The sequence below is a fragment of the Zootoca vivipara genome, chromosome 10, assembly GCF_965207765.1.
Source record: "Zootoca vivipara chromosome 10, rZooViv2.hap1.1, whole genome shotgun sequence".
In the NCBI taxonomy this organism is placed as follows: Eukaryota; Metazoa; Chordata; class Lepidosauria; order Squamata; family Lacertidae; genus Zootoca; species Zootoca vivipara.
In genome coordinates this window covers 19884323-20461038 of record NC_142593.1, presented here as the reverse complement: position 1 = coordinate 20461038, position 576716 = coordinate 19884323, and the positions used below count along the sequence as shown (strand labels likewise).

The 576716-nt window shown below is 42.2% G+C and overlaps 7 protein-coding genes, 1 long non-coding RNA gene and 1 pseudogene across 19 annotated transcripts in view; 4 read left to right on the top strand and 5 right to left on the bottom strand.

The window, feature by feature from the left end:
* The window catches only part of EPB41L4A (erythrocyte membrane protein band 4.1 like 4A), a 103691-nt gene extending 24708 nt beyond the window's left edge, over window positions 1-78983 (bottom strand). Inside the window, exons 1-13 of one of the 4 annotated variants that reach the window (XM_035100315.3) lie at window positions 78164-78983; window positions 77289-77573; window positions 40260-40364; window positions 35560-35611; window positions 32847-32925; window positions 30692-30789; window positions 29184-29304; window positions 25944-26031; window positions 23374-23462; window positions 22488-22551; window positions 11686-11777; window positions 8108-8185; window positions 2862-2983 (exon numbers count right to left, since the gene is read on the bottom strand). In XM_035100315.3, the coding sequence (XP_034956206.1) occupies window positions 2862-2983; window positions 8108-8185; window positions 11686-11777; window positions 22488-22551; window positions 23374-23462; window positions 25944-26031; window positions 29184-29304; window positions 30692-30789; window positions 32847-32925; window positions 35560-35611; window positions 40260-40364; window positions 77289-77387 (1087 nt within the window). In that variant the 5' untranslated portion in view covers window positions 77388-77573; window positions 78164-78983. Of the gene's footprint in view, window positions 1-2861; window positions 2984-8107; window positions 8186-11685; window positions 11778-22487; window positions 22552-23373; window positions 23463-25943; window positions 26032-29183; window positions 29305-30691; window positions 30790-32846; window positions 32926-35559; window positions 35612-40259; window positions 40365-77288; window positions 77930-78003; window positions 78077-78163 lie in introns of those variants that run through there. The other 3 variants (XM_088653113.1, XM_088653115.1, XM_088653112.1) reach the window with 3 other exon arrangements.
* LOC148684389 (uncharacterized) lies at window positions 71662-74282 on the bottom strand (annotated as a pseudogene). The gene is made up of 2 exons (XR_015946209.1): window positions 72315-74282; window positions 71662-72002 (listed from the first exon to the last, which is right to left on the bottom strand). The product of XR_015946209.1 is annotated as an uncharacterized LOC148684389 (transcript).
* A 16647-nt stretch (window positions 78984-95630) lies between the features above and the next one.
* Window positions 95631-102304, bottom strand: LOC148684388 (uncharacterized). Its single transcript, XR_015946195.1, has 2 exons — window positions 102155-102304; window positions 95631-96069 (listed from the first exon to the last, which is right to left on the bottom strand). It is a non-coding gene; the product is annotated as an uncharacterized LOC148684388 (long non-coding RNA).
* A 33213-nt stretch (window positions 102305-135517) lies between these two features.
* APC (APC regulator of Wnt signaling pathway) lies at window positions 135518-197618 on the top strand. 2 transcript variants are annotated; one of them, XM_035099971.3, is made up of 17 exons: window positions 135518-135948; window positions 137995-138039; window positions 158260-158412; window positions 161520-161604; window positions 162565-162766; window positions 165203-165311; window positions 167434-167547; window positions 168111-168194; window positions 173443-173547; window positions 178211-178309; window positions 179269-179647; window positions 180825-180920; window positions 182884-183023; window positions 184130-184207; window positions 184962-185078; window positions 185604-185818; window positions 187044-197618. In XM_035099971.3, exons 3-17 carry the CDS (start codon window positions 158278-158280, stop codon window positions 193612-193614), a joined length of 8529 nt encoding a protein of 2842 aa, XP_034955862.3. In that variant the 5' UTR covers window positions 135518-135948; window positions 137995-138039; window positions 158260-158277; the 3' UTR covers window positions 193615-197618. The 2 variants fall into 2 exon arrangements, with proteins under 2 accessions (XP_034955862.3, XP_060136137.2); XM_060280154.2 differs by lacking the exon at window positions 137995-138039 and having other exon boundaries at window positions 135545-135948.
* A 9909-nt stretch (window positions 197619-207527) lies between these two features.
* Window positions 207528-212617, top strand: SRP19 (signal recognition particle 19). The gene is made up of 5 exons (XM_035099970.3): window positions 207528-207638; window positions 209012-209087; window positions 210097-210168; window positions 210606-210717; window positions 211715-212617. Exons 1-5 carry the CDS (start codon window positions 207598-207600, stop codon window positions 211846-211848), a joined length of 435 nt encoding a protein of 144 aa, XP_034955861.1. The 5' UTR covers window positions 207528-207597; the 3' UTR covers window positions 211849-212617.
* Window positions 212618-218080: 5463 nt separating this feature from the next.
* REEP5 (receptor accessory protein 5) lies at window positions 218081-234668 on the bottom strand. 2 transcript variants are annotated; one of them, XM_035099969.3, is made up of 5 exons: window positions 234428-234668; window positions 233048-233141; window positions 221134-221272; window positions 219715-219883; window positions 218081-218454 (listed from the first exon to the last, which is right to left on the bottom strand). In XM_035099969.3, exons 1-5 carry the CDS (start codon window positions 234543-234545, stop codon window positions 218405-218407), a joined length of 570 nt encoding a protein of 189 aa, XP_034955860.1. In that variant the 5' UTR covers window positions 234546-234668; the 3' UTR covers window positions 218081-218404. The 2 variants fall into 2 exon arrangements, with proteins under 2 accessions (XP_034955860.1, XP_088508822.1); XM_088652696.1 differs by lacking the exon at window positions 234428-234668 and adding an exon at window positions 233397-233671.
* An 8899-nt stretch (window positions 234669-243567) lies between these two features.
* Window positions 243568-261351, top strand: DCP2 (decapping mRNA 2). The gene is made up of 11 exons (XM_035099858.3): window positions 243568-243813; window positions 247033-247184; window positions 249122-249249; window positions 249616-249714; window positions 250615-250767; window positions 251821-251933; window positions 252068-252178; window positions 256502-256634; window positions 256917-257018; window positions 257703-257754; window positions 259937-261351. The coding sequence occupies exons 1-11, from the start codon at window positions 243761-243763 to the stop codon at window positions 260092-260094; spliced, it is 1254 nt and encodes a 417-aa protein (XP_034955749.2). The 5' UTR covers window positions 243568-243760; the 3' UTR covers window positions 260095-261351.
* A 4239-nt stretch (window positions 261352-265590) lies between these two features.
* MCC (MCC regulator of Wnt signaling pathway) lies at window positions 265591-469437 on the bottom strand. Of its 3 annotated transcripts, XM_035099855.3 has the most exons (19): window positions 469080-469437; window positions 448048-448295; window positions 435980-436191; window positions 338185-338298; window positions 330065-330207; window positions 325837-325979; window positions 319364-319527; window positions 313806-314012; window positions 297812-297958; window positions 297380-297469; window positions 293804-293952; window positions 290668-290808; window positions 289168-289268; window positions 285682-285865; window positions 279462-279696; window positions 278943-279149; window positions 278174-278271; window positions 270276-270398; window positions 265591-269836 (listed from the first exon to the last, which is right to left on the bottom strand). In XM_035099855.3, the coding sequence occupies exons 1-19, from the start codon at window positions 469226-469228 to the stop codon at window positions 269656-269658; spliced, it is 3036 nt and encodes a 1011-aa protein (XP_034955746.2). In that variant the 5' UTR covers window positions 469229-469437; the 3' UTR covers window positions 265591-269655. The 3 variants fall into 3 exon arrangements, with proteins under 3 accessions (XP_034955746.2, XP_034955747.2, XP_034955748.2); XM_035099856.3 differs by lacking the exons at window positions 435980-436191; window positions 448048-448295; window positions 469080-469437 and adding an exon at window positions 413988-414653; XM_035099857.3 differs by lacking the exons at window positions 435980-436191; window positions 448048-448295; window positions 469080-469437 and adding an exon at window positions 384349-384380.
* Window positions 469438-478946: 9509 nt separating this feature from the next.
* YTHDC2 (YTH N6-methyladenosine RNA binding protein C2) lies at window positions 478947-513201 on the top strand. Of its 4 annotated transcripts, XM_088652610.1 has the most exons (32): window positions 478947-479337; window positions 481804-481894; window positions 483311-483507; window positions 484823-485022; window positions 485670-485836; window positions 486936-487038; window positions 488099-488255; window positions 488938-489045; window positions 489207-489352; window positions 490085-490220; window positions 490994-491120; window positions 492762-492827; window positions 493247-493425; window positions 494032-494128; window positions 494220-494307; window positions 494395-494475; window positions 495516-495598; window positions 496076-496181; window positions 497513-497632; window positions 498016-498288; window positions 499705-499831; window positions 501317-501522; window positions 502095-502290; window positions 503215-503324; window positions 504595-504887; window positions 505961-506023; window positions 506700-506877; window positions 508092-508298; window positions 509750-509953; window positions 510930-511112; window positions 511416-511519; window positions 511926-513201. In XM_088652610.1, exons 1-31 carry the CDS (start codon window positions 479130-479132, stop codon window positions 511494-511496), a joined length of 4581 nt encoding a protein of 1526 aa, XP_088508736.1. In that variant the 5' UTR covers window positions 478947-479129; the 3' UTR covers window positions 511497-511519; window positions 511926-513201. The 4 variants fall into 4 exon arrangements, with proteins under 4 accessions (XP_088508736.1, XP_088508737.1, XP_034955851.1 ...); XM_088652611.1 differs by lacking the exon at window positions 505961-506023; XM_035099960.3 differs by lacking the exon at window positions 508092-508298.
* The last annotated feature ends 63515 nt before the right edge of the window (window positions 513202-576716 follow it).

Genomic DNA, 576716 nt, shown 5'->3' with positions numbered 1-576716 from the left:
ATGTTCTCTAAATCTAATGTAACAGGTTAGTTTAGCCATTATTATATAATCCCATGTACATTCTTTAATTGTTGGACTTTAATAATTTGTATATTGCCAGTAATAAGCAGCAGGAAAAGATTTAAGAGGCCCAATTTATTTTCAACAACTAAAAAATAAGGAATCCCTTAGAGGACAAACTACACGTTTTGAAAAGGTCTCATTCATACAGGTATTAAAGGTGCAGAAGCCTTGACTTCTTTTATACCTGGTCATAAAAGAAGTCTACCACCACTAGTCATAAAGGAAAACATTACAAATGTGTGTATAGTCCATTAGAAAGCATTTGTATTGTTTCTTTAATAATATGACTTGTAGTCTTTCTCATTGAATATATTGAAACTTTACCTTGTCCTTGACACACATGATCTGCAGAGTGGATCAAAAGCTTTTTTTAATAATTCAAAGTATCAGTGAAATATTATATTTATTCTATTCATTATTCACTTAGTTAAAGCTGTGCTTGCGAAAATACCCACAGAAAAAGACAGGAAGTGTAATGCTGCTTGAACTGTAAGCGGAAGCGAAGCAAGAAACAGCATAGCTGATAACTCAATAATGTCAATGTTACGCTGCCCTATATTATCCCAAAATAACAAGCTGTTTCCAGAGGAAGCTGATCTCTTGTTTAAACCAGAAAATGTGTAATAATCTGTAAGGAAAGGAGTGTCTTCCTGATACAAATATACACCGCAAATCGCTTCTAATTTCAGAGAAGCAGAACTACAGTCTCTCCCTAGGTTCCATCCAAACCTGGAGGGTGGAATAATGTTACTGCTGGAAGCACTAACTTCTGCTAGACATCAAAGAGACCATAAATAATGTGGAATATTCCTGGACCATGCAGCTGCCCAGCTCTTCTGAACTCCTTGCTTTAATAAGGTGTTTTTTTGAGAAATCCCATGAGAAGAACTTGTCGAGATTTCATATCCAGGTTTCCCCGCCCATTATTTTTAAAATTCACTGTGGTATTTCTCTACTCTTTATATAACTATTTAAATAAACATGTGTGGAAGTTAGATGCTTTATTTTCAATGGGGTTTTCAAAAGCACTCGGTACCAGCTGATTTCTCCTCCCATCAACTGCGAAGCTGGAATCTCTTGCTTCAGTTAACTTAAGAGCCAAACTCCATATAAATGTTGGTCACATGTTTAAAGAATGTGCTTAACCTAGCTGCTTCTGATTTAGAGAAAAAGCAGCTGCAGGGGCCAGATTCAGACCAGGGACCTATCTGAGGAGGTCAAGGGACACATGCAGCAGGAATCAGAAGGCGAAGCCTCAGCCTTGGATTCAAGCATGGCTCTCTCCCCGACACAGCCCAACATGAACCACCAGCAAAAACAGCAGCAGAAGCCCAGGAAGCAGCAGCTGAGTGACCCCAATGACACAGAGATGGAAGCTTCCCCATTTCCACACTTTCTAGCTCCTTGGCCCACCCCCACATCTCATCCACCCCACCGGCTGATACCCTCCATTCCTTCCTTCCATGGTCAGCAGCCTGGACACAAAGACCAAGATGCAGCTCTGAGTAACCATCTGTGAACTCATCCAGGCTGCCGAGATCCTGCTGAGGATCTCCCTCAGGATCTTCATTACGGCCTCTCCTTCCTGCCTGGTAGACTCAACTAGCCACCCTACTCGCTCCCCTCAGCAGCCAACTTTTCCTCCACCACCATGTTGACCAAGGTGTGGCTGAAGAAGCTGGAACAGCAGCTGGTGGACGGGACGCCGTGTGGGTCCTGAGTGTGGTGGATGTGCTGTTGGACCTCGTGGTTGGCCTCTTTAGATAGTGCAAACGTGTCATGCTGCTCTGGAGGAACAGGCTCATCTTGGACTGCCTTGAGTGGGAATAAAGCTTGATTGATTGATGCTAATATTTAATGCTATTTTGTTAATGTCTTTAATTTTGTTTTTTCCTTAAAAAAAAACAAAACCTTTTTGCTTCAAATAATGGGGACCAAAGTCCCGAAAAAGCTAACTAATTTATTTAGGTACGTGACAACAGCATCTAGAACTTTATATGCACAGAAATGGAAAGAAGAAGGATTAGCAAAAAAGGAAGAATGGCTTATGAAACTGCTGGGACTATACTGAAATGGCGAAATTAACTGCCAAACTATGAGGACATAAAGATGAAATGTTTAAGGAGATATGGAGACCATCTATCAAAGTATCAGCCAATTAATGATAGTGAAGTTTAGATAATGAAAACATGCATTGTAAAACAGCTAATAAAAAAGTAAAATAATAAAAAAAATCAGGAAAGGAGGGGTGGGAAGTCAAGAAGAAATTTTTATGGGGGGATTTTGTATAAGGCAATAATTTTTTTTGGAATATTTTTGGAGATTTAATAAAAATGGTGTGAAAAAATATTGTTTTGTTAATCATATAAAATATAATCATATATAATATGATTGTTGCTGTAATTCTTACCTTAAACTTATTTTGGGTGGCTGTTTCATTAATAGTGCTTTATAGATTGCAATTGTTCTACTGATGATTTGTTAATTATTTTAACACATTATTTTATATGATTTGTTCTATTATGTTGTTTTTTTGTCCGTAAGCTGCTGTGAGAGTGAACTGAATAAAAAGCGGCATAGAAATACAGCAAATCTAATCAAAAGCTTTCTGCTGAAAATTGCCCCCAGTCTGTTATTTGCCCCTTAAGGTGCTGTTTACTGCAAACAGCACCTAAAAAAGAGGGAAAATTGGAAGGAGTCTGAAACTAGTCAATCAATTGTAGTTTTGTAACTGACTCTAAAGTATTCCCTTCTGTTTAAGTCCCAATGTAACAGGAACTGTGTTCAGCAAAGCTTACCAATCTGTTGTGGTTTTGATGCTCTTTTTGGATAAGTCTTACTACGACTTCTTTCAACTGTTTGGTCAGGTCGAGGAAGCTGGATAGAGATGTCTTTGTTCATTTGCAAAGCTGTTCTCCCACTAGAAAATGAAACAAAATGTACTTCATGCATAAATGAAAAGCTGCAACATTAAAAAAAAAACTTGTTCATATTTTAGGAATAGAAATTCATCTATTTTAGTTCCCTCCAAAGCTCACACTATTTACCAAGTTTAATCATGAGTCAAGTAGGTTTTCTGTACTTCAAACAATTAAAAGGAAAAATGTGGCCCATTGTCTTCACAATATAACAACTTCCTTCACCCCCCCTCCCTTCCGCTGCCCTGCAAGTTTACCAGGTTAATCTTAAGGTATAACTGAATTCCCTTCCATTTTCCAGTATGTGTGTGTTGAAGTGACACAGAAAATCTGTATTTTGTACTTCCTTAACTTCTATCTTGGTTTGGGCCAGCTAAGCACTAAGTGAATCTCTATCAAACACTCTTGATTCCCTCAACAAGATAAGTAGCCAAACATCTCCCAGCAATAAGTCTTGAAAGTGCATAAAACAGATGCTTAAGGGAGGTAGTTTTCACTACTCCTTTGGAAATGCCAAAGGTTGCAAGGCATGTGCTCTGCTATTGAGCCTTGCTCACCTGTAAGGTGCTGGGGTGTGCCACTCAAACCAGGGCCTGGCACAGGCAGCCTCCAGTGTGCCTTCACCCCTGCACCAACAGCATTCTAGTCCTTAGAGGAAAACCAGGCAGATTAGGCTTCATGGACCAAGAGCAGCTTCTAGAATGTAGTTATTTTCATTAGTGGTAGTAGTCATATTTAGATTTCTTATTTACACTTCATTATGAGGTCCCAGTGGGAGTTAAAACAATTTTAAAATACACTGAAGTCAGTAAAAGTGAATTACGGTCAATATAATAGTGGGTACTGAAATATTTTATGTATTATGTTTGGTCTATTCTTTTTGAGTGCTGGAGGAGACTCTTGAGAGTCCCATGGACTGCAAGAAGATCAAACCTATCCATTCTGGAGGAAATCAGCCCTCAGTGCTCACTGGAAGGACAGATCGTGAAGCTGAGGCTCCAATACTTTGGCCACCTCATGAGAAGAGAAGACTCCCTGGAAAAGACCCTGATGTTGGGAAAGATTGAGGGCACTAGGAGAAGGGGACGACAGAGGACGAGATGGTTGGACAGTGTTCTCGAAGCTACGAACATGAGTTTGACCAAACTGCAGGAGGCAGTGGAAGACAGGAGTGCCTGGCGTGCTATGGTCCATGGGGTCACGAAGAGTTGGACACGACTAAACGACTAAACAACAACAATTCTTTTTGAGTCTCATCCCTCCAGGTTTCAGTAATACCTATGAATGAAAACACTCTTGATGCTCTATTGTGCGTTTATTGGACTCATAAGTCCTGTCTCACTTGCTCACTGCACAACTTGATTACGAACCTTGGCAATCCTGAAGCCCCAGCTGTGCCTGGTACTGGAGCTTGGCCAAAGCTTGACAAAACACTGACACCCTCCCAAGAACAAAAGCTGCTGTTGAAATCTGCTCATTGGAAGTGAACAAGGGTGGAATCATACATCCTCTAAAACCATGGCTGCTACCAAAATCAAAGATCACATGGGTGAACCTCTACTTAATCTGGTGCATTTGTGTGAACCAGCTTCCTGTGAACTGGCAGAGATTCTCACCACACCAGTGCAACCACTCTTGCTCAGCTCTAAATCACCATTACATCTTTCTTGTGAAACCATGCCTCCAGAATACTATGTTCTTAACTTGACCGGAAGCAAAATAGGTTGAAGCAGTTATTCTTGTAAATAGATGTGCAGAAGTGATTAAGCTTCCCCCCTCAGAAATGACAAATTGCAGAGACCAAAAGTCCCAGTTCTAAATTAGCTGTATAATTAACTATTACCTTAAATATATACCGAAGTTAAAAAGTGTTCCTTCCTTTCCCTCAGAAATGACAAGTTGCAGAGACCAAAAGTGCCACTTCTAAATTAGCTGTATAATTAACTATTACCTTAAATATATACCGAAGTTAAAAAGTGCTCCTTCCTTCTTTGTAAGCTCATCACCCTATATGAATCTGTTACAGTGGCAGCTGGCCCAAGAAAACCAATGGATGGCTTTTAAGAAACCTCAGGGATCTTAATTCAAGTCTCATGTTTACAGGACTAGCAGCACAGTGCTACTGAGTATTGTTTTGTTTTGAAGCAAAGCTAGTTGGTATTTTCCCAAAGGAAATTATATTAGAACCCCCACAAAATGCTTCATCTGCTGAGAAGAAAAGAATATAGCAAAGGAAGGTGCTATTTAGTGTGGTCCTATAGATGTTCCCAATCTGTTGCCCTTCTTATGTTTTGGACTACAATTTCCATCAGCCCCAGTTGTCATCTTCTAAAGTATCAGAGGGTATCAGGTAAGGGAAGGCTGCCTTATAACACAGCCTACATCTTTTAAAATATATTTAGGATGTTGCTATTGGATCCTTAAAACTAATTTAATAGAATATTTATCTGTACCAAAATGTGCATTCAACATTTGCCCAAACTGATCAGATAAGTGGCTGCTTCAGCAAGAGAAAGAACATGAGAGAATAGAGTAAGTATCAAATGTAACAAGAATTCCAGTAAATAGGAAAACACACTATCTTTCATTTGCTACCAGTACTGCTTATTCACCATATAGACCAGAGATGGCTAACCATTTTGGCCTTGAGTACTGTAGACATTCACATACAAACAAAGTGTCAGGGACTTTGAGGAGGAATGGTGGAGACCACCCCCCCCCCAACCTTCCAGAGAAGAGGAAGACAGTATAGATTAACAATAGTGGTTTGCAGAAGGTGAAGGCTCTGAGACAGAAGAGCGGCAAAGCTGGGAGATAATCCGAGAAGGGGGGGGGGGAGAAGCAGAGCCGGAGCAGCTGGCTGACATGTTATCACTAGAAAGCATTCCTGACCCCTCTTCTCCCAGAACCCGGTGAGCAGTGAAAGTAGGAGAGCAGAGAGCTAAGAGGCAAATGACCTGGTGCTGTTGACAACTGAGAAGAAAAATGGGTGGTGCTTACTCGGAGCAGCATCATTACTCCTAGAACAGCCATCCCCAAACTGCGGCCCTCAAGATGGGAATTGTAGTCCAAAACATCTGGAGGGCCAAAGTTTGGGGATGCCTGTCCTAGAGGCAGCATTTCTAAGCCTCTCTAGAAATGCTCCTAGAGCTAGCATTTCTAAGCCTCTCTCTGTGAATACTGAATAAAAGACTTGGTAAGAGTTTATTGTCTATCTGTTACTGGCAGCCTACTGTGGGGGAGGGGGGAAGGATTGGATTCCATGAAGCCTGACACAAAGAGGCACAGACCATTTTCTCAAGCAATATTCGGAGCTGATTCAAACAATTAAGCGATACCAAACGTCTCCTTCATTGCTATACACAAGCTAGGCCAAATCCAGCAGCAGCATGGTATCTTATCCAGTGCTCTTTTTTAAAAAAAGAAAAAATGGTGCTGGTACTCACCATGAAGTTGGTACAGCAAACGCCACATTTAACTGTGGGGATGGGGGGGTATGTGCTGGTACTACTTGTTTTTTTAAAAAAATAAAAACAACAACAACAATCCCAACATGATAAAAATGTATAATAGAGCACTGGAGTGGGGAAAATTCCCAACTGCTTCCTCAATTGAAATATAATTATAATATTAAAACAGAAAATACTACTGCAATGGCAGCACAATGTTGCAAGGCACAAAACAGGCCCAAGATCCACCAAATCCAAACTCTTTCATGCCGGAGAATTCCACAGTTAGTATATAAAAAAAATTGGGAACAGGTTAGTCTAAAACAGGCATCCCCAAACTGCGGCCCTCCAGATGTTTTGGCCTACAACTCCCATGATCCCTCGCTAACAGGACCAGTGGTCAGGGATGATAGGAATTGTAGTCCAAATCATCTGGAGGGCCGAAGTTTGGGGATGCCTGGTCTAAAATGACAAGATTTAAATATCAAGCAAAAAGTTCTGCAAATGGCCTTAAGAAAACATTATAAAACAAGGAGCCATTTCGCAGCTAGTGTGCTCTTGTTTTTCCTGTCGCACAATAAGATCTGATAACATTATTTCAGCTTCAACAAAAGCAAAATTCATGGACTTGCCAAGCTTTGTTCTTGAACAACCATTAATGGTGCAAAATACAGCACTTTCCCAGCAATAATTCCCAGTTGCCAAAACATCTGCAGTTGAATGATTGAAAAACATCCAGGTGGATTTGTCTAATGAGTGAAGAGCAATTATACTGTATGTAAAGAAACAGTAATTACTGACGGACTCGTATGAATAGGCTCTGCAGGGACAGGTTCTGTTTTACCGACAAAATGCCAGAAGGCAGCCAAAGAAGGAAACTTAAAAAAATTCTCCCTAAGCATCCCAACATTTGCTAAGACACATGTGCATTTAGTGGGTTTACAATGTGTACATTCAGTTGTGTAAGCAAGGAGCTTATCAGAAACTTAGCTTTATATACCTTTTATTTTTAATGCCAATTTGCTTGTTAGCCAGAAAATATGAACTGCCAATCCCCAGGTCATTTAAAGCCTTGGTTACAAGTGGTGGACTTCATTATTTATGAAGGCTTACTTTACATGCCAGCTGCTAGGCAGTTTCAGTTTGACCCATTTACTTATGCAGAGCCAATGCTTTGGAGGGGAAACCCACAGATTTCGATTGGCCATAGACAAGTTATGCGGGGGACTTGGGAAGACAAAACGTATGCAAATGATAAACCAGATAATCATGAAACAATCTACATTTTAAAAATTGCAGCCTTGCAAGACAAATATTAGCCCTATGCCAAACAGGGCATACCACCCCAGACCATGGTCAGTGATTATGAGAGCTGTAGTCAAGGAACATCTGCAGGGACACAGATTCCCCAACAGATTCTGTACAACTGATCAAAGCATATTCTATTTTTCATGGAACCACACACTGCATCTATTATAATAAGAGGTGGAGGTAGATGAGCTCAGGGAGCCCATTTTTAAGCTGTGCCTATAATATAATAGCTACTCCAGAAAGAATTAAGGAACAGAAATACACAGTGAAGGACACCTAAAATAAAAATAAGATTATAAACATGAACATGTAAAAATAGAGAGCTTAGTACGAAGGTTTGGCATCATACTAACAAAGTTGCCTTACCTAAACCGGTGTTTATAGCCAAGAGGCCCAAGTTTGCCAAGTTTTCTTGATAGAGAATTGGATTCATTTTCTGGCATTCTGTATCAGTTTCAGAAATAAGTTAATTAAATATGGTACGAAGCTATGCAAAAGAACATAGATTGTCTGCAGGCTTCTCTAAGTGACAAGTAACTTTCTAAGATGCACATTACTTCAAAGTGTATCCTCTGGAATTTTAAGCTTTTTGCTCCGTTGGACAGTAAGCTGTATCTCAACAGAACATAAATACAAAAAGAGTGCATTGAGAGCCCACAGCTGAAAAGTTGTATATTAAGGCTTCTATAAATATGGGACACAATTCAGTCGAAGTTAAAAACGTCAGTGTTAATAACTTTAAAATACTGCAGTCCTGCACACAGTTACCCCTAGGTAAGTCCTATCGATATCAACAAGACTCAAGTACAGGTAATTTATGTGCCGGATTGCTTCAGATTCTGCCTACCACACTCATCTCATCTCAAGACCATTTGCATGAAGACTGAAGACTTCACCGATTCTTTGAAACTAAGAAAAATCCTTCCTATATCTGTCTCATGAAAGTTCTGATAAGAAGTTTCACAAATTCTATCTCTTGGAATTATGTGATATGCATAATAGAATATTTTACCCACTAGGTGGGGCCACACCATTTTTCAATACTATATATACTATTTGCTTTTAGGGCTTTATAACAGAGATTAAAAACTAGCTGTTCAGAGGAGCAAGCTGGGAACTGTTCTCTCTAGTTTTAGTGAAACAAGTAAGATCTTCACAGTAACAACATGTATAGGTGCACAATGGAGCTTCTTTTGTATCAGATGGCACTTAATGAGCGTGAACGAGGGTGGGAAACCTTTTTCAGCCTGAAGGTCCTAGCGGTATTCCCTTGCCCCTAGGGGCTGCATGCCACTGGTGAGAGGAGTTGGAGGCAAATCACAGAATTGGAGAGTTGGAAGTGACCCCAAGGTTCACTAGTCCAACCTCCTGCAATGGAGGAATTGCAACTAAAGCATCCATGACAGATGGCCATCCAATCTCTGCTTAAAAACTCTGAGTGAAGGAGAGTCCACAACATAGGTGCCAAGTTCCGGAGTGAAAAATCTGGGGTCAGCAGCGCTGAAGCACTGGAGGTCGCTTCTAGGCACTTCCGGACAAGCGTAGAAGCGACTTCCGATGCCGCTGTGCCCACTTCCAAAATGTCTGCAGTGCCAGAAGTCACTTCTACACATGTCCGGAAGTGCGTAGAAGCAACTTCCGGTGCCGGCACGGCACCAGAAGAACATGGCCGCTGGCAGGAGCTCCGTAATCCGGGGGAATACGGGGTATTTTGCCATTCGGGACATCTGCAGGAAACGGTAAGAAAATACAGGGGTTTCCTGGGGGAAACGGGGTACATGGCAGCTATGGTCCACAACCTTCCAAGGGAGACCGTTCCACTGTTGAACGTTGTGGGCAGAGCAATGGATGTGTTTCTTACTTCTGTACAGTAGACCACACTGCAGCTATGCAAAAGCCAGTAGTATACACAGACACCTTTCTCCATCCAGACAAGAGGCATCATCACAGTTCAAGGAGATATTCCAACTACGTGGAATCACTCAAGGAGGGACATGAAACAGGACTATTGAGGGTGGCAGCTTGGTGAGGGGGCATTGTCTAGGGAGAGGGCTGGTCGCTGGATAGAGAGGTCAGGGGGGCTGCATTTAGTATTATTTCTTATTATTTCAATTTATATACTGCCCTTTATCCAAAGATCCCAGGGTGGTGTGCAACAATAAAAACACATTACAGAACTTCAATGATAAAAAACATAATAAAAATCAGGGCTGTTTAAAAAATGAAAGGAAAGAAAATTAATATTTTAAGGAAGACTACTTCTCTTTTTTGCGTTAAAAGTTCTTGCAAACTTCAGTCAAAGCAGACAAACCTGCTAAGTGAAATTTGGGGTCAACTTTGTATGCTATGAGCAATACTAAAAGAGGTTAGCAGGACACAGCAATCTAATAGCCACTGTCAACTTAAGACCAGGAAATGAGCCAGAATGGCAGAATGGCAGTTAGTGATACAATTTTTAAAAAAAATTATCACTCATCCTGTGAGCACACCAAGTCCACAAAATAAATTGCACTGTAATTCTCTTCCAGGAGGTACTGAAGATGCATAGTTTAGTCATCCTGGATAAGGGAGCTTGTTATACACACACACACACACACACACACACACACACACACACACTGTGTGTGTGTGTGTGTGTTAAGTTAGAAAGAAATGAGAGAAAAATTAAAAGGCCCAAACTAGTTTGAGACAATTGTATTTTAATTGCTTTTAAGTGTTTTTCCCCCAGTATAAGTATGCTGGTTCAACTTCACTGAGCCTTTTCCATTTGGTTGTTTAGAGAGACAGGTTTTCTTCCATGAATGGAACCCTACATCCTTTACCTCTGCAGCCCCCCCCCCCCCCAAGCACACCCTGTCAATCTGTTCCTGGGGGTTGATGAACTCCTGGGAATGGTGTAGGCTGCAGATGAAAGGAGAGTTGGTGGAAACTGCTCCCTTTCTTGCACAAATTGGATCCAAGCCAAAGACATTTAAGAAGATACTTTTTTTTGTAAAATAGATCAACCTATGTCAAGTTTTGGCAATTCTAGGATTCAGAAGAATTTTGCCCTAAAATTCTGCTAACAAATGATCAGATAACAAAACTGTCAAAACACTATGTAATCTCTGTGAAAGCCTATAGATTGGGACAGCCAGCATTGTGCCATCCATGTGTTGTTGGACTATAATTTATATCATCCCAGATCATCAATCATGCAGCCTGGGGCTTGTGGTCCAACCTCTGGAAGGCACCACACTGATCTTGCTATAGATCAGGGTTTACCAAACTTGGGTCTCCAGCTGTTTTTAGGACTACAATTCCCATCACCCCATACCACTGGTCCTGCTAGCTAGGGATGATGGGATTTGGAGTCCAACAGCAGCTAGAGACCCAAGTTTGGGAAACACTGCTGTAGATGGAAGAGGATGACTTATTTAGACAGGATAAATGACAGGAAATTAGTAAAAAACATAGCTCAAACTGATTTACTGTTCTCCTTTCATTATTTTCATATAAAACATTGATGTTCCTTCAGGGGGAAAAAGATTTGCATCCAAAATGTGCTCTCTTTTTTTGTATGCAGAAGGTATATTATGCTCATTCAAAGGCTGTTTAAGTGAAACTGAATGCAGATCTATTCTTCCACTTCTTGTAAGAACTGTGCAAGAACTGCTATAGCATTGTGTGAACTCTTACAAATGCATTTATGGAACAGAGGCTATTTATCTCCCATTCACTGGGTTTTTTTTGGATCAAATCCAGTTTGAGGAAACCAGCTAGGGCCTCTTATCTTTTATAATACAACCAGGTCAGTTAAAGAGATCTGAATATACTTGCCTTTTAACTGCAGATAAGCGCTAGCCGGAAGCTCTAAAGTGCACCGCCTGCACCACCCCTGCCAAGATGTGTCTGTCTTCTGTCATCATTTAATAATAGATTCTTTACAGCTGTAGCTTACCTACCTGAAGAATGTGTGCTGCTCTACGCAGCATTTCCATAAATGCTTGCATGCAGTTTTGCTCTGTGCCTCGAAGAAGAAGGAAGTTTCATTACACTGAAATAACAAAAAGGAAGCGCTGTGAAGGATTCTTCTGATATAATGGAATTATATTTGATAATCTAGGCACATGAACACAGACTCTTCTTTCATTTTTAACCATGTGGAATCAGGAGAATCACACTGATGTAATTCTACCGGCTTGATGTGAAAAATGTTATCTAAGTCACATTCTTTAAAAATGTGAATAATTTTAACCATCTTAACAAATCAACACAAACTTCAAGGGTCACTTCATGTTTTATATTTCCCAACACTAAGGTCACACCCACACAACACATTTTAAGCATTCGCGCCAACTTAATGGCTTACCTCAAAGAATTCTGGGCACTGTGGTTTGTAAAGGGTACTGAGTGTTAAAAGACTCTATTCTCCTCACAGTGCTGTAATTCCAAAGGTCCCCTGGGAAGATGGATTGACTGCTAAGCCATTTTGGGAACTGCAGCTCTTTAGGGAAAGGATCTCCTAACAACTTCCACCACCAATAATAATAATAATAATAATAATAATAATAATAATAATAAATTTATTATTTATACCCTGCCCATCTGGCTGGGTTTCCACAGCCACTCTGGGCGGCTTACAACAGAAAAATGAAATAAAATAATTAAACATTAAAAGCCTCCCTAAACAGGGCTGCCTTCAGATGTCTTCTAAAAATCTGGTAGCTGTTTTTCTCTTTGACATCTGATGGGAGGGCGTTCCACAGGGCAGGCGCCACCACCGAGAAGGCCCTCTGCCTGGTTCCCTGCAACTTGGCTTCTCGCAACGAGGGAACCGTCAGAAGGCCCTCGGTACTGGACCTCAGCTTCCCAGCATTCTTTACAGGGAGCCTAAAGTGGTATAATAGTGCTTTAAATGTATGGCACAGATATGATCAAAGATTAAAGGTAAAGGTGATGGTAGATGGTAGAGGACCCCTGGACAGTTAAGTCCAGTTGAATTTGACTATGGGGTGCAGGGCTCATCTCCACTTTCAGGCCAAGGGCGTTTGTTCCCAGACAGCTTTTCTGTGTCATGTGACCAGCAACGGGACACGAGTGCCAGAGCACGTGGAAACGGCGTTTACCTTCCCGCCACAGCAGTACCTATTTATCTACTGGCGGTGGTATGCTTTCGAACTGCTAGGTTAGCAGAAGCTGGGACAAAGCAACAGCAGCTCATCCCATTCCAGGGATTCGAACAGCTGACCTTACAATCAGCAAGCCCAAGGGGCTCAGTGGTTGTGTGGCAATAGCCCTCCTTCCCATGTAATAAAGACTCATGACACAGTGATTAAGATTTAATTGGGTGGTTAAGGCCACAACTTTATTAATTATGCATGTTGAGCGGAATTGGCTTAGGCGTTGGAACCTAACAGACTATATCTGACTCCAACCTGTGTGTTGAAGTCTGTGAGAAGTTAACCACCAGAAAGAAGCCCCGCGACGTAGATCTACTAGAGCTCCTCCTGTGGCCACCGAAGGGGCGTGCCTTACGGCCCAGGCAACTCCAGGCTCAGGACCAAGCTTCGCCCCCGGAATCCTTTAACGGAATTACTTCTCCAAATTTGGGCAGCTGATGACGTAACCTGCCCCTCCTCCATCTCATTGTTATGCAAATTTCCAACGCCTAACCGCCTAACCTAAGTTGTGACGACATGCTACGAGGTAGGCGAAAAACCCATAATGGCTAGCCCAGTATGGGAAAAATCCTACCCAGCCCCCTGGCCAACCAGGGCGACCAACTGACGTCCACAGCAGCGTCCCCTTATCTCTTTTTAAGGGGTGGGCGGGCGGGTGAATTGTTCGCTCTGGCGAAGAGGGACAAAAGAGGGGGCTTTTCCCGCCTGCAGAGCACTTTAAAGTTGGTGGCCCCGCCCCGGCCGACCTCATTGGCTGGTCGGGGGGTGACACAGGCGGGAACCTACCATTGCGTAGGGGCTGAGCTTGCAGCCCCTATGCGATGGTACAGTCGGGCAGCCCACAACCCCACCTCCGTCGCAGGCGCGGAAGTGGCTTTTTAGACCACAGTGCCACCCATGTCCGTGATCTAAGATTAATCATGTTGAGGAGAGACACCATTGTGAATTAGTAGTGCAAGTAGGTTTGGAGGTCATCCTATGAGTGTATACACACCAATGATTCTTCAACATCAACTCCGTTGGACTGGTCATGTTGTTCGGATGCCTGATTATCGTCTTCCATAGCAACTACTCTATTCCGAACTTAAAAATGGAAAGTGTAATGCTGGTTTAAAGAGGTTTAAAGACTCTCAAGGCAAATCTAAAAAAAATGTGGCATAAACACAAACTGGGAAACACTGGACTGCGAGCGTCATGGACTTGAAGATGCTCAAACTCAGGATGAAAGGGAGAAATGTGCTAAGAGGAAGGCATGTTTGGCAAACCCTCACCGTGATCAACTCCCGCCCGGAAACATATGTCCATGCTGTAGTGTAGAAGGACATGTGGATCCAGAATTGGCCTCCACAGTCACTTACAGACTCCCTGTTAAGACCGTGTTCATGGAAGACAATCTTACTTGGCCACAAGTGATTGCCAAAGAAGAAGAAAGAAGACAAGTGGGTTGTCTTTGGTCCATGCAGTGGACGGCATCAAACATACATCATAGTTTCATGGCAAACAGATACTTATTTCTAACACAGATATTGACCTCCATGATACAAAAAGTAAATGTGAAGTATATTCTGTAAGAAAAACACTTGGGCCTCATTTGAATAGCAGAGTGCCTGGTATCTGGTGGGCGGGGCTTATGTGTTTTGCTCCAGAATCAGCCCCTCCCTCAGTGCATGTGTTCCATTATGTTCAGTTAAGAATATCAGTTAAGAGCGACCAACTGCCCCTTGTTGTTTTCTTGCCTCAGACTTGCCTCATGTTGTTGTTTTAGTTTCTCTCAGACATTATGTTATTTTGTTACAGTTTTCTCTCAGTTTATTATTAAAGCTTGTTTACATTTACGTGAGCCACTTATTTTTCTCAAAGAAAAAGAAACTCTGCTGAAGAATGGTGGAACGTTCTAAACTTGGGTGAGTGAGGGGATATTCCCAGTAGGATTGATTTTGTTAATCACCACCCCCACCTCCACAACATATTCACCAAATTACAGGACTGAACCTGTTAACTCACTAAAGAACCGAAAATGTTTACATAATCAGAAACCCTCCAAAGTGGACATTTTTACAAAGAGTACTGGTGATTAACAGTAAGGTGTGGTATGTACGCAGCAAACAACGTTGACATTGAAGAATTATATAGTTTCTTCAAGAAATAGCACCCATCAACTGGGTGAGTGATAGCTTTGGTCTGAAAAAAAGGGAGGGGGAATGCAATGCATAAGAAACATTGTACGGCGTGCCATAGTCAATTGAATTCTCTGAAAGCCTTCAAAGAATGCCCCTGAATCTAAGGTAAGTTACTCATTAGACAGAACACAGTTAACCAGTCAATGAATGAAAAGCCAAGTGTGATTTATGCAATGCCTAACTTTCTAAACTCCAAAGTCAATGAAAAGACTCACAGCGACAATAATGCGGCTGAACTGCATTCTAAAATGTAGAAAGCCTTTTGAACCAGAACATTCATCATGCGTAGGTTTACAGGCCTTAGTCACCCTTTCCAAGTTGACTTCCTTTCCTGCCCTAACAGCACCTCCCCATACTGTACTCTGGGCTGCAGAGAGATTTCAGTAACAGACACTAGCATAGTGAATGTGGCAACGAGTGGGGCTTGTGTCCAAAGAGAATATGAACAATTCGCGCCAAGCCTGTGCAAGCCTTTAGCTGCATCTGAAACAGCTTTCGATATTGTATGCTATGTGAATTATTATTATTATTATTATTATTATTATTATTATTATTATTATTCTCCCCCCATCTTGCTGGGTTTCCCCAGCCACTCTGGGTGGCTCCCATAATAATAATAATAATAATAATAATAATAATAATAATAATAATAATAATAATAATATATTAAAAACACGATAAAACATCAAACATTAAAAACTTCCCTAACAGGGTTGCCTTCAGATGTCTTCTAAAAGTCAGATAGTTACTTCTTTCCTTGACATCTGATGCGAGGGCATCAGGGTGGGCGCCACTCCCGAGAAGGCCCCCTGCCTGGTTCCCTGTAACCTCACTTCTCACAGTGAGGGAACCGCCAGAAGGCCCTCGGAGCTGGACCTCAGTGTTTGGGCTGAAGGTTGGGAGTGGAGACGCTCCTTCAGGTATACTGGGCCAAGGCCATTTAAGGCTTTAAAGGTCAGCAGCAACACTTTGAATTGTGCTCGGAAACATAAAGGTAAAGGTAAAGGGGCCCCTGACCATTAGGTCCAGTCATGTCCGACTCTGTTGTTGCGGCGCTCATCTCGCTCTATAGGCCGAGGGAGCCGGCGTTTGTCTGCAGACAGCTTCCAGGTCATGTGGCCAGCATGACAAAGCTGCTTCTGGCAAACCAGAGCAGCACACGGAAACGCTGTTTACCTTCCCGCCGGAGCGGTCTCTATTTATCTACTTGCATTTTTTGATGTGCTTTCGAACTGCTAGGTGGGCAGGCGCTGGGACCGAGCAACGGGAGCTCACCCCGTTGCAGGGATTCGAACCACCGACCTTCTGATCAGCAAGCCCTAGACTCTGTGGTTTAACCCACAGCGCCACCTGGGTCCCACGCTCAGAAACATACTGGGAGCCAATGTAGGTCTTTCAGGACTGGTGTGATGTGGTCTCGGTGGCCACTCCCATTCGCCAGTCTTCCTGCCGTATTCTGGATTAGTTGCAGTTTCCAGGTCACCTTCAAAGGTAGCCCCACATAGAGAACTATTACTGATAGTTAAGTTTACCCAGGCTCTAGCTTTTGGGGCTTAAAGGTAAAGGTACCCCTGACCATTAGGTCCAGTCGCGGAAGACTCTGGGGTTGTGTGCTCATCTCGCTCTATAGGCCAAGGGAGCCGGCGTTTGTCAGCAGACAGCTTCCAGGTCATGTGGCCAACATGACTAAGCTGCTTCTGGCGAACCAGAGCAGCGCATGGAAACACTGTTTACCTTCCCACCGGAGCGGTACCTATTTATCTACTTTGATGTGCTTTTGAACTGCTAGGTGGGCAGGAGCTGGGACCGAACAATGGGACCTCACCCCATTGTGGGGATTTGAACCACCTTCTGATCGGCAAGCCCTAGGCTCTGTGGTTTAGACCACAGTGCCACCCACGTCCCCTTTTGGGGGCTTACGTATTACTTAAAAGTACATAACAGTAAATAGTAAACACAGTTTTGATTAATAAACACTTCGCCTCACAGACCGGAATACAAAACAGCATGCAACTAGCTCCACACATCCCAAGGGGGCTTTTCTCAAACCACACTTCTCCATGCCGCTTAGGGCATTTAAGTCCCAGAGTACAGTATTTTCAGAGGAAGTTGAAAGTATTTTCAGACAAGAGTCTGCTAGTTAAGTAATAAAAGAAAAGTTTTTTAAAATCTCACTGTATAATCTCTTGGATCGATGACTTTCTCTCCCAGCAACAAGATTGCATCCCAAAGCGCTTTAAGCTGGATGTCAGTTAGAGAAGGCTGGGAAAGAGTGATTACAGTATCTTCATTTACAGAAAGTTCAGCACAGGAACAAACCCCACTCGGAGCACAAAGCAGACCCAATTTGTTTTCATTAGTACATAATTTGTGCAATTCTATTAAACCCAAATTCTGCAAAACTTTTTTTAAAGAAAAGGAACAAGCAAACTACAGTTTAATCCTGTAAACTTACTCAGAGAAGGGTTGGGAGGAGTGATATCGATTGTAGGGACCAAAACAAAAAGTCTGGCAAACTCTGCCCAAGTAGTGTGACAGCAAACAGTAAGGCAGCAATGAATATGGTGAGTGAAAAAATGGGAGTGTGTGGATCCTCGTACACCACACTGAACAACCTGTTTGCAAGATAATGCCCCCATCTGGACACAACCTAAATAGGGACACTGCTCCCTATGACCTGTCCAAGGTACTGAAGGAACTCTCTCCAAATACCACCTGTTTACACTTTTCATCTATTTGCAGTCAACAGGCCATTTAAACATTAGTAACAATTTTATAATGATTGACCATTAATAACATCACTAAAATATGAATTAATACAACTGAAAAGTGCAGAATAACAATGCTAAGCTAGCTATGTATATCAATCATAAGTGGTCCAATAAAGGTAAAGGTAAAGGGACCCCTGACCATTAGGTCCAGTCGTGACCGACTCTGTGGTTGCGTGCTCATCTCGCATTATTGGCCGAGGGAGCCGGAGTATAGCTTCCAGGTCATGTGGCCAGCATGACAAAGCCGCTTCTGGCAAACCAGAGCAGCACATGGAAACGCCGTTTACCTTCCCGCTGTAGCGGTTCCTATTTATCTACTTGCATTTTAACGTGCTTTCGAACTGCTAGGTTGGCAGGAGCTGGGACCAAGCAACGGGAGCTCACCCCGTCACAGGGATTCGAACCGCTGACCTTCTGATCAGCAAGCCCTAGGCTCAGTGGTTTAACCACAGCGCCACCTGGGTCCTGTAAGCGGTCCAATACAGCTGGCCATATTTGAAAACTTTGCCACTTGTTCTGTGGCTGACACAAGGGAGCCATGAAGCAAATAAGAGATTCAAAAAAGCAGATAGGGAGAGACTGCATAATAGGATAATTAGGTCTTTCCTAGCCGCTTGACACAAATGTCAATAAAAAGGACATGCAAGATAGACTCCACCTCAATGCTGTTACAAAGGCAGCATTTATGGTTCACTGAGGTATTTATTATATTGGAAAACATTAAACCTTGCCAAAGATCTAGTTACAGGTCTGAGTCGAAGCAAAATAAAAAAAATTCCTTCAGTAGCACCTTAAAGACCAACTAAGTTTTTATTTTTTATCAGTGTATCTGACGAAGTGTGCATGCACACGAAAGCTCATACCAAAATAAAAACTTAGTTGGTCTTTAAGGTGCTACTGAAGGAATTTTTGTACCTTGCCAAAGAGAAAGCCTTCCTATATTTAGGGTTAGTTAAACATACAAATTATGGTATTCTATCTTTGCAGGGGAGGCATGGTAACCCTAGTGACTAGGGAACATGGCGCCTCTGCAGTTCCCTAGATCTCTTGAAAATCTCGCTAATTGATTTGTCACCCATAAGAACCATAGTTAACAGATGAAAGGGTGCTAGACCTGTTGAGATTATTTTTTGCACCAAGCTCTGGCCAAGCTTGTTTAAAAAAAAACCTGAACATTGCTTTAGAAACCATGGAATTAGAGTTGAGCACAAGCCAGTAGCCAAGGCAAAATTGGTGATCTTGTTCTCCAGTCCAGTTCCTGCCCTCAGGTAGGACTTGCAGCCCCTGCCTGTCTACTGGCTGTCCTTACCCTCAACTGAAGACTGCATCTTGGTCCTGCTTCTTTGCAAACTTTTGTGGATCTTTCTGGGACTAAACAGCTTTGACTGTGCTATCAGTAATGTGTCTTCTGGGTTTACTGTTTGAACCAACAATTACGGTAGCAGCACAGGAACAAGCAAAAACATGTTTCACCTCAATCACTATAGAGACACAATCAAATTTTCAGGGAGACTAAACTATTTGCTGTTCCCATGGAGGCCATGCTACGTGGTGTAATCAGTAGGCTACTTTTTCTTTCCAACCTAAATTGGATCTATAGTAAGGAATAAAGGGTCTGAAGCAGTATGGCAATATGGGTGAGTGTTGCCTGCCTGAATTAAACCTCAGCTGAGTAGCTCATTGACCACAGGTCAATGCAAGATAGCTATAAGCCAAAGCACAAATTCCTTCCCTGATATTGCATAACTTATTGCTTGTTCTATTTTCTGTTGCAGAAGCATTCTGCTGTAAATGCTTCTATGAAATATTTGAGCATACTTGGAAAACCAGAACTTAAGCTCTCAAGCAAACAAGCTTTAATTCCATTCAACAAAAGACAGAGTACAATAAGGAAGGAATAGGTTTCAAGAGGTTTCATAGAATCTGCCAAGATACAGCAAAATGGGAAACTGAAAGGAACATACTGTCGAACTTCCGCTCTTCTGCAGAAATAAAAGGGGTGTGGAAATATAGAAGCGGCATGATTATAAAGAGAGAAAGCTCTCAAATCTACCATCACATTTATAAGTATTTCCCCAAGTTAATTCACAGGTCAAGCTCCTTTATCTTGGTCATTGATTATCTACATCCAGTGACTGCAGAATTGGGTTCTGCCAGCCTGAAGAGATAAAACATCCTCTTTTGCACAAAATAAGTGCAATTCATACAGAGAGACTGAAATTCTACTTTGGTGAAGGTTTGCTGCATCTCCAGCTTCTACAAGCTTGCATCACTGAGATTTCCACTATAAAAAGTAACAGATTGATTAAATTTGCCAAAGAATCTCAAACAAGATTATTTATTGTATTGCCTTTTTATATTTCTTCTATCTGTCTTGAGGTTTTGTTTTGTCTTTTGCTTATCTTCCCCTCTCTCTGTTGCTGAGATACCATGGTGGCCTGCACCTCAATCCCAGTTGCCACACTTCCTCTTTGATGCTGCTCATGCATTCACTTGTATCAAAAGGAAACATGATGGATGAGATAAGGTGATAGCAACAACCAGGAAAAAGCAAATTGTAAGATTGGAGCAGCAGGTCAGGCACTGGTCCCGGCTCACCTGACCACTTAATTAAATAGCCCTGTCATTCAGGATGGTCATACTGTCAAACTGAATTAACAAAGCAATATGTTCTAGCTTTGGCTTTTGTTTGCTTAGCTAACCAAAATAAAATCCTATAAACAACTAGATCAATCATTACCCTGAAAGTTTCCTCATTAACATGTCCCACATTATATAATATATCTAAGCAAGACTTTAGTTATTAAATCTACTTTGTGGAATTGCTTGTCTTTTTTCCATTATCTCTAAATGAGAGTGGGACAAGGGCTTTGAAATTTTCATTGGTGTCTTATTTTTAATTTAATTTGCCTGGAGGAGAAGCTATAAGTAGTAACAGCTTCCCTCAGATAATTACAATGTGAGGTTTTATCACAGCAGGAATACAAAGTGCTAAATGCAACAAACTGTTATCTTATCTGTTTGGTATTATCTGGAGAATAACCTACATTCCCCAGTCTATGTCAGTCAATATCAGCCTCCACTAACCAGATGCTGCCTAGCGATTTTGGACTCTGACTCCCATCAGCCCAGCAAGCAAGTCAAAAGGTCAGGGATGGTGAGGACTATAGTCCAATAATACGTGTATGGCACCAGATTGGAGACTACTGATTTATATTCAAGAGATATTCAGTTTAAGATCAAACAGTAAAACTTTGTTTAAAGACATTCCATTGATATGACATTTAAATTCCTCAAGAAAAATCAACCATGCAACATAATTTCTGAATAGGTTATTTAGCAGAACTAACAACAAATGTATTTAACCTAATATCCTGCAATAGGATCAATGCAGGACAGACCCATTAACCATGGTTTTGGAGATAGGCAGTGAACTGTAAACTTTTGTACCTGGACCGCCCTCACCCCCTCTACTCTTGTTCACAATGACATCAGACACCTGAATAAAGGCATTCTTTGGCAGATTTTCACACTGGACCCCCACTGGTCTCCCCACTTAACCAAGGTTAGGGTGATTTTAACCAGAAAGTAAAATGGGTGGGACAAACTGGTGGTTCAGGGAGGGACACACAATCCTAACACCCAGTCCTAATTTCTAACCAAGTTTCATTAGTTCAGTGCAGAAGACATTTTTAAAAGGCAGTAAAGTGTACATAATATTTTGCATCCTTGCTCTTTGAAATGCTTCCTTAACAGCATTCTTGTCAGAACTTGACATTACCAAATGCTGTCAGGTCTTTTAAGCACAACAATGAACTCTCATTTTAAAAGCCCAGTCAGTCCCCAGTCTTAAAACCAAAAACAGCAATGTTTCTTTTCTAAAGCTTCCAGATTTCCAGTTCATCTGGATAATTTCAAAGCATTTACCAACAAGTATCTAAGGTAACTGTAGCACCACTTCCAAACAATCTAATCTACGCTGTGTTGACGGATGGCACAGATAAAGTCCCACTAGTCTAGGCCAGATCACACATAATGCTAAGGCAACCATGGTTTACTGTGAACAAGCAAACGTGCAGCCTCATAGAAAGGATATCACAGCTGCTTTGCTCATCCTCTGGTCATTCCACTGCTATACTATGCTATGCTAAACCATAGTTTGGCTTAGGTTTATAGGCTGAATCCTAACTCTTGGGATAGCTCTCTCTAGACAAATCATGAGCTGTAACCAATCTCCCCTAGAGAAGCTTGCATGTTTGCTTGTTCACACTAAGCCATGTTTTGTTTAGCATTGTGTGAATGAGGTTGACCTCTTCTAAGAACTTTACAAAACAAGCCCCTCAAACTTAATGGACAACAGAAAGAAGCCTGATGGCGAACGCATCACTTTTGTCCCCCCAAATGTTTCTTCCCCCCTCTCAATGTTACAAGTAGTATTAACAAAGCAGATAATTTAAAGAGAATTTCTGACACAAACAAAGACCAAGCCTTTTTATTTGTTTGTTTGTTAAAAATCACTTTGTAACTATTAGTTAGATACAAATACAACACAATCCTATTCATGTTTGGTCTAGAGTGGTTAGGAATACATGTTTAATAAGCATTATTTTCAAGCTACAAAATATAAACTTACATCTTTTCCCAGAACTCTGAGCTCGAACTGAGTTTCCTTGAAGTGGACTTTTGTAATTCTAGGCCTAAGTGTTAGAAAAACACACACACAAAAAAAAATATACATGAAGATTACAACAGATACGGTACATTAAAAAATTGGAACGGTTAAAGGTTTAATGACAAGTATATTCATTAATGAATTAGCCAGTCTAGCTATGAAACATGTAAGCCAGTAACGATTATCATATATGTAGAAATATCAATCAACAGCCTATTTTACTCAGCAGATATTCAGGAACTGCTTTCTTTTGAATGAGGTGTTGCTAGAAATGGTTCCCAATCAAAATTTTGTAGGAAGCATGTTCATCACTGATGAAGTTTCTCTTTTTTCAATTTGTAGGTTGGTACCAGTAGGTACCCTTTAGAGGGAAATATTTAAATGCACTCATATTAAACAACTGGGCCAAATACAAACACCTCCCTCTCTGAACAGATGGACTGTTTCCATTCATAGATGGGGCTAAGACCCAGCAGAGGTTCCTGCAGTGCTAACTGGAAGCTCCTGAAGCCAGAAGGAAAAGGAGATATTTGGCAGACTTTCCTTCCCCTTGTAGCCCTCTGCACCACTTCCCCCAATGTTCCAGAGGGACTGGAGCAGCTGCTTGGGGTGCATATGCTATTAAAGGAGGGATAGAGGAATTGACAAAAATATTTCTTCACCCTGCAAGAGCACCTAGTTAGCAGAGCTCCACCAAAGACAGGGTGGACCCAACCCATTGTATCCATGTTTCCAGTTTGAGATGTACGAAACTGCTCGAAAACATTTATAAATGGAAATATGCCATGCAATCTTTGGTAATCTTTTTTTTTAAAAAAATGGGAGCTACAAGATAGATGATACTTACCAAAAATACTTCCCAACTTGCTTTTTATTCTTGTAGACAACCACTCCTACAGGGGTTAACCCTACGAAGTACTCAGACTTGTTTTCACCCTGCAAAACAGTTTTAACATTATACACATAAACACACACATACATTTACAGAGAGCTTCTTGTCTGAAAGATGAACTTGAGCCACTGTGAAAATAGGCACAATGAACGTCCCTTAATCTGATGTAACGTGGTGGTTAGGAAAAGACATACAATGCAGTATGACACTGAAGATTCTTTTTATATGTCCTGCATATTGAAGGAACTTTCAACGTTAATATTAACAAAACTTCTGTAGCCCTGAGCTACTAATTATCTATTATTTCTCATTACTTTGAACTTTTTAAGGGCCTTACTCAGATTCTCGGTGTTGCTTTCATATTTCCTGCCCGAACACATTCTTTGTAATGGAACCCTTTTATCTTATAACAACACTTAGAATAAATCCCTTAGATTTGTAACCCATATTATTCTTCCAGCATAGTTAATTGCCTTTTATATGGAAATGCAACCACATTCTTTCATAGAAAGGCTCACTAATCCACGATTCTCCTAAGTATGTGTTCCTATGGATTTAGACTCCACTTTTTTTAAAAAAAAAAGAAGAGCCTGGGATTATGAAATAGAATAATTAGTGTTTTGCATTCTGTGATGCCGGTCTTCCCCAGCCTTTTTAGGGCAGTTGTTTTGAGGATTTTCTACAATCCAGCAAATGTATACGTTTTATGAAACAAATAAATAAATTGTTGACATTGTTGAGGACCCAAAGAACTGCATAGCCAAGCCCATGTGCCAAAAGGAGCTCTCATTGTAGGGCAAACTCCTTTTGAAACAGGAGAGAATTTCAAAAAAAGCAGCTTGTGATATGGGCACCGAAGTCTGCTATTCAAAGCAAAAGAGGAATATACAATTTTGTGTCTGTGTGTATCAAGGCAACCACATTCGCTTCAGTAGCAGGTTCAATCTTTACAGTCTGAAGAGTTGCATGTATTCATTTAAGCCAAGGGTTGCTGAATTACAGCTGAACTACAGTTCCCATCATTCGTCCCCACCAAAGATGCTGGCTGGGGCTGACAATGTTTGAAGCCCAAAGACATCTGTAGGGCCCAAAGTTAAACTCCAACACTGGCAACACATTAATTGCCTGGGGCAAGTGTCAACAAAGTTTCACATTTAATAATAATAATAATAATAATAATAATAATAATAATAATAAATTATATCCCACCCATCTGGGTTTCCCCAGCCACTCTGGGCAGCTCCCAACAGAAGAAAGAAGAAAGAAGAAAGAAGAAAGAAGAAAGAAGAAAGAAGAAGGAAGAAGAAGGAGAAGAAGAAGGAGAAGAAGAAGGAGAAGAAGAAGAAGGAGAAGGAGAAGAAGGAGAAGGAGAAGAAGAAGAAGGAGAAGGAGAAGAAGAAGAAGAAGAAGAAGAAGAAGAAGAAGAAGAAGAAGAAGAAGAAGAAGAAGAAGAAGAAGAAGAATGCGATAAAACATCAAACATTAAAAACTTCCCTAAACAGGGCTAGGTTCAGAAGTCTTCTAAAAGTCAGATAGCTAATTATTTCCTTGATATCTGATGGGAGGGCATTCCACAGGGTGGGCACCACTACCGAGAAGGCCCTCTGCCTGGTTCCCTGTAACCTCACTTCTCGGAGTGAGGGAACCGCCAGAAGGCACTCAGAGCCATAGCTGCCAAGTCTCCCATTTTCCCCAGGAAAACCCCTTTTTGACTTACCTTTTCCCAGTGGTCCCCCGTATCACTTCGTCTCCCATTTTTCTCCATTATTTTCTCCTGCCGGCGGCCATTTTTTTTCTTTCCGATTTGCCCTTCTATGGGCACCCAAAATGGCCACCGCCGGCTTCAAAAGTCGCTTGTACGCATGTCCGGAAGTGCATAGACGTAACGTCCGGTGTTGGCGGCGGCCATTTTGGTGCCCATAGATGGGCGGAGCGACACCGGAAGTTGCGTCGGCACACTTCCTGACATGCGTACAAGCGACTTTTGAAGCCGGCGGCGGCCATTTTGGGTGCCCATAGAAGGGCAAAGCAACACCGGAAGTTACATCGACGCAACTTCCGGTGGCAAATGGCTGCCGGTCCCGGAGTCTGCAGTCCGGAACTTGGAAGGTAAGACTCAGAGCTGAACCTCAGTGTCTGAGCTGAACGATGGGGGTAGAGACGCTCCTTCAGGTATACTGGGCTATTGGGCTAAGGCCATTTAGGGCTTTAAAGGTCAGCACCAACACTTTGAATTGTGCTCAGAAACGTACTGGGAGCCAATGTATGTATTTCAGGACCAGATGTCTCGGTGGCCACTCCCAGTCACTAGTCTAGCTGCTGCATTCTGGATCGGTTGTAGTTTCCAGGTCACCTTCAAAGGTAGCCCCACGCAGAGCGCACTGCAGTAGTCCAAGTAGGAGATAACCAGAGCATGCACCACTCTGGCAAGACAGTCATTCATTTTAAATTTGTATAGTGCCCCTCATCCAAATATATCAGGGTGGTTCACAGCATATACAAAATACATCAAAAATGCTACTTACATAAACAGGATGAAGATCAACTCCATACATTTCAAGCGTCTTTGCCACTCCTAAGTAATTCAGTTCTACCTCAGCCGGAACTTGCCCCCTGTTTAATATAATAAAATTTATTTTATAAAGTAGAGAAAAATTATTTTAAAAGTTATGCTTGCCAAAATACTGACATAGCCGTTTCATACATATCCCCTTGAACATGCAGATGATGTAACATCATCTCTCTCTATCACATACCCTTAGCAAAATGGCTCCCCTTTCCCCCTTTGTTGGAGAGAAGCTGTGCACCAGGATCTCTGAGCATTCGTGTGAAGTCTGCCTCACAGTTATATCATTTGCATGTATGCCACAAACAACATATGAACCAGGGCATGAAGTGACACTCTTTCTGAGGCTTATTTGTATGCTTGCTGCAGGTAAGGGCTTTCCAGGGAGCTTCAATCTCCCTAAAGTATTCTGCTACTAAGCCTTATAGCAAAATATTTCACTTAGGGCGAAGATTTAATACTGTTTGTGAGAATACAATTACCCAGAGATGTGTTTTAACCAGATATATTACAGACCGAAGATGATACCAAATTGTGGAGTCCCGTTTATTTAACAGAATTTTCATACAACTTAATTGTAAATAAAATCTGGGAGGATCCTGAATAAGTGCTGCAGCACACATATTAAGATTCTCTAAGAACCATCAGATCCAAGGCTTTTTTTCCAGCCGGAACTCATCAGAACTCAGTTTCAGCACCTCTCAGGTGGGTGCCATTGCCATGATAAGAGAACAAAGAGAGGCATTCATGGTGAGTTCTGGTGCCTCTTTTTCTTAAATTTTTTTAGCACTGGTCAGATCTATACCTAAATTTCCCACGTGACAGCACAGAATTTATCATTTAATATTACTTCAAATGGCGTTGTTTATTACGTCAGAAAAGCCTTCAAAATTGTTTTATCCCAGAATAAGAACAATCATTTTGTAGCACATTTGGTAAATGTGACTGAAAAGATTCCTTGCCACTATCCCTTCCCCACCACCCTCTGCTTCCTCTCCTTCCCTCTCCTTGGCTTTTTTATTATGCAAAGCTGTTATATACCGTATTGGCCCAAATATAAGCTACACTTTCCCCCCAAATTCCGACCGTGAAAAGTTAAAGTGCGGCTTATATTCGCGACCTTACAGTATGCAGCCAAGAACATGGGGAAAACAGCGCTAGGAACGCAGGGGAAACAGCACCCGCCCCGCACGTAGTTCCCCATCTTCTCCCCCAAGGCCGGGAAGGGAGAGAGTGAGGAAGGGGGAAAGCCGCTGGCAATGCAGTGTGGCTCCCTCCCTCCCCACAAGTATGCAGCCAGGAGCGGCTTATATTCGGGTATTTTTTCTTTTTTCCGTTTCCCCCCCTCCAAATTTAAAGGTGTGGCTTATATACAGACCAATATGGTATTTCCAACGCCTTCAACCCAAACTGCTGCAACAAGTCAGCTGGGGCAGATAAGCTACTAAAGGACCACTGCAACTTGCCGGCATAATGCACAGTAATGTATGAATATCAGGTGGATTACTTAAACAGATACCCCCACAATATTATCCAAAATTAGCATCATTTTTCATTATTAGTAAAAAACATTCTGCTTTATGTTGGGTTTTTTAAATTACTCATCTAATATTACACTCATACATGAGTTCCTAGCGATCCTTACTGATAAGTAGAACAACATCCTAATTTCAGGAACCAGGTCCCCACTGCATTTAATGCATTCCAATTCCAGGAGGGAAAAGGCCCAGGAAGCTAACAGGCTTAAAATCCTAGTTCAATTTAATTCTTGTTTGGAGGGGAAAGAGGGATGATTGCAAAATAACTTGTCAGAATAAGGTTACTTTTCTGTTAACCTTTTTAAATAGCATCTATATAAAAACACAATGTAATGCAAGTGTTTTTATAGAATCACAAGTTTTTGCATAGTTTTGCATATCTCACCAGATAGTTCACCTTATTTTTTCCATTCTTATATATGAATAAATTCCTTTAAAATCTGGTTTGCCAGCTCACAAATTCTGCCCATCACCCACCTCTCCTGATCAAGAGACATCTCCTCAGTGTTTTTCAGCTTCTACACATTTTGGCATTCATTTCTGCAATCATCTTATCAAGAAGGCCTTATCTCTCTATTCATTTGGCTCCACATTCCATAACTTAACCACCTGACTCATCGCTCAAGTATGTTTTTCCGTCTCTCACCTTTTTGATTAAGACATGCAGGATTTTACGAAACAGCTATTGCTGACTGATGAGCTGATAAATCTTATAAATTATAAACACTGACAACCTTTCATAAGTTAATTCTCTTGCCGCTGTCTCTTTTTTCTTTCTGACATATTTTTCTTCCTGTGCTTCTGCATCTATATAACTTTAAGATTGTCCTGCCTTCTATGTCTACCCATAATGTAAAAAAGATAAGATGAGCCTACTGGGTAAAGTCAATGGCTCATCTAGCCCGGAATCCCAATCTCACAGTGGCTAACCAGATGCCCTTAGAAAGCCTACATGCTAGAGATGAACACAACAGCACTCTGCCCACCTGAAATTCCCAGCAACTAGCATTCAGAACTATAATACCTCCAACAGGGGAGGCAGAAGAGAGCCATCATGACCAACAGCCATCGATAACCTTGTCCTCCATGAATTGTTGTTAATAGTGCCTATGGTTGGAAGCTGAAGACACAGAATCATAGTGTTGGAAAGGACCCAAGGGTCATCTAGTCCAATCCCCTGCAATGCAGGAATCCCAGCTAAAACATCCATGACAGATAGCCATCCAACCTCTGCTTAAAAACCTCCAAGGAAGGAGAGTCCACAATACCCCAAGGGAGACTGATGAACAGCTCTTACTGTCAGAATTTTTTTTCCATATGTTTATTTGGAATCTCCTTTCTTGTAAGCTTGAAGCCATTGGTTTGAGTCCTACCCTCCAGAGCAGGAGAAAGCAAGCCTGTTCTCTCTTCCATAGGACAGCCCTTAAGATATTTGAAGTTACATGGTAATGTATACATTGTGATATAGAAAGGAGACAAAATGCCAGAATTAAATGCATTGGTTATATTTATGACCATTGCAGAGAAAGACAGCTTATAAGAAAGCAGAGTTAAAACAACAGTCATTAGTTCGACTCAGAAAGGAACTGCTTCTTTAACGTCCTTTTCCTTGTACAGGTTTTATTTCCCAAGCAACGTTAGTTTATAACCTGAATTCTTACATCAGAGTTTTGTGTATCCGTTCTACAGCATCTTCTAGTTCTTCTTTCTGGTCTGGAACAAAGCGGTATTCCGAAACATAACCTGCAATATGCTTGTATGGATCATAGTCTCCAAGTTCAGCTGTATTTAAAATAAATTTTAAACACGTATTCACTTTCTGACATTTTTTACACAATTTTATTTTATTTTCCTACTTTGCTGGTTGTTAAATATATTCCACCCCTTAATTCCTAGTAATAGTATTTTGTATCTGTGCACCTGATTTATGATATTCAGTGTCTCCCTCAGCCCTCACAAGCTTCAAAGTGTGATCATTGTCACCCCATGAAAAGGAAGAGGAGATGTGCACTCTACCATTTAAAACTAGAGCTCTACCGGTAGCAGTGCTTCTTTTCCAGGGGGTACTCAAAGGCACATAGTACCGGTACCTCTTTTATAGTTGTTAATAAGTGTGGCGGGACATGGGTGGCTTTGTGGTCTAAACCACTGAGCCTAGGGCTTGCTGATCGGAAGGTCGGCAGTTCGAATCCCCGTGACGGGGTGAGCTCCCATTGTTCGGTCCCAGCTCCTGCCCACCTAGCAGTTTGAAAGCATGTCAAAGCGCTGCTCTGGTTCACCATAAGTGGCTTAGTCATGCTGGCCACATGACCCGGAAGCTGTCTGTGGACAAACACCGGCTCCCTCAGCCTATAGAGCGAGATGAGCGTGCAACCCCAGAGTCGTCGGTGACTGGACCTAACGGTCAGGGGTACCTTTACCTTTACCTTTAATAAGTGTGGCGCTTACTGTAACAACTTCATGGTGAGTACCAGCACTTACTTTTCTAGTAATAAAGCACTAATCTCTAGTATGAAGATGCAAGAGTGAGAAAGATTGAATCTTAGTGCTCTCTCTCAGCTTTCAACTATTTAGCATGTGTTTTTGTATCGTGGAATTCCAGAAGCTATAACAATAAAATGACTCAAAATATAAACCTATCCTAATCTATGTAATGACTTGTAGCATCCTTTAAACCCCCCAAATCAGCCCTGGAAATATTATGCTGTCACAGTACAATCAAGTACAATAAAGCTTTTCACAATTGTCCTGTCATCTATTTATGAGGGAGAGTCCACACTACCTGACTTTGCATGAATTTAAACTGCATGCAAATTGACTCTGCATTTTGAAGGGGGGAGCAGAGTCCTAGGGCACCTGTAAAGACTAGCAGATTTGTTGTGGCATAATCTTTTTAAGGACTAGAGACCATAAAATAGAGGGGGATATCAAGAAAAAAGGAACTCCAGTCCTCAAAAGCTTAACCACAACAAAGCTTTACATAGTCAAAATTATGTGTGATTCTTTGCTGCAACAGACTAACATGGCTGGTCCTCTGGAATTTATCTTGAGATAGAATCAATATATAACACCTCAGCATTCAAGTTCACTGTAATTCAGGTTTCTAAATATGACCAAACCTAAACAAAATCTAGTATTTATGAAGGGAAACGCAGTACAAAGCACATACCCTGTATTGCATATGCTCCCAGTTGAGCAGCAATGTTGACAGGGCAAGGCAAGCGGCCTTGCAAGACATCTTGCTTCACCTGTAAGAAAAACTGATACCTAAAACAAAGACAGAAAATAGAAGTAATTATACAAGTATAAGGATCCTAACATATGAATATATTGCCATTGCAGTTTTATTTAAGAGGAATATTGCTAGGTTAGCTTGGGAGGGGGCAAGCAGCAAACACCACAAACTGGATATTAAGTTTTGTTTCCTTTGTATATCTCAAATCAAACGTAAATGGAAAAGCTTGCCCAGCTATAAGCTGTGACAAAACATGACACATGCTATGAATGCACCGCTGTGAACTTATGATGACAAAGCTAAGAAGTGGAAGCTGGCACTACAACTAGCAGCCTTGGGATACATCTGGCATTCTAGATCAACTTGAAAAACAACTTGCCTATCACAGCTTCTTTAAAAGAATCCTGGCAACTGTGGTTCCATAAGGATGCTGGGAATTTGCACAATGCCTTACTGTTCAGTAATGTTTCCATTGAGTTGTATCCAACCAAGATCTAGGCAGAGCAAGACCCAATGGAATTAATTAACCTAAGTTAGTCATGCCCATTAATTTCAACGAGCCTGCTCCGAGTATGACTAACAATGGATACCAACCATATATATATATATATATATATATATATATATATATATATGATCACTTTTCTTTGAACAATGTATAATCCATCGCTTCAAAAACTTCCTTTTTAACAAAACATTTCACTTACGAATAAATGAACTAAACCAGAAATGCTGGTTATCTGACCTACTGACACTTACATAGGGAAAAGACAGACACACCTCAAGCCATTTATCAATATGTACCAAGGATGGGGAGCATGCAGCCCACCAGATGTTGCTGGACTCAAGCTCCCATCTAGGGTTGCCAGGCTCAATAGAGGACAGGACTTCTGTGCCTTTAATTGCCCTGCTCTCTTTTGAGTCTAGAAATCTTAAAGAGAAACCAGCAGACCCTTTGTTTAATTTCCAAGCAAATGATCTGCTGGTTTCTCTTTAAGGCAGGCATCCCCAAACTTCGGCCCTCCAGATGTTTTGGACTACAATTCCCATCTTCCCCGACCACTGGTCCTGTTAGCTAGGGATCATGGGAGTTGTAGGCCAAAACATTTGGAGGGCCGCAGTTTGGGGGTGCCTGCTTTAAGGTTTCCAGACTCAAAAGAGAACAGGGCAATTAAAGACACAGAAGTCCTGATTTCTATTGAGTCTGGCAACCCTACTCCCATCAGCCCCAGTCAGCATGGCCAATGTTCAAGAATGGCAGGAGCTGTAGTTCAGCAGTATCTGAATGGCAGGTCTGGACTAGATCAAACATCTGTAAAGTTAACAAACTACTTTTACCAGGGTTAGAGGGGGGTTTTTAAAGGCACTTACAACACTACTTTAATTTTCACCTGTACATAACCTTATAAACTGTATGTTCATCAGTGTGTTAATAGTCTTCTATTTCCCCAGTTATCTGGATTAGGGGGCCGGTGAGGCTGTAAGCCTACAGATATACCGTGCCTAGGAACACATGCAGACATTACTGAATTATTGGATATGATGTGCTGTCTCCAATGCAACATGCTTTTATGCACCAAAAAAAAGCATATTAGTATGCAGACTGCATTCACTGGATCAGGGCGAAGGTTGCATGTTGAATAGGCCACTTAAAATGCAATGCAATCAGCAACTGATTATCATATATGTTAGAATAAAAACAAAAGCTATGGGAGAACAACAAACTCTCTGTGGAAGTAGATCCATAATGGCAAAACAAAAAGCTGATAACCACTCAAGCAAGAAAAAAGAAAAAAACACTTCCGCAATCTGGGTAACACTTTGAACACAAACATAAGCAAAGACAAGGCACATGAATAAGCTGGATTTTGACCTTAACTCCATCCCTCCAACACCAGTGAGAGTTAAACATCATTTTCCAACAAGGATTTATAGCAAGAAAATTAGAGTCTCAAGTTGTTCTCCATCTCTCTGGCGCTCTTTAAAAAAGGAACAAATCCTTGATGAGCTTATATAGTTATTTTACTAGATACTTTAAAAGCACCTGCTCACTCTTATTGCTAATGGTTAAAGGTTATTCATACAATACCTTGTGATTTCTTCTTTTAATTTGCATGGATCTTCTGCATAGAATTTAACACCAAAGTACAGTGTGTAGGGTGGACCAGCTATATAAAAAAAGAACATTTAATTTTTGTGTGTGTGTGTGTTTTAAAGCACACCCTGCAATCCTAAACATAGTTACTTAGAAGTCAATTCCATTAATTTCAGCAGACCTTATTGGAGAAAGTATGCACTTGATTTTAACCTTGGATATGTGACAATGCCTAGGTAGCCCTCGCATTTTCCTATTCCATGCAGGCCACACAAAAATGGGAGGAATGAAAAGGAATCACTCCAAAGATTTGGAGGGAGTGGCAAAAATTTATGAGAAGCCATGCCAGATGCAATCAGCAATTGATGAGCTTCTCTGTAGCCTTATTTTATCTTCTACCTGGCACCTACTTCCTGACTTGATTTCAACCACATTGGTATTTCTGTGCAAAGTCACCATACACATAACATTAACCAGTGTTGTTCCACAGTGATTTGGTCCAGAAACCATAGCAGCCAACTCCTAGTGGTTGTGGGGGCTTCAACCCCCACAATAAAATATTTGAGGGGGCCGGGTCCCTGCAAAGTTGATGGGCATTCCCATTCAAATGGTGTGTGTGCGCTGCATTGTGTGATCAATTATGCGGGGCGGAGCTTATCTGGGTCCCCACAATATTTTATTCAGGTTGGCACCCCTACCAGGAACTGTAACATGGCCTGAAGTCAGGTGACTGCAGAGATCACGAGAGTTAGCATGGAGGGGGGGAAGTGTTTTCTTAGGTTTGCCATATTTCAAAAAGTAAAATTCCTGACACCCGCACTGAGCTTGGTTTGACCACCAAAATTATCAACCTTTTTTGAGGAACAAACCCCCCAGATTGTTGAGCTTTCTTCAGAAAACCTCCCTCCCAAAATTAAGCTTTCAGAGCTTTTTTCTCTGCCATCCAGGTTTCCCCTGACATTTTGTCGATTTGGAAAAATTCCCCCTGAAGCCATTTTTACACCTGAAAACCAGGACATGTCAGGAATTTCCCTGACATATGGCAAGCCTAGTTGTGGCAGGCAAAGATTATTGAGGGTAGGGAACCCCCGGGAAAACTACTCTGAACCATCGGAAATGTAAAGTCAGTCAACCCTACCCCACCAAAAGGAAAAAGACCAAAAAAAACCTAGAATGGATGAGAAATTCCTCCTCCATTTTCACAGAAATATGTAAATATGAAGAAGTTCAACTCGACAATAGCTTCTTCTTGTTGTTCTTTGGCAATCACTTGTGGCCAAGTAAGATTGTCTTCCATGAGCACAGTCTTAACAGTTAGTCTGTAAGTGACTGCGGAGGCCAATTCTGGATCCACACATCCTTCCACAGTGGGGACATAGGCTTCCATGCGGGAGTTGATCACGGTGAGGGTTTGCCAAATGTGTCTTCCTCATTTCTCCCTTTCGTCCTGAGTTCAAAGTCCATAACACCTTTGGTAAAGGCTGTTCTCCAATTGGAGCACTCGCAGGCCAGTGTTTCCCAATTCTCGATGTTTCTACTACATTTTTGTAGATTTGCCTCAAGAGAGTCTTTAAGCCTCTTTCGTTGACCACCAGCATTACGCTTTTCATTTTAAAGTTCGGAATAGAGTAGTTGCTTTGGAAGGCGATGCATCCGAACAACATGACCAGTCCAATGAAGTTGATGTTGAGGAATCATTGCTTCGACAGTCATGATCTTTGCTTCTTCCACATTAGTTTGCCTGTTTTCCCAAGTGATATGTAAAAAATTTCGGAGGCACTAGGCTAACAAAATGAAACTGAAAAACTTAATTGAGTCAAGACAGAAGTACTCCCGGGCAGGGATACAACCAGTGTTGGAAAGAATTGCACTCAGGTGAGCATCTTGGGAGTCATTCAAAACAACTCCCTGTATGAACACCTAGTGGTCATGCATCAGTGGATCTGCCACTGGCCATCAGAGGGGAGGGGTTCCCAAGTGTGGGGTAGGGTTGGCTTGACAGACTTCACAGTTCTTGTGATATCTGCAGTCACCTGATTTCTGATTGATTTCTACTGCCTTGTGAATCAATATCCTTCAATCTGACACATTTTGCCCCTCCCCCAAACCCTAAATAACTAAGTAGAATAAACATTTCAACAAATTCCACATTAATAAGAGCACTAAGTGAATTTTTGCTTGAATCACTCACATAATGGTTATAAAATAGGCAAACCTGCTCATTTTAACCCATGTTAAAATGTTTGCCAAATTCTTAGCTTCTCCATCACAGTTATCCCGCTATGCCTTTTCAAGCCCTATTGTAATAATCTACCTGACAGGTTTTTCTGCAAACCTGCTTGTTGCAGTTCCAAAGTTACTGCTCAGGCTTCTAGATATCCACTACAAAAGGCAAGTTTAAGAATTCAACTCAAATGCAAGCCTTGTTTATATAGAAACAGTGTAATTGAGAAATGAAGAGTTCTGGCATTGTAAGGAATAGTTTGAACAAATAAATATATGTGAGACTGGAAAGAGAAGAAGCAGGTATTTAGCAGTCAAACTGCTGTACACTATACATTTTTGAGATACCCACATATAGCAACATAGATCAACCTCAAGAGACTAGCAAACCTGTGCACTCAACACTGTTAGCTTTGCTGATGCAGTATTTTCTATGCCTCTCCATCACGAAACAGTTTATGATGAACACATTGTATATACGTACTGTTTATTAGTTCCTTATGTTCTGTAAGGGTCTTTGCAGGATCCAGCCAGTACTGAGAAAAAAGTAATAGAAACCAGTCATTGTGTTATTTCTTTCTTTCTTTTTTTGATTAAATTTCTATACTGCCCTTCATCTGAAAAATCACAGGGCAATTTACAATATAAAAATATAAAAATAAATAACATTGCAACAAACAAAAACAAAATTCCCTTCCCCCACACAGAGAAAGAGTTTAAAAGGCCATAGATTGTTCAATTAGCCAAAAGCCTGGGAGAAGAGAAATGCTTTTGGCTGGCACCTAAGATATCTAAATGAGGCACCAGGTGAACCTCCCTGGGGAAAGTATTCCACAAGTAGGAAACCACTGCCAAAAAAGCCTGCTTGTGTGTTGCCACCCTCCGGACCTCTCGTCAAGGAGGCATACGAAGAACAGTTATAGCAAACTATTATAAATACATATGGTTATAGGAAGAGACTTTAAAACAAAGGCATTACCTTGCCCTGAAAAGAATAAGCTAATCTTATCCTAGAGTAATAGAAGACAGTGTACACCAGCTTTCTATATGATTATGCAAAAAGCATCTTGCTTGCACCCTGAAACAAACAATGAAGCCCGTTTCCGATATGATACAAAATCCAGAATTGCAGGTCGTGCTGGCAGGGAGCAAATCAGAAGCCATTTCTTTGTTCTTTGCATACCACTAACTATGCTTTAACCATGACATGCAAACTGAGCCTACTTTCCTCTTCTGTCCTAGATATACACAGAAACAAAAAAAAAGAATGTGCTTTGTAAGCATCTAACATCTGCAAAGTTTTCCAAAGAAGAACAGTTAAAATTACAAACTAACATTATATCTGCTTCTACATTATTACTGTATTCCTTCAGCATCTTTTTATGTGTGAAAGCCAAAAGCTTCTCTATACAGTACACTTCAATGGCAGTCATGATTATCTTCATAAGGATAACAAAAAAGCACTGCGGTTACTTATTTTTTAAATAATTGTGTGGCAAATCAATCTTGGACATTGTATTAAATGAACAAGGCACTGTTAACAGAGCATTATAATATAAGAAAGGGCAAATCACAATTCATCCTTTGCTTAACTGAAAAACTGAATTCAGAAGAAGAGATATAATCTCCAGGTAGAGGCTGTTAAAAACTGATTTTGAACAACCTGGAAACTCATAGCAGGTGCTTCAGCCCCTTACAGCAATAAGCATCAAGGTGCAGGATCCAAGCATACCGTTTATGAGCACATGGATATGCATTTTGTTTCAGGCCTTTTTAACGTTAACAATCTAATTGCCAAATCACTATAGGGCTCTATCACAACCAGAAACATGAAAGAACATGTCCTACAATTACAATGCCCAGGCTTACCAAAATATACTATTTGCCAGCATGTCAGCAGCAAAAAGTCATGACACTGTGTAATATTTATGAGTTGCTGCAGGCTTGGTACTTATGGCACAGATTTGGTAAAGTGGGCATTTGTCCTCAGTAACAGAGATAGAAGGGAGGGAGGAAGGAAGGAAGGGGCACACTCCACACTAATGGTTTTGGAATATAAATAGGATGTCACTTAACTACAGCAGAAATTTAACTTGGGAGATTCCCTAGGGGGAAGTCAAAAGTGCAGGCAGAAAGCTACAGAACTACCTGATCCATTTGTCAACATGTCATTCATAAGAAAGGAGCCACAGGCAAGAAAAGCCACTAACTTGCTGCTACTACATGTACCCCAAAGGTAAAGGTACCCCTGGACCGTTGCGGTCCAGTTGCGGACAACTCTGGGGTTGTGCTCTTATCCCGCTCTATAGGCCGAGGGAGCCAGTGTTTGTCCGCAGACAGCTTTCTGGGTCATGTGGCCAGCATGACTAAGCCGCTTCTGGCGAAACCAGAGCAGCGCACGGAAACACCATTTACCTTCCCGCCGGAACAGTACCTATTTATCTACTTGCACTTGACTGCTAGGTGGGCAGGAGCTGGGACCGGACAACGGGAGCTCCTGGTCACAGCAAATGGTATCTTTCCAGATACCCAATATTTTCCTTTAAAGCCTCCTACCAGAGATGTCAAGCTCTTTAGTCGGAATTTCACAGAAGGCACCAGCTATGTATGATAGCTTTCTAAACCCAGGTCCGCCTCAATTTCATAAAGACTTTGGGATTTAATTTAAAAGAGCAAAACAAGTACATGGGTAAGCAGTGCTGGATCATAGCATCTAATGATCGGCACTCTACAAAATTGGCGAAGCCAGTTTTCAAGCTGTGGTCAAGAGCAGTGTGTTTTAAACTGTCTCAAACATAAAAAGACACATGAGCTGAAAATTCCAGGGGTGTATGACTGTACTTAAGTTTTAAGTGATCATGGTACTGTTAACATTCTGTTGCTGTGTACCGAGTCAAATTAAGGTCAAGCACTCTGAACTTGTTTGTAAGAAGCCATTAGCTAGGTTGAAAATTATCCATTTTCATGGATGGTGTGTCAATCATCAAATGCTTCTGTTACAGATGCTCAGCCTCTCAGACATGATTCCCCCTCCCTTTCCCACTTCCACAGAGAAGATGCTTGTTCAACAGGTCCCTTCTGCTTGCTTATCTGTTACAGATTCATCACACTGCCCTACGGTTTTCATGACACACAAGTACAACTTTGTTCTGCTATTGCACAGTGCTGTGTTTAAACTAGCTCAAACACATACAATTATTCAGGCTTCAACTCGCTCATACATGTGTAATATCCTATTGCCAACCCCAGCCTGTGTGTTTCATTAAAATAATTCAATTATGTTCATCAAGCACTGCTTGTAGACACCCACAATCATTTTCATAGGGTGGACGTCACATTTAAGCTAACAAAGGCTGCATACCAGCTAAGTCCTTAATGTATAATTCCGTGGCTCCTTTTGTTTTGTTAAGGACAACTAGTCTTTACTGCTACATACCGGTATCTCATAGGGAAGGATCTCGAAAGCAAGACCCTGAGATCTGCTTTTCTGGCTGGGAAATACTAATGAGGAATAGCTATTAAAGCACAGATAAAATGTGTAATTATTCTTATTTAATATAGAGGTATTTTTTTTTAAAAAAAAGAAACAGCAGGCATACAAAACTCCATTAAAAAGTTATATTAAAAATAAGTAGAGAATGTCAAGAATCTCAGCTTGATTAAACTATGGCTTACGTATTCTTAATGTAATACTTCACACTGCTAGACATACGATTTTTTAAAAAAACAATTCCAGTTAAACATACATAATCAAGGTTTCTCTTTGTTTTGTTTATTAAAATATGTAATTCATCTAAATGTATGATAAAGTACTTGTATGTATAGTGGAAGTCTTAAACAATGACTTTTGGTTGTTCAATGGAGCTTCTCCCCATCTCCTAGCCCAGTGGCTCTGGGGGTGTCAAGAGAATCCCCAGAACAGAGAAGGGAGGAGAGGAGAGGAGAGGGGGAGTGTTCTATTTAGCAAGCAATAGTTGAAGGAAACTACATATTGCCCAATTCCTTACGAATTTGTCCATGTGCCTGAAGATTCACCCCATTACTTACCAGTTTGCGCAATCCATAAGGACTTAAGAACAGCCTTGTTCAAAAATTTGTATCTCCCAGTTGAGAGATTGATTTGGCATCTGATTAATTTTCTATTAGGAGACAGGTTCCCCGATAGCTCTGAAAAAGTAGGCTTTTATACCTTTGGTGTGGCAATTTTAAGGAGAAAGGTTTGTGGGAATGATAAGTGAAATTCTTCATGGGGCAAACTCTTATCTGACAGAATGCCTGGTTTTAACAATTATTTTAACTATGCAATGTATTTTAATCTGTTTTATGTATTTTGTTTTGTAATTGCTTCAGCTACACAAATAAATAATATTCGTATTCATTTAGCAAGATGGATTTTTCACAAGTAGAACGTTTTAAAGAAAGCAATGTTGAATTCCACCTGATATCTTTACTCCAATCAACAATATCAAGTAAAGAAGGAAATGAGACAATAGACTGAAACTGCACACGCAGTATGTGTAATCATGGGCAAGTTCTTGATTTTCCATTGCTCATTTACATCACTCCAATATATGATGGAACATTTAATCTTGAGTCAGTTTGAGTCATACCTACCCACATATACATGCATGAACCTTCATCTCAGTTCAGCACATGTACCTTTCATTCAGACTCCACAAAAAGCTTAACCTAGAGATGACAGGATTCCATTCAACAGAGTCCACCTCCCACCTAATACCCTTCTATAAGAGACTTACTAGAGCTGTGGCACCAAAATCATACAAGGGAGAGCTGGTAAGCTAGGGGAACATCTCTAGAGTTTGGCATAGTCACAAATAACAAGTAGATGACAGCTGTAAGTTAACTTTTAAAGTGAAATCTGCTCAACCACTTGCTTGCTCATTTTTTAAATACAACTAAATGTTGTAATTATGCAGGTAGACCTGACACTTGTCCCTATCCTTAAGAAGGTCCACTTATTTGAACAGAAAAGACAATTTCTTTTAAGAACTCCAAATAAATAAATAAGTATTTGTTTGCGTATAACCATGACAACTCAATTTAGGCTGGTTTAAAAATTAACTTGCTGACAAGAGTATATGCCAGTTTAAAATATGACTGTAAAGTGGTAAACAAGCAGGGTTAGGTTTAACACTGGAAAGCCACTGTTGTGCTTTTACTCACCGTCTGGTGACTTCTGTCACAGTAACGCAGTCCAAAGTAATCTATCTCCACGAGGTTTAAATGCCGGAATACGTAGCCTAGGACAACCGACCCTTTCGTTGACTTCTGTGGGAAAGAATGTACAGAGTCTTTTCATACAAGTGGTTCAGTCTTTTGTTAGCTGCACAGTGCCATTCATGCATTCAGTTAGCTTTGTCTATGAAAGGAGGTTGTTTTATTAGTTAGAAACAGCCTTACTGTCTTTACTGTATAACTAAAATCTCAATGATCCTTATATACTCTCTTTAGCTATTTTGCAGAAATGAGCAAATATGCTTGTGTGTTACTCAGCACTGATATTTTGAGTGTCATGTATTTATGTTATCAAAGTGCTATTCTGTGACCTGCGGGTCCTGCACTCTAGGTTTGCATATGCGTGTCTTCAAAGCTTTGCCATTTCATTTTGTCCAAGCAGAAAAAAAGACAGGGGGAATGGTTCGAGGCTCAACTCAAAGTTTCCCTGTTGTTGTTGTTATTTAGTTGTTTAGTCGTGTCCGACTCTTCATGACCCCATGGACCAGAGCACGCCAGGCACTCCTGTTTTCCACTGCCTCCCGCAGTTTGGTCAAACTCATGTTGGTAGCTTCGAGAACACTGTCCAACCATCTTGTCCTCTGTCGTCCCCTTCTCCTTGTGCCCTCCATCTTTCCCAACATCAGGGTCTTTTCCAGGGAGTTTTTTCTTCTCATGAGGTGGCCAAAGTATTGGAGCCTCAGCTTCAGGACACTTCCAGTGTCTTCAAAGCTTTGCCATTTCATTTTGTCCAAGCAGAAAAAAAGAGAAGGGGAATGGTTCGAGGCTCAACTCCAAGTTTCCCTGTAGTAAATGCTAAGGCGGATTACACATCACCTGCTTTCTCAGTGCAATGTTACACACAACTATTTCATGAGCAGACTACAGGCATGTTACACATGCATCACTGTTTGATATTGCTGAGGCTAATCTTTATTTATGAATCATAGAACTGTAGAGTTGGAAGGGACCCTGAGGATCATCTAGTCCAGGCATCCCCAAGCTGCGGCCCTCCAGATGTTTTGGCCTACAACTCCCATGAGCCCTAGCTAACAGAACCAGTGGTCAGGGATGATGGGAATTGTAGTCCAAAACATCTGGAGGGCCGAAGTTTGGGGATGCCTGATCTAGTCCAACCAATTGCAATGCAGGAATATGCAGCTGTGCATATGGGGATCAAATCTGCATATGGGGATCGAATCTGCAAACTTGGCGTTATCAGCACCACGCTCTAACCAACCAACCAGCTGTGCGATGTCCAAGTGTCAACTGCCAACTGGAATGTTTCTAGGGAACTTCTATGGGAACTTTTATCATACAAATGTGGAGAAGTGCAAAACCCAAAGGATAATTATGTAACAATTATGTAACAATCTGCACCTTAGTCCAGATGGTGCAAACCAGGTCTGTTCACACTGGAATTCACAGAAACAAAATTTCTCAAGCATTCCTACCACCAGACAGAGTAATAGTTTTTATAATGAGCTAAGAAATTACTTTCCATGGCAAATAAATAAATGTTACAGACTAAATGCAAAACTCCAACAGAGAAGGAAGGGAAGAAAGAAAGAAAGACTGGAGCTGCTTCTAAACAATCTTTTTCATACTAAAGATCAAACTTGCTAGAGGCTTGCATTCTTAAAGGGAACAAGTTTATTTGAAATACCATCAGTAATGCTTTCAAGAGCGAACAAAGAATTGTTCAAAATGAGTCATAGGGCCATGCTTTATGGTAACAAGTCTATAAACCAGAAAGGCAGGTTTCTACCGGTTTTATAAAATGACAGCTAGAACCTTCAGAGAAGATCTAGTTTTCCTTTTGACAGAAAATGAAATTGAACCATTAAAATACTGCAACACACAAATCTGTTTTAAAAGGTGAGACCAGTTTTCATAAAGCTCTAAAACAAGTCTGACAAATCAAGGTTAAATGGTTTTGAGTATTCATGCTGCACACAAAATATAAATATGACAAACCCCAGATCTGTAAATGTATCAGAAGCTCACTGTCTTTAAACAGGTGCAAGGCCATCAAAAGTTGACAAGTGCAAATTTCACATCAAACACTAAAACCACAAAAAAAGCAGCTGGTAAACTCAGGGAAGAGTTAAAAAGCATGGTAACCTGTTGTAACCAAGCCCCAGCAAAGGCCTGGGATCACAGACCTGCTTTAAGAAGACACCAAAATGTCACTGAGATTCATTTTCACTAATTGTACTTCCTCAGCTAATGATCCTCCAGATCAGGGATGGGGAAACCTGTGGCCTTCCAGACACCTGGAGCTGCAATCCATCAACATCTGGAGGGCCACAGGCTGCCCTCCAGATGTTGCTTGGAAATTAAACAAAGGGTCTGCTGGTTTCTCTTTAAGGTTTCCAGACTCAATAGAGAGCAGGGCAATTAAAGGCACAGGAGTCCTGTCCTCTATTGAGTCTGGCAATCCTAAACCAGATATCCATGCAACTTTCAGCAGTACTGCCTGCCCCTACACACAGTTAATCTGAGGTAGCATCAGCCACAAATTGCAGAGCAATTGCATTATGACTTCCAGGTATGCCTGGGGATTACCAGGACTCCTGTGCTGGCAAAGGGAGGAGTGTGTATGCATCAGCAGGAGAGAAATTTTGCAAGTGGCACCCTAAAGCATATCGCTTAACTCCTTAGTCCCCATTCCCATCAGAAAAGTAAACCTCAGTACATATAATTAAGGTGCTTTTGTTCACTTCATTCCTTGTGGCACGTTCCCTTTCCCCCAAGTATTTCTCTCTCCTCTCTTTGCTGTCTTCTCTGGGTGGTAACCATTTTATTTATTTATTTTGCTTATGCTATTCTGTAAAATAAAATTTACAGTGATTATCGTACAACACATAATATTTTTGCCTAAACTTGTCCTTTTTGGAGGTCGACTCTAGCTCATATCAGACATTGTGCGTAAGGTTGTAATTGTCAGAAATTTTCATTTTAAATAGACTTGCCAGATTTGAGCCTTTGAGTAGGTTCAAAAATTCAGTTCTACAGCATACCCACAACTTCGTATGATTAAACTTTATGACTGATATACTTAAGCACATAAAAAATAACTGATCTAAGGGAATGATAACAAGGCTAGACCACAACTTGCAGAATGCATGTTCAAGCAAAGAGTTTTAATTTAATAATGGTTAATATTGCAAATATTTACCAAGACAAGGAGCTAGAGCTTAATTAGCTGGATACATGTTCAAACAGAGAATAAACTAATAGACATTTATATGTATATATGTTTCTCCTGCTGGCAACTCGTCTCCAATATGCATAGATGTTAACAAAGAAAACTGCAGTACGAATACATCCATGATTAGAATCTGCTTTACACACTAAGCATAATCATTTAGTTCACATTTTCATATCTAATCTCTTACTCAACAATCCAGTACTTAATTTAATTTTTCTAGACCAACCTGGTTGCATCCAGCTGTTTCAGACTGCAACTTCCATCAGCCTCAGCCAACACAGCTGTGAAAATAAATCTAGCCAGATACTTTTGACAGATGTCAATATTTCCTGTAGTGCTTTTTAAAGATTGCATTAACACCTAAAGTGGGGCAGGGAACAGTTATCTCAGCCACGCCTAATTAAATTATCGGCAATCTATTGTAAATTGTGTACCTATTTAACATACATTCAAAGCTCTAATTATCACTGGCTGTAATTTTTGCATCTCATTGCCATTTAACAACCACCTCACAGTTGTATTTTTCATATACCTGCCAACAAAGTTATAGAATCATAGAAATGTAAAGTTGGAAGGTATCCCAAAGATCATCTAGTCCAACCCCCTGGAATTAATTTTTGTAAAACAATGATAGCAATAAGTTCTGCCTCTTATTAAGTATCTCTTGCGACTCTTCCAGGAGGTACGCTCAGTAATGAAATATACACAATGCAAATATCAAGGGACTTCTTATTTACTTTCAATAACCTTTCCTCTTAGCTTGTGAGAGCATAGTTTCATCCCCAGAGACAAATCATCTACTGCAGAAAAAATCACCACCAATTAGTAAATGATGGAGAAATGATGGTCTTAGACCAGGCATCCCCAAACTTTGGCCCTCCAGATGTTTTGGACTACAATTCCCATCATCCCTGACCACTGGTCCTGTTAGCTAGGGATCATGGGAGTTGTAGGCCAAAACATCTGGAAGGCCGCAGTTTGGGAGTGCCTGTCTTAAACAAACCAACACAATGGCCCACTTTGCATCTAATGCAAAACCCAACCAGGGCTAAGCATGAATGAGCAAACGTGCAGGTGCACAGAACGAAAATTGTGTCCTCATCACTCCTTGGGATGTGGAGTTTGCAGAGTTACATTCCAATCACACTCAGTGGAATTTGTGTCTTCCCCCTCCCTCCTTTTTTTATTGCAGCAAGGCACCGTGTCAACTCATTTTGAATGTCCTCTCATTTCCAAAAATGTCCATATGGCACAGAGGATGGGGGTGGTCTGTATGTAAAACAAGTTGCATGTATGAAATAAGTTGCATAATTCTGTGGGTCTAGGACCTAGGTATATGTAGGGAAGCTTCCCTACATATTTTTAATTTGAAATGACAATTGCTCTCATGCATCTCAAGGACTGAGAAGCTTTTAATTAATCAACCAGGACCTCAGCTCACTTAAGACTTTTGAATGCTTAACCTCTTGTGATCACGTTTAAGATTTCTTTATTCACAGAGCTAATGAAAAATGCATTACCCTCCAACACTTAGACCAACAGACTCTTGGGGTTAATTAATAAAATGCTCCAGGCAAATCTACCCTTTCTTTAAATGGATTAGGGTTTGTTGTATTCTGTAAACCTTATCGGTTATTTGAATATATTGTTTTATTCAACAGATACAGGAGATATAAAACATCAAAAACGCTCTTAGCAGTGAAATACTAACATTGTTTCAGTAGATATAAATTTGATAAATAGGCACAACAGCTAATTAATGTCAAGAGGCCCAAACACCCATTGATTGCATGAAAAGAAACAAACAAATAAACCTGAGGAGACATCTAGGTCTACTTTTAATTACGGTTATAGACTTGTTTTCAGTAGACTGTCCATGAATAGTTTGTATGCCTAAAGTATTTTTCTTGGAATAAGTTGTAAGTGCCACTGACTAAGCACCCTGATTTCTGCACAGGACAAAAATCATTTGGGAATGTTTTCACACAGAATAACAACATTGGAAAGAGAGTTAGCGAAAGCAACGCTTACAAAGCTGTTACTACCAAGGGATTCACATGTTTTGTCCTAACGCCAATATTAAGCCTCAAATAATAATCTGGTGTTGAAGTGTGCTGGGTTTAGAGGTGTGGAGGCCCAGAGTTGGGGGTGCAAAAAATCGGAGGAATAATACTCCCCCCCCCAGGGGTGTTTTCCAGGACCTTCACATTTCTAGCCAGGAGGAAGTAGGATTTTTCCCATTTGGAAACTGCCTTCTTTGCCAGTGGTTCTCTAAGAGCAGCTGGAGGAGAAAAGGACAGAGGATGAAGAAAGAGCTGTGAGTGAAGGGGAGTCCTTTCTCCATCCTCAGACCCATTAGGAAACTCAACAACCTGCTATAGTACCTAGTGTGGAAAGTGCAAAAGAATGGGACACAGCTGAGACCAGCCTAAGGCACCACCATCCACCTTGGGACTACCCATAAAAAGAGAGTGAGTGGGTTCCCTCATTGTGAGAAGTGAGGTTACAGGGAACCAGACAGAGGCCTTCTCGGTAGTGGCACCCGCCCTGTGGAACGCCCTCCCATCAGATGTCAAGGCAATAAGCAACTATTTTACTTTTAGAAGACAACTGAAGGCGGCCCTGTTTAGGGAAAATTTTAATGTTTGATGCTGTACTGTTTTTAATATTCGGTTGGAAGCTGCCCAGAGTGGCTGGGGAAACCCAGCCAGATGGGCGGGGTATAAATAATAATAAATAAATAAATAAATAAATAAATAATTTATTATTATTATTATGGCGGGGAGTGATGTTTGCTGTTCCAGGAACCATTCCCATTGTGAGATGTTTGTGGGTGAGTTGGGAATTTGTCTGGGCCAATTTGGTGGCTGAGATGGAGAGTGTGTCATAAGGAAAATGAGTTGCATTAATGTAACCTTTTTATACGTAACTACGGTATGTATATTTGTAATATTTTGTTTAATTTTTGTCTGTTGTTGCTTCATTTTTTTGTACACCACTTAAGATATTTTTAATACATTGAGCCAGGCTTCCTCAACCCCGGCCCTCCAGATGTTTTTGGCCTACAATTCCCATGATCCCTAGCTAGCAGGACCAGTGGTCAGGGATGATGGGAACTGCAGTCTCAAAACATCTGGAGGGCCGAGGTTGAGGAAGCCTGCATTATTAAATAATCAAATATAATAGTACCGGTAGTTACTGGGAGCATTTACTGGGGGAAAATATCACTTTAATTGAAAATTCACAGGCAATTTAGTTCTATAAGCAGGAGTCCCTTATCACAAACATTAATTTAATATTGATTCATCTGTACAGCTCGGGTGAGACTAGCTTTCCTCAAAGTGATATTTTAACCACCAAATCTGAGGGGTCCCATGAAACACCCCAAAACAGAGGGAGAATTCAATTCACTGTGAAGTTTATAAATCCTGGATTGAAACCCCTCTGACAAAATGAAATGACTACAGATTACTACTTGAAGGGGGGACCTATATGCAGCTACAGAATGTTTCAATCAATGTTCTAAACAGATTTAAAGTAGGAAATTTTCATATAACTTCAGCCTCCTTTCCTTTAATTATCTGTTAAGAGCCCTTAATTTTGCCTCTTCTTGTCAAAAGGAAAGACTACCACAATATTTGGTCTTAATGGTTCTCTTTTCTTCTCTGCATTACTAAATCAAGTATATCAAGGAGTCTTTCTCCACAAGGACAGATTTAAAGGTAATGACTTCTGCATGATGAAGAGAGGGCAGCTACTTACGGAACACAAATATATTTCCATAAACTGCATTTTTATTTTGCAACAGAAAGTCAATAGCTTGTCATAAAATACAGCTTTTAAACCAGGGCATTCCATGTTTTATACATCTTCTATGTATATACTGTACTGTAAACTGATGAGACAAAAACTTAAATAAGAATTTATCCATTAAGACTGAAGACTGCATGATACAACATGATATATCATGTTAATTAACCCCATTTCTCTCTGCCCTCCTGAAGACTGCTTCAGATACACGCTTACAACAACAAAGCCTGCAAATTTCCCCAAGTGTGTACATCCAAAGCATAGATTCCATAGGGCTGCTTTTCACTGCACTGCTGAAAACAGGTTTCTGGAAAACCACAAACATAATAAAACAGGCTATCACAAACACTGGGGGTGTGGGCTGGGCAAGCACAACAGTTTTCCAAGGAAGGCCAAATGTACGTAAACCGAGAAATATTTGCAGTGTATTTTCCAAAAGGAAGCTATGCAGCTTTTCTCACAGCAGAATATTCTACTAGCCAGTAGATACATATAAAACAACAAAGTATATTCTTGAAAATTATCTCTAGACATTTTCCCCCATTTAATGCTTACAAATTAATTCAAATATGATCTATATTCTATGTGCTTTCAGAATCAATAACATCATTTCATTCAGTTGTGACCTTACCAGCAACCTAGCCTGCAGTAATTTTATTAAGCCAAACCATCCTGTAGTTATGTCAAGACTGATTATTTTCATGGCAATGCACAGCCACAAAAATGAGGAAATAGAAGCACAAAAGAGTCCATTCCTTCTTCCCTCTGTCTTTCCTCTCCCATACACTGCAATTACCAAGTGCCGGCATTGTAAAATCAAACTAATTTTATCCTTTACTATTGGAAACCTAGGATGTGCCTTATACCTAGTCAGATCATTGATCTTAGAATCATAGAATCATAAAGCTGGAAGAGACCACAAGGGCCATTCAGTCCAACCCCCTGCCAAGCAGGAAACACCATCAAAGCATTCCTGACAGGTGGCTGTCAAGCCTCTGCTTAAAGACCTCCAAAGAAGGAGACTCCACCACACTCCTTGGCAGAAAATTCCACTGTCGAACAGCTCTTACTGTCAGGAAGTTCTTCCTAATGTTTAGGTGGAATCTTTTTTCTTGTAACTTGAATCCATTGCTCCGTGTCCACTTCTCTGGAGCAGCAGAAAACAACATTTCTCCCTCCTCTATATGACATCCTTTCATATATTTGAACATGGCTATCATATCACCCCTTAACCTTCTCTTCTCCAGGCTAAACATACCCAGCTCCCTAAGCCGTTCCTCATAAGGCATCGTTTACAGGCCTTTGACCATTTTGGTTGCCCTCTTCTGGACATGTTCCAGCTTGTCAGTATCCTTCTTGAACTGTGGTACCCAGAACTGGACACAGTAGTCCAGGTGAGGTCTGACCAGAGCAGAATAAAGTGGTAATATTACTTCCCTTGGTCTAGATGCTAGACTCCTATTGATGCAGCCCAGAATTGCATTGACTTTTTTAGCTGCTGTCTAGCTCTGAACTGTCTACACTGGCTGACTGCTGATTTCTAGCATTACCCTCCTTGATTGAACCTGGCAACTTTCACATGTGCTGTATCAAGTCATGGCATCTTCCCCTGAAAACCCTAAAATAAAACAGGGCTGCAGCAGGACACGCAAATTCCCCCAGACTCCCACATGGCTCCCCACAACTTACTGGCTCTTTGTGCTGAATATTGCACCTGTAAATATTCTGTGAGCCTTCATAGCTAGATCACAGCCCTGCCACATCGATTCACTCTTCCCTTAATTACAATTTCAACATTTTAAATATTAAATCACACACTAATCACACATTAAAAGAAATCTTAATATTGAATCTCTCTTAAATCCATACTCGTAGTCAATAATCAATAACCAATACAGTTCTGACAATATGGTCTTACCATATGGAGAAAGAGATTGCCAGGGAAAAGAAACTATGATCATTTGTTTACATGTTCTGGCTGAATTATAGTTGCAGGAATATTGCAGGTTAGTGCTATCGCTTCTGTAAGGAGGAAGCTAATTTTGATAATGAGGTCTTATAAAGTTCAGGTTGTTCAATGAAAAGTCTAGGCATATTTACTAGATCCTAAAATTGTTGCAATTATTCCTTTATCAAATGCAAGTATGGAAGCTGATATATGGCTTGTGCTTCTTGATTCACTTTTCTTAACTAATCTGCTGCTCTGTATTTGCTTCAGCACAGCTCTCTGTCAATGAGTCAGACTTGCAGCAAGTCTTAGGGACACGACTATACTCCATCTTTAAAATGGGTAAGTTGTTAAAGCCTTTCTAAACAGGCTAGAATAAAATATTCATTGTAGAAATGTGTGATTCCTTGATTGTAAAATGTTACACATAGGCGTGCTATCTCTTTGTGGGTTGATGTCTGTGGATGTGATCATGTGCTTGAGTGAGGGCCCTACACTTATTTCTAGTTCTTGTGTTATTTTCGTAGCACATTGCACTAGACTGGATTATGACAGTTTGACGGAGTCTCATCATTGGGGGGGGGGGTTTGAGGCCTGCCTACCTTTTGAGTTACCGGTAGAAGTCCACTCGATTTCATTTCACTCCAAATTTATGTGTTAAGGTCTGGGAAATCTATTTCAACAAATACACATTTACCTGAAGAATGCTCAGCTGTAACCCAAATATCGGTTGCATCAGGTGAGCATACCTTTAGGAAACTGAAACTCATAAAGGATTACTTAATATCTACCACAGGGAAAGAAAGGTGATACCACCTTATTATACTTTCAGCAGAATGTAAACTTGCTAGCTAGCCAAGCCCTTTTTGACAGTTAAATTTATACGTTTGCCGAAAACAAGGAACAAGTCATTCAAGCAGGTTACAAGTTCAAATACTAAATGATTAGTTATTATAATAAAAGACTTCATGGTTGAATTACTCATTTTTAATTCTAGTAATTTAATTTTAGCAATTGTCAATGTTTATAGAAACTACAATGGATTGCAATTTGCGGGTGTTGTAAGCAATTCCTTGTGCATTCTATTAAAGTACGTTTGCGACTCTAGTGGACTGATATTCATATTTATTAATGAATTTATCATCATGAAATGCCACCTATTAAACTATAATGAATGTGTTGTGTTATTCCATGTACTTATGGTATATTTTCTACATGTAGCTTTTTTTTTGAGGTGGGGGAGACAAAGGACCCCAAGACTATGTTTTCCCTGGATCCCATGTTCTCTCTCTCTCTCTCTCTCTCTCTCTCTCTCTCTCTCTGCAGCCCTGTTTGTTTGCACATGTGCCAACAGTTTAATATTGCTGCTATAAACACAAGCTTAACGTGCATTACAGCTGGTGCAGATGTTGGCACTCTTCATCTCAAGCAATTGTGAGCTGTATAGCGGGTTTCCCATCATATCTACACAGATTAAAACCCCATTAAATTCAACAGGACTTGTTCCCAATGAATATGCATAGGATTAAAACCTTGAATTACATTATTATTATTTTTACTGGGAAGTAAACTCAATTAAACAGTGGGATTTATCAGCTAGGGACATAAAGAGGGACCCATGTGGCACTGTGGGTTAAGCCAGAGAGTCTAGGGCTTGCTGATCAGAAGGTTGGCGGCTCGAATCCCTGCAACGGGGTGAGCTCCCGTTGCTCGGTCCCAGCTCCTGCCCACCTAGCAGTTCGAAAGCACATCAAAGTGCAAGTAGATAAATAGGGACCGCTCCAGCGGGAAGGTAAACGGTGTTTCCGTGCACTGCTCTGGTTTGCCAGAAGCAGCTTTGTCATGCTGGCAACATGACCCGGAAGCTGTCTGCGGACAAACGCCGGCTCCCTCGGCCTATAGAGCAAGATGAGCGCCGAAACCCCAGAGTCGGACACGACTGGACCTGATGGTCAGGGGCCCCTTTACCTTTACCTTAGGGACATAAAGAGCAAGCTCTTTAGTTTTTCAATAACTTGGGAGGGTTAATAAATCCATCTCCCAACCAGGGTGATGCACAGAAAGCATGTTTATTCCCTAAGAGCACACAGCACAACTTTGGTTATTTACTAGATAAGGACTTAAAGCTCATACAGATGCACTTACTAACTGGGGCCACTTGGTTCTTTTCTGTTGTGGGTTGGATTTAGTTTCCCTACAGCTTTACTCCCTAAACATACATGCTATGAATTCAATGCTGGTTTCCTCCCCTCCTGAGTGACAGGGGGCTGCTTTTAAGAGAGACCACCTACCTGGTAACATGCCAAGCACTGGCTGACACCATCAGTCAGCTGCAAGGCAACGCTTGGGGTACCCAATGGCACTGAGGAGGGCTGCTCTTCTGACAATCCTCAGCCCTTCCTTTACGTCTAAACCAGGGGTCCCCAAACTTACCACGCTTTGGGCCGGTGCCTGAAGTGCCGATCGCGCGGCAGGCCGGAGAGTGGGGGAGCATGCAGGAGCGTGCACCCATACGCGTGTGCACATGCTATTTCCGGTGCACTTCTGGGTCACAGGAGCACCGGAAATAGCTTGTGTGCATGCGCATGGGCCTCCTCCGACCCAAAAGTGTGCTGGAAAACAGGTCCAACTATGCCAAACTTAAACTGCAAAGTCTTGTGTGACAGAAACGTGAAGATGAAGAAAAGCAACACAGGAACAGAAATAAAGTCCTACGATGCCTACATGTAAACAGCAAGGGAACAAAAAACCAGCGCTGTTGTTGTTAACAGTTTCCAATTATCATAAATCCATGTATATCTGTTTTCAGATGCAGTGTGGTAGTATGTTTTTAAATGTGCTTCCTGAGTGTTAATGGAGGGGAGATTAGTACCCTTTTGTATGTACACAAAGGGATATGTATGCATGTCTTGCCTTCCCATCTACCCTGGTGTGCGAGAAAATGAAGCAGGAAGTTTGTTTACTTTTCATTCAAACATCTTTTCAAATCATTCACAGTGGCATGTTATTACAGCAGACAAGGGGTGGGGGTTTCACACCACATTCTTTTGTATCCCTAATCTAAGGGAAGAAGGTTATAGTGCTTCAACCCAGTCAACGAAGTGCCATACCATTTGCTTATCAAAACTTTTGTATCCAATATGCTTGATGTACAGCAGTTTTATTAAAGGAGACAGCAACTTCCTCACAGGCATGATAATTCCACATCATGCAAAACATAATGAGCCAGCGTAGCTACAACTGAACTGACTACATTAGTCTTAAATTTAATCACAGACTGCCCAAAACAGTTAGCCGTTGTTACTCCATTGTAAATTGGAAGACACAACCATTGTTCAGAAGACTGTTAGCAACTGTTGAATGATTGAAGGTAACAAGTACAGGTGACCCACTCAATCACATCGTGCATAAACTCCCCCCCTAAATATTCAAAATATATTTTAACTATATATAGAGCTTCCAGTAAACTTTTTAAGAATTTCTAATTTTACTGTAAACAAGCATCAATCCATTGCCCTATTACTATCAAGTTTAGTGAAGAGAAATTACACAGCAAATAAGTTTGTGAGGAAATAGGGGTGAGAACGAGAGAGATAAAAACCAAACTGAGCACATTTCTTGAGAAAATTCATTATACAGCACTTAAAACATGCTGGTCTGCAATTTGCAAGTTTATGAGAGTTTCTGCATTTATAATACATTCCCTCATCACGGGGAAGAAATGAAAACCTTATGAAAGGAATAATTACAAGTGTATGAGTTCTGTTCATACCACTGAGCAATAAGAAATGTCAACCCAATTATGAAACTATGGAAGCAAAACTTGAGGAGAAAATACAGCAGTGGCTCATCTCCTGCACAGAGAATCCTTCAAATTAAACCACTGAATTAAATGGGTATATGGGGTGTTAGGGAAGGGGTAGCACTTCTGGTGGGGGACATATCTGACTTCACCCCCAGAGGCACACCCCATTGTCTCTCAAAACAGACAGATGCCCATTATTATTATTATTATTATTATTATTATTATTATTATTATTATGCCAGTATGACTTTAAAACTAAGCTTTTTCTTTAATTACCATATGGCTAAATAATTGTATAGCAACCCAATCTCATGAAACTGATGGAAATATTTTTTATAATCTGTTTCTTGATGATAATAAACCGTGTGATGTAGATAAGAAGCATTGTTTAAGAAAACTAAATGTAAAGGCAAGATGAAAAAAGAACCCAAAAACAACACTACCCACATGGTTAACAGATTTTTTCAAAGACTGCTCTTCAATCTCTTTTTAAACTTAAAAACCATATTAGACTAATCGAATCATAGAACTGTAGAGCTAGAAGGGTCTCTGAGGGTCATCTGGCCATTAACTAACATATAATTATAAAAGTTGCACAACTATAACAATGCAATAATCATGAGTTGTGAATTGCTACTAACAAATCTCACAGACCTTGCAACAATAGCATATGCTACCAAAGCACGAAGAGGTCACGAAGAGTCGGACACGACTAAACGACTAAACAACAAAACAACCAAAGCACAGCCACCATATTAAATAACTGCATGAACAGGAGTGGTAAAATGGTAACATGGAGCATTTAGTTGCTATTTTCTGCCATAGAATATTCTCTGCCATTACATCTCTGAGTCAGCACTGTCAGGTCCTACCAGTTACTACCAGTTTTTCTTGCTATACTGTGCAAGATCAAGCCAGGGTTTGGTCAACTTGAAACCTAGGTTTACTCGGATACTCACACTGTCATGAGTTCAACATCCAAACAATATATGCATTTAAACAGGCAGTGTCCATCATATTAGAGGGAGGGGGAACATTGGCTGCTGTCCAATCATATACTGTACTTGGAAGTATATATAGAAACCATCTGGTCACAATTCCCCACACCATCTTGCATCATTATGCATTGTAGAAAAGAGAATTATGGCCTTTCCTTTCTTCGGCACACAATTTACAAGTGTCAAATCTTCCAACCAAAAATGCTGTTGTTGAAACTTCTGGATTTGTGGGCAAGGAACTCTGAGAGAAATTCTGGTTGGTTGGTTGGTTGGTTTTTCAACGTGCCAACCAGAGCACAAGAGTTTTTCTTAGTTAATCCTAATCCTCTGGCAAATAGAAGGGGAAGAAATGGAGGCAGTGAGAGATTTTACCGTACTTTCTTGGGTTCCATGATCACTGCAGATGGTGACAGCAGTCACAAAATTAAAAGACGCCTGCTTCTTGGGAGAAAAGCAATGACAAACCTAGACAGCATCTTAAAAAGCAGAGACATCACCTTGCCAACAAAGGTCCGTATAGTTAAAGTTATGGTTTTCCCAGTGGTGATGTATGGAAGTGAGAGCTGGACCATAAAGAAGGCTGATCGCTGAAGAATTGATGCTTTTGAATTATGGTGTTAGAGGAGACTCTTGAGAGTCCCATGGACTACAAGAAGATCAAACCTATCCATTCTTAAGGAAATCAGCCTTGAGTGCTCACTGGAAGGACAGATTGTGAAGCTGAGGCTCCAATACTTTGGCCACCTCATGAGAAGAGAAGACTCCCTGGAAAAGACCCTGATGTTGGGAAAGATTGAGGGCACTAGGAGAAGGGGACGACAGAGGACAAGATGGTTGGACAGTGTACTCGAAGCTACGAACATGAGTTTGACCAAACTGCAGGAGGCAGTGGAAGACAGGAGTGCCTGGCGTGCTCTGGTCCATGGGGTCACAAAGAGTCGGACACGACTAAACAACAACAACAATCCTCTGGCTGGTGGCATACTAGTAAAGAAGTAACCAGTTGATATATTCCATGCAAAACCCTATAAATGTATTAAGACCATCTTAACAACTAACATAGATTTATCCTCCATTAATTTGTCTAACCCTCTTTTAAAGCCATCCGTCCAAGTTGCTGGGCATCACTGCCTCCTGTGGGAATGAGATAATTAAAGTATGGAACAATGTTCTGGGGACATAATGAGTGAATTATGCCTTTAACAAGCAGCATTTTGCAGTCATTTTGACTCGTAGCACATTATATGCATGGCTTTTCAGGTTTCTCTTTCCAGAATTAACCCCAAAGCAGTAAAAACATCATTTCTTCGCTCAGTGCAGGAAGTGTTGGCTGAAACATGACATGGCAATTCACACCCCATCATGGCTGAGAACAACCTGGAACATGGAATTGTGACACAAAAGTTTTACTTTTTTCAGTGTGTGAAAGTCAAAGTCAATTACAAAACTTTGCACCATTATTAATTATTATTATTATCATCATCATCAATAAAATACTTCTCTTAGCTCATTGCTTTTGGTCTGTAGCACCTTACATGGGCACTCCACTATCCTGATGAGGGGTCGGCAATGTGCGGCCCATAGGCCAGATGCGGCCCACGAAGACCATTTTACCGGCCCACGAGCCGCCCCTGAACTGAGTCGCCCACTTGGCAAGTCCTCCACACACTGCGCTAAACCGGCGCAGCACAGTGCAGGGACTCACCTAGCGGCACCGGAAATCGTGTCTGTGCAAGTGCAGATACCGGAAATCATGTCCGCGCATGCCCAGACGCCGAAAACCACTTCTGCACAGGCACGATATTCGGCGTTGCACTGTGCCAGTCTGGCCCACAAACAATCTCCATGGGCCGGTAAACCTTGCCGAGCCCTGATCTTGACTGCTGAACCCTATTACTCACACTTAGCTCCCTTAAGTTTAAAATGTCCTAATTCTGCTACAACGCCACCTGACAGACAACAGCCTCCTCTGGAAAAGAGCCTGGACAGGTTCCCCAGTACAATATTTAAGATACTGTAAATACCCTCCAGTCCTTCATGTTCTGGAAGAGCTTATTCCCTGAACATCGGGAAGTAGTTTGCAGACATGTGTAGTGGGGCTGGGCAACGTCTAGTTTTCAGCAATGTGATATATCACCAGCTTAACATGTCTGAAATGTGGATGGAGGTATGTAGAGGCATTGGCTGGTTCACGGTTTTTCCCGAATTGTGGTTTTTGCTGGCAGCTGATGTGATTCACTGCTCCTTGCAGGAGGCACAGGAGAGCAGAGCCACAGAGTTAACGGGCTGCAGGAATCAAGAGAAGTATTGGCTGGCTTCGTGGGTTTTCCCACATTGTGATTTTTGCATAGCACCTATACACATCATATTACCTGGTCAAAAATTACGAAAGCTACATATGAGGAGATGGACTTCACACCCAGCCCTAGTGTGTAGAGATACTTGTCCCAAGCAAGTATGCTAATATCTGGAAGTGCCTTAGAGGTCATTCCCAAAGAATAACACTTGCCGTGGCCTGAAGAAGACATCCCCTCTATGTACCTGAATGTGTGTGGACTTATGAGTAAATGGTGTTGCTGGGAGGCCCATGTCCCATCATGAAAACTATGGGTGCCACAATTACACAAAAATCACTTGAAAGTCTAGTCACTCCTCCCCGCTGCCCCCTTCTCCTATCATCTGCAGAGAACTACATTAAGATTGGTCATTTCTCATCTACACCAATCTTGCTTGGGGAGGTGCCAATCTTTCCAAGGGAAAAGCCTGACAAGTACAAGAGAAGCATACATACAGGACATTCCCTGCAACATCATTCTGACATAACTCAAGTACCGTAGGCCTTTTAACCTCTAAGTTTTACCTTCACCATCAACTGTACAGCACCTGCTTTCTGAAGACCTACATAGCTGACTATTCTTGCAGGCAAACTTCAGCAATTTCTTCCACTTAGTTATTTTACAAGCAGAAGGAGGAAAGAAAAACTATTGTAACTGCCAGACCTCCTTATGCCAGGATCTTACTTATGAAAGAGAATGGAGTGCCCTGGCTTGCCTTTTTATCCTGCTGCTGGCATTGGCAACTTTAAAGCATACAGGATCATATTTTCAAAAACAGACAAAGAAGATATGGGATTCTGGTTTGAAGTTATTTCATGGTATTTAGCCATTGTTAATTCTGTCTCCTCGACCAAAGAACTGGCAGCACACTAGATATTCCAGATTAGCTCACGGTCTTGCTGCTGCTGCTGCTTTTGAACAAAGAAAGCATAGAGCAACATGAGTTATCTGTGTCATGGGCTAAGAAAAAAATACCCGGCACCTTTTAAAGGTTTGATGCTTTTCAAGGCATCTGCTTTTGTACCCCTTGTCTGCATGCTCTTCCAAATACTATTTTCAGTTGATTTATGAGCAATCCTGTTTCCTATTCATTTCAGCGCATCCAGGAAGATGCAATTTTCACACAAAGAATGTGCCAGGTTTCTTTAAGCATCTACATATGTTTGCTTGCCTATGTTTGTGTCACTTCTTTAATATAAGAACGTCCACTCGCGTGTGTGGGTGGCTAAATTAATTGTCGAAACAAAATTAAAAAATTACTTCCAGTAGCACCTAAGTTTGTTATTGGTATGAACTTTAGTGTGGATGCACACTTCTTCCGATACATTGAAGCAGAAGTCACCAGACCCTTATGTATAGTGAGAGGGTGGAGAGGGGTATTACTCAGAAGGGTGGTGGGAATGGGTGATTGGCTGATAGGTGTGGTAAGCCTGTTGACGACTGTTAACGACTGCAATTGGTCTTATAGGAAAAAGCAAGGAGTGAGATGGCTACAAATAGCTTTATCATGTATAATGAGATAAGAATCCAATGTCTCTGTTCAAACCAGGTCTCTCCATGGTTTTAAGTTTGGTAATAAGTTGCAATTCAGCAACTTTTCTATCCAGTCAATTTCTGAAATTCTTTTGTAATATGACAGCTACTTTGAGATCTTGTGTATAGAATGTCCTGGGAGATTGACGTGTTCTCCTACTGGTTTCTCTGTCTTGTGATTCCTGATGTCAGATTTATGTCCATTTATCCTTTGGCGTAGGGTTTGGCCTGCCTGTCCAATATAGAGAGCTGAAGGGCACTGTTGGTATTTGATGGGATACACAATGTTAGAAGATGAGCAATTAAATAATCTTGAGATGGTATGTTTGATGTTGTTGGGGCCAGTAATGGTGTTGTCCGAGTGTATGTGGCAGCAAAGTTGGCATCTGGGTTTATTGCAGGCTCTGGTACCAGTGTCCATGTTAAGTCTGGTGGTTGTATTATTGTGGGTGAGGAGTTGTTTAAGATTGGGTGGCTGTCTGTAGGCAAAGAAAGAGAACTGTCATTGTCTTGGAGAGGTTGTAGATCTCTAATGATGCGTTGAACTGTTTTAACTTGGGAGCTGTATGTGATTACTAGTGGTGTTCTGTTATTTTCATTTTGGGGTCTGTCTTGCAGGAATTTCACCCTGGGTATCAGTCTGGCTCTGTTGATCTGTTGTTTAACTTCATCAAGCAGATATTTTAGTTCTAAAAAGGTTTGCTGTAGATCTCTTAGGTGAGAGTCTCTGTTTGTAGAGTTGGAACCTATGCAGCTGTAACATAGGGCCTGGCTATATACAATGGATTGTTTGGTATGTTTGGGGTGGTAGCTAGAAGCATGTAGATATGTTTGTCAGTCTGTTGGTTTACGGTATAAGGTGGTGTCTATATGTCCATCCTGTATTTTTATAGTAGTGTCCAAAAAAATGTATTTCTTGCATAGATTGGTTCATTGCTAGGTTGATGGTGGGGTGAAAGTCATTGAATGTCTGGTGGAAGGTGTCCAGGGTCTGTTGACCATGTGTCCAGATAATAAAAATATTGTCAATGTATCGCAGGTACAAGAGAGGTTTGAATGAGTAGGAGTTTAGGAAACATTGTTCTAAATCTGCCATGAAGATGTTGACATACTGTGGGACCATGCGGGTGCCCATAGCTGTGCCACTGATCTGGAGGAACAGGTCATCACCAAATTTGAAGTGGTTGTGAGTAAGGACAAAATGGCAGAGTTTAAGTCTGCTGTGATTTTATCTGTAATGGTGTTCCTTATGGCTTGTAAACCATCGTTGTGTGGGATGTTGGTATACAGAGATTCCACATTCATAGTGGCTAGTATAGAATTGTTAGGAAGATTATTCAAAGAGTGTATTTTCCTCAGAAAATCTGTGGTGTCACATACGTAGCTGGGAGCACTGATGGCATATGTTTTCAGAACGGTGTCCTACCTGTAACTAAATTGTGTTCGTGGGGTTCCCTAACGCATGGTCTATGATATAGCCCTTACATCCTTTAATACAGCTCTTGGTTTTGGGAAGCATTCATATTCATATTCACTACTTGGCTTCAATAATATCATGCAAGAGGGTTACTCTACCACAACAATTATCACCAGATTGGAAACATGGGGGAAACTGCCATAGAAGAATTATTATGTCATGACATCAGTGAACTTCTTCTCAGTTATTCTGTATTTATCTTAGGGCTTACCCAGGTGATAGAGAATAAATGCTCCTAATGAGATGCTTTTATTTGCACAACAGGTCCAAAGCACTTATTCAAAGACATGATTCTTGATATAGCTCAGTTGGTAGAGCATGAAACTCTTAATCTCAGGGTTGTGACTTCAAGCCCCACGTTGAGCTAAAGATTCCAGAATTGCAGGGGGTTGGGCTACATGACCGTCATGGTCCCTTCCAACTCTACAATTCTATAATATCCTGCACACATGTTATTACTAAAGGGAATGAGGAAAGCTTTGCAGGTGGAGGGATGAGATACGCCAGCAAGGGAATATTTTGCAACTTCAAAAATATCACTTTCTCAATGGTAACTTTTTAGTGTTACACATACATACATTCATTGAGGTTGAGGTTGAATCCTGACAAGACAGAAGTACTGTTTGTGGGGGACAGTAGGCGGGCAGGTGTGGAGGACTCTCTGGTCCTGAATGGGGTAACTGTGCCCCTGAAGGACCAGGTGCGCAGTCTGGGAGTCATTTTGGACTCACAGCTGTCCATGGAGGCGCAGGTCAATTCTGTGTCCAGGGCAGCTGTCTACCAGCTCCATCTAGTACGCAGGCTGAGACCCTACCTGCCTGCAGACTGGCTCGCCAGAGTGGTGCATGCTCTAGTTATCTCTCGCTTGGACTACTGCAATGTGCTCTATGTGGGGCTACCTTTGAAGGTTGACCCGGAAACTGCAATTAATCCAGAATGCGGCAGCTAGACGGGTGACTGGGAGCGGCCGCCAAGACCACATAACATCGGTCTTGAAAGATCTCCATTGGCTCCCAGTACGTTTCTGAGCACAATTCGAAGTGTTGGTGCTGACCTTTAAAGCCCTAAATGTCCTCGGTCCAGTATACCTGAAGGAGCGTCTCCACCCCCATCGTTCTGCCCGGACACTGAGGTCCAGCACCAAGGGCCTTCTGGTGGTTCCCTCGTTGCGAGAAGCCAAGTTGCAGGGAACTAGGCAGAGACCCTTCTCGGTAGTGGTGCCCGCCCTGTGGAATGCCCTCCCATCAGATGTCAAAGAGAACAACTACCAGACTTTAGCGCCAAGCTAGTCCTGTTATCATTAAAGTAACTAAAGTAACTGGGTTTTTTTTACACTGAATAGCAGGTGTGGGACCTGAATCAGGACAAAGGGGATTGGGCGCTCTAACCCTTTAACCCCTGCTATGATTTTAAACTAGATCAGGTCTCCATTCCTGTTATTTGCATCAGGAGGGAAACTCCTGTTAATGCCAATGGGAGCTTTCCTCAATACAAATAGGTGTGAGGCTGCCCTTCTTGGTTGTGCCCATGATCTGTATCATAGCATGTTCTCCACCATTCATGCAGTTGCTTTACACAGGAAGATCCTATCTCAACAACTCTTGCAAGTTATCCCTTTAAAAGGGCCTATAAACACAGAGCACATGCATGCATTTTTAATGAAGTCAAGAGCCATATCAAAAATACTTTCAGTGGGCAATCTGATGACCAATTGAGAGTGCAGCTGTGATTTTATGCATACTGACTGGGGAACAGGGGTGCCAACTTGAATAAAATATTGCAGGGGCCCAGGTAAGCCCCGCCCTGCATAATTGATCACATGATACGGTACACACACCCCATTTGAATGGCAATGCCCATTAACTTGAGGAGGGGAGGGGGCTCCCTCAAATATTTTATTGAGGGAGCCAAAGCCCATTCAAATCAGTGGGACTCCCATTCAAATCAGTGGGACTTACTTCTGATTCAATGCACACAGGATTGGGCTGCACGTGCAGTTTAGACATCCAGATTAGACAATGGATTTCACCTTCAGAAATGAGTGAGATCATAAATTAAATAGTGAATTTTGCTCTGCTACCAACTTCTCCAATGGCTTAGAAGTACCGTACCTAGATCAAAAGCAGATGGTAAACCACACTGGATTTCGACAGGCACAACATGTCACACTAACCCCTTTATAACATTCTTCATTGCAAAACACAGACAATGGGTTATGTTGTTTGTTTTGCATTCTGCATTTGACTGATCTGTTCAAAGTGGAAACTTGCATGAAAGGATGCTGATCTTAGCTAGGGCTTTTAGAGTAGAAATAGCAGTAAATTAAGGGAAAGCGGAGAGATTCTCTGACGAAAGGCGTTACACGAAGGGAAGGGAAGATAAAAGACACTGTCTGCATTTAAAACTATTTTCTTCTTGCACCTTGAGAATATATTACTACATATAATTAAAAGCTTTCAACCAAATATCCACGGCCTTGCCTTTCTTTTCTTTAAAATATCTGAAGAAGGTAAGACTTAACAATTTCAGAGATTTTGCTTAAACTTCAAAGATTTTGTTTGGGGAGTTTTGTATTTTTTGTTTTTCTCACTGGGATTGATCCAAGTCTATTGTGGCCCTGATTTTACATCTGCTCTTTGAAGAAGTTTCCACCACATGTCAATACTTCTGTTTCCATGACACTGTCACATCTTACTTCAATTGAGCAAATGATTCTGTGCATATCTTCAAAGGTAATCTCATCAGTCTTAGACAGAGTTCTTCAGAGGCTTGCTAGGCAAAGATGTTCTCTCTTTTTTAGATAAAAGAAAACATCTTTGTTCAGAAGGTCCCCAGGTAAACATATTCAGATGGATCACTTTCAGATGTACCACATTCAAAACTTCTACCAATGTAACTGTTGTCTAGATATAGAACTGACCTTAAATGAATTAACATCAGAAATTAAATATTCCTCCATCTATGTCCGAGTGTAAATTTTCACTTTGCTCAGAGTGAAAATATGTATGCAACTATATTTGTCATCTATTTGTCATCTATTTGGCCACCTCATGAGAAGAGAAGACTCCCTGGAAAAGACCCTGATGTTGGGAAAGATTGAGGGCACTAGGAGAAGGGGACAACAGAGGACGAGATGGTTGGACAGTGTTCTCGAAGCTACGAACATGAGTTTGACCAAGCTGCGGGAGGCAGTGCAAGACAGGAGTGCCTGGCGTGCTCTGGTCCATGGGGTCACGAAGAGTCGGACACAACTAAATGACTAAACAACAACAATATTTGTCATCTAAATTAAGTGCATTGATGTATACATGTCTGCCCAAAACAACTAAAGCTGTTTTGGACAACCTGTGGTAAGGAAACAGAATATCACCAGCAATTCTTGCCACTAACCTCCATATGTTGACCATTGTTTTGGAAACAAAGAACTATATGCTCATAAACTGCACCCAGAAAGGCTCTGCCATGAGATTGAGTTAAGAACACTGCAGTCATATGCACAAATATGCATTTAAATCTTGTAACACATGTAGCTTTGTTCACAAAGGAACAATGCTTGAAGTTAGGAGCAGGGACAGCAAATATTATTTTGTACTCCCTTTACACATTGACTTTACACCTACTGTACTTATAAACTTCAAGGAAGGGCATAGCTCAATAACAGAGCACATTTTTCACATGAAGGAAGTCCATAAGAGCCTCTTAGGAAGAACCTAGTTCATACCACTAGAAAAGACCTGATTCGCACCACTATGTTCATACCATTGGTACAGGTGTTTCAAGCCGCCGCCCCCACCCAGTAAGAAAGCTTCCAAAAGGAGAGCTATATCAAGATGCAGCCATTACACTATTTTGCTTGGAGATCGGAAATGCGCATTTTGCCCTTAAGAAACAAAATTAACTGAAGAGCAGCTTGAGAATCTAAAACGACCACAACAATTGTGCCAGCACTAAAGTCAAATGGTAAGGGAAGACAAGACTGCAGAGCTTACAAGCGCACTGTAAGGCACGTAAGCAGTATCGTTATCTAGTTCTTGTGATTAATTGACTGCTGAGTGTTCTTGCTGAGGGCAAAGTGTTTGCAAAAAATCGACCTTGCCAAAGCATGTTGGCAGCAAATTGTCAATGCAACTGCTGCTGATTCCCAAGCAATCACCACTTACCTAAGGAGTTAAGAATCTTCAATTCCAGGTACCATATTCTGATACTGTACTAATCATTGGATTAAGAAAGGATGGGCTTTCAAAGTACCCAGAAACTCTACTGTTTTGTTTCGATAAATTAGGTATCCACACTTTCATTTTTAAATGTTTCTAGTATTTACCCTAACTGACGCAATATATGTGCAGTTGATGATGCACCAAGTTGAAAAGCAAAGCAAGAGTTACTTACGGTAATTTATAACTACTCTATTCTGAACTTGAAAATGGAAAGTGTAATGCTGGTGGTCAACAAAAGAGGTTTAAAGACTCTAAAGGCAAATCTTTAAAAATGTAGTATAAACACTGACAACTGGGAAACACTGGCCTGTGAGAACTCCAATTGGAGAACAGCCTTTACCAAAGGTGTCATGGATTTTGTGTCACGGTCCGAGCTGCTTACGAGCGAAGTCCCATCAAGGAGCGTTGGGACCGGGGGCAAGATGGTAGGCACAAACGTCCGAAGAGCATAGGTCCGAGGGTCAGGAAGCACAAGGGAAGAAGTCACAGTCTGAAGGCCAAAGCACAAAGTCTCAGTCCGAGGGTCAAAGCACAAAGTCACGGTCAAAAGGTAAGGAGGCACATGGCGAGGCAGAGAATGCATTGCTGTGGCAAAGAGCTGAGGGGAAATGCTGGCCTTATATCCCCTGCTGGCTCTTGCCACCAGGTGCAGCAAATACCAAGTGGCCTCATCTGTGCGGCCGCGCCCTGCCTCTCCGGAACAAGCCTAAGAGGATCCCAGTCCTGCAAAGCCCCGCTGGTCCCAGGGCCCGGCTCCTGCACAAACTCCTGACACTTTGAAGACACTCAAACTCAGGATGAAAGGGAGAAATATGCTAAGAGGAAGGCATACTTGGCAAACCCTCACCGTGATCAACTCCCGCCCGGAATCCTATGTCCCCACTGTTGAAGAACATGTGGATCCAGAATTGGCCTCCACAGTCACTTACGGACTCACTGTTAAAACCGTGTTCACAGAAGACAATCTTACTCAGCCATGAGTGATCACCAGAGAAGAAGATTTAATTTATACCATACTTTCCTTCCACAAAAGGCATTAGGCAACCCTTGCTGAGTCATCACTGACTTCATTATCTGCTTGGAAAGTACTTCCTTAGAATTGGACTCCCTAGTACGAAGGTACTTTCCAGACTGCTAAGAGATTATTGACTTCTAATTCATAGCTGCCAAGTTATCCCTTTTTTTAAGGGATTTTCCCTTATGCTGAATAGGCTTCCTCGCGAGAAAAGGGAAAACTTGGCAGCTATGCTAATTTTATGCTGGTACATTACAATGAGCAGAAACCATTATTCCTTAATGCTGACCTTTCACTATATTGGAGATTATGGAGGTATTTGGTGTTATACTGGAACAGGCATCCCCAAACTGCGGCCCTCCAGATGTTTTGGCCCACAACTCCCATGATCCCTAGCTAACAGGACCAGTGGTCAGGGATGATGGGAATTGTAGTCCAAAACATCTGGAGGGCCAAAGTTTGGGGATGCCTGTACTGGAACATGGATTATCAGGTGCACCAATTGCTTACCATTCAAGAACAATGTCATCCACTAAACAACTACTGTATGTACAAAGAAGCCCTTACTGTTATTGCAGAGCCTGGATAGCTCAGCTGGTTAGAGCATGGTGCTGATAATGCCAAGGTTGTGGTGCTGATAATGCTGATAATGCCAAGGATCTCTGTATGTGACAGCTGCATATTCCTGAACCATAGGGGATTGGACTTGATGACCCTCAGGGTGCCTTCCAACTCCAAAATTCTATGATCTATTAATGAGTTCTATTGTTATCTCTATGCCACGTAGAGAGGCATTTTCCTTTTCAGTATGCATTAACAGAAACAAGGTCAAACACAAAAAGTTAGGAAGGAAGCCAAGTAAGTTGCTATTTCAAAAATATTTAGGAAAGGCTGGGTATGTTCAGATCAAGACAGATTCACTAAACAGCAACATTTGACTTGGCAGGATTACAAGGCTAAACTCTGTGAAATGCAATTCTTCAGTTATGCATTAAGCATTCTTTTTCTTAACACACTTCTCCTTAAAATAAAATAAAGAATGTGAAGAGACCATACAAATGAATACTAATTCAGAGAAAGGATCTAGTTTCTAGAAAGACTTCTCAGAAGTTCATTTCTCCTCCTGTGCTTCTTCAGTGTACCCTGAAGGTCAAACTATACATGACATTGGAGTTCTGCAATGGAAACTCCCAACATCTATTTACTGTATTTTATAAAATAGAACTGTGGGAGGGGACAACTCTAGATCAGGTCCATGACAAAGGGGGGGGAACCTAACCGTTGATTCTCACACCAATTCCCTAACTTAATTCACCTTGTTTGAAGCCATTCATTGTGTAGGGAGTTTATAGTCTTAATCTCTCATGCTTGTCAGTTCTCTCCTCTATGGCTAAAAACACCTGAGAGTTCAGAATAGAAATCAGCATGGGAGCAAAGAATTAGAACCTTACCCACAGCACCACAACCCCAGTTGAAATTGTTCCTCCCCCTTGTTTCTTACTGTGATACAAAAGGGGACTGGGAGTGCCAATGGTAAAACATAAATGTTGCATGTGGTTTTTGAATCTCATCTCCATCTGCTTTCTATCTCTATAACTATCTCATTCATAAACATATTAATTTGGAAGTAAGCTCTACTAATTTGTATAATCCAATAATCATTTTCTTGTGGAATTTATCTCCTAGAAAGTGTTTTGAGGATTACAGCCAGCGACATCTTTGTAACACAGTCATTATCTTTCCTCTTTCTTTGAATGGAAGCAGGGACTTTTCTGCAGTTGCTCCCTGTCTGTCGAATGATCCCTTTGAGGTTATGTGGCAATGCAACTTCCTTTTCAGATTTCAAAAACAATGAAACACATTTTAAAGTAGCCTTCATGGCTACCACTATTAGGCTGTTTTTTATACATCTATATTTTTCGCTGTTGTTAACCTGTGACTGTACAATGGTTTACCGTGACAGTATTTTGATGTTTTATGATGTTATAGGTTGTAACAAGCATATGGAGAGGCAAGGTGGAAGCTCAAATTAACTTTACGTGGCTACTCAAATGCTGCCACCAGTCCCTCTAAACTGTAATGAAGTATAAGACTGCAGCATAATTTTTTTAGAAGTTTTATGCCCAGAAGACATTTCATTAATTACACCTATAGCGAGCTCCATTTGTACTACTGAACAATATTAGCAGTAATCTCAGCAGACGAACGCTTTCCTTTCATCGTCCATTTCACTTCTTCCACTTTTACGACTAATTTGCATGTTTTCATTAGGATATATTTACTTTCCCTCCTACAAATCAGCAATTGATGATCCATACATACCAGTGACTACCTTGCCTTTTACTATGAATATTGGGTACCGGGGGCGGGGAGAGAGAGAGAGCAATCTGTATTAAAACTGGTATTTTGTTTTTCAAAAGAATGATAGAATAACTTCACAAGTATTTGGAGCATGCATAAAACAACATAGACAGCCCAACCTATCCCAGATGTTGGTACATGAAGTTCTACCGAGAAGGTTGAGATTCTGAAAGGTACCTAACTCCCATAAGCACACATTGCCTATAATGTACAAAAATGAAAATGGTCTGCTTTACTTTTCATCTCTACCAAGGCCATGTTCACACAACCACTTCAATGCATAGCATCTTTTGTTCATCTCATACAGAGTGCTTGCGAAGCAACCAGAACAGTGAGGCGATTATGCGGAGGCACCCACACAACATCAGTATCACGCAACCACAAACTTGGACAATGTATCAGCAGGTTAAGTGGCCAGGTTGGCTCTGCTGGGTCACCTGAGCAGTCCAGAGACCTTCCTGCTTTTCCTTACCCCCAACACCATCCAGGTAAGTGGCAGTGACACCAGGTTTGAGAGAGAGGTCCCACAACAGCCACTCCTGGGTTGTGTGCCATGCAGATACCATATCTCAGCCAATATTATCATCGTCCAAAAAGCTTTTGAATGCAAGCACAGCTTAGTTTGATCACATATCAGTTGGTCATTCAAGACCATCCTCAATAAAGGTTTTCACAGTAACACAAGATTCAGCATTCATCTTGCAGCATAAATCCTACCTGCTAGAGAGTCCCTTTTATGCTTAGTTCCTACAGACAGTAGGTGAGGTGGCATACCTATGTCTTGATTGTACTGTTTCACCTGTAGTTACAGGTTCACTGTGCTCCTCTGTAGAAAAGCTTCATTCAACTTAGAAAACCAGATGTCAGGAAGTGGGGCTCTAGCTTAATCTTCTCCCTGTCATTTGTATGCCTCAGGCCTACCCAGACCAACATACCCTCCAATATTTCTCTGATGAGAATAGGAACATTCTGTTTAATAATTATTATTATTATAATTATACCCCGCCCATCTGGGAGGCTTCCAACAGATATAAAAACACAATTAAACATTAAACAAGTTTTAAAAACTTCCCTGTGCAAATGTTTTCTAGAGTTTTGTTTTGTTTTGTTTAGTCGTTTAGTCGTGTCCGACTCTTCGTGACCCTATGGACCATAGCACGCCAGGCACTCCTGTCTTGCACTGCCTCCTGCAGTTTGGTCAAACTCATGTTCGTAGCTTTGAGAACACTGTCCAACCATCTCGTCCTCTTCTCCTAGTGCCCTCAATCTTTCCCAACATCAGGGTCTTTTCCAAGGATTCTTCTCTTCTCATGAGGTGGCCAAAGTATTGGAGCCTCAGCTTCACGATCTGTCCTTCCAGGGAGCTCTAGAGTTTATATAGTTACTTATCTCCTTGGCTCAGGAGTCACATACCCTCCAATGAAAATAGAGACAACCTACCATACCCTTCAACAATTCTCTGATGAAAATAGGGACATCCTAAGGGAAAGCGGGCCATTCCAGGATCAAATCAGAAACCAGGATGGCTTCTGTAAATCCGGGACTGTCCCTGGGAAATGGGGGCACTTGGAGGGTCTGGACAACCACCAGCAAACTCTGATTAGCTTGGCCAGACAGTGCCTCTACTGGGGGAGTCTAACTGGAAGTAGTGAGAGCAACCCTATACTCTTGCCTTTCTTTCCTGAGATGTTAGCAGGTCCCTACCGGGCCACAGCCCAATCAAGGGGTCACTCTCAATTCGATAAATAGGAATTTCCTTCCATGAAAGTCAAAAATTCTGTAGTAACATCTCAGCAGAGGCAGGCCTTCTCAAAAGTTAGGGCATCTCTACTAAGGACTGATTGCATCAGCATAAGCTTTTTAAATCAGAAATATGAGGCTTTAATTCATTCTGCTCCTTGATGATATGCAATATGGATTGGAAAATAGCATCTTTTTTTAATTAAAAAAGGCTTTATAATTTTGGCATGGTAGTAAGAAATCTCAAACTTTAATATATTTCTATACATATATATGAATGATATAGTATCAGGCCTCTCCACATGTCTGTTATTCATGTGGAAAAGACCAAAAGGAACAAAAGATCTTGCAAACCTTTTCATAAATTAACCATTCTTCGAAATGACTGTCATTATTTGACATAGATTACTAATTTTTCCTGCATCTTTACAGATGAGACCAGCAATTTTGAATTCTCCATGGAATATCTATATAATGAATGAGCATTGAGACACTTTATTTTCCCAGGATGCATCTAACTAAATTAATGAAACTAGCATGACAGCATGACAGAAACCCATTAATTTTTAAATGAAGTTACCTCCTGGTCAGCCTGAGGTTTGAGCTATAATGTTATTGGCTCAGGCTGTTATACTAGTTTTAATGAACAGTAATTTTCTAATGCAAGCAAAAAACATAAGAATTGTGTTTTTAAAATCTAATAATCTTCCTTTTGCTTGCCTAATTTCAACTTTTGTAGTAGCAGCAACAAATTTAGGCTGCATACAAGACGACTCCTTCAAAATAAATTATATTCCGCTTTGTCTCACTGAAAATTGCAAAATTGCAAAGCTACAACTTTGGAATTATAATTATTAGACATGCCTTCAAAATAAATTATATTCAGCTTTGTGTTGCTGAAAGTTGCAAAATTGCAAATATACTAACTTTGGAATTATAATTATGAGAAAACAGACTTACATTAACTCGGGGGGCAGGGGACTCTGATTCTTGGCAGGACTCCTGTGCTTGAGAAAGAATTATGAAATGACAAGAACTATTATTGTATTTTGCAATTTGATTGCCAAGGCAGTATTTGTACAACAACCAAAGAAGATGTGGTAACTTTCATAGCATCATGCTTTGTCCCCTTATGGCAGATATATGGTCTTATTAGAAACATTACACTTGAAATTTTTAAAGTGTAATTAATTTTTATTTAGTTGGTAGTTGCCTAACACATAGCAATAGTTAAACATTCTTTGCCAGATCAGTGTTTCCACGGATGGGAGACTGGCCTCGAGACGTAGCGCTGCATTTGGTACGCATGGCGGGACGGCAAAGATTTGTCTTAAAAATTTGGATTGGACCATTTCAAGGAAACTACAAGTCCCCGTCCAGATTTGGGCCCCAAATAGAAACTGCGCTAAGGGTTTGCTTGAAAAACTTCTGTGGCTGCTGGGATGTACTTGTCGCCCTTTGTATAAAAAAAGCAGGACAATATCTTGGTGCTATGGCCTGTCGGCTATGCGAATAGTTTGATTTGATTTGCCTAACACAGGGCTGTTCTCTAGGAGTCTTACAATCAGCTTTGCGATCAAGTTTTTAAACATGCAAAATTGTTAAAAACAGCCACCATAAAAAATTAAGCCGTCATATCAATAAATTAAAAATAAAATACCATCCTCCTCAGGGTAGCATAGAAGCTTAAGAGCTGCCCGAAGCTGCACTAACATAAAGCCTTGACTTGGCTGCAACAAATTACTCCAATCACCCAGGTGAAGAGAAAAGTCTTAGCCAAGTGCTAAAAACATGTCTGTGGTCAAAGCCACACTAAACATGTAAAGTACATTAAAGGGACCCCTGACCACTAGGTCCAGTTGCGCCACAACTCTGGGGTTGTGGCACTTATCTTGCTTTATGGGCCGCAGGAGCCGGCGTACAGCTTCCAGGTCATGTGGCCTGCATGACAAAGCTGCTTCTGGCGAACCAGAGCAGCACACAGAAACGCCATTTACCTTCCCGCTGTAGAGGTACCTATTCATCTACCTGCACTTTGACGTGCTTTCAAACTGCTAGGTTGGCAGGAGCAGGGACCGTGCAATGGGAGCTCACCCCATCGCAGGGATTCGAACCGCCAACCTTCTGATCGGCAAAGCCCTAGGCTCTGTGGTTTAGGCCATAGTGCCACCTGCGCCCCTTACTTCCCCCCCCCCAGGGTCCTAGGAACTGCAATTCGTTCAGGTTGCTGAGAATTATAGCTCCTAGGATTCTTTGGGAAAGGCCATATGCTTTAAATGTATGTTATGGATGTGAGCAGCGACAGCACCAACCATTTTGCCATTTTGAGCATAAACCTAACTCACCATATAGGGCTTTTTTAGAAGGAACTCAGTTCCGGCACCTCTCAGGTGAGCACAGTTGCCATTCTAAGAGAATGAGGGAGTTGTTCATGGTGTGTTCTGGCACCTCTTTTTCTAGAAAAATAGCACTGCATATACAGTCGTACCTTGGAATTCAAACAGAATCCGTTACAGAAGTCCGTTCAACTTCCAAAACGTTCAGAAACCAAAGTGCAGCTTCTGACTGGCTGCTGGAAGCCCCGTTGGATGTTCAGGTTCCAAAGAACATTCGCAAACCAGAACACCCACTTTCAGGTTTGCAGCATTCGGGAGCCAAAATGTCCGAGTACCAAGGGATTTGGGATCCAAGGTACGACGGTAGTCCTTTGGGATTTTTAAAAGATCATGTAACCTTAAGATGTAATTGGATAGTTATAACAATACCACTTGTGCCAGAAATACGCTGCTACCTTGTACTAGCCTTTGCTGTCCTCCATGTTGGCTGAGGCTCATGGGAGGTGTAGACAAATACTTCTGGAGGGCATCAGGCAGGCTTTTGTCACAGTTTGCCACCTCTTCAGTTGCAGATAACTTCCAGCATCTGAGACTTCCAGCTCTTCTGGGCCTCTGCCTTCAGTTCTATTAAGCCTCTTCCACCAACAAAATAATACTGCTGCTGCTACAACAATTGTTTCGGCAACAACAATTGTCTATTGCTACGGGTACACTCTTGTTTGGAGTCTGCCTTCCCAAAGGATGAGCCCATCCCCAGGCACCAAAAATAGGCTGCAAGTGCAACTGTGTGTATCTGCTCACTTAATAATGAGAGGATTCCTAATCTCATAGGTCAGGTCATGGTTTGGTAAGTTAGTGGTGGAGTTGAACCATGAGCTGCGCAGCACCTTCTCATCCTGCAGCCATCAGTTTTGGGCAAAAAAACAGTGGTTCAGCAAACTAGCAGCAGTGAGTGGGGTACTGGAGGGGATTCGTGGGTAAATCCCACAGTAATAAGCAATTCCTGCTTCTGAACAGACATCTTTACAGTTTGTACCATAGGAAGTTCTCAAGAGCTTTCATGCTCTAGCTTACCAAAAGAATTCAAAGGGTTGCAGCTGCATCCTTGTCCTTGTTGAAGGACTGTTTAGAGCAGGCATCCCCAAACTTTGGCCCTCCAGATGTTTTGGACTACAATTCCCATCATCCCTGTCCACTGGTCCTGTTAGCTAGGGATCATGGGAGTTGTGGGCCAAAACATCTGGACTGCCGCAGTTTGGGGATGCCTGGTTTAGAGCAACCAAAGTGCCAGAATTGGTGCTGAATGGATTCCCCGTTTGCAGCAGCATCATTGAAACCTCTTCAGTCCCACTGGGCACAATCTCACAGAAGTTCAAGGACTGAATAACAAAAGGATAGCTGCAATTTGAAGCCCAGCAGATATTACTGATGTTTTGTCTGAAGCCTATGAAGTAGCTTTTGATGATATTCAATGGCAACTCCTGCTCTTGAGGTGTAAGGCCACTCTTGGCCCAAAGCTGAAGGATGCTGGACTTCCAGGTGTCCAATATGCCTGTCTCCTCATCTCCCAGAAAAGCAACTATTTGGGATACTTTGTCATCCTCATATTTCTTTTCCTTTTTATTCTTTTGGTTCCAGCTCATTTTACCACTCAGCACACACTCATGGCACCTGCAACACCTATTAGACTTTACCATTATCACACACAAACCAAAATACATCCACAGGTTGAACATTGCAAAGAAAGTACCAGTAATTACTGATCGAGCTAGGTGTCTTTCTGGGAAGCCTGTTCACCATTACTGATCTTAACTCACTGAGAAACTCCCAAGAAGGAATTCCAGAGGTTCTAGGAACAGAATTTGAAAGTCGCTAAGCAAGAGCCATTTTAACAGTGAGGCAGGTTATTTTCTAGAAAGCGGGTCCAAGAAACCAGTAAAATAACTAGGCTAAAGGTCCGAAGCACATGGGCCAGGGAAAATGAGTGGAGGAAGCACAAAACCTTCAGAATGGATAAAAAGTCCTCCCAGGGTACACAAATACCTATGGCTGACACTAAGGGTTACTTAAATACTAACCAGACAGCTCTGACAATCAGTAATTCCAAAAATTTTACTCTTGAGACAGACCACATTGCTACCTCTTTTTCTTCTCCTCTCCTGATAGCAACTTATTTCACTTCCTAGTGCTCCTTAATTGGAATGCAAAAGCTACAGCGATATAGAAAAGGATGTCAATATCTGCTGCAGACACAGGAGTACAGCAAAAGTCTTCCTGCAGGCAACTTGCAACCACCTGTGGACAGGTACTTAAGCATCAGTGCTTTCAAGTCAATGTCTTTGGAGATCGATCTAGGAACATAGCTGCCAAGTTATCCCTTTTTTTTAAGGGAAATTCCATTATGCTGAATAGGCTTCCTCGCAAGAAAAGGGAAAACTTGGCAGCTATGTCTAGGAAGTTTTCTGTTTACTGAGGCCAGTGCATCTAAGTAAACTTTATTAGGTCTGTGATCTTTAGCAGATTTATCCAAAAGCAAATCCCATAGACACCGGTGGATCTAATCCTCTTTTACACACAAGCAGAACAGCAGCTGCTTTCCCATAGTGCAATACTATACCACTGGAGGGAACAGTGTCTGTACTAAGCAAACTCACAAGTGGACTTGATGACTTAGGTCTACAACTTTGTTATCGCCCATGCAACAAGTTTCACACATCCTTTCTCGCAGTGTGGAACTTCACAGCAAAAAAAACAGTAACCAGACTATATGCCACACGAGTATACATGAGTATATCCAGGTTGCAAGGTAGCAATCCTCTTTGTCTTTCTCATTCACATATACTAGTCTCTACAACATAATTCCAAGAAAGCATTTGCAAACCATATTGATATGATCTAAACCACTGACCCCATTCATGTGTTTGCTTAATTCATACACTGCAATACTATACAGCAGGATGGAGAATCAGATCCCAAGCCATGGGGTAGGGGAATAATGTCATCTGCAACTTGGATGCATATCTTCAAGTCTTCTCCGTGCAGAAACAGATGTAGCAGCTACAGATTCTCTCCCATTGTTCTGTCATGTGTTCCCACCTCCCACTCCAAACAGTACTTTCACAGCAAATGGAGCAAGGGGCAGGGGCCAAGACCAGGAGGGATCTGCTTTATCTCCTACTGTAGAAAATGATTTAAAACTATGTGGGAAGTGCCAGATAGAAGGTGGCAACCCAGGGCCAGGGGTTTTTTTCCAAGTAAGTTTATGTCATTCTGCTGATGTACCCCCCCCCTTTTCAATACCGTAACAGTGAGCTGCAGTTCCTTCAATCTACTCATATGTGAAGTCACCATCAGATAGCTCAAGCCGATCACATGGTGCTTACCATTTAAATGGTACATTTGTATGCAGCCTAAAAATGATCAGAGCCATAGCTGCCAAGTTTTCCCTTTTCTCGCGAGGAAGCCTATTCAGCATAATGGAATTTCCCTTAAAAAAAGGGAGAACTTGGCAGCTATGATCAGAGCCACTAACAGATCTACTTTAACTTTGCATGCTTGCCTTGTCTTTGCCCAGTCTGCAAATTACTGAACCTATCCCAGTTCCTCACAGCGTCCAGAAATCCCTTAGGCAGCTTCAACAACATATTTTTATTGCATTTGGGCTCATGTTCACTCTTCCCAGTTCCCTCTCCCTGTGATACTCAAATATTTCAGTAAGTAACTTTTGTGTAAATCATGTTCTCACACTTCCCTTGCACAGCATCCAGGCCTCTTTTAGATCCTTTCCCCACAGTGGCCCTGCTAGTGCTAGCCTGGAGCACTGATTCAAAGAACCACTGGTTTCATATTAACAAAAGGCCAACAGGTGAACTGGCTAACAGGTGAACTGTCTACATAACACAATACAAATAAAGTCTATATCCCCAAGAAAGAATTAACTCTAACTAGTAAGAGTTGTGAAAATTGCATCCATTGTAGTATTGTGACATTAACAAACGTGTTACACCTGTTTAGAATAAATTGCTTCTATCATGAACCACTTGAATTTTTACAAATATGAAGTTCAGACAAAACTGCAAGTGCTTGTAAAACAACAACATCCCTATAATTTTAACAACCAATTTGTAAACTATTTGCAATGTATGCAAGGTTGATAACAACCTTTAACTTGCCATGATTCTCCCCTGCTCCCCAGATTATGCTGCAAGGATACTATGCTGCCGGGATGGTGCCTCTATTTCAGTATGACATATTCTCTAGACTTTAACCACCAGGAATGCATTAAAATAAATCACTACATTGTTTTATACTTTTCTAATGTAAATCTGCTGAACTAGAACTCATTACTAGATAGATAGATAGATAGATAGATAGATAGATAGATAGATAGATAGATAGATAGATTAGACAGATATGCCACCATTTTCAAAATGCAAAGAAATGCAAGCCTAGTTCCACTCAAAACTTCATTTTTTAATATCTGTATGAGCCACTTATTTAACACATATTGGCCATATTTGCATATTAAAGTTTGCACTTAAATAATCTTAGATGCACCTCTAAAAACAATGCATAAAGCGACACTTAGGTGTACAACTAAGATTCCTACATTAAAGTCACAGGATCACCAAATACAAATGAATCTAGCATCTCTTAGCATAAAAAGCTAAGCATTGTGTACATAAGTCTCACTGAAATTAGTGAGACCAAATTCCTAATACATCGTTCTTCTTGCACTTAACTGAATGCCAAAATTTTCCAACTGCCACAGACAGCTTCAGTTTCAAGCAGTTTTATACTCAAAGATACCTGCGTTTTACAAACTTGTGTACAAACAAGTCAAACTGAATTTTTGTTAAAGGGCTATTTCTTACAGTAAGTCGCCTGTAGATGAACAACTTCACTATTATAAACATGTAGCCCTTTCTTTAGTTCTAACTGTAGCATATGCACAGTAAACAAGGCGTATAATAATATATTGTTGACCCACTAAAAGAGCCAATAGAATACAGTACAGCCATATATACTTAGAATTCCTAGACAATCGCCTTCTCTTTCCCTCTAGAAACATTCACATAAAATTATTCCCTGTCAGGAGAGAAGATTCATTACTAGTGAAACATGGCCTATCAGCATTCAGTTCTATAAAACAGAATGTACAATATTTGAATGACTTAAGAAAAACTATTTTAAAAAACCACAAGAAAAAGATTTGCATGTCTTCCTCCACAAGCAGAAATACTGACCAAATCCCACAGAGACTGTATTAGAACAAGACCCACAAATGCCTGTTTAGAGAACTGGTTCCTGTAGTTCTTGTGCTAATAACCACCTAAAAGCTGAGTTATAAGCGTTTTAGTAGGCAAGTAAATATCAGTAAATTCAATAAATAAATAAATAAATCCAAAGTTAAAGCATTTTTACAGCCATCTATTTCAACAGGAGCATGGAGCACATAGCAATATAATTAAGGTTCTTCTTGAAATCACTAAGAATTAAAATGTGCTTAAAAGGGGCTGGTGAGTAACAGACTCCTCAGCAGGTGCAGACTAGCACTCTCACCTTTTGAAAAGCACACTTCTTATGCAAGCTTCAAGTATAATTTTATTAGGCAAACCATGAAAATATATTTGCTGATCCTGTGTATATTTCAAAGTGCCTGATTTCCAGTGTAAGACCTTTGGTTGCTAAGCACCCTTGCAACTCCTGAAAATCAGAGCGCAAAGCAAATTACATAAAGCAAAGAAGTTATCCAGGAAAACATTTTCAAAAGATCTCACCCCGTTAGTATATAAACCTCTGTGACAAAGTTACCAAAGTGTTATTTCTCCTTTTATTAAATTCTATAATATTACATCACATAACATACTTCATACACACCACCCAAGTCACCGGTCGACACTTAAAATCTTGTTGTTCACCTTCAAGACTTCTAAGTTCCTCTTGGTTTTTTACTCTTTCAACTTCATCTTGGGTAATGGAATGTGGTGCAAAGTTAAATGCCACTTGACATGTCCATTTCCTGGTGATTAGAAGTGAGCCTGTTTTGATAGGCACTCTCTCAGAACAGTATGTTTCCATGTAGATTTGCCCCTTATTGCTCAACTCCAGACAAAGCATTTCAAGCACTACTGCCAAGCGTCTGGGAAACCCCAATGAAAACAGAGCAGGAGGCAGGCACTGCTTACCTTTATCCCCTGCTGCTGGGTGGTTAAGGTCAACTTGGATTCATCCAGAAGCAGAACTTCACAATAAAATTCCTCCGGGACGGCGCAGAAGCAGCCCATGGCGTTCTCCGTGCTTTGATGTCAGAGGGCAAATGCGAGCAAGAGATGAAGGCAAGGGGGGGGAATTAACTCAGCGCCAGCGAACAATACATGACATGGCTCAGCAACCCTGAAGAGAGCAGGTTTTTCTATGGCTTTGTCAAGTTGGGGAGCCTCCAGCTTCACATATGGCGAGGGAGCTAAAGGCTAGAGGAGGGGGGAGAGAAAAGAATCCTGTTGAGACATCCCACACAAAAAAAGGCAAAGTTCTTCTTGCATGTGGAGGGGGTTGCTAGGCAGCAGAGAGCGAAATTCAGGAATTAAAAGTTCCCACAGGTTAAAGTTTGCAGTCCAAGCACCTCTCAGTCCCCGTAGGCTTCTTTGTTCGCGGTTCAGCCATGATACACCACTGACCTTTGGAGCACAGGAGCCCTGTGGGTAAAAGTAGCCCTGCTGTGGGCACCCCAACCCGGATCAGGGGAAACACGACCTCCCTCAAGGCGCCTATGCGCCAAGCAGCCCTTCAGCCACACTGCTTGCAGCCTCGAGAACTTAAGAAAATGACATGTGCCCGGGCGCGCGCTCCTCCTCCTCCTCCTCCTCCTCCTCCTCCTCCTCCTCCTCTGTCTCTACATACCGGCTGCCTTAGCGCGGCTCGCAGCCCGAGCCATGTTCCTGGGGCGAAAGCTTGAGTAGCCACGCGTCCCACCTCCCCGGCTTCGGGGCTGCTCCTTTGTGTAAAGCGCTACAAATAGATAACACACCCCTCCCTCCCGCACGCGCGCACCCCGCGTTACCTGCAGCGGGCCAAGAAGAAGCGGCAGCGGGCAGCTCCTCCTTGACAGGGCGTGGGGAGAGCGAGGCGCCGGACTGGGCGCAGAGCTGCCCGGGGAGCAGTAGCAGCAGCGGCAGCCTCCGCGCGCTTTCCAGTCAGCTTCCCAGTCTCTCTCAAGTGCTTCTCCCGTGGAAAGGAAGCTCCGGGGCCGGGCGCTCTCGGTGTCTGACGCGGCCACCTGAAAGAGACCTCAGCGGCCGGGGGGGGGGGGCTTTTTTATTTGGCTTCTTCTCCTCCTCCCCTTCAGCGCCCGCCCCACTCCGCCCGCCAAAGTTGGGGCTTGGAGAGCGACGCTGGCGGCCGAGCGCGACGGAAGCGCCACCTGCCTCGCTCCGGCTCGCCCCTCAGGAGAAGCCGAGCGCTGCTGCCTCGCCGCCCGGCCCTCCTCTCTCTGGCTTGGACGAAGCTCCGCTCCCCCGCCGACGGGCCAACCTTGCCGGGCCCAGGAGGGCGGGAGGCGGGGCAAGCGAGCGCGGCAGCAGCGGCGGCGGCTGTTCGCTCCAGGACCTGACAGGGCTGCCGTGCGCGCGCTATCCCCGGGGCAGGCAGGCGGGCAGGTCGGGGTCGCCCGTGAGCCGAGCCTGCTCGGTCTGAGCTGCTGCACTTGCAGCGTCTTCTGCTCCTGCTTCTTCTCCTCGGGGTGGCTCAGCTGCTCGGCACCTCGGCGGTGTCAGTTTCCAGGTCGGCTGCCCAGCCGGCGTTGTTTCGCTTCCCTTTCCCTCCGCCCTTCTGCTCCTGCCAACCTTTCACCTTCCTTGCCGGCAGCAGCGCCAGCTGAGGAGGAGGCGGCGAGGCTGCTCTGGAACAGCAGTGGCCCCTGCTGGGCGATTCGGGGGAACTGGACTCCGGCGCTGGGACTGTTGCTGTACAACCATTAAACCACAAGGCAAGAATTGCTGGTTCCCAGGGGCAGGGTAGACCCCGGAAGTCTCGGGGCTCCATGAAAACCCACCAGTTTATTATAGAATAAGCTTTTGTGGATGCATCACACAATACATTTGTCAAGTCTTTTAAGGTGCCACAAGAGTCTTGGGTTATTTTTTCCAGCTGCTCCTTTGGAGCATCTCATCGAGGGTTGCTTTAAGGGACAGAGGCAGCATTTGGTGGTGACCCTTGTTCTTGATGAATTGCGAGTTTGAAACCGTTCTTGGAAATTTACCACCAGAAGCACTGTAAAAAAAAAAAAGGCAGAGCAATAACATTTGCCACTTACATGACATTTTGAGGATGGAACTGAAGTTAGGTTCAAATGGGCACAATACCCTGGGAGTTTCTCCTGTCCTGCACTGCTCCATTGAAATGAATGGTCCCCCTTTAAGTCCCATTGATTTCCATGGGAAGTTTAAGCACAATTGGTTTCAATAGGAGAAATATAACTCCATAGGGATTTCTTCAAGGGTTGCCGGTGTGGTTCCTGTGAGCATCCTGTTGCCCACAGAGGGCTTTCCTGGTTCGCATCCCACTGAAATTAAACTTGGAAAAAAGCCCATAGAATCGATGGCAGTATGTGCTTGGTTATGGGGGGTTGTGTGTTGCCACTGACAGTTGCTCCAGTTTCTAAAATGTGCCCAGACCTAAAAAGGTTGACAAATTTCTCTCTTAGGAGCTTTAAAACATCTGTTTTGAAAGAAATATATTTTCATAATTTGGATATCACCTGATTATTGTACTTTGAGAATCATGCACTCAGACTTCTTGCAAGGTATTGCACCTTCTATACATTTGAAAGTGCATTAGTTCCCAAACATGAATATTAACTTGGCCAATAGCCAGTTCTTTTCATCTTTATTACATGACACTAGTTATATTCTCTGACATGCTTTAACTGCTGAAAACATCTCTTTATTAGAGATGCCCTCTCAAGTACAGTGATCTCAGCCATACTCCTTAAACAATTTCCAGGCTTTTAAATGTGTATATTTTATTGCTTGCTGCTACTCAAAAGATTTTTGAACATTGCTTTTAAATGTTTGGTATATGAGGGGATTAATACACTCCACAAATAACATGAAATTAAATATATATTCCTTTTGGTGTTTTGCAGTGTGGGTGGGAGAACATTTCCATGTGATGCTGAGCATTGCACAATACCCCTTTTCTCTTCTTGACACTGAATTTACTGCAAGTTACAAATCTGTTCATTTTTTTAGAATTTAGATAAATCATATGTTAGCTGAGGAGACTCTTGAGAGTCCCATGGACTGCAAGAAGATCAAACCTATCAATTCTGAAGGAAACCTGCTCACTGGAAGGACAGATTGTGAAGCTGAGGCTCCAATACTTTGGCCACCTCATGAGAAGAGAAGACTCCCTGGAAAAGACCCTGATGTTGGGAAAGATTGAGGACACAAGGAGAAGGAGTCGACAGAGGACAAGATGGTTGGACAGTGTTCTCGAAGCTACCAACATGAGTTTGACTAAACTGTGGGAGGCAGTGGAAGACAGGAGTGCCTGGCGTGCTCTGGTCCATGGGGTCACGAAGAGTCAGACACGGCTAAACAGCTAAACAACAACAACAACATGTTAGCTGACTTTAGCACCAGTAAGGAAGAAGGGAGAGTGATTATTGTGTTCTTATTTATGATGTGACTTACAATCTCTTTATTGGTGTAATTGTTCTGGGACTAACGCTCCACGTCATCCTTTCCAGGGTGCTGGCATCCACTACAAAGGAGATGGCAACTTGTGGAAAACATATTCTCTACCATGATTTCACTTAGCAGGATCATCAGCCAGGAAAGAAATAGGAGTGTCTTGACATGAAATGTGTAATAGCGAATGATATGGAGAGAAGTAATACATTGCTGCTATATGTGGTGTAGCAGCGGAGGCAGCAAGGTGTATGTATTGCACATATGTGAGAATTACTGGCAGGATAGATCACTGACAGAAGGTCAACATGCAGAACTGTCCTATGTCATTGCTATTTGGACTCATAGAAGCTACTGTATCGTGCGCCTAGAAAATAAGGTAAGTTAATCTTCTTAAAATCTATGAAGACAATGCAACTGGGGAACAATGGAGTTCATTCTTCACGCATGGGAAATGGATTCCATTGTTTCAGTGTCTTATTTTAAGAAGCAGAGTACAGGCTTCTGCATTTAGAAGCTGCAGAACGTAAATGCACAGCATGCAGTTCCATAAGCACAACTACTGTAGGTAGTGAATAGAACTCTAGAGCCATGGCTGACACATGGCTAATGAACCAAATATGCACAATAGTGCTGTTCTGCATCAGCGTGTCATCACCTGTCCATATATAATGTTGCCTTGTGCAGCTGCTCCCAAGACATTTGCATTTCTTGATGGGAGTGTTTGTGTAGAATATGCACTGTAGATGGTACCTAACAGGCCACTGAGAGGTTACTGCCTCACCTTACCCCCAAGGAGAAAAGGAAATAGGTAAATGAACATGCATTGCTTCAGCACACTGCTTTTACAATAAACATCCTTCTCTGAGTGCACCAAAAGGAATGTAAAAGCTTGCTTCTACTTGAAGACAGTCAGCAATCAGTCTGTAACATTTTTGGATGCATAAAATAGACACAAACCAAAATAAACTTTAGAATTCTTGATCAGCTTGGTGACAAGTGATTAACAACTTTTAAAAAAAATACCAAAAAAATTCTAGCAAAGCATTCATAGGTTAAGGCACCTTGAAATATTTTTTGGAAATATCCTACAATACTTTATGAATCCAACATGGACATTGCCCGTCATATTTTTGTCTGCCTGAAATTTTATCATGGGAATGCTGAGAAGTTTTCCTCTGCATGGTACAAGCCCTGCCGTGTCAGAGAAAAGGTAACCATCAGATTGACCATGCTAGCAGAGGTTGCTGCAACTCTGCTGGCTTCTGCCACTGGATCAGCACAATGTCACATCGCGTTGAAGGACAATGTTAAATCTGTTCCAGGAACAGGGCACAGTCACGTAAGAGACTAATTCTATATGTTTAAATAATTTTACAAAGGTAAAATAATTCAACTTTAAAGATGTTTTTTAACAAAGTAAAGGAAGATACAGCAATAGCAAGAAAAAGCTGGATTTTAAGGCAAACAAATGAGAGAAGAGGCACAGACCACCAATACAGTCACCAGAATACAAAGTCCTAACAGTGTTTAGTTTCCAGTTGTTTGAAGTCTAACTCAAAACTAGGCAGAAACCAATAGATTTGAGCATTTTTATTGAATTGGTTAATTTAATCTTGTTGCTAGACAAGCCAGTGTGGTGTAGTGGTTAAGAGCGGTAGACTCGTAATCTGGTGAACCAGGTTCGCTTCCCCGCTCCTTCACATGCAGCTGCTGGGTGACCTTGGGCTAGTCACACTTCTCTGAAGTCTCTCAGCCCCACCCACCTCACAGGGTGTTTGTTGTGGTGGAGGAGGGAAAAGGAGATTGTTAGCCGCTTTGAGACTCCTTCGGGTAGTGATAGGAGCGGGATATCAAATCCAAACTCTTCTTCTTCTTCTTTCCAATTTCTAAGGCTTTCCAATCTTTCAGTTATATATTATGTTTTAGACAATATTTGCAATGCTAACAGCCAAATATTAACATTTAAAAAATATTGTTTAACATACAGCTGTAAGGTTGTTGTTGTTGTTTTGTAAAGCACCAATTTCCATTTTTATTCCTACTACTAATATGTATTATGTCCCTAAGGTATTATTATTATAATATCAGCAAATACCAGCCGAGAACAAGTTATAGTGAATTGATTTCAAGCTGTAGAGTTCTTCCAGCCAGAAAACATCTTGATTAGCCAATAAGGTGTTGCAAAGCCTTCAGGTATTCTTCTTAAATGTGTTCATTACTTGTCATTTTCACATATTCATAATAATTCCAATATGGCCCATCACATGTGTGTGCGTGTATGAAAGTTTAGCCGCAGGTGAAACATTGCAATGAATACTTTATACTGTGTGTTCAGTTTATGAACACATTCTAACAGAATGCCAGAAGCACATAGCTAAAATGCCATTTCATTTTATGACTTTTCAATTTATACATACCGTATCCAGTTATGAAACAGTTAGTGGAATGAGCTTTATATTATATTGTATATATAGGTTTTGCATTAAAGCCCCAGGGACTTCCATTCTGTAACCCTTGTAATTATTTAAATCTAAATATAACTGCAAATAATTCTCAGTGCTGACATGTTTTTATTTCATTACTTCCATCTGAAAATATGCTATTAAGCGACAAAGTTGTGATGCAGATACATAAAATCTGGGGAATTTTTTGGGGGGATTTATTAGCCCCACCATTTGCCACAAAACTTACTTCATTTTAAATGAGTCAAGAGTATGCAAATTTTCCCATAAAGTGTTTCAGCGGCAGTTGTTCAACTGATTAATTGTTTTGCTAGCAAGGAATAACTGAAAAACCACAACTCAAAGGTGGGGTTTGAGAAGTTACATTGCAAAAGCTGGATGGATTTGTAGCATGCCCAATTTGCTCAAAAGGGGTGGGTGGGGCTGGATTCAGAGGGACTTGTGTGCAAGTGTCCATTGGATTGCAACCATGATCTTCAAAAATGCTATCATTTCGTATTTGAGATCATTTTGTAATTTACAGGTAGTGAAAGCAGGAAATTACAGTATGTGACATTCATGTTTCTGATTTTAACTATTCTTTTAGGACACAAAGCATGGTATAGATAAGACGCATGCAACCCTCCAAGCCTCTCTATCTGGTCTTGACTCCCCATTTCACCCTCTCTCCCCAGGCCAACACCCCTCACTTGCCCTGCTTCAGAACCTCCTTGAATGTTTTTGCCCAGTTGGAATGCATCCTTGAACTCTTTTGCTTGGCAGGATAGAGCACTGAGAGAGGCGTGGGTGTGGGTGTGCAAAGGTAACATTTACATTTGTTGCTCTGCCAGCTTTTGCCACTGGCCCACTCATCGGATTTGAAAATAAGGGATCAGCAGCAGCCTCACCTGTCCCGGGGACAGTCTACGGTATATCTAACAATCCAGCATAGCAGCGGGAAATGGCGCTGGAATAAGGGAATTTCCTGCAAAAAAGGGAGGGTTGATAGCTATGGGCCCACTTCCCATAACTGATATGCAGACCCCAGAAGGGATTGTAGCCTTCAAGCTGGGCTATATACCTGCAGGCCAAATTTGGCTCGACACAGGTCTCAATTTGGCCTGCAAAGCCAACAACGGTGCCCATCTGCCTGATACCTGGCATCAAATGTGATGCCAGGTGTGGGTCAGGTAAGGATGTGGCTCAATCAGCTGTGCAATTGAGTTACTGAGAAAGCAGGGCTGAAGTCACTGCCTATCTCCTGATGTGCAGCGAGTACAAGCCTGCCGAATTGGTTGGGCAACGGAGTTTCCCATGAAGAGCTTGATTGCTCATTCAGTCCCTGTTTTGTTTTAAGATATCACTCAATGGAACCATTAGGAAATGTCTGGAATTTGAATAACAAGATATATATTTTTTTTCCCACACACACACATACACACTCTTCCACAAATTAACTGCAGACTTTTTGGTCTCCATAATGGCTGGTGGCTGTGAAAATGTATAATCCAATTTGTATTGCGATATGGCCCCACAAATGGCCAGCAAAACATAAAGCCTCAAATACAGGAACTTCACACCTGTCCTTCTGGGGAAGGTTTTTGAAAGCTCTACATGCCCTTAAAAGTATTCTGCCAATAAGTACATTTTTATTTACTGTTCTGCATACTTAGTCCTAGTCTTCGCGTTTACTTCAGGTAGCACATCAAAAGCCCTGAAGAATTAGAAGCCAGCCATGCCTGGATCACTGAGTAGTTATTTATTAACAAACAGAATGCAAGCAGTAAGAATCTATCTGTGCCTTAAAATATCACCAAACCAATCTTAGATTATTCGCTCAGCAGTAACACTTTCTTAGCTGATTTTTTGTGTGACAAGTGAAAATTAGTTATGAAGTGATAGTGATCCGGTGCTATCTGACTCATATTTCTCCGGAGTAAGCTACTACTTATCCACCCAAACAGCACTGCATATTGTAGACATTTCTGCTTCTCTTTTCTTTCTTTTTAAATGGATCTTTGTGTTGCTGCAACCCAAGGCTGGCTCTGTGAAATGCATGGGTAGGCAAACTAAGGCCCGGGGGCCAGATCTGGCCCAATCGCCTTCTAAATCCAGCCTGTGGACGGTCCGGGAATCAGCATGTTTTTACATGAGTAGAATGTGTCATTTGATTTAAAATGCATCTCTGGGTTATTTGTGGGGCATAGGAATTTGTTCTTTTATCTTCTTCTTCAAAATATAGCCTGGCCCCCCATAAGGTCTGAGGGACAGTGGACCGGCCCCCTGCTGAAAAAGTTTGCTGACCCCTAGTGAAATGTAACAGTGTTTTGCTCGTTGACTGGCTAAATTTTTGTGAGAGAGCCAGGAAAGATGGCTAGGTAGACATGCTTTATGTGCTGCAACAGACCTCCTGGTTTGTACAAAGAAGCTAAGAGTGTCAGAAACAACTTCTGGCTCTAAAGGTTTTAACAATTTGCAAAATACTCTGAAGCTTTGAAACCATTTCCTATTATACTGACTACAAATCACACTCACACCATGGGATAACCAGTCTCATATAACCAACATGCTTAAGTCTAATTAACACATGAAGGTATTAATAAGCTGTCCTGCTAGGCTTAGCTACGTCCACATCTCTTACTTTCGGAGGGAATCAAACCTATTGTTCCACTTTCAGCTACAAGCTCAGCAGGGGCGTAGGAAGATAGGGGCGGTGGGGGCGGGCCGCCCCGAGCGGTGCGATCCCAGGGGCACCATCACAGCTGCCCACCCCGCACCCAAAACACACGCCCTGCCCCAAAACGCACGCGAGGTGGCACCACACTTGTGGTGAAGGGCATAGCTGCCAAGTTTTCGCTTTTCTCGCGAGGAAGCCTATTCAGCATAAGGGAAAATCCCTGTAAAAAAGGGATAACTTGGCAGCTATGGTGAAGGGTGTGGGGCATGTCAGCGTGGGGCGTCACAATGCTGCAGAGCAGCGCCCTGCCCCCGGGGGGGGGGTGCCTCCGCTTTGACGCCCCGGGTGCCAAAGCGGCTAGCAACACCCCTGGTGCTCAGGTATAAGGAGGTCTGAGCTGGTTGCTCCAGTTCAGACTGCGCAGCTCTCACCAGCCACTCTTGAGTTCCAATAATTTAGGAGCTTTCACCACTGTAACTAAGCCAAGTTTTGCTGCCGTGCCTGTGCAACTTTTCCTGAATGCTGCATTGAAAAGCACATGAATCTGACCTTTAGGGAGTTTATAGATGCACCATTTTTAACTTACCAGATGTGCGGTATTTTTCTATGCTAGATGAACAGGGAAGTTTTGGAACTCACAATGGCAAATTTTAAAGGTTTAGCAACCTATATTTCGGCACTTTACTTTGCCACATATTTTGTGATTTTAAATCTCTGCTGGGTTCTCACACCAAACTCTGCCCAAAACTTGGATCTTGGCATCTAGCAATTCTCCTTTATATATACCTTATTTTTTCTTGAACCAACACACACAATGTCAAAAACAAAAAACAAAAAATCTCACCTTAGAAATTTCTTTACGTTATCATGCAAATCCAGCCAGGTGAAATAAAATAAACATCTCTGAAATAAACTCCCTGATACTATGTGTTCCATCTCTCGTGCAATCACTTATAAATAGGCTATTGAAATCAAACACTATCTCTTGCTCTTGAGCACTGCCTACTTGTCACATTGCCAGAATACATTGTACATCTGCAGATAAATGTTTATTTCCTCCCAGCATGGTGATTATGCCACACATCTTGGAGAACACATCATCTATGTTATTATGCCTAGGACTAATTACCTTTTCCACACAGCTGCTTTGGGGTACATAAACATTTAGCTGTCTGTGAGACAGTACAAAATTATCACATTTCATCTTTGCGGTGGAAACATTCAACAGAAAACCCTTTCAAAATGTGTCCAAAAGACAGCCAAAACAGATAAAGCACTCCTCTTGACAGTTCCTGGTGTTTCAGGGAAGGTATACAGTACAGTGGTACCTCTAGTTACGAACTTAATTCATTCTGGAGGTCTGTTCTTAACCTGAAACTGTTCTTAACTAGAGGCGTGCTTTCACTAATGGGGCCTCTTGCTGCCACTACACCAATTCTCATCCTGGGGCAAAGTTCTCAACTCGAGGTAACTCTTCCAGGTTAGCAGAGTTTGTAACCTGAGGCATTTGTAACCTGAGGCGTTTGTAACTCGAGGTACCACTGTAGTCTCAAGTAATGAAGAGCGTACCATTTCTGGAGGTGAGACTTCTGAAAGCCCTGGGATACATCTGGTATCAAGTGACGTAGCCTATGGAAATGACAGGCACAGACCCTCCCATCAACCTAGGACCTACCTATACAAGAGGGCACCTCACCCACACACCTGATCCCTCATCTGTCTGCTGTGGAACCTAAGCTTTATCAGAATGAAGTCTCACTGAGTTTTATGAGATTTGCTCCAAAATAACTATACATACAATTTCAACCTCTCTTGCACTGTTGGGTCCTAGGCACTCTGGCTAGGCTCCGGAGTTTGGGGGAGGTGTGAAGCCCTCACTTACTTACCTTCCCCCCGCCCCCCGGGGGCAGCCGGATCTCACCTTCAGAGGAGCGCAATGAGCTGCAAGTCCTTCACGCAGCAGACCAGAAGTCTTGCCCACACAGTTGCATATTGTTTATTATTTATAATATTTAAAAACTTTTTAAATAAGCCAAGTATTTGCAAAGCAGCATACATAAAAAAATAACTGCATGTTACATTAGGCACATCAGTTAGCCACTGTACACCTATGAGAAAGCTGCTCTGAATGTCACAAATACTAAGAGAAGGCAGATAGATTCTCAAGACGCTCTTAAAAGCCTGCCCTGAAGGGGACAGATGTAAGTAAATCAGAAGAGACTTTCATAACTGTGGGGCAGCCATCAATAAAACCCATCTCTCGTGCACAGCAATTCCCATAGTTCCCAGGGAAGAGGGACTGAAAATTGTAGCTCTGGGAGATAGCAGGAACAGCTGCGCACAGAGGGTCCACAGACCATAAATCTGCTGCGGTTATTATCATGGTTTTCTGGAACTTCCAAAAATCAGGGGCAGCATACCAGTGAATAGCAGTTGCTTGGAAGCAACAGTGAACGAGGACAATTGCTTTCATGCTATCGGTGGGATTCACAGAGGCATACGATTGGCCACTTTGGAAGCAGAATGCTGAGCCAGGTGGAAATTTTGTCTTATCCAGCAGAGCTCTCCCTAAGTGAGTCAGTTAAGCTATTTCAGTGGAAGAGGATTAAGTCATATTTTACAGTAGTTTCACTGATAGCAAATGTCTGCTAAGTGGCTTTATCATTCTATGATATCTGCTGACTTGACTTGTTTTCGTCTACTAATATTTTTGAATTGTGTATTTGTTTTGTATTTTGATGCTATTTTTTTAACTTTAGACAGCTGTAGATTTCCCTGAAATTTAAAGATGTTGTACAAACTGCACATCAGAGAACTCATGCTTTAAAAATAATAATAATACCTCTTTTATCTTGGTAGCTGTCTTTTTAAATAAGAGGTGGGAATGTTGGCTTGTTTTCAGTTGCTTCTGGCAGTGAATACTCCACTGACAGAATACCATGACTTCATTCTGATAGTTGGCTGGAATGGCCAGTTTTAAATCAATATGAAAATAATGCCTCTTTGTCTACTGGACAAAGTAGCTAGAAATATTACTCATCTGATGAGCTTTGTCTATCAGGATCTTGGGCATGTAGGAGCATAAGATTCAATAAACTCCGTGTGGAAGGAAATTATAATGAACTCATAATTTAATGGACAAGGAACAGCTGTCTGAGAAGCTAAAGACATTAAATGCCAGCTGTATATTGGCTGGAGAGCTATGTACATTTTTGTTGTGGGATACACATCAGCCTTTACAAAAATTAGGAACAACACATGATTCTATGACATTATCTAATATAATCTAATTGACAAAAACAAAAACTCAGCCATTTTATTTTCAGTCATGAGGTGCCATTACTGTATGTAAGATGTGAAATTCCAGAGGGTACTTTTAGAATGTTATTCATCTGACAAATTAAATGGAACCTGATACACTATATAAACATTCAAGATCTTGCATGTAAGTTTAGTAAAGAAAAGATTTTTAAGCAGAACACCTAATTCAAAGAGTCAGGAAGTTTTTAAAAGCATAATTGTAAAATCTGAGTGGTAATAAAATCAACATCATAATTCATTAAAAGGCTGGGCTAAATCAGATAGATTTAGCTACATACTTTAGCTTATTGGTAGCTTTAAACTAAATCCTGAGAAGGAGGGAGACAATATTACAGATGACAGGGGAACACCTGGCGGGTACATGGGATAATACAGGCATCCCCAGACTTCGGCCCTCCAGATGTTTTGGACTACAATTCCCATCTTCCCCGACCACTGGTCCTGTTAGCTAGGGATCATGGGAGTTGTAGGCCAAAACATCTGGAGGGCCGCAGTTTGGGGATGCCTGGAATAATAGATTCACTGATGCACAGGAAACTGAGGCGGTGCAACAGAAGCTGCTAAAGAGCAAGAAACTACCAGAAGGAAGCAGCTGGAGGGAATGACTCGTGGTTTCAGTTGTCTCTGTACTAATGCACAGAGCATGGGAAACAAGTGAGACTAATTTGAGCTCTTAATACAGGATGGCAAATATGAGATGCATGACTGGAATGTAGAATGTAGAGATAGTCTGTTCGAAAGGAATAGACCAAACAGGAAGGGAGGAGGAGCAGCATTATAAAGAAAGTGTAAACCCTACACAAATCTGGAGTGGAGTCCCTAGGATGGTTGGGTGGTATCTTGTATGCTTCCTTCTGGCAACTCCTGCCACCAAGCTGGTGCCAAATGTATTGCTCTGCTTTCCTTTGGACTACATCAGTGAGGCCGAGAGGGGGGGATATTATTGTCTAGACACCTAGGCCGAGAGGGGGGGAATATTGTTGTCTAGGCCTAGGACCTCCATACACACTACCTAGGCTTGTGACCCAGAAAGGTCACTTCAGTGCTGCTAATGTACCAAAACCACTGTGGGAGGCAGCACTTGCGAGTTACTTTTCTCTGCAGCCACAGCATATCTGGCGCCCTGGTGCCGTGGTGCAAAGATCCCTCCAGCGCCCCCCTGCCCCGTTTCCCAGCGTGGCTGTCTGGTGGGCACAGCATGCAGCGCAGCGCCCCCCCCCTGGCAGCCCGGCGCCCTGGCGCCCGGTGCCACCCAGCCTTGCCGTAGGGCCGGCCCTGGGTGCTGTGATTCTCCAGCGGTTTGCCTTCACCCCCTGAAGTGTGTCTCATTGTCTCTACAGACAGACAGATAGATGCCAACGACAAGGTGCAACAGTTTGCTTTTAATGCATGATTATAGGCCATTAGAAATAACACTAGATGTCACTCAAAACAGATCCCTATAAAAGTAAAATCTTGCTATACTTATTTACTCTTAAAACTGGAAAAAACGAAGCAACAGTTTTATATACATGTTGTGTGTACACATGGATTGTGTATACACATGGATTGTGCCAAGCTGTAGTCACTGGATATCATATGTAGATTGTATTATAATAAGTGCAATAAGTGCAAAAATAAAAATGAGATCACCTTATCTAGATGAACTGGTAATTTCCCAGGATGTCTCAGTCTAATTTTTCCTCCTTAAATGTAGATGAGTTATGAGTTACACCCAAGATTTCCAAGGCCTTAGAATTGTTCCCAAAGTTCTCTTGAAGGAATATTTATTGTCATTTCAAGTAAACTGTGTGCTGCACTACAAGAAGAACTATTTAATTGGTGTCAATAATTTATATTCTGTGACTTCCTAGACTGGTAGTAGTTAGAGGGCTTGTTTCATTAACGCAGTTAGTTTGATTTATGTAGATTACCAACTGTTATTTCCTTTGAAACTACTCATTATAGAATGACATTCCAGGATAATTTGAGAGTATTAATAATTTTATAAATGTTAGAGGCACATTTTTTTTAGCGCCATATATTCATACCTTCTCATTGCGATGGGGAATTTTTGACACACTTTGAAATCACTGCCAAATGTTAAGGTGAAATGTTCAATTGTGTTTAAAGCACCTTTTGCTTTGCTTTGCTTTTGCAAGGTCTTACTATGGTAAATTATTTTGGCCAGAATCCAAAGAACTCCTCCTGCACATGCTTGAAGTGTGTCACAAATACACAAGGACTTTACCAGTTTTTCTTCCTGCATCAGCCCTTGGTGCTGCATCTGATTACACTTCAAAGCATGTTGGGCTGCAGTGAGAAGAGGGTCTACTCTGCAATAAGAAAGGGTGTGTTTCTCTAGCCCAGCGATAAGGTAATCCGCAGCCTTGTTGTGATGAACTGTCTGGACACAGAGGAATGGTGGGAGGCACCAGCTGGGGAACACCCAAGAGAAGAAGGCTCAGAGTCCAGAGATTGGTGATGGGACAAGGGTGAGTGGTCAAAGGAAGAAGATGGACAAGACTTGGAGGAGGAGGTGTCGGAAGCTGGAGAGGTAACAGAGTTTAGTGAGAAGGGAGAGTCTGCAGCAGAGAGAAGTCCAGAAACAGAAGAGAAAGGAGGCCAAGAGGGAGAGATGAGTTGGGGTGGGGAAGAAGCGAGCGTTTCTCCCAATCCTTCTGCAACAAGCTTCCCCCGCTCCAGTCTGCCAGGACCAGGAGACACATGAAGCAGGAGGAGGAAATGCAGACATGCCAGTGCAGACTCAGATTGCTTGGGAAAGACCCCGGAGAGGAGGAGATTTTTTAGGCAGCTGTGGGAAGGTGGGGACCTTCAGTCTCCACAACTGCCTCCTAGGGGCAAGACCTACCAAAGAAGAGTTGCTGATCTCATTGGTCCTGGCACTCCTAACCAGATCCTGTTTCTTCTTAACTTCATGCTGTGCGGTTTGTTGCTGGCTTGCTCTTGACATACTGTGGGACTACAACTCCCATCAGCCCCATCAGTATAGCTAATGCTCATGGGTGATGGGAGTTGTAGTCCAACAAGGTTCCGATTCCTTGATATTACAGCCACACAAAGCTCTCTGGTTGTCAAGCCAGAGCATCTGAGCCAATGGCAGGCAAAAAGCAGCTGATTCACTTCTAGGAATAACAGACATTCACCATGACATCGGAATGCCTGTTGAAGCCCACCCCACCGCCCCGCAAATTAAAATAGCAGGACTAATAATAATAATAATTTTTTATTTATACCCCACCCATCTGGCCGGGTACACCCCGCCACTCTGGGCGGCTTCCAACACACACTAAAATACATTTAAATATCACAGATTAAAAACTTCCCTAAACAGGGCTGCCCTTAGGTATTTTCTAAATGTCAGGTTCAGGGCAGGCTCTAGGGGCAGTCTGGGTGGTGCAGGGCACCAGGGCGCTGGCCCAGTAGGGGGGTGCCGTGTGGCGGATCCGTGCAGAACCCGTGCTGCCTGCTGCGCCTGCCCACCAGCCGCGGCAAAAAACGGAGCGGGACGGGGGCGCCGGAGCGATCTCCGCACCACGGCGCCAGGGCGCCCGACGTGTTTGAGACGGCCCTTGTCAGGTTGTTGTTTATCTCTCTGACCTCTGATGGGAGGGCGTTCCACAGGGCAGGTGCCACTACCGAGAAGGCCCTCTGCCTGGTTCCCTGTAGCTTTGCTTCACGCAGTGAAGGAACTGCCAGAAGGCCCTCAGCGCTGGATCTCAGTGTCAGGGCTGAACGATAGGGGTGGAGACGCTCCTTCAGGTATACAGAACCGAGGCCATTTAGGGCTTTAAAGGTCGGCACCAACACTTTGAATTGTGCTCGGAAAAGTACTGGGAGCCAATGTAGATCTCTCAGGACGGGTGTTATGTGGTCCCGGCGGCCTTGTCATTTGGCATGAAACCCAGTGAAAATGGGGATTTAGAGTACAGAGGCCTATAAAAGGTGAAAATATACAGTACTAGAATTTTCACCCTCAGTGAGTTTGAACATCTGCCAAGATCACTAATTCTAGAGGGTAGTCTCTCAAGCTAGGGACCTGGATGTAGCTGAGCTATAGCACCTGGTTATCTGAGCCTGTCTTATAAGCTCCGTAATTGGGTAGGGTGAAAGGGATCTGCTGTGTATGGGAGACATTTTGCATTGTTCCTCTTTACCAAGAGATTGTACCAGACTATGCTTACAACAGCTCCTAAACTTTACAGGTGTGGGCAAATCATTAGAATCACTTGCTCCTGGAGACTGGCTGATAGAAATGATTTTTTGGTAGCTCTGTGATTTTTCTGCTGATATGGCTCATGGTCTTGTGATCATCTCTGAACATAAAGAGATCCTCACTCAGTTGGAACAAAGACCTTTTCTAGCCCAGCAACATCCTGTTTCCCAGGTACCTATGAAAATACCACAAGCAGGATATGAGGGGAAGACCGCATACCCTCCAACGTTCCTCAGAGAAGATATTTCTCACTCACTCCAGCTGACCCTCCTCAACCCCCCATTAACCCAATCAATTTGGGTGATTTCATTCTATTCAATACTAGCTTTAAACCATGTTTAGTGCAAGCAGTTTCCAGTGTTCTGTTTTGAACACCAGGTGTCTCTCTTGTCTCAAATTCATATGTTAACAGCAACAGAATATTAATATGGCAGCATATTATCTAGCCTTGTCCAAGGCCAGTATTGTGCTGTAACGTTAACTCTCTTGTCCTGTTCAGCACAGGTCTTTCTCAACATTAACTGAAAATGCAACCGCTCCTTTATTTCTTCCTGTTGAGCATAGCTGAGGGATTAGTGATGATTGCTCATTGAGCACCAACTCTCAATTGCCCCAGCACCAATTTCTATTCCTACAGACGGAAGATTTAAATTACTGGTTTCCTCTCGGAGTTTTTTTCCCCTTTTAATTTTTATGAGTAGCAAAGTAGCTAAATTCCCCTGCCAAGAACAGGCAATGGAAGATAAGAGAGACTATTCAAGTGGTACCATGTTTCCCCCCCTTTAAGACACCGTCTTATAACTTTTTTCCCTCAAAAAACCACATGGTGTCTTATTTTCAGGGGATGTCTTATTTTTATTATGTTTTTATGGTACCTATGGTTCCGGGCAGTGGGGCGGCAGGCCTCCTCGGCATGGCCAGGAAGAGGCCAGGCCGCTGGCTCGGCGCTCCGCCCGGTGATGCCTTTGTCTTGGTTTATTTAATCTTTCTCCCATCACCCCCCCTGCCAACAGCTCCGAGGTTCCTGCTGCTTTATTTGGGGGGGGGGGTGTTTCGCGAAATAAACGCATGAGGATGAGGAGGGCTGAGGGATCCCGCCCGGCCTTAGACAGGCCACCCGCGCGCCTTCCACCCACCGCATGAGGCCGGCCGAGCTTAGCGAGGCGGAAGGCCTCCGGGGAATGCGGGGCACGGGCAAGGCAGCACCGAGAGCCCCCACTGCCGCCGGGAGACGTGACGCAGCCGCCGCCCGCGCAGCCATCACCCTCACCGCCGCGTCCCTTTCATGCCTCTTGCTCAAAGCGAGGTGCGGCGTTCACTGTGCTTGGAAGGAGCCGGGTGCCCATGGCTCATGCAGCAAGGGCCCTCCCGACTCCTTCCCAGGCGCCCCTTTCTCCTCATCCTTGCCGGTTCCGGGCGGTGGGGTGGCAGGCAGGAAGAGGCCAGGCTGCTGCGGCGCTCTGAGCATTCGGTGCTCTGCAAGGCGCTGCTGGGAGCTCCGAGCGCTCGGCGCAGCAAAGCGCTCCGCTCTGCAGCCGCCGGTTCCGGGCGCTGGGGAGGCAGGCCTCCTCGCCGGGTGCTCCGGCGGCGCAGAAGGGGCCAGCAGCGCTCCCGCCACCGCCTGTTGCCCCGGTGGCACAACACCGCTCTGCCTTGGGCCATGCAGCCCACGACGCTCCGGCGGCGCGGAAGGGGCCAGCAGCGCTCCCGCCACCGCCCGTCACTCCAGCCGTGCAGAAGCGCCCGCGGACCTCCCACCGCCGCTCAGCCTTGGGCCATGCAGCCCCCAGCAGCAGCAACAGCAACAGCAGCGGGAGGACAAGGACAGCGCTGCTGCTGGGTACCGCTGCCTCAAGGCATGGCTTATTTTCAGGGGGTGTTTAATTTTGAACAAATGCTTTAAAAGCCTGCTATGGCTTACTTTCTGACTACGTATTAAAAAAGGGGAAACACGGTATTACATCGCCTGCTCAACAGAAAGCAATAAAGCAGGTGGAATTTGTCAGGAGGACACTTTTAATTAAAGCTTCCATAGCACTTTACCTGCCCAGATTGGACATCCCGCTGCTGAAATTGTCCTTAACTCTTTGCCACAGAGGTGGAACGGGGACACAGGAAACACCAGAGTAGTAGAACAATTTGACAACCGCATTTGACATACACAGGGAGGTAGTGCAGAATCAATCTGCAATGAGCTTTTATTTTGGGAATGAAACCATTTTTTAAAAAACTCTTTTCAGGGGACAAATAGAGAATAGAACAAGATTGTGTGTGGACCATATAGAAAAAACAAATGCCCAGTCTCTGTTGATTCTAAAATAAAATGTCATATCTATGCAGCCTGAACAAAGGATGGCAATTCTATAAAGGAGAGTGAGAAGAAGCTCGAAAATCTGGGTTTCTGAAAGCAGGTACTGTATTTACTTTCCAGAGGACATGATGTGCAAAGAGATCCATTGCAAATTAATGGTCAACAGTTTTGCAATTCTTTGGAAATGTTTCCATATAAACCAAACTTTTGCTACTTCTTTGGGCTGCTCTTTTTTTTCTGTTCTCTGAATATTCTCAAGAAGTTCTGGATAGTTCATGCAGCTCGTAACAGTCAGAAATTCCTTTTAGCTGCAACAAATGTAAACCAAAGGTGAAATACAGTGCAACTCATAGCTTTAAGGCACATGGGGGCAGGGAGGAAAAACAACCAAATAATGCTCTCTTGTCCACTTGCAATCCTTTCTACTTCCTTTCACAAAAGGATGAAAATGGAGGGAGGAGCAGCTGCCCAAATGCATTTTCTTTAAGCATTAACAAGTGTATTATAGCAGTTAGGAATTGGTGCTGTAGCAGGGAAGACAGGAATGTGGCACCACCCTTAAAACAACAACAGCATGGAATATACATTTTTATCTTAACAGTCTAAAGGGACAATAATTTAAAAAGAAAGACAATTTGTGGAAGGCTATCCTGGGGCTGGTCTGAGGGATTTGGCTGCCAGAGGCAAAATACGCAGATGCCAGACCTTCCAAGTGTCCCTATTTTCCAGGGAGGTCTCTGATTTAGAGAAGCCGTCCCAGATTCTGATTGGATCCCGGAATATCCCTCTTTTCTTTAAAGGTAAAGGGACCCCTGACAGTTAAGTCCAGTCGCGAACGACTCTGGGGTTGCAGCGCTCATCTCGCTTTACAGGCCAAGGCACAGACAGTTTTTCTGGGTCATGTGGCCAGCATGACTAAGCCGCTTCTGGCAAACCAGAGCAGCGCACGGAAACGCCGTTTACCTTCCCGCCACAGTGGTACCTATTTATCTACTTGCACTTTGACGTGCTTTCGAACTGCTAGGTTGGCGGGAACTGGGACCGAGCAACGGGAGCTCACCCATCACGGGGCCTTGAACTGTCAACCTTCTGATCAGCAAGTCCAAGCAGCACAGTGGTTTAAACCACAGTGCCACCCGCGTCCCTACCACTTTTCCTTAGGATGTCCCTATTTTTCATTGGAGAAATGTTGGAGGGTGTGGAGTTATCCGATATCCGAGCCATCTGAAGGCAATCCTGTATAGGGAAGGGTTGGTGTTTTTTTAAGGGTTTAATGCAGGGGGTCCCCAAACTAAGGCCCGGGGGCCGGATGCGGCTCAATCGCCTTCTAAATCCGGCCCGCGGACAGTCTGGGAATCAGCATGTTTTTACATGAGTAGAATGTGTCCTTTTATTTAAAATGCATCTCTGGGTTATTTGTGGGGCCTGCCTGGTGTTTTTACATGAGTAGAATGTGTCCTTTTATTTAAAATGCATCTCTGGGTTATTTGTGGGGCATAGGAATTTGTTCATATTTTTTCCCCAAAATATAGTCCGGCCCCCCACAAGGTCTGAGGGACGGTGGACCGGACCCCTGCTGAAAAAGTTTGCTGACCCCTGGTTTAATGTTTTACTTTGTCTTAATATGTGTTAGAAGCTGCCCAGAGTGGCTGGGGCAATCCAATAAGATGTGTGGGGTATAAATAGTAAAATTATCATTATGGAAGGGGACGTCCCTATTTTCATCAGAGAAATGTTGAAGGGCATGAGATGCTGCCCCACCTTCTCCACCAGATCAGATCTCCACAGAACACACATGTACTCAAAACGAATAAAGAGCACATAGTTGAAGTGCTATTGAAGGGATTCTAGTCTGCATATGAAAAAAAGATGGGAGTATGATAAACAGCATTACAACAGCCATTTATTTCATCCAAAGCAGATTGTAATTTACTTGTAGTAAATCCTCACTTTATTGTCAGGACATTGCCTTGGTTTCAAAGCACCAGTGGAAGTAAGAAAATGTTTCAGAAGCAGGTTAGAAATTACTCTTCTAATCTTCTCAGGCCTTTAAATGCTCTTGCATAAGTGTTTGTAGTCAATATTGTCATTACAGGCAATATTGCCTTACAGATCAATAAGCTCTGACAGGCAGAGCGGAGGATGAATTATTCAATGCCTTTATCGGTGATAAGGAGAAAAGATAGGAAGTTTCACCTGATTGCCTGCAAGACTACAAATAACAAAGGTTTTCACCAGGGGTCCCCAGACTATGGCCTGGGGACCACATATGGCCCCCGAGGCTCTTTTATGCGGCCCCCGGGGACCCCCGCCGCCCACTGTCGCCGCCCGCTCTTACCGGCGCTGTGCGGCGCGGCTGCCCACTTCCAACCTGGAAAAGCGACGGAAATAGCTTGTGTGCATGTGCAAGCGTCATTTCCGGTGTACTTCCGGGTCGGAGGAGGCTTCTGCACATGCACACAAGCTATTTCCGGCGCTTTCCAGGTCGGGAGTGTGCCAGAAATAGCGTTTGTGCATGCGCATGGGCGTGCACAGTCGCGCACTCCCGCACCTTTCACCCTCCGGCCCCCCATGCAATCGGCACACCGGGCATCCGGCCCAAAGCCAGGTAAGTTTGGGGACCCCTGGTTTTCACAATGGTAGACAATGATGCAAAGATACATAGAGATGAGCAAAACTCAGTCATGTGGTACAATCGACTCATTACATCAGGCTTCCTCAACCTCGGCCCTCCAGATGTTTTGAGACTACATTTCCCATCATCCCTGACCACTTGGTCCTGCTAGATAGGGATCATGGGAGTTGTAGGCCAAAAACATCTGGAGGGCTAAGGTTGAGGAAGCCTGCATTACATTAACACACTGTTAAATATAGCAACATTCCTAGGTTATACATCTAGCAGAAAGAATCTATGAGGGAAAAATACATGATTATTGGATTGTTAACAGCTCATTCAGGGATAACCCATATGGTGTTCTCCACATGTTGGACTACAAGCCCCATCATAGCTGACCATGCTACCTGTGGCTGATGGGAGTTGTAGTCCAAAGATGTTGGCTGCCCCTGCCTTTTTTGATGATACAGCAGAAGAATATATGTGTGTGGGAGAGGGGGAGAGGGAGAGAGGGAGAGAGAGAGATCAAGGATCAAGGGAGAATTCTTCTTTGTCTCCCATTGTTTTCCCAACTTGGTGCACCAGAAGTAAACACAAGAGGGCACTCTTGAGTAATGCTTTGAGATTGTTACATGATGCTAAGGAGAGGACCATATCAAATGTGTTAGGCCCAGTGTATTAAGGACTTCATAGTTGTGTCTACTGACAGAAGGGTAATTGAGCCAGCAGAGGCTTTATCCGTGGATCAGATAATTAACAGGGACCCAGGTGGCGCTGTGGTTAAACCACTGAGCCTAGGGCTTGCTGATCAGAAGGTCGGCGGTTCGAATCCCTGTGACGGGGTGAGCTCCCGTTGCTTGGTCCCAGCTCCTGCCAACCTAGCAGTTCAAAAGCACGTCAAAATGCAAGTAGATAAATAGGAACCGCTACAGCGGGAAGGTAAACGGCGTTTCCAAGTGCTGCTCTGGTTTGCCAGAAGCGGCTTTGTCATGCTGGCCACATGACCTGGAAGCTATATGCTGGCTCCCTCGGCCAATAATGCGAGATGAGCACGCAACCCCAGAGTCGGTCACGACTGGACCTAATGGTCAGGGGTCCCTTTACCTTTACCTAGTTGTGTTGGGTAAAGTAGTATTTGGAGGACAGGATCATAGGGAGTAAGAAACTGTGTGGGGAAAATTGGTTCTCAGTCCTTTGCACTATTTGACTATGAAATTGCTGAGGGTCTTTGCAAAACCTCCCCTGCCCATCGTTTTAAATATTGTTCAATGGTTTCTTGGACCTCTCAGCTTTATAGGAAAATATTTATTTGTACTCAGCATACCAATGCCAATAAAAAGATGTTTAGCCACAGCAGCAACAGTTACAGCAATTGTATTTGAGTTTTGTTTGAGCTCCTGTTCAGGCCATTGTATTGATTCCTCCTAAATATTAGCCCAGCACTCTTTGAATGGATTTCTTCATTAGACAAGGCTAATGCCAACATATGGTAATCTCAGTTCTATGCATGCCACGCAGTAGAGGCAACAGAGCAACAATAGCTTTATAAGCAAAATTTAATGTAGCAACTGGAGTTAGAGGAGGAATCTGCCCTACTCAGATTTCAAAGCGGACTTACCTGATCCAAACCAGGTAGATCATGACCTGGATTAGATCACTGGTCCACTTCAGATGGCATCTGAACCCAAATTAGCCAGACTTATTTGTTAGGCAGGACCAGGCATCCCCAAACTTTGGCCCTCCAGATGTTTTGGGCTACAATTCCCATCTTTCCCGACCACTGGTCCTGTTAGCTAGGGATCATGGGAGTTGTAGGCCAAAACATCTGGAGGGCCGCAGTTTGGGGATGCCTGGGCAGGACAGTCACATTTATCAATGGGGTATTTGGAGAGGAGGGACATAGCACCAGCCAATTTCTATTTGCCCCCACTCATAGGTGGAGAGGATGTGAAGGCCTGGCCAATGGAAAAGAAAGGCAGTGGCCTTCCCTCTCACCCCTCCTCCATACGGAGAGTGTGTTAACTTACTACGTGCTATGTAAAGCTCAAGTCATATCCTCCAACATGCCACCGAGGAAAACGGGATGGGTGTCTTTCTGGACCTCACTGTTGCGGGAGCCAGGTGACTTTTGCAAGAGCCGTTGGGGGAAGGGGGGGAGCTACGCCGCTTTGTCGGGGCGCTGGCAAAGCTTTGGAGCTCGTCCTCTCGGGAGCCACAGCTCCCATCCGTCCTCCTCCCTTCCTCCCCAGCTCGCTGTAAAGCAGCAAAGCGGGAGCCACTTATAGCGAGCCGGGGAGGGGGGCTAGAAGGGGGGGCCCCGGCTCACCGTAAATGGCTCCTGCATAAACCTATAATCCCCAGCACTCTTAACAAACTACAGTTCCATGCATTCTTTGGAGGAAGCAATGTGCTTTAGATGTCTCTAAATGCAGGGGAGACTTGCACTGCCGGGGTTCGAATATATGCCCAGCGCCCCCAAATCTGACAAGTGCTGCGGTTGTGGATGACAAGCGCTGCCGCTGCCGCAGCATGTCTTTGGTAAATGAGTGCACAAAGTCAAAAGTCATTTAGTAAAACAGTAGGTATACATTTCGGTAATACAGTGGTACCTCGGGTTACAGACGCTTCAGGTTACAGACTCCACTAACCCAGAAATAGTACCTCAGGTTAAGAACTTTACCTCAGGATGAAAACAGAAATTGCGCGGCGGCATCATGGAGGCAGCGGGAGGCCCCATTAGCTAAAGTGGTATCTTAGGTTAAGAACAGTTTCAGGTTAAGAACGGACCTCCAGAACGAATTAAGTTCTTAACACGAGGTACCACTGTACCTAGGTATATGCCAGTATGTATTTTGTTTTTCTAGCTTGATCAACATTGTTTATTATTTCATAACAGGTAGATAGTTAAGAGCTTAGGCGGCGTCAGCGGCGGGCGCCTGGCACCCCCCAGAATTTGGCACCTGGGTGCTCCGCACCCCTTACCATAGCTGCCAAGTCTCCCGTATTCCCCGGGAAATCCCCGTTTTTCCAACTGTTCCTAACTGAAAAAACGGATTTTTTTGTTTTTTCCCGGTTTATTCTGGCGCAGCGGCCATTTTGGAACTGGGCAAAGCAGCATCAAAAGTCACTTCTGAGCATGCTCCGCCCAGTTCCAAAATGGCGGCAGCACTACTTCCGGTCCCTTATTTCTCCAACAGCAACTTGGCAGATATGCCCCTTACACCCCCAGGTAAAGACAGCCCTGTCTAAATGTTTGGTGTGTAAACCACCACAAGGAGGGGGACTGAATGGAACTGGGGGGGGGGGGTTATAAAGCTAAATACACCTGAGGGCTGCAAAGGTGTATCTGTCTGCAAGTTGTGATGCAGGGCTACGAGTTTGCTGTTTGTAGGAGTCCTATTCTGCCTGTCTCCAGCTACGCTCAATTGCACATGTGTACATAAACTCCCCAAAAATTCCACAAAGACCTGAAGTTTCCGGTTATCTCTTCTCCCCAATGACTCTAAATCCAGCATTGCTCCTTGAACTGTCTGACTGTCTGGGGGAGTAGGACATGTGAATCTTACAAACTATATTTCTAAGATTCAGAACCAACATATGTATGTTGTACTCTTCGTTGACAAAGACAGCAAATATGCAGATACAGTAGATTGAAACATCTGTCTTAGATAAGAAATCAGATTAGAATAATCTTATTTAAAACAGCACCAATAAGCTAACAGAAAGAATTTATTGTCTTTTGAAGGATTTCTAAATAGATACCGTTCTGTTGACCCTACCTTCAACTTCAGCCCCCTACTATCAACTTCAGAAGGATTATATCAGAATAAACTCATTGGTTGTTGCTGCTTGAAGGCAGACCACTGTTACCTAGCAACTAGGAAGAGTGCAGCATTGTGCAATTAACTCTTTCAGGTCTTTCTGAGCACAGCCTTGAGAATCGCTTACAAGCTCAGACATGGACCTGTGCATTAGGAAAAGTTGACCTGATTTTGTTATTGTGAGCATAGGAGGTGAGCCCACCGTGAGACCTGGCTTTCGCGAGAAATCCTGGTAGGCTGGGTTAACAGGCTCCCCTTTGCAGGAACACCAGCGTGCTCTCTTGATGTGACACCTGTCATATTGCATTATGTCAGATGCTGAAGAAATCACCTCGGAAATAATAGAAGGTGAAACTATTTCCTGGTTAAATGCCATGCAACACTTTACACTTTCAGGTTTTCATCATAATTGGTTAAGCTTATTTAGCATCATAGCCACAGGGTGTCCTTTGTGTAAGTATGAACAAGCAGATCAGAAAGTGGGGCACTTTATACCAGGCATGTGAGGATTACAGAAAACCATTCCAAGTAGTGATGCCCTGCTTAATTTTGTTGCTGTTTGCTTGCATAGATTTGCCCTCATTGCTCTACAAAGGAGCGCTGTGTCCTTTCTGAACTATCAAGATCTGCCTTGACCCAAATCATGTCACTCGGTGAATTTAATAGAACTTACGGTACTTCTGTAGCCAGAGGGATGCAGGTGGCACTGTGGGTTAAACCACAGATCCTAGGGCTTGCTGATCAGAAGGTTGGCGGTTCGAATCCCTGCAACAGGGTGAGCTCCCATTGCTCGGTCCCAGCTCCTGCCAACCTAGCAGTTCGAAAGCACGTCAAAGTGCAAGTAGATAAATAGGTACCGCTACAGCGGGAAGGTAAATGGTATTTCCGTGTGCTGCTCTGGTTCGCCAGCAGCAGCTTTGTCATGCTGGCCACATGACCTGGAAGCTGTACACCGCAACCACAGAGTCGGTCACGACTGGACCTAATGGTCAGGGGTCCCTTTACCTTTACCTTTACTTCTGTAGCCACATATAGGATTGTGTTCTGAAAGACCTTCCTGAACAACTACTGGTTCACTACCGGTATGTAAAAAATGTTTTCAGGTTTCCCCTTATGTTATCATTCTGTATTTCACCAACATGGTGTGCATGTGTTCTTCAGCAGTCCTTTCCTGCTATCTTTAATGTGCTTTTTACTTTAAAACAACTGTATTTTAGCACTTTCCGAGATCACTGGGGAACATCTTCCTTTCCCAACCAGGCATTTATATATCAGGATACAGGAGTTGCCCAGGAGCAGCTTCCATTCCCCACACCCAGCATTCTAGAGAGCTGTAAAGAATAATAAAAGTGTCATGATTTATATATTTGCTCCTTCTAGATAATACTTGCCTCAAACATGCTAATATTTGATTAATGTGCGCTTTCTTTTGACATCTTAGCTGAAAAGACTAAGCCTTAAATGAACAGATGGTGCATTAAATTGAATGATAAGAAGGAAGAGTTAAAGGGCTTTGAACAGGAAAAATGCAAGAGAGAATGAAAACTATGAATTTCTATCCATTAACAAGGACATGTGGATATATATTTTTTCTAGTTCTCAAAAGGGAAACTACTCTTTAATTGCTGGATTTCAGTATTTGCAGCTGTGTGGGGTAGAACCTATTTTTAATGAGTCTTGGAACAAAGCATGCTTGGTACAAAGCATATAATTAAGTCCTCAGATCATTTTCTTCTGAAGTGCCATGTCCTAACCTCAGAGAATGATGGTTGCGTACTCAGTCACAGTGCCACCTTCACATCTGAGTCCATTCAAATGACTCTCAACCAGTGTCCTACTGAGAAGTATGGGAACATGTCATTATAATCTAGGTCAGTCTCCTTGTAGAAACCTTCACACCTTTAATTGCACCCAAAATGTTGACTTTGGCTTGGCTAAGATGGAGAGACTCCCACCCACCCCCACAGCTATAGCTACAACTTGATGCCTGGCTTTTCGCACTGAACCAGTTACCACCCTCTTAGAGTTGGCAGCTCCACATAGTCCTGCCCAGTGATTATCATGTTCTTCCTTAATCTACCTGCAAATAAAATAAGGCAGCTGAATGGAAGGTGTTTGCAGAACTTGCAGAACTCCACATTCTCTTACTTCCCCTCTGTGTTTTCGAAACGTGTTGGTGACTCTCTAACTTGACCCACAGAAAACACCTGCAGCTTAGTGGTGGAGCATCATTTGCTTTGTATGCAGAAGGTTTCAGGTTCAATTCCCAGTATTTCCTGGTAGGGCTGGAAATGTCCCATGTTTGAAAAACTTAGTAGTAGTGGTGGTGGTGGTGGTGGTAATTCTATACTGTCCTCCATCCAAGGAGCACCATGCCCAATGCCAGGAATAGGCAAGGACTCAGTTGTTTATAGCTTTTCTTGCCCATTACAACCCAATGGCCAGCCTGCATGAAATGTCCCTTTAAACAGGTGCAGTGAGGCAATACTTTTCAGCTTTGGCAGAGAGAGGTGGGGGACCTCACATCTGGGGGCTGAATGCAACCCTCCAAGCCTTTATCCAGTCTTCAGGAGTCTCCCTAGGCCAGGGTTTCCTAAGCTTGGGTTGCCAGCTGTTTTTAGACTACAACTCCCATCATTCCTAGCTAGCAGGGCCTGAAGTCAGGGGTGATGGGAACTGTAGTCCAAAAACAGCTGGATCCCCAAGTTTGAGAAACCCTTCCTTAGACCATGCCCCCGCTCTCATAGCCACACCCTTCATTGCCCCTGGTCAAATTAAAGTTTGGAGACATTTCTAAATCCAAAATGGTGGGGTGGTTTGCCAGGTGGTTATACATACTGTAATGTGATATATCAGGTTCTATGGATCCTTTTGGATTTTCTACATACTGTACAAAGGTGGTTATTGTTGGAGACAGCCACATATTCTTCAACCCATGCTTCTTTCACCTGTGGATTGGGGCTGCTTACAAACAGGTAACTACTACAAATTGGACCAGACAAGCTTTCAGAAGCTACAGCGATAAATTTTGATTAGAAGGTTTTATTGGTTGCTTACTCGAGTGAGGAATTTCAATCTTTTAAATCATAGGTTGCTGTTATTTGGTTGTTGTGTTTATAATGCATGCTCTGTCTTTTTCATTGTTCTTATTTTATTACTATACAGTATGATGATTATTATTATTTTTTAAATTGTTGACTTGTTGGCCTCCTTGAGAGTATTTGCATTGGGGAGCAGGATAGAAATTTGATACAGAGTAAAGTAACTGCTTTCCCCCCATTATAGTGTACTGGACTAAAGAAGCAGGTAGATTTTCCTGATACTGTTCCTTGGCCAGGATATAATTTGAGAAGCCCAGGACCTCCCATAAAGAAGTCAATTTATTTATAAAATGCGGGGGGGAAGGGGGGTATTCAAATCTTCCTTTGTAAACATCATGTTAGTAGCCATTCTATACCGCTGTAAAACAATTTTATGATGCCACTTTGCAGAAGAAAATGAACGGTATTATGTAAACACTAATTGCTGGCAATAACTCATTTTCCAAACTATTCTGATTATGAATTAAATCAGTTCCTGAATCCTAAAGGCAAATGAATTATTCATGCATATACATTCCGTAGTTATTTTCATTAAGTCAGGATGCTTAATCCATTTTTTGCTGCAGAGGAGAATATTGGTTTGATGAGCTGAGGAATATCCTTTGATACAGTGTTCACATTCATTACCGTACGCATGCACAACACTGTCTATTGCTGAGTTTAAAATGAATGTATAATGCCCTACTTCTAAGAATCAATGAAACCAAGAGTATTCAGATATACTTTAAGTACAGTATCTGTACATACCTTTTGTAGTAGTATTAGAATGAACTATATGGAAAGAAGACAGGCTAAGGCAGGCATCCCCAAACTGCGGCCCTCCAGATGTTTTGGCCTACAACTCCCATGATCCCTAGCTAACAGGACCAGTGGTCAGGGATGATGGGAATTGTAGTCCAAAACATCTGGAGGACCGAAGTTTGGGGATGCCTGGGCTAAGGCTACTATCTTAACCATGTTTACTTCTGAGTAAACATGGTTAAGATAGTGTTGTAAGTTACAGTTCTACTAAAATTAGGAAGTTGTGCCTAGAATTTAAATTAAAGCTAAAAGCATGCAATTACATATCCTTTTTAGGTTTGCTTCTACAGCTGGGGTGGGAAACCTATAGTCTTCCTGATGTTGTTGGGCTACAGATCCCATCATTCCCAGCCAGCATGGCCAACAGTTTGGCAGAATGGGAGTTGTAGCCCAGCAAGATCAGGAGAGCTGCAGGTTCCTCATCTATGATGTAGGGAAAGGCAAAATCGTTAGCCTTATTGAAAATTGTGTTATATAATACAAGTGCACTGTGTCAGCATCCAACAGATAGTTGTAGGGTTGCCAGACTCAATAGTGGACAGGACCTCTGTGCCTTTAATTGCCCTGCTCTTTTTTGAGTCTGGAAACCTTAAAGAGAAACCAGCAGATCCTTTGCTTGGAAATTAAACAGAGGGTCTGCTGGTTTATCTTTAAGGTTTCCAGACTCAAAAGAGAGCAGGGCAATTAAAGGCACAGAAGTCCTGTCCACTATCGAGTCTGGCAACCCTAGATAGTTGCTATATTACATTTTCAACACCTACATTTTGTGGGGATTCTAGTCTGTGATATATTCATGAAGCACCTCTTCAGAATAGGAACCTTTGAAGGCCATGAAGCCCTCACACATGGCTCATTCCAAGAAGCACCCCTAGTCTTCTGATGTAAAAACGTAAGATGGGCCCAGCTGTAAAAGATGAAAGGTCCGTCTATTCCAGCATCCTGGACAGGGGCCAACCTGATGCTGATGGGAAGCTTACAAGTAGGATATAAGGTTTGAACCATTTCTTCAATCTGGTTTCATAATTCTTATTGATACTTGAATCTACCTATTTCTAAGATGGAGGATACTGTCAGCTGTATAATAAAGCCAATGTTCAGTAGTGTGAAGTCAGTGGACAAGGGGGACTAAATGTTCTCAGAAAATTGGATTATTAAAGTGTTAAAGCCTGGTGTCTCCTTCCCAAAGTCTGGGAAGCTTCTGCCCAGTTTAAGGATGGAGGCACAATGCTCACACACACATTACACTGGTGCCCCCCAATCACCCCCACAAGCTGGTGCCTCTGGCCCTAACTGTTCCTCTACAAGAAATTTCAACACACGCCACTGGTATTATTCAAGCTTTGGGGGCAGAAATGCATTTAATTTCATTTTTCTTCTGGCTTCCATCATCATCATCATTTTATCTGTATGTCACCTTTCCACAGTTAAAACCATGCTCAAGGAAGCTTACAAGATGACAAGATTTACATAATTTCAAACATCACTAAAGTCATGAACAGTAAACAGTACACAACCAAATTGAAACAATTTACACATAAACTTTCTAGTAAGCTTTAGAAAGATAAATATACAAAGACTAGTATTAATAACATCAACTACTATTCTCAACAAAAAACCCCGAAATAGCATCACAGCCCAATAGTCTGTTCAGCAGTTTTTGTAGCTGGAGTCAGTCAGTCAGGGCCCCAGCCTCCCAAGCCAGGTGGGAAAAGGCAGGGAGGCAAGGAGCAGATATTCCAGGGCTCACAACCACGTGATGTTTTAAATAAATATACTGTCAGATCTAGGGTACCAGAGTCAGGTTAGTGAATGGTAGAAATTAATAAACGGTAGTAGTTAGATAATGTTTGGGATATGGGAGGAAAATACAAGCTGCGGAACTATGCCAGACCGGAAATTTCCAGGTTAGCTTAGTATATTTTGTGTGAATAAGACACAAAGAAGGTCTGCATTCTGCCATCTTAAAAACACTTGACTCCTAATTCAGTTGTAACAACATGAACAGGAAGCTTTTTATTAACAAACATGCTTGTTCCATTAAATCATAGAAAAGACAAATGTGGCAATTTTCCAAACAGCTTTGAATGCTGGGTTCCAAGCTGACAAATGAGTGAGTCTATTTCCAGTAGGAAAGGCCATAAGTGAGGATGTTGGATTAAAATAAGACCAATGAAAATTCACAGAGAAAACGTCTCCTTTGAGAATGCACCGGAGATTCAATTGTATGGACATTTCATTCCATTAGCGTCTCGCTTACAGAAGACAATGACATCAGAAGAGCAGAAAAGCACAGAGCCCGTAAGGCTATCAGCTGGGCTGCTAGGAACCACTGTCAGGAGTAATCTATCACACCTTAGTTATCTTTCAAGACTGTCTGAAAAAGTAAGAAAGGGATTTGGGGTGGGGTGGGGTGGGAGGGACTGTTGCACCAAGGACAAGGTCAGCTGCAGATAAAACTATAATAAGTCCAGGTACAGCCCATAGAAAGCAACACAATTTTACAGATGCAGTGCTTTCCCTTCTGGGCACATTAATTTTATGGCTTCACGTTGCTTTCACAAGCTGCAGCAGAGACTTGATCAAATGTAAAGCATTGATGTTGCTGCCTACGTATGTTAACTTCTTAAGACATTGTTTGGTTTTATTTTTAATTAGGTCACCGTCAAGCGAAGCGGTTGCAATGAAATGTGTGTAGTAGCAGAATAAAAGCACAGGAGTCCTTTAAAAGATGCACCATAGGGTTCAATGCCCTTTGATTTCATTGATTCCATACTGAGCGGTTGCCTAGACAGCTGCTTTCCCACTATGCTGGTTGCATAATTTAGCATTAAAGCAGGTGTGGGAAACAGGCCCACAAGCCAGACATACATGCTTGCATCAGATTTTTCTTCAACAATCCTTCCACAATCTGTCATTTCAACTATGGTGCCAACATGCTGACCCCACTAATCTTCCACGATGCTGTCTGGACATCTGCAGATGAGCATGGGGATTGGCACCATCTTTGGGTAGCTTTATTTGAAAGTGCTCATAGGTCACGCCTGCACAGATTGTGCTCTCCTAAGGCCAACACAGCGCACCACAGCAATAGGAGGGCTGAGATCACAGCAATAGGAGGGCTGTCAAGGTTCAAGAAGACCACAAAGTACGTGGCTGACTTTGGAACTTGGAACTAAATCATGCAGGTCTGTCTTAGATGCACCATACTTCACAGTATAAATGCATGTGTTTGAATTCTTGCTTTTTACCCAGATTTTGGAGTTTTTTTAGCTGAAGACCTTACTATTTTTTTTGAACCAAATGTATAACATCCCGTCCAAATCTACAATTCTACAGTTCTGTTGTGTTCAGAGTCCCGTTGGAACACAGGAGCTGGGCCCAGACAGCCATATCAGGTGAGAATTAAGGTGTAGAAAACGTATTCTCCAAGTTGTAGGTACATAAATGAATTTTTACCCTTGAACGTTACATTTCAGTTTCGACTTGCACATAATCCCGGTCCTACTCTAGTAAGTGTGCTCCATTAACAGGGATGTGTACTAATATTGGCAGTGACATGTGGTGAAATTTCTTGTAGGGGAACAGTTATGCGCCAGCTTGTGGGGGTGAATGGGGGGCATCAGCATAATGTATGTGAGAGCCTTGTGCCTCCCTCCCTGAGCTGGGCAGAAGCTTCCCAGGCTTTGGGAAGGAGGCACCAGGATTTAATACTTTTAATAATCCAATTTTCTGGGAACTTTTAGGGAACTAGGCTCATCCCCCTAGTCCACTGACACCACGCTACTGAATTAACACATTTGTATATTTGGATTATATGCAGAATTCTAAGTAAATCTGAAATATTATTCCTCACTACATAGATAAGGGATGGGGAATGTCATGCCCAGGGGCCAAGCGCAGTCCTCCAAGTCTGTCTTTCTGGCCCCCAGGGCTATTCCCATGCCACACCCCCTCCCAAGGCCCCCCTCCTCATTGGCCTTGATTTACACTCTCCTTGGATGTTTTTATCCACCTTAAATGTATCCTTGAGGTTTGATAACACCTTCTGCATTCTTCAATAGATTGAGAGTGGTGCGTCAAGTGTGCAAAAACTAGCATTCTGTACAAAGGTTAAATATACAGTTGTTGATCTGGCCACTCTTGACTCTGTCCCCTGCCGGCACTGCCATGTGCCCCCCCCCCTGGAAGATTGCCCAGAAGGAAATGTGGCCCTCAGTCTGAAAAAGGACCCCCCCCCCATCCCTGCTATAGATGTATGGGTGGTGATCAAATTGGGAGAAAGGAAACAGGTTAAACTGAAATATCCTTTCAGAGGGTGATACCGAATATTTGTCATACTCAGTGAAGAGTAAGTAAATTCAAGGGACTTAAGTCCCTTCATTTCTATGGGACTCCTCTAAGTATGACTAACACAGAGTATTCTCAAGTACTTTTTCTCACTAGATGATCAGTTAATACCCAGTTTCCATGCTCTCTTCAATACTTCATTGAAAGTATTAAGATACCAATGTCCTGTTTTTTGTCTGAGAAAATTCATGCCCTTATGACAGCTAATTCATGAACCCTTAGCATTGTACTGCCTGTCAACCAGACACAGGAAATCTCAGAGGTGATTTCAGAACCACTGGCAATAATCTTTGAAAATTCCTGGAGAACAGGCGAAGTTCCAGCAGACTGGAGGAGGGCAAATGTTGTCCCTATTTTCAAAAAGGGGAAAAGAGAGGACCCAAACAATTACCGCCCAGTCAGCCTGACATCAATACCAGGAAAGATTCTAGAGCAGATCATTAAGCAAACAGTCTGTGAGCACCTAGAAAGAAACTCTGTGATCACTAAAAGTCAGCATGGGTTCCTGAAAAATAAGTCATGTCAGACTAATCTGATCTCATTTTTTGACAGAATTACAAGCCTGGTAGATGAAGGGAACGCTGTGGATGTAGCCTATCTTGATTTCAGCAAGGCCTTTGACAAGGTGCCCCATGATATTCTTGTAAAGAAGCTGGTAAAATGTGGGCTAGACAATGCTACCATTCAGTGGATTTGTAACTGGCTTACTGACCGAACCCAAAGGGTGCTCATCAATGGCTCCTCCTCATCCTGGAGAGTAGTGACTAGTGGGGTGCCACAGGGTTCTGTCTTGGGCCCAGTCTTGTTCAACATCTTTATCAATGACTTGGATGATGGGCTTGAGGGCATCCTGAGCAAGTTTGCAGATGACACCAAATTGGGAGGGGTGGCTAACACCCCAGAGGACAGGATCACACTTCAGAATGACCTTAACAGATTAGACAACTGGGCCAAAGCAAACAAGATGAATTTTAACAAGGAGAAATGTAAAGTACTACACTTGGGCAAAAAAAATGAAAGGCACAAATACAGGATGGGAGACACCTGGCTTGAGAGCAGTACATGTGAAAAGGATCTAGGAGTCTTGGTAGACCACAAACTTGACATGAGTCAGCAGTGTGATGCAGCAGCTAAAAAAGCCAATGCAATTCTGGGCTGCATCAATAGGAGTATAGCATCTAGATCAAGGGAAGTAATAGTACCACTGTATTCTGCTCTGGTCAGACCTCACCTGGAGTACTGTGTCCAGTTCTGGGCACCACAGTTCAAGAAGGATACTGATAAGCTGGAACGTGTCCAGAAGAGGGCAACCAAAATGGTCAAAGGCCTGGAAACGATGCCTTATGAGGAACGGCTTAGGGAGCTGGGTATGTTTAGCCTGGAGAAGAGAAGGTTAAGGGGTGATATGATAACCATGTTCAAATATATAAAAGGATGTCATATAGAGGAGGGAGAAAGGTTGTTTTCTGCTGCTCCAGAGAAGCGGACACGGAGCAATGGATTCAAACTTCAAGAAAGAAGATTCCACCTAAACATTAGGAAGAACTTCATGACAGTAAGAGCTGTTCGGCAGTGGAATTTGCTGCCAAGGAGTGTGGTGGAGTCTCCTTCTTTGGAGGTCTTTAAGCAGAGGCTTGACAGCCATCTGTCAGGAATGCTTTGATGGTGTTTCCTGCTTGGCAGGGGGTTGGACTGGATGGCCCTTGTGGTCTCTTCCAACTCTATGATTCTATGATTCTATGAAATACTAATTTTGGTAATCAGGAAACAGCAGGCTGTAGGATATATTACATAGCAGGAGTCCAAGTATAACAGTGCCCTATTTTAATTGATTACTTACTTAGTTCAGTTAGCAAAATGGTTGTTCCTTTTGCCCTGCCAGCTTCTAGCCTTAAAATATGTATTATTAAAAAATATATGTAGTATAGTTTCCAGTGGAACAAAGCTTATTTTATTTGTTGCATCAAAATGTTAAAATTTAGCAAATTAAATAAGCTTTGACTAACAGATTTGTGGGGCACACCTACTTTTTTGGTGTTCTAATAGCTCAGTCAGTTAGAATATGGTACTAATAACACCAAGGTTGCAGGTTCGATCTCCATACGGGACAACTGCATATTCCTGCATTGCAGGGGGTTGGACTAAATAGCCCCCAGGGTCCCTTCCAATTCTATTATCTCTGTGACAAGGCAGCTTCCTTCCTGGTAAAGGCTCCTTTGTCTTTATAGCCATAGAGCACAAATACGTTTTGCAGGTAAAATGCATGCTATTCCTTAAAGCCATATTTCGCTTGGGGGAACTGGACCTCCTGCAGAGATTTTGAAGAAACAAAAATCTTGCCCAAGATGCGATCCACCTGCTGAGAGTGGCTATTAAGGAATATCTCTGTAGCATTCACAATGGCAAAGAATAGACAGCACATTGCTTCTCTAATAATACCCTTCTCTGGAGTGTAAGCTCTGCTTCGAAGATACTCTCTCCACGGGAGTCCATAGACTGAATTAAACAGGTGTCAGCCAGTACATAAGTACGGACAGCAGTGTGTCTATTTCTGGAGATTGCTTGGATACAGATGAATGGCCAGGGTTTAAGACAGTGTCTTTTAGAAGGGCAAAAGAACTGTGAATTTATCGTCAAGTTACATTTACAGTCAGAAAGCAAAACAGCAAGGCCACCACTCACATGGCACAGCTTTGCCTGGTCTATCCCATTTCTGGCCGCAGGTTTGAAGGCATCCTCACACTCAAACAGTGATACAGCAGGGAGCTGGGAGACAGCTAGGCTAGTTGGTGCAGTTTTTGATATGGAGAAATGTTGAATATTTCATCCTTTCAATTGCAGTCTGAAAAGGTGCAGCTGTGCAAAACCTGCAGCACATGAAGGCTCTGACAGTTTGCTTCTGGACCAGTTCACATTGCAGTACATTCGTACCTTGGATTTCAAACAGCTTAGTTCTCAAACGTTTTGGCTCCCAAACGCTGCAAACCCAAAAGTGACTGTTCCGGTTTGCAAACTATTTTTGGAAGCCGAACGCTTGACGGGGCTTCTGCGGCTTCCAATTGACTGCAGGAGCGTCACACTTTGGTTTTCAAACATTTTGGAAGTCGAACGGACTTCCGGAATGGATTCCGTTCGACTTCCAAGGTACGACTGTATAAGCATGGAGAATTGGGAAACACTGGCCTACAAGCGCTCCAATTGGAGAATAGCCTTTACCAAACACATCATGGACTTTGAATAAGCACAAACGCAGGATGAAAGGGAGAAATGAGCTAAGAGGAAGGTTGTTGTTGTTTAGTTGTTTAGTCATGTCCGACTCTTCATGACCCCATGGACCAGAGCACGCCAGGCACTCCTGTCTTCCACTACCTCCCGCAGCTTGGTCAAACTCATGTTCATAGCTTCGAGAACACTGTCCAACCATCTCGTCCTCTGTTGTCCCCTTCTCCTTGTAGCCTCAATCTTTTCCAACATCAGGGTCTTTTCCAGGGAGTCTTCTCTTCTCATGAGGTGGCCAAAGTATTGGAGCCTCAGCTTCAGGATCTGTCCTTCCAGTGAGCACTCAGGGCTGATTTCCTTAAGAAAGGTATGTTTGGCAAATCCTCACTGTGATCAACTCCTGCCCAGAAACCTATGTCCCCACTGTTGAAGGATGTGTGGATCCAGAATTGGCCTCCACAGTCACTTATGGACTCACCATTAAGACCGTTTTCATGAAAGACAATCTTACTCGGCTACGAGTGATTGCCAAAGAAGAAGTAGTTTGCATGATTTTTATGCTGAAATGTTGGCTGGGTAAATGTCCACAATTCAACAGGCACAGAAGTGATGGATGCAACAACTACCTAGATCTGGGTCGTGTGTGTGTGTACCCCCCCCCCCCACACACACACACATTTCTGCCAATATAGGCTGACATGTTACCATCTATCTCACAAAGGATTCTGTGTTAGTTAGTGGCAAAATGTTTTATCAAAGCAAGGCTTGGGTTCTCATGAAGCAATTGCACAATCACATTGCAGGTCAACATGCATAGCATTCTCAACCCAGTTGCAAAGGTTTCTGCATTGCCCCTTACTTGGGCTTCAAATTTTAGCTTAATCGTTTCGGAGAAGCAAGAAAAATAGCCAAGAGGTGTGATTCAAAGCAGTTTATGATAGAGTTACTGGCAATGAGAAATCACCAAAGTTGCAAGGAATGAAACATCAATGAGGCAGTCCCTCCCCTCTTTCAGGTTCTTTGTGATTTTCCCCAGTTTCCAGGTTCTTTGTGACACAAAATAAGGTGTGCTTCTTCAGAGGAACAAAGTAGCTTTGAAATATTTAACTGGATGGGAGTCTATAAAGGGAGCAAAAACAAAAAACAAAAAACACCAAAAGGAACTCTTTATAGAATGCCCCAGACCTGTAGCAATCATCAGAACACAAAAACTTATAGTTTATGTGTTTTGAGGTCACATTTTGACAGCAGTACTTTCTTCCCTGTTGTGCGCTGCTACGTGCAGCTTTTCCCCATTCCAATCAGAAGCAAATTGCATCACTCCCCTTCTAGGTGCCCCTTAAAGAAAGAAAAATCAAAATGTTTGTGTGACAGTGAATGCCCCTGACTTGGCATTGTATGATATCTTGATTTAAAAATTTGGAAGTTTAACTTTGGATGGCGTGGTTCAGAAGCTTATAATAAATCAAGTTAATCTATCCAATCTACCCACCCCAATGGGTGGCATCCACACAGTTAGATGCTTTAAACATCATTGAAGTCTCATGCAGATGTCCCATTTCAATCTGCTCAATTTAGTCATGTCTAATACTGGGACGTGGGTGGCGCTGTGGGTTAAACCACAGAGCCTAGGGCTTACTGATCAGAAGGACGGCGGTTCGAATCCCCACGACAGGGAGAGCTCCTGTTGCTCGGTCCCTGCTCCTGCCAACCCAGCAGTTCGAAAGCACGTCAAAGTGCAAGTAGATAAATAGGTACCGCTCCAGCGGGAGGGTAAACGGCGTTTCCGTGTGCTCTGGTTCGCCAGAAGCGGCTTAGTCATGCTGGCCACATGACCCGGAAGCTGTACGCTGGCTCCCTCGGCCAATAATGCGAGATGAGTGCCGCAGCCCCAGAGTCCGCAACTGGACCTAATAGTCAGGGTTCCCTTTACCTTAATAGTGCTGCAGCCATAGACACTGTCTACTCAAGAGGACTTACTCCTACGATTGCAGCCTAAATAAAGTCTCAGTGGAAGCCCATGCAAGGGCTTCTGCTTCTGCAGTGGGGTTTTCCACCACTGCCTTCCCCCATGTGCCCTACAAAAATGGCTCTGGGAACAGCAAGTAGGGAGAGGAGAGGTGGGATCGTTGTGTCTGGCAAGCTGAAATTCCTGTGCTGACGGAACAATCAGAAGTGTGCGATGTTGAAGTCCTCCCACTGATTTCATCAATACTACTTATTTATTTTGTTTCATTATTTGTGTCCTGCCTCTCTATTGACCAAACAAAACTAGCTCATGGTGGCCAAACAAAACTATCATTGTGCAAAAAACAACAACAAAAAGCAAACAGTTGTGTGAGGGACAGGGGATATCGCGAAGTCCCTCCCCTCCTGAGTTCAAGCCCATCCCCGAGGACAGGGGAAAGCAGAGAGAGTTCCGATTCCAGTGGGGAAGCAGGAAGTCGTGTCCGAGGCTCAGGCAAGGTAGAGGAGCCAGGGTACCAGGTGGGACAGGAAGGGGCAAATAAGGGGGGGAGACCCATCCCCCCAACTCCGGAATTACGCAGAAAGAGGAGGGGAAAGAGGATGGGTCTGCCAAAGCTTTTGTGTTGGAGAAAGACGCGCCAAAAGCCATTCGGAGGTTCTGAACCCGACTGAACACATAGCTCCGTGTATATAGCAATGACTTCAGCACTGTAAATACGCAGCACCAATAAAAGAATAAAATGCAGAGCTGTGTAGAGTCGTTACTCTGAAGTAGCCCGCTCCGGCCACTGTGACAGCAACCTCCGAATCTTTTTTTGGGCTACTTTGGAGTTGCCGGGATGAGTGCGTCAGAGGCGGAGAAATGGCGGCAGATCGCGGAGAAAGCCCAACAGGACCTGCAGCAACTGGCACTGCAGGCACAGGGGGAATTAAAGGCAGCTAAAGAAGAAACCAAGAAGGTCCAGGAGGACCGGCTACAACTTGCGGAACAGGTGAGAGCGCTTCAGGAAAAAGAGCAGCAATTAAGGGCGGTGGCGGTAGAGCTCCAAAACAAGCTGGATGCCGAGAAAAACAAGGCGGGAGGGGCCCCCCAACTCCAAGTGCTGCCAGGAAGGAGAGCGGGGACCCTAGTAAGCAAGTTCAATGGAGACCCGAGGGAATATCATGGCTTTGAGACTGAGATCGTGTATGCTCTTGAGCTGCACCATGATGAGTTCCCTGATGATGAGCACAGGGTAGCGTTTATTGTGGAACACCTTACAGGGGCAGCCAGGGAGTGGCTAAGACCGTTAATAGCGACAAAAAATCCTTGCATGAAGAATGTCAAACTATTTCTAGAGGCTTTGAAAACTATGTATGCGTCCGATAGTCATATGGACCAGACCAAGGAGGAACTGCATAATTTAAGGCAAAGAACAATGACAGTTCGCGAATATTGGGCGAGATTCACCATGCTAGTGCACAGACTGGGGTGGGAACTGCACTCGCCTCCGATGGAAGCGGCGTTCTACCTGGGGTTGAATGAGGATGTGAAAGATGAGCTCTCGAGAGGTCCAAAGCCCAGTAATATGGATCAGCTGAGCAAAGCGGCTCTGGCGGTGGGGGTGAGACAGGAATCCCGGTGGAACGACAAGCAAGCAACGCGCGCAAAGCGGGCTTGGTTCCCACGATCGCAGGAGAAGCCACTCCCCCAACAACCCTTCCAAGCCACGCCTGGGACCAGCCAGGACCAGGAACCCATGCAAATTGATAGCGCGCGCGCGCGGGCTTTTCAAACCCCAGCGGCGACAAGACGCAAGGAGGGAAGGGGCGGGAATTGCTTTCTCTGCAACTCCCCCCAGCATCTCGTCAGAGACTGCCCACATCGCAGAGAGTGGCAAGGAAAGGCGGGAACGGTTGTGCCCTCCCCCACTGACGCAGCACCACAGCAGGGAAACGGGAAAGCCTGGTTGCAGGAGACAAGGGGCAGCAGCCAGGCGCAGTCAGCAGACAACAGCCCCAGCCCGCCCACCCGCACAGCGAGGAGCAGAGCCAGCCCACCCCTCCCAGAGCAAGAGTGGTTCTAGAAGTGACGCTAACGCTCCCAAATGGCTATCCCCTGACAGTCCTCGCCTTAATTGACAGTGGTGCATCTGCCAACTTCTTCTCGAGAAACTTTGCAGAAGAGCACCAAATACAGCTTCTGCAGCTGGACTTTCCCTTGCACGTAGCCACCATTGACGGCCGGGAGCTGCTGGGAGGGGCCGTCACTCATCAACCCCCCCCCCATGAGAATGACGGTGGGAAGGCACTCTGAGACACTGGCATTCAACGTCACCACCATCTCAGACCCCCCCATCGTCTTGGGCATGAGCTGGCTGGCGCGCCACGACCCCTCCATCAGTTGGCACCAGAGATGCATCACGTTTGGGTCGGACTTTTGTCTGGAACATTGCATGCAGCACCAACCAGGGGAGGGGCCTCCAATAGCCACGGTGGCCACCATGCACGTCAAAGGGGGTGAGGCGATACCCAAGCCGTACTGGGACCTGCAGGAGGTCTTCAGCGAAGCGGAGTCCGACCACCTACCCCCACACAGGCCTTTCGACTGCCAGATCAACCTGGTGCCAGGGGCAACTATACCCCCAGCCAAGCTGTACGCCATGTCAGATCAGGAACTGGAGGATCTGCGCGCTTTTATCGACAAGAACCTCAAGCGGGGGTTCATCAGAGAAAGCAAGGCAGCAGGGGGCAGCCCGGTCTTCTGGGTGGACAAGAAAGACACGCAACAGCGCCGTCTTGTGGTGGATTTCAGACGACTGAATTCAGTGACAGAGCCAGTGGCTTTCCCCATGCCCAGAGTGGATGATCTCCTGACAGCGGCACGCAGGGGCAAGATTTTCACCAAGCTAGACCTAAGGGGGGCGTACAACTTGATCAGGATCCGGGAAGGCGATGAATGGAAAACCATGATGTTCACGCCTCTGGGCTCTTTTGAATATCTGGTGATGCCCTTCGGGTTGCAAGGGGGCTCAGCATGCTTCCAGGCCTTCATGCACCACGTCCTGGGGTCCCTCCTCTTCAAGAACTGCTTGGTCTTCCTAGATGACATCCTTATCTATTCCAATGACCCAGTGCAGCATGTGAAGGATGTCAGGGAGGTGTTGCAGCGCCTGAAGGAGAACCACCTGTATGTGAAGCTGGAGAAGTGCAAGTTTCACACCAAAGAGGTGGACTTCCTAGGCTACAAGCTGTCAGACAAGGGGCTGGCGATGGACAAGGACAAGGTGCAGGCCATCCTGGACTGGCACAGCCCCAGGACGCGCAAAGATGCCCAACGCCTACTAGGCTTCGCTAACTTCTACAGGAAGTTCATCAAGAACTTCTCTCGTGTCACGGCTCCTATCACCGACTGCCTGAGAGGCAAGCAGAAGTTCCGGTGGACACCGGAGGCGCAAGCAGCGTTCGAAAGCCTCAAAAGGGTGTTCGCTTCAGACCAGCACCTGTTCCACGTGGTGCAGGATGCGCCCCTACGCCTGGAGACAGATGCTTCAGACAAGGCTTTGGGAGCGATTCTGTTGCAACTGGACGCCAACAGAGAGTGGAGACCCTGTGCCTTCTTCTCCAGGAAGCTGACCCAGCCAGAACGCAACTACACAGTGTTTGATAGGGAACTTCTCGCGATCCACGCTGCGTTCCAGCACTGGCGACACTTCCTGGTGGGCGCCAAGCACCCCATCCAGGTGTGCACAGACCACAAGAACCTGGAGTTCTGGAGAACTGCCAGGGTGCTCAACCAGCGGCAGATACGGTGGGCAGAGTTCTTCTCGAACTTCAACTTCTCCATCCACTACATCCCGGGGGAGCAGAATGTCAGGGCGGATGCCCTATCCCGCAAGCCAGAGTACATGGAGGAGGAGTTGCCACCAGCACCCAGGCACATTTTCCCCCCATCAGCATGGTCCTGCGGAGCAGCAGTGGTGAGCGAGGCAGAACTCACAGCACTGACAGCAGCTGATGAATTTGCCACCCGCATCTTCAGAGAACTGAGAGGGGGGAGGGAGCAGGCAAAAGACTTCACAGACCGCAGGGGGCTGCTTTTCTACAAGGGTGCACTGTACCTGCCCACCACCCAGCTTAGACGTAAGGTCCTCAAGCAGATGCACGACAACCCAACGGCGGGTCATTTTGGAAGGGACAAAACCGCTCACCTAGTCATGAGACACTTCTGGTGGCCAGGGGTGCGGGAAGATGTCAGAGACTATGTACGGGGCTGTGACACCTGCCAGCGAGCAAAGGTGGTCAGAGCAGCACCAGCAGGGTTGCTGGAGCCATTAGCCACCCCGCACAGGCCGTGGGAAGTAGTGTCAATGGACTTCATCACAGACCTGCCATCGTCCAGGGGCAAGACCGCAGTGTTGGTGGTGGTGGACCTTATGTCCAAAATGTGCCATTTTATACCGTGTGCCAGGGCGGTCTCTGCAGAAGAGACAGCCAAACTGTTTGTTGACCACGTATTCAGATTGCATGGATTACCTTTAAGGGTTATTTCGGATAGAGGCCGCCAATTTGTTTCCAGGTTCTGGAGGCGGCTCATGAACCTCCTGCAGGTGGAGGTTAGCTTGTCGACGGCTCGGCACCCGCAGACCAATGGACAGGCAGAGAGGGTCAACGCCATTCTGCAGCAGTACCTGAGATGCTACGTCAGCCAGAGGCAAACGGACTGGGTGGATCGCCTGCCACTGGCAGAATTTGCCTACAACAATGCGGTGCACGTCTCCACAGGGGTGTCGCCCTTTAAGGCCAACTACGGGCGCGACCTCAGATCTTTCCCGGAGAGGGAGGGGGAGGAGGAGGAGGAGGGCCCGCAGGCAGAGGATTGGGCAGAGGAGCTGGAGACGGTGCACCAGCAGCTCAGAGAACACTTGGAGAGGGCCAAGGAAGCGTACAAAAAGGGGGCAGATCGCCACAGGCGACCGGGGGAGGTCATCAGGGTGGGGGACAAGGTTTGGTTGTCCTCGGAGGGCCTTCCCACCAGAGGGAGGTGCAAGAAGCTGGCACCCAGAAGGTTGGGCCCTTTCACGGTCACGCAGCAGGTAAACCCGGTGGCATACAGGCTGGCACTGCCAGAGGACATGAGGGTGCATCCAGTGTTTCATAGATCGCTGCTGTCGCCGTACAGGGAAAGCAGCAGGCTCCGAGGCAGCGAACAAACCCCCGAGGGAGGGGGGGAGAGGGAAGGCAGGGAGCAACTCAATGAGGCCACGGCCATCCTTGATTCACGGAGAGGGGTGGGGGGCCTGGAGTACCTCATGGCATGGGAGGATGCTCCACCGTCACAGAATGAATGGGTCCCAGCCACTCAGATACAGGAGGAATTCCTGGTAGAAGAATTTCACGCCCTCTTTCCCCACAGACCCAAGCCCTGGCACATGGAAAGGGAGGGGGAGGGGGAGGAAGCACGGGAGAGCAGTTCACCATGGCGCTGGGAAGCGGAGTTTGAGGAACCAGAGGACGAGGTATGGGCGTCACCGAGATCCACCCAGTCAGAGGAAGAAGCAGATTGGCAGAACATTTTTACCCCCACCAGCTCTGACGCCACGGACTTTTTAGGATTCCCGTCCTCCCAGGCGGAAGGGGGGGGCTCGCAGGACTGGGGGGAGGTGTTCACACCAACGGGCTCGGAAAGTACTGAGTTCTTAGGCTTCCAGTCGTCACCGACACCTGGGGGGGGGACCTGGGGAGGGGAGAAGGAGAGCTTGGGAGGGGGGTGGATGTGAGGGACAGGGGATATCGCGAAGTCCCTCCGCTCCTGAGTTCAAGCCCATCTCCGAGCACAGGGGAAAGCAGAGAGAGTTCCGATTCCAGTGGGGAAGCAGGAAGTCGTGTCCGAGGCTCAGGCAAGGTAGAGGAGCCAGGGTACCAGGTGGGACAGGAAGGGGCAAATAAGGGGGGGAGACCCATCCCCCCAACTCCGGAATTACGCAGAAAGAGGAGGGGAAAGAGGATGGGTCTGCCAAAGCTTTTGTGTTGGAGAAAGACGCGCCAAAAGCCATTCGGAGGTTCTGAACCCGACTGAACACATAGCTCCGTGTATATAGCAATGACTTCAGCACTGTAAATACGCAGCACCAATAAAAGAATAAAATGCAGAGCTGTGTAGAGTCGTTACTCTGAAGTAGCCCGCTCCGGCCACTGTGACAAGTTGCAACTGATCAGTTCAAAATCATAGGAAATGGAAGAATCTCATGTAGAAGTTAACTCTTGGTGGTAATGCAAACTGCTTCGGGGTGCTTTGTTTTGGGCCAAAAAGCCACGTAGAAATGCTCTGATAAATAGAAATAAATGAAACCGACAAACAAACTTGGGAACTGGATTTGGCCCCTCACTCGGCTATTGTCAATAGAAGCAGCAGTGATGGTAAATAGCAGCGAGGATTCTTCAGCATCTTCTGCTGCTAGCAGTTGGTTGCCTTCTGTAGAAACAGCAGTGCTTGAAAATGGCAAGTGGTTTCTTCTTGCCCGCCACCCACTCTTGGCAATTAATGAACTTCTGTAGTGGTGATTTTTTAAATGAGGCTTAGGACCCAACTACACAGTACACTTAATCCATAGTGTTCAGCTACATCTCTTGTTTGTTTGTTCTTCAGTTAACTGCAGACCAGGGGGAGGCAATTGTTGTCAGAGTCACAGCACAAGAAAGGGAGACTCCACAGCTCTGACCCCACTCCAAAATAACCCCCCAACATGGCTATGAGGCTTAGGGAGACATTTCTGTTGGCACCAGTACAGACTGCTTTTCTTGTAAGAACCACATATAATCTGTGGCTGTAATTACTTATAGAAAAACAAGAGATGGAGCTATGTGCTCCACGTTAAAAGCATAACATGTAGTTTTGCCATTAAAACACTTCTCTTAATTGGGGCTGAGGAGACTTAAGATACAGTGACAATCCTTTGGAGGCAATGGCTTGGCTTCTTATTTTTCACAAAATTGTTTTTCTTCATATAAAACAAAACCCAGGAGTCAATGAAGACACTAAGACAGGAGAACCTTACTGTATTTGGGATTACTGTAAGAATGGTATTTGGGGATGTATTGTCCTGTAGTAGGGATGGGAATGAGCATGCAAGCCCCACCATCTCCCAGTTGCTGCCCGCATTGCCCCCCATAAGTTGGAGGAATAGCTGCTGAAACAGAGACAATTTTTTCTATTCTAGTCTCCTTGAGCAATTTAGAACCCAGTCTTCCAAGGTTCTGAATCTAAATTACACAGGAGGTCTACAGAACAGGTGCCTCATGGCAAGACGTTCATCTCCAACTTGTGCAAGACTGTCAGCATGGCCATGGAGGTGGCATGAAGATCATCCTTTCTTCCTTCCTTCCTTCCTTCCTTCCTTCCTTCCTTCCTTCCTTCCTTCCTTCCTTCCTTCCTTCCTTCCCCTGGATTCTAATCAGGAGCAGGAAGGGCTGGTTAGAATGGAGTTATTGTTATATGTATCTATGTTCCACTATGTGTTCCACTATCGCTACTAATTCTGAAGCACGTTTAACTGAAACACTAGGTTTTTGGTTTTTTTACACAGCTGAGATTACAAGAATTCAGATCTCCATGCTGTCCAGGCCGATATTTTGTTCATGAATTCTGCCTCTGACATGCGCTTATATGGAGGGAGCAAACACATACAAACTATTTTGGTTTATCTTCTGCTTCTTGGCTTGCTCATACGAAATCATATCTTAAAGGAATTCCTTGCATTTTGTGGATTTGGTGCAGCCTGAATCTTTGAGTTTAGAGGCTAAACAAACACAACAGACTGCAACACACATTAGCTGCATCTAACCCTGTACCTCAGAGGAAGGCTTCGGTGCTATAAATAGCATTGGGATAGGCACCACAGCTGAGTGCTGCTTTCCACTCCATGCCGTCAGTATGGTTAGTAAGAGGGACAGTTTTTATGTAGGATTCATTTTTGTGCACTAGCATCTGTTGTGTTTGTTTGTTTCTTCCTTTCTGTCGGTGTAATTTTGCAAGGTTCTGTTTATAATCTCCCCTTCCATATACAACAGGATGTAAATCTTACGCTATTGCAATTACTGAAACAAGGCGCAAACCAGCAAAATTTAAGAATATTATCTCTACTGATTTTATTCCAAGAAGGGGATAGGTATAGCAGCAAAAACAATGAAGTATTGTAATAGTGGAGCATTCTGAGCTTCCATGTTCAGAACGTTTTTGGGACTTAGCTAGATGGGTAAAGAAAAAGTGTTTTATATGCATCGTATATGCATTATAACACTATGACACCAGTTCTGTTTTTGCCAATGCGATTTCTCAGATGAAGGTTAAAACGTTTTTAACTGAAACACTTCTTTGATGTGTCTAGATACAGCCTTGCTCTGAATGATAATAGCTTAATAGCCTTGGTTTCCCCAGGTGCTGTTGGGACTACAGCTTCCATCATTCCTGACCCTTGGATAAACTGTAGCCCAACATCATCTGGGAACCAGAGGTTGAAGAATTCAGCCTTAAAGATGAAGTATAGGGGGCACAGACCCTCCGAGTGTCCCTATTTTCCAGGGACACACAGAGGCCATCCAGGTTTCTGATTTGATCCCAGAATGTCCCATTTTCCTTAGGAGATCCCTCTTTTCATCAGAGAAATGTTGGCTGGTATGGTAAAGGTACCCCTGGCCATTAGGTCCAGTTGCGGACGACTCTGGGGTTATAGTGCTCATCTCGCTCTATAGGTCGAGGGAGCTGGCGTTTGTCCACAAACAGCTTCCAGGTCATGTGGCCAGCATGACTAAGCTGCTTCTGGTGAGCCAGAGTGGGACATTCCTATTTTCATTAGAGAAATGTTGGAGGGTATGGAGTTATGCGACCCCCCCAGCGAAGGAGATAAGTAACTATACAACCTTGAGATGACATCTCAAGGCATGTCCAAACATCTGAAGGCAGCCCTGTATAGGGAAGGGTTTGTTTTGTTTTGTTTTAAGATTTATGTTTTATGTTGGAAGCAGCCAAGAGTGGCTGGGGCAACCCAGTCAGATGGGTGGGGTATAAATAATAAAATTATTATTATCATTATTATGGAATAGGATGTCACCTGTTTACCTAGACATTTGATGGCTGATATATAATAGAGAGAGCATGAAGTCACTTTTAAATGCTTTTAGATGTTGCAAAATGCTTTTAAATGGATTTTTAATGTTTTAAATTTGTTTTTACTTTATTTTAAACTGTACTGTTTTAACATTTTGATGTTTGCCACCCCTGGGGTAATCTGGGTGGAAGGGCGGGATACAAATTTAATAAATAAATGAACAAAGGCATTCTGGGTGGGGGAAATCCTATTTCTATCTCTCTGCTACCTACCTATCGATTCTTTGAAGGAAACCAAGTGTGCTGACACAATTCTTTCTAAAAGAATTCCCAGGAAATTTTGATGCAGTCAGCATTAATAACTGTGTCAATGACAAATCTGTGGATTTTAAAAAGAAGCATATTATTCACAATGGCAGCATTTTTTTATCATAGGCCTTAATGACATGGCCTCTAGCATCTATCCATTGCTAAAACCTTTTTTTAAAAAAATTAAAAAAGACGAAGTCCAATGGAAAGAGGTCCAGCATATGCCATTCTGGAATGACTCATGGTGCAAAAGTACCATTTTTTATATGCTGCTTAATGCAAAGTCTTGTATAGAAGAAAGTGGCAATAATTTTCACAACTGATTTTCATCTTGATGAGCTTCCTAGTCCTTTTTTTAATCCATCTGCTCTCTTTCTTATAGCATTGGTTGTTAGAGTGACAAAACATTAAAATCTGCAATTCAGGCTGAAACAACATTCTTCCGTTGTGTCCTAATACCAGCAGAACCCTTGTCAAAAGAAATGGCATGACTTTTATTTTTGCACAAAACCAGACAACATCTCCATGATTTATGTATCTGAACTGCTTTGTTAGGAGACTAAAGCCTAACTCATACGAGGCAACTGTTCTAATAGTAGCATGAATCATTTCCCTAAATTGTTGCTTTTTGAAGCACGTCCAACAGCAGTGAAAAAATAAGACATTCCCTTTTCGGCATAGCCTATCACCTGTCCATATAGTACATGCTGAATCTTAACTGGTGTTAAGTATCAAATGCTTGCAAATCTGAATATACAGTGGTACCTCAGTTTACAAACACAATTGGTTCCGGAAGTCTGTACTTAAACTGAAGCGTACTTAACCTGGAGCGAACTTTCCCATTGAAAGTAATGGAAAGTGGATTAATCCGTTCCAGATGGGTCCGTGGAGTACTTAAACTGAAAATACTCAAACCGAGGCGTACTTAAACTGAGGTATGACTGTATTTTCCTTTAAAGTTTCACATAGATTGACTGAAAGGTTTCCATGATAAACTATGTTTATCATGTTTATCAACTTGCTTCCCCCCAGAGTCACAGGCCAGGAGTCAGTTTGCCTGCTGAACAGCAGCCTGAAGGGGGGAGGAAAGGTGGAGAGACTCCACCTACAGCTGATCAGCCTTCAAGGACTCAGAGGCGAAGATGCTGATGAGAACCAGCTGGCTCCAGCCTTCTTAAGCAGCTCTTCCAGCAGCAGTCAGATGTGGAAACAGTGCTTGTAGTTTCCGGCTGTACCTTGCTGCTTCCTGTTTGTCTTGACCCCTGACCTCATGATCATCGGATTCCCTGATGCCTGGGCCATCTGATCACATGGATTGGACTTGACTTGGGACACTGAGTCTGCCTCCAGGCAAGCACACCTCAGAGGCTCTTCTCGTTGGCAGGCCTCCCACTCCACTGAGCTTTGCACATGGTTAGCATCAGACAAGGACACCCACCCTCCATGGAATCGCTATGAGGAGCTCAAAAAAAACTGCTGCTATTTTTTTATTACCTACAGTTTATTGTTATGCCTGAATCTGGGCAAACCATGGTTAATCTTAACTATTGTTCCTTGAAGAAGAAAAAAGCAGCTTTTTAACCAAAGGCCTGAAGTTGGCTTGCTTCAGTGACAACTAACCAGATTTGGGCATAACCACCTGCTGTTAATAGAAACAGAAGCAGAAGCTCCTCGTGGCCACACCAGAAGAGGTGAGGGTAGGGGAAGCACACACCTGTGTGAGGCTTGCTACTGCTCATTCCTGTAATGATGTGCTACATTTTATTGTCATGTCCGTGCACTGTCATTGTTAGGGTGCCATGGTCTGGCTGGATGCAGAGGGGTGGGTGGGAGGCAGCAGCTGGAGAACCCCCCGATAGGGAACCCCCAGGGGAAGAAGGCTCAGAGCCAGGGTGGTAGGATGACAGTGAGTGTTCAGAGGGAGAAGGAGCAGACTGGGGGGGGGGAGGAGGAGGTGTCAGAAACAGAAGAGGTGACAGGGTTTAGTGAGCAGGAAGAGAATGGGGCAGAGAGCAGTCCAGATTCAGAGATGGAGTGGGGGCAGGAGACAGAGATAAGAAAAGCTGCTGAAGAAACAAGGGAATCTCCCCCTTTGCTTTGAACAGCTCCCTCCCCTCTGGCCTTTCAGAACATGCAGAGAAATGAAGAGGGCAGAACAAAGAGAGGCAAGAGGTCAGAGCCTTAGGCTCCTATGGAACTGGGGGAAGGCGGGGACCATCATTTCTCACAACTGCCTCACTGGGAAGATTGGCTGTGATCTCTGGGCTTGCATTGTTTGAGTTTCTTTGAATAAAGAGTTAACTTCACTGTCACCAGTGTTTTTTGTTGCTGACCTACTCCTGACACCTGAAACAGGGACTGGCTGGACACTAAGGAGTGGTGGCTGGATAGTGATGAGTGAGCAACGGAGGAAGAGGGGTTGGAGATTGACTTGGAAGCAGAGGCGGAGCTAGCTGCTCTGGCACCTGGAGCGGTGCACATGCTGTGCACCCAGGGGTGGGGCTAACTACCCACAGGGGCGTGGCGAGCGTCCCAGGGGGCATGATGGCGATGTCACTCACCCTCAGGGATAACACCTGGGGTGGGCCGCACCTGCCACACACCCCTTCCTCTGCCAGTGCTTGGAAGGAGAGATCAGTGATCTGGGGGAGCCTGTCACAGCCAGAAGACAAGAGGCAGAGGCAGGAGAAGCTTCAGGACTGGAGAGTGAAGAACAGGTGCAGGAGGGGGAAGAGATAGGTCAAGGGCTCCCACATTACCTCTTCCTGTTGCACTGCCTCCCAGGACCAGCTGAGAATTGAAGAGCAAGGAGCAGAAGCAGGTTATGCGCTGATGCAGTCTTCACCTGCTTGCGTATAGCTTGGGTGGGGAAGATAAATCAGCTGAGGTCAGGATGGGATGGGCTCTCTGTTGCCTCAGCTGCCTCATCAGGCGTACACCTAGGAGTAGCTGAGATAGACATGCCTTTTCCCTACTTGCAAGGGTACTTTTGACAATAAAGAGTTAATTCCTTGCTCTGGGCATTCCTTGCCTGACAGCACCATGACAGTCCTAGAGAGCTACAGTACTTGAAATGCCAGAGCAAATTGCCACCCAGCCTTCACCAGCCAAGTCCAAGTTTAGCAGAATTCCCTAGCTCTACATAAAGCACCTTAATTAAATCTGATGTACCTGTGGCATTGGTACTTAAGAGCCTTTGCTTTTTGTAGCACTTGCTTAGACTATTAACCTGCATTCATACCAATTATTTTTTCCTCGTAAGGCTTTTATTTGTAAATATTCCAGCCATGGCAAACAAATGAGGTTAGCAGTCTGCCCTTTGATGATCACACTGAAGAATATGTGTGACTCGCTATTGAGAAAGGCAATATAAATGTCTAGCTGGTAGATTTGTGGTTTAAGTTCCCCAATGTGTTCTGTGTGGTTCACACTATTGCATTCCAGCTTGTGTGGATCCAATCAGAAATCAATCTGAATAATATATCAGGCACATCAGATAAACTAGTTCTCTTTAATGTATAGTAAACATCTATTTACTTCGTTAGACAACTCTTTGCCCTTTAGTTTAGAATCCATGAATGCAATTACTATAAAAACAGCAAATAACAAAATAACTAGAATGTTAAATGAAGATGCAAAACTACAGTAATTGAAAATGAACTATAGAGGGTGAGGGATTTGTTGCGGGCGGGGGGGGGGGGTAGAGTCTTGGAACACCTTAAAGACTAATGAACTCATTGTGGCATAAGCTTTCATAGTCCAAAATACAATTTGTCAGGTACATGAATAGGGAAGTGCTCAACTAAGTAGGTAGGAATGCATATCTCGAGTACAGATAAAAAAAGAAAAAATGTTTTCATAAAGTGACACCGAAAGCTAAAGGATTCAAGAGAATCCTTTGTACATCACGATAAGCCACTGCTAATGGCATGCCATGACTTAATAGATCACATCCCTCTTACATACAAAATGGAGATCATGTTTTGTTCCAAACAAACCACAATCTGAAGCCAAGGTTGGTTCTTGGCTTAGCAATCATGGATTGGCGCAAAACATACTACAACCTCTAAGCTGGAAATAAAGATAAGGCAAAGATTGACATTTGTTGCTCCCACTGACTTGTGGGGAGAAGCAAAGCAGGAGCAATCTGTGCATTCATGGCAAACAATTATCCATGGCTTACCACAATGTGAAAACTCAGACAGTGTCAGCATTTCCTGAATTTAGCCATTATTTAATATGGTCTTTCTCTGAGTAGCCACCACTGAAAACAAGCTGGAAAATTAATGGGTAGGTTCAAAAAAACATCGTACTAATGCTCTCTAAAAACATGAAGACCCAAGAGCAAGAAATTGAGTATGTGGGTATGTTGGCATACATGGTTAAAGCCCTTTAGGTTAGAGTTCAAAATACATATATAAACTTCTGGATCCTACCTTAACTCACAAACCATAGAACAAGTTTCTGCCATTCTCTGTGTGTGTGGGTAGGTGTGTGCGCGTGCAAGGAAAGGGAATATGCTAGGCTAGAAAACTGCAAGCCAGCACATGAAAGAACTGAGGAAATGAAGTTGGACCGTAATATTTCCAAGGAGTGCAGTATATCATTCTTTTTTTAAAGCTGCTCAAACCTGACATGACTCGTGTGCTTTGCATTTTACTGCGGATTGGGAGTCAGTGAAGATATATTGCAGCTGGCAACTCTCCACGTTTGGGAGCTATGCAGATCTGATGCAAAGCAGCCCTACACAACACATCCAACATGTCATCTAGCCTGGTTCCTTGTCCAAGGTGATACAGTGATTTGGAAAATATTTTACAACATTTGTTAGATGGAATGGAAAGGATTCCCTCGTTTTATTGCTCAGACTAATTAGAGGGCCAATCTTTATTCAATAACATCCTCAGCAAATGCAGGAGTTCATTTGTTGAGGTGGAATTCACAGAGCCCGTTCACACAACATGGCAAGCCAAACTAAGGCTTCCTGAAACTCTACAAATGTGTGGGCACCCAAAGAGGAGCCTGGGAACACTTTGCTCCTCAGTCCTTTTTACTGCTGCACTGCACTGATCCTGCTGAAGTTTCATTCCCATTCCAATACAGTCAGTTAAATAGATATTATTATTATTATTATTATTATTATTATTATTATTATTAAAAAAGAAAATAATATAATGTACCGTATCTGAAGGAAGGAGTTCCAGTTTGGATCCAGTCAACTTCAGAACTATCACACTAAATCAAAAGATGGGCTTGAATCCTAATGCCTGAAAATGTTGTTCCACTAAAACAGAATGGCTTTCCTACTTCTCTTCTCCCCTGAAAACCCTAAGCAACACCTTCCAAAGAGGTGGTGATCTTGGAAGACACCAATGGATCCAGGGCTTTGAACTGGTTAAAATCAACTTGGGCTGGTTACCTCGTAATAATCAGTGGGAGTTTACCGGTACTTTTAATTAGGTATATAGCTGTCAGTCAAGCACATCTGCCATAGAAGAGCAGGTGACAAAGAACTGTTACAGAAGGTGGGATTTGCAGCAAATTTATTTAAAAGTGTCAGAAGTGAGGCATTGAAACTGTAAGCATGCTTTCTCAATCCATAAGAGAAGTGTTTAGAATTGCAGCTTGCCTTCCAAGTACATATCTTTGAGGTTAAGATGACTGAAAATAAAGCAAATTACAGAATGCTGGGAAAAAATTATTGCAATCTCATATGCACTTACCCGGGAGTAAGCCCCACTGAACTCAACAGACCTTACTTCTTGGTAGATTCTGAGAGATTGTGCTTTTAGTAAACTTAATGAAAATTATTATTATTTACACCCCTGGGCAATTAATTGGCACATTAATAGGAATGTGCCAATTTGCACATTCCTATTAATGACAATTGCAATATGTATCTGGCTGGCCCTTAATCTCTAGGATATACTGTACTCAATCTCATTATCAAATGTTGCCTCCCTTTGTCAGTCCAACTGAAGGCTCAAAACAAAACGGAAGCAGAGCCGAGTGGTATTTCAGTAGATTCCCTGCAGGACTGGCTCAATTGTTCTTTTTTAATTGTGGACCAGTCCTAAGCAGTGCCAAAGAACTATTGGCATATTGAGTAATGAGGTTGCTCCGAGTGCTCTGTTGCCTGCTCAATAATGATCATATTACACTTTAGCATATTTCGAAAACCAGGAGGCTTAAAGAACAGTTTGCTTCTATCTGAAATAATAAATAGAAATCCCCTTGGTAAATAACATGGAGCGTTCTCTGTTTTCCCTTCCTGCTGCTTATACCTATTCTGATTTATTGTATTACTATTGTAACATATACATTATCCTCTCGCAGTTATTTTCTTTAAAGTTACCAAGTCAGCACGCCACAGCTTCATTTTATGATTACAGTACTGTATGTTATTTATATACTTCAGGTGCAAGTGTCATCATGCAATGCAGATTTGACACTAAAAATGTTGGTGCAAATGAAGTGAATTGCATCACTATTTGCAGGTTGAACTAAAATAAGATCCCTGCATTTTTCATTTAAGTTTATAAGCAAAACCCAGTAATGGGCGGCATGGGTGGTGCAGCAGTGCTCAGCTAACCTCCAGTTGGTTGTGTCACTGGGAGGTATAAAGGGAGAGCAAAGGGATGGCAAAGTGAGTGTCATGGAGCAGTCAGCCTGGCACTCCTGCCAATTTGTGTACCACACCAATCTCGCCATTGCCTTGCCCCCTCCCTCTCCCTTCTGGTAAATCGCAGTGATGCAACCAACCAGAGGTCGGGTAAATGCCACCACTCAACCACCCTACCTGCTCCTGGCAAAACATGTCCTGTTATCTTGTTTTAGTTTTTTTCTGGATCAACTGTGGAAATCAACTGTGTTAAGTATCTTTGCAGCCACAAAGTCTTGCAGGGTCCACTTTGGTTGTCCATGTTATATAATTTAAAAGTGCATGAATTATCAGCAAATGCCAAGGGTTTTTCTAAAACAAAGTTAATAGCAATTTCTGACCAGAAAAAGCAAAAATGCAGGCCAAAATCATAGACCCTTAACTCACCAGTATAGCCAATTCCTTCCTGTACTAAGACCCAGAACATCAGTTTTGGTTGAATCAGTCTTAGTTTTAACTCTAAATAAACACAACATAAAGACGCGAAAGCAACTTTTCATTGATTGAGCTGAATGGGACACCCCAACGCCTTATTTTATTTGTCGCAGAGATCCTGAACATCCAATTTACAACAAATTAGACCTAATGTTCCAGGTAATTTTAAGTGCGGGCAGGGTACAATCATATCCAAAAGGTTGTTGAATAGTTGTTTAGTACATTTTTATTTTTGCTGTATTTTAATATTTGCCATGTTTCTTGAATACTTTCTCTTTGCTCTTTAAACATTATATTAAATGTATGCAATTTTCCAAGTTGTAGCCAACTTCTAATTTGGCAATCTCTCTGAGAAGACTGGAGATAGTGAAGAAAATGCCCAACATATATAGCTCATTTAAAATACATTGTTAATCCCCCCCCCCTTCCTGGCAGCACATTGCATACATCCAATTTACACTTCTTGCTATGTTTTAAAATGATAATGATTAGGAATACGAATCCAAGTCAAAGCAGCAAAATGTCCTCTCCCCACCCCAGTCCTCTCATACACCACACTGTGTATATATAGGATAATATCTATGAACACATGATATTGCATAGATAAAAATATTTAACAGTTTACATTTACAGAAAATATTACAAGATGCTTTAAAGAAGAAGAAAATGTGGGCAGCAAATGAGAGGTGCTGGTATGAATCTGCATTTGCCTGTGCTTACCAAACTAGGGTGCAATTTACATCCCCTAGAAGCCAATTATAAAATCCCATGAATTTAACATTTAAATTGGATGTTAAAGTTACATGGATCTGCATTTCACCCTATTATTTAAAAATCAACACTTTTTTGTACCAAAACAACAACAACAACCTCAAGCAAAAGATTGCCAGCTGTGAACAAAAGAGACAAAAGAGTGTTAAACAATAACTTCTTTGATTGCTGCAAATATGTAGAAGACTAGTATCTATAAACTTGTAGGAGGACAGTAACTATATTTAGCAGCTCTGAAATAAAGCCTTGATTATACCGTAGCTTCTAATGCCATTACAAAGAGAGCACACTCATAATAAATTAGGCAGGGCAATCAGACTTCCAGTCATTATTAAAACCACAAATGTCTGTGACTCACTTAAGAATTATTAATGGTGTTTCCAGCCACTAAGCACATGCTGTCAAATGATGGTGCAAATAATAGAAAGAAAAAAGTTCAATATTACAATGTCATGCATTTGGGAACAAGTAAGCATTTTTATTATGCCCGGGTGCTTCATTAGTTCAAAATAATAGAGGTCAAAAGGTCTCAGGGTATCAGATAATCATGATGACTAAGTGTGATGTAGCTCTAAATACAGTGGATGTAAATCCTGAGTGCATTTCGTGATGTATTTTTATTTGGGAAGAACTGATGTTTTCTTTGTATTAGCATTAGTGAGACCACATCTGGAATATAAGATATAGTTTTTGGGTTCTTCGTGTTCAGAAAGAATTCATTTTAGATGGAACAAAATGATTGGAAATGATTAATTTAAGGTGGAATGAAATAATAAAATTAATAGAATGTAAAAAAAATTGATTGAAAAATTAAGTTTGGTTTATTTAGAAAGAAAACGGTTGTGGGTGGTTTTATGGTGGTTTTGATGCCTCAACTGTAACTGAATGTTCTCCAATCTATTTCCATCTTTTTCCCCACACTATTTCCCCTCCTCTAGCTTTTCCAAACCACAAATATGCCTACTGTACATGTTTTCAGTTCAGCCTTCAGGCTGGGATTGTACAATGTGTAGTATAATAGGCCCTCTCATACTATATTTAACAGGTATTTAACTGTCTCATACAAGACAAATTGTTTCCTTGGTGTGGCATAAAACTGCATAGGGTCTCAGATTATTCTGATTTAAACAAAGATAAAGAATTTAGGATCTTCAGTTGTTCTAATATTCTTCTTAGGGCACCTACTCACCAAGAAGTGTCCTTAAGCACTTAATCACATGGTAACATACCCTAAACCTCAGAGGGCTTGTCCTGCATTTTGGCATTTGGAAAATTTTAAACTGAGGATCAAATTAAAGCATGTTCAAATGAATGGCTGAGGCAATAACACTGGGAAAATAGATTGTGGATTGCTCGAGAAGCATCCAGAAAATAGATGGGCGCAAACTGTGAATAGTCCAGAAAAATATGGAACTAACTAATTACTAAGGCTTAGAGTGTTTCAAAATAAAGTACTTGAGGGTGCTTCACACATTTAGATATAAATGTAAGGTATTACTATGACAAACGTAAGGTATTAATATGACAAACTATACATAAATACTATGTACATACATATGGCAAACTATACATACATACATACATACATACATATGACAAACTATACATAGATACTAGTAAGATACTATACATAGATACTAGTAAGAGAACCCGGAAGTAACCCGTTCTGGTACTTCTGGGTTTGGCACAGAGCGCAACCCGAAAACACACAACCTGCAGCATTCGCAACCCAAGGTATGACTGTATAAGAGAACAAGGAAGGTGTTTGTGGCAAGTTCCGGCTCCTCTTAAACAGGATTGATGATGATGATGATATGGTAGTACTGTAATAATTTATTGAATTTATATACCACCCTATACCCACCCTATATCAGGGCGGTTCACAGCATAACATCAGAATATAAAACCACAAAATACATAATCAAATAAAAACAACAACAACCCTATGACACCCCCCACCACATTTTAAAAGGGCGTAGGATATCAATCAGATCAACCAAAGGCCTGGTTAAAGACGGCCGTTTTTGTCTGGCGCCTAAAGGTATATAATGAAGGTGCCAGGCCTAATATTAGGTACCCCACCCATTTGACTGGGTTGCCCCAGCCACTCTGGGCGGCTTCAACAAATACAAAAGCATAAAACATTAAAAACATCCCTATCCGAAGGGCTGCCTTCACATGTCTTCTAAAACTTGCATACAGTTATTTATCTCCTTGCTGGAACGCAGCAACTTCGCTTTTGCCGCTCCCTGCACGTGGTTTCCCCCTCTATCCCCTCCCAATCGCTGCAGAAGCGCAGAAGCATGCAACATTAATTTGCAGCCGAGCTCCAGACTGGCTCTTCCTCCCTCCCTCCCTCCGCACGCTGTCAAGCAAGGGAGACAACCAAGCCCCGCCCCTTTCCCAGCTGTGCTCTCTCTCTCTCTCTCTCTCTCTCTCTCTCTCTCTCTCTCTCTCTCTCTCTCTCTCTCTCTCTCTCTCTCTCTCTCTCAGCAGGTGTGAAAAGCTAACGCCACGCTCTCCCGCGCAGGCGCGCCGTGCTCCTTTCTCCCCCCCCCCTCTGGTCTCCCAACAAGCCGGGATTCCCTCGACCGCGCGTGCGCTCGAAAGCAGTCGCTCTCGCACTCTCCCCCTCCCACCCCGAAACAAGATGGCGGCGGGGAGGCTGGCCGGGAAGTTGGAGTGAGGGGGGCGGTGACGGGCAGCAGGTTACCAGTGTGGCGAGGGCAAAGGCCGCAGGCGGGCCAGTACCGACACCGACCGAGGCGCGAGTGGAGTGGAGCCTTCTCGGGGATGAGAAGCCGGGGCGGCGGCAGGGGGACCAGCTCCCCTCTCGCCTGCTGCTGCTGCTGCCGCCGCCGCCGCCTGTGAGGAAGGGGAGCGTGTCCCCCCCCCCCACGGCCTTCCCCGCGCCCCGGATGTGTGGGCGGCCGCCTCCCAGCTTCGTGGTGGGGCCGAGTCCCCCGAGCGCCGGCCGCGACGGAGGCAGCGGCGGAGTCCCGGGAGGGGCGGCTGCGGCGCTGCTACTGGGTGCGGAGGGCGAAGAGGCGGCCAGGTGAGTTGAGGCGCGGCGGCGGCAGCAGCACACCTGAGAAGAGCCAGTACACCGGCTTCTTCTATGCCTTTCTTCCTCCTCCTCCTCCTTGCCTGAGCTCGAGGCAACTTTGCTAGTCAAAGCAGATCGGGGATCTGGGGTTTTTGAGGGTCGTTCCCCCTTCCAGAAGCTCCCACACACACACTCCACGGGGCAGCAGACACCATTGCCCCATTGTCTGGCTGACTTCTTGTGGCCCTACTTCTTCAAAACCCTGCCCTTTCCCCAGGACGGGGCTTTTCCTATTTCGAGCCAGAGCCCCATGTAGCTAAAACGAACTTCTGTGGCCCGTGGGTCTTCTCCCACTTGGAGGTGAGGGTGCCTCATGCCCTATAGGAAATGGGACACTGGTGCCTACAGGCATTCGGTGGGCTTGCCCGGTAGGATGCTCCCTATGTTCTCTTTATGTGGGTAGGGCTATCAATAGTGGCCGCTGTTGGGAAGAGCGCATCACAAAAAGGGTAGAAGTTGCATGGAGTTGTTTGCAAAGGGCACACGGTTCCCAAAGACCCCAAATTGATCTGCCTCTACATCCCGTTGGCAAAAGGAGTAGAAATTGGGGCGGTTGTGCTCTCACGAAGTTTGGAACCGAGTGGTTTGGATTGTGACAACTGCGGATTTGCTACAACCAGTTGTATTGGAACTCTCTGCAGTTTGTTCACTGAAGTTATCATCCTATTTTATTCCTCTGCCCATTAAGCCCATGCTTTGTTGTAGTGAAGTAGTGGTTCTCAGCTGAATTGGGGATGATACAAACATTCCAACCTCCACACAGGGGACTACTGATAAACCAAAATCAGCAAGGGGGTGAAGCAACTCCCCTCTGAGGAAAGGTTATAACTTTGGAACAACTTGGCTGTCTTTAAAAGAAGATTAGACAGATCAATGGAGGATGAGTGAATGTGAATGACTACTAGCTATAATAGCTATGGTGGGAGACAATATGCCGAATGCTTGGCACCTGAATTCAAGGTACAGTGGTACCTTGGTTTACGAACTTAATCCATTCCGCAAGTCAGTTCTTAAACCGAAACCGTTCTTATACCACACGCTTTCCCTAGTGAGGCCTCCCGTCGCCAGGGCCCTTCCACTGTTTGGATTACGTTCTTAGACCAAGGTAAAGTTCGCAAACCAGGACACTATTTCCGGTTTTGCAGAGTTCGTAAACCAAATCGTTCATAAACAGGACTGTTCTTAAACTGAGGTACCACTGTACTGCCCTGAGATCTTTGGATGAAGGGCAGTATCCAAATTTAATTAAGAAAAAAAAGATAGGGTGGGTGCTGTCAGACTCTGGTCCTGCTTGTAGGCTTTCCATAGGCATTTTGTTGGCCACTGAAAACAGTATGCTGGACCTTTGTTCTGAGTTCTTACATTCCAATGGGAACGGGGTAACACTTATAGAATATACTACACTCGCCATCATGTAGGCTACCCAAATTGCCTACAGCAGCCTCCACAGTGGTATTGTACATTCTCGGTGGCCCTTCAGGCAGGTGTGCAGTCTTCAAACAAATGAGTCAATCTACACATGATCAACATTTATTCAGTTTAAGTATTTGTCACTTTTTATGGTCAATCCTTTAAATCAGGCTTCCGCAAACTCGGCCCTCCATATGTTTTGAGACTACAATTCCCATCATCCCTGACCACTGGTCCTGCTAGCTAGGGATCATGGGAGTTGTAGGCCAAAAACATCTGGAGGGCCGAGTTTGAGGAAGCCTGCTTTAAATGGATCTTCTAGCAAGGGGAAATATTTTTGATATCATTTCACAAAGGGTAGTGCTTCAATAAGAACAATGAGTACTAGTTACCGGTAACCTTATGGAAGGTTTCCTCATTCCAGTGCCCCCTAGATGTTTTGAATTGCAACTCCCATCAGCTCACCCAAAATGAGCAGTAGCCAGGATTGATGGGAATTGTAGCCTAGAAGCTTCTGTGGAACCTCTGATTCCCATCTCTGTTAGCCAGTCGTTGTGTTGCTGTTAATTTTTTTTCTTTACTTAGATTTCAGACTGTATGGAGGCTGGAGCAATCTAACTTTTCTTCTTGGTGAGTGCATCTCAGTGGATTTACTTTTGCTTGCATTTTCTTTGGAATAATTATTCCCGTATATTGTTCCAGGAATGGTGTTCTTACTCCTATTAAGATACGTGGTTTTTGTAGTTTATTGGTGGGAATTCTGAGAAACACTCACGAGTCTATAATGTGACCTCTAGCGTTGCTAGCAATTGAAGAGTGTTGGTGACTTGTAACCAACTATGCCACTTGTAGGCAGATACTAACATGTTAGCTGAACATTGGACTTGAGTCTAAATTCAGTTTGGCTGTGGCAGTTTATTATGTTTGTTTCCTGTTTTGAAAATTGAACTTTTGGTCACCTGTAGGAAGTTGTTATGGGGATCAGTGATAGATTTTACAATAACTGCTCATTATGCTGCTATGCTGAACTCTTGTGAATAATCTGCATAATACCTTCTCAATATGGCTGTCCACTTCTTCATGGCAAGCATGTGTATCTAACTAATATCTAACCCAGATTGCTACACTGATCCTTGCAGTTCTAATAAGATTTTCTTACCACTCACAATTACTTTCAGGTCTTGTGTGAGAAGTTTTTGCACTAGCAGTGTAGAAGGCATCTGTTACAACTATGAAAGCTTTCCTGATTGGGAAGTTCCACATAGCAAGTTCTATTAAATACTACATTTGGGTATGTAGAAGTAACCTGTGTGGAGAAGGTAATCTGTAGATTGGCCTTTGTGGAGAAACATTTGCACGATATCCTATTCCTACTAATAGCGTATACAGTACGTAATTGCCACCCTTGGCCTATTTATCATTTTGTTTCAACTGAATTTTATCTCTGGATGTAAGCTTTATTTCAAAGAAACTTTACACACAAGTATATCCAATCACAGTTTTATTCAAAGATACCTGTGGATAGTGAGATATGTGCTGTTCTCTAATATTCTATCTCCCTATACATTTGTGGGAGAGAGATTCTTCCTCGCCATTTATATATGTTGTATACTGAAAAAGAATTTGGTGTGGGGTATTCAATAACTGTTAAAGACTAAAATATTAAAGAACTAAAATTACATGACTAACTTTTATTCAAATAGTGGGAAAGTATTATATTTGAGACAGATAATTTCTACATACTGTATGTTCCTGCGTATAAGACTACTTTTTAACCCAGGAAAATCTTCTCAAAAGTCGGGGGTCGTCTTATACGCCGGGTCATCTTATTAATACGGTGAGTATATCCCAAACTCTATATTTTAACTGGAAAAGTTGGGGGTCGGCTTATACGCCCAGTCTTATACGCCGGAATATACGGGTTAAAACTTCACTTTTTAACATTTTGTAAATGCCATGCTTTCAGTTTTACTAAGGAGTGCACTCAATCCTAGTGAGTCAGGAAACAAGTTTAGTGGAGATCACAAGGTCCCTTAGCATATTGTTACGTTTGGACTTCTGTTTCCTCCTGATATCCTTCTTCTCTTCCTCTTCATAAAGACTGCATTGCAGATAAGCTTATCCCAAGGGAGTAGTTTAATAACTGAACACACTATTTTAGGGTACAAATTAACTGATACAAAACTTCAAAGAGTGTACAGGTATTTTTAATTTCTATAAATTGAGAATTTCTGTGTTCCTAGAAACATTGAACTTGTGGAATGACTTACACTTGCACAATGAAACGTTCCCTCCTCTCTTATCCCTCTGCCTCCCATCTTCTTAAAGTGTTAGGGGACCCTGTGCCAGCAGATGTGTGTGTGTGTGGAAGAGAAATGAGAGGAAGTTCCATTGTGTGAGCATAAGTAATTCCACAAGCGCAGTGTCTTCATTGGCTATAACTTTATTGTTTAGCATTATGTACAAACCAGGATAATGGTGGAAGGAATAGAATTGTAGAGTTGGGAAGGGACCCTGGAGATCATCTAGTCCCCCCCTGCAATGCAGAAATAAGCAGCTGTCCCATATGGGGATTGAACCTGCAAGCTTGGGATTATCAGCACCGTATTCTAGCCAACTGAGCTAGCTGGGCAAAAGCAATGAAACAAAGACTTGGCTGTATCACATTTTATATTGACTTTGTTTTGTATAGAGATGTGTGGTTCCGCTTGCATTGGTAATGCCATTTCTTTTATCCACACTTCTTCCATTTGCTTTTAAAATTCTGTACTGTTTTTGTACTTTGGATTTGTAAAAGAGCCTTTGCAGAACTGGTCAGAAGTGCCTGGAAACCAAATTAAAGCATATTGCAGTTTCTGCACCACAGGATCGCTGAATGAAATCTTGCCCACCTTCTAAATTGTTTGCGAGGCTTCTGTTCCCTACTTTGTAAAACACACACTAGATATTCTTATCTGGCCCCTGTACCTCTTTGTGCTATTTTTTTTCTCCAGCTGTCCCAGCTTCTCTCCAACCAGCAGTGCTTGTTCTCCCTCTTCATCTCCCTTTGCCTGCCACCTTCCAATCTGAGGCAATGGAACATGCAGCATTAATTGACTCTCAGTGCTTCACTCTTCTTATTTAACAATCATTTTTTGATTCGCACTTGGGAATTCTTGAACCTTGCTTGTTTATAGACCTGTTAGCAATGATTTATGAAACCCAATCTGTGCATCCTTCCTTCTGTAACCCCTATTTTCCTGAGGTCTCAGTTTTCCTGACTTTTTCATAACTCTGTCATTTGAGAGTGGCATAGTCAAGTTTGAGCAATATCAAAAGCAACACGATGAAGTTTTTCATATTGCAGTTGTTTCTGGCCATCGTGTTGCTTTTGATATTGCTGAGTCACATTTATCAACACAGGGGTTTGTGTGTTTACTTATAGTCTAGTTTTAACCAGAATAAGGGAGTTATGGTATGGCTTTCATTTAGAGTTGTGTGTGCTCATTACAGTGGAACCTCGGTTTATGAACACCTCGGTTTATGAATTTTCGGTTTACGAACGCCACGGACCTATCTGGAACGGATTAATTCACTTTCCGTTACTTTCAATGGGAAAGTTCGCTTCAGTTTATGAACGCTTCAGTTTATGAACAGACTTCCGGAACCAATTACACCCATGCTTCGGGTTAAGTATGCTTTAGGTTGAGTACTCCGCGGACCCGTCTGGAACAGATTAATCCACTTTCCATTACTTTCAATGGGAAAGTTTGCTTCAGTTTATGAACGCTTCAGTTTATGAACAGACTTCCGGAACCAATTGTGTTCATAAACCGAGGTACCACTGTAATGGACTTCTGAGGATGAGCTGTAGAATACATTGTGTGAAACTTCTAATGTGGAAGAAGGGAAAGTCTGGTGCAAAGGAAAGGCTCTCAACCTTTGAAGGCGGAGAGGCCTGAGAGAAGATTTGAAGGAATTACTGAAGGGAAGCTTGGTGATAGGAAAATTATTTGCTTGCTCAAACAGTAGAAAGATTTGAGCATTGTATGAGAAATTGGCAAAAGTATGTATGTGGTTTGTTGTGATTTGTTTTTGTTTCTGTGTGTGATATGTGTGCTTACTGCTACATGTGACAAGATGGTAATTTAGTGACAAACTGAGTTAGATATGATTTTAGTATCCCTTTAAAATGCTGAAATAAGTAAAATGAAAAAAACATTTTATATGGCTTATTTGTTAATTCTGAATGTAGTGTTTAGTATAATAGAATATATACAGTTTATTTATCTAGCCTACTTAGAACCTAGTTTCTGTGTTAAAGTCAAAACCAAAAAAGTGTGTTTTGTTTACTTATATTGTAGTTGTACGTTTCTTAGCTTTAAAGGCATCTAATAGTGCAGTTCTAACAATGTCTACTCTGAAGTTCTATTTAATTCAACATGTCTACTCCCCTAGCTGGTTACCATCACCACATCTTCTGGTAGAAAATTCCAGTTTAAGTATACTGTGCGTGCAGTACTTCATTTGGGTTATCATGAATCTTCTAGTATTCAGTTTTAACCGATGTCTTTGGATTCTAGTAGTATGAATTTCTGTGTCCATTGAATTTACACTATGCATAATTTTTTTAAAAACCTTCATCTTGTGATCAATTTATTTCCAGGCCGCGCCAGTGTGCTTTGTCCTACCTATTTCTTGGTCATTCTGCAAATTTAAAAAAGAACAAGTTAACATGCCTTCTTCTCTGAACATGTGGCCCTCCAGATGTTGTTGGACTTGTACTCCCATCCGGAACCAATTGTGTTCATAAACCGAGGTACCACTGTACTAGTCTTCTACATATTTGCAACAATCAAAGAAGTTACTGTTTAACACTCTTTGAACACAATTGGTTCCGGAAGTCTGTTCATAAACTGAAGCATACTTAACCTGAAGCGAACTTTCCCATTGAAAGTGATGGAAAGTGGATTAATCCGTTCCAGACGGGTCCGCGGAGTACACAACCTGAAGCGTACTTAACCCGAAGCATGGGTGTAATTGGTTCCGGAAGTCTGTTCATAAACTGAAGCGAACTTTCCCATTGAAAGTAATGGAAAGTGAATTAATCCGTTCCAGATGGGTCCGCGGCATTCGCAAACCGAAAATTCGTAAACCGAGGTGTTCATAAACCGAGGTTCCACTGTAATTGTAATCTTGTTCCAGCAATTTAATGTATGATAGCAGGTATGTAGTATTTTACTAATATCCCTGGCTTTGTGCTATCTGAAATATCTTGAGAGTAGCATATAAGTAACTTATCTCCAGTACTGTATACATCCCCCCTCCATACATTTAGTGTTCTATTCCTTGTGGACAATTACCTATATGGTTCTTCTGATCAAACATATTGGGTGGGCTCTGAACTATGGTGAATGTCACATTTCAATGTTGAACCAGTGCACAACTCTTGGGCACAAATTGGTTTCACTGCTTCATCTGAAAGAGCTTGGATATGCAAACTGAGATTTATTTATTTATTTAAACCTGACTGTTTTCAGTCTTCATATTAACTGAAAATGATAGTATGGATAGGCCCCAGTCTTGGGCTCTTGTCCAATGGCTGACTTTGTTGCCTTCTAGAGCTAGGCTTGACATCAGTCATTCTACAAATACACTTTGTGGGGGGCAGTGTGAATTTGAAACTTGGGTCATACATGGGGCAGGCATCTTTGCATAGATTAGAAGTCTAAATGTTTGAATTGCTTCATGCTAACAACATTAATTCTTTGCTTTTATTGGGCATGCTAAGAATTGGTTTTCTGTTAGACTTGTAAGATGTTGAATTAATATGGAATTGAGTATTTCACAAAAGTTTAGATGCCAGTTCAAGTGACAGCCCACTAATTAAATGCCATTGTTAGACCTTGAGAACTGGACTTGGTTCATGAAGCTTTTTCCAAAAAAATGTTTCAAGTGCAATAACTTGAAAAGAGTGAAGTGAATGGGAAAGGAGTGCTTGTCATCCTCTTTAAGCAATGAATTTGTGTACTGCTTTATTTGCATGAAAAAGTAGATTTCTGTACATGACTGTCTTTATACTGCTCTCAGTTTTTACTGGGAAACAAAATGTCTTAATTCTTCAGCTCTTAAATAGTGTTTAGTTTGGTTCACAAAGTCTTCAGTAACGTTCTATTAACTTTGTAAGCATGCACAATAATAAAGATCAAGGTTAGCTTTATTTCTGTAGTTTCTTGTAGTAGAGTGATGTTGTGGCTTTATTTCAATTAAGTTTTTTAATTAATCAAGAACAGTCTGATTCTGTGGCATTTGCTTAGCTGCAGTGAAGACTTAGACAATACGTTTCAAGTCATAAATGTTCAGTGTTCACATTTATGACATGTCTAAAAGAGATAAATAAAAGGCTGCTTTTGATCTTTCACAACTTCCTTTATTTGAAAATCCTATGTAACAAACTGATATTTGAACTTTTAATATATTGTCCTCTGTAACGGTCAGTAGAAGAATCGTAGTACGCAGAAGTAGAATTCTGCACTTGTGACTTTATTGTCAGTATCTTCATATCAATACATGGTATTGATTTGATGCACCTTTAGTATTCTACTGTACAGCAGTGTTTCTCAACCAGTGTGCCTCCAGATGTTTTGGGACTACAACTCCCATCATTCCTGACCACTGGTCTTGGGAGTTGTAGTCCCAAAACATCTGGAGGCACACTGGTTGAGAAACACTGCTGTACAGTATAGGATTAATTGAGTGATGTAGTATTTGTGTGAACCTGTGAAAAGATGGCTGCTGTGTCTTAAACTGCTACTGCTATAGAACAGAAAAGATATAATATTAAAAGAGCCACTTGGTTGAAAGAAAGTTGTCTGTACTAAGCTATGGGAAATTAATTTTATCTTCTAATACTACATGCAAGTCATTAGAAGCACCTGATACTTAGAGATAATTTTGGCAAAACATAGCAGATTTAATCTGCAAAAGAAGACCATGCTAAAACTGTTTAGAGGTTTTGTTCACAATTAAGTGGTATAAAAATTCTGCTTAATGCTGAAGAAGACTTCGGGTTCTTTCAGGTTAGTATTTTTATTCACGTTTAAACAAGCCAATCAGTTGGAAACTAGTTATAGATATTCAGCTGTCCCCCCCTTTATTTTTAATTTTAGAGGAAAGGAGGTGTCTTCTTCTGATTTCCCTGCTGCTCCAAATGCAACCTCCCATAATTGTTTCTCCATGTGGTCTTCAGGTGAAGGGTGGTATGCAAATTTAATAAATAATCATAACCACTATTATTGTTTGGAGGGCCCAACCTCCAGAGCAACTTTTCAAGGAAGGGAAGGAAGATTCACCAAACACCCCACCTTCTTACAGGGCAGCGTCCTGTAGGTAGAGCTCCACTCATGAGAAGTCTGAATCCAACCCACTGTCTTCTAAACTGATTGTATTCTTAAATATGGGTATGTATCTGTGGAAGACAAAAATACTTGTTTGAGTTAATGGGACAGAGCAAATGAAGCCCGTAAGTTGCAAGAGAAGAAATACTCGTCCTGTTACAGGAATAAAATGATATACAGAATGCTCTGATTCTTTGTTAGCATGCTCAGCATATAGAAAGAACAAACAGTATGCATGTCTCTGAAAAATTATACGGTTCTGATCATGGGTGCCACAGTTGTCAGGTTTTGATGGTGTAGAACTTCTGACAACCTTGTAGTAACTATTTCTCATGTCGTTCCAATGGCAGAGTGCAGACATCGAAACCCAGCCCCTGGGAAACAACCCAGAAACAAGGGAGTGGTTAATAGGAAATCAGGATCTATGCGAATGATGCTAGTATCTGTTTATTATGTGCACTTTGGACTAGATTGGCATTGAGCCCCTGTGGCAAAAACAAAAAACAACCCTGCACATTTTCAGGATACAACTTGGGTATTCAGGAATGTATCCATTCCTTGCTACTGGAAGGATTTTTTAAATTTTGTTTTGACTGTGTCAGACCAATATGGCTACCTACCTGTAACTTAGTAAAGGTAAAGGTAAAGGGACCCCTGACCATTAGGTCCAGTCGTGACCGACTCTGGGGTTGCGCGCTCATCTCACATTATTGGCCGAGGGAGCCGGCGTATAGCTTCCAGGTCATGTGGCCAGCATGACAAAGCCACTTCTGGAACCAGAGCAGCACATGGAAACGCCGTTTACCTTCCCGCTGTAGCGGTTCCTATTTATCTACTTGCACTTTTACGTGCTTTCGAACTGCTAGGTTGGCAGGAAACCTGTAACTTGCAACATAATTATTATGGGTCAAATTCTAGTTCAATCCCTGAAGCTAATATTATCTCCAGTTTATTTTAATGCTCATATTCAAATGGCATTACTAATGATATTGTCAGTGTATCACGTTCAAGCAGGAAGGATATTCACACTTTCTAAGTGACTGTCCCCAAAGTTCTTCACAAATTATCTGGGTTAGATGCATTTCAGTGGACAGAATCAGGAGAGAGAACATATTCTTAAGTCCTGTGTTCAGTATGTCAGTTAATAGCCTATTTAGGTTTTGCTATTGCCAAAACTAGTAATTGTTCATATTTTCACTCTTGCAGTAGTTAGCAGTATCAACTAAAGTAGATTGTACATGTGAAAGCTGCCCGAGACTAAGGAAGCAGTACTGGAGAATATCCGCCCCTAAATTTACCTTCCATCCTATGAGGTAACATTCTGGGGAAACAAACTAGTCTACACATTTCCTTTCTAAACTTGGGGAAATGTCCAGAGCCTTTTGTTAGAATAGTGACTCTTCCTTTGCTCAGGCAGTTTTAAATATTCAATAAGATAGGGGCTGGTAGTGTAGATTGGCATAATAATACGAAAATGAATTATTTAAGTAACCTGAATTGCAGAGAACTTCACATATTTTGGATACTTGCATAATTTTTGAATGTGAATGCAGTATGTAACAATAACCTACTGCCTATTCAGACAGGAAGCAGGATGTGCTGCTGGCATTAATCACTGCTTCTCTCTAAACAAATGGTTCTCCAGATATATTTGTTAACAATAACTGCCTTCCTATTACATTCATGATTTCTGTCTCAAATTTAATCATCAGTTAAGAATGACACAGCAATCCTATGCATGTTTACTCAGAAGTAAGTCCCTCTTACTCCCACGTGTGTTTAGGATTGCAGCCTTAAGCTCCCTATGTCATGATCCACATTACCTTCATTTTTCTTCTGTGCATATGCATACGTTATGCGTTGAGGAATGTGTTGTGGCTATTGAGTGAATACTGCAGGCAGCATCCTTTGCAAAGTAATTTTATTAATTGTTATAAAAATGCTAGTATGCCAGTTGTTTGGGTGGAAAGCCACCTTAGTTTCTGTGAAGTCTTCTTTGGATAGGATATATAAAGTGTTCTTTTGTTAAATCCTAAGTATTATATGTATATATTATCAGCTGTAAACTACAGCTGAAATTTAAGAATGAAAATGCTTTTGCAATGGACATGGTTTTCCTGCTGATCGCCTCCCCTCTGTTTTTAAATGTGTTACCACTAGGGACATAGACTTGGAGGTCTGGATGGGACTTGAAGGTCATCTTGTTTGATGCTCTACCCTAAAGCAGAATCTTGCAGTTTGAATTGAAATGGACTAGACAGTGCCTAATGATCAGTAATGGAAATGGGTCTGAATTAAATTAGCCCTCTCTGCTATCATGTGAACTGATTATTTTCCATAGCTTCAATCAAGGGTATATGTTATCAATACTGTTAACATATACATATTAGTCTTGATGAATCACTTGGCATTGAGGGCAGAAAAGCCGCTCATCATACAAAGAGAAATTGTTCAGTTAAATGAGAATAAGAGAAATTGATTTTGGGCTTGTCTCTCTTTCTCTGTTCTCCCCCTGACCCCATTCCACTTTCTGTTTTCCCTCTCTGCTCAGTGAAGGTGGTTGTCCTTTCCTGTTCTCATTGACAAGTTACCCCTCCCTTCCCTTCTGCTAGATTGTCCAGACAGCAAATTGACAAGAGCTGGGGTGGGTCAGAGAAAAGGAAGCAGTGGTTGTGAACAAGACTATGTTATATTCTCTGATGTGATCAGGGCCATTGGCTGGGTTGGGCTGGGTGCACACGTGACTGGAATGTGGCTGTATTGGCTCTGGCTTTAGCGCAGACAGTGAATACAGGAAGGTACTGGGTGTTGAAGACTGAATGGAGGTGCAGTTGGCGTCGGAGATGGGGTAGGTGAAATGTTAGTGTTGTACTCCTGTTAGAAATGAGCACTGAGTATTGGCGTCTGTGAGGACAGTGTTTTCCCATCTGGCTAGTGAATGACATTTGTCAGGAAAGGTAGCTGGGTTCTCTCTCCGTGCATTCGCTTCTTAGCTTTTACAGAAAGAACTAGGAATCAAGTCCTAGGATTCTGATCCATGCTTTTGACAGAATGAGAGGATATTGCGATGGCGAGCTTTGGAAGTGATAGAAAAAAGACGCTTTTGTAGCACAAAAATGGTTGTTCTAAAGGTTTGACATAGAAACAAGGAGAAAATAGTATCTTAGGAGACGGATAAAGGGCAACAAAGAATGAAACATTCATCGCTTAGAGGAATGAGCTGAGCCCATTGAAATCCTCCCTTCTCCTTCTCCTCCTCCCTCCTGTCACAGTAGCAGCAGCCAGAGAAAGGGACACAAAGCAGCAGAGGAGATGCCTTGATTTGAATCTAACAACCCCACAATGCAAGGGCTGGAGGGGGAGGATGAGGAAGGTATTGTAGAGAATGGATTATTGTAATTTTGAAATGTTAAGATTTGCTTTTGGATGGCCTGCATAATATTGCAGAGGCATGAAGACTCCCCGCTGGAAATGCTGTGAAATCCCAGTGCCTTTGTTAGTGACATGATGTGTTGCTGGCATTTCTGCGGTTTACTGCAGCAGCTTTTGCTCCTTTACTGAAAGGGGAAAAGCTGCATAGAGACGAGAGGTTCTACTGCACTGCTGCACCCAGGAATGCAATACAGCAGTTGCCATCCCTACAAAAGCAAATTCCGAAATGTGAAAAAATAAAGATGAAAGGGAAAGGAAAAGACCAGTATTTGTCATCTGCTTGAAGCTTTTGACTTGATCTATTCATCATCACCATAAGAGATTCTGAGAGTTATTCAGTCTTGGATACTATTAGTAATCTTAATAAATTATGTATGAAGTAGTGCTCTTTTCTTTCTTTTTTCTCATCAGATGCAGTTTTAAATGTAATAATTAGGTCAGCTTTGATGCATCACTGGGGAGGAAAAATGGCTATTTTATTTGAGCATCAGCAGAATTAGACGTAATCTAGCAGAACAATGATTAAACTATAATAAATTATCAATTCATGTTCAGCAGTATAAGTCAAAGGTAGTACTTTTGGGATGATTTGCTTTTTTTGTGTGGATCAGCCCCAAAATTCTTGAATAATTGTGTGCTGTATTTTCTTGGTGCTCCCAAATGCTAAAACAATATTTTAGTATTTGTGGAAATTGTTTTTAAATTACTGTACACTTTAATATTCTGATTTGCCACATTTCAAACTATATCAATTATTGTTTTTGCTGGCTGATAAAGATAATGTGGATTCAAAAATTATATATAACAAGAATGCCATTTTCTACTTAGTATGTACATTTTTAAAGTGAAGTCATCAGTTTCATTAGCGGACTATACATTTTAAATTTATTATTTAGAGTAATAGGGCTGTGAATAATTGGACTACCTTAAAATTTGTATAAATATATTTCAGATCAGCTATATAGAATAGAATAAGCAATCATGATGGGAGCCCACATGAGAGATGCATTCCATTAAATATTTTCTTAACAATTCAGACATAAGGACATAAACAATCACTAATTAAAATGACTATGTAATTAGTCCCATTAAATAACTATAGGTGCTAGGGGAAGAAGACAAAAATCTTGGACAGCAGTGGTAGTGCAGAGGTTCCTTTGGATTGTTCTTCCATTATTACCAGTACTTTAAACTGGGTATGTGCAGAGAATGTTCTCTTTAAAATGGCACAACGATTCAGTTATACTCTGTATACTCCATAAAGTTGGAGCCTACATATTAAGCTGGTACACCAAATTTCACTTATCTTGTAATGGTGGATATGACTGAGAATTTATGGTGTGTTTTCAATATACAAAAATATAACATTTTTGATAAGTCTTTGTGATGGGTATTTAGTTTACCATTCTGCCATTATTAAAGGATCCAATCAGGAAGAGATAAATCAATTTATTGTTGAAACAGATTGCTATATGGTGGCAGGCTGGATACTATACAGAATAAGTGCTGATGAGCCTTCTAAATATAAATGGTTTCCTGTTGTTTGACATGTGAAGGTCACTATGTTGGATCACTTGTGATTCTGAAGTGATGTTATTTGTAGTCATAAGTCTTATTTAATACAATTACTTGTTTTCCAATAAGTGATCCATGCCTTTTTAATGGGAAATAGCTTAGAACTCTTTCCTGAATCATGTGCATAACTGTCCCACTTTGTGTTTCTCGATTGAGACAATACTGCATGGTTTTGGACCAGATCCATGTGCTCTTGAAGCAAACTAATTTTTTAAATCAGGGTTTCCCAGACTTGGGCCTCCAACTGTTTTTGTACTACAGTTCCAATCATCCTTGCCCACTGGTCCTGGTGGTTAGGGATGATGGGAGTTGTAGTCCAAAAACAACTGGAGACCCAAGTTTGGGAGACCATGGTATCCTTCTGCAGCAGCTGTCTGAGTTAGGGGTAGGTGGCACTGCTTTGCGGTGGTTCCGGTTCTACTTGGATGGCTGTTTCCAGAGGGTGCTGCTTGGGGAGTGCTCTTTGGCCCTGTGGAGCCTTCAATGTGTGGTTCACTTTTATCACCTATGGTGTTTAACATCTTACATTAAACCACTGATTAGGGTTATCAAGAGTTTCGGAGTTTGTTTTCAACAATATACTGATGGCACACAGCTCTACTTCTCCTTTACATCTGTAGGTGTGGCAGTGGATGTGTTGGGCCACTGTCTTGCCTTAGTAATGGACTGGAAGAGAGCCGATAAACTGAAGCTCAGTCCAGATAAGACTGAGGCACTGTTAGTGGGCAGTTCCCTATACCAGATGGATGGGAGGTTGCCAGCTCTTGATGTGGTTACACTGCCTCCGAAGGAGCAGATCCATAGTTCATGAGTATTTCTGGATCCTCTCCTGTTGTTTGAGGCTCAGGTGGCTTCAATAGCTTAGAGTGTCTTTCATCGACTTCATCTGGTGAGTCAGCTGCAGCCCTGTCTGAACAGGGATAGCCTAACGTCTGTCGTCTATGCTGTGGTAACCTAGGTCAGATTACTGCAATGTGTTGAACATAGGGCTTCTTTTGAAGACAGTTCAGAAACTTCATCTAGTGCAGAATTTGGTGGCCAGGTTGCTCACTGGGGTAAGACAGTTTGAACATATTTTGCTGATTCTGGCCCAACTGCACTGGCTGCCGATTAGCTTATGGGCCCAATTCAAAGTGCTGACCTATAAAGCCCTAAACGGCTCAAGACCGCAATACCTCAAGGACCGCCTCTCCATCTGAACCTACCCAGACTCTGCAATCTTCTTCTGAGGCCCTTTTGCAGGTACCTCCTCCATGAGAGGTCTGGAGGGTGGCAGCATGAGAACAGACTTTTGTGGTGACTTCCCATTTGTGGAATGCTCTCCCCAGGGTGCATTCATTACTGTTTTTCTCCGAAAATAAGACACCATCTTATATTTATTTTTCCTCAAAAAAAACCCACTATGGCTTATTTTCAGGGGATATCTTATTTTTTTCCTCCTCCTGCCGCGGCCGGCATTGCTGCTGCGCCTATTACTATGTCTTATTTTCAGGGTATGGCTTATATTCCTTGAATGCTTAAAAATCCTGCTACGGCTTATTTTATGGCTACGTCTTAATTTTGGAGAAACAGAGTACATAGGTGCCAAGTCTTTGGCTGATTCTATGGGCTTTTAAATGTGTTTGGGGGTATTGGTTTGTGTTTGCTTTTGTTTTATTATGTATTTTGAATTTTTATGTTGCGAAGCGCCCTGTGGTCTTCGAATGAAGGGTGGTATACAAATTTTATAAATACTAAAATAATAAAAAATGCTCTGACAAGCTCATCTTTTCTCTAAGCTCATTTCACAGGTGTCTGAATAGCTCAAAGTAGCTTTATGTTTTTCATAACTATGTTTAAAGAAGTTTACTTCCTTTGCTTGACATGTGCCCTCACTGAAGCAATATTTGAGAGCCCCTTTAAATTAGCTTTAAAACCAAATATTGTAGAATTGAGCTCTATTCATTTGATTAAACCTTACACCCATGCCTGCTGTGTGAGAGCTCTCCCACTATTTGTGCCAGAAGAGAGAGGCAGAGAGAGAACTAATGAAGCACCTATTGTGAGCTTCTGGGAAATAACTGACTTGTGTACGGATGCTGCCCAGGGAGGCACTGTCTGTCATGGAATAATTGTGAGAAATGAGACCCTGCAGAAGTGCAGAAGCAGAATCCTTTGCATACACGATGTTCCCTCCTTGCACAATGCAGCAGCGGGTTAGGGGTGCTCTCACTCTGGATGCATTCTTTTCCCCATGAGTGAAGCAAGAGACAGCAGATCCTACTCCCAAAGGAGAAGTAGAGATGTAGCAGCAGTTGAATCCCATCAGGTTATCTAGATCAGAGGCACGGGGAATATTTTTTAGTCCAATGGCCATATTCCTTCAGTCTTCCAGGAGCCTTATTGCTAGTGGTGGGTGAGCCCCGAGGCAAAAGAGATTAGATCAGATTTTCTCAAACTTGAGTCTCCAGCTGTTTTTGGATTACAACTCCCATCATCCCTAGCTAGCAGGAACAGTGGGCAGGCATCATGGGAACATTGTTGGACAGTGGATATTGTGTTGGTCAAGGAAAAGGGGAGTGGCCATATGGCTAAGAAATATGCACAGTAAAATGTTTTTGTTTTATTCATAGTTTTGTTAACCTGAGGTCTTCACTGTGGTATAATTGACAAGTCCAGTATGATTTGTCGGTTGTGGACTTCAGTCTGATGCTTCCAGTGTATTCACTGCTTGCAAGGTCTCAGAACTTTAACAAGGCAAAAGTGCAAACAAGGGTAAAACCTAATGGTATTGGTGACAGTTGTTCCATTTGAGTTTTTCAAACAGTCTGAAGAAATTTATGATAAGTGGTAACCATGCTGAAATGTTCTAATAATGAGCTAATACAGTCAAACCTTGGATCCCGAACACCTCCGTTTTGGAACGTTTTGGCTCCCAAATGCCAAAAACCCAGAAGTAAATGCTCTAGTTTTCGAACGTTTTTCGGAAACCAAATGTCTGACACAGCTTTCACTTGAGTGCAGGAAGCTCCTGCAACCAATCAGAAGCCGTGCCTTGGTTGTCAAACATTTTGGAAGCCGAACATGCTTCCAGAACGGATTACGTTCGACAGCCAAGGTTTGACTGTACTGTACTGGCATTGAAAAATTATTGCTTGCATGGCTAAACAAAGTCCAATAAATTATGGATACCCCATGAACACAGCATCTCATTTAAAAAAGAACTTGCTTTCATGCAGTAAGTTATAGTGTATTCTTGTGCAATATCTAGCTGTTCTCTTGTGAGTGAGAGAATACAGAACACCAACATGTAGCTGATAGTTTGTTCGCTTAAAAAAAAATACTACCATAATAACAATGATTTATGAAATGTACCAGTTACCATCCAAAATACAATCAAAAGGATGATATCTGTTCTTGTTAGTAGAATTCTTACACGTTACTTCCCTAATTTGTTAAATATACAGTGGTACCTCTACTTACGAATTTAATGCGTTCCGAACGCACATTTGTAAGTCGGAAAAAATGGTAAGTCGAATCCCATAGGAATGCATTGGAAGAAAAAATTCGTAAGTCTAAGCAACCCTATCTAAAAATTTGTAAGTAGAAAAAATCCTATCTAAACAGCATCAAAGATGGCGGACAGAGCTCCGTTCGTAAGTAGAGGTACCACTGTATTTTGATTAAACCGACTATGGAGCTAGTAAAGCAATACTGAGACTTTAGATCTAAAAAAATGTAGTATAAACACCGGCAATTGGGAAACACTGGCCTGTGAGTGCTCCAGTTGGAGAACAGCCTTTACCAAAGGTGTTGTGGACTTTGAAGACGCACAAACTCAGGATGAAAGGGAGAAATGTGCTAAGAGGAAGGCAGGTTTGGCAAACCTTCACCATGATCAACTCCCGCCCAGAAACCTATGTTCCCACTGTGGAAGGATGTGTGGATCCAGAATTGGCCTCCACAGTCACCTACAGACTCACCATTAAGACTGTGTTCATGGAAGACAATCTTACTTGGCTACGAGTGATCTTCAGTGAAGAAGACTTGAGACTTTTGGTTCCTTTCCCAAATCTTCAGGTTGAGACTATAGCTGTGTTTTGCTTCACACTTTGTGTGATATCTCCTTCTGTTACACATGAGCTGACACTGCATAATGGCAAGGCAATGAATCGAATGTGTTAAAGCTGGCCGGGTTTGCATAAACATTTGCTTGTATTGCTGCTGCTTTCATTCATTTCCTTTCTTAAGTCTTGTCTATACAAGATTTTAACAGGCTTAATTTGCTTGCTATTAGTAGGTAAAGGTACCCCTGACCATTACCGGTAGGTCCAGTTGTGACCGACTCTAGGGTTGCGGCGCTCATCTCGCATTATTGGCTGAGGGCGCCAGCGTAAAACTTCCAGGTCATGTGGCCAGCATGACAAAGCCGCTTCTGGCGAACCAGAGCAGCACAAGGAACAGCGCCACCCGCATCCCTCGGTATTAGTAGAGGGCTGGTTGAATCCAGAATATCCTTTGTGCCAGAGCTCATGATTAAGATTGCTTGCTTTGTTTATTTACAATTTGTATTATACCCAATCCTATGTTATAGCCTTACGCTGGATTGCCCTTGGCTTGCATCTTTTTCTGTATCATGCCAGAGTTGGCTTCATACTCTCAATCTTCATCTTTCTGTTGTCCTCCTCCTCCACTCATCCCTTCTCATCCCTTCTCATCCCTTCTCAGCCCTCTTCTGGAGACATTTTAACAAAATTTTGCCAGTGAAATATTCAACCATGCTTCAACTTCAGCCAAGGAGAACTGCTGTTTCTCTTCCCACCTCTTCCCACCTGTCATTCTTTTCCCAGGTTCACTTTGTAGCTCAGTTTGTTTCCCCCTTGATAATATTGGCTGATACTTGGCATTGTGAAAGCAGCTCTTTCCACTCATGGATGAAAACAAACAAACAAATGGAACAAACTTGACAGGTTTCTGTCCACAGTTATGTGAATGCTACAGTGGAGGGGGCATGGTACTGCCTTGATTAAGGGATGCAGTGATGAATCTACCCATCTTTGTGCAAGGCTCTATAACTATAGAGTTAGGCCTGTGTCCAACACACTCTTTTTAGGGAAAGTATATTTTACACACACACACACACACACACACACACACACACACACACACACACAGAGAGAGAGAGAGAGAGAGAGAGATTGATTGAGATTGAGATTCCTGGTAACATACCTCATCAGCCTGCTTCAGTCTGATTTGTGACCTAATTATAGCTTTGTAGGCCCTCATGGATGAGCCTCATCTCATGATTGATAATGCAATATTGCTCTGAACTTTTCCAGCAGTTTTGACCATACAATTAGTTAAAATCACATTTTTGTTGGGATTTCAGGGCTAGTTCCCCAGTCATTTCTTTTCTTATAGAAGCTGTTGGTAGCCTCCAGCCTACCAGGCATCCCTGTCCAGCCCACCAAGGTCCTGGTCAATGCCCTCCCCAACTCCCCCATCCTAAAGGCAAGGGAAGCAGTTCCCCCTTTGCTGTCACTTGGCTTTACCTGAACAAATGATCAGTGGGTGATAACAGTGGTGGGCAAATCATTGGGAGGGGAGGTTAAAAGTCTCCCTGTGATTCCCCTTTCTATTGCTCAGCTGTTTGGGAATCAGCTGAGCCACTTCAAAAAGAAGAGTTGTTCCAGCATTTCCCAAAGATTCCTGATGGATTAATCTTTTGCACTGTGTAAAGGGATTGTGTGTGTGTGCGCGCGCGCACGCAGCAAGGAAATGCAGCATGCAGGCTATCCAGGAAGAGCAGCTGGTGGAGTTTCCTCTGTCCGCTGAGAAGAAAAAAACAATGAGGAGGGGAGATAGAATGAAGGAGAGCCTGTATTAAATCTGTGTGTGTCTATGTTAAAGGGAGTGTGATGTCTGACCCACCCACTAAATGCAGCCCCCAATATAGCTTTCCACTAGGGTAATGAGAACTTCGGGCCCCCAAAAAGTTCACTGCTCTTAAGTCTGCTCAGAAACCGTCTGCTTAAATATGGGCAAGATGTTGCGGAGTGTGTTCCACAAGGCTCTGTGTTGGTTCTAATCTATTTTAAATCACTTGGAAAGATAACTAGCTATAGAGTAGAAGTGGGAAGCCTCCGGTCCAGGGACCAAATGTGGCTCTCTAGGACTCTTGTTAGGAGCTTGGTATTCTCATTAGGCCACACCCACTTCTCATTGGCCCTGCTCCATGCCCTCCTCAAGTGCTTTTGTCTGGCTGGAATGTATTGTTGGTGGTGAGAATGGTGATAAATCCTCTTGCTTGACTAGATAGTGGACAGAAAAATGTGGATATTAATGTAGAAAACAATATGTAGCATACTGTAGAAAGAGTCACATCTGTTGATTCACTCACCTTTTGCCTCTGGCCCCACCCACTATTGGCATAAGGAGTTGGGACCTTAGGGCTGATAGGGTTTTCCACATTTGCATTAGAGTGAGGTATATCAGTATGCAGATGTTCTGCATTTCTGTGACCAAATGTTCAGGACCTGCTGATTGTGCCTAGAACTACTGCTTACCAGAGGTGATGATCTGAATGGTAAGGGCAAGCATTCTGAAGCTGACTCTAGACAAGTCCAAAGTGATGCTGGTGGGGCACTGGCAGTGACTGGCTTGGAAGATATTATATTAGGTTGCAATCTGCTTTTCTGAACAGCGGAGCTTTGGGGTTCTTCTGGACCTGGCACTCAGCAGATCATATTATCAGACACTTTAAAAAATGAACTAGAGTTGGAAGAGACCATAGTTATCTGAGCTTGAACATAAATGAGAAATGAAAGAAGCAGCTTTCATTTCATACTCCTCATGCATGAATGAGAATTGGGGAGGGCAACAGTAAACCATAGTTAATTTGTGATCAGACCAGAGCAGGGGGGCTCATATGAAAATAGGTGGACTCTGAGATACTCTGATCTCAATCCTTCAAAGGCTTTAGAAGTTGATACCATCTCCTTGAATTGGGTGCAGAGTCAACTGGCCAATTGGGTGCAGAGTCAATGCAGTTGTTCCAAAGCTGGCTGACCTTGTACCAGCCTTGCCACGTCAGTGAGGTTGGATATGAGTGGTGGCGTTGAGCATCGCCTGGAGTTTCTGAGCTATCTTCAAGATCTGCCTTGTTTAAGATGCTTTAAAGTAAAATAGGTTTGGGGAGCATACAGGCTCTTCTGGAGTTAAGGTTCTGCGTGATTCTACTTCACTAAGTATTAACCCTGGGAGTTCTTTGCTGATTGAAACCTAATAAACACATGGTCATGAACAAATGGTTCAACATAACTAACCTTTTAAAATCATATTCCGTCTTTACCAATGTCTATAATTTTGGACGTACTAGAGTGATAATTCTTCTAGGCATTTCTGAGGTTGCCAATGGGGCTTCTTACTCTTTCCGCTGCGCCTACTAGCTGTCCACCCCAAGGAGGACAAATGGTCGGTAGTTTAATTCTTTATTGAGAAAGCATGAACTTACAGGAGCTTATGAGGTGCACTAAACATGCTTGTGCTCTGAGCTGGACTGTTGGAGTAATGGTGACCACGCCTACACCCAAGCTTAAGTGTTATTGTCTGGTAGCACAAGTATAAGCAACCTGCAACTTCTACACAGAAGTTGTCACTGTGTCTGCCTCTTCAAGACCCTCCTGGTCCCAGGGAAAGTGGGGGATGGGATTCTGCCCCAGCTCCCTTCAGGCACACACTCTCTAAATTCTTGGTGCAGACCCCTCCTCATCCTCCAGCTCCTGCTCCTGTCTTGCAGGAAGCACAAAAACCATAAATAGCCAGCCCTTCCCCCTGGATCAGCCTTTGGCCCCACTACCTCTTCCACCCACTCCTTGGAGCCCTGCCAGTCCCTGACACTAGCAATCTCCCACACTGCATTGCATTGTGATCCAGTTTGGGGAGCTTCAGTAAACTGGAAACCAAATGGCAATGAGGAAACGCATGTTACAAGGTTCTCCGCATTTGGGTTTTAGCATTGAAAATAAGGTCCAACTTACTACTTAACCTTTGTGGCAATGAATTTATTATTATTTGGAACCAATCAAAATGTAATTTTGTATTGCGCTCTCTCTGTGTGTGTGTGTGTGTTTGTGTGTGTGTGTGTGTGCGCAAAGGCGCAGTCTGACTGGGAAAGCAGCAGAACTCCTATAATTCGTATTGACTTCTATTAGAACTTCCTGGTAGAAAGCATTTTTCATGTCACTAAACAAAGCTTGTTAAAATTTAAAAATAAGCGAGTAAGGTAGCCAAGTTTAAAGTGGTTTATGTGATTATATGTTCAGTTTAAAAACTTTCCATGAGATACAAAAAATACTATATTGAGCTGGGAAATGAAATAGAATGTTCTAATTATTTCTCTCAAAAGTCAAACATTCTCTCAAAGTTCACAATACATTTTGGGGGACAAATGAACCAAAACAAATATTTCTTCTTTATTCTGCTGTAGGTCCTGGGGTAGCCCAGAATGGCTGCAGTGTCATATGATCAGCTGTTAAAACAAGTAGAGGCATTAAAAATGGAGAACTCAAACCTTCGACAAGAACTGGAAGATAATTCAAATCATCTTACAAAACTGGAAACAGAAGCATCCAATATGAAGGTATAAAGATCATTTGACTTTATTAAGAATTTGAATTGTCTCACAAATATTTCCTATATAAGTCACCTTGTGCATTGATATTGTCTCCTCCCTTCTAGAATACAATTTATTTACTGTATCATTAAAAATATCTGTACTGCGCTAATTTTTTTTTTACAAAAGTTCAAGTCAATGCTCATCTTCTGTAGGAGAACAATGCATTGTAGAGGAATCACATAGGATACATCCTGAATATGGTTGCATGATATCTATAGACAAATAATTTTATTTATTTATTTAAGACCTGTATTTTAAGGCTGCCGTGTGTTGGCTCAAGCTTCACAGAGCTGGGAAATTGGAAGTTAAGTCTTATACTTTAAGAGACATGTCCACGATCAGAAATGATGTTTTGGTTACTTAACAATTTATATTCTTTGCACCCACGTTTTCTCTTAGTTTTTCATGCTTAATGATTTCTTCCCATCCATTTTTGTGTGTGTCTGTAAAAGGCCAGTATACTTTTTCTTTGCGGACAAGAATAATAATTATGCTTTTAGAACTTTTAATAAAATTCCCAAAACAATAATTTGGATTCTAGTGTGCATGAATTTGTTTTCTGCTTTCCTTCCAAAAGCAGAAAATATACCACATTGAAAGCATTCAGATGCATCAGTTGGGCACTTTCTGAAAAATAACCATACAAAACAGGAATAACCATTGTGGATAAGAGATCAGAGGTTTTTTTTTTTTTTTGCTATGTTTAAGAACTTCATTTCTAATTCTAAACAGAATCATTCCATAGATGGCTGATCCTCCATGAAGGAAATAGCTGAGGGGTATTTCTTTAATTATTTGTTCATGGATTCATTGTATCTACTCGTTCTTCTGAAAGCAGAAAGCTAGGTCAAATAAGTTTTGAATCCTGTGAACTTTTTGCCCTGTAGCCATGCTTTTCAGTTTGTTTTACTTATTGGTAGAGCTTCTATTATAAATAGAAAATCTTCCAAACATCTTATCTAGCAGTCTACCTGAATATAGACCATTGAGCATTAAGGGCCTGAAAGCCTCATGGACTCTCTTAATCCATCATACACTGGTCTTCTGTTTGTTATGTTCTTTTGTTCTTAATACTGTTTTATTACCCATTCACTTTTAATATAGATATTGCAAATTCTATTGTTTACAGGCACACTAATAGCCTTGTACCTGACATTGCTCAGGATTTCTAAGAAACCCAAAAATCTGTGAAGTTTTGAAAGGTTCAGTCTGCCATCTTGATTCAAAATGGCATCAAATTGTATCCAAACATAGATGGAAAAAAAGTTTTCCTTGATCTCGGTAACCATCATGCAAAAATTGGCTTCCATATCTTAAGAGGTGACCAATTTGGGAGGAGCAGCCCTTGCTGAGGTGCTAACTGGTGACATAATTTAATGTTTCTCCTTGCCCCAGGACTTTAATTGCTTTGAGTGGCTGTTATATGGAAGCATATGATTAAAGCTACACAACTCCTGACTCATTAATGTATCACGATCTTTGAGGACCCAAAAGTAAGCTTGTAAAATTAGATCTTAGGGAGGAAATTGAAGGCAGTTTTACTGAGGACTCTGAGGAGGCTTCCGCTATAAAAATGGCGAAAGGAAGCAACCACTCTCAAAAAGGCACGAAAGGGATGGCTAATATGGAGGACGATCGAAACCCACAATGATAACATCAGAAAGGTGTTCTTGTCTAACTTGGTAGTGTCTCTTGCCCTATTTGAGATAAATTTGAAACCCTGTTTGTGCAAATAGCAAGCTTAACCACAACAAACAACAAAGCTATGAATCTGGGTTTAACTAATTAATCAGAAATACACTTGCTGCAAATGATGACAGATGATTTGGCGTTAAATTAGAGGAACTTTCAGACAGAGATAAATGGAGGGGGAAATCAAATTCAGAGAATTTCCAGAGAACAAGGAATCGGGCTCACAAACCAGTTTATAATAGATTGGCTGCATACATTGAACCTTAATATCTCTGTGTCAGCACCCAACTTTGAGTGGGTGCTGGGAGGCAGTAGCCGGGTGGGCAAGGTCCTGTGGGATACAATTGTAAAATTTGAACACTATAGAATCAAAGACTAGGTCCTTCAGTGTAGTCAGTTGTGGACCTACATTTTGGGGGCTTTTCTGAAGCTTGAACTGTCATGGGGACGCCATCGCAACCAGCAATGAGGTCTGAGTAATCACTGTTGTCTTCTTCAATAGGGTGGTTTCACGACAGATCACTATACCTTTGCAACATCTGTGCTACTGACTCTCAAACTTTTGGATTGTTGAACTATATACAAAAAAAATTTAATTAGTTGAGAGTCGTGCAACTCAAATTGGGTCTACTAGAGCCATTTTTAAAAAGCAATGTGGACTACTGTTACTTTTGGGGCCCCTCTGGGATTAGGAGCCCTGAAGCTTAAGCTTCATTAGTTTCATAATATATCCACCCCTGTGTGTAATGGCGCATCTGCCTTGTGGAATATGCTGCCCTTTGAAGTTTGACAGGCTCTGACCTTACAACATTTCCCTAGATCAGGCATCCCCAAACTCCGGCCCTCCAGATGTTTTGTACTACAATCCCCATCTTCCCTGACCACTGTTCCTGTTAGCTAGGGATCATGGGAGTTGTAGGCCAAAACATCTGGAGGGCCGCAGTTTGGGGATTCCTGCCCTAGATCCTAAAAGCTCCCCTTTTCTACCTGCTTTCATCAATTAAAAGTTGACTCTCATGGGGTATCAGATTTCTTTTGGAAAACTGTTGTGTATTGCATTTTTATTGTACACTGTATTGCTAATGTTTACTGGTCTATAATTTTTTTCAAATGAAAGAAAATAAAATTACAATCAATATTGGGGTGAATCTCTTCTGTTTATAATCCGCATGAGTAGTACTGAAATTTCAAGTACTTTTTTGAATCCCTAATTGTAAAACTGTTTACTAAAAGTTTCAGCAAAAGCAACTAACCAATTTTAGCCAAGGGTGAGGGAGAAAGGTTTAGTTTAGAAAAAAAACCTTGCTGTTGGAGTGGGAGATGTTACAGGATAGTAACTTTTGGTATCTCACTGTGGTGTACTGCTTCTTCTTTTCTAGGAGGTGCTGAAACAGCTGCAAGGAAGTATTGAAGATGAGGCAATGGCTTCATCTGGACAGATTGATTTGCTGGAACGCCTTAAAGGTAAACTTGGAAAAACATAGCCAGTTTTGCCAAACAAAAGTTGTCAATATAAATAATTGTTTATCTTGGATAAGAGATTACCAAATCGGTCTTTAAGTATTTTTTGTCACATAAACTTGTTAAACATTCATACCTAAAGCGGGTGTTGCCTAACAATATGGGCTTTACAGTTATGAAGCAGGCATGCCAATGGCATTGCAATATCTCCTTTCTGTTGCAACTTTAATTTTTTTAAAATACTTTGTTTCGAGAATAAAGTTACACCTTGATTAAAATTTCATAGGGCTGCAAGGTTTCTGATGAAGTTGTTTTGGGTAGAGGGGTATTTGATTATCATTTGATTATCCTGTTCATTGATTAATAATAATCTCTACCAATTCTGACTTATTGGTATAACATTTTGACTTTAGAATTTTTTAGGGCATTTGTTACTGCAGTGTTTCTCAACCTTTTTTGGGCCACGGCACACTTGTTCTGTGAAAAAAATCACGAGGCACACCACCATTAAAAAAGTTAAAAAATTTAACTCTGTGCCGCCCTATATTGACTATAATTATGACTGTAAGAAACACTTGCCAATTGCTGTGTTGGTTGCAATCTCCTGTAATAAGGCTTCACAAGCCGTCCGGCGGGTTAGTGTTGTGTATTGGCGGCCGCCAGGCTCGTTTGCACTGAGCTTTGGGAAAGAGGAGGAGAATAATTGCTTTCTGGCGGGCCAGTGCTGTATATTGGCGGCCGCCAGGCACGTGACAATGCAAATCGCCCTTCTCGTCGCGGCACACCAGTCAGCGTCTCGCGGCACACTAGTGTGCCACGGAACAGCGGTTGAGAAACGCTGTGTTACTGTACCTGTTCCATCTATTTTTATTAAGAGAAGAAAAGGAAAGGTAATTTGAAAAATTTAAGATGTAAATGGCTTTTACATATGTTAGATATCCGGCACTTTTTATTTCCATTCAGAATTTAACTTGGACAGCAATAACTTCCCTGGAGTGAAGTTAAGGCCAAAGATATCCATGCGTTCGTACGGAAGCCGGGAAGGGTCAGTTTCTAGTCGATCAGGAGAGTGCAGCCCTGTTCCCATGGGATCGTTTCCTCGAAGAGGTTTTATGAATGGAAGCAGGGAGAGCACTGGTTATTTAGAAGAATTGGAGAAAGAGAGGTAATGTTTTTTTATCATAGTTATGTGTTTTATGAAAAAATTTTAAAAGCCCCCCCCTTCTTTGTGTAGGTGACAAGACAAAATATTTCAAGTCCTGTGTCTTGCCTGATATTCTGAAGAAATCATGATTCCATTTCTACAAGTCTGGGAATGCATGTTGAAACAAAATCTTCACTAGTGCTTTGCAGAACATCTGGTTCAAATGTCCACCAGCATGAGCACAATCTGTTGCTCTGCTCATAGATCTCTGTATTGAACAAAAGCCACCCGTGCCAACCCATGTGGTTGATGGGAAGGATATTCTGAAAGCACAGCAGCTCCATGTTTCTCTCCTTAATTGGTATTCATGGGGAGGTGACTTACACAGGCCCCTGCCTCTTCCTTCCAATAATCTGTTTATCTGGAAATCTAGACTCAGAGTTGCTCCCCATAGACCATAGGATATTAATACATACAGTTCATTAACTTATACGAGAGCATTTCAGAAAGTGCATATGTTTTAGTTGTTAATTATGTGTTTCATTATTAATTGCAGTTACCAAGGGCTTGGATCCAGGGGTGAGCATGCATGAGCAGAAGGCGTGTGAGGAGGGGTCCCTTGACTGAAATCTCTCTCATAGTCGCACGTTCTCACACATTATCATATAGCATTATGGATGGTCCTCCATTCGTCAAGGGTGGCTTTTCAGATATGCAGTGGTCAAGGGGAACCAGATATTGTGCAACCATTAAAGTACCTTCTGCTTATGCACAGGAATCTTTGGATGCAACCTAGGAATTACGGCATATTCTGTATTTGTACTTTGTTGACTATGGGTTATAGGAGTAGACAAAATACTGAGTATCAGTGTCTTGTGTGGCTTTACAGTATAATGTACAGTGGTACCTTGCAAGACGAATTTTTCGCAAGATGAATGTGTCTTGCGATCTGATGGTGACTCGCAAGACGAATTCGTTTTGCGAAAAATTCATCTTGCGAATCGTGGTTTCCCATAGGAATGCATTGAAATTTAATTAATGTGTTCCTATGGGCAAAAAAAGAAATTTCAATGCATTCCTATGGGAAACCGCGATTCGCAAGGCGAATTTTTCGCAAAATGAATTGACTTGTGGAATGAATTAAATTCGTCTTGCGAGGCACCACTGTAATGTGTAAGAAAAGAACAAACATCATTCCAAGAGACAACCTATATAATAATCATAAAGTTTGTAACATTTTATATTCTGCCCCTCCACCAAAGATTTTGAGCACAGATGGAGTATTTCCATTTTATTTGCACAACCCAATGAAAGAGGTTAGGGTAATAATAGCTTGCTAGGGTCAGCCAGTTGCTGTGAGGATTTTAATCTAGGTTCATTTCATCCAAAGCTAACACTATCTCATATGCCACATTGGTTCTAAATTATAAATTTTGTCTTTCTTGAACAGTTGAACCATAGATGTTAGGCAACTTGAAGTTATTCATTGCTGTTGATCTTGTTGCATTAATAGCTATTTCTATGGTTATTTATAATCAGATACTACAATATATAATACAAGGTGCAACTCAAGGTCCTTGCCCAATTGCCTCCTCCGACAGAGGCTCTGAGAGTGGCATCAAGGGGCAAAGGCCTCCTCGGTTGTGGCCCCCTGTCTATGGAATGCTCATCTGAATTATGCTTGCCTGACTCCAGAATTGATTTCTTTTTTGTGCCAGGTTAAACCGTTCCTCTTCTTCAAGGCATTTCATGGAATGTGATCCAACTGTGTCAAGGCTTTATGCTGGTGTTATTCTGAGTTTCCTTTTTGTTTGTGTTCAGGAAAAAAAGTAGGAAATGCCTTCTAGATAGATATTTGCATAAGTGTAAAGGAAGTCAGAAGTCATTGAATCATAATGGAAAGCAATTTGTGGTGTTTTTTCCCTTAATTTTTTTCTTCCATAAATTTGAGTAAGGTCTTTTTTTGTTGTCAGTTGCAGTCCTTTTTTTTAAAAAAAAAAATTGTCTTCATAGAAATGATTTTATGTATGCTTCATATAGCTTTCCCTCTAATAAAGGCTGCAAATTGAACACTGAGAATTATGAAAGCACATTTATAAAGTCAATTAACTTTATTTGGTTATGCCATTTAAAATGTGTACTTTAGTTGAACTGGCTCAGCAGGAGGCAATTTGACTCAGAAGATTTGTGTCAAACCCTGAGCATTTCATTTCTTGTTAGATACAATACAGCAGAGATGATTTATGACTAAAAGCTATGGCACTCCCGGCTATCTTATGTCCTACATAAAATGACAGTGTTATCCAACGCATTTCCCCATTGTACGCACAGAAATCGCATTTCTTTCAACTCGCTGTTGAAGAGACAGTTTTTCTACACCCGTTACCTTTTCAGCAATTGGACAACTTCTGGCATCTAATAGAGCTTAACGACTAACATTTGCTTCTTCATTTATAGGTCTCTCTTGCTAGCTGAGCTTGAGAAGGAGGAAAAAGAAAAAGACTGGTATTATGCTCAGCTTCAGAATCTGACGAAGAGGATAGATAGTCTTCCTCTTACTGAAAACGTAAGTGGTAATTGTAGTGACATATTCAGCCCAATACAATCAATATACAGTGGTACCTCGGGTTGTGTACTCAATCCATTCCAGGGTGCCGTTCGCACCCCGAAAAGTACACAGCCCAAGCAGTGTTTCCGTGCATGTGTGAAGCGCACAGAACGCTTCTGCGCATGGGCGTGGCGGAGCCTGGAAGTAAACACTTCTGGGTCTGCCACGTTCTTAAGCCGAAAGTACGCAACACGCAGCGTACTCAACCCGAGGTATGACTGTAAGTTCAGTTCCCAACACTGCACAAGTGGAAGCAGCTCAACAATGAATCCTTATTACAGCCTCTCCTGCAGCTCCTGAGAAATCTTTTGCAGAGGTGGGGTGGGATCCCACCAAACATCGTGGGCTGTGGCATATGGGGCTGCAGTGAGAAGACAGAATTTCCCCAATTCAAATGGAAGCATCTTTGCACTCCACAGGTGCAAACTTATTCTGCCCGTTTTTAGGCAGTTCACCTCTCCAGCTGCAGCAACACACCCATGATTTTTGATTGACTCTTTGGAGATGCTTTTCAGAGAGAGCACAAGAGGCTGTAAAGTGGGGCAGGGAAATATCACTTTTGTGAGCTCCATTTTTTTTTCTTAATTGATTTTTCTTAAAGTTTTCACAATACAATAAAATAATGTCTGGAACAAATAGAATTTAAAAGACAAGAAAGAGAGAAATAGGGGGGAAAGAAGGAAGAAAAGAACACAGGGATAAGAAGCACCAAAGATAAAGGTGGGGAAAACTTCTGATTCTCTGTCTGCGAGTTACCTTAGAAAAGAAAGGCACTCAGTCTATCTTCTCCACTTTGTTAAACCATATTTCTTTTTAGTCAAAGTGTCGCCGCATCATTCATTTATTCCCATGAAAAGTCCAAGAGATAATCCCAAATTGTTGTTATTAATAATAATAATTAGCTTTACTTCCATTAGTTCCCATCACCATTCCTCTGTATTGGATAATAGTAATTTCTTCCATCCATGTCCATATTAAAATTTCTCCACTGTGGTCACATATTGGAGCATTTTGCTTGTGCAACATTGGTGTTATAAAAATGAATTCCTGTGCAAAAGGCCACACATACTTACAGAGAATGGGGTAAAAGTTAGAACTTATACGACCATACCAATACCAGCTTCCATTTGCTTTTAGACTAATATCAGCATAGAAGGGGGAAATATCAAGCTATCTGGTCCCTCTTCCCCATTGTCTTCCACGTAGGAGGTCTAGTCTAGAACTTTTTTCCAGCCTTATGCAGTGTATCATTAGCTTATTTGGCAGTCTTCATGTTAGCATTAATAAAATTGTTTCTCAGAACGATTTACAATGGACTTGATGCCAAGCTGCAAAAATAATTAGTGTGCATTATAGACTTAGTTATACTTTGTTGAGAGATTAGCCAGTTGTGTGTGGATGAGCAGTCACCACTATAGGGGTTCAGAGTTACGTGTTTTCTCTAAATCTGTATGCTTCATCTATATCCTAGAATTGTGACATGATACTTGGTTTATTGAGATCTGCTTTTTAAAAAGTTGCTAGCCTTCATGGCAGGAGCTAAAATATGAAAACGTGAAAGGCTGAATTTGTGTGCAAGGTCTCAAGGCATCCTTGTTTTTTGTTTAAATTTGTAACTCAATATATCTCAAGTATTCAGTATTAAAACAATCAAAGGATGGGGCTCTATGGACTATATAGCTTTTTTACTTCCCACGTTCCACAATCTAAAGACAGGTGAGGCTAAAAAGAAACTGTGTGAATGGGAAGAGGATTCCTTAACCTGACTGGTATTCTTTAGTATCTGTCCTTCCAACATCCCAAGAAGTAGAGGAATAATGGGACCTTCAGGCTTGCAGATATTGGGATGGTATCTTACATTAGGGAAGGGAGTTAAGAAGTCATCAAAATGCATGAAAAAATTAAAGGCCTTTTACATATATATATTTTCTTTTTTGAATGGCCTCATTCTGCCAATGTTGCAGTCTTTGTCAATATGAAGTAGTGTTCTAAATTATAGGCATAGAATCTTCATTTTTAAATTAATTGTTATTATATGAATGGTTTATCATCAGCATAACTGAATGTGTTTTGGTTCTAGTTCTCCTTGCAGACAGATATGACTAGAAGACAATTGGAGTATGAAGCAAGACAGATCAGAGCTGCTATGGAAGAACAGCTAGGCACTTGCCAAGACATGGAAAAGAGAGCACAGGTAATTATATAACAAGGTTTTACACAATTTGAAAGAGTGCCTGTGCCAACAGTAAACTTAGTTAGCTTTCATAAAACTATAGTGCATAAATTTCTGACTGCCTCACCAAATAATATTTCCCTGCCTGTAGCAGGGGTAAGGGATCTATGTTCACTCATGGGGAACCTTCGTGCGGGGGGGGGGGGGGCTGCATTCCGGGGGGGGGCAGAACCAAAAGCAGAGGGGGGCACTTTCTCCTTCATCCTTGCACATGCATCCATACATTTTCACTGTCTTGTAATGCGTACACTTTATTCTCTCTTCCCTCCTTAGCCCTGCTTCCCCATGCAGTGATTAGGTTTTTGAAACACTCCCTTTGGTACTAGTGGGAGCTTTTAAGAAACCTAATTGCTTCATAAAGGATCAGCCTTCACGGGAAGGGGAGAATTAACCCTTTTCTGTCTAGCATAGATCCTTTACAAACAGGCACCTTTTGATAGCAATGGAGGCTTTTTAAAAGTTTGATTGCTGTGATGGGTAGGCAACAATGTTATAAACCTGTATCTGAACTTCATTTTTCCAAGGTGAGAGTTGCTAGAATTCAACAAATTGAAAAGGATATTCTACGTATAAGACAACTCTTGCAATCCCAAGCTGCTGAAGCAGAGGTTAGTATTTATTACCTGCCCTTTATTTATGTACTGTACATGCATGTTTGAAACAAATAAGTAGACCTGACTGAAAAAGGACCACCTTCTGTATAAAAAACCAATAACTCTTTCTGGTTACTCACCTGTGGCTGAGCAATTTTGTGTTGCTTTAGTCAAGACAGCAGTTTCCTTGTTTAAAGAACTCGTATCCTGCTTTTCATCTTCGAGCGTGACGTATTCAAAGTAGCTCACATGATTCATCACTAAAACAGATCAATAAGAGATACATTACAGTTTACTCTTGCTTTAAAGCTACATGGCATCAGTTATAAGAGAGAAACTCAAAGTAGCCACTGCTCAGCAATCCTAGACTGGCCATGAGATCAAATAAATTGTACTGTTGGTGTTTTTATCTTCATTTTTAAATGAACCCTTTCGGCCTGTGTATCTGAAGAAGTGTGCATGCACACGAAAGCTCATACCAAAAGAAAAACTTAATTGGTCTTTAAGGTGCTACTGAAGGAATTTTTTTCGATTTTGCTTCGACTCAGACCAACACAGCTTCCTACCTGTAACCTTTCAGCCTCTGAGAGAGAAAATGCTCAGAGTTCAAGTATAGATGTGTACAGAATTTTTAATCTCTATCACCTTTGGCCTTTTTAATTTTTGTGAGAGTTTGGAACCCTTTGCTAGCTATTGTATTCCATGTCTGAAGTTTTATAGCTTTTGTAGTAAGGTCTTGACAAAATATGTACAGGAAGTTGCATTCAGTTGCGGGGCAGGTAGAAACACAAGTGCCAGTGCTCAATTGGAACTCCTAAAGTGCACTTGTTGACACCTCTTTGGGACAGCCTACTCCTTCCCAAAGTGGACCATGTGATGAGCTGATAGGCAGTGACTCCAAGCTTACTGGATTGACTGTGCAACAGAGTTCCCAGTGAGCAGCTGTTCTCTGCAGAAAGCTGGCTTGAAATCACTGCCTGTCAGCTGAGTGACAGTAATGTCAAGCCTCACTTGGCTTAGATTTACTTTTATAGTGCAGTACGAAGGAAAAATTGGTCACTTGATATCTGGTGATTGGCAAGTGGGTAGGGCTCTGCCCACCTGTTATAATGGCCTGCCAGGAAGAAACCCAGGATCTGGCTGGCAGGTTGTATCCAGTTCCCCACTCCTTGTCTACATTACCTGGTAATTGTTCTGCGAGGTTTCCGGCAGACACCTTCCCCACCCTAACTGGAAATATCAGGGAGCTAATCTGAGTTTGGTTTTGGTTTTGGCATGAAAGCATATGCTCTGCCACTGACATACAGCCTGTCCCAGTTTCTAAGTATGATTAGAAGATCTGGAGTACTACATGTGTTCGTTTCTCTTTCCTTCTTATCTCGTGTCCAAATTTCCTCCTTTCACTCCATTCACCACTTCCCCTTACATTTCAGGCTCCAATACTTTTTCTTTTAGACATCTGTCCAATACTGGACTGATTTTGAAGACTGTGCTGATTTTAATTGACTGTTCCCTTAGCTTTTATTTTAGTGATATTATACCCATGATTGATTATTGTTTGGTGGTTTTTGATCTTCTTTGTTGTAAATTTCTATTAGGTTTTTTTTTGTATGGCAGCATTGCTGTATGATGTTTTCTTCAGCTGCTTTGAATATAAGTGCTTTAAATAAATTATGACACTAACCATGATTAATTTCAAATCAGAGTTTGCAAACTTTTAGCAGAAGATTGAAACTAATTATGTTGGCTTCATGCCTGTCAGACATACTGCATCCTGGTTAGCTGTAAAAAGGGAGAGGGGTGAGATGCTGGGTTCAGTAAAACAGCATTTTATAAAGATGGTTACTGAAAATGGAACTTGTAGATGACTAAATAATGGAATTCAGTGATTTGAATATTTGTTAAGATAGTTGCTAAACAGCCAACTTGGCTTGGAAAACACTAAGAGAATTAAGATTCCCTATGTTACTTGTATTAGATCTCCCTTACCACACATCCCAGGATACAACAACAACATGATTTGTGTGATTAACTGGGCTGGAAAATTATTTCTTGTTTCTTGCTACCAGCCTTAATTTTTAGGTGTCGACTGTGGATGGGTATGTATGAAAAGGCCTACCTTTTTCTGTGTGTTTAGTAGCAGATTCTTAGTCTGCTGTGACTCCCCTCCTCCCTTATTTAAGCTGGTAAGATGGTCTTTGTCAAATTGTGTTTCTCAAATTCCGTTATCTAAAAACTTTTTAAAGGGGTATGTGGGTCTCTCCCTCAACACAGAAATGCATACACACAATATATTTTCTATGTTTGATCCCCCCCCCAGGATTTAGCTTGAAAAATGACTTTAATGCAGCTGATAGGTTTTTTAATAAATATTTTCTCTTGCTTTTTCTTTATTGTTTGGTTAATTAGCAAATTTTGTATGTTTGATTACTCCCCCCCACCAAGTCAATTCAGAGTTTCCCTCCCAACTCCCTTTTGCTTTTTCGTGGTTTTTTAATCATTGTGTTCAGCTTAGTTCTGCTGCTTGCTATTTTCAGTAGATTCTTTCCTAACATATGAAGGCATGTTTGCTTGACAGATGTCTTGGTGGGGGAGGGGGGAGCAGGAGAAAGCTGAGAAGGCTTACTCTGAACTGTAATTGATTAATTTATATAAATGTGTTTTTATCACTATGTAATGTCATATACAATATAAGTCTAACTCACATTTAATAAAAACATAAGAAGAGCCATTCTGGATCAGACAAAAGGCGCATCCTGTTCTGACAGCTGCCAACTAGATTCCTGTAGGAAGCCTGTAAGCAGGATCTGAGTGCAAAAGCACTCTTCCTACTTGTGATTCCCAGCAACTGGCAATAATCCAGGGATGCCAACAGGATTTCCTGGACCTGGTATGTTGTATATGGATTAGGGTCCCTGTCTCACAATCTAGTGGCAAGAACTGCTGCATATGTACATATACTGTATTTACTCAGCCTAGCCTATTTCACAGGGCTGTTGCAAATATAAAAAGTTTGGGAGGGGAGGGAAATGTACAAGTTGCTGGTTAAGAAAGCAAGATGCAAATACATGTCAAACAGCACATAGTTAAACTGTGCAAAACAGCACGAAATTAAACTGTGTAAAACACTCACATAGGAGGCAGTGAGTGTTTTACACAGGCAATTTGCCTGGCTTTCAATGTGAATTAAACAAATTCATGGAGGATAAGGCTGTGCTCTGGCTCCACAGTTGTTTGAATACAGTTTGCTGTATTCCCATGTCATTGCACTTGCAGGCACTTCATAGAAAAGTGGTTGGCCACTGTGAGAAGAGGATGCTGGGCTAGATGCGTCATTTTCCAGCAGGGCTTTTCTTAAATTCTTAGGTAATGCCATTCAAAGATAATGTAAAGGAAGCCAGAATAGAATCTTCCTTGCTTTAACTGCAATGTTTCATAGGCCCAATGTTTACAAGATGGGTGGGGTATAAATATTAAATTTTTATTATTATAATTACCCAAATGGGAAAAAATATTTTGCCAACTCTTATATATGATAACCGGCCAAAAATACTTTTAAGTATGTGGATATCTGAACTACCAACTCTCAGCCCGGCCTACGTCACAGGGTTGTTGTGAATATAAAAAAGGGGGGAAGGGGCAGAGACAGTGATCACAGCCTTGAGCTCCTGGGAAGAAAACCAAGATACATATACAGTCAACTTGCATCTTGTGCATATTTAACTTGTGCAATTTCAGCTTTACATGCTCCAGGGCCGGCCAACTGAAATTGCACAAGCATGTGCAAAGTAGAGAGCTTAAAAGCTCTTTCCACACTGAGTTTTCTTGGCGCAGAAAGAGCTTTTGACTTCTCAGACTTGCTTACCGAGCTCTGGGAGTCTCTTGCAAGATCTTAGCAATGGTGCTGCCTGCCGAGTGCTGAAGCATTGGAGCTGCCTACACATTTTGTGCTCTGACTACCTTCAGAATTGTCTAGTTGACTCTGTTTTAAAGCACTTGTATCCCCCTGTTAGCCTTGCTGCCCCTGTAGCAGAAGGATAACATATCAATGACTACTGGCCACAATGGCCAGCTTTATCCTTCATGAATTCATCTAATCCTTCACTAAAACCATCCAAGTTGGTAGCCATTACTACATCATGTGGAAGTGAATTCCATAATTTAACTATGTGAATAAGTACTTCCTTAGTCTCTCCTAAATCTTTCAACTTTATCATGGAGGGAGAGAGAGAAAAAGATTGAACATACTGGATTAGATTATTTTGTGTCCCAGTTTATTCTCTAATAGCCCCATGTTCAATTTAATTATTGCCATTAGCTTCAGCCATAGAACCGCACAGTCTAATACAGCACTGAACGTCTTGAAATGCACATGGCCATACAATGTTTGTAGGCGGTAGGGCTCTAACCTTTTTTATAGTGGGGCCTTTAAAAATTCCTTTAAAACTGTTCTATGGGGTTTTCTTCATAAGGGATGTATAAATGAATCTTCAGACAGTAAAAAAAAACTGTATAAAGGTGTAGTTCCAGTTCTGTCTGCAGTTCTTTGTGCATTTGAGTCACTTTTAAAAATAAAATTTCACTACCTTTAAGTTAAGAAGATATTTAAAAAAAATCTGGGTTTTATTTTTTATATATTGGTTTGCTTTTTTAATAGGAAAAAGCACTGTTACGTTGTCCAATTTTATTCATTGAGTTGCAGAATGATTAGTCTGGGGACAAACCACTTGTCTAAATTTCTTTCACGTTAAGATGGATGCTCTGGCATGTGTCATGCTATAATTAAATTGTGAAAAGCTTCCAAATAGTACAAAACGGGCTTACTATGTGTATTTGGGGCTATCCACCCAGAAGGTGTTTCTATTTGATTGTGAAGCGTAAGTAATATTTTAACTGTTCCAGTCATAGCCTCCAGTAAGTGCATAGATCATGTGACATTGCAGAGGAGACAGTTGTTTGCTCCAATTCTGTTACATTTCTGATAGTGATGTGAGCACAGCTGGTGGAGGATGGTGTTTTGTATCTCACAGCAAATCCTTTGTCTTCTAGAGCTATAATCCTCAGAGGACATGCTTCACTTTCATCCTGCAATTTTGCTAAGGCGGTGGTCTCGGCTGCTAATTATTGAGGCTAGAGGTTATGAAAAATAAAGCATAGTTCGGTGGTTCGTGAAGCTACAGCATTGACGTATTCACAGTTTTAAGCTTAAAGTGGAAGCGTACTCCATTTCTGTGTGTAATGTCGCAAACTCTTACATTGACAGAGGGCACCTCCAAGCAAGCACGATGCTGGCTCGCATGAAGCTGAGAGGCAAAATGAAGGTCAAGGAGCAGCAGAAATCAGCGTGGCAACTGCTGGCAGTAGTCAGGTAAAGCCAACATTTTATTTATAAGTAATGCTTCAACATATGGTGCTTGGGAGGTGGGATATAGTGATTCTGCTATGGCAATATAATTGCGCGTGAATGGATTCCTTCAGGTGCACTAAATCAGAGAAGGCTTTGTGCTGGAGGAGATGAATGCTCTTTAATCTGTTACAAAGGAATGTACTATATATATAGAATTTAAATGTTCTACACTGTAAGCAAGTACAAATCTTGGTCAGATTACTATTACATGTAAATTTAAGGGAAAGGAGCCTGCATGGCTATCAAATACATGTTGATGTTGCCAGGTTTTCAAGTTAAAATATGATTAATACAGGGAATTTTCTTTGATACTATTTTAAAATGGCTGCTAATTCGGCATTATTTTTATGGCTTCAAAATAGAAGCTTATGATTATAAATTTGGGGGTTTTTGTGGAAGGCAGTGTTATAAACCACTATAATAATACATTATCATCTGTTAAATTGTTCATTTATATTGGAAGCAGATACATTTTTCATTATTTCCTGCTGTTCCTTTGCTATGTATATATCAATATGATTGTTGTCTAGTTGTGTTTTCGTTGTGGAACATTTTGAACATTCATTTAGCCTGACATATAGTTTAAACCCGATCTGCTCTGATTTAAAACCAGTTTAAAAAATGTTCTTTTAAATAAGCTACAGCATACCTTGTATGGGACCTTAATGTGGATGAACTCAGGAGGTGATGAGAAAAGTTTCTTATTGGTATGAATAACCCTGGTGTTTTAGAACAATTCTGACTTTCCCTCATAAAAAATGGTGCTTATAGTATTAATCTTATTTCCCCACCCCCACTAGCTTTATGGATATGAGTCATTCAATCCATCTTGCTATGAGACATCTGGGGATTACCTCCTTTTTATGCAAGGCCAGGGGGGAAAGGCTTAATGGATTGGGCACCAGTATTTCTGGAGCTCAGGTCAGCCTACCTTGTTGCAGAGGATATTATTACTAGAAGGCAAAAAAATACCCTGGTCATGCCCAGACATTTTTTGATAGTCAAATAAATATTATACTTGGTGATTTGGCTACCATAGTATTTTTCAGAAGGCGACACTTCTTTCTGCATGACTGCACTGTTCTGCTGCATTTAGGGAGAGCAAATGAAATTCGCTGAAATGTGGATGCTCCTAAGTTAACTAAAGGATAGAAGTGAACTTCATTTTTACAAGAAAAATCCATTTGGTGATGGGTTCAGCGGAGAGAATATTAAAATAAGAATAAAAAACTGCACTGTGTGAGATGAGAATAGAGTTGAAGACAGTAGGATGGGAATGTAGCAGAACTAGTTGTGTTGATGAGTAAAAAGTAAGAGTAAAAAGTAAGGATCAGAAAGGGTTGTGGCAGAGGTAGAGATGGGGATTGGTACATTCCAAGGACTCCTGTTTGCTACTATTTTAATAGGTTTGGGGTATTTTTAACACTGGTTCTGTCTTTAGTAGGATTAGTTGAAAAATACATCTCAGCATAATTTAGATCTTTTGTCAAATTCAGGGCTTTCTAACAATTTCTGGAGGAACAAATTGATTGGTCATCTTCATAATAGCCAATGTTTAAGCTCTGTAGCTTATCCAAAGCGGGTTGATTATTATAGGGACTTTAGTATTAGGTTCCATTGACACATCATTGCAGCTGCAGTGTTTTTGTTTGTGTACTTTTCCAGCTATTTCTGTGGCAGCAGACAGCTTAGTGTAAAGACACTCATCTCCTTCTCTCTCATATTCACTGCCTTGTTTTTCTCCCATATTTACACAACCAGTTTTACTGTATCTTTTTCATAATATTTTTTTCTGTCCTTTCTTGAATTGTTACAGTTTTTGAAAATCTTGGTAAATATATTGCTTGTAGCAGGGTTGATCAACCTGTGTCCCTCTAGATACTGAAAAAGGACAGCTCCCATAATTTTTCGACCATTGGCTAACATGACTGAGACTGATGGGAGTTGTAGTTCAACAACTGCTGTTAGCCACTCCTGGCCTAGAAGACCCACCTATATTTGAAGTAATGGTGAATATTTGTATGGGCAGGCTTTTCATGTGCCCCTTGGAGCAACTGTATGTGTAGAGCACCATCCTTGGGCCACATAAGTATAAACACTTCTATTAAATAATCTTTTAAGTATATATACATTCTGTGAGGGCCTAAGCAGTGCTTACGCAGAAAACTTTAAAAAAGTTGCTTCTGAGCAAGGAGACTGCCAGGAAGGAGGATGAGAGGAGCAAATTGCCTTTGGACCAAGCACAGAATTAAAAAGTCCACTGATTAAAGTCTGTCCCACTTTCAGCTATATACTGATTGGACCAAACAGCCAAATGGCAAACTGCACCTGTCTGTTGTCCTATTACTACTTCATCTCTGTACTTTCTTTCATTCCTGGAAAATACTTACTAATGCAGGCAGCTGCCAAGCTTTTTGTCTTGCAGTCATTGAGGCAAAAAGAACACAATAAACACAGGTTTCCTAATATTGGGCTTTGTTACCTTGGCTGGAGAAATGTGTGATGCCCCCCCAATCTTTTGGGGAGTGGTGGGGGAGGTGTTAAGCCCAGATATATGAGTGTGCTGTAATAATTATGCTCACTACCCTTTTATATTACTGCTGCCATCATTGTACAGGCAACTCCCTGTTTGCACGGGGTTGTGTTCTGAAACACCATGTGCATTGGCAGGATGTGTGTATGCCCATTCCACTACTCCTTCTGGGGCCAAAAGCTGTGAGTGTGCTGAACGCGTGTAAGCAGGAAGTTGCTTGTATTCATGTTGGATGTGGAGTGGATCTTTAGGGGCTGCATGTGCTTCCTTTCCACAATTTCTGGATTTCTTTTAATTTTGAAACAGCAGTAGGAATGTAGAGGAAGGTAAACATGGCCTGACTTGCTTATGTGTTGAGAGTAAGATCTGGATCTGGGTGGAGAACCTCTGTCCTGGGGGTCTAATCAGACCTGGCAGGTCAACCCAAACCCTGCCAGGCAGTTGCAGCCAGGCCACACCCACCAGTCATATACCTAATGAAAGGTTCAAGGCAGGTAAATGACCTTCCTCTCCTGAAAGGGGTCTTCAGCTGCTGCTGCTCAGCTAATTGGCAGGGCCTGAAAAGTCCTGTGCAAAGGGCTCCAGAATGGGGTCTTGCCAAGTGATTTGCAATGAGCTCCTGAAGAGCTTGCATCTAGCTGATTGTCTGGTCTTTTGGTGCACTTTAAAAGGCATTTTGCATTTCCCTGTATTGTTTCACCTTGTTGTGACATCAGGTGATTGACAAGTGGGTAGTCCTAGGGTTGGCGGGCAAATAATGATCAGATCTGCAGGCCAAATCCCGTTCTCCACCCTTGCATAAAAAGGTTTTAGAGTGCCCTCATTCCACTTGTGTCCCAAAAAGAAGAATATTAAAGGATCCCAGTGTGATTAATAACTGCTGCATCTCATAGGTGGAAGGCAAGAAGCACCTTCATTCTGATAATAATGATAATTGTAATAATAATAATAATTTTATTATAACCTGCCCATCAGGCTGGGATATAAATAAAAACATAATAAAATTATGCTTGGAAGCCAAAAGCTTCCACCCTTGCATCCTGCCCTCCTAATAGCCAAATGTAATGTTTGGTATTCACATTGATATTTTGGGTGCATGTACATGGAAAGGTTAATGGAATTTCTTATCCAAGTGGCTTTTCCTGGGGTGAATGATTAAATGGTAAGAGGATATTATGACCTTTGCCACGTAATCTATCCTAAGAAAACTGGGTTGTAAGTTATTAATCATTTAATTGATGTGATCAGTATTGAGTCCCCCAGATTAAATTAAGTTGATTCATGTTCAAAATGAGTAGAAATAGAAAGAATATATGTACTATATACAAATGTAAGCTTTTCACATTTATGGAGAAATTGTCTCCCTACTACAGAAACTTTGAAAAGGGCACCTTCATTGAGTTTTGGAATACTGTAATTAAAACTTAGTTGATCATCTAAAAGCCAGATAGTAAATAAACTAAACATCCTTTAACTGGACAACAAATAAGCAAATGATATGATGTCACAGTCATGCTTAACTGATCACCCCGAAATGAAATTTAGGTAGTCACTTCATTGCCTAAAGGGAGAGGAGAAAGAGAGGGAGAGAGAACGCAATTGGTATGACTAAGCGCATCCCTGACATTGAGAGGGGTTGGTAGTGCAAGTGGAGGAGAAAAGAGCAGTAATGCTGAAATTGTGCTTGAAAATGCCACTTGGGAGCTGTGAGAGAGAATTGTGTTGGTTGGCCCAGGGGCTATGGTTAAGAGAATGAAATATTTCTCACAAAAAGAAGTTACTTTGTGAGTGCAGCACTTCCTATTCTCGTATCCCCCAATGTAAATGATATGGTTACATTGTTAACAATCATTAAAAAGATTCTATTTTTGTCATTGCTGGTAAAATGGCTAACTGCTTGTTGCTTTTGTGACTCATGGGTCATGATGCAGCTTTCTCTCCTCTGGCACAATTAGATTTTTACAGAGTTGACATGTCAGCTTAGTTTAACTCTAACTTCTAAATTGTGTTGCATTCTAAAATGCTGAAATTTTAAAATGATTTTGTGTTATGCTAATGCTTTCATTGCCAAATTGTTGATTAAACTCTTAGGGTTCAGCTGCTCGTATGGACCATGAGACATCAAGTGTTATGAGTTCTAGCAGCAGTTACTCTGTTCCTCGAAGACTGACAAATCACCTAGGTACAAAGGTAAACAAAGTTTGTCACAGGCTGTTAATGCCACATTTTACACTTAAAATATGTTACTTTTGAGAAAGGGTGGTAATATTGATGGTCCCATTGAAGGAAAAAGTTGTTAGATAAAATCATTATAACTTGTTGTGGTGTTTTGGAGGTTTGGTTTGAAACCAAGCTGAATTTGAGTTTGTTGGTGCTTCTGGTAACCTCTCTCTTACATCATAGATGTTGGCTCATATTATGGATGTATTGTTTTATTGGTACTGTTGCTGCAAGTTTACCTTTGACTTGAACAATAAACTTATATTGACTGACATTGATTGATTGGTTGATTGATTGATTGATTGATTGATGTTCCTTTTCAAACCTGTCTGGCAACCCCCAATTAGCTGATCTTTTCCTGTCCAACTGGGCAGTCATTTTGCAGGGAAAGTCTTTATCTCATGCTGCTTTTGAAATTTTATTGTGGCCCTTGAGATGGTTTCAGCTGCCCAGTTTATATTGATGCATTGAGTGTGTCAGATGACCTTCTCATGTACAAAATCTAACAAGCAATCTTTAGTAATTGCTTCAGCATTATAGAATGGGAGAATCAAAGCAGCTGCTACAATGCTATTCCTAGTATTCCATGATGTGGCATTAGATTGCTGCTACATTAACAATTTGAGGAGGATGTCATTAAGCTTTTCTGAAAATGCATAATTGTTTATGAGTGCCCTGTCTTGTTTACAGACAAGAGTAACACATAGTGAATCCTCCACTAATTTTGGTGATACAGTTTGTACTATTTTGTCAACATTATTTTAGCTGCCTAAGAATAGTGCAATACAGGATCTGTAACATTGACAGTTGTTAACTTAGGCCCAAAGGCTTAATTCATCATCAATTCATCAAAAATTCTCCTGGTGGCATATGCCATCGCTTATACTTTAAAAACTGGTAACATTTTTTAAAAACTGCTTGCTTTGCAGGTTGAAATGGTGTATTCATTGCTGTCCATGTTGGGTACTCATGATAAAGATGACATGTCACGAACTTTGCTAGCTATGTCTAGCTCCCAGGACAGCTGCATAGCTATGCGCCAGTCTGGATGTCTTCCGCTCCTCATTCAACTTCTGCATGGCAACGATAAAGACTCTGTGTTGTTAGGAAACTCCCGGGGTAGTAAGGAGGCCCGTGCCAGAGCCAGTGCAGCACTGCATAATATCATTCACTCGCAGCCTGACGATAAGCGAGGCAGGCGAGAAATCCGAGTCCTTCATCTTCTAGAACAAATCCGAGCTTACTGTGAAACATGTTGGGAATGGCAGGAAGCGCACGACCAAGGCATGGACCAGGACAAAAATCCAAGTAGGTCACTGTGTTTAAAGATTTTACTTTAAAACCAGTGTGTGAAGTGTTTTTTTTCATGTTATGACTTTGAATCTGAGTTCTTTGTAGAACAAGCTGTGTGAGAGATGAGACCTCTGGTTATGATGGGCAAACTTGCCCGCTATTGCCTATGTCACTTTTGCTTGGTTTTCCTATAATTCCACTCTGTTGCTACTTTAATCTTTCATTTTCTTTTCACTACCCTTAAAGTATCTTAAGCCTCAGCCATTTATCTGCAATATTTGTACCCAAATTCTTTGACAGCCCCGGCATCTGAAGGAGCTAATTAACTATATACATCCAGATGGGCTGGATGAGGACCGAGGTAGGAGAGCAGAGATGTGAGACAAGCAGGAGTAGCAACTTTCTCTTTATAAACAATTGAAAATGCTGACTAGGAAAATGACTTCTTACACCCAGAGGGAGATTTCAAGGGAAGAAACTTAGCAGCAACATAACTGGTGAAGAAGAAAGAACTGTAGTTAGTCTGAGGGGAGGAAGGCAGGAGGGGTGGGCAAGTTCCCCTATGATAACATTCCCCCATAATGCATTAGGGCTCCTAGGTCCAAGAGCAGAGACTCAGATTGGCTCCAAGTCCTTCCCTGTGACTTATATTGAAGACTCCTCTCTTTACCTTGGCTTTTGACAGTTATTTTTTGTGAGACACGTCCTCTGCTGAATTTATAGTGCTCTGTTCCAATTTTCCATCATTTTTCTATGCTTTAAAATTGTACTGATTTTCATCTGCTTTATGTTTTTATACGTTGTACTGTAGCCTGCCTTTCAGTCTCATGGTGAAGGGCAGGTAATCTTATAAACAAAACAAAAGAGAGAGAGAGAGAGAGAGGCCTGAGTTCTTGCGTGGCATTCCATGTGTTTTGGCTCTGCAGGCCAGATCCTGGTCAGGTTTACCCTCATGAGCCAAATATAGTAGGTAGATGAGGCCACCCATCTGTCAATCACCTTGTTATTGAGACTACACAGTTATACAGAATGTAGAAACTGTTTATTTCATAATTGTGTAGGGTTCTCCCCCATAATTAGGTTGCCTTTCAGGTGTCTAATAAACAGCTTAGAAACTAAACCTCTCTAAGCTTTGCTTTGTTAAATAACTAATTGATGAAGTAAATAGTATTATTTTCCTTGTTCTGACAAGTGCCGGCTCCAGTTGACCATCAGATCTGTCCTGCAGTATGCGTTCTCATGAAGCTTTCATTTGATGAAGAGCACCGTCATGCGATGAATGAACTTGGTAAGGGTGGAGCAAAAAGTATCAAGAGTATATGCTCAAGATCACATTACATGGATTAGTTAGAGCTTTAACAACCTGATGGTATCCACAATCAGGAAGATAAAGTGTTAAGATTTTCCTCACTCTTTCAGTACATGAATGCTTATTGTTTTAAAATTGTTATCTTGGCTCTGGAGAATGCTGTAGCTCCTTCTATTCAGATAATTTATTGAGCTAGGTATCTTTCCCCCAACCCATTTGTTCCATAGCTACATAGTTGCATATATGAAGGAAGAAACAACAGTGGTGCTTACAAGAGTGGTTGTTAGCAGCATACGTGTTGCTTTTCTTCAGGTTTTGTTCACTTGTGACATTTGCATATAAGACATGGGGGGATTCATCTCTGAAAAATGCAATATGCACAGATAGCAGGTTTTGTCTGATTTGGAGCAAATTGGTTTGCTTTCTTTGGATTCTTAATACTTCCATGAAATGCTCCCAGTTCTTTAAAAACAATTTTTAGTTGCTATAGTATGGATCCCTTGTAAGCATCCCCTTGCTTTGTCTTTGGCCTTGGAAAATAGACGCCAATAATTATTTAGAACTACGGATGTGAAGACCTGGAAAAAAACTGGAAAAATTCAGGGGGAAACCGGTTTTTCCTGAAGCCTTTTTTTGTTTTTTCCCGAAAAATGGGAAAAATTGAAATAAATAAATAAATATGAATAATTGTTACTTCTGGGTTTTTAAAAATTGTTTTGTGGAGGTTTTTTTTTCTTCCACATAAACTAGCAAACAGTTCAGGAGATTGTTGCTCCATTTGTTACAAATACAAATAAATATTATTTTAAAAGTAAATTCTGTTTGTAATAATATATATATTTTTAATATGCTAGTTGTGATAATTTTATGCCCATTAAAATTGTCCCTAGTTATATTTTTTGTTTCTAAAGTAACAGAATGACTTTCAATCTGGAAAAGAAAAAAGAAGTACTAATGTATCATTTTTTTCCATTTCCCCCCCGGGGGAAACGGAAGAAAGCCAGGTTTTCTTCCAAGCTTCAAAATTTACGAAAATTTTACATCTGTATTTAGAACTAGCTGGCCCGGCCACGCGTTGCTGTGGCTCAGTCTGTTAAATGGACCCTCAGAGTCCCTCTTCAGACTCCCATCATCTTCAGAGGCCCCCTTTATTTTGTTTGAGATATTTTGCCCCGTCCTCCCCCCATCCCCGTGAGTGTCCCCATCCTGTCCTGATACATGAGCTAGTGTGTCCCCTCCTCTCCCCATTCCCCGGCACATCCCTGTGAGCGGCCCCACCCCCTCCCTGCACTCCCCCTCCTCCCCTCAGCTCATACCTGTGACTCCCCCCCCCCCCGCAGTCCCCCGGATCATCCCTGTGAGTCTGTCGGTGTCAGCATATACCGGCCTGTATGTCAGGTATTCGGCGTTGGGTGGGAGGGAACGACAGGGCGTGGTCTGCTTTTTGGCACGGTGTCGGTGTGGCGTGGTCTGACGGTTGGACGTGGGGGGCTACGGGCAGGATCCCGGCGTCAGCCTTTATGGAGGAATGGCCTTTGTGGTGGTTATAGCATGTCGGTTGGTGACGTCACGATCTCGGCTTGGCCTTGGAGAGACAGCTTCTGGCTTCTATTTCCCAGCATGCACTTTTGTCTGAGTTGTGAGTTCTGGAACACAGGGTTTGGGGTTTTTTACGTGGCCCAGGTGTGACATCTGTCTATGCAAACTGCATTAGCTTCCCCATGTATTCACATGTGACATTGTGTCCAAATTTGAACGCAATCAGTCAAGCGGTTATGGCGAAAAGTGGAGACAAACAAACATGCCCCTTTTACATTTATATATATATAGATAAAATATTAGGAATGTTTAGAATAAAATTACTGTACTTAGAATAAATTATTTAGAATAAATTGTTTAGAAAAATAATTCTTTCTAACAAAAATTTCAACTATGTTTATAGGGGGATTGCAGGCCATTGCAGAATTGCTTCAAGTAGACTGTGAAATGTATGGGCTTACTAATGACCACTACAGTGTCACATTAAGACGATATGCTGGAATGGCTCTGACAAACCTAACTTTTGGAGATGTAGCAAATAAAGTAAGTTAATTTTTCTTTTGCTATTTAATAATTTTAATATTAAGACTTTCAGCATTTCAGCTGTTCTGTATATAAAGGGCTGTTGTCGTTAACTTCAGGTGGCCGTGATGCAGCTGAGCATGGAACAGAAAAATGTAGTTCTGCTTTTTTCTTGATATTCCTCAGCAGACGTTGACACAGCCACAATAACACAATTATGCTTTGTATTATTATCCCATTCCCTATGACTATTGTTAATTAATACTTTAATACTTTAATATTAAGGGTATTTAATATAGGTCATGAATTACCGGTAGTTGACTATATTTTTACATCTGCACTTTATTGTAATTCTTGAACCTGCCACTATTTGGAATTTTAATCCATCTTATGATCTGATAAGCCAATTAAGTCTTTACTTGGAGAAGGTAGACTTGGCCATAGTCATTCATGCCCTAGTCCACTCTAGGTTACACTACAGTAATTTGCTTTATGTGAGACTGCCATTGAAGATTGTTCAGAAACTTCAACTTATCCAGAATGGGGTTACCAGTGTTTTGGTAGAGTCAGAGATGATCAAAGCATATTGCTCTGATTTTGTACCAATTACAGTGGCTCACTATTTGTTTCCAGGCTAAATTCAAAGTGCTGCCCTTGATGTTTTAAAGCCCTAAACTGGCTGGACCCTCCACTTCTCATATGAAAGAGAATTCCATTCCGCTTCAAAAGGCCTACTCTATTTGTCTGCCCTAGCCACCTCAACTGTAGTGAGGAGAGAGTTTTCTCAGTTGTGATGCCCAGATAATGGAACAGCTTACCTAAAGAAGTGTACATTGAAGACCATTTTATTCCAGCATGTGCTCAGCTAACTCTGCTTCTTTTATGAATGTTTTAAATCACTGTTATTTATTAGTTTGTTCTTTCACTACGAGTTTGTAAATTTACTGTTTTAGCTTTGTGAGTTTTAGCTTTATGAGTAGCTGTGAGTGCACTTAGTGTAGAAAAGTTGGATAATAATGTTCATGTTGTTTTATGTCCTTTAATTCTGCTTGTAAAGAAAGTAACTTGTGACCTGTCGACATACTGCTTAGTAATTTGTTTCGTTGTCTCCCTCTCTCTTTAATCAGGCTACATTGTGTTCTATGAAAGGTTGCATGAGAGCCCTTGTTGCCCAGTTAAAATCTGAAAGTGAAGATTTGCAGCAGGTAAATCTTACTTGTAGAACTTTTATCCTACTGTGCATTGCGTAGTTTTTCATTTTTTCATTAAAGAAACTTGATTGGGGCATCTTGATAGAACTGTACAACTTCTAACATTAAGTGAGATTAGGCAAAACCCAAGTATTTTATGTGTTCCTTAATGTAATACAAGTTGATCCACATAGTCTGAAAGTTCTTAATTTGCATGAATTTTATTTGTATGCAGCTTTCCCACCAACAATCAATGCTCAAAGTGGCTTAACAACAATGAAACAGGGATGCATTTCAAACAAATGCTACAAAAACAATTATATAATAACATAGCAAAACAATATCAGGTATAATAACAAGATTACTTGAAAGAAAAAAATAACATCTAATAGCAAAAGTAACAAAGGAGCTTCACAGTTTCACCTTAGTTCTAGAAACAATCTTCCCATGATGTGCTCACAGGTACATAGAACTTGGAAAGAGTCATTCCAGAATACATTCCAGAATACAGATACATAGAACTTGGAAAGAGTCATTCCAGAATATTCATCAGAATATTTGGAATCATATGTAGAATAGAATTTGAAATGACACTTTCGGCCACTGAATTGAATTAAATTTTAAAATAAAACCCAATACATTAAATAGCCTATTATCATGCAAATCATGCATCCTAAACTGTTTCCTGGCAGTCAGCAAGTATTAAAAGGTAGAAAACAATAATGTTAATAAAGCAGATTGAGCTTTTTTATTTTTCCATTTTTTGCAGGTCATTGCAAGCGTATTGAGAAATTTGTCTTGGCGAGCAGATGTGAACAGTAAGAAGACACTTCGTGAAGTTGGAAGTGTGAAAGCATTGATGGAGTGTGCTTTGGAAGTTAAAAAGGTTACCGCAAAACCACATTTTTCAGTATTTTAAGTATATGAAATTATTATTTTTTGTTTCCTTATTTATAGAAGAAAAGTGTAATTACTCCTTCCAATAGCAAACTAAAATACCCACTAAAATTGAATGGTTTTGTTAGTAACATTGGATACAATCCTCTGTTTAGGCAGAAGTAATTCCCACTGAGTTCAGTGAGGCTAACTCACTAATAATTAACATTGGAGTGTCATTCTTTTATATGCAGCAGGCAATGAAGTTGTTACCACTAGCAAGATAAACACTAACTGGTCTCACTAACGGAAGTGCAACAGGGCTCCCCCCCATGTGCCCCCTCACATTGTGCTCATGTTTGTATTAGTGTTGGAATCCTCTCTTGATTTTTTTTTTTACCAGCCCCTCTCCAGATTTATAATTTTTAAGATAGTTAACATTATACCACTGGAATCATAGTGTCAAAACATTGGTTTGTTTGGTTTAAGGTTGCGTTTCAGCCCTCTTAATTCAGTGTGCTTGCTCTCTCTGCAGGAATCTACCCTAAAAAGTGTATTGAGTGCTTTATGGAATCTGTCAGCCCACTGCACTGAGAATAAAGCTGATATATGTGCTGTGGATGGTGCTCTTGCCTTTTTAGTTGGCACACTGACGTACCGGAGTCAAACAAATACTTTAGCTATCATTGAAAGTGGAGGGGGAATACTGCGTAATGTCTCCAGCTTGATTGCTACGAATGAGGACCACAGGTAAGTGTGCCATCTAGTTACCTAAGCAGTAAGCTGTGCATTTTATGCAAATTGCTGATGCAGCAGATGACATTTACTGGAAGGAGGCAGAGATTATGAGCAAAGTTATACTTAGTGGTGTTGTCTGCTGATACATAAATTATTGCTGCAGTGTTGTTGTTAGAAGCCCACTGCTCAGATGGCTTCAAGCTAAAGAATGTTCTCTGGAACATAAATAAGCATTTTATTTGGTAAGAGATTCCTGCGCCACTTGTGATAAAAAAATGGTCTCAGCTTTACAAATATAAGATAATATAAAGGCAGTACATGATAAGCACTGTTTTCAATAATGTGATTTGTACAGCACAAATCAACTTTATTTTAGTTTCTTAATGTTGGATAACCCTATTTAAAAGTAGGGATGTTCTTAGCTGAAACTTGGCTGGAATCCAAAGGGACGCATTCTGCAGTCACATATGAATGCACACATTTTTCACTATAGCTGAAACACTCTCAGAAAAGCTATCCTCGTAGGTAATAGAGACCCTTCAGCGTGACATTCCATGAAAGTGTCAGGGTCTGTTCCCAGAAGGCAATCTCTGTGGAAAAGCTTTACAGTATATTGTATTGAGTCTCCCCCAGTTTGGAGTTTTGCTGAATTCTTGGGTGGCATTGTCCCCTGTTCAAACAGGGCACGTGGTTTTGGAGAGTGGTTTGGGGGCAGAAACATTTGGGGGCTCTGGGATATTTTGGAGGGGGGGAAAGGAGTACATACTATGGGAAACGGGCAGCTTCTAGAAGCTTCCTTTAATATATTTTTTTTAAAAAAAATTATCAGCAGTGCCACTGGCTTCAGCACCAGCAAGAGAGGAACTTCCTGCCGCCACCCTGGCAACTTTAAAGCTGTTTCTAAAAACTAAAATAAAAAATGGGGTTGGGCAGGGTGGGTGGGAAACAGGAAGCCACCTCTGTCACTGATAGAATCTTCCTTCCCCTCTGAAACATTGCCCAAAGCAGAATAAAAGTTTCTACCCCAGCTTGCCATTTGAGCCCAGGTGACAAATTGGGAGCAACAGTGTCAGTATTATCCTACAAACAGTTTCTGTACACAGTCATTATTAGATCCTAGTCTTTAAGTGAATTTATGCTAATACCTATTTATAGGATTTTGGACAACATTATTAGCAGTAAATAAACATAGACACTTTTTTGTCTTTCATCTTCTTCTTTTTTCTTTTAATTCCAGGCAAATTCTAAGAGAGAACAGCTGTTTGCAAACCTTGCTGCATCACTTGAAGTCCCATAGTTTGACAATAGTTAGTAATGCGTGTGGAACCTTGTGGAACCTCTCTGCACGGAATTCAAAGGACCAGGAAGCATTGTGGGACATGGGAGCCGTTAGCATGCTCAAAAATCTCATACATTCAAAGCACAAGATGATAGCCATGGGCAGTGCTGCAGCTCTAAGGAACCTAATGGCAAACAGGCCTGCGAAATATAAAGATGCTAACATCATGTCTCCGGGTTCAAGCTTACCATCTCTTCATGTTAGAAAGCAAAAAGCACTGGAAGCAGAGTTAGATGCTCAACATTTATCTGAGACCTTTGACAATATTGATAACTTAAGTCCCAAAACATCTCATCGTAATAAGCAAAGGCACAAACAGAATCTGTACAGTGAATATGTTCTAGATGCTAATCGACATGAAGATGGAGTTTGCAGGTCCGAGAATTTTAATAGTGGCAATGTAACCGTACTTCCACCATATTTAAACACTACTGTACTGCCTGGCTCTTCTTCCTCAAGCAGAGGAAATACAGAGAGTTCTCGGTCTGACAAGGACAGGAGCTTGGATAGAGAGCGCGCAATGGGATTAAGCAGCTATCATTCAGCTACAGAAAATTCTGGGAGCTCCTCTAAACGAATGGGAATGCAGATCTCTACTGCTGCAGCCCAAATTTCCAAAGTGATGGAAGAAGTAAATATGCATATTCCACAAGAAGAGAGAAGCAATGGATCTGTAACTGAAATGCACTGTTTGCCAGAAGATAGGAATGCATTAAGAAGAACAGCCGCTGCCCATTCTCACACAAATGCCTACAACTTTCCTAAATCTGAGAACAGGACATGTCCTGTGCCTTATGCAAAAGTGGAGTATAAGAGAGCTTCTAATGATAGCTTAAATAGTGTCAGTAGCAGTGATGGGTATGGTAAAAGAGGACAGATGAAACCTATTGAATCTTACTCTGAAGATGAAGAGAGTAAATTTTGCAGTTATGGACAGTACCCTGCTGATTTAGCCCATAAAATACACAGTGCTAACCATATGGATGACAATGATGGAGAGCTAGATACTCCAATAAACTATAGCCTAAAATATTCTGATGAGCAATTGAATTCTGGAAGGCAAAGCCCATCACAAAATGAAAGATGGGCAAGACCTAAGCACATAATTGAAGAGGAAATAAAGCAGAATGAACAAAGACAGTCCAGAAGCCAAAGTGGAGCATACCCTGTATACACTGAGAGTAGTGATAATAAACACATGAATTATCAGTCAGCTTTTGGACAGACAGAGTGTGTATCTCCTTTCAGATCAAGGGAATCCAATAGTTCAGAACAGAACAGAGTTACCTGCAGTCACGGAATAAATCCAAAAGCAAACCAGTCCATATGTCCAGTTGATGATTATGAGGATGATAAGCCAACTAACTATAGTGAACGCTACTCTGAGGAGGAACAGCATGAGGAAGAAGATCATCCAACTAATTATAGCATAAAATACAATGAAGAAGAGCACCATGTAGATCAGCCTATTGATTACAGTCTCAAGTATTCAACAGATGTCCCTCCTTCTGCACAGAAGCCATCTTTTTCTTTTTCAAAGAGCCCATCAGTACAGAGTACTAAAACGGATCATATTTCATCAAGTAGTGGGAATACATCAACCTCGGCCGGCTCAAAGAGACACAACCAGCTTCATCCAAATTCTGCTCAAAGTAGAGCTGGTCACACTCAGAAGTCTGCGTCCTGCAAAGCACCCTCCATCAACCAGGAAACAATACAGACCTATTGTGTAGAAGATACACCAATATGTTTTTCGAGATGTAGCTCTCTGTCATCTTTGTCATCAGCTGAAGATGAAACAGGACGTGAACAATCCACACGGGCAGGAGATACGGATAACTCTCTGAAGATAGCGGGGATGAAAGAAAATAGCAGGAGTCTGTCTGCAGCAGGTACGGTAAATGAAACCTCTTCAGCCTCGCAACACATTAGAACAAAATCAAATAGACTTCAGGCTTCTAGTCTATCTCCTTCTGATTCAGCAAGACACAAAGCTGTAGAATTTTCCTCGGGTGCCAAATCTCCTTCAAAAAGTGGTGCGCAGACTCCTAAGAGCCCACCAGAACATTATGTGCAGGAGACTCCACTTATGTTTAGTAGGTGTACCTCTGTCAGTTCCCTGGATAGTTTTGAGAGCCGTTCGATTGCTAGCTCTGTTCAAAGCGAGCCTTGTAGTGGGATGGTAAGTGGTATTATAAGCCCAAGTGACCTTCCAGACAGTCCTGGGCAAACAATGCCACCAAGCAGAAGTAAAACCCCACCCCCTCCACAAGCAACCCAAGTAAAGAGAGAAACAGTCAAAACAAAAATACCCACCACTGAAAAGAGAGAGTCTGGGTTAAGGCAAACAGCTGTAAATACAGCTGTTCAAAGAGTACAGGTATTGCAAGATGCAGACACTTTGTTACATTTTGCTACAGAAAGTACACCAGATGGATTTTCTTGCTCATCAAGCCTAAGTGCTTTGAGTCTTGATGAACCATTTATACAGAAAGATGTAGAGTTGAGAATAATGCCTCCTGTACATGAAAACGACCATGGGAATGAATCGGAACTTGAACAGCCAAATGACACAAAGGATAATCAAGAGAAGAAGACAGAGAAGCCCACGGAGACGGAAAAGGATATCCTGGATGATTCAGATGAAGATGATATCGAAATATTGGAGGAATGTATTATTTCTGCTATGCCAACAAAATCTTCACGTAAAACCAAAAAGCCTTCACAGACAACTGCTTCAAAAATACCTCCACCTGTAGCCAGGAAGCCAAGCCAGTTGCCTGTGTATAAAATTCTCCCTTCTCAAAGCAGATTGCATTCTCAAAAGCATGTTAGTTTTACACCTGGAGATGATATGCCACGCGTGTATTGTGTTGAGGGAACGCCAATAAATTTCTCAACGGCTACATCACTGAGTGATCTCACAATAGAATCACCACCCAATGAATTGGCTAATGCAGAGACAACTGGTACATCGATGGAACCTGCAGAATTTGAAGAGAGAGATACCATTCCCACAGAAGGCAGAAATACTGATGATGCTCAGAGAGGGGAAAAGTCAACTGGGACTACTATTGCATTGGATGATGACAAAGCAGAAGAAGGTGATGATATTCTTGCAGAATGCATTAATTCTGCTATGCCAAAAGGGAAAAGTCACAAACCTTTCAGAGTGAAAAAGATAATGGATCAAATCCAGCAAGCATCTACATCCTCACCAGTAGGTGCCAAAAATCAGCTAGAAGTTGAGAAAAAGAAACCAACTTCACCAGTGAAACCCATACCCCAAAGTAATGAGTATAGAGCACGCCTACGAAAAACCACAGAGCCAAAAAGTAATTTTAGTAGTGAAAGAACCTATGCAGACAACAAAGAGACAAAGAAACAAAACCTTAAAAATAGCTCAAGGGACTTCAATGAAAAACTTCCAAATAATGAAGAGCGTGCAAGAGGAAGCTTTGCATTTGATTCCCCCCATCATTACACTCCAATTGAAGGAACTCCTTTTTGTTTTTCACGAAATGACTCTTTGAGTTCTCTAGACTTTGACGACGATGTGGATCTTTCAAGGGAAAAGGCAGAACTGAGAAAGGGGAAAGAAAGGGAAATTAAACCTAGTACCAATGCAGAACATCAGTCTGCATCAAGCAGTAGAATGCAAGCTTGCCAAAAACATACTCCAACAGGAAGAAAGCAACCCAAAACTCTGGTGCAGAAGCAAACTCCATTCTCTCAGTCATCCAAAGATATTTCAGAAAGGGCTGCAGCTTCCGATGAGAAAACACAAAATTTTGCAATAGAAAATACTCCTGTTTGTTTCTCTCGCAATTCATCTCTGAGTTCTCTCAGTGATATTGATCAAGAAAACAACAATAACAAAGAAAGTGAACCCAGAGAACAAATGGAACCATCTGATGCACAGATAGAACCAAGTAGACCACAAGTTTCTGGCTACGCTCCTAAATCATTTCATGTTGAAGATACTCCTGTGTGTTTTTCAAGAAACAGTTCCCTCAGTTCCCTTAGTATTGACTCAGAAGATGATCTCCTACAGGAGTGCATCAGTTCTGCCATGCCTAAAAAGAAAAAACCTTCTAGAACAAAATCAGACAGTGAAAAAAATAGTTCTAGAAATATGGGAGGCATTTTGGCAGAAGGCCTGACACTAGATTTGAAGGATATACAAAGGCCCGATTCAGAACATGGTTTCTCACCAGATTCAGAAAATTTTGACTGGAAAGCTATTCAAGAAGGTGCAAATTCTATTGTTAGCAGCTTACATCAAGCTGCAGCAGCCTCACTGTCTAGACAAGCCTCATCAGACTCTGATTCAATCCTTTCATTAAAATCTGGAATTTCCTTAGGATCACCCTTTCATCTTACACCTGACCAAGAAGAAAAAGCTTTTACTAGTAATAAGGGTCCAAGAATTATTAAACCAGGGGAGAAGAGTACATTGGAAACGAAGAAAGTAGAATCTGAAAATAAAGGTATCAAAGGAGGAAAGAAAGTGTATAAAAGTATGATCACAGGTAAAGCTCGTTCTAATTCAGAACTTACAAGTCATTTGAAACAGCCTTTGCAAACCAATATGCCCTCAATCTCCCGAGGTAGGACAATGATTCATATTCCTGGAGTTCGAAATAGCTCCTCAAGTACAAGTCCAGTTTCTAAAAAAGGGCCTCAGCTAAAGAGTGCAACCTCCAAAAGTCCTAATGATAACCAGACTTCTACTAGTTCTCCCAGAGTAGCCAAACCATCTGTGAAACCTGAGCCAAGTCCTATATCCAGACAGCCATCTCAACAGGGTGGATCAAGTAAAGGACCTTCTAGATCAGGATCTAGAGATTCCACACCTTCTAGGCCACAACAGCAACCCTTAACCAGACCTCTGCAGTCTCCTGGCCGAAATTCAATTTCACCCGGCAGAAATGGCATAAGTCCCCCTAATAAACTCTCCCAGCTGCCACGAACATCTTCTCCGAGTACGACTTCCACTAAGTCTTCTGGTTCAGGAAGAATGGCATACACCTCGCCAGGCAGACAGATGAGCCAGCAAACTGTGGGAAAACAAACTGTGTTGCCCAAAAGTACCAGTGGTATTCCCAGAAGTGAATCTGCCTCAAAAGGATTAAACCAAATTTCTGGTATCAGCGGATCAAACAAGAAGTCTGATGTATCTAGAATGTCATCGGCCAAATCCAGTGGGAGTGAATCTGATAGATCCGAGAGACCTGTTTTGGTCCGCCAGTCAACTTTTATTAAAGAAACTCCAAGTCCCACTTTAAGAAGGAAATTGGAAGAGTCTGCCTCATTTGAATCTTTGTCACCTTCCAGACCAGACTCTCCTACACAGTCCCAAACACAGACTCCAGTTTTAAGCCCATCCCTTCCTGATATGTCTTTATCTACTCATTCAGCCATCCAAGCTGGTGGTTGGCGAAAGTTACCTCCTAGCCTGAGCCCTTCTTTGGAATACAGTGATGGGAGACCAACAAAACGGCATGACATAACTCGGTCTCACTCAGAGAGTCCTTCCAGACTGCCAATTAACCGATCGGGGACTTGGAAGCGCGAACATAGTAAACATTCCTCATCACTTCCTCGTGTGAGCACCTGGCGTAGGACTGGAAGTTCTTCCTCAATTCTTTCAGCTTCTTCAGAATCCAGTGAGAAGGCAAAGAGTGAGGATGAAAAGCAACATATAAGTTCTTTTTCTGGACTCAAGGAGTCTAAAGAGAATCAAGCGCCAACAAAAGGTACTTGGCGGAAGATTAAAGAGAACGAAATTCCTCAGATAATGACAAGTCCTCCTGAGAATTCCTCATCTGGTGCTACCAATGGTTCCGATTCAAAAACTCTCATTTACCAGATGGCACCTGCCGTCTCAAAGACAGAAGATGTTTGGGTGAGGATTGAGGACTGCCCTATTAATAATCCTAGATCTGGAAAATCTCCCACAGGGAACACACCCCCTGTTATTGACAGTGTTTCGGAGAAAGGGAATGTGAATAGCAAAGATCTTAACGGAAAACAAAATGCAGGGAATGGGAATGTCCCTGTTCGTACTATGGGTTTAGAAAACCGCCTGAATTCATATATTCAAGTAGATAGTCCAGACAAGAAAGGAACTGAAACGAAACCTTTGCTAGGCAACCCTGCCCCTGCCCCAGAGACTAGTGAAAACACTGTTAATGAACGTACGCCATTCAGTTCCAGCAGCTCAAGCAAACACAGTTCGCCCAGTGGTGCTGTTGCAGCAAGAGTGACTCCTTTCAACTACAATCCAAGCCCCAGAAAAAGCAGCATAGATAATAGTTCCAGTTCCAGTTCCACTCGGCCATCTCAGATACCAACACCAGTGAATAACAGCACAAAAAAACGAGATTCAAAGACTGAAGGTACAGATTCAAGTGGTGCCCAAAGTCCTAAGCGTCATTCTGGATCCTACCTGGTAACTTCTGTTTAACAAAGAATTTTCATGTGTTAATGCTATATGTGGAACTTTTTAATAAAACTATACAAAGTTGGGGTTTTTCTTTTGTAAATAGCTTTGATTCTTGTAGAGGGTCCTTGTTCTGGAAGCCATATTTGATATTCTTTGTCTTCACTAATAATATTTGAGGGAGTCCCAATTTATTATTTAGCAATAAAATTGCTAAAGCGATTATATTTGTACAGTACGTTTTACATATATTTAATTAACATCCCATACCTTTAATTGTCTAGGTGGGGTGGGGTGGGGGTATTCAGGAAAGATGAACAGAGATTAAAAGAGAGAAATCTATTGCTATATCACTCATTTCTAGATTTGCAAAATGACTAAACTACATCAGGGAGAAATTGGTATTTATGCAAAAAAAAAAAGTATTTGTGAAGCCACTTAACCTTATAATTAATCATGTGGCTGTGAAATTCACAGTAATATGGTTTCTGCTGAACAAGCCTGTTTTTCCTGCATGGATAGAACTAATGGTTCATTTTCTGAAATGATGATAAGCATTTCTGTGGTCACATAATGTGCATAGATAGTTATGGTGTAATGATTTACCTTTTGGTTTTGTGCTCCGAGAAAAGAAGAAAAAAAAGGAAAATCTGTGTATGTGTAACACTTGAACAAAATTATTTTACCAGAACTAGATTTTAACTGACAGTAGGTAGGACTTTTGCTATGCTGTAACTTGTTGTATATTCTGGTATTTGAGGTGAGATGGCTGCTCTTTTATTAATGAGACATGGGTGAAGTCTCAACAGAACTAAATGAACATTTCAGAATAAATTATTGCTATATGTACATTTTGTTGTGTGTTACTTTTGCAGTACATAAGAAATCGATGTTTTAGTATTTTTGAGGAATATTCGTATTATGTATTAATGCACTTACTCAGAAGGCTTGTTGGGGATAATCTATATTACATTGAAGTCAGTAGAAATATTCACATCAATTTTAATGGATCTGGATTGCACCCACTGTTACAGACACTGGTACTCTTCCAGTTTATAGTTGCTGTTAATAGACTCATGTAAATCTAGGGCATTCAGATCAAGCATTGGGGTTTTCAGTTGAGATTTTAATTGGTTCCAGGTACAGAAAGAGGCTTAAAGTAGTACTTCCACATATATACACATACACACACAGCTTAGAGTGCTATTTGGTGTACAAATAAAGAGGTTTTCAGCTTCGAAAAAAATGGGATTGGAAGCTTATTTCAAGGGTGTGGCATTTTTTTTAAAAAAAGAAAAAAGCAATTGGGTAATACTTTGAGACTAATATACTAAATGCAAGTGTCTTATTAGAAAATGAGATTTGTACATTAAACCACTCTTAACTTTGGTTTAACTCTAACTTAACTTTGTATTCACATATGCTTTGTCTTAAGAGACCTTCATTAGACTGTTTACAACAGAAGTACTCTGCTAAACTTAAGTGCCTCTATTCAAAAATAGCAAAATGCGTGTGCACGTGATTACAGTAGTAAGCAAGTCAGTTTTGTGTCTCAGGCTGGTTTTCATTATTAAAATCGTATATGTTTGATAGAAGGGTTCATAATCTGCTGACAAATGTCCTCAGATATGCCATCTTAACCGTTGACATGGGGGGGGGGGTGTTCTTATTGTATGACACACTAGAGGAAGTGATCTTGTATTAGTTATAGTTTCCCGAAACCTGTTAATCTCTATATTAAGCTAAAATGATATTAACAAATAATATGCATTTTCAATCAATTAAGCGGTCCAGTTGACACATCACGCTTGAATCATGATTTACATTAAGGGGGCACAATGCAACAAGCCTAGGGCTCACCCACTCTCCCCTATCCTCTGGCATGGGTGCGAGGAGGAAATATGAAGCTTACACTTTTGCTTTTGAGCAAAAGCACAGCTTAAGTGCTATATCCAAATCCTAAACTGGTAAATATTAACTGTGGTTAGTGAAAACAGGCCAGCTTTGTAAACTGTGTTTTGAAGTTAGCTTGTTTCCTCTACCCATCATTAAGACTATTTACACATTGTCTGGCTTTGGCTGTCATGACAAGCTGCAGTTAGTCTAAAACAGAAATGACAATTTCTGCATTCCTCATAGCAGAATGCAAGGCCAAGGCTTTCTGTATTTCATCCTTGTAACTGTGAACCATGGTTTAATATTAGATGCAAACACCTAATTTGACCCCCCCCCCCTTTAAAAATGGCACATAGATGAGCTGATTAATCCAAAAAGGCTTTTAAAAAGCCGGTTTACAAGACAGTAAAAATAAGTAAGCTTACATGTGGGATATCTCTTAATAAAAATTGTTGTGTAAGAAAATACACAGCTCCCTATTCCTGATTCTCTATCAAAAATATATGGGTGGGATTCACCTGACAAACCTCATCAATGGAAGCCCCACACAAGGGCTTACACCAGGCATGGCCAAGCTTGGCCCTCCAGCTGTTTTGGGGCTACAATTCCTATCATTCCTGACCACTGGTCCTGTTAGCTAGGGATGATGGGAGTTGTAGTCCCAAAACACCTGGAGGGCCAAATTTGGCCATGCCTGGCTTACACAATGGGGCTTCCCCCCTGACCCACATCCCCCCCCAGTTGGTGTGTGTCACGAGAACCCCCACAACAGGATGCACGTGGAAGGGAGCGGGAATTATCTGTCTGATAAACGGATTCACTTATGCAGGTGACCATTCGTCTTAGTGTGACATTGAATTCCACTTATGTGTATTTATTACTTATACTTTTTGCCTTTTTAAATGGGCATATATAGTGGGCATACCATATTGGTAGACTATCTTATGTGGATTGATCCCTGCCTATCTTACAGTTTTTATGATACATTTATGTATCTGTTTCGGTGTAACTTACATACCACATCCAATATGGATTAATCAATAGGATGAGAATTTGTTCATATATACGATTCCCTTCCATTTCCCTTCCCACAGCTGTTAAAATGGGGAGCACAGCTAGGAGTTGCATGTATCCTCTATTGTTGACTACCAGGCTTGAATGGCTACTTGATGTCACTGATGCTCTTAAATTTTGTACTTGCTAATTACTGCTATTTTTACTTCTAATGAATTTAATCACTAGTTTATAGGTCTGATGCACCACACAGTATGGGCAAAGCCAAGTCAAGAAACTCAAAAGCATCTTCTTTTCAATTCCATTGACTCGTAAAGCTTTTCTGCTTCCACCCTTAGGTCTGGAACTGAAATTCTCCATTCCTTTGATTGGGTGTGAGTCACTGTACAAGCCAAGAGCTTTCTTTTCTGTAATTAAATTCTGACTTCAACTGAAATAAAATGAAACTAACTAAGAATTTGATAAGATTAATTTCATCTTTTTTTAAGCCCAGGAAAACCAGAAATGTGAAAAGTGTCATCTTCAACTTTTTCTTTTTTTTACAATAAGTGTACCTTTAGTTTCAATGTATGCGGCATATAGACATATTTATTTTAAGGCTGTGACCATATCTGTATTTTAAGCCTATTATTGCCCATACCTTTCCTTTTAAGATTATTCATTGAACCGTGATTAACTTGAGTCTTCAATGAAATAATTTATTGTTGCAAGTTATGTACTTTATACTTTTTCAGAAACCTGTAAGCTATGCTTTACCATTCATTATGTAATGTCAGTATTCTGACAAACCCACCGTGACTTAAGATATCTGAGGTAGTTGTTTTCAAAGTAGTATCTCTGACTATTGACATGTTTGAGAAGTTAACTTGAATTTCTATGTATATTTTTAATGTATGAAAATGAAAAAATTAAAATTTGAAATTTTGTGTTTAACAGAAATTAATTCATAACTGTATAGTTGAATGACTTCAAGGTTAGAGTTCTCAGTTTTTCGGTGTTGCTCATGGGTCATGTACATAAAAAGCTTCCAAAGTGAGCATGTTCAGTCCAAAAACCTTTATGTATGTGCTACGTGTAAATATACAGCAAACTGCCATTAATAAAATCCAAGATATTTAGGTGTGTCTTTAATAAGTCACCTTAATTTCTTCTTAAGTCAGGTATCATTGTGTAGACAAACAATTGCAAATTCAAGATTGGCTATAGTTTGTTCTGCTTCTGCTTTGTGTTAGGTGTCGGCAAGAATGGATATTTGAACAGAATTAGACTATGTAAAATGGAATCTGAGGATGATAAATAAATTCTATTTTATAGGGCAAGATAGCTAACAAACCCTGTGGAGATCTTTGCTTAACATGTCAACTTTCAGAGCTAGTCTCAATCTTCAGGGCAATATTAATTTTACAGTGTCTATATTAGCTGTCAAGCAAGCACACTTTTTGAGTATACATACCACATTTTCACAGCTTAGAGTTAATAAATGTGTATGGACAATACATTTGTCACTTGTCTGTCGCCCTCTTTAAAATGTTCTTCTCTGGACCAAAAGGTAGTGAGTGACAGCTTTTAAGTGGAGAATCCCGTGGTGTTTTTTTATTTATAAAACAACAATCTTTTTGATGTAGCCTCTTTAAGCTTCTTGATGGTGACCTTTTATGATGTATCCTCAATCTTGAGCCAAGAAGGGATGTTAAAAGCCCTGTACACAAGCCGCCTTCTGAAAAAGGGCTAAAATACTAACATGGCCAAATGCTTTTTTTTTTTAAAAAAAAAAAAACACCGAACCAATAAATAAATAAACATCTGTGTGAGTGTATGATTTTGTAATTAAATTGTTCACATATTAATTTGTTCCTGGACTTCATTTTTGGAGCAGTTTTCACATTTTCCTTTCAGTTTCTCTTCTCCAAACTCTGAATCAGTAGCTGCATGTTTAGTTGAGCATGCTAGCAAATCACAGCTCCTTGTCAATATGCCTTTACTATCATTTGTTCATTACAGTGAAATACGGAATTAGACCTAGAATTACATCCATTAGAGATATGAAGATGCCAACAGAAATGGAACAGCATAAATGCCCTAAAATGGGACACCATATGGCATTTACCTTTTTTTCTGATGCAAGTAGGTCTGCCCATTCATGCTAATGGGAGATTATAATCTTTGCATAAGGGTTAAACTTGGAGCTCACAATTTGTGATCCGATAATTCCCAGGTGTTTTCAATTTTGCTCCCTGCATTCTATTTTACGCAAGACCTTTTAGAAATTTAATTATTTCTGAACTTCTTGCTGTTCCTCCCAGCTTTATGTCATCTGAAGTTGTCCCCCCCTAAATTATGTGTTTTACCATAAAACCAACATGCAGTCTGATTCCACCTGTACCCCAATTTCTTATATACTGTACCAACAATTTTACGTGAGATGTAACTTGTTTCATTTTAAATGCATTCTTTCAGCTTAAATTGTGTTGATTTAAGATTTTGAGCAACTGACAGATGTTCTATCAAAGGTCTTGTTAGCATGATCCTATGTTGGGATTTAAAAGGAAATTTTTGTTTTGTTCTATATCCCCTGACTCTGAAGAGCACGGCTTCAGGACTCCTGGAACAGAAAACAAAACGGGGGGAATCATCTTCAAATACCGTTCGATGTTTAGGAACTTGTCTTATACCGAGCCATAATATTGGTTCCATCTAGTTCAATATTGTCATTGGTGACCTGTCTGCAGTCGATATTTTAGACGAGGGTCATTCCCAACCTTACCAGGAGATTGAACCTGTGAGCTTTTTGTAAGGTATTCATCTGCTGCCTTCCCAGGCTATGTTGCTGGAAATGGTAATGCCTACAATCTAGGCAGAGTTCAGTGGGAGAGATTTAAGCATTCCATGGAAATCTGTGGCAGTCAAATATTTAGGCTAGATCAGTGGTTTCCATACTTTCCTCCCATGGACTAGAAAATTGCTGAGGGCCTTTGCAGACCATTTATTTTTGCTGTGTAGCAATTGCGATCATCTGTGCTAGGTGCTGTATGTTTTTTTAATGTATCTTTACAGAAACACCATTGAGTTCACAGACCACTGTTTGGGAATCCCTAAATAATGTCTCAACTTTTGAGATTCAAAAAACCCAAAAAAACCCTACAATTTCAGTATTAATGTTTTTTATATTTAAAGCTTAATGACCTTTGCAGTAAACATTCACATTGAGTTTAACTCCACTACCAGAAAAGTGGATTCACTTAACATACCTAAAACACATTCCACCCCACTTACCCTTTTCTGAGATGCCACAGCCCAAGGAACATCCTTTCCCTGTGACCCACACCATGTATGCTCCCTGCCCCCTATTTTGAATTCTAATGTCAGGATGAGGTTGCTAGTTTCCAATATGCTCAGGTTTGTTGTGCCTACAGTTGTACCTTGGTTTTCGAGCGCCTTGGTACTCGTACGTTTTGGCTCCCATACGCCGCACTCCCAGAAGTAAGTGTTCCGGTTTGCGAACTTTTTCAGAAGCCGAATGTCCGACGCAGCTTCTGCTTGACTGCAGGAAGCTCCTGCAGCCAATTGGAAGCCACACCTTGGTTTTTGAACAGTTTTGGGAGTCGAACGGGCTTCCGCAACGGATTAAGTTTGAGAACCAAGGTACGACTGTATTTTGGGAGGAGCAGACATTGGGAAACTGTCAGGTCAGGTATACAGACTTCAACATTTCTTTAAATGAGCTTCCTAATGACAGCAAAAGTCTAGGGACACCGGAGTGGTCTTAAAATCCTTAACCTGCAGGGGAAGCCAAACAATTGCCACTATTACATCATTCCCTTCCAAAAGATTTTTTTTAAAAAATATTAATTTTATGTAGCGTTGAGTTTTTTTCATATCTCGAGGTTCTGGAGCTCTCATAGCTTTTCCTCCAATTAAGAAATATGCCGTCTATGCACATGCAAACGTAGTTCTGCTTGGAATCGACTATAAAGACTGAGGTGTATTTCTCAGGACTGATCTGCTTTTTCTTGGGGGGTGCAGGCACTCTGTCCACGTAATCCCTTCCTGTTCCATCTGTTAATTGATCCGTGTTACAAGTTTCTCTTAGCCATTCTTGCGAGATGAATGAATGTTAATGACCGCCTTAGGCAATTCAGTGCTTTCCAATACTCTGATGGGTGTTAGTATGTGTTGGGAAAACTAGAGAGCAGAACCTTGCACACCCATTCTTCAGATTATTTTCAGAAAGCTTAACCTAAAATACATAGTCTGACTGTACATGGAGTATACTATTCTCTGCTTGTTAAGTGCTACTTCCCATGTTACATTTCACTGTTTGCGTTTTGAGAACTCTAGGACACAGAGTTGCCTGGAAAATGGCTGAAGGCTTGTACAGTCATGCCTCAAAAGTCGAATGGAATCTGTTCCGGAAGTCCGTTTGACTTCCAAATGTTTGGAAACCAAAGCACGGCTTCTGATTGGCTGCAGGAAGCTCATGCAGCCAATTGGAAGCAGCTGGATGTTCAGCTTCCAAAAATAGTTTGCAAACTGGAACGCTCACTTCCAGATTTGCGGCATTTGGGAGCCAAAACGTTTTGAGTTTCGAAGCTGTTCGAAAAGCAAGGTACGACTGTAGTGTGAAAGTGGACTGATATGGTTCTGCAGTAGCAAGGAACTTTGCTAGATTTATACTTCAGACTCTGTCAAACGTGTATATAAGCCCCGCGCCGTTGACGAATAAGCACTTTGCTCGGTGGCGCTGTGGCCCATAGATTGCAGCAAAATACTGGGCAAGGTTTTTCCCAATATCTTCTCTGTGTGAGGGGCTCATTGGAAAAAGCTGTCCCATGTGCCCTTACTGCCAGGAAGGGGGGGGGGAGCCTATATAAGGCTGCTTCCCCTGGAGCTCACAGCCATTTTGTTTTGAGAGCTTCCCACCCACCAACCCTCAGGTTAGATAGAGTCTTCACTGAGCAATTTTGGGTTGCTGGTTGACAGGGCCGGAAATGATTTTTTTCCTCTCAACCTGATTGGCACTTGGTTGGTTTTTTTTTTAGCCTTTCCCTCAGTGAAATTATGGCTTTCCTTTGTTAGGCGGAAGAACATTATATGAGGGCGGAAATGGCATTGGTCAGGATCAGAAATGGCATTGGTCAGGATCAACATAGTGTACGGGGGGGGCATAAGGGGCCTGAGGGGAGCATTGACCACGCAAACCCAAGCGTGGGTTCAGTATCTGCCTGGCTGGAATCTGCACCCTGGTCCCCCAGTGAGACCTTGCTTGCTTGGCTCGCACTACTGCGCGACTCCCATCATACAGGTTTGGAACAATTCAAATGCAGCAGATCCGTTCCATCAACATGGGCTTATGGACTGATGAACTGATCCTGGGACCCAATGCCATGCCAACTTTTGTCCTGCCTGCCGTCAATAAAGATTTGGCCTGATTTTATCCTATCACCATTGTACAGTCTGGTTATTTTGCTGCTCTTATGGGTCACCTGCCTGGGCAAAGACATGGCCAGATTTTGGAACAGTGTTGAGTTTTAAACACATTTAAAAGAACAGGTACAGGGAGAAGTTGTTATGGTAAGCTTCTCTGTACGATGCATCATAGTAAAACATGCGAGTATTTTAAGTCAATGCTTACTGTTACACGATACATTCCATATTAGATTTGATAAAGAGTCTTAATTCTAATTCAGATCAGTTTCGGTTGAGCACAACGATCCCCATCTAAAGAATTTGGCATGTGCCTCACTTGCTTAAGCATTCTCATTACTAAACCTTTTTGAAAGCACAACTCGAACTAAATCAGCATGTGTGTTAAAGGATAAAGAATTAAAACATGATAACAGCTTACTAAATATAGGAACGTGGTTGTAAATTTGCCAGTGAAATTGTTAGAGAAATATGACTTGTGCAGCACACTCGAATTACTTTTAAGATCCACACAGTTACCTTGAGCCAGTTCATTTGGATCAATTGTACATTTTCTTGATACAATTGTATTTAAAATCAGTTACGTTTCCAAACCTAAACTAATTGCTGATTTCATTCCTTACCAGTGCTGTTCCTCCATTTAATGATTAATGAGTGAGGCGGATTGGTGACGCTTGGGATTTGCCCTGGCTGAATGCAGGCAGCGGTGTGATCATCAATGTACACAGCTGCAGCAGTAATTGCCTGTTGAGACTTGCAGCGCACAGTTAATGTGTTTCTATTTGGATATCAAAACATTAACATGTTGTTAGACAGGGCTTGTACTGCTTGAATCCAGGTTGCCTTAAAAGGAGCAAAATATTTGGAAAACTAACCTTGATAGATCTGCTGTTTGCATGGCTTATTGGCCTTCTGCATTCCCCCTGAAAATTAAATCTTTATTTGCATTTTAAAGTGTGTTGTACATCTTGGTGAGTCTCCAGCGTAAGTGTATGTAACGATGTGCAGTCACACAAGACCAGAAGTTCCTGACTTGTCTCCTCAGTCAAAATGTTAGTTCATATCTTGGTCTTTTCCTGCCTTGATTACTGTTGTCTTGCTTCAGTCTTCCCGCCTCTCTCCATAATTTTGTCGCAGCCATAGTCATTCACCTTTCAGCGTTGCTCAGACCACACAATACCTGCACTCTTTCTGGTTGTTTCCTCCCCACATGTTTAGAGTAACATGTACCATGTACAGTACATCTATGGCACTGTATAAACAAGTCAGCAAAAGCAGAGCAAAATCAAGTATCAAGAAATGAATATGTAACAAAGTACACTGGAATGAAAGCATTGAAGAAACTAGAAAGCATTGAAGAAACTAAGTAGAAAATGTTTTCACAAAAGTAGCAGGTGGGGAATTTGATCTAGAGATTTCAGCTGCAAAAGTGGAATGTATATCTGCTCTGGGGGGGAGTTGTTGATACACCCCAGGGGGCAGTCCCAGGGGATTCTCACAGGTATATATTTTTTTTCAGCCCAAGGCTTGGATTCTCTCATGAGCAATTTTTTAGGTTCTGCATGCCAGCAGTTGGCAGGACCAGAGGCAAAGTGAGTGGCACAACAGATTAGGGTTACTTTTGTACAGTAGGCTACATTACTATATAGCCTTGGAGAAGATACTACACCCCTCTCCACATCTCCCATCAGGTAAGCAAGAGGTACTATCGTCACAGTTCAAGGCCACATTCAGTCAGGATAAGCATTCAAGGAGAGTGAGAAGCAGGACTAATATTGCCTGTGACTCCTCTATGACTAATGTGCACTGCTGAACATGTGCAGTAGGGAGACTGCTGTACAGTTGTACCTTGGATCTCAAACGCCTTGGCTCCTGAACGATTGAAACCCAGAAGTTAGTGTTCCAGTTTTCTAACGTTCTTTTGGAACCCGAACGTCCAATGTGGGTTCTGCGCTTTGGTTTCCGAACGTTTTGGAAGTCAAATGGACTTCCGGAATAGATCCCGTTTGGCTTCCAAGGTACGACTGTACTGTATTATCAGGATCTAATCATCTGGGAAGCCTACATGGGTATAACAATCTCCCTGCTGCAAAAATTCAGCCCTAAGGAACTGGAAAAGTAAACATGCATCTGTAAAAGAATAGCTTTCAGGGGGCTATGTAAATATACTTGAAAAAATCTTTGTTCTCACAAAAGCTATGAGAAAGGTGGGAGATTTTTTTACTATTGAATTTAAAAGAATAGCTTGGATGGTGTGCAAAGGCACAACAGGCATTGCTCTAAATGACTGACTGGATATTTATGGAAAGTTGTAAAAAAAGAACCATGCCAGGGAAATATGTATGGGAAGGAATAAAGAAAGGAGATAGGGTGACCCTTTTGTGGTTTTGGCCAGGGAAATAAAAGGTGTGTTTTCTTCTTCTTACATGCGTTGTAATATTTTGTGCTTGTTGAATAATTACATTTAATAAAACATCTATAAAGACATGGCACTCAAATTTAAGAAAAGATTACAATGAAACTTGCAGCTGACTGGGAAAACACAGGTAACAGAGTCTTGTAGCACCTTTAAAGGCTAGCACATTTATTATGGCATGGTCCACAAAATACCTATGCTATAAATGTGTCAAGTGTTAAGGCTGTATATTTAACAGAGTTTGAGAGTGAGGTCTAAGTATTATTTGCAAAAAAGTGCATTGCAACGCAGAGCAGAGAGTCAAGCATATGCAGTCTCTGCTGGGAAATGCATTTGGAATTTTAAAGCAAACTGATGTATCTTCTCTGTTTATGTAAGCTTTAAATGCAGCCTTTGATGTTCTGTTTCCTGCCCTGACATGTATTTTTAAAAATGTAATTTTATCTAAGGTTTCACTGACAATTGGCCTGACTGACAACTGTAACATACAGCCAAATGTTAATGTTACATTCTCAGCATAGCTGAACCTTTATATAGAACCAAAGCCATAGCAGATTGCAGCAGCATGAAACAGTGGGGCGTATCCCACGTTTCCCCAGTGTCAGCATTATCTGTTAGCATCTTAAGCAGCAATTACAGTTTACGCAGGTGTGTCTAGTGGCATTCCTTTGTAGTAGTTCTATTAATATTTGATGGCAAAGACACGATTGCTGCATTGACATAAAGCACGGGCAGAGAAGTGAAATTCATACATGAAGCCTTGCTATGAATGCAAATTAGGTTTGCTTGGTTCCCTGGGGGAGATCCTTGAGGCTGAAATCTTATGCACAGTTACTTGAGACAAAGTTCCATTGAACAGATTAGATTTATGACTGAGTAAAAAATACATACGATGACACTGTAAGAGCACTAAAGAGCTCATCTGCAAAAGTTTTCCATTAGATATTATTTTATGGTGTGTTGTAAAACAGGCCATAGAGGCCCCTTTTATAAATAAAACTTACACCCAAAAATAGTGGAATGTGTTAAACACTTGTGAACAATATTTTAGACCTGAAACCATCATATTATATATTTACCCATTTGTGCCATCTGGAATGCAATGGCCTGGAACACCAACTTCCAAGCTATCTATCTATCTATCTATCTATTTTCTATACCACCCTTCATCCAGATCACAAGGTGATTTATAATACAAAAACAGAAAAATACATAACATAGTAACAAACAAAAGAATAATACCTGCATACACACAGTTTGAAGGACAAAAGGTTGTTTGATTAGCCAAAGGCCTAGGAGAAGAGTATTTTTTTTGCCTGGTGCCTGTTTAAACCAAATTCTGAAGCTATGCATGGATAAATAGGATTGATGCAATGTCATTAAATGACTCCAGAATACAGTACACATTCCCATGCCCATTCTGGACAATAAACAGTATTTTGAAAAAAGAAAAATAGCCTTGATTGCCAGCCAAATGCTAACCAAACCAACAAGTTCACAAGTCACATTGGAACTGATGGGAATGATGCTATATATCTGATGGTTATCTGATGCTCTGCAATACTGCTTATCCCCTACCCTACCAACCAACACCATCATCCTTTTCTAATGCCAAGCACCCAGCAAGTGACACCTACCCTTGGAAAACTAGGCTTGTACCCAGCGATGTTGCCCTATTAGTGCAAGAAGTTCCACCTGTGCAATGAAACTTCCTCTCCCATCCCACGCCCCAATCTGTTCTGTGAGGATCCCAGAATCAACCCCTAGAGAACAGGCAAAGATTATAAGAAATAGTTCCCTCAGCCAAGGGTGGTCTTACATGCCATAGAAAAGGGGTAGCTAGCCCACATCCCACCAAGTATTGGCTCCCCAAAATGTGTTTACACACACACACACACACACCACTCACCACTCCTCTGATTCTGTGATGCCATTTTTAAAATGGTGTCCCAAATTAATTAACTTTACATTACTAACTACTCCTGTAGACCCTCCTCCCTACAATTCTGTGGTGGCAAAAGGTTATTTTTGTGGCCCTATCTTTGAAACAAAAACCTGACTTCTCTTGCAAGTAACTCGCGGTGATGCTGAAACATGTGCGCCCTCCAAGCCACTCTGCAACTTATTCATTAAAAAAATAAATAAAAACTATTTAAAATAGCGTAGAACAGGTGATGGGGCATAGAAGCCAACTCCTAGGGGATGAGGTCCCTTCTCCCCCTCCCCCCAAAAATTGAGGGGCGCCCCCCCAAGTTGATGGGCATTGCCATTCAAATACTGTGCATGTGCTGTGCCTTGTGATCGATTACCTGCCCCCCAAAAAACTTACTCTAGTTGGCACCCCTAGTGATGGGAAAACCTTTCGGAAAGCAGACTTGAAACGTGCCGTCCTCGCCCCCGCCCATCCTCTCCACGGAGAGCCGCCCTCGCTCCAAGGGTGGTTTCCTTTGTGACACCTTCCCTTCCCGAGCCTCTTTTATTATTTATTTTATTTTAATAATAAACGAGAGATTTCGGTGCAGCCCGCGATTTCTCATCCAAAGACCTCGTGGTTTTGCCTCTCAAATACTGGTAACACCCCTGAGTAGCAGCGCCCCACACTCTTAGACTGCGGCAATTCACTTACATGGGTGTAGCCAGGCTTTATGCTAGGGGTGGGGGTGTGTGTATTTTGTATTGAGTTACTTGATTTGGGGGGGGGGAGATGGGAGGTGCCGCTCCCTGCGTCCCCTCGGCACGCCCATGCCCACCTCCCCAAGAGTAAGCCCCCTTCAACTCAGTGGGGCTTATGGAGGCACGACGCTTCTTGCAACTACGGTATCTTGCTTTCTATACTGTGCTTCTATTTAGCCACTCGCCGCTAGGTTAACATTCTGATTGGTTCGCTTTGTTTTCTACTCCCGCCCACCGAAGAAAAAAAAATAGAGGAAGCGGAGGCGAGATGCTATATTTCTATGGTGCGCGCTGCAACTTCCATTCTCGCGATGCGGTAACCTGTTCCCACTACAATTCTCCCTATACTCAGAACCACTGGCCTCCCATTGGTTCGTCCCCAAAGCTGGGACGCTCTCTCTTTCTTTCTCTCTTGCTGGCTTTGCTTTTGAATGATAGTCCCGTGACCCATTAGCGAAGGGCAACGTCAGCGGTGCGAGGGCGGGACGTCCGGTCGTGTCTCTTCCCGTCCCCCATTGCGGCTCAGCCAAGCTTCCGTTGAGCTGTGCTTTGAAGGCCCGGCCCGGTCTGCCGCCGCGGACACCATGGCTTGGGCTGCGCCCTCTTTGCCCAACGATAAGTCTCGGTAACTTTCGGTGGCGGTGCTCTCCCACTTGGTTATGGTTCTTTCTGTGGGGGGAAGGTGGTTGGCCGGCAAGTGGCCGTTATTCTCTTGGCGTTGTCGCCGCACCTGCTGCTCGACGGCTGTGGCAGCCCTTGGATAAAAGCGTACTTATAATAGAACCACGGGATAACTGTCTGCTGATAGCCGAGCGACCTGGTTTAAAATTCATTTTAATCTATTAGATCAGTGTTTCCCAACCTTTTTTTTGGCCATGCCCCACCTAAACATCTCTAAAATCGTGATGCCTTCCCCCCCCCCCCCCCCGTGGCATATAAATCTTATTATTCAAAAAGTGAACGAACTCCTATTCACGTGGAGGAAGCCTAAAAGGCCATTCACTGTTAATAACTCATTCTCGAATTGACCCCCCTTAAAAATCAAATTGCTCCTCTGTGGGTGTGTGCCCCACGTTGGGAACCACGGTATTAGATCATAAGGGTTTTCGTGCATTAATTAATGCACTTTTTGTAACTGGGGAAGCAAAATAATGTTTTGGAACCAAGAGCCATACTTTCTTCTTAGATGGTATACATGGAAGTAAGCATCCTCTTAGAACTATTGCAGAACTGCGGCCTGGCTTTTACACAAGCATGCATATGGAGATCCTTCCCACTTATTATTATTATTTTAAGACATGTATTTCTATGGTTGTTTTTGGTTGTTTTTATGCTGTTAATTTGCTGCAGTTCACTTTAGATCCCAGCCTCCCAGGTGACCGTCAGTGTCTTTAAAGATGTATTCATCTTGTGTTAGAGATGGGCCCCTTTAAGATGATAGCTCACACTGGCAAGTTTTATGAGCATTTAAAACATTATAAGTGGAATAATGGAATATATTGTTGTGGTACAGTTCTTGTTCAGAGTGTACACCTCACCCATGTCTAGGATTCTCTGTTCAATCCACACTCCCTTATTTTCAGGGTCGACTGCGGTGGCCAACCTGCCAATACTACCTTGTATGTGGATGGTGCTGTTTTGCTAATAAGGCTAAGCATTTGGATAATTTGCTGTATCAAATATAATGTGTCTACTGCCTGGTTAAACAAGCGATGCATTTTAAATTGATTTAATTTTGTTCTTATTCAATTGATTAGTTAAGTATTACAGCCTTTGGGGTGTCAGCCAAAGCCTTTAGCTCCATGCTTCATATTTGCAATTAAGTGAAGGGGAAAGTGTATTTTCTTTAAAAAATTGATCATGCCATTGTCTGGCAGCTGTAACTCCACTTTGGTTGGCTTTAAAGTTGAGTCTCAGCCTGAGTCTTGGGGTGGGGTACTAAATATTCTAAACATACACCAGAAGCTTTCAACTTGTGTTGCTTTTCTCTTGGCTTAGGTTCATCTGCATATATCCTGCCTATATAAATAACAAGAAGACAATAGCAGAAGGAAGAAGGATACCACTTGAAAAAGTAATTATGGATTGGGGAGGAGAGTGGGTCACATTTATTTATTTAAATATGTGTAAAACACACTTTCATTGCATATATAGTATGGGGGTTTTGAGCCTAAAAACATAATACAGCAGTAATAATGTTGGGTAAAAGAATTGGTAATATTAATAAAACTGGCTGGCAAAGAAATTATAAATTTAGTTATATACATACCATGCATAAAAATAATTTGTAGAAGATGGAGGAGGGAATTAATGATTGTGCACATTTTTAAAATTACCTGTGACAAATACCTAAAGTATTTACTACTCCCTTCCCATTGAAGAGCCTTTATGCTCACGAGATTGAAAGCTTTCCCTTCGGCAGATTCTCACATACTCCATATCAAGCCCGTTTGTGTGCCTGCAACCAGATTCAATGGACCACATTCTCTTTGATTGCCCTTTACACAGCAGACCTTGCCAACTGATGCTGAGTAAAATGTTGCTTCTCTGGCCCACAACTCCAAGAAGAAATCAAATGAGGTTTCTCCTGGCAGATCGGGGCAAAGATACCACTACTCTAGTAGCTTCCTTTTTCGCCACAATTTTACCCGAAAGGGTTCCCTTCTGTTCGGGAAATAGACTGGGCATAGCAGAACATCTAAGTGCACACGACCAGAGTGTGATCCTATAACCATTGACAGCTTCACCCTTGTCCTTTTAATTATCCCAGTAATTTGAAAAGGTTTATATTGTGATGTCAATAAAGGTATTTGATTTGACATTTTAAAATTTTATTTACCAGAGACTGAAAGGGCTATGTCAGCCTCCCGCAACTCTGTATTCTTAAGAGTTGGGTTTCACTAGCTCAGAACATTTGGTTCTTGCCACAGTACTTTAATATCTCATGTTGGTGCAAAGTATTACTTACTGAACTGTTCATTGAGCATTTTTTTAAAGTTTATACACAAGAAAAGCTTTATTTCTTGGAGTAATCAACAATTTTAGCTGCACCTGATAGTAACTAAAATGTCTGACTCTTCTAGGCAGTTGAAAATCCAACATCTACAGAAATTCAAGATGTATGTGCAGCAGTTGGACTTAATGTGCTTTTGGAGGTAATATAATAATAAAGTTTAGTTCTCTATGTAATTGGAGAATATACCATAGGTATACATGTCTGTCCACTTTAGTTTTATTTTATGTTTTTATTGTACTTACTAGTTGCTTGTTTTTACAAAGAGTAAAAATATGTGTACTACAAAATAAGTGTGCATATTTTAAATGGTAATTAGAGTTGCTTAGATTGGAAAGCACCTTAAGAGTAAGCTATGAGCCATGGGAATAATGGCCTACCTTATGGAACTTGTGTAAGGTTTACTAAAATAATGTGTGAAAAACTCTTGCAAACTAATAGTTCAGTCTTGAGCATTTTTACTCAGAATTTACTGTGGGTCTTACTCAATAGTAAGTGGACTTCATATTGAAGTCATAGTATATATGTATTTTTAAGTAATCCTGGTTATAAAATGGAAACCTTTTCCCCAAATGCTAGAAAAACAAAATGTATCCCAGGGAGTGGAACCGTGATGCACAGTATAGAGGAAGAGTGCGCATTCAGCTGAAGACAGAAGATGGCAAACCATGTCAGCCTCAGTTTCCAACACGTGAGTGAGATTAGCTTTCTAAAGTTATACTTTTTAAACTAAAGACACCCAAATTTAGGTACTCAGAAGGTGTGTGTGTACATGCAGGGGTGGGGAGTCCTGCAAAAACCTTCCTTACAAATAGGGGCTGCTAGAGGTAGTACTGCAATCTTATAGCCATATGTGACCACCCTCTGCTCACTAGGGAGCACTGTTTTCCTAGTCAAAACTATACATATACTCAACTACCGGCACCTTTCAGTACAAGAGGCCCCTTCCCCATCTCTCTGACTTGATTTGGGCTTAGTGTATGTTCATCTGCACAGTATTAAAAATAATAATAATTCTATCAATGCAAATGCTAGACCCAGGGCCCATGAAACAATGTGAGGCAACCGCCTCAGATGGCAGCATTGTCCGGGGCAACAGTTCCCGATGTAGATATTTATTCCCTGCCCCCTTGTTCCTGGTGTAGATCTTCCCTCAATCCTTCTTCCCTGGTGGAGAGGGGGAAGCTTTTTTTGTGGTTTGCCTCAGGTGCTAAAATGTCTTGGGCCAGCTAGAGCTCTTGATCGTTTTCAAATACTTCTGTAAGCCTAAGTCTAAATACAGTAGACATGCCCTAAGTTACTGTTCTGCTGCCTTACTCCAGCAGGATCCCAATTCTCTTTGTTAACGGAAGGGCCCCTTCCACTCACAGAGGGCTCTTTCAGAGCTAAACCCAACCGTGTTACTTGAGATGGAGCGAAGGAATGTGTGTGCAACCCACCCATGTTTTGCTTGGCCGTGCCCACTCTTGCCAAGACAGCCAGCCCCCGGAAGGTTAGTTATGATGGGTTGTGACCCTTGGGCTGAAAAGGGCTCCACACTTCTGCTTCAGGTGACTAGTTTTGGGTGGTTTCCTGTGTAACTTCCAATTACCTTGTAAATGCAGCAGCGGTGGTGGAAAATGGAAGGGATTTTTTGTTGCTTCCTCTCTCATTTTTCCTTTACCTCTCTCTCCCCCCCCCCACCCTAGGTAAGGCAGTGATGCTATATGCAGCAGAAACAATTCCTAAACTAAAAACAAGGACACAGAAAATGGGAAGCAGTGACCAAAGCCTGCAGCAAGGAGAGGGAAGTAAAAAAGGTAAAGGAAAGAAGAAGAAATGAGTGTGGCTGGTACATATGCAATGTATTAAGATGAATATAGATGAAGGGGATTATTAGCATCTGAACTGAAAGTTGGAGAAACAAATGAGAACTGTCAAAACTGTTTCTGGACTGGACTTCGCTTAACTTTTATCTATTGCTACAACAGATCAATTGGAAATATATGGAAACATCTGTTTTAGTATTTATACTGAAAAGATTGTCTATTAACGTGCAGAAATACATTAAAAATGGATAGAGTCAATACTTCACAGAGCTGATTGACCTTGATATGGTCCAGATTGGTAAAGATAACAGAGGAATAGGTTAATTCAGCATTGTATGAGGCTTCTAAACTGATTATTGTCATTATTAAAATAAACTCTTTGAATCAAACCGTTTAGAAAGCACGGTCTTAAAACTTCCTCAGTCTAAAATAACTGGTTTTAATTGGTATTTTAATTTTACATCTGGATCGTTCTAGAATGGAGCTAGACAATCTGAGGACCCCTCATGAATGAGGGATGTTGTAACATTTGTTTAGACTACTTGTATAGCATTTGAATAGTCTAATGAACGTGGAATGCAAACTAGTCAGTCAGATTTGTGCATTCAACAATAGTCCAAAGTTTATCCAATTTGTAAAAATGTGTTTAATTCTAAAATATTTATGAGTAAAGTGTAAACTATTTTCATGTTGCTTCTGCAATGTTCCTGATGGTTTAGCATATATGTTATAATGCTTTTAGAGCATGATACATAATACTATAAAAAATTCACTTTTAAGAAATTATTGTAATTTGATTAATCCAAAACTACCTTGGGCCAATATATGTATACTCTTTCTACTTAAATGAACTTGGTTACCCAACTGCTACCTGAGACTAGCATAAATCATGATAATACAAAATTATGACACATTTAAGTTGGTGAATTGTATAGCCAAAAGTCATGAATTCTTAACAGGATTAGAGTAGTGATACTGTGGCAGAGAAGTATAAGTTCCTGTCACATCAAATATATTTTATCCACATAGTGCTGCTCCTCTGTTCCAGTTTACAGCTCTTGTGGTGCTTTGTATCATTCAGCCAATTCATCTTCCAACTTTTCAGAGTTGAACCCCACCTTTAGACCAAAAATGTATTTTTTTTAACCATATTTGTATGGTTTTAGCGCTGCTGCTGTGACCTGCCTTAAGTGACGCTGCAAATCAATAGTGGGTCCTAACCTACCGTACCAGTTGAAGACCAGTAGCTTAGTCCGATATTGAGGACCCAGAGAGTGCATGTTTTTAAATTTGCAAAATGTGAAAGTTTTGCCAAATTCCCCTAGATGGCAGCAATGTTAAACATGACTTGCTCAATGGAAAGCAGGACTCCTCTCAAGCATGCTGTTAGACTTGTTCTCTTTTAAGTTTCCTTAGAGTATTTTTAAAAAATTGCCTTCTAGCCTAGTCTTGTCTTTAAATGATTTAAGTCATATCATGTTTGCTAATACTGCTTTCTTGCTGTTATCGTATTTCCAAAATGTCAGGGTGACACAAAGGACTTCTTTATACATTATACATTATTTTACAGAAAGTACATCTGTGTAGGAAAAGGTATGTAAATTGCCAAGTGGAGGGATTTTTGTGTTATCGGAACACTGCTTTTACAGCGACTCCACAGTTCTTGACTTAAAGGCCTGGTTATAGAGAAACATTTTCGCCTGACGCCCAAAGATATGTAATGAATGTGCCAAGCAAGCCTCCCTGGGAAGAGCATTCCACAAGCAGGGAGCCACCACCAAAAAGGCCTGTTCTCATCTTGCTGCCCTCCAGATCTCTCTCAGAGAAGGTGCACATAGTAGGACCTCAGATGATTATTGTGGCATCTGGATTAGTTCATATGGGGAGAGGTGGTCCTTGAGGTATTGCGGTCCTGACCAGTTTTAAGGCTTTATAGGTCAAAACCAGCACATTGAACTGGGCCTGGAAACTAATTGGCAGTCAGTGCAGTGCTCAAACCGTCTTGCCCCGGTGAGCGACCTGGCTACCAAATTCTGCACTAGCTCAAGTTTCTAATGTGTTGCAGTAATGCTGCTGCTTAGTTGACAGAACAACCTAAAATGCTAACCCTAAGAATCTGTCAGTGGCATTTTTTGAAATCTGTTTTCTGGGCCACCTGCTAGATCAGTCCCAGAATTCAACTTCTGATGCACATTAGGAAGCTTCCTTGTGTCTGTTGTACCTTCTGCATCTGTATTTCAAGTGTGCTTTGCATCTATTTAAAGACTTGCCAGAAGCATTCTGCTCAAGGTAGTTTACAAAAAAGAGAGTAATCAGATTACATAAAATGTCCAATGTCAGCATTTAGTGTTATACCCAAGCACATTTAAAATATACAGCGAGCACTCTATCAGAGTCTGTAGAATTTATAAAATGAATCCAAGTATTTGTCTAAAGAAGGGATGTTTTGCAATGATGGTGGGACATGGGATTAGAGTTTCATGATACATATCAACTCTTGCTACGTGGAGGTCAAAGTCAAGCAACATTCATCATGTGACATTTTTGTCATTTCAGTTTCATGTCACATGATGAATGTGATGATTCACATGATGAAAACTGGTGATTTTCTTACATTAAAAAGTAAAATTAGAATGTGGGGTTGAGCAAAGTAGCATGGTTGCAGTTTGTCTATTAGTCTTGCTTGAATTCTGTTTTGTAAGGAGGGGAGAGTGCTGTTGAGCTCAGGTCCTGCTTGTGAACTTTCTGTAGGCATTTACTTGGCAACTGAGAACAGGATGCTGAACTAGATGGGCCACTGTACTGTTCCAGCAAAAGCATATGTTCTTAAGGATTTTTTAAAGGGTTTTGGGTTGTTGTTTTTTGGTCTCTTCTGCCCAAACTTCTCGTGGTCTTGTATTTCAAGTGCAGCTGACAGGGCTACCATAAGCTATGGCTGCTTTGGCATCTTAAAAAGAGCATCAGCAGGGAACTGAACATTATTAGACTCTGGATAAATAGTATATTTTGAATTCCTTTTACTTTTTTCCAATTGTGTTTAGTATACATATTGGTCTCACATTTTCTATTTTATCTCTTAATCAGAGGGATTAAAAGCAAGAGGGCTGCCTTGGAGGGGAATAAAATGTTTCCAATAAATGCAAATATTTTATCCCACAAAAAGAGATATGACTGAACATTGATGGTATAAACTATATGAAGCCCTCCACACCTCCCTCTACCCCCACTAGTGAATTTTCTTAGTCCTTTTTACTATGCAGATGCAGAGCTCAACTGTGAAAGTTTAGTCAGGTGAGTTTTTGCAATAGTATATTGGATGAAAATGAATTTTTGCATAATTCTTAATTCCTATACATGCAGTGTGAGTATCTTCTGTGAAGAAATGTAAAAATCACACTCGGTTGAGATACTGTTCTTTATTTGTTTGCATTCTTCTACGTACATTACATCTTCAGCACAAGCTGGTAAGGTATATTAACTTTTCCAAGCACTTGACAAGAATTTTTGTGTGTGGATCCAGAGTTGCCCTTCTACAAACAAAACACCTCCCATTTGCGGAAGGGACTGAGATCTGTCAGACATACCTACTGCAGGGGGGTGGATGGGAGAGGTGGTCTTCTGCAAACCCCCCCCCCTTCTGTCTACCCCATAGTTCTGAAGGGTCCCTTAACCTTCACTAGCAGATTTTGGGGAGGTACAGGTGGCTGCGAGGGGACCCTCTTCTACCAAAGAACACTTCAACAATGGCTCACAGCATCCTCTGGCTACATCAAGTTCGGTGCCGTTATTTGTATGTGATGGATACATTGATGTAAGGCTGCTGATACTTTGTTCTGCTATGTTTACAAATTGAAGAGATACTTTCACTGTATACAGTATATAATTAGATTTTGTTTCTATGTGAGGAAAAATCATTTGAGCTTCACAAATTTACACTCGCTTGCACCTTGCCCTACAATCTATCAAATACGGCAGCAATTTAATCAGTTCAGCTTCCACAAAAATTACTCAAAGCATGTAAAAATGCAATAATAAAACATTACAGCATGCAAGACTGTTCTGCAGCTAAAACGTTAGCATTTTCTGACTCTTGTCAGACTGGCTTTAAATGCTTATGAACAAACATGAAGCCCACCAGTTTGGGCCTATTTTGTCATCAGTTTCAAGGTAGTTTAAAGCTGGCACAAATAATTTCCAAACTAGAAACATCTGCTAAGGGTGGATGCATTAGCTAAATTGTTCCTCTGTTGTTACACAAGACTTTTAGCGCCACTGTTGTTTCACGTTTGTAATAGGCAGTAACAGCCCTTTACAGGTGTACCACAAGAATGGAACAAACTTGATTGAGAAGTGTATACATCAACAAAGTGTTAACTACCAGCGCATCATTCCTTAAGGATGTAGGGATGCCCATTACCTCGCCCCTTACTGCATTCTGTACATATGTACATCATGTGCTTGCTTGAATGCACAGCAAAAGCATTTGTGCCAAACATAAGGTTTAAAATACAATACTCTGGCTTTCCTCTGCTACTAAATCTCGGTTAAGTAAACAGACAAGTCCTTCCCCTCCACATCTCGCTACCTCTACGCTGATTTGGCATTTAGTAGTGCTACCGTTCGGACAGTGGTCACCAGGAGAAAAACAGTACAATTGAATTAATTAGAAGATATGGTAGTGAACATTAGCTTTGATAGTATAGAGAATAGGCTTGTTATGAATCATTTAAAAATGAAACCTCGGCAACAGCAGCAGTCTGGCTACCAAATAGGCAGAAGCTGGTTATTACCATTCTGTCTTGCTGGCCAGCTTGCAAGGGCATGTGGCTGTTCCATGGTAGAGGCAGAATGCCAACCTAGATGGCTGTTTTGACTTAACCAAGCAAGGCATTACCTGTATTGATTAGTTCCTTTTCTACAAAGTTGCAGGGAAGCTTTCGACTTTATGTGCAAAGCAGATTTCAAATGACCACCAGTAACACTCTGTGCCGAGCCTCATAGGAATGAATGGATGCTGAAGAGGGACAGTATTTGCTAGACGTATATCAGGTGCTTTCCAAAATGGGGTTTAAAATCAGGTCCAAACAGCTGTTTTAAAAATAAATACGTATACAAATATTAAAGAGGCCTGTTTTGGCTGATACCCTGTTCACCTACGTTCTGTTGCAACCACTTCGTTGCTTGGGGGGTATGACTTGCTTTGTTTCCTCCACTGTCCCAATTAAAAATCTCATGTGTAATGTAAGCATTTATTTATGCAATACCTTCTTTACTCATTCTTCCTCTCTTTCGCATAGGAGTTATTTATCCTAGACACAATATCTCTTTCTGTATTTATCTCATTACCTATAAATTCTTTTAAAATTATATTAAGATATTTTTCAAATTCTCTCCCACGTTTTTTGAACGTCTGCCTCTTACGGACACAACTCTACTCTTCAATTGGCTTTCTTCTCTTTCTTTTTTAAACAGTCGCATGTGTAGTAACCCTAACAATAGGTGTAAATCTACCTGTTTTTCTTTATAAGAATGCATCATCATCCTTTGGTTCCACTGGCAATCCTTAACTTAAAAAAAACAAAAAACAAGCAAGGCTTTTTAATGCCTAGAGAGAATAATGAGAAGGGTCAAGGAGGACCTGCTAGCTGCCACATAGTGAGACCTTGGCCAAAGAGCAATATTGTGGAGTTTGGTGGGTTTCGGGTTTTTTTTGCAAATATTCATGGGCATATTTCAGCTTGCATCAACAGCAGTATGAGGCTCCACTGCAGAGTAGCTATTCCACACAGGCCACAGGATAAAGCCCAGATGAGTGTACAGACCTAGGCATCATTATCCCACTTCCATTTCACACACATCCTTTCGGTACGTATATTCAACCATTGCAACTCTGGTCATAAACAACAAAGTGTTCTTCGCAGTGTTTTAAGGACAATTCCCATAGATACACACTCTTGACGAAATACTGCAAGTTACAAGCAGTCCTTGCAACAATAAGGAATATTTGTGTTCAGCACCGTACACAACCCGTCTTCACTGTTTTACAACACGGTTAGAGGTGTGAGTGTAAGAATACACATTAACATAAGGCTTTTTGATTTTTTTTACCTTCTATATGCAGAAACACACTGGCATGAAAAGCATTTGTCATTACGCTTTGCTATCAAACTAGATTACAGTGAGAACCTGTTAGATATGCAACAGAGCTTTTACACATGGGCACTGCATGCACAAAGAAACAAAGTGTAATGGTCAGAACCCGGGGCATACTTTATTTAAAGTTTACGTTAACTGCAAGACAAGACAGTATTGAAAGTCCCTTCTCTGCTCAGGAGATGAATAAACTAATATGTAAGCTTTAGATGCTACCCACTGCACTGGTTTTAAATAAAAATGCTTACTTTCAATACAGAGAACTGCAAAAGCAAGCAATCTTACAACACATTCCTTTAATAAAATAAAAAAAAATGTTTACAAGGCAACAAGATTCAAATTACTATATCACAGTCCCCAGTAACATCAAGCTGCATAAGGGAAGTGATGAGGAAACTTATCTTCCAGTTAACCATTTTAAGTGCTCTTCTTCTCGTCACCCAGTAAATTTATTGTTGCTTTTTTAGCTGAAAGAAGAAAAAGAAGAAAGTGGCATTTATAAACCGCACAACAGTATTTCTCTGGCCAGCTTACAATAAAAGTAAAACAATTTACCACAAAGAGAGCCATAACAATGCATCATAAAAATAGCAGAGAGAAAATCTATGTAGAGATAAAATTTCACAGCACCACCAAAATGTTGCTAATCTTGAAAGCTTATTAAGACTCCAAAAATTTGGTAGATCACTAAAAAAAACCCACAACCCTTAAAATCAGGAAGCCTGGGAAAACAAAGGTGTTTACCTGGTGCTGAAAAGATCACAATGCAGGTGTCGCTCAAGCCTCTCTAAGGAGGACATTCCAAAAGAGGTGCTACCCTCTTTGGTACATGCCCACCATATCTTGTTTGGCAAAGACAAAGGGCCTCATAAGGAGCTTTAATTATAGTGGTATTGCTGAATTAATATTGTTCAGCAGCTGGAATTATTGCAGCTCTGGAAATATTCGGAGCTATGGGTGTGCTTTTTTAAAATGGCCCAGTGCTAAAAACTCTGCAACCTGTCTAAATGAAGCAGATTAAATATATTTGCATACAATTGTTTATCCTGCTGCTGTTATTCATGCTGAATAACAAGGTGGCTGAGGAAACCACACCTATCCTGTGGGACTTCTGCTGAGCCCCAACATTCTCTCCCCTCCCATATTTGAGATTTCATAAGGTATTTTCTGTGCAACTCAAAAGCGTTCACGGGCTACAGCAGGGATGGGAACCTGTACTCCTCGAGATGATGTTGGGACGAGAGTTTCCATCATTCCTGACCATTGGCCATGCTGGCTGATGCTGATTTGGAGGGCTTCACACCCCTGGGTTAGATACTTTCTTTGCCTTTGAAAAATGAGTGTTGGGATTCTCAGCATCAAGTACCTGATTCGGTGCTTATTTGATGCAATCCCAGTTGTCCATGAAATTTGCCTCTACTGCTCAGGTCAAAGCCAATGCTACTACTCACTATGGTCAAAAGAGGAAATCACAGACACATCCCATCAAGAGCTACTTGGGTTTTATTGTGTCTCTACCTTAATGTAATATAGCAGTAAATCCTATCATTTAACTCAAATAAAACGGACCCACATGCCATAGTACCTCTCACCGCATCACTTTCTCTCTTTCTCTCTCTCTCTCTCAACACCTCTGTTCAAAACTACTTACATATTCACAATTATCCACAAAGTAGTCTAGCCAGGGCAGAAAAATTATTGAAATAAACTGGCCCTATAGACCTCACCTTCTTTAGTAATGGTGTCTGCTGTCTCTGCGGCTTTGTTTTTCAGATCCTTTACTACGTTATCCAGCTGAGCCTCATGCTTCAGGAAGATGGGGCGGATAATTCGGTGGTAAAGCAGCTCTGCCCCATTTGAGGGACTTGGAGCCATGCACCATACCAGAAACCCACACTGCAAAAAAAAAGGGGGGGGGAAGAAGCAGGAAACCAGATTTTATCACACTGCCTATCATTAGTGGCATAGAAAGATCTGTAATCCTCATGTCAGGACAAGCTGGCATAGCATACGATCTAAGACACAGAGCTATAAATCCAGAGTCCCCGTGTTTGAATTTCACTTCCGCCATGGCAATAGGTGGCCATAAGCGTGCCCCTCTGGTTCATCTCCGGTGCCTCTGCTTTCCCCCCCCCAAAAAAAAATACAGGGCTGTTGTAAGGATTGCAGTAAGATAATGTATTTGAAGCACTTTGAAAACTCTAAAGTGCTACATCTGTGGTTCACATTTGAAAACCCATGCAAATGACACTTAGTGCAACATGCAGCTAAGAGTTATTTGAACTGGTCACAACCCTATGCTGAAGCCAATAAGCAGAAAGCATGCCTGTTCAATCCTATATGAAACCTCCAAGACCAGTGACCATGTGCTTATGAATATTAGTTACTGGGAAGCAGTAGCAGGAAAAGACTCCTGCCTTCACACCCTGCTTGCAAGATGCTTCCTAGATGCAGCTCTGTGGCCACTGTGGGGAACAGAATGCTGCACTAGATAGCCTTTTGCTCTGATCCAGTAGGTAGCTTCTTAAAACCTAGGGAATAAATTGGTATGTCTGCACGGCAAATGGTACAAAAGAAGCGCCTGCGTCACGGATTTTAAAAGCCAAACATAAGAACTGAAGAGAGTCTTCTTGGATCAGGCCAACAGCCCATCTAGTCTATAACCTTTTGTTCTCTTAGTGGTCAGCCAGATATCCCAATGAGAAGCCCACAACTGGAAGCTGAGTCCAAAGCATTTGCCCTGCTTGTGATCTCCAACCTGTCTTCAGAAGCACACAGCTGATGATGGTGCCAGAACACAACCACAGGGCCGGCCCTATGGCCAGGCTGGGTGGCGCAGGGCACCCGCCCGCCAGGGGGGCGTTGCGTAGCTGCACCCGCCCACCCCAGAGCTGCGCCCCCGGCAGCCGCGCTGGGAAACAGGGTGGGGGCGCCGGAGGGATCCGTCGCACCACGGCACCAAATATAATTAAGACGGCCCTGCACAACCATCATGGTTTGTTGCCTTTAAGAGCCTTATTCTCCTCTTTAAACCTATCCAATCTGGTGGCTATCACTACCTTCTTGTGGCAGTGAATTCTGTAGCTTGACGACACACTGCTCCTAAATTTTCTGCTAGCTACAGTTGAGGGTACAAGCAAACATACCTTAATCATGTAGTAGAAAGGGAACCAGGAAAGAAAGATGTCAGAGAAAAATTCCGCTATGCTGAAGATGCCATACACAACCCAATATGTCAGCCACTGTGTGTCGTCATCTTTGTTTGGGCTTTCAATAGCCTTGATGCTGAAAGAAAAACATTAAAAAGGCAAGTCAACTCATTCCCTCTACAACACATACACACATGGTCACAGATCTACTCCAGTTGTTGTTGCTGTTGATTAAATTTGTATACCACAATTCATCTGTAGATCTCAGGGCAGTTCATAAACTGAGTGCAGCTCTCCTAGGTTTCCTTTTTTAGCATTATCTTTATAGTTACAGCTACAATCTCCTATAACATCCGTACCGGGTATACGAACGGGCTGCAAAACTAATCGCACTCTTGCTATTTTTTAGAATTTCTACATCAATTTCCCACCAAAATCTGGTTTGCTAATAATAACGATCCTAAAAAACAGTCCTAAATGGTGGCGGTAAAATAATGTAGCAGAGAACTATCACTTTTTAAACCCTGTTGGCAGAACATGGAGGAAACAGCTTTTTCTTTTTCTCTATGGCAGCCTGGGGTGGTGGGGATACGTTATGCAGGCTCCAAGGCTGGCATAATCTTGCAGGTGGTTTTGGGGAGGTGGCATCCTGTTTGAGGCACATGATAGTGATACGGTTGTGGTGGTACAAGCTACTGTGTGCACCAGTTTAGCTATACACATGATCAGGTAGCAAGGTTGTACACTTAAGAACATTCAGAAGTTTCAGTGATACCATGAAGATAAAACACACTTTGAGCAAGGGCAGATCCCCCATGCTTCACAAACCTCAGGGGTTCCACAGCCCAGGAGGCTCTCTGAAAAGCTCAGATGCAGGAAGCCCAGTGAGATCCCCTCCATGTTGAAAGGCTACCAAACACCTTGGTGGATTATGACAACTTGAAACATCAAGAGCTATTGAGAACCGCTCGCATTATACGCTGTCGAAGCCAAAACTGCTGCTGCTGCCTCTTAAATATGAATAATTATTTTAACGATCACTTATGCTAAGTTACTCTGTTGGAAAACGCTGTTCTTTTTCAAGACCAGACAAAGCCTGCAATTATGCCATTTGCTAGTGTTAACATATCCATTAGATATGAAAACCCAGTGCAAAGTGAAATCAAGCTGTTTCTAAATTCCTACCAGGATACAGGAAAAATGATTAAAACTTGCAACTAACTGGAGTGAGCCAATAGGATTTTGGGGGTGCGGCAGTGCAGAGATTTATCTAAATCAATGTGACTAAATGTGTAGCTGTACCATAAAGTTTTTCCTGGGCTGCTTCCTGTTGCCATAAGATAAATGTAGGCGTGGGAGTTTGGTGAGGCAGCTCTCCGTTGCCTCTGGCCATCTTGTCAGAACAGCTTTTCTGCTTCAAACAACACAAGAGCTTTCTGCCACAAGAGCTTTCTACAGGTGTTTGCTTGTTACTGCTTTCCAATCGTAAACTTCCAGTTCTTGCCATCTCTCCCCACCCCCAAAGGTATATTTGAACACAGCGAATACTTGTAAACACCTGCCCTTGATGGACCAGAAGGGTGGGTAAGATTTGAAGAGACTCTGAAACTGACTTGTAATATATATGTTTGACCTACAGAAACATGTAGCACTTCAAACACAACACAAGTTGGAAACTAGAAGAACAGGTTTTGTTCAGGGGGGGGGGGGAGAGAGAGAATGAATAACCCATTTGGACACTAAATTTCTACTCTGCAATTGAGAAGAAATGTTTAAGTTTCAGTGCTTCTGGGATAACAAACACATTCCACAATCATATTTCCTGCTATAAGAAGATAAAAGGCAGTGCAATGGCCTTTCCTCTCACCATCTGGGCAAGTACCACCACTCTCTTTTATTCTGTTCCCAAGATGTGACTAATGTTGATAAGGAATAATACTTTAGTGATGTCTTAAAAGAGTGATCAGAGGGAGGATTTCCCCACCAGCTCAGGAAAAAGGGGATGGGTAAAAAATGCCTTGGAGTGAACCCACTTGCCTGCTGACCTGGGGAAAGAAGTGGTTGCCACGGAATCGGTTTTAATATGTTTGCCAAAGAAACATTTTTTGTTCCATTTTAAGTGCCTAAATCTATCAGGCAGAGATCTGCTGAATCAGGACTTTGCTGAAGCTGTCAATTTATACCTCCAACTCTATGGAGATAATCATATCCCAAACCAATTTCACTGGTTTTTCACTGGGGCTGAATGTACCAAGCACAATATGGAAAACCTAATTTGGTTGAGCAAATGAGAATAGAAATTGGAGGTTGCTGAATTGTGTTCAGGAGGCCTTGGGGTGGGGAGATTTTGAAATTCAAATTAAAAGACACGCACTGACCTAGATTACAATCCAGTTAAGCACGGAATTTATTGGCAGGTTTCTTGAATAGATGAGTTGGAATTGTCCCACTGTTCTAAAAACACTCAAGAACAACTATCCATTGTGCCCGAAGCAAATGTATTGTATATATTATGATCTCTAAGAAGGCAGAGTAGATTGAAAGCTGGGCTATGCCCAAACAGTATGATGCAATGCATTGTTACTGTAGGCTTGTTTTTAATGTCAAGTAGTTACTTAAACTATAGCATCCATTCCAAACCTAATTCCTTCCAGATGTTTTGGACTTCACTTCTGACCATCCCCAACCTCTGGCCATACTGGCTGGGGCTGATGGAAGCAGCAGTCCAGAATATCTAGAGGGCACCTGGCTGGGGAAGGATGGACTGCAGCAATGTATATGAGGAAGCAAAGCATGATGCAGGCTTTCATCTGAAAAAAATCACAGCCATGTGTTTTATTGTACGATTGGTGATCCACCATGGAGGCCATTTTTTCTCACTTTAGGTAAGGCAAGTTTGAAGACTGCTGTCATATGCATAATTCAGCACACTGAACAGGCACAAACTAACAGAGCTCCCCTTTCAATCCTTACCCAGTTTGCACATTGTGGTAAACTGTAGTTAATGGTTACTGTGAACCCGTTGATCTGGGCTGATCTGCCCCGTCTTGCTATCACACAGGGAAAAACATGACACTGCCTCTGGCTTAGCAATTATGTCCAAAGCAGGGATCATGGTTTGTTTCTCTCAAACAAACTACAAGTAAGCCAAGAACAAACGTTGGCTACAGAACGTGGGGCCAGCCACCTGTCAAATTTATTTCCAGAAGATAATCATCTACAGCACAGGGACGTCAAAGCACCATTCAGTGTTTGCAAATAACTCAGCATAGTGCTTTGAAGCACCGGTGAGGCCTAGCGTTACCACCCATCTGCTGACAGGCAGTAACTCCAAGCCTGCTTCAGGGATTGTCTTAGCAACAGAGTCTTCGTGTGCAACTGATCCAGTGGGCTTCCAGTTACTGCCTATCAGCTGACAGGCAGTGGTTGTTGGGTGCCTGGGAAGCTCTACATTCAGCTGAGCACCAGTTGCTTTCTGCAAGGATCTGCTACACGACCAAATTTCACATGGGGAACTCAGTCAAGTTGCCAATTCAGTGGGTTTGGAAAGAAATGAATGCCATATTGAACAAAGAAGGAATTTTTTCTTTCTTTCCAAAGAAGGCACTGAATGCAGAATTCAGAAAGCCCTTTGCACAGCACTTCTAAGGTGCCTGGCAGAACAGCTGACCAGCAGTGCCTGCAGAGCCCCTTTCAACAAAGCCCTCCCAGCCTTTGCCTCCCTTTATTTTGGCCACCTCATGAGCACAGAAGACTCCCTGGAAAAGATTGTGGTGTTGGGAAAGATTGAGGGCACAAGGAGAAGGGGACGACAGAGGACAAGATGGTTGGACAGTGTTCTCGAAACCACCAACATGAGTCTGACCAAACTGTGGGAGGCAGTGCAAGACAGGAGTGCCTGGCGTGCTCTGGTCCATGGGGTCACGAAGTCGGACACGACTAAACAACAACAACCTGGTGACATTAATTGTAGGACAGGTGGCTGTAGCTTGCTTTAAAATATCCTGGTCGGTAAAATGAGGAGATCTGGTAGACTGGATTAGGCCCATGGACTGGAGATTCCCCAGCCCAGTTTACCATGATGTGCAGATGAAGACAATGCCTGCAGTATGGAATTAGGCAAAAGCATTCTTGCTTTTACTGGATAGGGCAATTAATAACCAGGTTCAAGGAAGCTTTGATGCAGCCTAGCACGAGAAGCCACATAAGCATGGGTACATCAGCCCATGTACTTCTATGGGCAGCTGCTGTTTTGCTAGAGACGCAGTGAACTTAGTGGAACAGTTTCTGGCTGACTTGAGAATACTGCAAATCAACAGCAGGGCACTGAAAAGCACAGAATAAATTTCTGTTGCAAGAAAGAGACAGAGGGTAGCTGGCTCTCTCTACAAGTCCTTCCTAGGGGGCATTTACTCCCCTCCCCCCCACAGCACAGTGGACAAGGAGGCAAAGTCACAAGAGTGACTCAAATAATGTGATAAAGTGACCCAGGGATAATCACACACTCTCAGCCTAATCTACCTGATAAACAATGGTCTACACATTTTGGCTAGCCTCATAGATGGGCTACAATTTAGTAGAAAAGCCACAAGTGGCCCCTTGTTCTTCTTGTTTAGTCGTGTGCGACTCTTCGTGACCCCATGGACCAGAGCACACCAGGCAGTCTTGTCTTCCACTGCCTCCCGCAGTTTGGTCAGACTCATGTTGGTACCCGAGAACACTGTCCAACCATCTTGTCCTCTGTCATCCCCTTCTCCTTGTGCCCTCAATCTTTCCCAACACCAGGGTCTTTTCCAGGGAGTCTTCTCTTCTCATGAGGTGGCCAAAGTATTGGAGCCTCAGCTCAGGGCTGATTTCCTTCAGAATGGATAGGTTTGATCTTCTAGCAGTCCATGGGACTCTCAAGAGTCTCCTCCAGCACCATAATTCAAAAGCATCAATTCTTCGGCGATCAGCCTTCTTTATGGTCCAGCTCTCACTTCCATACATCACTACTGGGAAAACCATAGCTTTAACTATATGGACCTTTGTCGGCAAGGTGATGTCTCTGCTTTTTAAGATGCTGTCTTGTTCCTAACCTTATGCAACACCTCTGCATGAGTCCAGAGACAATGCCCTGCTCTCTTCCCCCAGCTTCAAGCAAGGACCTGGAAAGGGACACTGGAAAGGAAAACTGAGCTTCAGTTGATTCCCACACACTTTCCCAGCTCCTGCGTTTGCAGCAGGGGCTTACGTTTGCAGTGGGCAGACAAGGCACTGAGTGGGTCCACTGCCTGGGTGGACAAGGCATTCTGAGTAAACGAGGCTTTTCTCTCTGGAGCTAAAAGGAAAGGCTGGCGTTTGTGTTCGTGCTGGGTGGCCAAGGTGCAACCTCTGTCATCCAACCCCAAAGAGCAAGCTACAGCCTTTTGTCTCTGCTGAAGCAAGGGGTAGGATTGTCATATGTTGTCATATGTGTGGAGGAAAACCTTAAGCACATTGCAGAGTTCAGCAGAGTTTCCAAAAATAGACCAGAGGCAATAGTACTTCATTCAGCAGAGCTTTACTTGTGCTGAAGGCAAATGTAGCATAATGGTTATCAAATCCCAATACGATCAGGATTGGCTCAGTTCATACAAAATCCAGTTGCAGCATTTATAAACTTAACTCGTAAGAAGACTAAACCTTAACACTAAGACACACCACACCAGAAGGGAGAGAGAGAACAAGAAAAGTAAAGACAAGACCCAGGGTCTTGTTGGCCTCTATTTATAGTCAGCATGACTCTGCAGAATAGAGATAAGAGAACCAGTTCAAAGCAGCTTCCCAGCAGGTATAACCCAAACAATCATTAACCCTTCTGCCTCTGCTTCTCTCACACAGAGAAGCTTCTAGTAGCTTCTTGTATTAATCAGAATAGAAAAGAATAGGAAATATATTTACAGATGAGATCAATACTTTCTGCACTAAGAAATGCAAACTGACAGAGATCTTCCCTCCAGTTGTGATGCAGCCTCTAAAAGTCCACTTCCAAGCAGGAGATAAAGGCCAGGACTCCTCTCCTCACTCTTGAAAAGGGCAATGCTCCTCTTGTAATCGTTCTGCCCGGCCAAGGGCCTTCTGGCGGTTCCCTCACTGCGAGAAGCAAAGCTACAGGGAACCAGGCAGCGAGCCTTCTTGGTAGTGGCGCCCTCTCTGTGGAATGCCCTCCCATCAGATGTCAAAGAGATAAACAACTACCTGACATTTAGAAAACATCTGAAGGCAGCCCTGTTTAGGGAAGTTTTTAATATCTGATGAATTATTGTATTTTAATCTTTGTTGGAAGCCGCCCAGAGTGGCTGGGGAAACCCAGCCGGATGGGCGGGGTACAAATAATAAATTATTATTATTATTATTATTATTATTATTATTATTGTCACCGCTAGCATTCTGAGTGGTATTGTGGACCTTTTCTTATTAAGCTGGTTATGAAGAGCTCCTTGGGTAAGGTTACCAGACATCCCCGTTTCCCGGGGACCATCCCTGGATTTACAAATCAGTTGCCTGTCAAAATCCATCTATTTAGAAGGAAGTTGAAAAGTGTCCCCAAATTCATTGGGGGAAAAAAATCTGGTAACCTTATCCTTGGGAGAAAAATCAGGGTAACAGATGTAGTAGACTGCTTCTGTCCTCTCCCAACCTACAGGAGTTGGCCAAAGAAATGCTCCAGAATTTACACAATTACATTCATTCACAGCCTCTTTGCAAAACCAAGTAGGAATCCCTTTTTCCTCTAGTGCTCTGACCCACTTTTTTTTATACTGTTACTTACATTTAATCTACGCATACTTTCCCTCTGGTGTTCTATGTAGGTCATAAACATTCAAATACCTTTAAGATACTAAATGAACTTTCAACTACTTTCAGCTTTGCCCAGTTATTTAGGCAGAGCCCAGCAATACTTTGAAAAGAAGGAGGAGGCTGATGCAATTAATGGAAACTGATTTACCAGAGTGTCTGGAAGTCCACAAAGCAAATCAATTCAGTTTTATGACAATGCACGTGTTATAGAAATACAAAATTAAACCAGTGGGACAGGGTTTCCCAACTTAATTCGCCTTTTGCCCTTGCCTTGTACAGAGACGCTGGTCACCAATATAATTCAATTATTCACAATGAGGTGAGAAGGAACCTGAAAAGCCCAACAATGAATAAAAATATGCAGCATGGGAAATGTCTGTGCTGTTGGCTAACAACTTTAGCACATGACCACAAGAGCAGAATGCAGTACAGTACCTAGGAAAATAAGATAGAAGGCAGAAGAGGAAGATATGAACCTACCTCTATTAAGACTGTGGCCACACACACACCATACATGTAAAACACATTTAAAACACATGACTTCTCCCAAAGAATCCTGGGAACTATAGTTCACCTCTAAGAGACCTTGAAACTACAGTTCCCAGTATCTTTTTTTGGGAGGGGGGCAATGTATTTTAAATATAAGATGTGGATGTGACCTGCATGACCTGTAATTCTCTGGCACCAGCACAGGATCTGCCTTAGGCACAGTGTTAGAAACTGAGATATGAAAGCTAGGCGCTAAATGGCACCTAGGTGCAACAACAGAACATCTAGGTGTGTTTTTTTAATAACAAGAATACAAATCTGAAAATGAACGAACTGCAGCTAAAATATTATGTGCATTTTTCACATGGTCTAGTTCTTCCCCTGCCCAGCCCTTTAATATTCTTAAGAGGGTCTCTCCTCCAGTCTTCAGAGAGTAGCTGGAAGTGGGGAGGCAGAAAAAGGCCCTTGTTTCCTTCCACTATGCAGTTTTAATCTGAAATCTTAGGCACAATACTGCGCCCAGAGCTCAGAAGCTGCTCATACTATGAAATTCCCTGTCGCAAAATGTGCCTACCGGTAGAACAATGGGAGTTTTGAACACAGCTTAGACAGTGTTCTGCTTAGATTGCTTAGAGCACTACCCATCGATCCATTTAGCTCACTACAGTCTACAGTAGCAGCGGACAACACATGGCCGCATATGGCCACCTGCCTAGTTTCAAAAGAGAGAATTTTAGTCCTGTCTGTTACATAAAGTGTCTGAAACTCCAGGGAGATGCGCTGGAAGGTAACCAGATTAGCACAGTCTGGCCATAAGAGAACACTTTCCACAGACTTTTGCTATGCAACTCCCAAGATGAAGCAAACCATGTTGCAAGGCTCTGGCGGGCTATTCGCAGTCATCTTCACATTGTCAAAATGACAACATAAAAACTGTTTGGTCCTGCAAAGCATGGACGAGTCAATCACAGAAATAACTAGGATCATCCAGATGGCAATTTGAGACTTAGCGAAACTTAAAGCATAACATCTTGGAAAACACAAGCACAGATATTTAGGAAGGCATCGTGTTAGCCTTTTCGAAGCTGAGTATCCTGCAGTTTTATGGTGTCGGAATTTTTAAAGTCCTATTGCTTAACCCACTGCCATTTTAGTTTCTCTTTTACAATGGAGATCTCCCTGCATCTTCACTAAACATATTAGCCTGTGGATTTTTTCTACTCCCAGGGCAAGCACTGTGCTCTGAAAGCGTTGTGTGCTATTATCAGGCCTGCAGGTAACACATCACAGTGACAATTGTGCAATTAACCTAACTGTGCAACTAAGCTATGCATGGCTACTTGGAAGCAAACTCCGCTGAATTCAGTGGGACTTGTTCCCAGTTAACTGTACAGCAGAAATGGGAAACCTGTGGGCCTCTGGGAGTTGCGAGACTACAACTCCCATCATCCCTGACTATTGGTTATGATGGCTGGGGCTGCTTCTATGTGAGAAGATCTTTGCTTCTGACTAAAATTTAATGTTTGCACCTCACTAGATTTTTGCCCACACTTGTCCAATGCAAATGCGTCAATTCACCTGATCGCTACACGAAGCCCTCCAAAAACAGGAAGCCTGCATCATTGGATGATTTGTATTTGTGGGAAGGGACAAGGAACTTTGTGGAAATAACAGGGGCCACTGAGGCTGTCTCTACAGCAAATAACTACCAGTACTATGTGAAAAGCAAATGGATTTTAAAAATGTGTTTGACATGGAAGCACCCACTGGACTTTACTGACCCTTTCTACACACAAGATTTCATACAACTAGCTTATAAGCCTGTGCTAGGAACCTGCAATTTTAGAACTACTGTCAGATTTAAGAAACTTAGAGAATGACAAGGGAAACTGCCTCTGCCTCAAGTTAAGACTTTGGTCTGCAGACTTCTCACCCTGCAAGATGCAGAACTGTAAGCTAGTACAGTGGTACCTTGGTTCTCGAATTTAATCCATTCCGGGAGTCCATTCAACTTCTGAAAAGATTCAAAAACCAAGGTGTGGCTTCCAGTTGGCTGCAGGAGCTTCCTGCACTCAATCGGAAGCCACATCGGACATTCAGCTTCTGAAAAACGTTCACAAACCAGAACACTTGCTTCCGGGTTGTCGGCGTTTGGGAGCCGATTTGTTTGGGAGCCAAGCCGTTAGACTGCCAAGGTACCACTGTATCTCAATGACACCACTGCCTTTGGAGTGTACAGAACTACATTTAAGTCTGGAGTTAGTCTGTGCTCATATGTTTGAGTGAACTGGGGGCTGGAGAGCACATGTGACCACCACATGTGATGCTGTTTATGAACATAAGCAGACAGATTTATAGGAGACATCCCATCAATATCCTCTATATGGTCAAACTAGATTTGATGTAGGAGATCTACAAGTGAATCTTCTGGTGTCAAGGATAGCTCAGTCGGTAGAGCATGAGACTCTTAATCTTAAGGTCATGAGTTCAAGTGCAAAAGATTCCTGCATTGCTGGGGTTTGGACTAGATGACCCTTGGGGTCCTTTCCAGCTCTACAATTCTCTTATTCTATGCTGTCTTCGTTGTTGTTGTTAAAACCAGCTGGGCTGGAGGATCTGAATTGACCACAGTGCAGGTAGAAGGGTTTAACTTTTCCCATTATGTGATTTCTTAATCATAGGTAAAGGTAAAGGGACCCCTGACCATTAGGTCCAGTCATGACTGACTCTAGGGTTGCACGCTCATCTCGCATTATTGGCCGAGGGAGCCGGCGTACAGCTTCCAGGTCATGTGGCCAGCATGACAAAGCCGCTTCTGGCAAACCAGAGCAGCACATGGAAACGCCGTTTACCTTCCCACTGTGTTGTTGTTTAGTCGTTTAGTCGTGTCCGACTCTTCGTGACCCCACGGACCATAGCACGCCAGGCACTCCTGTCTTGCACTGCCTCCCGCAGTTTGGTCAAACTCATGTTCGTAGCTTCGAGAACACTGTCCAACCATCTTGTCCTCTGTCGTCCCCTTCTCCTAGTGCCCTCAATCTTTCCCAACATCAGGGTCTTTTCCAAGGATTCTTCTCTTCTCATGAGGTGGCCAAAGTATTGGAGCCTCAGCTTCACGATCTGTCCTTCCAGGGAGCACTCAGGGCTGATTTCCTTAAGAATGGATAGGTTTGATCTTCTAGCAGTCCATGGGACTCTCAAGAGTCTCCTCCAGCACCATAATTCAAAAGCATCAATTCTTCGGCGATCAGCCTTCTTGATGGTCCAGGTCTCACTTCCATACATCACTACTGGGAAAACCATAGCTTTAACTATACGAACCTTTGTCGGCAAGGTGATGTCTCTGCTTTTTAAGATGCTGTCTCGGTTTGTCATTGCTTTTCTCCCAAGAAGCTAGGTTTGTCATTGCTTTTCTCCCTTCCCGCTGTAGCGGTACCTATTTATCTACTTGCACTTTGACGTGCTTTCGAACTGCTAGGTTGGCATAAATCTATAGCAATGGTGCTATTATCCCCGGGGGGGTGGGGGGTTGTGAAGAGAGAACACATGAACCCACATTGTCTTCAGTTGTCTGAGAAGTGATGCAAGGCTAATGGAGAAAGCTCTCTTTGATCTGTGCTGGCAATTTCACACATACAAGTTCTCACTTGATGTTGAGGGATAAAAGGACGCACATGTGAAAAAGCACCTTTAGCTTTTCCAGAACATACAGGTGCACTTAAGACAGGGCACTCACATGTGAAATTCTCACCATCCTTTCCCAACACAGTGCTCATTTCACAAGAAGATTGCAAAACTAGTCTTTTCCATCACGTTTAAGGCGTGGCTCTCATCCTACCGTAATCCATACCAGCTGTTAACATTCAGCCTTCAGTCAAGTTCCCATTAGATGAGCCCAATGTTGCAGCAGCCAGCAAAATACCCTGTTCTTATGTGTATTAAGGCTACATCTTGTAAAGAAGGGGAAGACGGTCCAAAAAACCCTGAAATAATTGCTTAACTTTGGCTGGATCAAAACCTCTCTCTCTCTCTTTAAAAAATAGAAGGCCCACACATTTGCTCAAATACCCCCCCATGGTTTCAAAGTGACATCATCAACATTTCAGGGCACAGAGCCAAAATTTTCATTGCAACAGAAATCGTCAAGGTAACCTTTCCTTCCAGACAAAGTTATATTATTTCCAAAAGCTTTTGTGGCATTAAGATGCCTAAATCGTGCAAACCCATCACCCACAACGTCACAGTCCATCTGCCGACTCCAATGAGTTCTGATTCTACAGCACAGGGTAATGGCAAGATCAGGAGTTGGGGGGTCAGCCTACTGAGTGAGGCAGAAGCTTCTCACTACCAAGCTCTAAGGATGCTGTAGTGTGTAGCCCTATTCAGAGAGGGGCCTGGCAAGTTCTGAAATTGCCTTAAGAAAAAATCCAAAACAATTCCTTGAAGGTTTGGCAGCCACTTGCAACCTGACAAAAAAAAGAGGGAGGGAGGAGGAAAGGAAATCTGTAGCACATGGCCCACCCCCTCCAAAGTTACCAGTTTCATCAGGCAGTTCCAGTACACAAAAAAGAGGAAGAGGCTTCTCTCTCCGAACACTTACGAGATGTATGCAGGATAAGCGAACCCAATCAAGTTGCAAAGGAGGGACGCTCCATAACCGAACACCAGATAGATGGCTAGCGCGGCACCAATGGCTGAGAAAGAAAGCAGAAAGTCAGTCGGGGTGGAGAGGAGCCCTTCCCTACGCATGCAATAAAGCAAAGGCTTGGTTATATAAAGATGGAAGTTTCCTTAGGGCTGAGGTGGGAAGGAAACTGATGAATTCCTCCACAAGGCTCAATCCACAACCACCACAGCCCCCAACATACGGCTGGAGAACTGAGCACCACATCCTGCCCACTGTTTACTGTGAAGTTTAACCCTCATGGGGGTGGGCAGGAGAAGCTAACCTGTGATACTGAAAGGGTACATGGCAGATCCGAGACACAAAGCGATACTTAGTTCAGCCCAGACACGTCAGCTAGTCAATTACCATCTTGTGGGAGTTTCTCTCTTTCCCACCCCTCTCCTCCTCCTCTCCGAATTTCTCAGAAGGCAGCAGTAATTTCCCTCCAAAGGCATCGAAAGTAGGGCTGGGGTTCCCCCTCCTACTTCCGTCGGGGCACATACAAAAATCTGGTGGTTGTTTTTTACCAACATGGCATAAGAGCAGCGCCCGCCCCCCAAGGAGGAAGCAGGAGAGATGAAGCAGGAGGCGGAGGAAAGAGCTGAGCTGTTGTAACCTGAGACCAGCCCGTTTTACGGCGGAGGAGGCTGGACATTCAATCCCAAGGACTGAGACTCCCGCACCTCCTCCTGCCTCCCCCCCCGTCTTGGACACGGTGCCTAATATGCGCCTTCTCCTGCCATAAATGTCGCCCAAGAGGGAGAGGGGCAGGTGCCGAGGCCCAGAATCTCTTCGCCCCACTCCCCAGGCCCCCTGGCATAATAGCAGGGTGGGGTGGGAGAGCGAAACGGCGCTTTCATTCCCATTATTGCAAAGCAAGGCAGGGTGGACAATGCTGGGGGTAGGGGGGGCGGGATACTCCCTTATTGTGCAATGCATCTGTTTCAGCGCTAAGAACATTTACGGGCTGTTTTGCATTTTGGCGTTTGAATCGGCGTTGAACACCGCCGGGAGATGCAAGTTGCAAAGGCTTCAAAACAAACGAGAGGATTAAAAAAACAAAATGCAAGGCCGTCGGGGCCGTAACACAACAAGGGCTTCTTTCCTCTCTTCCCTTTCAGAAACAACCTCCCGTTTCACCGTTTTGGCGAACGTCGCAGCAGGATCACAGTGGCCCTTGTCGACGTGATGTTTGGTTGTGGGTGGAGGAAGGGGGAGAACAGCGCGGACCGCAGGGGAGGTTTTGGAACAGAGGGAGGAAAAAAGGGGGGAAAGAGAGAGACTGCATCACGGAGAAGAGCCGCCGCTCCTTACCGATGGCGATGAAGGACCTGTTCACGCCGGTCCTGCTCTCGATTTTCTCCAGCACGCCCGTCAGGCAGTTCTTCTCGTGCAGGAACTTGTCGAACCTCTCCCTCATGGACGCGGTCATGGTGGCGGGACCCCTTCCCTCTACGCAGGAGAGGAGAGAGAGAGAAAGCGGCTCTGTCTACTGCAGGCGCAATGCAAATTTCTCAGCAGCAGGCAACGGACCCAGGCCTGCTTTGCTCGCGGAAGGGAAGGCGGAGAGACGTCAGGAGCAGCGGCAGCGGCATCATGGGGGGCAACGTCAGCACAAGCCCGGCCCCGAAGCCCGCCCTCCGCCACCGCTTCGCCTCGAGTCTCTGCAAAGGAGCCACACCCAGGCTCGGCCCTTTCGCGTCGCTGGCAAGGCGCGGGAGGCGGGGAGCCCGCCCGGGTAGAATGACCCAGGCAGAAAGGGCGCAGGAGAATTAGCAAGATTGGGCGTCGAAGGCTTTTTCCTCCCACAAACCCCCACACCCACCTCGTCGTTTGAAACCCCACGCATCGGCCTTTGCACAGTGTGGCCTTGAAAGAACGGGGGTGCAGGGGACTTGCTTATTTATAGCAGCTTGGCGTTTCTCTCGGACTGTCTTTTCTGCCAACAGTTGTTGGTAGTGCACGTGAGAGGGAGCACATCCACACCACGTGTTCGCATTCAGCATAGACGTGAAGGACAAGGCTTCCTCCAGATCTTGGGAACTGTAGTTCACAGAGCTACAGTTCTCAGCAGTCTTAACAAACCACAGCTCCTAGGATTGGGGCAGGGGAGCCAACTGGTTTAAGTGCGTTTGGACGTATGGTGTGTGCCAGGGGTGCCAACTTGAATACGGAATTGGGGGGTGCAGCACCCCTGCCCCCTCATCACATAAATAAATAAAAATAGTTAACTGACCGATCGCAATGCAGATAACTCTGTTCTGCCCTTGCCCCAACATAAAGCCTCCTTCCCCCCCCCAACCTAAAATAAATACTGGCTACGCCCATGGGAAGCAAGTAAGTCCCACCCTACATAATCGATCACATGCATGGCACACACTACCGGTATTTGAATGGCATTGTTCATCAACTTTGGGGGCGGCCTTCTCAAATATTTTATTTGGGGGTGGGCGTAGGGCCTAGGAGTTGGCTCCTATGGTGTGCATGTCACCTCAGTCTCCCTGCCCCCTCTTTAATTCACTGTCGCCTCTCCCCTCTTGCTTTAATATCCATCCCAATTAAGACTTATGGTCAACTTCAAGCTTGAATGCTATTTTATAATGTTTTGGTTTGACCAAGTAAAAGGTATTGACTGATTATGCTTTCTCCCCATTCCAGACCAACACATAGTACCTTTACTTTTAAGGTATCATGTAAGGTATTTTACATACTGTAATACATTGGCTCTCACTAAAGGGTGCTGGTCATTTCTAAGGGATAAACAAACTGTTTCTAGAATGATCCACTCCTACCAGAAGAAAAGCTGCAGGAAATAGTTAAGTTTACCCCCTTTATCCAGTTTCTTTTATAGGAAGAAGGCCTTTTTAAGATCACCTGAAGTTGCAACTAGTTCCAGCTGTTTCACATCTAACTTGTCTGCCTGCTGAGTGGGGAGGGAAAGTTGCTGAGCTTCCCTGCCTGCAGGCTCTCCTAGCTGCCATCTTCCGGTGAGCACTGTTGACTTGGGCCCTGATTCTTCCCGTAAATAGGTAGGAAACACAGAATGCTGCAGGGCAGTCTGTCACGTGTGCATTCTGGATTTTGGAGTACAGTATATGTTTTACAGGGACTGTGTGTGTGTGTGTGTGTGCCTAGGACTCATTCCAGTGGGTGTGCTGTTGACACAGGTACATTGGCACTTGTGGGTGCCGTGTTGTTGTATCCGATTCCCTTACTTGATTTCCATTTCCGCTTCCAACAGACATTGAGTATTCTGTGGCCACTGAACATGCTCAGTGGACTGATTTAGTGCCCATTTAGGGCAACCCTTGGGATTCTCCTGGGCACGGTAATACCGTACTTTTCTGTTTGCAAGGCGAAGGGTTTTTTTAACATTAAAATAATGGTTTAAAAAAAATGGGGGCGTCTTATACATGGATAGTGCAGAGGGGTGACGGTGGATTGTTTCCTTCCGCAAGCAGTAGCATTAGTGCGTGTGTTTTGTTGCGGTGGCAATGGCTGCTGTTGATTGGCTGCTGCTGCGGCATTTGGGCGGTTGATTGGTGGCGGCAATCGGAAACACGATTGGAGGCTTCTGCATCGTGTGCTATCAGAAGTGTTGGCCAGTTGGGTGAGCGTTTTCAGGCATCCCCCCCCAAAAATGCTCAACAACTCTTGGCAATCTCCTCCCATTTTCTAAATTTTGAGTCCCCCAAAATAGTCTTATACACGGGGGGGGGTGTTATACATGGAAAAATACGGTAACTCCCTCTTGTTTCACAATGGGCTCATTTTATTTAAATGTCTATTGGCACTCATCAACTCACAATTAGAGAGAAGGATAGTACATAGTAGTTCCACAGCCACACGTACCTGATTTAAAAATATATTATGCTGCAGCAAATTTATGTTGGGTGAGAGATTGGATTATCCTAAAAGATAAGGAATTATTGGATATTGAGGGTTTCAGAAACAGCTATGGATGGCATGAGTATCTGATGAATGAAAAGGAGAAACGGTATAGAGAATTCACAGACCACGTAGTGAAAAAATCACTGTTTAAGGTATGGGAGGAGAATAAAAGGATATTAGAACCTAAGACTCCCTGGTGGTTATCACCACTTGAGATAACAGCTGTGAAAAGGGGAGCGAGGAAGGGCAGATGGAAAACGTATCAAGAGCTGATTGAAAATAAAGATGGGCAATACTTTTTAAAACCATTTAATCAGATAAAAGAAGATTGCACAAGCTGGCTCCAATATAATCAAATGCAAAGCATATTCCAAAAACACAAATTAATTGGCTTCCAAGAGAAAAAATCAAAGTTACAAGAAATATTAATTGATAAAGAAAACAAACACCTGACGAATCTATATAAATACCTACTGGAATGGAATTTAAAAGACGAAGTGGTTAAGTGCAGTATGGTTAAGTGGGCACAAGATGTAGGAAGAACAATCTATAGTGTGCAATGGGACAAATTGTGGTCCGAAAGTTTAAGATTCACTGCATGCACATCAATAAAAGAAAACATAATGAAAATGGCCTATAGATGGCACTTAACCCCAGAGAAAATAGGTAGGATTTACAAGCAAGAACCAAATAAATGCTGGAAGTGTCATAAGAAAATTGGCACATATATGCATTGCTGGTGGTGGTGTGAATGTGTACAGGAATTTTGGAATAAAATATATGAAAAAATGAAGAGTATGTTAAAATTAACTTTTGAAAAAACACCCGAGCTACTCCTGTTAAGTATGATTCCAGAAAGTGTGCCTAAAAATAAGAGAAACATTTTGTTATATGGTGGGGCAGCAGCTCGAGTATTGATAGCGCAAAAATGGAAGGGAGAAGATCTGCCAGGGGTGGAGGAATGGCAAATTAAAATGGTGGAATATATGAATTTGGCGAAAATGACGGCGGCAATTAGAAATGTGCCTAGACAAAGGATCCAAAATGAATGGCAATTAGTGGAGGATTATTTTAAAAAAGAAGGTATTAAAACTGAGTTGGTGATCTGCTTAACTTAAAGAATGCATGAAGAGAGGGAATTATTAAAAATAGGGATAAGAGATATTACTATTAGGGAATTAGGAGGAAACAAGTGAAGGAGAAATAGTATGAATAAGCGTTAAGTCGACAATCGGAAGTTTTTTATGACTTAATTTTAAATATTTTTTTTTCTTCTTTTTTCTTCCCTTTTTTTTCTCTTTTTTTTCTTTTTTTCCCTCTCCCCTCTTTTTCTCTCTCTCCTCTCCTCTCTCCTCTCTTCCTCTTTTCTCCCCTCTCTCCTTTCTCCTTCTTCTTCTAGCCCCTACGGGGTATATTTTCATGCTATGCTTTACGTTATCTTATTATATGTCGTATTTTGATTATTAGTTTGTTATATGATTTATCATTAATATGATTTCATTATATATGATTTTGTGGGTTATGATTTCGTTATTATTTATATTATTGTTTTGTTTGAGTATGTGTGAATTTAAGGAATTGTATTTTAAGATGAATCTCAATAAAGTTTATTTTTAAAATTAAAAAAAAAAAGTAGTTCCACAGCCACACTTCCCTTATAGTCATCTCTTGAGCTAAAGTTACAGAGTTGGGACTGCAGAGATACAAAGTAGGCCTATGTAAGAGATGGTTAGTCTGCAGATTATGCTGCATACCTTTGCTCTCCAAAGGAATTTTATTATTTTGCAATGGGGAATGTAGGTACAGTATTTTATTCCCATAAATTATATTTGCTGAACTCAGCAGAAGGCTTACCTATGTGCCATCCATTATTGTTTATCCTCTGCAATTTTATGGATGTTTTCCCGAAGTATATTAAGTACTCAAAGGAAAAGCGCTTCCTTGCAAGCATCCAATAATACGCAACAAGTATACAGTGAGTCAGCTTTTGCAGTTGAAATGGTAGTGCTTATGTACAATCTGGAGTTTTTGGCATAAAAGTGGCGCTCCTGGATGGACTGATAGCAACTAAAGAGCTTTCAGATGCTGGCATCATAAACCTTCAACAAGGGACATTACAGCATCACTGCTGTGTTGGAAGTACATTTTGTGAGACAGCCAGTATTTGAAAGTTGACTGCCAGTGCCGTGTATTCCTACTCAGCGTCAAAACAAAAACGATAGTAGCTGAAATCTCTGTGGTATGCACATAGTACTGTACACACAGAGCATCAGATATAAATGCATAACTTGGCAGAATGACTCACTGCATCATGTGTATTTTGGTCTTTTGTGAGTCTGTGGGTTGGCCCATTTCTGTGTAGAGTTAGCATATTGGAACAAGAAGCAGAACTTGCTGAACCCTTATCAAGGACTTGCTTGGTATGCTGAAAACTTGTTTTTACTGGTTCTGTAACGCGACACGCAAAAACTGGTGAAGAGCTCACTGTTTCCCTGTCTGCACTCACCAGCTTAATTTCTACATGTAAAGTTGCTCTGAAGTCATTTTTATACTTTTGATATCCCTTTAAGAGTGCTTTGCTCTCCTGCCTGGAACAGCTGTTGATGTTTATCTCAACTCAGTGAAAAGCTTTTGCAAATGCACCAGAGGTTAAAAACACAGGAGCGAGCTAGGATATTTTATTTCTGGTCTGTTGGCAACTTTCAACTATTTCTATTACAGTACAGTATTACTTTCTATTATTCTCAGAATAAGGCTTATATTTCTGTACAGGCAGTGGCAAAGAGCATTTTGGAATGTAGTGTGCTATTTTCCATAACTGTGTTAAATATATATATTAAAATTGGGGCAAGTGCAAAGTGGTATCTGATCAGGGATCAGCTTCCATGTATTTTCAAGTCGAGCTTCACACAGGTGTCCTTCACAATTGTGTTTGTGGTTTGTCACTATATCCCTCTAAATGCAAAATTGAACAAGAAGTCACCCTTTGTAGGTAGGCAGGCAACCAATGAATGAAACAGTAAAGAAAAAACAAGGTCAATAATCAGAATGGGCACAGGGAATTGACAGTCCAGATAACCATTTTGAAATTTAACAACTTGAATGGCAAAGATTGGTCAATAAGCCTGCACCAAACAAGTTAGCTGAGATTAGGACTATCGAAGAGGTGGTGCTGTGGGTTAAACCACAGAGTCTAGGGCTTGCTGATCAGAAGGTTGGCGGTTCGAATCCCTGCAATGGGGTGAGCTCCCGTTGCTTGGTCCCAGCTCCTGTCCACCTAGCAGTTCGAAAGCACATCAAAGTGCAAGTAGATAGATAGGGACCGCTCCGGCGGGAAGGTAAAAAGTGTTTCCGTGCGCTGCTCTGGTTCGCCAGAAGCAGCTTTGTCATGCTGGCCACATGACCCGGAAGCTGTCTGCGGACAAACGCTGGTTCCCTCAGCCTATAGAGCGAGATGAGTGCTGCAACCCCAGAGTCGGACACGACTGGACCTGATGGTCAGGGGCCCCTTTACCTTTAAGAGGGACTATAGCTATTGCACCATTATATAGTTTTTACTCATAAGCCACCTTTGAAAGATAATATCTTGAAGGGAGAGGGGCATATACATGACTAAGATAAAATAAATAGTTAAATACCAGCAAATGCAGGTTGATAGTGAGTTATTTTCAGGGGAACATGTTTTGTTTTGTTTTTGTTTTAACAGGATGGGGAATACTGAAAATAGGTTTGTTTCAATCTCATAGTCTTGTAGTTTTCAGATCCCCTGCCCCATCCTGGCCTTTTGTCTTTTTCTCAAAGGTCTGGCTATCCTTTGTTGTTGTTGTAGGCATTGTCTGAATGCTTAAAACAAAAAAAAAAAAACAAAAAAAAAGCATGCCTCCCTCTGGTGGCTGAAACTGATATAGAAATGCTTTTATTTGTGAAGTCAGCTGAGAATGCTGTGTATAGAATGCAATGGACAAATATATATTGAACATAGCACTGAAATGATGCATATTCTTGTGGGTTAGGGTTAAGGAAATGTGTTGCCTACAGCAGTTAATTAATGATACTGCCCTCCATCTGAAGGTCACAAAAAACCATTCCCACGTTTTCGTTTAGTAATTTGCAGATGAGCTCAGCATGGCTTACTTCTGAGTTGATTGCTCTATTGAAGTCTCTTTTGTTTGAAAGTCTCCATAGTCTTAGATAAATCTAGACATTCAGTTAGCGAAAGGTGGAATAACAAGTTCCCTTTGATGACAAGAGGAGTATTAACTAGTTGCATGGTAAAACCACAATCATGAGTGTTCATAAAATGCTGGCTGCTCATGCTGGCTGCGGGGTGGGGCTTTCTCTGTGGAACCTCTCAGCAAAGAAAAACCTCAGCCACATATGACTAGCAGGCACATTTTTTACTACCCTTTAACCCAGGCAGAAATGGTTCAGTTTATTTGGAGCGACAATAATAGTTTCGTAACACTCAGAGTGGCCCTCTACCCACTGGCTGCAAAACAAAAACACAGGGAAAAGTAGTTAGATAAAATTGCTGTATTTTTTGGTGGCAATTCGGAGATTTAATCCGAAATTAAACTGTTGCTGTCTTTCAAAACGAAACAAAAAAAATCCTTCCTGTAGCATCCTAGAGACCAACCAAGTTTGTCATAGGTATGAGCTTTCGTGTGCATGCACACTTCTTCAGATACTGTTGCGGTCTTTGGTAACTTATCTCTTTTGGACAACAGATGTTGGCAAACTGGATTTTAAAATGGCAAAACAATATTAGAATTGGAGCTGTCACAGAGAAGCACAAGATGTGTTTTAATGCTCAGAAGCTTTGCAATTTATAAAAATTGCTTTATGTTCCGTATTATATTAACATTATTGCCTAATACAAATTTGTCATGGCCTTTGGCTTGAACAATAAACCTGTTAACTTTTTTTTACTACCCTTTGAGTCAGTGGTTCCCAACAGGTGGTCCGGGGACCCCCAGGGGTCCGCGAGCTATGCCAGAGGGGTCCTCAAGATGCTATTAGATGCCAAGCCTCTGGCCTGCCGGAACCGGCAAAACTGCCGCCGCCGGTGCGCGGGTGCCAAGCGAGCCCGGTGGATCAACCAGGGAGCCGCTGAAGGCCCCCCGGCGACCCCACCGGACCGAGGCTGAGTGCGCCCGGCCGGAGACTCGGCGGAACCCCTGGGCCTAGAGGCCCGAAACCGCCTTCCAGTCCGCGGACCCCGCGGCGACCGCGTGGGCGTTGGAAACGTCTGGCGGAGCAAGCGAGGAGCCGCTGAGGTCCCCCGCAGGCCCGCCAGGCCGAAGCCGAGGGCGCCCGGCCGATGGCCGAGCGGAGCTCCGTGGCCCGAGACCTCCCACCGCGCAACGATCCTGGGGGGCCTGCCTCGCGACTGCAGTCGCCATCACCCCTAGCTGCCCAAGAGGGGGAAGGAGCCCCCCCAAGCGAAGGCCCCCGATCCCGCAGCTCCTGCGCGCCACACGGGGAGCCTCGTGGGGACCCGAAGAACAAAGACCGCACTGAACCTGCTAGCGCTGGCGCTGCTACCACCGCAAATACAGCCACCCCCAGAGGAGGAGAAAAGAAGAGGGAACGACAGGGAAGAGAGGGCCCCACCACCACCCTCAACCCAGGTGAAAGGGTAGAAACCTCCCCCCCTCCAGAGGGAAACCCCCCGACCCCCAGATGGCCACCACACTGCCGCCACTACAGCGACCACCACACCAACGGCCCCCCCCCCCAAGGATAAAGAAAAGAGGAAAACAACTGAAAAATAAATAAAACCACTTTTTAATTTTAGGATTAGGAATTAATGGGGGTCCTTGTCACAACAGCGGCTCGATGAGGGGTCCTCTAGAAAATTTTGTTGGGAACCCCTGCTTTGAGTGATCTAGCTTTATATGCGGAGCTCTGGAAGTATCAGAAAATGCATTCGCATTATGGCACAGCTTCAGCAAATGGGCTTCGATATTCTCACGCTATCTATCCCAGGCCTTAAGACGTGCGTAAAGTCGTAGAAATCAACGGAGCTGGACGGGCCCAACCCCTATGGAGGGGCTGAGAATTACCCACGAAGCTCAGATCACAAGCTGATAAGGAGTTGGCTGGTTTTGAGAAATTTATCTCTTATCTACCCATATCCCCTGAGCATGTGCAGAGCGCGCAAGGGGGAGAGCTTCCGTGTTACGGGGTGTGACTGCCAGGCGGGTTTGAGCCCCGGCGGCTCTCATTTTGGAAATGACGCACGAATTGCCCCTCGAAAGCTCCGCCCCCTAATTTTTATTTATTTATTTATTTATTTATTTAAAAACCAACAACACTGATATATTTATTTATTTTTTAACGCGGAGCTTTAACGTTTCTTTCGTTTCCCTGGGTGCTGAACCCTTCCTCCTTCCTCTTTCGTCGCCCCGCCCGTCGCTCATGATCGTTCGCCGACTTGATTGGCTATCTCCGCTGTCCGTTTGAGCAGCGGGCAAGCCGATTAGCCCATTCCTTTCCTTTCGCAGCGGCGGTTGGTTGAGAGAAGCAAGGATCCTTGCCTATCGTCCCGCCCCCTGCCTCGCGCCTCTCTTTACCAGAGACAGAGACGATTGGCTCGCTGGCACCCTCTCCTCCTTCCTACGGGACGGAAACGGCGTAGTCCCGCCTCCACCGCCTCGTTTCGTTTCCCCTTTCGCTCCCCCCCCACACTTTTAAGGTCCGTCTCGCGCGGCGCAGTGGGCCCCGCTGAGTCGGGATGAGCCGCGCTGCTTCCCCATGGAGACCAAGCGGGCCGAGATTCCCAGCGGCGTCCTGGACGACCTGTGCAGGTATTAACGCCTCCGCCCCCACCAGCGGGGAGGCGGCCGGCTGTGGGGAAGGGCCGGAGCTAGTCCTCCCGGGGGTCAGCAGCAGCCGAAGCCCCTTCTTCCTCCTCCTGTGGGAGCTGGCGGAGAGGCGGCCGCCCTTCAGGCGGGACCGGAGAGACACAGAGAGACACCGCGTCGCCTTCCCTCAGTTAAAAGTCCCGCCAGGCTTAGAATCCCGCGGCTCAGAATTGCCCAGAAATTGGTGGTGCCGGTTAATTAGCTATAAGCCAAAGTGGCGGGGAGGGAGAGGGAGTCGTTGGTTGTATAGGCGGCTTTAAAGTGCGCGCGCTCTTACGACGCGTGTCTCTGTGTGCGAGACTATATATACACACAATATATATATATATGCGCAATGCACAGATATATATTGAACGTAGCGCTGAATATATGCACAAATACACACGCACGCACACACAAAAGTATATATTGAACGTAGCACTGAAATGATGCAAATTCTTGTGGGTTAGGGTTAAGGAAATGTGTCGCCCACAGCAGTTGATTGATTGATTGATTTTCTATACCGCCCTTCACTTGAAGATCACATACACACAAAAAAAACATTCCCAAGTTTTAAAATGGAAAGTTCCTGCCACTATGAAGTTATGAAATGAAAATTAGGTAGTCATTTTACAGCACAAGTCAGTATAGCTACTGTTTTTGAAGTAACATCCACAATGTGTTTTGACAATAGGTGGTTTTGTAAATAGTTTTATTAGACTTTTGGCGTTATTGTATTGTACACATAGCACATGCAGCTTGATGGAACTATTATACCTCAGCAGCTATAACTTTCAGTTTAGCCTGCTGCCACCCTGTGCGTCTTTTCCAGTGTACAGTCATACCTCTGGTTGCGTTTGCTTCATGTTGCGGATTTTCGGGTTGCAAATGCCACATGCGCAGAAGTGACCTGCGCTCTATCGTGCACATGTGCAGAAGCGCTCTATCGCACTTCGCGCACGCGCAGTTGCAACACTCTACTTACAGACTTTGTGGGGTGTGACCGGCACCCCGAAACGGATTGCATTCGTAAGTAGAGGTACCACTGTAGTCCTATGCATGTTTATCATATATATATATGAAAAATGTTTTCCAAGTCCGTTTTGTGGATTCCCGGGAGCATTATGGCATATCGTCCAATATTTGTGAAAAAAGAGATGTCCTATTTAATTTCCCTCCTTCCATGGCATTTTTAACTGTGATGGGGCAATTTTGAAGGATCCTTTTAGGAAGCGGGCATGTTGGACTTGGTAGAGGTTAACTTGCTGTTACCTCCAAGTCAAATTCCACCCCCATTTCCCCTTTTTAGGTCTAGTGTCAAAAGGAAACAAGCAGCTTTAAAACACCCAGATCTGGCATCTGGCCACTGCTTTCTATTGCTGCTGTTCAGACATAGTATGAGGGCAGTGCACATGTGCAGATCTCAACCACTACTGTTGCTTTTGTGTGTGTGTGCGTGGGGGGGGGGATCCCTCTAAAAAGCAGAAACACAATTTTTAGATACACTGTAGGAATCCAGTTTTGCCCCCATTTAGTGGTTCTGTATGGAGGATACCGGTACTTTGTTTACTAACAGGATAGAAGTCAGAGGGAGAACTCATCCACAAAGTATTGAAATGTAATGAGATGGTGTGGAAGGTGAGAGAGGAGGGTAGAGAGGCAAGAGAGAATATCAAAGGGACTGCTCTGGGAATGCTGCTTTTACTAAGTAGGGCTGCCAGCTTATTTATCAGTTTTGGAAAACACACTGAAATGTGGAGAAAAAGTAGACAATGCTTTTCACATCATTTTGCTTTCATACCATTTACTTAATGTTTGTATGTTAAGGCAATGTCAAAGGGAGAGGAGCCAGTAAAAGATATCAGCTATTCCTCATCATCCTGGCATGTGCCTGTAAATGTATTCTGTGCTCCCAGCCTGGTATTTCCCAGCAAATTTACTGAGTTCTTGCTACCCAGAAGAATGCTAAACAATCCAGGATCAGTTATTAAATTCCAAAATTAACATCTTTGCTAACACCTGTCTGTTGTACAATAATGATTTCTCAATGATCTAATATTATTAAGTGAGATGAGAAGCCCCAGGCATGCAAAAATTAAATATATGGCAATTATTGTCAGATTCAACCTGTTAGGTGTGATACAAGTGTGTTACATGATGCTTAGACTTCATAAATTTGGGGTTCTTCCTCCTAAGGCGGGTACACCTGTTTCAGTCTAAAATACTTTCTGGTCTCCCATGCTGTATTTGAGATAGGAAACTGAGCTTGAGAAAATATGGCATGTCAGAAGGAATTCTGTACAAACTCTATGCCCTACCTAGTCCTTATTTTACCCATCGAGTTGCATTGAACAGTGTCATGAGGGTTGAAGGGCAACAACAATTACTTTGTGTAAGTAAGAAGTCCAGCCATGAAAAAAATCAACAGATTCATGTCAGACTTGGAGGTGGTAGGTGACTTGGAGGTGGTGGCCAATTTGAATTATTTTACCCTGGCTTTTTAAACCAGGTCCATTGCTAGGGCAAAAGGAGGACACACAAAGTAAGAACCATAATGGCCATAAGGAAGGCATTTACACAAGTAATGCAAGACTGTTGAACGTCTTCACTTAGATGCCTATACTAGCTTTTAGGAGGGTTTGCAAGGCACATCTTTTTCATTTGGCCTTAGTTCATTAGTTTTTGTTGCTAGATTTATCTTAGTTTTGCATTGTATTTTTATCTGTTATTAGCAGTCATTGTAATACACTTTAAGTTATGAAAAGGAAGTATACAAGTGTATTAAGTAAAATTTTAAAAAGTATTGTCAAATATTACAAACATCCTGACAATTCCTGCATTTTTATAACCCCCTCAAAGCTTTCAGGTGAAGTTCATGGCGGTGGTGCTAAATCATGGAGAGCTGAAAGCATGTGAGGGTCCTATGTAAACCGTAGTATTTACTCATTTGCATGAAGCTTAAGGATTCTAATCTCATGATGGCTGGTGGGAGTTTGTCACTAAAATGTCCCAGATCTTGAATACATGTCTTGAAACCTATGTGTGGCTTCTTTTTAAATATGTGTGGTCCTTTTCAAATAAACCTTTTTGACTTTGCGTTTGCTGTTTTTGTAATTTAGGAGTTCTTTTTGTTTCAGGTGTTTCAGTGGCTAGTTCTTAAAATTATTTTCCCTCTCCCAACAGTCGATTTATTCTGCACATTCCCAGCGAGGAACGGGACAATGCCATCCGAGTGTGTTTTCAGATTGAGCTTGCCCATTGGTTTTACTTGGATTTCTACATGCAGAACACACCAGGATTACCTCAGTGTGGGATAAGAGATTTTGCTAAAGCTGATATCCTTTCTGTATTACTATGTCTTTTTGTAGTCTGAACTATGTGTGGTGAAACTGTGTTCATGAGTGGAAGCTGCCTCATACTGAGAACAGACTATTATTCTTATTCTTATTTGCCCAATTAGCTCACTATTGTCTACACTGACTGGCATCTGCTCTCCAGAGTTTCAGATAAAAGTCTTTCTCAGCCCTACCTAGAGATGTCAGGTGCCCTGCCAATTTATCTGTGCCACGAGACACTTGAGAGTAAGCTCTTTTGAAATCATTGGGATTAAGTTTTAAGGCAAGGGGTCTCCAGAATTGGAATTTATGAAGTGCTTCACAGTAAGCACTGTTGCAAGTATTTATGTGTGCTTTCTGTTGTTATTATTTTTTAAAATATGTTTATTACACAGTTTCTACCGGTATGTGTTTGGAGGTGGGAATGGCACAGAATTTCACTCCTTGTTAGTGCAGAATGGGCTATCCTTTCTACAGAAATGAATGGGGAAATTGGTTTGTGCAGGAGTGCCCTTTGTTAGAATGCATGCACAGCTCTGGATTGGAGTTATTACAAGCAGATTCTGTTGATTTTTGTGGTTCCTGTTGCTATGTAATGAATGCATGTAAAACTGGAAAATGCCAATCATCAGCTCATGCTTTTTCTGTGGTGGGGGTAGCATGCATTTTAAAATTACTTAAAGCTGTTGTTTCTCACCTGCTTGACCACAGCCAATTATTAGGCTTCTTACTGCTGCATGCCAGTCTCTTAGGCAGAGACTTTTAAAAAGAAGAGCCATGATTTATATACTCCTTTTAGACTGCAAAATTCACAAAGTGGTTGATGCTGTAACATTAAAATCCATTTATAGGACAGGCTAAGTGCGCTTCTGGGGCATATGGTACTCTCAGCAGTGCCCAATCTAAGGAACGCAGTTGCCATGCAGGGAAATACGATAGAGCAGAACCCTCCCAACCCACAGAGACAATCCAGATGGAATATTCCTCTGCCCATCTACTTGCATAGGTCATCAAGAAGGGAAACAAAGCAGTTTTCTGACCCAAAAGCTGACTGAGATTAATCTATAACCTACTTCGTCCTAGAGAGTGTGCTGTTGGACTGTTTGGCCACTGTGATAACAGAATGGTAGACTAGATGGGCCTTTCGCCTGACAGGATTCAGTGATGATTTCTCGAACTGGGCCTCATGACTGCCCCTTCAGGGCATCAGGAACACATCCTACCCTAAAGGACACTGGTCAGCTTGTACTGCTAGCTCTTTAGCCATGCCATGTTTCTGACCCTTTCCCCTTTCACAGCTTAGGCTGTGTAGTTTTAAAGACTAGTGCCCTGGTTGCCAGTTTACACATATACTGTATAGCTTTAAGGTGGTGGGGGTGGTGAAGTATGTGTTTCAAATACTGTATGTGTTTCAAACTATGAAAGCATCCCTATGCAAGCTTAGAGTGTCTCAAGATTCTTAACAGGCAACAAGGCAAGTGACTTAACATACATTGGTATCTCAACTTACGAACGACTCAACCGAATTTTTCGACTTACGAATGGGGCTAATGGCCGCACGCTTACGAATGTCTCGACATCTGAAAGGAAACCGAGGCAGTTTTAGATAGGGTTGCTTCGACTTACGAATTTTCCGTTTCCAATGCATTCCTATGGGAAATTGTGTTTCCAATGACGTTTTTCGACTTACGAAGGTGCCTTCGGAACGGATTAAATTTGTAAGTCGAGGCACCACTGTATAAGGTTTCCCCCCCAATTATTCCCATGACAGTTCTTAAGAAAAACCAAACCACTGGTGTTAAAGTTCTGTGGTGTGAAGGTTCCCTCATTAATGTCAGTGATTATGATTTGCTGGAGACAGAGAAAGAAAGGAAACATATGATTTGAGGAGTGAAAATGTGTGTCCTGGTGCAGTGAATTTCCTTGACTTCCTATACTTTTCAGTCATTGCCCTTTTTTACTGCCTCAAGGTGAAGATGTGCAGAGGGTTTTAGATGAATGGAAAGAGTACAAAATGGGAGTGCCAACCTATGGTGCCATTATTCTCGATGAGAGCCTTGAAAATGTAAGTGTGAAACTGATCTGAAGGATTTCTTTTTATGTCTCGGAAAATGGAATTAATATTGATTTAGATTTTAACATTAAAATCAACTTACTCAAGTGCGACTATTTCAAAACCTAAACAATACCTTTTTATGTAAATACTAGTTTTATAATTTAATAATATATATCGCTTGATATTATTTCCCTCACTGTAAGAGAAGAATGTGTGCCGGATTTTCTTCTTTCTCAACCATTTGTTTTGGTGTATCATTCTTGTAAATATGAAACTTTCCCAATCTCACTGGTGCTTAACACAATTTGACGCCCTCCAACTACTTCTCTTCTAAGTGCTTAATTATGTCTTGAATTGACTGCTTTAATTTTGCAGGTGCTGCTGGTCCAGGGTTATTTAGCAAAGTCTGGCTGGGGATTTCCAAAAGGGAAAGTGAATAAAGAGGAAGCTCCACACGACTGTGCTGCTAGAGAGGTGACTGAGTTGCTTTTATGCTCAAAATGATGTCTCTGACATGTTCCCATGTGCCTCAAGTGCATGTACCATATTAGTGTTTTTCTGTCAGGTGGCGATTTTTCTGTCCCCTGATATGACAAACGTGGATATAACTTTTTACGTTGTTGTTGCTGCCATTTCCTATGCATTCATTGACATTCAGTTCAATACTATTGTACATGTACACAGTTATGTAAGAATTACTTTAAATGGAGGTATTAATGCTGTTTAGTTTATATATTGGACATACTTTATGCCAAGTGGCATAAGATAGGGAAACTGGTTGTTGTAGGGCAAGGCTTGCTTTATGGACAGCCTCCTTGATTGCTCTTCCTGCTATGTAACCAATTTCCCTTTCTCAACATAAAATATAAACTTGTTGTGCTTTTCTGGTGAAAGACAAAGTAAGCATACAGGATCGCAATGCATGTCATCTTAAGTAACTTCTCCCAATGGGTTTTTGAGTTGTTTGCTGTCATTTTTTTAAAAAAATGGCTTTTCACATTTTAGTACTGCAAGTGAGAGACAACAGGGGGAATTCTATAATCCCCTACCTGGGTAAATATTCTGTGGAATTAAATATGAAGCATGAAAAAGATTTTAAATCCACACATGGCATTATCTGTGTTAAGATTTTCTATATTGCCAATGTAATAAATAGGTTATAGTTCTTCTCTTGAATAAAATTGTATGAATTCTGATCCTCGCCGCTCGGTGATGGCAGCAGACCGGAAGTCCTGTATTTTCACTCATATATAGTTCCCCAAGTGAAGACTATTAGTCAACTTTTTCATTACTTTGAGCTATAAAGTGAAATAACTAGTTATACAGCAGTTAAAATGCAAATTAATTTTTTTACTCTGGCCTGTGTATTTTCAGGTATTTGAAGAAACTGGTTTTGATATTAAAGATTACATCAATAAAGATGACTATATTGAATTGCGAATAAATGATCAGCTGGCACGCTTGTACATCATTCCAGGAATTCCAAAGGACACAAAATTTAATCCCAAAACAAGGAGAGAGATTCGGGTAAATAGACTTACATGCATGGTTTTTGTTTTTTGTAAGGTCTGATCAAATTATTGGGTATTGAGAAAATGATTTATGCAGGACTAAAGCTATGGTCAAATGTCCTAAGGATTCCTTCCTTCTCTAGTGCACCGTTCTGGCATGCAGGACACCAGCATCATATTGTTGTCTTGTAGAGTCACATGGAAGTATTCATTTTGTAACAGCGAATGCATGTTGTTTTCTCATGATATATTACTTGTATGCCCCATTTTTGACTTTCATTGCTCATTGGGCCTGCTTTCATGAAGTCCAAGCCCTGGGGTTGGGGGGAACCTGATTCCATAGGTACTTTGCACAGTTTGAAAACTGTAGGCAAAGAACATAGAAGAGGGTCAAGGCAACATACATATTAGGTGTGATCTGCAGTCTAAATGGTCTGGTTTGCACATAACACTAAACCACGGCCTGGCATTATGTGTGAACCAAGCCTTTCAGCTTAACTTTTATTACCTAAGGATAAAGGTTGCCAGTTAAACAAGTTTTGTAGTTGGTTTATAAACCTTAGTTAACAATTACCATAACTTAGTGTTATGTATAAATCTGGATGTCCTTAACCATGGTTAAGATGTCTTCACGGTCCAAAAACTACAGAACCCTGGGTGAGGAGTGGCAACAAAATCATGATTGCTCTTAAGGCTTAGCTGCTCTCTATTCTGTGATGTATTAAACCAAAGTTTGTCTGCCAGACACCTCAGCTTTAACCATGGCTTACTAATTATGGTTAACATTATCTACAGTTAACACTAACCATGGTTTAGTGTTATGTTTGAACCAGATGAACATCTAGGAAGAAATTGTGGTATATTGAGCGTTTTTTGGCAGTTAAAGGGGGTGTATTCTGAGTTTTCTGTTGTAGGTGGGTGTGCAACATATAGAACTGAATTGTAATCAGTGAATTTCTAGTGATGGCAAAGCATGCTGTTTCCTGACTAGGTGCAATGTTATTTCAGATTGTTATCCCTGTCCATTATTTATGTGTACTATAAGGAATCTCTTTTTTTTGTGTTTCAGAACATTGAATGGTTCTCAATTGACAAATTGCCTTGCCATAGAAATGATATGACTCCGAAGTCCAAGTTGGGTTTGGCACCTAACAAGTTTTTCATGACCATTCCCTTCATCAGGTGTGTTCAGGATGAGAGAGAGAAAAAACAGTCCTTTATATTTCACTTTTGTGTTGAGGAGATTTTTATTTTTGTGTTCTAAAATTTGCCCTAAGAAGCTGGATGTTGCTGACCCAATATTACCTTCTCCACAGACCACTGAGAGACTGGCTTTCTCGGCGGTATGGAGATTCTTCTGATAGTGACAATGGATTCTCATCAACGAGTAGTAGCACACCACCTAAACCCAACATGGAAAAAATGAGGTAACAAACTAGCTCAATTTGAAATCTACCAGTAACCTTATAGCCATTATATCTAATTTTAATGAAATAAGTGATATTTCCTTGTGCAGATGAAACATTCTCTCCCTCTTGACCCCTAAATCTGTTCTGGGGTTCCCCCAACCCTCTGAAGTCAATTTGGGATTGGTGTGGTGTGTATAGGGGAGGAAAAGGAGGAACTCCCATTGTGAGAGTGGGATTTGTTCCATTTGTGCATTATTTTTTGAAATACATAATTTTTTTAGTGATTTTCCAAGATTGTTCCAATAGCAGCTTCATTATAACAATAACAATACCAATTTTATCCAATTAATACAATTATTAATACCAATTATTCAACTGTCAAATTATACAATTTAATTAAACTAGCCCCCTTGCATGCTTGAGTTGATTCTTTTACATTTTTCTGCATTCCAAAATTTTAATAATTTCCATTCAGATATAATAATCCCTTGTACAGTAGAACCTTGGTTTACGAACACCTCGGTTTATGAATTTTCGGTTTACGAACGCTGTGGACCCATCTGGAACGGATTAATTCACTTTCCATTACTTTCAATGGGAAAGTTTACTTCAGTTTATGAACGCTTCAGTTTATGAACAGACTTCCAGAACCAATTACACCCATGCTTCGGGTTAAGTACGCTTCAGGTTGAGTACTCTGCGGACCCGTCTGGAACGGATTAATCCACTTTCCATTACTTTCAATGGGAAAGTTCGCTTCAGTTTATGAACGCTTCAGTTTAAGTACTCTGTGGACCGTCTGGAACAGATTAATCCACTTTCCATTACTTTCAATGGGAAATTTTGCTTCAGTTTATGAACGCTTCAGTTTATGAACAGACTTCCGGAACCAATTGTGTTCATAAACAGAGGTACCACGGTATAACAATTACTGTACAATCTTGTGATTTCTATTTGCGTTGGTATGATTGATAATTTATAAAGTTTCAAATGAGGAACTTTAGCTGTAATCCTTATTCTTTCCTGCATGTGACAGTTTTCTCCTTGATGTTATCCCATCCATATATGGTGGTGTAGCCTTCATTCCTGTTGATGTTTCCCATCATGCCCCAGGAGAAGCTGTTATCTCAGTTTCCAAAAGTCCCTGCATCGCTTCATCCCATGATTCGGCTTCTAGTAAACAAGCCATCTTCACCATTTTTCCAGCCTAGGAAGAATGGTTTGAATCCAGACTGCAGATAGTTAATCCAAAAACTTCTATTCCCGCAGCTGGTAGACTCCTTTGCTCCCTACTGCTGATTTATGGCCAATTATCTCAAATACATTCCTTTGGATAATGGAGGTTAGGGAGGATTTTGCTCTATGTTTCAAAGCATAGCATTCTCCCCACTTCCCTCTCAGTTCCTTTCGTTCACACACACAATTCCTATTTTGTTAAATTCCATATTATATTCCAATTTCTTCCGTCCTCACTTGTGTAGATATTTTTAATAAAACTTGCATTCCGTGGAGGGTTGCCGTATCATAAAGGTAGAGAAAAACTTTAAAGAAGCAAACTGTGGGCTCCCCTCCCTCCATTGTCTCTTTCACCGAATGAAATATCCCAGTCCAAACTTTTTACATCCTTGTTGCTGGGTTCTTTTTGCAGTTTCATATCTCATGTCTCTGGCACGCGCCTGTAGTTTACACCAATTAGAATCCAATTAACAGGATAATCTGTGCTTCCAGGAATGGGGTAGGATGGGGGGTGTCACGGCAGTCAGAGTGCTCCATGCACCCAGTGCCTTTGCATGCCCTCTCATTCCATGGGGAAGCGAGTGCCAGACTGCCGGGCAAACTGCAGGTGAGAGCCGGTACCTCTTTCAACCAAAGAGAAATGCAGATAATGAAATTCCCCATTGTTATTGGTATTGGGAGAGACTCCATTCCTGGTGCGCTGGAAACAGGAAGCCGCCATTTGTGAAATTATTTAGCTGAATACCACCCCAAACACTGTCCATACCACCTAAACGGAGTGAAAGAATGATGGAATGTTCCATAAATAATAATCTATTTTACAGAAGTGTTAACCAGTATAGATGTTATAGGAAAAAGACTTGCAGTACAATCCCATACATTTTTAACTCAAAGTAAAACCTATTACAGTGGTACCACTGGTTACGAACTTAATTCATTCCGAAGGGCTGTTCTTAACCTGAAACCGTTCTTAACATGAGGCACGCTTTTACTAATGGGACATCCCGCTGCTGCCGCACGACTTCTGCTCATATCCCAGGGCAAAGTTCGCAACCAGGAGCTCGTTACCCGAAGCATTCGTAAGGAGGATGGTACATAACATGGGGTTCCACTATATATGCAAAGGGCTTATTCTCAGGGAAAGTGTATGTGGATGCTGAGAGTACATAACTATCAGCATTAGCATTATCAACAGCAGTGATACTAATACATTTGGCATCGATGTAAGTGGTACTTCAGTTAGAACAGATTTGGCTGGTCCTTTCCCCGAAGGACTTACAGTCTAAACATAAGCAGAAGGAAGAAAATGGAGGAAGGGGTAAACAGTGCCATTATTTCAATATTTCAGCCTAGAACAGTAGGGTATCAGGACTAGGGAATTGTTCCAAAGACCCTCCAGAAAAGCTTTGAGGAAGGTTTTGAAAGAAGCAAGGGAGGCATAAGGAATAGCAAGGGCTGAGTCATTTCAGGGGACAGGAGATTTCTGAACCACTGAGCAGTGTGGATCAAGAAGAGTGAAAGGATGTGTTGGGCTGTTAAGACAGAAGTACTAGGTAGTTCTATGGCTATAGGACTGCAGTCTTGACGACCTAAATTAAGACTGGTTATAGCTTGTTGCTTGGCAAGACATCAGTGAAAGTATTTGAAAGCAGCACATTCTTGAGTTGCCGTACCAATAATTAGGGGTGACTGAACTGGTGTTTGATAAACTGACATATGAAATGTAGCAGCCTTCAGAATTCTGAATCAAATGGCAGTCTACAAATCAAACAGAACCACAGGCAAGTTCACCTACAGTTTATTGCAAGTGCTGAATATGTATGAATGTGTAGTAGTTTAAAATACTGCCAGGTACTGCTGTATGCTTTTTATCATGGGTATTCAATAAATGCATTGAATTGCAGGAAAACTTTATTCAGTGATGTGGCTTTTTGGTTCACTGGCCCTTTCTTTTCCCCTGGGACACAAATTTAACAAACAATGTTTACATGCAGGCTTTTCAGTTCCATATTGGAAAGAGACACCTGCAATAAATCTCATACTGTCTTTGCTTTAAACCAGGGGTCAGCAAACTTTTTCAACAGGGGGCCAGTCCACTGTCCCTCAGACCTTGTGGGGGGCCGGACTATATTTTGGAAAAAAATGAACGAATTCCTCTGCCCCACAAAGAACACAGAGATGCATTTTAAATAAAAGGACACATTCTACTCATGTAGAAACACCAGGCAGGCCCCACAAATAACCCAGAGATGCATTTTAAATAAAAGGACACATTCTACTCATGTAAAAACATGCTGCTTCCTGGACTGTCTGCGGGCCGGATTTAGAAGGCGATTGGGCCGCATCCGGCCCCCGGGCCTTAGTTTGGGGACCCCTGCTTTAAACCAACACTTGGTTCCAGACATATGAGAATGGACCCTTTTGTATGGACAGTGGAGCAATGTGCCTGCCTCTGTGATGTGCTGATGATGTGGCAAAATAATGTAATGAACATAATGGTAAAATTTCCACAAGCCTAACTTGGTCACACCTTTGTAGAGATGAAAAGATTGTGGAATTGGCCACACATGCCCTGGGACCTGCTGGTGAAGGGAAGGTAATACATTGAATAATATACTATGCATCTCTCATTACTTGGTATGCACTGTAGTTGACATCCCTACTGATCCACGATGTGTGTAGTAGAATTGCAACATGTAAATGATCAGTGAACCCTTAGTTGCTCCATTGCCATTGGCATCATTTGATGAGTGCTGTTCAATGAAATTTTCCTAGTGCAGTGATGTCCCCCCCCTGTTAATTGCTATCAAGGCAGGTGACCCCCCTCCCTGGCACTGTATTGTACCTGCATTGACAAGCAATGAATCTGAGTGGACTGAGAATCATGCATTTGTCAACAGCAAGCGCCACTTTGCAGTGCCTTTGAAACAAGCAGTAATGCCCTAAAGAGGAAATCTACAACATACTGTCGCAATGGTTAATTGGCAAATATAGTCTCATGTAGGGAATACCTAAGCAGTTCGAGTTAAAGCTGTTGTGATCATAATCTGCTGTTGATCTTTTCTAAAGAAGCCCCCTGCTCCCTCCTTTTTTTTGATGGATTAGATCCAAACTCCATTATAGCCAGCCAGTGGTTACAGATGGTCCTTCAGGAGACCAGTGGACGAAACAAAGGCAGTTGCAGCAACAGAAGCCATATATCAATCATTTTGAGACGTCTGATGCGTTAAAACTAAAGGTTAGTTTCTTTTTAATACATTTTTGTGCTAGCTCAAATTCTGTGAAACTTGGTTTTCTGTGTACATGAAGCATTTTAACTTTCAAACTTCACAAGCTTGTGTCTCTAGGGAATAAGTCTGTATATATCAATCGGAGAATTACTAAGCATATGCACAGTACTTTAATCATCTGCAATATAGTTATCAAATTCCATTCAGTTTAATATATGCATAAGCATACAGTATGCGGCCATGGATTTTTAACTTCAGTTCCTTCTTTTTCTTTGTGTTTGTTTGCTCAGAACCCACGTAGCAATGGTAGAAAGCAATACCAAGACACTCCCAATCAAAAGAAGAAAACTAACGGAATGCAAAGTCAGCCAGCTAAACAGAACCAAACTTTGGTAAGTTGTTTAATGGTAAATAAGAAGTGTAAAGAACACTGACTGGTCAGCAGTGCTGTAGAATCAGAGGGGATCAAGAAGATTGCAGTGATAGTTGGAGCTGCAGGTGCCCTCACAGTGCCCTCGCGGCATGAGACAGGTTATAGACAGATAAAACGTTGGCTTGGATACGGTCAGCTTCTGGGCTTTTGCTGCTCTTGAGACCTGTCCCAGATTTTGGCTGGGTTTAAAAAGGAAGTGGGGGAGTGTCCTCTCGTAACTTTATTTGGATTTGCCCAGTAGTTGAGAAGAGTTTCTTGTGCTTCCCCTTGGTAAACTGCCACTCGAAAGTAATCCTGGGGAGGATGGCAAAAGTTGTAACAGATTCATGTGTGGCTCAGTTAGCTAGAAAAGAATGCAAAGTAATGGGGGGTATGAGTTGCCACAGGACATACATATGCTTTCAGATTTCTGTTTGTGGTGAAAGACCATTGGGTTGTGGTAACCTTCCATGAAGTTAGTTTGGCCTGCAAAAGAGATTCTTCTTTGTAGCTTTCAAGGTATAGCAACCTAATTCTGCAGTTTTAAATATATCTATGTGGTAAGAGGCATCTCTTCTGCACTCTTCATCCATTGCTAGATACATGTAAAACAAAACTCAAACTAATACAAAACTCAAACTCATACATTTCTCTTCTTAACCAGAAATGTGAAAAGAAGTTGCATCCCAGGAGACTTCAAGATAATTTTGAAACAGGTAAGTATGTGTATGCTACATTCTGAAGTTAGCACTTTTGCTGGTTATTTTTCACTGTGCATTGTATCTTAAGCAACACATGACGCCCTGGTTCAGTTGTAACTATCTCAAGCCACTTAACCCATGGTATATAGGGCCAGGCAGTAGCCAGGAGTGCTTGCTAACCAGGATACAATACATGCTGGTTTCATATCTTAGTTGGCAACTAGGAAACTTCCGCCCCACCAAGAACTGCATTTCCTTTGGGGTCATGTTTTAAGGCAGGCATCCCCAAACTGCGGCCTTCCAGATGTTTTGGCCTACAACTCCCATGATCCCTAGCTAAGAGGACCAGTGGTCAGGGATTATGGGAATTGTAGTCCAAAACATCTGGAGGGCTGAAGTTTGGGGATGCCTGTTTTAAGGGATGCTTGCTGGTAGTGGACCTAGTCAGAGTCACCCACCTTCGTAGTGGTGATCTTGAGAGTCTCTTCAGCGACCCTCTCTCATACATACATACATACAGCCCTCTCTCTCTCTCTCACACACACACCCATCCACAAACACTTCCCTAGTGTTAATTATTAACTGGGGGTTAGGACACACTCCCCCACCCTTCATACCATCTACACATTTTCTCCACTTCATTATTATAAATCCTAACCCTTTGTGGGGGAAGGGGGGAATTCTCATGCAGTTTGCTAGGAAAGATCTAACCCAGGGGTCCCCAGACTACGGCCCGGGGGCCGGATGCGGCCCAATTGGCCTGCCAATCCGGCCCGCGACGACCCCTGCCGCCCGCTCTTACGGCGCGCAGCGCGGCAGCGCTCTTCCGGGTTGGGAAAAAAGCGCCGAAAATCCTTTGTGCGCATGCGTATGGGCCTCTCCCGACCCGGAAGAGGTCATTTCTGGTGCACTTCCGGGTCGGGGGAGGCCCATACGCATGCGCACAACGGATTTTCGGCGCTTTTTCCACCCTGGAAGCGCGCCGCCGCGCCAGTAAGCGCCTGTGCGCATGCGCACGCACTCGCCGGCCCGCACAGGCGCGCGCTCCCCCATCCTCCGGCCCACCGCACGATCGGCGCGGTGGGAACCGGCCCAAACGCCGGTAAGTCTGGGGACCCCTGATCTAACCCTTCCTATTTACTGCAATTCCAGTGAACCCCTGCACCATTTATTTATTTATTTATTTAAAAGCCTCCCATTGTTCCTATCACACTGAAGCCCTACATGCAAATTGCAGAAGAAATAGTACCTCCTGATTCTTTGTAGGTACTGGGTCTTTTTGTCCTATAAAACTACTGAAGTAAAAACGACATGTCTTAATTCAGGGGTCCCCAGACTTACCGGCGTTTGGGCCGGTTCCCACCGCGCCGATCGTGCGGTGGGCCGGAGGATGGGGGAGCGCGCGCCTGTGCGGGCCGGCGAGTGCGTGCGCATGCGCACAGGCGCTTACTGGCGCGGCGGCGCGCTTCCAGGGTGGAAAAAGCGCCGAAAATCCGTTGTGCGCATGCGTATGGGCCTCCCCCGACCCGGAAGTGCACCAGAAATGACCTCTTCCGGGTCGGGAGAGGCCCATACGCATGCGCACAAAGGATTTTCGGCGCTTTTTTCCCAACCCGGAAGAGCGCTGCCGCGCTGCGCGCCGTAAGAGCGGGCGGCAGGGGTCGTCGCGGGCCGGATTGGCAGGCCAATTGGGCCGCATCCGGCCCCCGGGCCGTAGTCTGGGGACCCCTGTCTTAATTCATAGCTTGGATGTGGGAAATTTTGGTAGTGGAGACCAATTGTATGTGAACTACTATCGTTCAGAATGTCACGTGTTGAACCTCGACCCATGATCACATCCTGATTCAGTTTATCTGCAGTATGCAAGAGTCACTTGTGCAACCAGAGTGTTCTACAAATGTCTGTGTGAAGGAAGATATATATGTTACTGATTTTTTTCTAGGTTTCTCTGACAGTCTTTTTGGCTAAAAGGCAGTATATAAATGCTATAAATAAATAACTTCAAATGTAGATTGTTTCAAGTGTTCTTTCCTGCAAACCTGTTTTAACTTAACAGTTTTTTAATGAATAAGTGGCCAAATAATTTGAAACTCTCTTTAGTAATCTGTATGTACTGTTCTTTTTTAATCTGAATAGTAAGATTATTTCCGACACTTGCCACTGCTAAATAATTTGTTTTATCTTTCTTTAAATCCAGAAGCAGCATATGACATGTGTTGTGTCAATGAAGACCAGCTCTTAGAACATGGACAATCAGGGTCATGCAATGGCCACTGCAAATTCACTTTCTCCTCACGAGCTTTTCTGAGCTTCAAGTTTGACCATGACGCTATCATGAAAAGTTTTGACCTTTGATGGTTGTTCATTTGCACAAGTCTGCCACAGACCTGGTGCAAAGTAGCTGAGCAGGTTTCTTAAATCCAGCCTTTACCCTTTCTCAGGTTTAAAAGCAATGCAGGGACCTAGTGATGGGCTGGAAGGCTTCTCATCGCAATATGGGAGTAACACCATTACAGTGTTGCACTTTAAATGCAGTATAGCTTTTACCTGCAGAGGGGAAAAATGTTTTCCAGTGTTTCATTTGCTAGTTCCCAACTATGCATTAGAGGGCATTTTTTTGCTGTGTGTTTAGAAGTATTTTATTTAGCCCTAGTGCTATACTAACCTCTTAAGTGTTTAGATTTGCTCTGATGTACAATAATTCTTTTGTTTCCAGTATGTCACAACAGGGTGGCAACCGACATGAAACTTCTGAGGACACACCTGTTTTGTATTCTGGATATAGTTTTGACCTCTTGTGACTTTGTATGCTAAAAGGCAAATTTCTCTTTTTGCTAGTTCAGGATCCTCCTCCCTCGGATCTTCTGGTTTTTGAAACTAGTTTCTTCCGTTTGATTCTCTTTTGCACTGTACCAGGTTTTTTTTAAGGCATGTTTTAAAATGGTAATGGTATCATGAAAAGCTGAATTCTGCTCAAAAATTGTCTCTCCCCTCCTCTCCAGTTCCAGTAGGATTGGGTGGTGGTGTTCAGCCATGGTAAACCTGGTTTTCTTGGTCTGATTTTGCTGTTTCTACCATTTTGTAATAACAGCAACTAGTTTGAATATGCAGCATGTTAAAATGTGGATTTAGGGGGGGATAATTTTACTGTATAGAATGTAAACTAGCCTTTTTAAAGTACTGCGAGGAGAGAATTCAAAGCATGTTCAGGACAGCACATGACATTCAACCTAATGAATTTTGTTTTGTCATTGTACTGTTTTATTCTATTCTGCTATATTTTTACCAATATCTTTCTGGTTCAACATTGAGTTTGGTGTCAACACAATAGCTGCAACAGTTTTAACATTTTAACAAGAATGCAGCAAGGAGTGCAAGAGAAAGGCATTTAAGTTTTTATTTTAACAAAATGTACAGATTGCTTAATCTAAAAAAAAATGGTTTACAAAACGACGTCCCATGATTGTTCTGAAGGCATGACTGTGAACATACCTTACCTACAGAGCTGCTGCTGAATTTCTCTCTCTCCACATCCTGCCTTTACCTTGGCACTGTAGAAGAGCTTGTAATAAGTGTTTGGGATTTCAAAAGTCAAACTTCCAGCCTACCTGGGTTAAAGTTTGGGAACTGTGTAAACCAGGCATCCCCAAACTGCGGCCCTCCAAATGTTTTGGCCTACAACTCCCATGATCCCTAGCTAACAGGACCAGTGGTCGGGGAAGATGGGAATTGTAGTCCAAAACATCTGGAGGGCCGAAGTTTGGGGATGCCTGGTGTAAACCATTTATAATTTCGCATAGTGCCTCTTCTCTTGCAAAATCTGTATAATCTCCCTTGCTGAAGGACTGTCAAGGAAAGTATAAACTTTGTGAGTCTCCATTTTGCCTGGGAAAGAAGCTCAAATTAACTTCCAAGTAAATCAGGTTTTATTTACAGGCCATTTTAAATATTGTTGAGTGACAGATTTGCATAGTTACATACCTGCCAGCCACATCCATAATTTATTCAAATTAGCAAATTCACTGGATCTGCTAATCTGTTAAGGCAGTTGAAAGGTTGGTGATGGACGGAGACACCACTTTCCCCCTGTCCACCTCTATTTCGAGGGGAAATTTTTGGTCAGTATTTAGTGCAGTTTGACTTTCTATAGCAATAAAAGTGCCTAACTTGCTAACTTCTCGTTCATGGCAAATTGCATTTTCAGACTGCTTGTGCCAATCTTCTTCTGATATGTAGCTTGATTTCCCAGGAATATTACTCTTTATGCTGTTTCCTTTTTGGTACACCATGGAACTCTGGCACAGTTATGTGAATTACAGATATGAAATGAATTCCTTTCTGACAAACACTTAAATCACTGTACTAGCAGTGAGACAAAAGTGAAACAGCTTTGTGTTCAGAGTGTGCAAGTTCTGCCCTAACGTCTGGATAGGCGAAGTGTAGCTTCCATTTTGCAATTCTTTAGCAAAGACAGTGTCAAGCTTCTTCATGGATAACTTCCCAGAAGCTATAAAAGACTAACTTGGGTTTGTTAAATCTAGCCTTAAAATGGGTTGCAAGTAAACATCGTAAATATGCAATAATTTTCACTTTTACAAGGTACCATGTTTCATAAAGTTGTGTTCCTTAATTTAATTATCATGTATTAAGAGTGTCTGGAAATAACTGTTTTATGGATTCCTGGGTGTCCTGCACTGTGAACATTTCAGGTTGTTTACTTTTAATTTGTTTGTATGGTATGAGTTTTTTTGTTTTGCTTGCAAAGTGTTTAAATGAATCTTTTTATACGCGTGTATTCCAAAGTCCAGGCATATGGTTTACATAGATTTCTGTAAAACAATGAAGAAAAGGCAATTTGGGAATTGTGAATTTTTGTTTCTCTGTGGGCATTTTAAAAGATGGGGGAATATATGATATGTGAATGGATTTGAGATAATCTTTATGGAAAGATCGAACTGCTTGAATGTTGACTGCTGGTCTGATGTGCTTGAGGAGATGCAACAAATTCTGTGCTGCACCTAATTGCATTACTTGTCTGATCCTTTTGAGGTCAAATTATTTCTGCTACAAAAGCAAAGGATGCTCAGCAGACAAAAGACTTTAAAAAGGATTCTTGGGACTGCATACTGAGTTTTTGGACAATGGTTTTGTATAAATGTATGTGTGTCTATGAGTTGCTTAGTGAAGCTTTAATTTATAGCTACTCTGTTTTGTTTTGTTTTTGGTGGCTCATAAAGTCTGTGATTTCCGCTAGACTTGTGTGCTGTTGAAAGCTTTGTATTCAATATCTGAGCTTGAGAAAGCAGAATTGAGGAGAAAGGAGCAGTTTTAACATTTTGCTGCACTACACTTTTCCAGGGGTTAAGTTGGTCTTTAGGCTCAAATATTTGTGTGCTAAGGTTAGCAGTTTGCTTTGCAGAATTGGAGTACTAAATACTGGTAATACAACTGTGGCAAAAATTCCTCTGATTTTAGTTGAATTTTGGGGATGTTTTGCATGGTTGGTTGCAGGAAAAGAGCAGCAAAATTTTGCACAGTGGCCCATGGCTCCTATCAAGCTTGTGATGTACAACCACGTATTAGTGCTGGAGATTTATGAAAGGGCCCTTAGAGCAGCTTCTGACATGAAGCTTGGTATTTGACAGCTGGTGATTCTCCTTGTTCCTTCCATTTCTGTCCCATCTGAAACGGAACTGCCAGTTGCAAATGTTCTGAGTCTGGAAGCTTGTGAGTTTTTCTTAGCTGGCCATGCAGAGGTTATGAATGTTCCTCTGCAGCCCAAGAAGTCTGAGCATAGCTGTTATGGTAGTTCTTAATTGTGAAACATGCAATTCAGGTTTTCTTTCTCACAGTTCCTTACACTAGAGTGCTTACGTGTGACAATAATTTACTGTGCACTGTGAAGGCATCCTTACAGGGAAGTTAGCTATTACTGAAATCTTGGTATACTCTTTAAACATATGTAGCTATATCTTTTTCACAAAGGGAAAGATAAATAGGCTTAAAACCTTACTTTTTGCAGTACAGTGGTACCTCGGTTTGCGACTGCAATCCGTTCTGTGGAGGCGGTCACTTGCTGAAGCGGTCGCTCCCCAGAGGCACGCTTCTGCGCACGTACGCGCTGCGCAGGTCGCATCTGCGCATGCGACGCCGCGGAACCCGGATGTAAACACTTCCAGGTCCACAGCGGTCGCTCGCGCAGAGGTAGACGTAAACCGAGGTTTGACTGTAAGCACTGACTGATGCAATATGGCTTGTATGCATATATATTCCGCATGCATTTATGGTTGCTTTTATTTTTTGATAAGAACAGTGGAAAAAATAACCTCTCCTTAATTTGTTATTGTCAGGATCACGAAAATCCTAGTGTCCTGCCTGGTTTTGAACTCTTCAACCAGTTTTTTTTAAAAAAATATTTAATCTTTTTTGACAACGATCCAAGGAGCCACATGGCCCATTCTGTGCATTTGTGTATTTAAGTAGGGTTGGAACTGATTTCTCCCCTTCCACCCCCCTTTCCCCCCCTTTTAAGCAGTAGCATTTTATGGTATGTAACAAATAACTGCTTTTAAAATGGGAGAAGTGAAAAACAATCTTGTTGCGCTCTACAAAAGCAGCTCTTTGGATTCTTTGCTGCTGTGGTTTAAATAACTTAATGAAATCTGTAACTGTGGTATAAACTATTAGAACTGTGCTTGGAAATGATGTACAGGTTGCTGTTTTAAGTTGATTGAACGGACCAATGTTATTAAAAAAGTGACATTTAATTTGTGTCATTAATGAAGCATAGATCACATCAAGAAAGGAATGTACATTTTACAAATATTTCTAAAACTACAAATATTTTATATAAAGGATCAATGATGCTACCTTTCATAATGACTGTAGCCACAGTATTCAACTACAGGCTTCTTCTTGGCCAAAATTGGTTCATTCTTTCAAGCTGAACAATTTTAACGTAACTAAACGTTCTCTGAAATAAATTATACTTTAACAGCCTGAAAATGTGTGTTTAAATAGTAGGATTGTTCACTGCTATGTTTTGTGAAAAATGGCATTGCTACAGAAGGGTGTGCTTTTGATAGGAGGAGGTGTGCATTCGGCAATGACCTAATCTGACAACTTGTGTTATTTCAAAATACTTTAATGTACAGTGATTTGCAGCCTAGCTTTAAAGAAGAGATAGTAACAAGTCGTTCTTCATAATTTGTGAAAGGCGGAGAGCAGTGGACTAGGTATGTATTGCTTTATTTGTTATAGGCTAGATAATATAGGTTACTTTTTCACTAAGTTAACATGGTTTGAGATTGGTCTATTAAAAAAGTACACTGTTATGTGCTAAGTAAGCTAATGTGTTTATTTTTATGTTCATTGAACAGTTTGTTTTTACTTATTACTGCTTTTATATTATAAAAATGCTTACTAGTAAGTTTTGGACTTCTAGATAACTTGAAATGTAATTATTGTTCTGAACTGCAAAATACAGCTGGGTCATGCCTACAATACTGATGTATAAAACATTGCGACTGGTGTCGTTGCCCCTAGGTAACAGTGTACGAATTGTCAAGAGAAAGTATTTTTCTGAAAATTTGTGGAATTGCACTTGGAGCCCACAAAACATGAAAACATAGCATAAAAGAATTGCCATGTGAGTTGTGTACATTTTTCCATTTGTCATTAAAACAGTTAATTTTCATGTTTTCATATAAACAAATGGAAAGCGCTTTATTGTGCAAGCAGTGAGAAGGGTTCACACAATGATATATAAAATAAGAACTAGGAAAGCATTTTCCTGCCAAGAAGCAGTGACTCTATAACCTTTGATAGAAAAGGCCATGCCAGAAGGCTTAATGATATTTGCATTAGAAATTTATTCAGAATATAAGAACATTTGTAAAAGTATTATAAATGCCTCTGTATAAATAAATGCAGTTTGTACAAGTCTATATCAAATAAAACAAGGTAGCTATTTTACAGCTGCTAAAGAACTAAAACTGTAGTTTCCCATGAAAAATGCAAATATAAACAGCAAAGCAATACTGACATTTAATGCAAAATTATATGTGCTTTGTAAATAACTAACAGTAACATTCAAGCTGGTGTAAAAGGTTTTTTTATACCTTAACTGGAAAATAACATGTTTAGAACATGTTCCATGCAACATATGACAAACTCATCGACTTCTAGAAACCTGTTCTAATAATACAACTCAACATGTCACATTTAGACAAAAAGGACTGAATAATTGACTAGATTTGTCTTTAAAACAATCACTTCCGTGTAACAATGGAATGGATAGTTCTGGAAGTTTTGCTTAGCATGACAATACATAGCACACACACGTCAGGTCTGCCTGAGGTCTTGGGCACAGAGATGGTTTTTAAAAACAGTTGCATGACTGAATTTTTGGTATTTCGTCTTGAGTGGCAGTAACAGATTTTTGCTTTCAACCTAAACACCTTGAACTCTATACTGGCAGTAGCCCGTGTCTGCTTTTTTTGATCATTCTAGCTGCTGATTATGTTCCCTATGAAGAAGTGACTGCTTGTTGAAGGAAGCATCTGCTAGGCGGGAGAGCTGCTTCCCACCACAGAAACATAACCAAAGCTTAAATTTAATAGACCACCCCTCCTGTGGAAGGTTCAACATACTCACAAAAAATGTTGTTCATGCTTTAAAGTAGCATTCTTGCAATATTGTCCTAAAACAAATGGATCTATATTTTCCTGCCAATAATCTCTTAAGTGTTTGGTGGTGGGTGGGACGGTTTCCCACCACTTTGCCCCAACCAAGTACAGTTGTAGCTTGGTTTTCGAACAGAATCCGTTCTGGAAGTTCGCATCGGGTGTCGGCTTCCAAAAAACATTCACAAACCGGAACACTCCCGGGTTTGTGGCGTTCAAGAACCAAGGTACAACTGTAATCAATTTTGGTAAAGCAGACAGTTCTGGTTATTGAAACATAGCTACACTCCCCTGCAAGTGAAATTGGGGAGTACAGCACACATGCATGAATGCAGTCAATCCTGCAGGAAAGACAGATACAGTTTATCACACCTATTTCTTAGTTAGATGAGAAGGTTGTTAGCTGCCCATTTGCACCAGAAATCAAGAATTAAAACTTATAAGGTAGTGGGCAGGTATCTTGCCTAATAACTGTGGCTCAAGCTCTGGGCATTTAATATATAAAACCAGAGTAGGGGCAGCAGTCTTAGTCCAATAAACAATTGGTACATATTGGGGACAGATGTTTTACTTTAAAGCTGGAACTTGTAAAATAGGAAAGTGGTCTTATGAAAACCTAGAACATGCCCCAATGAATTGGTGGGGGGACAAAGCTAAGAAAATATTAAAGGATGGGACAGAAGGGAGTCTCGGTGCTCAGAGTCCTTGAAAAATCCACCAGGGTTGGTAGCAAAGCGTGCCTCTAATATAAACATCCTTCAGGATTGAAGAGGAATGTATACATTCTATAAATACCTGGAAAGGTGCAGGTAGGAAGCACTACATGTATTTTCCAGGAGGCATTCAGGTCAGCTGAACTGGCCACACACACCCATGCACCACATAGCTTCTTTAATCAGAAAGGCTGGTTCTGTAAGATGTTTAAGCACTGAACATAAGAAAACTGGTTAGTGGGAGGGTTTAAGAAAGGTACCCCATACTGTATAGATGATGGACAGAAAAGGTTTGGGGCCTCTTTGGAGATGATCTAAAGAAATAAGACCTGAACTGAAATCCACCGAGATTCTATTGCTCCTGCACCATCAACTCATTTAACAGATCTTATTCAAGACAATACAGATCACAGTTACCAACTAGCCTCGAAGATGTCACTGCTTATCCTTTAAACATGCTAAGGTGAAGGAGTCGCTCTTGGACCAGAAGGTCCAGTTTGGGTAGCAGTGACCATAGCTGAAAGGTCTTTCCCCCTGGAGTTGGACAACCAAGGCCTCCTGGACCAGAATTAAGTGTTATACCTTGTCCTCTCCAAATCTTAACTTAGGGTGGCATTAATTCATTTGGAGAAACATTAACATAGTTTGCATGTAAACTGAATTTTGCTTAAGGAAAGCCCATTAGGATGAAGGGCAAAAGATGACCAAAACTGTCCCTCTACTATACAGCTTGCCACATGGATAGATGTGCTATATCGGAAAACAACAATGCAGCAGACGGACAACAAATCAGGTATAAATGAGAGTTAAACATGCATTACTTAACATTAATTTTCACATATTTGCCCTCTTCCTGAATGCTAAATCTTAAAAATATGGACAGACAAGACAAGACAAAACAAAACCTCCGTAGATCAGTGGTTGCCAAACTTGACCCTCCCAACTGTTTTGGGATGGGACTACATTTCCCATCATCCCTGGCCACTGGTCCTGTTAGCTAGGGATGGTGCGAGTTGTAGTCCAAAAACAGCTGAAGGGCCAAGTTTGGCCACCACTGCCGTAGATGCACCTGGACATTCCACCCCCTTAGTTTGAACAGGTAAAATACCACAACACAGAAGAGAAACGGCAGCAGAAATCCCAAAACCTGTCCAGAAAAGCACATGATCTGCTACAGTGAAATTATGTGGAAGGACTTGGGACTTGGCTGCTTAGAGAATCAGTCCAAGGGGGGGGGGGACATATAAAGAGCAAGGCACCATAGAGTTGCTTGTGCCGCAGCTGACACTCCTCCCTTGATTCCCAGGATGTTTGCCTAGACTCCCTCTTCCTGCCACCAATGAGTTATTGCTGCAATTATGTCTAGAGAAGAACAGAGGCTAGAATATTAAAGATAGGTTTTAAAAGTTATACAAAGAACTGACGTAAGGCAACCTGTTGCACTCCCACTGATAACGCTGGGTTTTGCAGGGCCAAACTAGCATCATAATAGCACTTTTGCAAGTGACTTCATACAGCTTTTCAGGGAGCACCACCCTACATTCATTTGATTAGGCACATTCTTCTTTACAACCTAAACCATGTTCAGCCTCGGAACTTGATGATTTGATTATGCCGACACTGTACAGCAACTGCATCTACTCCCATTTTAGGGTGTGTGTGTACAATTTTGTACCACCTCTACCTGGATCGGAAAAACAGTTGGCTTGCCTGCTTTCATTCCGCTGGTATGTCTAGAAGAGAGAGGTTCAAATGGCAAAGCACCCTCCTGTTAGATGGAGGGTGTCAGGCACTGGGTCAGCATATTCAAAGCTCCTTTGAATTTCCTCTTCCTTTTGAAATACTACTTCCCATTTAAAATCTCACTTGGCAGCACTAGCTGCACACATGCAGAGCTGGTTGGCTCCAGTCTCCTGGAGAGGAAAGAGTCACAGTACTTCTTCCTTAGATGTGTCTTGCGGGGCTATGGTAATGTTTGCTTGGGCTTAATCTGCGGCCAGAGGCTAACTACAAATAAATGTCTGGCTCTCCCCTTAGTAAGTGCCTGATCATTTCTACTGAAGAGAAGGAGCCAGAGGAGATGGGATAGAGAGAATTGCTACCCATTCAAATGAAACCTACCTGTCCCATGGCCTTTAAACATTCCCTCAAAAAATGCAAGGGACTCAAACGAATGTTCTCGATGCATAAGAACAGTAGGGTGTTTGTGACCGTAAATTTGGAGGAAGGAAAAGGGAAATTTTGTGTGTGTGTGGGGGGGAAGTTACATAGAACATTGATAAACTGATACATTAACCATCAGGCACTATCTGATATGCACAGCCATCCAAAGCCTTACTTAAATTTTTGGCTCCTCCAGATGGCTATATATTGCCAAAGTCATAACTCCTCTTTTTGAGGCACTGACCTCCACCTTTCCCAGATCCGCCTGTGTGTTCACCACCTAAATGAGTCTTTCCAGGAGACAAATTTGCAACGCACATGGATTCTTTTCAAAATAAAAAAATCTTCCCCTCTACTTAAAGTGACGTTTCATTGGTATGGGGCCTCGAGTTCTCCTCTTCTAGCAAGGCAATTCTTTGTTTGAGCATTCTCACTTGGGTCTCGTGCCTTTCAACCATCGCCATCATTTGGGATTCCAGTTTCTTCAGCTTGTTTTGATGCTTCTTCTTTGCTTTCTCATAGGCAGCCACAAGGTTACTGTTGGAAAACAAGCAGCAACAGGTCATTCTGGGGTGTTTCATGTGAGAATCTCAAATCCACATCTTAGATGCAGATATCTGTTATTTTCTGGATAGCATCTTCCCCACTTCCAACCCCAGTTGCCCCATGCAACTTTTATTAAGTGGGTAGACGATTTTACAGTTTTCATTGCTTCTGGGGGCATAGATGCAAAGCTGTAGCCTGCTTAAGAGTACAGTTAGTTGCTTTATTTGCATACTTCTTTTCTGAATAACTTTCACTCAAGGTGGTTCACAATAAGCACACAAGTTTCAAACATAAATAGTTCCAGTTCAGTGTCACACATTACTTAGTTGAGAGTCCTGCATGGATCAGAGGACCTCAGGGGTCCTTCCAACTACAGTTCTATGATTCTAGTGTGTACTGCCATTTGGCCAGGGTGGGCGAGATCCTTTACCTGTTTGCTCTTTTCAGGTCATTGACGAACTCTGCAGACTGCTGGTGCCGGATTTCACTGCTCTTTGTCAGTCTTTCTAAGGCACTCACCAACTCCTGCACTCTGCCTTTCAGCTTCTTTTCTCTGAAAAAGCACAAAGCGTAATTATTTATCACTACACATTTATGCATGAAGAACGAGTAGACCCAGTGTGGTGTGGTGGTTGAAAGTGGAGAATTAGGACCAGGAAGAGTAACCTTGGTCCAGATACAGACTCTCAACCTATATCCTTCATGGGGTGGTTGTGAATATAAAGTGGGGTGGGGTGAGGAGATTGTGTATGGCACCTTGAGTTTCTTGGAGGGCAGGTGAGATAAATGGATAAATAGTTCAAAATCACTGGTACGGAATGCACATAGACAACTGGAAGTTGCAGCTGCTGTTGTGTAACTCTTGGAGTCAAGGAAGCCACAAGGGCACTTACTTCCCACACTTGTGTTAACCCTCTTTCCCAAGGGTTGATGTTGTGTAAAGGAGCCACCACACAGTTTCCTCCTGTGTGATCCAAGTCTTTCCACCTTAGCCCTACAATACGAGAAGCTGCAGTAGTAGTAGGTCTAAAGTGAAGCATTCATTAAAAATAATTTTGCTGTTCTGCATAGACAAAAGGCACTTAACTGAGTTCTTTCTCATTGTTCAAGCTTTAACTTGTGTTTTCATCGCACAATTAAGCTTGTGAAAGGTTGCAATTGGCATTCAGAATAAGGCTCTAAGATAACGCAACCACTTAAAGTTCTGATTGTTGCAGAGGAGGAAATGGTTCTAATCCTGGGAGCTACAAAAAGTATTCTCTTTCCCCTTGACAAGTGAGATCAGTGATGTGGAATGGCTTCCAGGCACTCAGCAACACTGCAGAAGTCTCTGAGAGACTGGTGCCACTTTGAAGGAGATGAGAAATGAAGTTTGTGCAAGCACTTTCTGAACATGGCTTACTGCAACCTATAAAACAAGCCACTGGGGAAGAGTTTAATTAGCGCATAGACTGGCCTGTAGATGGCACTGTCCTACTATGTCAGGAAGTGTCACAAAGGAAGAGAGTTCAGCAAAAAAAAAAAAATATTTTTTTGAAAAAAAAATGTGCTGGAAATGCATTTAAAATAGTAATCACTAGTCAATGCTGTGGGTTAAACCACCGAGCCTAGGGCTTGCTGATCAGAAGGTCGGCAGTTCGAATCCCTGTGACGGGGTGAGCTCCCGTTGCTTGGTCCCAGCTCCTGCCAACCTAGCAGTTTGAAAGCACATCAAAGTGCAAGCAGATAAATAGGAACCGCTATAGCGGGAAGGTAAACGGTGTTTCCATGTGCTGCTCTGGTTTGCCAGAAGCGGCTTTGTCATGCTGGCCACATGACCTGGAAGCTGTACGCCGGCTCCCTCGGCCAATAATGCGAGATGAGCGTGCAACCCCAGAGTCAGTCATGACTGGACCTAATGGTCAGGGGTCCCTTTACCTTTAGTCAACATATAGCTAGGGGAGTGGGCCTCAATTGGCGATATAATAAATACAGTAGTAAGATAGGGAAAGAGGCAGCTTTTGTGTCATACGTGAAAAATATCTAAACAATTGTCAAGTGTTCTAACAACCTGGGAGAAATTTCAGTTTCTTAAAACTGCTCATGGCAATCAAAACACATTTGGATGAATATTTGTGCCTCCTTAAGAGAGATGCTTTCTGTATGAGGAATAGCTAACCTGCTGATGAACTACAATACCTGTCATCCTGACAAATGGCCATGCTGGCTGAGGTTGGTGAGAGTTTTGAGTCTTACAATATTATCAGTTAGTGAGCTATAAGATTTAATACCCTCAGGACCTGGGTTCCACTGATCTTCAAGTTCCTTTCTATAGAACGGAAGCTAGAAGATATACATGAAGCTGCAAGAGTGCAGTAATCCTAAGATTTGCTGCTTTCCGAGTCCTATTCAAATTTATTTTCATAGTAATAGCTTTTTACCCAAACACATAGATTCAACAACATGTATTTTATAAAGTACTCTTCCTAGATCCAAAGAACAGCTGGTTTTTATATTTTCAAAAATCAGCCACTGGGAATCAATCACCTTAGAATGTCTTAGCTATAACCTGGAAAATGCATAGCACCGAGGAGAGTTGCATAATATATGAAATTTGATACCTCTTCCCACAGTCTTAAGAATGCTACCTTTGCAGTCTTTATGCTTTTAAGACCAAGCTGGCTTTTTTACTTTCCCATCCTTGCTTTGCATAACGCTCCGCCTAAAGAAGTGTCCTGGAGAACTTCAAAGATTGCCTGCTATTCTGTCTCTCTTTTTTTTGTCGGCTTAATAAAGATATTGACCTATTCTGGATTTGAGGAACAGTTTTTCTAGTAAACCACAAACCTGGATTAAAGGCAAATTGTTTGTTGCCTGCTTTGGAAAAAAGTTACTGTGTGCAGCTCCCTATTGCAACAATTTGGTGAGTGATGGACCTATCATTCCTTTCTGTGTAGTAACATGCAACAAGGAACAATAATGCATTGTTCAACTATAATAATGCTGTTGGACAGATAAGCCCGTGTTACACTGCGTGAGTCAGGACTACTGAGCCTTTCCTACCTGGGAGATGCCAATGTCTGAACCTGGGCCCTTCTACATGCAAATAACATGTTCCACCTACAGTTTCTCCCCTAAGCATCGGTTCATCCTCCTGGCTGGCAATATAAACTGAACACAGAGATGCATCGGCTAACGTGAACTCCACAAAACATTTTCAAACTAATGCTGATACTTACAGAACAACCGTTATTCAGTCATCAATAAAGGGAATACACTTTTGTTAATGGTAGATACATGTAACTAAGTGCTTTGCATTTCTGTGTTCCTAAATAAAAGTTAAATCACACTGTACAGCTAAGGTGGGACATTAGCAAGAGTGTATTTCACCATCAGGACATGGTTTGGGCATCAAAGTATGGTGTCAAAGAATATTTCTCTCCCCAGACCCAAACATCCATTGCACAAGTATTCTCATGATAGCGGAAAGAAATCTGCAAAATTCTTCTGTGAAGTATACCTGCTTTTCTGGAAGGTGTTTCTCAAACATTCCTCCCCCAGCCATACAAATTCAGTAATATGCACATATATTTGTCAATGCCAGATAACAAGGGTAAATTCAATCATTTGCTAAAATGTGAAACATTGTCCTGGTTTAGAGAGAGCGTGCTATTTTGCCTTTTATTAGCATATGGGCATTTTCACGGACAGGTATAACGCATCTCCACTCTCAATAGGTTAGGGACCCCCTTTGACTAAGGAAAGGTTGAGGAAAGATGGTATTAATGAAAAGGCAGGAATCCATGTACCCTGCAGATGGCCACGTCATTATCAGAAGTGCTCTATAGCCTCTGTTACAATCTGTCTCAGGATTTGGCACTGAACTGTAGCAGAGCCCCCACTGTTTAATGTACATGGTAATTAGGTCATGGAAAGAGTGAAGTGTGGAATAAATGCTGGCAAGAAGCTGTGAGCACAATGCTTTGGAAGGAGCAATGGGTTTGCTTTAATACACAATCCTGAGTTGGCATCTGTGTGTAACTACTGCAGTGTAATTTTTGCTATCACTTTTTAATTGGGTATTGTATGTTTGCAGTACACTACTGTATTTCATTTTGATTTTGCTTCTTCAAGCACTTCTGGAATCCAAGAGAGGACCAATCTCATCAAAATCAATTGTCTTCCTGAAAAGCGGCTGAACAGGTCCTAATCCCCACAAAATGCGTATGTTTTTAAAAGAGGCACATACAAAGTTTTTTGTTCTGCAGCCCGTTATTAGAATGGCCGTGTCTTATAACAGAGGTGCTTCACCAGCCTAGACCAGTTTTTGCCAGCATCACTAAGGGCACTAGAGCAAAACTCCCTGTGGAATAGTATTTTAGGTCACAGAAACATCCATGCTTCTTGGCTAGCACAGACTCATGACCACCTCAGCAGCAAGATCAAAAAGTCATGAAAATCTGCCTTCTATACTGGACATTCAACAGAGTAGGAAGCAGTACTGTTGCCAATAACTTAGAAATACAAACACCCGCCCAATAAAGGTCATTCTGCTGAGAAGGAAAAGGACCAGACGACCACAATTAAACTGAAAATAATCTACAGTGGTACCTCGGTTTATGAACACAATTGGTTCCGGAAGTATGTTCATAAACTGAAGCGTTCATAAACTGAAGCGAACTTTCCCATTGAAAGTAATGGAAAGTGGATTAATCCGTTCCAGACAGTCCGCGGAGTAACCGTTCATAAACTGAAGCGAACTTTTCCATTGAAAGTAATGGAAAGTGGATTAATCCGTTCCAGACGGGTCCGCGAAGTACTTAAACTGAAGCGTTCATAAACTGAAACATGGGTGTAATTGGTTCCGGAAGTCTGTTCATAAACTGAAGCGTTCATAAACTGAAGCGAACTTTCCCATTAAAAGTAATGGAAAGTGAATTAATCCGTTCCAGATGGGTCCGCGGCGTTCATAAACCGAAAATTCATAAACCGAGGTGTTCATAAACCGAGGTTCCACTGTATTATTGTAGCAAGCCACCATGGTGCAGCAGACAGCTCCTTTTTGTTATTGGCTACTTTTGTAGAGCCAGGTAGAGCTGGTTTGTGTGAGAGCTATGCAAGGCTACTGAGAGTAGATCTGAGCCTGTATTTTTGACACCCGCCTGATGTGCCACACTGCTAATTTACAGCTCACTTTTACCCTAAATGAGCCACTGTATCAGTTTTTGTTTTTTTGCAGTTGGCAAAATGAAGATCACAATCTACTCCACATAGCTGTTGTAAGTAGGAATAAAAGAGGTGTGTGTAGTTTTGGGGCTGTATATAATGCCATCAATGAAAAGCAGTTAACAGTAAAATCTCAAGATATACCTAAAACATAGGTATTTCTAAGTTATTGGCAACAGTACTGCTTCCTACTCTGTAGAATGCCTAGTATAGAAGGCGGATTTCCATGACTTTTTGGTCTTGCTGCTGAGGTGGTCATGAGTCTGTGCTAGCATGGATGTTTCTGTGACCTAAGATACTATTCCACAGGGAGTTAAGCTGAAATCATTGCACTTCATGCAATTGTTCACATCATTCATCCTTAAGTGGACTGGCTTTTGGTCAATAATTATCTGTTCCAGATTTGAACTGGGGAAGTAAATCTGAATACCTTTGTATTCTCCTTGCTAAACTCAGTAATCATGTACAATGCATTTTTCCCCAAAATAAATCTCCGTCTCAAAAAAATCCCGTGTCGCAGATGGAGAGGGGAAGCATTTACTCCTATCTGTTTCAAAGGACTGGCAGTTTTTGAATCTCTCCCTTCTTCTCATCCATTTTTCATAGAATCCTAGAAATCTGAGTCAACCCATCCTCACAAAAAAGCCTCTGTTAGGTCATCTCATCCTCTGCCAGTGCATGATTGTTCCCTACAGGACATTTCTCTCATTCCCTTTTCCCTGGGGAGTAACTGCTGTAAGTGCTCATAACCTGTTGGTGAATTTATTAAGGATGAAGCCAAACAGGCAAAGGGGGGGGGGAGTCTGCGAAGCAAATGATCGCTGTCTACGTGTGGCAAGGAAAACACACTGTAAGCATTACAAGAAGGAATGGTGCTGAACTTATTCTAGAGCTTAAGGCTGCAGTCCTGTCCCCACTTCCCTGGAATAAGCTGCACTAACCTCAATGGAACCAGTGTCTGAATAGACATTTAAGGCTCCAACAAACAGTAGTTTTTCCTACATAAACAATTACATAGGAAAAGCACTCTTATATCACATGGTTTGAAATACACAGCATTATCAAAGAAAGCCTTTCTTTCTACCGCAAGAAACCACCATACAATGATAATTCACTTAATTTACTATACAGTGGAACCTCGGTTTATGAACACCTCGGTTTATGAATTTTCGGTTTATGAATGCCACGGACCCATCTGGAACGGATTAATCCACTTTCCATTACTTTCAATGGGAAAGTTCGCTTCAGTTTATGAACGCTTCAGTTTATGAACAGACTTCTGGAACCAATTGTGTTCATAAACCGAGGTACCACTGTACTGTACTGCAGAAAAGTGTTGTCTGTAGTGCTAGGGAAACACTACGGAGTGCAACTCCTGAACTTTTTCTTTTCTTTTAAAGAGCAGAAGGGATAACATAATCTGCTAGAGTGCCGGGGCAACTGGTGGACCCTGCTTGCTCTGACAAGTGAACAAAGTGATAGTCAAGGCTTTCAATGACTCATGTAACAAATCACCGTAGACCAGGGGCAGGTTTTATGGCCAGTGGGTCAGATCTTAAATCTTCGCATCCCCTGGCAGAGAGTGATGTCAGGTGATGCTGCACTTTGAAAGCCCAATGGTCAGGACTTCATAGCAAAGTGCAGGGCTGTTTCAAAGCCCTTTGCAAGCAGCTCCACACTACTGAAACTCCAGAAAAGTCGGTTTAAAGAGCAGCACCTGGCAGTTTACAAAGGGCTGTTTGATTGCTGTTTTGTCTACTGCACTGATTAGACTAAATCCCCATTAACGAAAAAATCACTTTCTTTATATATAAAAAAGCACATAAGACGGGTGCTGATCCTATAATTGTGATGATCTTCGATATACTGTATTTAGGCTGCAAACCTATGGAAGTTTACCTGAAAGACGGTGGAGCTTATTTATGGGTAAACATGCATTGGGTTATGCTGCAAATGCTATACTTGTGACAGTAAAAGGTTGCCCTAAGCATGCAACAGATGAAGTGCCTTTTGTTAATTTTGACCAGCTTGAGGGAACATCATTAGCAAATGCAGGAGCAACAGAACTGATGGGCTTGTACCAGAGTTCCATTTGCCAATAGATAACACTGCATGCTTATGAAGATGGTCTAGCAACAGGGCTGAAGAACATGCTTTGAACCCTCTTTTTGTATTATGCCTTTCTTCACTCTGTGTTTAACAAGTCTAACCCTTAACACTTTGCACCAATTTAGCAGGGAAGGAAGTTAGGCTTACAGGGTCTGTAATTTCCTGGATCCATTAAAAAAACAACAACCTGGTGTCAGGTCAGATAGTTCAGGTCAGTGATTCCAGTGATATATTATGGAATTTACTTAATAGCCCAGCAATTTGAAACCTCTGGGGTGAATGCTTTTAAGCCTGGGCGAATTGTTTCTTTTAAATTTGTCAATTGGTTCTACAACTTCATCTTTTATTTGATATTGTTTATCAGATGCACTGCCTTCCTGCTTACAACATTTTCTAAACAAAAATGTTCAGCTATTTGCTTTTAAAATTTTCTAAAATGTAGTATTATTCACCGTTTAAGAAATAGCTCAAGAAGAGCAGGAGTAGATGCTTTTCCATTCTTATTCAACCAATGAACAATAAAATCAATTGGAAGGGGTGGTACCTGAACTGGGATGGCTATTTGGGGCAATCCTACACATTTCCTGAATGAGATGTGGACCTTTGTCCAGTTACTCCTCTGTTGACCTAGTCCTTGTCTTCAGTTATTTTTTTGTGCTACTATTAATGCAGAACCAGGAAGTCTAATTGTGCAGAGATTTGATCTCACTGAGATGACACTGAAATGCTATTCCCAGATTTGCAATGCTTCTCCCTTGGGGTCTTTCATTAACTCAGTCAGCTATTCTTGTGCCTCAGGGTTTTCATGTGTGATGTGGGAATTAGCAACAATAATTAAGCCCTCTATCTTTAGAGGCTTGAAGAAACCTGAAGGGACCGTGTTGATGAGCGTTGCAGAAAAGTAAAGGAGGAAAGGTATTCTTAGGAAACTGCAGAGGTGCAAGGAAGGGTGATCGCTTAGTATCGGAACGATTTAAAGCCCCAACCCAACGATACCATGAAAATTTTGCTTACCGCCTAAGTGCATTTGCCAGTTCTGTAGTCAGTTCACTTTCACTGTAGGGTTTCAACTCAGCTAGCGTTAAAGATGCCGTGGTGTCATCTGTGCATTCCTGAAAAATAAAGCATAGCAAGTGGAGGTCGTAAAAAAACCCAGAGACATGTTTACCAATAATTTGCAACATCTTCTTGCTGGATATTCTCCATTTTCTCCCAAGCACATCCTACATCTGTTCACGTTGCTTCCATTCATATAGCACCCTCACTCCTTGACTGATACCCCCTACACCTGATTACAGGTGAAACTCGGAAAATTAGAATATCGTCGAAAAGTGCATTTATTTCAGTAATGCATTATTATTTTTTTATTTTTCTTATAATTTTTATGAATGCTTTCTTTTGGAAATTCCACAGTAACAAAACAAATAGAATAATACAAAAATAAACATCGCTATTACATTTCATTAATTACATTCCATTTATAATTGACCCGCCTAACGACAAATAATTACAATTACAACAAATAAAAGCTTGGCATATCTTGCTTTGCATGTCATGCATCTATCTCATATATTGGTTTCACCTTTTAAGTTGCATTACCGAAATAAATCACTTCGACGATATTCTAATTTCCCAGGTTTCACCTGTATGCTCCCCATAGATGTACCTGTCACCCCTCCTCCTCTCCTGCCCTGTGAGTGATCCCTGGTATTCACAGGAATACTGTCTATGGACATCAAGGTTCTATTTAGTTCTCACCTGAAGACCCACGACAGCACCTCACCTTACTTGACTTGTCTTTGCTGCTGCTACTAGCTGAGCTTAGGGATCTCATCCTCTGCTCCTTTTGTTCTTCCACTTCTGATTTCAGGTGCTCGATGTGGACCAGGTATGCCTGTTCCTGAGCTTCCCGACTGCTCAGCTTGAGCTCTAGAGCCTTCTTCTCTTTTTCTAGCAGGTATAGCTGTGCCTTCAGCTCCGCCATTTCCTCCTGGTGGAGAAGCACAGAAGATCATGGTAGACTGCAGTTTCACACAGTTCTGCACAACCCGGGTGCAACATTCACACAGTGGCTGGTCATGCCGGCTCCTTAATATTTTGCTATATAGGGCAATGAATTTCATACTTTGTGGCCTCAGGCCTCTTGCTTCTAAGGCACTGAGTCTCCTGGGCCAGGTTTTTATGGGGTGTTGTTTGCTAGGATTTAACGCTTTTCAGGTAACAAGAGATGCTGCAGCTACATCTTAAAACCTGGAAGCCCCGAAATACTGTAGCTCCGTTCATAGGTCCCTAAATGAAATACCTTCATTGCCATGAGTTCCTGCATGAGTACAGCATTTTCTAGATCCAGCCTTTGGCTGTCTCCGCGAGGCTTGACATCATAGCTGAGGGGATCGATATGGATGCTCTCCAACTCCAACATGGTCAGCTTGACAGCCGCCCTGTCGTTCTTCAGCTGCTGAATGTAGTCCTTCAGCCTTTGCTCGTCCTCCTTTGTGAACTCTGTATCGCAGCTACTTGCCGTCGAACTAGTAGTGCTTGGAAGAGGGGGGGGGGAGTTATTTAGGAAACAGTAAGTCCCAATAGCGCTCAGTATATCGTTTTGTGTGAAAAGAACAAAATGCAACTATGTGCACATTATTTCTTAAACACAGAGGCAGACATGTAGAAAAGTAAAGTTGCTTTGTTTATTAAGTTTTTTAAAAAAGTTTAAAGACCTGTTGACCTAACCGGGTGGTGTGAAAGATGTATTTCTGCCCAAGGCCCCAGAGGGATGTTGCCGATCCAGGGAGACATTGCTGGGTTAGAGGGACCTGTTATAACTAAGTTCCCTATGTCACCTATATACTTATTGCGAAAGGGAGGGGACCAACTGTCTTCTGCTTCACACTCCTAAGTTTTAAACGTCTACACGTGCAGCATAAAATGTATTAAAATGGTGCCATTTCAAACTAAAGATAAGGAATCACACTTTTAGTGTTGCCTTGTAATACATGTGTATAGCTGTCACCACACACCACCCTGCGCACTGAAAACTAGCTGTTCTGGAAGCTGGCTAGGGTAGAACGTCTCTCCCAGATGTGCTAGCTTTCTACTTGAAGGGATTTTTTTAAATAAAAAAACATCAACCACCAATCAGGGGTGCCACTGCAAAAGGGCCTATCTCACCTGTATCCTGAATTGCCACAGCCAACTCTACTATCTCAGGATTTTATCAACTGTGGAGAGAGGCCCCTGGCACTCAGGGTTCAACCTGAGCCATGGGTCACCAGTGCTTGCTCCTAAAGCCAGTTTCTGATACTGTGAAACAAGTGACTTTGACCACAAAAATGCCACTGAACATCAACTGTGTTGCCTTTCTACCAAGCCTCACTTCCTACACATCTTGGATTAGGGTCAGGGCTTGCAGGGTATGGTTTGATCACAGCCTTAGAAACCAACCCTTGTGCTCTTTAGGCCCACCACAACCTCGGCAGCTTTTAAGCCCCGCATTCCCCAACCTGCTGGGCCTCTGGATGTTTTGGACTACTACTCCCATCAGCCCTAGTGAGCATGGCCATTTTACAAGCCAATGGAAAAATCTATCATTTGTTTTTATGCAACATTCCTTTTTGTAGGGTACAATTTCAAATCAGGAAGGAAAAAAGAGGAGAGAGAGAAACAAGGCAATTTGACCCCATTTTGTACATCAGCAGCTTAAAAAATAAATAAATGTTAAGACACACATTGTAGAGTTTCTAAACAAGTCTAGGAGCAGACCTCATTAACGTCTTTCCACCACTCCAGTCTTCCAAAGAGAAAAAAGATTTGCAGAGGTTAATTGCAATGCTACTACCCATTCCTTAACATTCCACTCCTCGGCATAATTACAACAACACTAAAAAGGGATAGAAACAAGCCTGCTTTTCTTACAGTCTCACACAGAGACAAAGCTGCCTGCTGTCTCCTGAGGACCTGTAATCAGCTGCTGGTTGAGGGTTAAGTCATCCATTAGCTGTGCCTGTCTGGAATGCTGGATGTTCTCAGTTATCAGCAGGGGAATAAATCACTTTCTGCACCGGGTTGCAATATTTTCCCATCTTTCTTGACAAAGGAAGGGAAACACACACAGGGATACACACAAAGAGCATGGTTTCTATAGCCATGCTGAACATGGCTTACTCCTGAGGCAAAGGTTCATGAAAAGGGATTGCTTAAAGCTCAAAACTATCTTTCGCTTCTAAGAAGTGTGTTAGATGAAACGGCCTGTTGACATCGCAGATAGAGGAGCTTTCCCCAATCTGGCGCCCTCCTGATGCTTGTGACTACAACTCCCATCAGCCCCAGCCGGCATGATCTTGTCGAGGCTTCCAAGCAGAAACACACAGAATTGGCTGGGATCCAAAGGTTTCCCTGAGCTACTCCTTTTCATGAAGTGTCACATTACACATGCTTTTAAATTGCAGCTTCTTGCAGTTTCCAACTGGTCTCTTCCCTCTCCAAGGGATAACAGGCGATAGGCAAAGCAGCAGCAAGCAAACAATTTTACTTGTTGTGTTTCCCTTCAATTCCAGGAGGAATTCAACGCTGCTGATACGGATTTGTTTAGCAGTGTAATAGTTTTGCTAGTACAAAAAGGGCTTCCGAAAAAGAAGGCAAAGGAAGCCAGCATGGTTCTTACGGCTGGTTGTGCAACAGATTGCTGAAGCCCCAGTACTTCCTGTTGCACAAGCTGCTGCAACCTTTATTTTCATCCTCATACTACTGCAACAGCTCTCAAGCTGGCGGGCAGAGAACTCTGAAAACCGGGCCTCCCTCTGCAGTAAAATCATGGTTGTGCTGTCTTGCTTTAAAATAAAATATACGGGCTTGAGGAAAACATGAATTAATTAGGGCTCACCATCAGAGAGAGGTGGGGGTAGGGGACAAAAGAAATACACACCAAAGCTTCTGAAAAACTTTCTATGGGCTCACTAGACAACACGACACAAGTTAAATCTTCACACTGACACAATTGTGAAGACCTAATTGCAGGGTGTGTGGAGAAAAGTATCACCTGCCCTTAGTGGTGCAGGGGTGCATTGTCCCTCAAACACACTTCAGAGGACCTCCCTGGCCTCAGAAGTTTTGAAAAAGTAGTCCCCAGTCACTACTATCTTCTTTTGGAGCAAGGCACACAAAAGGGAAGTGGTGGTTCAACTACAAGTATACTTGAAGGAATTATTTTGGAACATTTCAGTCTGACTTCACGCCTGGAACTGTGATGACCTTTGTCAGAAGTGGAACAGGAGGAGTGTGGCCCCGTTGATTCTCCTTGACCTCTCAGTAGAGATCAATACCGTTGACCACAGTATCGGTGCAGCTCTGGGTTGGGCGTGAGAGTCGCAGTAAATCCAGTCCTATCTCCAGGGTCATTTCTAAAGAGTAGTATTGTGAAACTATTGCTCAACCCTATGAAAATCAATTTTGGTGTCCACCATGTTCAGTCTTGTTCCATGCGTTGTTGACATATGAAGTCATTGGGAAATGTCCTCAGGGGATTTGGAATGAGGTGCCACTAGTCTTCTGATGACACCCAGCTCTAACATTTTGTTCCTTCTGAATCGGGAGAGGCAGCTCAGGTACTGCACCGTTGTCTGGAAGTAGTGAAGAGCTGGACTGGAGCTGAATCTTGACAACATGAAGCTGGTGGGCTTTTTGGTCCATGAAGCAGGGACACTCCCTTCAGGAGAGGGTTGCACTCCCCAAGAGGAACAGCTCTTGAATCCAGCGCAGCTACTCATGGCCACATTTGGCCTTGGTGGTTAGGAGTGTCTATTTCCAGCTATGGTCCCTTCCAGGCAGAAAAACTGGCCACAGTAACCCATGTCCTGGTAATTTACAGACAGGACTACTGTACTATATATGGGGCTGCCTTTGAAGATGGCTTGGAAACTGCAACTGGGCGGAAACCAGCAGCTGCTGGGCATCACTGGCTGGGTTCGCATTACATCAGCCCTACAAGATCTGCACTGGCTGCCACTTCAAGATGCTTATGGTGACTTATGCATCCTTAGACAACGTGGGTCCCAAATAAGGCATGCCTCCTTCCCTATCAATCGGCCTGGGGCTCCGCAGGTGAGGCCATACCTTTCAACCTTTTCTGGTGCAAAACTGGGACGCACGTCTCCTGGAGGCCTTTTCTTTAGTGATCTCCATGCTATAGAATGCCCTTCTCCTCTGAGGTGCACCTTTCACTGACAATATATGCTTTTCTTAGGCGGGCTAAGACACACCTTTCTATCCAAGCCTTTGGAGGAAGCGTGAAGTAATGTGAAGGATGATTTTATTTACCGCTTATGTGTTTTATGCTGTATATTTCAGATTGTTACCATATTATATCCTTTTATGTACCTACCCTGCCCTAAGACCATGTGGTGAAGGGCAGACTATAAATGCAACTGTTTAACCAGGCATTTGATGGCTGAAATATGCTATTCATTCCTGGCAATCTTGAAATCACTGCCTGAGAAAATGTGATTGTTTTTCATATTGTTATTCATTTGTTTGTGCCCTCAGCTCCTTTGGAAGGAAGGAATATAAAGCGATGATGATGATGATGATGCTGTACTACTACTACTGCATTGTTGTACTCTCCAACTAAATGAGATGTCTTGTAATGGAAAATGCCTTTGAATTGACCTCAACTATGTTCCATCTGACACACTCTTACAAACACTCATGTAAGAACTCCAAAAACTGAACTGTGTGATACACTGCGGTATAAAGGATTTATTGGCTATCACGCGAGTGCTTTCCATCTATTATTAACAATACATAAATACAGCAGGTTTAATATATCATAGACCTCTGTCTAGGGTGGTACAAATTCAACATTTTATATTAGCTGAGGAAGAGTTCAGATTTCTGTCCTACTTTTGACTCCACTGGTTGCCTAACTGACGGATTCAAATAATTAAGGGATCTTAATGCAGCAGATATTTTGATGGTAACAATTGTCCCTCCTAGCTTCACAGCTAGGCTTTCTCCATTAAAACAATTACGGTTTCTTAATATGCCACAGATTTTCTTCTTCTGTTTTCACAAATAAATTGGCAGTCTTGCTGGAATGCTGCCAGCTCAACAAATTGAAATGCTAGCTATTATTTTTATTCACTTCACTAACAACAGCCTCTGTACTTCTTCTTCTTCTTCTCTCCCCCCCCCCCCATTTTGTTGCAGTTGCTCCCTTTTACAGTCTTTAACCCCCTTGTCACCAGTGGCTGCCAGTACATTTGTTCCCAGTGATGTGTTCTGCAATGTGACATTCAGCAACTCATTCCTGATGCTGAAGTTAAGTCTGGGTCAACACTCCCATTACAAACTCCCATTTTGAAGAGCTTCAAGCTGCAGGAGAAATTATTCACTTTGACATGAAAAGTCCTTGCCAAGGAGAAAGCCTTCCCCCCCCCCCACCCCCAAAGTTTACAAGAGGAGTTTCAACCGCCATGTTGAGTTATTTTATCTGCATACAGTTCGGCAGAGATTCCAATGGCTTAAATTGTTTCGCCTGGTTGTGAGTATTTTTGGTCAAGGGGTATTCACCCTTTGGCCCTACAGCACATAATGCAGCGGTGCAGCAAAAGCAGTTCTGAGTCTTGTCAGTGGCTGGATGGAGAAACATACTGAGACCCACCAAAGAAAGGCTGAATACAAATGAAATACGAAAATAAAATCGTCATTAACTTTCTATCATTTATGGACACTGGCTTTTTTTGGACTTTTTAAAGACTGAAGGCCACAACGCAATAAAAAAAATACTTGTGTAAGCCCAAGCAAGTATACACCATTAAGTCACACAATGAGAATTCTGCCACCTACTTTTAGAGACAAAATTCAACACTGACAAGCGTATTTTGATTGAAAATGAAGACAGATTGAATAAGTGGCTCTAAAGGTAAATTCAGTATTTGAAATTTCTTATTCTATTCTAAACTCCAAGTAGTTCACATACTGAACTATTGTTTTCAGCAGTTGCAGTCATGGAAGTTTCTGAGTTTTGCTTTTTAAAACCATAAATGCTGATAGAAAAACACTTTTAAAGAAACAATATTTTCATCTAACATGAAATGAATATATTTATGAAACCAGAACACAACTTGCGGCCACTTCAAAAATTTGAGGCAAAAGGCTACGAAGTCTCTAGCTCATTGGAAACCTTTGCAGAATGCAGGTACCTGCTTTAGGTTTCAATAAGAGGAGGGAATTGAGAGACAAAGAAAGGGCAGAGAAATCACTGAAGTAAAACAAATGGTATGAGTTTTCTCTTTGTGAAATAGATCAGAATCACCCACACGCAACAAATCTACACAAACTTCTTTTTTGCACAGAGCCTGTTGAGGGAGTTCAGTCACCGAGGCACTGAAGTGATTTGTAACGAACACCAGTATAACCCAGCATGCCGATTTGAGGACAGATAGATAAGATAAATGAAAAACGACAGAATCTACTTCATTCTGAATGCTAAGGCCTGGGGATTAACAGACCCAACGAGCTATGCTTACCTGGTGTGGCTATTGGATGACAGGCTCTCCCAGGGCTGCACGCTGCAGCCGGTGACTGCAAACGCTCCACCGCAGCTACCGTCCAATTTCATCAGCAGGGCTTTTGCTGCGTTCTCAGCTGTCTTCCTGCAGTCATGAGCTCTTTTAAGCATCTGAGTGATGTTTTCATCACCTGTTTGGTCCCCTGTTTGCCAAGCAAATGATCAGAGCTATGCAGTACTGGAGATGGGTAATAAGCATTAATATGGGTAGGTGGGCTCTTAAACTGACATCCTGCGCTTCCAACTAGGAAGTTAGCGCCTACTTAAATGTCTGATAAAATAAACCGGGATTATAGCGGACCCACAGGCCACGATCCAAGTGCAGAGCATGGTTTCTGACTCTCCTCTTCAGAAAGCAGACTGCTTGACAATTGAGGGAAATGCTTGAGGTGGCTCCCATGAGGGTAGCCCAAGCAGATGAAGTCTGAGTTTTGGACATCCACACAGAACTGCATTTACGTGCCTAAGGACCACCATTGCCATAGATGAGATCTCTTAGTAGAGGCTGTCTTTTGTGATATTGTTCTCTTCTTGTATCAATTGAAGCAAAGCAACACCAGTTGGTTCTTACCCACCAAACTTACCCACCCATACAATTGTTTCGGCGACTGAAAACCACCACCCCTTTTTGCACCTCAGCTGGGAACCACTGTGTTTAATCATTTTTGTTTGTGTTTTATTCTCCGCATTTGTTTTGTTTGTGTGTGCAATGTACAATGGAGTCGTTGCTGGTGCATTTTAAAATTAAACACTTTTTGTTGTTGTAATGAAGTAATGTTTTGCATCTAAGCTGTGGCGCCCTGCAAAGCAAGGCTTATGTAATAATGACAGTCTCTATTTCAAAGGGTGAGAAAAAGGCATATTAACATATTTCATCACCTTTATAAATGTGAATTACATCTCTCCTATGTTACCAGGATACAGGGGAAACAAATACCCACTATGCGTTTCCATGTGATCCACATATGCATACTGCTAATACAAGGGGCATAAACACACATTGCCTCCTGCAAACTCATCTCTACAAGCTCACGCAATTGCAGCATAATTGCCATAGATGAGAACAGGCAGCAGAAAACAGGAACTATATCCCCAATTGTACTTGCTATGACTTTCCCTGGGTGGCATCTCTTTAATTTTAGAGGGTTGTGAAAAGCTTCTTGTTCAGTCATGTCCTTCCAGTGAATTACTTATAAAACTCATGTTAGTTTTTATTTAGGCTGATGACTGACATTTTATTGCTGCTTGTGTTCTTTATCATTTAAATTATTTTTAAATAGCTCTTTAAAATTTTCATTGAAACTTTTATCTGCGCTTAATTTCAGACTCTAATAATAGAAACACAGCATTAAAATTCCACAGATAAATGTGTTGCCTCATAAAGAAAAACAACAACACGCCCAATCCACAGGACTCAAAACAAAACACCGCCACATCTGTGGATCATTGACTCTAGTTTGCTGAAACTCATCCATCTTGTAACACTGAAGCCAGCTGGTCATTTTGTCCTTAGGAGCTTTCACATTATATTTCAGCGGCTCTTGAGAAGCTGGTGGTATAAATTAGATTTTAAAACAAGCAGTTTCCATGTCGCAGTAGAGCTTGGGAAACAACTTTTTTCTGGACCCAAAGGTTTCCCCCATGCCCTACAACTCTTGATTATAAACCTCAAATTGCCATTTCAGTGAGTTGAAAATGTGTGAAATCACACATTTTCCTCAACTTCTCTACAATAACAAATAATTGTAATCTTGATGTAATTTTCCTAAATGAACTAGGAATGTGTCTAGAAAGTGGCTCACTCAGTATTAGACCATGCTGTCCCTATAGTACTGGTTGTTGAGGTATAGACAGGGTGAAAATTCACAGTGAAATAATGGCGGCAGGTCTAGGGTGAGCTCTTTTGAGATACCTTCATCATCTTATTTGCATGCTACCTTTCCACAAAATGGGTCCCAAAGTGCCTCACAACATATCAAATAAATAATAAGCAGAAAAAAAATGATAAAACATGAGAAACTATTATATCTTGGCTGTGAGTCCTGGAAGACCTGCTCCTTGCCTTGCAGGCCTTTCCCCACTTGGCCTGGAAGGGCAGCGCTCTGAATGACTCCAGCTACAAAAGCTGAGACTGCTGAAGAAGCCTGAGACCATCTTGGCTGTCTTTTAGTGCCCAGGTCATCGAGTCTGAGTTTCAAAGCTGCCACTCGCCATGAACCACCATTGGCAGGACTGGCAGCAACAGCAGCAGATATGTTCTATGCTTATACTGTAGTAATGTTTTATTCTCTTGCTAATTGTACTGTTTTAAATTTGTGTTTTATACCTGACTTCCTTTAAATGCTTTCTTCTGAAACATTTCAAGAAAAACAAAAGCTTAACAGCTTTGCTGGGTTAAGTGTGCATTCTGACCTATTTTGTAATGTTTTAATTTTAAAACTTTTAAGATAGTATTTTAGTTTCCCGTTTATTATGTTGCTTTGAATGTATACTTTATATTTGACACCCTTTTGTAATGTTTGGCTCTGAATTGTTTTATTTTATGTTTTAATGTAAGGATCCAATCTGCTTTGAGATTTTTTTCTCAAAAGTATAAAGTGGTATAGAAATGAAAATAATAATAATAATAATAATAATTACATAAAAGTGTATCCCCTTCAAATTTCCCAGACTGACACACACACGACTGAGAGACAGGGCTCTACAAAACCAGTGGAACCTTTAACAAAAGCAATAAAATACACACAAGTGCATAAATGACAAGTTCCCGAAGTGTGTAGCAAGATTTGTATGAATGTGTTAAAAACTACAGTCATACCTCGGTTTAAGTACGCCTCGGTTTGAGTATTTTCAGTTTAAGTACTCTGCGAACCCATCTGGAACGGATTAATCCACTTTCCATTACTTTCAATGGGAAAGTTCGCTTCAGGTTAAATACGCTTCAGGTTAAGTACAGACTTCCGGAACCAATTGTGTTTGTAAACCGAGGTACCACTGTAACTTCTTCTCTCATACATGTGTCCAGCCATCATTCATTAAAGCCACTAAAAATTATGCAGTTGACTTAAATAATTATGATGCATTTACAATATTGGGATGGAAACATGTGATACAAATTAAATAGCACTTATTCAGAAATTGACTATACAAAATATGTGGCCTCCTTTGTACAGCCTTTGATGTTCCTCTTGGTGGGTTTGGAACCAAGCGCTTCAATTACCAACTTTCCTCAAAGTAAATTTCCTAGACACTATGGCTATTCTCATTTGATTGCAGTTTAGTTTGGGGTAGAAATGCGATTGAAAGAAAACATACTTGATTAATTGGAGGGCAGAGGTGGGAGGGGATTGCCTGAACTGTCACAAGGTGATTGGGTGTTGCAATCTACCCTTTGAGGGCAAAGTACAGAATGGACTATGGAGAAAGTAACTTATTGAGTTCTTACCAACAGACCCGACACCTGCAGCTCTGAATTGCCCAAGAATGAGGGACTGTTCACTTTCTGCCAATGCCAACAGCAGCTCGTAGGCTTCAATGCACTGTTCACTGGAAACAACAACAACAACGATTCACTATTTGTAACTTACGAGACAGGAAAAAGGCAATATAGGTGACAGCAGGACAGCAGGGAAGTGATGTCTGAAACTATGTCATTTTCTCTCTGTCTGTTAGCTGGGAAAATAGAATTTTCTTGCAGCTTAGGCTTGTTGATCCTAGCTAACCCCTACCTTATGATGCTGTAAAAGGCCCTGTGATCTTTGGATGAAGCACAGTATGTAAATTAAATAAAAAATAAATTATTTAACAGTCTGGGTTGCTAATGTGAGATAGAAAGGGTGACATGGCTGAACAACATCACAATACATTTAGACTGGGGAATTTCAGCTTTCAGTGTAGAACTCAATACTGCACTGAAGTGTAGAATGCAGAATGAGTCAAGGCGGCTTTTGTTTTCCTCTGACATAGTGCAGTTTGGTCCCATTGCCCTTTGGGGCATCAGAGAATGCCACAGCAAAAGACAGGACAACGGCTGGGATAAACTTGCACTAAAGAGCCAAAAGCCTTTTTACTTGAAACGGTTTGTTCATTGTGTTTTGCTTCAGCCTCTGGGCCTAACAGGTCATCATTTTAACTTTCCCAAGGCAACTTTCAGCACTGGCAATGTTTTACTTTGCTTTCCTTATAAGCAAGTGACTTATGTTAGTTCTATGAACAATACGGATTGTTTACTAAACTACTCTTAAGCCAACATTTAGGCACTTTGCTAAGTGCCATGAATGAGAATAACCTGCAAGGCAGTTAATGTACAGGTGTGAACTGAAGAATTATTAAATACTTGCAACATTCCATCTAAACCACTGCGTCTCTTGGGCTTGCAGGTCAGAAGGTCGGGCAGTTCAAATCCCCACAACAGGGTGGAGTTCTCGTTGCTCTGTCCCAGCTCCTGCCAACCTAGCAGTTCGGAAGCATACCAGCGCGAGTAGATACTGTAAATGGGTACCGCTGTGGCAGGAAGGTAAACGGCGTTTCCATGTACTCTGGCTTCCATCACGGTGTTCCGTTGCACCAGAAGTGGTTTAGTCATGCTGGCTACAAACACCGGCCCCCTCAGCTTGAAAAGCACCACACCCCATAGTCTCCTTTGACTGGACTTAACCTCCCAGGGGTCCTTTACCCTTTACCTAGTATCAAGCCAAATTGGCAACTCTTCATTTTTTCTGAGGCAGTCCCCAGAGAGCATGAAATGGACACTATCTTCCTACACGCTATCCCTGCCAACTCACACTGAGTAGAGTCCTAACAGTAACGGTCCAAGGTACGGAAGTGAGTAGTATTATGAGCATTATGTGTACTTACATGCCTTCAAGTCTCTTCCAGGAAACGAGCATTAGGTGAAAATGTACTACCTCGTTTATTTTGTCTCTTGCATTCTCTGTGCACCTACCTGTATTGCAAAGCGAGCTTCAGGGCGGTGGAATTGGATTCATATTTTCCAACCAGCATGCTCATCCTCTCCGCATTACTCTTGCACTCTTCCAGAGTTATTGTCAATAAATCATTCTGAGATTTTAAATGCTCAATGCGGCTGCGGAGTAGAAGAAAACCATCTATAAACTTTCACAGAGCACCTACTCAGCCCCACCTGCCTTGAACATTCTCCAAATGGCTCCATCTTAAAATGTGAAAAGTAATCTGGCCTTAATCATTTCCATCCATTACTGGAAAAGGCAGGGAAGGAATAAATAATGCAAACTGCATGAACAAGTCTTACGGAGAAAATCCTTTCACCAATAAAGCCGAATGAAAATGTGGGTGGCTTTATTATTATTATTATTATTATTTAAAGAAATGATATGGAGCTGCTTATATAGACACATTTCATTGCTGTACATTTATTCTTACCAATGCCCACCTCGCTCTTCTGTTCTCAACCTTGCGGTTTGTTTTGCTTTAAAGGAGTTCTGCAGCTATCTGGCCCAGGTAGAGCATCACATGAAAATACAAAAACTAGGGTTGCCATACGTCCAGGCAGAAATCGGCAAAATGTCAAAAACCTCTCTTTTGAGATTTTGTGAAAAAAGCAGCTCAACAACTCTTGTGTCCTTACAGCTTTGTGAGTAGCTCCCTGTACTGCATTGTCACAAACTGCTTTTAAAACTGTCCTGGGTTTTCAGTACTGGAAAAGTTTATATGATGCAGCTTTTCAAGAGCCAAGGAGGCTGCTGCTATAAGAGGGTAAGTCAAAAGCCCTATTGAGGTCATGGAAGCAGTTATCTGTGCAACTCCCTACATCAGTGATACAATTCACTATATCAGTGGTGGGGAACCTCTGGCCCACAAGCCTCGTTAAAGCCCACCAGGCCTCCCCATTTGGCCTATGAACATATTTTTCCTTACACTAAGGGATGGGCATAGAATTCATGGAAGACTGATTTGAAAGTGGACTCATCTGATTCAATCAGGATCATGGGCGATGACAGGATTTATGTTGGGGTAAGGAGGACACCCACCTGTCACCATCTTCTGTCTGGCTCTGACAAGCAGATTTGGAATGAAATGCCTCAACAACTTTGGACCCCCAAGTGCTCAAAACAACCTGTCAAAATCTTTAGTCATTTGTGTATCTTAGGTAGGCTGACTAGGTTGGGAGTTGGCACACCGATGATAGCCATACCTGCCAAGTTCCTGCCGGAAAAATAAGGGATCGGCAGACCGGAAGTAGCGCTGCTGCCATTTTGGAACTGGGCAGAGAAGCATCAAAAGTCGCTTCTGAGCATGCTCTGCCCAGTTCCAAAATGACCGCCACACCAGAAATCGCTTCTGCGCATGTCCAGAGACTCCAGACATGCGCAGAAGGAGCCTCCCCCGGCCGGTAAGTAAACCGGGGGGAAACAAAAAAAAAATCGGTTTTTCCAGCTGGGAATGGCTGGAAAAACGGGGGTTTCCCGGGAAATATGGGAGACTTGGTAGCTATGATGATAGCCAGGAAACTATATTTAAATAAAACACTGGCTCACAACACAAACTTCACACCGATCCAAATTGTGAACGTGAATAAACTGAACTATATCATTGACTGAGGCCTAAGGGCAGTTCTGCTATATAAATAGCTTATGGGAAACTTCCAGTCATTTCTAAACAGGCCCTACAGGTGCACACTCTCAGGGGAAAATGCCAGAAACTATGAGAAGCTCCCCGAACTGAGCTACCTGCAATGCGATTGGTCAGTTCGCAGAAGCCATGCCTATCTCTCAGTTGGGTTGCAAATGCACCACAACGTCATCCAAGTGACCTCAGCAAGCATTTCAATTTCAAATATTCTGATATTTTCTACTTCTTAATTAAGTAATAAGTATTTTTATTCATTTACTTGAATTGGGGGGGGGGGGAGCTGCTCCCCTGCCTCCAGGCTACACCCATGTTCAAGATCCTGATTAGATCATGGGTCCCCCTTTCAGAACTCACATCCCTATGGATCCCTTTATGAGGAGTCCGAGGGCTGCCTCTGTCTGGTAATGCTAGCAATGTTTTTTCTTCCCTTTGGGAAAGCTCAGTCATCCAGCTGCCAATAGCTGGGAGAAGTGAGCACACAGGGTTTACTGCTGCTGTACATTTTGAATAGAGTAGAGCAAATCTCCCTGGGAGCAATGGGAGTCGATGACACTCTGTCAGTCTCAGAGGGAACTGTACAAAACAAAAACAAAAACAAAAAGCAACAACACCATAGCTGCTTCCCTTTGAAACAGGTGTGAGGGAGGTAGAGGCATGGCTTCCTGCCAAAGGTGGGATTTGCACGCAAAGCCTATCTCCTTTGCCTCTGCTGTTTCAACGGAGGTGGATGTGGAAATGATACAGTTTGGGCATTAATTCTAAATATTTAGGTACAATACATTGCTTTGACTGTCAACAAGTACAACGATGCCAACAGCGCCTACTCGTCTCCACTAAAATTATCACACTGATCTATACAAATCAACTTGGAAACTGTATTTTGGGTTCCTCTGGAGGCAACACCAGCTGTTGCTAAGACCTGCAGAATAATATGCAAATCCTAACAAATCACTTTATGGCCTAATGCTGATGACTAAATTATCTTGTTGAAAGAAAGCTATTAATTCAGATTAAGCCCTCCTTTTCATCACCATATTTTTCCACATTTATATGCAGATGGCATAAGCATAATTCACACAAATCAAAATGATGGGGGTTAACAAATCAAGTTAATCAACTGAAAGTAAGAGCTGATTACCATTATATGATTTTCAGATGCTGAATTTCCCCCTGCAAGTCAGCGCGATGCCTACATACATATGCAAAATATTTTCTATGAATATGTAATACACAGAAACTGGCTACTGAAAAGACTCGTGCTCTGAAAGGCAGGTTCCAAAGTGTTGCTGTATAGTTGGCCCTGGTAAGCTAATCTTATTTGTGACTTTATTCACATTGGTCACTAGTTTTCCTATGCAGGCAAGACTCCATGACCCAGCTGAATTTCCCAATTTCTGAAATAAAATTAAAGGGGAAATCCACTCTAAGCAAAACAGAACTCTGTATATATATATATATGTAAACTTTACCTGTTTAACCGCTCAGTTTCCACTTCAAATTCTCGGATTTTGCTTTCAGAGATAGCAGATCCATGCGAGTAGAGGGTCTGGAAAATTTCTTGGATGTTGGAACAGTCTTGAAGAGAGTGGGCTAAGTGTTCTGCTACACTGCTAGAAACCTGCAATGAAATGGGGGTATTTATGGGAAACAGTTAGCGAACTCCATGCATGTTATTTTTCACACATCGCAGATTTATCCCCTGTAAAAAAGTAGTTGTAAAAGTGGTAACATCATCATCTCAAGGTTGGGAGGCAGCAGCGACTTAAAATAAACAGGAAAAAGCAAACACGCTGGGTGAAGGGTGGCATATAAATTTAATAAATAAATGGCACTAAGCCATAAACCTTGGTTTACTAAACCATACTGTAATATGCCCAGTTGTGTACTAGTGTACACAGCCAACCATGCCTGCATCACTCCTCAACTGGCATGTGGCTAAAACAAGGTCCTTTACAGCATCCCAGATCCATCAAATGGGAATCTTTTGTCCCATTAAAATATCCACAGAACAATATGGGCGCTAGGTACTGTAACAAATGAAGCAGTCCAGAAAAGGGACACTTCGAGCCTTCTTTAATATCCATGTGGGACTGACTTTTTCTAGCAATTAAAATATTTGTGGGTTTTATTTCTTTAAAGGCCACAGCAAAGGAGGTAACAAACAATGAGAGTGCAAGTGTGGTTTTCCCACAGACATTAAGGCTTCACTCCTAAGCCTGGGGATCACTGCTTGGGATCGGGATGCAAATTCTGTAACAAACGAGACAAGGGCGGCAAGGGAAAGAGCTAATCACAAGAGAACAGGAAAAGGTATAAGGGGGTCACCTGATTCTCATTAATTAATTTCATCAATATACTACTCTTCATTAGGAAAATCACAAAGTGTTTTACATTACATTCCTATTCTAGAACAGCAGATATTGTATAGACTGTTTAACATGCATCAGGAGGCCTCAGTAAGGGTACACACTGAGTGCTATTCAACTAAGTCATTCCTAGAGTAGATCCATTGAGATTTATAGATGTAAAGAACTTGAGTCCACTTGAGTAACTTGACTCTACTTGATTTTCATGGGTCAACTAAGCATGACCAGGAATGGATATCACCCATTATTAGTATATCCACCAGGTACTTAAAAAGAAATGGGACATCTTGTTCGTTTGCAAGAGAATAAGTATTAAATTGCTCATTTAAATTGTGTCACGAAAGTTCAGATTGAAGAACCTGAAAGCTCTTAGAAGTTCTTCCCTAACCAATCTCTCCTGATATGAATGGGAGATTTGGGGAGGGGACTGCCCAAATGTATTGCTGTCCACAATTATGTCAGATCACAGTGAACTGTTTAAACAAAATAAAAAAATTCCTTCCAGTAGCACCTTAGAGAGCAACTAAATTTGTTATTGGTATGAGCTTTCGTGTGCATGCACACTTCTTCAGATACTAGAGATTTTGCTGCTTCATCAACAGGTAAATAGACAGCTGGAACAATAATGCAGTTATGAATGTTTTACACTTACAGTGAAGTACTCTGCAAGAGATCAGAATTATTTTCTGGCATCAAACTTAGGTTGTAAATCATCTTAATTTTCAGTTGTTGCATGATATCCTGATGTGGGTAGAATTATTTATGTGAGTGGGATTTAATCTTTATCCATAGGGTTGCTGTTAGGTTGTATTAGAACGGCAAACATACGGCTCCCTCCCCACAAATTCATGCTGAGTCCCCTTAATAATATAATCTCTAGCTGTAAAAGCTGGTTATGGACTTCTGCCACAGAAACCAAATGCATGGCTGTGCATATTCCATGCACATGGTACAATAACAAGATACCCTTATGCTGCCACATGAAAATAAGTTCTGCTCTCTTTCCTCTCGAAAACAGAACTGTATCGTGTGAATATAGGTACGTTTTCTTAATCTGCATTATTTAAAATCAATGTTAAAGAACAGGAAGCAGAATACAGTTGTACCTTGGCTGTCGAACGCCTTGGAACGCATACATTTCGGCTCCCAAATGATCAAAAACCGGAAGTGAGTGTTCTGGTTTTTGAATGATTTTTGGAAGCTGAATGTCCAACAAGGCTTCCGATTGGCTGTAGGAGCTTCCTGCAGCCAATCAGAAGCTGCGCTTTGGTTTAAAAACGTTTTGGAAGTCAAACGGACTTCTGGAACGGATTCTGTTCAACTTCCAGGGTATGACTGTACACGAATAAACAGACAGTTTTCACAATGGAGGGGGTGCAAGAAATGGGGTTCCCCAAGGACCAGTATTGGGAACTGGGCTTTCTAACTTGTTCACAAATGACCTGCTGTTGGTGGTGGGGTGAGGTTTCCAAGTTTGCCGATGGCACCCAATTGCTCAGGATGGTTAAAACAAAAATGATTGTTAGGAGCTCCAAAGGTATCTCAGTAAACTAGGTAAATGGTCATTTAAAAAGCAAATTTAATTCAATGTAAGCAAGGATAAAGCAAAGCAGATTGGGGCAAAAGAAAGAAAGAAAGAAAGAAAGAAAGAAAGAAAGAAAGAAAGAAAGAAAGAAAGAAAGAAAGAAAGAAAGAAAGAAAGAAAGAAAGAAGAGGTTCTGAACTGGGACTGACTGATGAGGAAAGATCTTGGGGACAAGGCACATAGGTGAATGAAAATGTCAAGCCAGTATGCAGAAGCTGTGAAAAACACAAATTCCGTATTGGAGATCATTAGGAAAAGGGTCAGAAATAAAACTTCCGATATTATAATGCCACTATACAAGTTGATGGTGCAAATGCGCTTGGAATACTTTGTACAAATCTGGTTGTGACACCTTAAAAGAACATTGTAGAGCCTGAAAAGGTGAATCAAAACACCCCTATAAAAGTTGTTTTCTTCCTCTCTTATCATACTAGAACTCAGGGTCATTCAACAAAGCTGAATGTTGGACGTTTCAGGAGAGACTTCATACAGCACCTAAAACTATGGAATTTGCCAACACGAGAGGTATAGCCAATGGTTTTCAAAGGGGTATAGACAAATTCATGACGATAAGGCTCCCAGTCACAATCGCAATATATTACCTCCAGGATACTATAGTTGCTTGTGAACACAAGTAGACAGCGCACTGTTGCAATCATGTCCTACCTGAGGATTGGTCATTGTGAGTGCATTATGATGAAGTAGACAGGCCTTTGATCTAACGCTAATAGGCACTTCTTGCTCAGATTTTCTTCATAAAATTACGGTACTTATACAGTATATCACCATCTCATGAAAGGGTGTGTACAATATATACAAATCCTTATGGAAGGATTATATGTTTGTAGCATTTATGCTTTTTTTTCTGGGGATACTCAAGAGTACACAGTACCGGCACAACCCCACCCCACCCCCGATATTAAAACTGTGGCACTTATTGTAAAAACTTCATGACAAGTAGAGGGACCAATTTTTTTCTTAAAAGAATATTATTTTAAATATTTATTATTTCAATTTGTATACCACCCTTCATCCAAAGATCACAAGGCAGATCACGACATGAGCACACATCCTATGTGATCATTAACACTCACCCCTATGCTGCTGATTTCAGATCCCAGGACAGGACGGTCAGACGTTGAAGATTCCGATCTCGTCTTTGAGAGCTTTACTCGTTCAGCTATCTAGAAACGGGGGGAAAAAACCCCACCGCAAATATTAGGTGTCGTATGTAGCTTTTGCACAGCTATGCAAATCACTCCCCCTTCTTCACACATCCAGAAATCGCATGTTAAGTTGATTAATGTAAACTGGCATGTGTGTTGTGACTAGCAGAGGCTTAGAATCCTTAGCACTTATCTCTCCCCGCAGCTCGAGTTTTCAGACTCACTTAGGATCCTTGTAAATTCCCCTGGCGCTCTGGCTCATGCTTCCCAGTTAATTGCACGCCGGCACAACAGCTGGGCACAGCAAAGGCTGCATCTCCCAGATAATGAGAGGCACTGTGGCAATGTACAAGGACTCACCTTGGCAATGGGGATGTCATTACTGCTACTGCTGGTGCTCAGTTCTCCAGTGCTAGGGTTAATGGGACGGTTGGCAGGAGTAAGACGGCCGGGACTGGATGGGCCAGTTGCCTGGACGCTTTGTAAACGTGTCTGCAGTTCTCGAACCTGGAAGAAGACACAATATTAAGACAAAGTCATTTGTTTTCCTTTGCACTTGGTCCGATGAGTAGTACTGGCTGTGGCAGCCAAATTCTGCTTTAGCCTGGGGTTATTGATTTATTTGTTAAAGAAAGAAAAGCTTGAAAAAGTTCTGAGGCAAAAGCTTTCCCATTGATCCTTCGGCTGCTACGAAGCAGTTTCTAGTACTACCAAGTTTTATGAAGCATGGGCATATTTATTGAGAGCAATCTGTCTTTCTGGCCATATGAATACCTTTACTTTGAGGTCAGATTCAATGAACACCACTGGAAGAAACACAAACAACTTATTATGTGCTACCGAGCAAGATGAATAGTTAACTCTGGAGAAAGCTGCAGTGGCGAAAGGGGAGGAATAATTGTACTGGATCCCACAACTGTTACGTCCCTAAACTTCAAATGAGTAAAATGACATGGACTTAGACACATATTATGTATAAGAAAATATACAGGTATGTGCCACAAGAATTAGCCTTATTTAGATATACATAAAAGCTGAATTATTTTATATCAATTTATTTCAGCTGAAGATTCCTTCCAGACCACGAGCCATTTCAGGGTATTCCTCGCATCCATACTGCATCATTGCAAAAGCGACCTGGCAGTAAGACATGGTGGGCAGGGGAGACTAATGAACCATGTAGAATCCATGGGGGTGGCCCTGGGATTATGGCCAGAGTTCCCATAAATTGATTTATGCATTCAACTTAGCAAAATGAATGCTAAATGCAAGGAAAGCTAGCACTATCAGCCTCACAAGGATTAACAGGTGGCAGTTAAGAAGTTTCAGTTTTCACATAATGTGCACTTCTAGCTTAGAGTTCACGCCCTTTCCCGTTTCCAAAATGGTTCCACGTGTGTCAAACTAGCTGCTAAATCAATCTCAGTGCTTGCAAACTCCAATGCACGCTACAGAGAGCCCTCAAACCAGTAAGATGCTCACATGCGCACCATGTTCTGCCCTAAGACATTACAAATGAACCACATTTGAAAGTGTTACATCCATGATCACCTGACCCCAAAACAATAATTTACTTCCAGAACAGATCAAATGATTGGGAGGATAATGAGCTTAAAGAAACACAGTGCAGCCCAGTTCGCTCAATCTCTTCTCTTGCTGGGCGAGAGAGGAGGAGGCGCCTGTGGGAGAAAATCAGGTCATCATACAGATTATAGAGATTTCTCCCCAGAATGTGACAAGCGAATGGGTCCTTCCTTTAATGGTGAGAGATAACTCACTACTCTGGCCAACTGGGGGGAGGAATAATTCTGAGTCAAGAAAAGTCTGACTGGACGACCCAATGTCAGCATGCAGGGCTGGTGGGAAGGAGAAGAGAAACTGAAGATGCAAAGATTTTCAGGAGCTATTGGTGAGGTGCCATGCTACCACCCTCCTGGCAGCAGGTAGTGTTGCACTGGGGTACAGCAAAGGCAAGGATGGGGAGGGAGCAGCAGCATGGTGCCACCCCACTGTGCCAGTCACTGTTGGGTATTCATGAACAAAAGAGTATACAAAATCTAAGATGAAAGTAAGTTATTAAAAAAGCAAACACACTGTGCTTGATTTCGTAATATCGAAGTACAAACATACATAGGCCGGCAACCCATTCCCAGAAATGCCTACACAACAAAGCTCAAAACAATAATAAATCTAACCAATTTAGTGCAAACGCCGAGAAGTAAATTGGAAGCTTCTTCTCAGCTACAAGGATAAATTGGCACCCCAAATTTCCATCTGTGAGCTGAATCAGACTATTTTTCCCAGCTTCATAAACCATGATTTATCCATCTGGAGGCAAGTGTCAGGATTGAATGTTCCTCCCCACCCCTCATATTAAGCTCCTGCCTTATAATACTGGTTTATTAACCACGATTAAACCAGTTTCCTGGCTCAGATAGAGCAGGGAACTGTGGCTTAACACATGCCAGGAATTGAGCGCTGAAGCTGGTGCATGAAGTGAGGAGGAGTAAGGTGAAAGAGGAGCAAGCGTGATGCTTGTCCCCAAATTTATGGTTTAAGAAGTTGGGAAATATAATCTGAACTGGCTCAATGAATCTGTGTTATAGGATATTGGGCTAATGGTCTGCATATAATAAAGCAGTTTGAAATAATTATTTGTAGAGAAACATCCTAGGATGACCTCACTGCATTAAAAACCCAAAGTGATTGAAACGTAAATAATTTATTTATACTTCAGAAGCTATAGTTAAAATGCAGCACTGCAGAGCAGATAAATGCAAGAAATACAGCAAATTAGAAAAGGGTCACTCAATACCCCCAAAGTTGCTGAACAACTGCGTTGCCCTTATTATATGCAATTAAAAACAACAAAAAGGTATTAAAATAAAGCAGGCCTGACCGCAAAATGGCTTTAGGGCTAGAAAAGGAAAGGGGGGGGGGGAAGCTTGCAAATGGCATTTCTTGAGGCAAGATTATAAGCTTTGCCTCGGACAAATACTTAAAGAAACAAATGGCCTTCTTCAGCACAGCAACTTGCGCCACGAGGGAAATCAAGAGCTCATTTTTCCTGCACCACTAGCATAGAAAAGAAGAGAAGAAGAAAGGAAATAAACATGCAGTCTGAAGGGGAAATTTCCTTGAAAGTCAAACTGTTTATTGAAACACATAAATAACCCTTCCGATTATAGCAGCGGACAGAATGAAGAAGTGCAGTGAGCTATAGTCCCTAAACCCAGAGGAACTTGAGTGAAAACGAGTTGTTACATATACAGTGGTACCTCGCTAGACGAATGCCCTGCTAGACGAATTTTTCGGTAGACGAATGGGTTTTGCGATCGGAGGTTGCCTTGCAAGACGATGAGGTTTTCTATGACCACCACTTCGTCTTGCGAAGCGTGGCCATAAAAACCTCTGATCACAAAACCTACAGGTTATTCCTCTAGCGAAAGGGGAACCAGCTGTAGCGGGAAGAAGGCAAAGGAAGATGAGCTGTCGGCGCCTGTCAGCTGATCTTCCTTTGCCTTCTTTCTGCGCTGCAGCTGGTTCCCCTTTGTGTTCTGCTGGTCTCTGCCGGTTGCCGCGAGCAGTGAGGGGCAACCGGCAGAGACCAGCGGAACACAAAGGGGAACTCCCCCCCCACCGCCTATCCCAACAGAGCGGCATTTGACGGGGCTTCCGAACCCTGTCGGGCGGGGAAGGGAGAAGTACAAAGGAAGAGAAAGCTGCCCTTTCTCCTCCTTCGTTCCTCTCCCCCTGCCACCGACAGCAAGGACAGATCCCGGGGTTCGGAGACTCCGGGGCAGGCAGGCGGCAAGGACAGGCAGGGGCTGTTGCCGCCTGTCTGCTTGCCTGCCTTCCGTGAGCCAAGCAACCAAGCGCTGCCACTGCCGCCAGTCCCCCAGAGCCCATAGGAACACATTAATTAACTTTTAATGCATTTGTATGGGAAACAGTGCCTTGCAAGACGAATTTTTCGTAGGACGAATTGACCGTCGGAACACATTAAATTTGTCTAGCGAGGCACCACTGTATACATAACCTGGCAGCTCATCAAGGACAGGATACTTATAAGCTCTACTGTACTCTGAAAAGTACATATTTGAGCTATGTGTTACACTAAGTACCCATATTTAAAAAGCATGCTTAACACTATTCCTTCCTTCCTTCCTTCCTTCCTTCCTTCCTTCCAGCTTCAAAGACTCCGACTCAGGGGGCTTAACCCAAAATTATTCCTCCTGGTTTCAATTCCCACCCAGAGCTGCTGTTTGCAGTAAAGCAACACCTTCAAGGGAAATAACATATTGGGGCACATGATTTGTGGCAGGAAAATGTCATGTGAAGCAGGGTGGATTTGATTTAAATCAAATTGATTTAAATCACGAATTAAATCACTAGTTAGTAAGACTAGTGCAAATAGCACTTCCAGGGAGAAATTGAAATTATGAGCAGTAAACCCTTTTCTCATATATGTCATGGCACAAGACTGGATCAGAGCCTACTTGGTTACTTTTTCTACCGTATGAAAAACAAAACAAAAAAGTAAACAATGCCAAGCATGTTTTTATCAAGAAACACACAGATGCTTTTATCGTTTTGTTCTTCTAACAATCAAAACACTAAAGATATATGCAATTTCCCCTATTTTCAATAATTTATAAATCACTTTCACAGAAAACTCAGGAAAATTTCTATCTCCTTGCTATGAAGGTTTCATAACAGCTGTCATCTCCATAATGGAATGAAAGGGAAACTCATTGTAAATCGTGCCAACAATCGCCACTGAAATCCTCAATATTCTGATATTCATTAGTACATGCACACACACACATGTGGGAATCTGGATATATTTGGGGTGGCCGGAGTGGGGAAGGGAAGCTTGTTAAAATTTCAATGCTAAGTTAAAAGCCACTAACAACTTATCAAGCAGTGACTGCTAGCCATAATTATACACCATAAAACAACATTTATAATGGAAAGAAAAATATATGAGTAATATTCAAACCACATTTAGGGTGGAAAATCCTTTTTCAAGAAACTTTAAAAATTGTACTCTAAGCAAATAATAAAACTACAGGATAGGGTGGGATCCGCTTAACGAACCCCGTCACTGGAAGCCCCTGCACAAAGACTTCCACTTGTGAAACAGGGTTTTCCCCCACCCCCTCCTGTGCCCCCCAAATGGGCTCTGCAGGGGCTATGATAACTCTCAGAATATAGGGGCGAGGAGAGGAGGATCACTCCACCTGGAAACATGCAACCATAGGAGCCAGCTTTTAGGGGGCCAAGGTCTTTTTGCTGCCACAATAAATTATTTGAAGGGGCCAGGCCCCTCCCAAGTCAATGGGGATTGCTATTCAAATGGCATGCATGTGCCATGTTTAGTGAGCAGTTATGCAGGGAGGGCGTTACATGGGCACCCCCAGTATTTTATTCCAGTTGGTACCCTTGGTTGCAATGCTTGCACAGACAGAACATCTTTCATACATAGCATGATGCTGAATTCCACCCATAGTACTGGGAGTAAGGTAAAGGACCCCTGGACGGTTAAGTCCAGTGAAAGGCAACTATGGGGTTGTGGCGCTCATCTCGCTTTCAGGCCGAGGGAGCCGGCGTTTGTCCACAAACAGCTTTCCGGGTCATGTGGCCAGCATGACTAAACCGCTTCCGGCACAATGGAACACTGTGACGGAAACCAGAGCGCACGGAAAAGCCGTTTATCTTCTCGCCACAGTGGTACCTATTCATTTACTTGCGCTGGTGTGCTTTCGAACTGCTAGATTGGTAGGAGCTGGGACAGAGCAACGGGAGCTCACCCCGTTGTGGGGATTTGAACCGCAGATCTTCTGATTGGCAAGCCCAAGAGACTCAGTGGTTTTAGACCATTTAGACCTCCCTTACCTTTACCTTTACCTACTGGGAGTACTGTTGTTCATCACCAGGGCTGGGAGAGGGAGGAGGAAGAGAGGAAGCTTAAAGCAGCAAAAGCCACTGCAGCTGGCCCAATGTGTTGGCGAGAAAATGAAAGTGATTGGAGCTGAAGAAGGCAAGCGGATCTCCCTAAGGAGCACAAAGAACACCTCCCCTGAGGCTCTGGAGGCTGTGTCACCTCTGTGAGGCTAAGCCAGCAGCAAACTTTCTATCTATGTCAGCAGGAGCCTGACTGTCACCTTGTTCACACGCAACTCTAAGCCAAAAGTCAAGAAAGATGAAATAGAACAGGCATGTCCAACAGGTAGATCGTTATCTACTAGTAGATCACTGGACGTCTGCGGTAGATCACTGGTAGATCATTGGCTCCCCCCAAAGAAGCTGAACAACTGTGGCTCCCCTTAAAAAAGCTTAACATTTTACCTCCCCCCTGAAAAAAACTCAACAACTTTGACCCGAACCCCCCAAAAGGGGGTAGATCACTGCCAGTTTTTAACTCTGTGAGTAGATCGCAATCTCTTGGGAGTTGGCCACCCCTGAAATAGAAGAAATGAAACGACAGCAGATCATATACATAAGGCAAGTCAGTGGTGGTTCAGGAAGTAGCTTGCTGGCTCAGAAAAGTGAGTATACGTTCTGATAAATTAAATAAAAGAGTGGAACATAGCAATAACAAGTAGTGGTGGGAAACAAGGTGAAACATCCATGGTCAACAGTACAGCTCTGAACTATGCAGACAGGAGATTTGAGGGGGTGGGTAAGGTCCACTTGTAGGTGGTGGTGGGGAACCCACTGGTTTAGCGCACCATTTCTTAAAACCATTTGCAAGCGGTTTCTTCAGTTCAGAAATTCAAGACTGGAAAAAAACAACTGCGAAGGAAGGCTGAATTATATCTTCAAGTAACATAGCAGAGGAGCCATGTAGGTTAAAGGAGGGCAGAGGAGGGAACATGGCACAATTAAAAGAGGAATGTCATTGCAAGGGAGGGATAAAAAGCCTACAGGGAGGAAGCAAGAGGAGGAAAGCAGAGTACAAGTCTGGCTGCAGGGCTGGAGAAAAGAGAAATGATTTCTCTCCGCATAAATTTATGTTGCTGCTAAGAACTTTTTTTTTTAAAGGCAGTTCACATTTTCTGTGCCAAGAAAAGGTAACTTGGGGAATGAATGGAGGGAGTGTTTTGGAGATCTAATAATCCATCAAATCTAAAAAAGAATTTGGGAAGAAAAATGTTTGCGGACAAAAGGAGGACATGGTAAAGAGATTACCCTGTTTATGGGCTTGCAAAAGAACAGAATAAAGAAAAATGGGAGATCTTAAGACTAGACAGCTACAAACACAGGATTCTTACTTAGCCTGGCATTAGCAACCTGCCACATGCACACCTCTAAGGAGGGTATGTCTTATTCATAGCAACCCTGGAGATGGCTTAGGCCCATTTCAGAGTATTGGTAACACCTACATGGGGACCCAGGTGGCGCTGTGGTTAAACCACTGAGCCTAGGGCTTGCTAATCAGAAGGTCAGCGGTTCGAATCCCCGTGACGGGGTGAGCTCCCGTTGCTTGGTCCCAGCTCCTGCCAACCTAGCAGTTCGAAAGCATGTCAAAATGCAAGTAGATAAATAGGAACCGCTACAGCGGGAAGGTAGACGGCGTTTCCATGTGCTGCTCTGGTTTGCCAGAAGCGGCTTTGTCATGCTGGCCACATGACCTGGAAGCTATACGCCGGCTCCCTCGGCCAATAATGCGAGATGAGCGCGCAACCCCAGAGTCGGTCACGACTTGACCTGATGGTCAGGGGTCCCTTTACCTTTTAACACCTACATGATTCCTCGTAGGTATCATGTGAAGGAACTGATTAAATGAATTGGGACTTCCACATGGAACCCTTGCATGGGGCTGCCACGATTGCACAATTTGCAGCAGCTGTGCATACAGGCTATGTAGGGAACCATTGGTTCATACCATCAGGAAACCCATGTGCACACACACACCCCACCCAACTGTCAAACCTGTGTGCTCCTGCTGGTGACAACATGAGGTTTGCCAAGCAAGTGCTCAGGCCTGAGAAGACTTGCAGGTCATTCTTAACTGTTCACCAGGCTAAGCACAGAGAAACACTCCACACTGCTGCCTATGGTTGCCGCCAAGGAATTCTTTCTCCAATGAGATTCACCAAAGCCCAACCAAGCATATTCCAGCGGCATAAGAAGGCGTTGTCATCTGGGTCAGCAGGAAGTAGCTACGGTTTGTTTTGTACTATACTTAGCATTGCCTCGGCGAGCATAGCGCTGAAATAGGTCCTTCCATCTAAGACTACGGCAGGATGCATTAATGGTTTTGTCACAGTGGCGCTGGTGGCTACTCTAGAGTAACGACTCCTCACAGCTCTGCATTTTTATCCTTTTATTTAGTGCAGTCTATTTACAGTGCTGAAACAGTGCTATGTACATGTTGTCAGTCGGGTGCAGAACCTCCGAATGGAGATTCCCGCGTTTTCCTCCAGCAAAGAAGCCTGGGGATACTGAATCTCCGCCCACGACGTTTCCTGCGTAATTCCGGGGTCGCTGGGATTGGTCTTCTTCCCGCTGTTTCCCTGCTTCCCCCTTCCGTTCCCAAGCGACGCCTTGGCTCGGCTACCTTGCCTGAGCCCTGGCTCCTACTTCCTGATTCCTCGCTAGAGACATCCCCCTCCCCGCTCCCACTTGCGCTTGGCCATGAACTTGTGGTTAAGATGGGAGGCGGCTGCCTATAGCTTCTGTCCCTCACAGGTTTGTTGTCTTTTTTTTAATGCTATTTAATTACAGACTAAAAAGGGAATCATAATAAAAACCATCTCCCTGGGCAAAAAATGGCAATCGCATGCAATGCAGGAATCTCAACTACAGCGTCCAGGACAGATGGTCATCCAACCTCTGCTTAAAAATCTCCAATGAAGGAGTGTCCACCACTGAAATGCTGTGCTCCAACATTTGCATTCCCCCAAGGTGATCCAAAAGTATAACATGGTAAATTGTATCTAAATATAATGTAAAATATGACTCTTAAATTCATATGATTTTAAAGTGTTTATGCAGTTGAAAAACTATACGCTAAACATCCGGTATTCTACAGTTTGCAAGGAAATATGTAGAAGACACAAACTTGACTAGAACTCTTAAAGTTGACTTCTAATGAAATTGTTAGCTACGCTTACTAAAGTAATTTTTAATCAGCAATTTCAGTAATAAGCTAGCAATAGCTGTAATTGCCACATAAAAATTAGCCGAGAAATCTAAGCCTCTTGGGTTGTATCTTAATTAAAGAGAAATGCAGTTACTGCTAGTTCTCACTCCACTTTTTAATAAAGTGACAGTCAGGATCTGAACACTAATTTTAAGGTTTCTTGACCCACATTATTATTATAGTATTACTGAACGGCTATGATACCTTCGGTGTATCTTAAGAAATGAAAGTAGCGCTCTCTAATTCAAAGTCAATACACTTCCCAGGATTGATTTATTCACATGGGATACACGCTTCATGGATGAGCTGCCTGGAAGAATATAGCTCTCGTGTTCTATTACAATTATACTAGGCCAGAGTCACTTGAGCCTGTCTCATTCTCAGTTTATAATGCCTCAGTTATGCTCGGCATGAGGAGGACCTGTAGTTCCAAAACGAGCCGTGACAATGTTCAGAAGGCGGAAAAAGTTACCTACTATTGTTTACTTTGCACATTCCTCTTGCTACATTTCTGGTCAATTTTACTTTAGAATTCAGTATGACTCTGTATATAGACACATGTTTTTAATCCCTCCTCAGAGAGGCTAGATTTCAACACAGCCTCCTAGGAATTATGAGTGGCTTGCAAATATTGCGCACTTCAGCCTTCTCATAGCAAACAACATAACCACCATAAGTGGTTCTCCTCCTCCTGTTTCCTTCTTTCTTTCTACAGTGTTTTTTTTTTAAGCACTGTTCTCATGCCCTATCACATCTGACCATCCTCTGGCTCCCTGTCCTGCTTTCAGACATTTTTGTGTTGGCTTTGGTTGTGGTTTATTAGGTGTCACAGTGGCCGGAGCGGACTACTTCAGAGTAACGACGCTACGCAGCTCTGCATTTTATTCTTTTATTGGTGCTGCGTATTTACAGTGCTTAAGTCATTGCTATTTACACGGAGTGATGTGGTCAGTCGGTTTCAGAACCTCCTAATGGCTTTTGGCGCGTCTTTCTCCAACACAAAAGCTTTGGCAGACCCATCCTCTTTCCCCTCCTCTTTCTGCGTAATTCCGGAGTTGGGGGGATGGGTCTCCCGCCCTTATTCGCCCCTTCCTGTCCCACCTGGGACCCTGGCTCCTCTACCTTGCCTGAGCCTCGGACACGACTTCCTGCTTCCCCACTGGAATCGGAACTCTCTCTGCTTCCCCCTGTGCTCGGGGATTGGCTTGAACTCAGGAGGGGAGGGACTTCGCGATATCCCCTGTCCCTCACATCCGGCTTGGGCGATCTCCACATTCGGTAACCACCAATGCATTATAAGCCTAAAAAAGTTTTAATGGCCAGTTTAAAAACTAAGGCTGGTTTATTTTGTTGTGCATTTGATATTTGATGTGCTTTGCCTCTATGATTTACAATTAGAATGCCACTTAGAAATAGAATCCATTTGCCAATTGCTTATACTGTATGCATTTCTAGAGGTAACAAAGTTACGCACACAAAGCAAATAAAATTAAACTAGGAACATGAATTCACTAGGAAAAGTTCTCCCCCAACCATTCTTTGCCAGCTTAACTCAGAGCCCCCCAAAAGCAGCCCACATAACCAGGTCTTAAAACTTCCAGAAAGTGGTCAGGCTTGAATTCTGAGCAAGTCAGTAGTGTAATGTCTTTTACACACAGTTTTACAATAAAGGTGAAAATGAAACATTTTCAAAGACACCTGCTTCTTGGGAGAAAAGCAATGACAAACCTAGACAGCATCTTAAAAAGCAGAGACATCACCTTGCCAACAAAGGTCTGTATAGTTAAAGCTATGGCTTTCCCAGTAGTGATGTATGGAAGTGAGAGCTGGATCATAAAGAAAGCTGATCGCCGAAGAATTGATGCTTTTGAATTATGGTGCTGGAGGAGACTCTTGAGAGTCCCATGGACTGCTAGAAGATCAAATCTATCCATTCTGAAGGAAATCAGCCCTGAGTGCTCACTGGAAGGACAGATCCTGAAGCTGAGGCTCCAATACTTTGGCCATCTCATGAGAAGAGAAGACTCCCTGGAAAAGTCCCTGGTGTTGGGAAAGACCAAGGAGAAGGGAACAACAGAGGACGAGATGGTTGGACAGTGTTCTCGAAACTACGAACATGAGTTTGACCAAGCTGCGGGAGGCAGTGGAAGACAGGAGTGCCTGGCGTGCTCTGGTCCATGGGGTCATGAAGAGTCGGACACGACTAAACGACTAAACAACAACAACAACAAGGCTTCCTAAGGAGATTTGTCATGTCAGAGCTAACTTTTAGGAACTAACGTATTATTTAAGAAAGCATTCAGAGACCTTTTATACGTGAGACACATTAGCTATTTAGTCTTATTTATCTATTCTGTGGCTATATTATACATATTATATTATATTATACATAATATTATACAATATTATACATTGGCTCCCAGTACGTTTCCGAGCAAAATTCAAAGTGTTGGTGCTGACCTTTAAAGCCCTAAATGGCTTCGGTCCAGTATACCTGAAGCCCCCATTGTTCTTCCCAGACACTGAGGTCCAGTACCAAGGGCCTTCTGGTGGTTCCCTCATTGCGAGAAGCCAAGTTGCAGGGAACCAGGCAGAGGGCCTTCTCAGTAGTGGCGCCCGCCCTGTGGAACACCCTCCCATCAGATGTCAAAGAGAAAAACAGCTACCAGATTTTTAGAAGACATCTGAAGGCAGCCCTGTTTAGGGAGACTTTCAATGTTTAATTGATTATTTTATTTTATTTTTTCTGTTGGAAGCCACACAGAGTGGCTGGGGAAGCCCAGCCAGATGGGCAGGGTATAAATAAATTATTATTATTATTATTATTATTATTATTATTATTATTATTATTATTGCTTCTGCCAACCTAGCAGTTCGAAAGCAAACCATTGCAAGTAGATAAATAGGTAAAGCTGTGGTGGGAAGGTAAATGGCGTTTCTGTGTGCTCTGGTTTCCGTCACAGTGTTCTGTGGACTTAACCGTCCAGGGGTCCTTTACCTTTTACCTTTACCTTACTATCTAACTGTCAAAATGACTCTTGTTAAGGAAAATAGTCCAACTTACAACTAAGACGGAACCACTTTAGGCTCTTAAGCTAGTGCAAGCGTTTTCTTCCTCCTGGCAAGAAGCTCAAAGGAAAAAGAACCAGTCTATAATTTCACTTATTCAGCTCTGTTTAAATAATTTTTAGAGGTTTCCCATGAAGAACTAAGAGATTTAATTTTCCTTGATAAAACAAATACTTTGCCTCCTACTGGTGTTTAACTGAGTTATAATCAACCATTATATTGGTCTGTATGCTTTCAGTATGACTCTTCTTTGGTTTACATGAATTTTCAAGATTATTTATCTAAGGTCATTCCAAAGTAGAGAAAGAGGACCAATCACTGGGTGGTGTGCATTTAAACAAACACACATGCACACCCGACATGGCAGACTGAAGTGCAAGGAGAGCAGAACATTTCTAGACTTTGGCCAGGCAATATTGCCATTCAGCTAGCTTGCTCCCCTAGATCTCCCTGCAGACAGAGTTGCCACATAACATTTTACATGTTATTGCTTTCCTGGAAATAAGCAGTCCACGTGTTTGCCCCAAAACAAAGATGCGTATTTGGGTAGAAGCTGCTTCTACAGGTCACAAACAACTCCAGTATTCAGGGTGCTCTCTTCATCTATGGCTATTTTGCACAGAGGTAAAACTACATTATGGACACCCTACAGAAGTAAGTAATTACCTCATTTACTAATGACCTGTGAGGGATAAAAATCCATAGTTATTGCATTGCAAAGCAGCACAATCTGTTAACCGAATGCATTAAATATCTAATTTAATTAAACCTCTAACAAGCCTCCGAAACCCCATTGAGAGCACTTTGTTTGATTACAGACACTGGGCTAAAGCAACAGCCCTATTGATTTGCTCGGCTCCAACTACTTTTATCTACCCAATTTAGTGTGTGTAAAACAAACAAAAAAACTATTATTATTTTTTGCAAGGGCTCCTTTCCTCACCCTCTGGGGAAATAATATAAAGTGACTCTTGGTTCACGGATGCATATATAAAATATTTAGTAGGTCAAAGAAAACATTTATTTGTGTGGCAGCTATTGACTGCATTACAGATGCAGATAAACTCCCCAGTGCTCACCATTACATAGTGTGGCTGACATGGACATCTGTAATAAACAGACTCCTCTCAGGGGAAATAAACCCACTGTTCACCAAATTAGCATACATTTTACAGCACAAGACTTCACTATTTTCCAATAACCCAAAAGAAGGATAAAGGTAGAAGTAATGATCAATTCTGTGATTACTGATCTGGAATGGTCCCTTCATATTTTAATGTTCAACACGGAAGGGAAGAAGGTACTGCTCTTTGGTTACAAAGCAGTTTCTTTTGCATCCCCAAGAAGATCCTACCATACTGTGACACTGCTCATCTCTCTTAGAGAGAGGTTAACAGATGTGGGGTGGGGAAAAGAACAAAAGCACAGTAGGGCCAACATTTTATTTTAAGCCATTCATTGACACAAATTGTGGGGATTGGACACACCCATAGGGACAAGTTTATCAATGATAAACATTACGTATATGGAATCTTCCAGATCTCGTATAAACAGCTGCTCTGGTTTCCAGTCGGTCTCCAGAGCCAATTCAAAGCGCTAAAAGCGCTAAAAACCCAGGCCCCACATACAGGGCTGTCTTAAGCGCCCCTGGCGCCGTGGTGCGACGGATCCCTCCGGCGCCTCCCCCCCCGTTTCCCAGCACGGTGGGTGGGCGCAGCGCGGCTGCCACAGGCGCTGCTGCGTGGCAGGCAGGCAGGCACAGCTCGGTTGCCATGGGCACAGCAGCCCCTGTCTAAGCTGTGGATATGTGTTCAGGGGAAGCCCAAGGCATTTCAGCACCTGAGGTGAAATGCCCTGCCACCCCAGCAATGGGTTGGGGAAGCAAATTCCCTCCTCCTATCCAGCATCAGGACTTTATATCAGCTTCTCTCTTCAAGGTGCTTTTTCTTTAATGTTGCGAAGGGCTGCCAAAATAGGACGAATTGTCTTAGTCCTATTTTGGCAGCCCTTGGCAACATTAAAGAAAAAAAAACCTTAAAGCCTTAAAAGAATATTTTTGTGCATTGTTAATGAAAGCATATACAATGGTATCTCTACTTACGAATTTAATGCGTTCCGAACACACATTCGTAAGTCGAAAAAAATTGTAAGTCGAATCCCATAGGAATGCATTGGGAGAAAAAATTCGTAAGTAGAAAAAATCCTATCTAAACCGCATCCAAGATGGTGGACGGAGCTCTGTTCGTAAGTAGAGTTATTTGTAAGTAGAGGTACCACTGTACATCTGTTTGTGTATTAAATTTGTTTAATAATTAAAAATATAAAATAGGTTAATTGTGTAATTTGTTATACACAGTTAATATAGCTAATTAAATATATATTTAATTAGCTATATTAACTGTGTATATTAAATTTTATTGAATATATTGCAAACACTTTAATTTACAATATGGAGATTTAATTCAGTGTGTGGCTCACTTGGGATCAAAAGTTGCCCTGAGCTACAATGACTAGCTGCAAAAAAAAAGGAGTTCAAAGCTCCCAAACATTTAGTACTGTAGTTTTGTAGAAAAAGATTATTCCTTTAGGTTACCCACAGTTCTCTAAAGATATCCACAGCTATAAACTAACTTGCATTCCTTTCAACATCATAATCCTTTCTTATTAGGCCTGCGTGTGTTTCCAAAAAAGACATGAACATTTTGAAAACATAAGTCACAAAAAGAAACAGTTACTCAGCTAGCTTAGTATCTGATTAAGTGGAATGTGGTCCATGAAACCTTATACCGTAATAAATTTGTTAGCTTTTAAGGTGCACCTACACGCGTTGCTGTTTTTGCACAACTACCCTTCCGGAAATTTAACTTCTACATCCACATTTCTCACCTTTCTGCTTTCTGACTGTGACAGTCTGCTGGTCTGGTGATTAATTTTCAGCAACACCGTGGTTAGAATACCCAGCAGTCTGTCAATCATGTGTCAACTGTGTGTCAGTAAGAAGACAGGTCTATATAACCAGGCTAATTTATCTAATTAAGATCAGCTATTGGAGAACAGGGTAGAAGAAATAGCTCTAATAAGCATCCAAGGAAGAAAGGAATGGAGATGGGAGTAAACAGTAGAGGAATTAAACACCTGAACCTCAGAAAAACACTTGTGTACTCTTCCTCTGGGTAATGAACCTTAACTCTCTCACCAGCTGGCACAAAAGGCCATTAGATGGAAACTGATGATTTCTTCATGTATCTCCTTTCTGGACAGGCCAGTTTAGGACAATATATCATCTTTACTACCTTGAAAACCAAATTTTGGCTGGATCCAAAGTATAAACAGAAAATTTCAAAATTTAATTTCTGAATTAAAACTGAATTAAAACTCTTTCAAATAGGACTTACGATTCACAGCAAAAAAAATTGTACACAATTTTGAAGGAGAGTAAGAGAGGGCTGCTTTAAACACTTTGGCCAAGAAGTGGGGGTTATGTTCTGGGCTGCCGTGTGCCTAGGCAAAAAGCGCCTAAGTGGGCAGCACTCCCCAAAAGCCTCTGAACCCCTTTCTGTTGCTCTCCCCAATGCAGTCCAAAAATACTATCAAAAAACCCAATGACAACCATGTGGTCATGCATGAGTCGGTCACACGCAAACTGGGGGACACTGTGTATATGATAATGTGCTGAGCAGATGAGGCTGGGCCACTGAAGAAACTCAAGAGGTTGAAGAAAGAATCCATTAGAACTACACGGCAGATGAGGAAGCAAAACAGTAAATGCCTTGAGAAATGGAACCTGGAAGCGAGGATCCTGCCTGCTTGCAACTCCTTACAGTGGTACCTCTACTTACGAATTTAATGCATCCCGAACACACATTTGTAAGTCGAAAAAAACTGTAAGTCAAATCCCATAGGAATGCATTGGGAGAAAAAATTCGTAAGTTGAAGCAACCCTATCTAAAAATTCGTAAATAGAAAAGATCCTATCTAAACCGCATCCAAGATGGCGGACGGAGCTCCATTTGTAAGTAGAAAAATTCGTAAGTAGAGTTATTTGTAAGTAGAGGTACCACTGTATATATTCTGACAAAATATTCTCAACATATCTATAGTAGAGTGTGGCACATAAGTGGTTATTGGCCTCACCCTTCTGCGCAATCTGTCTCGTTCCTCCCGGATGGCATTCATGGTGGCCTTCGTCCTGTTTAGCTCCTCCTCCTTGCTGCACAGCATTGCCGTAAGGCTCTCGTTCTCTTCCCTCAAGCCCGCAAGCTCCTTCTCCCAGCGAGACCTCTCTTCAGCCAGGTTGGGATACAGGTCCCTCCCGAGCACACCTTCAATCTCCTCGACTGTCTGCAGAATATTTTAAAGGAACAATTTAATTCATTACATGAAACACTAAACATATTATTCACACTAATGGACACATTTCAGTTTGCTCTTTTCCATTTTACAGAAGCCATTTTAATTAGCAAATGCCAGCATTGTTTTGGGGGGGGAAATGGAGCAATTAAAAAAATGGTCATTTTTGTTTACATCTTGTTATATTAATGGAAGCAACTGCAAACCTGTGGCATTTATAGAGTGCATTAGGCATCAAATACACTAATTAAGGTGAAAAACAGGAAAGAGTGTGCATCCCACTTAATCAGTTGATATACAAAGTGGACTGCTGCTTTGGTGAACTAATTGAGCAAAACCAAAGCCGCAGTTAACCAGATGAATGATGACAACCCACTAACAAAAATGTTGCAGATCACTGACTGGAGGCTTTGACAACATTAGAAGATGCCTGCTGGATCAGACCAAATTCCCATCTAATCCAGCATCCTTTTCTCCCAAATGCCTTTGGGAAGTCCAAGCACAGGGCATGAAGGCAATAGAGTAAGGCCTGAAACTTGCAAGGGGTCTGCACACAAAGTCAGAGGGACCCCTCAAAACCGCTCTCCTATGTGACCATTTCTACTTGTCCGATGCTGCCAAGCTGAGTGGGCGAGATCGCAAGAACCTTGCAGGCTCTTCCAAAACCCTCACAAATCTTCCAAAAGGCTGGTAAGCAAGGTTGAAAACATCTCCATAACAGGAAAGCTTGGTGCAGAAAGAGCTTTTAAAGCCCTCTAGGAAGGTCACGTGACCTCTCTGGTGGTTTTTCACCTGTCTCCCGCCTTCTTTCAGCAACTGGTATTCAGGAACATATTGCCTCTGATACAGGAAGCAGTCTGCCATCATAATGGCTAATCTTATGCTCCACAGATACATTATATCTAAACCACTTTTAAAGCTGTGCACATTAGTTGCCATTAGAATCATAGAATTGTAGAGCTGGAAGGGGTCACGAGGGTCACCTTGGCCAACCTCCTGCAATGAAGGAATATTTTGCCCAACATGGGGTTTGAACCCACGACCCTGAGATTAAGGTCTCATGCTCTACCAACTACATCTTATGTTAGTGAAGGATAGGATAGGAGCAGTCTGCCCCACCATAAACGTTCAGACTGAAAGGTGTGCCATACTGCCATTTAAATCTACCAACTGCACATGGCTGAGTCCCAATTTAAGGACTCTGTATTTCCACTGGAAGATGTCAAAGCTGAGCAACAGAGAGAAAACTACCCAAGCCTGCAACCAAAGAGTGCTGAACTGAGGAAATCTGCAACACACTGCCTAAGTAAGAGACAGTAGCATTTTAAATAGAAAATTAGTTCGCAAAAGCAGCAATCCACTTCATATAGTTCCTCTTTCATAGGAGGAACTAGACTGCATGTGGGTGGAAATGAACAGAAGAAGCACATTTTAGTTTAGCTAGTTCTTCGTTTCAAACAATGAAACCTACCATTATGTTTGCAGGAAGGTTTATTTCTGGATTATTTTCCCAGTTCCCCTGTTCAGCGCCTGAGGGCCCCAGACATGCCACTCACCACCTGGTCTAGGGCCAGGCCTGATGGGCTCTATAAAGGACTGCTACCGCTGCTTCTGCTGGGCAGAGAGGGCTCCGTTTTGTTTTGTTTTTTGTTTTAATTGCTGTTATTTTTTACCTATGTCATTTTAAACTGTGATATTAATTGCTGTATTCTTAGTTTTAGATTTTGATTTATGTGGAAATTGTTTTCCATTTGGTTGTGTATTTTTTATGTGGTTTATTTATTGTTTATGACTTTTGTAATTATGTAAATCTTGTCATGTTGTAAGCTGCCTTGAGCATTGTTTTTAACTGTGGAAAGGTGGCATACAATTAAATGATGATTAATCATTCATTCATTCATTCACTCAATTTATATACACATTTTCATCGTCATTTCCAATACCTAGCGAAGCAACGTGTCATAAAAGATAAGTTCTGAAACTAAATCCGTCCACCTCCATCTACAGAGGTTTCGGCATTCTGAATGCATGGGTGAACTTCATTTTTGAAGTGTGACGGAGGAAATAAAACAAGAACCCTTTGGGAGAAGTAAAGAAGCACAAGGCACCTGAATTCTTCCTCTTCGACAAGAATTACAATACAGAGGAAAACCCAAAGAGGATGAAAATAACTTGACCGGAATAAGAATGTATATAGTAACGATACTTCTACCTTGCTTCCCAGAAATGCTTTTACAAAGCATAACACGTAATACCAAAACACACAGAATAAATCAATACCATTTAAAATAGTTAAAATTAAGTCTGCATGCACAGCCCAGAAGCTTCAGCTAGTGCAGAATCCTGCAGCTAGACCGATGATGGAAACAGACTACCGTATTGCCAGCAAATGGCACCAGTGTTGAAATACCTACACTGGCTTCCTGTCTACTACTGGGTTGGCCAAGTTAAAGCTTCTTGTACTAGCATACAAATGCCTGAACATCTTGGACTCAGAAAACTCACTTTACCCCTTATGTCCCAAGTTAAACACTGAAATCATCTGGGGGAGAACTATTAGTGAAGCCCAATTGACCAGAAGCATGGCTGACACCAATAAGGAGACTGTTTCAGTTCAGTGTTCCACTCAGACGAACTTCCTGCCCTGCCCTCTTCCAAGATACTCCACTCCACACACACCAGTGGTTTTCTGTCCTCCTACTCCAACAGTTAAAATTATTCAGGCCTCGTCTTAGGTCTTGTTCCCCAAACTTGGGGAGGGGTGTACTTCTGCAGATCTTGGGGTTCCTCCAAACTTTCTAATGTCTTCCACATGGAAAATATGAAGGCTACATAAAGGAGCCACATGTGAAGAATGAATTTGCTATTAGTATATATCCTAAAAGAGGGCAGCTTAGGGTCCAGGTGGGCCTTCCTAGGCAATGAATTCAGTAAATGGGGTGCTCCTGTTTAAAAGGTTCTAAACCAAGGGAGGGGTACATTCAGTCTGTGGGTTTAATTATGCCTTCCAGCCCTCTCCATTTAGCTCATAAAGCCATTTTTGCCATAAGCCAAACCCAGCTGTTCTACCCCTGACTTCAGGTACGGAGTCGAAAGAAGGGTTTCAGTGCTTTGCAAGTTCCACTACCCCTCCTTTGGCTTTGAGACGTCTTGTTTCTAAAAAGGAGATGGGAACAAGTAGCTAAGCTGGAAAGTCAAACTTTTCTACACAAGGAAGCTCCTTTCCTACACAAGGAAGCTCACTCAGCTGGAGCTTAGCCTATTCGAAAAATAGTATCCTAAACAAGCAGGGCATTTTAAAAAATGTATATAACCAATCAGATAACCTATCTTGATTCAAGGCCCTTTCTGTCTGCAAAGCAGGGAAATGTTTACTTACACAAACTACCAGATTTCACTTCGGTCAAACATTTACCAGCGCTGTTAACGCTCAAAACTAAATGCACACTGTAAGCTGCTTCTCAGTGTGCTTTAGCTATGCTGCACAATTCAAAGTACAAAAATAAATTCAGCAGGGCACTTTTCATAGCTCTGACAATGTCTCTCTTAAAATGCCAATGAACTATGGAATTTAGGGAAGTACAGAAGGTGAGAAGAGTCTATGTGAATCATCTTTTATATGCAAACTACATGCGCTCAGACGTCTCTCCCTTTAGAGGAATTTTTGCAGTGTCTCTTCTAGCTTCTGTAATTTTTTCCCCTATAGGCCACATCTCACATTTATTGTGAAAGTAAAGCAAATGCTAAAGTATGCCATCTCAGGGATGAATTGAGGATTACTGCCAGCCCCTTACTATCAGTTTCCAATGGAGAAACCACAGCAAGAAAGGGAAGGCTGCAACCTTCCCTCTTGACCTCACACGTGGGAGGTGGAAAAGATGAAAGATACTGCAATCCCCGACTTCCAAAATACAGTGGTACTTTGGTTTACAACCATAATCCGTTCTGGAGGTCCAGTTGTAAACCAAAACAGGTTGTAACCCAAGGTGTGCTTTCGCCAATGGGGCCTCCCCAAAAAATGGGTTGTAATAAAAAAAGGGGGGGGTTGTAATCCAAAAAAAGGAACACACCAAGGTACCACTGTACAGCATAGTAGTAAAAGCACAGTGCTTCTAACATGAACACAATAGGATGCAAAAATCATTGAACAGATTCTGCATACAGGCCATCCTTTCAAATGTTCTATGCAAAAAGAAAAGAGCAGTATTACATTTATTCAGACACACTTGTTATTCTTGCTCCCAGAACTGGAAAATATTTCATTGTGCCTTTTCTTTTAAAAAAACACACACCAAAAAAAGCAGCCACACACCAACCTTAGAATAAGAGCACCTTAATAACTAGGAAAACAGAGTAATATTTGAACAAGAGGTCTTTTCACCTATCCTGTTTCTCATTTAAAACCCCTTAGCAAATGCAAAATGATTTCTCTGCATTGGGATATCTCCCACAGAGAGCACGTCTGACAAAGATTGATGAAAAAGAAGAAACCAAACATAGGTTCTACAATGGAAACAAGCAATGAAGATAAACACAGTGGCTTCTTTCTAACTTTATCTACAACAGACCTTTTTGCTAGGAATTCAAATGTTACAGCTAAACCATGCATAGTTGTCGGATTGCAGAGAATACAATATATGCCACCACTGTCACAATGAGCGTGTAGTTCATATCCTATTGCATTGAAGGCCCTACACTACTGAAACCACCTACAATTAAGCACGCAGTGAGACAAGTATATAACATCTGAAATGACTTCAGGAATAGCTAGGTTGTTTCCAGTTCCGCCCATCCCTATGTAAACCTCTCACCCATGCCCTTTCAACTTCACTTTTGAATCTGTTATTTCCACCATTGCCTGGCCTTCTCAATCTACCTTTCCTTCAGATTGTACTCACTTTCTTCCTTTTTTCTGAATCTGTGCTCTCTTGTTCTTCAATTTCTCTACCTCTCAGGCCTGGTTTCCAACTCTACAGGCCAATCTAAAGCCTCTATGATGCACATAACTCCTTGGTATGATATTGCCAACACATTGGCACTCAACAGTTAAAATGTTTGTGGATATTCTGTAACGTGACAACAGGTTAGCTTAATGACAAGAGAAAGCTTTGCAGATAAGATGTCAGGCAACAACCAGTTTTCAGCCCGTTTTTATAGGTAAGATGTCTCTGTGACTTAATTATCCTTTCAGTAAAACAGGCTTTATTGCTCTACTGTTATCGGAACTGTATGACAACATGTGCTTTGATTATCTGATGAAAGACGCCATATAGGTAGAAATTATGCTCTATTCTGTCAGAAATTACGTAATAAAGATTAGCAACCAGCTAATGTTTCCACACCTTAATGGCTAAATCACAGTGTTCGCTGGCAGTGGTGAGCTGCTCAATGTGTCTGTCCACATCTGCCACAGACAAACTGCAGCTGCTCTTCTTCCTCCCACAGACAACATTCTCCAGTCCTGTCAGCACTCTCTGAAGTTCGGAGTTCAAGTCACTACAGGTATCTGTGGGGCAGAAAGAACATGTCAGACATACATTCAAAGTCACCAATAGACAGAGATTCCATTCAATCTTGAGGGTGGGGAGGAGAAGGTTGCACACCTGCAAGAGGTAACTCAAATCGGCAAACATTTCTCTTCACAATCTCCCAAGCACAAACATCAAGGTAATCTTGAAAGTTACTAATTTACTGTGGGGCTAACAACTAGACAAGCTTGAAATCTGCGTGCTTGACTTTCAAGATCAGGAAATACAAACAAATAAGTCTTTCACATGTGACTGAATTGGCTGGGGGTGTTATTGGAAGCAGGAAGGAATATCTCCTTCCCTGACCCCCAAGACAGACTGCTTGGTGGCCTTCAACATTTTTCCTCCATGTGGCATGGAGTGGAGTAATTTGTTCTGCAAACATCTTTTTTTATTTATTAATAAAATAAAATATTTATTAATATCTGAAGCGTGGTAACTGCGTGTTGCCACAGCAGCAAGTGTGCAGATCTTGCCTCCTGCTTATGGCACACCTAGACTGTTCAGCCTGGCCTCACACTAGTGGTAATGGTGAGAAGGGGCTGGACTCAGTAGCACTTAATCCTATGATAAAACGGCCTCGGTCCAGTATACCTGAAGGAGCGTCTCCTCCCCCATCGTTCTGCCCGGACACTGAGGTCCAGCGCCGAGGGCCTTCTGGCGGTTCCCTCGCTACCAGAAGCCAAGTTACAGGGAACCAGGCAGAGGGCCTTCTCGGTAGTGGCACCCACCATGTGGAATGCCCTCCCACCAGAGGTCAAAGAGAACAACTATTACCAGACCTTTGAAGGCATCTTAAGGCAGCCCTGTTTAGGGAAGCTTTTAATGTTTGATGGATTTCTGTATTTTAATGTTTTGTTGGAAGCCGCCCAGAGTGGCTGGGGGAACCTGGCCAGATGGGCGGGGTATAAATAAATTATTATTATTATTATTATTATTATTATTATTATAAACCATTTCTTTGTCATAGGTACGAGAGCTACACAAAATGAGATGGAAGCAACCATTTATGGTTACAGCCCAGAGAAAATCTTGCTTGGAGAGTTTGGGAATGCTGGAAACGTTTTGCTATGTGCTGATCAAGAGTAATGACTTAATCTAAAAAGGTTCAACACCAGGAAGACGTTGTTTTTAAATGAAGTTCATACTGTCAAACATTTGCATATACTGCTAACCCATCTGCTTTCCATTGTTCTAGCCTCCATCATTGTTCTTGTGCCAATTTCTTTTTCTTGAATAATTACAGTACTGTGTTATGTCCTGCAGGGCATCTTATGCCTATGCTTCTCAAAGAGAGAACAGAGCTCTGGCTCACCAATGGCTGACCACAGATAAAAACAGGGGTTATTTGCTTCCCACTGGAGACCCATATAATTCTGAACCTGAGCATTTTTCCATAAATGAATACTGGCTGCCTCTTACAAGGCTGGGGTTAAGCAAGTTGAGGCAATTAATTTTCACAAACCTAGTGTTTTACATTTTAGTAATTTATTTTAGCATTTAATTTTATTGTTTAATTCTTTTAAACAGAGAATTATGTTTTAATTATCTAAGGCATTAGTATGAGAAAAAGTTGCTTCTTCAAATATTACAGTGTCCTTTTCTCCATGAATCTACTGATAAATAATTATTCGCGCAATGCCAATTTTATATTAATTGTATCCACATCCAGCTCAGATTTAATGGGCAAGCATTAGCAGATGTTCTCAATATGTAAATATGGATGAATTCATTCTGGCTTCTTCTGCCTCTACAGAGTAGCATCATCAAAACATCTAGGGCGTGAGTTCACAATTAAGAAAACACATCACAAAACAATTAATATCCAGATACTTATTACGTTCTGGCATGAAGCACCCCAACAGAGAAACAGACAATTTATTCCAGTGCAAGTACAGTACAGGAGTGGGAAAATGTTGTAGCTACACAATTAGCCTTGTAGTGAAGTGCTTTTGATCTGCATTGTCTTCTCTAACATAGACCCACAATTCAATGGACAGCCAAATACATGCTAACAGAAAGGCCATTAAAATCGCAGGTGAACTTACAATGTCCCTCCTTTTTAGATACCGGTAAATGGTAGCTGAATGTGGCCCTAGCAGCATTTTTGTGCAACCTGTGGTTTCTTGATTGAAAGCACAAATAATTTTTTCCATTATTTAAAAGATGTTTATAGTTCCTATACTTGAGGACTGAAGCATAGAATAGGCACTGCCACTGAAGGCACAATTTTCATGGGAAGAATATCCAAATAACTGTTTAAAACATGTTTGAAATTAAGGTTGCCTAGACTGTATATTCTATTAACAGAATTAAGTTTTGTATTTTTACATTGTTGTAATCTACCTTGGGATGTTACAATGAAGAGTGGGTAATAATAATAATAATAATAATAATAATAATAATAATAATAATTTATTATTTATACCCCGCCCATCTGGCTGGGTTTCCCCAGCCACTCTGGGCGGCTTACAACAGAAAAATGAAATAAAACAATCTATTAAACATCAAAAGCCTCCCTAAACAGGGCTGCCTTCAGATGTCTTCTAAAAATCTGGTAGCTGTTTTTTTTCTTTGACATCTGATGGGAGGGCGTTCCATACCTCATATCACATCATGCTGGTCCTGGTTGCGTCTGGAGGTGCTATTTCATCCAATTCCAAAACTAATTCAACCCCCATAACCCAAGCAAAATAAAAAAAATTCCTTCCAGTAGCACCGTAGAGACCAACTAAGTTTGTCATTGGTATGAGCTTTCGTGTGCATACACACTTCTTCAGATACCAAATCATTGCTCCATGTGAGACCCTTTTCTCTGTTGCAACATGAATGGACACAGCACAGCACAAACACTGCACACCAGACCTTCATAGGAGTCCTACAGGTATGCTTTAATCTGGGAAGAACACTGAGTAAATTGTTCAACAAATCATATTCCATACTATTATCAATGTGGATTGGTAAAAAGGAGAGCATGAGATTCTTCTGAAGTCCGTTCATGTGCAAAAAGTGCTTTAATAGTCCCCATAAAAAAAATAATCTCTGCCCCGTCACCTCCACTTAAAAACCATTTTTCTGCATTAGCAGCTATTCAGCTGCAAAATGTTTGTTTTATAAATACAATTCCTCACAGATGCACCAAGGAGATTGCTGAACTGATAAAAACCTATTTTGCGTTGCCTGCATTCCTGAAGCGCCATAACAATTTGTACACATTTTGTCACATTTTACAAGACAATGCCTTCCCCCAAACAAGCTCTTGTATCCTAAGTTCTAGCCCTCAGGCAGCTTTCCTCCCAGGAAATAAGACTTTATAACAAGGCTAGAGAGACCCACATCTCAAGCAGAAAGTAGATTAAACCCAGTCATAGGATTTACAACACACAGCAAGGGAGATTAGCTGTTTTAGCCCTTGATGTTTTATTGCCTGTAGCAGTAGAGGCATATCTAAATTTACTAGTATATCATGACATGTGAGTCTAGCTTGGTATGTCAATGAGGTTTCTGCATTTGTGCAATGTGCAGCTCCACCTTTTCAGCCCAAGATGGATTTGCATTCTGAGTATATCCAATAGAAGGGGCTCAAAGGGGGGAGGGGAAGGAAGTTAAGTGAATGTACCAGAGAATTTGGTGATAAAATAAAACACATACAAAATCAAGAGAAATGAAGCTACATTTTTTAAAAAACTTGCAAAATTGTGCTGTGATATCCACTACCACTATTTGCAGGAAACAGATGTAGCAATCAGGGCCATCTTTGCAAATTTCACTATGAGGAGCGCCAGCAACCAAGACAAGCCAAAGTTTTAATTTACACTTGTCTTCTCTGCTGTGGGAACTCCTGTTCAAAAAACTGCTAGAAAGCCTCAATGTAACATATATTGTGTGTGTGTTTTGTGTGTGTGTGTGTGTGTGTGTGTCAGAGAGAGAGAGAGAGAGAGAGAGAGAGAGAGAGAGAGAATGTTTAAGTAGCTTGCTTAAGTAGCTTGACCAAATCAGTGTGTTATTTTTTTTATTTTTATTTTACATTTTGATATTCTATTGCCTTTTTATTGCTCTGAATCCTTTGAATGACAAGAGAAGCAGACACTTAAATGTTTTAGCCCCCACTTTGGTTTACAGAGCCAAAGTGGTTAAACTGTAGTGTAAGGCATCTCAAAATACAAGGGAGAATGCCTTGTCGTGTTATGTCAATTTGTTTCAGGCCAGGTCTGGAAACCGGCAAGATATGTACGGTGGTACCTCGGTTTACGAATTTTCGGTTTACCAAGGTGCCCGAGGCCTACTGAGTGTCCAATGCCTTTGGGGAGGCAGGGCCTTTGCTCCGATGGCTCCTGGAGGCCCAGAGCAAAGGCCCGGCCTCCCCGAAGGCATCGGAGCGAAGGCCAAACCTCCCCGAAGACACCGGAGCGTCCGATACCTTCGGGGAGGCTGGGCCTTCGTTCCAATGCCTCCCAGAGGCCGGGGAGCGCTTCCGCGACTGGGCTGCAGCCACGGAAGCGCTCCGTTAAATTGCTGCTTTAGGGGTTTTTTTCATCGTCTAGAACGGATTAATCCACTTTCCATTACTTTCAATGGGAAAGTTTGCTTCGGTTTATGAACGCTTCGGTTTATGAACAGACTTCCGGAACCAATTGTGTTCATAAACCGAGGTACCACTGTATCATAAATTGTTCACTTTAAGACAAGCATATCTTCACAAATCTAAACCCCTAAAGTTTGTAATGTTCTCCTACATTGCTATATCATTCATCTATAACTTTGCCTTGGGGCACGTTACAGTTGAACATACAAATCCAAATTCTTTGGGTCATCCCTAACACCACAGAATTTAACCAATATTAATCATGTCTGTCTAGCATCACAAACAAGGGAGTAAGATTACAGATGCTCTGTATTAATATTCCCTTTACAGGAAGGTTATCCCATGAACAGCTATGAATTCTGCATGGTAAACCTTTATGCTTAAGGGTGAAACATATCAAGAAAATGGCTAACAGCCAGCCATTTTCTTTGTTCTTTGGGGAAAATGTTTCCACTTCAGTATTTCATACTGCTTCAACAATATGGTGGGGTTACAAGCCTTTTTTTATCAGCATATATCTAAGTGACTCATATACTCGAAAGCAGACTGAATGTGTGGTCTATATGTTGTCCCTCTGAACTAAATAGCAATGGCCCCTGAGAACCTGCAAAATGTGGCACAACATTCTAAATCCCTGTGTCCCAAAAGTTAGAGCAGGTTATTTCAACAGAACGTGCTGGCTGTAAGCCTAAGTTTTTGAACCAGAAAACCTGCTGGAGTTTGACAAAAGCCATCATTATCAGAGTCACTCTGACACAAACAAATGTCCTTAGCACTTCCCAACTCAGCCAAATGTTACTTTGAAACCTGCCATCTGTAGAGAAATTACAGAGCTTTCTGAAAGCAAGAAGCTTTGGAAGAACATTATTTGATTATGCAGTGCTGAGAAGCAATGGATGATACAACTACATGAAGCACTGCATGAAAGAAAACAGAAATCACTGAATAATAACCAAGGGTGATATTTAAGAAGAAACTACTGCTAAATGATCTTTTAATTTAATAATTAGAAGTAGCAAAAAAAATAGATGGACATGAAAGAATGAAAGGTTTTGTTTATATGTTTGTGACTTCTGATTTCAAACATCAGACATAGCCCCAAATATTTTTGTGAGCTTTCTAAAATTAAAGGGTCAGGACTCACTGTCTATTGAAGATGATGTAAGTTTAGCTTCCATTTCCCCCTTTTTGCTTACAAAAAGTTGCTCAATTATGCTCTACTGCTAATATATTCTTATATGTTTGTTATGGACATTTAATGGAGCAGTATGGAAAAACACTGCTCTAAAAAGAATATGCTGATATGCATGGATTAAGTATGTAAAGTACAAGCGAGAATAACAATTAGAAATCGTTATAAGATGTATTATCCAAAGAAGGCAATGACAATACACAAATTTGAACCAAAGGAAGTCGAGTTGTGGTGGAGGGAAGTCACGGGTGTGTGTAGGGTTTTTGTTTGTAGTGTAGGGTGTGTATATGTATTTTCTTTTGGTCAATTATTTTATTTTCATTCTCTGTGTCATGTACTAAGAAATAAATAAAATTAAGGTTTTTAAGCTTGAATATATATACCTTTAAGTCTACTAATAAGATGCCCCACCACATGCCTTACTTTTGCTTTGAGGTTTTTTATTCTGTCTTATGAAAGCTGCTGTAATATTGTGCTACTACCATGAGAAGCATTCAGAATATTGCTCACCCATGTCAGCTGTGACCATAGTAGACTGGTTCTCTGGAACTGAAACAGAAGTTTGATCTTGATCCAAGCTGTGTGAATCTTCATTGACCTCATGTTGACTATGACTAAGTTCTGATCGCAGTTCTGAATACTCATCTTCTTCCCTGAGGAATGAGCCACAGACAAATGATTTTTTTCTTTTTTTTTAACCACCTAAGAGAAACAGCACAATTGATGGTCCTATAATCACAATAAGTAAGTAACTACAAAAACTACCAGGCATCTAATAAGCTACAACTATCCACAAAACTGTAGTTAGAATATGACCTCTGAAGTTCACAAAATTCACCACATACTTATTAAAAAGGAGATGATTAGGTGCATTAGACCATCTTACCAAACAGGTGGCATGGCTATTTAGATTGTTTTAGAATATTATTTCACTCTCTTATCTATCATTACACCTGACTCTTCCTCCCAGGATGTCAGGTACTGCAATTTTATCCTCGTAATCACTTTGAATGGTAGTTTAGGAATTACTCTGCAAAAACTTGTAGCACATCCAGCATATGTAACAAGTAAACAACCCAATGGAATGTTCTGCGTAAAAGCACTCATTAAAATTAGTTGGGAAAGTGTGTGTGTACACACACATGGCTTTGCAAAAGACATTTTGCACAATTCCTTCTCATCTCTATGTGGCACGTGCAAGTAACATTTGGGTATCTGGGGATACTTGTCTTGAGCTCTAAATTAATGGTTGCTTAAAAGTGCTCATTATTGCTAAGATTCTGTGCAGCTATAATCGCTAGTGGTTTACCTATGTAAATAAACTGAATTGGGGGGGGGAGTAGGGGGGGAGTCTTGTCTTGCAAAAGACTGCGTCTTTCTCCATGATTAAAAGAACCACATAGTGGTTTTTCCAATCACTGAAGAAGAGCTTCAGTGAGTCCCCCCATCCCTCTTTACAATGCTCAGAAATCATTTATTTCAGTTTTCCAGTCCCAGTAACAGCTGCAATGGATTTTAGGAGACAGAAGGGAAGAATGAATTAAATCAAAGGAAAACGAATATGACTATTTGCTCTTCACATCGCCCTGCTTCAGTGTGAACTCAGGCATCTTGAAAGTACTGCTTTTTAAACTATTTAGGAAATACTGAAGCATGAGGCACCTTTTGTCCATGACGCCAAGCAAACATTCACAATATACCAAACGGCTATGTTAAAATTAGATCAAAGCAGTACTTGAAGGTTCTATGCGATACATGCTAAAGTAGGCAAGAAAACCAAGCCCCAAACAGCACAAATTAAAGTACAAGATAATGAAGACCTATAAACGTGAATTAATGTTCTATGAATAAGTTAATTATTAGGCACAACACAAGCCAACAATAATTAGCTTTAGACAAAAAACAATTACCATGCAGTCAAAGAGCTGTCTTTTTTTTGGTCAGAAGGCTAATTTGTTTGCTCATTTATGTCGACTCTCTGCAATTAGCTCTTCATTTTAAAACCTGAATTACCTCAGAGTTGTAAAGAGGATGGGCTTATCACAGTGCTAACACTTCACACACAAACTTTAGTGAGCTTCAATTGCTATTCTTCCATAAAGACCATATATTTATATTAAACACAACATGTGTTATATCACTTTCACAATGCAAACTTAGGTAGAGAACGACTTCAGTTCATTTCCTGAGTAGGAAAAGTATCTTATTTATATCAGCAGATGCTATTCTTTTTAGCCTAGAGGTTTTAAATCCAAAATATGAGGCAGTGTGAGCCATTATAAAAATTCCTCCTCCCCACCGCAGCTTGGTGAAAATTAATATTGCAAACCAATATTTGGTTAAGGCCAAACTTTCAAAACTGGCATGTGAATTAAACAAAAAATGCATGAAGGAGAAGAGGAGCTTGCCAATTACATTGTTGTTGCTCTTGTTATTTATTGCTTATTATATATATATATTGTTACAAAGGACTCCTTGCCTTCCCAATGATGCAGTTGGCAAAACAGATTATTTTAATTGTTAATTTTTTTATTAATTTATGAATCATCTTCTACATGTGTGTCAAGGTGATTCATAAACATAATAAAGAACAGGTAAAAGTAGCTTTAAAAACAATACAAAAATAACTGAATGATATTTTGCTTTCCTCTGCCTTGTATATAATTTTAATGCAACTTACATATATTGGCCATTTTCTACTCTTTATGGGGGGGGGGGTTTGCATTTAAAAATATTTTATTGTGTTCCATCCTGACAATTTGATTTAAGGTTAGGATATCAGTCTGATTCAGAGTCAACCCTGCAACAGAGTTGGCTTACAGTGTATACACCAATGACAAAGATATCTTGATATATGTTTGGACAGCCACTTGTGGTCCCTAAATGTAGGTGAACAACTTCTGCATCATGCCATACATCTCCCTCTTAGCCTTTAGGTGCCAGGAAAGCTTAGTTAGCTGTCCCTCTGGAGTACATATTCTGCTGGCATTTTGATCAAATCACAATGACCAAACCCTGCTTTAAATTACGCCAATGACTTATCCTGAAAGGTGAAGGTTGGAAAAAAAGGAAACAAACAGTGTATATGTAAGTTTGTCTTCATCAGTTTAGCATAGAGCAAGAAATTAGGCAAGCGGCACTTCTATTTCCCCATAGCTATCTTCGCTAAGGAATTCATCTGGGGTGTTGACAGGGTGTGTGCAAAGTAATTCTCTCATGGCTTCAAAACCCAATCTAGGCATTGGCTGCTTTCCAACATTTGCTCTGCTTTAATTAGTGCTGGTAAGGCACTTTGATATCCTCAGGTGTTAGGTCCTCTGTGAATACAAGGTTTGCTAGAATTATATTTATGCTAATGTTTTTGTCGCATCTACTCAAAAATATGCAGTTGTCATTTCCTGTCCCAAGGTGAGGGCATGTGCTAGTTCTCCATGCACTTCTGATCTACACTTGGCGTTGAATGGGCAGCATTCTCATCTCTCCTAAGACATCAATCTTCTATGTTAAGAGACCTCTCCTATGGAACATGAATAAAGTATAATGCTTTCTGGGTAGTGAAAATATATATGAGATATTACGCAAGTGTCATGAGCCAATTAGGAGCTATCTTGAAGCGAGACACCTACAAATTCATTAGTAATTAAGGGCTTTGCAGATAACTCATTTTGCTTATTTCAGACTTGAGATGTGATTTTTTTTCAGGTGCAAGATCTTCTGTTACTTCAGAAGTAAAGCATAAGCCACAACTGTAAGATCTAATATTGTTCTGTGGTAATTTCATAGAGCTGATCACGAATGGAAGAATATCTTCAACTTAGGAAGAAGCGTGAGGATCTAAAGCAGCCAATATGATAATGTTCGCAACAAAATTCCTTCAGCTCTAGATAGATTCCATAGATGAACTTCGTAGATAGTACTACCAGACATTCACAAATACCAAATGTATCTGAAAGAGACAGCATCACATTGAAGAGACATACAAGAATTCCCATAAAGAATCCAATAAAATCTGAACCTGAACACCAACTGGGCCCTACATTTATGCTCCAACCATCATCGTCGTCGTCATTTCCCCATAGACCGTTCAATGACATTTTCTTTACAAATTGTGTAAAGAAAAACAAAAGCCACTTTAGAAGTTTCATATATACAACCAACAAAACGCGAAGTTTAGTTTTCACAATAATGAGTTGTGGCCCATTGGTGTATCTCAAAAGGGAGGACTAGAGGTGTTTTGGCTGGAGATCTATTTACTTTGGGCAGCTCGGGGGAGAGAAGTATTACTACTCTGTCAATAGAGCGTGAGATTCAGGGTTGTGGGTTCGAGCCCCACATTGGGCAATAGGTTCCTGCATTGCAGGAGGTAGGGCTAGATCAGGCATCCCCAAACTTCGGCTCTCCAGATGCTTTGGACTACAATTCCCATCTTCCCCAACCACTGGTCCTGTTAGCTAGGGATCATGGGAGTTGTAGGCCAAACATCTGGAGGGCTGCAGTTTGGGGATGCCTGGGCTAGATGATCCTTCCAATTCTACAACTCTATGACTGGGCAAGTGTATGGGGAAGCAGCAGCATACAACTGTAAGGATTAAGGGATATAAAACAAGGAAGTTTCTAAGCAGGTACATGTGTGTGTATGCAACCTAATATGATTAGATGGGAACAAATATTTATCGAAGCTCAAGAGGCAGCTTTATGCTAGTGTTAGGCTGACACAATTGATAAGGGACCACTCTACCTTATAGTAGTTCCTTGAAGTCGGTCGATTTTCTTATTCAGTTCTGCGATAATGCTGTGGAGCTCTGTGATCCGTTCTTCGTAGCGAAGCGTCGTCCGCTCTTGCACATCTTCGTGCTCTCTCATTAGGTGGGACTGTTCACACTAATAAAACAGCAGCAGAATAAAGACATTCAGAGGAACAGCATGGACATAATGGGGAGCTATATGGAAATAGGATGCAAGAAAATGCTTCACGTAGGACTCAGCTACATTAGTAAAAGGAACAGAGATGTGAATGCGCTATAAACATGCAGCACCAGATGGCGCCAGAGAGCAGGAAATTTTAAAACACGATTTTCCATAGCATTTTTTTTCTTTTGTTATAACGATCTAATTTCTGACTTATTTATACTGTATGTGTTTTATCCACCTGCAGTCTCTCACAATCCCACACTTAGGAAATATAAATGTAAGTTTTGAATACGAAATTATAAAGAATAGATCATAATTTATAGTTTCTCAAAGGGAGATGTGGATATGAGATTATAAACTGTAAGCAACACTGCTTTTTGTATGGATTGTGTCCTTTGGTTGTTGCCAAGTTGGAGTAGGAGGCAGAAGAGTTGGCTGAAGAGGCAGCAGTAAATGAGAGATGGGAGTGGGTAAAGATTGAAATCTTCAAATTGTGTTCAGTTGGTGAATATGATTTTCTGTAAGTTCAACGGTAAAACTGTCTTTAAAATATGCTGTGAATCCCTTTTAATGTCATGTTTGACTTCTCTCGTTTAGCTTACACAAAGAAAACATGTCATGATGCACATTACTGTACCAAATTACTCTCTGGTGCCCATGAACCTGATCTCAGGGCCTAGCAAGCTGCAAGTTTCAGACATCCTTTGTCTTCGATCTGAAATAATATTTCAGACATGTCAGTGTGTGACAATTACTTTCTGTCAATAAATAAGAACTCTGCTTTACCAGATTTCATCTCTCAAAGTGGTGCGCTGAAGAGATGGCCATTGTTTATTTTGACTGAAGATATACAGACTGGTGCTAATGGACTTTAGCCACAGTAGCTATCCTGGTCTCTCTCAAATCAGTGGACAGCCAACATTTTTCAAAATAAACCTTATCTGATGACAGACACATACAATGAACACTACAGTACAAGAACAAGAGATGGCACCAAATCTTTGAAGAGGAAGAAGAGGAGGAGGAGGAGGAGGAGGAGGAGGAGGAGGAGGAGGAGGAGGCGTGGAATATAAATGTATACGGTATATCCTGCTCCCATGGACCCATTAAAAAGAGGCTCACAGTCCTCTAGCATTTGGATCTAGTTCAAAATGGGCTTGATCCTGTTGGGCGTGTTCCTTCATCAGTTTTTCCTGCAATATATTAAGAAAACATCTTGCTGTCCATCCTTAACCTCTCCTCCTGCCTGCAATATTCCTCCAAATAATCATTGCTTCTTATCAGATATTTTTCTTCCCTCTTTTTCTTCTGTCTCTCTTCTTAGTAACTATGCAGGATATAATAAGGTCTCGTGACAATATGCGATGTTACACAGGATAATTTGGGGCCAAAACTTTCTTATGTTTATCCTAAATTTGTTATAGACTCTTTTATCCAATTAAGCATATGATGCACCTGGCTATGTCTGTCTTGTTCATCAGAATCCAGTCCCTCAGTGATATCGAAACGCATGAATGAGCGGCCTGCACTTCCTATGAACGTAAATCTGTCAACAGGGCAATATTTTTTGATATTGGGAGCCACTAACATACCCTCTTTAAGATTTAGCTGCATGACACATGCTTTGATATTAGGAAGATTTTAACCTTCCCAGTCTGGTTTTCAACCTCTATATTCTACTGGGTGTGCATGGTGTTAAATCTTCCACATCAGCCTTCCCCAAACTGGCTGTGCTGGCTGGGACTGAGGGAAGCTGCACTCCAAAAAATCTGGTATCAGGTTGGGGAAGGCAAAGTCACAATGACTTTTTTCTTGGTTTCAACTCCTAGTTCTTCCATAAAATTTTGTCAACAGTGCCGATACTCTTTCTACTGAGGTCGCCTGGGGCCTCAGTTCACAGTCACATTTTTTTTACTTTTTATACTCTTCCTTTTGGCAATCAGTCCACTTCTATTGGCCTGCAACATCACTGCTGTGTCAGGAAGCATTCTCTTTCTATGCCTTCCTCTCCTCTGTTCTTCATAGTATTTTCAATCGTTTAATAGTTATTTCTACTTAGCAACAGATGAGTCTGCAAGTTCTGGAAATGAGTAAATAAGCTGGTCACCTGAAGCACTCAAATTGCTCACCTTTTCCTCCTTTTTGTTAGTCTTCTTGCAAATGTACAATTTCTGTAAGTTTGACCACTGAAGCTAAATATCAGCATTTATTAACCTTGTTTGTTTTATATTGGGCATTCTCTATTTAGTGGCAATTAAAATGTTTGCCACTGCCAACATATACCTTCCAACTCCATATGTTAACTCCTTATATGATTCTTAGTAAACCTGACCAAATTGAGCAATGGTTCTATGGGAATAATAATAATAATAATAATAATAATAATAATAATAATAATAATAATTTATTATTGGCCAAGTACATTTTCCAACATACTTGGAATTTGTTTCAGCTACATTGCAATGTAAACATACACACACTGTTCCACTCACAATACAAATAAGCAAAGAAACCCACCCATAATTGACCTCCCCTTCAGCTACACATCTACAAATTTAACAATTTAATGGCACAAGGGAAAAAACTGTTCATGTGCCTGGCCAATTTTGTATATGAAGACCTGCAGCGACATCCAGATGGGAGTAAATCTAGCAGATGATGGCAGAGATATAAAGGAATAAGATATCAAATCAAATTATTTGTACAAATTTTTTTCCCTGGGTTTCTTTTTTTCCCCTTTCTGCATTCCTACCATGCATGCAAGAAGTCTCTATCAGGCTTCTCCATCTTTTTTACTGTTATAAATGATGCATGGTATCATGGGTATCTACACACACACACATATGTAGACTCTTTTAAAAATATGACAAAATATTTTAATATCACTGAAGTATTTAAAAATACACGTGGATCCAATAATAAACAAACAAAGATCTGTTTTCAATATGCTTGTCTATAAACTGATATCCTCCTCTCACTCTAATATAATTGGTAAGCAATATTTATGTTACATATGACAATCATAAATGAATGAAGTTTTGCTGCTCTTGCAGTTTGCTGCTACATTCAGTCTTGCAGTACAAAGCAGGCTATTGCTAAACTCTACAACACATTTTCCCACTCTTCATGGTTGTCTAATTTGTTTAAAGTGGAACTGCCCAACTGAATAAACTAAAAACTAGATATTTCCAGGCAAAGACATAAACCTGAGCTATACACTAGTATATTGGAGTGTATCTGTCTGCAATGCGCTAACACTGGTTTTCCAAATAATCTTTCATATATAAGCACACAGAACTCTGATTTACAATATTACCACAGAGATACTTAATTCATTTGGGGCACCAAGCCACAATTGAAACTATTGTATGGTCAATTACTTTTCTGTAGTATTTTTTTGTATCTGAACTTTTTAAATGGAAGATTTAGCTATCATAAGCAGCAGTGGTTCCAGAGAAGATGGAAGGTTTGGTTATTCTAGCCTAGCACCTTCCTCTTTGTGTTTATAATTACACGCTTCCATAGATTTCTCTTTAAATATCTGATAATCCTTCAACCACTACACTTTCACACATAGGTAATTTACAGTTTTACCATTTCAAAACTAAAGTCCCAGGTCTTCGTTTCAGTGGCCAATGTGTTGCAGTTAACAATATGAGGAAGGAAAGGCTATGTTGATTAGATTCAACGAATTCTTGCAAATGTAGAGTCCTTGCTTGGAACAGGGTAGAATAAAAATTATTTCCAGGCAAGAAATGAACAAACTTTAGTTTCTGGGATAGGGATAAGATGGGCTCGCAATGAAGGCAAGGTACTTAGAAAATCTCAAGCTAACAAAAAGACAAAGCAAAATATAAGGCAAGGAAAAGACAGCAGGCCTGGGATATTGGCACAACAGCAGGACCGCCTTGTCTTTTAATACACTTAAAGTTGCAATGCATTGAATGCAACACTGAATGCAGCTGTATTATTGTACTGAACTAGAAGGCCTAACCTTAACCCACAGAGCTGTGGTAGCATTTGCTCCACAGGCTGAGGCAGCTGCATAAAGCTGAAATCAAATCTTTTGAGCGATGAGAGATCCACGGCAGGTCAGGACAGTGCAAGTCATTACACGATTCAGCTGTATCCAGAAAACCATCCAATAGTTTCTACAGCTTGCATGGCATTTTAAGCCACGAAAGAAGATTTGGGACACTAACAGTTAATTCATTGTTGTTATCTGAAAGCTTGCACTTTCGTCATTTTTGACCGAGGGACCACTCAAAGCCTCACTGAGGCACAGTTTTTCTCTTGAAAGTACAGATGACGTACTGTTCAAAGGCAGATGAGAATGATTAAGAAACCTGATATGTGGATGTTGGGTCTGACAAAGAGAGCATTTCAAAGCAAAACTAGCGCCAAACCAAAACAATATGTCAAGAACCTAGGTCAGCTGGATAATCACTCCAAGCTATTTCCTCACTCTTGTGCCACAGCAGTGATGTTCCTGGGCAGTTATTTCCCAATATAACATTCCTGGACCTATACTTTCCAATACACGAAACTAGCTATTGCAACAATACCTTAGGACCACTGTTTCCGAAACTTGTATCTCCAGCTGATCCTATCATCCCTGACCATTGGACCTGCTAGCTAGTGATGATGGAAGTTGTAGTCCAAAAACAGCTGGAGACAACCCAAGTTTGGGAAACCCTGCCTTAGGATAAAAGTGCAACATCATACACCTTCTACTGTATCTATATCATCACAGTGTGTATAGCCACAACATGTCTAGTTGTTATTTCTTTTCTGGGAGAATTGGGTATCTCCAAAAATCTCCAGTTGTGTAATGCTTCCTGGCAAAATAGTCATTTGAATGCTGTTTTTGATCATGCATTGCCTAACTTTTCCAGCAGAGCTGTGAGGAACAAGCAACACCCCATTAGCATGGGATTCCCGGATGTCTATTATTTGGCAATTTGATGATCTTGACATGTTTGCTCACTTGATACTGTAGCTTCCATTGCTTATAAGCTCCTAAATTCCATTTTGTAAAGAGGTTGGTGCTATTATGTTTACACAGACAAGAAGCAAGTTTGTGAGTTCTGACCAGATTACAACTCAAAGCTACTTGGAATTCATAAAACTGAAATGTTGTTAAATTTGTTCCTTACTCAGCTCTGGTGTTGAACTAATTCCTGTTCAGCCTGACCCAGAAGTGATAATTTTATTTTCTCCTTGCTGTGAATGGGAGGCTCTGTTAGCAAATGCCTCTTTGACTGGTTTTTCACAAGCTCTTTCAGAAATTTACAAAGGTTGCACATAACACTGGGACAAACCATGGTTTAGCATGAATGAGAAGACTGACCTCTGCCCGGGTCCTGCTGCTGGCACACTACCCTAGGTTACCACATGGTTTGGTTTCAAGGGACATCTGAACCTAAGCTTGTGGTTTGTCTTCCTCCTGACAAGCCAAGGTCTTAGTTGTTCTTAGTTGACCATTTGTGGTTTGTCTGGGGTCCAAGAATAACACCAGAATAAACCATGGTAGCGCAAGCAAAACCAGGGGAGGAGTACAGAGGCCACAATCTTTTCTCCAGTAACCTGCATATTTGTTCATTCACTCTAAGCCATGATCTGCCTTAATGTTAAATGTGAACTGGGCCATTGTTTTGCCAACATTGGAGGAGACAGATAATTCTCTTTTTATTTCTAACCATGGAGCAGACTTTTGACTCACTTCCAGATGCCTATTTAAGACATGCTGTGCCAGAGCTGATCCAGGGCTAGGGAACATATGGCCAATACCATTTTAAATCGTCACAAAACAAAGGATCCTGACAGTATCAATGCAAAACTTGGATCCTGCTTGGTATTCCCATTTTCAGCAGGTGGGATAGGAATGCATCCATCTCAGTAACCTGCTATTTTGCCGTCATTACCTTCTCTTTAATATGAGTGTTGTTTTTAAAGGGTATCAGCTCATCCCCACCTTTTACAAGAGAAATTACGGTACCTAGATAATTTGTTACACACTTTGTGTGTACAGTGGTACCTCGGTTTATGAACACAATTGGTTCTGGAAGTCTGTTCATAAACTGAAGCGAACTTTCCCATTGAAAGTAATGGAAAGTGGATTAATTTGTTCCAGACGGGTCCGTGGAGTACTCAACCTGAAGCATACTTAACCTGAAGCATGGGTGTAATTGGTTCCGGAAGTCTGATCATAAACTGAAGCATTCATAAACTGAAGCGAACTTTCCCATTGAAAGTAATGGAAAGTGAATTAATCCGTTCCCGATGAGTCCGTGGCGTTCGTAAACCGAAAATTCGTAAACCGAGGTGTTCATAAACCGAGGTTCCACTGTAACCCTTTTCATGTGTGAAATCCTTTCCAGCAAAGTAACAAATTATCTAGGCAGGCTCTCTTGTAAAATGAGAAACGACAATCTTGAGTGGGTCAAGCAAGCCTTCAATAAGTTATTCCCCCATAGCTGATGTTTACTGTATTTTATTTTTGGGTGCACAAGCTGGACCTAAAAATGTAACAATGGAAATTAAGAAACCAGCCCTTGCCAGCAAATTAAAATCCAGTAATGGCTTGGAATGAGTGCTTTATTATGATGCAAATGAAGCCTGGTTAAAAAGCAGTACAAAAGGGCTAGCAAATCCTATGACAGATAATTTAACCCTGCACTCCTCTTCAAGTCTGCAAACCAACGATGCACAACAAATAAAAATCAGTGTTGCTAATGCAAGACACAAATATATTGAACTGTCTACTGGGTTTTTTTTTTTTGCTCATGGCACACATCCCTTTGTACTAAATTGTGCTCTTTTCACGGATGTAAAAAACGGTGGACCACATCTACAGGAAGTAAGCATACGATGCTTGAGTCAGAGCAAAAACATTGGGTGGTATTCATTGTAGCTCTAAGGACAAGCAGAAATACTTTGTGCTGAGGGAACAATATCCCCTCTCCTCTCCGCAACCTGTTTTTCTGGGGGTTCTCCTGACCCTCTGAAGCAGATTGGGGGGAGATGAAGGGAGAGATGGAAAAGCCCCATTGTGCTACTGGGAATCCTTGCACTGGGAATCCAAGCCCACTGTCTTTTCTCTCAGACTAGACTGTATGTCAGCAAAATAAATGTTTGTTTAACTGTTTCTGAGCACAACTTCATGCCGTTCATATTTATTTAGAAAACGTATACCCTGTTCTTCAAATGCGTTTGCATCACTTAGGATGGCTTACAACAAATAAAAACACAATGAAATAAGTAAGAGAGTTGAAAAACATTCAGAAATGAGAGTCTGCCACAAGAAGATATTCTGTCTAGTGAAAAAAAAAGGGTGGGGAGAACAGGAAAGCTTTAACCAGTTGTTGGAAAACAGTAAGATGGGACCAAATGAATCTCAGAGAGTAACATACTTCTCAACTTGGTCATGGTCAATGAGAAAGCCCATCTCTTGTCCCAGCCAACTGTGACTCAATCTATGATGGACACAGAAGAAGGGCCTCTCCAATAGAACTTTGGAAGCAGCAGGAAGATACAGGAGGAGACCAGCTCCTTGAGTATCCTGCAGCCAAGCCATTTAGGGTTTTAATGATAATCAACATTTAGGATTGTGCCCAGAAACAGGTTGGCAACCAGTTGGCAACCCTAACTAAGGCACGTCTTGCTGGGTCTTTTCAGGAATGGGTGCTGGTGGCACAGCAGCCTAAGCTGAGCAGAGTTACTCCTGGCCACGGTCTCTATCTGGGCATCCAGAGGCAAAGCCAAATCTAGGTGTTCCTTTCACCCACTCAACAGCCTCAAACAAACTACCAATTTTCACTGTGTTTGCCTGTTAAAGCCTCACTTATTTGACAGCTATCTTACAACAGTGCCTTTTATCTTTCTACCGATTAAATTGTTTGAAGCCTTGAGAGCAAATACCATTTCAGCGGCTGAACAATCACTTACCTGTGCCTTTGCCAATTTCTTTTCCAACGAATCCCTTTCTCGTTCGGTTTGCTGTAGGCGTTTGTTAAGTTCAACTATGTCTCCTTTCAGAGATGCCAGTGCTGCTAAGTGGAGCTGTTAACACAAAAACAAAATGCAGCTAAAATTAAACATAATCTACAAAATGCACCACTTCCTCATATTTATTCTGGAGCAGTATTGGTGATACAAGTGTCTGAAGCAGAGTGCGATGTTTCACACTTCAGAATTTGTAAATCAAAAAGTAGGACAGGCTATATATGCTTTCATTTGGCACATTTCCAGCTTTACTGCTGAATACATTTGCTTATCAGAACATACACCATAAAAAACTTAAATGCAATGGAGTTTAATATAATTGGAAGTTCCAGAGCATTACTCTTTTAGTGTGACTTTAAATGAAGAATTCTACATTACCGAAGACTTCATATACTTTGGTTCACTTTTACGTTATGTTAGTCTCCCAGCACAGTCTGAAGAGTTCTTCTTCAAAACCTCATCTTCAGCTGACACAACTAGAGCTAAACATATCAGACTGTTCTAACACATATTCTGCTTTCTCTCCCCCCCCCTTTAAACCCTTTGCTTATGTAAGAATCTTTCAATCTCTTGTGCTTGCAAAAATTGAATAGTCACCTCAGTGTATCCTTGAATTATTACTTTTGGTTGCATGCTAAGAGTGCTACTTAAATGGTATGATATACATGTATAAATGTCTGGATAAAGCAGTTCTCCACAAAATTTGGAACAAAGCTATAATCGTAACCCTTATCCATCTACCTTGAATACCTAATGCTCTCTTAATCTGAACCTAACATACACATCACTTCCTATTTTTTAAAGGTTCTGTCGGAAGCATATCAACTCTGGCCTTTTTTATATAGCTTATTTCAAATTAATTCTGACTTTTCAGCATTCTGTTAGGATATGAGGTGCCTATGGTCAAAATGGTCAAAGGCCTGGAAACGATGCCTTATGAGGAACGGCTTAGGGAGCTGGGTATATTTAGCCTGGAGAAGAGAAGGTTAAGGGGTGATATGATAGCCATGTTCAAATATATGAAAGGATGTCATATGGAGGAGGGAGAAAGATTGTTTTCTGCTGCTCCAGAGAAGCAGACACGGAGCAATGGATTCAAACTTCAAGAAAGAAGATTCCACCTAAACATTAGGAAGAACTTCCTGACAGTAGGAGCTGTTCGGCAGTGGAATTTGCTACCAAGGAGTGTGGTGAAGTCTCCTTCTTTGGAGGTCTTTAAGCAGAGGCTTGACAGGCATATGTCAAGAATGCTTTGATGGTGTTTCCTGCTTGGCAGGGGGTTGGACTGGATGGCCCTTGTGGTCTCTTCCAACTCTATGATTCTATGATTCTATTCTACCCTTCAGTATATTCTTTTGCTAGCTGCAAGCATTTGCACAACACTCCATGCAGACTCAAAAGCAAAAGCCTTGCTCACGTCACACCAGCTTGACCAGACCACCAACCAGACATGGCCATCAGCTTGGGCTTGGTCAAGCACAATTACCATTTATAAGACTTAACTTATTCTTTACATGGTCAGCAGCAAAAATATTTCCTTAAAATATTTGGTATTTGGATGCACGTGAGGATTATATGAACCAAAATACTATCTTAAGAGAAAAATAATATTAGTCATAGCACAGAGTTTTAGCTATAAACTTGCAATTTTGGTCAGTTTACAGATACAAAAAGTCGAGGGAAACACACATTTCCCTCCACAGCTTCAAAATTGCCAGGAATTTTATATCTCTAGAACAGACTCTTATACTAGAGCCCAAATTCCCAGCATGTTTAGTTCTCTCTCAGAGATGTCTACGTTGGCTTGGTCCTAATCCACACAATGGAAGGTGGCTGGATTCTGAAGGATGTGCTCTATGGGGAGCTGGCTTCAGGTACCAGGCCTGTTGGGAGACCAACTCTGCATTACAAAGATGTCTGTAAACGTGGCATGAAGGCTGGCAACATAAACCCCGTGGTGTGGGAATCCCTTGCAGATGACAGCAGCCCCTGGAGACAGCCAGGTTGTATATCCACAGCAGTGACCAGATGAGAAATGACAGCTGGGAGGAGCACAACTGGATGCCTTAATCTGCCCCAGCTGCACCAAAACATGTCTCTCCCGTATCGGTCTCTACACGCGCTGCAATCTTCCAACGGTTAGCTTCACCCCCAAAAGGTATACTCCTCCATCGTCTCTCCCGAAACAGATGGATGCCAACAAGTACAGGCTCTACTGATATTGTCCACATGTAAAAATAGATACCTCAATCTGAAAGCTCCCAAACAGAAGCCATACACGTTTTATCTGAGAGGAATTGTGTCCCATCAGACACAGAAGAGCTCTTTCTGGCTAGCTAGTAATAAAACTAAACTAGAGGTTGCATGACTTGCACGAAGCTGCTACAATTAGCTTTTACTGAGCTGCGTTTTCACGCTATGCCCTCCGCCATCCTAGACGGACAATTTAACAGGGTACCATATGAAGACAGGCTCTGCATATGTGGGCATCCGCAGGTGGAAGACACATTGCGCTATTTACTATATTGCCCATTATACATTGGACTCAGGAGGTGGTTTCTCACCTTACCGTCCGTACTGTACAGGAAACATGTCTCTCCCTGGCAAATGTAAGCACTCATAAAGTCGTCCTTTTTGCTTTGGCGGCCAAAACGATTAGAAAGGAGACCCTGAACAACATTGCAGTGTAAGTGAGTCACAGAGATCTACGGTAAATAGAGACCATTATTTGTGGCACGACACCCCTTTTGCTTGTATTCATTTTTGATTCAGAATTGTCATGGCCAATGGTTAGTACAATAAAGTTATTTGGATTGGATTGGACTAGCTAGTAGTCTTGTATACCTCTAATCCAGTTTATTACCACATAAAGGCTCTGCTACTCATAAGATATATTTTTTTCATCAGATCTACCTGTCTCATCTGATATTATTCATCCATTGTGCCTGTTCACATTGCCGGCATAGTCTCTGTAGGCGCACAGTTCCCATTTACTCATTGCATGCTGCTCCTGAATCAGACTCTAGCTATATAAATGGCCCAGATTTGACCGATGTGCCAGTTTCACCTATCCATCGGCAGAGGTTCTAACAAAATATAACGAAAAGTACTAGGTCTCCCGGAAGACACACAAACTTTTAAACTGTGGGGCAGAAGAGTAAGAATAACCTGTGCTCCTTTTGCCCTGGAATATGTACAACTCAGAGCTGGCATCACAACCAATACCACCACACAGTGGTACCTTGGTTTGCATACGTCTTGGTTTGCATACATTTTGGATTATAAACACGTAAAATCCGGAAGTGCGTGTCCTGGTTTGCAACTTTTTTTTTTTTTTTTGGATTACATCCCATTTTTTTGGATTATGAACAATTTTGTTTTTTGGAGGCCCCATTGGCGAAGCGCGCCTTGGGTTACAACCTGTTTTGGTTTACAGAACTTTATAAACTGTTGTTACTGAGCATATTTTTTAAAGATGTGGAGTTGCCGATGAGAAAAGCCCCCCCCCCCTAGTCGGACGGAAGGAGTCCTGGACGCGTTCGGAGGATTTATGAGCTGTGACGCACTTTGAATTGGAGCAGCGACCTGAAGCTAAGTTCAGCTATAGGGCAAGGAGATCCATTAATTTACCAAGAGTTTATGGTTTGATGTTTGGGTCTTCTGCCTGGAAAAGCTGTAAATTTTATAAAGATCGTTAATCTTCATGGCTATGAGAGAAAACGAAAGTGATTTGAGCTTTTTAAGATGGCGCTGCTTCGACGCAACAGGGAGCTCCAGACTAAGAAGATTTATGGGGAGGCTGGACTGATTAACCCACACAGGAGAAAGAACATTTGTGAAACCTTGTTTGATATTTATCTCAGCAGCTGGGAAACAATCGGTTGAAAGTGGAAAACATCTATGTGACTGTAAGGGGAAGATCTGGATTATTATGAACTTGGAGGACGATTTGAACTTTAGAAAAAAGACGGCAGTGGACGGCTGCGAGGAATCCCCAATTTCTTGAAGCATGGGAACCCAAATAAAAAATTCTCTAGACGATTTGGCATAACATTCGGTTTGATTGATATATATATGTGTATAATCTGAAATAATGAATGTGATATAATTGGTTTTAATTGGAAAATTAATAAAAATATATTTTTTTTAAAAAACAACAACCTGTTTTGGTTTACAAACAGGCCTCCGGCGCGGATTAGGGTTGTATACCAAGGGAGCCAGTGTGGTGTAGTGGTTAAGAGTGGTAGACTCGTAATCTGGGGAACCGGGTTCACGTCTCCGCTCCTCCACATGCAGCTGCTGGGTGACCTTGGGCTAGTCACACTTCTTTGAAGTCTCTCAGCCCTACTCACCTCACAGAGTGTTTGTTGTGGGAGAGGAAGGGAAAGGAGATTGTTAGCCGCTTTGAGACTCTTTCGGGTAGTGATAAAGCGGGATATCAAATCCAAACTCTTCTACCACTGTATATTTATTATAGCTATGTTTCTACAAGAATGACAAAGGAATTACAAAGAGGAAAATATAAAATAATCCAATTCTTCTCTTTGTATTCATGAACTAAATCTAAAACCATTTTCTCTCAGGAAACAACATTTACTGGATAGTATAAAATGGGCAAGTTTTGTTTAGCTGTCAAGCTACTAGTTTCTAAGATAAATATATCTTGCAAATCTTCCATGCCACACAGCTTCTAAGTCATGGTGAATGATGATACTTGCTTTTTTTTTTTTACATTATCTGTTTGAATTTAATTTAATGACAAAACCAACCAGCGACCTGAATACCAATTTCAATATACGTGGTAGCAAAAACACTGAAATTACTGTGTTGCATAGAAAGTAACCAGAAGTCTTATACAGTAGTAGCACATTTGGCAACATTTCTGTGGGCTTAACTGGCATTGTGAAAAGGTCAGTTTTGATTTCAAGATTGGGGGAGGGGGGATTCACAAATCTGAGTTACATTTTCTGCAGGCAAAGTTGATGTCCTAAAAGACCTGTATCACTGCATTGTTCAAAATTGGATTTCATGATACATTGAGTAACTTCAAATATTGCAGAAGCAAGGTAGGATTGAAGCAGTCAGTCAGCCTGGGAAATAATGGCATCTGAAATATTTTGTTATGATGACTTCTTCACTCAACTTTAAAATAACGTCTAAGAAATATAGGGCAACCACAGTAAAAACAGGACCACAAAGTCAGTTAGCAGAGTACCTATATTTAGTACCTATAAACAGAGACTAAAAGCATACATAGTAATTACAAATGGCATAAGCACGCATGTGACTTAGACTCACAAAGGACACACACACAATCCTTCTCTATACACACAAGCTGCTTAGCTTGTATGTCTGCCTCACAGAATTGCTCAACTGATCTCAGAACCCCTGTAAAGTTTCAATGTGTTAGTATTTCCTAAGACTATATGCAAGGCAGTCAAGCAGAAAGAACAAAAATACTGTAAGAGCCACAGATTTCTACAGCAGCATTTCTTTATTAGCCAGAGGGTCTTTTAGCAGTGGTGGTAACTGTTAATGACAGAATAACCTTCAATGTTAGTCCATGGTTATTCATTTAAAAGTTTTTTTGTTGCACACCTTAAAGACTAACTTATGTGAAGAGCCTGAGTTTCCATAGTCTACACTCCATTTCATTGAATGCTGCAACAAATTTAACAACCTGCATTTAATATCTATTATTTCGTTTTTAAATAAAAGAATACTCTGTGGAATCTTTATCCTAAAGCAGAATTTCATTTCTTCAATCAGGTTTTACCTTGAGAAAACAAATAACAGGCAATTTTGTTATCATTTGCTGTCATGTTACCTCACAATCCATCCATCTACCTGAACTAACCTGGATGGTCACTTTGGAGGTAATATTCCTATGGGTTTTTATTATTGTTGTTGTGAGACTTCTTTGCATTTTTAAACAGGAACTGGTCTAGTCTATGTGGACTACTAATATATACAGTTAACAAGATATATCAATGCCCACAAGCTGTCAAAATTGGTGGAATTCTTCTGGCAGTGAATTCCTTAATTTAACTAAGTGCTGTGTGAAGAAATGCTTCTTCTTCACCTGTCCTGCAAATAGCACCATTCAACTTCATCAGATACCGGTAACATGAATTTCAGTTACAGGTAGGTAGCCGTGTTGGTCTGACGTAGTCGAAACAAAATTAAAAAATTCCTTCCAGTAGTACCTTAGAGACTGTATCCGAAGAAGTGTGCATGCACACGAAAGCTCATACCAATGACAAACTTAGTTGGTCTCTAAGGTGTTGCTGGAAGGAATTTTTTTTTAATTTTGTGAGTTTCAGCATTATAAGAGGGTTCTCCATCTCCTCTTTCGGCAGACAGTGCATAAATTTATTACATCTCTGTCATGTTCCTCTTTCTTCTAAACTAAAAAGCTCCAAATTTTGTAACCTTTCTTTGTACAGAAATTGCTCCATTGAGCTGTCTTTTTCTAGGTCCCTCCCAACTCTACAATATTCTTAGCCAGGTATGGCTAGAACTGTGCACAGCATTTCAAATACGGATGAACCAGAGTATCATTATACATCATTATACAGTATCATTATGATATTGTCAGCGTAATCCCTATCATGGTGATTCTTAACAAGGAATTTGCCTTTTTCACAGCTGCTGTTAAGTGCATAATGAATAGTATCACCCCATGACTACTTTTGCAAATTGGTCGTTTCCTTGGAGGTGGGGATAGAATAACAGAAAGCACCAAATCCTTGTTCGGATAATACCATTCCTTTGAGACTCAATCTATCAGGACTTTGTTCTTTAGTCATAGTAAGACAGGTATCAGCTCTGAAAATGTAGAGGAAAACCTGTGCTTCTACTACTGTTCCACAAAGGCGTCATGATGTTTCTGGTGTCTGTGCTCAGTTTCAATTTCAGCACTTGACCTTCCCCCCATCCCAAATGATGGCTCTATTGCAAAGAGACACATTTCTTTAAAGTGATTGATCTATACATTAATAGTTTGCTCAGACACTTTCTCTCTCAATTTTGTACTTTTTTAAAGCTAATACTACACAAAGACACATTTTTATGACACAAGTGATGAAATGTATGTAATCAAAGTCCATTTCAGCAAATACACTGACAAGATGGGAATGGGAAACCTAAAGGGTAAGCCATCTTCTAGAATTAGTGACTTGACAACTCAGAATTCCCCAAGACAGTTTTGCTGTTTGATTCCTAAAAGCATGAACCTGGAATGCCGCAACCAATTGGCCCTTTTAAGCATCCATCTGAGAAAAAGCAAGAATTGCTTTTAAAAGGCACCATTACATTGCTGGTGATTTCCGGGAGGCGGGGTGTATGTGCGTGCGGCGGAGGACTTCACTACACTGTTCCTTTTGTGAGAATCTAGGATAAAACGGTAAAAACACCAACAGATTCAAGATACAGCTTGCCCCCTGTAGCTGAAAGAACTAAAGTAGCTTCCAACAGATTCATTCCACGTATATATGTGAGAATAGCTATATAGAAGAATTAGAAGGAATCATATGAACCCAAGTCTAAGATACTTGATTGGCATGCCTCTTACAAGACATTCTGAAACGCCCCTAAATTCTTGAAGTGCAAAAATGATCAATCAATGCAGAAAGCATCCAACACTGCAAATGTGCAGGCCCTACTTCCTGCCTATCGTAACCGTATTTTGCTAGCGCATACTGTATATCAAACTCCAGCTAGAAAATTCAAGTTGCACAATAAAAATGATCTATATAGATTCACTTATGTGTACCTGTGCACACTGCCTCTCATCCTAACCTACCTCACAGAACTGTTGTACGGATAAAACAGGCAGACTTACGTGTACGTTCCTGAGCTTCTTGGAGAAAAAGTGTTATATAAATGCAATAAAATAAATACAGTTGTACCTCAGAAGTCGAACGCCTTGTGAGAAGAACATTTTGGCTCCCAAACGCTGCAAACCCGGAAGTGATTGTTCCAGTTTGCGAACGTTCTTTGGAACCTGAACGTCCGCTGCGGCTTCCAATTGGCTGCAGGAGCTTCCTCCAGCCAATCGGATGCTGTGCCTTGGTTCCCGAATGTTTTGGAAGTTGAACGGACTTCTGGAATGGATTCTGTTCGACTTCTGATGTACTCAGACCCTGTGGAGAGCTTGTCTGAGGCCCAGGACAAATGTACCTGGATGCCCAACCCCCTGTGCGGGTCTGCATGCATTGTTATGTCCTGCTTCCATAATTCAGGCTGTAGTGATTTTTTCAGGAGGATGCATAGCCATGTGGCTTAATGGATTAATCTAAAAATGGCAAATTCCAATCCAGACATTGTGTGTGCATGCATGGCAAATTACTCAACCCTGCATCTGAAAGTGCATGTAGTTGCATTTGCTCACATAACTCCTTGCTGTTTTTTCTTTCCTCTCCCCCTCCATGCCAGTCCACTCTTTCTCCCATTATCAAAATTTGTAAGCTTCTCTGGGAAAGTGATTTTTTAAAAAATAGCTGAAGTTACTCTTTATACTAGGATAAAGCATCATGCACTATGACTACACTATACAGATAGAGAACTTTTGGCAGGAGCATATAAAGTACAGTATACATACAAAACACAGACGCAAAAACTAGGTTTGCTGCTCCAGTACAATTGTTTTGCAGTATGTTGCAGAAAGTTCATATGTTTTCAGTAAAAACAAGTTGCAAGAATCGATCTGCCTGGATGCACAGAACATACTTCTCCCCAAAAGCAAGCTGAGTCCAATGTCCTCACACTCACTCTCTTTACTTCTAAGTAGAAACAAATGGGTGAAGACCAAATGACACAAACCTCTGGGCAATAGTCTGCCCTTGTAATGGTATCAAAATTAAAAATTGATTTCCTCCTTACGGCTTGCTGAGTCTTTCTGCTCTGATCACAGTACTCTTACCAAAAGCCAACAGAGAAAAGGAGAGCCCTTGTTCTAAAAGCATCTGATTCAAGTAAAACCCATACCGACCTCGAAAGAACTTCTGGCTTCGGGAATGGATTGTATGGAAGCCTCAGTCAAGGGCTGTGCCAAACAGCCAGCTCTTTCCTTCCATTCCTGCTCAACTCTGCACTCCACCCAGTCTAAACAGCACCGTGACAAAACAGAGATGCAACAAACACCCTGGACTAATTTGTTTTCCCCACAGAACAGGTTTTCAAGATTGCATCAACCGCTGGATCAAGAAGTCTCTCCAACATTTTAGAAGTAGTAAAAATATAATGGATTCAAGCTCTATGACTCTCTCTCTCTTTAACGAAGACTACTGCATCCACAATGCCCATATATATATATATATTTAGAGGGGGGAAAGACTGGTGGATAGATAGATGGAGCAACTGTAGTCCCTTAGGACTGGTCTGGAAGCTGCAGCTGGTGCAGAATTATGCAGTCAAGTTGTTGAGGGAACAGAACTGGCTGCTGATCAGCTATCTGCTCACATTCAAGGTCTTGTTAACATTTAAAGCCCTGAACAACTTAGAACCAGGTTACTTGAAAGACCACTTGCTCCTCTACAAACCTGTGGATCTGGGGAAATTCTACTCATGGCACTGCATTGTACAGGATATCATAGCACAGTGACCCAGGAATGGGGATTTTATACTGTAGCTCCTGTTCTGCAGAATGCCCTTCCCTCTGCCATACATGAAGCAGCAACCACCAGCTGCTTCAGGTGCCTTCTAAGACATCTTACCTTCTAAGCCTTATGAGGAACGGTTGAAGGAGATGGGTATGTTTAGCCTAGAAAAGAGGAGACTGAGATACGATAGCCATCTTCAAATATCTAAAGGGCTGTCACATGGAAGAGGGAACAAGCTTGTTTTCTCCTGCTCTAGACGGTGGGACTCAAACCAGTGGCTCCAAGTTATAAGAAAGGAGACTCTGACTAAACATCTGGAAGAACTTTCTGACAGCAAGAGATGTTCAACAGTGGAACAATCTCCCTCGGGAGGCTTGTGGATTCTACTTCCTTGGAGGTTTTTAAGCAGAGGTTGGATGACCATCTGCCATGGATGGTTTAGCTTTGATTCCTGCATTGCAGGAGGCTGGACTAGATGACCTTTGAGATCCCTTCCAACTCTACAATTCTAAGAGGCATCGTTCTGTCCAGGTGTTCCCCAATTCCCTGTTTTTTTTCCCTGTGAATCCCCTGAATATGCATTATTTGTTTTATATGTTTTTTATACTTTTTGTTGTTGTCAGGATATATTTTTAACGTTTTAATGAATATTGTTTTTACATTGTACGTATCATACACCTCTTAGGTATTTTTGAAATATCAAGCTTAGAGGCACTTTAAAATAAATACAGTAAAATTGAAAGGGGGGATGTAGGCACATTTTTCAAGCAACCCTTTCTTTAAAGAGTCAAAAGAATAAGCATCAAATACTTGAAACTAGGTTTTCCAAACACCAGGTTTTACAGTGATTTTTTAACATGATGGCTATGATAAAAAAAATACAGTGGAATGTGCATTACAGGGTACAGAATCTAGTTTGTTTTTTCAACTTGTAACTAGCAATGAGAAACGAAATTGTGGAACGAACTCCAAAACATATATACATTTTCAGTAGACAGGTGCATAATTTAGCTTGCCCGTCTGCTATTCCTACCCTGCAAACGCCAGCAGCATTGACTTGGTTGGAATGTGCTCAGAGCAATTTCAAAGAGGAAGCTGCTTTCAAGAATAAAAATGGAATCAGTCTCCCTTGTTCACCTCACAGGAGAACAAGTTGCCACGGAAAAGTTATGAAAAGTTGGGGGCGGGGTGGAGGTCAGAGAAGGAAGGGGTCTGAGGGACATCATTCACATCCGATTGGCTCATTTGTTTTTATAAAATAAACTTTTGAAATGGGAAACTTCTTTTCTGAAGTGCTCGTTGTCCTTATGAAGTTGACCTATATGAGCGAAATATTCACTGCAACTGGGCAACTAAGAGAACTGCATAGAACAGTCATCTCTCATGACAATTCATAATTTAGGATGCAGGTCACACAAAGGGGCAGAGTCAACGCAGGAGCAGATGGAATTGTGTAATAAGCTTGTTCACAATCTAGTAACTTCCGAGTCACTCCAGAGCAGGTTTCAGTGTGTCAGCAAAATAAAGTTAAATCATTCAGAAGCACATACAATATTTATACCTTCTGTTCTTCTTGCACTGAGAAATGCAACTTACTAAGCATCACCTTGAAAATGTACAGCACAGCTTTCCAAAGTGTGTCATGACATGTTAGTGCATGGGTAGGCAAACTAAGGCCTGGGGGCTGGATCCGGCCCAATTGCCTTCTAAATCCGGCTGCGGATGGTCCGGGAATCAGCGTGTTTTTACATGAGTAGAATGTGTCCTTTTGTTTAAAATGCATCTCTGGGTTATTTGTGGGGCCTGCCTGGTGTTTTTACATGAGTAGAATGTGTGCTTTTATTTAAAATGCACCTTTGGGTTATTTGTGGGGCATAGGAATTCGTTCATTTTTCCCCCTTCAAAATATAGTCCGGCCCCCCACAAGGTCTGAGGGACAGTGGAACGGCCCCCTGCTGAAAAAGTTTGCTGACCCCTGCATTAGTGCGTCGGCTGCAGTGTGTAGGTGTGTCGCATGAACGCTCTCTGTGCTCTTATAAGGGGTTAGTTTAACCTCTGGTTTGCTAGTAAAACTGAATTGAAGGTAAAGGGACCCCTGACCATTAGGTCCAGACGCGGACGACTCTGGGGTTGCGGCGCTCATCTTGCTTTATTGGCCAAGGGAGCCGGTGTACAGCTTCTGGGTCATGTGGCCAGCACGACTAAGCCACCAGAGCAGCGCACAGAAACGCCGTTTACCTTCCCGCTGGAGTGGTACCTATTTATCTACTTGCACTTTGGCATGCTTGCGAACTGCTAGGTTGGCAGGAAAACTGAATTACTGTGTCATAAAACAATGCACGTCTAAGAAGTGTGCCACCAACATGAAAAGTTTAGAAAGCTCTGGTGTACAGGCTTAAAATAGTATGGAAGTTGTGTTGCTGTCGCTGCGTTTGCATCCAGAAAACATCTCCTAAGTCCTGTTCCAAAAGATTAAGCCTTCTTCCCCCATTAAATAGCTTTATTTAAGTATCATTGCTTCCTTACTGAGCAAACCTCCTCCCTGCCCAAGGATAGGCGAAATCAACATGCAACTTTAATTGGCTTTCATACTATTGTTATGCTGTACTGTAACAAGACAATTAAGAAACTCTGCATTATTATGTTGCTAATATCAATTGTCACTATAAGTAAAGGCTGGCTCACACCATAAGGTTCTTATCCATGCAAGCAGGAAATTCTACCCATCTTTGCAATGTCTGTGATAGATGTACTATTGGGGTTGGGGAGAGGAAGTATTCCACAGACTTCAGAAAATGCAGCCAGGCCATGTCTATCACTACAACACAAAATCACATTTTCTTCTACTCCCATGACTGCCTTTAACATGACTAACACTCAAACTACGGTATTTTTTTTTCTTTGCCTATAATCATCCTAGGGAAATTCTAACCTGCTTAGATTTCATTGTGTCAGCATAAGAACCAGTAAAAGAAACTGGGAATTCTAGGTCATCCATATCGCACACTGTTTGGTCCAGGCCCAGTATCACAGCCTAACCATGGTTTGCTTAGCAGTCCTGTCCCTCTCATTCTGGTTCACAATAACCATAGTCTGTTGTTTGCATCCAAATTAGGCAAATCGGGTTTTTGCCCCTCTCCTGCAATAAATCCATTTAAAATTAAAGTATTTTGAAAACTGTTGGCATAAATCAAAGTAATTTTATAATGGCTCTATTCAGGCATCATGCCAAGTTTGTCTGCTTTTGCTTTCTGTCTGGTTCACATTCGTCTCTAGAAGCAGGGGCTACAGAGGTGGGGCAACAGTTTTAATGAGGGTAAATCACTTCAGATTTACCCTCAGGAACAAACAATGAAGCTGAATGTTGAACAAAAGAATACTGTGCATAGCTGACCTATGCTACTGTATTTTTCCATGTATAAGACTGCGTTTTTTCCTTAAAAATGTCAAAAATTAGGGGGCATCTTATACATGGGGCCATCTCCCCCCATTTTCTTAATCTGAGTCCTCCCTGTCCCTTATACATCTTATTCCGTCTTATAGACTGAAAAGGTAAAGGGGCCCCTGACCATCAGGTCCAGGCGTGTCCGGCTCTGGGGTTGCGGCGCTCATCTCGCTCTATAGGCTGAGGGAGCCAGCGTTTGTCTGCAGACAGCTTCCGGGTCATGTGGCCAGCATGACAAAGCTGCTTCTGGCGAACCAGAGCAGCGCACGGAAACGCTGTTTACCTTCCCGCTGGAGCGGTCCCTATTTATCTACTTGCACTTTTTGATGTGCTTTCAAACTGCTAGGTGGGCAGGAGCTGGGACCGAGCAACGGGAGCTCACCCCATTGCAGGGATTCGAACCGCCGACCTTCTGATCAGCAAGCCCTAGACTCTGTGGTTTAACCCACAGCGCCACCTGGGTCCCTTATAGACTGAAAAATACAGTAATTCCAATGATGGCCACCAACCTGGATAGTTTTAAGAGAAGATTAGACAAATTCATGGAATTAGGGTATCAATAGCTACCTGATCACTAATGTTCAGTGCTCTGGCATTCAGGTCCTGCTTGCAGGCTTCCCATAGGCACATGGCTGGCCACTATGAAAACGGGATGCTTTGGCCTAATCCAGCAGGCTCTTACATTGCATTGTTCAGAATATCTGAATGAATTACATTCATATTCAGAATGTAAACCACAAAGAAACTGAGGTTTTCCTTGGAAACATGGGACTAAGCTCCAAATGAGAAAAGCTTTAACAGCAGGTGTTGGGTACGGGAATGACTCCAAGGAGTGGAGAAAGGTAAAATGAACGACCGCAATATTTGCTTCTGCAACTTTCTGCCACAGTACATCAAAGTCCTGCATAAGCATCGTTGAAATCCTTATTCACAGAACAACAATTTTTGTCCATCTTTGCTCCCCCAAAATAGTTTTTTTCTGAAGTTGTTCCTGCTGTTGGAAACCTTGTTCCCAGAGCAATTTTCCTGCTTCGTTCCCCAAGCTTCTACATGTCACACAAGGGAAACAACTGATCCCATGCATACTTAGAGCACAGGTCGCCCCCCCCCCCCGCCCCTGGGAGCTAACTATGAATTATACCAATGTTCTTATGGGCAGAAGCAAGTTTTCACATTTGAGTAAGAAGACTAAATGGAGTGGGAAGAATTCTTAACATGAATGGCTTTTCTGCTTTTGCTCACCATATTCAGTCATTCCATCACGCACAACAATCATTTAATAAGCCATATATAGTCTTGGACCACTTAAGGATTTAATGGGCCAAAGTAGTAAAAACATGAAAATGTCAATGTAAGTTGCCACTTGTAAATTATGGGCAGGGTGATATATGTTAGCACATGCCTCTCAACACTGCAAAATGTCTGCATCCTTGCTATGACCTCTCACTACATTAGAAAGAGCCCTTAAGAAACATGGTTATGTGCTCACAGTCATTGACATGGCTTTAAATCCAAGTAATGTTACAGGCACATAAATCTTCGAGTTCTGCAGGCTGCCCATATAGGGCCATAAATCTTAACAAGAGAAGCACACTGCAACACCTCTTTATCTGCTCTTACGTATTTTATTCATATGAACTGCTGTGAAAGAAAAACAACCATAAACTGGCCAACTCTGAGGAAATTATTTATTGTCTTGCCCTATGAACCTTTCTTCTCCATGTCAATTTATTAACAGGTGTGTCAAGCTGGAAACCTAAAGGTATGCTGCAATCTCTTCTCAGCACTGCAGACAACTGACCGACAGGTTCCTTATATGCTTCAACGTCAGCACAATAAAATCTCATTTACCTTTCTGGAATCTCTGCAGCCCTCAATTTATGAAATCTGGCTGAACAGAAATAGGAAGTAGGCTGACATGCTGACAACATTGTTAGGAAGGCTTCTAGAAATAAGAGTCTTACATATTCGAATTCATTGCATGTTGCTGGGCTATCCAAGTCACATACCGCACAATCCTATTCATGTCTATTAAGAAACTTGCTCCGAAATGAGTGAGTTTAGGATTGCAAATTTTAGCCTATTCCATGTCATTGGAAAGCTGGCTGTGGTTAAGAGTTTTTTTTAAAAAATACAAGTTTCTGCTCCCCTTTCTCTGGTCCTCAGTATCCTCACCTAACACCCAGATGGATGGTCCCTGGTGCGGAAAGTGCTGAGAGCTCCCTAAATTAGGAATGGAAAACATATAGCCCTCCAGAACTTGTTGGAATACAGTTCCCACAATAGCTGACAATTGGCCACGCTGACTGGTACTGATGGGAATTGCAATTGAAGAGTATATACGGAGGACCAAAGGCTAGTAAAGTGAAGCATCAGCACAATACATAAATACAAAACCAACTTCCATAATTTGGATTATTCAATAGGAGAACATCCAAACAGACATGTGATGCGTCTGGATAGGCTTCCTAGAGTAAAACAAACAGCTCATTCGAATGCTGCCAGGGAGATTACATTGTTATTGTTTGATTGTAGGTATTTTCTAAACATATCCCATTTTTGACAAAGGATTGTTTTGTGTTTCCCCTTAGAGTATATGTCAATTGAGCCAATTCTGCATATCCCAAAAGCTTGTTCTGCCATTCCCTTCTGCAGATTGAAGGGTTGGGGTGGCACATATGGGGTGATGTGATCCTTAAGTTAAAGTTGTTAAACACTCTATATTCTATATACGTACTAATAGTAAAGACTTGAACTTGGTAACAGCCCGTGCAGATGTTTAAGCAAAGGTGAGAGGATGCCAACCACTGTAGTGCAGAATTCTGCAGTTTCTGGACCAAACAAAAGGAAAGCCCCACACAGAGTGCATTGCATTAATCCAACTTCGAAGTTACCAATGCCTAAACGACCCGAGTCCAGGAATGATCACAGCTGTTGCACAAGCCAAAGCTGACAAAAAGGTTCTCCAGTCCTAAGCCACCAAAGGCACCTGGGCAAACAGTAACAAAGCTGGATCCAGGCACACCTCAAACTGTGTACCTGCTTCTTCAGAGGGATGCAACCCAGCCTAGGGCAGACAATTGACTAATTTCTCAAGCATGGGAAGCACTCGCCCACAGAGCCTCTCCCTTGCTAGGATTCAGGATCATTTTACTTTCCATTAACCAGCCCACCATTGCACCTAGGCACCGGTTCAGGGCCTGCATGGCCTCTCCTCACCCAGTTGTTTGGGAGAAGTAGAGCCGAGTGTCCTCAGCATTCTGATGACATCTTGCCCCATATCTCCTAATGACAGCTCACAACAGCTTAATGTAAAAGGGAGCTGAAGTACAGCAACTTCTTAAGTCGTCCAGATTCCCCATCCCTGTTTTACTGAATATGAGGAGGGATTCAGAATTAAAACCAATCAGTCTTTTGCAAGAAAGGATTATGTTTGAAATTACTAAAAGAATTATAAAGATGTGAATACATGTTACTTCTTAGTAACATCTAGTTAAACTAGCAATAAGACAAGTTAAACTGTACTTATGCAGAGTAAAGAAGTTTATTTTAGTACCTTGTTATCATTTTGGACCACACCCTTGGTCTTATTTTTACTACTCAAAGCTACTCAAAGCTAAAGTCAGTTGAAGAATCTCTAAATCACAAGCCATTCATACACTTGGGCACTTGAATATTTAACAAGCTGAGCTTTATAGAAGGTTGCTATCAGAAGCTCCTGGTTTAGAGATCCTTGCTAAAAATGCCTATGCTGATGGTTTCATATAATAATTCCTATTCATGAGAGAGCATTAATCCTACCACTCCAAAAATGGATTTCTTCTTCTTCTTTTTGCACAGGCTTTAGCGACGTGTGAAAACATTCTTTTTAGAAAAGCCAGTTTGTTTGGGACCCAGAAGTCTCTCCCCCAGTATAAAAGAGTCCATTACTACTCAGAAAGTATAAAACCTCTCATATGGAAACTGTTTGCAGAGAAATATGTAAACATCTTCAGCTACATTCCCTTGCTCTGCCCTGTGAAGTGTAGATCAAGACTGGAACTTCTAAAAAGATAAAGACTGGGAAGTGGGTAGGAGAAAAAGAATGTGTGGTGGAATAATCCGCTGGGAATTCTGAAAGCTATAAATGACTCCAAATGCATTGACCAAATGATTGAAAATCGCCATTCCAGTTGACCTCTTGAACATGCATCAGAGCTGCTTTTAGACTTGAGGCAAAAAGGGGGGAGAGCAGCAATTGCCTTAGGTCCCAAGTAGTTAGCTTACCTCATTCTAGCAAAAGTATAAATTGAAAACACCAGATAGACAAAAGGGGAAAAAGTAGACAAAGCCAAGGAAGCAAGATCATAGCAGGAGTATGGCCTGGTGTCAGACATCATAGAAACTTTCTACTGTTGATTTTTTTTAAACACCCACCCACCCTCATTTAACTTGGTCCTCCTACAACTGACAGGATACAGCACTTGCAAAGCAATCTGGCAGAAATGAACGAGTAGCTTCTGAAAGATCAAATGAACTGGTATAATCCAAACCGGAGCTGTCACAGTTTACCACAGTGACAGAGTATGGCACTACAATATAATCCAATTTTTAAAATGCTAAATGAATGGGTGATTTTCAATTAGATATTTAGGGCATCAATTCTTCTGCCAATACATTCCCTAAACATTACCTCATTCCATTCAGCATGCATGTGTGTGTGTGTGTGTGTGTGTGTGGGAAGCATTAACAAGACTTCCTAAAGCAGCAACAAACATTGCAGCTATTATTTTCTCAATGTTTATGCCACTACTTTTTATAAGGGAGTACATTTAAAGTGGCAAAATAATTAGTGTGTGTGTGTCTGTGTGTGTGTAAATAATTTGGCTGAAAGGTTGAAGCTAGAATGGGCAAAACACAGCTTTTTATTATAGGTCAAATATATTTCCCTCCAAGAGATATACAAAATTTGGAGTCTTAGAATTGAAAACATATTTCAAGAGATTAAAGGGCTCTAATTCATATGTGCTGTCTTTAAAAAGGAGTCCCCGAACAGTTAAAACACAGTGTGAAGCATGAAACCAAGCTTCTCAACAAAGTGTCTTATTTCAATAAACCTGGCATATTTTTTTAAATGGTGGTGTCAGGGGGCCTGGTATGGCTACTCTAGAGTAACGACTCCAGCATGGTCTTTTCAGGCTTTTATTAAGTGCTGATTATTTACAGTGTTCAGAGCAGTAAAAATGCATCCTTAAGGTGAGGTGTCAGAACTCCCGAATGGCGATTGGCGCGTTTTCTTCCAGCACCACAACTTTGGCAGACCCAACCTCTTCCCCCTACGTTTGCGTCGCAATTCGGGAGTTGGGGGGATTGGCCTCCCCCCCGTGCGTCCAACTTCCTGTCCCACCTGAGGCATGGGCTCCACAACCCTGCCTGAGCCTCGGACACCACTTCCTGACTCTCCGCTGGAGGCAGAGCTCTCCTTACTCTCTCCAGCGCTTGGTGATGGGCTGGAACTTAAGATGGGAGGGACTTCCCTGTATCCCTTGTCCCTCACATCCACCCCCCTCCCAGGCTCCTCTCTCCTCCTCCCCAGTGGCTCTCTGCTTGCTGGGGACGAGTGAAATCCCAAGAAGTCTGTGGCATCCGAGCCTGTGGGTGTGAAAATTTCCCCCCAATCCTGCGATCTCTCTCCTTCCCCCTGAGAAGACGGAAATCCCAAGAAGTCAGTGGCATCAGAGCTGGTGGGAGTAAAAATGTTCTGCCAGTCCTCTCCTGCCTCTGACGTCGTTGACCTCGGTGAAACCCACACCTCTTCTTCCGTGTCCTCAAATTCCGCTTCCCATCTCCATGGGGAGCTGCTGCCTGCTATCCCTTCCTCCTGCTCCTCCCCCTCTCCCTCCCTTTCCATGTGCCAGGGCTTGGGCCTGTGGGGGAACAGGGCGTGGAATTCTTCCACTAAAAATTCCTCAGGTACTTCCGTGGCCGGTATCCACTCATTGTGGGATGGCGGAGTGTCCTCCCATGCTATCAGGTACTCCAGTCCTCTCACCCCTCTCCTTGAGTCTAAAATCTCAGTTGCCTCATTGAGCTGTCGGGCGTTTCCCGTCTCCCCCCCTCCCTCTGGAGGCTGATCGCTGTCCCTGAACCTGGTACTTTCCCTGTACGGCGACAGCAGTGATCTATGAAACACTGGGTGCACTCTCATGTCCTCCGGCAGTGCTAGCCTGAAGGCTACCGGGTTGACCTGTTGCGTGACCGTGAAGGGGCCCAGCCTCCTGTGTGCTAACTTTCTGCATCGCCCCCTGGTGGGAAGACCTTCCGAGGATAACCAAACCTTGTCCCCCACCCTTATGACCTCTCCCGGCCGCCTGTGGCGATCTGCCCCCTTCTTATACGCTTCCTTGGCCCTCTCCAAGTGTTCTCTGAGCTGTTGGTGCACCGTCTCCAGGTCCTCTGCCCACTCCTCGGCCTGTGGGCCCTCTTCCTCCTCCTCCCCCTCCCTCTCCGGGAAAGATCTGAGGTCGCGCCCATAGTTGGCCTTAAAGGGCGACACCCCTGTGGAGACGTGCACCGCATTGTTGTAGGCAAATTCTGCCAGTGGCAGGCGATCCACCCAGTCCGTTTGCCTCTGGCTGACGTAACATCTCAGGTACTGCTGCAGAATGGCGTTGACCCGCTCCGCCTGTCCATTGGTCTGCGGGTGCCGAGCCGTCGACAAGCTGACCTCCACCTGCAGGAGGTTCATGAGCCGTCGCCAGAACCTGGAAACAAATTGGCGGCCACGATCCGAAATAACTCTTAAAGGCAATCCATGCAGTCGGAATACGTGGTCCACAAACAGTTTGGCCGTCTCTTCTGCCGAGACCGCCCTGGCACACGGTATAAAGTGGCACATTTTGGACATGAGGTCCACCACCACCAACACTGCGGTCTTGCCCCTGGACGACGGCAGGTCTGTGATGAAGTCCATGGACACTACTTCCCACGGCCTGTGCGGTGTGGCTAATGGCTCCAGCAAACCTGCTGGTGGCGCTCTGACCACCTTTGCTCGCTGGCAGGTGTCACATCCCCTGACATAATCCCGAACATCCTCCCGCACCCCTGGCCACCAGAAGTGTCTCATGACTAGGTGAGTGGTTTTGTCCCTTCCGAAATGACCCGCCGTTGGGTTGTCGTGCATCTGCTTGAGAACCTTACCTCTCAGCTGTTTGGTCGGGAGGTACAGGGCTCCCCTGTAAAAAAGCAAACCCCTCTTCTCCTCAAAGTCTTTGGCCTGCTCCCTCCCCCCTCTCAGGTCTCTGAAGATGCGGGTGGCAAATTCATCCGCTGCCGTCAGTGCTGTGAGTTCTGCCTCGCTCACCACTGCTGCACCGCATGACCATGCAGATGGGGGGAAAACGTGCCTGGGTGCTGGTGGCAACTCCTCCTCCATGTACTCTGGCTTGCGGGAGAGGGCATCCGCCCTGACGTTCTGCTCCCCCGGGATGTAGTGGATGGAGAAGTTGAAGTTCGAGAAGAACTCTGCCCACCGTATCTGCCGCTGGTTGAGCACCCTGGCCGTTCTCCAGAACTCCAGGTTCTTGTGGTCTGTGCACACCTGGATGGGGTGCTTGGCGCCTACCAGGAAGTGTCGCCAGTGCTGGAACGCCGCGTGGATCGCGAGAAGTTCCCTATCAAACACTGTGTAGTTGCGTTCAGGCTGGGTCAGCTTCCTGGAGAAGAAGGCACAGGGTCTCCACTCTCTGTTGGCGTCCAGTTGCAACAGAATCGCTCCCACAGCTTTATCAGAAGCATCTGTCTCCAGGCGTAGGGGCGCATCCTGCACCACGTGGAACAGGTGCTGGTCTGACGCGAACACCCTCTTGAGGCTTTCGAACGCTGCTTGTGCCTCTGGTGTCCACCTGAACTTCTGCTTGCCTCTCAGGCAGTCGGTGATGGGAGCCGTGACCCGAGAGAAGTTCTGGATGAACTTCCTGTAGAAGTTAGCGAAGCCTAGTAGTCGTTGGGCATCTTTGCGCGTCCTGGGGCTGTGCCAGTCCAGGATGGTCTGCACCTTGTCCTTGTCCATTGCCAGTCCCTTGTCTGACAGCTTGTAGCCCAAGAAGTCCACCTCCTTGGTGTGAAACTTGCACTTCTCCAGCTTCACATACAGGTGGTTGTCCTTCAGGCGCTGCAACACCTCCCTGACATCCTTCACATGCTGCACTGGGTCATTGGAATAGATAAGGATGTCATCCAGAAAGACCAGGCAGTTCTTGAAGAGGAGGGACCCCAGGACGTGGTGCATGAAGGCCTGGAAGCAGGCTGAGCCCCCTTGCAACCCGAAGGGCATCACCAGATATTCAAAAGAGCCCAGAGGCGTGAACATCGTGGTCTTCCATTCATCGCCTTCCCGGATCCTGATCAAGTTGTACGCCCCCCTCAGGTCTAGCTTGGTGAAAATCTTGCCCCTGCGTGCCGCTGTCAGGAGATCATCCACTCTGGGCATGGGGAAAGCCACTGGCTCTGTCACCGAATTCAGCCGTCTAAAATCCACCACCAGGCGGCGCTGTTGCGTGTCTTTCTTGTCCACCCAGAAGACCGGGCTGCCCCCTGCTGCCTTGCTTTCTCTGATGAACCCCCGCTTGAGGTTCTTGTCGATGAAAGCGCGCAGATCCTCCAGTTCCTGGTCTGACATGGCGTACAGCTTGGCTGGGGGTATAGTTGCCCCTGGCACCAGGTTGATCTGGCAGTCAAAAGGCCTGTGTGGGGGTAGGTGGTCGGACTCCGCTTCGCTGAAGACCTCCTGCAGGTCCCAGTACGGCTTGGGTATCGCCTCACCCCCTTTGACGTGCATGGTGGCCACCGTGGCTATCGGAGGCCCCTCCCCTGGTTGGTGCTGCATGCAATGTTCCAGACAAAAGTCCGACCCAAACGTGATGCATCTCTGGTGCCAACTTATGGAAGGGTCGTGGCGCGCCAGCCAGCTCATTCCCAAAACGATGGGGGGGTCTGAGATGGTCGTGACGTTGAAAGCCAGTGTCTCTGAGTGCCTTCCCACCGTCATTCTCATGGGGGGGGTTTGATGAGTGATGGCCCCTCCCAGCAACTCTCTGCCATCAATGGTGGCCACATGCAGGGGAAAATCCAGCTGCAGAAGTTGGATTTGGTGCTCTTCTGCAAAGTTTCTCGAGAAGAAGTTGGCAGATGCCCCACTGTCAATTAAGGCGAGGACTGACAGGGGGTAGCCATTTGGGAGCGTCAGCGTGACTTCTAGAACCACTCCTGCTCTGGGAGGGGTGGGCTGGCTCTGCTCCTCTCTGTGCGGGTGGGCGGGCTGGGGCTGTTCACTGCTGACTGTGCCTGGCTGCTGCCCCTTGTCTCCTGCAGCCAGGCTGTCTCGTTTCCCTGCTGTGGTGCTACGTCAGTGGGGGAAGGTACAACCGTTCCCGCCTTTCCTTGCCACTCCCTGCGATGAGGGCAGTCTCTGACGCGATGCCGGGGGGAGTTGCAGAGAAAGCAATTCCCTCCTCTTCCCTCCTTGCGTTTTGGCGCCGCCGGGGTTTGAAAAGCCCGCGCGCGCGCTCCCCCGATCTCCATCGGTTCCGGCTCTGGGCTTGGTCTGGGCGGGTCTGGGGGCGGTCCCTGGGGTGGGTTTTGGTGATGTGGTCTGTCCTGAGAGCGTGGGAACCAAGGTTTTGCTGCGCGCGTCGCTTGTTTGTCATACCATCTGGATTCCTGCCTCACCCCCACCGCTAGCGCCGCTTTGCTGAGCTGATCCATAGTCTGCGGTCTAGGACCTCTTGCCAGCTCATCCTTAACGTCTGCATGCAAACCTAGGTAGAAGGCTGATTTCACTGGCTCACTGTTCAGATCCCACCCCAGTTTGTGCACCAGCATGGTGAATTTCGCCCAGTAGTCTCTAACTGTCGATTTTCCTTGTGTTAGGTCATGAAGCTCCTGTTTAGTGGCCTCCATTTCACTGTCGCTAGCGTACATTAATTTTAAAGCTTCTAGAAATAAAGTTGCGTTCTTCATGCAAGGATTTTTTTGCGCGATGAGCGGTCTTACCCATTCCCGGGCGGCCCCCGTCAAATGCTCTATGATAAAGTAGACTCTGTGCGCGTCATCTGGGAATTCTGCTGCATGCAATTCCAGCGCATAATTTATCTCAGTCTCGAATCCGAGGTACTCCCTCGGGTCTCCGCTGAACTTGGTGACTAGGCTCTGTCCCCTTCTCACTTGGACTAGCTGCGGCTGGGGTGCCCCCCCACCTCTAGCGGCTTTCTCCTCTTCCAACTTTTTCTGCAGGTCTAATACCATCACCCTTAGCTGTTTCTCAGTCTCCTCTTTTGTCCTCACCTGGTCCACCAGCTTGTTCAGCTCCTCCTGCGCCCCTCGCGCTTCCTCCTGAGCGGCATGCAATTGCTGCTGTGCGTGCGCTGTGAGGGTCTGTAGCTCCTGCTTCGCTGCTTCAGCCTCCAGCCTCCAATGCTCAGCCTCTTGAGCGCTCATCGCTGCACTCCAAAGTAGCCAAAAAAGATTCGGGAGTTGCTGTCAGGGGGCCTGGTATGGCTACTCTAGAGTAACGACTCCAGCATGGTCTTTTCAGGCTTTTATTAAGTGCTGATTATTTACAGTGTTCAGAGCAGTAAAAATGCATCCTTAAGGTGAGGTGTCAGAACTCCCGAATGGCGATTGGCGCGTTTTCTTCCAGCACCACAACTTTGGCAGACCCAACCTCTTCCCCCTACGTTTGCGTCGCAATTCGGGAGTTGGGGGGATTGGCCTCCCCCCCGTGCGTCCAACTTCCTGTCCCACCTGAGGCATGGGCTCCACAACCCTGCCTGAGCCTCGGACACCACTTCCTGACTCTCCGCTGGAGGCAGAGCTCTCCTTACTCTCTCCAGCGCTTGGTGATGGGCTGGAACTTAAGATGGGAGGGACTTCCCTGTATCCCTTGTCCCTCACAGGTGGGAATTAATTAAATAAGACCTGCCTCTACGTTTGAACTAGATAGTATCATCAAGGGATACACAAAAGGGTCTGAGTCTCGCAGAGTAAGACTGGGGGTATAAACACAACTGGGAAAGGTTCCAATCTTCAGGACACACAAAAGGTTGCATATTATTCATAATCAAGAAGGTAGGGATGTCAGATGGGAATTGAAATATAGATACAGCTTATCTTGGTTTGAGCTTGTTCACATTTCATGCAGGCCCTGCGGTCATTTCAGAATGCCCTGTTTTCCATTATAAATTAATCATAGGAGCAGCGTAGCCTGTTGTCAGGCACCGTGGAAATGCAGGCTGCCTGACAAACCAAATTCTTCCCATCATTTCAAAACAAAAGCGTATCAGTTTATGTTCTTCTCCACGAAGCAGCTACCAAATAAGAAGGAAACATTTGCCCCTCTGGGCATCTGGAATATATCAGGTATATTTTTTGTTTTGTTTTAAACATTTCAGAGTGGCTGTGAAATGTATTTTTGCACACTGAAAAAGTTTATGTTGTAAAAGGTTCTTTTCATCTGTTATTGTTTATAAATTATCAACAGGGAGTCAAACCATTATCAAAAAGCATGAAGGGTGTTATCCAACCAGGTTTTATTCAGAATAAAGGTAAAGGGACCCCTGACCATTAGGTCCAGTTGCGGACGACTCTGGGGTTGCGGCGCACATCTCGCTTTATTGGCCAAGGGAGCCGGCATACAGCTTCCGGGTCATGTGGCCAGCACGATTAAGCCGCTTCTGGCGAACCAGAGCAGCGCACGGAAACACAGCGGTACCTATTTATCTACTTGCACTTTTGAGGTGCTTTCGAAATGCCAGGTTGGCAGGAACAGGGACCGAGCAATGGGAGCTCACCCTGTCGCGGGGATTCGAACTGCCGACCTTCTGATCGGCAAGCCCTAGGCTCTGTGGTTTGGTTTAACCCACAGCGCCACCCGCGCCCCTTTTATTCAGAATAAACTCATTTAAATTCAAGAATGTAACTATGTTGTTGTTGTTTGGTCGTTTAGTCGTGTCCGACTCTTCATGACCCCATGGACCAGAGCACGCCAGGCACTCCTGTCTTCTATTGCCTCCTGCAGTTTGGTCAGACTCATGTTGGTGGTTTCGAGAACACTGTCCAACCATCTCGTCCTCTGTTGTCCCCTTCTCCTTGTGCCCTCCATCTTTCCCAACACCGGGGTCTTTTCCAGGGAGTCTTCTCTTCTCATGAGGTGGCCAAAGTATTGGAGCCTCAGCTTCAGGATCTGTCCTTCCAATGAGCACTCAGGGCTGATTTCCTTCAGAATGGATAGGTTTGATTTTCTTGCAGTCCATGGGACTCTCAAGAGTCTCCTCCAGCACCACAATTCAAAAGCATCAATTCTTCGGCGATCAGCCTTCTTTATGGTCCAACTCTCACTTCCATACATCACTATGTTAGGTCCGCTAATTTCAATGGGTTCACTCTTATCTGAAAACCACTCAAAGGAATTGCAGGAAATGAGATCCAGCATGGCATGAGTAGCATCTGTTTGTGCAACAGGGTTTCACCTTATTTTCCTCCAGTGCTATTTTTCTAGAAAAAGAGGTGCCAGAACTCACCATGAACATCTCCCTCATTCTCTTGGAATGGTACCAACCTGAGATGAGCTGAAACTGAGTTCTGGGGAGTTCCCTCCCCTGCATGCTTCCCCAAATCTCTCCAGAAGGGTAGAAGACCCTCTGGAGCAATATATTTGGACCTACCGTGGGGCTGGAGGAAGAGAAGAAGCGAAATGGAAGTCCTGTTGTGCAACAGCTTGCTTGTGGACATCACTGGATGTGTGCAAGCTTGTGAACTTCACGAACATGGGCTGCTTGGTTAAATGTTATTCAAAATGCACACAGACAAGTGGTTTCAATCCTGCATGAGAAAGAGCGCCTAAGTGGAGAAATGGTGGACAGGGAAAGGGTTAAAAATTCCCATCACCACCACTTCACCATTCTGGTTGAAACCTACAGCACCTTGAAGGTTTTTAGATGTACATTCAAATATTTTGTACATCCAAAAGCACAGTGTGTGAAAAGGCCCTCGGGTACACTGCCTGAATTAAGAACCGTGTTTAGGTTGTTTCTCATGCAGTATACATTTAGGACAAGAAGTAAAACCTTATGCTTTCAGCCCTACGCTGTTAAAAAAATCATTACCACACAACAGCAGAAAAGTGGAGGTGGCCATTCATTTTAGAAACTGCTGTTTATGTTACCATTATTATCCCCATAAAATGCAATTCATTTGAGTCTACGTATTAACTCTTGTTTGGGCAAAACTATAAATGAAAAGGTGGAGAACAAAGGATACAATGTTTTATGAAGATGCTCTTCAATTACCTAGCAGAGACAAAAGGCTATAAATGAGATAAGGTTGCAAACCCCCAGGAGGGGCCTGGCAAATAAACGGTTCTTAGCTCAGAAATTAGATGAAGTCTGGAAAAGTGCCAACAGGTATATATCGGTATAACTTTTTTTGGGGGGGGGGGTGGTGCTACCCATATGAATTTCAGAGAAGCAGAAAGGACAAAACCATTCATTTAAGGTGATGTAGAAGCACACAAGGTCACCTTGTTATTCCAGTGGCCTGTGCGTGTTGTAACAGGAGGGTTGGTTAGCTGGAGCACAAGTGGTGTAAAACTGTCTGAACCTGATCAAACATGGCATGTCCCTACCACATGGCAGTGGTACTTTTGCAAACGCTGTCCTGCAGCTCAAGCCCCAAATATCTGAAAGACAGCCTTCTTCCCTACACACCCTCATGGGTGTCGAGATCAGCAGAGGGGACCTCTTGGTAGTTCCTCCAACCTCGAGAGCCTCAGGGTGGTGATGGTTCAGAAGATGGCATTCTCTGTGGGAGCCCCAAAGCTGTGGAATTCCTTCCCCACAGAGGTATGTGTGCGACCTTTATAATACAGCTTCCGGAGAATGCTGAAGAGACACTTCTTTACCCTAGCTTTCAACATTTGTTGTTGTTTAGTCGTGTCCCACTCTTCGTGACCCCATGGACCAGAGCACGCCAGGCACTCCTGTCTTCCACTGCCTCCCGCAGTTTGGTCAAACTCATGTTCAGTGAGCACTCAGGGCTGATTTCCTTCAGAATGGATAGGTTTGATCTACTTGCAGTCCATGGGACTCTCAAGAGTCTCCTCCAGCACCATAATTCAAAAGCATCAACATTTAAGGTGCATATTTTTCAAACTCTCCTTATTTTTGTGGCTGTTAAGTTGTTTTAAACTGTTTTTTAATATTGTGTTTTAATGTGGAAACCTACCCTGGGACCTTAGGGTGAAGGTGGGTAATTCATCACCATCATCATCACTCCCCCATATACAGGTGAAACTCAGAAAATTAGAATATCATCGAAAAGTGCATTTATTTCAGTAATGCAACTTAAAAGGTGAAACCAATACAGTATGTGAGATAGATGCATGACATGCAAAGCAAGGTATGTCAAGCCTTTATTTGTTGTAATTGTAATTATTTGTCGTTAGGGGGGTCAATTATAAATGAAATGTAATAAATGAAATGTAATAGTGATGTTTATTTTTGTATTATTGCAGCTATTTGTTTTATTACTGTGGAATTTCCAAAAGAAAGCGTTTGTAAAAATTAAAAGAAAAAGAAAAAATAGTAAGTTGCATTACTGAAATAAATGCACTTTTCGGCGATATTCTAATTTTACGAGTTTCACCTGTATGTATATCCTCAGCATTCTATGAAATTCATTTAGGCCCTGCATACAATTTTTGTTTGGGGCAGATATTAGCCTTAGTAATTTCTTTCCTCGTGAACAGCTTTGGACATACTCACTGAGCCGTGCCAAAGGGAAATATATTTTCAGGGCTTCCCCCCTCCCCTCTGGTGTTAAGGACAATCTTCCCCCTCCTTTTTACCTTCCAACCTAGCATGCAGCATGAGAAGACACACACTCTCAGAGGAACAACAATGTACACATGTCTGGAGTTGCTCTATTAAAAACAAACATTTGTGAATTGATAGGGAAAGCTGTTGTTAATTGCCAGGATCCCGTAACTGCCACCGTACCTTAAATCTGAAAGGCTTCAGAGTGAATCTGTTTGAGGAGGGTGCAAAGGAAAAGCTGTCAGCCCCCTTTAACCTTAGCCAAAAAGAAAATGGTTATTTACACCTGGTTCCTTCTCTTTTCTACGTCTTGCTTCTTTACCCGATGACAAAGCACCACAATTTTTCTGCCTTTATAGACACATGTACATCTATCTCGCCTTGCTCATGAGTCGATTCAATCTGCAGAGGTGCCAAACGGGTCAGTGAATTGGGGTCTCAGCACCACCTGCAAAATAAAGGCATGAAGTTGCATAAAATCTGCATATGCTTCAAACCATATGCAACTTTATGCATATATGCTTTCTTTCTTTGCAGAAGGGGCAGAGGATCCAAAAATAATTCGGTGGCCGCAACCAAGTAATAATACGTCTGACAGACAATGTCAACGGAAGAAGTTTCTCTCAATTTTATTTCTAGAAAATGCTTAACTTGTTGGATTTCTGCCTGTCTAACAGCTGTTAAGTGCACGGGAACACTGTTCTCTCTCCCCCCCCCAAACCCTGCAAAAAACCTCAAGTTTCATAAATTGTAAACTAATTATGCTCCTGTAGGTCTTTCATCAATTGATCTTAAGACTAGAAATACTACATTCAGTGCAGTACAAGTGACCAGGTGTGATATTGCAGCTGGTAAAATGGGGTATCAAAACAGCTTTAAGATTCATAGAAACCAAGGTTCAAGTGCCCACGGTTGGATAAATTCATATTGTGAAAACTATATTATACAGGCTTCCGGTCCTGCCTGCCTTAATGGAGGCAGCCCCCATGACAGCAGGGGATTGTTGGTGAACGAAAAACAAGGATGACGGAGGGTAAATCATCCTTGCAAATTCCCCCCAGGGACAGGGAGAATGGGCTTCACTCGCAATTTGTCTCAGTACCTGGCTGTCGTTCCGGCATGGAATGTGGGAGGCAGGGAGGCGCTGAGTGCAAAAGCACTTCGCTTGGCAAAAACCCTCCTACGCGGCCATTAAGAAGCAGAGGTTCTCCATTTAATTGGATCTTTAACTGGCTTTAGAGTTCCGGCGTGTGATGGGAAAGGGTTGCAACAACATACTGCCGAATATACCAGCTACATGGATCAAAGGTTTGAATTGAGAGAAGATTTTCTTCGGCGTGAAAGTCGGTTGGGAAAAGGGAAGCCCATCGTTGTTTATTCTAAGCTTCTTTTATATATTTATGATTCCGTATTTACAAGTGAGGAAGGGACGTTGAGGTAATACAGCCATACCTCGGTTTAAGTATGCTTCGGTTTGAGTACTTTCAGTTTAAGTACTCTGCGGACCCATCTGGAACGGATTAATCCACTTTCCATTACTTTCAATGGGAAAGTTCGCTTCAGGTTAAGTACGCTTCAGGTTAAGTACGGACTTCCAGAACCAATTACACTCATAGTTCGGGTTAAGTATGCTTCAGGTTGAGAACTCCGTGGACCCGTCTGTAACAGATTAATCCACTTTCCATTACTTTCAATGGGAAAGTTCACTTCAGGTTAAGTACGCTTCAGGTTAAGTACAGTCTTCCGGAACCAATTGTGTACTTAAACCAAGGTACCACTGTATTGGTATTAACAAGCAAAAATAGAAAACTACGTGTGATCTGAAATGAAGAAATGAGGTGGAGGGGAAGCTCAAGTATGACCATGTTGGAAAGACAGAGTAATGACCCTCACCTCCGTTTGAAAACAACAGACAGGGGGGGGGGAGACTAAGATTTGTGTGTGTTACTGACGGAATGTAATCTAAGATAAAGTTTAATTGGGCCATAAATCTCTTGCTGTAAGGAAAAGAATTTGGGGGCTGTGATAAGAACGCTGCAGAGATTCTGGGGGTTAGAAAGCAGTATTAAATATTCAATGAGTTTGAAAACTGCCCACCTTTTCCTAGGCGGAGGGGAAAATGGCAAAGATCTGCAACATGTTTTACTAGTGAGACTTTGCCGCTGGATCTTTGTCTAGCCGTGGGGGTTTCTCCTGCATTGTTACCAGGCGCCGCATAATTAGCTGAGCTCTAAGTTGAAAGAGTTTGCTGGTTTGTGCTATCGTTCAGGTGAGCTACACCCTGGGAAGCTGTTAAGTCTCCAACTTTTGTACTGGTATACTACCTTGTTGAAACACTTATCATGATGTTATTTCAATACCGGTAATTCAACAATATGGCGATTTATTGCATAGCCCTAATCTTCTGCTTTAAGGCATTCCTATCTGCAGGCTTCATTTATGTGGAACTCTGAACACAAGGCAGATCTTTGAGCTCAGCCAGAGCAGCAATAAAGAGCAGAATTTTGCAGGTTGGACAACCCAACAGAAATGATTTAGCTTGGTGTTCACTGACATAAATATAAGTTATGAGCAAAGCTAAGAGGTAAATATTAGACTGGATGACAGGAACGCTTCTGATTTATTAAATAGCAAAAGGCTTTTCCACAGGAGGTAAGGTTTTCTTGATGGCTGAACAAAGCAGCAGCTACGGTACGTGCAATAGGAAACAAATCCTGCGGTTAAAGGGAAATGAACAAGAACACGTAATGGTTTTTCAATGCAGCACATCACTGGGTTCAACACAACTTAAGGCTGCATGCTTTTTTTTAGTTTTGGTGCTGCTGCTTTTAGTTACTGATTATTGTCTCTTTCTAGTTGTTGGCGTCTTATGATTTACTTGTATGTTGTTCTGAAATCAATGTTACTGTAAAAAGCCGAACACAAACGAAGTCAAACCAGCTGCTGCGCTAAGCTGCGTGTCAGCTTTTAGAAGGCCTGCTGCACATGCAGCTCATGAAGAGACCCTCTTCTCAGTCCTTAGAGGATGCCCTCTTCGGGCTCTGGGGAGGGTCTCCTCATGAGTCATGGACTTTCCAGCTCTCTCCCACCACTTCTGGGCTCACGGTGCTGCATGTGTGTGCAGTCATGTTCAAGTAGATCACATGCAAGTGGGGAGTTGTCTGTAAGCATAATATGGTTGCATGCCTGTTAGTTTGGAAGTGAAACCATAAAATATGTGGTTTGGACATACCTAAAGGGATTCATTAGGTAGAGCTAATTCCATCCTAACCATGCCCCTTCACCCTTCCAGTGATGAGGGTGACAGGGCATGGACAGGACTCTCTTCCTGACACCACAACACTAACACAGTGCTGGCCAAATATATTTTGCTGTCTAAAACATGCCCCAAATGCTCTGCACCACCTGCCAAGGCTAACAGGTTTTTTTAAACTAGTTTCTGCCCATCTATACCACCTACCACCTGAATCAGGTCATTCACCCTGCCGCACGGCAGGAATGGTTCTGCTATTACCATATTTTCACCAGAAATATAGTAATGAACTCGGCAAAAGGAAGAGAAAGGAGGCATACAAAATTTTTAAAAAAGACTTGTCCTGACTGCCAAAAGCTGAACAAATTAGATGACTGCAACTGTGATATTAAGTATGGTGTCTCATTAAGTCTTGCAAAGATGCCGGCAATTCAACAAACAGCAGCTACAATAAGCTAGCTATAAGGAAGATTAAAATGAAGGTGCTTGCCTTTAAGAGGCAATTTGGATTTTCTGGCTGCCAGTTGGCCATTCTCCAAACAAGATCTCCACTGCTAGCCTGTGTAATTCAATGGTCTTCAAGGAGCAGCTTGGAAAATCATCAAATTAAGCCATTCTCCATTCTCCTACAGCCTAGGTACAAATGACTTAAGTGTAATTGCACAAGAGACCACATGTGCTGTGTGGCCTTTTAGAACTCATCTGGAATTAGTTTTGCTTTTTTTCCAAAGGGCCTTTCCAACCAGAGTGGAAACTGACAGAAAGACCACAGTTCCAACATTCATTTCAGCTTAAGATGAAACCTCTGACTTAAGGCAAATATGAGACAATGAGGGGGAGGGTTGGGGCAATGGAATGGGAGACATTCAGCCAAACTATATAGGACACTCTCTTTAAGAAGTAAAATAGCAGATCTGTGAGAATGCACGCAGATTCTAAGGCGCATGCACCCATATACAGTGGTACCTCGACTTACGAAGGCGAACCGTTCTGTGGCGCTCTTCGGAAGTCGAAAACTTCGTAAGTCGAAGTGTCCATTTTTGCACATGCGCAAAGCGCAATTTTGCACTTTGCGCAGACTGTGCGCATGGCGAAAATACTTCCGGGTTAGCGGACTTTGGAAATCGAAACCTTCGGAAGTCGAGGCACTCGTAAGTCGAGGTACCACTGTACAGGCTCAATAAATTGTATTGGAGAAATACGGTTTACAAAAAGTTCTAACTATTGACAATATTTTCTAGAGCCTTAGAGAGTAGCCCAGACTTCCTGAACGTAGTAGCATCCAGATGTTTAGGACTTTGTGACAGCACCCCTCAATAAAGATTAGAGTGAGGTAAAATGAATGGATTTTTGGTTGCTTAGACTTTCCCTGTCACTTAAAATATATAGTTTTATTTGCTGATAATTTAATTCTCTTTTAAAACTTACTTAGAGGTTTTGCTCTGATTTTGTTTTTAAAAAAACCAATCAAGCACTGAATAAATTTTATTAATGATAAATATATTCCAGAAGAGTCTGGTCCAGTTCTAAAAGCAATTTAGTGACCTTCAGACTTTGAACAGGAACAGTTATAGAAAGAAGAAGAAAATCCCTGGAAATGTGAATTGCAGTACAGTATAGTAAGCCCGCAACTTAAGTGAAGGTTTGGTTCCTGGGTACTGTTACAGAATACTAAGCTCGCAAAAACAGCCATATTCCCCATATAAAAAGGTAAGGTTGTGGTTACTAAAATTTGACTTGTATACATGCCTTGATTTGTAGAACTAAAAAGTTTTATGAAGTGGTCTGTCAACACCCCACTTCTCCAATGGTTCACGGGGATGATATTTTGAGAACTGCTACTATAGATGGTGGGCTTTGGAACAAAACATATCCACTATTGCACTTAAGGAACAATGTGACCTAGATGTATTTCATGACCAACAGCTGAGCCAGACATATTTGTACTGCTTATTAGTGTGCATACATGAGTCTTGTTAATTGTTCTGATTATTTTTATCATGCATCTTGTGCTTTCAATATTTTTATTATGTATTTTGTGCTTCATATATTGTAACCTTGTGTTGTTAACAGCCCTGAGACAGGATGGTATAAAAATTTAATAAATGATAAAAAATAATATTTCAAGAATTCTACTTGGTAGTTCTTTTCGACCGTGTAACCTACTCATTAAACCACATCACTTAAAATTTCTAGGGATGAATTGTTTCATTCAGATTTATAGTCCAAGGGTTCAGGTACAAGGTAAGTGAACATTTATCCAAAGTTTACTCAAAAACAAGAAATTGAGAAGCTAATTCATCATAAAGGAATAGAAAAACTACAAACTCATTTAAATCCAAGAGGAGAACATTTCTCTGATGACCCCAAAATAATACTCCTCTACATAGGCTGGAATTAACACAGCACAATTATTTTTGCCTGGAACTTGAGAAAAGGTCTCCCTGCCTACACAGTCTGTTAGGGGTTCCCAGCCAAAATATGTCAGAGAACATATGGGACCATATGAGGCTCTCTCTTTGCCCATTGTCCTAAAAACTGTGTATTCTGAGTACAAGCCAGCAGGCATGACCAGAGTTTCTGTGTTTCTCTCAAGCACACAGAACCTGCAACTGGGTAAAAACCAAGTAAAGAAGAGGCAAGTTTTCATTGAAATAAACCAGTTTTTCTTTCACCCTTCACCTCTCTGAAATTTTCTTCAGTTTTCTGCTAAGATGATCCACAAACGTTTATACGCAACACATTGAGAAACAAAGCCAACAGTTGTGATGAATTTTCAGCTTGGCTGCAGTCCCATTTAACAAACAGCAGAAATTAGCCAGAGAGAAACAGATGAAAAGCTTAAGTCAAACGATTATATTGCTAGTTGAGTTGACACAAAACGCACACGAACCGCATCAATTATAAGGACCAGATGAACTACGAGGAGAATGTGCACCATTACTTCTTCTATGTAACATTCAGAAAAAAGTTCATGATCTGTTTTAAGTCATGGTTTTGGAAAATCCAAAAGGGAACAGCCACATAACATGCATAAACCCTTCCCATATGTGACTAGTGTGCAGTTTGGTGCCTGAACTAAAAATACGATATACAGGCAACCTCTGATTTGCGTGGGGGTTGGGTGCCTGGCGTGGTGTCTGCACGCTGGCAGAGTGTGCATAAGCCTGCCCCACCCTCGTACAGCCCCGTTCTGTTCTGTCCCTGTTCTGCCATCTTCTGGGTCCAAAATGACACACGTATCGGCAGTCACACATCAACTGAACATGCTGAAAATGGCCTGCTTCTGAAGGTTGTACAGGATCAAAACAGCAAGGGCCAGAAGCAGACTGGAATAGGTCTATAAAACCAGTATCATCCAAAAGTGCCTAAACTATGTTAAAATTCTTGATTGGGAAGAATAAGACAAATGGGTTTTTTCTCTCCAAAGTCTTGCTTAATCATGTCAAAAGCTCGACTCCTGTCCTGCTTGCACAAATACGAGTAAATCGATTTTTATTCACTCACTTAAAAGCACTTACTGTATATTCCTGCGTATGACTACTTTTTAACCCAGGAAAATCTTCTCAAAAGTCGGGGGGTCGTCTTATACACCGGGTCGTATTTCTTATACGGCGAGTATATCCCAAACTCTATATTTTAACTGGAAAAGTTGGGGATCGTCTTATTCGCCCAGTTGTCTTATACGCCGGAATATACGGTAAAAGTTAGCTGATCTCTGGTTTAAAATTTTTTATATTGTTTCCGCTGTAAGGTTTGAAAACCGCTCTGATTATTATTATTTAAATGAATAGCAGCATGGAAGTATTTTTTATTAATAAAAATAAAATAAAATATATTCAAAGAAAATCTCTAAGTGGTGTAAAGGATAGCACTTTCAAGGAATGACAAGATCTAATTTGGTATTTATGGAACTTTTCTCTCTCCCAGATTTATTTGTCACCAGTCCATTCATGTAGCTCTTTTTGTGCTGCATATTTTATAATGGCCAGTACATATATGGCCATATATGGCTTAGTTCCTAGATACGTGACTCTGCTAAGGCCAACAAAAGAAAAATATTTTTCATAATTCAGAATTCTGGTCATTTGCATTCCCCATGGTGATGCTGCCAGACATTCTAACCTGCTGTTCACATTTGATTGTGCTTCATTTGCAATTTCTACCTAATGTCGGAAAATGGAGCAGACTACTGATTATTGCCAAGAATTTTTGTTTGCTTTTTCACTTATAGAGCTTCGAAAGTCATGTGATCCCTTTTTGATCATCCTCCTCTGCCCTTTTTCTTCAAAAGACACCACGATAACTGAAAAACAAACCAGGCCTATGTTTGACGTATTTCTATTCCAGCTCTTTTTCTTTCAGCACCCCAAAAAATAAAGCAGCCATTTTTTTCAACAGCAGACCAGCCACCACTACAGTGGAACCTCGTGTTACATACCGTCCTCCTTGCGAATGCTGCAGGTTATGAGCTCCGCTAACCTGGAAGTAGATGCTCCCGGTTGCGAACTTTGCCCCAGGATGTGAGTGGAAGTCGCACGCCAGCAGCATGGCAGGTGCCATTAGCGAAAGTGCACCTCGGGTTATGAATGGTTTCGGCTTAAGAACGGACCTCCAGAACGAATTAAGTTCATAACCGGAGGTACCACTGTACTTTTGAAACATGAATCTAATAATCAAAACACACCTCTCTTAAGTCTGCTTGTAAGGGTAATGCTCTTACCTCCGTTAAATGCTTACTCCTCCCAGGGGTGAACACAGACGTCTATGCTCAACAAACCTCACATTTGTTCGAGCATCAAAAGAACACCAGGTGTTCAGTTCTCCTTCACGGACTTCGCTTCTACAATGCCTTTTAATCAACTAAGTGCAACTCTATTTGAGCTTTCCTTTCACCCTCCAGCTCATCATAAATGGCTCTTGCTACTCTCAATCAGAGAGATGCTGATGTGATTGTACCTTCACCATCAAGATTAATCACATATCAATAAGAGCTTTCAGCAGCCTCCAGAACTAAAGATAACAGTATTCTGAATCTTAGTGCTGCCTTAGATAACCTTCGCAGAAGACTGAAGAACATCTACTTGGCATGCTAAATTTCCAGAAAAAGCAGTGCAGGAAATATCATCTGAAGTAGCCAGGGAGCTCCATAATGACAGAGGGTAACAATGATAAATTAATTTACTTACCTCCCCTTCACTTCAATGCTTTCTTGGCCAGATGACAAAAGCCCATTCACCACTCAGAAAAGCTCCACCGGTCAGCTGCTTGCAGATATAGTGGTGGTGCAGAAGTAAGGTTTCTTTGCCCTCGCCACACCATAATCAAGGTTACCTCTGGCATCTTGGTTAGGGAGGCTGTGACGCAGCAGGGGCTAGAGTACACTAGCAACATCCATACTCTGTCTCTAACCCAACACCACAAACAACGCCTCGAACCCAGACAAATGGTCTCCTGGTAAGGGAGATGGAACTGTTATGGATGATGGGCCGCATTCAGAAAGTGGTGGTGGAGAATGAGTGTTCAGACCCCTGGGCTCTCACTTGTGTGGTGCCTCAGGGTTCTGTCCTCTCCCCCATGCTTTTTAACATCTACATGCAGTCGCTGGGAGAGATCATCAGGGGGTTTGGGCTGGGTGTTCATCAGTATGCGGATGATACCCAGCTTTACCTCTCTTTCAAATCAGAACCAGTGAAGGTAGTGAAGGTCCTGTGTGAGTGCATGGAGGCGGTTGGAGGATGGATGGTGGCTAACAGATTGAGGTTGAATCCTGGCATGACAGAAGTACTGTTTGTGGGGGACAGGAGGCGGGCTGGTGTGGAGGACTCCCTGGTCCTGAATGGGGTAACTGTGCCCCTGAAGGACCAGGTGTGCAGCCTGGGAGTCATTTTGGACTCACAGCTGTCCATGGAGGCACAGTTGAATTCTGTGTCCAGGGCAGCTGTTTACCATCTCCATCTGGTACACAGGCTGAGACCCTACCTGCCCGCAGACTGTCTTGCCAGAGTGGTGCATGCTCTAGTTTTCTCCCGCTTGGACTGCTGCAATGCACTCTATGTGGGGCTACCTTTGAAGGTGACCCGCAAACTACAACTAATCCAGAATGCGGCAGCTAGACTGGTGACTGGGAGCGGCCGCCGAGAGTACATAACACCGGTCTTGAAAGACCTGCATTGGCTCCCAGTATGTTTCCGAGCACAATTCAAAGTGTTGGTGCTGACCTTTAAAGCTCTAAACGGCCTCGGTCCAGTATACCTGAAGGAGCGTCTCCACCTCCATCGCTCTGCCCGGACACTGAGGTCCAGCACCGAGGGCCTTCTGGCGGTTCCCTCGCTGCGAGAAGTCAAGTTACAGGGAACCAGGCAGAGGGCTTCCTCAGTAGTGGCACCCACCCTGTGGAACGCCCTCCCACCAAATGTCAAAAAGAAAAACAACTACCAGACTTTTGGAGGACATCTGAAGGCAGCCCTGTTTAGGGAAGCTTTTAATCTTTAAGAAATTAGTGTATTTTAATATTTCTGTTGGAAGCCGCCCAGAGTGGCTGGGGAAACCCAGCCAGATGGGCGGGGTATAAATAAATTATTATTATTATTATTATTATTATTATTATTATTATTATTATTATTATCATCATTATTTTGTTGGAAGCTGCCCAGAGTGGCTGAGGAAACCCAGCCAGATGGGCGGGGTATAAATAATAATAAGTTGTTGTTGTTGTTGTTCAACTCTGACTCTCATCTAATACTTTAAGGGCAGCCTGATCCATCCATGATTACTCACAACCAAGTCTCACAGAGTTTGAAAGGATGTGCATAGGGCTGCAGTCAGCTTGTTGGCTACCTTAAACATCCCAGTGAAAAGGTGGATATACACTGCATAACTAAAATATACCAGTACAATAAAACTGGAAGTACACTAGTTTATTTCCATAACAGAGTGGAAAGCATTTTAAAAGCATCCTCCTCCTAAGAAGATGGTATTTTAAGAAGAAATTGGCAGCATGGTTGTTTTGCATGTAACAGAAGCTCTCACCATATAACAGCTGTTGCAAACAGGCACCAAAAAGGCTCGTTCTTTCTTTCAGTGTACTTTACACCCAAGACAAAAGCATGAAATCCATTTCCACGCAAGGTGAGATTTTTATTTTTATAATAAATGGGAATCCTAGAGACCGTTAACATGTGGAATCAAAATAGTTTCAACACACCAAACCTGACAGCATTATTAAAAGGAAACCTCTTCATTATAGCCTTAACGTTTGCTGACATGCTGTAAAATGCATACTGGGGGCTCACTGCCCCATCATTCTTGGGGGTGAGATGCAGAATCCCCTACTTCTTCCCGCAGCTCATCCGTTCTTGAGTGCAAGTCCACCTTGTTAGAGTTAGCCATTGCTAAGGGCTACCTGAACATCGGTATTAAGCTGGCCTCCTTATTAACATGTAAACCTAGCTAGTGTTAACTGTGGCTGGTGCCTATTAATTCTCCGTTATCAGGGCTGTCATAGAAAGTGCAGGAAAATATGCACTCAAGAAAGATCATGTGATCCATAGTTTTAATCATCCTGAAAACAGTAGCATCCTGCACATGAAAGCTGAATTCTGTTGAACATAGTCCATCTCGATTTTTATTTTAGATAAAAATTAGAGCTTCTGGCTATTAAAGTGGTGCCAAAAGCCTCAAAAATGTCACCTATAACCAGCACTGACATTTGGCTATATTTGCTTCTGTTGCTCCTACTGCTGCTAGCTTGATTAATTCCACCTGAGACAGGTTCTCTCCCCAGCCACACCCAAATGAAAAAAGGTGAATCTTTCTAAGGCCAAGAGGCAGGAAGACCTTGCTTTGAAACAGGGTGGATAAAAATCAATGATTTTTTTAAAAAAATCAAAAAAATCGGATTTTTTGGATTTAAATCGGATTTTTTTGATTTAAATCGGATTTTTTTGATTTAAATCGATTTTTTTTTATTTAAATTGGATTTTTTAAAATAAAATGCTTTTTGAGGAAAGAATATTACCATCCAAAGGTTATTCCATCATGAAATAAAGATTAGTTTTTTTAATTATGTAGTATAAGGTTGTATATGTTTAATTTATGGGGTAAATAAATTCCATTAATCCATTCACCTCTTCCAGAGGTTTTTGTAAGATTATTGGGCAGTTTCTCTGCCTACAAGATATTATCACAGGTGCTTGGTTTACTTTTGCAGTTCTCAAAACTGAATTTGACTCAACAGAGATCACATGCCTCTTCTTCACAGGAAAAATGTTATAACATGAACAGAGTTGAGAAAAAGACCTTAAGCCTATTGTTCTACAAACCTATGAATACAGAAGCAACCCCTTCAGTGCTAAGTTTCAAGAAGTTCAGTGAATAGAATAGAAACAATATTTTTCTGATTGTTTGGACAGTATTTAAGTTTTTCATGTGTAGGCTGGGCTGAGAGTCTAAGTTTCTTAAAATATATATATATTGTTTTTGTTTAGCCAAATTAGTTAACAAACATGGATGTTTGTTTAAGCAAATAACATTTGCTGAAATGTTATTGTTTCAGTTGAATAAATCTATTTAAATTGTTATTATTAAGGTAATGATTATTTTTCTCCTTCCTAAGTACAACAGTAAAGTTGTCCAAATATGAATGATTAACCTATTAAACTGGGGATAAAAAAACTAATATGAAAAGTTGTTATTCTAAAAATCTTCATCTACTTGCATAATAAAGTTATACCAGCAAGAATTAGTCTTTATGATTTAAATCAACTATGATTTAAATCAAGCCTTACTGACTAGTGATTTAAATCGTGATTTAAATCGTGATTTAAATCAGTTTGATTTAAATCAAATCCACCCTGCTTTGAAATCACAACTGTATAACTTTCCTCCCTAGCTTAAATACTGGATGGCCTCGAGCTAAGTACAAGATGCAGCCGACAGAAGGTTTGGCCTCCAGTGTGCAGGTTAAAGAGACTTTCATCTACATCAATTCACACTCCTTTGGCTCGCATGCAGCCAAGGTAATGTCAAACCATGTGACGCTGTCCTGGTGCACTGCCATTCCATGTGATGATATACCTGTCTGGAGAGGTGCAACTTGTGCTATGGCCTTGCGTAATCAACAGCTTAGATATGGCCTAAAGCCTTGCAGGGGAGGGGGAGGGGAGACCACCAACATGATTGGCTAATACATCAGAGAATTTGCCCTATTCCAAAATACATTCTCCATTTCAATTCCTACATCTTATATAGGCCAATGATGCATTTCCTTTTAATAACAATATCCTAAAAGTATATACTTGTGACTGTACAGTATTAGCAAATGTCCATTAGGGAACATGGGTCTGAAACCTCAGAAGAAGCAATAGTGGCCGTGATCTCAGCGAGACTGCCAATTTTATACATCAAAGCATGCTAACAATGCCAACTGACCTACTTACTTTCCTTGGATGAGCTAGGCCACCTGTCTGCCCGACACAAAATCCTGCTTGGATCACATCAGCCAGAGGGTTATGCACAAAGCATTTGCATATCCTCTCCTCCTCTCCATGCCCATTACACAACACAAAAATGTTTTCCTCTCCGATACGGAATGAACATATTTAAACAACATTTCTCTGCTACGCTCTATCACCAATAACCAGCCATCAAAAAACGCTGTAGCAAAATCTTTCGTAATTGTGAAATGTATTCTGAAGAATTCTAATAGGGCACAAAGGGGAAAATGTTCCTGAACTTATGCACAAGGGAAAACAAACCTTTTCTCAGGAAGGACCTACACACAAAGTTCCCCCATGCATGTTCAGAGCACACTCCCTCCCACGAAAAAAACTTCTCGATGGGTGCACAAAGATGTACAGTGTCCTCTCTTTACAATCCTTCCTTACCTATCCGGGGAGATCAAGGTGTGTGATGGACCATATGTCTTGCAGGCAAAAGGTCCCATATTTAACCCCTGGATCCCCAGGTAGGACTGTGAGAGAACCTTGTCTGAATCTTAAGAGAGCACCTGCCACACAGCTAGGTGGATCAATGGTCTGTGTCTCAATATAATTGCAGCTTTCTATGTTTGGAATTGAATCAGTCCTTAATTCAGAACAATGAGGACTGGAATCTTGCTTTATTTTTAGAGGAAAAGCTGCAGATCTGTGGCAGATATTTTATATGCATGCAGAAGGTCGCAGGATCAATGCCTAGTATCTTCAGGTAAGGCTGAAACCTGGAGAGCTGCTACCAGTCAGTGTAGACATTACTGAGCAAGATGGACCAATGGTCTGATTCAGTATAAGGCAGCTCCTTATGTACCAAAATAAGCTTAAATATATTCAAAAAACTTTTCATAAACAACTGAAAACCTGGATTATAATGAACTTCTTTATAAGAAGAATTAAAAACAATTTCTGGAAAAGTCACTCTTCTTGTAGAAGGCAGTTTCTTACTAAACTCAGTATAGAATAGCTTTGCATAGCTCTGTGTTTGTATACTTTTGCCTACCTCCTCCTCTCCAGGAATAGGATTGTAGAAGTATTTTTAAATAAGCAGTGTGTCAACATAATCCAGAATCAGCGTTCTGGGAACACTGCGCCCTAGAAACAGGATCCATCCCAATGAGTTTGCTGCACATTTCGAAGAAGGAGCACTAGAGATGATGGAGGTACTGCTTTACTTTATGCCCAACATATCCAACTGCCCCAATTTAACCAATAATTTCAGGGTGCATACAAACAATGTTAGATGCCATTTATTCATTTATACGCCTTCAAATCAATGGACTGAAACATGGGGTTGAGATGCAGAAGGAGTACAAATACTATAGCAAATGCATCAAGCCTGTGGGGTAGCTCAGCGCGTAGACTCTTACTCTTAGGGTTGTGTGTTTGAGACCCAAACTGGTCAAAAAGGTTTCCTGCATTACAGGGGGCTGGACTAGATGACCGTTGTGGTCCCTTTCCAACTCTACAATTTAATGATCCTCCAAGAGCCTCATTTAGAGATTTAACAGGAAAAGACTACAAAGTCATATACAGTCATACCTCGGTTTAAGTACACTTCGGTTTGAGTACTTTCAGTTTTAAGTACTCTGCGGACCCGTCTGGAAGGGATTAATCCACTTTCCATTACTTTCAATGGGAAAGTTTGCTTCAGCTTAAGTATGCTTCAGGTTAAGTACGGACTTCCAGAATCAATTACACTCATATTTCGGGTTAAGTACGCTTCAGGTTGAGTACTCCGCGGACCCGTCTGGAACAGATTAATCCACTTTCCATTACTTTCAATGGGAAAGTTTGCTTCAGGTTAAGTATGCTTCAGGTTAAGTACAGACTTCCGGAACCAAATGTGTACTTAAACAGAGGTACCACTGTATACACAAGCACTGTTTGGGTGTTTGCACTTTGATTACTTTTGGGGGATACATACATACATACATATATATATATATATATATATATATATATATATATAGCACTTTATTTAATCCATGGCATTGCTCCTTCAAAAATGGCATAACTCCTGCTCACCCCCTCTGGTTCTAAACCTGCAGTTTTCCATGAAAGTGGGAGTGCAGAACGGACAGGCCCCAGGCTGAACATGTGGCTGCATTCTATCTGAACCAAACCTTTGCAACTGAATATATATTTTTAATTGACAACTAAACTCTTAAACTGGTTGCTGCTAACACTTGACCACAAAGCCTCTTTTGGCTATCTAAATAGATTTAACACCTTCTACTATTCCACACTACACTCACATCTTCTTCTTTTCAAAATGTGTCCATGCTAGATTCCCGCACACATAAGAGAGAGAAGGGGGGGAAAGGCAAAGAGAGATTGGACTCCTAGAAAAGAGGATTTACCCTCTTGAAAAATGGAACAATGTGCACTCATGGCAAAGGAGACCTTTAGAATTTATAACAAGAAAAATCTTTATAACTATTCAAGCCGTCAGAAATGATCATGTGCCCTTTATCTTATCACAACTCTAGGGTCAGGAAAGAAGAAAGCATATTATGTAGAAAGGTTTAAAGAGCTGTAGATTTTTTTGGGGGGGGGGGGGTTAGGATCAATCATCAAGGTATGCTTCCACCCTACAAATGTAAATGCAGGCAGTTTTAGATGCTGAAAGTATTACTTCCAATCTTTCTTTCATTCGAGGGGCGTACCTAGGGTCAGCTCGGTTTGCCCCCACCAAGGGCGCAGGCCCGGGGGGCACAAAAATCATAGCTCTCCACTCTGGCTAGGTGTACCATTGCTCTAAGCAGGCTCCTCCTGCAAAGTAGGCTGTACTGAAAACAGGGCCGTCCCTAGGCCCGGGCTGGGTGGCGCAAGGCGCCAGGGCGCCTGGCCATCAGGGGCGCGGAAGGGGCGCCGAACACTGGTGTCTGCCTCCGCGCGCCTCTGCTGTTGAGCGGCTTCAGGCAGCTTTCCGGAGGCGTGCGGGGAGCGCGAGCCTGGGGCTGCCTCTGCCACGCCTCTGTCTCAGCTGTTGAGCGGCTTCAGGCTGCTCTCTAGAGGTGTGCAGGGAGCGCTGGCCTGGGGCCACCTGAACAGCTGAGAGGCACAGCACGGCGGCCCCAGGCTCACACTCCCTGCACGCCTCCGGAGCTTCGCGCGGGGAGCGGGAGCCTGGGGCCGCCTCCTCCGTGCCTCTCAGTTTTTGAGCGGTTTCAGGCCGCTCTCTGGAGGCGCACAGGGAGTGTGAGCCTGGGGCTGCCTCCTCCACGCCCCTCCTGCCTGTCTCACTCACGGGGGCGCCGGAGAGATCTTGGCACCAGGGCGCCAGATATGGTTAAGACAGCCCTGACTGAAACACAGTAATCTGTTGCAAAGTAGCTTCATGAGTTTTCATTTGAACAATTATACGTATTGTTCAATGCAATCCTAACCACATGGAACCATGCAGAGAAACTTATCCATAACCTAACCATATTTGCCCTAAGACTACATCACTTTGCAAACATTTTTGCCAGCTTCCTAACACGCATTCCTTCCCAAATGCCATTAAAACAAAAACAGAGCATCCCGGGGGATTATCAACGGAAGCCCAACTCATCAGAGAGTTTTATTCAATCCTGATGGAGAATTTCTTTCAACTAAGTGTACTTGGGATCACAGCCAAACTGAGCAACAATTCTAAGGGACTTAATTCACTTCTGTGTGGAGTGTACGCAGATCAGATGTGCCTGCATGGAACTACAGTGGTACCTCTGGTTATGAATTTAATTTGTTCCAGAGGTCCGTTCGTAACCCGAAGCCTCTCGTAACATGAGGCGCACTTTCGCTAATGGCGCCCCCACTGCTGCCATGCTGCCAGCGCACGACTTCCACTCGCATCCCAGGGCAAAGTTCACAACAAGGGGAATCTACTTCCGGGTTAGCAAAGCTCGTAACCTGCAGCGTTCGCAAGGAGAACGGTACGTAACACGAGATTTCACTGTATTCAAATAAAGGCACATGCAGTATACAACACCTGTCATTAGAAGAGCCAAAAAATAAAAGCAGAATTTCCAATCACCAGTTGTATTTTCACAGCTTCTCCAAAGCTAGTGCTAAGAAGACAACAAGTTGCTCTATTGTGGTTTTATTTAATATTTTTGAACAAGCATTTGTGCTGAAATCTTTAGCAACAATTACTGCGAGAAAACAGTTACAGTATTTATCCTGCTTTTAGTATTGCTAATCTGCCTACAAATAATAAATGCTATAGCCTGAGCACACAAAAACACAGTGGCTGGTATGAGCAGCAAAAAATAAAAAGGTGGCTTCATAGACTACTCGGTTTGGGGATGGTGGCAAGACCTGTCTAACTCTGGTGTTTCCAGAAGCAGGAGGCAGGTTTTACAGCTCATTTACTTGGTTGCAAAGAACTCAGTGGCAGCCTGCTCCATCACCATTTCTAAGTCCGGAGGGTGTATAGCAATTGATTGATTGATAGAGATAAGACACAATCAGAGAAAGAGAGGGAGGGAGGGGGAGGGAGAGGGAATGTGTGTGTGTGTGTGTGTGTGTGTGTGTGTGTGTGTGTTTAAAAGCAAATAATTCTAAGGAGTTGTATCCAACAAAGTCATTCTGTCAGCACAAGGGATTAAGCCAGCAATGGGACTTCATTGGACTCTCTCCAAAAATCTCTTATTGGTGGTTAAGGGAACCCCAAAACAGATTTGGGAAGGTGAGGGCAGAGGAAGTCCCACTGCAGAGGCAGAAAGTCCTTGCATTGTATGACTTTGTTGGATGCAACCCAATGCCATTAGCTGTATTAATACAATAAACAGGTCTCTAGCTCTTAAATTCCAATGCAACATGAGGAAAAGGGAGGAACAAGGGAACTGTCAGGGTGAACAAAGTATTGGAGCTAGATAAAGCAGAGGCAGAATTAAAGTGAAGAGCAGATGGACTGTGGAAGGCGAAATCTAACAAGTAGGGCTCGGCAAGTAAGAAAATGTGAAAACATGAAAAGATCCTGGTCTTAAAGGAAGGCTAGAGTGACTGGAACAAAGAAGTAAAGAGGAACTGAAGGGGGGAGCATAGGGGACATTGTGAGACCACAAAGAAACATGAGTGAGAAGGAGTTAAAGTGGTCATGTTTTTAGCTAGTCTATGCATACATTAGGAAAACCATATTATAAATGCCCACAAAATGGCATAGCTTGGTACAACATCCACAAACTGTCCACAAAAAAGGTTACCTGGAGATTACCCACAAGTCTAAAGGATATTGGAAAACAAGTTCTTCAAGCAAACAAGACAGAAAGCTATTCAGTATCACACATACCAGTCTTGCTGTAAGCAATCTGCAGACTCAACTCCTAGAACTGTTGATGTTGCTTTTACCTTGCTTCAGTCAGTGATTGCGGTGCCTCCTTCCTTGTTTAAGAAGCAACTATCCACATGTTTGGCAGCATTTTGCTTTCTAAAAGATGACCATGAAAGAGGGCTTTCCTCCCAGTTTAAAAGCATTTACCAACATCTTTGTGCTATGCTACAGACGAAGTGAAACTTCCCTCCTAGATCTCTGGCAGATTTCTTGTTTTCATAACGACATACCAGGAAAGGGGAAACCAAACAATGTTTGGCTTTTATAGTTGCACACACATATAGAAAACATTGAGTTAAAAACCCTGGACTTATCTGCCCACTTCCTTAAGGAAATTCAACACTACCCCACCCAGCTTCCAGCATAGCAGCATACTTCACGTATATTAGACAAAAAAACAAAACAGGAACTGGCGGAGGCCAGCTCACAGATGTCACATATGTGAGAGGGGAATATTATGTGAATATTAATCATCGAGCAGAGTCTGCCCTTCTGCCTAGGAGAAAGCAGCCACCAGGAGTGCAACAGATGTTTCAGTTTGAGTTAGTTGTGTCTAGGAAGCCCTCATTGCAAGGAGCACCTGGTTAAGTCTGCTAGATCACTGCCAACTGTGTTGGTCCCTGGGGATAAAAAACTTTGCTCCCTTCTTGCAGAGGCCAATGCAAATCAAGTGTTTGGAGGTCTTGTATTATGATGGCGCTTTATGTACATACACATCCTTCTGCAAGCTTAGAGGGACCTCCCTTGATCGAGGGATGGCCATGTGTCCTCCTTTGCAGATTGCAATCTTCCATTTAAAGGGCTGTGCCTTTTGCAGATACAAAACCTTAAGAAGGGAGAACAGGGATTGCGAAGATGCCCACCAACAGTTTACTTCTTGGATAGCAGGTTTGGCAGGCACACAGATCACATCTACCCCATGGCATCGAGATGTCCTTCATTTCTGTTTAAAATAAAATACTTATATATTTGTCCCTATACTAGGGTTGCCATATTACAAGAGGTAAAAGTCCACACCAGAGCCCGGGTTGCCCATGCCAGAGCCTGAACGAGACATGCCCGGGAATTCCAGGACGTATGACAACCCTACTCTATACATATAAAAGACAGCATGCACATTTTATGCAAATCTGTCTTTCGTTCTAAGTTTTAGTTAATTGTTCCCTTAAACATCTCACTGTAATGTGAATATTGTTTTAGATAAAGTTGTGTGCTTACAGAAGAGGAAATGATGCAAAAATATACACCCACAATTGGGGAGGTGAGCTGTGAGACGATCACCAATTTGCATCTTCATCTGTCAATTACTATTCCCCATTCACACACAAACATACACACATATGGAGAGATGCTTTATACCAAAATGTGTCAAGACCTAAACCCAACTGATTCAACATTTGATTTATGCTTCATTACTATTTCCTTGACCCAGGTGGTGCTGTGGTTAAACCACTGAGCCTAGGGCTTGCTGATCAGAAGGCCGGCGGTTCGAATCCCTGTGACGGGGTGAGCTCCCGTTGCTTGGTCCCAGCTCCTGCCAACCTAGCAGTTCGAAAGCACCTCAAAATGCAAGTAGATAAATAGGAACCGCTACAGCGGGAAGGTAAACGGCGTTTCCATGTGCTGCTCTGGTTTGCCAGAAGCGGCTTTGTCATGCTGGCCACATGACCTGGAAGCTATACGCCGGCTCCCTCGGCCAATAATGCGAGATGAGCGCGCAACCCCAGAGTCGGTCACGACTGGACCTAATGGTCAGGGGTCCCTTTACCTTTTACTATTTCCTAGTCAGCCCATATTAGTTTCTATGCAGCATAAATTGTAATAGTAGTAGTAGTAAATAATAATATCAGAATTATTGTTTTTTGCAAGAACATTAATCACCTGCAGGCCCGATGTGCATACCACTTCATAAAGTCCCACCATACTTGAAATGAAACATAGTTTAAATGAAATTAAAATTTGATTTAAAGAAAACAAGCAATATGCTAGTGCACATGGATGAAAAGGCCCCACAAAGCTCCCCACCTCAGCACACTGGGGAAGAAACAAACCAGAGGTTGGCTTGCTGTTAGGCGAGGACAGGCATTTGTGGTTTGTTTCTCTCCTAACAAAACACAATGGTAAGCCAAGGTTTGTTTCCACTCCTCACCACAGTGTTGCAGTGGGGAAAGGATGGCGAGTAAATGCTGTTTCTTGATCTTCAGTGAACATTCCCAGAAGAACAAGAGACAGTGCTTGCTCTACTCCCAATTGCAGCACTGAGGAAATTCTCCTCCAAGCCCAGAACTCCAATGGGGAAGAAACTCTTGAGTTATCTCCAAAAGTGCCTCTTCTCCCTATATGGTAACCCTGAATGCAGCTGACATGTAGAAGAGATGAATTGTGCTGTCCATTATTGTAAGAAACAGGCCCAGTCTTCCATGGAAGATATGTCTCACCTCCTCATAGATAATCATTAAAATATATCCCACTGTATTTCTGATGTAAGCATGATATATTTGGAAGAGAATTCTCCCCACCCTCATACTATTACAGTATTTCCCCTCCCCTTAATGAAGTTGACATATTCATAAATGCCTGTGGCACTGTACAATGATTTGAGTGGACAGAACGGAACAAAATCTTGTGTGCATGCCAGACTGAAGTAAAGGGTAAAGATAAAGCTCTCAAAATTCTTACGAAGATAAGTGAGGTGGAAATACTATTGCAGCAGCTCTGCAGAGCCATTATTTGAATTACGTTCTTCGGCAACTCCTGTAATAAAATTCAAACAGACTGGGAATATAAAACACACTGCGTAGTATTTCCTTTTCCAGTGAAATCACAGCTCAAGTATCCTTGGCTACTAAAGCAGAAATGAAAGCCTTGCACGGACTTGTCATTATGCAGAACACATGAACTTCCCCAAAGATATGGAAGAGGAGGAGAAAAATGTTCTGTACATGGCATTATGTTTAACAGTCCTCATTTTAACAACGGCAGTCAACTTGGTTGTATTCCTCATCTACGTTGCTGCTTCCTTACTTATGCATAAGTGACTTCTTTGAAACGCATTCCTAGACAGCAATCCTACCTCCTCTCTGCTTTTTTACCTGGAAGTATGTTCTGTTGGAGGGATGTGGGTGCCGCTGTGGGTTAAACCACTGAGCCTTGAGCTTGCCGATCAGAAGGTCAGTGGTTCGAATCCCTGCGATGGGGTGAGCTCCCGTTGCTCGGTCCCAGCTCCTGCCAACCTGGCAGTTCAAAAGCAAGTCAAAGTGCAAGTAGATAAATAGGTACCACTCCAGCAGGAAGGTAAACGGCGTTTCCGTGTGCTGCTCTGGTTCGCCAGAAGCGGCTTTGTCATGCTGGCCACATGACCTGGTAGCTGTATGCCGGCTCCCTCAGCCAATAACATGAGATGAGTGCCGCAACCCCAGAGTCGGTCACGACTGGACCTAATGGTCAGGGGTCCCTTTACCTTTGTGTTCTGTTGGAATAAATGGTATCTGAATAAGTACAGTTAGGGTGGTGGCAAAGGCTGAGGAATGGAATCAAAACACACATTCACACCAAGAGGAGCTGCAAAAGAACAGGGACAGGACAAAAATATGCAAAAGTTATCCTTATGCCTCAGTAAAGCATGGAAATAGCTCCCAGTAGCCTGAGGCCACTTTTCAAATTTCCAAAATTAAGGCTGTGCAGAACTATGGACAACAACTATCCTCTAACATCCAAATTCTTAAAGTATTGCTATTCAAATGCTAAAAAGAAGTGTCATTAAAAATATCCTCATGATACAATTCTCTTCCTATAGTTTGCTGAGCACTGAGGATCTTATTAAATCCTCTAGCCTAAATGCAGTAATGAAAAGAAGGCAATTTAATTCACAAGGTTAATACATCAACTGCCTCCAGAGGAACAGATGGCTCCTAGCTTTACTCATATTAAGATGAATAACACTATTAATATATTCTCAGAATTAAAAGGGAAAGGTGTATGTAGAAGTGAATGAGTGTGAAGTGGCAGCACACCAAGGCACAAACACTCTGAACGTCATATATTAAGTGGGGTCAAAAAGGTGACTAACCAGGAAATATATATTTGAGTTATGGTGGTTGGATGAAAGTGTTAACTCTGTATGGTGCTGTTGACAAGAGGTGAACAACATGCAAGAGACGTTTAAGGAAAGAACTGAAAACAAGTTCAGGGACAACGGAAGTGTGTGCCTTGGGTAAAGTCAAACTGTTGTAGAATTACAGCGCCTGCTGTGGCTGTAGAGACAAGGTACGGGAGAGACATGTTTTATTGCAGGTGGGGGAGATGAAGGCAGTTTTACTGCTACAGGTGCACCCTGGTGTTTCTTTTCTCTGTGTTACTCCCAGCTGTGGATTCATGAGCTGATTGTCTGTCTCCAGGCACCTAGTCTGCAAGGGATTCCCATATGTTGGGGTTAATGTTGCCAGCTTTAATGTCACGGTTGCAGAAATCTTTGCAAGGCAAGAGTTCATTTCGCAACAGGAAATTAGTCTTTTCAATTAACGCTTGCTGATAGGGCAAGGATTTTGCACTCGCAGATCTATAACAGTATTTTAGAATTAAACAGTCCCAAGATTTCTCATATGAATGTTATTCTGACTAATGGGACTTAAATCTCCCTATTGTCTCCTCAGATAGAATGTTAATGTATCACATGTTGCACAGAAAAAGAATAGTTATTTGTCCCATTAGTTTTGAAACCTCATTTACACCAGACATGAACTGGCTTAGTGGATTAAACAGTTTCTGGACTGTTTCAGCTTTTAGATAGATTTTGACCAAATCAGAGTAGTTTTAACCAAGTTAGCAGAAAATTACAAAGTATGGCTGTAATTATAGCTACACAGTGCCTTCATTCCTTTGAAGAAAACATCTGCATTAAGTACAGGGGGGGGGGGTTCAGGATGAGCACTGCAGTGTAAAATACTATGAATAGCTACAGTCACCTTTGCTTAAATACCACAAAACTGTGTTACTGGTAATTGCAATATACCATTAACTATCGCAAACTGCCTACGGTATGATCTAGCATTATTAAAAGCAAAGAGGATTTTGACATTGACTTTGACACAGTGTGGGCAGTAGCTGTGCTAATTTGGAAGCTTGAAATAAAAACAGTAAACACCTGATGAACGGATCGTTATAAAATAATTCATCCACATGAATTTTTCTTTCCCTTTTCCCCTATCCTACATTATTACAAAAAGTTACGTAGCAGCACAGGCAAAATTACTGATAAATTAAGATTCCTACAGGGCAAGCACATGCCTCAGAGTAAAGGATTCCCACCACTCCAATTTAGTCCAATTTAGCAACTGAAATATTCTTTACCTTTTAAAAAAGTCTTTACAGCACACTCCTATGCATGCCAGCAGCCATTTCCATTGAGCTAAGCAGTACCTATTCACAGACAGGTGCCAGCTTGGGGTGGGGGGATGCACTTTGCCCCCCCAATAGTTCTTAAGGAGGGGGCCAGGCCCCCTCAATATTGAGCAGTGAAGTGGCATGCCACGTCAGAACATTGTATAAAATCTGGGACCTCCTTTGAGCTTGAGGCCCAGGAGAAACGGCACCTGTTGATCCTGCTCACAGGTCAGTGTGTTTGCAAAAACCTTCTATATTCAAAACTAGTCCCTTTAAAATATCAGAAAATATTAATGCTTTTGGGTTTACCTTCCCAAGTGAAAATCACAGAAGCTACAGGTGTTGCTTGCTATGGTATTCTATTCTGCCTTAATGTCTTCAACAATACTGTATAAATAATTGCCAAGGAGCATTAACTAGGTGACAGACCCTTAGAATTCTGCTAAAAATTAAGAGATACTAAGCGTTTTAGGGTGGGGATCTGTTTTCCTTCTCTAGGTGACCAGGTCAAAACTCAGTGTCCTTGAGTGGGTATGTAGTCCTGTAGAAATTAAAAACAACCAGTAGCACGGGGCAGCTGATTTATCACCACACAGACTTATTTATCATTTCCTTGCACCAATGCTGTGTCTTTCAAAGTTTTGCAAATTCCAAAATACCTCGGATTTTTTAACTTGCATTATCCAAAGTCTGAGGTTAGAGCATTGATTAGAAAAACAACCACCTATACTTTTTATATTAATGCTAGGACAAATCCAGCAAAGAAAAGCAGGCAACATTTACCCTGCCTCTCCTCCAAAGAGCTTAGGGTTGCAAAAGTGGTTCTCTCCAGAAATCTCCATTTTGATTCTCACAACAATCTTGTGAGATAGGCCAATCACTCTCCCTCAGCTAGTGTCACAACACTTTAAGAATCTCCACTTTACAAACAAACTGCAACTAACTAGAGGTTGATGTACTTGGAGGCGGGGGAAAGAGTTATTGTCATAATTTATGAAAAGCTTTCCCCATACGACAACATGACTTTAGAACAGGGGCTCCCAAACTACGGCCCCCGGGCCGGATGCGGCCCAATTGGCCTCCCAATTCGGCCCCCGTCGGCCGCTGCAGCCGCCCGCTCTTACGGCGTGCGGCGCGGCGACGATATTCAAAATCAGCAAAAAATCACCGAAAATCCTTTGTGCGCATGCGTATGGGCCTCTCCCGACCCAGAAGAGGTCATTTCCGATGCACTTCCGGGTCGGGGGAGGCCCATACGCATGCGCACAAGCGATTTTCGGCGATTTTCCCCCGACCGTGTGCGTGTGTGCATGCGCACGGGCGCGCACACCCCCGCCCTCCGGCCCGCTGCGTGTGCACTCCCCTGCCCTCCGGCCCGCCGTGCGGTAAGTCTGGGGACCCCTGCTTTAGAACGTCCTACACTACTTCAGCTATGAAATCTTGAAAAGTGGCTGAATTCATACAGCTGAGAGAAGCAACTGAAGTAACTGAAATTTGATTTTAAAAGAAATCATCAAGACATCTCTATCAAAGAAGATTAACATCAACAAAAACATGTAAATGCTTCTAGATAAGCAAACTGGCTCAATCACCTTCTAAATCCGGCCTGCTCAGCATGTTTTTAAATGAGCAGAATTTGTCCTTTTATTTAAAAAGCATCTATGGGTTATTTGTGGGGCATAGGAATTTGTTCATTTTTAAAAAAAAAATTCAAAATATAGTCCGGCCCCCCAAAGGTCTGAAGGACAGTGGACTGGCCCCCTGCTGAAAAAGTTTGCTGACCCCTGCTAGAGGTCACTGTGTTTGTTATCCCTGATCCAGAAGTGTTCATTGTTCCTGAGCACCTTCATACAATGATTTCTCTCTTTTTGGCAGGGAGGGGTGTTAAGAATCTTAGAAAACTAAAAATCGAATCTTTTTTTAATTAAAAAAAGCTGTTATTTAATGGTTTGAAATAAAATACTGACAAAGCCTGTTGAAATCCTAAGAAAATGAAAGGTATTTTTATTATAATCATAAAAAATATCAGAAGGAAGTAAGCCAAACTCTGTTACGACGTCTAAATATAGGCATAATTTTAGCAATGCTAATACTATTGTTGAAGCCAAAGCATATTTATAACTGTGAGCTCATAACAGCAATGTCTGGAGCAATATGAAAGCAGCTCAAGAATTTAGGGAATTCCATGGCCTCTTCCTTGTTTTTGGTTTTTTACACTACTTATTTAAAAAGTATGAAGTAGATTCATAGACCTCTAAATCCTTGAATAAGAGAAATACTAATTGTGCTAGCACGTCAAAGTGCAAGTAGATAAATAGGTACTGCTCTGGTGGGAAGGGAAACGGAATTTCCGTGCGCTGCTCTGGTTCGCCAGAAGCAGCTTTGTCATGCTGGCCACATGACCTGGAAGGTGTACGCCGGCTCCCTCAGCCAATAATGTGAGATGAGCGCCGCAACCCCAGAGTCGTCCGTGACTGGACCTAACAGCCAGGGGTCCCTTTACCTTTACCTTACAGCTGCTAAGGAAGCTTCTGGTGAAGAATCAAGGTGGTTAGACGTCAGATTTTAAAAATCACATCTCTCCACCATGAAAGATATATTAACTTAACTAAGCTACACATTTTATAGGAGGAGGAGATGTGGCAAGTCTTGTACAAAGGACTCACATAAAGATTCATTATACAGAGGTAGGTCCCAAGGTTTTGCAAACTATGGAACAACTTCTGCAAAAACAACAAATTATTTTTGCCATCTGCTATACGCTTTAAATATGATAAATAAGCCAAAATAAGAGACAGCCACTATACAGCTTGAAACACACGGCTTCTTCCTAATATAAGCATTTACAGTTATACCTCTGTTTAAGTACCCTTCGGTTCGAGTACTTTCAGTTTAAGTACTCTGCGGACCCATCTGGAACGGATTAATCCACTTTCCATTACTTACTACGTCAGACCAACACGGCTACCCACCTGTAACTTTCAATGGGAAAGTTCGCTTCAGGTTAAGTACGGACTTCCAGAACCAATTACACTCATACTTCGGGTTAAGTACGCTTCAGGTTGAGTACCCCACGGACCTGTCTGGAACGGATTACTTTCAATGGGAAAGTTCGCTTCAGGTTAAGTACGGCCTTCTAGAACCAATTACACTCATACTTCGGGTTAAGTACGCTTCAGGTTGAGTACTCCGCGGACCTGTCTGGAACGGATTACTTTCAATGGGAACGTTTGCTTCGGGTTAAGCACTCCGTGGACCGTCTGGAACGGATTAATCCACTTTCCATTACTTTCAATGGGAAAGTTCGCTTCAGGTTAAGTACGCTTCCGGTTAAGTACAGACTTCCGGAACTAATTGTGTACTTAAACCGAGGTACCACTGTATATATTTCACATAATCCCATTTTATAAAAGAATCAGACAAATTCATGAAATCAAGATGACAATATTGCCTATCGTATGTCTCTTAATACCAGTTATTTGGGATAACAAGTGGGAATTGTGCTACTGAACTCATGTTTTGCTAGTGGTCTTCCCATAGGCACCTGGTTGGCTCAATAGGGCTTTCATTCAATGCTTGACTCAATAGGGCTTTCATTCTATCAGGCAGGGGCCTTCCTATATTATTAATTTTCTTCTGCCCACAGGATAGGATGGACTTCAAATAGATAATTTAACACCCCAAATTTATACAGACTATTTGGAAGTAGAAATGACTTACGCAGGAGGATACAAAGTTGTATTATATATATAATTCTTTCCTTTTGTTTCCCATTTGCAACCTGATATATAATGCAAAAACAACACAGTGACTCTGTCTTTATTGTAATTACAAGTAAACTTTTTAATAAAAAAAACAGGCCAAATATAAAATAGGCTTATTTCATATTTCCCTCTATGTTTTTCATTTATTTAAACGTGTTGCCAGGACCCAGTCTTCACACAACTACTATTTCCTTCTACAGTACTTGTTGGTAGTGCAGACTTACAGATACATATTCACTTAAAATATCATAGCTAAAATTAGCACTCTGGTATACACCTATAAATCATGTATTATTTATTACATTTGCCAATTATCTACCTACAAAGCACCATGTCTATGTAATGTAGCACTAATGAAAGCAAAATATCACCAAGAGGTTTGTACTAGAGGAATGTCAGTAGTTGATCTCTGGCCAAAACCCTTTCCGCTTATTCAGGTCAATTGTTTTCTCTAGTACAGCCTAAAATGTCAGAGCGATAATAACAGGAAAATAAACAACAGGCAAGAAATTGGATCGACCTATAAATGATCGTACCCTAATTTAAAATATCATCCAATATTTTTTAATGGTCTGATTTTTCACAATACATATTACAAGTTCTTTCCTACCCAACTTTGTCTAGTCTACCCTTCTCATTTATGGGAAAGTTGTATGGTTGAAGAAAGGATGATGAAAAATACATCATTTGCAGGAATTTAGCCAAGGAAGTGCAAGACAGGCAGTGCAAGACAGGAGTGCAAGTGCAAGACAGGAGGCAGTGCAAGACAGGAGGCAGTGCAAGACAGGAGTGCCTGGCGTGCTATGGTCCATGGGGTCACGAAGAGTCGGACACGACTAAACGACTAAACAACAACAACAACAGCCAAGGAAGACGGTGGTTACAATTTTACAGTTGAAATTTCTTAAGAAGCAACGTTTAAATATTTTTATGGCACAAAATGCCATAGTGAGGCATACGCACAGCTGAAAAAGAGCAAGATAATTATCCTGTAACTAGAGATAAGTTTTACAATTATGTTACAGAATTATCAGACTCATTCACAGGCATAAACAGTAATTTCAATCTTACAAAAATCCTTTGCAGTCCCCACTACAGTTTCTGTATTGCAATGCAGAATCATTACTGTAAATCTAAACAGACAAGAACACCTCTCCTGAAACATTTAAAGCAGAAGTAGTAACTTTGGGAATTTGACAAGAACGGATGCTAGCATAAATCTACAGCAAAGGTTGACAGAAAGTAAGGAAGAGATCATTTTAATAGTGGCCATAGTATAGTGCTCATGAGTATATATAAAAACCATGTACAGTGGAACCTTGGTTCTCGAACTTAATCCATTCCGGAAGTCCGATCAAATTCCTCAAACCGTTCGAAAACCTAGGCGCAGCTTCCGATTGGCTGCAGAAGCTTCCTGCAGTCAATGGGAAGCTGTGTCGGACGCTCGGCTTCTGAAAAACGTTCGAAAACCGCAACACTTACTTCTGGGTTTTCGGCGTTCAGAAGCCAATTTGTTCGTCAACTAAGCTGTTCGAGAACCGAGGTACCACTGTAGTCCTTGGGACACCTGAAAACTGCTGAAAAAGTCACTGATGCAGCTGCACAGTATGGTTTAAAGGTAAGGAAAGGGAAAAAATGAGGAAATTACAGACAAACTGGTACAGCGATTTGGTAATCAACTTTGTTTCTAGGTGTTAATACAAAGCAACCTGTTAGCGAGAAGCCATTTTAAAAATACAACAGTATATTGAAATTAATAGCTTAAAGAATTAAAAAGGTAAAGGTGATAATCAGGTCCAGTCGTGTCTGACTCTGGGGTTGCGGTGCTCATCTCGCTCTATAGGCCAAGGGAGCCGACGTTTGTCCGCAGACAGCTTCCAAAGCTGCTTCTGGCAAACCAGAGCAGCGCACGGAAACGCCGTTTACCTTCCCGCCAGAGCGGTCCCTATTTATCTACTTGCACTTTGATGTGCTTTCGAACTTTTGAACTGCTAGGTAAATTAAGAATGGCTAATTAAACCATTTCCCCAATGTACCGAATATAAACATCCTGCATACATTATACAATACCTGATTCCATCCACTTTCCTAAATATTTACACTAACATTTTACAAACATGCAGTGTTCTATGCAGCTTACAAAAACACAAAGCTGTTGTTCATCAAACATTTGTACTATCTGTGCTATTTGGAGATACGGATTTATTTATTTCTAAATGCAACCTTCTGCTGAAAGGCTTTAAGAAAAATGGGAAACCTAAAGGCATAGGATAAAACAATAACAAACTGACACCATCTTGGAAGCAGAGAAGAGGGATGAGATACATAGGAGACCAGATTCCCCACTGTAAGAATGATTGGGGTAGGGACACTCAGTCCCTCAAGCCATTAGGCATACAAGACCATTGCTAGAGGCAAAGCTGACTGATGCTCTTAACATTAATTCACTCAATTAGTACTTCTTTGATTTGCCTGTTAATCTATTGAAATGGTTGTGATAAACTCATCTGAATAATACTGAATGTTCTTTCCAACTTTATTCTTTGATCATTAAATAAGTACAGTCATGCCTCGGATTACAGATGCTTCAGGTTGCGCACTGCGCGAACCTGGAAGTACCCGAACGGGTTACTTCTGGGTTTCGGCGCTTGCACATGCGCAGAAGCACCGAATCGCGACCCACGCATGCACAGATGCGATGCTGCGGGCTGTGAACATGCCTCCCGCAGGGATCACGTTCGCAACCCGAGCGTCCACTATACTGCAGATGGGCAAATAGTCTTCATTATATCCTGACTGTTGTGACATCCCCACCCCACACCATCTTAAAAACACATCCAGGGTCCCTGGCTGAAGAGACAGTTGCCAGTCATCAAGTAAACATGGAGGAAAATGAGAACATGCATTTCTGAATGCCCAACATGAAAATTGTCACAAGCCAAGTAATTACAGCAAGTAAGGGCACAAAATGCCATGGGGAAAAGGGAGGGGAGGAAACAAGGAGGTGAGACCCGCTGCAGATAAATAGGCGACACAAACATGGAAGATAAAATAATTAGCAAATTCAAATTATAACTTGAATTCAGGAGTCCTGGAGAGAGTTAATGATCTCCCACTTGAGTGTCTTATCAAGAGGAATTGCCTACTTTTATAAGCTAGTTTGGTCCCCAGGTCGATTCTGATGATCAACACATTCAAAGGTTACAGTAGAGAATGAGAACAAACTGAACAGAGTGCCTTGGGAATTAATTAATATTAAAGCAAGGTTAGATTTTCTTAAAAAGGAAGAAATGCTCATGTTGCTGCAGTGGTGGTTAGTCTGTTGTCTCTTGTACAAAAGAAAAAGTAATAATTTGTTTCCAAAGCAGATTTTCACCCTGTTTAGAAATGTTCTAGCTAATTTTACATCATGTACTGTGTATCTAAAGCAAATTAGAGCTATTTTACAAAAACCAGATTCATAATAGCTTTTCAGCCTCTCGTGGTGTTGCAAAATTTGCTTAGCACTTACAGGTTTCATTCTGAAATATAAACAAGCTCTTAAATCAAACCCTCCAATGTAATAAAGAGGTGTCTGTAGACTTTCCTAAAGTGTATTCATCCCAATTTCTTTCTGATTTGAGAGCCTAAGAGCAGTACTATAAAATGAATACACACAGCCTAGCTAAGAAAAACTGAGTTTTGAGATTACCTCAAAGGATGTCTTGACAATCACTGTACTGCAGTGAATTAATGGCTTGGATTTTATGGAGCTCCATGCTCTTTAAACAATATTGTTATATTTTAGTGCCGGAACAGTACAGAAAGCATTTCAGACGACAGCCCATAGTACAATAATTCATTTCCCATGGAGTCAGTCATAGATCTTTAGTCTTAAAATGGCAGGAAGGAGGAGCAGGTGTTAGGATCTCCTACTCTCGAGTAGGACACTGGCAGAGACACATGCCCGACTGACATGTTCCCTCCCTCCTGGTCGATCGTTCGGGAGCTTCAAAAGCTTTCTCCAGCCCGAACATCACAGCGACTGATGCCAACTGACATCAGCACACTTACGGATCTGCAGAGTTTGCACAGTTGTGTAACAGAACTCAGCAACTCAGCATTTTGGCTAATCTACTTTTATTTACAAATAAACACACACAGAGCACTGCAACATGGCTCCCTCCCTCTCTAGCATCAGGCAGCAAAGAGAAAAAACAAAGGACAATAGTGTCACTTCAGGAAACACAGTAACACAAACATCCTGTCTTCATCACTTCCCACTGTGTGGAGTCAAAACATACAATCCCATGACAACAATCCCATGACAGCAGACACGGGGAATGAATCTCCAGCAGGGACCTCGAGAATGTTCTGTAGTGCACCTATGTGACTGTAATGTGGGTCAGAAAAAAATGGGTTGTGCCCTAGAACAGCAGCAGATGGGAGAAGAGGGGGGCCCAGAAATGAGAGGCGGAGCCAGTACAGAATGGACCCTAAACCAAGAAACTGTTGTTTGTGGTCAAGGAGGCAGCTGAAGAGAGAGAGTGTAAGACAAGAGATGTCAGTCCTCTCACCAGCTCCCAGCTCCCACCTGCTAGTCTTGCTCTTGCTGGGCCTCTCACCATCAGGTAAGCCAACTTCTATGCCCAACCGTAAACTGGAACCCTAACAACAAATCCTATGGATGTACTAGAATAGAGACAGTTCCATTTTCCAGGTCTCAAGGAATTGTCTGAAGGCAAATGACACAGAAAGTTTACAGAAGTTAAAAGGGTGCGCGTATCTTTCCTTTCCCCTTGTCTCTCCTACAGCCCATGTTCCCCATTTAAAAATCTCTTAAGAGGGTCAGGAGAGACTTCCAAATGTCATGGACAGCGACATATGAGGTTGCAGGAAAGAGGAATTCCTTCAAATTAATCCGAGGAATCTTGCACTAGTATACTGCTATACTAAACATCGTATTAAATTCATTAACAATCAGAGATAATTAGTACTAATTTTACATTCATGATTATCAGTTCTCATTCGCAAAAGGTTTGCTGTGATAATTCATTCTAGGATCCAAATGAATAATAAGTTCCGTTTTCATGTCTTTAGATATTAGTATCAACACAACACTCACTCTGTGATATTCCTAAGCATCTTCAATTAGTCTCCTACAACGTATTTAGGAATTATATCACCCTTTTGTTCACAATGAGTAATGTTGCTTTTATGCATATACCATGGATGCTAATAGCGTAGAAGGCTAGAAAGGTCTGAAGCCAATCACTCTGATGCAAACTGAAGACTTATTAATCTAAGAATATTGCTGTATGACACTCTGAATGGAACAACTTATCCATACATGATTAGAATCAGTTATTAGCTTTCATGCAATCTATTCTACGCAGAAAAATGGATTTACCATGAAACCCACCAATAACACAGAAAAAACAGGAATTCAGAGCAATTTCCTGGGATTAAGAGAACAGCTCATCCGTGAAAGGCGATTAGTGTATTTCTTTGACTTCCAAAAGGAATAGGTATTGAAACTCAATGGCATGAGCCTTCATAGTTCTTAAACAAACATACCCAATCAGGAGCCTTAATATGGAGGAATTGGAATGCAGCAGAATACTCAAATATGAAAGGTCAGAGGACAAAACAGTAATGAATCTGTAGGGATGTACTAAAGACATTTTATATATATATATAAAAAAACAGCCAGGAGTGCCCTGGTGGGAAATTGTGACAACCGCTAAGCTCTTTTTCTTCCTTACCTCTCCAATCCTTCATCTTTCACTGGCTTTGTTCAGCTTTGTTGCACTGTGCCATGTTACAGGCACCCTTGGAGACACTGCTATGTTATGTCGCTTAAGGCACACTGCACACAAAAACCAGGCTCAGGGAATGGCTATTATAACTATTCTTTAATTAATTTCCATATTGCCCTTCGTCCAAAGATCACAGCGCAGTTCACAGCATAAAAATACTAAATATAAACACAAAATACATAATTAAAAAGAGCAAAAACAAAACAAGTCCATAACCTCCCTCGCACAAACACATTTCAAAGGCCGTCACCCAGCCTGCCCTGAGCCTTCCCTCACTCGGGGCCACCGCCAGGCCTTGCTTGGGGCTGCTGCCTAGAAGTTGCTCTTGGTCGCTCGCTTACTGCAATCAGTGGGGTTAGAGGGAAGGCTTGGGGCAGTGACCCCAAGAGAAGGAAGGCTTGGGACAGGCTGGGCAGTGGCCCCCTGAGCAACTTCCGTACAGCAGCCCTGGCGGTGCACATGAGTCTCTCTCTCTCTCCTCCCCACACGTCCTCCCCGTTAAAGTGGAGTGCTCCCCACTTTATGTGAATTCAGTAATGAACACGGAGCCCCAGAATGTAACCCCTACATAAGTGGGAGGGGTGCCTGTATATTGAAGGGGCCAAGGAAGCCTTCCTGGGGACAGCATTCCAGAAACAGGGAAACACTGCAGAAAAGTCCCTTTCTCATGTTGCCACCCTCTGGACCTCTCGTTGAAGAGGCACACAAAGAAGGGCCTCAGAGAATGATCACCAGGCCTGGATGCCATTGCCCATCGTAGCCCTTCAAAACCACAATCCCTTCGGGAGGCTCTGGGACACGTTTGGTTTTGTGGTTGCACTCTACTTTTCCAACAACCATGCTCATCTCTGAGCAGCTAACAATAAAGAATTAAAATTAGCAAGCATCAATATAATAACATCAAAATACGGACTAAACTGGTGAACAACGATGATCAGCCGGGGTTGGTTTGGGGAGGGAGGGGTGTAATAGCTGCTACTACTTGTAAGTAGTTACATCACCTTGCCGACAAAGGTCCATATAGTTAAAGCTGTGGTTTTCTCAGTAGTGATGTATGGAAGTGAGAGCTGGACCATAAAGAAGGCTGATCGCCAGAGAATTGATGCTTTTGAATTATGGTGCTGGAGGAGACTCTTGAGAGTCCCATGGACTGCAAGAAGATCAAACCTATCCATTCTTAAGGAAAATAGCCCTGAGTGCTCACTGGAAGGACAGATCCTGAAGCTGAGGATCCGATACTTTGGCCACCTCATGAGAAGACTCCCTGGAAAAGACCCTGATGCTGGGAAAGATGGAGGGCACAAGGAGAAGGGGACGACAGAGGACGAGATGGTTGGACAGTGTTCTCGAAGCTACAAATATGAGTTTGACCAAGCTGCGGGAGGCAGTGGAAGACAGGAGTGCCTGGCGTGCTCTGGTCCATGGGGTCACGAAGAGTTGGACACAACTAAACGACTAAACAACAACTTGTAAGTAAGCTGTGGTGGAAATGATTTTGCTGCTAAAACTACTCAAATGCAGCTCACCTAGGCTACCAGAGACATTTCATCCATACTACGTTGAGTTTTTCCATAACACCCTTGGGGGGAAAATAAGAAGGAAAAATATTCCACTGCATATTTGAGCATCCTGGCTACCATTCAGGACAATGTTTTAATGTACAGTACCTACCATGCGTACATTAACCTAAAATGTACAGGTAATTAAAAGACAGGTCTTGCCCGTGTTTTAAGTAGTAACCTGAGACACACAACAAGCATAGATGGCAATATAACACAGTGACATTTACATTTTTCTTATTAATAACATCAGTCTCCTCAAAATTGTGATTTTCAAAATCCCCAGGCTTGATTCCAAGTAAACACCTCCACTTCTGTTATGTTCACGCTATCATTGTAGAGGCTTACCTACTGCATATTCCTAAATGAATAATATTACTTAGTAATCCTAAGAATAATAAAAGGTTGGGTTTGTTGTATTTTATTCCAATTGTATATAATGTTGTCAAAAACCTATGTTAATCTCTGCCCTCCTTATTTGAGCTGGTTTAATTCTTCTCTTTCAAGCCAATGAAAACTAGAATTAATGCTCCATTATTTATATGTACTTTGAAAAAGCGAACAGAGTGAATTATTTCCAAACTGTATAAGCAAAAATCTAGTTAATACTATCAATGTGTGAACATCAAGCAAGCAAATGGTTTTTATTAATCTCTCCAGTGTCATGGCAAAGTCACCAGCTCATCGTGCAAGTTGGCATTGAGCCCACAGAAGCTCATAGAAATAGATGAACATTTAAAGGATTTCAAAAACTGTGGCACAGTTTTGAGTAAAATTAACCAGTTAAAAATTGTGCCCTTGAATTTCCAACTAAGGTTAGAGGATCTTTTATTATGTTTCACTGTAAATAATCTTAAATAAATGAATTTTTGGCTGTACGGGTATAGGGATAGATTTGCTGTGGTAATCTACTATGCCTGGCATGTTACTTTCAGGCAACACATGTTCAGCCTTATTAACTATGCAGTCCATAGTGCATTTCCTAGTGCCTGGCTATTAGCTGCAAGTATTTTAATAGCATACAGATGAATTACATAATCTCTGCCATTTTTTCATTAGGAGGTCTTGAGAACAGCATTATCTGTACTGACAATGCCCCTGTGTTTGAGAAATCTTTTTATAGTACTTCAGTTTAATGACATGCAAGCCTCAAACATTGTGTGCAACTGATAAGCAGCTCACACAAATCCAGAAAGTAAACATTCTTTGAAGTGATGTGCTTTATACACCAGAAATGCCGTATGTCTGTCACGCTAGGAATAGCATACTAGAAATGTTATCAATGAACCAGACTACAGGCAAATTCATGTATGTGATTTTGGCTTATTTCCTATTTGTGTGCCCAAGCCTAGAGAAAAAAGGTAGATATATATCAAGGCCCCAAAGTGATGCTGTAATCTAGACTTTCACACTGTAGCACACACAATTTAACAATCCATGGGGGCTGTTTGGAGGATCAAAGTACATGGCAGACACCTGTAACTATCTTCCAAAACTCTTCTTTTTTTAAGTGGAAAAAGTAGCCCCTGAAATTGAAATGTTTTGTGTTATGCCACGTCCTCTCTATGGCAGAATTTTTGGGATTGGCACCCCACCACTCGCTCGAAATCTGAAATAATAATAATGATTTTATTATTATTTATACCCCGCCTGTCCACCTGGGTTGTCCTAGCCACTCTGGGCAGCTTCCATCACATATAAAAACATAATAAAACATCAAACATTAAAAACTTCTCAATACAGGGCTGCCTTAAGATGCCTCCTAAAAGTCAAATAGTTGTTTATCTGTTTGACATCGGATGGGAGGGTGTCCCACAGGGTGGGTGCCACTACCGAGAAGGCCCTCTGTCTGGTTCCCTGTAACCTCACTTCTCGCTGTGAGGGAACCGCCAAAAGGCCCTCAGAGGTGGACCGCAGTGTCTGGGCTGAACGATGGGGGTGGAGATGCTCCTTCAGGTATACAGGGCCCACTAAATGTGCCCACTAGTGCAAAAAGGTTGGTGACTCCTGAACTACTTTCTACAAATCCTCATACCCTTCTCTATCCAGACAAGCAACAAGCATTCTCAGAACTCCTGGACACACACACACACACACACACACACACACACACACACACTTGGGGAGGGGGCATTTGAAGTGTGAAGGAGAAGTGGCTGGGGAGAGTTTTGAGAGCCAGACAGGATGATTGGAGGGCAGTATTCAACCCCTGGACCCTATGTTTCCACCCCCTGTACTAGGAAGGAAAACAAATATATCCTTACGTTTTGTCCTGCAAGTGAAAAAATAGCTGCAGATTTGTGACTCTGAACACAAAAGGGCAAGGGATTAGTGCCCCCTTCTCAACTACCAGACCTCTGGTCAAACTGGCAGCTTCCCACAGCTGCTTTTTGTTTTTTAAAAAGCCACCAAGATGTTACACACATCTGCCACGCATCATTTACTTACAAAACTTAATTACAACCAGTGGGAGAGTACACAGGAGTGTCAGAAATGTCTCATCTACCCATTTAAAAAAGATAGTTTACATTCACAATTCATTTAAATGTTCACATTTTTAAACAAAGCGGATTAGATTTTGTTTAGTTGTGAATAATTATGGTTTGATTTAAAGTACCGTAGTTTTTTTAAGAAAATTGTCTCCTCTTAACTTTGACATCTAGACTTCCTGGCTACTGTCCATGAGCTCCACCATAAAAAATCATCCCTTACATCTATTCGTTTTTGAAAATTAGATAACCCTCTGGTTGCTACTTTTCCATCAGACTTCATTAACTGGGCCATCTTGAAGATGCCAATTTAAAAATGGATAAATAGTGCTAATATTACATTTCATCGAAAGCAGAGCAACGCTATCTGAGCTCAGCTACACAGGGACAGATGAATGCAAGCTATAGCTCATTCATTCAGCAAACTACCAAACAAAGCATCTGCAACAACATGAAGCAAAGGCAGACAGCAATCTTTGCTGCCATTCTCTCCGTGTATTACAGAATTGTGTGAAACCCACGAGCAGAGTTCCATTTTCATTTCTCTTTTCCCAGCCCAAGTCAACTCAATGTGAATTTCAGCTGGCTCACTACCATTTCCTTCAACGCTGTCATTTGCTCACTTCAGTTAAAATCCATGTGTTTGCACACATGCAAGTTTTCTTGATGGTCACACTGGACCATAGTTCTACACAGCACAGGGGTGACGGACATGGCACCCGAGGACAGTTGCGTAGTGTAGGTTGTCAGCATCTAGGGCTGTGCAGAGGGGGTGGGTGGGTGGGTGGGAAATGGATGCAGTACGCATGCGCATTCAACTGCCTAATGGAGTCTGCGTTGCCCAGAAGATTGCAGCCAGAGAGATAAGAAAAGAAGAGTTGTTCCATTGTCTGAAAAGGTTACTTCCTGGTTCGCATTTCAACGAAGCCTAGTGATGGAAGTACACAGCTGTATTGAGGCAGCACCAGGTGTTGAAATTTTGCATCCCTAACAATTTTGCACACGGTGCCTGCCTCCCCCCCGCTACGCCACTGCCTGAGGGCACACAGGCAGCCTTAGACGCCTTTTGTGTGCTCCAGGGATCCCATCCCCTTGCCACTGAAATAATTTTTCCAAGGCTAACTGCAACATGGAACAAAATAAAAAAATTCCTTCAGTAGCACCTTAAAGACCAACTAAGTTTTTATTTTGGTATGAGCTTTCGTGTGCATGCACACTTCTTCAGATACACTCTGAACATACATAAGGGTCTGATTGCTTCTGTTTCAGTATATCTGAAGAAGTGTGCACGCACACGAAAGCTCATACCAAAATAAAAACTTCGTTGGTCTTTAAGGTGCTACTGAAGGAATTTTTTTATTTTGTTTCGACTCAGACCAACACGGCTACCTACCTGTAACTGCAACATGGAAGTTGATTTCAGGAAACTGCCACTGAGGAGCAGAAAGCTATGGCATGTATGTGGCACATGCAACAGTTTCTCTGGCATGTAAATGTGCCCAAATACGTTGGAGAGCCCTGAGTCATAGCATCTTTCATCCATATGTGTTTCCTTTTTAAGATTCAGGGCCAACAATACCACTGGGCAGAGTAAGGCAGGCAGCCACTGCCTTAGATAGTGAGCTGTGGCGGCAGCCCCACCAGATATTCATCCTGAACCCTTCACGTGTTTCTCTCTGTTAAGAGGACAGATCTGGTCTGCCTTGCACACTTTAAGTTATCTTTCTGCCCTCAGCTGTGGTGAAGGATAATATATTTTAGCCGGTACAGTATTGAAATAAGATTCAACTGTCAACTCATTTGGCTTTAGCACATGGAAGGGAGAGGGGAAAGAGAGAGAGATCTTGTCCTTTGCCTTAGTCAACAAAATGTCTTGTACCTGGATATGACTGGTATGAACTGGTTAACTATTGCCATGATAGAGAGGGTTCATGCAAGATGTTGTAAGCAAATTAATGAAAATAATGGCAGATACTGAAAAATGCCAGTAGAATGTTCCAATCAGAATTCCGAAGTTACCAAAAAAGATTCCACCCTCTCGATAAATCTATTAAGAGTCAAGTATTTAATCAACCAAGGAAACACCGATGGCTGCCACATTATTAATGGATATCAATAATTAACTTTCATGAGTAGGAGATGATAATACCGTATTTCCTCAAATATAATGTGCACCTTTTTTGGCCAAATCACATCGTGAAAATTAAGTTGTGCATTAGATTTGATTGTGCCAGCAAATACTTTTTGGGTTTCAAGGTTGTGAAAACTGAAGTGCTTATTAAGATTCACATAAATACGATACTAGGTAGCATATGTTAAGATTGATAGCAACGGATATTTCCACCAGAGCAGTCAAAAGAAAGTTCCTAAAAACCAAAATGTAAAACTAACTAGTTCAATTTAACAAACCTACCAAAAGATAATACTTTATACTTTGAAGAGATTTTATTTTCCAGAACCTACTAGTTACTATTTTTTAAACATAACTGTTATTCTGAAATCTACTACACCCACAGGTGGAAAAGCATCAGCACGATCTTTACATATGTTTTGAGATACTGTAGTAATGTACAATCTTCTTTTTTTTTTGTTTATTAAAGTAACTTTTCTTATGTGGATAAAGCATAAAGGCAGAGAGATAAGCAACTTGGCAAGAGTCCCAATTGTTTCCATGACTAATATAACATCATTCTACTTGCATCACCAACAGCACTTAAGCCAAAGAATATGCTACCCCACCTCCCTATAGCAGCAATGATAGTTTTCCTGAGGACTGGTGCATCTTTGGGAAGGAACTGCAGAATGGGCTTCCCCTACTTGGTCTAGGGCAGGCACCCCCAACCTTCGGCCCTCCAGATGTTTTGGACTACAATTGTCACCATCCCTGGCCACTGGTCCTGTTAGCTAGGGATCATGGGAGTTGTAGGCCAAAACATTTGGAGGGCCGCAGGTTGGGGATGCCTGGTCTAGGGGCTTCTCAAATTACACCAGCAGTGCAGAAAGGAACGACAAAGTGTTTCCTCATGGCCAGATTGAAATGAGATCCCGGCTTTGCACTCATTGGAATCATACTCCCTTGTTTTAACATCAAACACCTTGACTTAGTGGTTTGGGAATATCAGATTGGTGCTGGAATCCAGGTTGGATTACTGCTATGTGATCAATATGATGCCGCCCTTGACATTGGTCCAGAAGCTGCAGCTAATGCAAAATGCAACAGCTCAACTGCTCATTGGTGCAGAATACTGCTACCAGGGTTACTCCACTGTTGAAAGAATTGCACTGGCTGCCGGTTATCTACAGAGCTAAGTTCAAATTGCTGGTTCTGGTAAATAAAACCCTAATGAAGCTTGGGGACCAGGATATCTACAAGATCATCTCACCTCTTATACACCCAATCAATCACTGCACTCTACAGGAGAGGGCCTTCTTTAGATAACACCTTATCAGGAAGTCTGTTTTGCACAATATTGGAATTTGGCCTTTTGTGTCATGGCACCTACCCTTTGGAATTCCCTCCTGTTAAAAATTAAGACAGATGTCCCTTGGGCACCTACTGAAGACCTCCATCTTTCAACAAGCCATTTAAGTAGAGATCTTTCGAAGTCTGCGTCTGTGCTGGAATTTTTTAAGAGGATTTGAATTCAAATTGTTCCAAGGCCTTTTCTCACAATCAAGATGTACCAAAGTTATATTAAATAAAATGAAATAAATTATTGCTTGAGCTCCTCTGGGAGGAGGGACGGGATATAAATTTAATAATAAAATATTCCTTCAGAACTCCGAAGATTTTTAAGTTGCATGGGACGTTCATTTTTAAAGTTATGTTTCTGTAAGGGTGACTCCCTACAGGGAGCCAGCCCCCATCATCCTGACGTCCACCTTGTCAAGTACAGAGAGCACCAGTGGTTCTGAAGCAGCCAGAGGGGGAGGGAGAGACTCGGAAAGAAATCAGAGGGAGGAACAATGGGAGAGCTCGGGGGCGGAGAGATGCAGGCAGATGCTATGGGATGTTGCAGAGCCAGGGCACCAACCGCTTAGGGAGGAAGCTGAAAGGGCATCACTCCTTCCGGCGCAAGAAAGAGAGCGCCGCAACACAGGTCAAGGAGGCGGCGTTTTGGGGTGCCCAGACTACTTTGCTGGCGTAAGAACAGATGTACGCCATTGCCGGATTCTGATTCGGGATGAGAGGTCATGTTTTAAGCTGTCTCTACACTGTAAATAAATAGCACAATAAACGTCTTTGAAGACAGACTGGACTCAGGCGGAGTTACTCTAGTCTAGAGTAGCCACGATGACCCTCTGACAGTTTCACAATGTCAAAATAATATTTTTAAGTACTTGACAGTGGAAGGTCACTAGGTAGTGCTGATTTAGCAACCTGAAATACAAATTATATATGGGTATCTATAAGCTCACAGGCACCAAACTGTTAGGAAAATTGGATTCTCATCTGACAACATTTTTGTATCCTCAAATATTTTTTTCTTGGTCAATGCCATATACTCTGTTGCACTGTAAGTTCATAATAGGGACTGCCACGAAACTGCTTCAGCTTTTGGTGTAACTTTGGCTAATTATAAACTTACACAATGCCCTGACACAGTATATTGTTGTCTACCAAAAACAGGACAGACAAGCTCAACAGTACAAAATGAAGTACTGAACAATACACCTGTGACACTCTATTTCCAACCTGAAATTCACACAAAACCTGTTCCCTTTTAATGCATTACAGATCTTCGCCTATTCACCAAACCGCTTGTAACAAGTAACATCATGTCCTGGAAAGGGTTCAGAAACTTCAGGTTGGGATAATAAATTATATTTTGGAACTGAAGACATCCTTATGTTATCTGCCCTGATACAAGATTTGTTTTACCTTTTGGCCGTTCTAACAAGCCACATTCATTCCTTAGAGCAAAATGGGGTTTATTTAAAGCTTTGGGAGCAATTACAGGGGAAAGCTGTTTAAGGAAAGACAACATCCTTTATTCTCAACATAGTTCCCTCTTGGCAAAAATTACAATTAAAAGAATACAACTGGAGCTTCACCCGAACTCTAAAATCGATGCCCAGAAAATGTTCTGTATTAACATGTTTCAGTCAAGATAATAGGGCTGTTCAAATCAATTTCAAAACTGATATTTTAATTTTTTCTGCACAGCCTTTTTTTGGGAAAGGGCCATAGTTGAGTGGTAGAACTTGTCCTGATAACCCACTGGATGAAGAAATCGAAGTCAGATTATGGTTTCTGCCAAAAACTTTAATGCTTAAAACAGTACAGTTCATAATCAAGCCAAGTGTTAAAGGCACAGAAAGTGCAAAGCACAGCTAAGTGAGCGAAGACGTTGATCCAACAGTTGACATGTCCCCTGGGGCAGACATGGCTTTAACGCAGCAACCAGAATGTTTCTTTGGACTGCGCAAGCAAATGGGAATTGCTTCTGAAAGGTTGGGCTTGAGCTGTCTGTTCATGTCAGTGCTAGGGCTGAGATATATATCGATCTATCGCCCAAAACTGGTTTGAAGTCCAGATTGTGATATCAGTTTCATAATTTTTGACCTGGCAATATATCACAGATCACAATGTGTGTGTGTGTATGCTATGCAAAAACCCTGATGTGGGCAAAACTGTGAAGCTAGCCAACAGGGCCGTCTTAAGATCATCAAGCGCCCTGGTGCAGGGATCCCTTGGGCGCTCCCCCCCCACTCTTAAAAAAATAAATAGATCTCGACCTCCAGCTCTTCCCCTCCATTAAAAAAAAAGGAAAGCTCTTACCTTCCCTGGAGGCGCTCGCTGTCTCCCCTGGAGGCGCTCGCTGTCTCCCCCACCCCGGAAGGCCTCGGAGCTCCGCCTCGACCGAGCGCCGCAGGGCCGGGAAGGGGAGAGCGCGGCCTGCAGAGAGGCCCGGCATCCCGGCCACTCCGTAGTTTTAAGAGAGGGGAAAAGACAGCCCTTTCCCCTCATGGCTCCCCCCCCCTGCCGCGGAGCCAGCAGGGAGCCCCGCTCCTGCAGTCCGGTCGGAGCCCTCCTGCTGGAGCCAGCGGAGAGAGCCCCAGACTGTGGGAAGGCATCCAAGCCTTCCCGCCAACAGGGATGACCCTGGCACTGCATTTCATTGGTAGAGCTGCTGCCATGTGGTGTTGCCTCTACCAATGAAACGCAGCGCCGGGGTGAGGGATGACCTTGGTGCTGCAGAGCGGAACAGGGTCCTAGAGCCCCTGCTCTGCTCGCTTACCTCCCTGCTCTCCCCAGAGCGGAGCGGCTGGCGGAGGGAAAAGCGAGGCCGCTGCGCATCTCCCCCACTTGCTGGGGCGCCCCCTGAGCACCCTGGCACCCCGCGCCACCGGGGGTCTACCTAGAGGAAAGCTCTTATCTTCCCTGGAGGCGCTCGCCATCTCCCCTGGAGGCGCTCGCTGTCTCCCCCACCCTGGAAGGCCTCGGAGCTCCGCCTCGGCCAATGTCTCTACATAGCTCCGTCCTTATATCAGACATCGTAATTTATCAGTACATCACAATGTTTAGCTGGTGATATATCACAATGCTGAAAACCAGATATTGCCCAGCTGGTGTCTGTGTCCTAGGCAATCAAGGAAGAGACAATACCAGCTTAGAACCAGAGTGAGTATTTGATGTCTCCTTGGTAGGTGGAGGTTTGTCAGCAGGTGGTGCTGAAAGCCAAGGTTGCAGGTGAGAATGGTATACTGAACAGTAACCCATTAGGTCCCTCCCTAGGATCAGACTCCTTTCCTGCTTCATTCCCACCCCTGCCCCGCTGCAAACAGTTCTGATGTCTCATAGGGCCCTGACATCTCAGCTCAGCTCACTGGGTCCCTCCCTCCCCAGGATCATCAGCCTCCAACTCAAGCTCCTCCAACCAGACCCTCCAAGAGATCTTTTCATGACTCAGGACAGAACATCTGCTTCAAATACAGAAGGCCCCATGTTCAATCGCCACCATCCACAGGCAGAAATTGGAGAGAGCCCTATCTGAAATCCTGTAAATCTACTGCCGCTCAGCATAGATATTACTGAGCTAGAAAGACCAATGGTTTGACTCCGTTTCTGATGGTCATTGTGATTTCTCCATGCATATTTTCTGTGTCTGCTTGATGACTCTTATTGCTGTGCAAATATCTTTTTGACGTATTAGAGCGATACTGACATCCAGCTACTTGTTGATTTTAACCTAGTTGAGCCTATGTATTGACATTCCTAATCATCCATACTAGGAGGCAGTTGTACAGTGGTACCTCAGAAGTCAAATGGAATCTGTTCCAGAAGTCCATTTAACTTCCAAAACGTTTGGAAACAAAAGCATGCCTTCCAATTGGCTACAGGAAGCTCCCGCAGCCAATCAGAAGTCGCAGAAGCCCCGTCGGATGTTCGCGTTCCAAAGAACGTTCGCAAACCGGAACACTCACTTCCAGGTTTGCGGTGTTCGACTCGCAAGGCGTTTGGGATCCAACGTATGACTGTATGCCCCCAAAGGCTAAACCAGCAAATAACTCCTGTGTGTATCTCATGTGTGAATCAGGCTACTTGTATACATAGTGGGATTACTGTAAAAGAAACTCGCTCTCAGTAGGACTGTATAATCCTAGTAAAAGTCCAGCCAGCAGCCAGTTCCTTTAATGACCGTGACACTACTGTCTCCCGGTGGCCAAGCAGATGTAATCAAATGTCACCAGAAAGCAAGCACATTGGGCAAGGCCAGTGGGAGCAGGGGGAGACTGAGAGAAAATGACAGACAAGAGAGCAGAAGGGTTAAGAAGCAGCAGGAGGAAAGGAGATACAACAGCCATTATGATAAAGCACCTCACATACTTCAATAAACCACACAAAAGACATTGAGCAAAACAAAAACAGACGCACACAAGCTTAACATTAGTACGGCATTCGTAAATCAGCGAAGTTTAGAGCCAAGGGAGCCAGCATTGTGTTCATGAATTATTTGCTACATATTCAATTACTAAAAAATGTGGGAAGCAGCACAGATCATGACTTCCATATATAATCCTAGACATTCGTCTCCAGTATTGAATTCCTGGGAGAAAGCATCACCCCTGCACTCAACGCTATGAAAAAATATATTGGGGTGGCTAAATAAAAATCAGAAAGCTTGCTCATGATTTTAAACACATACATGCTAATCCTAATGAAAGTATTAGACTTATGCTACTGCAGGTTTTTTTGTTAGAATAAGTATTATTTAATGTACAGCAAGATAAGAACACGAAAATGTTAAGCATTTTCTCCAGTGGATTCAAAGGCATTGTCTTCCTATCAATAATGAAACTCAAAAAGCAAAGCACTTGCAAAGCAAGTACCAATGAACACAGAATATACAGTAGATACAATATTGTTGCTGTAAAAAAACTCTCACACACATTCAAAATCAGCCAAAATCCAAACAACCACCTGGTCTACTGCCCCAGAAATGTATTGCTGGAGAGCTCAACCTTGGCTTTAAGTCCCAACTCTGGTACAGGTGTTTTCAGCATTCATTTCTAAAGCTGGCTTAGCTGGCAGTATCTGTGCCAGGGGCAGTAGCAGGGTCACAGCCTGTGCCAAAAAAAACCTACAGGGCACTCTAAGGCACTGGAATGTGCAGGAGCCAATGAATCGGTGTAACCATGCACACATTTTGTATTTTAAGGGATACTACCTGTTAAGCTAAGGGACCCAGGTGGCACTGTGGTTAAACCACTAAGCCTAGGGCTTGCTGATCAGAAGGTCGGCGGTTCGAATCCCTGTGGCGGGGTGAGCTCCCGTTGCTTGGTCCCAGCTCCTGCCAACCTAGCAGTTCGAAAGCACCTCAAAGTGCAAGTAGATAAATAGGAACCGCTACAGCGGGAAGGTAAACGGCGTTTCCATGTGCTGCTCTGGTTTGCCAGAAGCGGCTTTGTCATGCTGGCCACATGACCTGGAAGCTATACGCCGGCTTCCTCGGCCAATAATGTGAGATGAGCGCGCAACCCCAGAGTCGGTCACGACTGGACCTAATGGTCAGGGGTCCCTTTACCTTTACCTGTTAAGCTAGGCAAAGATCGCTGTCTTGCTTGCCAAGCATAACATTCTGTTTCCATCTGCAACAGCACAAGCCACTGTCAGTGTCACCATGGCTGACACAATTTATGAAGACCAGACCGCACAACCATCATCCTAAGAATGCCAATGAGAATAACAGAATGAAAAGTAACCATGCTGTTGGTCCGCTTCTGTACACGGGTGGACCAAAGTAATATGTAATGGATTAACAGAAAGAAACCACAGCACTCAGGTAATGTAAAAATGATGGATCCTTCAAAATTAGTTTGATACAATATACAAATGTGTTTAGGATTACAGTGCAAGAGACCTAACTTGGACCCATCCGCATTATGGCAAGTTTTTAGGAGTTCATTCATTGAGTCATTTACTCATGACGAAGGTCAGGCTTGAGTGTTATCCACAACTGCTACTATACTGATGCCAAGATGCAGTTCGTATTCTGTTTTTTTTTAACTCGCAATAGGTGTCAAGCCATTCAGTCTAAACAGGATGTGGCTTCAGATCACACCAAGACAGAACTAAGCACTCAACCAACCAGAATTCTGTATTCCATATAATAGCAGTGCTGGGCAGAATTAAGAGTTTTGGCAAAGAATTCTGAAGTAGACTCCCATCACCTAGGAAAAAAAGGTGTCCAGTGTCTTTACACTGAACTCTCAGTTATCATTCAAGGCAATTTTTCATTTCTCTTACAAAATAAAGACTTACAAATAAAATACGGAAGCATCACTGACTCTTAGCCATCCTCTCCTCCACCCCCCAGACCCATTTCTTATCCCTTTGTCCAGCCTCACCAGGATGCCAATTTGTTTTCTTGGTGCCCTTGAATTTCAGGTTTATGTCTGATGCCTTTTCTAACTGCACAAAAGCAAATGATTTTTGATATGACATTTAAAATCTGTACTCTGTGACAGATTTTAAAGCATTTCTGAGAGACAGTGATATGCCCCGTGGCATTTTAGTAGTCATACGATCTGGAGAGTTACAATGACGTTCAGCATACTGTGACGGTTGACTTGGAAATAAGTCTCGGATACTTCAATGGTACTTACTCCTGAATAAGTGTGCACAAGATTTTAGTCTTAGTCATAAAATATTGGCATACACTCAGAATCTGACGAAGAGAATACAGATTTGGAACAACTTAAGATAAACAATGCAATACTGGCCCAGCAAGAAAAAAACAAGAAACACTTCCCAGTACTTATTTCTTCCACCACCAGGTAAAATTGTATGCATTTCAACCAAGTGTGCCTTAATACAAATCAACTGTGTCACATGATTTCTTGCTGAAGCTGCTGCCTTAATATTTTATTTTATTTCCCATTCTAAATTAGCTGCCATCTGCTTGATTTCAACGGGGATTTCTCTCTGCTTGTTTTACCTACTGCAGAAAGGAATGCTGTGTTGAAAACGCTGCACTCCGGAGGTGGGGAAAGGATTCCTTGCAGCAGGATGCCAAGTTGGGTGGGGGGGGGGAGGCGGACCTCCGTACAGTTGCAATCGTTTGCCCTTTACCACGTAATCCTTACAATTCAAATCTCACATCATTTCCTGGGCAGCGCTGCAAGTTTGAACAAGGGCACATTCACCCATTAATGTTTAATTGCATTGCCTTCCAGAGTGGATAGCCCGCCGCCCGCGCCCCCCCCAAAAGGGATACACTCTATTCGGAAAACAAAACCCAAGAAGCGTGAAGGGAAGAAAAAAAAACAAGGACATTTAAAGCAGCTTACCTCGTTCAGTTCTGCGGAGGAGTCATTTCCATATTTCATGGCAACTCCAGAATTCATGATTAGACTTTCCAGGGCTTGGCTGCTTTCTATGGATTTTAAGGTTTCCAAGCTCTGCTCCAGAAGATTCAACACCCCCTCCGTCTCTGAGCTTTTCCTGTCTTGCACATTTTGCTCTAGACAGCCATTTTCACTCAACATTTAGATAGCCTTAAAAAAAAATAACAATGCACAGGGTTCTCCTAAAGAGGCAAAAAAAAGGGGGGGGAGCTGGTTGCCGTTTCACAAACAATCCGTTGCTGCAAATTCCTCATTAAAACACTGCAGAGTGCACGGCCAGACAGAAGTGCCGACAAGCCGTAACGATCTCTCTCCTGGCTACTAAAAACTGCCCGGGAGAGCTGGGCTTCCGTCTTATGTCTTCATTCTCCCCTCGCAGTTAGATCGTGGCGGGTGGGGGGGAGAAGCATCTCCCAAATGAGTTCAGAGCATCTGAAAATATTTTGGGAGCCCTATAGGCACTCGCAGCATCCAAACCCACTGGAAGAGCGCTGGTTAGATCCGATCGGGAGGTGGAGGACAGAACAGGACAGAGACGTAGCGAGCTGCTCACTCCCAAAGTTTCCCCTTTCCAAGGGAGCCTGGAGTTGTAAGTGGTTTATGATCAAACACAGCTGTCTTGCTGCTGGCTACAGGGTGCATGGAAGAGGCGGTACGAAAGGGAGGAGGGACTGAGAGAATGGGAGGAAGGGGGGGGGGAGGAAGGAAGGAAAGCAGCGCATATGCTATAGAAAGCTCACTTTGGAATTGCAGGCGTTCTTTCCAGGATTCTTCTGTGTGCTAATTGCAAGTTGCTGTGTTCCAAAGTGCAAAGCAAACCAAATAAAGCGAGAGGAGAAGCCACCTAGGCTAGGTGACCTTGCTGCAAGTTCTTTATTTCCCTATTAAATGAACTTCCCCTTTTGTGATTCAGAAGGAAGCTTCCAAATTAAAATTTAACAAGTATTTAGGGCAGATCTTACTGGAATTTCCAAGTGCTTCAGTGCTGTTTTCTTCACATGAAGCCAAAGACTTGAAACACAATTACTATTTTTTAATGACTGCGAGCAAGCACTCGAAAGCAAGAAACAGTGTGAAATCTGCCTTCCGTTCAAAATCCCAATTCCGACAGAAAGCAGCTCTGAAAACCTAAACATTATACATTATTTTGATAGATTGCTGTTAGAAGTTTCCCCAAATGTCTATCACGTGAGCTAAGTACTTTTCTGTGCACCAAAAAAAGGCAAGAGCAAATGGTTTTAAAAATACATGGTGGTCTTGAAGCCACCCCTTGTGTGCTTTGATTTCAGTGCAAATGAAAAACATACTTCTCAAAATCAAAGCAAGTTCTTACTTGGTCATGAGCCTTTAAGTGTATGGAAACCAAAATAACACAATCATCAAAATACAACACCAAATGCATAAAATTGTAGCATCCAACTCTCCCTCTTCCAACCTGATTGCACTATTTATCTTGGAAATTCACAGGGAGAGAAAAACACAAAATATAGGGAAAGCAAAGTAAGGTATTTTATTTGGTATATTATACCCTGTCCTATGTGTGCTGCCTAGCTACTAGACAATTGCAGCAAGTTGCAAAATACAGTACACAAAAAGCAACAAGGTCAGCATCATATATTACTTCTTAAAAAGAGGCTGTCACACACACCCAGCAGCAAGTAGCATCATAATGCTTTATAAAAAGTCATAAACATGGGTGCGTCCCTCCTTTTGCTAGAGTCAAATGATAGGGTGAGAGTATCAGTACATGGACTTATCTTACGCAAAAGAATTGCACACTTTAATTTCCTGTAGACTATCACATGTCTCCTATGAAAAAGGCACACGCTGGATGGAAAATTAAATCGCCATAACTCTAATTTGATTAAATGAAAAAAAGATATAGTATTAACATCTGCTAGAATTTGTTTTTACAGTACATTACTGTTTCAGTAATGTACTGAACTTTGACGAAAAACAGATACTGACCACCACCACCCTAAACAGAGATACTTGTATGTAGGCATACCCTATTTCTATGGAAATGCTGACAAACCTAAGCTATCTGCATAAGTTGCATGTACTGTAGCAGCAGTTCAACGTATCTACAGAAAGAAACCATGAAATTCACCTCTTTCACAACTTCTGCACTTCGTAGACCTATCCAGTACAATCCCAAAGTCTCGTTCTTGATCAGTCCCTATCTGACCAGACCTTATTAGGATACTGTACATGTAAAATTTGTATTTTTTTTTGCGCCTTGTATTTATGCTTAAATACATTAAATCACATTCACCACTTTACTGCCCAATGACCCAATTTGGATAAAACCTTTTGGAGCTCTTCGCAATCCCTTTTTTCTAAACCACCCTGAACTATTTTGTGTCAGCAAAACTTCACCACCTCACTGCTCACCTCTAGATCATTAACACACAAGTTAAGAAGCACAGGTCCCAATACTGATCCTTGGAGGGATCCACTTTCTACATCTCTTCACTGGGAAAACTGCACATTTATTCCTGTTCCTGATCCAGCTGCAAAGCATGGAATGGCAGGGAAAGGGCAGGCAAGAGAATTGTTAATTTTGCACTTCAGGACCATTAAGTCCAAGGTCTAAAATTAAGTCCATTAAGTCCAAGGTCTAAAATTAACTAGCTGCACCATGCTTATAGGATGTCTCCAGTAGATTATGAAACACAGAGCTTCCTTTTCATCTGGTTTGTTATGGACTTGCTAGAGGAAAAAACAGCTTCCCTCTGGAGGAAACCACAACTATTTTCCTGCTAGTGTCCTAAAGACTCCCCAGGTCTTCCTCCTAATCCTGACAAATCTCAATTGCTAGTTTTAAGCTCAGCCTTAATGTAAGTCTGCATCAACGGCTAGAAGACATCTTATCCCTCTATCTGACCATACTGTATAATCATAGTATTTGGGCTTACATTCAGTTGTGTTTTTCTATTCATTCGTCAGGTTCCAAACCTTTTCCCAAGCCTAATGACTGAAGTGGTGACCTTCAACCAATATTGTGTCACTGTGCCTAACCAGATAGCACCGAAATCTTATTTGAACGCAGAAAGTAAAAATGTGGGAGTGGTGTAGACAAAGGGAAATAGATGTTTGACTGAAGAAAGCAGCTTAGTATCTGAAAGGCAACCATTAATCATCATGAAGAGCCAGGTCCTAAGAGAGCCATCTGCTGAAGTAGAAAATAGCTTTTCCTTAAAGTATGCTACATAAATATAAAGACAAGTCAATTAAGGAATTCAATTTTCATCATTATGTACTATATGCATTATGAACGTTTAACAAATATCAAAGTCCAAGATGCATAAGATGATACCTGTTTTGATTTAATTTAATTAATATTTATCATTAACAGTTCATTAGAAATAGAGTTAAACACAAATCAATGTTAATTAGGAAGTTTCCATATTTGAAATTGCTCATACTGTATTGCCAATGTAATTTAAGACTGCACTCTTCATAGTCACGTACAAGAGTAGGTATTCTGCTTGTTGTAAATTTTATTGAGTTCTGTCTAAGCATTCAAGTATGTAATTTGAGCAATATTCCAACACATGTATCAACACCATATGTGCCATTGTCAATGGCTTACACTTCTAGGAACAGAAAATTAGGTTTCTGATGGGGGGGGCAGAGATAGCAATCACATGTATTCACCAAAACAATGTTTTTCTCTTGTTAGTAAGAATTAGTTTTGACTCTAATGAAACTCAAGAAAACCTCCATATATTCAGTTCACTGACCATGTATTATCCTTGTTCTTCCTGAAGTGGGATGTCCACAAGGTACGAATGGAGAAGTGGTCACAGCAAGAGAAAATCTCTGCCAATTAAAGACACTACTACCCATGGAGAAAAGGGTTGTAAATCCTTACAACAGGCACATCAGTTATGAAGAGCCAACATGTGTGTTTCATTGAGTTTTTACATTAGGACTGGTCTAATCCTTTCCTGATTACCACTTGCAAGTATTTTGAAAGGAAAAGCTGCAAACTACAGGTCTCTCATAAAGGTCATGAACTGTCCAGAGTACAGTACAGTCATACCTCGGTTTAAGTACACTTCGGTTTGAGTACTTTCAGTTTAAGTACTCCGCGGACCCGTCTGGAACAGATTAATCCACTTTCCATTACTTTCAATGGGAAAGTTCGCTTCAGGTTAAGTACGCTTCAGGTTAAGTACAGACTTCCGGAACCAAATGTGTACTTAAACAGAGGTACCACTGTAACTCTCAACAGAAAGTAAGCTTCAGACATCAGTGCCTTGGAAAATAAAACAGAAAAGTAAAATATAAGGGTGGGAAATCCCATTACACTAACTGCACTTCAGTTTCCTTGCCACTCTGGCACACTTGAAATACTAAATCTACTTAAAATGTCATGTCTCTGTCTAAGTTAATCTGCTTCACAGTTGGTATTAGTTTCCCTTTTCCAATATTTCATGCCACCAAACCGTTTATTAATCTGCCAAAATTAGTTTGTCCATTTCATTCTCAAATTATCTGGTATCTGTTGGACCACCACCTGTTAACAATAGTGCCTCACAAAACGAGGTAGAATGGCAAAACACTTCCCAGAGAAACAGAGCAGGCTTTTTGTGTCTTCTCTTGTAAGAATGTAAAAACTATGTTTCCCTAAAACTATGGTTTTCCCAGTAGTGATGTATGGAAGTGAGAGATGGACCATAAAGAGGGCTGATCGCCGAAGAATTGATGCTTTTGAATTATGGTGCTGGAGGAAACTCTTGAGAGTCCCATGGACTGCAAGAAGATCAAACCTATCCATTCTGAAGGAAATCAGCCCTGAGTGCTCACTGGAAGGACAGATCCTGAAACTGAGGCTCCAAGACTTTGGCCACCTCATGAGAAAAGAAGACGTCCTGGAAAAGACCCTGATGTTGGGAAAGATTGAGGGCACTAGGAGAAAGGGACGACAGAGGACGAGATGGTTGGACAGTGTTCTCGAAGCTACGAACATGAGTTTGACCAAACTGCGGGAGGCAGTGGAAGACAGGAGTGCCTGTCCATGGGGTCACAAAGAGTCGGACACGACTAAACAACAACAACATCATGTTTCCCTTGTTCTTTTTATCCTTTTCATTCCTTAAAATGTATCATTTCTGTGTAGTGCAATTATTATTGACATCTATTAAGTTTCTCAGATTCTTGGTATGCCACCTTTTATGTATTTTAGCCTTCTCCTTTCCCCTTTTATTAACACTTATGAAATCCATCATATTGGTAGGTACATTTAGTCAGTGGAGTGGTACCTACTATCCAGTACCCTTTAGATTTTATTCATTCAACAAGTCTGATTGTAGTTTCTAAATGGTTTACCAGAAATATTAACATTATCAATAAAATCCATTGAAAGCATTTAAAGGTAAGTAATATTAACAATGCAAAAGACACACACATCTACATCTCTGGATACAATGATAGATGTGTGGTTGCTTCTCGTTAGACACATGCAATCAAGCCCTGCCCAAACGGTTGGTTCATTAAAGCACGCCTTACCATGGTGGTAAGTGGTTCTCATGCTGACAGAAGAACATCTACAGGGACCTTCCTTTACATGATTTCACGGACGATGTCTCAACTCCTCCCCTTATGTTTTCTCTCTTTTACCGCTTGAGCTGATAGGTCCTCAAGTCTGCTCCAGGAAGTACACTGGGCTTAAGGATGCAACCACAACAAAATAACCACCACCCCTTCTTTTTAGCACAAAAATGCACTCCTCCACCTTCTCTCTCGTCCCTTTTTGCGCACAAACACACACACACACCACAGCATCTTGTTTGCAATGCCAATAAGCCATGAAGTTCATCTTCTCTTGCCTGATGGTATACACCAATTTTAGAGAAATATGAATACCTAGCATAGAAAATTAGAACCTTTTGTTTTAACTTAAAGGAATTCACTTGGGCATATCAACCAGATTACATAACCAACTATCCACAGAACGGCAATTGCCGTTGCTGAAATTGGAATTGCTTATTTTGATTGCTTCCCACAAGGATGAAAGGAGTATCTTACCAATACGCTGTACTATGGCCATAATCATAATCTGTCTCCCTGCTGTGGAAATAGCAATGGGCTTTTGTCCTTTAAAATGAAGCAATCACAGTGAAAGGGTTTTTCCATAAAAATGAATAAAAGAACCACTCCTCTCAAAGGATATTTTCCTACTTCAACACTAAAATTATTAACAACAGCTGGATCGCTAGCTAGCTTTTTAGTTAAGAACTAAAAACAACTGAGATCTCTATGAACTACTACGGGGAGGATTTTTCCCCAACCGAAAGCCATTATCCTACGTGTAAAAGTTACAGAGGCAAAGTTTTCAATTTTCTGAGCTATACCACTGGTTTAGTTTGCTAAAGTATATTGATGTGCTGCAATGGGGTTATCCGCTAGAGACATTCTAAAGAGAAAAGATGCTAGGTTAAGAGAGCTTGAAATGATGATCAAAGAGATCAGTATGAATAAAGTAGCAATCAGTATAGCAAAAAGCTTTTGAGATTGTTGGCTTGATGAAGAAATTTACAATTTCCATCTTGTTCTTTAGATCCTCATGTCCGGAAAAGAAACAGCACTGAGGTTTATATTATATTATATTATATTAATTATATTATATTATATTATATTATATTATATTATATTATATTATATTATAATAACCTCAGTGCTGTTTCTTTAGCCTCAAGAGTTAAGTTAGAGCAATCCTATGCATGTCTGTCAACAGAAGTCCCATTGGATTCTATGGGCCTTACTTTAAGGTAAGTGAGCACCTCTCAAAAACAGCTAACGTGCATTCTTTCAAGCAATGGTAGATTGTGCACCAACCCAAACCTTTTTGCACGCACACACAAAAGAAAATATAGCAGTAGCCAAGTCATTCTCATTTCATATGAAAACAGTACTTAATTGGATTTTTGAAATATTCAACATACCTCTACAGAAGTCAACAGAGTGCAACACTACTGCATGCAATTGAGCACCAGGTTTAGGCTGGGAGGAAGCTTAAGTGGACAATTTAAGTAGCCTGAGCTTCGCTACAACCTGAGGAATGCTCTTGTTAGGGATGGGGGACTGTAAAGTCAAACCTGCCTCACAGCCTCATTTTTAGACTATATTGTAGGGCTATTCTAAGCACCTCTCTCAAGTGTTCAGTCTTTAGGCTCCCCCACTTCCTCAGACTACATACTGTAAGTGAACTCTACTCACAGCATGGAAAATTTGAACGCAATAAAATGTGTAAAATGACCTCAAAAAAAAGTGACCTCAAAAAAAAAGTTTTCTTAAAACTTGCTTTTGCCAATACACAGTACAAAGGAGAACAATGACTGTAGGACCAGAATCTGAACGGCTCCACCCAGTTCACATTTTCAGTAAGAGAAGGTGACTCACTTTTCTTGGAAGCCCACCCTGTGTCCAATTATTGAAGTATGTACACCAATTCCTTCCCTGCTTTCTCTTTATAATAGCATCAACTACCCAGCCTCTTCCGAGAGCCTGTAATATTTCTTTACAACTGATCCACTACAGTTAAACACCACACATAAACATTATGCTCTGTCTTCCTTAAACATACCGTATATCAGGAGAGGTGAAAATAAAGTTTTGTGTGCCTGGGGGATAATAATTCTGTGATGTACATAAATTAAGTATAGTTTTCTTATACAGTACTTATTTTGCCAAACTAGTTCTGCTTCTGATTGGCATTGGCATTGGCAAGGAGAAGCGTCCTGACTGTTCCCTGGAAATCTTCCTGTGAATCTCTATTTCTTTTATGCAGGCTATCCAAAAATGCACTTCTCTAGACAGCGATGTGGGACTGCAAATGCTGTGAAAAATATTATTGTGCTTTTTTTTTAATTGCATGGTAATTTTCCTGTTTCACAAGTTCATCAGTAACAATGAATTCTATGATTCTATGAATGGACGTCCATTGCGAATACAGCATTAGGAAAGCTTGGCAGTTCCAAAAGGTTTGTCTTTGTTTACTAAATAAACAGGTGAAATTAGAACAGGCTTCCTCAAACTTGGCCCTCCAGATGTTTTGAGATTACAATTCCCATCATCCCTGACCACTGGTCCTGCTAGCTAGGGATCATGGAAGTTGTAGGCCAAAAACATCTGGAGGGCCGAGTTTGAGGAAGCCTGAATTAGAACATTCTCTAGGTCAGGGGTGGTCAATGTGATGCTCTCTGTATCAGTCACAACCTCCCATCAGCCACAACCATCAAGGATAATCAAATTAAAGAAACAGCCCACATGCTTAAAAACTTTTTTTAAAAAAAGTTATACGCAGTACCAAATTCTGTACTTTTTCTGTGCTTAGATGAATTGCAGAACACAAAACAGCACAATTTCTAAGCCAGATAGAATTTTTAAAAGTGCATCTGCACTTTCCCCCAGTATTAGGAGCACCTGCTTAAATCAGATCAATTCCTAGTCAATATCTTGGAAATAATTGAATGTTCAGCTAAAGCAGTTGTTTTGTGAGGCTGTGATTATTCAAACCCCTTCTACTTTGTGCATTCTAAAGAGCTTATTTGCTACTAGGTAGGAAACATGAAAAGCCCACATGCAACCTGAAACATAATGCACATAAAACCTGAAGTTTACAACCGCAACTGAAAGCGTGCACAAAAATCACTACTTGCTTATCTCCATCCACATGTGTACATTATAGTCACGCTCAGCTTGGTACCATGTATGTTCTTTAACAACACAAATTACAACATCAATCCACCCGAAAATGCTGGTCAAGCACCACTGTTTTCTTTGATGAAAGTTGCATTACTTCTCTATAATGGAAAAACCTCAATACCATATCAGAGATTCAATTAAAAGCCTCAGTTAAGAGCATCTGTTATATAAATTTTAAAAAGGCTGTCGGAACAAATGTGCCTTTTACAGCGCTCTGAACCTGCCATTCTGAGCTCTGATCAACCACAAAGGCAGAGAATGACAGGTTGACCTTTCAAGCATAGCACACAAATATACTACTATCAAACATTTTTGAAATACACTTTGATGTAGTAATCTACCACTGATGTAGAATTGGCAACCATCTGCTAAAGTAGTGAGTCCTCGGAGTACGAGTAGTTTAATATTTTCTCATACTCATCTGTATTTCTTTCATGATCTAGTTAAGTTGAAGAGATAGAAATACTACATATTAAAACCACACAGATGAGTCCTGGGCAAACCATGTCCACTTTGAATCTTTCCTAGAAAAAAACACCTGAATAAAACAAAGGGGGGGGGAGCACATAAACACAATGCATGAATCTATTTTACCCGATTCCTAGCAGCAAACAAACAAGGAAACTTTCAATGCAAATAATAACTTTGGATAAGAGTCTGGAAAGATCAAACTATCTTCCCAAAGCCACAAACAGCTGCCCATGTTATTGGCTGGACAATGTAGCATAAGACTGTAAGTACTTCTCAAAGAGGCAGGGACAGTTTTGTATCTCAAGCCTATTTGCTAAATCCATATTCCTATAATCAATTTTCGTTTAGCTGAAGCATTTACTTGCTAATTCAAATCTGATGAAGTGGAACTACAAGTGCATATAAGAGAGCAATCTCTGAAAGAGGCATTATATTAAACCAGTATTCCATATTCCTCTGCAGTTTCTAGTTCCCCTTTTTAGTTTGTTATTAGTGCAGTTGTATCTGTGGTGATGGAAAGAGTTATGGGCGTATGGCACAAGCGTACGATAGCATATGCCAAGGCATACATGAATGAGAGCTGGGGGTGTAGGTACATACACATTTATGTAGCGCTTGGTTGGGGAAGACTATGGCAATATGGCACCCACTAGCAGTGGAAGAGGAGTGCGGGGGGAACGCCCCGCCCCTGGTAGCGCGATCCCAGTAGGGTGCCATTGTGGCTGCTGCCCTGCCCCTGCAGGCGGCGTGCCCCGCCCCAGGACGTGCGCCACGCCCATGGGTGGCGTGCCCCACCCTCGGGATGCGCGCCAGCCCCGCCCCGCCTGCTCTCCGCCCCCCCAGTGCCGGAGCATGAAGCTCCGCCACTGATGGCACCCTGAGTGAGGCCAAGAAAAGGCCGCCCTCCAAATATTTATTTTCATTCCTTTCTTCCTCTGGCCTTCCCTTCTGCGCCCCCTTGGCTTGGTGACCTGTGCAGGAGAACCACCTGCACCGCCCTGAATCCAGCAGTGCCTTGGTCTTTCTTGGACATTATAGCACACAACTGGAAACATGGGCTACCTTGAAAGGCAGGTGCATTTCCCCACTGGAACAAATGACAACGAAAATCAGATCCTATCATCCCTGCCAGCTTTGTGCATGGGTAATGATCCACAGAAGATAAAACCACAGGCACATGTGAATTACAAGAGTTTCACTTCAACTCTGTCACAAAAATTCAGTTACGGAGGATAAACGCCCAAGAATATATGAACTCCCTGGAATCTCACACCGCTCAGAGATTGGTGTGTGTGTAACAATAGTCTTTCACATAAAATGAGAACATTATTCATGGCTGTATTCTAGAAAGTCAGAGCACAGACTATGAGCTTGCAATGGGAAAGAACAGCATTATTCTGTTACAGTCCATCAGAATATGTCTTTGCAATAAAATACTTACACAAACAAGGAAGTTCACATCTTATGTCCTACAGACTGACTTCCAACAGAAAGAAGCAAGGTTGAGTGTTATGCCATTTCTGCTTGCAGTTTACTGGCTTGCAAAGCAGGTCAAATAAAATGGCATACAATGGAACAAACACAATTTTGATATTGCTGAGGTGACACAATGTGCTTTAATGTACAATTAGATTGGAAAAAACAACAGAGTTTGGATTAAGAATGATTAATGAACATAAATAAAGCCAAGGTTAGAAAAAAACAAGAAGCCGGATGAAAGAATCAACGGTATATGTAAATAGCAAGGAAGCCAACTCAGATGAAAGGTTTTGCTACTCCAAGAGCATGGCAGCATGCTCAAATTATTTTAGCAGGCTGCTAGATGAGAAAAGCAAATACAGCTTTTGTACACATACACAAAGCATTTGTAGGAAAAGCAAATACAAGCTTAAAAAAAGCCAAGCAGATCCTAGGCAAGCGAACACAATGCTTCACTTTTAAACTACTGTACAGTATATAACATAGTAGCTCAGATCATAACACCAAACCATGGCTTAGTGCAAATGTGTGGCCTCCTAGAAAGGAGATCACAGCCCGCTTTCCTCCTCCAGTCCTGCTGCTGCTGCTGCTGCAAACCAAGAACAGCTTGTGAGAAAGGCGACAAACTATCAGCCCTCATTCCAACAGCAAGCTAAGGCAAACCATAGTTCCATTTGCAGTGCCCACAGCAGGACCTAAGCGGTTGCAAATCAAAAGAACCTAGAGGTCACCCAAAAAATGTATGCTTGATTTCATGGAAAGTGTCTATTTCTATAATCTATCAATGATGAAGTGTGGCATTTGGCAAAAATATCAGCTGCAGTTAGTATGCACCCTATTACATAACTATAAAGGTAAAGGGACGCCTGACCATTAGGTCCAGTCGTTCACGACTGGGGTTGCGGCGCTCATCTCGCTTTATTGGCCGAGGGAGCCAGCGTACAGCTTCCAGGTCATGTGGCCAGCATGACTAAGCTGCTTCTGGCAAACCAGAGCAGTGCACGGAAACACCGTTTACCTTCCCGCCAGAGCAGTACCTATTTCTCTACTTGCTCTTTGACGTGCTTTTGAACTGCTAGGTTGGCAGGAGCAGGGACCGAGCAACGGGAGCTCACCCCATCGCGGGGATTCGAACCGCCAACCTTCCAATTGGCAAGCCCTAGACTACTGTATGTGGTTTAGACCACAGCACCACCCACGTCCCTACTTACATAACTATGTAGAGCAATAAAAAAGTTTTTTAAAAAACAACCACCACCACCAAGGAGATACCAGATATGGAGGATGCCTGTACAGTACTGCAGTCTTAATAAGGACATGCGAAAGACGTTTTAAAATCCAGGTGCTTATATAATGCACCAGTGGCACCAGATGCCCAAACAGGAATTTACACTGATGAAGAAACTTACACTGCCTTTTGTTTTTGTTTTTACCTCCAGGCCAAGTGTGATTATTATTTCTTCATGGGCAGTGGGGCTTCCAAGCTTCCCCCCCCCCCCTGAAAGCAACTTATCTAAAAGCAAGTCACTGCTGAAATTTGGGGGCTGAAGGCATTTCAGACCCTCAACAGAGCAAAATGACTTTGTAGTAAGAAAAGTAATAAGGACCCCCATTACGCACACTCACAAACCATTGTGTATGCATGTATTTTATCTTCAAGTTGCCACCCGCCAACAGGTTTAGCAGTTCGAGGTTCAACTCACTAGGATGTTTTCTAGGGGTTAGGGGAGATTGCATCTATGCTAAAGATTCATTGTTCATTGTCACACAGCTGTTTAAAATGTTATTTATTGTTTAAAGCAGTGAGAAACAGTTTCAATGCAGAAATGTTTTTTCCAGATGCTTGGGGGGGGGGGGGGGTATTTAACACTGGTCTCAGCTCAATGCCAATGGTGCAATACAGTATTCAATTCCTACTTAATTCCACTTTTTAAAACAGTGTGCTCCCAAGATGTCAAGGCCAGCAGCAAGGCAGTCTCTAAACAGCTGCATTTTAAAAGAATGAAAAATTAAATTCAGTTTGCCTTTTTTATTTTAACACACACGCACACCCTGACGGCAACTGTGGTACAGAATGAAAGCACTCAGACTACAGAGAAAAAGATAATGTGGTGTTTTTTTTTTTAAAGTTCCTAAAAATGGCACCGCAAAGTAATCGCCATCCAAACATCACATTATTGCTATAAACATACTCCCAAGGCTGGAGTAACGTTTTTCAGAAATCATCTCCACATCAGAATAAAAACTACACACTTATTTTTCTAGTGCTTGAACATTCTCTGGGCATTGCATAACCTTTAAAAAGCAATACAGTCTCTACCTGCAGGCTCAGAATCTTATAGGCAGACTAAAGAATAAAAGAGACAAGGAGGGAATAGGATGGCTGGCAAATTCAGGCACTAATTCTTAATACGGTTAGCTAAAAGTTTAATGACCAGGTGAAATGGCCGTTGAAAGAGGCACCTTCTGAGAGTGGAAGAACCAAACAGCTGCTTGTCCTAGCCAAGTCAATTGAGGGGAACCATGCCCCCTCACCTCTCCCTCTTCTGTAGCCAGATTTCCAAACACGAAATAAATGGCAGCTTGGAATACCCGCATGTCAAGACATATTCTTGCTTGCCAAGGCAATATGACTGCTGCACAATTCTCCCTCAAAGAAAACACAACTCTCGAATCTATGGTGCCCATGCATACCTGCACATACAGCTGCATGCTAGGTTATTAAGCACCAGTCTCTGAGAAGATACACTTCAGAAGTTCTCACTCATTTGAAGAGAGAGAAAAGGATTGCCTGTCTTCTGAGCATGATGGAGAAGGGAGAGCAGCCTCGTAGTGAATGCTCACAGAACAGGAAAGCTATAAGAATATATTGAATAAAACATTTATGACACATTAGAACACTAAAACACATGAAGCATGCAAAGGCCGCTTTACTATAGGCTGGTTTCTGGGAGATGCCCTGGGATAAACTGGGTATTATGAAACACGCAGCAAAAATGATTTCATGTACACTGAACGATCATACATCAACAACCAGTGTCCGTCATTCTTTCTAGTGATGGACACTTTAAAAAAAGAAGAAGAAGAAGACATGTAAAAGAGTCATTCCACTTTGAGGTTTTTACAATCAAGCAGTATACTGTATAAATATTTTGAAATAAAACACTTAAAACAGAATTTTTCAGGCAACTTTCTTGTTTTGTGTGTAAAATATGTATATTAGGCAATTCTGTGTTGGACAAACTTGTGTAATTTTTTGCAGCATTTAAACCCATTGATTTTGTATAAATACGCCCCATCACCACCACACCAATTTTCCTTTAATAAGCAGGCTCCCCTTTTTTTTCTTTTAAGACAACCAGCTTCCGACCTACTATTGCATTTCAGTCTTTACAGAACTAGTGGAGTATTTTTCACTAAACACTCTTTTTGAAAATTTACACTGTTAAAGGCATTTTGAATGCAGAGGCACAAACAATTAAGAACCAAGTCTTCAAATGCATTTCAGGCTTGGCATTAGATTTTTATGTAAATGATCCATGCAAACTCCAGTACGATGGACAATGCAAAGACCAGAGAAAATTAGATCCTGGCACAAGCACACACAGCCTGCTTACTAATTATTCCTTTATAAAAGCACTGTCTGTGGACTGTTCAATTTTTATTCCCCCCCCCCCCCAGAGTAAAAGAATCCCAATTGGTCTTTCACAGGAAATTCAAGGGAAGCAAATTCAAATCAGATGTCAAGCAATATGCCCCCCCCCCCCCCGCCAGTGATGAAACAGTCCATTAAGCAAGATTCCAGAAATAAGTCACATGCCATTTTAAAGGAAACACTGTATTAAATCATACACAAGAAGAGACTGGTGGACTGAACAGGCTGTATATTTTTGTATACAAGAAATATGTTTGTATGGAAAACAAAAACAAGTGCTTTTTGTACATGTAGAAGAGTCAAAAAGATAAATACTTATATCACCAAGATATTCATGCTTCTCACAACTCTAAGTCATATGAAGTTTTGAAGGCACTTTTTTTTTAGAAGGAGACTGTAACTAGAGATTTATAATATCATTTTATTTACAAATATATAAGCTGAACAAGGGTAAGATGGGAGCAGGGAAGACAACGACCTAGATGTGCTCATAATTCACTTCTTCAAAGCAAAAGGCAGCAGACTTCTGCACATTTCTTACCTATTTCTTATCAAGGAGAACACAAATCCCACCTTGAGTAATAGGTGACCTTCAGTTTCCAGTAGACAGGAATAGCTATGCCTAAAAATACTGTGCAAATTGGTTGTAAATTTTGTTTTAAAATTTTGAGAGAGGGATTCTATTTTCATTATTTTGTGAGCTGACCAGTATTAAAGGATAGGATAATAAACGTATTAAATTGCATAAATATATAATCCTATGCATGATTATTCAGGATAAAGTTGCATTGAGATCAGAAAGTCACAGCCTTAATAGCAGCAACAGGATGAGAAATCCCAGTCCAGTGGTCAGCAGCCACCACAGAGCTTAAAGCTTCCTGACAAATGAGCTGCTACTCATCTCAGCTAAGGCCACAGCTCTATGTATGGGTGAAGCAAAATGCGTAAGCAAAACTTCTCCTTTCATTCAATGTATAGAAGTTCCTGCACACACGAGGTCTAGAGCACTGCAACAGAGCAAGACAAATACCTTCATAGGAAGAGCCCTGCAGCATTTTAAAATGTTAATGGTGCAAATAAAGTCGAACTATATGTTCCAAAATATTGGCACTGCGGTACTGATGATATTCTAGCTCCCATCTCCTCCCAACAGAGCAAGTGTACTACAACTTAATAAGTTATGGTTGCTTTCTGAAGAACATCCATAACGGAGCATGTTCCTTAGATAACAACAACAACAACAACAACAACTTATTTATACCCCACCCATCTGGCTGGGTTTCCCACTCTGGGCAGCTTCCAACAGAAAAATGAGGAGGGAAAAATTATTAAACATTAAAAGCCTCCCTAAACAGGGCTGCCTTCAGATGTCCTCGAAAGATCTGGTAGTTGTTTTTCTCTTTGACATCTGGTGGGAGGGCGTTCCACAGGGCGGGCGCCACCACCGAGAAGGCCCTCTGCTCTGGTTCCCTGCAACTTGGCTTCTCGCAATGAGGGAACCACCAGAAGGCCCTCGGTACTAGACCTCAGTGTCCGGGCAGAATGATGGGGGTGGAGACGCTCCTTCAGGTATACTGGGCTTTACAGGTCAGCACCAACACTTTGAACTGTACTCGGAAACGTACTGGGAGCCAATGTAGATCATTCAAGACCAGTGTTATATGGTCTTAGCAGCCGCTCCCAGTCACTAGTCTAGCTGCCGCATTCTGGATTAGTTGTAGTTCCCGGGTCACCTTCAAAGGTAGCCCCACATAGAGCGTACTGCAGTAGACCAAGCGGGAGATAACTAGAGTATGAACCACTCTGGCGAGACAGTCTGCAGGCAGGTAGGGTCTCAGCCTGCGTACCAGATGGAGCTGATAGAGAGCTGCCTAGGACACAGAATTGACCTGCGCCTCCATGGACAGCTGTGAGTCCAGAATGACTCCCAGGCTGCGCACCTGTTTCTTCAGGGGCACAGTTACCCCATTCAGGACCAGGGAGTCCTCCACACCTGCCCACCTCCTGTCCCCCACAAATAGTACTTCTGTCTTTTCAGGATTCAACCTCAATCTGTTAGCCGCCATCCATCCTCCAACCGCCTCCAGGCACCCACACAGGACCTTCACCGCCTTCACTAGTTCTGATTTGAAAGAGATCCATTTGTTTGCCCCTCAACTAATGGCTGACACCTGCTGGTGCCAGTTTTTAGTTCTGAAATTTAAACAACGCCATTTGGAAATAGGAGAGTGAAATAACTGATGACTAGAGAAATATTAGGCCACGTGCTGGACATAAAATAAAATTCCATATTTGTATGTTTTAAAAGATTATTAAAACCCAGCAATACCTGCATTTGCTGGGCATTTAACATGCCAACTGTTACTTTGTGGTGATTTCAATTACTTGCTGCAGGTACAAACTATGTTTCTTGATTCTTTACACTAGAAGGAATTAACAAGATAACATAGGAAAAAGCTTAACTGTCTAAGAATGCCCCCTGCCAGCCACTCAGAGAAATACACTGATTGGATGTTTACCTAAACAGAATGGGAAATGAAAATGAACTATAATCGAGCCAAAAAATAAAAGCACTAGAGGATTAAAAGTACATACCCTCCAATATTTATCGAATGAAAAGAGAGACGTCCCATTCCATAATGATAATTTTACTATTTCTTCTTCTTCTTCTTTGGCGATCACTCGTAGCCAAGTAAGATTGTCTTCCATTAACACAGTTTTAACAATGAGTCCGTAAGTGACTATGGGGGCCAATTCTGGATCCACTTGTCCTTCCACAGTGGGGACATTGCATAGCTGCCAAGTTATCCCTTTTTAAAGGGATTTTCCCTTATGCTGAATAGGCTTCCTCGCGAGAAAAGGGAAAACTTGGCAGCTATGGACATTGGTTTCCAGGCGGGAGTTGATCACGGTGTGGATTTGCCAAGTGTGCCTTCCTCTTAGCATGTTTCTCCCTTGCTTCCTGAGTTTGAGTGTCTTCAAAGCCCATGACACCTTTGGTAAAGGCTGTTCTCCAACTGGAGCGCTCACAGGCCAGTGTTTCCCAGTTGTCCGTGTTCATACTACAATTTTTTAGATTTGCCTTGATACCCCCCCCCCATCTTACTGGGTTTCCCCAAACACTCTGAGCAGTTTCCAACACATATAAAAATGTAATAAAACATTAAACATTTAAAAAACTTCCCTATTCAGGATTGCCTTCAGACGGTTCGGGGGTCAGATAACTCCATACCCTCCAACATCCTAAGGAAATAGGCACATCCTAAGGAAAAGCGGGACATTCTGGGATCAAATCAGAAACCAGGACGGCTTCTCGAAATCAGGAAAATAGGGACTCTTGGAAGGTCTGAAAGTAATTCAAAGGAGCAGAATGACTTAAACCTGTAAAAATATTTTGATTGCAATCACGAAACACTTTTTATTGCAATATTGTAATAATACACACTGGACAAGAAGTTTTTGATCTATCCGATTTCCATCCTATTCAAGGAGATCAGGGAACCACACATTAAATCATTTCATGTAGTCTTGCAAAAATCTTGAAAGGTAGGCAATGGTATGAGATGTGACTGGTACAAAGTCAGCATTTATGACTAATTAGGGATTCAAACTCAGGTCTCACTGATTCAAGCTTGCCAGATTTCACTCACGCACAAACACACACACACATAGCTGTCTTATCACATACAGGTACTCACCATGTGAAGGCAGGCAAGCTAGTAAAACATTGTGGGGCCTGGTAAGGTTTGTCTTGTTGCTAGTTACATATAAGCAATATCTGATCCACATCTACAGTGTTTGGATTTCCGTTCAGGGCACTACATATGCCTTAAATAGACAAATGGTAACCCATTATTTCAGTGTGAGGAGACCATTAATGTTCTTTTGGGCAGCCATCCAAAATCAATTTGCATTGCAGCTTGAAATAAATTTAACCCGCAGTGATAAGTCTTGATTTCTGTTTTTAGTGCGGATAAAAGCTACTTGTACAAACTGAAGTAATCAATCACAATCCAATCCAAGTTAGACCGGTTATAAATAGTAGGCATTCTGAGTTTCAATGTGACAAAGAGAAAACACAGTTAACTGTAAAAGAGGCCCACCCTGGCACCACTGAATACTGTACTGTATAGGAATTTGCAGGCAAGATGAACTTCCATTTCTCAATAGTGTTGGGATGGCGGCAGTCTGAGAATAAAGATGGGAAGGGCACTCCTAGAAAAGCTATCTTTGCTCGGGGTTAACTACTATCTGCAAAAACAGATTCCCAAATGACAACGTAGGAAGAGAAAACATGGTTCTTGTAGACTTGTTTCCAAGCCTAATTTTGCTTATTTTGTTCTTAAAGGTACTTCACAGCTTTAGTGTCACCTTCCCCCAGACACCATCTCTGGGTGACCCCCACCCCCCACCCCAATGGTGCTGGTGTATGGCTACTAAGTATTTTTTATCATTATGTGAGAACGTTGTTCCAGGAGTTTTAATTCTGTTTTTAGCCTGTTAATCCATTTTAGCCCTCTTTTAATTCTGAGTTCCATGCTACATTGCTGCATCATATTTCATTATTATTTAGTTGCTGTATTTTAAAGCTTGTTTAACATCAAGAACTTTTAGTTTCAGAAGAGATGTGTAAACACCGACAAACAAACAAAAATGCGACTCTCCAAATGTTGTTCGACTACAGCTCCCATTAAAGACACTTGTGGCTTGGATTATAAAATTTAAGGAGATCTAGTCAGATCACTGAACCTCAGTAGCTATGCTAGCATGTGAAGGAGGATTGGAAACTAAAGTCTTGGGGGCCAATGAGGTGTGAATTCTGCCTGCTGATGCAGAAATCAAACTGGAAGGAGAGGGATATATGTGCCCCGCTCTCCAAGCTAATTCTGTATTGGAAGGTGTCGTGTGGCCAGTGGATACGTGGTTCTGGGAATGAATGGCATATTCATGGTCCAAACTGCACAAAAGGCTCCCCACTTCAGACCTTTGCCCCTCAAAAGATGGCATGTTGGAGTCTGCACCCCTAGCGACATGTAGCAGACCTTTGCCTCTCCAACTCCTAGCAGCATCTAGTTTTGTTTGTTTCTTTACATAAAGGGAAACTTCATTTCAAAGGCAGGTCCACCCATGCTTCCTCTCACACACACATCTCTCTCTCACACATACATGCGTGTTGTTTTATATATATATTCACCCCTCCTCCCTTACAAAAAACTCACATGAGTGAGCGTCTGCGTTCTCTTGCACGTAAAGCACACACTCTAGCGTCCGTAAGAAGTCATACAGAAAAATGGACACACAACCTCGGTCTCATTGGCAAGCACATTTATTTATTTGAAACATTTCTTATCCGCTCTTCGCTGCACATGCAATTCCATGGGCTCTTACCCTTTAAAACAAATTGAGATACATCCTACAAGTACTATGAACAAGGCAGGTACTTACTAGCAGCCAACTAAAATAAACACCGGCAATAGCGCTATAGTCCATCAAAAGTCTGGAAAAATTTGCACGCAGGCACTCTTGTTTCTCATTCATACTATCAAATGCAGCACACTTTCTTGTGGGACTTTTTGCGGCTTCGCCCACCTGTATGTGTACATACACACGTTCTTGTTCACCTGGCCTCTCTTCATCCAGCAGATGTATGCCAACACTCTCTTGCTGTCACACTCTTACGCAGCTACAAGCATGCGTGCATGCACTCACAAACACACCCTCAGGCACCTTCTCACTCACATATGCACATACCCATGGTAACTTTCTTTTCTGTCACACCTTCAGGCGCATACTTTCATGTGCATTCTCTCTCTCTTACATCTGCACAAACTCTCTTGCTCAGTCACATGTTCTCAACGTTGAATACATATGGAATTAGACACTCTTACTTTGCAGATTTTTACTCATGCAGGACTGTTGTGTATTCCACCTCTCTCTTGTTGTCTGTGTGCACATCCTGACTCTTTCCTATATGCACTCCTGAATTCATGCATTTGGCCACCCCTTCTCCTTCCCTCTGTCCAGCACACATAAAAACTCTCACAGATCCTCCTGCTCTATCACATTGCAAATTCCTTTTGAGAAAGTTACCAATGAGCACAATCTAGCTGAGCCTCATTTAGACAATGGAATGGGACCTAGTCATGACTAATGGACACTCCTGTACTAAAAGCTCCTTATGTAAAAAACAAACAAACAGTAAAATATCATCATCATCATCAATATGCCACCCATGTGACTGGGTTGCCCCAGCCACTCTGGGCGGCTCCCAAGTAATGCAACTAACAAAAAATTAAACATGCATGAATCAATAGCAGCAAAGCAAATGAGAATGTTTAAGGTATTAGGACTTGAGGAAGACAGGGAAAAGATGGGTGCATCCTACAAAAATTGTGGAAAAACATGTGCTGTAAATAAACCAAACACAAATCCAAATGTTAGAGAGATCATAATATATATCAGACTAGCACAGAGAAGGTGGAGAGGAGTAGGTGTAAATCAGGAGTGGCTAACATGTTGTAGGGTTCCCAGCTTCAGCTAGCATATCAAGTGGTCATGAATGTTGGGTGGTATAGCTCAGCAATGTCTTAAGCACGGTAGATTAGCCATCCTTGGTGTACATGAAATCATCCCTCTAGGTACTACTAGATTACGGTAACCTATCTCAAAAACCAAGTCTGTAGTCTAAAGCACACTACAGTACTTCCAAATTTCCACAATAAGGCACACCACACCAAGGGATATGGCACCTTCCCCCAGTCCATAGTAGCTAAACAGCAGGTAGGGAGCACAATGGGGTTGGCTTCCTCTCAGCCCATGGAAGGATGGAGCACACCTGAAGTTGTGGCATCAGCAACTCCCTCGCCAAGCCCTGGTCATCTAAAACCAGCTGCGGAAGTTTGGCTTCGCAACAAACCCTCATCAAAAAAGCAGCAGTTACCTTTTTGGCAATGCCTTCATAGTACTACTTAACTCACTTTTTTCCATATACCATTACTTTCCAATCCATTGCCTGGCAAGGAATACATATCCATTCTTTCATTTTTACAGTCTGTACAAACTGAGGAGCAAGATTCCAAAAGCTCGATCTGCTCAGCTGATAGCCACAACAACTCCTCTTAGGCTTTCCTTAAACGGAACTGAGAATGCATATGAGTTTTCTCTGTAGTGAGAGTGTATTGCGTTTGTACCCCAATGAATCTTCAGAATGCAGTTTCAAGAAAACAAAAACAAAAACAATAAATAATAGACTGATTTTTCCTTCTGTACGATTCTGGCATAAAGACTTAACTTGCACATGTGCCAATTTAAATTTCTAAACGGATTTTACATGCTAGTTATTTTAGTACGTAGTCAAATTTGAATAAATCATAGAAACACAACCAAATATGTTATGGAAACAAGATGTTTTCGAATACCAATTCTCAATAACAAAGCAAGCGCTGGGGACTGATTATTTACAAAAATAAAAATTTAATGATGTTCTCTCAGATGAAAACAGCTACCTGGTGTTTTCCTATGGACTATGATTTAAAGTATTAATTACTATCTGAGTTGGGGGGAGGGAAAAACACAAAAAAATCAAGACTTTTCAGTGAACTAAATGTGTACTCACAGTGTTGGCAAGTTCCAGGTAACTTCCTCCAACTGAATTACTAAAATTGGAAGCTTGTGTAAGAAGTCTCTGCATTGCAACTTGTTGATTCATGACATTGCCTCCATAGTCCAAGAACTTCTGCAGAGTTGAACGACTGTGCAAGTCAGGGCTCTGAAGGTCTCTAGCTCCAGAATCATATTCCCAACTTTCTCTAGCTCCCGAGAGGGTACCTGGGTAAAAGGGGAGGAAGGCTAGTTTATTAGAAGGAACTGAACAATTCCACATCTTCTCCACTTTGGTGATCACGGAGGTTGAGAACGTGAAGAAACCTTCATGATAGCACCTTCCTTCCTTCCTTCCTTCCTTCCTTCCTTCCTTCCTTCCTTCCTTTCTCTTCCCAAACCTCACATTTTCCATGGAGTTCTTGGGACAAGGCCCTAGTCCTCGGCCCCTACTGAAATTAAATACATATAAGTAATCTGAATGCATGGTCTTTCCCTGCTTAATTTCACTTCCACCAGCCCAACTCCTGGGCTGAATATGATAATTTAAGTTTCCTTTGCTCTCTTTTTTCAGGGGCTTGTCTTCTTGCTGCTAATTTGTAATGCCCCATGCACATGATTGATAGTCTATTAATAATATTTCCAGTCTATTAATAATAATTCCACCCTTTGGTCACAAAGGCACTCCAGCACCAATGACTCTTCCAAGAAGACCAACACTACACCATATGAATCTTCTACTCTTCAGTCTTTGTGCAACAGATATCGTTACACTTCAGAACAGACCCTTTTGCATATTTTTAATGACCTGCACCAATCACCAGACCAGTGTTGTTGTATTTTTGCCTGCCTGTTCACTTCAGTCTTCTCTCCTTTGTGTGGTCTGACTACAGACTCCAGATGGACTTGAGGAGCCTTATAATGACCCAGTTAATTCCATGCTGGTGGTGTGCATGGAAACAAACTTCTATACAGGCATCCCCCTTTGTTAACTCAGGTCTAGCAGAGGGTCAACAGGGAAGCAAATCACATCCCAAATAAATTACATCAAAATTCCACAAATTTTGATTGAGTGCACTTCCAGATAAGTGATCTCAAGCCGCAGTGAATCTACAACAGGCATCTCCAAACTGCAGCCCTCCAGATGTTTTGGCCTACAACTCCCATGATCCTTAGCTAACAGGACCAGTGGTCGGGGAAGATGGGAATTGTAGTCCAAAACATCTGGAGGGCCGAAGTTTGGGGATGCCTGATCTACAAGGACCCTGAGATCATCTTCTGAGGCCCTTCTTCATGAGAGGTCTGGAGGGTGGCCACACAATAACGGGCCTCCCCTGCTCTCCCCAGGGAGGTTCAGCTAGCACCTTCATTATATACTTTTAGGCGCCAGGCAAAAACCAGGCCATTGACTGATTGACATCTCATGCCCTTTTCAAATGTGTTATGAAAGGGGAGATTATTGAGTTGTCTTTGTTTTTATTACGGTATGTATTTTCTGTTTTTCATACAGTATTGTGATTTTATGTGGTGAATCTCCCTGAGATCCGGGGGTTATAGGTCGGTATACATATTTAAAATAATAAATAAGAATGATACATTTAACGCGGATACCTCTTGTCACCATTCAACACTTCCTCATATTCAGTTCAGAGATTTGAGTACTGGGCCTCAAAACAACTACCCTGTTACCTTAATACTTCTACAGCTAATAGAAGAGAACATATTCTGTTGAACAGTCTGAAAAAAAATGTTCTGCTGAGACAGTGAGTTTATTAGATTAAAATGTAAGGCTAAGTAGGCCGTAAACTCTTGAAGTGACAGCACAGAAACTGTTTTATTGAACAATTCACATTTACTTATGTGCACATATTAATAAAGCTTTACTGACTACACATTCAACATTCTGAGCTCCCAAGCAGAAACAATCACCACCATCACTACTAACAGCATGATGGGCTCAGAAAAAGTATGCAACACCCCAGAAATGCTAAAACTGACCACAGAAATTACAACAGTATATTGAAGTGTTGGTCGCAATTCATATCAAACTAGTAAAATACCTCCCAGTATGCTCCATAGGGAAGAAGGTAATTCTTAACAATCCCATGTGGGGTAACGTCACCCTTTTCTAATTGTTGAAAGGAAAACCATAGAATTGGCAACTCCAGTTTCTCCACTCCCCCAAGAGAATATTGCCCATCCATCCTCATTTTTAACTTTTTCATGATGTTCCGCAGTGGATAGCTCAGTTGGTTAGAGCGCATGGTGCTGATAACGCCAAGATTGCAGGTTCAATCCCCATATGGGACAGCTGATTTTCCTGCATTGCAGGAGGTTGGGCTAGAAGATGATCCTCAAGGTCCCTTCCAACTCTACAATTATCTTAATTCTATTTCCTGGTTATCTGCCAGCACCCTTCACTCCTACGCCACAACTTCCATCTACCCTGAATGTCAGCCTCCCTCACAGCAGCTTCCTTCCCGACACAAGTAACAGCTGGATTGAGATGGGGAGACAAAACTGTGAAAGGAGGAGTTCCCAGTCCTAACTCTACCCAGAAATGTGATTTTCTTTTCTTTTATATATATAAAAAATCACATAAAACCAAGTTATGATAAACCTCCTTTACACATAAGTTAAGAAACTTCCTTTACAATAAACCACTAAGAAAAAATGATCTTATAATCCTTGAGGGGCGGAGCTTCAAAAAACAAAATAGTATAGGTAGCTTTACCTTCCATTTTACAGGGAAGATTGAAATACGGACTTGAATATCTTACAAACCTAATGAAGCCATACCATCTCTTAGTAACCTTAAGCATACCCATGATATGTTTTGCTGGAACACAGGAGTGTGTGTGACTGACCTAGCGGAACAGTTTTATGTTTTTTTTACACCGTCATGTCTGCATCACAATTTCAGTTAAATTGATGAAATTTGCTCAAAATGATAAAGTGTGAAAGGAAACCAAATAGTGAAGTGCCAATTAGTAGCAATTGTGCAGCTTTTTATAAAAATAAAATAAAAAATGAGCATTTTGGTTCATACCATATCAATGAAGTCTGTTTTCAGTCTTCCTAAGACTCATTTTTTTAAAAAAACAAAAAAACAAAGACCATTTTAAGATGCTGGACATAGGGCAGGATAAAGTTATTTCCAAAACAATCTAGACACAAGTCTATAAAAAATGCCTTTTCCTGCAATAAAAATACATACATCAGCTTGAGGAAACACTATTTATAAGCATCTGTTTTCTCCACTACTTCGATCCTCTGGCATCAAACACATTTCCCCCTTATGGTTTTTCTTTTTAACTGAAATCAATAGCAGGTGATCTTCAGCTGTAATGGACAATTGATCACAAGGAGATGAGTGTGTTTATCACATTCTAACATTATACTGAGTGCCAGAAGCAGCAACTTGGACTTCTGATGACTGTTAGGCCATTTTGCATAGCTACACACTAGATGTAAATGATTTTTCAAGTACTTTAACACCTTTGTGAGACAAGAGTGCCTTTAAGATGTTCTCAGGTGCCAGTATTTTAGTTTTTGATTTGAGACAAAAAAAATTAAAAGACCTGGTGCCCAGACTAATCAGGCTCATATTTTCAATTGGTCAAACCATTTTCTAAAAATAAAATATAAATTAAACCAAATAGGTTAACTGGATAAAACAGACCAGTTATAAATTTGTATGATGTCGAGATGAACAAGAGCATGGGAAAAGCTAATTCGTTTATTTAGACTAATGGTACAGCTACAGAAATGAAGAACATACTTCTTGGTAAACTACAAAGAAAGAGGAAGATAGAAATCAATAGCAGAAAACCACAAAGGGTAGCTTCAAGCACACAAAACCAAATCCTATTTCATGCCAAGCCCAATCATTCTTCTTGGGATAAATTCATAACATTTTGTGAACTACAAGCAGGCCATAGCACAAAGACTGTTATTTCTTTACAAATTCTTTACTAAATATCATGTGATTCTTTTGTGCTTGATTATGATGTCCTCCTTTCGAAGCACCCTATCGAAAACTTACTACAGGCATCCCCAAACTGCAACCCTCCAGATGTTTTGGCCTACAACTCCCATGATCCCTAGCTAACAGGACCAGTGGTTAGGGATGATGGGAATTGTAGTCCAAAACATCTGGAGGGCTGAAGTTTGGGGATGCCTAACTTACTAGCTTCAGGGTAAGTGAACACAAAAACAAGAAGGTTCAATATTGTTCTATGTTCCATAAAGTCAAGAATGCCCTACTGTAAAAATGGCAGCATCTCACAGCGAAGGTAGCAGAAAGAGGTCCTTGTTCTACACACATGGATTACCAGAGCCAGCTCTCTACACAAAAGAGTTGTGACATAACCTGGCTTATGCATAAATAGGGTTGTTTTTTTCAGCTGGAACTCACTGGAACTCTGTTCTAGCACCTCTCAGGTGGGTGCCACTGGCATTATAAGAGAACAAGGGAGGCGTTCATGGGGTTCCGGCACCGATTTTGCTAGAAAAATACCACTGTCTATAACTACAAGTACACTTGGGAAATAACTGGGTTTTGGTTACTATGTGCACGTTAAAATTTACTAAATATTTAGTAACCATTTTATCTATCCTGGGGGCTCACAGAATAATCTTATTTAGCTGTTCAATCTTTAATACTCATTAAGTTCACTGCATAGCCTTGGGCAAATTGCTTTTTCCCAATCCCACTGGAAAGCTTGCTTCAAAGGCAAAAATGTGTTAACTTCAGAATGACACGAACCCTCAGAGGCCTGTAGGGTCCTGTTTGTAAAATATTTTAAGGATAAAATATCCTGTATTTATAGCTACTTTGATTTGGAGACTATTTTTTTGCCAATCTTGTTGAAAGCACCGTCGTATTTAGGTGGCTGAATGAGTTGTTGATGCCCAAGGGTATTGTAAAGGCATATGGAGGGATAAAACCTACCTCCTCTATGCTCAACTTTCCTTTCAAAAGCTTATGCTAACGTACCAGTTACAGTCTCCTGAATAAAGACAGTCTAGGCGCAGTTATTCCTGCACCGATAGCATCTCATTTCAAGTACTACAATTCAAAGTACATGGTGTTGCTTGCTGGAGAAATGCAATTAGTGCAGGGCACATCGGTAAGTTGATTAATTGGAATAAGACAAATGGAACACATCTCTTCAGTTCACAAAAAGTTGTGCTGCCTTCCCATCTGTTCCTATGCACAATTCAAAGTGCATATATTGACCCTAAGTCATTAAGGACCAGTTTTCCTTGCATGAAACCACCTGGGTGTTAAGAATGGTCTCTAATGCTCTGTTCTGGGTCACTCTGACTTCCAAAGGAAGCTGGATTGTGACAGGAAACAAGACTTTTTCAATGATGCCCTCCATTATCATCTCTGCATTTCCTCTACAGGGAATCTGGCACTCCCATTATTTTGTAATCAGTGCCTGGTGAACAGCTTTTATTTCGGTTTCTTTCTTCTTTTTGGTATTTAAGAAGGTAACTCTGCTTTTAGGCTGGTATTTTATTTTAAGCTACCTTGCTATGATTGGTCAAAACAATAAGGTCACAGTGAAATCATTATTAAGCAAATTTCACTGTGACCGTATTGTTTTGACCTGTGAACTACTCTGAAAGCATTTTAAGCGAGCATACATGCTCCTTAAACCACCTGAAAAGGGAAGTTAGGATGCAGACATAAGAAAACTATTTTCCAGAAACCAGTAATTGTTTTATGTTTTACCATAAAATAAATGTAACGGAATCATCATTCTATAGCCTTGTTCTGTAAGATTTCCAGCTGCATCTTCTATGAGAAAAATGATATGTATAATCCCCACTTAATCACAACAATATCTGAACAATCAGATGGTATCTGATGAAGTGTGCAGGCACACGAAAGCTCATACCAAAATAAAAACTTAGTTGGTCTTTAAGGTGCTACTGAAGGAATTTTTTTTATTTTGAACAATCAGAGAACAGCTGCAGCACACTGAGCCAAGACAGGAGTTAAATGCAAAAAAATTGTATTAACTCCATGCATAATGGCGACTTCTTCTCATATAATGCTTATACTGTAGTTCTCAACTATACACCAGTAAAATCCAATGTATGTCAGAGCACTGCTAAAAAAGAAAAGTATGCACTGTGCTGTTAGACTTTATTTGAGATACTCATATAAAGAATAGGCTTAACACATGATTGAATTGCTAAAGAAAACCATGAATCACAAATCAGAAGAATTCAGAGAATTTCAGTTCCACTGAAATCATTGGAACTTGAACATTAAACTGTACATATTGGAAAAAATGGAGGGTGGAACTTTGCCCCAAAGTACAGGCAATGACCCTGTGGCAAGCATGAACCTCCATGGCCCTACCATTGGCCTCAACGTACATGGGGCAGGGACATGGAGACAGTGTGATGGAAATAATAATCACAGTGTGGGAAAGACCCTGAACAGGAGTCCTAGTGGACATTGAAAAGGCCAGGACCTTCAGTCCTTGCAACTGCTTCATCGGGGCAAGACCTGGAAAAGGTTGCAGAGTGTAACACTAGGTCTGAGCTGTGGTTTATTTCCTTGAATAAGGAGTTAACTTCATTGGCCTTAGATGACTTGTTTTATTTTGCTGACCTAAGCCTGGCTCCAACCCCGACAATGGATGAGTGGTGTTTTATTCTGGGCAGACAAGGCATTTAGCAACAGCACCACCAGCCCAAAGGGTTGGCTGCCCCGTATCCCCAGATTCTGAAATGCAGTGGGTGAAGCAGAAAGAGCAAGGGTTCTATGGACTCCTCCTCACCAATGGAGACCAGTCCCACTCCCATCCCGCCCTTGACCCTGGCCCCAACACAAAACATCTTTGACCCACCTCAAAGACATAGAAATGCAGCAGAGGACGTTGTCTGGGGGAACATCCACAAGGAGACATTTAGAAAAACAAAAGCCAGATGTGACTCACAAAAATTCCACACTCCCTCCTGCCTCGCACCCACATCTAGACCACATCCAGTCTCTCACCTCCAGAGGAGATAAACATTGCACACAAAGCCTACAAAACAATAAAAGGAGCCCTTGCCTTAACCCAAAGACCGCAGTGCAGGTGAGCTGGTTTGGGGAGAGAACACTGAACAGCTGCAACCACTCAGGCTGATAGGCTACAGGCTGGGGGGGGGGCAGTCCTGATGAAAATACCTCCCAGAAACAAGAGCAGCTGCTTTTGCAAGGTGTGTAAGGGGCTTGGTCAGCGTTTCCCGAACCTGGGTTGCCAGCTGCTAGGGATGATAGGAACTATAGTCCAAAAATAGTTGGAGATCCAAATTTGGGAAACACTGGGCTTGGTGTTAACAAATATCAGTACCTCTCCTGCTCTTCCAGCCAGCTGCCTCTCCCCTACTTACTTCTGCTTCTGTATGAGGAATTATAAGGGCAGAAATCCAATTTCCCGCTCCAAATTAAAAAAATACTTCAGGTGAAAGGAAGTATTTCAAAGCAAGAGCACTGGCAATTCTATAGGTAACTTTTGCATACAGAAAAGTTGCTCTCTGGGGCAATAAATATGATGGATTTACAAACCTGAAGCCTACAAAATGAGATGTCCCCTTTTTCCTCCAACCCACCCATTATTAATGACCAGTTCACAACTTTTATAGAGAACAAATGCTATGATTCTTCCTTTTATGCAATTACTGCAGGGGTGGCCAACTCCCAAGAGACTGCGATCTACTCACAGCATTAAAAACTGGCAGTGATCTACCCCCTTTTGGGGGGTTCAGGTCAAAGTTGTTTAGCTTTCTTTAGGGAGGGGGAAAGCCCCATTTTGGGGAAGTGCATGGCAAAAATGTTGAGTTTTTTAAAGGGGAGACAAAGTTGTAGAGCTTCTTTGGGGGGAGCCAGTGATCTACCACAGAGGTTCAGTGATCTACTGGTAGATCACGATCTACCTGTTGAACGTGCCTGAATTATAGGATGCATAAGACAATAAAAATGCATAATAATTTATTATGCAAGCCTTGAAAGATCAGAACAACAATATAAATGTCCCAATTTTATCAGATTCTACTTAACGAAAAACATTCTATTATAAAGAAGTCGAATTTATTTCAACATTGCCCCCCCCCCACTCAAAAATCCATGTCATTTCGTTCCCAAGTGCTAATTTTGAGATTTCTCCTCTTAGGGTCCCCCCGCAACAGATTTTATATGTTTTTGCATACCTCAGTGTCCCCCTTAGTCTACAGATATTTCCCTCTTCTGCATGACTGCTGTGTTTTTAGCTACATAATGGCGGGCTCTTCCCCCTGAAGTTCAGAAAACGAAAATAAAGTGATTGCCAGCAAAGCTACAGTATGGCATATCTATTTCGGAGGGGACTCACAACAAATTATTTGCTTTCTATTTAATTAAGACTGACCTACACCATTACTCACACACAAGACAATTTAATGAAAACTGCACGTATCAGCTGCAGAGGACACAGAAAATGGAATGCATAGTTCTTACAATAGGTCATTTATCTTGACATTATGCTAATGGGAGTAAAACCTTGGAGCAAAACACAGTTAACATGTTTACCACAAAGTTCTTCATGTTAGATTGTTCTGTGTAAACATGACTGCCACTTTTCCCTACCAATGCTCTTCTGCAAGTAAAATAGTTCTTTGGAAAGTCATGTTGTCTTAATCTATTAACAGACAGGAGTGCCCGATGCTATGCATGTTTACTCTCAAGCAAACACTGCTCACTTCAAGGAAGCTTATTCCCAACCAGGGTTGTATCCAATATTAGTCCTGCACAGAGCAGATCTACTGAAATGACTAACTTAGGACCTTCAATTTCAGTGGGTCTACTCAGAGGAAAGCTTAGTTGGCGATGTTAGCCATCTGAGGATAATACATCTACTTGCTAACATTAATTTACGCCCAGCATGGTGTGCAACAACACCTAGTGATGGCATTTAAAACATACATAATAGAAATACAAATTCAGTGCCAATTCACATAAAAAGTCAATCTACCACAAGCCTTAAAATCAATTTGCATGTTTGTTCTGTATATTCTTTTTATCACTTGGCTCCACTAAAAAGAGGTATTACTCACCGACAAACACTTATTCTGGAGAGTGCTGTTCATAGTAATAAGAGCCGTAATCTTATATCATCAGAAGACCAACATGAAAACTAAATGCCCATGAAATTTTACAGCCAAACTCTAAAGCAGAAAAGCATATTTCGGAGGAAAAGAGGGCGTAGAGTCCTGAGCTACAACATCATTGTTGTTGTTGTTGCTGCTGCTGCTGCTGTTGTCTGACTGAGTTGCCCCAGCCACTCTGGGCGGCTCCCAACAGACTGAGTTGCCCCAGCCACTCTGGGCGGCTCCCAACAGAATATTAAAAACACAATAAAACATCAAACATTAAAAACTTCCCTATACTGACTGCCTTCTAAAAGTGAGATAGTTGTTTATTTCCTTAAACATCTGATGGGAGGGCATTCCATAAGGAGGGTGCCACTACTGAGAAGGCCCTCTGCCTGGTTACCTATAACTTCACTTCTTGCATTGAGGGATCAGTATATACTCTGGCAAATCACATTTCCAATCTAGTCAAAATTAGGTACTTTTAACATTTGGCTCAATTCTATTGGACAAACATTAGCAATATGCTAACTCTCTACAAGCAGAACTGTAGAGAGTTCTGTCATGGGACATCAACACATTGGGTACTTTCAATGGCCTGCGTTCTATACCTGCGTTCTATACCATTCTAAAAGCTCAAAAACAACCACATTTGCACAATCACGTCTCTCCCAGCCCACCAACCTGTGCAAAAGATTTTCAGGACTGTTTTGTCTTCTTTTTTTCAGTAGGTGGCACCCTAATGCTATCTTGTCAGTTAACCCTCTGGTGAAAAGAGCTGTGTAGTTCACCAACGAACAGCAGCAAAGTCAGTGTCGATCTCATACATGATGAAACATAATTCTAGAGAACTAAGTCACAGTTTCTCTGGAATTTTTCAACTTAAGTCGCCAGGCTTAGGCACACACCTCAGAAAAAGGGCAGTAGCTAGACACAGTTCAAGCTGTAAACAGCTATCACTGCAACTGCATCCCTCAACATAAACATTAAACAAAGACTTGCACGAAAGCAAAATTTTATTTCAAAGTAACTTTTGCTCACATTCTTGATACAAAATTATCACTCATAAACAATTGCCAAATGAAGTGTATACATTAGTTTATAAACCTCTAGATAAGATTACTGCAACCCATTAAAAGTGGGGAGGCCTCCAAATAAACTTCAGTTTGGTTTGGAAACTTAATCTTGTGCAGCATTCAGTGGCCAGGAGAAACTTTTTCAAGCTCTAATAAGTTGTAAGGATGGCACCTATCCTTAAAGAGAAGTTTGGCTAATTTGCTATGTAGGATCTTAGAGGGCAAAACATTAAAATGTGCCAACAAAACTGTTACTCTGTACTTAGGTAACTACAGAAAAATGTAGATGTGATATGAATTTGTTATAGGCAGACTAAGACAGGCCCAGACTGTGCTGCACATGGTCCATTAGCTGATGCATGTAGTTTTTTTTCAAATCTGTATCTTTTATTCTCTAAACCACAGGTTTGCGCTAGGTACAAAGACCACAGATAAAAAGAAGGCGAACCAGCAACAGAAACTTTCCCCATTAACTCTCCTTCCCACATAGATACAAAAGAATTGAGCAATACCTGATACAACAGAGAAATAGGAGGGACAGGGAAGCAGATTCAGAGTGAGTGAAGTATACCCATTCCAAGTTTTTATGAGCTAAGACTTCCATGATTAAGGGTAGTACTAGCAACACATTTAGGCGTACCCAGTATAGGTCCAAGAAAAAAAACACCAAGCTGTTCCTAATGAAAACTTAAGCCCAGAAAACCAGATTGAGGCTCCATACAAATTCTGGTTCACAACTATTGCTGTGTTCACCCATAGGGTGCTGCAACAAATTTACTGCTTTTTGTGAAGAAATATCAAGGCAATGCAATTAATTAGTGTATATTTTTGCTCAACCTGTGCTAATTTGCATTGCACAGTCCAGTTGGTAATGAAAGCTATTCCTGAGATATTTGCAGGAATCAACTTGTTCTAACTTGTGGCTCTCCATGGTCTTGGAACACTTGGCCTTCTTTTTTTTAAAAAAATGTAACTTTTTACTTTGCATAGTTAGATATTCTTTCCTACAGTAATCTGCAAATCAAGTGAGCAATCATCTAAGTTCTAAAAAGGGTTGCAAGAGGATGAGAAGTTATTGAACCCACATTTGTGGGAAGATCAGTCAATAAGTTTAATAAGATGGAAGCAAGGACACATCATTGCCTAATTCCACAGGGGGGAAACACCACATCAGTCTGTGACAATGTACAGTATTATTGCTGATCACATGGTGCATCTATAAAGGCACCAATTTCCTGGTTTTGTGGAACTTCAGTCAAAATGAGATCATGTTAACTCTGGTCCTAAAACTGCAGTTTTTGGGGGTTTTTTGAACACACCAATAAACAACTATTAGGGGCAGAGCTGCCCGAAACAAATGCAGCCTAAGATCCTCTTTCCAAGCTTTCTATTTTCATGCAGAGAAACAAGCTGTTGCTACTTGCCATAACCTAAGCAAGTATCAATGGGGAGATCTTGACGACTTCATATAATTTCCAAAGCACACCTACACAGACGTAGGAAATAAATGTACAGCCATGTTCAGCAAAATGTTTTACACATAGCTGTTTGTAGTGTGTTCCCAATATGTATAGTTTAAAATACATGCACCATTTCCGGAAATGATGTTAAAACAAGCATGCCAGAAAGAAAATTATTTACTCCAATAAACTAGATCAGGCTTCCTCAACCTCGGCCCTCCAGATGTTTTTGGCCTACAACTCCCATAATCCCTAGCTAGCAGGACCAGTGGTCAGGGATGATGGGAATTGTAGTCTCAAAACATCTGAAGGGCCGAGGTTGAGGAAGCCTGAACTAGATGATACCACGATGGTGGCCTTATCTGTGTAATCTTTACTTCTAGACAATGGAGGCATAACGAAGCAACACTTACCCAAACTGTTATTGCTGCTTGTTGGCCAGGAAGCTATTCTATCCCTTAATGTTTTCTTTTTGCAAGAGTCATCTGATTTCAGAGAGAGTTCCACTTCTTCCTTCCTGATTTCTCGCACAAGCTGCATGCGGCATCGTGTGAATTCCTGAAAGGAAATCTTCCCACTTTCATCTGCGCCAAGTTGATGCATGATCTCAGCCACAGAATCCTCCATGTTCAGTTGGCGGCAAACCATCAGCAAGTCATTCCTAGAAATATCAGAGACAGGGGAGAGGGAGAAAGAGAAGACCCACACAATTGTAGTTTAGTGCAAAGACAAGCACCTCTGTATTGGATGGTTAGTAGCCAGTAATTCAAAAGAAGTTTTCAAGTCTGATAAAGTAACTTCATTTCCCCCCCCCCCTCATTTCTGAAAAGGAACTTTGAGATCAGATTTCAGTCACAGAAGTAATGTTTAAACCAGGGCTGTCTCTACCCAGGGGTGCAAGGGGTGTGGGGCACCCGGGCACCGAACTCTGAGGGGCACCAAATGCATACCCTCTCGATTGGCGGCAGTGAAAAGCAATGGAGTGCAAGTCCCCACCTCCCCTCTTCCGTCGTTCTATTACTCTGTAGCATCAAACAAAAGCAGTTTTTTCCCATTGCGACATTGTTACAGGTGAGTGATCACCCTCTCCCCCCCAAAAAAGGTCAACAACTTTGAGTTTGCCTCCCCTAAAAAAAAAGGGATGCCGGGTGGATCTTTGCACCCTGGCGGCGCATATGCTAAAGACGGCCCTGGTTTGAACATATGGTAAACTCCAGTGGTTTCTTGGCAGAGCCACATAAAGCAAACCCTTGAGAAACTACATACCCGTACTTTATATTTTGGCGTTTGTAGGTGCCTTGATCATTGCAACTGAGTGTGACCAAGACTACACAGTGGTTGTGAAACACAGAAACAAAGAAGTAGCAGTAAAACAACCTGATGTAGATTATGCTCTAGGAGGCTTAGTTAATCGAGTATACACTTTCTAGAGTTAACACTAAAGACATTACTTCTGGTAAATGAGCTATCATAGCTGCTAGAGAGGTGTGAAAAGTTGTGTCCCGGTTTGTTTTAGACTCATCTACCCATGTGCTGCTATCTGAAACCAAAGAGGTGCATTGGTTTGCCAGATGTGAAATATATTGGCATTATTTTCAGCCCTATTTTTAAAACCTTGAAATTATTAGCTGAGAGAATGTGTGACTGTTTCTAAATGTTTTCCCCCCTTTTAATTGTATTCTTTTGCAGTTTTGTTGTTTGCTGCCCTGGACTCCTTCGGGGTTAACAGTGGGATAAAAATTTAATGAATTAAATTAAAATAAAATAATGTTCTATTGACACACTTCAAAACTCTAATGCCGATCTGTTCTACAAAAGGATGCCTTAAATATTTGTTTGGCTGGAATCTGATCATACAACAAATCCAAACAGTTGACCTACTATAAATCCTTGTTCTGACTTTTTTAAAGAGCAAAGCTATATCTACTGCAACCAATTCAATGTTTCCACAGGTGAATTGGGCATTTTCCTCTCCATACAATCACTCCCAAACATGAGATGACATTTTACAAATCCTGTGAGCCAACAGATCCATGGGTACAACCTTTGGCCATTTCTATTACCAAATCTGCAAAAAAAGAGTAAAAAATTCCTTCAGTAGCACCTTAAAGACCAACTAAGTTTTTATTTTGGTATGAGCTTTTGTGTGCATGCACACTTCTTCAGATACACTTGAAACACTCTGTTGCTTCGACTCAGACCAACACGGCTACCTACCTGTAACTAAAAAAAAAGAGGTAAGACTGAAAGCTGAAAACAACCCACACCAATACATGCAGATAAAACCAAGTCAGGTGTGGACGTTCCACCCCCCAAAAAAATTCAGGCAATGGTAGCTTGGGTGGTGGGCTCTCTCTGTGGTAGCCTTTAAGTTGTGCAACTCCCTTTCTGCAGAGGTGTACCTAACACCTTTACAGAAATGTGCTTTATATACAGTCAGACTAGTGATCCATCTCAGTATTGTCTGCACTGACTGCCAGTGGCTCTCCAAGATTTCAGAGAGGTTTCTCTTCCAGTCCTACCTGGTGCTCCTGGGAACTTCTGAACCACGGCCCCTCCCCTCTTTTATAGCTTCTGCTGTACATTTTACCTTAAACAGACCCCTGTGTTGCAATATAGACAAGCTGAACAAAATAACACAACACAATGGCCAATAACAATGGCACTAAACACTATTTATAGACTAATACAAATGATCAGAAATTGCAACCAAAGTCTCTGAATCTTCTTCACCCGTTGCGGTAGAATAATTCAAAAGTTCGCTATATACATAATCTGTCACCAAATATCGCTGGAACTGAGTTGCCGGATAACCTATCTGTTTCGTTCAATGCTTCATCAGCCAATCTTGATCAATTCTTCATCAGCCAGACTTGTAAGAATTAATACAAGAAGGATGCAGTTAAATTTCTTAACAAGCCAATCTTACATGTAAGTAAATATAAACACTGTAGAAAATATGCTCTGGATCAGCGCTCATATGATACTTTAGACACTGGTGATCATTTGTATTAGTCTATAAATAGTGTTTAGTGCCATTGTTATTGGCCATCGTATTGTGCTATTTTGTTCAAGTACACTTTACCTTGGCTTTGACAGCTAAAGTGTTTTTCTGAGACCTAGCTCTTCTCTCTTCTGCTTTGTTTGGAATTGTTTTACTTGTATGATTATATTGTTGCAACTCACCCTTGGGACCCTATGGCAGCTAAAAAAATCTTACAAATAAAATGAAGGAATTTCCCCTATGCATGCCAAAACCAACTTTAGATGTGGGGGGAGGGGATTTCCAATGGTTGTTGTTGTTGTTGTTTAGTCGTTTAGTCGTGTCCGACTCTTCGTGACCCCATGGACCATAGCACGCCAGGCACTCCTGTCTTGCACTGCCTCCCGCAATTTGGTCAAACTCATGTTCGTAGCTTCGAGAACACTGTCCAACCATCTTGTCCTCTGTCGTCCCCTTCTCCTAGTGCCCTCAATCTTTCCCAACATCAGGGTCTTTTCCAAGGATTCTTCTCTTCTCATGAGGTGGCCAAAGTATTGGAGCCTGAGCTTCACGATCTGTCCTTCCAGGGAGCACTCAGGGCTGATTTCCTTAAGAATGGATAGGTTTGATCTTCTTGCAGTCCATGGGACTCTCAAGAGTCTCCTCCAGCACCATAATTCAAAACACTATTATTTCCAAGTTTTTCATCAAGAAGCTTTGAAAACTTCACGGAATCATAGCATTGCATAGATAGAAGGGAGCCCCCAAGGGTCATCTAGTCCAACTTTCAGCAGCAGTTATCTCAACGAAAGCATCCAGGACAGATGGCCACCTCTTGTGGGAGTCTGTTCGACCGCTGAATAACCTTGGTGTCCTTTTGATACTATGTGAATAACTTTTTAATGGCCGTGCTTTTTAGTACAGTGGTACCTCTACTTACGAATTTAATGCGTTCCGAACGCACATTCGTAAGTCAAAAAAAATTGTAAGTTGAATCCCATAGGAACGCATTGGGAGAAAAAATTCGTAAGTAGAAGCAACCCGATCTAAAAATTCGTAAGTAGAAAAAATCCTATCTAAACCGCATCCAAGATGGCGGACGGAGCTCCATTCGTAAGTAGAAACATTCGTAAGTAGAGTTATTCGTAAGTAGAGGTACCACTGTATCACCTTTTAGGTCTTATACTAGCACTGTGTGTTGGTTTCAAAGCCTTGCCTTTCAGTTAAATTCTAACACAAGTTTACAGAGCCCTTAAAATCCATCCCAACATTAGAACCCATTTGGAAAGTATATCAGTGCGGAAAAGCTTAGCTCGGAACAATTAACCTAAGCTGCCTAGAGCTATAAGCAAGATGAACAGTTTTCTGGCCTCCAACATATTACTGCTACATGCCACAAAATGTAACACTGCACTGGCTTCCACACTGCCAAGACTGTCAGTCACTGTATAGCATTCATATCTTTTTTTAAACTCCAGTATTAATGCAGTGGAATGTACTCATAGATTTACTGCATATCTGGTTCACTCAATGTCCATTAACCTTGCTGATTTAGTGACACAGAAAGTGTTTTCGACTCATAAATACCCATTTGAGCATGTGGGGAGAGGGGGGGGAATCAAAGCTAATTTGCCTCTTTCAGGAAATTAGCTCTTAATTTAAAAGAACTTGCATAGCAGTATCCAATTAAAGATCCCAGAACTACAAGATGGTTAAGCCAACATAACATTCTTGCTAAGCGATAAGAAATGAAAACCGAAAGACAAACATGAAAGCTGAAACCACAGTGGCTTTCCCCACTACTAAGACAGGACTCCCCCAAAGAGAAGTCAAAGAATGTGAAACATGGCAAGGTTCCTGCTGCAATGTAGTTCAGCCAGCAGCTGCTATTCTGGGAAAAGTCCCAATGCTAATAGGAGTATGACGAGACAGATTCATTTCTAACACTATTAATTGATCAAAGAGATACTGGCAAGTTAAAATAGCTTCAATTCTCTGTGATGCAGACATTTAGAAGGCTCCTGGGAAGTCTGCAGCAGAGTAGAAGATCAAAAATTTTCCAGCATAAACACAGTGGGAATCCTATCCACAAAAACAACATTGTCAAACTGGCTTAAAGATTTATTATTTAGGTCCTATTTATAAAAGAACAATACGACTGCATTCAGGGAGACCTTGACTTCCATGTAAGAACCTCCTTAGCACGTCAAAGAGCCCTGTGACAGCCTCTAGAACAGGGATCCTCAAACTTTTTAAACAGGGGGCCAGTTCACTGTCCCTCAGACACTGTTAGGACCGGATTATAGTTTGGAAAAAAGCTCGTAATCTCAGAGCTTTCTGTTCTGCCACCTTATCAGCTCTTCTTGTCCTTGGACTAAGTGGAGGAATGCTTTCCAGAGACAGTGAATCTGTTAGCTCTCTACCCTCCAATGCTTCTTCTCCTAGCTGTTCCCCATCCAGTATTTCCCAGCTTCTGCCTTCTGAACTATGTCCCTCTGCAAGCCACTGTTCCAAATCTATACTATCCTCCTGCTCCTGGGAAGATTCAGGATCCTGATCAGGAGCAGGGGGAGCGGGAGGCTCCCACCATTCCTCCTCAGTGCAGCCCTCCTCAGCACAGCCCCTGACACCTGCCAGCACCTACTGAATATAAAGCAGCAGCACTCTACTGTAGATTGACTAAAAGTCCCAAGGCAAGGGTATAGGGTTATTTAGGTTGCTCACAATCCCCTATGATCAAACTGCACCAGCTATATACTTTAACAAGACAATTTTATTCCTTAACAAAATATACAGAACATAATATTGTAGTCAAATGAAATCAGGGCTTCCCAAACTTGGGTCTCTAATTGTTTTGGACTACAACTCCCATCATCCCTAGCTAGCAGAACCAATGATCATGGATGATGGGAATTGTAACATAAAACAAAAAGCACGGGGTTACCAAAATGGTCTTAATCTGCTATCATCAGATTTATGTCTTTTAAAAAAATGTAAATCTTTCTTATAGCAAATGCTGTATTGAATTTTATTTGGCAAAACCATACTGATTTCACTTCACAGTTAATGTTCTCATGAGCCAAGTTTTAATTTCGGAGGGTAGCACTTTCTTATTATTACGGTTAACCTTTTTTAAATATATAATTTAATGTTCTACATTTCTTGCCACCTTTACTGAGATTGCGCAAATATGCTTTGCATATTTTAAAATTTAGTTCCTAATAAAAGTATCAGCAGGAATTAGGTGGCAAATGTTCTCATTAAAATGAACCGTGCTAATTAACACCTAGAGAACGGCCACTAAACAAGGGAGACAGTCCCTATTTTCGCTGCTAATTCTGTCAGATGCACATGAATACTCTCAGCAACAGTAAAGAGAGCTTACAGGTATTCAAGTAGTTCTTTCCAAACCAATTTCACAGGCTTGTCTGGACATCCCTGCCACCACCCATCCTGCTTGAAATGTTCAATGAAGTGCATTATGACTTTAATTTGTTCTTTACCCCTTCTTTACTTTTTTTAAAAAATAGAAGGAGGGAGGGGAAGTTTTCATTACAATTCTCTACATCTTTGAATGCTTTTTTCCTTCTTATTAGTCCCAATTTACACTTGCTAAGGAAGGCTCCTCAGACAAAAATGTTTGGCATGAGGCCCACATGAAGGGGAAAGCAATCTTTGAACTCGGAAAATGGAAGCAATCCAAAATAAAACAAGGGTTGCATTGTATTTCAGAAGCTTCTGCCTTGATCAACTGGAAGGCTCAAAAGAGTGCAAATGCTGATACTGGCCATGTTCAAATACAGTACTTCAAGGGCTGCCACATGGAAGAGGGAACAAGCTTGTTTTCTCCTGCTCTGGAGGGTGGGACCCAAACCAATGCCTTCAAGTTACAAGAAAGGAGATTCCAACTAAACATCAGAAAGAACTTTCTGACAGTAAGAACTGCTCGACGGTGGAACAGACTCCCACGAGAGGAGGTGGACTCTCCTTCCTTGGAGGTTTTTCAGCAGAGGTTGGATGACCATCTGTCATGAATGCGGTCTATATTGGATTGTTATTAATGGAAAATTAATAAAATTTATTATATATAAAAAAGATAATATAATATGCCCAGAGACAGCATGTCCCATTTCACCGCCTGAGGCAAAACATGCCACCGCCACCGCCTCCCTTAGCTGGGTTGTGCGATGGCACATGCAAAGCAACAACAGCTTCTGGCAAGATATTGCAAGACCTCATCAAAATCTCATGAGATTTCATGAGCGCCGTGAGATCTTGCAAAAAGCCAGTGCTGGTTCTCCACTGTTGGAGGGGCACTGCCTCCTGGACTTCTGCCACCCAAGATAGTTGCTTTTCCCTGGCTCATGGACAGGTGGGCGAGCCCTGAACCCCCCTTATCTGCACCATTTGTGGGCTTATCAGATCCTGACCAAGGAAACTGAGGTCATTTGTAAGGAAAGTCCTTTTCAAACTCAATGCGGGCTGTAAAATGGAGAAGGAAAAGGCATGCGGATAAAATACACATGACTACCCTAACCTATTCCGAAATAGGTTTAAACAAATTCTCCAGTGACAAACTGAAATATGTGAAATAAGAATTTGTACAAATATATTAGAAACCATAAGGAGGCAATGTAAAACCACTTCTCAGATTATCAGCAAACAAGAGTAATCCTTTTTCCTCCAGCAAGCTATGTAACAATTATCATAAAAATGTGAAATTACTCCTTTCAGTGGCATCATACAGGAATAAGATCACCTATTTAAATTCCAAGAGACTCTTAAAAAAAAAAGCCAGTTAAAACACCATCTCTAAACCTGTATGCTAAAATCTGAATCACAGACCATGAAATCACTAAAAGCTCATAAATGTTAGCTCTCTGTGCAACACACATCAATTCAAACAGGTTTCTTCACAAGTTCTCAATATCTTTTCCTAAACATGGGGAGGCAAGTCCAAACTCATCACAAACTAAACACATATTTACTAGACCTCCTGTGTGGTCCTTATGCACATACAAACTACAGTACGGAAACCCTACTATTTTCAGGTTTCAAACAGTTTTTGTGCACATAGGGACCATACAGGTGGTCGAGTGAAAATGCATAGGTCAAGTAGCCAGGCCTTAGCACCAAGATCCTGCTTCTCACACACACCCAGAGCCCAGGGTTGTTGAAAGGTGGTCATCACGGAGACAGTTAAAACTGTGTAGCAGACTGTTTGTTGGTGTACCATCACAATGACCTTTTGATGTCATCAACCCACTGCATAGTATCAGACAGTAGAATCCAACAATCTCTTGACCAGTGTTAGAAACTGAGATGAAAGCTAGGTTGTGGGCACAACAATGAATGTCTAGGCTCGCTTTTTTTATAACAAGAATACAAAGCTGAAAATGAATGAACTGCAGTTTTCACATGGTCTAGTCCTTCCCCTGCTCACCCCGCTAATATTCTTAAGAGGGTCTCTTCTCCAGTCTTCAAGAGTTGCTGGAAGTGGGGAGGCAGGAAAAGGTCCTCCTTTCCTTCCAGTCTGCAGTTTTAATCTGAAATCTTAGCCGCAGTATTGCACCCAGAGCTCAGAAACTGCTCACGCTAATGAAATTCCCTGTCGCAAAATGCGCCTAGAACAATGGGAGTTTTGAACACTGCTCTTGACACAGCACTCCTGTAGGACAAAAGGTGGAGGGAATACATCTTAAGAATAGATAGAGCTTGCCATCAGCAGCTTTTATAAGCACTTGCATTAAAAAATACAGCGATGTGCTTTCTTTTTAATCTGTTGCCTAATCAAACAGGTGCAACTTTTAAATTAATTGAAGCTTCACTGTGCAATCCTATGCATTTCTCCTCAAAAGAAAGACCTGTTGAATTCAAAGGAACTTACTTCCACCCAGGAAAGTTTTTATAGGATTGCAACTTTTAGTTAAGTTATTAAACACGGTAAGGTAAGGTAAGGTAAGGTAAGGTAAGGTAAGGTAAGGTAAGGTAAGGTAAGGTAAGGTACGCCTGGGTGGTTAAGTCCAGTCAAAGGTGACTCTGGGGTTGCAACACTCATCTCACTTTCAGGCCGAGAGAGCCGGCGTTTGTCCACAGACAGCTTTCCAAGTCATGTGGCCAGCATGACTAAACCGCTTCTGGCGCAGCGGGACACCGTGATGGAAACCAGAGTGCACAGAAATGCTGTTTACCTTCCCACTGCAGAGGAACCTATGTATCTACTTGCACTGGCATGCTTTCAAACTGCCAGGTTGGCAGGAGCTGGGACAGAGCAACGGGAGCTCACCCCGTTGGGGGGATTAGAACCTTCTGATTGGCAAACCCAAGAGGCGCAGTGATTTAGACCACAGCGCCACCCACGCCCCTTGTTAACACTGTAGTAACTGAATGCACCTAATACCTAATCACTCTCTTTCTCCCCAACATTTACTCCTTATATCACTGATCTTTAAAAGAACCACAAAAAATGTGACACTTTACATTAGAGAGGAAGGCTCAGGAAGCCTTTTTATTCCATGCAGGATCTTCTCACTGTTAGCTTTTCTACATCCTTGTTAGAAGCCTTTTATGGAAAAATGAAGCTCACTGCTGTGACTAGAATCTAGGTTTCTTACAACCACGGACCTCCAAAGGGGTCCCTCTTACAGCAAGCTGGTTTGCTCAGTTTGCTTCTCCGCAAGATGCTCCTTATGGACGACAGTCAAATGATCACGATTTACCACTTAATTACCTATGCTGCAGTCTAGGCCTGCCTAGCAACACCGTAGCTCTCTTTCCGTAATCTGAATTAACAAAAGCCTGGGTTCTAGATGCAGAAAGGCATTTACAGAAACACCAAACATCAAGTCACAAAGTCTTACTCACAGTCCTAGCCTCTCTATTTTTTGTGCTCTCCCCTGCTCAAAATTCTGTTCAGTGAACCATTAATTTAACATAACTACGGTATATTTCTAAAGTCCTACCAATATCACTAGGAACTGTGAAGCAGACAATTAAGAACGCCTGAGAGATTTTATTGCGGCACATCAATTTTTCCTACCAGATGTGCAAAGCTTCCAGCGTTAATTCCATTTACTGATGTTCATTATATAATTCTGTTTGGCTCTTAAGTGACTCTGTATACACGATTATGACCAGGCTAAGCCTCCTAGAGCACAATATACATCAGGAGGCTTAGTTCCAGAATCCAGAGTTAACGCTAAATATGTTACTTCTGGTGAATGAGCCACCATAGCCGCTAGAGGGCTGTTAAAATTTGTGTCCCGGGCTTTTTAAGACTCATCTACCCATGTACTATCTGGAACTAAAGGGACACATTGATTGCTAGGTGCCCCAGCTCCCCTACCCCAATACATTAGGCCAACCAATACCACAAAATAGTGGGCAAGCTTTTGAGTACATTACACTCCTGTTGCACTGGCTGCCGACTTGTTACTAGGTCAAACTCAAGGTGTTTCTATTAGCACACAAAACCCTCAGCAGCTGACTTGAAAGACTGCCTAAAGCCATATGCGGCCACTCTCCTGCTTCCATCTGCGGAACTGACCCTTTGACAAGTGCTATATCACGTTCATGTAAGAAATCATTTGTAAGAAATGCATCTTTGGTTTGCCAGCAACATTTTTCTGGAACTCCCTTTCTATTTAGTATTAGACAGATCCTTTTGCCATTTCCAATGCCTGCTTAAAAAAATTTTTTTTATGCCATCCTACTCAGATATGGAATTTTATTGTGCTTATTTGTTTTTAAAGTCTGTTGATTCTATCAGTACTTTTATGAATATTCTATACTGTTTTTCGTAAACTGCTTAGACAGCGGTTGATGCTATTATAAAGTGGTGTATATCAGTTTTGTTAGATAAATAAATTGTAGTCCATGTCTTGTGGAAGCTGTCGTTCCAAACAATGTACGGAGGGCAACAAGTAAGGATGGCTGCTCTAAGGTCATCTAGAAACATCACACACAATGACCCAGCTAAAAAAAACCAATAAAGGAAAAGATCAAGGACCTGTGGACGGTTAAGTCAAAGGCGACTATGGGGCGCGGCACTCCATAGACTAAAACACATCTGGCGCAACAGAACACTGACAGAAACCAGAGTGCACAGAAACGCCGTTTACCTTCCCGCTGCAGTGGTACCTATTTATCTACTTGCAATGGCATGACCCAGCTTAAAAAACCCAACAATAATCCCCACTAAGGCAAGGCAATATATCGATACATCATCCAAAGTCAGTTTGAAATCCACAAAGCAATAATGTTTTCATAATATTTGACACGGAGATATAGCACAATGTGTCTATATGTGCGCTATGTAAAAAAAAAACTACAATATGGGAAAAACTGTGAAGCCAGTCTTCACTTCTCACATGATTCCTGCTGCCCCTGTTGGTCTGGGCTATAAAATAACAGTTGTAACAACATGTGAAGGGAAAGCAAAAACTGTATCCGTTTTAGACCCCTAAGTAGTCGCAGTTGCCAATACATTATCCCGCTGCCCTCTACATAGTTACCATATTTTTCATGTATAATACGTCCCTGTGTACAAAACGACACCCATTTTTTGGGGACTGCAAATTAAGGAAATGGGGGGATTGCCCAGAGTTGTTGAGCTTTTGGGGGGGGGGAGATTGCACACCTGGCCAAAGACACCTATCGTCTGCCCGCTCACCGCCAACAGCAGCAAATTGTCCGCCCAATTGCCGCAGCCACCAATTACCTGTCCAAAAGCCGCTGGCAATCTCCTGCTCGTGGCTGCCACCAATCACCCACCCCCACCCTGCACTATCCATGTATAAGACAACCCCCAATGTTAAACATTTATTTGAAATATTTTTTAAAAAAACTCATCTATTGGACGGAAAAGTACGGTACAGCCTTATTTCAGATATCATGATATATCAGTATATTGCAATGCTTAGTAGAAATATATATTTTTTTAAAATAAAAAATTGTCCAGTAGCACCTTAGAGACCAACTAAGTTTGTTCTTGGTATGAGCTTTCGTGTGCATGCACACTCCTTTCGTGCATGCACATGAAAGCTCATACCAAGAACAAACTTAGTTGGTTTCTAAGGTGCTACTGGACAATATATATACTGCGTCAAACCAACACGGCTACCTACCTGAATCTAGAATGCTTAGTAGGTGATAGATACAGAACAGTGTTGAAAACCAGATCTCACTGCACCCAAATTCTCACAACACCAAACCAAAACAAATGGCAAGATTTATGTGCAGCCCTTTGAAGAATCAAAGGTTGCAGATTTTGGGATTTTATTTACTTTTATTTTATTATATTTCAAGTATAAATAACATAAACAAACACTGCTAAATGAATGTCAATTTTTCCTTAAGGCTGTTTACCCCCCAAAAGAGACACACTTTCAGCATGCATTTCCTTAAATGGTTGGGCTATGATGGTTAACTTGATGAGAGAATTCAAAATAATCCTATCTTATTTCCAACACCATAACATAGTAAAACAAAAGTCAAGAGCATAACCTTATACTGTAATATAGTGAAATTAAAGTTAACATGTTACTGTTGCTTGTTCCAACATTATGCTGCTGTGCAGTTGCAAATAAATGTTCTCTGCCTGAAGTAAGAATAAAGCACATCTCTTAGCAATTTCAAAAAACAAAGCATATGTACAGTACACAAAGCAAATTATAAAACACAATTGTGAACTGGGATCATTACTGTACTCTCCTATACCACTGGTAATTAAGGTGGCCTGACTTTCTAATTAGAGACCTTATCTTACACATGCATACATGACTGAACACAAATTTAAGACTTACAGGGTTTACAATTTTGCAAATCTGTAAAAATAATTATGACGCAAAACAGAACTGTACTGTGTGATAATTTAATGTTTTCAACGTTTCTGACACTAGCTTATATCTTGGATTGGAGCACATGCTTCAGCATTCAGGTTGCCTATTAAAATTACATGTGCGAGCTTGCAAGAAGCAAACCACTAACCTGCGAAACAAGGTGGAGAGGGGCTACAAAGGAAAGCCACCAGTAAGAACAGAGAAGGAAGGAGGAAAAAAACCCTGCCCCAAGGAGAGGGGACAGGAAGCAGAGTGAGACTCGCTGAGAGTCCCCTGCAAAAACAACAACAACAACAAGACTGAAAACACCTGATTCTAGGACAGAGAACAATTCAGTCACACAGAACTGCAACTGCCCTGGAACCTTTATCTGTTCATTGTAAATACAGTACTGTACAAGAGAAAGCTTGCCTTAGGGCAGAAGAGCCTGTCTCCTAATTGCCAGAATAGGAGACTCACCATCCCCTCCAGTTTCCCAAAATTGGGTCTCTGGCTGATTTTGGACCACAACTCCCATCATCCGTAGCTAGCAGGCCCAGTGGTCAGGGATGATGGGAACTGTAGTCCCAAAACAGCTGGAGTCCCAAGTTAGGGAAACACTGGTCTAAATCACAGACCGCTGAGGGGAAAAAATCAACTCTTCAGAGCAATGCCTAGCCTGTACATTTTAAGCAAGCAATACACACAACCCATGTGACCAAAACCATCTTTAAACTAAACCACAGTTCAGAAGCGGAGAGGCGTTTCCCTAAGAGTTCCAATAATCCTATTCAAGGCTGAATCATTTCCCAATAAACGTCTCAGTTTCTGCAGTAGTCTTGTCATTTTACAGTTAGGATACTAGCTTTTAATTTATTTTAATTTTTTTGCAAGAACAGCTAGAATGTCTCTTGCTCACATGAAAGCGAGTCCTGTTCAGTTCCAATCTCCCAAAGGGCTTTCTTGTGTGTGCATAAATGCACTTGCCACTGAATGTTCAAGGAACGCTTTTCAACCATCTCTCCACAGGTTGCTTTTTCCCCTTTGGGAAAACTGCACCTAACTCAGTGTTGTATACAGTATAGCTCACCCCTAAGATACTGTCTACAGTACTTTACACAACCATCCACTTCTTGTAAGCCAACAGTGGGCAGAATGGAGAGCAGCATCTATTGGTAGATATCCAGGCTACTTACAGTGCACCAGCAAAGCTTTTCAACTCCCAACTCAAAGGCAGGATATAAATAAATAAAGAATAATTGTTTATCATTTTTGCTGCCATCACTTTTTATGTATTAAAAAAACACCAATTGCCAAAAATATTACTGCTGTGCACTACAGTATTTGAATTTTAAACAGACATCATTGCATTTTGGTAATTTAGTTACAAAAATGTCTGTATTCTGGTAGGAAAGTATAATGTAGGCCATTTGACTAGATGAGTTCCAAATTATATTCCACTGCCAAATTGAATTCCCATCCAATATCAGCCAGCAATTATCCTTTTATCTGCCATTTTAAAATGTCAGCCTAACTATTCATAGACTGACAATTAATTGTTCTCTCAGGAGGTGCTCTTTTCCTCTCCATGTGTGGCGGCTCTACTACCCAGCAAGTATTTAAAGAGTTTTCAGTTTAATGTGCAGCAAAGGGTTCCCACAGCTGAGACTCCATATAACTTCATTATGCATGCAAATATATATTATTCGATTTATATCCTGCCCTTCCTCCTGAAGGAGCCCAAGTAATGGTAAAATGTTTAGAAAGAGCTACAACCAAGAACAGTTTTAAAACACTCTTTAAAACTATGAAAAAACATTCACACAACCAATGATCTTGGGGTTGCCAGGAACAGTGTCCTTCAGCCATCAAACGCCTGAGTAAACAATGGTGTTTTAATTCCCTCTCCCAAAATAAAGTCAATAATGACACCTCACTAGGGAAGGCATTCCACAAACAGGGAGCCATCACTGAAAAGGCACTGCCACAAGTCACTGTCAACTGGGCAGCTACCAGTGTGGCACCACCACCACCAATAAGGTTTCATCTCTCATAGATGGTTGATATTGCAGGAGGCACTATTTGAGGTACTCAGGTTCCGAGTCATTTAGGACTTGATATGCTAGTGTTAACACATTCAATCTGGCCTGGTAGCTCTCTACCAGTCAGTGCAGCATTTTCAGGACTGGTGACACATGGTTCCACTGCGCTGCCCCAGTTACAAGCCTAACAGCTGCATTCTGCACTGACTTGTCCCCATCCACTAAACGAAGACATGTGCAATGGAAAAGTGCTTGCCTTTACCAAAAGAATAAAATGCAATTCTTCCCTCAGCTGGCTCTGGTGGCCGAGAAGCGGCTTCACAAAGGGTAGGGAAATGACAAAAGGAGGCTAAATTAATTTCAGAGCTGCATGAATGATACAACTGGTTGTTGTTGTTTTTTAAAAAATTAAATATTCATAACCCACAGAGTAAATTGCACATTTAGAAGAAAAGACTGTTGGTGGTCTATCTAGGATTTACTGGTTCAGTGGTGCTCCAGAAGTTGGGCATTTATAGGTTTTATGTTTCTCTTCTCCCAATTAAACATACAGATGTCTGAACTATTGACTGCAGAGCAAAGCCAAGCCTAAAGGCTTGTATCTGGAAACAATGAGTTAAAGTAGCATGCAGCTTCTACTGGGGCCATGACCAGGGTGGATAAAAATAAATGATTTTTTAAAAATAAAATTTAAAAAAGATATATTTTTATTTAAATCAGATTTTTTAAATTTAAATCAGATTTTTAAAATTTTAAATTGGATTTTTAAAATAAAATGCTTTTGGAGGAAAAATCTTTCTAAAGATAGTTTTCTATTTAAGTTACTGAACATTATAGTCCAAAGGCTATTCATCAGGAAATAAGGATTTGTTCTAAGTTTTTCATGTGTTCTAAAACTCAGACTAAGGGTTTTTTTATTGTTATTAAGGAAATGATTGTTTTTCTCCTTCCAATAAAGTACAGCAGTTGTCCAAATATAAACAGTTAACTTATTAAACCTCACAATAATTTCATAATTATCGGTCTATGTATTTCTAATAGTATAACCAAATCAGTAATTTTTGATATAACTGTAAAAACTACTCTGAAAATTTATTATTCCAAAAATGAAACCTTCATCTGGTTGTAAATATTAAAATTATACCAGCAAAAATTAGTCTTTCTGTAAAAAAAAGATTTAAATCAAGTCTCACCAACTACTGATTTAAATCGTGATTTAAATTGTGATTTAAATTGATATGATTGAAATCAAATCCACCCTGGCCATGACTACATTGTTAGAGAAGGTAAAGAGACATAGACTACTCCTAAAAAATTTCCATCAATGCCCTGGAGGGAAGCAAAGGGGGCTGGAAAGAACAAGGAACACAGCTGTTTCCCACAGTGTCCCATAGCTATATTCCACTTGAGTTTCTTCCTCCCATGTTGGTGTGGGTCTACAATAAAAGCCTTTGTCCACATGGTCCTTCAAGTATATGATGCAAGCAACATCCAGTACTTCAGAAAACGGGCATCGGTTGCATGGTACGTTAAACATGCCACCAGGTCAACTGTGCAGAAGCAATATTTACAATGATGTAAACCTCCCTGGGAGAAACAAAAGAGGAATTGCTAAACTATATTAGTTAGAAGTGCATGTAGAGAGGTTGCCATAGTACAGAGATGTCCAACATAAGAGCATCCGGCCCCTAAATCCAATCGGCCATGATCGCTAGAACGGAAGACAGAGTTTTCGCTGTGAGGCTGTTTATTTCCTTAGCGAACCTTTGGTGAGAGCCTTTTCTCGTTTTCCCTTTAATAAAGTTTGACATTTCCCTCTCCAGAAAACGCTAAACAACCTGCACGCCACAAAAAACTTTGACCTGAACCCCCCAAAAGCGGTACAGTCATACCTCATGTTGCGTTAGGTTAATGTTCCATCTTTTCGGCTTGCGAATGCGGCAAACCCGGAAGTATTTCACTATGCGCATGTGTGCAGAAGCGTTCTGCATGCTTCGCGCCTGCACAAAACCATTCTGCGTGATTCGCACATGCACAGAAGCACTCTATTGCATTCCGTGCTTGGGCAGAAGCACTTCTCTAGTTGCTGACTTTTGGGGATGCGAATGCACCCCGGAACAGATCATGTCCGCAACTAGAGGTACCACTGTACTTCCCTCCCTAAAAAAAAGCTCAACAACTTTGACCTGAACCCCCTCCCCCAAACACTATTACAATACTAAGGGCGAGATACAAAGATGTATGTGGTATACTAGTGGAAAGAGATGGACACTACACCTCCTGGCTCAATAACTACTGTATTGGCCCAAATATAAGCCGCACCCGAATATAAGCTGCGCCTTTGAAATGGAAGTGGGGGAAAGAAAAAAATACCCGAATATAAGCCTCTCCATTCCTCACTGCTCCTGGCTACATATGGGGGGGGGAGGCAGAGCCAGTGTGGTGTAGTGGTTAAGAGTGGTAGACTCGTGGGGAACCGGGTTTGCGTCTCCGCTCCTCCACATGCAGCTGCTGGGTGACCTTGGGCTAGTCACACTTCTTTGAAATCTCTCAGCCTCACTCACCTCACAGAGTGTTTGTTGTGGGGGAGGAAGGGAAAGGAGAATGCTAGCCGCTTTGAGACTCCTTAGGGTAGTGATAAAGCAGGATATGAAATCCAAACTCCTTCTTCTTCCTCTCTCCCTTCCCGACCTTGGGGGAGAGGACGGGGGACTACGCACAGGGCAGGCTCCGCTTTGCTGCACTCCTGGTGCTGTTTGCCCTGTGCTACTGGCTGCATACCATAAAGATGTGAATATAAGCCACACTTTAACTTTTCACAGTTGGAATTTGGGGGGAAAGTGAGGTTTATATTCAGGCCAATACAGTACAGTGGTGCCTCACTAGACGAATTTAATTCGTTCCACGGGTCTATTCTTATAACGAAAAATTTGTCTAGCGAATCCCATAGGAATGCATTGAATTTTTTTTTTAAAAAAAATTGCCCATAGGAACGCATTAATTGAATTTCAATGCATTCCTATGGGAAACCGCGATTCGCTAGACAAATTTTTCGTAAAACGAATTTGTCTAGCGAGGCAACCTCCGCTAGAAAAATCCTTTCTTTAAGCGAAAATTTTGTCTTACGGGGCGTTTGTTAAGCGAGGCACCACTGTAATCCACAAAACCCAACAACTATGAGTTGGCAGGTTAACCGCATACACACAAATAAAAATTCCCTTACATAATACCATCTATCAATTCCCAAACATTTTAAAAACATGTATCTTGAAACTAGCCCTACATAGCACCTCAGGTGGCACAATCGTTCAGTGCATGTGGCTGTTAACCAGAAGGTTGGTGGTTCAAGCCCACCAGAGACGTCTGTGGGCAGGATTGAGGACTACAACTCCCATCATCCCTAGCTAGCAAGACCAGTGGTCAGGAATGATGGGAATTGTAGTCCGAAAACAGCTGGAGGCACAAGGTTGGGAAACACTGGACTAGATGACCCTCGGGGTCTCTCTTCCAACTCTTTGATTCTATGATCTATGAAAATCAGACAAGCTGTAAGTAGAACTGTGTATTTTATTCATTGGGGCATGTAAAAACATGACATTCCCCCCCACACCCACACACCCACACACCATAAACATTTCACAGAAATACACATAGTGGAATTGGAGAGACGCAGGTGGTGCTGTGGTCTAACCCACAGAGCCTAGGGCTTGCCAATCAGAAGGTCGGCGGTTCGAATCCCCGTGACAGGGTGAGCTCCCATTCTTCGGTCCCAGCTCCTGCCAACCTAGCAGTTCGAAAGCACATCAAGTGCAAGTAGATAAATAGGTACCGCTCCGGTGGGAAGGTAAACGGCATTTCCGTGCGCTGCTCTGGTTTGCCAGAAGCAGCTTAGTCATGCTGGCCACATGGCCTGGAAGCTGTCTACGGACAAACACCAGCTCCCTTGGCCAGTAAAGCAAGATGAGCGCTGCAACCCCAGAGTTGTTCACGACTGGACGTAACTGTCAGGGGTCCCTTTACCTTTACCAGGGGGTGTTTATAGGAATTTTCTTTTGCTTCTGTCCTGTGCCTCTTCCCACCAGAGGGGAAACAATGCATGTGAACAAATGAAATAACTTGTATACTACCCACCCTGCATGGGTGTAGCAAGGACTTTTTTAAGGGGGGCAGGACTTTTGTTGGGGGACAGAACCGACGTGATTGGTCAGTTAAGTATTTCTATTGTTTTACTTGATCTCAGGGGGAGCAGCTGCCCCCCTGCCCCACCTTGGCTATGCCCATGCTACCTTGGCTGGCAGTGCTACCTGCAGCTGTGCACGCTCTGTATGTCATTATTCACAAGTGTTATACAGTATACTAATATCAGTGTACTGGAAGAAGCAAAGCACCAGTGTTGAAGCAATGATTCTTCAACATCAACTTTGTTGGTCTGGTCATGTTGTGCAGATGCCTGATGATCGTCTCCCAAAGCAACTACTCTATTCCGAACTTAAAAACGGAAAGCATAATGCTGGTGGTCAAGAAAAGAGGTTTAAAGACTGTCTCAAGGAAAATCTTTAAAAATGTAGTATAAACACTGACAACTGGGAAATACTGGCCTGCTAGTGCTCCAGTTGGAGAACAGCCTTTACCAAAGGTGTCATGGGCTTTGAAGAAACTCAATCTCAGGGCGCAAGGGAGAAACGTGCTAAGAGGAAGGCACGCTTGGCAAATCCACACCGTGATCAACTCCCGGCCGGAAACCAATGTCCCCACTGTGGAAGGACATATGGATCCAGAATTGGCCTCCACAGTCACTTACGGACTCATTGTTAAAACTATGTTTATGGAAGACAATTTTACTCTGCTATGAGTGATCACCAGAGAGAGAGAGAGAGAGAGAGAAAGAATGAATGAATGAATGAATACAGGTACCCTCTAAAAACACCCTTTTGCTTCTATGTCTTCCAAAGTGCCATCCATAAGATCATCAAGACAACCACATCAAGGGTCAACACAATCATTATCAAGTCTTTCACTCCTTTCAGCTCTACCAAAGCCTCCTGAGATGTTCTGGACCAGCTACCAGAAACCCATTGACTTCCAGATGTCATTGCACCACAATTCTCATCACCCTTGATCACTGGATATGCTTGTTGATGCCAATGGGAGGAGCTGGAGTCCAAGGAAATCCAGAGGTTCACAGGTACTTCACTCCCATCCCTGATCATGCAGTGCCAAGCCCTTTAGCAACGGGGTCAGTTCTTGGACAACTGGGAACAGGAAATGTAGACCCTGCCCTCTCCCTGGCTGGCAGCAAGGTGTGAACCATTACTGTTGCCACAATGCCAAGCTAAAGCAACTTCCTGAGCTGAGCACAAGGGCCTTCACATTCATGTGTAACAGTGAAATTGAAAAGCTGCCTTCTCCTTTCAACCTGCTCCCTCAACATTGGTGCAAATGAACCTAAAACTACCAGCTCAGCTTAATTTGAACTACAGCTCAGCATGCACAGTAGTAATGAAGGAGAAAGTGCCTCGGGGCGCGAACAGAACGCCTGGAGTCCCCACCACTATGCAGCTATAATCAGCACTTGTGCATTCGAGAGTTCCCAGGGCAAAGAACATACTGCCTGACACCACAATAACGAAACAAAACAAAAAAAGAGGAGAGGAATAACTTGCTGGGTAGCAGTTTCTTCCGAAAGAGTTAACCACACATTTCTATCACAGCAACCACCTTGCCATAAAGGCCGGCACACCACAGGCGAACTAGTAGGCTTCTTCCTGACCGCAGCACGATTAGCGATAGCTCAGCAATGGAAGAACCCCTCAACATATGGGAAAATAATATCTGGGATACAGCAATGTCTGAGCATCTCACCAGACAAAGGAGGGAAATTAAAGGCATAATGAAGAGAGTCACCTTCCAAGAAATGTGGACCCCTCTCTTTAACTATGTTAATGACCAGAAACAAGACCTTCTTATACCAACTGCTCAATATTCTCAGTGGAAGGGTTACGCCAAGTAATATGTTTGAATACTGAATGTGTAAAGTGTATGTCTAGAGCAGTGGTTCCCAACATTTTTTTTGGCCATGCCCCAAAAGCATCTCTAAAATCCTGATGCCCCCATTCCCCATTGACATATAATTCTTATTATTCAAAAAGTGAACTACTATTCACGATGGAGGAAGCCAAAAAGGCAATTAACTTGGTCTAAACAAGTTTCCAAATTGTCCCCCTTAAAAATCAAATAGCGCCCCTGTGAGGGGTGTGCCTTACGTTGGGAACCACAGGTCTAGAGACAATGGATAAAACAAACACCATGCTGGATAAGCGTGCGATGGCTATTGTATTTGTATTTGTTTAAAAATATTTGTGTTGTTGGCCAGCACGCTGCCCTGGGTGTGATGCTGATCCGCCCTGCTGATCCCCTTGCCCAAGAAGCGTCTGTCTGTCTGCCGGTCTGTCTGTCCGCGGGCACTCCCCTGCACCTCCGTCGTGCATGAAGCGCAGCTCACATCTGAGAAACTTGCTCAGAAGTTGAGCTGCCACTTTTTCTGCGGGTGTGTGTGTGCGCGCGCGCAGAGAGCAGCTGGCTGCCCCAGCGGCTGTGGTTACCTGCTGATAAAGCCGTCGCCGTCGCCGTCGCAGGTCTGGAAGAGGCGCCTCATCCTCTCCTCCTCGCCCGTGCTGGAAGTGTCGCTGCTGCTACTCGCCGTGCTGCTCAGGCTCACCACCACGGCCGGGGCGGCCGCTGCCGCCATCATGCGCTCTTCTCCAGAGGAGCAGCAGGAGGAGGCGGAGGCGGTGGCAACGTCTGCACACAAGTCCGGTCCCTCGGAATTCTCCGTCTGTGGTTCCCTCAGCCACAAGCCCGTGTGTGCGCGCGCGCAAATCCGTCCCGACCCCGCTGCCGTACAAAGCGCGAGGGCCACACAATGCAAACAAGGGGGTGGGGAAATCCCAGGCAAGCGCTTCTCCTCGCCTCGCGCACGAATTCAGCGCGCGCCGCCTCACGCGCCAATCAGCGGCATCCTGGGGATCCGGCGCGCCTTTGCAAGGAGGAGCAGCAAGCAGCAGCAGCCTGCCCGCCCGCCCGCTTGTCTCAGGCACCTTCTTTGGCGAAGGGGTCGCGCGCCCCTCGAGGGAGACGCGGGAGGAAAAGGGCCGGAGCTTCTCCGGCGTTTGCAGAGCACCACTTGGCTGCTAACCAGTTAGTGGCATAGAAGGGGGGGGGGGACCACAACTCTAATGGAGGCACTGGGCTCAGCACCGACGAGTTTCTCAGATTTAGCTTTGAGCAAGTTCTCTTGGGTTTTTTCTCAAAATCCTAACCTTCCTCTGAGGTCAACGCAGCATTCATTCATTCGAAACACAGTTCTAGTTACAGGTAGGTAGCCGTGTTCGTCTGACGTAGTCGAAACGAAATAAAAAAATTCCTTCCAGCAGCACCTTAAAGACCAACTAAGTTTTTATTTTGGTATGAGCTTTCATGCACACGAAAGCTCATACCAAAATAAAAACTTAGTTGGTCTTTAAGGTGCTGCTGGAAGGAATTTTTTTATTTTGATTCGAAACACAAACTCTCAAAGCGATCACAACCAAAGTGGCATCAGGAATATAAGTTACAGGTAGGTAGCCGTGTTGGTCTGACGTAGTCAAAACAAAATAAAAATAAAATTCCTTCCAGTAGCACCTTAGAGACCAACTAAGTTTGTCATAGGTATGAGTTTTTGTGTGTATGAGTGTTTCAGTGTATCTGAAGAAGTGTGCATGCACACGAAAGCTCATACTTATGACAAACCTAGTTGGTCTCTAGGGTGCTACTGGAAGGAATTTTATTTTTATTTTGTTCAGGAATATAAGTCATTCTTTACCTTCCCCGCATTTATTATTTGATTTATAATACTGTACTGCCCTTCATCATAAAATCTCAGGGCGGTTCACAGAATAAAATACTGGATAAAAACAAGTAAATACAGTAATTAAAAATAAAACAGCAAAAGAATAAGCCCCCTTCCCACACACCCCCAACCCCCTTCATGTGTAAGGTATCCCTTGCCAGGTAAGAATTGCTAGGGCAGTGGTTTTCAACCAGTGTGCTGTGGCACCCTGGGGTATACAAATGTGCATGTGTGTGCCAAACTGGATCTTGGACCTGGGTGAAATAAAACCTAGTCTCACCCCCTAGCCCCCTCCCCAGCCACCCCACCTTCCAGCCATGGGAGTGAAACTGGCTAGGACTGGAGCCAGGTTTTTCCCCTCCTACCCCTGCAGCCAGGAACCTGGCTTATTAGACTACGGCGTCGGTACAGTGTAAACATAACTTTTATATGCACTGGGAAATAAATAAAAATGTGTGATTACTTGCTTTATTGCAGTTGTGTGGAACCAAACTTGCAGTATCTCCAAGGTATGCCTGTATACCTACATCTTAGGACAGGGGTCACCAACCTAAGGCCCATGGGCCGGAAGCGGCCCCGCTTGCGCGCTGCACTAAACCGGCACAGTGTGGTGCGGGGACTCGCTTCCATGGTGCCGGAAATCGTGTCTGTGCAGACGCAGATGCCGGAAATTGCGGGTGCGGGCGCAATCCGGGCCACGGAGGGATCTCCGCGGGACCGATCTGGCCCAGGCAAGATAAACCTTGCTGACCCCTGATTTAGGATAACATGTCATGCATCTGTACTGTAATCCATGAAAGCTTTTGTCATTAAAAAAAGTTAGTCTTTAAGGTATAACAGGACTTGTTTTTGTAGCAAACTATGCATTTCTCCTTCAAGTCATATATTGGATGGATAATATTTCTCTAAAATTTCAAATAGATATGACAACATTTTATATTATTCTTGTTTGGCTACCAGGTGGTTTTAATTAGGTATTAGCAGCTGGCAAGCTGGACATCTGACTGGGACTGACTGTTGTCAAGGAAGCACAGCCTGGGCGATTGCTCTCTCCCTGCTGACTCTGCGTTACACCCCGGTGGAGGAATGCAGAAGCAGCAGGGAAGACGCACAGCATCAGAAGCAGAGTTCCCCCTCACTTGGGGCCTGCAGCAACCTGGCACTTGGCCTGGGTTTTGTTTACATTACTAAACATTTTCCTCAAGTACAAAAGTTTCCCCAGATCTCTTATTTGCTTCTTCTGCCAAGTCACTTTGCCTGATTCAGTTCTGTTTAGCGAAACATGTGCTAAACTGACCCAAAATAGTCACATCGAGTTTTCACAGGTCTAATTTCACTTAGTGTAAATCAGCCAAACCCCCATAAACACCTTTCGTATTCTGAAGTGGTGTCCACTCTCTCATCTCCAGCCAGCCAGAACCTGGTACATTTTATTTTCCTCAGGTCAGGCAAATTATTTATTTCCTGCCCTTCACCTTAAGCTCCCAGGGCAGATTACAACATTAAAACACGTTTAAAATAGTGTAAATCAACCTACAATCATAAAAAGAAGGGAGTCCTAAAAATATACACCTCAGGCGACAAAAGCCAGGGTAAAAAGATGTATATTCAGCATTTTCCGAAAGCTGTATAATGAAAGTGCCAGGTGCACCTGTGTGGGGAAGATGTTCCACAGTGCAGGGGCTTCCACAAAGAATGTCCTCTCCTGAGCCATCACCAACCTGAGTCTCTGAGGGCAGAGGAACTAGCAAGAGCCTCCCCTCTGCCAATTTTGTTGTACCTGTATAAGAGACAGGAGCATAGCTGCCAAGTTATCCCTTTTTTACAGGGATTTTCCCTTATGCTGAATAGGCTTCCTCGCGAGAAAAGCGAAAACTTGGCAGCCCATAACGTTTGACATACGCCAATGTATTAGAAATGACAAACAAGTGACTTGCTAACATCTTTGGTTTCTCTTTGATAGCACCATATTTTTAATTATACCCCAGAATTTGCCACCAAGTAGAATTCTACAAACTGCTATAAAATTAGGTAACAGAGCCATTTAAATTATGGGGATCCACCATATTGTGTGGCTGTTACCACACAAATAAATGCATTCAATTATTTAAAAATGATCCACAGATGGTATTTAACTCCTAATAGGTTGGCTAAGAACTACAAATCAGAATCAGAGACGTGCTGGAATTGTAAAGAAGTGGAGGGAACCTTTATTTTCATATGTGGTGGACATGTAAAAATGTAAAAGTAGATTGGGAAATTATTTATAATGAGTTGAAAAAAAATGTTTAAAATTACTCCCCCCCCAAAAAAAACAGAGTCCTTTTTATTGGGATTAACCCAGACAGAAATTCCTAGGTGTCAGAAAAATTTATTTATGTATGCTACAACTGCGGCCCATGTTTTGTTAGCCCCAAAATGGAAAGTGAGCGAGGTCCCAACTAAAGAGGATTGGCAAATTAAGTTGACAGAACTTAACACATAGAATAAGAGGGCAAGAATTACATATATTTAAAGAAGAGTGGAAAACATTTATTGAATATATGGAAAATAACTACCACAGCTGAAAATGTTGGCAACATTAATATAAATCCAACAGTGCAAATAATACTTGATATAAAAGTGGAAAACTGATTTGAATGGTTATTGCAAAATATGCAGGAATGTATGATGTGTAAAATGAACCATGGAAGGGGAATAAGGGAAGGGCTGGTGACATCTGGAGGAGGAGAATCCAGGGGTCAGAGGTGGGGAGAGGCCAACACTCAGTTGCGAGGACTTTCTGCCCCTTTGTTGCCAGATGTCACAGAACGGGAGGGGGAGCCATCTGAGTCAGCCTCTTCTTTGCCCATTGAGAGAGAAGTTATCATAGTAGCCAAGGGGGCCACTGGCCAATGGGTGGGGCTGTAGGGGGCAGAGGTGGCAGGAGAGGTCAGAGAGACTGACTCAGATCCAAAACACCTGCAGGAACGCACACTTGTAAGCAGGGCTGCCTTAAACATATGCGGCGCCGGGGTGCAAATATCTGCCCGGCGCTGCCCCCCCCAAGGCTGCCTAGTCCCAGGCGTGCAGGAGGGCGGAGCTGGCCGGCTGCCTCAGTGTCTTGCCGGCTCGGTCACCCCCAAACTCGCAGCGCAGAGCTGCCAACAGCAGAAGAGCCTGCCACAGCGCTCTGACCAACGGACGGGCTCTTCCCTGGACGCAACTCTTGGGCCCCGGACTTTCAGCCTGGTGCCCCTGAGAGCCCGGCACCCAGGTGCCCCGCACCCCTAGCGCCTATGGGTAAGCACAGTTTTCTTGCTTGGGGTGAGTACCGAGGGGTGTATCAAGTCTTGGAATAATGTATTGGCTACTGCCTAGCTATGCATCTTGGGACGTGGGTGGTGCTGTGGTCTAACCCACAGAGCCTAGGGCTTGCTGATCAGAAGATTGGCGGTTCGAATCCCCGCGACGTGGTGAGCTCCCATTGTTCTGTCCCAGCTCCTGCCAACCTAGCAGTTCCAAAGCACGACAAGTGCAAGTAGATAAATAGGTACCGCTCCGGAGGGAAGGTAAACAGCGTTTCCGTGCACTGCTCTGGTTCACCAGAAGCGGCTTTGTCATGCTGGCTACAGGACCGGGAAGCTGTCTGCAGACAAACGGCGGCTCCCTCAGCCTCTAGAGCGAGATGAGCGCCGCAACCCCAGAGTTGTCTGCGACTGGACCTAATGGTCAGGGGTACATTTACCTTTTTAGCTATGCATCTTATAACTTTGTTTACAGACTTCTAAACCTTGTGTCCTGAACTTTGGATTAAAGCTGAGACTGTGAATTAAACTTTTGGGTTCCTCCTAACAAACACACATTGATATACCACCTCCTTCCAAGTGCATGGCAATTGCAACCACCCTACATACCCTTGAGCTCACAGCCAGCATCTACACACCAAGGAACCATGCCACCAGATATGGGTCCATGGGAAATAAAGCTTTAATGTAAGCAGGTAGGTGGGCACACACCCAGGCCACCCAAGCACAGAAGTGTGCAGCAACAACAGCAGCCTGCTCCACTACCCACCACACACACCAATGTGGGACCTCTCCTCATGTGGTGACAAAGCCAGCACCACAACAGACACCAGGGACCTCTGTCTGTACTAGTGACGGTGGCAATGATGGCAGCAGCAAAGAGGTCCCCAATCACAACCATGGCCTCCACTGCATCCAACAGTCACTTCCCCACTGGGCAGCAATCCAGCCACCTGAAACACCTCACAAATGCCTTTCATTAAGCTACAGGCTATTTCCCAAGAAGTTTTAGAGATAATAATTAGACTGTGTGTAACAGCAAACAGGTTATCCCAGCACAGTTTCGCTACTACTGACATGGCATCATTATTGTTTTAATCCTTTGTTGCTGTGCATCACTGCATAGAAACACAGAACTGTAGAGCTGGAAGAGAACGTGAGGGTCTCTAGTCCAACCCCCTGAAATGCAGGAATCTTTTGCCCAACGTGGGGCTCGAACCTACAACCCTGAGGTTGAGTCTCACGCTCTACCAATTGAGCTATATGATCAAAATCAGATCTCTTCTCCTGCACATGTTCTTTAATTACATCCAGAAAGGGCCCCCAGTAATCTCCTGATTGCAATATATTTTCAGAGCACCTGCTTATTGGCAGTGATCACATCACCATATATTTAAAGCAGTGTGCCTTTCAACCAGTGTGCCGTGGCACCCTAGGGTGCCATGAAGGATGGTCAGGGTGCCGTAGACAACACTGGCCTCTGTCCCTCTTTCCTTCCCTCCCTCCTCTGATGCCCTCTCGGATCACTGCCTCCCAGAGGCTCGCATGGCTGTTTGTTGCAGCAGCCCTGGCTACAAGCTCCCCAGGCGAATGGTGCCTCTGGAGCTGGCTCCTGTGGGAAGAATACAGATTTGGGGATGGATGAGTTAAGTGAAAAAGATGACAAACTAGAGAGGGTTAAACCTCTCACTCTATGGGTAGTGAGGGAGGTTCATCCATGGACAAAGAGGTCAGCTGTGGAGGCAAAAAAAGAAACTGTAGCCTTTATGTAGATTCACATGTGACAACTACCTTTGTGTGCATTTTACTGTGATGTGGTTTTGTGAAGTCAAGACTAGTAGCTACTTCCCAGCCTGTGTGCAGATGTAATAGGCAATGATCTACATGTGGTTGCACAATATTTCCCATGTGTAAGTAATATTTACCTGAGGAAAACAAGATTTATAAAGGGTATTCCTGAGTTGCCTGCAGACAAAATTGGTCCTTAGTAGTGACACCAAGATAAGGGGTTAAGTTAATAGGGGATTTATAACATATGCTCTAAACTTGGACCCCTAACTGCACACATTTTATTATAAAAAGTAAAAATACTTTATAGTGTGGCATCCAAAAGCATACAGAAAGTTAAGGATGAAGCCTAAAAATCTCTCTTTCCAGGGTGTAAGCCCCATTGAATTCAATAGCTTACTTCAGAGTAGACATAGTTAGGATTGTGCTCTTGGTCTGTTTAAATCAAGGGAGAAGATGGATGAAAAGAGATCACACAGTGAACACAGCATGTGAGCACTTGAAAAACGGCTTCATGTTTCCAAATTGCAAAAAAGAGAAGATCAAAGACTTTTTAACATCTTTCAAAGCTTCGGTTACAGACATGGATTCATTTTTTATTGAGCTGGAGTTTATAGGTAACATGTTTATAGGTTTCAAAACTGCTCTGGCACAAGGTGGTTTGTCTATAAAACCTTTCAAGACACAGTGCAAAAGAAACTTGTTATTAATGAGCATTGGCGTGAGATGCTCACAGTTAACAGTATTAGTTACAGGTGGGTAGCCGTGTTGGTCTGACGCAATCAAAACAAAATAAAAAAATCCTTCCAGTAGCACCTTAGAGACCAACTAAGTTTGTCATAGGTATGAGCTTTTGTGTGCATGCACACTTCTTCAGATACACACGAAAGCTCATACCTACCCTGTTTCTCATATTTTAAGACATACCCATAAAATAAGCCATAGCAGGATTTTTAAGCATTCAAGGAATATAAGCCATACCCCGAAAATAAGACATAGTGATAGGCACAGTAGCAATGTCGGCTGCGGCAGGAGGAGGAGGAAAAAATAAGACATCCCTTGAAAATAAGCCATAGTGTGTTTTTTTGAGGAAAAAATAAATATAAGACATGTCTTATAATATGAGAAACACGGTATGACAAACTTAGTTGGTCTCTAAGGTGCTACTGGAAGGATTTTTTTTTTTGAGTTAACAGTATGTTTGTTTCTCTTATCATACTTTATTCCATACAAGTGAAATTTCCTAAGAGGTAAGTGGCATAGATTTAAAGAAGAAAGTAGGTGTCAAGAAATGTTGTTAATGCATTTCGGCTTCATTAACTACAAACCACAAAACCTGGGATCCCCTCCACACTGGTGCCAAAGTTTTGCAATTGTTTTGTGACATTTCACAGTGAAAAGCCCGCATTTTGCAGCGCTCCACACAGAAACAGAGTAATTGACACTCCAACCCGGGGGGGGGGGCACAGGGGCACCAAAAACCCAATGTCCGATTCTCCAAACTGCTGCCAAAACATCGGCAAAAGTCCTGCAGCAGCCTTTCGTGGCCAAAACCCCATGTTCTGCATCGGACCCCAAAACAGAGTACTAAGCACTCTAACCCGCATGGTCACAGGATCACCCAAAACCAGATGTCGTCCAATTCACTCCAAACTGGGGAGGTTGCCCTGATGCATCCCCAGCTGTTCCTTTTGGCTACCTGTGATATCACAAAAGAATACGGTGGCTGCATGGGAAAAGGCAATTATTACTGGGATGGGGAACAAATGGAAGAAGTTCAGAAGAAAGAGACTCAGGGAAAGCTAGGTGTTTAGATGTTTAGAGTTCAGTGTGAGCTATGATGAGCCACAAAGATTCATGTTTGACTCTCACTTCTGCTCACAATGAAAGGCCATTGGGGTGGGTGGGGAGTTGTTAGGAGACACCTATTTCCCTCGCAGAGCTACAATTCCCTGTGAGGAGAGTCTGACTGTTAAACCAGGCATCTCCAAACTTCGGCCCTCCAGATGTTTTGGACTACAATTCCCATCATCCCTGACCACTGGTCCTCTTAGCTAGGGATAATGGGAGTTGTAGGCCAAAACATCTGGAGGGCCACAGTTTGGGGATGCCTGTGTTAAACCATTCTGGAAACAGTAGCTTTGTGAAAGGAACAGGCATCTCCCTGAAGGGGTGCCAACTTGAATAAAATATGGGGGGTGGGGGGCAGGTATGTCCCACCCCTCATAATTGATCACGTGGTGCAGTGCACACACACCATTTGAATGGCAATGCCCATCAACTTTAAGGGGGCCTAGCCCATCAAATCTCTTTTGGGAGGTGAAGCCCCCTCGGCCCCTAGGAATTGGCTCCTATGGCACCCCCTTAAATTACAGTTCCCAGTGACTGTTGAAGAGCTGTAACATTGCTTTGAATGTACAATGCTGATACAACCCTACAATTGCTAGACTGGCACCACCATGTGGCAAATGTATACTATACAGCCAAACCGAGCGAGCCTCAAATCCCTTGTGCAGCGCTCACAGAACCAGAGGCGCTTCTGTTGCATGTGACAGCAGCATTGCTCCCAGCAGTGAACACACATTTTCATGTGTCCTATTGGTTACCTGCAGGCAGGAGCTGCAGTTTAGTTCCGACGCTTTAATTTCAGCAAGGGAAAATCTCACACTGCACACAGGGAGGCATTTCCGAACAGCCGCAGATGGAATTGGGCTGTGTGTGCAAAAAAAAAAAAAAAAAAAAAGCATGGTAAATAAATTTAGCTAAGTAAATAAAAAAAATGCTTAGCTAAAACTAGAAATTGGGCGCTTGGGGTCAAAAGGAAGCAAATTAACAACTGTTAATACTTTAAATCAGGTTTTCAACCTTTTTGAGTTCACAGCTTCCTTGACCAACTACATTCTTCCTACAGCACCCTGTGGGGCCCAGTTGTGTCACCCCTTTCCTGCAGAGCTGGCAGCCTCTCACCCTTTTCAAAGGGTGTTCCCTCAGCCTCCTCTCCTTGAGGATATGATCACTGTGTCAAGAAGCAGGTGCTCTGAAAATAGAATGCATTCAGGAGATTACTGGAGGCCCTTTCTGGATGTAATTAAAGAACACATGCAAGAGAAGAGATCTGATTTTGATCATATAGCTCAGTTGGTAGAGCATGAGACTCTTAATCTCAGGGCCGTGGGTTCGAGCCCCACGTTGGGCAAAAGATTCTTGCATTTCAGGGAGTTGGGCTAGAGACCCTCACTGCGCTAGACAGATGAGTATCAGTCTTGCTGCTCTCGCTCCCCCCCAACATCTGGCTACACCCTTGTTTTTTTGGTTCCCCCAGCTAGGAATGTAGGTGTACTTAGGACGGCTACAAGGCGTATAAAGAGAAATCAAGCCGCCCGGGTTGTCCTAACAGTATTGCCTCCAACGATAAACATAGGCTCGGCGTCCCAACCCCACAGACGCGCAACTTGCGTTTGGGCGCGCCCGCCCGCTCGTCTTTTCGCCGCCTCCTTTCCCCGCCCAGGAGCCCCTGACGTCATCGCGGCCCGCCTCAAGCCCTGCCCCTCGCTTCGTCCCCTCCCCCCGCCCCTCAGAGGAGGCGCGTCCTCCTTCCGCTTTCACTCTCGCGTACGGGGCGCCTCCGGCCTAGCCCGGCCCCCTCTAGCGGTGCCTCTGAGCCCGAGCTCCTCCTCAGCTTTCGGGGGATGTCGCGCCCGAGCAGCGTCTCCCCTCGGCCTCCCGGAGGCGGAGGCGGCGGCGGTCCTCCCAGCGGGGGCCCGTCCACCGCCGCCGCCTCGTCCTCGTCGTCCTGCTCCGGCCGGACCAAAGGGCTGAAGGACATTCGCATCGACGAGGAGGTGAAAATCGCCGTGAACATCGCTCTGGAGAGGTTCCGATATGGGGACCAGCGAGGTAACGGTTCCCCTTCCCCCGAGGGTGGACCTGAAAGCGGCCCCAGTCGAAAGAGGCGGGTTTGTTATGGTGGGTCTTTGCGGGTCAGGGCGCCGAAGGAGTCCAGGCAACCAGTTGTAGTCGATGACAGGGTTGCTTTTCAGAAATCCTATTAAATCCGAACTCTTTTTTTGTTTTGTTTTTTGCAGCCTTGTGCTGAGCATCACCTGCCAGCACTACCTCTGCTGCATCCCTGGTGAAGGCATATTAGTCTTAGATAGATACTGTAGTTTATTGTCATTGTACATAGTATAACGAAATTGAATGCCATCCCATAAAAAACAAAACAAAAACACAATTACAGCCACACACACACACACCCATCACAACTCCCCAAGATCATATTATTTAGTTACAGCATTTAAGATGGTTATAGCTCTTGGATAGAAACTGTTTTTTAATCTATTCGTTCTTGATTTAATTGTTCTGTATGTCTTGCCTGAAGACAACGGTGCAGTGATCTCGCTTTTGTATGTACCTGCCAACTCCTAGAGGCTATGGGGTCTTGCCCCCCCCCCAATGAAATATTTGAGGGGGCTGCCCCTCCCCCCCAATTGATGGGGTCAATTCAAATGGGGTCATTATTCAAATGGTGTCCGTGCACCATATGTGATCATGCTGGGTACGGCTTACTTGCCACCCCTCTATTTTATTCAAGTTGGCACCTCTGCCACAGACGTGGTGGCGTGGCTGTATGCATCCATAGCGAGCTGTCTTGCCACGGGGAGATCACCGTTCCCTCGTTTTCAGGGCTGTCTTAGTGGCTGGCAGCAACTCCGTGGACTAGGGAACTAATCTTCATCCTTTTCCAGTCTGGCACCCATCTTCAGTTCATATATCGCCCTTGCCCCCCAGATGTTGCTGGAGTTCAATTCATCGTCCCTGACGATACCGGTCATACTGGATTGGGTTGATGCAGAACTACAGGCCCCCATTGTCTACTATAGGGTGCAGTTTACCCCATTGGTCTCTTTAGTCCAGCGCTGCTATTTGAGATCCTTTCACTGGAGATGATGGGGATTGAACCGGGGATCCTGGGCATGCAATGCAGGAGATGTATCACTTATGTAGAAGAGGCCCTTCCCATATTTAAGTATGGCATATACCGTTTTTATCTGTAAGCTGACTTGAACTCCGTCAGGGGAAAAAGACAGAGTGTAAATGAAATAATAATACGGCATGCATATTTGCTTTTTCATGCACTTATATAGCAAAACCCAATGAATGGAGCTTGTTTGTCCTCTACCTCTGGACATACCGGAACAGCAGCTAATAGCTGTGGCTATTATCATAGCTTGTGGCAGTAACTTTCACACACTAATTGTTTTAAATTATGGTTTGTGTGACATATCTCCTTTGTTCCTTCTTCATCTTTCTTGATGATCAAATTCAATACATAGTGTGATGCTATTCATATCTACCCTGAAGTAAGCCTTATTACCCTTACCTCTCTCGCCCTCACCTCACCACTGTGATCCATGCGACAGTCACCTCCAGGCTTGATTATTGTAACTCACTCTACATGGGGCTGCCCTTGAAACTGACCAGAAACTCCAGCGGGTGCAGAATGCAGGTGCAGAAGACTCCTTATGGGGTTTTTGCCATGGGATCACATTCACCCAGTGCTATACCAGCTGCACTGGCTTATGGTGGAATACAGGATCAGGTTTAAGGTTATGGTTTTAACCTTTAAAGCCCTATACGGCCTAGGACCCTCTTACCTACAGGACCGCCTCCTGGTATGTCCCATGGAGGACCATACGGTCTACAAATAACAATACCCTGAAGATTCCGGGCCCCAGGGAGATTAGACTGGCCTTGACCAGAGCCAGGGCCTTTTTGGTCATGGCCCCGGCCTGGTGGAACGTTCTCTCACAAGAGACCAGGGCCTTGCAAGATTTGACATCTTTCCACAGGGCCTGCAAGACGGAGCTACTCCGCCAGGCCTTTGGTCAGGGTTCATTCTGACTCATTTTCTCTTTGTATAAGAACAAACATGAAGGAGGTTTCCCATCTTACTCACAGGTCTTTATAATACAGTATTCAGTGGAAACAGTTGGTCCTGGCGAGTATTAACCACTTTCAATTTTAACCTGAGGATTGTCATTTGTCCAGTTTTAACTTTAACTTTAATTAATTTTGGGATGCATTTGAATCAATTGATGGCTTGTTTTTATGCATATTGTATTATTTATATGATGTTAGCTGCTCTGAGCCTGGCTCGGGCCCGGTAGGGCGGGGTACAAATAAACATTTTGTTGTTGTTGTTGTTGAATTCAATGGGACTGAGTTCCAGGTGAGTGAGTGCAGTTCTTAGTTTATTGTCCTTAAATAGGCTTTGCTTGTTTATTCAGGGGTGATATATTTCTACTATTTAGACATAGTTGTATGTAGGCACATACAGTACGTGTATGCTTTCTCTTTCAGAAATGGAATTTCCTTCCTCCTTGACTAGTACTGAAAGAGCCTTCATTCATCGACTGAGTCAATCGCTTGGTTTGATTTCTAAAAGTAAAGGGTAAGTAAGTACCTTGCCAAAAATACTTACCCATGTGAATGGGAAAATGTGCATCTTTCTGGCACAGTTTTGTTTTTCAGTTTTGAGTAGTGTCTTGAGGTGGAATTCTTCCTGAGATATCTGTTGACACTGTTGCGGTGAGATATCTGTTGACACTGTTGGGGCAGATTCTTAATTTGGCCTTTCCCGATTACCTGTGATAAGTAGTTGTTCCTTTCAGGTGACCATATATGGCTCCCAAGTTTGGACTGTGTAGCTATTGCTGCAATAACTTTTCCTTCTGCATGCTACCTGCTTTGTAAGGCAGCAGAGATTGACTGCTGTAGCTATAATGCCACTGCTATACCAAAGTATTTGGAGCACACCAGGTTGAGGAAAGGCTGTGGCTTGCTCTGAGGGGCTAGGGTTCTTATATATTGGGCTACTAAACTGAGATATGATTGTCCCTAATGAGACTATTGTGTCAGACAGTGAAGAGATTTGAAACATACCTACTGGAGAACAAGACCCAACCAAATCAGGTTTGAAGTTAGATGTTTACTATGCCAAACATCTAACCAGGTGGGACCCAGGTGGTGCTGTGGTTAAACCACTGAGCCTAGAGCTTGCTGATCAGAAGGTCGGCGGTTCGAATCCCTGTGAAGGGGTGAGCTCCCGTTGCTTGGTCCCAGCTCCTGCCAACCTAGCAGTTCGAAAGCACGTCAAAATGCAAGTAGATAAATAGGAACCGCTACAGCGGGAAGGTAAACGGTGTTTCCATGTGCTGCTCTGGTTTGCCAGAAGCAGCTTTGTCATGCTGGCCACATGACCTGGAAGCTATACGCCGGCTCCCTCGGCCAATAATGCGAGATGAGCGCGCAACCCCAGAGTCGGTCACGACTGGACCTAATGGTCAGGGGTCCCTTTACCTTACCTTTATGCCAAACATTAAGCCATTTTGATACTTTGTCTTTATGCGGGTACAGTGGTACCTCGGGTTTCAGACGCTTCAGATTACAGACTCCACTAACCCAGAAATAGTATCTCGGGTTAAGAACTTTGCTTCAGGATGAGAACAGAAATCACATGGTGGTGGCACAGCAGCAGCGGGAGACCCCCATTAGCTAAAGTGGTACCTCAGGTTAAGAATGGACTTCTAGAACGAATTAAGTTCTTAACCTGAAGTACCACTGTACTTAAACCAAGATAAATCTAGGGCGTGTAGAATCTGAAACAATATTTCTGAGTCAGTGTAGCTGACACTGACTCGGAAAGCTAAGCAATGTGTTTAGAGTTTAATTCACGTATTTGGGGACTCCTAGCATATCTTAATGTTTTGAGAAAACTTCTTCACTGTGAGTCTTATAATTCATCTGTGTTTGTAAAGTTACTCCCGGTGCTGAATATGAAATGATTCTTCCTTTTTTTATTTTTTAGGAAAGGTGCAAGCAGATATTTAACTGTGAAGAAAAAAGATGGCTCAGAGTTGGCACATACAGTAATGACATGTAATTTGATTCCCAACACAAAACATGCTATTAGAAGCCTTGTACAGCGATTTCCAGTCACCAATAAAGAGCGCACCGAGCTTCTACCAAAGACAGAGAGAGGAAATGTTTTTGCTGTTGAAGCTGGTGTGTTGAGTATATTCTGTTAAGAAATATAATGGTGAATTGTGAAGGGAAAATGTATTGCATACCCCAAGCTATGCTTGGAAACTCTTGGAGGTCTATAGCGTATGTGTGTATATTGACACAATTACAGCTGCATAATGTTTTTGCAAATGGGGTTGTCATATAAGTGCTGGTGTGTTCATTGCATTTTGATGGTGCTGCAAGAGACTTGGCTTTTATGGCACTACCTTGCTGCCATTTTATTTTTGAAAAGCATTGCTAGGTGGAGAATGAAAGCTCTTCACCTTGCAAGCTGTGCATTCTGATAATATGAGATACACCTAAATGTGCACAACCATGCACTATCTTTTCAAATTAAAATGCGCAAAAATTGTGGCACATCAAACCAAAGGAGACCATGACTTGGTTCCCCTATGCCCCCTCTATTAACAGAAGGCACTCATGGGAGGACAAGCCATTTTTGCCAGTTCAGTATTCCCAGGCAGCCTCTTGTATTATTTCCCACACTGTTTCTGGCAAGTCCCCCAGCCCTACCAAGCAGATTTTGAGGAAGGAATTTGAGGTGAACGTCCTACCTTTCCTGTCTGTAAGCCAGGAGTATTCTGTAAGCAGATATGGATATTGGGTGGACAATCAAAAAATGTAAACAAAGAGACAGATACAGGGCTCTTCCTGTGATGCTTCCAAAGCAATTTTATACTTGTCTAGCCGTGTAAAAAGATAATTTTCTCTCTAGAAAACATGCATTTCTTCTTACGGTAGACTGAAGCTCAATGGTATGATCTACGGTTTTGCTGTGTTATGGAGCACTGTGGGATGCTGTGCTAAAGCCATTTCAACCCCACCAAACCATATGCATGGAAAAAGATTGGGAAATTGTGTGGTTCAGTGACCAATGAAGAAATAGCCTAACAAGACTAACAAGAACAGTCATTAACAGCTTTCAGTAAGGACCAAAGTTTGTGACATGCTATGTCGCAGATGTTCAGAGCAGCCACAGCAGCACTAATTGTTGTGCGGCTGCTAAACTGCAACCTTAAGTTTGGCTGTAAACATGAGCAAAGCTAAATGTGTAAGTGAAGCATACCATTTCTAAAGATAAAAGCCTTGTTTGTGCTTAGGGTTGAGCACTCCCCAACCCCTGTGTAGTGATATAATTATGCGCTGTTAGCACGGTTGTTTACTTCCCCCTCCCCCAAACTAATCTTGATTAGTTTGGTAGGAAGTATTCAATTTTACATACTTAAAGACTGGGCGCACATCTGTTTAAATTAATAGCAAGTTTGGTGTAGTCATCACTTTTGTCTTTTCTTAGAGAATAGAGAAATGAGCAAAACAAGTGGGCGACTTAACAATGGCATTCCTCAAATCCCAGTGAAACGGGGAGAATCTGAATTTGATTCGTTTCGGCAGTCTCTACCAGTTTATGAGAAGCAGGATGAAATTGTTAGAATTATTAAAGAAAATAAAGTTATTTTGATTGTGGGGGAAACTGGATCAGGAAAAACTACTCAGGTATGTATTCTATCAGAATTTGAAATGGAAAGATCTTTTGAATTGCATATTTTCAAATTCCAAAATAGTTTACATCTCAAGTATTTAGTTTTGTCTACTAATGGAAATACACTTTCATTTTGATGGCTTTTTTTTCTGGTTCCTTATAAAGTGTTTCAACAACTTTGATTTCCTATGCATTTTACTACTGAAGCATCTTTTTGCAGAAAACTAATATCTACTTGGGACACTTGGAGTGGGTTTGGCTGGACCACATTCTCAGTTGGTGATAATAAATTGTGTCCTGGTTCACATGTCATCCTAAATTAAAATATTGCTGAGCAGGACTCCTTGAGCATGTGGGCTCCCAGAGAAGAGCTTGAGCTGTATTGCTCTTGCCTGGTCCAAGGTTTGGTCTAGTATGCCATCTGAACAGGTGCTTGTGATTAAGTTCTCTCTTCACCCACCAGGAGCTGTAACCAAAAGTCCTGGTTTGAACAAGATACTGAGTCAGCCTTTGGCTTTGATTGGCATGGCATAGCAGCATAAAGAACCTCTTCTTCAGTAGCCTGCACAGATTGGCTCAGTATGATGTGTGAACTGGGCCTCTTGTGAGGAGGGTGCAGATTACAAATTTTTCAACACTAATCTAAAATCTCTGTGTTCAGATTCCCCAGTTTCTACTTGATGACTGCTACAAAAATGGAATACCATGTCGCATATTTTGCACTCAGCCAAGACGTTTGGCAGCAATTGCTGTGGCTGAAAGGGTTGCTGCTGAAAGAAGAGAGAAGATTGGGCAGACGATTGGCTATCAAATCCGATTGGAAAGCAGGTCCTGCCAATATTGCTTGTAGTTTTGGATAGAAAGTGTTTTGGAAATATTTAGAAAAATGTGTGACAATGGAGCAGAAACGTATTACAGTCATACCTTGGAAGTCGAACGGAATCTGTTCCGGAAGTCTGTTTGACTTCCAAAACGTTCGGAAACCACTTCCGGTTTTTCAATCGTTCAGGAGCCGGAACGTTTGACTCCCAAGGGCGTTTGGTAGCCGAGATATGACTCTACTTGCAAATACAAGTTTAACGGAGTAATTACCTGCTCCCTCTGTTCTTTGCGGCCCTTCCTTTCAGAGGTAAGGCAGGTAGCCATGAGGGGCTCCAGACATGGCTGCTATGCTGTTTTGCACAGCTCACCTCTGATGGCACCTGCAATTTCTTTATGAACTTCCTCAAAAGTCAAAGCCATCCGCTGAGTCTCTGCATTGGGTGAAGACCTCTTTGTCAAGGTCTTTTAGCCTCCTCCCTTTGCTTTGCTGTTTTAGTAACATTTCCTGCTTTTTCTATTGATTGTTTTAATTGAAAGCCATGCTGAAACTTGTGAAGTTGAAGGAGTGGGGTATTTTAAATAAAAAAATTAAATGTGTATTGCATAACGCGTCCATGACACTGTTAAACAGGGCTGCAATATGGAGCCTAAGAAATAGAAGCAAAAGAGCTCTCCGGCTCAGAAGATACCAACAGTATAGCATTGTAAAAGTCCATAGGTGGAAGGCTCGAAAAAAGACACTCCAATGAGCAGTTTTCAGAAGTCAGTATGTTGATCTGTTCCATGCATTCTGACAGTGAAGACAAGGGTGTATGTATCAGAGAGAGAGGGAGACTGAGTGTGTGTTTTATGCTCCCTTTCTGAACATACTACTATATAAAACATGGTTTTGTGCTGAAGACAAGAAGAGGGGCTGTTGTTTCTCAAGCAAGTGGTTATTTGCAGTCTTGTGTCACTAAACGTTGTAGGTCAGATAGTATTTATGCATAGTCAACAATCTTATGCAGGGCTGAGTGTGATAAATTTGTGCTAATACCTTTGCAATAACTTCATTTCTGTGATGTGTGCAAATACTTCTTCATAAGCTGTTGTGTATTTTTAACAGGGTCTCTCCAAAGACGCTTTTAACATTTTGCACTAATGGTGTATTACTTCGTACATTAATGGCAGGAGATAGTGCACTGTCAACTGTAACTCATGTTATTGTGGTAAGATTGACTAATTATTTCTCATGAAAATAACTCTGCCAAAGTTGCAAAACTTAAAGTTCTTCTTGTTAGTTCTTTATTAAACTTTATGCATAAATTGACACAAGGAGCACCATGATCAACTTTATAGCTTTGGAGTTGGCTTACACACGAAGGAACTTGTAGTTGAATGCATGACTTTGGGCCACTTGCTGTCAGATGTGTTTATTCAGATAACTCAGAGGCTCCAAATAGCTTATGGTAGGCACATAAAGCTTGATAACTACAATTCTGAACTTGAGCTGTGTCTACCGTAGCCAACAGATTACTAAAGCCTTAAATGGCTCAAGATCAAGGGCGGTATAGAAATTAAAATAATAAATTAATAATAAAAATAAAAATAAATAAATAAATAATAATGATGATAAATAAAGCTAACACTATTTGGAGGCAACTGCAGCAGGAGAAAGGCAGCACAGGCCCAGTTTTTATTCAATAAAGTTGTCTTTAGTGGATGGTGAATGGCTGATTAAAAACTAAAGGAGAGCTTAACTGTCATGTCTGCTATGGTGTAAACTTGTCATCAGCAGAGAACTGTGGAATGATGTGTGCACAAGTGAACTATAAAGAGTACACAGGTGTTAACATGTATCCCACAACATCAGATGTGCTGCTAGACTGATGTCTTGGTGAAACCTTGTGCTCAGTGAAGCAAAGAGCATGCTCACAAGAGAAAGCATGAGGGGGATAAGAGAATAGGGTGGCATGTCTGCAAGAATGGCTCTGTAGGAGTTGGAAAGAACATTAGACCTAGCACGCTGAATAAATTTAAGCTAGCAAAGTGTTAGTCAAATAAGCTTACTTTAGCACTTCTACTAATATGAGAAACGGTACTGCATCTGGATGAATGCTGGGTTAATTCTATATAGATCACAATAAATGCCTAGCAGGTGTATTTGCAAGAATATAAAACTGTTGTCAACAAATGACAAAATTTGTAATACAGAAGCTACGTAGTATACTGTGGCAAACTTCTTAAGCTTTGTTCTAAAGAGGGTTCTCTTTCTTGTTTATGTTGCAGGATGAAGTCCATGAGAGAGATCGGTTCAGCGACTTCTTGTTAACAAAGTTAAGAGATACACTACAAAAACACTCATCGTTGAAACTCATACTTTCTAGTGCTGCCCTGGATGTGAACCTCTTTCTCAGATATTTTGTTGGCTGTCCAGTGATATATAGTAAGTTCAAATGCTAGTAGGAATCACTCTACTAAATTAAGTTGAATGCATTTTCCTTAGGTGTAGTATATGTCAAACCTTGGAAACAAATCAATGTTACTATTACTATTGCTGCTACTGCCTTTCACATACATGTCTCAAGGCAATGTGCAAAATGCAACAAAGGAGCTGAAAAAACAGGTAAAAGTTACACAGAAATTGAGAGCAGATATAATTAAAAACAATACAAAATAGACATCCATGGCAGAGACCTATTCATCTGGCTGAGAAAGCTTGTAACAATTAGTACAAAATTTTCTTAATCCAATATGCAAATATTAAAGCTGCATTTCTATAAGTCTAGAACTGCTTTTTTGGTACATATTTACTATTTTTACATGGCATATGTATATCTATATACAGTATGTAAACTTTGGGATACGTAAGTGGAAAACCCGGAAGTATATTTCTGGGTTTTTGCCGCATGCGCAGAAGTGTTCTACTGCCACGTATGCGCAAAAGTGGTCCCTCTGCTTGCGGAAACCTCGGGATCCAACTGGAGCTCCGGAATGGATCCCATCCGCAACCAGAGGTACCACTGTATAGAGAGAAATATTTAGCAGTTTGAAACCTGTAAGGTACAGGTTTAAGCATGATATTGATGATTTAGCATAAACTTGATTATTTATATTCATGTCTTCAGTACCAGGAAGACCATTTGAAGTAAAAGAGATGTTCCTTGAAGACCTACTAAGAAGCACAGGCTATACGAATAAAGAGATGATCAAATACAAAAAGGAAAAACAGCGAGGTTGGTATCTATATATGCAAGTGTTAGAAGGGAGATGTATCTAGAGATAACCAAAATTGCAAGCATCCCCCCCCAAATATACTGTGAAACACTAGTAAGTAAATATACATCTTCATCTTTACTCCTTTTCTTTGTGTAAAACATTTAAAAATGTTCTCCAGAGGAAAAACAACAGACAACTCTGACTGAGTGGTATTCTGCACAAGACAACAGCAAGCCAGAATTGCAGCGCCAGAGAGCAATACCGAATGTGGCTGAAGAATATGATCTGTTGGATGATGGCGGTGACACAGTGTTCAGTCAGTTGGTATGAATTTGTTGAAGGATTCCAATATTTCATGTTGATAGGCATTGTTATGAAACAAGAACGGTATGATCTGGATTCAAATTTCCACCAACATTCATTTGCTTATGAAGCTCATAGTCAGCATAATCTCCTCTGCATACACAACAGATGTGCATTCAAAGAGGTCCCCCTGACTTTTCCTACTCTCCAGGATTTCTGTAAAGTCAGGCTTCTGTTTCTCCTTTCCAAGTGACTCTACTGTTTTCATACAATATGTGTTACAGTGATTATACCTATTTTTGTGTTTGTGCATGGTGGGGCTCTCTCTTTTTTTTTTACACCTATGTGTAATTCTGTTGGGGTGCCTTGCCTTCTGCTGAGGACTTTCTCTCACTTTGGCACAGTAAAAGCTACTTTTAAACTTGAGAGGGAGGGGCTGCCATTAAGAACAGGAAATTAAGACAGCAAAAAGCTCCACTATGTATATAGATCAAGGTGCATGCTTCCTTGGCCTTTCTTTAACTTAAGAGTGTTACTTCCCATATTGTATATTATTCATGACAATCAACCTGGAAGAAATCCTATCTGTAAAGTCAAAGAAAGGCCAATGGAGCATGCACCTAGCATGCAAGTTTTGAAACATTGAAGCCTCTTATTCTGTCAGTTTCAGGGTGAGGAAGTAGCAACTGGAGATCGTCTGTTGCTCTTAGATAGCATTCAGATAAAATGGTAATGTTGTTTCCTTATTTTCAGGCTGAAAAAGATGTCAACTGCCTTGAACCTTGGTTAATTAAAGAAATGGATGCTTGTCTCTCTGATATTTGGCTACACAAAGACATTGATGCCTTTGCACAGGTGTTCCACCTTATTTTAACTGAAAATGTCAGTGGTAAGTTTGCATTCCTAACTTTCCCTTGCTGAACTGTGCACCTAAGCCACAAATACATTATTTGCCCTAAAAAATAATAATCTGGTCCATACCTTTTAAAAATAATATGTGTTTTCTTGGAGTTAGGTGTTTTCTGGAACTCTTTAAAATTATTTTTGAATAAGTGGACTGGGACTAATGAGCAATCACTATAGGCAAGATCTAACCCTCTGGAGCAGGGGGTAGGGTGGCTGTGCGGGTGGCGGCGGCGGGGGGGGGGGGATGGCAAGTTTAATTTGCAAAAATGGAAGGTCATTGTGCAAGTGGAATGCCACAGTTGGTGTTTCTGCAATATTCGTATTTTCCCAAAGCATAGGAAGCTGCCCTATACTGAACCAGATCATTAGTTCATCTAGCTCAGTTTGTCCACACTGACTGTCAGTGATTGAACCTGCGACCTTCTGCTTGCAACACAGATACTGTACCACTGAGCAATTCCTTTTCCTTAAACATGCAGCTTAGTCTTCTGTATATTTCCTCTGGAGCATAGGTTTGAACCCAAAGTAATAAGAATGCATGCAAGCTACTCTTTAAAGTTGTGGACCCTGGGTTAGTTGAAATCAATGGAGTGCATTTGCCATAATTTAAATGGACTTCCCATTGATTTCAGTGGGAACTAAGTGCAACTAACTTGGTATGGATCCAACCCAGAATGTTCTGAAAATATTTTGCGAAAATAGTTTGCAGAGTTGAGCATTTGTTAAACACTAACTTTCCCCTTCTCCTTGTCCTAGTTGACTACAGGCACAGCGAGACAAGTGCAACGACTTTAATGGTAGCTTCTGGAAGGGGTTTCTTGAGTCAAGTAGAACAGCTGATTGGTATGGGAGCAAACATTCACATCAAATCATCCAATGGCTGGTAAAACAATCTCATTGCAACTTTCCCCCATTCATTTCTTTGTATTTTAAACAACAAGAAGATTATTTTGTTAGTTCCCACACTATTTACCTCTGCATTGCTGGTGCTATACTCTGTATTGCCTGAGATCTGGCAGACCCAATTTTCAGAGATCCAATCAGTTGTAATTGATTTCAGTGTTTGCTTAAATATTTGTGTGATTATGCTGAAGTAGATAGAAGAAATTTCAACAATTCATAGCTAATATAGTGGGAAGTGGGAGATGTCCTTCTCTTGCCCTACAAGACAAAACCATCACAGTCTGTTGCATTACTAAAGGAACTAGCTCCTGTCTACTAGCCTGCGACTTCCCCACCCCTGAAGAGCAAAACCTCAACAAACCTAACTATAATGAGTGGGATACTTTTACTGTTTACTGCTGCCTTCCCACAGGGGTAATCTGTGGGGGCCCACATTCCAGTAGTGGACATAACATCAGTGAATGGGGCCAGAGCAGACAGTGGGCAGAACATCCTCCCCCCCCTCCTTTTACCTCCCTACTTTCTCTTTCTGTCTGCTCCTCCATTTTCCCCCTCCTTGCAACTTGCATGGAAGTAGGTTGAGGGTTTGCCTGAGATCTGCAGGTTTGCTCACCCTTGATGTAATGTGCCACATGATTTTGTCCAAAAATTTAAAAGTCTCCTATGTGAATATTTTTTTTAATTTATTTCCACAATTCATTTGGTTTAGTTTGGTAGTTTATAGTGCTATGAGTTCAACTAATAAATACAAGTTGTGTAGAATCTTTTTACTCTAAGTTTGTATTAGTTCTGCTTTTTCCGATTAGTGGAACCCTATTCAGACATGCCTCTAATGAGGATGGAGGACTCAGTATGTACCTCCTTCTCCCACGCCCACCATGCCCTCACTATCCACATGGTAGATGTCATGTTAAAACAGGGCTCATGCACGCAGGCTAGATCTGCATGATGATTACCGCCCTGTCTTTGAGAAGCAATGCATGAATTTGGCCTATGCTCTCTGACCTTTAATTTAAGTTCTGTTTTGGTCTTTGTTCAAATTTAATTTGACACTCAGCTGTAAGCAGAGATTGTTTGCAAGAATCTCCTTCTCCCTGCTTCAAGGAGAATTCGGGAGAGATTATGTGCAATGTAGACATATCCAAAGTTCAGAATCGGGTATGTTTCTCTGCACAGTAAATTGAGGCGGAAGAATCTTCTGATGACTTCAATTAATAATAATAGTCATTTAGCACTTTTCCTGTTAGCTGGAAGCACTTCCCAAACATTACCTTAGTAAATCTATATCATCAAAAAAGTCTTAATTATAGCTCCACATATCAATTAGAGCTCCCTGTTTTTTAAAAAGAAATAGAGCTTTTGATCAAGTCCTGTCTTCTTGGCTCTACTTTAATTTTTGACTTTTTTTTAGTACTGGAAAAAAATGTATTAAAGTTGTAGGCAAAGGTTTTTTTGTAATTATCCAGTGGGATTCTTGCCTCTAGTCATATACAGGCTAATAAAATAAGATTAAAAATACCGTCCTGAATGTAACTAACAATGATTGAAAATGTTCTTTGTTCATAGGTTACATTTTTGTACTTAAGCAAAATGCTTGTTCTATTTTTTATAATTATTACAGGACAGCTTTAGACTGGGCTAAGCACTTCGGACAGACAGAAGTGGTTGATCTGTTGGAGTCTTATTGGTAATGTGTTTATTAACTCTGTAATCATAGAATCATAGAACTGTAAAGTTGGAAGTGACCACAATGGTCATCTAGTTCAATCCCCTGCAATGCAGGAATTTTTTGTCCAACGTAGGGCTTGAACCCACAATGCTGAGATTAAGAGTCCCATGTGCTACCGACTAAGCTATCCTATTGTGCTTGAGTACATGGCAGAGAACTGCCTGTACTTTCTAAAGCATGGATATGGAACTGGATCTGGCCAGCTGATTCAAAGGCCCTTGGGTTTGTGGGAAGACTCCTTCGTGGTTTTCAGATAATAGTGGAAGTAGATCAAGGAACCAACAGCTTCAGGAATTATATTTTTCTAACTCTTTTTCCATCTTCTGCAAGTTTTGCCAGTTTCTTGATGTGTGTATTTTTTGATGCTTGTATTTTAGTGCCTCACTAGAGTCGGGTAATCTTGATGAAAGTTCTTTGGTCCATGCAAATGCTAGTGAACTCAGTGCAGAAGACAGAGAACTCCTAAAGGCTTATCATCACAGCTTTGATGATGAAAAAGTAGATCTCGACCTGATCATGCACCTGCTATACAACATCTGTCACAGCTGTGATGCAGGTAAATGCAGATGTAGTGCTTATTTTCATTTTAACCATCTTTTACATGCACATGCTTTAGTCTGTGCTCTGGCACATAGACTACTATGCACATAAAACATTTGCTGGAAGCCTAAGGCTGCCATATTCCACTTGTGAGCTTGTTAGAAGTAGAGTACTGCAATAATTTTTTTTTGTCTGATCAGCAAGACTGCTCTTATCTTAAAAATGCATTTGACCGTGATTATGCCCCACTCCTTTCCCTAGATGGTTCTTATGAACAGGGCCCCTATGTATATGAATGAAGATGGGCAGATTTTGCTTCACACTAACATATGCTGCATGGTGGGCACAAGGCTAAAACTTGCTCTATGTCCCCTCCGCCCATATGTTGCCCATCCCTGTCTAGGCTTCGAATCATAGAATTGTAGAATTGGAAGGGACCATGAGAATAATCTAGTCCAGCCCCATGCAATGAGGGAATCTTTTGCCCAATGTGGGACTTGAACCCATGACCCTGAGATTAAGAGTCTTCTGCCCTACCACCTGAGCTCATAATGAAAGAACAGATGCTAAGCATAGCTTTCTCTTATTCTATTTCCTTTCACTTTGGAACTTTGTCTTAAAGGAGCGGTTTTAATTTTCCTTCCTGGATATGATGAGATTGTTGGCTTGAGAGACCGCATCCTTTTTGATGACAAGAGGTTTGCTGATAATGCTCACAGGTAAAAAAAAATCCTGTAACTCTTATTTTGGTATGTTGGTTTTACTCATAGAAGACTGCATTTCATTCGATTCATACTTCTTTGCTATTAGGTTCCAAGTTTTTATGCTGCATTCAAATATGCAGACATCAGATCAGAAGAAGGTTCTAAAGACCTCTCCCCCAGGCATCCGCAAAATAGCAAGTATCAAATTACTTTTTAACTGTTTCTATCAATCCACATTCTTTTCACATCAACTGTTGTTACAGCGTAATGTGTTGTTTCAGATTCTTTCTACAAATATTGCCGAAACCAGCATCACAGTTAATGATGTTGTCTTTGTGATTGACTCTGGAAAAATGAAGGAGGTATGCCATTTGCCTGTTTATCTATTTTTTAAAGATACTGCTTAATATAATAGTCTCTAAGTGGTTTATATAAAATGAAGTTTAGCAGTTGCTAAAAATGAGGTGAAAATAAAACACAACTTCTTCTTCTTCTTCTTCTTCTTCTTCTTCTTCTTCTTCTTCTTCTTCTTCTTCTTCTTCTTCTTCTTCTTCTTCCAACAACAACAACTGTATGTTGCAAAAAAGCCCCCTCAAATTTATCTTAGACTCATGTTTAATTTCAGTTTACCATAAACTAAAAGTGTGCTGTATTGTAAACAAAACATTTAAAGAAGGATTTTAGTACAATATGTAAAATATTGTTACACGCCACCCCAATCTCCAACTAGTGTGAGATTCCAGGGATCTTGGCTTTCACCCAGGGTTCATGTTTTCCTCAGAAATAAGGCACAGTAGAGACTGCAGTGTCTTTATGACTAATGTGTTTTTACACACAGAGAGAGACACACACAGACACACACGCAACCTGAGTCTGCAGTGGAGGGATTTCCAGCATTCAGATCTCAAGAGGATGTTCTGCTGCTGGAAGGGTGGGACTTGATTTTTGTCAGTTTCCCGGCAGCTCTCTGTGCCCCTGAAAAGCTGCTTTGGGGATCTTTCAACAACATGGAAGGTGGAATCGGGGAAATTCACCTCCTCCCTTCTCTCCAGCAGGAGCCTCAAATGCAGGCATCCCCAAACTGCGGCCCTCCAGATGTTTTGGCCTACAACTCCCATGATCCCTAGCTAACAGGACCAGTGGTTGGGGAAGATGGGAATTGTAGTCCAAAACATCTGGAGGGCCGAAGTTTGGGGATGCCTGCTCAAATGAATCTCAGTGCCTTCTATAAATGGAAAGAGAACTTCTGTTCTTGGAAGGGCAAGCCTGGATCCAGGCCAATGTATGCCAAAATAACTTCACAAAACTATTGTTAATTTAGATTATTTTATCATTCAAGTATTCATTTCACCTTGCTATTCTAAATCTACATTCTAATAAAAGTGTTTTCTTGAAATTTTAGAAGTCTTTTGATGCATTGAACTGTGTGACCATGCTGAAGATGGTATGGATTTCTAAAGCTAGTGCCGTTCAGAGAAAGGGCAGGTAATGAATATTTTCTTCTAAGATCAGATTACACACAGAACATTCTTACTTTTTCAAAAAGAAAAAAAAATTCTTAGAATTACTGGTATAAGATTCCTTGAAACAGGTTAATTTTGATTTTTAAAAAAGCTTAAATGTTAGTACCTTTATTTTTATTTTTCAACAAAATCTTTCTTAGACTATTTCTGGAAAGAATATCTTTTTGGAGACATCTGGTTGTGCTTTTCACACTATTCACTTTGGATCACACACCAGTCCTGTGTTAAAAATTTATATTATAGTATTCTTATGTAGTGCATGTTACATTTCCAATTAATTTGAGCCTTTGAGACAAAAGTTATAATGAATGACACTTCTGAAAGAGCTTATTTATGAAATGTACTTTCTACTTTCAACATATCTTTTTCCTGCTTTGATTTTAAAAATTCTACTCTTCTATGTATTGACTTACCTTAAATAATATTTACTGTTTTTAAGGGCAGGACGTTGTCGACCTGGAATTTGTTTCCGACTTTTTAGTAGACTCAGATTTCAAAATATGCTGGAATTTCAGACCCCAGAACTACTAAGAATGCCTCTACAGGTTAGTGATCTTTCTTGTTTTGCTAAGTTCAAAGAGGTCTTCATAGCACAATTCAACATTCAAGCTAAACCATGACTTTTGCTAACCATAGTTGACCCCAAACCATGGTTTAGGCTATTGTTTGTTTCCTTTTATTTTCTGTCCTCCCACCAGTTTACTTGGAGCTGCAGCCTCTGGAGACTGAGAAATGGTTCAGGCTTCATGGTATTGGAAACTATTGACCTTTGCTTCCCAGCTGGTTGGGAAGAATGTGCAAGAATTCTTTTTTATTCATGTCATGCTAAGCTATGCTTTAGCATGATGTGTGAACATGACCAGTATGCAGAAGGTTGCTGTTTGAAGCACTTACCACAGGACACCTCAATTTTAAAAGAATCTAAAATAACCCATTGTATTTCTACATAATACTTGTGGAAGTCTGATCAGTATTACTTCACACCATACCAAAAAGCAGTCTTGCATAATGCTGCAGTGTTGTGTCAGGTGGTTGCTGGTTTTGTCCGGTGTTGCTGGTTTTGTTTGCCTATTTGCATTGCTTTGCAGGAACAACGTTGTATGAGTTAGAATGTCACAAGCAAACATTTTTCTTTAGCTCCTTTTTATATATCAAGGCTTAAGTAGAAATGAGCAATTGACTGCACCTTAAGGTGCAATCGTAGGCAGGATTCCTTGATCCCACTGAATTTGGTGGTACTTGCTTTTCAGTAGAGCAATCATATAGGCTTAAGATAAAAATCTGCTTTTACTGCAGACTTGCTATACTGAAAGTGTGAATATCCTTAGTTTCTTTATTTTTGTTTCAGCTTTACCACATGTTTTGGATCGGGGTGATTAAAGCTGAATATTCGATTTTGTGTATTTTAGTTCACACATTTTCAAATGTCAGACTGGCATAAGAGTTTGTTAAGTACTACGTAGCAATCAGTTTTTCTCCTATGCATTTCCTGAGCTAATACTTGGGAAAAAATAAGTAACTACTTAATCCTGTAAACCTATACCCACTTTACTTATAGAAATCCCTTTGGAATCCATGGCATTTCTGAACAGACATGTATAGGGTTGCACTACAAGCACATTGTTTAATATATCTATGCTTAATCAAGTATTCTATGTATATGTTTCAATCTACGTTTGGTAAAAGGTAAAGGTAAAGGGGCCCCTGCTTGGCCCCAATTAATTTAATAATTTTCTGCTTAGTGATATTGTTACGTATGCTTTTTATTTAGATGTTTTGCTTATGCTGGTCTGTGACTGTAATGAAGTAAATTCATTCAATATAAGGACATTATATTGTGTATGCTGGTTTTTCTGAAACGTGTCTTAATTTCTAGGAGCTTTGTTTGCATACAAAATTGCTAGCTCCCATCAACTGTCCAATTGCTGACTTCTTGATGAAAGCTCCAGAACCACCTCCGGCTTTAATCATAAGAAATGCTGTACAGATGCTTAAGGTGAGTAAATTAAATAAAGCTACTCTTGTCCCTGTATTTTTTTAGTTATTACCAGCTTTTATAATGATTCCTAAAACACTAAATTTTTGCATAACTACTGAAATTACTAGCTCTGAAAAAATTCCGTAAGCACCTTTCCCAATTTCACCAGTGCCCGTTTTAATACTTCTCATCTAAAGTTTGCCCTGGAAATATCTGAACAAAAGTGGCTTTGGTTAGGTCATAGGGAATGCCATATGAGAAAACATGAGTCTGTGTTTGAATTATTGGTGTGAAACAATTAACTTGCATTTTCAAATGAAGCCACGACAAGAGAAATAGTTACCTGCTTTTGAATTGTGCATTTCTTTGTATGCTTATTTTGTTTGCTCTTTTAAAAATAGACAATAGATGCTATGGATACCTGGGAGGATCTGACAGAACTTGGCTATCATCTGGCTGACTTACCAGTAGAACCTCATCTTGGCAAAATGGTGCTGTGCGCCGTTGTTTTGAAGTGCCTGGATCCTATTCTGACAATAGCATGTACCCTTGCATATCGCGACCCATTCGTGTTACCTACACAGGCCTCTCAAAAGCGTGCAGCCATGCTGTGTAGAAAGAGATTTACTGCAGGAACATTTAGTGACCATATGGCTCTTCTCCGGGCTTTTCAGGTATTGCGAGTCTACAAAAAACCCAAAACACTTTGTGTTTTGTGATCTTTGTGATCTTTGTGAAATGTGTCAGAAAGCAAGGAGGCGATAAGCTAGATTAACACATCTTGAAATGCTACCTAGTGCAGTCTAGTAAACTAATGTTAAAGTAAAGGTAACCGCAGGGCAATTACCAAGCCTTTGTGCACCTTTTTTTTAGCTATGGCTCCTACTTCTTGTCTCCCTCCCTTGCTGCTTGCCACCTGCCTCTTGTTCTCCTTTTACACTGCTGCTAGCTGGAAAAACAGTGCTATGTTGATTGTACACAGTGTATTTTCTTCCTTTTGTCTTTGCTTTATAAGACCGCTATTGCTCTAAACTGAGTCTGGGCTGCTTGGAGATATGCAAACCCAGTTTTTGTATTGCGGTAGCATTGTTTTAACAATCAGAAAAGATAAGTGTAATTTCCATTGAGCCATGGCTTTAATCACCTGGTTCATCTCCATTTTTCCATGAATCTCTTGTTTTTAAGTTTCATTATTGTACACAGATAATGTTGGAAGCTATGCTTTGGGAAAAGCATGTCCCCATCCCCTCCTTGCAGTAAGGTGGATTGCTCTAATATTATGATTAAGTAAGGATTAATTGAAGTTACTTTTATCCATGATGCTATGGAGAAATGTTAATAGCATACTACCCATATTTCCTCATCTGCCTATTGATGCAGGGGGGGGGGGTAATGGACTTGCACTTGGATTCTTCTTTGCAGAGTGGTATAGCTGTTCCTAGCAATGTTCTGGTAGTTGAACAATGTAGAGAGAAGCCTTCAAGAATTGGGTATTCCCCAAATGTGTTCCGTTTCTTTCTCACTGGCTCAGAGCACTTGGGGCTTATACAGTGGTACGACGCCAATCTATTCCGGGGAGCCGGTTGCTCCCCAAGTCCGTCGCTCGACGAAGTCATGCTTCTGCGCGTGCGCGAAGCGCCGATAGAGCGCTTCTGCGCACGTGCATGCTGCGCAGATCGCTTCTGCACATCCGCGCGTGCAGAACCCGGATGTAAATATTTCCGGGTCCGCGGCGGTCGCTCTCTGAGTTTGTCGTAAACGGAGGCGGTCGCAAACCAAGGTTCCACTGTACTATGTCAGGCTTATGCTATGACTGTTGAGAAAAGAGCTCATTCCCCACCTCTCCTGCGGTCAGATGAGATTGCAGGGACAGCAAGAGATTTTGACAGGTGGGCAGGGCAATCTGCCTGTGAATCGTGTGATATCATAGCAACACCATAAATGAATTTTTGTTATTCTAGAAATCAAGGCTTTCTATACTAATGATCTGAACATCTTGAAATGTGTGTTTGTAAGGGGTTGCATTCTAAATGGTCACTGAAGAAACATTAACTACTCTGAAAGTTCTTTTAAATCAACTTGTTTTGTAGGCATGGCAAAAGGCGCGAAGCGATGGCTGGGAACGAGCTTTTTGTGAGAAGAATTTCCTTTCTCAGGCAACAATGGAGATTATCATAGGAATGAGAACACAGCTGCTTGGGCAACTCAGAGCATCAGGTAATAGATATATATATCTGTATATTTATCAACCTGAAATATGCCCCACAAAGTCTTCAAGCTTTCTTCCTGGATTTCACTGTACTATTGATTCCTATGTATGTGATCAGGGATACAGTTGCTATCTTTTGAGGTTTATTTTGGAGCAGTTATCCTACAACCAAAACTTTGGTTTACTTACACTGAAAGCATTTTTCACTTGTTACCACACTTTGAGGTATTATGCTGTTGCAGTGGATTGTAAATATGCCCCAGTTATGTATATTTGTGGTTACACTAGTAATATTTGCTGTGTAGATTGTGTAGTGAATACTTATTGTTCTGTTATACTAACAAAAGTGCACCTATGCCTATATGTTGACTAGAGGGAGAACTGGTCCTATCCCGCTTTGAGCTTGCGTCAAGCCGCCGTGTTAAAATGAGATTTGCAGTTAAGAAGTAGTGGCTGAGTTCACTTTTTTCATCTTCTCTCCTAATTCCTTTTCCTCTTCCAGCATGTCTTTTAGACTGTAGATGGGAACATCCTTGCTAATGATTATTGTAAACCTCTCTGGGAGTGTTTTCCAGCTGGAGAGCAGGGTAAAAATAAATAAGCCTGATAACGCATCAAATCCAAGAGCTAGTTTTAATTCAAAATGAGCTAATATTTTTGAGTTTGGCTCAGGAGCACAGAAAACCATTCAAATGAGGTCTTTTAAGGGGAATTGTCAGGGGGCAGAGGAACCAACCCCCATGGCAGGTTGCCAGGAACGGATAAGACAAGAAAAAGTCCTTACCATCTGCTTTTTATTCAATATTTACAGAGAGAGGCTTGGAACACAGCCTCTTGGAATAATGGCATTGTCCCAAGTGACTCTCCATCCCCTTTTCCTCCCACTTCCTCATTCATCACCTTGTTTCGTATGGGTGGCGCTGAGGGACCTTTGCTTCTGAGCCCTTTTCTCTCCTACTTTCAAGGCTCGCCAGGTTCTGGGAAGGGGCGGGTCTGGAATGCTTTCTAAAGACACTGGGTCTGTCAGCTGTCGCCCCCCTGGTGTTTCTTTTTCCTCCTCTTCCATTATTTCCCAGCTTTCCTCCTCATTTGCCTCTGAGCTGTGACCTCCTTCAACCCCCTGTAGTAATTCTGAACTGTCTTCTTCTCTGGAAGGGTCAGGCTGGGGAGGCAGTCTCCACCATTCCTCCTATGCCCAGTCCCTGACAGGAATGATGTTTCCGTAAGTTTCAGCAGGAAAGATTTTGTCCTGAGTTAAATGAGAAAATACTGTGTTTGCGTGTTGTTTGTTCTAGTGCAAAAAAACTTTTATTCTCCCATTCTGCAACCAAGACAAGATCCTTTGCAACCGAATGCCCGAATTACACTGCTCAGAATGGTATACCATTAATGACAGAGTGGGAGCTAAAAAGGCTATCCCTGACATGCGTCTCTGAAGTTAATAATGCTTTCTTAATTAGCAGGACATACATTTCTTTCTTTTTTCTTTCTAGGTTTTGTAAGAGCCAGAGGTGGTGGCGACATAAGAGATGTTAACACCAACTCTGAGAACTGGGCTGTGGTGAAAGGTGCCTTAGTAGCTGGAATGTACCCCAACATAGTTCACGTTGACAGAGAGAACATTGTTTTGACTGGGCCAAAAGAAAAAAAAGTTAGATTTCATCCTACCTCAGTTCTTAGCCAGCCCCAGTATAAAAAGGTAAGAAGATTAAAATATTAGTGTGGGAGATCTGGGAACCTCAGTTGTTCAATGAGCTTTGAATGCTTTGTTTATTTAGAAACATATTTTAAATAATAACAACCCATGACAGAGACCAGTTGCTATTCTTAATGAGGAAGCAGAGGACTAGTAAAATAGGGCGGCAGAAGCCCTTGCTTAGCTTCTTTGCTAAACTTATTTTAGCACCAAATGGTATTACCTGATCTTATTTCAGGACGTCTGTGTTGTAAAGGCTTTGTACAGTATTCCTCATGTGGACTGTGCATCCCACCTCATGCAGCAGGATTTTACCCTTTCTTCAGGCTACCTGACCATGTACTTTTGTTCTGCATAGCTTTTTGTGTCTTTTATATGGAGCTCCCATAGTCTCCCATACAGCAATGAGGAGGTTCACAATGGTTTAGATTCAGCAATGCTGCAGCATTGGGTACTCCCTGCCCGTTTTCTTCAGAGGGCTGGGGAAAGTTTGCTTGCAAACAGATGTTTTAAATTGTCCCTTTTTATTGAATCGAAAGAAGCAATTCTGTTCCTTCTGTGTTACTGCCTAACAGATTCCCCCAGCAAATGGTCAAGTGGCAGCTATTCAGGCACTTCCCACGGACTGGCTCATATACGATGAAATGACAAGAGCCCACCGCATAGCCAATATCAGGTGCTGCTCAACTGTGACGCCAGTCACTGTGGCCCTCTTCTGTGGATCAGCTAGGTTGCCAAGTAATGCTTTGCAGGAGCCTTCCTCCTTCAGAGGTATAGTTCTAGAATAAGAAACATGGTTTTAATATGCATGTGTGGGTACATCTAATCCACTTGTTGACTTGTGTTAGGAGTTGTTAAGAGCTGTTTGTTTCCTGCGCTAAAGTAAAATAAACATACTTTTTATAATGGGGTGGGGAATGAAAAATTGGCACTTTAATAGGGAAAAATAGGCATTTTCCCCTATTAAATTCAAACAAATTGTTGGGTTCTGTTCATTATTTTGAAGTCTGAAAGCAGCTTCATACATTACGTTTTCTTGCAGGGAAAGCACCTCACTGTTGGGAAGAAAGTGTAGATTGTCTTACCTTTAGCAGCACTTTCAAACAGTTCATTTTCTTAATGTTTTATTAAAATAAATACAAATGAGGTTACTGTCATATAAGCTAACCTGTTAAGTAAATGAGATAAAAGCAAAATGCAGCTGTTTATTGCAAATAAAACTAAGCAGAGTACAAAAACAGAAAGAAAGTAATGAGTTGGAGTCCTGGAAAGCTTGGGTAACTGTAAGATTTTAAATGTCATGACTGTCACCACCTCAAGATTTGCCCAAGGGACTGCATTTCAGAGAGTGAGGGCTGTCATTGGGTAGGCCCACTTCTGTATTGCTAGGTTTCCTGTTCTCAAGTTATTTAGAGCTTTAAATGCCAACAACAAAACCTTGAACTTGGTTCAGTAGCTAATAGGGAGTGAGTGCAGATCTTACAACACTGGTGTAACATGTCAATCTGGGTGCCCCACTAAGTCACCTAGCAGCTGCATTTTGCATTAGCTGCAGCTTCTGAACCAGGCACCAAGGTAGGAAGATAGCAGATTAATCTTGATGCATATTAAGAATGCATATCTCTTAATTGTTGTTGGTTTAAGTACGGAGTACAGTAAATGTTAATGTATGGGATCTGCCTTTCTCTAATATAGTGGATGGTGTTCCTAATGACAGCAGTGATAGTGAGATGGAAGACAGAACTACTGCTAACTTGGCTGCCTTGAAACTGGATGAATGGCTTCATTTCAAATTAGACCCAGAGGTGCGTACTTCATGGTTCATCTGAAAAAAATTGAAAGGAAAAAGCTCAGTCTTGAGAATTGCTTTCAGCATTTTGACCTCAAAATGACTTAAAATTAGGATTCCAGGCTCAAAAACTGACCACTGAATGAAACAGAACTCTTTGCTCTCTTGTTTTCAATATTGGCACCACCCAGCATCCTAATCACTTTTTATAAATCTATGATGTGACCACATTAAAATATATGTTCTAGATACTGCATCTAAACAAACAAAGGCCCCACTGTTGTACAGTAGGAAATGGTGCACAAAAAGGGGAGTCAAAATAATTTAAACAAGGGATTGGAACCATTTCCATATGAGAAAAGGTTAAAATGTTTGGAGGACTTAGTTGGGAGAGATCAGCAGGGAATTTGGGCTGGGTGTTCACCAATACAGTATGTGGATAATACCTAGTTGGATGGTTGGGGTGCAAATAAAATTAATAATGATAATAATAAAAATAATTATTATTCTAAATAAACAGCAAGGGGACCTTAGTGTGTTTTTATAACATCATACATGATGTGAAGAAAGTAGTTGGAAGTATTTTCCCCTCTCTCCCAGTTAAATTAAATCAATTGGCTTTAGATTCAGAGAATGCATAATTAACATGGTATTTGCTATCCTAAAATGTGGTGATGGCCACTGACTTAGATGACTTTAGAAGGTGGTTAGATTGATCTTCTATAAGTGGCCGTTATAGAGGCTACTATCTCTAATGGCTAAATGGAAGCTCCAGGTCTGATGAATGTTTGGAGGTTGGGATGATACACATAATATTATGCAGTATGCCTGGGTGGAGAGAGCAGATGTTTCAACCATTTATTGAGGTTGATTTAGATTGAACTTCCCCTTCCTTAGCCATTCATGTACTTTCACCTATGTAAACGGTGCTGCAAGAAAGCCATGCAGGGGCAGTTTAATTCTGGGCCTAACCCAGTTCTTCCTCTATCACTATAAGAATAATCATCCCAGTTGAGAAACTTGAAGTTCTTTGCCGAAGGGCATGGTTACAGTTATAAGAGAGGAATGAAGTATTAATTAAAATACATTTTTTTAAAAAAAATCTTCCAAATATTTTGGAACAAAAGGATGTTTTCAGGAATCATGTTGCTGACATCAAACTTCCTCAAAGTATTGGAGTTATCAAAACTATTTAATACACTTATAGTCAATAAAGGGTCACCAAGCATTCTTGGAAGGGTCTCCAAGACATATATATATTAAATTATAAACTATATTTATTACAGGCTGCTAGCCTACTCCTGCAATTGAGGCAGAAATGGCATAGTTTATTTTTACGGCGCATGAGAGCTCCTTCAAAGCCCTGGTCTCAAGTTGATGAGGCAACCATACGAGCAATCATTGCTGTTTTAAGCACGGAAGAACAGTCTGCAGGTCTACAACAGCCTTCGGGAATTGGGCAAAGACCAAGACCCATGTCATCTGAAGAACTTCCTGTAGCGTCTTCATGGAGATCAAACACTAGCCGAAAAAGCTCAGCAGAAGCAGAATTCGCAGATGATGCTTTTAATGCTGAAAGGTCAGTATCTAGTGGATAGTACTGTCCACAGTACTGTCCTCTGTGCCTGCCGTAAATAGGAAGCACATCGTGTGCAAAGGGTTTAACCCCGTGAGGAGTTGTAGTTCCCCCCCCCCACCAGCACATAAGGTCTCCTCTCTGTGTCCACTTATTGCTTGTCCTTCAGCAGTTGCAAACCCACAGTTGGGTCACCTCAAACTAATGCATTGTATTTCTTGATGTAGGGAGAGTTTCTTTCTGTTCTTGACTGGTGTTTACGCTCCTGACCTAGTCTGACAGTGCATTCCCATAGAAAGTCATACTGTGGTAGTGAGTCTTTTGCAAACAGAAGTGAAATCTGAGGTTCTATGCCTGCCTAAATCTTCCTTGCATTTTGGGTGACTTGTTGCTTCCACTGACCAAAATATCTGAAGCTTTACTAAAATGCATTAGGACAAAATAGGGATAGCTGAACCAAAGCCTATTTGAGTCCCCCTCCTCTGAACTTTTCAAGAGTGCCTCTCCTGCCTGATCCAGTAAAGCCACTGAGGAGGACGGCAGACTTACAAACACACACCTTTATATGTAAAGATACTTCATTGAATCCCAGTTTTCTATTATGGGGGCATGCACATACTCCCCCCCTCTCTCACACACACATATATATGTGCACATACATACATGAGTTTTTTTAAACTTTAGAATATACTGCTAAAAAATAAGAATTGTCATGTGTAACAGACACAAGTATGCTAGTGTTCAAGATTAACATAATTTCAGCATCATAAAAAAGGTAATCTGATAATACTGGAACATATTCAGGATGATTTTTAATAATTTTGAAATTAGTTTTCACACAACATTGATTGCTAACAGTAGTTAAAAAAATAAACACAGTGTTACCAAAAAAAGCTTATTGTTCAACAATTTTCATTTCTCTGCAATATTTAAAAACAAACAGCAAGAACCACAAATACATAGGAAAGCAAAGGAATATTTATGAAGGACTTGAGCATAATATGAACTTAGTCTTTAACATGTTTGTAAAATGTCTCTAAAACAACTTGAAAATATATAGCCGTTTTCTCTTTCAGAAATCCCCCCAAAGCAACTTTAAGCTATGATATAAACAAAGAACAGAACAATACAATATTAAGGTAACGTTCCGATTTTTAAAGCTTTTAAAAAGCACACTTCAAAGAGTACAAGGCAATTTTACAAGAAAAAATAAATAGAATAGATTGCTTACTAAGGAAATATAAAAATAGTGAATTGCACTGTCCCTTCTCCAGAAAGTTTAAATTAATTGCTCATATGAACTACAGGGGTAGGAAATAACAAGGCATTGGTGCTGTTTGACTCTAGCAGCCATTACACCAGTCTGCCTTCTCATACCTAGTTCCACAGTGATAAATCTCAATGGTAAGTGGCAAACGGCTGCTGTGCATTCTGCTGCTGCTGCTGCTGCTGAATAACTTGTCTGAAAACCTGTTATCTTTGCTTCCCTGACTCTGTTTGTCCCCATGCTACTTTTTGGTGAATATTGGGTTGCTAGAATATACAGAAAAACTTTCCGCCTGTGGACCAGAGTTTGTAACCCCATAAGTGTGAGCAGCTGGCATCTTCAGGAAACCTCTTAGAGCAGGGGAGGCTAACCTGTGGCTCTTCAAGATGCTGTTAGATTCCAACTCTCATCAACCCCAGGCCAACATGGACAATGGTCAGGGATCATGGGAATTGTGGTCCCAACATCTGGAGGGCCACAGTTTCCTATCCATTCCCTAGAATTGCTTGATCCTCATTAAACATGGTTTTCTGCTTTCAACTTAACAGAGTTCTAATGAAGTCTGCATCTCCAGCATTTCACCAACCCCTGAAATACAAAGAGAGAAGTGTTTTGCATTCCAAACGAAGTACAGATGATAGGTCAGACCAGTCGTCTGTGAAATCTACAGACAGCAGCAGTTACCCCAGCCCCTGTGCCAGTCCTTCTCCGCCATCATCTGGGAAGGTACAGTAGCTGTTCTTCATCCTGTTTTAAATTTTTGGAAGCTGCTGACTGCTTGCTGAAATAATAAAATCAGATATAGTACTCTGGAGCTGTCAACATTTTGCAAATATCGCTGGTTTGATTTCCTTTTCTGGAGTACATGGTTTAAGCTCTTTCAGATAAATTTGCATGGCTTATTTCTTTGCCACCTTGAACCAGGAGTACCCTATCAGAGGTTTTTGTGTCTATATGTAGAACAGAAACACAAATACCTTGAGAGTCATTGAAGAAAATTAAGGGATCAGTAGATCTTAGGCTAAATCAAGAGCCGCAGAAATGTTTAAAAACATAGAGTTTTAAAAGAGCTGACTGCTTTTGTATAATCCTGTTCTCTCCTAAATTCAGTTTTGGTTGACTATGGTGCTTGATTCATTCTCCTAAGAGCCAGAAAACCAGCTCTGCTTAGATGCCAGAGCTGACTTCATTTGGTAAAATATGACCTGTACATTTATCCTACAAGATTTTTGGGATTCAACAAGAACTGGTCCTAAATGTACAGGCTGCTTCTAAAGACCTATTGACAGCAGATGGCAGAAGGGGCAGAGCTGCTTGGCTGCCCCTAAACTGTAGTTGTGCTAGAGATCCCAATAAAATTCAACTTGATGTATTGCAACTTTGCATTACTACCTTAATTTGCAACGTTTCGTATTTGCATTTCTTTGACATCAAAGATACCAACTATTGAACTACTTTCCACAAGAATGGTATGGTAATACCTTTAAATACCTTTAAATATATATTTAAATATTATCTTTAAAGGTAATACCTTTTTTAAAGTGACTTGGTTTTCATATAATAATAATAAACCTTTATTGTCACTACACCACCTGTGTGCAGTGAAATTAAACGACCCCCCCCCCATACACTCACTCTTGTTCGCACTCTGTGTGCTTGTCGGAAGTCAATTGCACCACTCTTTTTTTCCCTTTCAGCAGCCCAACAGCCCACGGATAAAAACTGTTCTTTAACCTGTTGGTTCTTTAACCTGTTGGTGCAGCTAACTATACTTCTGTATCTCCTGCCCGAAGGTAGGAGATTAAAGAGGTGCTGGCCCGGGTGTGATTCGTCCCTGAGAATTTTCCTCGCTGTCCTGAGGCAGCGGTCTCTGCAATGTCATCTAGCGAACTCAGGAGACAGCCCATGATATCATGTGCTGTATTCACCACCCTCTGTAGGGACTTCCTGTCTGTGGCTGTGAAATCAGCGTAACACACTGTAATACAGTATGGAAGGACACTTTCTATTGTGGACCGGTAGAAGGAGATCATCAATTTTTGTTTGACATTGTTCTTACGCAAGACCGTGAGGAAATGGAATCTCTGTTGGGCCTTCCTAACCACCTGGGTTTTATTGATTTTCCAAGTTCCAAGGTCTTCACTAAGGTAAACTCCCAGGAATTTAAAGGAAGAGACTCTCTCCACTCAGCCCCCCTGATATACAATGGGCTAGTTCCCCTCTCTTCCTCCGAAATTCCAACACCATCTGCTTTGTATTACTGATATTTAGGTGCAAGTTGTTCTCTAGGCACCATGTCGAGACTTTTTGAACCTCCTCCCTATACGCTGATTCATCTCCACCTGTAATTAGACCCATTATGGTGGTATCATCTGCAAACTTAATAATTACAGTGGATGGATTGGATGAAATACAGTCATATTTATACAACGAGTACGGGTAGGGACTCAGCATGCATCCCTGTGGGGTGCCAGTGCTGAGCTTCAGAGAGGTAGATGTAACAGGCCCAATCCTCACTATTTGTGTGCGATCCCTCAGAAAGTCTTTAATCCAATCACAGGTGGTAGAAGAAAGGTCCAGGTCCATCAGCTTTTTAATAAGAATGTCCAGAAGGATAGTATTAAAAGCCGAGCTATAATCAATAAACAGCATTCTGACATAATTCCCCAGTCTCCCCAGATGATTCGCTGCAAGGTGATAAGTTGTGGCTATGGCATCATCTGTTGACCTATTTCTCCTATAAGCGAACTGATGTTCATCAAAATCTGTCCTAAGGTGTTGAAGAACCAATCTCTCAAAGCATTTCATCACTACAGTTGTTAATGCAATGGGTCTGTAGTCATTCAGGCAGTTAATTGCTGTTTTCTTTGGGACTGGGACAATGGTGGCTGCTTTCAAACATGATGGTACACAAGCAGTCTGCAGGGAGATGTTAAAAATCCTTATCAGGACCCCTGCTAATTGATCAGCGCAGTTTTTTACCACTATCCCTAGCACCCCATCTGGTCCAGCAGCTTTACTGGGATTCACCGCCCGCAATGCAGCTTTCACTTGATGGTCATATAGAATAAGTGGCTGAGAATTTATAGGCTGGCAGGCAGAAGCCGTGATACTTGATCTTTCTACCTCGTAGCGGGCAAAGAAGATGTTCAGCTCCTCCACTAACATATCATCAGCCTTAACCATTTCCCTTGTATTGCCCTTGTAGTTGGTTAGGTTTGTGTTGTTATCGGCTAGGCAATATAATGCTAAGACAGAACATGGCTTAGTGCAAATGCATGAACATGCAGATTCCTGCAGCAAAGATTGCAGCTGCAAGGCTCCTCTTCCAGTCATGCTTCTGCCATGGTACTCGGGGCTGAACCTTAGTGTTACCTTCAGATCTGTGGTCATGATTTATCTCTTTCCAGACAAACCACAAGTTGTACCATGGTTCTTGGTTTACCACTTAAGGCTTCACTGTTGGATTTGAATGTAATACTCAGCCAAAACATAGCTTATCCCCAGGTAGTGCAGTTGTGGTCTGACTTAGTGTTAATTGCTGGGACATAGTTGGTTGAGTGTGTCCAAACATTACAAAAGGAATCTATTTTTGCAGGGCTCCAAGTCTCCTTCTCCAAGACCAAATATGCCAGTTCGATACTTCATTATGAAAAGCAGCAACCTGAGAAACCTTGAGATTTCACAGCAGAAGGGGATTTGGTCTACAACCCCAAGTAATGAGCGAAAACTGAACCGAGCCTTTTGGGAGAGCAGTGTTGTTTACTTAGTATTTTCTGTTCAGGGTTCGGGACACTTTCAGGTGAGAAATTGATACACTGAAGTTGATGAGTATGTTGCAAAATTGTTACCAGACTATAACAACACCTGCTATATTCACAACATTTACCTCACTATAATTTGTCCTTTTCCTTCCTCCAGTGACGTAATATAGGCAGCTTGTGTGTAGAGTTAATTTCTTAATTTTTCAAGAACCCAAGTTGTGATCTGACAAAGGACTGGCATTTTAATAAGGCTCTGAAACCTACTAGAAACAGGCAACCTCACATGAAAAATGGGGTTAAAATCTACCCTGGGAGTGACATTTATACAGAACTAGATCCACAATGTTATCCTCCTAACTTATTTTCATCTTCATGGTAGTAAACTGTAAAACATGGTAGTAAACAGTATCCTCAAACATTTACATTTTCTTTCTTGTAAACAAAAAGCACCTGCGGTAACTAAGCACCCGAAGAAAATCAGCTGACTCTTACAAATGAATCTTTACTCAGATAAGCAGCAAAGTGGCCTCCTTCTGCAGCACTACATGTGGCTTTATTGGGGGATATTTTATCCACACCAAAGCGATTGAATTTGGCTTGAGATAGAAAAACAACTTCTAAAACCCTCTTTCTGTTTTATGAATTAATGTATTGAGATTAAAAAAAAAGAATGCTGTGGGATTTTTCAAGCAAAAACAGGTCAGAGAAGCATATTAAAATATTCTTCTCCTGACACAACACACATGGTTTTATTTTGGATATCCTGCTCCCCCAAGAAATATTAGAAGTCAGCTTGGGCTAAAAAGACACCCCATAAACCTATCAGGTTTTTTTTCTACTAAGCGAGAATAGATGTTACCCAACTAAGCCATACTTGGAATAAACCTACTGAGATTGATGGACTTCAGTTAATTTATTTCAATGGCCCTACTCTGATTTGGATGCCACCTGATGTGTTTAATACAGAGTAAAAACTGGTTTTATTTAGATTCTAACGTTTTAAATGTGTTGTAGGGCTTTGCTCGAATGTCTTCAGAGATTGGACGTGAGAAGAGTCAGGATTGGGGTTCTACTGGCTTAGGAGGAGTATTCAAGGTGGAGTGGATCCGGAAAGAAAGTCTTCCTTTTCAGTTTGCTCATCATTTGCTCAACCCTTGGAACGACAACAAGAAAGTACAAATAAGTCGGGATGGCCAGGTATGTTGATTTTACAGCCCCGATTACAGGGATGTGCTCAAGGCTGGATTACTTGACTCTCTCTGTCTTCATTGTCAAGAATGTCTTGACATAGTTCATTTTTAAAACCAGTAATGGCCAGTTTTATCCCACTATTTGAAATAACATCAAGATGTAAGAAATTTCCCTGTAGAGTGAAGGACATAACATCGGCTTTGTAATTGAAGCAGCCTCTACTGAGGCTAGTTGGCATTTTCATGTATTGGTCTCCTTTTTATAACCTTGCCTTATAACACCATCACTTTCCCCCCTTCCCTGGTGTAGGAACTGGAACCTCAGGTTGGTGAACAGTTGCTACAGCTCTGGGACCGTATTCCTTTAGGAGAGAGAAACGCTGCTGATTGAAAATACGACGGGCAACTTTTGAGGTATACTCTCCAGATGAGAATGTGAATGAATTTGAAGGTTTTCTAACCCTGTTGGTGAAGCTTAGAGAAAGTAGTAGCTGTTCTCAAGTGGTTATTGATGTAATATTGGATAGATCCACACGTCACTAGATTTTAAGGCTAGGAGAGGGGGAAGTAGAGCTAAAATACTGCATCAGGGTGACAGCTGTGGAGGGAGGATGCAGAGTGGGAGGTCAATAGAGCAGGCAAGTGAAGCAGAAGATTGCAAGGCCAGTGTAGTAATTTCCTGTGTTTTAAAATGCTCTTCCAGAACAAGCTTGATGTACAGAGTGGTCACTTGAGAAAATTGCATTGTCATTTGCCAAAATTAAGCAGAAGTTTTTGTTTGACTAATCAAGACTTAAAACTTTGTCATTCTCCTCCACAGTTCCACCTCCGGTGAAATAGATAATGTGCTAAGATCACCAATGCACCTAAAGAAGGAAATGCCAGATGGAAATGGGCTGCAGGCATTCAGCAGCACTCCTCTAGCACAGACTAGATTTGATGCTGTGTTCTGGTTTGAAGGAAACCACATGGACTGCTCTTATTTTCATTGAGAAGTTTGTTCTTTTTCAATCACTTTGAAGTTTCAAATGTTAAGACACCCAAACTCCAAATGGTGGGTCACCAAAGCAGACCGAATCTGCTGTTGAAATTTTAACAGTGTTGTAATTTAAAGCAGTAGGTCTGGGAACAATGAGTAATATTCATCTTGATAGAATCCTGTTCCGACAAGGCTCAAGGGAAAATAAATGGAGGTACAGATTCGAAGTCGAAAGGGTTGTGAACACCTCCTGCTACTGGACTAAAACATTGAGTGGACATATCAGTGAAAAGAGCCTCCTCCCCTCAGATTAAATCCAATTTAAATGATGAGTGCCTTTTGTCAGAAAGCTGGCTTTGGGGTGTTTTAATTTTGACCTTATTCTGTGTCCATTATGCACTTGCAGAAATAGGCATGGATTTCCTAATTCTTTGCTTGTAGCGGGTACATCAGGAACAGCCTCTTCAGTTTTGAAGGAAAGGGCACTTTAAGGAACCATTTTGTTTTGATTATCCTTCCTCTTTAAACAATCACCAGCAACTTTTTTCTCCTTCCCAAAATTGCCTACAAGTTCCTTGTAGTGCTCCCTTTTGATTTTCTTTCTCACTTGCCATATTTCTTTTGACTTGATTTGTCTAAATAGCTCCCTCCTACATTGTGGAAATATATAAGCTGTTGTACTTTGCTTGTACAACCCACTCAGTCTCTTTCCTGTAGTTTTGGTTTTTTTAAAAGCACGATGGCCAAATCAGCTTTTCTGCAGAGCATTTGAACAGGGATGGTTTTAAGTTTAATTACTGAGCAGTCTTCTAAGTTAAGAATGTTACAAAGGCAATTCTTTGCCACAAACCACTAATAAAAGGATAAAACTACAGTGGATTAGCTTTTTCGTGAATTTGGGATTTGAATTTCTTGGCTTTTGCATTTTATTGTTAAGGGTTTTTTACATTTTCATGTATAGATTATTTGTGATCTTTGAGCATGTGTAATTGAGTTCCTCTGTACATCTCATCGCATTTTCTTGTTAACTTTTATTAACTAATGCCAGTCATTTACCAGTTTACCAGTTTTAAGTTGGAAATAAGATGTATTTAGAATAAAGCCATTTTGATTTTAACTGATTGGTGTTTTGGAGCAATTTATACAGCAGAGAGTAACCTTTTATCAAAGCGCTATATCTACCAAGAACTAGTTCTTCACCTCTGATTGTTAAATTTCATTCATTGTCAGGTTGTATATAGCAACACTATTTAGTCTGTTCTAGTTCTTCTGCAGGTACCATTGATACACAAACTTCAGTAACCTTAATATAGCTTAACAAGGAAATTAGGAAGAAGGCTGTCTTACATGTTTCTTCTAAATGTCTTCAAGATCAGGATTCAGGTGCAGCTGTTCTTGGGTACAAAGGAAATGTGATCAGTTACATGCTTTTTTGCTAATAGGCTGGATATTTCTAAAGCACAAAATAATAATAAGTTAACGTATATGAAAATATAGTGTCAGCATGGTTGGGTTGTATGTACATTCCTCCCCTAAATAAAGTTTACATGCACACAAGTTTATTAATCCTGTTAGTGGATTTCATCTACTTCTAAAAAGCTGGATAATATTTTTCATAGTACGATTTAATTCTGCGTAAGCTTAAAGGGTCCCCCTTCCCTAGTCACTGCTACAGGGTTAAGCAGTCACTACATTCTGGACTGATGAGTTCACTGTTCATTTGCCTTTCCTTATCTAGCTTGCCCTTTAATCCAAAAGAAAGATGAGTAGCCAGCAAAGAATCTGGTTCCTATGATGTCTGCTCTGCTTTGGAACCGAGGTGTGTGCTCATAAATAAAGTGGCTATTGTGGTGGAAACTAGGGGAGCATGATAGGTAAAGACAAAGCTGTTTCCAAGTGTTTGGAAATCAAGATATTTCTTCCTGAGTGTACATATCAGGTTTCTATATGTCCTTTTACTGTCCATATGTATTTTTATGGGTTGGCCTGTCTAAATCTCAAAATCCAAAAGTTCCCGATTCCTTTCATAGCCAGCCATCTTTCTCTGCATGCAAAACGGGGCACAACAAAGATTGATAAAATATGAATGTATCAATGAAGCACTCTCTTCTCTAGCTCCATATAAAGAGCAAACAGTTTAATAATAACAAATGCATAGTTGAAAAGCACTCAGGCTTAGGTAGTGGAGCTAGCAGAGCTCTCCAGGGACAATGAAAGCAGCAGAAGCACCATCTGTTTTGAAGAGCTGTGGCAGGAGGTAAGAGGCAAGACCTGAGTCCCAGGGATTACAAACGGGAAATTCAGTGAAAAATACCTGATCTAGGTGGTATGTGGCAGTTAACAGACTATCCTTCTTTGCTCATTTAATAACATTGCCTTGTCAACAGCCTTCTTTTCTTTTCTTTTCTTTATATTTATTAAATTTGTATACCGTCCTTCATCCATAGATCTTAGGGCAACTCACAACATAAAAAATGCAATATAAAAAACACAAAATATATAATAAAAATAAGAACAAAAACAAACCCTTCCCTCAGCACATTTAAAAGAGTATTGGATGTTAATCAGCCAAAGGTCTGGTTGAAGAGGAACGTTTTTGCCTACAATGCATCTGGCCTATTATAATTCTTGGACACGGGACTGAGATTTTGGGCAGCTTCAACTGCCGGGGAGCCTCCCTCCTTTACGTGCATGGAACTTTTTTCTCAAAATCAGTTTTTGCTCTTTCTGATTTGAAAACTAAAAAACCCTTCTCCAAAAGCACTTTTCAAGCTGTGATACTTCCATGGCTGGCCCAAGCCCTTGAGACTTTTTATATAGGAAAGCATGTTTGCTTTTTTGTTCCTGCAAGCCATTCTGGAAATGCCCCTAGTTTTAATGCTGGGTGGCAACTTCTCTTGGAAGTAATTGAAGCCCTCCCCCTTTTTTCTGACCCTGTTTATGAGGAGAAATGAAAAAAAACAAATAACTTCTGTAATGCGGAATACAAAAACCCTTCTTATGGCACTATTGCACATTTGCAAAGCCCTTTTTGCTTTTCAATCCATTAAACGCATTCACTCACCACAACAGCACTGGCAGCCAGTCTTGGTATTTATTTGTGTTTTTTTAAAATATATATATATATTTATTGAAAATTTTTAGACACACACACACATACAAAAATACAAAACCCAAAAAAACAGAAAAAACAAAAAAATACAAAATACAGAAATGTCAAAGACTAAAATTCTATCTTAAATCTTTACCCTTTAGACTCCCCCTACTTCCCCCACCTAGGGTCCCTATTACAATATTATTTAGGCAGTATTCATTATAATTTTGCTTATCTTAAATATTCCGCCAATCCTTTATTCTTATTTTCATCTCTTCTTACAAATATTAATACAATCACCATTAATCTAATATTTCATACCAAATATTTCTAATTCCCATTATTCATTCTATAAATCTTTTCCCCTCTGCCTATAATTTTTTTATTAACAACAAATCATCATTCTAATATTAACTCTTGTATCGGTATTTATTTGTTTTTTTGAGTGATTCGGTTGTCTGCTCTTCTCTAACTTTGCATTCTTTGGAAGGTTCTAGAATATAACGACACATTTCTAAAGCAGAAGCATTCACTCCATCTTGGGATGCCAATATTTGGGAATATATGACACTCCAGTCAATCTGCTTAATTTGGGGGTGAGAGGATCTGTATGATTGGTTAGTTATACAGAAGTTGAATGAAATAGGATCATTGGGGTCTCTCTGTCTTTTAGTGGTGGCTTTCCTTGTACTTTGTTCAGTCAGCGTGGAGACAGCTTTATGTATATTTGTACAAAAGCAAGACCCATGAAGTTAAATAGGATTAACTCCCAGCAAAGCGTGTTTAGGATTGCGGTCTTTGACCCTGGAAAACTACTGCTGACAAAGCTAAAGGACAGAATGTATTCCACAGTAAAGCTACAAATCTGACTTGCCTCTCTCTCTCTCTCTCTCTCTCTCTCTCTCTCTCTCTCTCTCTCTCTCTCTCTCTCTCTCTCTCTCTCTCTGTGTGTGTGTGTGTTTATGAGTAGGGGCTTACGCACTCAGACCAATATTCTGCTAAATTAAGATGTGCAGATATGATACAAACTTAAATAAACATTTCCCAGTTGGTAATGTTCTGAAGTCCTAGAACAGGCATCCCCAAACTTCGGCCCTCCAGATGTTCTGGACTTCAATTCCCATCATCCCTGACCACTGGTCCTGTTAGCTAGGGATCATGGGAGTTGTAGGCCAAAACATCTGGAGGATGCCTGTCCTAGAAGCATCTGTGAACCTTTGTTTCAACTCCGGAGCATGGTTACATCCTTGATGTAGTGCAGAAAATATTACAGTCGTGCTAGGTGGTGCTATTGTATAAATTTTTAAAATAGGGAATGCCCTTTTCACATTAAAAAAAAAAGGAACTACCTCCTTCAGCCTCTCTCCTCCCTGGTTATTTGGTATTTTCCCTGACACAAATGATCTTTGTACAAAGAGAAACATTATTTATGGTCCACTGACTACCAACTATATAAGAAGCTAAGCACCCATTGTGAGGTGAATGTCAACCCTCTATATGGTCCTATATGCTTTAAGGAACCCTGAAGGATATAGCACATCTGCATAGACATTGCATCCTCCCGCAGGATCCCTGTCAGTGAGGGCTTGGCCACCCAGAGCCAAAGGTAGGCCGCAGATTCTGCCTTTTCCTTGATAGCGCTTCCAAACATAGCTCAGATCCTCTCCGCAGAGGCTTGCCCTTCCCATAATAAGCAGAGCTCCATTCTGCGCTCCCACTTTAGCCCTATTGATTGGTCCTCCCTGTTCTTTAATCCAGAGGATTCTTAGAGTGGCTTATAACAAGATTTGAAACGTGTAACAATAAAAAACCAAAACCCCAACAAAACAGCATGCCCAGCAAAAAGCAGAACTGCAAATCACAAATGTAAAAGGCCTGGGGAAATAAAGAAAAGGGATTGCCTGTCACCAAAACGTTGTCAAACTTGATGTCTGGCAAACTCCAAGCCTCTTGGAGGTCCTTAGCTACTAGTACAACATGTATGAAGAGGACCTGTCTCTGGTCATCACCTGCCTTGCTTCAGTGCGGATGGGATTCAGAAAGGTCCTCCGAGATGAATCTTAATTCATGAGAAGGCTTGCCAGGAAAGGCATTCATTCAGTTACTCCACTGTGACAGGATAAGGCAACTAGTTTTTTATATAGTTGGTAGGGGTTTTCATTGTGAAAACCACCTTCAGCCTCCATGATAGATACTCGGCTATTAACATCTTTAAAGGGCTATTTGAACTGTGCAAATGCTCTGGAGGAACTCAAAAGGTTTGAAGACCTCGTACCAATTTATGCCATTGGTTCATCTGGCTGCTTTCCTGGTTTTTAGACTTTCCCATCCCTATGGAGGTGGCAGACATTGAACCAGGAGTGTTCCGGTTGCAAGCTATGTGCTCTATCACTGTGCCCTATCACTGACCTATGGGAACACACTAACTGAGGAGTGTTTGGGAGTCTAGCAAAAAATCAACCTGTCTTTGCCACACAATCAGCCTTGAGTGTGTCAGTTATATCCAGCTTACCATATTTATGAGTATATAATGTGCACCTTTTTGGCCAAATTGCGTCATGAAAATTAGGGTATGCATTAGATTTGATGGCGCATTTACATTCACCAGCAAATACTTTTTTTGGTTTCAAGGTTTTGAAAATTTAGGTGCGCATTAGATTTGATGGCTCATTTGATTCGTGTAAATACAGTAATTTGCACTCGCTTAATTTGCATCCATTGAAGTCAGAAGGACATGTGCTCAGTTGTGGCTACCCACACAGTTGTGGGTGGGGGCTCATCATAAACTTAAATGAAAAAAGTTGTGGAAATACTACTACTACTACCGGTACTACTACTACTATATTTTATTTATACCCCACTTCCAGCACATATAAAAACAATAAAATATCAAACATTAAAAATATCCAGATACAGGGCTACCTTCAGATGTCTTCTAAAAGTTGTGTAGGTCTTTATCTCCTTGACATATTTACATTTTCAAGCATCCTTTCATTATTCCCGCAATATAATATACACTACAGTAGTACCTCTGGTTACGTAAACTTCGGGATGTGAAAGCGGCAAACCCGGAAATATTTTTTGGGTTTTGTCGCATGTGCATGCGCAGAAGCAGTAGACCGCACGCGCAGAAGCGATCCTCGGGTTGCGGAAACCTCAGGATCCGACTGGACCTCCAGAACAGATCTCGTCCGCAACAGGAGGTACCACTGTATATGATGACATCACAAGTGGCCCATGTTCCCATCCATTACCCCTGCACTCATCTCTTGAGAAACTAGCTTGATAAGATTTGAAACCGGCATAAAGGTAGGCATTGCTTCGATGTGCAAGAGATGAATACACAACAAAAGTTTTCTGACCACAGAATTCAAGCAAGTATAAGTATAGCATATACAGTTATACCTCAGTTTAAGTACGCTTCGGTTTGAGTATTTTCAGTTTAAGTACTCTGCGGATCCGTCTGGAATGGATTAATCCAGTTTCCATTACTTTCAATGGAAAGTTTGCTTCAGGTTAAGTACGCTTCAGGTTAAGTACGGACTTCCAGAACCAATTACACTCATACTTCGGGTTAAGTACGCTTCAGTTTAAGTACTCCGCGGACCGTCTGGAACAGATTAATCCACTTTCCATTACTTTCAATGTAAAGTTTGCTTCAGGTTAAGTATGGACTTCCAGAACCAATTACACTCATACTTTGGGTTAAGTACACTTCAGGTTAAGTACAGACTTCCGGAACCAATTGTGTACCTAAACCGAGGTACCACTGTAATCAAAAGAACTGGTTGAGTTACAACCTTGCAGCATAGCTGTTATCACAGATGGTTAACTGCACATGTCCAAACCATTGGTGAGGGGTAGATATTTTGCTGCAACTTCAGACAGTGCTAAAGTAGCTTTATCTAACAGCTCTAGCAGGTGTGTGCATTGTTGCTTATCTGGAAAGGCCAGTAGTGTTCTATAAAGGGTGTTTATTTGTTCAAACCATTTTCATTCTCTCTCTCTCTCTCTCTCTCTCTCTCTCTCTCTCTCTCTCTCTCTCTCTCTCTCTCTCTCTCTCTCTCTCTCTCCACATACACAAAGAGATTAATGGATGTTTGATAAATGAGTGGTCACCCAAGCCATAATAGTATATGATAGTCCTTTCTTCTGGCAGGATACCCTGTGAAGGAATGTTTTTCAAATTGCAGTAGTCCTAAAATGGACAGTATTGTAATGTGCAGGAATAACCGAAGACGGTGAAGGAAAATGCAATCTAGGTTTGAAGCATTCAGACTCTTGGCATGTTTCTGCTTCTCCGTGACGTTAGAGTCTTAATCCTCCCCAAAATAGACCCTTATCAATAAAGAAGCTCTGCTCTGCGAATTCTCTTCAATTTACAGTTCAGCTGAGGCGGCAGATAGTTTGAAAGTCAAAAGGCAGCCCCTTGGCTTCACAGTGCCATTTATCTCTGAAAATCAGCAATGTGAAAATTTACTATTTCAATGGGGCAATCTAATGTCAATTATTTGGACAAAAAGCGCTTTGTCTGTGCTTGTTGTTGGGAATCCAGAAGCAGAAATGTCAGGGGAAGGAGCCAAAAACCCCAAAGAAAGCAGCATGCAAACTAGTTTCACTAAATCCAAGGGCAAAAATAATGCGTCAGCATTCTCTGAGAATTAAAGCGTGATCTACTGTTTATGGAAAATATGTTCTAGTTAGAAATGCACAAATTGTCCACTAATCATAAAGATGAACTGCTTTTGTCAGGTATCTGATCTATTGGAACATGCCTGCTTTTTAAAAAATTGCATATTCCTTTATACAGCAATTTTAATAGGGTTCCCCTCCCCTGTCTTCTGTACATGTATATAAAACAGTGTTCGTGGCAGGTTTAGTATGAAACTGACACAAATAAATTGAATCCATTATCCTAAACATTATTAATTGGATGAAACTGGACCTTTCTGATTGGCTGTCTGTGATGTCATATTTGTTTCAGTTAAAGCCAACAAGTGCATGGGTATAGCAGCCTGGTGCGATTGAAATTCTCCTGTCAGCCTGCTTTTTAAGCTCCCCCTCCCAAGTTTTTGCCTCTTGCTTGTCTATATTCGCCTGTGGAAATGCAATCAGAACAGCATTGTATCTTATTGTGCAGTGGAACCATATCAGCTTGGAGTGTTTGATTAGACAAAAGGTATTTTTCAGCATTTCATGTTTTTTTTACTGCCAGCTTAATAGAAGAAGAAGGCGAGAACTAAGTCTTGCGTTTAGATTGACTTGCCCTGTTCCTCTGCATCTTATGAAATCTACGGTCTTGACTTTTAGCATTTCATCCTCTCCCTTTCTGCACCTTGCTGGTAGGGAACTTGGGTTTTCTTTTCTTTTTTGCCTTTGATGAATATTCAGAATGACACCATCTGTCACCCTTTCTTTGCAGAGAAAAGAGGCAGTCGACTCTCTTACAGGGGTGCTTTTAAAAAAGTGAATAGTGATTGCTATCATCTGGGGAAGACTCTGGCATGACACCTGCAGAATAATAAAAGTGGTGTCGTGAAATCTTCTGGAACCGAAGGGGGTTAGGTCTGAGTAAAGTATGGTTTGCTTTGCAGCTGATGAGCTGTGGTTTGGGACTGTCACTCTGGAAAGGTGTTGTAGTTGGTACTATGAGGTCTCGACTCCTTTTTCTGATTGTTAGCAGAGACACTTTCTCTCACATTACTTTGATATTCTGAAACTGAAGTACAAGTGGAAGCCAAAACAGACATGATGGCAGCCTGAGATTAAAGGGCCCCCATTTCACGCCCCTTTTACATATAAATCTGTGCAAGTCAGCCCATTTCCATATAGTGAGAACGACTGGCTCCATGTTTTAGGAGGCCATTGGCAAATGTGAAGGACTGGCTGGATACAGAGGAGGGGTGGGAGGCACCAGGGAATTGGTGGTGGGACAACAGTGAGTGGTCAGAGGGGGGAAAGAAGCAGACTGGGAGGAGGAGAGGTCAGAACCAGAAGAGGTATCAGGGTTGAGTGAGCAGGAAGAGGCTATGGCAGAGAGCAGTTCAGACTCCGGGGCTGAAGAGGAGGCTGGAGAGGAATGGGGCAGAGTTGAGATGGACTGCTGAAAAATCCAGGAAGTCTCCCCCTCCTGCTGTGACCAGTCCCCACCTGGTCTCCCAGAACACACAGAGAAATCCTAGAGAGGATGAGCCTTGGAGAGAGTTGGGAAGGTGGGGGCCTTCAGTCCTCGCAAGTGCCTCATTGGGATAAGACCTACTGGGAAATTTTGCTGGGATCACTAAGCCTGCACTGTTTTGGTTTCTTTGAATAAAGAGTTAACTGCACTGACACCTTGTTTTCTATCGCCGATCTTTGCTTGATTCTGGCTCCTGATGGCAAAGTACCTTCAGGTGAACTCCTTCCTATGTTCATGGGCTCCTACAGGCCTATCTGGTGGCGGTAGCGGCAGCAGCAGCAGCAGCAGCAGCGAGTAGCAACAGCAGCATTCCAATAAACTCTGGAGGGAAGCAATTGTTTTAATTACCCACAATGCTCCCCTATGTAGCTGTGCTCCAGAGGATGGTGGGAAATTGAAATGGCAGCCTGTTTTCTTTCTTCAATGAGTTGTTTGAGGAGGATGTCACAGTGACCCTCCCCACTGCAGTTTGATGAAGGTGCACTCCATTCTATCTAACTTTGGGCCAGACCACTTCAAAGCAGGAGAACATGGCTGAATTCTGGACTGTACCACTTCAGAATACAGCTGCAAATGTGAGACTCGTAGTTTTGATCTCTCTTTCATTGTAAAGGAGACAACCTGCATACAAATTAGGTGGAAGGCTATGCTAATAACTTTTGACGGCAATTCTAATAAATTTGACTGCAATTAATTCCCTTTAATTCAGAAGGAACGTACTTCAGACCAGACACAAAATGTGCTTTTATTTTAACACTTGAAGGAGTGTTCATAATTACTGTGGCTCTCCCTCCTTCATTCTGAAGCGGTACAGTCCAGAATTCTACCTCACTCAATGTCATGCACAGATTGGCTCTTATTATTCCAATCTCCTCATGCAGCGGGCACAGATTTTGATCTTCATATCTCTGTTTGCGAAAGAGATGTCTCATGCTGAAATCCACAGTTCTCTTCTCCAAGGCTGCAGCAGTTCACCTCATCTGTGACTGCTACTTACCCTCACTGCCCTCCTGTAGTTTGCCTTTAATGTGTCTTGGGCACATGTAAATCCTATATAATAAAGTCCCTGTGTCTCTGCGTCCAGTATTCCCTGTGTCCCTGGGTTTGTGCTAATGCGCATGTGCCCCACGGACACAGGGACTGGACGAAGAGGCGGGACGTACACACGCGCGTGCTCTCTCCCCCCTCAACCCTCTGCCTCCCGTTCCCCTGCGGCGGCGGACCAAGATGGTGGCATCGGGCTCCGGGGCCGCGGCCCCGGAGCCCGCTGCCGCCATCTTGGTCCGCCTCCTCCTGACAACCCTACCTGGCCTGTGGGAGGAGAGGCAGGGCCGCGGCCTTCCCTCCCTCTCTGCACTCGGCCACGGGACACGATGGGAGAGCGCTTCGTTTAATTGCGTTCCCGGTGCGCCCCGCGGCCGAGCACAGAAAGGGTGGGATGGCCACGGCCCCGTCGCACCTCTAGCGCCCGTTTTCTTAATGGGCTGAATGGGACTAGTGTCACAATAAAGAAATATATACACATCTGGTCAACTAAGTGCTGAGAGCATGTTATCAGGAAGTGCTTTTCCACATCACACTCATTATTTTAATAATACCAGCAATCTAGTCTCTAGTAGAAAAACAGGATAATTATACTGCTAAAGGAGCCTCTCTGTGTACATTGCTCAAGTCTAGTTGTTCTGGAGAATATCGTGTTCTCCCACACCCCCTGTAACAATTAGGACAGGTGTAAACTGTTTTGCTGAGATTCATAGACACTTGTCCCTCTGTGAATTAGCTATGTATGCCAGATGGATAAATGTTTCCTATAGTTACCTATAGGTATCCACACCCCTAAGTGTGTGTGTGTGTGTGTGTGTGTGTGTGTGTGTGAGACACATTGGTACTTTCAGTGGTATTCCTGCCCTTGTATTGCCTATCATGTTTCATTCCATTTTATAGCACACACTTTGGTACAGCTGAGCATTTAACTCTCCCTTCTCATTCACATCTGCTAGTCATGTGTGAGAAAAGGACTGTTGGACAAAGCCTTGGGGACGGTCGGTAACTGACACATGAGTGGCTCTCCTCCATCTACAAATGACCTAGACAAGCACAGCAGAGCAGCTATTAGCAAATCGACTCTCCAGTGTACAGCTGGTAGTCTGTTCTTTTTGCTAGATTGCCTTAAGCTGGGACTCACAGTGGGCTTTCCGGTTAGGCAGAAGGTATGTTAGGACATGCAAACGTACAGCTCACTCAACAGCAATGACAGATTTAAGTATGGGCAAGGTGAAAACCACGGGAATCATACGGAGAAATAGAAAGGAGCAACGGGACTTGAGAATACTGTGCCCAAATAGTAGCAGGGAATACTTGCATTAGAAAAACATTGTGTGCAGATGCAATTTATCTTCTACAAAATCAGCCAAGTAGCTTCTCTAAAGCAGCCTCCTTATTTCGGCAGGCAGAGGTTCCCTAAAGGTGAGGATGGAGGATTTTGCAAAAAATGGGGGGAGGGCAGTTCCTCCTAAAAAACAACAACATTGTTTAAATGTTAAATGTTAATTTGGATTTTTGAATTTGCATTTCTTGGCTGGAGGACTATTTAGGGGCTTTTGTTGGGAAGTGTGCTTTTTATTAGTTTGTATATATTAGTATATGGGACCCAGGTGGCGCTGTGGGCTAAACCACTGAGCCTAGGGCTTGCTGATCAGAAGGTTGGCGGTTCGAATCCCTGTGACGGGGTGAGCTCCCGTTGCTTGGTCCCAGCTCCTGCCAACCTAGCAGTTCGAAAGCACGTCAAAATGCAAGTAGATAAATAGGAACCGCTACAGCGGGAAGGTAAACGGTGTTTCCATGTGCTGCTCTGGTTTGTCAGAAGCAGCTTAGTCCTGCTGGCCACATGACCTGGAAGCTATACGCCGGCTCCCTCAGCCAATAATGCGAGATGAGCGCGCAACCCCAGAGTCGGTCACGACTGGACCTAATGGTCAGGGGTCCCTTTACCTTTACCTTTACCTATATAGTAGTATAGTTCTTTGTTTTAATTATTTTAATTATGTATGTTGTGCTTTTATGTTGTAACTTTGTGTTGTGAACCACCCTGAGCCCTACAGGTATAAGATGGTATATAAATTTAAATAAAAATAAAAATAATATAAAGGCATCTCTTTGGCCACTATGTGCATCTCTTAGGTCTTTGTGAAAACAGAGTTCAAGACCAGATGGGTCATTGGCCTGACCCAACAGGCATATTTCTTAAGTTCTTAATAGGACTGATGCATTTAAAGAGCTGCCTGGGTGGGTAAGATGGGGCTGGTGAATCCTTATCTCTCCTAAAGCACTACAATCAAGAGGTCTCTCCTCCTGGTGGGGGTTAGAATCATAGAATCATAGAGTTGGAAGAGACCACAAGGGCCACCCAGTCCAACCCCCTGTCAAGCAGGAAACACCATCAAAGCATTCCTGACAGATGGCTGTCAAGCCTCTGCTTAAAGACCTCCAAAGAAGGAGACTCCACCACACTCCTTGGCAGCAAATTCCACTGCCGAACAGCTCTTACTGTCAGGAAGTTCTTCCTAATGTTTAGGTGGAATCTTCTTGTAGTTTGAATCCATTGCTCCGTGTCCGCTTCTCTGGAGCAGCAGAAAACAACCTTTCTCCCTCCTCTATATGGCATCCTTTAATATACTGTATTTGAACATGGCTATCATATCACCCCTTAATCTGTTCTTCTCCAGGCTAAACATGCCCAGCTCCCTAAACCGTTCCTCATAAGGCATCGTTTCCAGGCCTTTGACCATTTTGGTTGCCCTCCTCTGGACACATTCCAGCTTGTCAGTATCCTTCTTGTCCAGAAGGATACTGATGCCACAGTACTCCAGGTGAGGTCTGACCAGAGCAGAATACAGTGGTACTATTACTTCCCTTGATCTAGATCAGGCATCCCCAAACTTCGGCCCTCCAGATGTTTTGGACTCCAATTCCCATCTTCCCCGACCACTGGTCCCGTTAGCTAGGGATCATGGGAGTTGTAGGCCAAAACATCCAGAGGGCTGCCGTTTGGGGATGCCTGATCTAGATGCTATACTCCTATTGATGCAGCCCAGAATTGCATTGGCTTTTTAAGCTGCTACATCACACTGTTGACTCATGTCAAGTTTGTGGTCTACCAAGACTCCTAGATCCTTTTCACATGTACTGCTCTCAAGCCAGGTGTCTCCCATCCTGTATTTGTGCCTTTCATATTCCCCCCCCCAAGTGTAGTACTTTACATTTCTCCCTGTTAAAATCCTTCCTAATGTTCTTAGGTTACTTAGAATGATATGTGTATAATTGGAAAGGACCCCAAGGATCAAATAGTCCAGCCCCCAGCAATGCAGGAATCCCAGCTAGAATCCCTGGCAGTTGGCCATCCAACCTGAGTTTAAAAACCTCCAGTGAAGGAGAGCCCACCAGCTTCTGAGGTGGTCTGTTCTACTGTCAAACAGCTATGTATATCTCTTAAGGAAATGCATGCTACTTCTAGAGCCCCACTGGGAGAAAAGCAGCAGAGAGGAAGCTGTCCAAGTGCAGGCAGTGGAGAACTTTGTCTCCCCCCTCCTCATTTTATAATAAAGCATCCGACCTATGTGGTAACACATGAGTTGTGCAACATCTAATATGGCCATAAACGTCTTGCCTAGATGCTTGAAATTGAGTGCATTTCTTGAATTTTGTCAGCAGTACAAAGAGGCTCCAAATAGAATGCACAGACTTTGCATCAATGAGCTTGGCGGTGCTTTTGAAGGGCCAGGTACTCCTAGTACTTTTGCATGCTGTTTTAAAACGTGAACCTGCACAGAGTCGTGACTTATTTGTTGGGCTGGATCCAGAAATCCTCCCCCAAAGCAGAGTTTTCTGCTCCCATTTACAATTCAGAACATTCAAAGCACAGCTGTGTTTTGGAAAATTGTTCTTTCCCCCACACAGCACAGCAGTTACTACTGCTAATTGCCATGTTAAATATGTTTAGGAATACAATGGTCACCAATACTTGTGGCTGTTCTTTTTGAAAGGCATAGAGGTCGGGTGCTTCCCGTGTTCATCTAAGCCTGTTTGAAAATGGCAAAATGCCACTCCACTAGCAATGCTCTGGCATGTTGTGAACTTATTTTCAGGTGGGCGGGGGGTGGGAGAGAGAGGCAAAGGAAATTCCAAAGCAGCGATATGTTAAATGTTTCCAAATAGGAACACCTCTTACTTGCACACATTAGTGTTCCACTCCTAAGCAACACTCAAAACTGGGATACATATTTGACACTCATCCTGCCAAAAGATCAAAGGACCTTGTGTCTAACAAGGACTAACAAGTTTGTTATGGCAAACATTTCCATGGATTACATCAGAACACCAGGATGTCTCAGGAACTGTTTTGTGAACTACAGCTGTTAAGTTAGTAACTATCACTGCACGTACCTTTCTATATATTTTTTTTCATCTTATTTTCTAATGACCTCACAATTTACATCTACACTCTGCTCCCTGAACATTTATATACACACCTGCAACTCAGGACAACACTTCATGCATCTGATGAAGTCGACTGTACTCCAGGAAAGCTTATGCCACAATAAAGTTGATAGTCTTTTACAACAAAAAATAACAAAGAGTCTGGTAGCACTAAAGACTAACATGGCTACTGTTATGTATTCAGTGGTCCGTGTCATAGCTGCCAAGTACCCCGTTTTCCCCGGGAAACCCCCGTTTTTACTTACCTTTTCCCGGTGGTCCCCCATATCACTTCGTCTCCCGTTTTTCTCTGTTATTTTCTCCTGCCGGCGGCCATCCCCCCCCTGATTTGCCCTTCTATGGGCACAACAAATGGCCGCCAGCGGCTCCAAAAGTAGCTTCTATGCATGACCGGAAGTGCGGTGACGCAACTTCCAGTGTCGCCCCGCCCATCTATGGGCACCCAAAATGGCCGTCGCCGACACCGGAAGTCGTGTTGACGCACTTCCGGTCATGCGTAGAAGCTACTTTTGAAGCCGCCGGCGGCCATTTTTGGTGCCCATAGAAGGGCAAAGCGACACCGGAAGTTACGTCGACGCAACTTCCGGTGTCACACAGCTGCCGGTCCCGGATTCTGCAGTCCGGGACTTGGAAGGTAAGGTCCGTGTTTGCCTGAGTTTGAGTATGGAGTAAGGAATCTGAGCTCCTGTGTTCTGATTCAATACATGATGTCCAATCACAGAACATTTCAGGATTTGGGCCTCAGCCATTGGCCCTTGAACTCTGAGTCGTGATTCTCAGCTTGGAAGTTCAGACAGCCAATTGACTTGGGAGTGGGAGTGGCCCAGGTTCTTAGCAATGTATGTAAGCAGTTGCTTTGCCCCTGTTTCCCAGTTATGTAGTTCAATAAAGGTTCTTGCTGTTATCACTGCGTCTTGTCTCGTGGGTACCCACCTACACTTCAGCTACCCTTCTGGAAATTCTCAAAGCATGCATTTTTACAATTGCAGTCTTAAATTTGCTTCTCTAGGTGCTGCTAAAATACTTGAATTTTACCAATAAGAAAAGACCCCCCCCCCGCCTGCTGATTCTATGCTGAATTGCTCACGTAGTTAGGAATATTTTCCCTGGCACTTAACCTACATCTGCTTTCCTGCAGACTCAACTCCTTGCTCCTTACTGCCCTTCCGCTTTATCTGATGTCCTTTTAAATATTTGAAAACTGTCAATATGCCCCCTTCACCTTCTTCTCTCTGTAGCAAATACAAACCCTGTTCCTGCAGCTTTGCCTTGCGTAACTTGTCTTCTAAACTTTTTATTATTCTCACATAGTTCCTCCTGAATGCTTTCCAATTTGTCAACACCTTTTCTCCTTGCTGTTTTATATTTCATGAAATGCAAAATGCTGTGGCAAAGGTCCAGATTCAGGTGCTCTTGCCTACTACCTCCATTTTGAAGCAGCAGTAACTGCAAGTGCTTTGATTTGTGTGGAGTGCAAACTAGAATAGGTGATTTCATTGTTTCAATTAATGACAGGATTTTTTTGTCATTGCTGCTCGCTCCCCCCAGCCCCCCGGAAATGAAGATGTTTCAAAACAAAGGACTGTGCATTACTTTTCAAGTGTGTGCACGCCATACATTTAAAGCAGCCCTCAGTAACAATCCTGGAGTTTGTTAAAGGCACTGAAAATTGTAGCTCTGTGAGGGTTACATGACTGCTCCAAGAAATCCTTGGGGAGGGAGAAATGTGCTTTAAATGTCCTTAATATGGAAAATGAGAATAAACACATATGCTAGGAAATGAGTGGAGTTTGCATTCTGTGGCAGTTGCCTCTATAAAAACAATTCCAGTTTCTTCAGTAATACGTGGATTATGTGGCTTCTGGAAGCCTGTGATGGATGATAAACGATGGATGATTTCAGGGAATTACCATATTGTGTGCTCAGTTTAGTTAATAGCATTCCAACAGGTTCAAGTCCAATCCCTGGGCGAATATGGGATTTCATAAACTAAAAGTATCCCCTTCAGGCACACAACCAGCCTTTTTGAACAATAATGTGGCAAACAAACTATATAAGTAGACAGATACCAGAGCAGCAGATGTGTAAGTCATGACAGAAATGTATTCACTGAGCCAGGGCCGTCTTTAGCACATCGGGCGCCCTGGTGCAGGGATCCCTCGGGCACCCCCACCCCCACTCTTTAAAAAAAACAACACTCTGCACCTCCAGCTCTTCCCCTCCATTTTTTTAAAAAGGAAAGCTTTTACCTTCCCTGGAGGAGTGTGCCGCCTCCCCTGAGCCAGAAGGCCTCGGGGCGACGCCTCGGCTGAGCCGAGAGCCACAGGGCCGGGAAGGGAGAGCGTGGCCTGCAGAGAGGCCCAGCGTCCCGGCCCCGCAGAGCCAGCAGGGAGAGCCCCGCTCCTGCAGTCCGGAGCCCTCCCGCTGGCAGCGGAGGCCAGATGGGCGCCATGGAGCCAGTGGGCAGCGGGGAGAGTCCTAGACTGTGGGAAGGCACCCGAGCCTTCCCGCCAACAGGAATGCCAATGAAACGCAGCGCCGGGGTGAGGGATGACCCTGGCGCTGCAGAGCGGAACAGGGTCCTGGTGCCCCTGCTCCGCTTGCTTACCTCCCTGAGCGGAGATCCTGAGCGGCGCGGAGGGAAAAGGGAGGCCGCCGCGCAGCTCCTCCACTTGCTGGGGCGCCCCTCAGCGCCCCTCAGCCCCCAGGCGCCCCGCGCCACTGGAGTCAATGGGCGAGCCGGCCCTGCACTGAGCCATTGATTAGCTAGTACTGAGCCTATCACAGTTAAGTGATTTCAGATGTTATTATTTAGTATCCTTGAGAAATAAAATATCTCTAACAATTTGATTGAGGGTGGGGGCACATATTTCACTTCCAGTTTATTTGATTTACCTCCTGCTCCCTGCTCTAAGCTTCTAGCTTAGGGACAATACTGCCACTTGTCGCACCGGCGGCTAGAGGCGCCCCTTCCAACGCTCGCCATGCAGGTGGAAAACAGTGCCTCCCCATGCTCTCCACATGGGCAGCAGGCAGCTAGGGATGCTCCCCGCGCGGGTGGCTAGCAGTGCCTCCCCATGCTTGCCACACAGGTGACGGGTGACTAAGGACGCTCACCGTGCGGGCGGCTAGCCCTGCCCTTGCCCTGCTCCAGGTGCCAGGGCAGGTAGCTCCACCCCTGGGTCTCCCCAGCCACTCTGGGTGGTTCCCAACAGAATATTAATAAAAAAAAGTAACAACATCAAACATTAAAAACTTTCCTAAACAGGGCTGCCTTCATATGTCTTCTAAAAGTGAGATAGTTGTTTATTTCCTTGACATCTGACAGGGCAGGCGTCACTACCAAGAAGGCCCTCTGCCTGGTTCCCTGTAACTTAGCTTCTCACAGTGAGGGAACTGCCAGAAGGCCCTCGGTGCTGGATCTCAGTGGGGGTGGAGACACTCCTTCAGGTATACTGGGTCGAGGACCTTTAAGGGCTTTAAAGGTCAGCAACAACACTTCAAATTGTTCTTGGAAACGTACTGGGAGTCAATGTACTGGGAGTTGAGTGAGGGGCCCCCCTACCCATTTGTTGTCTTGCACAGAGTTCTTTGATCCTTTGTTCTCTTAATGGACCATCAGAAGACTAGCCTGGCTACTTCCCGGAATTAGAAGTCTTTGCTTAGATTTTAACACTTGCTAGATCCCAGGATTAGAAGCATCTGGTGCGCAGTTTAGCACCCCAGGGTTTAATTAAATTCTAACCCTTATGGAACCTTACTGGTTCCATAAATTTTAGAGAGTTCTAGAACCCCTGAATTCATAACCGTGTGTGTGTGATATATACACACACACACACACACATATATATATATATATATATATATATATATATATATATATATATATAATTAATATTATAGCACTTCTCTAAAATGATTTTACATCTAAAAAAGAGTTTTCCACTTGCTTACATTTTTAGGCACACCCCCAAATAAAACCACAATAAAGGTTAACATAAAAAATATATAAAAACTTAGAACAGCATAAAAAATTATCAACTCCTGGAATGGAAGGAGATGCAGAGTTCAATCCTAGCCATCTCTATTCAGAAATAAGTCCTACTGAGTTCACTGGGTCTCTCACTGCTGATTCTTAATCATCACTCAGATCAGTAGGTAACTAATAACAATTCCCACCACCTAAAAAGGGTTCACCAAAATGAGTTAAAGTGACAGGAATCCAATGTATTTTTCCTTGTTGAATGCAACTGAAATGTTACTGTTTGCGATGGAGAATATATGTGAGTTCAGTGCTGGCCTGTATCATTGCCATTTATTCAAGACGTGGCTTAGTAACATTGCACAATAGCCTTCTGCTGACACCTTTTCAATTTATTTCCTCTCACTCTTCAGTGTTAGTTTCCTTTGACCTGGTATTTTCCAATCTGGGTAATCTTGCTGCATCAGCTTGACGTTTTGCAGTGGGAGCTGAGGCCAAAAGCATAACTAAAAAGGCTTCCTGCTGGGGCATTAAGAATTTGATCTGCTCTCATGCAGGAAATTATAGGCTACCACATCTGTTACATTCCAGGTGTTGCAAATTTAAACTTTAACAAATGATAGCTTTAAAAAGAACCAAACAAAAACTTGGGCAATTTCCTCCTCTGTAAAAAAAAATCCCACGATGTGAGTGAGTGTTCTAAAACCTAGGAATGATATTTGCAATTATTTTCCGCCTACATAGCTTCAGAATTCAAGTTATTGTTATATCTTGTTATAATCAATGCCTGCTCTCCCGCATAAACCAGCAACCCACCAATTAAATAACCCATTGACCAATGGTGCTATTGATAGAAAGCAGATTCTAGTAGCGACTGTTTCTATGATGGAAATCTTTTTTAAACAAACTATTTCTATAGAACTTTTAAGGTGCAAGGTAGCTTGCATCTTAAGAACATAAGAAGAGCCTGCTGGATCAGGCCAGTGGCCCATCTAGTCCAGCATCCTGTTCTCAGATACCTATGCGAAGCCCCAAAGCAGGACCTGAGCTCAGCAGCTCCTGTCATTTCCAACAACTGGTATTCAGATAGCTGAGTTGGTAGAGCATGAGGTTCTTAATCTCAAGGTCATGGGTTTGAGATCCACACATTGGAGGGGGTTGAACTAGATAACCCTTGTGATCCCTTCCAACTCTTCAGTTCTAAGATTATAAAAATATACTTTTTCTGGCAGTTGAGTAAAACATAGCCATCATGACTAGATAGCCTAATTCCCTATGAATTTGTCTAATCCTCATTCAAGTTGGTGTCTGTCACTAACTCTTGTGGGAGCGAATCCCATATTTTAACTTGGTGCTGTGTGAATACGTACTTTCTTTTGTCTTCCCTGAATTTTCCAACATTCGGCTTGATTACATGCCCTATTGTGATGTTTTCCTAACTGTTCTCTTGCATTTCCCGAAGAACCACCCAATAAAGTACATCAACTTAAGCAGAGTTTTCCCCAAGTCCATAACTGTAGATGGTGGAATTGAATCTAGGTTTTCCACATCAAAACCCAATAGTCTTTTTGTCAAACATCTTCAGAAGGTACAATATATTTATTTTATCTACCGTATATTATGTACCTTTAAAAATTATATATTGTGTTTCTGTAGCTAGAATCCAGAGCATGCTTACCTGGTGGGAGTAAGCCCCATTGAACATAGTAAGACGTTCTTCCGAATAAGCATGCATAGGATTGTATTGTGTGTCTGCAATTTTGTGTATTTCTCTAGCATTTGTGTTTTTGTATTTTATTTGTGCTGTGCATAGAAAGTTGTATATGTGTTTTCACCATTTGTGGACACATGTTTGCTTTTTATGGAATCTGAGAAACCCAACAGATCACTAATACTGAATATGTGATTGAAGCAAAGCCATAGGTTATGATTTTGAGTGCTTTTTATTCTAGGAGATCTAAATTTGTAGCTGGAACAGGAACAGTCCCAGCAGTGGTTATTCTCCTTTCCAACAGTGGAGTGCAACCAGTCCTAAATCAGAAGCTACTCCCAAAAAATGTTTTATTATATTGCATGTTATGGTTGTGTTTTTTTGGCAACTCTAAAAAATGCCTGTCTGTTGCTGCAAATATCTGTTGTTCTTTTGCTAGTGATGGGAGACAGTACTGAGTGAGCATGTAGAGCTATCCTTTAGGGTACTCCATCTTTTTAATTAGATTTCAGAAAGACTCAGTTTCCTCTGGCTGGACATTGAGTTGAAAGTGGCTACAACCAAGCCAAGACTATTTCAGAACAGCTGGGAAATGGCCCCTCCAGGGTTTGGGTTAGGGTTTGCTTTATAATTTGGACATAAATGATTTAGAGTTTAGGGGTGAGCCATGAGATGGCCAAGCTTGCTAATGACACCGAATTATTCAAGGTACTAAAAACAAAAAGGAATCGCAAGAAGCTTCAAAAGGCTACCTCCAAACCAAGTGAATAGGCATCAAAATGGCAAATGCTGTTCAAGTTCATGTAAAGTACCACACATTGGGGCAATAAATCCTAACTCTGTATCAGCACTGATAGGTTATGAACAGACAGCAACTGACCAGGAAAATATAATAATAATAATAATAAATAATAATAATAATAATAGGCATAGCCAGGATTTTTGTTGGAGGGGCAGGCCTTTTGTTAGGGGGACAGAACTTCAGTTAGCTATGTATTTTTATTTTTGACTAGTTGGCTCTGCCACGCGTTGCGGTGGCTCGGTTTGTTAAATGGAGCCTCAGAGTCCCACTTCAGACTCCCCTCACCTTCAAAGTCCCCCTGTTTTTTGTGTGTTATGTTTACATAGGCGCATCCCTGTGTCTCCCCCCACCCTGTTCTGTTCCCCCCCATCCCACAGTTCATCCCTGTGATTGGGCCCACCCTGTCCCAACCTATGACCTATTCACCCCCCATTCCCCACCCAGGCATGCCCCTACCTCCACCTGGTCTCGTCTGGAAAGTGGCCTAGTCTGCAAAGCCGAGGCGAGATACTGTGGAGAGGGCAGGTTTCATCCCTGTGTCTCCCCCCCACCCTGTTCTGACCCTCTGCTGAGGCCTATTCAGTCTGCTGGGAAATGTTGGGCCTTGTTGCTACAAAAGGCCTGTTTTCAGTTGGTTGCTGTGGAATTTTGTGGTGTCATCTGGAGGCGCAGCTTTGGAGGCAGCAGCGTGCAATCTATCCATTTGATTTATCAGAGAGGCACCCAACTCCTTCAGAGCCCCCAACAAATCCTACAACCCTAACTTTTCCTCAGGCTCATTTGGCTCTGTGTGCCTCAAAGCTAAACATACAGTTTCTTTTTACAAAAAGACTTGATAACATCATTTCCTACAGGGAGTTTGGAGGAGAAGGGGCTGACCTGCCATTCAAATAGTTGCTGGTCATTGTGAGGGACAGCCATTGCTAAGCTCTATCATAAGGGAATCTGAGAGGCTTGGGGTGTACACCCTGTTTGATCATTTTATCAGTCTCTTACTGTCAAAGAGTCGCTTGAGAGGAATCCTTGAGAGGTCATCGCTGAAGAGCCCTCCGGCTTAAAGCAACAGGGATGATAATGACCACATGTACAGATTCCCAAAATCACCCAGATACAGTTCTTGAGGATGCTTTTGCATCAGTTATGGTTAGTAATATTTTTATAAGGCATTGTAAAATAAGATCATTCTGTGTTGATTTCTTTTTAAAGGGAAGCTTTAAAAGATACTTATTCTAGGTACTTCAGACCAGATTTCTCAGAGACTGAAATATAGAAATCGAAATAACAGTTCAATGTGAGCATATCTTATGTCAAGGGGACGCATGTGGCTTCCTCAGTTTGGCTTCACTGTGGCTTGCTTTTTGTGTAAGCACATTTGAGATATTAAGCACCTGAAATCTGTATCGCCCAAAGGCAGGAAGGCATCTGATAGGGGGTTGCCTGGGAAACATGCCTGCCCATCGATACTCATTTTTGCTGTCCTTTGCATTTAGAGAAGGGATCATTCTTAGTTATATATCATTTCCTTGGGAGCCTCAGATTCACTGGGAAGAAAAAAAAATCTAATTGTTTTTAGAACAATCCAGCACAATTTTCTCATTTGCAGCTCCCTCCATCAGAACGCTTAAAAAAAACAAAAACAAAAAAATCACCATGGAAAGCCCCCAGTTGACAAATTCTTCTTGAAATGGCATTATGGAAATACGGTTATCTGTTTTAGATGCAGCTCACGTGTGATATATTCAGGCTGCCAGTGGAAAAACCCCACTCTCTCTCCAGAGAGCTCTTCTCTGATCAGTTGGAGTAGATTATTCCTTCAGCTTTAATAATTCAGACTCCCTGTCTGCTTTACAGGGTGTTTTCCTCTCGCTAGGAGGACACATACTGTAGGCTGGGGGAGTCCCCACAATCTTTGGCTCATATTTTTTACACAAAAGACAAAATCATGACCGTATCTGCTTATTTTCCTTTTTTAAAAAACAAGCAATCCAGCAGGAATGAAAGTGTGTGTACTTCTATGCTTATTCCACCCCCCTCCCCGCTTTACTCACCCTGCAATGATTAGATTTTAAAGCAGGTACATTAGCCTGCTTCTCCATGCATTTCAGAATAATAAGAGATGAAGCAAGGTCTTGACATACCTAGGGCAGTCATCTGCTTGATATATTTACATCAACTCTTTTTAAAAAAAAATGCAAAAGGGTGCTTACTTACTAAATGGTTGAGAACTGTGGCAGCTTGAAACTGCTTATTTCCCCTATTTACAAGTCATTAAAATTGCCTAGGTCCCCACCCGCCACCCACCCCCTCTCTTTGCAATGCCATGGCAACATATCTGCCATTATTTGATTACACATTTCCTCAATAACAGTGTGATTATGTTCTGCATATCCAAGGGGGATTTGGACTTGCGTTACTTGAAAAGCAGCTCTCTCTCTTTCTCTTGAGGCATAGCAAAACATTTTCGAAATCGAAGCAGTGTCTGTGCTACAACATGGGGAGATTCGCCCCAAGATTCAGTGGGGAGAGTGGGGAGGGAAAAAAATCCAAACTAGACAAGCACCAGACCTTGGACAGCTCTAAAATAGTTTTGATAGCACCCAACGTGTTTAATATGTGAAGTTTAATATGTGAACTGGCAAACATGGAACAAGAACTTTCAAAAAGCCCTTGCTTTCTCCTAGTGGCCAACTCCCAAGAGACTGCGATCTACTCACATAATAAAAAACTGGCAGTGATCTACCCCTTTTTTTAGGGAGGAGGAAAACCCTGGTTTTTTTGGGGGGGGGTGCAGGGTAAAAATGTTGAGCATTTTTTTGACAAACCAAAGTTGTGGGGGGGCGAGCCAGTGATCTACCACAGACGTCCAGTGATCTACCAGTAGATCATGATCTACCTGTTGGACGTGCCTGTCCTAGTGTAAAGGGGGACGGAATCATTTCAAAACCAAGATGGAGTTCCCAAATCATCGGTGTTCTCATGTAATGTGGAAGCCTAGGGAGATATTTACCGGGGGGTGGGGGATAAGTCGACTGGACGGGAGCTACTTAATCTTACAGATATTCCTCTGGTTGCTTCCATGCTAGAACCTTTTAGAGCTGAGACATTGCTTCTGCGAGATTCAGAAGAAGTGGAATTAAAAATGGAGGTTCAACACAGCACTTACATATAGCTATAAGCTAGCAGTGCCCTTTCCTATTGTCAAGATCTTTCTTTCCAATCACCACTTCCTTCTCACAACAAACTCAGTTGACAGGACTATAGCCCAAACACAACTGCTGAGAAGGAAGAGGGAGGTACCAGCATGCTTGGTAGAAACCCTGGTAGGGTTGTAAAAGTGAGTGCAGTAAATCGTATGGGGAGGGTGACGAAACCCCCAGGAAGTTTTCAGATTAAAGTAATTTAAAAGGCCATAATAACACTATGCAAGGCTGCTGGACAGTCTGTTGCTGCAGTTGCATTATATAGCTAACTAATTCATTTAAAATTGCCCCGGATCTAGTCTGAAAAACATACCAGAATACAACCTGGGAAACACTGGAATGGAACGATCACATAATGTTCTGTGAATCTCTCTTACAAGTTAGTGAACAAAAAATGGCAGTCGCAGATGAAAGAACTTGTGCAAAAGAACCTGTGCGATTCTGAGATTGGATACAAATGTGTCTGGGAAGAAATGGCACGAGAAGAGACTCAGCATGCACAGGAAAGGATAAAAATCCATCCTGCCCACCAGTTCTCCTGTACCATTACCTCCAACCTTGCATTTGTGTTTGTGTACACACACTGAAATAATGTGTTTCCTCTGTTGCAGGGGTAGGCAACCTAAGGCCCATGGGCCACAAGCGGCCCACAGGGGTCGTTTAACTGGCCCACGAGCCACTCCCGAACCGAGCCGCCCGATCGACAAGTCCCCACGCGCTGTGCTAAACTGGCGCTGTGTGGCACGGGGACTTGCTTCTGCGGCAGCGGAAATCACGTCTGTGCAGACACAGAAACCAGAAATCGCATCTGCGCAGACGCAGACACTGGAATTCGTGGGCATGTGCACTCACACGCGTGCACAATCCAGCCCACAGAGGGATTTCCACTGGAGTGAACCGGCCCAGGCGAGGTAAACCTTGCTGACCCCTGCTTTATTACTACTACCAGTGCAGCTGTGAGTGCTTTCAAAACAGGTCTTTATACCACAAACAGATCTATTTTTTCCTGTGTGTGAGATTAGCTGAAAAGGGGAAATGAAGAATTTTCGACTAGAAGTCTGCCCTCATCCCTTTAGGATTCTGAAAATCTCATGTCAAAAATCAAGCTTCTAGCCCTCTTGAGGGCTCAGAACATCAGTGAAGCTTTCTGAGACTTACGAAGCTCAGAAATTGTAAGTCCCAGCATAACTTCTGTTGCTCAGGAAAGCTACTTGTAGATTAGTTTTTTGTACCATTTTGGTGCAGCATGCAAGCTGAGCTCTTGATCATAATTTGGGCCGGCTAATGGGGTCTCTGCAAGAGTAACAGGCCCTGATAATGGCTGCAGGGCTCTGTAGTCAACCTGCTTTGCCCTTTCCTTGTGTGGCAAATGACTGGCTGAGGGGCCACTTTGCTAGGAGCCTGTCTCCCTATCTCATAAGAGCACTGCTCAGTGCAGTAGCGTAAGGAAGGGGAATAGGCAAAAGACTGGAGGATAAATCTGCAGGAGTAGCCTCAGTTGCCTTATTGCCTGACAGAGCACCAGTTTTAAAACTGCAAGGGGAATCATCAAGTTGCATTCTGTCAGCACTACCTTTATGCAGCAATATTCACACGTGGATCCCAAATTGAGGCAGTATGCTGTTTCTTATTATTTTATATGTGGTGCTGTTGAAAGAAAGAGAACTAAAGGTTTATAAAAAGCACCCATTTAGAGCTGTGCTCTGTTTAATAATTTGGCTCCCGTCCTCCTAGAAACTTCTCATCCGATGTGACAAATAAATAGAAGTGGGTGGTGGTGAATTTCTGTTTCATCTGCTCTTCTCTAAGTAGGCCAACTGACACTAAGATATATCTTTCATGTAGATACAGTGCTTTTTTCCCCTGTCCTAAAAAAATGTTTAGGGGTACTCTCATTTTCCTACTCCTATTGAAATACTGTCCCTCAATGAGGCCAAACTTAGATTCACAAAATGTTTAGGGGTATGTGTCCCGCTGCGTCCCCCCAGAAAAAAAGCACTGTATAGATATCCAGATAATTTAAAATTACATAAACAGGGAAGCAGCCTTTTCTTTGCCCTTTCCCCCTGGTCTAGATGGAAGAAAATGTATTATGTCAGCCTACAGCCAGACTTTTACAAAACTACAGTGGGGGCCTCTGATCTAGAATGTGCAGCACAGGACCTTCCACTCCTGGTTGTTATTTGCCCTGAAAGGTGATGTTTGCAATCAAATCAAGAAGCAGGAAACTGGCACAGAGCCCCAATCCAGATTGGGAGTGTGTTTTTGGTTAGGGCCACAGCTGCTTTTCCTTTAAAATAAAAGCGGCCAGTGTACCATAGAATCTTAGAGTTGGAAGGGACCCCAAGGGTCATCTAGTCCAACCACCTGCAATGCAGGAATCTCAACCAAAGCATCCATGACAGATTGTCATCCAACCTCTGCTGAAAAACCTCTGAGGAAGGAGAGTCCACCACCTCTCGTGGGAGTCTCTTCCACTGTCAAACAGCTCTTACTGTCAGAAAGTTTTTCTGAATGCTTAGTCGGAATCTCCTTTCTTGCAACTTGAAGGCATTGGTTTGAGTCCTACCCTCCAGAGCAGGAGAAAACAAGCATGATCCCTCCTCCATGTGACAGCCCTTAAGATATTTGAAGATGGCTATCATATCTTCTCTCAGTCTCCTCTTTTTCTGGCTAAACATACCCAGCTCCTTCAAGTGCTCCTCATAAAGCTTAGTTTCCAGACCATTGATCATCTTGGTTGCCCTCCTCTGTATACATTCAAACTTGTCAACATTCTTCTTAAATTGTGGTCCCCAGAATTGGACACAGTCTTCCAAGTGCGGTCTGACTAAGCCAGAATAGAGTGGTACTATTACTTCCCTTGATCTGAACTAGGCACCCCCCAAACTGCGGCCCTCCAGATGTTTTGGCCTACAACTCCCATGATCCCTAGCTAATAGGACCAGTGATCAGGGAAGATGGGAATTGTAGTCCAAAACATCTGGAGGGCCAAAGTTTGGAGATGCCTGATCTGGACACTGTACTTCTGTTGATGCAGCCTAGAATAGCATTCACTTTTTTTGTTGCTGCATCACACTGTTGACTCATGTTAAACTTGTGATCCTTTTCACATGTACTGCTGGTAAGCCAGGTGTCCCCTCCTATATTTGTGCATCTGGTTCTTCCTGCCTAAGTGCAGAACCTTACATTTGCCCCTATTGAAATTCATTTTGTTAGCTTGCACCCAGTTCTCCATTTTGCACCCAGTTCTCCATTTTGAATTCTGATTCTGTCTTCTGCCACATTAGCTACGCCTCCCAGTTTGGTGCCATCTGCAAATCTGATGAGCCTGGATCAGGTCCTGGATATTTGAATTCATTTAAAGTAGCTAGGTGTTCCCTTACTGCCTCTTTTCCTATCTTGGGCTGAAGCTCCCTCCTTACATCATTTATTCTGTTATCAACAGGTTGGGAATCATTTTCCTTTTGGGTGAAGACAGAGGCAAAGTAGGTGTTGAGTAGTTCCACTTTTTCTCTGTTACCCAATAGCATTTCTCCATGTTCCCCACGCAGAGGACCTACCGCTTGCTTGTTCTTCCTCTTGTTTTGGACATAATCGAATAAACCTTTATTATTATTTCTATCCTCTCTTGCAAGCCTGAGCTCATTCTGAGCTTTAGCCAGCCTGACTTTCCCCCTGCAACTGTTGGCTACTCGTGTGTACTCATCCTTTGTGATTTCCCCTTTCTTCCATTTCTTATACATGCCCTTCTTAACTCTCAGCTAATCTGTATGCTCCTCATGCAGCCACACCAGTCTCCTTAGATGCCTCTCACTTTTCTTTCTTGTTGATATTGTCTGCATTTGGGCCTTCAGTATTTTTCCTTTTAGAACCCCCAGTCTTCTTGGACTCCCTTCTTGTTGAGTATTTCTGACCACAGGATCACACCCAGTAGCTCCTTCAGCTTTTCGGAATTGGCCTTCTTAAAGTCCAGAATGTTTTCTCTTGCCTGGTATCCTGAGACCCAGGAGAACATGATCACTTCATCCCAAGTTTCGGAGTACTTCCACTTCATTAATCAGTTCCTCTCTGTTGGTGATGACCAGGTCCAAGATAGATAATCCCCTTGCTGATGTAAGCACAATTCTTTCTTCTTCTTTTAAATTGCGAATAATGTTGGGCCTGAGAAAGAGGCATAATGGTGAGTGCTTTCTGATAGGACTTTTAATCTTATTTCTGTATTCAAGGATATGTTAAAATGGATGTTTTGAAACCTGCTATGAGCCTTAGGGATACATGGTAATCCAGAGATCAAAACAAATCAATCTGAAGCACACAAAGATAGAAGCTGGTGTTCCCACTGGATTTAAATGTGCAAGACTAAACCCAATTTGTCCGATAGCCTGAATTTTGTAATATTTCTTGTACAGGGATTATTGTAGTGTTCGCTCAGTAGAGCCCTGTTGGAGTCCATCCAGACCATTGGTCTTGTGGCATTTTGTTTGACTGTCCTATACAAATCTTTGCATGCACTCTTCACACAAGCTACACTTGCTGAAATCCACTCTTCAAAGTGATTATTAAATGTGACCCTAGATGAAGCCCTTTAATTTATTTTTCTGAAACAATGAATCTGCAGTTACACAAAATTGACTATAGGCATTCCATGCATTTCATGCAAATTAAAAAAATTCCTTCCAGCAGCACCTTAGAGACCAACTAAGTTTGTCATTGGTATGAGCTTTCGTGTGCATGCACACTTTTTCAGATAGTGTGCATGCACAAAAAAGCTCATACCAATGACAAACCTAGTTGGTCTCTTTTCAAAGATAATTTTTATTAAATTTTCCAGATAAACAAACCCAAACAAAAAACATTTTTTTTTTACATTTCATCTTATATTCACCCATCTCAGTTCATTTTGTTCTGCCGAGCTGTGACTTCCCTCCCTCCCATCATTCGGTTTTCTTTCCCACTCTTATTTCACAGTTCATTTTAGTCCATCTAGTAAAAACCAATTCGTAGGATTTATTTCAGTCCTGCAAGTGTCTTTAAACTTCTACAGTTCTTCTCCATATAGTCCACGAATTTATTCCATTCCTTTTAGAACTTTGTCTCTCCCTGGTTTTGGATCCCGCAGGTCAACTTTGCTAACTCTGCATAGTCAATCATTTTCGTCTGCCACTCCTCAATCGTCGGTATCTCTTGTAGTTTCCATTTTTGGGCTAAGAAAGTCCTAGCCGCGGTTGTAGCGTACATAAATAGTCTCTGATCTCCTTTTATTATTTCCTCTCCCATCAGTCCCAATAGAAAAGCTTCAGGTTTTTTTGGAAAGGTATACCTAAACATCCCTTTCAATTCATTATATATCATTTCCCAAAATCTTTTTACTTTTTCGCATGTCCACCACATATAATAGAAATCACCATCTTTATCTTTACATTTCCAGCAAGATTTACTATTCATTCTATATATTTTGGCTAATTTTACTGGTGTTAAATACCATCTATACATCATTTTCATTACATTTTCTTTCAAAGCGGTACATGCAGTAAATTTCAATGTCTCATTCCATAATTTCAACCAATACCCCAAATCCCTTGCCCATCTTATCATCACCTCTTTTGTCATTTCATCTTTTGTAAACCACTCTAATTAAAAAATTATACATTTTCGATAATAATTTCACTCTGCCTTCAAACTTAGTTGGTCTTTAAGGTGCTACTGGAAGGAATTTTTTTTATTTTGTTTCAACTACAGCAGACCAACATGGCTACCTACCTGTAACTTTCATGCAAATGTGAATAAAAGTTTCTTTCCCAGTCTTTTCTTGAAATGGAATCAGTCAAGTTCAGCTGCTGCTTGTCATGAACTGACAGGACGATGGGGAGGAGGATTCTGGTGAGGGGTGTAGCTGAGACTGGTGAGGGAGAATTTGGTACAGGAAGCACTCACAGGGTGACAGAGCATGCACAGGAACCAGAGCAGCAGGACCCACCTGTTGTGGAGGTGGGGAGATGATTAACAAAATAAATTCTCCTGGCAAACTGGGAATATCCCCTCACTCACGCAGTTTAGGACATACCACACCTTTCTCAACAGAGTTTCTTTATCTTTGAGAAAAAATAAGTAAACTAAGCTTTAATAATAAAGAAAACGGTAACAAAATGACATAGTGCGGGAAACTAAAGACAACAACACGAGGCAAGAAACAAAAAGAGGCAGTTGGTCCTGCCTAACTGAAACTTAACGGAACACAGAAGGGAGGGGCTGATTCCAGAGCATCACACACAAGCCCCGCCCACCAAACATTCTACAGTGGAGCCTCGGTTTTCAAACGTAATCTGTTCCGGAAGTCCGTTCGACTTTCGAAAACCGTGGATCAAAGGGCTGTCAGCCAGTTCTATTGAGAAAAATGGAGAAATGCGCCTTGGAAACAAATTTGACTCATCAAGCCCAGGTACTGTGTCTTCTCATCTGTCCATGTTGATGGACCTTGACTTGGATGCCTCTGGACCTCTATGGCAGTGTTTCCCAACCTTGTGCCTCCAGCTGTTTTCGGACTACAATTCCCATCATTCCTGACCGCTGGTCTTGCTAGCTAGGGATGATGGGAGTTGTAGTCCCAAAACACCTGGAGGCACAAGGTTGGGAAACACTGTTCTATGGGACTGGGCTTCGGTTTTGACTCTGAACCGTTTCCTGACTGCTGGACTTCAGACTTGGCTATCTGGATTGACCCTGGACTGCGTTTCCTGACCTTTGGGCTTTGCCTGTGTAAATGGACCCCAAGACTTTGAACTTTGGACTTCCCATACTGACTTGCTGCCAGGTAGGCCAGGGGTTCAGGACAGAGCTAAATCTGCTGATGAAATGAACAAGGTGCTTGTGTGAGAAGTACAGTGCTGAAAATTCACAAGTTCAAAAGAAAGGCCAGGTAATTGGGGGGGGGATTTTGGGAGGGGGGGGAGCCCAGGAAGTGAGAGAGCATGACATTTCTCCTCAGACAATTCACACAAAAGCCTATCCTGCATCATGTGACTCAGAGTAGCAAACTGAACCTTCATGAACAAAAACCCCTCTGCATACAAGAAAATCATACAAGAAAGCAAAATGATAAGAGGCTCTCTATTAACAGGATTTGACCGGTTTATTTTATTGGTGTGATACTACAGATTAAACACACTTTAATTCTTCCAGATTTATAATTAATAAAAAAACTCACATATGGTAAACCTGGTACAAGTTGATAGGAAACCCACTGAGAAATCATGCAATTGAAACGAGGACATGGTAATTCCTTCCTTTTTTCCTGTAATTACCGCACTGCAATTATTTTCTTCAGTGCAGTGGACCCACCTCTCCTCCCCCATCCAGCCTCTGCCTCCAGTATTATACCCCAGGGGCAGTATGCTATTCACCATACTTTGAAAGATGCTAATAGGACTTTCTGTTTACAATTAAACTTGAAAACTATCCAAAGTTAGAACAAGTCCCACAGAGCTCCCCAGGGAATTATGGGAGTTAAGGGTGCTGAGAGCTGTTAGGATGGCCCCTATTTCTCTCCCACAGTGACAATTCATAGTTCTTTGGGAAGAGGAATTGACTGATAAACTACTCTGAAAACTGTAGCTCTGTGAGGGGAATAAAGGCCTGCTAACAACTTTCAGCACCCTAAACAAACAAAAGCTCCCACAATTTCTTGGAGGAAGCCATTTGTATCATAGCACTTTAAATGTTTGGTGTGAATGTGGCCTTAACCATGGGGCCAGGAGCAGATGCTGCAGGGAACCCACATAACCTCCAAGGAGATTGTGGCTCCCTCCCCTTAATCATATTTTTCTTCTCTTTAATATTGACCCCTTCTTCTTCTTCTTTTTTACACTCGGCCAAGTATACCTGAAGGAGCGTCTCTACTCCCATCGTTCAGCCCAAACACTGAGGTCCAGCGCTGAGGGCCTTCTGGCAGTTCCCTCACTGTGAAAAGTGAAGTTACAGGGAACCAGGCAGAGGGTCTTCTCAGTAGTGGCACCTGCCCTGTGGGACGTCCTCCCATCAGATGTTACGGAAATAAACAACTATCTGACTTTTAGAAGACATCTGAAAGCAGCCCTGTTTGGGGAAGCTTTTAATGTTTGATCTTTTATTGTGTTTTTGGTATTATGATGGGAGCCACCCAAAGTGGGTGTGGTATAAATTATCAATCATCATCATCATCATCATCATCATCATCATCATCATCATTATATTATTATTACGCTCCTCTGCCGTGCTTGTTGATCCTACATATAAAACTATTGGTTCTGACAATTTGCTCCAACACGTATTCACTCAAATATGATTTGTCTAATGTCTGAGGTTTTTTTTAATTAAAAAAACTGCTCCCCACCCCTCCAGCCCTCCATGTCTTACTGCATGGTATACATCAAAGGATAGCTGATCGGGTGTTAAATCTGCACTCCCACAGGGCGGAAGCACTGATTAATGCTAACAATTAGTTCTTGGCTTCTTCAGTGTGACCTTAGTTGTGATCAGTGGGACAAACAAGTGATTTATGAACACACACAAATTTAAATGCATCATGGATTAGCAAGGGGAAAATTAAGTGACCCAAGAAATTTCTTTAAATGGTTTGCTTAATTTTTGCTGTTTTCCCAAAGGTGCCTCCCATATCTTTTCGACCTGCTGGGTGAAAGGTGGTGGTAAATCAGGTCCTCCCTAACAAGAGGGCACGTGTTGCAGTGCGACCTGGCAACCAGACCCTGTGTTGTGGGTGGGAACGTTTGGATAGCCACAACACCCTATTGGAGGTCCCTCGATCCTGGGCGCAAGTGGGCCAGAGGGACGCCAGTCAAAGCGATCGAGGGACCTCTATTTAAGCCCATGCACATCTCCCTGAGCTTCCTCTTTTGGGCTCTATGCATCGGAACACCCGCTCTCCTCTCCCAATATTTAGGGCTTGTGATTGACTTTGCTATGTTGTCGTGTGTTGCCTGTCGTTGGGATAGGGGCACGGCAGGAATTTTCCCCACTTGGCTGATTGGCTGGTGCCATTTGGGTTTCACCTGCTGCGTAACAAATTGTCACAACTTGTAAGGTTGCGGATAGGCTCTGGTTCAGGTGGATAGGGGTGGCATGATGCCTAGCCATCCCTATGCGTTGGGTATTCCCTTAAGAAGGAATCCACGGACTCATGGTTGGTCTTCCCTGTGAGGGGTTGTGCCCGGAGCCTGAGTCCAGGGGACATCTTGGTGGAGGTCTAGTAGGGCTCCTGCTTGCCACTGTCCCAGGTGTTCACCCGAGGCTGACTTATGGTTGGTGCCCATGGTCAGCGCTGCCTGCAAGGGTGCAGGGAGCTAGCCGAACCAGAGCCTATGCAACCACTCACTTGATTGTAATCAATAAAGTTGTGGCCTAAATTCTGCCAAAAACCAAACCTAAAATTTGAGTCTTGTCTGAATTTATTTCGGGGGGTGGTTAAAAGGTCTCCACACACAATAGGAGGTTGTAGTTTCCTCAGCCCAGGCCATGTGCGTAGCAGTTCACAATTGTACACAGCTTCATGCAGTAATGTAAATCAATTGTATAATGTAAGAATAGTGGCAGCTACTACCCTTGTTTTCTGTTCACACAATGCTCAGACTAGTGTGTGTTGTTGTTCTCTATTGCCCCCCCCTTTATTTGGTGTTTCCTTTAAAGAACATTTGTGGGAGGGAGCAGCTTTACAAAAAGTGGGGCTGGAAACTGGTATGTTGATATACTGATATACATACCAAGGTGGCTAAGCTCCTTATTTTGCCTATTTCATTCACAGACAAGTTAAATATGGTGAGAGGGTGTAGCCCAAGCTCAGCAATGTTAGCAAGTCTGCCCCAGCAAAATGTGCTTTAGATTGGCAAATAATGCAGGAGAGGGACGATATGGGATGACGTCTTCTGTAAAGGTAGAAGGACGACTCTGGGGCTGTGCACTCATCTCACTCTATAGGCTGAGGGAGCTGGCGTCTGTCTGCAGACAGCTTCTGGGTCATGTGGCCAGCATGACAAAGCCGCTTCTGGCGAACCAGAGCAGTGTATGGAAGCGCCATTTACCTTCCCGCCGGAGTGGTACCTATTTATCTACTTGCACTTGACGTGCTTTTGAGCTGCTTGGTGGGCAGGAGCTGGGACTGAACAACAGGAGCTCACCCAGTCAAGGGGATTCGAACCGCCGACCTTCGGCAAGCTCTAGGCTCAGTGGTTTAGACTACAGCGCCACCCGCGTCCTTTGACGTCTTATGTACAGAACCTCAAAAAGGTGCCTGCATCCAGCACTGAATGCACATTATCATGCAGTGTGGAACAACTTAAATAAGATCATTTATTAACAGACCCTCCCAGGTTCCCTATTTTCCAGGGACAGTCCCGGATTTACAGAAGCCATGCTGGTTTTGGGCTTGATCCCAGAATGTCCCCTTTTCCCTCAGGACACCCCTCTTTTCATTGGAGAAATGTTGGATGGTTATCCAATCCCCAAGCCATCTGAAAGTAGCCCTGTACTAAGGAAGCTATTTGATTATTATTATTATACAAAAAATGTTTAATGTTTTATTATGCCCTTGGAGTGGCTGGGGCAACCCAATCAGATGGGTAGGGTATAAATATTATTATTATTTATGCAATGGGATGTCCCCATTTTCATCAGAGAAATGTTGAAGGGTATGTATTAAAGGGATATTTGTACATAAAGGAAAATGGATATTTACTTTGGGGTTAGTGACAACATATAGTTATCACACCTTGAAGGAACAGCTTAACATTCAGGCCTCAGCGATCTACCTTCACCTCTGCAATCCACCTTTATCTCTGTCTTCAGCCATCTTCCCAACTCATGGTTCCCTGGTAGTAATACTTTTTTTTTTTTTTTTTAGGTAAGGATTACTGTGCTTGACAATTTTGCTATAAAGTGAATCCTTCTGACTCTGCCTGGCTTCTCTGTGTTCTGCTTTAACGTGTTTCTTTCCAGTCCTGCTCACTTCTGGTATCAGAGTTGGGCTGAGAGAAAACCTCATAAAGCAGCTTGCAGGGGCGTTTGGAAGTAGGGGAGGGCATAGCTCCTGTCCCCTGCCTGCTCCATTTACTGTTAAAGGTGGTTAATCTCCATCCCTGCTTTTATATCTGAACTGGCAATCACATGCTTAATAAACATGCATATGCCCAGTTTGGCCCAGAGTAATTTGTATTACCCGTAGAATTAAAATTAAGCTGTGATAACTCCATAATGAATGTGCACCTCCAATAGTGCCAAAAACCTGGAGATTGATAATAAGCCTGCTTTCAGCTGTTCCCGCAATGCCAGGCTGCTCTGATTAAAAGGACGCACACTGCTTGCTGGTACATTTTAAGAAGGGTACTGGGATTTTGAATATCTGTGTGAAGCCTACCCAGCTAATCATAGCATTGCTCTCTATAGCAAGCTTTTCTCTGAGAAACGGGATGTGGGCGAGGCGTATATGGCTGGGGAAAGGGCTTTTCATTGGGAAGATGGGACGTAGCTTATCTAATTCAGTTCGCCCTAATGGGACTGAGCTTGTTGGTGCTTACTGCAGTGTGACAATATAGACAGCAATAGGCCAATATAGACAGCAATAGGCCAATTTCTCTAGCTTGACATTGGCCAACAGAATTGCAAAAATAATTCTCATAATGTTGATTGCAACCTCATATAATTATCTTTTTACGAAGAGAGAAAATTATTGAAAAACATATAAGCAAGTGATGAGAGCTGAAAGTGTCCTTTGGGTATCACTGTACATGTGAACTCTCTCTTAATGATGCCAAGATCTAGGAAATGAAGAGGTGCTTGTGCTCCATTACACCATTAGAACATGATGGATGAGCAACTGAAGGAATATATATCTGCCTTTGGCCCAAGTGACATACTATTTAGGGCAGTGGGGAGAAAAAAACCCAGTATGGGCTGGATTCAAAGAATCAAAAGTGGAAGGAAAATAGGTGCTAGTGCTCTTCGGAAGACACATGCACAAGTGTGTTGTGCATTGCTCATGATTCTTCGTTGTTTTCAGTGTGTCTATTGTGACCTGGACTTTCTGTAATTGGTTCCACCTGAGATACAACATGCTAGGGCATGAAGTGGTGATGGAAATGGACAAGAACTGAAGCCATAGTTGGTCCTTGAGAGGCTTGGTAGATAGGACATCTCAAATCCCATCAAACATTGCTTTCTATCTAACTCAAGAAAGAAATTCAGGAGACATCTGTATGGGAACAGATTGGGTGTTAAGGACAATGTGAACACTAGGATAGCAGTTATGTTTTGGAGCTGGAAAGAGGGAAGCAGAGAACGTGGTGGTAGAAGACGTATGTCAAATAGGAAATTTTGGAGCTGTGTGATGAGGCCCTCTCCTATACAGTGAGGCAGTCTGTTCCAAAATTTGTAAGGTTGTAATACCCCAGGTTGAAATCTGAGCATGGCAAACTACAGTACACTGAATTTCCCATGCCTATTGCATTATGTACTTAGCCTTACAGTGACAGCTTTTCATTTTTTGCTTTTACAAACAAGAGCCATGCTTTACAAACTATTTTAGAATGCCATTAGTAACATGGTTATCTCTTTTATCACAGAAGAGAAGAAATATTAAGGATTAGCATGTTATATGACAGAGTTTTGAAGTCTGCCTATTGAAGATAAGTGGCCCGCATTAAAATATGTGTTGTTCCTTCCTTTTGCAGTGGGGGGAAGACAGCACAAATCTGAGTGAGAGAGCTCATTTTTAGACTTACTGAAATGATTAATTGCTTGTATTCCGTGTCCTACACTGAGTAATATCCTGCAGATAGTATGGCAGAGCTGCTTTTATTTTTCTATTCTATTTGGTGCAAGAGTTTGATCATATCGATCACAGGGGTTATTATTTTAATCTTGCATTTGATTAAGTGGACTGTAGTCCACGGAAGCTTGTGCCATAATAAATCTATTAGTCGTTAGTGTGCCGCAAGACTCTTTGTTATTTTAATGAAATTTTCATAAGTCCTATATGCCATGGTCATTGAAGTCTTCGTGTTTCACTCCAGCACATGGAGTCTAATTTCTACTGGTAAACACATGGACCCCACCGCATCATCAGTCAAAACATGCATCTGGCTACCAAAATCACTGTAGGCCAAAAGGCTTGGTCACACCATGTGTATATATTAATGTTGGTCCAAATACCATGAAAGATGGAAATGCATGATGTTATTTTGCTGAAAATACACAGTGACTTAAATAGGTGAGATCAAAAAGAGTCCAAGCTAGATGCTGGAAATGGCCTGTTTGGTCAAATGAATGGAAAGGGTAGCTAACAGTTAACTGCGCTAATTACAGATTCAGGTAGGTAGCTGTGTTAACTGTGCTGCTTGATTAAAGGAATTGTAGTTGACTAATTATAGAATTGATTAATGAATTGATTGATTAAATAGCTATAACTTTGCATAGGAGGAAAACAATAGTTATAAAGGGGTGGGGTGGGACGATGGGTTGCATCTAATGGCACCTGTTGTAAACACAACAGCCTTCTACCTGAAAGGCTTCCCTACAGACCCTCTCAGGTGCTGAGATTGGCAGAGAGGGCCTTCTTGGTAGTGGCCACAGTATTTGCAAGTTCTAGCTTGATAGATATGTTACATGAAATGTAATATAAAACTTTAGCCTTGATGTTGACTACCATTGCAGACTACCATTACAGTTCAAAGTTAATTATTAATTTTAATTTCTGAGATCTTCAATTGTCAAAGTGTTATGGATAGGGTCTTAATAAAAGAGTCAGGAACTTACCCAAAAAGAAAGAAAGAACAGTCTGAATGTTAACTGTATACTTGTAGTGGCACTTACGGAAGACGATATTTTAACTGATTAAAAAATGCCATTTAGCTCCTATACACAAATACTAAATTTCTTCCCTATGTACCTATCCTTTTACAGCAAAACAGACACCACCCACATGCAAGGAACATAGAAAGCTGCCTTATACTGAGAAAGACTATTGACTAACAGTGGCTCTCTCAAGAGTTTCAACCTACCTAGAGATGCTAGGGATTGAATCTGGGACCTTCTGTATGCAAACCAGATGGTTTGCCCCTGAGCTAAACCACAAGAAGGTGGTATCAGTGGGCTTGGGGAACCCCCAAGTGTTTGCAGAAGTACAAGAAGCCTTTAGACAAAATATGACCCAAGGGTACTCCTCCCTGAACAACTCAATGAGGACTTTGAACAACAGTACTCCATGCTACGGTCTTATTTTGCAAATACTACTTGTCTCTATGGGTGACAGATGGAAATTCATTTGTATGCCTGTGTTGCAACTCTAATAACAGGCTGACAAATTATTTAGCGACCAACAGGAACTCGCAGCCCTGTTCAGCATAATCACTCCAAAATATATGAATATTTTAATACTAAGCATGTAGAGCTGTATTCCCTTTATTTGGTTTGCAGTTCAACAGGACTGAAGCTGCTGCGGTTGGTATCAAATACCTCTTATTGATAATTTATGCAGACAGAATATCGAGTTTTGCAATGACTTGCAAAAAGCTGAGAGAGGAACATTTGAAGTTACAATGCTAAGGCCACTTGAGCGTTATGTAACACCTTGATGCTGTAATTCTGTCCTACAGATTCCTGTTTACTACTCATGGTGGTTGGCTGCACAGGCTTCAGATTCATGTCTGTGTCCACAGTTGACCCATAAATCCCTTTATGAATTGGGCTCTTGGTACCTAAGGGTACCTCTCCCATATGTACCTACTTGTAGTTTGGGTCATCTACAGAGGCTATGCTCTGCGTACCTCCTCAATCTGAAGCTTAAAGGGTGGCCACAAGAGAGTGGCCTTGCTGGTGGTGGCCTCCTCACCTCCCTCGGGAAACCCTCCTGGCTTCTACATTGCTTTCTTTTCTGTGCCAGATTAAGACCTTTCTGTTCTTCCAGGCCTTCTAAGATCTGCTTTAAGTCCCTGAAGTATAGTTGATGATTTTAACGATGGTTGTTTTAGTTGATGGCATTATATTTGGGTTTTTTTAATGCTGGTTGTCTCGAGTTTATTGTGGCTTTATTGCAGGATGGTTTTTTCTGTTGTGTTTGCTATTTCACAAGGCATCTCATAAATATAATGAATAAGTAAACTAGAACATAGGCTAATGTACATACTTCTTTCCGTGACTATGCTGACATTTCTCTTTGCCTGCCTGCTAAATTTCTTATCTTATTAAAGTCCACAAAGTGTCATGCGATGGGTACTTTAACCCTCCTCCCCATTATTCTTGGCCATTCATGTGATAATAAAACAATGTGCATTACTGTTTGGTAAATGAAAGTCGCTTGAATTGATTACAGTGCTAGGAGCTAAGTTATTTGAATATCAGCCTTGACTTTTTCATATTTCTTGTAGACATCTGGTTTCGATGCAGCTAGTGGGTAATGGTACAATAAATCACTGGGCTGGTTTGATAGCCTTCATCACAGACTTTTATAGTGAGCCAAATTTGCCAGAGTTTGCTAGAAATCACTTTTGCAACTCTTTAAAATAAAATGTGATACACACACCCTGCTCGCTGTCATTTACCTTATGCCAAGGCTCATGGACTAGGAATCCTAAACTAGGATCAAATTCATTCCTGCTGTCATCTCTATAAGAGGGATATTTTTTTTACCTCTTTGGAGACTCTGGGCTGCTTTTAACAGGGCATTTTAAAGGTGTACACCCCCCCAACTGTTTGCAAAAAAGTATTGTGTGAATAACTGCATGATTAAATATATGAGTTATATAGAGCAATTTGGAAAGTTTTTGAATTATTGGAATAAAAGATTTCCTACAGATACTGTCAGCTTTGTAAAGCAAAATATTTTATTGACCCACAGTAGTTTTAAAAATCTTCTTTTTGGGCTTCTAGATATATTACATCTTTATATATGCAGTGCCTATGTATGTACCAATATGTCTGGTAATCTTCTTATACATACAACTTTTTATTTTTTTTAAAAAAGGGGAATTATACAGTTCCATTTCACACATTACATTTTTTAGATGTGCACTAAAAACATTTTAGCTCGAGGCTGAAAACAAGAAAAGTTTGAATGCAATGAACATGGTTGTAAACATGCATCATATGGGTAGGCTTATCAGGAAAACCAGAAGTCATTCCAGCTCCTGTTCTGTTTGCATAGTTGGCCTAATGTGTGGAATGACCCATACAGAGAGGCAGGATGTTAGGGCGCCAACAGGTTGTCAGGAGAAGCTGAAGTTAGGAGCTGAAATCAGGAGCCGAAGTCAGGAACACTGGAATCAGGAACAGGACAAGCAAGGACAACCAGGCACTTCAGCACAGCAGTTGCAGGTGCTGGCGAAAGGAGCAGCCGGCCTTCCTTAAGTAGCTGGCTCTTCACCAAGCCTCTTAGAAGCTGCAGCTGCCTCCAATTGTTCCCTATGTGTCTCAGCTCTACACTCTACACCTGTGAAGGGAGGAGGGGAGGGGGCCTGCCGACTCCTCTCCTCACAAGGGCCTGATTCTGGCTCGACTCCTTCCTCCTCCTGTTCTGGTCTTCTCTCTTCCCTATCTGCTTCTTCCTCTTCTGAGGAGTGTCACCACCAGTCTTCTCCAGGTATGAATTCCTCCATTTCCCCAGACTCTTCCGTGGTTGCCGCCTCACCTAGGGGCCCTTGCCACCACTCCTGCTCGTCTGCCGCAACCCTGACACAGGATTGGCTGCAGGTGACTGATGAATGCACACCCACCAACAAAAACAACTGAGAAGCAGCCCTCACTGGGCCTGTAGACTCTGGCAATATGGAAAGGCAAAAAATCTGTCCCCAATTTTAAATAATATTTTATCCATGAATGCTTTTTGTGAGGCTGCAGGAACCTAATCTCCATAGGAAACAATGGCCAGCCTTACCATTAGGCAGCTGCCTCAGGCAGCTGATTTTGGATATAACAGAACAGAAAATGGTTATTTATTTATTTATTTTATTATCATTTTATTTTTACTACCAGGAAAGGGGAGAGGTGCTTGGGGGGTGCTATGCGTTGGGTGCCAAAACAGCATGACCAACCTTGAGACTTGGCACCTTGACTTGGGGGGGTGGGGTGAAGGAGCACCATTTGTTGCTGTATTTCAGGCAGCAAAATGTCTTGTACTGTTCCTGTAAGAAGCTCCTTAGTAAAGCGCTCCTACTCACCAATGGCCACTTTGATGTCCTCATCAAAGGCTAGGTTTATGCATATAATGTGGGAGCACGACTTGGGAGTCCTGCTCTGCATGTTTGAAATGCTGAGGAAAGGAAGGCTTCTGGCAATGGGTTAGAGTTGTCTTGCTTAAGCTCTCAAGAGTGTATTTGGAGTCAGTGTTTCTTTTACACCCAGCCCAAGTCTGAGAGCCTGTGCATGTGAGAGCTCCCACATCCACAAAGGATTTTGTTTATTGAAACAGAGCTGTGCATGCAAGGCAGTGGCAGGTGTTGCAGATATTAATATTGTGCAGCCTGAAGCAAATGGATGCATAAAAAACGGACTCCTTTTGGAATAAGACATTGTCCAGACAATGTTCAAAGCTTTACTAAGCAGAACGTCTTCAAAAACAGATACAAAACAATCAAAGACATATCAAAATAATTCCATAAGACATATGTACGGTACCTGTCCAAGGCATAGGTTCATCTTCTTAGGAACAAAATAACTTACAATTAGAGCTGAGAAACAGAGCTCTATTCCAGCACCCTAATGAACTACAGTTCCCAGGATTCTTTAGGAGAAGCTTTTAATGAACTTTACATGTATGGTGTATGCACAATTTTACTGGTTCACCACACTTTAAGATCATATGTAAGGTGTGCAAGTATAGCTGTTTTATTACCCTGAAGTCAATGGAGCAAAATAAGCCAACATCTAATTACTCCACCTTAACTGGTTTCTTGATCATCGGGGAAAGCAATTTTTGTTGCTGCTAAATTTCAATCACTTTTCATCTGAACTCTATAAATGACATATATTCTATAGTTAGCCGTGCTGTTCCTATCCTTTTTGAAATTTAAGAGCATCTCACTCTGTGCCCTTGGGTTGACAGGAATTGCTTCACTTCACAGCTCTCACCTTTACGGAGGAGTGAGGAAAGGCATACTTAAATAGATACTATAACCCTGTCGTTTATATCTAGTTTTGTACAATGGAAAGGTGTAAGATCTGTAGGCTTCCGATCTCTTTCAGTTCACTTGGGAGACTTAGCATTATCAGACAGTCACGGAGATGCCAAGAGTTCCTCCTTTTCAGAGATAATCATCTCAGTGACAGCTCTGAAGAGAACTGCTGCCACTTGTGAGATGCAGCCATTCATATTATTTCCATGGGGTACTTTGCTGAACTGCAGTGAGGGAGGAGATATTTTCTAATCTGGATTAGAGGCAACCATGTTCTTGGGCTATTTGAGAAAAATCTTTAGCCCCCACCCCATTTGTGTGTTTACGTTCTGAATCCTAAAAGAATCTCTGCCCCTTGGCAGAACACACCGTCCTCCTCCACTCTCTTCTTATTTTTCAGGGATACATATGATTCCTTCCCTATGATTCCTGACAGCCTTACCAGTTAGCGTGCATCACCTACCTTGTAGTGGCAGAGATCTTTGTGACAGAAGACCCAAATATTCTTGGCTCTTTCAGAATACACTTTCTCAACAATCAATTCTAATTAGGATTCCCCTGGACTCCTCACATTGTTTTGTATTCCTATAAAGCCTTTCCTCGCTAAAATCCAATATCTTTGTGGTACTAATCTCTGAATATGCAATTGCCAACATCAAATCTGATCGTGCTATGGCCAGTCACCCTTGAATGTCCACCACATTTACCTGCCTCTCTCTCTTTTTGCGCATTTTTCAAGCTCTTGAGCCAAAGCAGATTCCATTCTGTCTGGGTTAACACTGAACAAATCACAGAGGAGAATATCACCTTTGTGCAACAACTTGAAGACTTGTTCTTTTCTCTTAACTGGAGCATGATTTGCTCTCACCTCTTTGGCACGCCAACATTTGACCCTCCTCTGTTCTCACTGGATAATAACAGTGCATTTTATACATGACACAGTTCTTTTGGTCTGAGGCAACTGGTTTTTACCATGCTGTTAATATGTGACAGATGTGTAGGGGGGGCTCCCTGCTTGCCATTTCCTGAAAACCCTTGTAAACTATGGAATTGAGCCTTGAAAACCTAATGGAATCTGCTGACAATGGGCTGCTCTCTCATTGCATGTCCCTGTGACATCAGTGTTTGAAAGTGGGTCAAGCCCTACCACTGGATAAATTGGGGCACCGGCCTCAAGCATCTTATTTTGGGTGTCATGAAAGGGCAGGAAATTGCTTTTTTAATTGATTGATTCAGTAGAGCCTTCTATCCATGGAACAGGAAAAAAGGCAACAATGGAGAGAGCAAGGATCTAGCAAGCAAACAAAGGCACACACATATTCCTCAGCAATCCACCTGTTAGGGCGCCAACAGGTTGGCACGCTGAAGACAGCAGTCGGATGCAGAGGGAGCCTAGGTCCACAGTTCAGGTCAGGAGAAGCCGAAGTTAGGAGCTGAAGTCAGGAACACTGGAATCAGGAACAGGACAAGCAAGGAGAACCACGTGCTTCAGCACAGCAGTTGCAAGTGCTGGCAAAGGGAGAAGCCGGCCTTCCTTAAGTAGCCGGCTCCTCACTATGCCTCTTACGAGCTACAGCTGCCTCCAATTGTTCCCTACATTTCTCAGCTCTACGCTCTACAGCTGTGAAGGGGGGGCCCCCCGCCAGCTTCTCTCCTCACAAGGGCCTGATTCTGACTCGACTCCTTCCTCCTCCTGCTCTGGTCTTCTCTCTTCCCTATCTGCTTCTTCCTCTTTTGAGGAGTGTTGCCACCAGTCTTCTCCAGGTATGAATTCCTCCATTTCCCCAGACTGTTCCGTGGTTGCCGCCTCACCTAGGGGCCCTTGCCATCACTCCTGCTCATCCGGTGCAACCCTGACACCACCCCTCCCAAAGAAGGGGTGGGGGTAAACAAGGCTCTTCCTATGAGTAAGCTCTCTCTCTCTCTTTCTCGTACACACTGCAGAAGATGGCACAGGAAGAATGCATGGTCCTGATTGGCATAGGGTGGGCTAATTGACAGGGAGAACTACCAATGCCTCTCCCTCACCCCGACCCTTGTTCCAAAGCTTAGTTTGGTTCCCTTCCCACTCCATTGCTCCTTACAGATTAAAAAAGAATGTGAACAGGTAGAAGAATCCACCACCCTGCCAAAGCCATTTCTGTGGGGAGAGAGCTGCTTGTGTCAGAGGTGAGATCTGTTGGTAGTGATACTTTTCATTGGCTGAGCAGAGGAGATGAGTAGAAGCATCTAGGAAGCCTCATGTTCAGTGGAAATCTGTTAATGGTGACAGGAGAAGGACTATGGCTTTGGAGGTTTTGAGGGGCTCAGAAACTTGGGAGGGCTACACCCCACTTTGCCCAACCAAGGAGCCTCCACTGAATCTGGGTTGTGAAAGGAAGAAGAAAAGGAGCAGAGAGGCTGGCTATGTGAACATCCTTGCTTGAATTACAGTGAGCAGAACTGAGGCAAACACGAATGTTCCTTGAACATTCCTCTGTCTTGGTTTCACTTTCATTTCACTCTGCCCTCTGCTGCCTGTTCCACCTTCCTCCCCCCCAAAGGGGGGGGAGGAGTCCCACTTTGTAGAAGGGGATGAGGTGATGGATTGAAGAGCACAGGGGAAGATGTGAGAGCCCCAGCCAGAAAAGATGCTCAGAGCACCATTTCCAGACTGTTTCCCATTTTTCTGCCCAGACAACTGGCCTCCATTGAAATCGCCAACTCAGTTAAGTCTGGCTTTGTCGGATGCTGAGTGCTACATGCTACAATTTGGGCGCATTGGAAATGCATGTCTGTGGGGCTTGCTCTCTGCCACTGTGTTTTGAGGATTAGGTTGTTAATGTTTATTTCTTTCAAGCAGTATTTTAATTCTTCATTTGCTCATGGTCTTGGCAGAGGAAACGGGGACATGTTTATACAGCATAATAAAACAGGAAAGTGGTAATTCTTGAATAGGCACCACTGCCAACTAAGTGTCTCATTTTAGTGATAACAGCCCAACTCCCTTGAGTGCTAGGCCTTTGCTGGCTTTTAGGGTCTCATCGTAACTCTATGCTATGCTATTTATTTGTTTTAAAAACATTTACACCTCACCTTTCTGTTAGCTTGACATGGGTCCCAACAGAGGAAAATGAGAAAAACAGCTCAACATGGAACAAATTGAGAACAATAATTAAGACATGCAGCAGAACTGGCTGCAGCAACAGTGGCCCACAAGTTTCATTCACCGGTCAGAGGCCTGAGGTCCAAACTAAGGACTGTTTGCTACACTTCTATTTCCGCTCTCATTGGGCAAAGAGCAGCTCTAGGGGGACAGTTTGGAGAGGGAAAACAATGGTAGGCAGAAATGTTAAAAACACACACCCCTTTACATTTTTTTTAAAAAAATCTATAATGAGGGTTTTCACATTATTACAGCAGAACATTATAGTGCTTTATCCAGCTTCTCTCCGACCACCTGCCCTCTTCTCTCTCCCCCCCCCTATCCTTTTAGTTGCAGTATTTTAATCTCTGATATTCAGCATGCCTCACAGTGTTTAGGTCTGCACACTCAGATAAGGGTTAGGCTAAATCAGTGTCAATGCTTACTCAGATAACATCCATTAAATTGGGGAAGTTTCTATCCCTGCATTGTGTCTCTCTCTGCGATAAACTGCTACACACCTGCCAGGTGGGGGTCATCAAAAGGACAGGAAAAGTGGTTCCACAGAATCATGCTGGCAGCAAAATGAATCACCCTTCAACACTGGAAAGCCTGGACCACATTACGCACAGAAAACTGGATACAAGACCTCCTGCAGTTAGTCGCCCGTGAGAAAATTCTACTCTATAAGCTATGCAAAAAGTCAAGCTTTGGAGCACTTTTTTGGAGATTTGGAGTACATTCTTGCAACATCGCTGAGTAACAGCTACATCTAGAAACACTTTTCCATTGTGTTGTGGCCACAGTGTGAATAAGAATGGCTGTATATATCTGTTCACTTATACCAGTGCTATTTTTCTAGAAAAAGAGGTGCTGGAACTCACCACGTACGCCTCCCTTGTTCTCTTATAATGGCAATGGTGCCTCCAGCTGGAAAAAAAGCCCTGATTGATATCTTCACATCTTCTATGGCTTGGCCCTCAACAGTAGAGGTGCAGGTTGGGTAACTTTAGACTCTGTGTTCTCAGGCTTATGGAACCACTCCCGCTTCAGAAGTATAAGTGTTTTACTTCACTTACGTTGACCTGCGGTTAAAAAGACATTCTGCATTAGGAGACCCTTCCAAATGAAATCAAGAGTAGAACATGTGTGGAGGGGGTAAATTCACAGACATTATAGCTTCGGAGGAAAAGCAGAAACCTCACCTCCCCAGTTGTAATTTCTGTGAAATTTACACAACAGTTAGTATTAGGGTAGCCACACATCAGGAATTTCCCAGACATACCCGAATGCTGCAGTTGGAAGCAGTGTCCAGGCGGAAATTCGCAAAATTTCCGGGAATATCTGGATGTATGGCAACCCATGTCGGCAGTGTCACTTGGGCGAGGTGTGGGGTGGAATGCTCAATGGTGCTTTAGGAACCAGTTAGGTGTGGGTAGTTAGAAATGCACATTTTGAAAAATTGGGTGTGGGAAGCTCAGTTCGTTCTTTAAAAGGATCATTTGAAATGTGAACTAATTTTTTAGTTCTTCATTAGTTCCTCTTCAAGCTGCTGGTTGCTCAGGAGTAAAGAATGATCAGAGGGGGGAATTTTTTTAAAAAATGACTCTGGTCTTAATGACTTTGTGGCTCCCACTGACATTCACCAGTATAAAGTCTTATATGACATTAAACACTTGATAAAACTGCTTATCAAATTAAATAGAAAATGCCTGCATAGATTTCAAGCAAAACTTGATTTCAGTCCCCCAAGGGAACGAGCATATTTTACAAGCAATCAGCTTTATAAGTAATCATAGTACTTGGATCATTTTCAAATCCTCCATGAATTATGCCAGAGTTGCAGTGAATATGAGTTAGTGTTATGCCTAAGGTTTATTGATTATGAGAGGGCTTTTGATTCATTAAGTACCCTGAATGGATGCCTTGTGGAATCTGGGAAACTGAAGATGTCAACACTGACATTAGTAATTACACAAATACAGGGATGGTATGTCTAGTTTAGGGCTCACAAAAAATAGTAGCAAAATTAAAATTAAAGGAGAAGGACATTGCAAGGACTCTTAAACCCTTGGAAGGAAGGAAACCACCTGAAGCACTTAAAAATTGCCTTCAGCTCTGAAAGATTTGATGTAAGATTCGAATGAAAACTACGGTGGGATAGAACTAAAAGTAATTGTCAAAATTATGTATTTATTGCATTTTCCCTGCCTGATCTTCATCCTTGCTTTTATCTTCACAATTACTCTGTGCCTGAGAAATAGTAGCTGGCCACCCTGAAAAAAATGATGGCTAAGCAGGGATTTGGAAATCGCTTTCTCTAAAAGCCCAGCATCTTTGTCTCCTATATGCACACTGGACCTTATCTGAAATAATTATTTTTAAATCCAGTTATTTTACCACCTTGTTTTTAAGTGCAAGACTAAAAATTAGTGCTCCTCAGAAAGTTGCTAGTCCTTAAGATATACAAGAACATAGCCAGCACAGAGGATAGGTATTTGGCTTAGAGGTGTCACTGAAGCAGAATCAGGGCTATTTTTCTGAAAAAAGAGGTGCCGGAACTCACCACAAACACTTCCCTTGTTCTTTTAGAATGGAAAAGGCCCCCATCTGAGAGGTGCTAGAACTGAGTTCTGACGAGTTCTGGCTGAAAAAAAAAAGTGCTGAGCTCCCCAGGCAGGATTGGATGCCAGGCTTGGGTAGGCGGAGAGCCCTGGCATCCCACCTGGGAAGGCGGTGCCAGTCCTGAACTTCCAGGGAGCCACCCTCTGGGATCAAGGGGCCGTGTCAAATGTGTGGAGCGATCATTCCATTTGTCAAGAATAAAGCCACTTCTCCAACCTTATTTTTCTTTTAGAAGATGAATGTTTTTTGTTTTTTGTTTGCAGGCCAAGGGTTGCATTACACTAGTGAAATGACTCCTTCTCCCTTGAAAATTGCTGAGGACCCTAATGGTGATGTATTTACAATTTGAATTCTATGGACCACAGTTTGGGAACCCCTGCTGTAGTGGAAAACTGTTGGGGTTCACATTCCAGTAATGTGAGATCAGACCACCACCCCCCTCTCTCTCTCTCTCTCACACACACACACACACACCATACACAGAATCGATCACACAGACGAACAGGGCTATTTCCCATGAAAACAGGCATATATCCAGCACCCTGTATTTGTCCTGATTCTGCAAAACACAAAAAGGCCTGCTTATAGCTATTCAAAGCCTCAAAATTAAAAATGCAATTGCATCTCAAAAATGTGCATGCAGTTGCAAATGTATGAACACTTTTTGCATATGGGCAAGGGACACAAGTCTACCTCTCCACTGAGACATTTGCCCTTCTGCTTTGATCTTCTTGGAGCAGATCCTTTTTTGTGAAAGAAGGAGCTAGAATTGTGCACTTTGAATTGCCCTTTTCCATTTCTCCCTATTAAAAGAGCTGATGGATGAGAGGGGACCTAGAGGGCTGAAATCCAGCTTAAGGTTCTATTTTGCTGTGGGCTGGAAGTTTTGCAGGTCTGTTGCAGACAGTTAAAGAAAACAGTTAGGTGGGATGGAATATCTTTGGAAAGTGAATTCTGTTTCTAAGAGCTTAGATTTAGCAGAACTCTCTGCAGGAGTTGGTGCAAGCCCTTTACTCAGCCAGATGCGTATTTCCAGCTCTTAGATGTAAGCAGCATCACATTTCCAGGTGCTTGGGATTGTACACACCTGCAAATTTCAGCACAGCACAGCACAACACAACACAACACATGTCACTCAGAGGCAAGTACCACTGTGTTTAACAGGGCTTATTCCTAGGTTAATGGGATGGCAGCCTCTGCTATTTAAGACTCTGTAGCTTCTGACTCACAAGAGGCAATTTTTAAAAAAACCATTGCCTGTATTTCCTTACTAAGAGCTCCTCCTCCCTTTTATATATAAATCAAACACACCATTCCTTGCATCAGTGCTTATGATGCACTTTGATTCTTTTCCTTTGCTTCACAAGTAGGTGTCTCTGAAGTCAGCATCCTCTTGCAATATTCCTGTGCTCGTAATGGTGGTGCTCTCACACAGTTCCTGTCGGCACCAACCCCTCTCGAAATCTGCTTTCCGTTCCTGTGCTTGAGATCATTTCCAAGCTATTACCAGAATTTTTCTATTATGCAAAGAAGTGCTCAGATCTATGAGACCTGCGTATCGCCTGCCAGTGGTCAGAATTAGGTTTCATTTGCCTTGTACTTTTTCTTTCTTTCAGGAAAAGGAAAATCCTATTATTGCCATAGTGCAGGAATGGTAGCAACAAGAATGTCAGATAACACACTTGGACAATTTCTGCAGAAGGGAAGGCTTAGTATAGAATAAAACCTTCATAAAGCAATCATGACAGATTTGCTTTGATTTGCTAACCATGACAAGGGAAATGTCAGATGAGCAATCTGATTTTCATGTTTTTTTAGGCAGATATGGAAGACCCCCATCCCAAAGGGAGGTTCAGGAAATGAGTCATACCTGATGCCCCCTAGCCTTATGGTAATGTATGTAGATGTGAATGGCAGAAAACACAAGAGCCTAACCAAATGGTGCCATTTCCCATCCACTTCCTTCCTTTGCTAGTTCAAAGCCTCCTAAAGAACTAGGATTTGGCTCTGTGGCTGCCCCCTGGTTTGCCTTTGTCTCCACCCTTATGACTGTACAGTCGTACCTCAGGTTACGACCACCTCGGTTTGCGAACAGTTCGGGTTACGAACTGTGCAAACCCGGAAGTGTTTTCGCCGCGCGCGCGCGCACATAAGCCGCGCGCGCACGATCGCGCGATTTGCGCATGCGCAAAATGGCGGCGCCCATCGCGCTCGGTTTGCGAACTATTCGGGTTACGAACTGCGATCCGGAACGGATCGCGTTCGTAACCCGAGGTATTACTGTATTGCAGGGAGTGGGATGTTGCCATTTTACCTCTTGTGCAACCATGATGCAGATGAGAAGATCCCTCTAGCTGAGATTTTATTCTGTGTGTCTGTGTGAGAGAAAGAGGTGGTGGTGGGGAGCAGTGATGTAGCATGGGGCCATAGGGGCAGTTGCCCCGGGTGCAAAATTCTTAGGCGCACAAAGTTTCAACACCCAGTGCTGCCTTAATACAGCTGTGTTCTTCCATTGCCAGGCTCCATTGCCAGGCTCCTTCCTCGTGTGAACCAGGAAGTGGCCTCTCCAGACAATGGAACGACTTTTCTCTGTGCCTGTGATCTCCTGGGTGACATGGACATCGTTAGGCAGTTGAATGCACATGCGTACTCTGTCAATTTCACTCCGTCCTGTCTTGCCCTGGTCTCTGGCAATCCACGCTACACCACTAGGGAGAGGGAATACAGAGTATGGGTGCACACAGGCTTTGTTTGACATAGCCCAAAGCTAAAAGACCAAGATAGTTGGGATGACTTTTAGTGTCACAAAACTGCACAGCTGTACTGAAATGGAAGCACACCTGCCTGATCCATCCAGTTCAGTTTAGGGAACATGGTGACCAACTAGCCTTTATATGTGAGTGAGTGAGTGATCGGTGCCTGGTTTTGTGGGAGACATTTTCCCCTCCTTCCTGTTTCATCTAGGGAGATCAGATGCTTGAGGTGAGCGCTGAATGGTGGATTAAAAGTTCCATGTCAGATCATTTGTGAAAGGTCTCAATCTCTAATACCTTTCTGAAATTCTTACCATAATCTGCTCAGTTCCGCCAGGGTTCAGCCTTTGATCACAGTTTTTGATGGTATCCTATACAGGCTTACCTGAGAATAAATCTCATTGATCTTGGTAAGTCTGACTTCTGAGTAGATGCACATAGGATTGCACTGCTATGAAGACATATACTACAATTATAAGAAGAGGTGGGTTTTAAATAGACTGTTTCCCTCATCACCAAAAGATCACTCCTGCATATCTGATATATGGGCTTCTACTGCAGAGAGCAAAGCCTTCAAGGAACCGTTTGAGCCTCAGCCATTTTAAAGACATTTGCAATTACCCCAGCCTTTTCAACACTGCTTTTAAATCAATGGGTCTTTTCACCTTAATCGTAAATGATTGAGAATCCATGCATTATTATTTTTTCAGTGGAAAATCCCTGTCTGCCAAACACATACTCAGACTCAATGTTAGCTAGCTATAGAGGGGCTCGTATGAAAGCAAAATGCTGTTCTCTGAGAGATTAGGAAAAGGGTGGGTGGGTGAATTATATTTCTGTCTTTCATCTTTCCTTCCCCATGCTTTGAGAAATAAATATTAAACTTCATGCATTTAATTGAGAGCAACTACTCTCTATTTTCTAAATATTAAAAAACCTTGCAATAATACACCATGAACTTGGATTGCTGCAGTAAGTGTTATTATGATAAAGGAGGGGAAGTATGGTGGGGGGAATCTGACAGTATTAAAGGTGGCCAGCCTGTTGCTGAATTTTAATCACCAGCTCTATACTCTGCCAAGCGCTGCAGGAGCAATAAAAAGGGGAGTAGGAAAAAATACAATATATTATGTGGAGCTCCTCTGTGTGGGCGGCAGTATCTGGGGAATGTTTGCAGGGATTTCTTGCAGGCGAATTTTCCTTTGTGAAGGATTTCCCCGGCTCTGCACGCTGACAGAATAACTGATGGGTTTTCTGCTGCACTGAAGGGGAAATACCTTTTTGTCTTCGAGAATGCCCTTCATTGCCGGAAAAGAAAAATTGGTATGCAGAAGCCGTTCATGATGGTTGCTAGATGTGGGCTTTCTGCTCTCTTTTCACCATCCTCAATATATATATATATATATGTGTGTGTGTGTGTGTGTATATATATATATATATATATATATATATATATATATATATAATAGTAATAATAATAATATGCTATTTGAGAATGCTGCCAGACACTTTAATAAAGTGCCTTTATGTAGCTGGTGCAATGAAAAATGAAAGCAACAGTGGAAAATGAAATCATGCCCATTGTATTCTGAAATGTTTAGTGTACCTTTAAATTATCAATTAATAATGTCTGTTGGATGATCAAGATGGGATGCATTAATCATTGTGCAAGAACGGAGGCCCATACAGTACTACTGTTTAATTGTCTGGAGCTTTCCAGTGCCACAAATGAGTTTGTCTTGCACTCTCTGAACTGGCTTTCTTTAAGCTCAAAACACACTAGTTCACTTGTGGTAAAGCAGGGAGTCAATGGCCATCTTCTGAGCTGGTGAGAAATATTGTTGAGCAGTGTCAGATTCCAGGGGTTCAAGGAGCTCACGCAGGGTTTGGTTTCCTTGGAATGAGGGACAGCGGAGACTGGTGTCTTTATGATATATAACCCTCCAAAACTCACAAGTATATTCTTTGGAAAACACTACAATGTTTTGCATATACAGTCGTACCTTGGTTGATGAATGCCTTGCGAGTTGAATGTTCCAGTTTGCAAACATTCTTTGGCACCCGAACATTCTGTGGCTTCTGATTGGCTGCAGGAGCTTCCTGCAGCCAATTGGAAGCTGTGCCTTGGTTTCCGAATATTTTGGAAGTCGAACGGACTTCCAGAACAGATTCCGTTTGACTTCCGAGGTACCACTGTATTTATATGGGGGAAAGAAGTGATGGAGAAATTCAGTGCTTATGGTAACATTAATTCTAGTCTAGGGGTGGTGAACTGAGTCCATCTGATGCATTGGATCCTTCTCCCCTTCCCCCCACAGACCAGGTTTGACAGAGGGGCAGGGCTGCCCACCTGTCGATCACCTGATGTCACAGTGATATCAAGTGACCGTTTTTGCATGTGTGGATGAACACTGCACAGATATACAGCTGGTAGTGCATACATATAAACATGCCTTTATATTTGTACCATACAACCGCTGAATTTTAAAATATATTTTTAACCTATAATGCTTTATTCCATATTAGATCATGACAATCCCAGGTCTTTTTTCAATGTACAACTGTTTTATTTATCTGCAGGCTGCTTTTTTCCTCTTGAATGGTGCAGGCCACTAACTGAATTCTTAAGATTTAAGTACTGGTCCATCAAATTACATATACATCCATTGATTTATGTTCCCCCGTAGTTTAGCTGCAGACCTTGTCATGTGTGATTTCCTTTGGGAGACAAGGGCAAATTCTTTTATTACTGGTCTGTAATTCCATCACGATTTGCGGTAACACAATAAAACTGTGTTTTATGGTAGCAAATTCCTGACATGAAATTTAGCCTCATAACAACCTCTTGCCATTGCAGCACACTGTATAATATACAGGGTTTTCCTCTTTGAAAGCCTGAGCTGCTGAGCTGTAAATTTGCTTACTTTAGCTGTTCTACCTGGGCTATTTCTGCAAGGAAATCTTTTTCTTTTGGACCTCATTTGGAGCCTGGGTAAACTACACCGTTCTTTTTTATTCTGAGCTTTTATTATGATATTTGAATATGATATTTAATGTTCCTACTCTGAGGTTTGATTATGATATTATGATATTTGAACCTGTCCCCTAGCAACTTGCTGCTGATTAACAGGCAAACTACTCGACTGCCATTATAATGGGCACTTTGGCACACCCTCCATACTGCGATCCTAATTTTATACACAATGGGAAAAATCCACTGGAATTGTGCCTTCTTATGCCAGGATACTGCAGCAAAGATGTCTTGTTATATAGGAAGGCCAGTATGACGTAGTGGTTAGCATGTTGGAAAACACAGGTTCAATTCTCCACTGAGCCCTGATGCTCAATGAGGGACCCCGGGGTTATCTATCAGCCTAATCCACTTTACAGGGTTGTTGTGAAGATAAAATAGGACCGGGGTGGGGAACCCTTTCAGCCTGGCAGTTCTGATCCTTAGCTCCTCCAACCCCAGTGGGCCACTTTGGCAGGTGGGTAGGACCGCCTGTCAGTCAGTTACCTGATGTCACTATGACATGATCTGTTTATGCGGGGCTCCCATTTTATGGCTACTCCAATAAGTCTGAGAGTTTTTCACACAGAGCCTTGCTATCAACCTGCACAGCCTCTGTTGTTGTTGTTGTTGTTGTTGTTGTTGTTGTTGTTGTTGTTGTTGTTGTTGTTGTTGTTGTTTATACCTTGCCCCAGCCACTCTTATAGCTCTTTTGTTGGAATTACCTCTTTCTCCCTCTTGTACCGTCCTTGTTTTCATCATTTCCCAAATGGCTGTTTATCCACCATTGCCCATTGTCCATCAATCTTTAATATCTGTTTTCTTAGATCCAATGCCATTGTTCCTAAGGACCCGAGCTGTGGCTAGTTCATGTAGGCTTGTTTGGGCTCTTTGCCACCTATGCGGGAAGTCCCTCTCCAAAGGACTCATATAGCTTCTTAACCTATTGGCTGTGGTACCTTGTTGTGACATAACACTCTTTTCTACAGCCATTTCGAGAAAGAGTCCTAAATGTCTACTGGCATTTGGTTCCAGATTTGCAAATTCAGCTGGTGGCAGATGCCATAGAAAACTGGGCAGCTGTATTCAAGAGGAGTGACTAGATGGGCATTTGATCTGACACAGGAAGGCAGTTCATCTACAGTATTATTTTCACCAGCTTTCCCTCCACATGCAGGTAAATGTATTTAAACACTAGGAAGACAGCTTTGATAGAAATGTTGCTTCTAGTGGCTCATGAAACAATTTGTCCAGCATTTAAAAGGAATCATGCTTGCCTGTTGGAAGGCAAGCAAAGCTATTTCAAGCCTCTTCCTATGTTGCAAGGAATCTGAACATTAATTTCACACAAAGCACACTCCTACATAATTTTATATACTGGGTGTGTGGGTGGGGAAACCCTCTGGTATGTTGGCTTAGAAGTGTTAAGGTTCTTACAAGCTCACTAATGCTCCAGAAAAAGCAGAGAAAATGTTAACGCTCCTGCCTTTCAATTACTTAGCAATGTAAGTTGTTGTTGTTGTTGTTGTTTAGTCGTTTAGTCGTGTCCGACTCTTCGTGACCCCATGGACCATAGCACGCCAGGCACTCCTGTCTTGCACTGCCTCCCGTAGTTTGGTCAAAGTCATGTTCGTAGCTTCGAGAACACTGTCCAACCATCTTGTCCTCTGTCGTCCCCTTCTCCTAGTGCCCTCAATCTTTCCCAACATCAGGGTCTTTTCCAAGGATTCTTCTCTTCTCATGAGGTGGCCAAAGTATTGGAGCCTCAGCTTCACGATCTGTCCTTCCAGGGAGCACTCAGGGCTGATTTCCTTAAGAATGGATAGGTTTGATCTTCTTGCAGTCCATGGGACTCTCAAGAGTCTCCTCCAGCACCATAATTCAAAAGCATCAATTCTTCGGCGATCAGCCTTCTTTATGGTCCAGCTCTCACTTCCATACATCACTACTGGGAAAACCATAGCTTTAACTATACGGACCTTTGTCGGCAAGGTGATGTCTCTGCTTTTTAAGATGCTGTCTAGGTTTGTCATTGCTTTTCTCCCAAGAAGCAGGCGTCTTTTAATTTCGTGACTGCTGTCACCATCTGCAGTGATCAAGGAGCCCAAGAAAGTAAAATCTCTCACTGCCTCCATTTCTTCCCCTTCTATTTGCCAGGAGGTGATGGGACCAGTGGCCATGATCTTGGTTTTTTTGATGTTGAGCTTCAGACCATATTTTGCGCTCTCCTCTTTCACCCTCATTAAAAGGTTCTTTAATTCCTCCTCACTTTCTGCCATCATGGTTGTGTCATCTGCATATCTGAGGTTGTTGATATTTCTTCCGGAAATCTTAATTCCTGCTTGGGATTCATCTAGTCCAGCCTTTCGCATGATGAATTCTGCATATAAGTTAAATAAGCAGGGAGACAATATACAACCTTGTCGTACTCCTTTCCCAATTTTGAACCAATCAGTTGTTCCATATCCAGTTCTAACTGTAGCTTCTTGTCCCACATAGAGATTTCTCAGGAGACAGATGAGGTGATCAGGCACTCCCATTTCTTTAAGAACTTGCCATAGTTTGCTGTGATCGACACAGTCAAAGGCTTTTGCATAGTCAATGAAGCAGAAGTAGACGTTTTTCTGGAACTCTCTAGCTTTCTCCATAATCCAGCGCATGTTTGCTATTTGGTCTCTGGTTCCTCTGCCCTTTCGAAATCCAGCTTGCACTTCTGGGAGTTCTCGGTCCACATACTGCCTAAGCCTGCCTTGTAGAATTTTAAGCATAACCTTGCTAGCGTGTGAAATGAGCGCAATTGTGCGGTAGTTGGAGCATTCTTTGGCACTGCCCTTCTTTGGAATTGGGATGTAGACTGATCTTCTCCAATCCTCTGGCCATTGCTGAGTTTTCCAAACTTGCTGGCATATTGGGTGTAGCACCTTAACAGCATCATCTTTTAAAATTTTAAATAGTTCAGCTGGAATATCATCACTTCCACTGGCTTTGTTATTAGCAGTGCTTTCTAAGGCCCATTTGACTTCACTCTCCAAGATGTCTGGCTCAAGGTCAGCAACCACACTACCTGGGGTGTACGAGACCTCCATATCTTTCTGGTATAATTCCTCTGTGTATTCTTGCCACCTCTTCTTGATGTCTTCTGCTTCTGTTAGGTCCTTACCACTTTTGTCCTTGATTATGGTAATCTTTGTACGAAATGTTCCTTTCATATCTCCAATTTTCTTGAACAGATCTCTGGTTTTCCCCATTCTATTGTTTTCCTCTATTTCTTTGCATTGCTCATTTAAGAAGACCCTCTTATCTCTCCTTGCTGTTTTTTGGAAATCTGCATTCAGTTTCCTGTATCTTTCCCTATCTCCCTTGCATTTTGCTTGCCTCCTCTCCTCCGCTATTCGTAAGGCCTCGTTGGACAGCCATTTTGCCTTCTTGCATTTCCTTTTCCTTGGGATGGTTTTTGTTGCTGCCTCCTGTATAATGTTACGAGCCTCCATCCATAGTTCTTCAGGCACTCTGTCCACCAAATCTAAATCCTTAAACCTGTTCCTCACTTCCACTGTGTATTCATAAGGGATTTGATTCAGATTGTATCTTACTGGCCCAGTGGTTTTTCCTACTTTCTTCAGTTTAAGCTGGAATTTTGCTATAAGAAGCTGATGATCTGAGTTACAGTCAGCTCCAGGTCTTGTTTTTGCTGACTGTATAGAGCTTCTCCATCTTTGGCTGCAGAGAATATAATCAATCTGATTTCGATGCTGCCCATTTGGTGATATCCATGTGTAGAGTCGTCTCTTGTGTTGTTGGAAGAGAGTGTTTGTGATGACCAGCTTGTTCTCTTGACAGAACTCTATTAGCCTTTGCCCTGCTTCATTTTGAACTCCAAGGCCAAACTTGCCAGTTGTTCCTTTTATCTCTTGATTCCCTACTTTAGCATTCCAATCCCCTGTAATGAGAAGAACATCCTTCTTTGGTGTCATTTCTAGAAGGTGTTGTAGGTCTTCATAGAATTGGTCAATTTCACTTTCTTCAGCACCGGTAGTTGGTGCATAAACTTGGATTACTGTGATGTTAAAAGGTCTGCCTTGGATTCGTATCGAGATCATTCTGTCATTTTTGAGATTGCATCCCATTACAGCTTTTGCCACTCTTTTGTTGACTATGAGGGCCACTCCATTTCTTCTACAGGATTCTTGCCCACAGTAGTAGATATGATAGTCACCCGAACTGAATTCACCCATTCCCTTCCATTTTAGTTCACTGATGCCCAGGATGTCGATATTTATTCTTGTCATCTCATTTTTGACCACATCCAGCTTACCTCTATTCATGGTTCTTACATTCCAGGTTCCTATGCAATATTTTTCTTTACAGCATCGGACTTTCCTTTCGCTTCCAGGCATATCCGCAACTGAGCGTCCTTTCGGCTTTGGCCCAGCCGCTTCATCAGCTCTGAATCTACTTGTACTTGTCCTCCGCTCTTCCTCAGTAGCATGTTGGACGCCTTCCGACCTGAGGGGCTCATCTTCCAGCGTCATAACTTTTATATGCCTGTTGTCTTTGTCCATGGAGTTTTCTTGGCAGGGATACTGGAGTGGCTTGCCAGTTCCTTCTCCAGGTGGATCACGTTTAGTCAAAACTCTCCACTATGACCTGTCCATCTTGGGTGGCCCTGCATGGCATGGCTCATAGCTTCTCTGAGTTATTCAAGCCCCTTCGCCACGACAAGGCATTGATCCATGAAGGGGGGCAATGTAAGTAGTAATAGCATATAGCGTTGTATATTGCACTTGCTTGTACCTTGGACTTCATGAACTCTTGGCCTTGGGCTTTCAGACACAAACCTCTTTCTCTGAAAGAGGGATAAAACAGGGATGCCGAGGACAGCCCACGGACACTTTGCACCTTGATTTTCTCAATGCAGTTTTATTTGGATTGGGGAGAAGGCAAACACCCCATATGCACACCCCATGTGGGCACACAACATTGGCTATGATCCTAACTATTTTCTGTTTGTGGAGCGAACTAGGATCCAAAAGGGGAAGGGCGAGGTGGCAACAGGGTCAGCACAGGGCAACCAATGCCTCTTCCTTTTAAGCTGACCAGTTCTCTGGCTTTCCTCTTGTTTGGGTATGCAGCAGTTGCACAGCCGGATGAAGCTCAGGTGAGCAGTGCAGCCCCATCTTGCTGTCTACTACTGGTTGTAGCCTATACAGTAGGCTGCACTTGAGCTAAAATGGCAATAGTTCAGGGTCCAGCGAAAATTGCAGGAGTTTAATATTCTTCACAGTAAAGGTAAAGGGACCCCTGACCATTAGGTCCAGTCGTGACCAACTCTGGGGTTGCGGCGTTCATCTCGCGTTATTGGCCGAGGGAGACGGCGTACAGCTTCTAGGTCATGTGTCCAGCATGACAAAGCCGCTTCTGGTGAACCAGAGCAGCATAGCTTCCAACATTATCTGTGTACAATAACTAAACTTAAAAACAAGAGATTCATGGAAAAATGGAGATGAACCAGGTGATTAAAGCCATGGCTCAATGGAAATTACACTTATCTTTTCTGATTGTTAAAACAATGCTAAAAGGTAAAGGTAAAGGGACCCCTGACCATTAGGTCCAGTCGTGACCAACTCTGGGGTTGCGCGCTCATCTCGCATTATTGGCCGAGGGAGCCGGCGTATAGCTTCCAGGTCATGTGGCCAGCATGACAAAGCCGCTTCTGGCAAACCAGAGCAGCACATGGAAACGCCGTTTACCTTCCCGCTGTAGCGGTTCCTATTTATCTACTTGAACTTTGAGGTGTTTTCGAACTGCTAGGTTGGCAGGAGCAGGGACCGAGCAACAAGAACTCACCCCGTTGCGGGGATTCGAACCACCAACCTTCTGATTGGCAAGCCCTAGGCTCTGTGGTTTAACCCACAGCGCCACCCGTGTCCCACAGTACTCCCTGCTAACGATGTAAAGCAAATGATAATATTGCATAGGTAATGGTTTCTGTTCACAGCAGAAGCCTATACCACAATTAATCCTTCTTGCATAATATGTAGAAACTGATCATATTGTCAATCAAAATCCAACCAAATTCCCAGAAAACATGTCTGCTAGGTCCCGTACTTCAAACCACTTAGCAAGTATAGTTGCTATGTTTTTTCTCTGTTTCTCTGTATATGGAGCACAATGGATTAGACAAAAATAATCATTCCAGAACTGTTTGCAGCATTCTTTGTTCCCAATATAATTTTCATTTCGGTTTCCCCACAATGCTCAGTACATAGCTGCCAAGTTATCCCTTTTTTAAAGGGATTTCCCCTTATGCTGAATAGGCTTCCTCGCGAGAAAAGGGAAAACTTGGCAGCTATGGCTCAGTAGTGAGGCTGAATTTTCCAAGTGGCAACTGGCATCACATGCACAGCATTCACTTAAAGTAAATGGCTTCCCCCAAGGAATCCTGGGAGCTGTAGTTTATTAAACATGCTGCAAATTGTAGCTCTGTTGTGGGTAGACTATAGTTCTTAGGATTATTTAGGGGAACCTAAATGCTTTGTGTATGTGTTGAATATGCTTTAAATATATGGTGTTAGTGTGACCTAAATTGGGTGAAAACCAGCTATCTTTGAATAGTAAACCTTCAGTAGTGGAGACATTTATGCAAGCAGTAGCAAAAAGCTACTTATCTACCAGTTAGGGATTTTTCAGGTTCTGTTAGTTTTTATTGGGTCTATAGTCTTCCTTTGAAATTGTGCCTCATTAGCTATTTCATAACACAGATGACAAAATGTAAGATTTTAATGTGTTTAAGCTGCCTCCCAAATATATGTAGTAGAAGGTGACCTGAATTAAATCAGTCAAGAATTTAATAGGAATTTATTCCTTTGATAATAATGGGAATGTTATTGAAAGCTGGTGTGATGGTGCACTAGGCTGCCTGTATGATCCTGAGAAGATACTAGCAATTTTGACCCTTCATATTTTTAAAAAGAGAGATTGTTCCTTGAAAACCAGTTTCCTTCTCAAGTTACACTTTAGTCTTTAAAGGTGAAAGTAAAACAGACTGAACTGTGACTGTCCAGGAAAGCTGATTGTATAATTGGGACCATGCAGTGCAATGGTTCGCATGACATGGTGTGCTAAACAATGACTTACTGAGATGGTATGAAGGTATGGGCTTCTGGAGAGGAGCTTCCCATGACTTTGGTCCTTTCTGATCTTTAATTATTTTATTTTTTTACTGCCATACAGTCCTAAACCAAGGCTTGGCTTAGCCTGTTGTCCAAACCTGGACTGTGGTTAAGCTGTCTCTAGTCACTACCTATGAGCAGCCAAGCTTTGTTCTTTAGTAGAGCTTAAAGCTTAACCATGAGCCTGGGTTTGGACCACACACTAAACATCTGGGTTTGGCCAAACCTAAGTGAAGCAAAGGGACCATGGGCCCACCAAATGTTCATGCAGTCTTGGTAATCCATAGTTTGCCTTACTGTGATGTATGAATGAGGCTGGTGTCCAAGTTTACACATAACACCAAACTATAGTTGAAGTCAGTAAGCCAACCGCAAAACCATGGTGTATTCTAACTAACAAAGCATTGTTGATAAGCTACAGTTAAGGCGCTGGGCTGTGTTCACATGTAATGGTAGCCCATGGCTTATTATGTAAGGTGTAGTCAAACCTTAGTTTAATGTGACATGTGAACCAAGCAATGAGAACACAGTCAAACCCCCACTCCCTTCCAACTCTACAATTCTATGATTCTATGTAAGAACGGGTTAGGTTAAATTAGCAGCACCATGAGATATGGCAAATTGTTTTTATTTATTTTTTAAAAAATAAGATTCCCCCCCCCCTGTTGTGCTATTTTCAGTCACGCCCTAGGTTTATTTTCTTATTTCTTATTAGGCATGCTTCACACTCCTCTAGCAATCAGTTTTGTTAGCTAGCCATGTACAGCGGCCTGTATATAATTGCCATGGTTAGCTGCTGCCAGTCAGGATAACACTGGCATAATTGCATAATAGGATGCTTAGGTGTTATCAGTATTCAACACAAGGTGAGAGCAAAGGGCCTAGTGAGGAGAACATTGGCAGGAAATAAAATTTACTTTTTATCTTCTGTTATCTGCAGTGCAGAGAAGGCATTTGGTCCTATCTTCCCTCAAGGTGAATATGACCTACATTTATAAAGATTCACTACCACGAAAGAAAATTAACCCCGTAAATGTGAAATGGGAGGGCCATTGCAAGATCTGATATGACATTCAGACATGGCAAGATTAAAGTGACCCAAGATTAAGCTGCCTAAGCTTTGTATATAGAACGATCAGACACCTGTGTGACTGCTTGGAAGCAGATTAACATCCATATCAAACTAAATTAATCTCTTTGGAAAGTACAATCTCCTAAATTTAGCCTAGTGCATTATAGTGAACAAGGTGCCTGTTGCCTCAGATCCATAAAGCAGGAAGCTCTGAGGCAGTAAAGACTGTCAGTGTACAGATGTCATGCTTCCCTGTCTAGGGAGGGAAGCTGGCAAATACATTGTAAGGAAGAGCTTCAGGAAGAAGTTGTACACTCTAGAAAGAGGAGCCAAGAACCCAAGACCCATGAGAGGTCCAGAGGGTGGCAACACAAGAACAGGCCTCTTCTGCAGTGGCCCCCCGTTTGTGGAATGCTCTCCCCAGGGAGGTTCACCTCGTGCCTTCATTATGTATTTTTAGGCACCTGGCGAAAATGTTCCTCTTCGACCAGGCCTTTGGTTGATTAATGTTCTATAGCCTTTTAAATGTGTTTGTGAGAGGGGGGGGCGGGTTTTACAGTTTTGTTGCTCGTGTTTTGACCACAGTGGTACCTCAGTTTAAGAACAGTCCTGCTTAAGAACGATTTGGTTTACAAACTCCACAAAACCGGAAATAGTGTCCCGGTTCGAGAACTTTACCTCGGCCTAAGAACGGAATCCGAATGGTGGAAGGGCACCGGCGGCGGGAGGCCTCGTTAGGGAAAGCGCGCCTCGGTTTAAGAACGGTTTTGGTTTAAAAATGAACTTTTGGAACGGATTAAGTTCGTAAACCGAGGTACCACTGTACAGTATTTGTTTGTGCTTTTATCTTGTGATATACGGCTTATTTACACACTTTTGCAACCTGAGCCAAAGATGGAGGGGCTCCTTGCACTAACACCCCAAGAGGTTCTTGCTTCTCCCATAGCCACAGCCACAGCAGAAGTCAAGCATGGCTCTGACTCCCAGCTTCTGCCTGCTGCCTGGTCTCAGCTCAGTCACACTTCCTGGCCCTGTCTAACTACCAGCCAGGTGAGGAAGGTGGTCAATTCATTTGCCCTCTGGCACAGAGCAACTTTTTTTTTGTTATACTAACAATGTTTTTTAACTCGCAAATAAACTTGCCTGACTAGTTTAACAATGAAATCCTGCATTAACTTTTTAACTCTTGTTGGTTCCAGACCCCAGGGATTAGAAGGTCCCGGGCATCATACAGACCAGCTGCCCAAACTCACAACTACAGGTATATAGAGAGGGACAGACAGACAGACAGACAGACAGACTTATTTGGTACCCAGTGGTCATTAAACCAGTTTACATGGACTCTAACCAGTGATTGTCTCATGTACATCACTGGTGACAATTGGCTGCAGAGTGATTTAGAATTAAGATAAAAATCAGTCCGGAATAATAATTTTCTCACTTTCTAAGCTCATTGTACATTCTTGTCTGTTCCAATTGATTTCCACTGGAATGTTTAATTATTTAGGAAAATGAAACCTTTTTAAGAGTGTAAATATTAATCAGATCCCCTCACACGGTAGCTGTTCGTTCTGCTTTTTTAAGTTTACAGAAACTCTTTGGTGTACAATCCTCTAGATATAGCTGCTGTGCCCATACTGAAGGGGTGGGATTTGGGTTTCGGATGTAGTGGATGTTAAATTGCACCCCCACCCCAAATTACTCAGTGCAAACGTCCTGCCTGAACATTTCTCTCAACCTTGGAGAATAAAACATATTGGCATCAAGGGGACAATCTGCATTGTAGAATTAGTATGGAGGGAAATGATGAAACCCCTTCTACCCACAATGTACCCCTGGGTTCAAATCGCACCCCCCCATGACTGCTTTTAGCAGCAGCAGCAGCAGCAACACAACACAACACAACACCATACAACACAAACAAGGGATGCTGGGAGATGTGTCTATACCAGGGGTCAGCAAACTTTTTCAGCAGGGGGCTGGTCCACTGTCCCTCAGACCTTGTGGGGGGGCTGGACTACATTTTTTTTGGGGGAATGAACCAATTCCTATGCCCCACAAATAATCCAGAGATGCATTTTAAATAAAAGGACACATTCTACTCATGTAAAAACATGGTGATTCCCGGACTGTCCGCGGGCAGGATTTAGAAGGTGATTGGGCCCCCGGGCCTTAGTTTGGGGACCCCAGGTCTATACCATGTCTTTAGAAGAACTTTTCACAAACCCCATAGTAATTGTAGGTGGTTCTTCAGCAGTAGA

Bases quoted from the DNA above. Each gene is read 5' to 3' on its own strand.
- APC (XM_035099971.3), top strand. From the start codon at position 158,278: ATGGCTGCAGTGTCATATGATCAGCTGTTAAAACAAGTAGAGGCATTA. The intron at 185,079-185,603 runs GTTACCGCAAAA...CTCTCTCTGCAG, and splicing joins GTGCTTTGGAAGTTAAAAAG to GAATCTACCCTAAAAAGTGT. The intron at 185,819-187,043 runs GTAAGTGTGCCA...TTTTAATTCCAG, and splicing joins GCTACGAATGAGGACCACAG to GCAAATTCTAAGAGAGAACA.
- SRP19 (XM_035099970.3), top strand. From the start codon at position 207,598: ATGGCTTGGGCTGCGCCCTCTTTGCCCAACGATAAGTCTCG. The intron at 207,639-209,011 runs GTAACTTTCGGT...CTCTTGGCTTAG, and splicing joins TTGCCCAACGATAAGTCTCG to GTTCATCTGCATATATCCTG. The intron at 209,088-210,096 runs GTAATTATGGAT...TGACTCTTCTAG, and splicing joins GAAGGATACCACTTGAAAAA to GCAGTTGAAAATCCAACATC.
- MCC (XM_035099855.3), bottom strand. From the start codon at position 469,228: ATGATGGCGGCAGCGGCCGCCCCGGCCGTGGTGGTGAGCCTGAGCAGC. The intron at 293,953-297,379 runs GTGAGTGTTAAT...ATTTCATTGCAG, and splicing joins CTGAAATCAGCAGCATAGGG to GTTTCTAGCAGTGTAGCAGA. The intron at 289,269-290,667 runs GTAGGTGCACAG...TGTTGTTTCCAG, and splicing joins AAGCTCGCTTTGCAATACAG to TGAACAGTGCATTGAAGCCT.
- DCP2 (XM_035099858.3), top strand. From the start codon at position 243,761: ATGGAGACCAAGCGGGCCGAGATTCCCAGCGGCGTCCTGGACGACCTG. The intron at 243,814-247,032 runs GTATTAACGCCT...CTCTCCCAACAG, and splicing joins GTCCTGGACGACCTGTGCAG to TCGATTTATTCTGCACATTC. The intron at 256,635-256,916 runs GTTAGTTTCTTT...TTGTTTGCTCAG, and splicing joins CTGATGCGTTAAAACTAAAG to AACCCACGTAGCAATGGTAG.
- REEP5 (XM_035099969.3), bottom strand. From the start codon at position 234,545: ATGACCGCGTCCATGAGGGAGAGGTTCGACAAGTTCCTGCACGAGAAG. The intron at 221,273-233,047 runs GTAAGTGTTCGG...TTTTTCTTTCAG, and splicing joins GCTTATCCTGCATACATCTC to CATCAAGGCTATTGAAAGCC. The intron at 219,884-221,133 runs GTATGTTTGCTT...TTTTTTTTGCAG, and splicing joins CTTTCTACTACATGATTAAG to TGTGGGTTTCTGGTATGGTG.
- YTHDC2 (XM_088652610.1), top strand. From the start codon at position 479,130: ATGTCGCGCCCGAGCAGCGTCTCCCCTCGGCCTCCCGGAGGCGGAGGC. The intron at 499,832-501,316 runs GTAATAGATATA...TTTTCTTTCTAG, and splicing joins TGGGCAACTCAGAGCATCAG to GTTTTGTAAGAGCCAGAGGT. The intron at 502,291-503,214 runs GTATAGTTCTAG...TCTCTAATATAG, and splicing joins GGAGCCTTCCTCCTTCAGAG to TGGATGGTGTTCCTAATGAC.